The following is a 576,716-nucleotide window of genomic DNA, read 5'->3' on the forward strand; positions in this document are numbered from 1 at the left end:
GTTAGGTCTAGGTTAGCCCTGAGATTTTCACTCATCAGACTCATACTTTCGCATATTTCTCGTACTTGTTGAACGGATCCTGGGTTTTTTCTGGTTTGGTTCACGTAGTAATGTGGTACCACACTGGAACAATCAATTAAACCTGGTCATGATAGCTATTTTAGAGGATAACGCATGTTAGGTCTGGGTTTGGTCTAGGATTTGCCCTCGTCAGGCTCATACTTTCGCATATTTCTCGTACTTCATGGCTAGATCCTGGGCTGTTTCAGGATTGTATCACGTAGTAATGTGGTACCACGCTGAAACAGTCAATTAAAACTGGTTTCGATCAATATTTTAGAGGATAACGCATGTTAGGTTTGGGTTAGGTCTAGGATTTGCACTCATCAGGCTCATACTTTCGCATATTTCTCATACTTCATGGCTAGATCCTGGGCTGTTTCAGGATTGTATCACGTAGTAATGTGGTACCACGCTGAAACAGTCAATTAAAACTGGCTTCCATCAATATTTTAGAGGATAACGCATGTTAGGTTTGGGTTAGGTCTAGGATTTGCACTCATCAGGCTCATACTTTCGCATATTTCTCATACTTCATGGCTAGATCCTGGGCTATTTCTGGATTGGATCACGTGGTAATGTGGTACCACACTGAAACAGTCAATTAAACCTGGCTTCCATCAATATTTTAGAGGATAACGCATGTTAGGTTTGGGTTAGGTCTAGGATTTGCACTCATCAGGCTCATACTTTCGCATATTTCTCATACTTCATGGCTAGATCCTGGGCTGTTTCAGGATTGTATCACGTAGTAATGTGGTACCACGCTGAAACAGTCAATTAAAACTGGTTTCGATCAATATTTTAGAGGATAACGCAAGTTTGGTCTGGGATAGGTCTGGGATTTGCCCTCATCAGGCTCATACTTTCGCATTCTTCACATACTAGTTGAACGGATCCTGGGTTTTTTCTGGTTTGGATCACGTAATAATGTGGGACCACACTGAAACAATCAATTAAACCTGGTCATGATCAATATTTTAGAGGATAACGCAAGTTTGGTCTAGGTTAGGTCTGGGATTTTCACTCATCAGACTCATACTTTCGCATTCTTCACATACTTGTTGAACAGATCCTGGGTTTTTTATGGTTTGGTTCACGTAGTAATGTGGTACCACACTGAAACATTCAATTAAACCTAGTCTTGATAAATATTTTAGAGGATAACGCATGTTAGGTCTGGGTTAGGACTAGGATTTGCCCCCATCAGGCTCATACTTTCGCATATTTCTCATACTTCATGGCTGGATCCTGGGCTATTTCTGGTTTGGATCACGTAGTAATGTGGTACCACACTGACACAGTCAATTAAACCTGGTTTTGATCAATATTTTAGAGAATAATTCATGTCAGGTCTAGGTTAGGTCTGGGATTTGCTCTCATCAGGCTCATTCTTTCGCATATTTCTCGCACTTGATGGCTAGATCCTGGGCTTTTTCCGGTTTGCATCACGTAGTAATGAAGTACAACACTGAAACAGTCAACTCAACCTGGTTTCCATCAATATTTTAGAGGACAACGCATGTTAGGTCTAGGTTAGGCCTGGGATTTGCCCTCATCAGACTCATAATTTCGCACACTTCACATACTCGTTGAACAGATCCTGGGTTATTTTCTGGTTTGGATCACATAGTAATGTGGTACCACACTGAAACAGTCGATTAAACCAGGTTTCGATCAATATTTTTGAGGATAACGCATGTTAGGTCTAGGTTAGGCCTGGGATTTTCACTCATCAGACTCATGCTTTCGTATTCTTCACATACTTGTTGAACGGATCCTGGGTTTTTTCTGGTTTGGATTACGTAGTAATGAGGGACCACACTGAAACAATCAAATAAACCTGGTCTTGATAAATATTTTAGAGGATAAAGCATGTTAGGTCTGGGTTAGGTCTAGGATTTGCCCCCATCAGGCTCATACTTTCGCATATTTCTCATACTTCATGGCTGGATCCTGGGCTATTTCTGGATTGGATCAGGTAGTAATGTGGTACCACACTGAAACAGTCAATTAAACCTGGTTTTGATCAATATTTTAGAGAATAATTCATGTCAGGTCTAGGTTAGGTCTGGGATTTGCTCTCATCAGGCTCATTCTTTCGCATATTTCTCGTACTCGATGGCTAGATCCTGGGCTTTTTCCGGATTGCATCACGTAGTAATGAAGTACAACACTGAAACAGTCAATTCAACCTTGTTTCCATCAATATTTTAGAGGACAACGCATGTTAGGTCTAGGTTAGGCCTGGGATTTGCCCTCATCAGGGTCATACTTTCGCAGTTTTAACATACATGTTGACGTGATCGAGGGTTTTTTCTGCCTTGGATCACGTAGTAAAGTGGTACCACACTGAAACAGTCCATTAAACCTGGTTTGGATCAATATTTTAGAGGATAACGCATGTTAGGTCTGGGATAGGTCTGGGATTTGCCCTCATCAGACTCATACTTTCGCACACTTCACATACTCGTTGAACAGATCCTGGGTTATTTTCTGGTTTGGATCACATAGTAATGTGGTACCACACTGAAACAGTCGATTAAACCAGGTTTCGATCAATATTTTTGAGGATAACGCATGTTAGGTCTAGGTTAGGCCTGGGATTTTCACTCATCAGACTCATACTTTCGTATTCTTCACATACTTGTTGAACGGATCCTGGGTTTTTTCTGGTTTGGATTACGTAGTAATGTGGTACCACACTGGAACATTCAATTAAACCAGGTCTTGATAAATAATTTAGAGGATAACACATGTTAGGATTGGGTTATGTCTAGGATTTGCCCTTATCAGGCTCACACTTTCGCATATTTCTCATACTTCATGGCTAGATCCTGGGCTGTTTCTGGATTGTATCACGTAGTAATGTGGTACCACGCTGAAACAGTCAATTAAACCTGGTTTCGTTCAATATTTTAGAGGATAACGCAAGTTAGGTCTGGGATAGGTCTGGGATTTGCCCTCATCAGGCTCATACTTTCGCGTTTTTCACATACTTGTTGAACAGATCCTGGGTTTTTTCCGGTTTGGGTCATGTAGTAGTGTGGTACCACACTGAAACAGTCGATTAAACCTGGTTTCGATCAATATTTTTGAGGATAACGCATGTTAGGTCTAGGTTAGGCCGGGGATTTTCACTCATCAGACTCATACTTTCGCATTCTTCACATATTTGTTGAACGGATCGTGGGTTTTTTCTGGTTTGGATCACGTAGTTATTGCGGGACCACACTGAAGCAATCAATGAAACCTGGTCATGATAACTATTTTAGAGGATAACGCATGTTAGGTTTGGGTTAGGTCTAGGATTTGCCCACATCAGGCTCATACTTTCGCATATTTCTCATACTTCATGGCTAGATCCTGGGCTGCTCCTGGATTGTATCACGTAGTAATGTGGTACCACGCTGAAACAGTCAATTAAGCCTGATTTCGGTCAATATTTTAGAGGATCACGCAAGATAGGGCTGGGATAGTTCTGGGATTCGCCCTCATCAGGCTCATACTTTCGCATATTTCTCATACTTGATGGCTAGATCCTGGGCTTTTTCTGGATTGCATCACGTAGTAATGAAGTACAACACTGAAACCTGGTTTCCATCAATATCTTAGAGGACAACGCAAGTTAGGTCTGGGATAGGTCTGGGATTTGCCCTCATCAGGCTCATACTTTCGCGTTTTTCACATACTTGTTGAACGGATCCTGGGTTTTTACTGGTTTGGATCACATAGTAATGTGGTACCACACTGAAACATTCAATTAAACCTGGTCTATATAAATATTTTAGAGGATAACGCATGTTAGGTCTGGGTTAGGTCTAGGATTTGCCCCCATCAGGCTCATACTTTCGCATATTTCTCATACTTCATGGTTGGATCCTGGGCTATTTCTGGATTGGATCAGGTAGTAATGTGGTACCACACTGAAACAGTCAATTAAACCTGGTTTTGATCAATATTTTAGAGAATAATTCATGTCAGGTCTAGGTTAGGTCTGGGATTTGCTCTCATCAGGCTCATTCTTTCGCATATTTCTCGTACTCGATGGCTAGATCCTGGGCTTTTTCCGGATTGCATCACGTAGTAATGAAGTACAACACTGAAACAGTCAATTCAACCTTGTTTCCATCAATATTTTAGAGGACAACGCATGTTAGGTCTGGGATAGGTCTGGGATTTGCCCTCATCAGGCTCATACTTTCGCGTTTTTCACATACTTGTTGAACAGATCCTGGGTTTTTTCCGGTTTGGGTCACGTAGTAGTGTGGTACCACACTGAAACAGTCGATTAAACCTGGTTTCGATCAATATTTTTGAGGATAACGCATGTTAGGTCTAGGTTAGGCCGAGGATTTTCACTCATCAGACTCATACTTTCGCATTCTTCACATACTTGTTGAACGGATCGTGGGTTTTTTCTGGTTTGGATCACGTAGTTATTGCGGGACCACACTGAAGCAATCAATGAAACCTGCTCATGATAACTATTTTAGAGGATAACGCATGTTAGGTTTGGGTTAGGTCTAGGATTTGCCCACATCAGGCTCATACTTTCGCATATTTCTCATACTTCATGGCTAGATCCTGGGCTGCTCCTGGATTGTATCACGTAGTAATGTGGTACCACGCTGAAACAGTCAATTAAGCCTGATTTCGGTCAATATTTTAGAGTATCACGCAAGATAGGGCTGGGATAGGTCTGGGATTCGCCCTCATCAGGCTCATACTTTCGCATATTTCTCATACTTGATGGCTAGATCCTGGGCTTTTTCTGGATTGCATCACGTAGTAATGAAGTACAACACTGAAACCGTCAATTAAACCTGGTTTCCATCAATATCTTAGAGGACAACGCAAGTTAGGTCTGGGATAGGTCTGGGATTTGCCCTCATCAGGCTCATACTTTCGCGTTTTTCACATACTTGTTGAACAGATCCTGGGTTTTTTCTGGTTTGGATCACGTAGTAGTGTGGTACCACACTGAAACAGACCATTAAACCAGGTTTCGATCAATATTTTTGAGGATAACGCATGTTAGGTCTGGGATAGGTCTGGGATTTGCCCTCATCAGACTCATACTTTCGCACACTTCACATACTCGATGAACAGATCCTGGGTTATTTTCTGGTTTGGATCACATAGTAATGTGGTACCACACTGAAACAGTCGATTAAACCAGGTTGCGATCAATATCTTTGAGGATAACGCATGTTAGGTCTAGGTTAGGCCTGGGATTTTCACTCATCAGACTCATACTTTCGCATTCTTCACATACTTGTTGAACGGATCCTTGGTTTTTTCTGGTTTGGATTACGTATTAATGTGGGACCACACTGAAACAATCAAATAAACCTGGCCTTGATAAATATTTTAGAGGATAACGCATGTTAGGTCTGCGTTAGGTCTAGGATTTGCCCTCGTCAGGCTCATACTTTCGCATATTTCTCATACTTCATGGCTAGATCCTGGGTTATTTCCGGATTGGATCACGTAGGAATGTGGTACCACACTGAAACAGTCGATTAAACCAGGTTTCGATCAATATTTTTGAGGATAACGCAAGTTAGGTCTGGGATAGGTCTGGGATTTGCCCTCATCAGGCTCATGCTTTCGCATATTTCTCATACTTGATGGCTAGATCCTGGGCTTTTTCTGGATTGCATCACGTAGTAATGAAGTACAACTCTGAAACAGTCAATTAAACCTGGTTTGGATCAATATTTTAGAGGATAACGCATGTTAGGTTTGGGTTAGGTCTAGGATTTGCCCTCATCAGGCTCATACATTCGCTTATTTCTCATACTTCATGGCTAGATCCTGGGCTGTTTCTGGATTGTATCACGTTGTAATGTGGTACCACGCTGAAACAGTCAATTAAACCTGGTTTCGATCAATATTTTAGAGGATAACGCAAGTTAGGTCGGGGATAGGTCTGGGATTTGCCCTCATCAGACTCATACTTTCGCACACTTCACATACTCGATGAACAGATCCTGGGTTATTTCCGGATTGGATCACGTAGTAATGTGGTACCACACTGAAACAGTCGATTAAACCAGGTTTCGATCAATATTTTTGAGGATAACGCAAGTTAAGTCTGGGATAGGTCTGGGATTTGACCTCATCAGACTCATACTTTCGCACACTTCACATACTCGTTGAACAGATCCTGGGTTATTTTCTGGTTTGGATCACATAGTAATGTGGTACCACACTGAAACAGCAGATTAAACCAGGTTTCGATCAATATTTTTGAGGATAACGCGTGTTAGGTCTAGGTTAGGCCTGGGATTTTCACTCATCAGACTCATACTTTCGCATTCTTCACATACTTGTTGAACGGATCCTGGGTTTTTTCTGGTTTGGATCACGTAGTAATGTGGGACCACACTGAAATAGTCAATTAAACCTGGATTCGATCAATATTTTAGAGAATAATTCATGTTTGGTCTAGGTTAGGTCTGGGATTTGCTCTCATCAGGCTCATTCTTTCGCACATTTCTCATACTTGATGGCTAGATCCTGGGCTTTTTCTGGATTGCGTCACGTAGTAATGAAGTACAACACTGAAACAGTCAATTCAACCTGGTATCGATCAATATTTTAGAGGACAACGCATGTTAGGTCTAGGTTAGGCCTGGGATTTGCCCTCATCAGGGTCATACTTTCGCAGTTTTAACATACATGTTGACGTGATCGAGGGTTTCTTCTGCTTTGGATCACGTAGTAAAGTGGTACCACACTGAAACAGTCCATTAAACCTGGTTTGGATCCACATTTTAGAGGATAACGCATGTTAGGTCTAGGTTAGCCCTGGGATTTTCACTCATCAGACTCATACATTCGCATTCTTCACATACTTGTTGAACGGATCCTGGGTTTTTTCTGGTTTGGTTCACGTAGTAATGTGGTACCACACTGGAACATTCAATTAAACCTGGTCTTGATAAATATTTTAGAGGATAACGCATGTTAGGTTTGGGTTAGGTCTAGGATTTGCCCTCATCAGGCTCATGCTTTCGCATATTTCTCATACTTCATGGCTAGATCCTGGGCTGTTTCTGGATTGTACCACGTAGTAATGTGGTACCACGCTGAAACAGTCAATTAAACCTGGTTTCGTTCAATATTTTAGAGGATAACGCAAGTTAGGTCTGGGATAGGCCTGTGATTTGCCCTCATGAGGCTCATTCTATCGCATATTTCTCATACTTGATGGCTAGATCCTGGGCTTTTTCTGGATTGCATCAGGTAGTAATGAAGTACAACACTGAAACGGTCAATTAAACCTGGTTTCCATCAATATTTTAGAGGACAACGCATGTTAGGTCTAGGTAAGGCCTGGGATTTGCCCTCATCAGGGTCATACTTTCGCAGTTTTAACATACATGTTGACCTGATCGAGTGTTCTTAATGCTTTGGATCACGTAGTAAAGTGGTACCACACTGGAACAGTCCATTAAACCTGGTTTCGATCAATATTTTAGAGGATAACGCAAGTTAAGTCTGGGATAGGTCTGGGATTTGACCTCATCAGACTCATTCTTTCGCACACTTCACATACTCGTTGAACAGATCCTGGGTTATTTTCTGGTTTGGATCAAATAGTAATGTGGTGCCACACTGAAACATTCAATTAAACCTGGTGTAGATAAATATTTTAGAGGATAACGCATGTTAGGTCTGGGTTAGTTCTAGGATTTGCCCCCATCAGGCTCATACTTTCGCATATTTCTCATACTTGTTGAACGGTTCCTGGGTTTTTTCTGGTTTGGATCACGTAGTAATGTGGGACCACGCTGAAACAGTCAATTAAACCTGGATTCGATCAATATTTTGGAGAATAATTCATGTTTGGTCTAGGTTAGGTCTGGGATTTGCTCTCATCAGGCTCATTCTTTCGCATATTTCTCATACTTGATGGCTAGATCCTGGGCTTTTTCTGGATTGCATCACGTAGTCATGAAGTACAACACTGAGACAGTCAATTAAACCTGGTTTCCATCAATATCTTAGAGGACAACGCAAGTTAGGTCTGGGATAGGTCTGGGATTTGCCCTCATCAGGGTCATTCTTTCGCAGTTCTAACATACATGTTGACCTGATCGAGTGTTTTTTCTGCTTTGGATCACGTAGTAAAGTGGTACCACACTGAAACAGTCCATTAAACCTGGTTTGGATCAATATTTTAGAGGATAACGCTTGTTAGGTCTAGGTTAGGTCTGGGATTTTCAGTCATCAGGGTCATACTTTCGCAGTTTTAACATACATGTTGACCTGATCCTGGGTTTTTTCTGGTTTGGATCACGTAGTAATGTGGTACCACACTGAAACAGTCGATTAAACCAGGTTTCGATCAATATTTTTAAGGATAACGCATGTTAGGTCCAGGTTAGGCCTGGGATTTTCACTCACCAGACTCATACTTTCGCATTCTTCACATACTTGATGAACGGATCCTGGGCTTTTTCTGGATTGCATCTCGTAGTAATGAAGTACAACACTGAAACAGACAATTAAACCTGGTTTCCATCAATATCTTAGAGGACAACGCAAGTTAGGTCTGGGATAGGTCTGGGATTTGCCCTCATCAGACTCATACTTTCGCATTCTTCACATACTTGTTGAACGGATCCTGGGTTTTTTCTGGTTTGGATCACGTAGTAATGTGGTACCACACTGAAACATTCAAATAAACCTGGTCTTGATAAATATTTTAGAGGATAACGCATGTTAGGGCTAGGTTAGCCCTGGGATTTTCACTCATCAGAATCATTCTTTCGCATTCTTCAGATACCTGTTGAACGGATCGAGGGTTTTTTCTGCTTTGGATCACGTAGTAAAGTGGTACCACACTAAAACAGTCCACTAAACCTGGTTTGGATCAATATTTTAGAGGATAATGCATGTTAGGTCTAGGTTAGCCCTGGGATTTTCACTGATCAGACTCATTCTTTCGCATTCTTCACATACCTGTTGAACGGATCCTGGGTTTTTTCTGGTTTGGATTACGTAGTAATGTGGGACCACACTGAAGCAATCAAATAAACCTGGTCTTGATAAATATTTTAGATGATAACGCATGTTAGGTCTGGGTTAGGTCTAGGATTTGCTCTCGTCAGGCTCATACTTTCGCATATTTCTCATACTTGATGGCTAGATCCTGGGCTTTTTCTGGATTGCATCACGTAGTAATGAAGTACAACACTGAAACAGTCAATTAAACCTGGTTTCCATCAATATCTTAGAGGACAACGCAAGTTAGGTCTGGGATAGGTCTGGGACTTGCCCTCATCAGACTCATACGTTCGCGTTTTTCACATACTTGTTGAACGGATCCTGGGTTTTTTCTGGTTTGGATCACGTAGTAATGTGGTACCACACTGAAACATTCAAATAAACCAGGTCTTGATAAATATTTTAGATGATAACGCATGTTAGGTCTGGGTTAGGTCTAGGATTTGCCCTCATCAGGCTCATACTTTCGCATATTTCTCATACTTGATGGCTAGATCCTGGGCTTTTTCAGGATTGCATCACGTAGTAATGAAGTACCACGCTGAAACAGTCAATTAAACCTGGTTTCGATCAATATTTTAGAGGATAACGCAAGTTAGGCCTGGGATAGGTCTAGGATTTGCCCTCATCAGGCTCATTCTTTCGCATATTTCTCATACTTCATGGCTGGATCCTGGACTATTACTGGTTTGGATCACGTAGTAATGTGGTACCACACTGAAACAGTCAATTAAACCTGGTTTCGATCAATATTTTAGAGAATAATTCATGTTAGGTCTGGGTTAGGTCTGGGATTTGCTCTCATCAGGCTCATACTTTCGCATATTTCTTATACTTCACGGATAGATCCTGGGCTATTTTCTGGTTTGGATCACATAGTAATGTGGTACCACACTGAAACAGTTGATTAAACCAGGTTTCGATCAATATTCTTGAGAATAACGCATGTTAGGTCTAGGTTAGCCCTGAGATTTTCACTCATCAGAGACATTCTTTCGCATTCTTCACATACCTGTTGAACGGATCCTGGGTTTTTTCAGGTTTGGATCACGTAGTAATGTGGGACCACACTGAAGCAATCAATTAAACCTGGTCTTGATAAATATTTTAGAGGATAACGCATGTTAGGTCTGGGTTATGTCTAGGATTTGCTCTCGTCAGGCTCATACTTTCGCATATTTCTCATACTTGTTGAACAGATCCTGGGTTTTTTCTGGATTGGATCACGTAGTAATGTGGTGCCACACTGAAACAGTCAATTAAACCTGGTTTCCATCAATATTTTAGAGGACAATGCAAGTTAGGTCTGGGATAGGTCTAGGATTTGCTCTCGTCAGGCTCATACTTTCGCATATTTCTCATACTTGTTGAACAGATCCTGGGTTTTTTCTGGTTTGGATCACGTAGTAATGTGGGACCACACTGAAGCAATCAATTAAACCTGGTCTTGATAAATATTTTAGAGGATAACGCATGTTAGGTCTGGGTTATGTCTAGGATTTGCCCTCATCAGGCTCATTCTTTCGCATATTTCTCATACTTCATGGCTGGATCCTGGACTATTACTGGTTTGGATCACGTAGTAATGTGGTACCACACTGAAACAGTCAATTAAACCTGGTTTCGATCAATATTTTAGAGAATAATTCATGTTAGGTCTGGGTTAGGTCTGGGATTTGCTCTCATCAGGCTCATACTTTCGCATATTTCTTATACTTCACGGATAGATCCTGGGCTATTTTCTGGTTTGGATCACATAGTAATGTGGTACCACACTGAAACAGTTGATTAAACCAGGTTTCGATCAATATTCTTGAGAATAACGCATGTTAGGTCTAGGTTAGCCCTGAGATTTTCACTCATCAGAGACATTCTTTCGCATTCTTCACATACCTGTTGAACGGATCCTGGGTTTTTTCTGGTTTGGATCACGTAGTAATGTGGGACCACACTGAAGCAATCAATTAAACCTGGTCTTGATAAATATTTTAGAGGATAACGCATGTTAGGTCTGGGTTATGTCTAGGATTTGCTCTCGTCAGGCTCATACTTTCGCATATTTCTCATACTTGTTGAACAGATCCTGGGTTTTTTCTGGATTGGATCACGTAGTAATGTGGTGCCACACTGAAACAGTCAATTAAACCTGGTTTCCATCAATATTTTAGAGGACAATGCAAGTTAGGTCTGGGATAGGTCTAGGATTTGCTCTCGTCAGGCTCATACTTTCGCATATTTCTCATACTTGTTGAACAGATCCTGGGTTTTTTCTGGTTTGGATCACGTAGTAATGTGGGACCACACTGAAGCAATCAATTAAACCTGGTCTTGATAAATATTTTAGAGGATAACGCATGTTAGGTCTGGGTTATGTCTAGGATTTGCTCTCGTCAGGCTCATACTTTCGCATATTTCTCATACTTGTTGAACAGATCCTGGGTTTTTTCTGGATTGGATCACGTAGTAATGTGGTACCACACTAAAACAGTCAATTAAACCTGGTTTCGATCAATATTTTAGAGGATAACGCAAGTTAGGCCTGGGATAGGTCTAGGATTTGCCCACAACAGGCTCATGCTTTCGCATATTTCTCATACTTCATGGCTAGATCCTGGGCTGTTTCTGGATTGTATCACGTAGTAATGTGGTACCACGCTGAAACAGTCAATTAAACCTGGTGTGGATAAATATTTTAGAGGATAACGCATCTTAGGTCTGTGTTAGGTCTAAGATTTGCCCACCTCAGGCTCACAGTTTCGCGTTTTTCGCATACTTGTTGAACAGATCCTGGGCTTTTTCTGGATTGCATCACGTAGTATTGTGGTACCACACTGAAACAGTCGATTAAACCAGGTTTCGATCAATATTTTTGAGGATAACGCATGTTAGGTCTAGGTTAGGCCTGGGATTTTCACTCATCAGACTCATACTTTCGCATTCTTCACATACTTGTTGAACGGATCTTGGGTTTTTTCTGGTGTGGATCACGTAGTAATGTGGCACCACACTGATACAATCAATTAAACCTGGTCTTGATAAATATTTTAGAGGATAACGCATGTTAGGTCTGGGTTAGGTCTAGGATTTGCCCTCATCAGGCTCATACTTTCGCATATTTCTCATACTTGATGGCTAGATCCTGGGCTTTTTCTGGATTGCGTCACGTAGTAATGAAGTACAACACTGAAACAGTCAATTCAACCTGGTATCGATCAATATTTTAGAGGACAACGCATGTTAGGTCTAGGTTAGGCCTGGGATTTGCCCTCATCAGGGTCATACTTTCGCAGTTTTAACATACATGTTGACGTGATCGAGGGTTTCTTCTGCTTTGGATCACGTAGTAAAGTGGTACCACACTGAAACAGTCCATTAAACCTGGTTTGGATCCACATTTTAGAGGATAACGCATGTTAGGTCTAGGTTAGCCCTGGGATTTTCACTCATCAGACTCATACATTCGCATTCTTCACATACTTGTTGAACGGATCCTGGGTTTTTTCTGGTTTGGTTCACGTAGTAATGTGGTACCACACTGGAACATTCAATTAAACCTGGTCTTGATAAATATTTTAGAGGATAACGCATGTTAGGTTTGGGTTAGGTCTAGGATTTGCCCTCATCAGGCTCATGCTTTCGCATATTTCTCATACTTCATGGCTAGATCCTGGGCTGTTTCTGGATTGTACCACGTAGTAATGTGGTACCACGCTGAAACAGTCAATTAAACCTGGTTTCGTTCAATATTTTAGAGGATAACGCAAGTTAGGTCTGGGATAGGCCTGTGATTTGCCCTCATGAGGCTCATTCTATCGCATATTTCTCATACTTGATGGCTAGATCCTGGGCTTTTTCTGGATTGCATCAGGTAGTAATGAAGTACAACACTGAAACGGTCAATTAAACCTGGTTTCCATCAATATTTTAGAGGACAACGCATGTTAGGTCTAGGTAAGGCCTGGGATTTGCCCTCATCAGGGTCATACTTTCGCAGTTTTAACATACATGTTGACCTGATCGAGTGTTCTTAATGCTTTGGATCACGTAGTAAAGTGGTACCACACTGGAATAGTCCATTAAACCTGGTTTCGATCAATATTTTAGAGGATAACGCAAGTTAAGTCTGGGATAGGTCTGGGATTTGACCTCATCAGACTCATTCTTTCGCACACTTCACATACTCGTTGAACAGATCCTGGGTTTTTTCTGGTTTGGATCACGTAGTAATGTGGGACCACGCTGAAACAGTCAATTAAACCTGGATTCGATCAATATTTTGGAGAATAATTCATGTTTGGTCTAGGTTAGGTCTGGGATTTGCTCTCATCAGGCTCATTCTTTCGCATATTTCTCATACTTGATGGCTAGATCCTGGGCTTTTTCTGGATTGGATCACGTAGTAATGTGGTACCACACTGAAACAGTCAATTAAGCCTGGTTTCGATCAATATTTTAGAGGACAATGCAAGTTAGGTCTGGGATAGGTCTGGGATTTGCCCACATCAGGGTCATGCTTTCGCATTTTTCACATACTTGTTGAACAGATCCTGGGGTTTTTCTGGTATGGATCATGCAGTCATGTGGTACCACCCTGAAACATTCAGTTAAACCTGGTCTTGATAAATATTTTTGAGGATAACGCATGTTAGGTCTGGGTTAGGTCTAGGATTTGCCCTCATCAGGCTCATACTTTCGCACATTTCTTATACTTCATGGATAGATCCTGGGCTATTTTCTGGTTTGGATCACATAGTAATGTGGTACCACACTGAAACAGTTGATTAAACCAGGTTTCGATCAATATTCTTGAGGATAACGCATGTTAGGTCTAGGTAAGGCCTGGGATTTTCACTCATCAGACTCATTCTTTCGCATTCTTCAGATACTTGTTGAACGGATCCTGGGTTTTTTCTGGTTTGGATCACGTAGTAATGTGGGACCACACTGAAGCAATCAATTAAACCTGGTCTTGATAAATATTTTAGAGGATAACGCATGTTAGGTCTGGGTTAGGTCTAGGATTTGCTCTCGTCAGGCTCATACTTTCGAATATTTCTCATACTTGATGGCTAGATCCTGGGCTTTTTCAGGATTGCATCACGTAGTAATGAAGTACCACGCTGAAACAGTCAATTAAACCTGGTTTCGATCAATATTTTAGAGGATAACGCAAGTTAGGCCTGGGATAGGTCTAGGATTTGCCCTCATCAGGCTCATTCTTTCGCATATTTCTCATACTTCATGGCTGGATCCTGGACTATTACTGGTTTGGATCACGTAGTAATGTGGTACCACACTGAAACAGTCAATTAAACCTGGTTTCGATCAATATTTTAGAGAATAATTCATGTTAGGTCTGGGTTAGGTCTGGGATTTGCTCTCATCAGGCTCATACTTTCGCATATTTCTTATACTTCACGGATAGATCCTGGGCTATTTTCTGGTTTGGATCACATAGTAATGTGGTACCACACTGAAACAGTTGATTAAACCAGGTTTCGATCAATATTCTTGAGAATAACGCATGTTAGGTCTAGGTTAGCCCTGAGATTTTCACTCATCAGAGACATTCTTTCGCATTCTTCACATACCTGTTGAACGGATCCTGGGTTTTTTCTGGTTTGGATCACGTAGTAATGTGGGACCACACTGAAGCAATCAATTAAACCTGGTCTTGATAAATATTTTAGAGGATAACGCATGTTAGGTCTGGGTTATGTCTAGGATTTGCTCTCGTCAGGCTCATACTTTCGCATATTTCTCATACTTGTTGAACAGATCCTGGGTTTTTTCTGGATTGGATCACGTAGTAATGTGGTACCACACTAAAACAGTCAATTAAACCTGGTTTCGATCAATATTTTAGAGGATAACGCAAGTTAGGCCTGGGATAGGTCTAGGATTTGCCCACAACAGGCTCATGCTTTCGCATATTTCTCATACTTCATGGCTAGATCCTGGGCTGTTTCTGGATTGTATCACGTAGTAATGTGGTACCACGCTGAAACAGTCAATTAAACCTGGTGTGGATAAATATTTTAGAGGATAACGCATCTTAGGTCTGTGTTAGGTCTAAGATTTGCCCACCTCAGGCTCACAGTTTCGCGTTTTTCGCATACTTGTTGAACAGATCCTGGGCTTTTTCTGGATTGCATCACGTAGTATTGTGGTACCACACTGAAACAGTCGATTAAACCAGGTTTCGATCAATATTTTTGAGGATAACGCATGTTAGGTCTAGGTTAGGCCTGGGATTTTCACTCATCAGACTCATACTTTCGCATTCTTCACATACTTGTTGAACGGATCTTGGGTTTTTTCTGGTGTGGATCACGTAGTAATGTGGCACCACACTGATACAATCAATTAAACCTGGTCTTGATAAATATTTTAGAGGATAACGCATGTTAGGTCTGGGTTAGGTCTAGGATTTGCCCTCATCAGGCTCATACTTTCGCATATTTCTCATACTTCATGGCTGGATCCTGGACTATTACTGGTTTGGATCACGTAGTAATGTGGTACCACACTGAAACAGTCAATTAAACCTGGTTTCGATCAATATTTTAGAGAATAATTCATGTTAGGTCTGGGTTAGGTCTGGGATTTGCTCTCATCAGGCTCATTCTTTCGCATATTTCTCATACTTGATGGTTAGATCCTGGGCTTTTTCTGGATTGCATCACGTAGTAATGAAGTACAGCACTGAAACAGTCAATTAAACCTGGTTTCGATAAATATTTTAGAGAACAATTCATGTTAGGTCTAGGTTAGGCCTGGGATTTGCCCTCATCAGGGTCATACTTTCGCAGTTCTAACATACATGTTGACCTGATCGAGGGTTTTTTCTGCTTTGGATCACGTAGTAAAGTGGTACCACACTGAAACAGTCCACTAAACCTGGTTTGGATCAATATTTTAGAGGATAATGCATGTTAGGTCTAGGTTAGCCCTGAGATTTTCACACATCAGACACATTCTTTCGCATTCTTCACATACCTGTTGAACGGATCCTGGGTTTTTTCTGGTTTGGATCACGTAGTAATGTGGGACCACACTGAAGCAATCAATTAAACCTGGTCTTGATAAATATTTTAGAGGATAACGCATGTTAGGTCTGGGTTAGGTCTAGGATTTGCTCTCGTCAGGCTCATACTTTCGCATATTTCTCACACTTGTTGAACAGATCCTGGGTTTTTTCTGGATTGGATCACGTAGTAATGTGGTACCACACTGAAACAGTCAATTAAACCTGGTTTCCATCAATATTTTAGAGGACAATGCAAGTTAGGTCTGGGATAGGTCTGGGATTTGCCCACATCAGGGTCATACGTTCGCATTTTTCACATACTTGTTGAACAGATCCTGGGTTTTTTCTGGTATGGATCACGCAGTAATGCGGTACCACACTGAAACATTCAGTTAAACCTGGTCTTGATAAATATTTTAGAGGATAACGCATGTTAGGTCTGGGTTAGGTCTAGGATTTGCCCTCATCAGGCTCATACTTTCGCATATTTCTTATACTTCATGGATAGATCCTGGGCTATTTTCTGGTTTGGATCACATAGTAATGTGGTACCACACTGAAACAGTTGATTAAACCAGGTTTCGATCAATATTCTTGAGGATAACGCATGTTAGGTCTAGGTAAGGCCTGGGATTTTCACTCATCAGACTCATTCTTTCGCATTCTTCAGATACTTGTTGAACGGATCCTGGGTTTTTTCTGGTTTGGATCACGTAGTAATGTGGGACCACACTGAAGCAATCAATTAAACCTGGTCTTGATAAATATTTTAGAGGATAACGCATGTTAGGTCTGGGTTAGGTCTAGGATTTGCTCTCGTCAGGCTCATACTTTCGCATATTTCTCATACTTGATGGCTAGATCCTGGGCTTTTTCTGGATTGCATCACGTAGTAATGAAGTACAACACTGAAACAGTCAATTAAACCTGGTTTCCATCAATATCTTATAGGACAACGCAAGTTAAGTCTGCGATAGGTCTGGGATTTGCCCTCATCAGACTCATACGTTCGCGTTTTTCACATACTTGTTGAACGGATCCTGGGCTTTTCTGGTTTGGATCACGTAGTAATGTGGTACCACACTGAAACATTCAAATAAACCAGGTCTTGATAAATATTTTAGATGATAACACATGTTAGGTCTGGGTTAGGTCTAGGATTTGCCATCATCAGGCTCATACTTTCGCATATTTCTCATACTTCATGGCTAGATCCTGGGCTATTTCTGGATTGGATCACGTAGTAATGTGGTACCACACTGAAACAGTCAATTAAACCTGGTTTCGATCAATATTTTAGAGGACAATGCAAGTTAGGTCTGGGATAGGTCTGGGATTTGCCACATCAGGGTCATACTTTCGCATTTTTCACATACTTGTTGAACAGATCCTGGGTTTTTTCTGGTTTGGATCGCGCAGTAATGTGGTACCACACTGAAACAGCCCACTAAACCTGGTTTCGATCAATATTTTAGAGGATAACGAAAGTTATGTCTAGGTTAGGCCTGGGATTTTCACTCATCACACTCATTCATTCGCATTCTTCACATACCTGTTGAACGGATCCTGGGTTTTTTCTGGTTTGGATCACGTAGTAATGTGGGACCACACTGAAACAATCAATTAAACCTGGTCTTGATAAATATTTTAGAGGATAACGCGTGTTAGGTCTGGGTTAGGTCTAGGATTTGCTCTCGTCAGGCTCATACTTTCGCATATTTCTCTTACTTGATGGCTAGATCCTGGGCTTTTTCTGGATTGCATCACGTAGTAATGAAGTACAACACTGAAACAGTCAATTAAACCTGGTTTCCATCATTATCTTAGAGGACAACGCAAGTTAGGTCTGGGATAGGTCTGGGATTTGCCCTCATCAGACTCATACGTTCGCGTTTTTCACATACTTGTTGAACGGATCCTGGGTTTTGTCTGGTTTGGATCACGTAGTAATGTGGTACCACACTGAAACATTCAAATAAACCTGGTCTTGATAAATATTTTAGAGGATAACGCATGTTAGGTTTGGGTTAGGTCTAGGATTTGCCCACATCAGGCTCATACTTTCGCATATTTCTCATACTTCCTGGGCTGTTTCTGGATTGTATCACGTAGTAATGTGGTACCACGCTGAAACAGTCAATTAAACCTTGTTTCGATCAATATTTTAGAGGATAACGCAAGTTAGGTCTGGGATAGGTCTGGGATTCGCCCTCATCAGGCTCATACTTTCGCACACTTCACAGACTCGTTTAACAGATCCTGGGTTTTTTCTGGTTTGGTTCACGTAGTAATGTGGTACCAAACTGAAACATTCAATTAAACCTGGTCTTGATCAATATTTTAGAGGATAACGCATGTTAGGTTTGGGTTAGGTCTAGGATTTGCCCACATCAGGCTCATACTTTCGCATATTTCTCATACTTCATGGCTCGATCCTGGGCTATTTCTGGATTGGATCACGTAGTAATGTGGTACCACACTGAAACAGTCGATTAAACCAGGTTTCGATCAATATTTTAGAGGATAATGCATGTTAGGTCTAGGTTAGCCCTGAGATTTTCACTCATCAGACTCATACATTCGCATTCTTCAGATAGTTGTTGAACGGATCCTGGGTTTTTTCTGGTATGGTTCACGTAGTAATGTGGTACCACACTGAAACAATCAATTAAACCAGGTCTTGATAAATATTTTAGATGATAACGGATGTTAGGTCTGGGTTAGGTCTAGGATTTGCCCTCATCAGGCTCATACTTTCGCATATTTCTCATACTTCATGGCTCGATCCTGGGCTATTTCTGGATTGGATCACGTAGTAATGTGGTACCACACTGAAACAGTCGATTAAACCAGGTTTCGATCAATATTTTTGAGGATAACGCATGTTAGGTCTAGGTTAGGCCTGGGATTTTCACTCATCAGACTCATCCTTTCGCATTCTTCACATACTTGTTGAACGGATCCTGGGTTTTTTCTGGTTTGGATCACGTAGTAATGTGGGACCACACTGAAACAATCAATTAAACCTGGTCTTGATAAATATTTTAGAGGATAACGCATGTTAGGTCTGGGTTAGGCCTGTGATTTGCCCTCATCCGGGTCATACTTTCGCAGTTCTAACATACATGTTGACCTGATCGAGGGTTTTTTCTGCTTTGGATCACGTAGTAAAGTGGTACCACACTGAAACAGTCCACTAAACCTGGTTTGGATCAATATTTTAGAGGATAATGCATGTTAGGTCTAGGTTAGCCCTGAGATTTTCACTCATCAGACTCATACTTTCGCATTCTTCAGATACCTGTTGAACGGATCCTGGGTTTTTTCTGGTCTGGTTCACGTAGTAATGTGGTACCATACTGAAACATTCAGTTAAACCTGGTCTTGATAAATATTTTTGAGGATAACGCATGTTAGGTCTGGGTTAGGCGTGGGATTTGCCCTCATCAGGGTCATACTTTCGCATTTTTCACATACTTGTTGATCAGATCCTGGGTTTTTTCTGGTTTGGTTCACGTAGTAATGTGGTACCACACTGAAACAGTCGATTAATCCAGGTTTCGATCAATATTCTTGAGGATAACGCATGTTAGGTCTAGGTAAGGCCTGGGATTTTCACTCACCAGACTCATTCTTTCGCATTCTTCACATACCTGTTGAACGGATCCTGGGTTTTTTCTGGTTTGGATCACGTAGTAATGTGGGACCACATTGAAACAATCAATTAAACCTTGTCTTGATAAATATTTTAGAGGATAACGCATGTTAGGTCTGGGTTAGGTCTAGGATTTGCTCTCGTCAGGCTCATACTTTCGCATATTTCTCAAACTTGATGGCTAGATCCTGGGCTTTTTCTGGATTGCATCACGTAGTAATGAAGTACAACACTGAAACAGTCAATTAAACCTGGTTTCCATCAATATCTTAGAGGACAACGCAAGATAGGTCTGGGATAGGTCTGGGATTTGCCCTCATCAGACTCATACGTTTCGTTTTTCACATACTTGTTGAACGGATCCTGGGTTTTTTCTGGTTTGGATCACGTAGTAATGTGGTACCACACTGAAACATTCAAGTAAACCTGGTCTTGATAAATATTTTAGAGGATAACGCATGTTAGGTTTGGGTTAGGTCTAGGATTTGCCCACATCAGGCTCATACTTTCGTATATTTCTCATACTTCATGGCTAGATCCTGGGCTGTTTCTGGATTGTATCACGTAGTAATGTGGTACCACGCTGAAACAGTCAATTAAACCTTGTTTCGATCGATATTTTAGAGGATAACGCAAGTTAGGTCTGGGATAGGTCTGGGATTTGCCCTCATCAGGCTCATACGTTTCGTTTTTCACATAATTGTTGAACGGATCCTGGGTTTTTTCTGGTTTGGATCACGTAGTAATGTGGGACCACACTGAAACAATCAATTCAACCTGGTCTTGATAAATATTTTAGAGGATAACGCTTGTTAGGTCTGGGTTAGGCCTGGGATTTGCCCTCATCAGGGTCATACTTTCGCAGTTCTAACATACATGTTGACCTGATCGAGGGTTTTTTCTGCTTTGGATCACGTAGTAAAGTGGTACCACACTGAAACAGTCCACTAAACCTGGTATGGATCAATATTTTAGAGGATAATGCATGTTAGGTCTAGGTTAGCCCTGAGATTTTCACTCATCAGACTCATACTTTCGCATTCTTCAGATACCTGTTGAACGGATCCTGGGTTTTTTCTGGTATGGTTCACGTTGTAATGTGGTACCATACTGAAACATTCAGTTAAACCTGGTCTTGATAAATATTTTTGAGGATAACGCATGTTATGTCTGGGTTAGGCCTGGGATTTGCCCTCATCAGGGTCATACTTTCGCAGTTCTAACATACATGTTGACCTGATCGAGGGTTTTTTCTGCTTTGGATCACGTAGTAAAGTGGTACCACACTGAAACAGTCCACTAAACCTGGTTTGGATCAATATTTTAGAGGATAATGCATGTTAGGTCTAGGTTAGCCCTGAGATTTTCACTCATCAGACTCATAATTTCGCATTCTTCAGATACCTGTTGAACGGATCCTGGGTTTTTTCTGGTATGGTTCACGTAGTAATGTGGTACCACACTGAAACAATCAATTAAACCAGGTCTTGATAAATATTTTAGATGATAACGCATGTTAGGTCTGGGTTAGGTCTAGAATTTGCCCTTATCAGGCTCATACTTTCGCATATTTCTCATACTTCATGGCTGGATCCTGGGCTATTTCTGGATTGGATCACATAGTAATGTGGCACCACACTGAAACAGTCAATTAAACCTGGTTTTGATCAATATTTTAGAGAATAATTCATGTTAGGTCTAGGTTCGGTCAGGGATATGCTCTCATCAGGCACATTCTTTCGCATATTTCTCATACTTGATGGCTAGATCCTGGGCATTTTCTGGATTGCTTCACGTAGTAATGAAGCACAACACTGAAACAGTCAATTAAACCTGGTTTCCATCAATATTTTAGAGGACAACGCATGTCAGGTCTAGGTTAGGTCTGGGATTTGCTCTCATAAGGGTCATACTGTCGCAGTTTTAACTTACTTGTTGAACGGATCCTGGGTTTTTTCTGGTTTGGTTCACGTAGTAATGTGGTACCACACTGAAACATTCAATTAAACCTGGTCTTGATAAATATTTTAGAGGATAACGCATGTTAGGTTTGGGTTAGGTCTAGGATTTGCCCTCATCAGGCTCATACTTTCGCATATCTCTCATACTTCATGGCTAGATCCTGGGCTGTTTCTGGATTGTATCACATAGTAATGTGGTACCACGCTGAAACAGTCGATTAAACCTGGTTTCGATCAATATTTTAGAGGATAACGCAAGTTAAGTCTGGGATAGGTCTGGGATTTGACCTCATCAGACTCATACTTTCGCATTTTTCACATACTTGTTGAACAGATCCTGGGTTTTTTCTGGTTTGGATCACGTAGTAGTGTGGTACCACACTGAAACAGTCCATTAAACCTGGTTTTGATCAATATTTTAGAGAATAATTCATGTTAGGTCTAGGTTAGGTCTGCGATTTGGTCTCATCAGGCTCATTCTTTCGCATATTTCTCATACTTGATGGCTAGATCCTGGGTTTTTTCTGGTTTCGTTAACGTAGTAATGTGGTACCACACTGAAACATTCAATTAAACCTGATCTTGATAAATATTTGAGAGGATAACGCATGTTAGGTTTGGGTTAAGTCCTGGATTTGCCCTCATCAGTCTCATACTTTCGCATATTTCTCATACTTCATGGCTAGATCCTGGGCTGTTTCTGGATTGTATCACGTAGTAATTTGGTACCACGCTGAAACAGTCAATTAAACCTGGTTTCGATCAATATTTTGCAGGATAACGCAAGTTAGGTCTGGCATAGGTCTGGGATTCGCCATCATCAGACTCATACTTTCGCGTTTTTCACATACTTGTTGAACTGATCCTGGGCTTTTTCTGGTTTGGATCACGTAGTAATGTGGGACCACACTGAAACAATCAATTAAACCTGGTCTTGATAAATATTTTAGACGATAACGCATGTTAGGTCTGGGATAGGTCTGGGATTTGCCCTCATCAGACTCATACTTTCGCACACTTCACATACTCGTTGAACAGATCCTGGGTTATTTTCTGGTTTGGATCACGTAGTAGTGTGGTACCACACTGAAACAGTCCATTGAACCTGGTTTGGATCAATATTTTAGAGGATAACGCATGTTAGGTCTAGGTTAGGTCTGGGATTTGCCCTCATCAGGCTCATACTTTCGCATATCTCTCATACTTCATGGCTAGATCCTGGGCTGTTTCTGGATTGTATCACATAGTAATGTGGCACCACGCTGAAACAGTCGATTAAACCTGGTTTCGATCAATATTTTTGAGGAAAACGCATGTTAGGTCTTGGTTAGGTCTGGGATTTTCACTCATCAGACTCATACTTTCCCATATTTCTCATACTTCATGGCTAGTTCCTGGGCTGTTTCTGGATTGTATCACGTAGTAATTTGGTACCACGCTGAAACAGTCAATTAAACCAGGTTTCGATCAATATTTTTGAGGATAACGCATGGTAGGTCTTGGTTAGGTCTGGGATTTTCACTCATCAGACTCATACTTTCGCATTCTTCACATACTTGTTGAACGGATCATGGGTTTTTTCTGGTTTGGATCACGTAGTAATGTGGGACCACACTGAAACAATCAATTTAACCTGGTCTTGATAAATATTTTAGAGGATAACGCATGTTAGGTCTGGGATAGGTCGGGGATTTGCCCTCATCAGCCTCATACTTTCGCACACTTCACATACTCGTTGAACAGATCCTGGGTTTTTTCTGGTTTCGATCACGTAGTAATGTGGAACCACACTGAAACAATCAATTAAACCTGGTCTTGATAATTATTTTAGAGGATAACGCATGTTAGGTCTGGGTAAGGTCAAGGATTTGCCCTCGTCAGGCTCATACTTTCGCATATTTCTCATACTTCATGGCTAGATCCTGGGCTACTTCTGGATTAGATCACGAAGTAATGTGGGACCACACTGAAACAGTCAATTAAACTTGGTTTCCATCAATATCTTAAAGGAAAACGCAAGTTAGGTCTGGGATAGGTCTTGGATTTGCCCTCATCAGGCTCATACTTTCGCGTTTTTCACATACTTCTTGAACAGATCCTGGGTTTTTTCTGGTTTGGATCACGTAGTAGTATGGTACCACACTGAAACAGTCCATTGAACCTGGTTTGGATCAATATTTTAGAGGATAACGCATGTTAGGTCTAGGTTCGGTCTGGGATTTTCACTCATCAGACTCATACTTTCGCATTCTTCACATACTTGTTGAACGGATCCTGGGTTTTTTCTGGTTTGGATCACGTAGCAATGTGGTACCACACAGAAACAGTCGATTAAACCTGGTTTCGATCAATATTTTAGGGGATAACGCAAGTTAAGTCTGGGATTGGTCTGGGATTTGACCTCATCAGACTCACACTTTCGCACACTTCACATACTCGTTGAACAGATCCTGGGTATTTTCTGGTTTGGATCACGTAGTGATGTGGTACCACACTGAAACAGTCGATTAAACCAGGTTTCGATCAATATTTTAGAGGATAACGCATGTTAGGTCTAGGTTAGGCCTGGGATTTTCACTCGTCAGGCTCATACTTTCGCATTCTTCACATACTTGTTGAACGGATCCTGGGTTTTTTCTGGTTTGGATCACGTAGTAATGTGGGACCACACTGAAACAGTCAATTAAACCTGGTTTCGATCAATATTTTAGAGAATAATTCATGTTAGGTCTAGGTTAGGTCTGGGATTTGCTCTCATCAGGCTCATTCTTTCGCATATTTCTCATACTTGATGGCTAGATCCTGGGCTTTTTCTGGATTGCATCACGTAGTAATGAAGTACAACACTGAGACAGTCAATTAAACCTAGTTTCCATCAATATCTTAGAGGACAACGCAAGTTAGGTCTGGGATAGGTCTGGGATTTGCCCTCATCAGGCTCATACTTTCGCGTTTTTCACATACTTGTTGAACAGATCCTGGGTTTTTTCTGGTTTGTATCACGTAGTAGTGTGGTACCACACTGAAAGAATCCATTAAACCTGGTTTGGATCAATAATTTAGAGTATAACGCATGTTAGATCTAGGTTAGCCCTGGGATTTTCACTCATCAGACTCATACTTTCGCATTCTTCACATACTTGTTGGACTGATCCTGGGTTTTTTCTGGTTTGGATCACGTAGTAATGTGGTACCACACTGAAACAGTCGATTAAACCTTGATTCAATCAATATTTTAGAGGATAACGCAAGTTAGGTCTGGGATAGGTCTGGGATTTGACCCCATCAGACTCATACTTTCGCACACTTCACATACTCGTTGAACAGATCCTGGGTTATTTTCTGGTTTGGATCACATAGTAATGTGGTACCACACTGAAACAGTCGATTAAACCAGGTTTCGATCAATATTTTAGAGAATAATTCATGTGATGTCTAGGTTAGGTCTGGGATTTGCTCTCATCAGGCTCATTCTTTCGCATATTTCTCATACATGTTGAACAGATCCTGGGTTTTTTCTGGTTTGGATCACTTAGTAATGTGGGACCACACTGAAACAATCAATTAAACCTGGTTTCGATCAATATTTTTGAGGATAACACATGTTAGGTCTTGGTTAGGTTTGGGATTTCCACTCATCAGACTCATACTTTCGCATTCTTCACATACTTGTTGAACGGATCATGGGTTTTTTCTGGTTTGGATCACGTAGTAATGTGGGACCACACTGAAACAATCAATTAAACCTGGTCTTGATAAATATTTTAGAGGATAACGCATGTTAGGCCTGGGATAGGTCTAGGATTTGCCCTCATCAGGCTCATACTTTCGCATATTTCCCATACTTCATGGCTAGATCCTGGGCTATTTCTGGATTGGATCACGTAGTAATGTGGTACCACACTGAAACAGTCAACTAAACCTGGTCTTGATAAATATTTTAGAGGATAACGCATGTTAGGTCTGGGTAAGGTCTAGGATTTGCCCTCGTCAGGCTCATACTTTCGCATATTTCTCATACTTCATGGCTAGATCCTGGGCTGTTTCTGGATTGTATCACATAGTAATGTGGTACCACGCTGAAACAGTCGATTAAACCTGGTTTCGATCAATATTTTAGAGGATAACGCATGTTAGGTCTAGGTTAGGCCTGGGATTTGCCCTCATCAGGGTCATACTTTCGCAGTTTTAACATACATGTTGACCTGATCGAGGGTTTTTTCTGCTTTGGATCACGTAGTAAAGTGGTACCACACTGAAACAGTCCATTTCACCTGGTTTGGATCAATATTTTAGAGGATAACGCAAGTTAGGTCAGCCATAGGTCTGGGATTCGCCATCATCAGAGTCATACTTTCGCGTTTTTCACATACTTGTTGAACTGATCCTGGGCTTTTTCTGGTTTGGATCACGTAGTAATGTGGGACCACACTGAAACAGTCAATTAAACCTAGTTTCGATCAATAATTTAGAGGATAACGCATTTTAGGTCTAGGTTAGGTCTGGGACTTGCTCTCATCAGGCTCATTCTTTCGCATATTTCTCATACTTGATGGCTAGATCCTGGGCTTTTTCTGGATTGCATCACGTAGTAATGTAGTACCACACTGAAACAGTCAATGAAACCTGGTTTTCATCAATATTTTACAGGACAACGCAAGTTAGGTCTAGGTAAGGCCTGAGATTTTCACTGATCAGACTCATACTTTCGCATTCTTCACATACTTTTTGAACAGATCCTGGGTTTTTTCTGGTTTGGATCACGTAGTAGTATGGTACCACACAGAAACAGTCCATTGAACCTGGTTTGGATCAATATTTTAGAGGATAACACATGTTAGGTCTAGGTTAGGTCTGGGATTTTCACTCATCAGACTCATACTTTCGCATTCTTCACATACTTGTTGAACGGATCCTGGGTTTTTTCTGGTTTGGATCACGTAGTAATGTGGGACCACACTGAAACAGTCAATTAAACCTGGTTTCGATCAATATTTTAGAGAATAATTCATGTTAGGTCTAGGTTAGGTCTGGGATTTGCTCTCATCAGGCTCATTCTTTCGCATATTTCTCATACTTGATGGCTAGATCCTGGGCTTTTTCTGGATTGCATCACGTAGTAATGAAGTACAACACTGAGACAGTCAATTAAACCTAGTTTCCATCAATATCTTAGAGGACAACGCAAGTTAGGTCTGGGATAGGTCTGGGATTTGCCCTCATCAGGCTCATACTTTCGCGTTTTTCACATACTTGTTGAACAGATCCTGGGTTTTTTCTGGTTTGTATCACGTAGTAGTGTGGTACCACACTGAAAGAATCCATTAAACCTGGTTTGGATCAATAATTTAGAGTATAACGCATGTTAGATCTAGGTTAGCCCTGGGATTTTCACTCATCAGACTCATACTTTCGCATTCTTCACATACTTGTTGGACTGATCCTGGGTTTTTTCTGGTTTGGATCACGTAGTAATGTGGTACCACACTGAAACAGTCGATTAAACCTTGATTCAATCAATATTTTAGAGGATAACGCAAGTTAGGTCTGGGATAGGTCTGGGATTTGACCCCATCAGACTCATACTTTCGCACACTTCACATACTCGTTGAACAGATCCTGGGTTATTTTCTGGTTTGGATCACATAGTAATGTGGTACCACACTGAAACAGTCGATTAAACCAGGTTTCGATCAATATTTTAGAGAATAATTCATGTGATGTCTAGGTTAGGTCTGGGATTTGCTCTCATCAGGCTCATTCTTTCGCATATTTCTCATACATGTTGAACAGATCCTGGGTTTTTTCTGGTTTGGATCACTTAGTAATGTGGGACCACACTGAAACAATCAATTAAACCTGGTTTCGATCAATATTTTTGAGGATAACACATGTTAGGTCTTGGTTAGGTTTGGGATTTCCACTCATCAGACTCATACTTTCGCATTCTTCACATACTTGTTGAACGGATCATGGGTTTTTTCTGGTTTGGATCACGTAGTAATGTGGGACCACACTGAAACAATCAATTAAACCTGGTCTTGATAAATATTTTAGAGGATAACGCATGTTAGGCCTGGGATAGGTCTAGGATTTGCCCTCATCAGGCTCATACTTTCGCATATTTCCCATACTTCATGGCTAGATCCTGGGCTATTTCTGGATTGGATCACGTAGTAATGTGGTACCACACTGAAACAGTCAACTAAACCTGGTCTTGATAAATATTTTAGAGGATAACGCATGTTAGGTCTGGGTAAGGTCTAGGATTTGCCCTCGTCAGGCTCATACTTTCGCATATTTCTCATACTTCATGGCTAGATCCTGGGCTGTTTCTGGATTGTATCACATAGTAATGTGGTACCACGCTGAAACAGTCGATTAAACCTGGTTTCGATCAATATTTTAGAGGATAACGCATGTTAGGTCTAGGTTAGGCCTGGGATTTGCCCTCATCAGGGTCATACTTTCGCAGTTTTAACATACATGTTGACCTGATCGAGGGTTTTTTCTGCTTTGGATCACGTAGTAAAGTGGTACCACACTGAAACAGTCCATTTCACCTGGTTTGGATCAATATTTTAGAGGATAACGCAAGTTAGGTCAGCCATAGGTCTGGGATTCGCCATCATCAGAGTCATACTTTCGCGTTTTTCACATACTTGTTGAACTGATCCTGGGCTTTTTCTGGTTTGGATCACGTAGTAATGTGGGACCACACTGAAACAGTCAATTAAACCTAGTTTCGATCAATAATTTAGAGGATAACGCATTTTAGGTCTAGGTTAGGTCTGGGACTTGCTCTCATCAGGCTCATTCTTTCGCATATTTCTCATACTTGATGGCTAGATCCTGGGCTTTTTCTGGATTGCATCACGTAGTAATGTAGTACCACACTGAAACAGTCAATGAAACCTGGTTTTCATCAATATTTTACAGGACAACGCAAGTTAGGTCTAGGTAAGGCCTGAGATTTTCACTGATCAGACTCATACTTTCGCATTCTTCACATACTTTTTGAACAGATCCTGGGTTTTTTCTGGTTTGGATCACGTAGTAGTATGGTACCACACAGAAACAGTCCATTGAACCTGGTTTGGATCAATATTTTAGAGGATAACACATGTTAGGTCTAGGTTAGGTCTGGGATTTTCACTCATCAGACTCATACTTTCGCATTCTTCACATACTTGTTGAACGGATCCTGGGTTTTTTCTGGTTTGGATCACGTAGTAATGTGGTACCACACTGAAACAGTCGATTAAACCTGGTTTCGATCAATATTTTAGAGGATAACGCAAGTTAAGTCTGGGATTGGTCTGGGATTTGACCTCATCAGACTCACACTTTCGCACACTTCACATACTCGTTGAACAGATCCTGGGTATTTTCTGGTTTGGATCACGTAGTGATGTGGTACCACACTGAAACAGTCGATTAAACCAGGTTTCGATCAATATTTTTGAGGATAACGCATGTTAGGTCTGGGTTAGGCCTGGGATTTTCACTCGTCAGGCTCATTCTTTCTCATATTTCTCATACATGTTGAACAGATCCTGGGTTTTTTCTGGATTGGATCACGTAGTAACGTGGGACCACACTGAAACAGTCAATTAAACCTAGTTTCGATCAATAATTTAGAGGATAACGCATTTTAGGTCTAGGTTAGGTCTGGGACTTGCTCTCATCAGGCTCATTCTTTCGCATATTTCTCATACTTGATGGCTAGATCCTGGGCTTTTTCTGGATTGCATCACGTAGTAATGTAGTACCACACTGAAACAGTCAATGAAACCTGGTTTTCATCAATATTTTACAGGACAACGCAAGTTAGGTCTAGGTAAGGCCTGAGATTTTCACTGATCAGACTCATACTTTCGCATTCTACACATACTTGTTGAACGGATCCTGGGGTTTTTCTGGTTTGGATCACGTAGTAATGTGGGACCACACTGAAACAGTCAATTAAACCTAGTTTCGATCAATATTTTAGAGAATAATTCATGTTAGGTCTAGGTTAGGTCTGGGATTTGCTCTCATCAGGCTCATACTTTCGCACACTTCACATACTCGTTTGACAGATCCTGGGTTATTTTCTGGTTTGGATCACGTAGTAACGTGGGACCACACTGAAACAGTCAATTAAACCTGGTTTCGATCAATATTTTAGAGAATAATTCATGTTATGTCTAGGTTAGGTCTGGGATTCGCCCTCATCAGGCTCATACTTTCGCGTTTTTCACATACTTGTTGAACTGATCCTGGGTTTTTACTGGTTTGGATCACGTTGTAATGTCGTACCACACTGAAACATTCAATTAAACCTGGTTTTGATCAATATTTTAGAGAATAATTCATGTTAGATCTATGTTAGGTCTGGTATTTGCTCTCATCAGGCTCATTCTTTCGCATATTTCTCATACTTGATGGCTAGATCCTGGGCTTTTTCTGGATTGCATCACGTAGTAATGAAGTACAACACTGAAACAGTCAATTCAACCTGGTATCGATCAATATTTTAGAGGATAACGCATGTTAGGTCTAGGTTAGGCCTGGGATTTGCCCTCATCAGGGTCATACTTTCGCAGTTTTAACATACATGTTGACCTGATCAAGAGTTTTTTCTGCTTTGGATCACGAAGTAAAGTGGTACCACACTGAAACAGTCCATTAAACCTGGTTTGGATCAATATTTTTGAGGATAACGCATGTTAGGTCTAGGTTAGGCCGGGGAATTTCACTCATCAGGCTCATACTTTCGCATATTTCTCATACTTCATGGCTAGATCCTGGGCTGTTTCTGGATTGTATCACATAGTAATGTGGTACCACGCTGAAACAGTCGATTAAACCTGGTTTCGATCAATATTTTAGAGGATAACGCATGTTAGGTCTAGGTTAGGCCTGGGATTTGCCCTCATCAGGGTCATACTTTCGCAGTTTTAACATACATGTTGACCTGATCGAGGGTTTTTTCTGCTTTGGATCACGTAGTAAAGTGGTACCACACTGAAACAGTCCATTTAACCTGGTTTGGATCAATATTTTAGAGGATAACGCATGTTAGGTCTAGGTTAGCCCTGGGATTTTCACTCATCAGACTCATACTTTCGCGTTTTTCACATACTTGTTGAACGGATCCTGGGTTTTTTCTGGTTTCGTTAACGTAGTAATGTGGTACCACACTGAAACATTCAATTAAACCTGATCTTGATAAATATTTGAGAGGATAACGCATGTTAGGTTTGGGTTAAGTCCTGGATTTGCCCTCATCAGTCTCATACTTTCGCATATTTCTCATACTTCATGGCTAGATCCTGGGCTGTTTCTGGATTGTATCACGTAGTAATTTGGTACCACGCTGAAACAGTCAATTAAACCTGGTTTCGATCAATATTTTGCAGAATAACGCAAGTTAGGTCTGGCATAGGTCTGGGATTCGCCATCATCAGAGTCATACTTTCGCGTTTTTCACATACTTGTTGAACTGATCCTGGGCTTTTTCTGGTTTGGATCACGTAGTAATGTGGGACCACACTGAAACAATCAATTAAACCTGGTCTTGATAAATATTTTAGCCGATAACGCATGTTAGGTCTGGGATAGGTCTGGGATTTGCCCTCATCAGACTCATACTTTCGCACACTTCACATACTCGTTGAACAGATCCTGGGTTATTTTCTGGTTTGGATCACGTAGTAGTGTGGTACCACACTGAAACAGTCCATTGAACCTGGTTTGGATCAATATTTTAGAGGATAACGCAAGTTAAGTCTGGGATTGGTTTGGGATTTTCACTCATCAGACTCATACTTTCGCATTCTACACATACTTGTTGAACGGATCCTGGGGTTTTTCTGGTTTGGATCACGTAGTAATGTGGGACCACACTGAAACAGTCAATTAAACCTAGTTTCGATCAATATTTTAGAGAATAATTCATGTTAGGTCTAGGTTAGGTCTGGGATTTGCTCTCATCAGGCTCATACTTTCGCACACTTCACATACTCGTTTGACAGATCCTGGGTTATTTTCTGGTTTGGATCACGTAGTAACGTGGGACCACACTGAAACAGTCAATTAAACCTGGTTTCGATCAATATTTTAGAGAATAATTCATGTTATGTCTAGGTTAGGTCTGGGATTCGCCCTCATCAGGCTCATACTTTCGCGTTTTTCACATACTTGTTGAACTGATCCTGGGTTTTTACTGGTTTGGATCACGTTGTAATGTCGTACCACACTGAAACATTCAATTAAACCTGGTTTTGATCAATATTTTAGAGAATAATTCATGTTAGATCTATGTTAGGTCTGGTATTTGCTCTCATCAGGCTCATTCTTTCGCATATTTCTCATACTTGATGGCTAGATCCTGGGCTTTTTCTGGATTGCATCACGTAGTAATGAAGTACAACACTGAAACAGTCAATTCAACCTGGTATCGATCAATATTTTAGAGGATAACGCATGTTAGGTCTAGGTTAGGCCTGGGATTTGCCCTCATCAGGGTCATACTTTCGCAGTTTTAACATACATGTTGACCTGATCGAGAGTTTTTTCTGCTTTGGATCACGAAGTAAAGTGGTACCACACTGAAACAGTCCATTAAACCTGGTTTGGATCAATATTTTTGAGGATAACGCATGTTAGGTCTAGGTTAGGCCGGGGAATTTCACTCATCAGGCTCATACTTTCGCATATCTCTCATACTTCATGGCTAGATCCTGGGCTGTTTCTGGATTGTATCACATAGTAATGTGGTACCACGCTGAAACAGTCGATTAAACCTGGTTTCGATCAATATTTTAGAGGATAACGCATGTTAGGTCTAGGTCAGGCCTGGGATTTGCCCTCATCAGGGTCATACTTTCGCAGTTTTAACATACATGTTGACCTGATCGAGGGTTTTTTCTGCTTTGGATCACGTAGTAAAGTGGTACCACACTGAAACAGTCCATTTAACCTGGTTTGGATCAATATTTTAGAGGATAACGCATGTTAGGTCTAGGTTAGCCCTGGGATTTTCACTCATCAGACTCATACTTTCGCGTTTTTCACATACTTGTTGAACGGATCCTGGGTTTTTTCTGGTTTCGTTAACGTAGTAATGTGGTACCACACTGAAACATTCAATTAAACCTGATCTTGATAAATATTTGAGAGGATAACGCATGTTAGGTTTGGGTTAAGTCCTGGATTTGCCCTCATCAGTCTCATACTTTCGCATATTTCTCATACTTCATGGCTAGATCCTGGGCTGTTTCTGGATTGTATCACGTAGTAATTTGGTACCACGCTGAAACAGTCAATTAAACCTGGTTTCGATCAATATTTTGCAGGATAACGCAAGTTAGGTCTGGCATAGGTCTGGGATTCGCCATCATCAGAGTCATACTTTCGCGTTTTTCACATACTTGTTGAACTGATCCTGGGCTTTTTCTGGTTTGGATCACGTAGTAATGTGGGACCACACTGAAACAGTCAATTAAACCTAGTTTCGATCAATAATTTAGAGGATAACGCATTTTAGGTCTAGGTTAGGTCTGGGACTTGCTCTCATCAGGCTCATTCTTTCGCATATTTCTCATACTTGATGGCTAGATCCTGGGCTTTTTCTGGATTGCATCACGTAGTAATGTAGTACCACACTGAAACAGTCAATGAAACCTGGTTTTCATCAATATTTTACAGGACAACGCAAGTTAGGTCTAGGTAAGGCCTGAGATTTTCACTGATCAGACTCATACTTTCGCATTCTTCACATACTTTTTGAACAGATCCTGGGTTTTTTCTGGTTTGGATCACGTAGTAGTATGGTACCACACTGAAACAGTCCATTGAACCTGGTTTGGATCAATATTTTAGAGGATAACACATGTTAGGTCTAGGTTAAGTCTGGGATTTTCACTCATCAGACTCATACTTTCGCATTCTTCACATACTCGTTGAACAGATCCTGGGTATTTTCTGGTTTGGATCACGTAGTGATGTGGTACCACACTGAAACAGTCGATTAAACCAGGTTTCGATCAATATTTTTGAGGATAACGCATGTTAGGTCTGGGTTAGGCCTGGGATTTTCACTCGTCAGGCTCATTCTTTCTCATATTTCTCATACATGTTGAACAGATCCTGGGTTTTTTCTGGATTGGATCACGTAGTAACGTGGGACCACACTGAAACAGTCAATTAAACCTAGTTTCGATCAATAATTTAGAGGATAACGCATTTTAGGTCTAGGTTAGGTCTGGGACTTGCTCTCATCAGGCTCATTCTTTCGCATATTTCTCATACTTGATGGCTAGATCCTGGGCTTTTTCTGGATTGCATCACGTAGTAATGTAGTACCACACTGAAACAGTCAATGAAACCTGGTTTTCATCAATATTTTACAGGACAACGCAAGTTAGGTCTAGGTAAGCCCTGAGATTTTCACTGATCAGACTCATACTTTCGCATTCTTCACATACTTGATGAACGGATCCTGGGTTTTTTCTGGTTTGGATCAGGTAGTAATGTGGTACCACACTGAAACAGTCGATTAAACCTGGTTTCGATCAATATTTTAGAGGATAACGCAAGTTAAGTCTGGGATTGGTTTGGGATTTTCACTCATCAGACTCATACTTTCGCATTCTACACATACTTGTTGAACGGATCCTGGGGTTTTTCTGGTTTGGATCACGTAGTAATGTGGGACCACACTGAAACAGTCAATTAAACCTAGTTTCGATCAATATTTTAGAGAATAATTCATGTTAGGTCTAGGTTAGGTCTGGGATTTGCTCTCATCAGGCTCATACTTTCGCACACTTCACATACTCGTTTGACAGATCCTGGGTTATTTTCTGGTTTGGATCACGTAGTAACGTGGGACCACACTGAAACAGTCAATTAAACCTGGTTTCGATCAATATTTTAGAGAATAATTCATGTTATGTCTAGGTTAGGTCTGGGATTCGCCCTCATCAGGCTCATACTTTCGCGTTTTTCACATACTTGTTGAACTGATCCTGGGTTTTTACTGGTTTGGATCACGTTGTAATGTCGTACCACACTGAAACATTCAATTAAACCTGGTTTTGATCAATATTTTAGAGAATAATTCATGTTAGATCTATGTTAGGTCTGGTATTTGCTCTCATCAGGCTCATTCTTTCGCATATTTCTCATACTTGATGGCTAGATCCTGGGCTTTTTCTGGATTGCATCACGTAGTAATGAAGTACAACACTGAAACAGTCAATTCAACCTGGTATCGATCAATATTTTAGAGGATAACGCATGTTAGGTCTAGGTTAGGCCTGGGATTTGCCCTCATCAGGGTCATACTTTCGCAGTTTTAACATACATGTTGACCTGATCGAGAGTTTTTTCTGCTTTGGATCACGAAGTAAAGTGGTACCACACTGAAACAGTCCATTAAACCTGGTTTGGATCAATATTTTTGAGGATAACGCATGTTAGGTCTAGGTTAGGCCGGGGAATTTCACTCATCAGGCTCATACTTTCGCATATTTCTCATACTTCATGGCTAGATCCTGGGCTGTTTCTGGATTGTATCACATAGTAATGTGGTACCACGCTGAAACAGTCGATTAAACCTGGTTTCGATCAATATTTTAGAGGATAACGCATGTTAGGTCTAGGTTAGGCCTGGGATTTGCCCTCATCAGGGTCATACTTTCGCAGTTTTAACATACATGTTGACCTGATCGAGGGTTTTTTCTGCTTTGGATCACGTAGTAAAGTGGTACCACACTGAAACAGTCCATTTAACCTGGTTTGGATCAATATTTTAGAGGATAACGCATGTTAGGTCTAGGTTAGCCCTGGGATTTTCACTCATCAGACTCATACTTTCGCGTTTTTCACATACTTGTTGAACGGATCCTGGGTTTTTTCTGGTTTCGTTAACGTAGTAATGTGGTACCACACTGAAACATTCAATTAAACCTGATCTTGATAAATATTTGAGAGGATAACGCATGTTAGGTTTGGGTTAAGTCCTGGATTTGCCCTCATCAGTCTCATACTTTCGCATATTTCTCATACTTCATGGCTAGATCCTGGGCTGTTTCTGGATTGTATCACGTAGTAATTTGGTATCACGCTGAAACAGTCAATTAAACCTGGTTTCGATCAATATTTTGCAGGATAACGCAAGTTAGGTCTGGCATAGGTCTGGGATTCGCCATCATCAGAGTCATACTTTCGCGTTTTTCACATACTTGTTGAACTGATCCTGGGCTTTCTCTGGTTTGGATCACGTAGTAATGTGGGACCACACTGAAACAATCAATTAAACCTGGTCTTGATAAATATTTTAGACGATAACGCATGTTAGGTCTGGGATAGGTCTGGGATTTGCCCTCATCAGACTCATACTTTCGCACACTTCACATACTCGTTGAACAGATCCTGGGTTATTTTCTGGTTTGGATCACGTAGTAGTGTGGTACCACACTGAAACAGTCCATTGAACCTGGTTTGGATCAATATTTTAGAGGATAACGCATGTTAGGTCTAGGTTAGGTCTGGGATTTGCCCTCATCAGGCTCATACTTTCGCATATCTCTCATACTTCATGGCTAGATCCTGGGCTGTTTCTGGATTGTATCACATAGTAATGTGGCACCACGCTGAAACAGTCGATTAAACCTGGTTTCGATCAATATTTTTGAGGATAACGCATGTTAGGTCTTGGTTAGGTCTGGGATTTTCACTCATCAGACTCATACTTTCCCATATTTCTCATACTTCATGGCTAGATCCTGGGCTGTTTCTGGATTGTATCACGTAGTAATTTGGTACCACGCTGAAACAGTCAATTAAACCAGGTTTCGATCAATATTTTTGAGGATAACGCATGGTAGGTCTTGGTTAGGTCTGGGATTTTCACTCATCAGACTCATACTTTCGCATTCTTCACATACTTGTTGAACGGATCATGGGTTTTTTCTGGTTTGGATCACGTAGTAATGTGGGACCACACTGAAACAATCAATTTAACCTGGTCTTGATAAATATTTTAGAGGATAACGCATGTTAGGTCTGGGATAGGTCGGGGATTTGCCCTCATCAGCCTCATACTTTCGAACACTTCACATACTCGTTGAACAGATCCTGGGTTTTTTCTGGTTTCGATCACGTAGTAATGTGGAACCACACTGAAACAATCAATTAAACCTGGTCTTGATAATTATTTTAGAGGATAACGCATGTTAGGTCTGGGTAAGGTCAAGGATTTGCCCTCGTCAGGCTCATACTTTCGCATATTTCTCATACTTCATGGCTACTGGGCTACTTCTGGATTAGATCACGAAGTAATGTGGGACCACACTGAAACAGTCAATTAAACTTGGTTTCCATCAATATCTTAAAGGAAAACGCAAGTTAGGTCTGGGATAGGTCTTGGATTTGCCCTCATCAGGCTCATACTTTCGCGTTTTTCACGTACTTCTTGAACAGATCCTGGGTTTTTTCTGGTTTGGATCACGTAGTGATGTGGTACCACACTGAAACAGTCGATTAAACCAGGTTTCGATCAATATTTTAGAGGATAACGCATGTTAGGTCTAGGTTAGGCCTGGGATTTTCACTCGTCAGGCTCATACTTTCGCATTCTTCACATACTTGTTGAACGGATCCTGGGTTTTTTCTGGTTTGGATCACGTAGTAATGTGGGACCACACTGAAACAGTCAATTAAACCTGGTTTCGATCAATATTTTAGAGAATAATTCATGTTAGGTCTAGGTTAGGTCTGGGATTTGCTCTCATCAGGCTCATTCTTTCGCATATTTCTCATACTTGATGGCTAGATCCTGGGCTTTTTCTGGATTGCATCACGTAGTAATGAAGTACAACACTGAGACAGTCAATTAAACCTAGTTTCCATCAATATCTTAGAGGACAACGCAAGTTAGGTCTGGGATAGGTCTGGGATTTGCCCTCATCAGGCTCATACTTTCGCGTTTTTCACATACTTGTTGAACAGATCCTGGGTTTTTTCTGGTTTGTATCACGTAGTAGTGTGGTACCACACTGAAAGAATCCATTAAACCTGGTTTGGATCAATAATTTAGAGTATAACGCATGTTAGATCTAGGTTAGCCCTGGGATTTTCACTCATCAGACTCATACTTTCGCATTCTTCACATACTTGTTGGACTGATCCTGGGTTTTTTCTGGTTTGGATCACGTAGTAATGTGGTACCACACTGAAACAGTCGATTAAACCTTGATTCAATCAATATTTTAGAGGATAACGCAAGTTAGGTCTGGGATAGGTCTGGGATTTGACCCCATCAGACTCATACTTTCGCACACTTCACATACTCGTTGAACAGATCCTGGGTTATTTTCTGGTTTGGATCACATAGTAATGTGGTACCACACTGAAACAGTCGATTAAACCAGGTTTCGATCAATATTTTAGAGAATAATTCATGTGATGTCTAGGTTAGGTCTGGGATTTGCTCTCATCAGGCTCATTCTTTCGCATATTTCTCATACATGTTGAACAGATCCTGGGTTTTTTCTGGTTTGGATCACTTAGTAATGTGGGACCACACTGAAACAATCAATTAAACCTGGTTTCGATCAATATTTTTGAGGATAACACATGTTAGGTCTTGGTTAGGTTTGGGATTTCCACTCATCAGACTCATACTTTCGCATTCTTCACATACTTGTTGAACGGATCATGGGTTTTTTCTGGTTTGGATCACGTAGTAATGTGGGACCACACTGAAACAATCAATTAAACCTGGTCTTGATAAATATTTTAGAGGATAACGCATGTTAGGCCTGGGATAGGTCTAGGATTTGCCCTCATCAGGCTCATACTTTCGCATATTTCTCATACTTCATGGCTAGATCCTGGGCTATTTCTGGATTGGATCACGTAGTAATGTGGTACCACACTGAAACAGTCAACTAAACCTGGTCTTGATAAATATTTTAGAGGATAACGCATGTTAGGTCTGGGTAAGGTCTAGGATTTGCCCTCGTCAGGCTCATACTTTCGCATATTTCTCATACTTCATGGCTAGATCCTGGGCTATTTCTGGATTAGATCACGAAGTAATGTGGTACCACACTGAAACAGTCAATTAAACTTGGTTTCCATCAATATCTTAAAGGAAAACGCAAGTTAGGTCTGGGATAGGTCTTGGATTTGCCCTCATCAGGCTCATACTTTCGCGTTTTTCACATACTTTTTGAACAGATCCTGGGTTTTTTCTGGTTTGGATCACGTAGTAGTATGGTACCACACTGAAACAGTCCATTGAACCTGGTTTGGATCAATATTTTAGAGGATAACACATGTTAGGTCTAGGTTAGGTCTGGGATTTTCACTCATCAGACTCATACTTTCGCATTCTTCACATACTTGTTGAACGGATCCTGGGTTTTTTCTGGTTTGGATCACGTAGTAATGTGGTACCACACTGAAACAGTCGATTAAACCTGGTTTCGATCAATATTTTAGAGGATAACGCAAGTTAAGTCTGGGATTGGTCTGGGATTTGACCTCATCAAACTCACACTTTCGCACACTTCACATACTCGTTGAACAGATCCTGGGTATTTTCTGGTTTGGATCACGTAGTGATGTGGTACCACACTGAAACAGTCGATTAAACCAGGTTTCGATCAATATTTTTGAGGATAACGCATGTTAGGTCTGGGTTAGGCCTGGGATTTTCACTCGTCAGGCTCATTCTTTCTCATATTTCTCATACATGTTGAACAGATCCTGGGTTTTTTCTGGATTGGATCACGTAGTAACGTGGGACCACACTGAAACAGTCAATTAAACCTAGTTTCGATCAATAACTTAGAGGATAACGCATTTTAGGTCTAGGTTAGGTCTGGGACTTGCTCTCATCAGGCTCATTCTTTCGCATATTTCTCATACTTGATGGCTAGATCCTGGGCTTTTTCTGGATTGCATCACGTAGTAATGTAGTACCACACTGAAACAGTCAATGAAACCTGGTTTTCATCAATATTTTACAGGACAACGCAAGTTAGGTCTAGGTAAGGCCTGAGATTTTCACTGATCAGACTCATACTTTCGCATTCTTCACATACTTGTTGAACGGATCCTGGGTTTTTTCTGGTTTGGATCAGGTAGTAATGTGGTACCACACTGAAACAGTCGATTAAACCTGGTTTCGATCAATATTTTAGAGGATAACGCAAGTTAAGTCTGGGATTGGTTTGGGATTTTCACTCATCAGACTCATACTTTCGCATTCTACACATACATGTTGAACGGATCCTGGGGTTTTTCTGGTTTGGATCACGTAGTAATGTGGGACCACACTGAAACAGTCAATTAAACCTAGTTTCGATCAATATTTTTGAGGATAACGCATGTTAGGTCTAGGTTAGGCCTGGGATTTTCACTCATCAGACTCACACTTTCGCTCACTTCACATACTCGTTGAACAGATCCTGGGTTATTTTCTGGTTTGGATCACATAGTAATGTGGTACCACACTGAAACAGTCGATTAAACCTGGTTGCGATCAATATTTTAGAGGATAACGCATGTTAGGTCTAGGTTAGCCCTGGGATTTTCACTCATCAGACTCATACTTTCGCATATTTCTCATACTTCATGGCTAGATCCTGGGCTGTTTCTGGATTGTATCACGTAGTAATGTGGTACCACACTGAAACAGTCAATTAAACCTGGTTTCCATCAGTATTTTAGAGGAAAACGCATGTTAGGTCTAGGTTAGGCCTGGGATTTGCCCTCATCAGGGTCATACTTCCGCAGTTTTAACATACATGTTGACCTGATCGAGGGTTTTTTCTGCTTTGGATCACGTAGTGAAGTGGTACCGCACTGAAGCAGACCATTAAACCTGGTTTGGATCAATATTTTAGAGGATAACGCATGTTAGGTTTGGGTTAGGTCTAGGATTTGCACTCATCAGGCTCATACTTTCGGATATTTCTCATACTTCATGGCTAGATCCTGGGCTGTTGCAGGATTGTATCACGTAGTAATGTGGTACCACGCTGAAACAGTCAATTAAAACTGGTTTCGATCAATATTTTAGAGGATAACGCAAGTTTGGTCTGGGATAGGTCTGGGATTTGCCCTCATCAGGCTCATACTTTCGCGTTTTTCACATACTTGTTGAACTGGTCCTCGGTTTTTTCTGGTTTGGATCACGTAGCAATGTGGTACCACACTGAAACAATCAATTAAACCTGATCTTGATAAACATTTTAGAGGATAACGCATGTTAGGTTTGGGTTAGGTCTAGGATTTGCCCTCATCAGGCTCATACTTTCGCATATTTCTCATACTTCATGGCTAGATCCTGGGCTGTTTCTGGATTGTATCACGTAGTAATGTGGTACCACGCTGAAACAGTCAATTAAAACTGGTTTCGATCAATATTTTAGAGGATAACGCAAGTTAGGTCTGGGATAGGTCTGGGATTCTCCCTCATCAGGCTCATACTTTCGCGTTTTTCACATACTTGTTGAACAGATCCTGGGTTTTTTCTGGTTTGGATCACGTAGTAATGTGGGACCACACTGAAACAGTCCATTAAACCTGGTTTGGATCAATATTTTAGAGGATAACGCAAGTTTGGTCTAGGTTAGGTCTGGGATTTTCACTCATAAGACTCATACTTTCGCATTCTTCACATACTTGTTGAACAGATCCTGGGTTTTTTATGGTTTGGTTCACGTAGTAATGTGGTACCACACTGAAACATTCAATTAACCCTAGTCTTGATAAATATTTTAGAGGATAACGCATGTTAGGTCTGGGTTAGGACAAGGATTTGCCCCCATCAGGCTCATACTTTCGCATATTTCTCATACTTCATGGCTGGATCCTGGGCTATTTCTGGTTTGGATCACGTAGTAATGTGGTACCACACTGAAACAGTCAATTAAACCTGGTCTTGATCAATATTTTAGAGAATAATTCATGTCAGGTCTAGGTTAGGTCTGGGATTTGCTCTCATCAGGCTCATTCTTTCGCATATTTCTCACACTTGATGGCTAGATCCTGGGCTTTTTCCGGCTTGCATCACGTAGTAATGTGGTACCACGCTGAAACAGTAAATTAAGCCTGATTTCGATGAATATTTTAGAGGATAACGCAAGTTAGGTCTGGGATAGGTCTGGGATTCGCCCTCATCAGGCTCATACCTTCGCATATTTCTCATACTTGATGGGTAGATCCTGGGCTTTTTCTGGATTGCATCACGTAGTAATGTGGTACCACGCTGAAACAGTCAATTAAACCTGGTTTCCGTCAATATCTTAGAGGACAACGCAAGTTAGGTCTGGGATAAGTCTGGGATCTGCCCTCATCAGGCTCATACTTTCGCGTTTTTCACGTACTTGTTGAACAGATCCTGGGTTATTTTCTGGTTTGGATCACATAGTAATGTGGTACCACACTGAAACAGTCGATTAAACCAGGTTGCGATCAATATTTTTGAGGATAACGCATGTTAGGTGTAGGTTTGGCCTGGGATTTTCACTCATCAGACTCATACTTTCGCATTCTTCAAATACTTGTTGAACGGATCCTTGGTTTTTTCTGGTTTGGATTACGTACTAATGTGGGACCACACTGAAACAATCAAATAAACCTGGCCTTGATAAATATTTTAGAGGATAACGCATGTTAGGTCTGCGTTAGGTCTAGGATTTGCCCTCGTCAGGCTCATACTTTCGCATATTTCTCATACTTCATGGCTAGATCCTGGGTTATTTCTGGATTGGATCACGTAGTAATGTGGTACCACACTGAAACAGTCGATTAAACCAGGTTTCGATCAATATTTTTGAGGATAACGCAAGTTAGGTCTGGGATAGGTCTGGGATTTGCCCTCATCAGGCTCATTCTTTCGCATATTTCTCATACTTGATGGCTAGATCCTGGGCTTTTTCTGGATTGCATCACGTAGTAATGAAGTACAACACTGAAACAGTCAATTAAACCTGGTTTCCATCAATATTTTAGAGGACAACGCATGTTAGGTCTAGGTAAGGCCTGGGATTTGCCCTCATCAGTGTCATACTTTCGCAGTTTTAACATACATGTTGACCTGATCGAGGGTTCTTAATGCTTTGGATCACGTAGTAAAGTGGTACCACCCTGGAACAGTCCATTAAACCTGGTTTGGATCAATATTTTAGAGGATAACGCATGTTAGGTTTGGGTTAGGTCTAGGATTTGCCCTCATCAGGCTCATACATTCGCATATTTCTCATACTTCATGGCTAGATCCTGGGCTGTTTCTGGATTGCATCACGTAGTAATGAAGTACAACACTGAAACAGTCCATTAAACCTGGTTTCGATCAATATTTTTGAGGATAACGCATGTTAGGTCTAGGTTAGGCCTGGGATTTTCACTCATCAGACTCATACTTTCGCATTCTTCACATACTTGTTGAACGGATCCTGGGTTTTTTCTGGTTTGGATCACGTAGTAATGAGGGACCACGCTGAAACAGTCAATTAGACCTGGATACGATCAATATTTTAGAGAATAATTCATGTTTGGTCTAGGTTAGGTCTGGGATTTGCTCTCATCAGGCTCATTCTTTCGCATATTTCTCATACTTCATGGCTAGATCCTGGGCTTTTTCTGGATTGCATCACGTAGTAATGAAGTACAACACTGAAACAGTCAATTAAACATGGTTTCCATCAATATCTTAGAGGACAACGCAAGTTAGGTCTGGGATAGGTCTGGGATTTGCCCTCATCAGGGTCATACTTTCGCAGTTCTAACATACATGTTGACCTGATCGAGTGTTTTTTCTGCTTTGGATCACGTAGTATAGTGGTACCACACTGAAACAGTCCATTAAACCTGGACTGGATCAATATTTTAGAGGATAACGCATGTTAGGTCTAGGTTAGGTCTGGGATTTTCAGTCATCAGACTCATACTTTCGCATTCATCACATACTTGTTGAACGGATCCTGGGTTATTTCTGGTTTGGATCACGTAGTAATGTGGGACCACACAGAAACAATCAATTAAACCTGGTCTTGATAAATATTTTAGAGGATAACGCATGTCAGGTCTGGGATAGGTCTGGGATTTGACCTCATCAGGGTCATACTTTCGCAGTTTTAACATGCATGTTGACCTCATCGAGGGTTTTTTCTGCTTTGGATCACGTAGTAAAGTGGTACCACAACTAAAACAGTCAATTAAACCTGGTTTCGATCATTATTTTAGAGGATAACGCAAGTTAGGACTGGGATAGGTCTGGGATTAGCCCCCATCAGGCTCATACTTTCGCATTCTTCACATACTTGTTGAACGGATCCTGGGTTTTTTCCGGTTTGGGTCAAGTAGTAGTGTGGTACCACACTGAAACAGTCGATTAAACCTGGTTTCGATCAATATTTTTGAGGATAACGCATGTTAGGTCTAGGTTAGGCAGGGGATTTTCACTCAGCAGACTCATACTTTCGCATTCTTCACATACTTGTTGAACGGATCCTGGGTTTTTACTGGTTTGGATCACGTTGTAATGTGGTACCACACTGAAACATTCAATTAAACCTGGTTTTGATCAATATTTTAGAGAATAATTCATGTTAGGTCTAGGTTAGGTCTGGTGTTTGCTCTCATCAGGCTCATTCTTTTGCAGTTTTAACATACATGTTGACGTGATCGAGGGTTTTTTCTGCTTTGGATCACGTAGTAAAGTGGTACCACACTGAAACAGTCCATTAAACCTGGTTTCCATCAATATTTTAGAGGACAACGCATGTTAGGTCTAGGTAAGACCTGGGATTTGCCCTCATCAGGGTCATACTTTCGCAGTTTTAACATGCATGTTGACCTCATCGAGGGTTTTTTCTGCTTTGGATCACGTAGTAAAGTGGTACCACAACTAAAACAGTCAATTGAACCTGGTTTCCATCAATATCTTAGAGGACAACGCAAGTTAGGTCTGGGATAGGTCTGGGATTTGCCCTCATCAGACTCATACTTTCGCATTCTTCACATACCTGTTGAACGGATCGAGGGTTTTTTCTGCTTTGGATCACGTAGTAAAGTGGTACCACACTAAAACAGTCCACTAAACCTGGTTTGGATCAATATTTTAGAGGATACTGCATGTTAGGTCTAGGTTAGCCCTGGGATTTTCACTCATCAGGGTCATACTTTCGCATTCTTCACATACCTGTTGAACGGATCCTGGGTTTTTTCTGGTTTGGATCACGTAGTAATGTGGGACCACACTGAAGCAATCAATTAAACCTGGTCTTGATAAATATTTTAGAGGATAACGCATGTTAGGTCTGGGTTAGGTCTAGGATTTGCTCTCGTCAGGCTCATACTTTCGCATATTTCTCATACTTGATGGCTAGATCCTGGGCTTTTTCTGGATTGCATCACGTAGTAATGAAGTACAACACTGAAACAGTCAATTAAACCTGGTTTCCATCAATATCTTAGAGGACAACGCAAGTTAGGTCTGGGATAGGTCTGGGATTTGCCCTCATCAGACTCTTACGTTCGCGTTTTTCACAACTTGTTGAACGGATCCTGGGTTTTTTCTGGTTTGGATCACGTAGTAATGTGGTACCACACTGAAACATTCAAATAAACCATGTCTTGATAAATATTTTAGATGATAACGCATGTTAGGTCTGGGTTAGGTCTAGGATTTGCCCCCATCAGGCTCATACTTTCGCATATTTCTCATACTTGTTGAACAGATCCTGGGTTTTTTCTGGTATGGATCACGCAGTAATGTGGTACCACCCTGAAACGTTCAGTTAAACCTGGTCTTGATAAATATTCTTGAGGATAACGCATGTTAGGTCTGGATTAGGTCTAGGATTTGCCCTCATCAGGCTCATACTTTCGCACATTTCTTATACTTCATGGCTAGATCCTGGGCTCTTTCTGGATTGCATCACGTAGTAATGAAGTACAACACTGAAACAGTCAATTAAACCTGGTTTCCATCAATATCTTAGAGGACAACGCAAGTTAGGTCTGGGATAGGTCTGGGATTTGCCCTCATCAGACTCATACTTTCGCATTCTTCACATACTTGTTGAACGGATCCTGGGTTTTTTCTGGTTTGGATCACGTAGTAATGTGGTACCACGCTGAAACAGTCAATTAAACCTGGTTTCGATCAATGTTTTAGAGGATAACGCAAGTTAGGTACTAGGTTAGGCCTGGGATTTGCCCTCATCAGGGTCATACTTTCGCAGTTTTAAAATGCATGTTGACCTGATCGAGGGTTTTTTCTGCTTTGGATCACGTAATAATGTGGTGCCGCAACCAAAACAGTCAATTAAACCTGGTTTCGACCATTATTTTAGAGGATAACGCAAGTTAGGTCTGGGATAGGTCTGGGATCAGCCCTCATCAGACTCATACTTTCGCACACTTCACATACTCGTTGACAAGATCCTGGGTTTTTTTCTGGTTTGGATCACGTAGTAATGTGGTACCACACTGAAACAGTCGATTGAACCTGGTTTCGATTAATATTTTAGAGAATAATTCATGTTAGGTCTAGGTAAGGTCTGGGATTTGCTCTCATCAGGCTCATTCTTTCGCATATTTCTCATACTTGATGTCTAGATCCTGGGCTTTTTCTGGATTGCATCACGTAGTAATGAAGTACAACACTGAAACAGTCAATTAAACCTGGTTTCCATCAATATTTTACAGGACAACGCATGTTAGGTCTAGGTCAGGCCTGGGATTTGCCCTCATCAGGGTCATACTTTCGCAGTTTTAACATACATGTTGACCTGATCGAGGGTTTTTTCCGCTTTGGATCACGTAGTAAAGTGGTACCACACTGAAGCAGTCCATTAAACCCGGTTTGGATCAATATTTTAGAGGATAACGCATGTTAGGTTTGGGTTAGGTCTAGGATTTGCCCTCATCAGGCTCATACTTTCGCATATTTCTCATACTTCATGGCTAGATCCTGGGCTTTTCCTGGATTGCATCACGTAGTAATGAAGTACAACACTGAAACAGTCAATTAAACCTGGTTTCCATCAATATTTTAGAGGATAACGCATGTTAGGTTTGGGTTAGGTCTAGGATTTGCCCTCATCAGGCTCATACTTTCGCATATTTCTCATACTTCATGTCTAGATCCTGGGCTTTTTCTGGATTGTATCACGTAGTAATGTGGAACCACGCTGAAACAGTCAATTAAACCTGGTTTCGATCAATATTTTAGAGGATAACGCAAGTTAGGTCTGGGATAGGTCTGGGATTCGCCCTCATCAGGCTCATACTTTCGCATTCTTCACATACTTGTTGAACGGATCCTGGGCTTTTTCTGGATTGCATCACGTAGTAATGAAGTACAACACTGAAACAGTCAATTAAACCTGGTTTCGATAAATATTTTAGAGAACAATTCATGTTAGGTCTAGGTTAGGCCTGGGATTTGCCCTCATCAGGGTCATACTTTCGCAGTTCTAACATACATGTTGACCTGATCGAGGGTTTTTTCTGCTTTGGATCAGGTAGTAAAGTGGTACCACACTGAAACAGTCCACTAAACCTGGTTTGGATCAATATTTTAGAGGATAATGCATGTTAGGTCTAGGTTAGCCCTGAGATTTTCACTCATCAGACACATTCTTTCGCATTCATCACATACCTGTTGAACGGATCCTGGGTTTTTTCTGGTTTGGATCACGTAGTAATGTGGGACCACACTGAAGCAATCAATTAAACCTAGCCTTGATAAATATTTTAGAGGATAACGCATGTTAGGTCTCGGTTAGGTCTAGGATTTGCTCTCGTCAGGCTCATACTTTCGCATATTTCTCATACTTGTTGAAGAGATCCTGGGTTTTTTCTGGATTGGATCACGTAGTAATGTGGTACCACACTGAAACAGTCCACTAAACCTGGTTTGGATCAATATTTTAGAGGATAATGCATGTTAGGTCTAGGTTAGCCCTGAGATTTTCACTCATCAGACACATTCTTTCGCATTCTTCACATACCTGTTGAACGGATCCTGGGTTTTTTCTGGTTTGGATCACGTAGTAATGTGGGACCACACTGAAGCAATCAATTAAACCTGGTCTTGATAAATATTTTAGAGGATAACGCATGTTAGGTCTCGGTCAGGTCTAGGATTTGCCCTCATCAGCCTCATACTTTCGCATATTTCTTATACTTCATGGATAGATCCTGGGCTATTTTCTGGTTTGGATCACATAGTAATGTGGTACCACACTGAAACAGTTGATTAAACCAGGTTTCGATCAATATTCACGAGGATAACGCATGTTAGGTCTAGGTAAGGCCTGGGATTTTCACTCATCAGACTCATTCTTTCGCATTCTTCACATACCTGTTGAACGGATCCTGGGTTTTTTCTGGTTTGGATCACGTAGTAATGTGGGACGACACTGAAGCAATCAATTAAACCTGGTCTTGATAAATATTTTTGAGGATAACGCATGTTAGGTCTGGGTTAGGTCTATGATTTGCCCTCATCAGGCTCATACTTTCGCATATTTCTCATACTTCATGGCTGGATCCTGGGCTGTTACTGGTTTGGATCACGTAGTAATGTGGTACCACACTGAAACAGACAATTAGACCTGGTTTCGATCAATATTTTAGAGAATAATTCATGTTAGGCCTGGGTTAGGTCTAGGATTTGCCCCCATCAGGCTCATTCTTTCGCATATTTCTCATACTTGATGGCTAGATCCTGGGCATTTTCTGGATTGCATCACGTAGTATTGTGGTACCACACTGAAACAGTCGATTAAACCAGGTTTCGATCAATATTTTTGAGGATAACGCATGTTAGGTCTAGGTTAGCCCTGAGATTTTCACTCATCAGACTCATACTTTCGCATTCTTCAGATACTTGTTGAACAGATCCTGGGATTTTTTTGGTATGGATCACGTAGTAATGTGGTACCACACTGAAACATTCAGTTAAACCGGGTCTTGATAAATATTTTTGAGGATAACGCATGTTAGGTTTGGGTTAGGTCTAGGATTTGCCCACATCAGGCTCATACTTTCGCATATTTCTCATACTTCCTGGGCTGTTTCTGGATTGTATCACGTAGTAATGTGGTACCACGCTGAAACAGTCAATTAAACCTTGTTTCGATCAATATTTTAGAGGATAACGCAAGTTAGGTCTGGGATAGGTCTGGGATTCGCCCTCATCAGGCTCATACTTTCGCACACTTCACAGACTCGTTTAACAGATCCTGGGTTTTTTCTGGTTTGGTTCACGTAGTAATGTGGTACCACACTGAAACATTCAATTAAACCTGGTCTTGATCAATATTTTAGAGGATAACGCATGTTAGGTTTGGGTTAGGTCTAGGATTTGCCCACATCAGGCTCATACTTTCGCATTTTTCACATACTTGTTGAACAGATCCTGGCTTTTTCTGGTTTGGATCGCGCAGTAATGTGGTACCACACTGAAACAGCCCACTAAACCTGGTCTTGATAAATATTATTGAGGATAACGCATGTTAGGTCTGGGTTAGGTCTAGGATTTGCCCTCATCAGGCTCATACTTTCGCATATTTCTCATACTTCATGGCTAGATCCTGGGCTATTTCTGGATTGGATCACGTAGTAATGTGGTACCACACTGAAACAGTCGATTAAACCAGGTTTCGATCAATATTCTTGAGGATAACGCATGTTAGGTCTACGTAAGGCCTGGGATTTTCACTCATCAGACTCATTCTTTCGCATTCTTCACATACCTGTTGAACGGATCCTGGGTTTTTTCTGGTTTGGATCACGTAGTAATGTGGGACCACACTGAAGCAATCAATTAATCCTGGTCTTGATAAATATTTTAGAGGATAACGCATGTTAGGTCTGGGTTAGGTCTAGGATTTGCTCTCGTCAGGCTCATACTTTCGTATATTTCTCATACTTGATGGCTAGATCCTGGGCTTTTTCTGGATTGCATCACGTAGTAATGAAGTACAACACTGAAACAGTCAATTAAACCTGGTTTCCATCAATACCTTAGAGGACAACGCAAGTTAGGTCTGCGATAGGTCTGGGATTTGCCCTCATCAGACTCATACGTTCGCGTTTTTCACATACTTGTTGAACGGATCCTGGGTTTTTTCTGGTTTGGATCACGTAGTAATGTGGTACCACACTGAAACATTCAAATAAACCAGGTCTTGATAAATATTTTAGATGATAACACATGTTAGGTCTGGGTTAGGTCTAGGATTTGCCCTCATCAGGCTCATACTTTCGCATATTTCTCATACTTCATCGCTAGATCCTGGGCTATTTCTGGATTGGATCACGTAGTAATGTGGTACCACACTGAAACAGTCAAATAAACCTGGTTTCGATCAATATTTTAGAGGACAATGCAAGTTAGGTCTGGGATAGGTCTGGGATTTGCCCACATCAGGGTCATACTTTCGCATTTTTCACATACTTGTTGAACAGATCCTGGGTTTTTTCTGGTTTGGATCGCGCAGTAATGTGGTACCACAATGAAACAGCCCACTAAACCTGGTTTCGATCTATATTTTAGAGGATAACGAAAGTTATGTCTAGGTTAGGCCTGGGATTTGCTCTCATCAGACTCATGCTTTCGCATTTTTCACATACTTGTTGAACAGATCCTGGGTTTTTTCTGGTATGGATCACGCAGTAATGTGGTACCACACTGAAACATTCAGTTAAACCTGGTCTTGATAAATATTTTTGAGGATAACGCATGTTAGGTCTGGGTTAGGTCTGGGATTTTCACTCATAAGACTCATACTTTCGCATATTTCTTATACTTCATGGATAGATCCTGGACTATTTTCTGGTTTGGATCACATAGTAATGTGGTACCACACTGAAACAGTCCACTAAACCTGGTTTGGATCAATATTTTAGAGGATAATGCATGTTAGGTCTAGGTTAGCCCTGAGATTTTCACACATCAGAATCATACTTTCGCATTCTTCAGATACTTGTTGAATGGATCCTGGGTTTTTTCTGGTATGGTTCACGTAGTAATGTGGTACCACACTGAAACAATCAATTAAACCTGGTCTTGATAAATATTTTAGAGGATAACGCATGTTAGGTCTGGGTTAGGTCTAGGATTTGCTCTCGTCGGGCTCATACTTTCGCATATTTCTCAAACTTGATGGCTAGATCCTGGGCTTTTTCTGGATTGCATCACGTAGTAATGAAGTACAACACTGAAACAGTCAATTAAACCTGGTTTCCATCAATATCTTAGAGGACAACGCAAGTTAGGTCTGGGATAGGTCTGGGATTTGCCCTCATCAGACTCATACTTTCGCGTTTTTCACATACTTGTTGAACGGATCCTGGGTTTTTTCTGGTTTGGATCACGTAGTAATGTGGTACCACACTGAAACATTCAAATAAACCTGGTCTTGATAAATATTTTAGAGGATAACGCATGTTAGGTTTGGGTTAGGTCTAGGATTTGCCCACATCAGGCTCATACTTTCGCATATTTCTCATACTTCCTGGGCTGTTTCTGGAATGTATCACGTAGTAATTTGGTACGACGCTGAAACAGTCAATTAAACCTTGTTTCGATCAATATTTTAGAGGATAACGCAAGTTAGGTCTGGGATAGGTCTGGGATTCGCCCTCATCAGGCTCATACTTTCGCACACTTCACAGACTCGTTTAACAGATCCTGGGTTTTTTCTGGTTTGGTTCACGTAGTAATGTGGTACCAAACTGAAACATTCAATTAAACCTGGTCTTGATCAATATTTTAGAGGATAACGCATGTTAGGTTTGGGTTAGGTCTAGGATTTGCCCACATCAGGCTCATACCTTCGCATTTTTCACAGACTTGTTGAACATATCCTGGGATTTTTCTGGTAGGGATCACGTAGTAATGTGGTACCATACTGAAACATTCAGTTAAACCTGGTCTTGATAAATATTTTTGAGGATAACGCATGTTAGGTCTGGGTTAGGTCTAGGATTTGCCCTCATCAGGGTCATACTTTCGCAGTTCTCACATACACGTTGACCTGATCGAGGGTTTTTTCTGCTTTGGATCACGTAGTAATGTGGTACCACACTGAAACAGTCAATTAAACATGGTTTCGATCAATATTTTAGAGGTCAATGCAAGTTAGGTCTGGGATAGGTCTGGGATTTGCCCACATCAGGGTCATACTTTCGCATTTTTCACATACTTGTTGATCAGATCCTGGGTTTTTTCTGGTTTGGATCGGGCAGTAATGTGGTACCACACTGAAACAGCCCACTAAACCTGGTTTCGATCAATATTTTAGAGGATAACGAAAGTTATGTCTAGGTTACGCCTGGGATTTGCTCCCATCAAACTCGTGCTTTCGCATTTTTCACATACTTGTTGAACAGATCCTGGGTTTTTTCTGGTATGGATCACGTAGTAATGTGGTACCACACTGAAACATTCAGTTAAACCTGGTCTTGATAAATATTTTTGAGGATAACGCATGTTAGGTCTGGGTTAGGTCTAGGATTTGCCCTCATCAGGCTCATACTTTCGCATATTTCTCAAACTTGATGGCTAGATCCTGGGCTTTTTCTGGATTGCATCACGTAGTAATGAAGTACAACACTGACACAGTCAATTAAACCTGGTTTCCATCAATATCTTAGAGGACAACGCAAGTTAGGTCTGGGATAGGTCTGGGATTTGCCCTCATCAGACTCATACGTAACGTTTTTCACATACTTGTTGAACGGATCCTGGGTTTTTTCTGGTTTGGATCACGTAGTAATGTGGTACCACACTGAAACATTCAGTTAAACCGGGTCTTGATAAATATTTTTGAGGATAACGCATGTTAGGTCTGGGTTAGGTCTAGGATTTGCCCTCATCACGCTCATACTTTCGCATATTTCTCATACTTCCTGAGCTGTTTCTGGATTGTATCACGTAGTAATGTGGTACCACGCTGAAACAGTCAATTAAACCTTGTTTCGATCAATATTTTAGAGGATAACGCATGTTAGGTTTGGGTTAGGTCTGGGATTCGCCCTCATCAGGCTCATACTTTCGCACACTTCACAGACTCGTTTAACAGATCCTGGGTTTTTTCTGGTTTGGTTCACGTAGTAATGTGGTACCACACTGAAACATTCAATTAAACCTGGTCTTGATCAATATTTTAGAGGATAACGCATGTTAGGTTTGGGTTAGGTCTAGGATTTGCCCACATCAGGCTCATACTTTCGCATTTTTCACATACTTGTTGAACAGATCCCGGCTTTTTCTGGTTTGGATCGCGCAGTAATGTGGTACCACACTGAAACAGCCCACTAAACCTGGTCTTGATAAATATTATTGAGGATAACGCATGTTAGGTCTGGGTTAGGTCTAGGATTTGCCCTCATCAGGCTCATACTTTCGCATATTTCTCATACTTCATGGCTAGATCCTGGGCTATTTCTGGATTGGATCACGTAGTAATGTGGTACCACACTGAAACAGTCAAATAAACCTGGTTTCGATCAATATTTTAGAGGACAATGCAAGTTAGGTCTGTGATAGGTCTGGGATTTGCCCACATCAGGGTCATACTTTCGCATTTTTCACATACTTGTTGAACAGATCCTGGGTTTTTTCTGGTTTGGATCGCGCAGTAATGTGGTACCACACTGAAACAGCCCACTAAACCTGGTTTCGATCTATATTTTAGAGGATAACGAAAGTTATGTCTAGGTTAGGCCTGGGATTTGCTCTCATCAGACTCATGCTTTCGCATTTTTCACATACTTGTTGAACAGATCCTGGGTTTTTTCTGGTATGGATCACGCAGTAATGTGGTACCACACTGAAACATTCAGTTAAACCTGGTCTTGATAAATATTTTTGAGGATAACGCATGTTAGGTCTGGGTTAGGTCTAGGATTTGCCTTCATCAGGCTCATACTTTCGCATATTTCTTATACTTCATGGATAGATCCTGGACTATTTTCTGGTTTGGATCACATAGTAATGTGGTACCACACTGAAACAGTCCACTAAACCTGGTTTGGATCAATATTTTAGAGGATAATGCATGTTAGGTCTAGGTTAGCCCTGAGATTTTCACACATCAGAATCATACTTTCGCATTCTTCAGATACTTGTTGAATGGATCCTGGGTTTTTTCTGGTATGGTTCACGTAGTAATGTGGTACCACACTGAAAGAGTCGATTAAACCAGGTTTCGATCAATATTCTTGAGGATAACGCATGTTAGGTCTAGGTAAGGCCTGGGATTTTCACTCATCACACTCATTCTTTCGCATTCTTCACATACCTGTTGAATGGATCCTGGGTTTTTTCTGGTTTGGATCACGTAGTAATGTGGGACCACACTGAAACAATCAATTAAACCTGGTCTTGATAAATATTTTAGAGGATAACGCATGTTAGGTCTGGGTTAGGTCTAGGATTTGCTCTCGTCAGGCTCATACTTTCGCATATTTCTCAAACTTGATGGCTAGATCCTGGGCTTTTTCTGGATTGCATCACGTAGTAATGAAGTACAACAGTGAAACAGTCAATTAAACCTGGTTTCCATCAATATCTTAGAGGACAACGCAAGTTAGGTCTGGGATAGGTCTGGGATTTGCCCTCATCAGACTCATACTTTCGCGTTTTTCACATACTTGTTGAACGGATCCTGGGTTTTTTCTGGTTTGGATCACGTAGTAATGTGGTACCACACTGAAACATTCAAATAAACCTGGTCTTGATAAATATTTTAGAGGATAACGCATGTTAGGTTTGGGTTAGGTCTAGGATTTGCCCACATCAGGCTCATACTTTCACATATTTCTCAAACTTGATGGCTAGATCCTGGGCTTTTTCTGGATTGCATCACGTAGTAATGAAGTACAACACTGAAACAGTCAATTAAACCTGGTTTCCATCAATATCTTAGAGGACAACGAAAGTTAGGTCTGGGATAGGTCTGGGATTTGCCCACATCAGGGTCATACTTTCGCATTTTTCACATACTTGTTGATCAGATCCTGGGTTTTTTCTGGTTTGGATCGGGCAGTAATGTGGTACCACACTGAAACAGCCCACTAAACCTGGTTTCGATCAATATTTTAGAGGATAACGAAAGTTATGTCTAGGTTACGCCTGGGATTTGCTCCCATCAAACTCGTGCTTTCGCATTTTTCACATACTTGTTGAACAGATCCTGGGTTTTTTCTGGTATGGATCACGTAGTAATGTGGTACCACACTGAAACATTCAGTTAAACCTGGTCTTGATAAATATTTTTGAGGATAACGCATGTTAGGTCTGGGTTAGGTCTAGGATTTGCCCTCATCAGGGTCATACTTTCGCAAATTTCTCGAACTTGATGGCTAGATCCTGGGCTTTTTCTGGATTGCATCACGTAGTAATGAAGTACAACACTGAAACAGTCAATTAAACCTGGTTTCCATCAATATCTTAGAGGACAACGCAAGTTAGGTCTGGGATAGGTCTGGGATTTGCCCTCATCAGACTCATACGTAACGTTTTTCACATACTTGTTGAACGGATCCTGGGTTTTTTCTGGTTTGGATCACGTAGTAATGTGGTACCACACTGAAACATTCAAATAAACCTGGTCTTGATAAATATTTTAGAGGATAACGCATGTTAGGTCTAGGTAAGGCCTGGGATTTTCACTCATCAGACTCATTCTTTCGCATTCTTCACATACCTGTTGAACGGATACTGGGTTTTTTCTGGTTTGGATCACGTAGTAATGTGGGACCACACTGAAACAATCAATTAAACCTGGTCTTGATAAATATTTTAGAGGATAACGCATGTTAGGTCTGGGTTAGGTCTAGGATTTGCTCTCGTCAGGCTCATACTTTCGCATATTTCTCAAACTTGATGGCTAGATCCTGGGCTTTTTCTGGATTGCATCACGTAGTAATGAAGTCCAACACTGAAACAGTCAATTAAACCTGGTTTCCATCAATATCTTAGAGGACAACGCAAGTTAGGTCTGGGATAGGTCTGGGATTTGCCCTCATCAGACTCATACGTTTCGTTTTTCACATACTTGTTGAACGGATCCTGGGTTTTTTCTGGTTTGGATCACGTAGTAATGTGGTACCACACTGAAACATTCAAATAAACCTGGTCTTGATAAATATTTTAGAGGATAACGCATGTTAGGTTTGGGTTAGGTCTAGGATTTGCCCACATCAGGCTCATACTTTCGCATATTTCTCATACTTCATGGCTAGATCCTGGGCTATTTTCTGGTTTGGATCACATAGTAATGTGGTACCACACTGAAACAGTCGATTAAACCAGGTTTCGATCAATATTTTTGAGGATAACGCATGTTAGGTCTAGGTTAGGCCTGGGATTTTCACTCATCAGACTCATTCTTTCGCATTCTTCACATACTTGTTGAACGGATCCTGGGTTTTTTCTGGTTTGGATAACGTAGTAATGTGGTACCATACTGAAACATTCAGTTAAACCTGGTCTTGATAAATATTTTTGAGGATAACGCATGTTAGGTCTGGGTTAGGTCTAGGATTTGCCCTCGTCAGGCTCATACTTTCGCATATTTCTTATACTTCATGGATAGATCCTGGGCCATTTTCTGGTTTGGATCACATAGTAATGTGGTACCACACTGAAACAGTCGATTAAACCAGGTTTCGATCAATATTTTTGAGGATAACGCATGTTAGGTCTAGGTTAGGCCTGGGATTTTCACTCATCAGACTCATTCTTTCGCATTCTTCACATACTTGTTGAACGGATCCTGGGTTTTTTCTGGTTTGGATAACGTAGTAATGTGGGACCACACTGAAACAATCTATTCAACCTGGTCTTGATAAATATTTTAGAGGATAACGCATGTTAGGTCTGGGTTAGGCCTGGGATTTGCCCTCATCAGGGTCATACTTTCGCAGTTCTAACATACATGTTGACCTGATCGAGGGTTTTTTCTGCTTTGGATCACGTAGTAAAGTGGTACCACACTGAAACAGTCCACTAAACCTGGTTTGGATCAATATTTTAGAGGATAATGCATGTTAGGTCTAGGTTAGCCCTGAGATTTTCACTCATCAGACTCATACTTTCGCATTCTTCAGATACCTGTTGAACGGATCCTGGGTTTTTTCTGGTATGGTTCACGTTGTAATGTGGTACCATACTGAAACATTCTGTTAAACCTGGTCTTGATAAGTATTTTTGAGGATAACGCATGTTAGGTCTGGGTTAGGCCTGGGATTTGCCCTCATCAGGGTCATACTTTCGCAGTTCTAACATACATGTTGACCTGATCGAGGGTTTTTTGTGCTTTGGATCACGTAGTATAGTGGTACCACACTGAAACAGTCCACTAAACCTGGTTTGGATCAATATTTTAGAGGATAATGCATGTTAGGTCTAGGTTAGCCCTGAGATTTTCACTCATCAGACTCATACTTTCGCATTTTTCAGATACCTGTTGAACGGATCCTGGGTATTTTCTGGTATGGTTCACGTAGTAATGTGGTACCACACTGAAACAATCAATTAAACCAGGTCTTGATAAATATTTTAGATGATAACGCATGTTAGGTCTGGGTTAGGTCTAGGATTTGCCCTCATCAGGCTCATACTTTCGCATATTTCTCATACTTCATGGCTAGATCCTGGGATATTTCTGGATTGGATCACGTAGTAATGTGGTACCACACTGAAACAGTCAATTAAACCTGGTTTCGATCAATATTTTAGAGGACAATGCAAGTTAGGTCTGGGATAGGTCTGGGATTTGCCCACATCAGGGTCATACTTTCGCATTTTTCACATACTTGTTGAACAGATCCTGGGGGTTTTCTGGTTTGGATCGCGCAGTAATGTGGTACCACACTGATACAGCCCACTAAACCTGGTTTCGATCAATATTTTAGAGGATAACGAAAGTTATGTCTAGGTTAGGCCTGGGATTTTCCCTCATCAGACTCATGCTTTCGCATTTTTCACATACTTGTTGAACAGATCCTGGGTTTTTTTCTGGTTTGGATCACGTAGTAGTGTGGTACCACACCGAAACATTCAGTTAAACCTGGTCTTGATAAATATTTTTGAGGATAACGCATGTTAGGTCTAGGTTAGGCCGGGGATTTTCACTCATCAGACTCATACTTTCGCATTCTTCACATAGTTGTTGAACGGATCCTGGGTTTTTACTGGTTTGGATCACGTAGTAATGTGGTACCACACTGAAACATTCAATTAAACCTGGTCTTGATAAATATTTTAGAGGATAACACATGTTAGGTCTGGGTTAGGTCAAGGATTTGCCCTCATCAGGCTCCTCCTTTCGCATATTTCTCATACTTCATGGCTGGATCCTGGGCTATTTCTGGATTGGATCACATAGTAATGTGGTACCACACTGAACCAGTCAATTAAACCTGGTTTTGATCAATATTTTAGAGAATAATTCATGTTAGGTCTAGGTTCGGTCAGGGATTTGCTCTCATCAGGCACATTCTTTCGCATATTTCTCATACTCGATGGCTAGATCCTGGGCATTTTCTGGATTGCTTCACGTAGTAATGGAGCACAACACTGAAACAGTCAACTAAACCTGGTTTCCATCAATATTTTAGAGGACAACGCATGTCAGGTCTATGTTAGGTCTGGGATTTGCTCTCATAAGGGTCATACTGTCGCAGTTTTAACTTACTTGTTGAACGGATCCTGGGTTTTTTCTGGTTTGGTTCACGTAGTAATGTGGTACCACACTGAAACATTCAACTAAACCTGGTCTTGATATATATTTTAGAGGATAACGCATGTTAGGTTTGGGTTAGGTCTAGGATTTGCGCTCATCAGGCTCATACTTTCGCATATCTCTCATACTTCATGGCTAGATCGTGGGCTGTTTCTGGATTGTATCACATAGTAATGTGGTACCACGCTGAAACAGTCGATTAAACCTGGTTTCGATCAATATTTTAGAGGATAACGCAAGTTAAGTCTGGGATAGGTCTGGGATTTGACCTCATCAGACTCATACTTTCGCATTTTTCACATACTTGTTGAACAGATCCTGGGTTTTTTCTGGTTTGGATCACGTAGTTGTGTGGTACCACACTGAAACAGTCAATTAAACCAGGTCTCGATCAAAATTTTAGAGAATAATTCATGTTAGGTCTAGGTTAGGTCTGGGATTTGCTCCCATCAGGCTCATTCTTTCGCATATTTGTCATACTTGATGGCTAGATCCTGGGCTTTTTCTGGATTGCATCACGTAGTAATGAAGTACAACACTGAAACAGTCAATTAAACCTAGTTTCCATCAATATCTTAGAGGACAACGCAAGTTAGGTCTGGGATAGGTCTGGGATTTGCCCACATCAGGCTCATACTTTCGCGTTTTTCACATACTTGTTGAACAGATCCTGGGTTTTTTCTGGTTTGGATCACGTAGTAGAGGGTACCACACTGAAACAGTCCATTAAACCTGGTTTGGATCTATATTTTAGAGGATAACGCATGTTAGGTCTAGGTTAGGTCTCGGATTTGCCCTCATCAGACTCATACTTTCGCGTTTTTCACATACTTGTTGAACAGATCCTGGCTTTTTTCTGGATTGGGTCACGTAGTAGTGTGGTACCACACTGAAACAGTAGATTAAACCTGGTTTCGATCAATATTTTTGAAGATAACGCATGTTAGGTCTAGGTTAGGCCGGGGATTTTCACTCATCAGACTCATACTTTCGCATTCTTCACATACTTGTTGAGCGGATCCTGGGTTTTTACCGGTTTGGATCCCATAGTAGTGTGGTACCACACTGACACATTCAATTAAACCAGGTCTTGATAAATATTTTAGAGGATAACGCATGTTAGGTCTGGGTTAGGTCTAGGATTTGCCGTCATCAGGCTCATACTTTCGCATATTTCTCATACTTCATGGCTGGATCCTGGGCTATTTCTGGATTGGATCACGTAGTAATGTGGTACCACACTGAAACAATCAATTAAACCTGATCTTGATAAATATTTTACAGGATAACGCATGTTAGGTCTGGGTTAGGTCTAGGATTTGCCCTCATCAGGCTCATACTTTCGCATATTTCTCATACTTGACGGCTAGATCCTGGGCTTTTTCTGGATTGCATCAGGTAGTAATGCAGTACAACACTGAAACAGTCAATTAAACCTGGTTTCGATCAATATTTTAGAGAATAATTCATGTTAGGTCTAGGTTAGGCCGGGGAATTTCACTCATCAGGCTCATACTTTCGCATATTTCTCATACTTCATGGCTAGATCTTGGGCTGTTTCTGGATTGTATCACATAGTCATGTGGTACCGCGCTGAAACAGTCGATTAATCCTGGTTTCGAACTATATTTTAGAGGATAACGCAAGTTAGGTCTAGGTTAGGCCTGGGATTTGCCCTCATCAGGGTCATACTTTCACAGTTTTAACATACATGTTGACCCGATCGAGGGTTTTTTCTGCTTTGGAGCACGTAGTAAAGTGGTACCACACTGAAACAGTCCATTTAACCTGGTTTGGATCAATATTTTAGAGGATAACGCATGTTAGGTCTAGGTTAGCCCTGGGATTTTCACTCATCAGACTCATACTTTCGCATTCCTCACATACTTGTTGAACGGATCCTGGGTTTTTTCTGGTTTCGTTCACGTAGTAATGTGGTACCACACTGAAACAATCAATTAAACCTGGCCTTGATAAATATTTTAGAGGATAACGCATTTTAGGTCTGGGATATGTCTGGGATTTGCCCTCATCAGACTCATACTTTCGCACACTACACATACTCGTTGAACAGATCCTGGGTTTTTTCTGGTTTGGATCACGTAGTAATGTGGTACCACACTGAAACAGTCGATTAAACCAGGTTTCGATCAATATTTGTGAGGATAATGCATGTTAGGTCTAGGTTAGGCCTGGGGTCTTCACTCATCAGGCTCATACTTTCGCATTCTTCACATACTTGTTGAAAGGATCCTGGGTTTTTTCTGGTTTGGATCACGTAGTAATGTGGGACCACACTGAAACAGTCAATTAAACCTGGTTTCGATCAATATTTTAGGGAATAATTCATGTTAGGTCTAGGTTAGGTCTGGGATTTGCTCTCATCAGGCTCATTCATTCGCATATTTCTCATACTTGATATCTAGATCCTGGGCTTTTTCTGGATTGCATCACGTAGTAATGATGTACAACACTGAAACAGTCAATTAAACCTGGTTTCCATCAATATCTTAGAGGACAACGCAAGTTAGGTCTGGGATAGGTCGGGGATTTGCCCTCATCAGACTCATACTTTCGCACACTTCACATACTTTTGGTACAGATCCTGGGTTATTTTCTGGTTTGGATCACATAGTAATGTGGTACCACACTGAAACAGTCGATTAAACCAGGTTTCGATCAATATTTTTGAGGATAACGCATGTTAGGTCTTGGTTAGGTCTGGGATTTTCAGTCATCAGACTCATACTTTCGCATATTTCTCATACTACATGGCTAGATCCTGTGCTTTTTCTGGATTGCATCACGTTGTAATGAAGTACAACACTGAAACACTCAATTAAACCTGGTTTCGATCAATATTATTGAGGATAACGCATGTTAGGTCTAGGTTAGGCCTGGGATTTTCACTCATCAGACTCATACTTTCGCATTCTTCACATATTTGTTGAACGGATCTTGGGTTTTTTCTGGTGTGGATCTCGTAGTAATGTGGTACCACACTGAAACAATCAATTAAACCTGATCTTGATAAATATTTTAGAGGATAACGCATGTTAGGTCTGGGATTGGTCTGGGATTTGACCTCATCAGACTCACACTGTCGCACACTTCACATACTCGTTGAACAGATCCTGGGTATTTTCTGGTATGGATCACGTAGTGATGTGGTACCACACTGAAACAGTCGATTAAACCTGGTTGCGATCAATATTTTAGAGGATAACCCATGTTAGGTCTAGGTTAGCCCTGGGATTTTCACTCATCAGACTCATACTTTCGCATTCTTCACATATTTGTTGCACGGATCTTGGGTTTTTTCTGGTGTGGATCACGTAGTAATGTGGTACCACACTGAAACAATCAATTAAACCTGATCTTGATAAATATTTTAGAGGATAACGCATGTTAGGTCTGGGATAGGTCGGGGATTTGCCCTCATCGGCCTCATACTTTCGCACACTTCACATACTCGTTGAACAGATCCTGGGTTTTTTCTGGTTTGGATCACGTAGTAATGTGGAACCACACTGAAACAATCAATTAAACCTGGACTTGATAAATATTTTAGAGGATAACGCATGTTAGGTCTGGGTAAGGTCTAGGATTTGCCCTCGTCAGGCTCATACTTTCGCATATTTCTCATACTTCATGGCTAGATCCTGGGGAATTTCTGGATTAGATCACGTAGTAATGTGGTACCACTCTGAAACAGTCAATTAAACTTGGTTGCCATCAAGATCTTAAAGGACAACGCAAGTTAGGTCTGGGAAAGGTCTTGGATTTGCCCTCATCAGGCTCATACTTTCACGTTTTTCACATACTTGTTGAACGGATCATGGGTTTTTTCTGGTTTGGATCACGTAGTAGTATGGTACCACACTGAAACAGTCCATTGAACCTGGTTTGGATCAATATTTTAGAGGATAACGCAAGTTAAGTCTGGGATTGGTCTGGGATTTGACCTCATCAGACTCACACTTTCGCACACTTCACATACTCGTTGAACAGATCCTGGGTATTTTCTGGTTTGGATCACGTAGTGATGTGGTACCACACTGAAACAGTCGATTAAACCTGGTTGCGATCAATATTTTAGAGGATAACGCATGTTAGTTCTAGGTTAGCCCTGGGATTTTCACTCATCACACTCATACTTTCGCATATTTCTCATACTTCATGGCTAGATCCTGGGCTATTTCTGGATTGGATCACGTAGTAATGTGGTACCACGCTGAAACAGTCAATTAAACCAGGTTTCGATCAATATTTTTGAGGATAACGCATGTTAGGTCTTGGTTAAGTCTGGGATTTTAACTCATCAGACTCATACTTTCGCATTCTTCACATACTTGTTGAACGGATCATGGGTTTTTTCTGGTTTGGATCACGTAGTAATGTGGGACCACACTGAAACAATCAATTAAACCTGGTCTTGATAAATATTTTAGAGGATAACGCATGTTAGGTCTGGGATAGGTCGGGGATTTGCCCTCATCAGCCTCATACTTTCGCACACTTCACATACTCGTTGAACAGATCCTGGGTTTTTTCTGGTTTCGATCACGTAGTAATGTGGAACCACACTGAAACAATCAATTAAACCTGGTCTTGATAAATATTTTAGAGGATAACGCATGTTAGGTCAGGGTAAGGTCTAGGATTTGCCCTCGTCAGGCTCATACTTTCGCATATTTCTCATACTTCATGGCTAGATCCTGGGCTATATCTGGATTGGATCACGTAGTAATGTGGTACCACACTGAAACAGTCAACTAAACCTGGTCTTGATAAATATTTTAGAGGATAACGCATGTTAGGTCTGGGTAAGGTCTAGGATTTGCCCTCGTCAGGCTCATACTTTAGCATATTTCTCATACTTCATGGCTAGATCCTGGGCTATTTCTGGATTAGATCACGAAGTAATGTGGTACCACACTGAAGCAGTCAATTAAACTTGGTTTCCATCAATATCTTAAAGGAAAACGCAAGTTAGGTCTGGGATAGGTCTTGGATTTGCCCTCATCTGGCTCATACTTTCGCGTTTTTCACATACTTTTTGAACAGATCCTGGGTTTTTTCTGGTTTGGATCACGTAGTAGTATGGTACCACACTGAAACAGTCCATTGAACCTGGTTTGGATCAATATTTTAGAGGATAACGCATGTTAGGTCTAGGTTAGGTCTGGGATTTTCACTCATCAGACTCATACTTTCGCATTCTTCACATACTTGTTGAACGGATCCTGGGTTTTTTCTGGTTTGGATCACGTAGTAATGTGGTACCACACTGAAACAGTCGATTAAACCTGGTTTCGATCAATATTTTAGTGGATAACGCAAGTTAAGTCTGGGATTGGTCTGGGATTTGACCTCATCAGACTCACACTTTCGCACACTTCACATACTCGTTGAACAGATCCTGGGTATTTTCTGGTTTGGATCACGTAGTGATGTGGTACCACACTGAAACAGTCGGTTAAACCAGGTTTCGATCAATATCTTCGAGGATAACGCATGTTAGGTCTAGGTTAGGCCTGGGATTTTCACTCGTCAGGCTCATACCTTCGCATTCTTCACATACTTGTTGAACGGATCCTGGGTTTTTTCTGGTTTGGATCACGTAGTAATGTGGGACCACACTGAAACAGTCGATTAAACCTGGTTTCGATCAATATTTTAGAGAATAATTCATGTTAGGTTTAGGTTAGGTCTGGGATTTGCTCTCATCAGGCTCATTCTTTCGCATATTTCTCATACTTGATGGCTAGATCCTGGGCTTTTTCTGGATTGCATCACGTAGTAATGAAGTACAACACTGAAACAGTCAATTAAACCTTGTTTCCATCAATATCTTAGAGGACAACGCAAGTTAGGTCTGGGATAGGTCTGGGATTTGCCCTCATCAGGCTCATACTTTCGCGTTTTTCACATACTTGTTGAACAGATCCTGGGTTTTTTCTGGTTTGTATCACGTAGTAGTGTGGTACCACACTGAAAGAGTCCATTAAACCTGGTTTGGATCAATATTTTAGAGGATAACGCATGTTAGATCTAGGTTAGCCCAGGGATTTTCACTCATCAGACTCATACTTTCGCATTCTTCACATACTTGTTGAACGGATCATGGGTTTTTTCTGGTTTGGATCACGTAGTAATGTGGGACCACACTGAAACAATCAATTAAACCTGGTCTTGATAAATATTTTAGAGGATAACGCATGTTAAGTCTGGGATAGGTCTAGGATTTGCCCTCATCAGGCTCATACTTTCGCATATTTCTCAGACTTCATGGCTAGATCCTGGGCTATTTCTGGATTGGATCACGTAGTAATGTGGTACCACACTGAAACAGTCAACTAAACCTGGTCTTGATAAATATTTTAGAGGATAACGCATGTTAGGTCTGGGTAAGGTCTAGGATTTGCCCTCGTCAGGCTCATACTTTCGCATATTTCTCATACTTCATGGCTAGATCCTGGCTATTTCTGGATTAGATCAGGTAGTAATGTGGTACCACACTGAAACAGTCAATTAAACATGGTTTCCATCAATATCTTAAAGGACAACGCAAGTTAGGTCTGGGATAGGTCTTGGATTTGCCCTCATCAGGCTCATACTTTCGCGTTTTTCACATACTTTTTGAACAGATCCTGGGTTTTTTCTGGTTTGGATCACGTAGTAGTATGGTACCACACTGAAACAGTCCATTGAACCTGGTTTGGATCAATATCTTAGAGGATAACGCATGTTAGGTCTAGGTTAGGTCTGGGATTTGCCCTCATCAGGCTCATACTTTCGCATATCTCTCATACTTCATGGCTAGATCCTGGGCTGTTTCTGGGTTGTATCACATAGTAATGTGGTACCACGCTGAAACAGTCGATTAAACCTGGTTTCGATCAATATTTTTGAGGATAACGCATGTTAGGTCAGGGTAAGGTCTAGGATTTGCCCTCGTCAGGCTCATACTTTCGCATATTTCTCATACTTCATGGCTAGATCCTGGGCTATATCTGGATTGGATCACGTAGTAATGTGGTACCACACTGAAACAGTCAACTAAACCTGGTCTTGATAAATATTTTAGAGGATAACGCATGTTAGGTCTGGGTAAGGTCTAGGATTTGCCCTCGTCAGGCTCATACTTTAGCATATTTCTCATACTTCATGGCTAGATCCTGGGCTATTTCTGGATTAGATCACGAAGTAATGTGGTACCACACTGAAGCAGTCAATTAAACTTGGTTTCCATCAATATCTTAAAGGAAAACGCAAGTTAGGTCTGGGATAGGTCTTGGATTTGCCCTCATCAGGCTCATACTTTCGCGTTTTTCACATACTTTTTGAACAGATCCTGGGTTTTTTCTGGTTTGGATCACGTAGTAGTATGGTACCACACTGAAACAGTCCATTGAACCTGGTTTGGATCAATATTTTAGAGGATAACGCATGTTAGGTCTAGGTTAGGTCTGGGATTTTCACTCATCAGACTCATACTTTCGCATTCTTCACATACTTGTTGAACGGATCCTGGGTTTTTTCTGGTTTGGATCACGTAGTAATGTGGTACCACACTGAAACAGTCGATTAAACCTGGTTTCGATCAATATTTTAGAGGATAACGCAAGTTAAGTCTGGGATTGGTCTGGGATTTGACCTCATCAGACTCACACTTTCGCACACTTCACATACTCGTTGAACAGATCCTGGGTATTTTTTGGTTTGGATCACGTAGTGATGTGGTACCACACTGAAACAGTCGATTAAACCAGGTTTCGATCAATATCTTCGAGGATAACGCATGTTAGGTCTAGGTTAGGCCTGGGATTTTCACTCGTCAGGCTCATACCTTCGCATTCTTCACATACTTGTTGAACGGATCCTGGGTTTTTTCTGGTTTGGATCACGTAGTAATGTGGGACCACACTGAAACAGTCGATTAAACCTGGTTTCGATCAATATTTTAGAGAATAATTCATGTTAGGTTTAGGTTAGGTCTGGGATTTGCTCTCATCAGGCTCATTCTTTCGCATATTTCTCATACTTGATGGCTAGATCCTGGGCTTTTTCTGGATTGCATCACGTAGTAATGAAGTACAACACTGAAACAGTCAATTAAACCTTGTTTCCATCAATATCTTAGAGGACAACGCAAGTTAGGTCTGGGATAGGTCTGGGATTTGCCCTCATCAGGCTCATACTTTCGCGTTTTTCACATACTTGTTGAACAGATCCTGGGTTTTTTCTGGTTTGTATCACGTAGTAGTGTGGTACCACACTGAAAGAGTCCATTAAACCTGGTTTGGATCAATATTTTAGAGGATAACGCATGTTAGATCTAGGTTAGCCCAGGGATTTTCACTCATCAGACTCATACTTTCGCATTCTTCACATACTCGTTGAACTGATCCTGGGTTTTTTCTGGTTTGGATCACGTAGTAATGTGGTACCACACTGAAACAGTCGATTAAACCTTGTTTCAATCAATATTTTAGAGGATAACGCAAGTTAGGTCTGGGATAGGTCTGGGATTTGACCCCATCAGACTCATACTTTCGCACACTTCACATACTCGTTGAACAGATCCTGGGTTATTTTCTGGTTTGGATCACATAGTAATGTGGTACCACACTGAAACAGTCGATTAAACCAGGTTTCGATCAATATTTTAGAGAATAATTCATGTGATGTCTAGGTTAGGTCTGGGATTTGCTCTCATCAGGCTCATTCTTTCGCATATTTCTCATACATGTTGAAAAGATCCTGGGTTTTTTCTGGTTTGGGTCACTTAGTAATGTGGGACCACACTGAAACAATCAATTAAACCTGGTCTTGATAAATATTTTAGAGGATCACGCATGTTAGGTCTGGGTTAGGGCTAGGATTTGCCCTCATCAGGCTCATACTTTCGCATATTTCTCATACTTCATGGCTAGATCCTGGACTGTTTCTGGATTGTATCACGTAGTAATGTGGTACCACGCTGAAACAGTCAATTAAACCTGGTTTCAATCAATATTTTAGAGGATAACGCATGTTAGGCCTCGGTTAGGTCTGGGATTTGCTCTCATCAGGCTCATTCTTTCGCATATTTCTCATACTTGATGGCTAGATCCTGGGCTTTTTCTGGATTGCATCACGTAGTAATGAAGTACAACACTGAAACAGTCAATTAAACCTGGTTTCCATCAATATCTTAGAGGACAACGCAAGTTAGGTCTGGGATAGTTCTGGGATTTGCCCTCATCAGGCTCATACTTTCGCGTTTTTCACATACTTTTTGAACAGATCCTGGGTTTTTTCTGGTTTGGATCACGTAGTAGTATGGTACCACACTGAAACAGTCCATTGAACCTGGTTTGGATCAATATTTTAGAGGATAACGCATGTTAGGTCTAGGTTAGGTCTGGGATTTTCACTCATCAGACTCATACTTTCGCATTCTTCACATACTTGTTGAACGGATCCTGGGTTTTTTCTGGTTTGGATCACGTAGTAATGTGGTACCACACTGAAACAGTCGATTAAACCTGGTTTCGATCAATATTTTAGAGGATAACGCAAGTTAAGTCTGGGATTGGTCTGGGATTTGACCTCATCAGACTCACACTTTCGCACACTTCACATACTCGTTGAACAGATCCTGGGTATTTTTTGGTTTGGATCACGTAGTGATGTGGTACCACACTGAAACAGTCGATTAAACCAGGTTTCGATCAATATCTTCGAGGATAACGCATGTTAGGTCTAGGTTAGGCCTGGGATTTTCACTCGTCAGGCTCATACCTTCGCATTCTTCACATACTTGTTGAACGGATCCTGGGTTTTTTCTGGTTTGGATCACGTAGTAATGTGGGACCACACTGAAACAGTCGATTAAACCTGGTTTCGATCAATATTTTAGAGAATAATTCATGTTAGGTTTAGGTTAGGTCTGGGATTTGCTCTCATCAGGCTCATTCTTTCGCATATTTCTCATACTTGATGGCTAGATCCTGGGCTTTTTCTGGATTGCATCACGTAGTAATGAAGTACAACACTGAAACAGTCAATTAAACCTTGTTTCCATCAATATCTTAGAGGACAACGCAAGTTAGGTCTGGGATAGGTCTGGGATTTGCCCTCATCAGGCTCATACTTTCGCGTTTTTCACATACTTGTTGAACAGATCCTGGGTTTTTTCTGGTTTGTATCACGTAGTAGTGTGGTACCACACTGAAAGAGTCCATTAAACCTGGTTTGGATCAATATTTTAGAGGATAACGCATGTTAGATCTAGGTTAGCCCAGGGATTTTCACTCATCAGACTCATACTTTCGCATTCTTCACATACTCGTTGAACTGATCCTGGGTTTTTTCTGGTTTGGATCACGTAGTAATGTGGTACCACACTGAAACAGTCGATTAAACCTTGTTTCAATCAATATTTTAGAGGATAACGCAAGTTAGGTCTGGGATAGGTCTGGGATTTGACCCCATCAGACTCATACTTTCGCACACTTCACATACTCGTTGAACAGATCCTGGGTTATTTTCTGGTTTGGATCACATAGTAATGTGGTACCACACTGAAACAGTCGATTAAACCAGGTTTCGATCAATATTTTAGAGAATAATTCATGTGATGTCTAGGTTAGGTCTGGGATTTGCACTCATCAGGCTCATTCTTTCGCATATTTCTCATACATGTTGAAAAGATCCTGGGTTTTTTCTGGTTTGGGTCACTTAGTAATGTGGGACCACACTGAAACAATCAATTAAACCTGGTCTTGATAAATATTTTAGAGGATCACGCATGTTAGGTCTGGGTTAGGGCTAGGATTTGCCCTCATCAGGCTCATACTTTCGCATATTTCTCATACTTCATGGCTAGATCCTGGACTGTTTCTGGATTGTATCACGTAGTAATGTGGTACCACGCTGAAACAGTCAATTAAACCTGGTTTCAATCAATATTTTAGAGGATAACGCATGTTAGGCCTCGGTTAGGTCTGGGATTTGCTCTCATCAGGCTCATTCTTTCGCATATTTCTCATACTTGATGGCTAGATCCTGGGCTTTTTCTGGATTGCATCACGTAGTAATGAAGTACAACACTGAAACAGTCAATTAAACCTGGTTTCCATCAATATCTTAGAGGACAACGCAAGTTAGGTCTGGGATAGTTCTGGGATTTGCCCTCATCAGGCTCATACTTTCGCGTTTTTCACATACTTGTTGAACAGATCCTGGGTTTTTTCTGGTTTGTATCACGTAGTAGTATGGTACCACACTGAAAGAGTCCATTAATCCTGGTTTGGATCAATATTTTAGAGGATAACGCAAGTTAGGTCTGGGATAGGTCTGGGATTTGACCCCATCAGACTCATACTTTCGCACACTTCACATACTCGTTGAACAGATCCTGGGTTATTTTCTGGTTTGGATAACATAGTAATGTGGTACCACACTGAAACAGTCAATTAAACCTGGTTTCGATCAATATTTTAGAGAATAATTCATGTTAGGTCTAGGTTAGGTCTGGGATTTGCTCTCATCAGGCTCATTCTTTCGCATATTTCTCATACTTGATGGGTAGATCCTGGGCTTTTTCTGGATTGCATCACGTAGTAATGAAGTACAACACTGAAACAGTCAATTAAACCTTGTTTCCATCAATATCTTAGAGGACAACGCAAGTTAGGTCTGGGATAGGTCTGGGATTGGCCCTCATCAGGCTCATACTTTCGCGTTTTTCACATACTTGTTCAACAGATCCTGGGTTTTTTCTGGTTTGTATCACGTAGTAGTGTGGTACCACACTGAAAGAGTCCATTAAACCTGGTTTGGATCAATATTTTAGAGAATAACGCATGTTAGATCTAGTTTAGCCCTGGGATTTTCACTCATCAGACTCATACTTTCGCATTCTTCACATACTTGTTGAACTGATCCTGGGTTTTTTCTGGTTTGGATCACGTAGTAATGTGGTACCACACTGAAACAGTCGATTAAACCTTGTTTCAATCAATATTTTAGAGGATAACGCAAGTTAGGTCTGGGATAGGTCTGGGATTTGACCCCATCAGACTCATACTTTCGCACACTTCACATACTCGTTGAACAGATCCTGGGTTATTTTCTGGTTTGGATCACATAGTAATGTGGTACCACACTGGAACAGTCGATTAAACCAGGTTTCGATCAATATTTTAGAGAATAATTCATGTGATGTCTAGGTTAGGTCTGGGATTTGCTCTCATCAGGCTCATTCTTTCGCATATTTCTCATACATGTTGAACAGATCCTGGGTTTTTTCTGGTTTGGATCACTTAGTAATGTGGGACCACACTGAAACAATCAATTAAACCTGGTCTTGATAAATATTTTAGAGGATAACGCATGTTAGGTCTGGGTTAGGTCTAGGATTTGCCCTCATCAGGCTCATACTTTCGCATATTTCTCATACTTCATGGCTAGATCCTGGGCTATTTCTGGATTAGATCACGAAGTAATGTGGTACCACACTGAAGCAGTCAATTAAACTTGGTTTCCATCAATATCTTAAAGGAAAACGCAAGTTAGGTCTGGGATAGGTCTTGGATTTGCCCTCATCAGGCTCATACTTTCGCGTTTTTCACATACTTTTTGAACAGATCCTGGGTTTTTTCTGGTTTGGATCACGTAGTAGTATGGTACCACACTGAAACAGTCCATTGAACCTGGTTTGGATCAATATTTTAGAGGATAACGCATGTTAGATCTAGGTTAGCCCAGGGATTTTCACTCATCAGACTCATACTTTCGCATTCTTCACATACTTGTTGAACGGATCCTGGGTTTTTTCTGGTTTGGATCACGTAGTAATGTGGTACCACACTGAAACAGTCGATTAAACCTGGTTTCGATCAATATTTTAGAGGATAACGCAAGTTAAGTCTGGGATTGGTCTGGGATTTGACCTCATCAGACTCACACTTTCGCACACTTCACATACTCGTTGAACAGATCCTGGGTATTTTCTGGTTTGGATCACGTAGTGATGTGGTACCACACTGAAACAGTCGATTAAACCAGGTTTCGATCAATATCTTCGAGGATAACGCATGTTAGGTCTAGGTTAGGCCTGGGATTTTCACTCGTCAGGCTCATACCTTCGCATTCTTCACATACTTGTTGAACGGATCCTGGGTTTTTTCTGGTTTGGATCACGTAGTAATGTGGGACCACACTGAAACAGTCGATTAAACCTGGTTTCGATCAATATTTTAGAGAATAATTCATGTTAGGTTTAGGTTAGGTCTGGGATTTGCTCTCATCAGGCTCATTCTTTCGCATATTTCTCATACTTGATGGCTAGATCCTGGGCTTTTTCTGGATTGCATCACGTAGTAATGAAGTACAACACTGAAACAGTCAATTAAACCTTGTTTCCATCAATATCTTAGAGGACAACGCAAGTTAGGTCTGGGATAGGTCTGGGATTTGCCCTCATCAGGCTCATACTTTCGCGTTTTTCACATACTTGTTGAACAGATCCTGGGTTTTTTCTGGTTTGTATCACGTAGTAGTGTGGTACCACACTGAAAGAGTCCATTAAACCTGGTTTGGATCAATATTTTAGAGGATAACGCATGTTAGATCTAGGTTAGCCCAGGGATTTTCACTCATCAGACTCATACTTTCGCATTCTTCACATACTCGTTGAACTGATCCTGGGTTTTTTCTGGTTTGGATCACGTAGTAATGTGGTACCACACTGAAACAGTCGATTAAACCTTGTTTCAATCAATATTTTAGAGGATAACGCAAGTTTGGTCTGGGATAGGTCTGGGATTTGACCCCATCAGACTCATACTTTCGCACACTTCACATACTCGTTGAACAGATCCTGGGTTATTTTCTGGTTTGGATCACATAGTAATGTGGTACCACACTGAAACAGTCGATTAAACCAGGTTTCGATCAATATTTTAGAGAATAATTCATGTGATGTCTAGGTTAGGTCTGGGATTTGCTCTCATCAGGCTCATTCTTTCGCATATTTCTCATACATGTTGAAAAGATCCTGGGTTTTTTCTGGTTTGGGTCACTTAGTAATGTGGGACCACACTGAAACAATCAATTAAACCTGGTCTTGATAAATATTTTAGAGGATCACGCATGTTAGGTCTGGGTTAGGGCTAGGATTTGCCCTCATCAGGCTCATACTTTCGCATATTTCTCATACTTCATGGCTAGATCCTGGACTGTTTCTGGATTGTATCACGTAGTAATGTGGTACCACGCTGAAACAGTCAATTAAACCTGGTTTCAATCAATATTTTAGAGGATAACGCATGTTAGGCCTCGGTTAGGTCTGGGATTTGCTCTCATCAGGCTCATTCTTTCGCATATTTCTCATACTTGATGGCTAGATCCTGGGAATTTCTGGATTGCATCACGTAGTAATGAAGTACAACACTGAAACAGTCAATTAAACCTGTTTTCCATCAATATCTTAGAGGACAACGCAAGTTAGGTCTGGGATAGGTCTGGGATTTGACCCCATCAGACTCATACTTTCGCACACTTCACATACTCGTTGAACAGATCCTGGGTTATTTTCTGGTTTGGATAACATAGTAATGTGGTACCACACTGAAACAGTCAATTAAACCTGGTTTCGATCAATATTTTAGAGAATAATTCATGTTAGGTCTAGGTTAGGTCTGGGATTTGCTCTCATCAGGCTCATTCTTTCGCATATTTCTCATACTTGATGGCTAGATCCTGGGCTTTTTCTGGATTGCATCACGTAGTAATGAAGTACAACACTGAAACAGTCAATTAAACCTTGTTTCCATCAATATCTTAGAGGACAACGCAAGTTAGGTCTGGGATAGGTCTGGGATTGGCCCTCATCAGGCTCATACTTTCGCGTTTTTCACATACTTGTTCAACAGATCCTGGGTTTTTTCTGGTTTGTATCACGTAGTAGTGTGGTACCACACTGAAAGAGTCCATTAAACCTGGTTTGGATCAATATTTTAGAGGATAACGCATGTTAGATCTAGGTTAGCCCTGGGATTTTCACTCATCAGACTCATACTTTCGCATTCTTCACATACTTGTTGAACTGATCCTGGGTTTTTTCTGGTTTGGATCACGTAGTAATGTGGTACCACACTGAAACAGTCGATTAAACCTTGTTTCAATCAATATTTTAGAGGATAACGCAAGTTAGGTCTGGGATAGGTCTGGGATTTGACCCCATCAGACTCATACTTTCGCACACTTCACATACTCGTTGAACAGATCCTGGGTTATTTTCTGGTTTGGATCACATAGTAATGTGGTACCACACTGGAACAGTCGATTAAACCAGGTTTCGATCAATATTTTAGAGAATAATTCATGTGATGTCTAGGTTAGGTCTGGGATTTGCTCTCATCAGGCTCATTCTTTCGCATATTTCTCATACATGTTGAACAGATCCTGGGTTTTTTCTGGTTTGGATCACTTAGTAATGTGGGACCACACTGAAACAATCAATTAAACCTGGTCTTGATAAATATTTTAGAGGATAACGCATGTTAGGTCTGGGTTAGGTCTAGGATTTGCCCTCATCAGGCTCATACTTTCGCATATTTCTCATACTTCATGGCTAGATCCTGGGGTGTTTCTGGATTGTATCACGTAGTAATGTGGTACCACGCTGAAACAGTCAATTAAACCTGGTTTCAATCAATATTTTAGAGGATAACGCATGTTAGGCCTCGGTTAGGTCTGGGATTTGCTCTCATCAGGCTCATTCTTTCGCATATTTTTCATACTTGATGGCTAGATCCTCGGCTTTTTCTGGATTGCATCACGTAGTAATTTGGTACCACGCTGAAACAGTCAATTAAACCTGGTTTCCATCAATATCTTAGAGGACAACGCAAGTTAGGTCTGGGATAGTTCTGGGATTTGCCCTCATCAGGCTCATACTTTCGCGTTTTTCACATACTTGTTGAACGGATCCTGGGTTTTTTCTGGTTTGGATCACGTAGTAATGTGGTACCACACTGAAACAGTCGATTAAACCTGGTTTCGATCAATATTTTAGAGTATAACGCAAGTTAAGTCTGGGATTGGTTTGGGATTTGACCTCATCAGACTCATACTTTCGCACACTTCACATACTCGTTGAACAGATCCTGGGTTATTTTCTGGTTTGGATCACATAGTAATGTGGTACCACACTGAAACAGTCGATTAAACCAGGTTTCGATCAATATTTTTGAGGATAACGCATGTTAGGTCTAGGTTAGGCCTGGGATTTTCACTCATCAGACTCATACTTTCGCATTCTTCACATACTTGTTGAACGGATCCTGGGTTTTTTCTGGTTTGGATCACGTAGTAATGTGGGACCACACTGAAACAGTCAATTAAACCTAGTTTCGATCAATATTTTAGAGAATAATTCATGTTAGGTCTAGGTTAGGTCTGGGATTTGCTCTCATCAGGCTCATACTTTCGCACACTTCACATACTCGTTTGACAGATCCTGGTTTATTTTCTGGTTTGGATCACGTAGTAATGTGGGACCACACTGAAACAGTCAATTAAACCTGGTTTCGATCAATATTTTAGAGAATAATTCATGTTATGTCTAGGTTAGGTCTGGGATTTGCTCTCATCAGGCTCATTCTTTCGCATATTTCTCATACTTGATGGCTAGATGCTGGGCTTTTTCTGGATTGCATCACGTAGTAATGAAGTACAACACTGAAACAGTCAATTAAACCTGGTTTCCATCATTATCTTAGAGGACAACGCAAGTTAGGTCTGGGATAGGTCTGGGATTTGCCCTCATCAGGCTCATACTTTCCGCGTTTTTCACATACTTGTTGAACAGATCCTGGGTTTTTTCTGGTTTGGATCACGTAGTAGTGTGGGACCACACTGAAACAATCAATTAAACCTGATCTTGATAAATATTTTAGAGGATAACGCATGTTAGGTCTGGGATAGGTCTGGGATTTGCCCTCATCAGACTCATACTTTCGCACAGTTCACATACTCGTTGAACAGATCCTGGGTTATTTTCTGGATTGGATCACATAGTAATGTGGTACCACACTGAAACATTCAATGAAACCTGGTTGCGATCAATATTTTAGAGGATAACGCATGTTAGGTCTAGGTTAGCCCTGGGATTTTCACTCATCAGACTCATACTTTCGCATATTTCTCATACTTGATGGCTAGATCCTGGGCTTTTTCTGGATTGCATCACGTAGTAATGTAGTACCACACTGAAACAGTCAATGAAACCTGGTTTTCATCAATATTTTAGAGGAAAACGCAAGTTAGGTCTAGGTAAGGCCTGAGATTTTCACTGATCAGACTCATACTTTCGCATTCTTCACATACTTGTTGAACGGATCCTGGCTTTTTCTGGTTTGGATCACGTAGTAATGTGGTACCACACTGAAACAGTCGATTAAACCTGGTTTCGATCAATATTTTAGAGGATAACGCAAGTTAAGTCTGGGATTGGTTTGGGATTTGACCTCATCAGACTCATACTTTCGCACACTTCACATACTCGTTGAACAGATCCTGGGTTATTTTCTGGTTTGGATCACATAGTAATGTGGTACCACACTGAAACAGTCGATTAAACCAGGTTTCGATCAATATTTTTGAGGATAACGCATGTTAGGTCTAGGTTAGGCCTGGGATTTTCACTCATCAGACTCATACTTTCGCATTCTTCACATACTTGTTGAACGGATCCTGGGTTTTTTCTGGTTTGGATCACGTAGTAATGTGGGACCACACTGAAACAGTCAATTAAACCTAGTTTCGATCAATATTTTAGAGAATAATTCATGTTAGGTCTAGGTTAGGTCTGGGATTTGCTCTCATCAGGCTCATACTTTCGCACACTTCACATACTCGTTTGACAGATCCTGGTTTATTTTCTGGTTTGGATCACGTAGTAATGTGGGACCACACTGAAACAGTCAATTAAACCTGGTTTCGATCAATATTTTAGAGAATAATTCATGTTATGTCTAGGTTAGGTCTGGGATTTGCTCTCATCAGGCTCATTCTTTCGCATATTTCTCATACTTGATGGCTAGATGCTGGGCTTTTTCTGGATTGCATCACGTAGTAATGAAGTACAACACTGAAACAGTCAATTAAACCTGGTTTCCATCATTATCTTAGAGGACAACGCAAGTTAGGTCTGGGATAGGTCTGGGATTTGCCCTCATCAGGCTCATACTTTCCGCGTTTTTCACATACTTGTTGAACAGATCCTGGGTTTTTTCTGGTTTGGATCACGTAGTAGTGTGGGACCACACTGAAACAATCAATTAAACCTGATCTTGATAAATATTTTAGAGGATAACGCATGTTAGGTCTGGGATAGGTCTGGGATTTGCCCTCATCAGACTCATACTTTCGCACAGTTCACATACTCGTTGAACAGATCCTGGGTTATTTTCTGGATTGGATCACATAGTAATGTGGTACCACACTGAAACATTCAATGAAACCTGGTTGCGATCAATATTTTAGAGGATAACGCATGTTAGGTCTAGGTTAGCCCTGGGATTTTCACTCATCAGACTCATACTTTCGCATATTTCTCATACTTGATGGCTAGATCCTGGGCTTTTTCTGGATTGCATCACGTAGTAATGTAGTACCACACTGAAACAGTCAATGAAACCTAGTTTCCATCAATATTTTAGAGGACAACGCAAGTTAGGTCTAGGTAAGGCCTGAGATTTTCACTGATCAGACTCATACTTTCGCATTCTTCACATACTTGTTGAACGGATCCTGGGTTTTTTCTGGTTTTGATCACGTAGTAATGTGGTACCACACTGAAACATTCAATTAAACCTTGTCTTGATAAATATTTTAGAGAATAACGCATGTTAGGTCTGGGTTAGGTCTAGGATTTGCCCTCATCAGGCTCATACTTTCGCATATCTCTCATACTTCATGGCTGGATCCTGGGCTATTTCTGGATTGGATCATGTAGTAATGTGGCACCACACTGAAACAGTCAATTAAACCTGGTTTTGATCAATATTTTAGAGAATAATTCATGTTAGGTCTAGGTTAGGTCAGGGATTTGCCCTCATCAGGCTCATTCTTTCGCATATTTCTCATACTTCATGGCTAGATCCTGGGCTTTTTCTGGATTGCATCACGTAGTAATGAAGTACAACACTGAAACAGTCAATTGAACCTGGTCTCCATCAATATCTTAGAGGACAACGCACGTTAGGTCTGCGATAGGTCTTGGATTTGCCCTCATCAGGCTCATACTTTCGCATATTTCTCATACTTCATGGCTAGATCCTGGGCTATTTCTGGTTTGGATCACGTAGTAAAGTGGTACCACACTGAAACATTCAATGAAACCTGGTCTGGATAAATATTTTAGAGGATAACGCATGTTAGGTCTGGGTTAGGCCTGGGATTTGCCCTCATCAGGGTCATACTGTCGCAGTTTTAACATACTTGTTGAACGGATCCTGGGTTTTTTCTGGTTTGGATCACATAGTAATGTGGTACCACACTGAAACAGTCGATTAAACCTGCTTTTGATCAATATTTTAGAGAATAATTCATGTTAGGTCTAGGTTAGGTCAGGGATTTGCTCACATCAGGCTCATTCTTTCGCATATTTCTCATACTTGATGGCTAGAACCTGGGCTTTTTCTGGATCGCATCACGTAGTAATGAAGTACAACACTGAAACAGTCCATTAAACCTGGTTGCGATCAATATTTTAGAGGATAACACATGTTAGGTCTGGGTTAGGTCTAGTATTTGCTCTCATCAGGCTCATTCTTTCGCATATTTCTCAAACTTGATGGCTAGATCCTGGGCTTTTTCTGGATTGCATCACGTAGTAATGTAGTACCACACTGAAGCATTCAATTAAACCTGGTCTTGATAAATATTTCAGAGGATAACGCATGTTAGGTCTGGGTTAGGTCTAGGATTTGCACTCATCAGGCTCATACTATCGCATATTTCTCATACTTCATGGCTAGATCCTGGGCTTTTTCTGGATTGCATCACGTAGTAATGAAGTACAAGACTGAAACAGTCAATTGAACCTGGTCTCCATCAATATCTTAGAGGACAACGCAAGTTAGGCCTGGGATAGGTCTTGGATTTGCCCTCATCAGGCTCATACTTTCGCATATTTCTCATACTTCATGGCTAGATCCTGGGCTATTTCTGGATTGGATCACGTAGTAAGGTGGTACCACACTGGAACATTCAATGAAACCTGGTCTTGATAAATATTTTAGAGGATAACGCATGTTAGGTCTGTGTTAGGTCTAGGATTTGCCCTCATCAGGCTCATACTTTCGCATATTTCTCATACTTCATGGCTAGATCCTGGGCTGTTTCTGGATTGTATCACGTAGTAATGTGGTACCACACTGAAGCAGTCAATTAAACTTGGTTTCCATCAATATCTTAAAGGAAAACGCAAGTTAGGTCTGGGATAGTTCTTGGATTTGCCCTCATCAGGCTCATACTTTCGCGTTTTTCACATACTTTTTGAACAGATCCTGGGTTTTTTCTGGTTTGGATCACGTAGTAGTATGGTACCACACTGAAACAGTCCATTGAACCTGGTTTGGATCAATATTTTAGAGGATAACGCATGTTAGGTCTAGGTTAGGTCTGGGATTTTCACTCATCAGACTCATACTTCCGCAATCTTCACATACTTGTTGAACGGATCCTGGGTTTTTTCTGGTTTGGATCACGTAATAATGTGGTACCACACTGAAACAGTCGATTAAACCTGGTTTCGATCAATATTTTAGAGGATAACGCAAGTTAAGTCTGGGATTGGTCTGGGATTTGACCTCATCAGACTCATTCTTTCGCATATTTCTCATACTTGATGGCTAGATCCTGGGCTTTTTCTGGATTGCATCACGTAGTAATGAAGTTCAACACTGAAACAGTCAATTAAACCTTGTTTCCATCAATATCTTAGAGGACAACGCAAGTTAGGTCTGGGATAGGTCTGGGATTTGCCCTCATCAGGCTCATACTTTCGCGTTTTTCACATACTTGTTGAACAGATCCTGGGTTTTTTCTGGTTTGTATCACGTAGTAGTGTGGTACCACACTGAAAGAGTCCATTAAACCTGGTTTGGATCAATATTTTAGAGGATAACGCATGTTAGATCTAGGTTAGCCCTGGGATTTTCACTCATCAGACTCATACTTTCGCATTCTTCACATACTTGTTGAACTGATCCTGGGTTTTTTCTGGTTTGGATCACGTAGTAATGTGGTACCACACTGAAACAGTCGATTAAACCTTGTTTCAATCAATATTTTAGAGGATAACGCAAGTTAGGTCTGGGATAGGTCTGGTATTTGACCCCATCAGACTCATACTTTCGCACACTTCACATACTCGTTGAACAGATCCTGGGTTATTTTCTGGTTTGGATCACATAGTAATGTGGTACCACACTGAAACAGTCGATTAAACCAGGTTTCGATCAATATTTTAGAGAATAATTCATGTGATGTCTAGGTTAGGTCTGGGATTTGCTCTCATCAGGCTCATTGTTTCGCATATTTCTCATACATGTTGAACAGATCCTGGGTTTTTTCTGGTTTGGATCACTTAGTAATGTGGGACCACACTGAAACAATCAATTAAACCTGGTCTTGATAAATATTTTAGAGGATAACGCATGTTAGGTCTGTGTTAGGTCTAGGATTTGCCCTCATCAGGCTCATACTTTCGCATATTTCTCATACTTCATGGCTAGATCCTGGGCTGTTTCTGGATTGTATCACGTAGTAATGTGGTACCACGCTGAAACAGTCAATTAAACCTGGTTTCAATCAATATTTTAGAGGATAACGCATGTTAGGCCTCGGTTAGGTCTGGGATTTGCTCTCATCAGGCTCATTCTTTCGCATATTTCTCATACTTGATGGCTAGATCCTCGGCTTTTTCTGGATTGCATCACGTAGTAATGAAGTACAACACTGAAACAGTCAATTAAACCTGGTTTCCATCAATATCTTAGAGGATAACGCAAGTTAGGTCTGGGATAGTTCTGGGATTTGCCCTCATCAGACTCATACTTTCGCACACTTCACATACTCGTTGAACAGATCCTGGGTTATTTTCTGGTTTGGATAACATGGTAATGTGGTACCACACTGAAACAGTCGATTAAACCTGGTCTTGATAAATATTTTAGAGGATAACGCATGTTAGGTCTGGGTTAGGTCTAGGATTTGCCCTCATCAGGCTCATACTTTGGCATATTTCTCATACTTCATGGCTAGATCCTGGGCTGTTTCTGGATTGTATCACGTAGTAATGTGGAACGACGCTGAAACAGTCAATTAAACCTGGTTTCAATCAATATTTTAGAGGATAACGCATGTTAGGCCTCGGTTAGGTCTGGGATTTTCACTCATCAGACTCATACTTTCGCATTCTTCACATACTTGTTGAACTGATCCTGGGTTTTTTCTGGTTTGGATCACGTAGTAATGTGGGACCACACTGAAACAGTTCATTAAACCTGGTTTCGCTCAATATTTTAGAGGATAACGTATGTTAGGTCTAGGTTAGGTCTGGGATTTGCTCTCATCAGGCTCATTGTTTCGCATATTTCTCATACTTGATGGCTAGATCCTGGGCTTTTTCTGGATTGCATCACGTAGTAATGTAGTACCACACTGAAACAGTCAATGAAACCTGGTTTTCATCAATATTTTAGAGGAAAACGCAAGTTAGGTCTAGGTAAGGCCTGAGATTTTCACTGATCAGACTCATACTTTCGCATTCTTCACATACTTGTTGAACGGATCCTGGGTTTTTTCTGGTTTGGATCACGTAGTAATGTGGTACCACAATGAAACAGTCGATTAAACCTGGTTTCGATCAATATTTTAGAGGATAACGCAAGTTAAGTCTGGGATTGGTTTGGGATTTGACCTCATCAGACTCATACTTTCGCACACTTCACATACTCGTTGAACAGATCCTGGGTTATTTTCTGGTTTGGATCACATAGTAATGTGGTACCACACTGAAACAGTCGATTAAACCAGGTTTCGATCAATATTTTTGAGGATAACGCATGTTAGGTCTAGGTTAGGCCTGGGACTTTCACTCATCAGACTCATACTTTCGCATTCTTCACATACTTGTTGAACGGATCCTGGGTTTTTTCTGGTTTGGATCACGTAGTAATGTGGGACCACACTGAAACAGTCAATTAAACCTAGTTTCGATCAATATTTTAGAGAATAATTCATGTTAGGTCTAGGTTAGGTCTGGGATTTGCTCTCATCAGGCTCATACTTTCGCACACTTCACATACTCGTTTGACAGATCCTGGGTTATTTTCTGGTTTGGATCACGTAGTAATGTGGGACCACACTGAAACAGTCAATTAAACCTGGTTTCGATCAATATTTGAGAGAATAATTCATGTTATGTCTAGGTTAGGTCTGGGATTTGCTCTCATCAGGCTCATTCTTTCGCATATTTCTCATACTTGATGGCTAGATGCTGGGATTTTTCTGGATTGCATCACGTAGTAATGAAGTACAACACTGAAACAGTCAATTAAACCTGGTTTCCATCATTATCTTAGAGGACAACGCAAGTTAGGTCTGGGATAGGTCTGGGATTTGCCCTCATCAGGCTCATACTTTCCGCGTTTTTCACATACTTGTTGAACAGATCCTGGGTTTTTTCTGGTTTGGATCACGTAGTAGTGTGGGACCACACTGAAACATTCAATGATACCTGGTTGCGATCAATATTTTAGAGGATAACGCATGTTAGGTCTAGGTTAGCCCTGGGATTTTCACTCATCAGACTCATACTTTCGCATATTTCTCATACTTGATGGTTAGATCCTGGGCTTTTTCTGGATTGCATCACGTAGTAATGTAGTACCACACTGAAACAGTCAATGAATCCTAGTTTCCATCAATATTTTAGAGGACAACGCAAGTTAGGTCTAGGTAAGGCCTGAGATTTTCACTGATCAGACTCATACTTTCGCATTCTTCACATACTTGTTGAACGGATCCTGGGTTTTTTCTGGTTTTGATCACGTAGTAATGTGGTACCACACTGAAACATTCAATTAAACCTTGTCTTGATAAATATTTTAGAGAATAACGCATGTTAGGTCTGGGTTAGGTCTAGGATTTGCCCTCATCAGGCTCATACTTTCGCATATCTCTCATACTTCATGGCTGGATCCTGGGCTATTTCTGGATTGGATCATGTAGTAATGTGGCACCACACTGAAACAGTCAATTAAACCTGGTTTTGATCAATATTTTAGAGAATAATTCATGTTAGGTCTAGGTTAGGTCAGGGATTTGCTCTCATCAGGCTCATTCTTTCGCATATTTCTCATACTTGATGGCTAGATCCTGGGCTTTTTCTGGATTGCATCACGTAGTAATGAAGTACAACACTGAAACAGTCCATTAAACCTGGTTGCGATCAATATTTTAGAGGATAACACATGTTAGGTCTGGGTTAGGTCTAGTATTTGCCCTCATCAGGCTCATTCTTTCGCATATTTCTCAAACTTGATGGCTAGATCCTGGGCTTTTTCTGGATTGCATCACGTAGTAATGTAGTACCACACTGAAGCATTCAATTAAACCTGGTCTTGATAAATATTTCAGAGGATAACGCATGTTAGGTCTGGGTTAGGTCTAGGATTTGCACTCATCAGGCACATACTTTCGCATATTTCTCATACTTCATGGCTAGATCCTGGGCTTTTTCTGGATTGCATCACGTAGTAATGAAGTACAAGACTGAAACAGTCAATTGAACCTGGTCTCCATCAATATCTTAGAGGACAACGCAAGTTAGGCCTGGGATAGGTCTTGGATTTGCCCTCATCAGGCTCATACTTTCGCATATTTCTCATACTTCATGGCTAGATCCTGGGCTATTTCTGGATTGGATCACGTTGTAAAGTGGTACCACACTGGAACATTCAATGAAACCTGTTCTGGATAAATATTTTAGAGGATAACGCATGTTAGGTCTGGGTTAGGTCTAGGATTTGCCCTCATCAGGCTCATTCTTTCGCAAATTTCTCATACTTGATGGCTAGATCCTGGACTTTTTCTGGATTGCATCACGTAGTAATGTGGTACCACGCTGAAACAGTCAACTAAACCTGGTTTCGATCAATATGTTAGAGGATAACGCAAGTTAGGTATGGGATAGGTCTAGGATTTGCCCTCATCAGGCTCTTACTTTCGCATATTTCTCATACTTCATGGCTAGATCCTGGGCTTTTTCTGGATTGCATCACGTAGCAATGAAGTACAACACTGAAACAGTCAATTAAACCTGGTTTCCATCAATATTTTAGAGGACAACGCATGTTAGGTCTAGGTTAGGCCTGGGATTTGCCCTCATCAGGGTCATACTGTCGCAGTTTTAACATACTTGTTGAACGGATGCTGGGTTTTTTCTGGTTTGGTTCACGTAGTAATGTGGTACCACACTGAAACATTCAATTAAACCTGGTCTTGATAAATATTTTAGCGGATAACGCAAGTTAAGTCTGGGATAGGTCTGGGATTTGACCTCATCAGACTCATACTTTCGCGTTTTTCACATACTTGATGGCTAGATCCTGGGCTATTTCTGGATTGGATCTCGTAGTAAAGTGGTACCACACTGAATCATTCAATTAAACCTGGTCTTGATAAATATTTTAGAAGATAACGCATGTTAGGTCTGGGTTAGGTCTAGGATTTGCCCTCATCGGGCTCATACTTTCGCATATTTCTCATACTTCATGGCTAGATCCTGGGCTATTTCTGGATTGGATCTCGTAGTAAAGTGGTACCACACTGAAACATTCAATGGAACCTGGTCTGGATAAATATTTTAGAGGATAACGCATGTTAGGTCTGGGTTAGGTCTAGTATTTGCCCTCATCAGGCTCATTCTTTCGCATATTTCTCAAACTTGATGGCTAGATCCTGGGCTTTTTCTGGATTGCATCACGTAGTAATGTAGTACCACACTGAAGCATTCAATTAAACCTGGTCTTGATAAATATTTCAGAGGATAACGCATGTTAGGTCTGGGTTAGGTCTAGGATTTGCACTCATCAGGCACATACTTTCGCATATTTCTCATACTTCATGGCTAGATCCTGGGCTTTTTGTGGATTGCATCACGTAGTAATGAAGTACAAGACTGAAACAGTCAATTGAACCTGGTCTCCATCAATATCTTAGAGGACAACGCAAGTTAGGCCTGGGATAGGTCTTGGATTTGCCCTCATCAGGCTCATACTTTCGCATATTTCTCATACTTCATGGCTAGATCCTGGGCTATTTCTGGATTGGATCACGTTGTAAAGTGGTACCACACTGGAACATTCAATGAAACCTGTTCTGGATAAATATTTTAGAGGATAACGCATGTTAGGTCTGGGTTAGGTCTAGGATTTGCCCTCATCAGGCTCATTCTTTCGCAAATTTCTCATACTTGATGGCTAGATCCTGGACTTTTTCTGGATTGCATCACGTAGTAATGTGGTACCACACTGAAACATTCAATTAAACCTGGTCTTGATAAATATTTTAGAGGATAACGCATGTTAGGTCTGGGTTAGATCTAGGATTTGCTCTCATCAGACTCATACTTTCGCATTCTTCACATACTTGTTGAACGGATCCTGGGCTATTTCTGGATTGGATCACGTAGTAAAGTGGTACCACACTGAAACATTCAATGAACCCTGGTCTGGATAAATATTTTAGTGGATAACGCATGTTAGGTCTGGGTTAGGTCTAGTATTTGCCCTCATCAGGCTCATTCTTTCGCATATTTCTCATACTTGATGGCTAGATCCTGGGCTTTTTCTGGATTGCATCACGTAGTAATGAAGTACAACACTGAAACAGTCCATTAAACCTGGTTGCGATCAATATTTTAGAGGATAACACATGTTAGGTCTGGGTTAGGTCTAGTATTTGCCCTCATCAGGCTCATTCATTCGCATATTTCTCAAACTTGATGGCTAGATCCTGGGCTTTTTCTGGATTGCATCACGTAGTAATGTAGTACCACACTGAAGCATTCAATTAAACCTGGTCTTGATAAATATTTCAGAGGATAACGCATGTTAGGTCTGGGTTAGGTCTAGGATTTGCACTCATCAGGCACATACTTTCGCATATTTCTCATACTTCATGGCTAGATCCTGGGCTTTTTCTGGATTGCATCACGTAGTAATGAAGTACAAGACTGAAACAGTCAATTGAACCTGGTCTCCATCAATATCTTAGAGGACAACGCAAGTTAGGCCTGGGATAGGTCTTGGATTTGCCCTCATCAGGCTCATACTTTCGCATATTTCTCATACTTCATGGCTAGATCCTGGGCTATTTCTGGATTGGATCACGTTGTAAAGTGGTACCACACTGGAACATTCAATGAAACCTGTTCTGGATAAATATTTTAGAGGATAACGCATGTTAGGTCTGGGTTAGGTCTAGGATTTGCCCTCATCAGGCTCATTCTTTCGCATATTTCTCATACTTGATGGCTAGATCCTGGACTTTTTCTGGATTGCATCACGTAGTAATGTGGTACCACGCTGAAACAGTCAACTAAACCTGGTTTCGATCAATATGTTAGAGGATAACGCAAGTTAGGTATGGGATAGGTCTAGGATTTGCCCTCATCAGGCTCTTACTTTCGCATATTTCTCATACTTCATGGCTAGATCCTGGGCTTTTTCTGGATTGCATCACGTAGCAATGAAGTACAACACTGAAACAGTCAATTAAACCTGGTTTCCATCAATATTTTAGAGGACAACGCATGTTAGGTCTAGGTTAGGCCTGGGATTTGCCCTCATCAGGGTCATACTGTCGCAGTTTTAACATACTTGTTGAACGGATCCTGGGTTTTTTCTGGTTTGGTTCACGTAGTAATGTGGTACCACACTGAAACATTCAATTAAACCTGGTCTTGATAAATATTTTAGAGGATAACGCAAGTAAAGCCTGGGATGGCCTCCTTCTGCGAGAACGTAATGTTGCAGAAGGAGGCCGCGGGGAGGGAGCGCGAGCTTCAGCGCGCCGCTGAAGCTCGCGCTCGTGCGGTGGCCCGAGGTCGTCGCCCGGTCGCGAGGCGTCGCCGGCGGCCGCCTCGGCGTGGCGGATGACCTAGGCTGGGAGGGGGGTCCTGAGGGGACCCTCCTCCCGCCAGGCGGCGCCGGGTCGGACCGGTTGGGGGTAGGAGTGCCTCCCCCTACCGGACCGACGCAAGGGGAGGCACCCTCGGCGGTCTGGTGCGGTCATGAACGCCCGGCCGCCGAGGGGTGGAAACGGGGTCGCGGGCGGTTGCGAGTTGGGGCTCGCAGCCGCCACTAAACGCGGCCCCGGGACGGATAGCGGCGGGATGGAGTGGCCCCGTCCCGCCGCTATGAGGCAGTGTGTCTACTGGGGGGACCGATTGTCCCCCCGGGGGATGGGCGCGAAAGCGCGAGCACGGGGAGGATACCGGAAGAATGCTTCGAGCGATTCCCGGTATCCTCCCAAAGCGTGCCGATGGGTCACCGTGGGGTTTTTAGTGGGTAGGTCCCGCGCCTGTCGTTGTACGGGCGCGGGGAATCCCACACACCCCTCCCACCTCTCCCCAAGGAGGTGGGAGGGAGTCTTTCGAAGATTTTCCCCACGACAAAAAAAAAAAAAAAAAAAAAAAAAAGTAAAGCCTGGGATAGGTCTGGGATTTGACCTCATCAGACTCATACTTTCGCATATCTCTCATACTTCATGGCTAGATCCTGGGCTATTTCTGGATTGGATCATGTAGTAATGTGGCACCACACTGAAACAGTCAATTAAACCTGGTTTTGATCAATATTTTAGAGAATAATTCATGTTAGGTCTAGGTTAGGTCAGGGATTTACTCTCATCAGGCTCATTCTTTCGCATATTTCTCATACTTGATGGCTAGATCCTGGGCTTTTTCTGGATTGCATCACGTAGTAATGTGGTACCACGCTGAAACAGTCAATTAAACCTGGTTTCCATCAATATTTTAGAGGACAACGCATGTTAGGTCTAGGTTAGGCCTGGGATTTGCCCTCATCAGGGTCATACTGTCGCAGTTTTAACATACTTGTTGAACGGATCCTGGGTTTTTTCTGGTTTGGTTCACGTAGTAATGTGGTACCACACAGAAACATTCTATTAAACCTGGTCTTGATAAATATTTTAGAGGGTAACGCATGTTAGGTTTGGGTTAGGTCTAGGATTTGCCCTCATCAGGCTCATACTTTCGCATATTTCTCATACTTCACGGCTAGATCCTGGGTTTTTTCTGGTTTGGATCACGTAGTAGTGTGGTACCACACTGAAACAGTCCATTAAACCTGGTTGCGATCAATATTTTAGAGGATAACGCATGTTAGGTCTGGGTTAGGTCTGGTATTTGCCCTCATCAGGCTCATTCTTTCGCATATTTCTCATACTTGATGGCTAGATCCTGGGCTTTTTCTGGATTGCATCACGTAGTAATGTGGTACCACGCTGAAACAGTCAATTAAACCTGGTTTCCATCAATATTTTAGAGGACAACGCATGTTAGGTCTAGGTTAGGCCTGGGATTTGCCCTCATCAGGGTCATACTGTCGCAGTTTTAACATACTTGTTGAACGGATCCTGGGTTTTTTCTGGTTTGGTTCACGTAGTAATGTGGTACCACACTGAAACATTCAATTAAACCTGGTCTTGATAAATATTTTAGAGGATAACGCAAGTTACGTCTGGGATAGGTCTGGCATTTGACCTCATCAGACTCATACTTTCGCGTTTTTCACATACTTGTTGAACAGATCCTGGGTTTTTTCTGGTTTGGATCACGTAGTAGTGTGGTACCACACTGAAACAGTCCATTAAACCTGGTTGCGATCAATATTATAGAGGATAACGCATGTTAGGTCTGGGTTAGGTCTATTATTTGCCCTCATCAGGCTCATTCTTTCGCATATTTCTCAAACTTGATGGCTAGATCCTGGGCTTTTTCTGGATTGCATCACGTAGTAATGTGGTACCACACTGAAACATTCAATTAAACCTGGTCTTGATAAATATTTTAGAAGATAACGCATGTTAGGTCTGGCTTAGGTCTAGGATTTGCCCTCATCAGGCTCATACTTTCGCATATTTCTCATACTTCATGGCTAGATCCTGGGCTATTTCTGGATTGGATCTCGTAGTAAAGTGGTACCACACTGAAACATTCAATGGAACCTGGTCTGGATAAATATTTTAGAGGATAACGCATGTTAGGTCTGGGTTAGGTCTAGGAATTGCCCTCATCAGGCTTATTCTTTCGCATATGTCTCATACATGATGGCTAGATCCTGGGCTTTTTCTTGATCGCATCACGTAGTAATGAAGTACAACACTGAAACAGTCACTTAAACCTGGTTTCCATCAATATCTTAGAGGACAACGCAAGTTAGGTCTGGGATAGGTCTGAAATTTGCCCTCATCATGCTCATGCTTTCGCGTTTTTCACATACTTGTTGAACAGATCCTGGGTTTTTTCTGGTTTGGATCACGTAGTAATGTGGTACCACGCTGAAACAGTTGATTAGACCCGGTTTCGATCAATATTTTAGAGGATAACGCAAGTTAAGTCTGGGATAGGTCTGGAATTTGACCTCATCAGACTCATACTTTCGCATTCTTCACATACTTGTTGAACGGATCCTGGGTTTTTTCTGGTTTTGATCACGTAGTAATGTGGGACCACACTGAAACAATCAATTAAACCTGGTCTTGATAAATATTTTAGAAGATAACGCATGTTAGGTCTGGCTTAGGTCTATTATTTGCCCTCATCAGGCTCATACTTTCGCATATCTCTCATACTTCATGGCTAGATCCTGGGCTATTTCTGGATTGGATCATGTAGTAATGTGGCACCACACTGAAACAGTCAATTAAACCTGGTTTTGATCAATATTCTAGAGAATAATTCATGTTAGGTCTAGGTTAGGTCAGGGATTTACTCTCATCAGGCTCATTCTTTCGCATATTTCTCATACTTGATGGCTAGATCCTGGGCTTTTTCTGGATTGCATCACGTAGTAATGAAGTACAACACTGAAACAGTCAATTAAACTTGGTTTCCATCAATATTTTAGAGGACAACGCATGTTAGGTCTAGGTTAGGCCTGGGATTTGCCCTCATCAGGGTCATACTGTCGCAGTTTTAGCATACTTGTTCAACGGTTCCTGGGTTTTTTCTGGTTTGGTTCACGTAGTAATGTGGTACCACACAGAAACATTCAATTAAACCTGGTCTTGATAAATATTTTAGAGGGTAACGCATGTTAGGTTTGGGTTAGGTCTAGGATTTGCCCTCATCAGGCTCATACTTTCGCATATTTCTCATACTTCATGGCTAGATCCTGGGTTTATTCTGGTTTGGATCACGTGGTAGTGTGGTACCACACTGAAACAGTCCATTAAACCTGGTTGCGATCAATATTTTAGAGGATAACGCATGTTAGGTCTGGGTTAGGTCTGGTATTTGCCCTCATCAGGCTCATTCTTTCGCATATTTCTCAAACTTGATGGCTAGATCCTGGGCTTTTTCTGGATTGCATCACGTAGTAATGTAGTACCACACTGAAACATTCAATTAAACCTGGTCTTGATAAATATTTCAGAGGATAACGCATGTTAGGTCTGGGTTAGGTCTAGGATTTGCACTCATCAGGCTCATACTTTCGCATATTTCTCATACTTCATGGCTAGATCCTGGGCTTTTTCTGGATTGCATCACGTAGTAATGAAGTACAACACTGAAACAGTCAATTGAACCTGGTCTCCATCAATATCTTAGAGGACAACGCACGTTAGGTCTGGGATAGGTCTTGGATTTGCCCTCATCAGGCTCATACTTTCGCATATTTCTCATACTTCATGGCTAGATCCTGGGCTATTTCTGGATTGGATCACGTAGTAAAGTGGTACCACACTGAAACATTCAATGAAACCTGGTCTGGATAAATATTTTAGAGGATAACGCATGTTAGGTCTGGGTTAGGTCTAGGATTTGCCCTCGTCAGGCTCATTCTTTCGCATATTTCTCATACTTGATGGCTAGATCCTGGGCTTTTTCTGGATTGCATCACGTGGTAATGTGGTACCACGCTGAAACAGTCAATTAAACCTGGTTTCGATCAATATGTTAGAGGATAACGCAAGTTAGGTATGGGATAGGTCTAGGATTTGCCCTCATCAGGCTCTTACTTTCGCATATTTCTCATACTTCATGGCTAGATCCTGGGCTTTTTCTGGATTGCATCACGTAGTAATGAAGTACAACACTGAAACAGTCAATTAAACCTGGTTTCCATCAATATTTTAGAGGACAACGCATGTTAGGTCTAGGTTCGGCCTGGGATTTGCCCTCATCAGGGTCATACTGTCGCAGTTTTAACATACTTGTTCAACGGATCCTGGGTTTTTTCTGGTTTGGTTCACGTAGTAATGTGGTACCACACTGAAACATTCAATTAAACCTGGTCTTGATAAATATTTTAGAGGATAACGCAAGTTAAGTCTGGGATAGGTCTGGGATTTGACCTCATCAGACTCATACTTTCGCGTTTTTCACATACTTGTTGAACAGATCCTGGGTTTTTTCTGGTTTGGATCACGTAGTAATGTGGTACCACGCTGAAACAGTTGATTAGACCCGGTTTCGATCAATATTTTAGAGGATAACGCAAGTTAAGTCTGGGATAGGTCTGGAATTTGACCTCATCAGACTCATACTTTCGCATTCTTCACATACTTGTTGAACGGATCCTGGGTTTTTTCTGGTTTTGATCACGTAGTAATGTGGGACCACACTGAAACAATCAATTAAACCTGGTCTTGATAAATATTTTAGAAGATAACGCATGTTAGGTCTGGCTTAGGTCTATTATTTGCCCTCATCAGGCTCATACTTTCGCATATCTCTCATACTTCATGGCTAGATCCTGGGCTATTTCTGGATTGGATCATGTAGTAATGTGGCACCACACTGAAACAGTCAATTAAACCTGGTTTTGATCAATATTCTAGAGAATAATTCATGTTAGGTCTAGGTTAGGTCAGGGATTTACTCTCATCAGGCTCATTCTTTCGCATATTTCTCATACTTGATGGCTAGATCCTGGGCTTTTTCTGGATTGCATCACGTAGTAATGAAGTACAACACTGAAACAGTCAATTAAACTTGGTTTCCATCAATATTTTAGAGGACAACGCATGTTAGGTCTAGGTTAGGCCTGGGATTTGCCCTCATCAGGGTCATACTGTCGCAGTTTTAGCATACTTGTTCAACGGTTCCTGGGTTTTTTCTGGTTTGGTTCACGTAGTAATGTGGTACCACACAGAAACATTCAATTAAACCTGGTCTTGATAAATATTTTAGAGGGTAACGCATGTTAGGTTTGGGTTAGGTCTAGGATTTGCCCTCATCAGGCTCATACTTTCGCATATTTCTCATACTTCATGGCTAGATCCTGGGTTTATTCTGGTTTGGATCACGTAGTAGTGTGGTACCACACTGAAACAGTCCATTAAACCTGGTTGCGATCAATATTTTAGAGGATAACGCATGTTAGGTCTGGGTTAGGTCTGGTATTTGCCCTCATCAGGCTCATTCTTTCGCATATTTCTCAAACTTGATGGCTAGATCCTGGGCTTTTTCTGGATTGCATCACGTAGTAATGTAGTACCACACTGAAACATTCAATTAAACCTGGTCTTGATAAATATTTCAGAGGATAACGCATGTTAGGTCTGGGTTAGGTCTAGGATTTGCACTCATCAGGCTCATACTTTCGCATATTTCTCATACTTCATGGCTAGATCCTGGGCTTTTTCTGGATTGCATCACGTAGTAATGAAGTACAACACTGAAACAGTCAATTGAACCTGGTCTCCATCAATATCTTAGAGGACAACGCACGTTAGGTCTGGGATAGGTCTTGGATTTGCCCTCATCAGGCTCATACTTTCGCATATTTCTCATACTTCATGGCTAGATCCTGGGCTATTTCTGGATTGGATCACGTAGTAAAGTGGTACCACACTGAAACATTCAATGAAACCTGGTCTGGATAAATATTTTAGAGGATAACGCATGTTAGGTCTGGGTTAGGTCTAGGATTTGCCCTCGTCAGGCTCATTCTTTCGCATATTTCTCATACTTGATGGCTAGATCCTGGGCTTTTTCTGGATTGCATCACGTGGTAATGTGGTACCACGCTGAAACAGTCAATTAAACCTGGTTTCGATCAATATGTTAGAGGATAACGCAAGTTAGGTATGGGATAGGTCTAGGATTTGCCCTCATCAGGCTCTTACTTTCGCATATTTCTCATACTTCATGGCTAGATCCTGGGCTTTTTCTGGATTGCATCACGTAGTAATGAAGTACAACACTGAAACAGTCAATTAAACCTGGTTTCCATCAATATTTTAGAGGACAACGCATGTTAGGTCTAGGTTCGGCCTGGGATTTGCCCTCATCAGGGTCATACTGTCGCAGTTTTAACATACTTGTTCAACGGATCCTGGGTTTTTTCTGGTTTGGTTCACGTAGTAATGTGGTACCACACTGAAACATTCAATTAAACCTGGTCTTGATAAATATTTTAGAGGATAACGCAAGTTAAGTCTGGGATAGGTCTGGGATTTGACCTCATCAGACTCATACTTTCGCGTTTTTCACATACTTGTTGAACAGATCCTGGGTTTTTTCTGGTTTGGATCACGTAGTAGTGTGGTACTACACTGAAACAGTCCATTAAACCTGGTTGCGATCAATATTATAGAGGATAACTCATGTTAGGTCTGGGTTAGGTCTAGTATTTGCCCTCATCAGGCTCATTCTTTCGCATATTTCTCAAACTTGATGGCTAGATCCTGGGCTTTTTCTGGATTGCATCACGTAGTAATGTGGTACCACACTGAAACATTCAATTAAACCTGGTCTTGATAAATATTTTAGAAGATAACGCATGTTAGGTCTGGGTTAGGTCTAGGATTTGCCCTCATCAGGCTCATACTTTCGCATATTTCTCATACTTCATGGCTAGATCCTGGGCTATTTCTGGATTGGATCTCGTAGTAAAGTGGTACCACACTGAAACTTTCAATGGAACCTGGTCTGGATAAATATTTTAGAGGATAACGCATGTTAGGGCTGGGTTAGGTCTAGGAATTGCCCTCATCAGGCTTATTCTTTCGCATATGTCTCATACATGATGGCTAGATCCTGGGCTTTTTCTTGATCGCATCACGTAGTAATGAAGTACAACACTGAAACAGTCACTTAAACCTGGTTTCCATCAATATCTTAGAGGACAACGCAAGTTAGGTCTGGGATAGGTCTGAAATTTGCCCTCATCATGCTCATGCTTTCGCGTTTTTCACATACTTGTTGAACAGATCCTGGGTTTTTTCTGGTTTGGATCACGTAGTAATGTGGTACCACGCTGAAACAGTTGATTAGACCCGGTTTCGATCAATATTTTAGAGGATAACGCAAGTTAAGTCTGGGATAGGTCTGGAATTTGTCCTCATCAGACTCATACTTTCGCGTTTTTCACATACTTGTTGAACAGATCCTGGGTTTTTTCTGGTTTGGATCACGTAGTAGTGTGGTACCACACTGAAACAGTCCATGAAACCTGGTTGCGGTCAATATTTTAGAGGATAACGCATGTTAGGTCTGGGTTAGCTCTAGGATTTGCCCTCATCAGGCTCATTCTTTCACATATTTCTCAAACTTCATGGCTAGATCCTGGGCTTTTTCTGGATTGCATCACGTAGTAATGTGGTACCACACTGAAACATTCAATTAAACCTGGTCTTGATAAATATTTTAGAGGATAATTCATGTTAGGTCTAGGTTAGGTCTGGGATTTGCTCTTATCAGGCTCATTCTTTCGCATATTTCTCATACTTGATGGCTAGATCCTGGGCTTTTTCTGGATTGCATAACGTAGTAATGAAGTACAACACTGAAACAGTCAATTAAACCTGGTTTTGCATCAATATTTTAGAGGACAACGCATGTTAGGTCTGGGTTAGGTCTGGTATTTGCCCTCATCAGGCTCATTCTTTCGCATATTTCTCAAACTTGATGGCTAGTTCCTGGGCTTTTTCTGGATTGCATCACGTAGTAATGTAGTACCACACTGAAACATTCAATTAAACCTGGTCTCCATCAATATCTTAGAGGACAACGCACGTTAGGTCTGGGATAGGTCTAGGATTTGCTCTCATCAGACTCATACTTTCGCATTCTTCACATACTTGTTGAACGGACCCTGGGTTTTTTCTGGTTTGGATCACGTAGTAATGTGGGACCACACTGAAACAGTCAATTAAACCTGGTTTCGATCAATATTTTAGAGAATAATTCATGTTAGGTCTAGGTTAGGTCTGGGATTTGCTCTTATCAGGCTCATTCTTTCGCATATTTCTCATACTTGATGGCTAGATCCTGGGCTTTTTCTGGATTGCATAACGTAGTAATGAAGTACAACACTGAAACAGTCAATTAAACCTGGTTTTGCATCAATATTTTAGAGGACAACGCAAGTTAGGTCTGGGATAGATCTGGGATTCGCCCTAATCAGGCTCATACTTTCGCGTTTTTCACATACTTGTTGAACAGATCCTGGGTTTTTTCTGGTTTGGATCACGTAGTAATGTGGGACCACACTGAAACAGTCAGTTAAACCTGGTTTCGATCAATATTTTAGAGAATAATTCATGTTAGGTCTAGGTTAGGTCTGGGATTTGCTCTTATCAGGCTCATTCTTTCGCATATTTCTCATACTTGATGGCTAGATCCTGGGCTTTTTCTGGATTGCATAACGTAGTAATGAAGTACAACACTGAAACAGTCAATTAAACCTGGTTTTGCATCAATATTTTAGAGGACAACGCATGTTAGGTCTGGGTTAGGTCTGGTATTTGCCCTCATCAGGCTCATTCTTTCGCATATTTCTCAAACTTGATGGCTAGTTCCTGGGCTTTTTCTGGATTGCATCACGTAGTAATGTAGTACCACACTGAAACATTCAATTAAACCTGGTCTCCATCAATATCTTAGAGGACAACGCACGTTAGGTCTGGGATAGGTCTTGGATTTGCCCTCATCAGGCTCATACTTTCGCATATTTCTCATACTTCATGGCTAGATCCTGGGCTATTTCTGGATTGGATCACGTAGTAAAGTGGTACCACACTGAAACATTCAATGTAACCTGGTCTGGATAAATATTTTACAGGATAACGCATGTTAGGTCTGGGTTTGGTTTAGGATTTGCCCTCATCAGGCTCATTCTTTCGCATATTTCTCATACTTGATGGCTAGATCCTGGGCTTTTTCTGGATTGCATCACGTAGTAATGTGGTACCACGCTGAAACAGTCAATTAAACCTGGTTTCCATCAATATTTTAGAGGACAACGCATGTTAGGTCTAGGTTAGGCCTGGGATTTGCCCTCATCAGGGTCATACTGTCGCAGTTTTAACATGCTTGTTGAACGGATCCTGGGTTTTTTCTGGTTTGGTTCACGTAGTAATGTGGTACCACACTGAAACATTCAATTAAACCTGGTCTTGATAAATATTTTAGAGGATAACGCAAGTTACGTCTGGGATAGGTCTGGCATTTGACCTCATCAGACTCATACTTTCGCGTTTTTCACATACTTGTTGAACAGATCCTGGGTTTTTTCTGGTTTGGATCACGTAGTAGTGTGGTACCACACTGAAACAGTCCATTAAACCTGGTTGCGATCAATATTATAGAGGATAACGCTTGTTAGGTCTGGGTTAGGTCTATTATTTGCCCTCATCAGGCTCATTCTTTCGCATATTTCTCAAACTTGATGGCTAGATCCTGGGCTTTTTCTGGATTGCATCACGTAGTAATGTGGTACCACACTGAAACATTCAATTAAACCTGGTCTTGATAAATATTTTAGAAGATAACGCATGTTAGGTCTGGCTTAGGTCTAGGATTTGCCCTCATCAGGCTCATACTTTCGCATATTTCTCATACTTCATGGCTAGATCCTGGGCTATTTCTGGATTGGATCTCGTAGTAAAGTGGTACCACACTGAAACATTCAATGGAACCTGGTCTGGATAAATATTTTAGAGGATAACGCATGTTAGGTCTGGGTTAGGTCTAGGAATTGCCCTCATCAGGCTTATTCTTTCGCATATGTCTCATACATGATGGCTAGATCCTGGGCTTTTTCTTGATCGCATCACGTAGTAATGAAGTACAACACTGAAACAGTCACTTAAACCTGGTTTCCATCAATATCTTAGAGGACAACGCAAGTTAGGTCTGGGATAGGTCTGAAATTTGCCCTCATCATGCTCATGCTTTCGCGTTTTTCACATACTTGTTGAACAGATCCTGGGTTTTTTCTGGTTTGGATCACGTAGTAATGTGGTACCACGCTGAAACAGTTGATTAGACCCGGTTTCGATCAATATTTTAGAGGATAACGCAAGTTAAGTCTGGGATAGGTCTGGAATTTGACCTCATCAGACTCATACTTTCGCATTCTTCACATACTTGTTGAACGGATCCTGGGTTTTTTCTGGTTTTGATCACGTAGTAATGTGGGACCACACTGAAACAATCAATTAAACCTGGTCTTGATAAATATTTTAGAAGATAACGCATGTTAGGTCTGGCTTAGGTCTATTATTTGCCCTCATCAGGCTCATACTTTCGCATATCTCTCATACTTCATGGCTAGATCCTGGGCTATTTCTGGATTGGATCATGTAGTAATGTGGCACCACACTGAAACAGTCAATTAAACCTGGTTTTGATCAATATTCTAGAGAATAATTCATGTTAGGTCTAGGTTAGGTCAAGGATTTACTCTCATCAGGCTCATTCTTTCGCATATTTCTCATACTTGATGGCTAGATCCTGGGCTTTTTCTGGATTGCATCACGTAGTAATGAAGTACAACACTGAAACAGTCACTTAAACCTGGTTTCCATCAATATCTTAGAGGACAACGCAAGTTAGGTCTGGGATAGGTCTGAAATTTGCCCTCATCATGCTCATGCTTTCGCGTTTTTCACATACTTGTTGAACAGATCCTGGGTTTTTTCTGGTTTGGATCACGTAGTAATGTGGTACCACGCTGAAACAGTTGATTAGACCCGGTTTCGATCAATATTTTAGAGGATAACGCAAGTTAAGTCTGGGATAGGTCTGGAATTTGTCCTCATCAGACTCATACTTTCGCGTTTTTCAAATACTTGTTGAACAGATCCTGGGTTTTTTCTGGTTTGGATCACGTAGTAGTGTGGTACCACACTGAAACAGTCCATGAAACCTGGTTGCGGTCAATATTTTAGAGGATAACGCATGTTAGGTCTGGGTTAGCTCTAGGATTTGCCCTCATCAGGCTCATTCTTTCACATATTTCTCAAACTTCATGGATAGATCCTGGGCTTTTTCTGGATTGCATCACGTAGTAATGTGGTACCACACTGAAACATTCAATTAAACCTGGTCTTGATAAATATTTTAGAGGATAACGCATGTTAGGTCTGGGTTAGGTCTAGGATTTGCTCTCATCAGACTCATACTTTCGCATTCTTCACATACTTGTTGAAGGGATCCTGGGTTTTTTCTGGTTTGGATCACGTAGTAATGTGGGACCACACTGAAACAGTCAATTAAACCTGGTTTCGATCAATATTTTAGAGAATAATTCATGTTAGGTCTAGGTTAGGTCTGGGATTTGCTCTTATCAGGCTCATTCTTTCGCATATTTCTCATACTTGATGGCTAGATCCTGGGCTTTTTCTGGATTGCATAACGTAGTAATGAAGTACAACACTGAAACAGTCAATTAAACCTGGTTTTGCATCAATATTTTAGAGGACAACGCAAGTTAGGTCTGGGATAGATCTGGGATTCGCCCTAATCAGGCTCATACTTTCGCGTTTTTCACATACTTGTTGAACAGATCCTGGGTTTTTTCTGGTTTGGATCACGTAGTAATGAGGTACCACACTGAAACAGTCGATTAAACCTGGTTTCGATCAATATTTTAGAGGATAACGCATGTTAGGTCTGGAATAGGTCTGGGATTTGACCTCGTCAGACTCATACTTTCGCACCCTTCACATACTCGTTGATCAGATCCTGGGTTATTTTCTGGTTTGGATCACATAGTAATATGGTACCACACTGAAACAGTCGATTAAGCCAGGTTTCGGTCAATATTTTTGAGGATAACGCATGTTAGGTCTAGATTAGGCCTGGGATTTTCACTCATCAGACTCATACTTTCGCATTCTTCACATACTTGTTGAACGGAGCCTGGGTTTTTTCTGGTTTGCATCACGTAGTAATGTGGGATCACACTGAAACAGTCAATTAAATCTGGTTTCGATCAATATTTTAGAGAATAATTCATGTTAGGTCTAGGTTAGGCCTGGGATTTTCACTCTTCACACTCATACTTTCGCATTCTTCACATACTTCTTGAACGGATCCTGGGTTTTTTCTGGTTTGGATCACGTAGTAATGTGGGACCACACTGAAACAATCAATTAAACCTGGTCTTGATAGATATTTTGGAGGATAACGCATGTTAGGTCTGGGTTAGGTCTAGGATTTGCCCTCATCAGGCTCATACTTTCGCATATTTCTCATACTTCATGGCTAGATCCTGGGCTATTTCTGGATTGGATCACGTAGTAAAGTGGTACCACACTGAAACATTCAATGAAACCTGGTCTGGATAAATATTTTAGAGGATAATGCATCTTAGGTCTAGGTTAGGTCTGGGATTTTCACTCATCAGACTCATACTTTCGCATTCTTCACATACTTGTTGAACGGATCCTGGGTTTTTTCTGGTTTGGATCACGTAGTATTGTAGGACCACAATGAAACAATCAATTAAACCTGGTCTTGATAAATATTTTAGAGGATAACGCATGTTAGGATGGGTTAGGTCTAGGATTTGCCCTCGTCAGGCTCATACTTTCGCATATTTCTCATACTTCATGGCTAGATCCTGGGCTATTTCTGGATTGGATAAGGTAGTAATGTGGTACCACACTGAAACAGTCAATTAAACCTGGTTTCGAACAATATTTTAGAGAATAATTCATGTTAGGTCTAGGTTAGGTCTGGGATTTGCTCTCATCAGGCTCATTCTTTCGCATATTTCTCATACTTGATGGCTAGATCCTGGGCTTTCTCTGGATCGCATCACGTAGTAATGAAGTACAACACTGAAACAGTCAATTAAACCTGGTTTCCATCAATATTTTAGAGGACAACGCATGTTAGGTCTAGGTTAGGCCTGGGATTTGCCCTCATCAGGGTCATACTGTCGCAGTTTTAACATACTTGTTGAACGGATCCTGGGTTTTTTCTGGTTTGGTTCACGTAGTAATGTGGTACCACACTGAAACATTCAATTAAACCTGGTCTTGATAAATATTTTAGAGGATAACGCAAGTTAAGTCTGGGATAGATCTGGGATTTGACCTCATCAGACTCATACTTTCGCGTTTTTCACATACTTGTTGAACAGATCCTGGGTTTTATCTGGTTTGGATCACGTAGTAGTGTGGTACCACACTGAAACAGTCCATTAAACCTGGTTGCGATCAATATTATAGAGGATAACGCATGTTAGGTCTGGGTTAGGTCTAGTATTTGCCCTCATCAGGCTCATTCTTTCGCATATTTCTCAAACTTGATGGCTAGATCCTGGGCTTTTTCTGGATTGCATCACGTAGTAATGTGGTACCACACTGAAACATTCAATTAAACCTGGTCTTGATAAATATTTTAGAAGATAACGCATGTTAGGTCTGGGTTAGGTCTAGGATTTGCCCTCATCAGGCTCATACTTTCGCATATTTCTCATACCTCATGGCTAGATCCTGGGCTATTTCTGGATTGGATCTCGTAGTAAAGTGGTACCACACTGAAACATTCAATGGAACCTGGTCTGGATAAATATTTTAGTGGATAACGCATGTTAGGTCTTGGTTAGGTCTAGGAATTGCCCTCATCAGGCTTATTCTTTCGCATATGTCTCATACATGATGGCTAGATCCTGGGCTTTTTCTTGATCGCATCACGTAGTAATGAAGTACAACACTGAAACAGTCACTTAAACCTGGTTTCCATCAATATCTTAGAGGACAACGCAAGTTTGGTCTGGGATAGGTCTGAAATTTGCCCTCATCAGGCTCATACTTTCGCGTTTTTCACATACTTGATGAACAGATCCTGGGTTTTTTCTGGTTTGGATCACGTAGTAATGTGGTACCACGCTGAAACAGTTGATTAGACCCGGTTTCGATCAATATTTTAGAGGATACCGCAAGTTAGGTCTGGGATAGGGCTGGGATTCGCCCTAATCAGGTTCATACTTTCGCGTTTTTCACATACTTGTTGAACTGATCCTGGGTTTTTTCTGGTTTGGATCACGTAGTAATGTGGTACGACACTGAAACAATCAATTAAACCTGGTCTTGATAAATATTTTAGAAGATAACGCATGTTAGGTCTGGGTTAGGTCTGGGATTTGCCCTCATCAGGCTCATACTTTCGCATATTTCTCATACTTCATGGCTAGATCCTGGGCTGTTTCTGGATTGTATCACGTAGTAATGTGGTACCACGCTGAAACAGTCAACTAAACCTGGTTGCGATCAATATTTTAGAGGATAACGCATGTTAGGTCTAGGTTAGGTCTGGGATTTGCTCTCATCAGGATCATTCTTTCGCATATTTCTCATACTTGATGGCTAGAACCTGGGCTTTTTGTGGATTGCATTACGTAGTAATGTAGTACCACACTGAAACAGTCAATGAAACCTGGTTTCCATCAATATTTTAGAGGACAACGCAAGTTAGGTTTAGGTAAGGCCTGAGATTTTCACTGATCAGACTCATTCTTTCGCATATTTTTCATACATGTTGAACAGATCCTGGGTTTTTTCTGGTTTGGATCACGTAGTAATGTGGTACCACACTGAAACAACCAATTAAACCTGGTCTTGATAAATATTTTAGAGGATAACGCATGTTAGGTCTGGGTTAGGTCTAGGATTTGCCCTCATCAGGCTCATACTTTCGCATATTTCTCAAACTTGATGGCTAGATCCTGGGCTTTTTCTGGATTGCATCACGTAGTAATGTGGTACCACACTGAAACATTCAATTAAACCTGGTCTTGATAAATATTTTAGAGGATAACGCATGTTAGGTCTGGGTTAGGTCTAGGATTTGCTCTCATCAGACTCATACTTTCGCATTCTTCACATACTTGTTGAACGGATCCTGGGTTTTTTCTGGTTTGGATCACGTAGTAATGTGGGACCACACTGAAACAGTCAATTAAACCTGGTTTCGATCAATATTTTAGAGAATAATTCATGGTAGGTCTAGGTTAGGTCTGGGATTTGGTCTTATCAGGCTCATTCTTTCGCATATTTCTCATACTTGATGGCTAGATCCTGGGCTTTTTCTGGATTGCATAACGTAGTAATGAAGTACAACACTGAAACAGTCAATTAAACCTGGTTTCCATCAATATTTTAGAGGACAACGCAAGTTAGGTCTGGGATAGATCTGGGATTCGCCCTAATCAGGCTCATACTTTCGCGTTTTTCACATACTTGTTGAACAGATCCTGGGTTTTTTCTGATTTGGATCACGTAGTAATGTGGTACCACACTGAAACAGTCGATTAAACCTGGTTTCGATCAATATTTTAGAGGATAACGCATGTTAGGTCTGGAATAGGTCAGGGATTTGACCTCGTCAGACTCATACTTTCGCACCCTTCACATACTCGTTGATCAGATCCTGGGTTTTTTCTGGTTTGCATCACGTAGTAATGTGGGACCACACTGAAACAGTCAATTAAATCTGGTTTCGATCAATATTTTAGAGAATAATTCATGTTGGGTCTAGGTTAGGCCTGGGATTTTCACTCATCAGACTCATACTTTCGCATTCTTCGCATACTTGTTGAACGGATCCTGGGTTTTTTCTGGTTTGGATCACGTAGTAATGTGGGACCACACTGAAACAATCAATTAAACCTGGTCTTGATAAATATTTTGGAGGATAACGCATGTTAGGTCTGGGTTAGGTCTAGGATTTGCCCTCATCAGGCTCATACTTTCGCATATTTCTCATACTTCATGGCTAGATCCTGGGCTGTTTCTGGATTGGATCACGTAGTAGTGTGGTACCACACTGAAACAGTCAATTAAACCTGCTTTTAATCAATATTTTAGAGAATAATTCATGTTAGGTCTAGGTTAGGTCAGGGATTTACTCTCATCAGGCTCATTCTTTCGCATATTTCTCATACTTGATGGATAGATCCTGGGCTTTTTCTGGATTGCATCACGTAGTAATGAAGTACAACACTGAAACAGTCAATTAAACTTGGTTTCCATCAATATTTTAGAGGACAACGCATGTTAGGTCTAGGTTAGACCTGGGAGTTGCCCTCATCAGGGTCATACTGTCGCAGTTTTAACATACTTGTTCAACGGATCCTGGGTTTTTTCTGGTTTGGTTCACGTAGTAATGTGGTACCACACTGAAACATTCAATTAAACCTGGTCGTGATAAATATTTTAGAGGATAACGCATGTTAGGTTTGGGTTAGGTCTAGGATTTGCCCTCATCAGGCTCATACTTTCGCATATTTCTCATACTTCATGGCTAGATCCTGGGTTTTTTCTGGTTTGGATCACGTAGTAGTGTGGTACCACACCGAAACAGTCCATTAAACCTGGTTGCGATCAATATTTTAGAGGATAACGCATGTTAGGTCTGGGTTAGGTCTAGTATTTGCCCTCATCAGGCTCATTCTTTCGCATATTTCTCAAACTTGATGGCTAGATCCTGGGCTTTTTCTGGATTGCATCACGTAGTAATGTAGTACCACACTGAAACATTCATTTAAACCTGGTCTTGATAAATATTTCAGAGGATAACGCATGTTAGGTCTGGGTTAGGTCTAGGATTTGCACTCATCAGGCTCATACTTTCGCATATTTCTCATACTTCATGGCTAGATCCTGGGCTTTTTCTGGATTGCATCACGTAGTAATGATGTACAACACTGAAACAGTCAATTGAACCTGGTCTCCATCCATATCTTAGAGGACAACGCAAGTTAGGTCTGGGATAGGTCTTGGATTTGCCCTCATCAGGCTCATACTTTCGCATATTTCTCATACTTCATGGCGAGATCCTGGGCTATTTCTGGATTGGATCACGTAGTAAAGTGGTACCACACTGAAACATTCAATGAAACCTGGTCTGGATAAATATTTTAGAGGATAACGCATGTTAGGTCTGGGTTAGGTCTAGGATTTGCCCACATCAGGCTCATTCTTTCGCATATTTCTCATACTTGATGGCTAGATCCTGGGCTTTTTCTGGATTGCATCACGTAGTAATGTGGTACCACTCTGAGACAGTCGATTAAACCAGGTTTCGATCAATATTTTGGAGGATAACGCATGTTAGGTCTGGGTTAGGTCTACGATTTGCCCTCATCAGGCTCATACTTTCGCATATTTCTCATACTTCATGGCTAGATCCTGGGCTGTTTCTGGATTGTATCACGTCGTAAAGTGGTACCACACTGAAACAGTCAATTAAACCTGGTTTCCATCAATATCTTAGAGGACAACGCAAGTTAGGTCTGGGATAGGTCTGGGATTTGCCCTCATCAGACTCATACTTTCGCGTTTTTCACATACTTGTTGAACAGATCCTGGGTTTTTTCTGATTTGAATCACGTAGTAATGTGGTACCACGCTGAAACAGTCAATTAAACCTGGTTTCGATCAATATTTTAGAGGATACCGCAAGTTAGGTCTGGGATAGGGCTGGGATTCGCCCTAATCAGGTTCATACTTTCGCGTTTTTCACATACTTGTTGAACTGATCCTGGGTTTTTTCTGGTTTGGATCACGTAGTAATGTGGTACCACACTGAAACAATCAATTAAACCTGGTCTTGATAAATATTTTAGAAGATAACGCATGTTAGGTCTGGGTTAGGTCTGGGATTTGCCCTCATCAGGCTCATACTTTCGCATATTTCTCATACTTCATGGCTAGATCCTGGGCTGTTTCTGGATTGTATCACGTAGTAATGTGGTACCACGCTGAAACAGTCAACTAAACCTGGTTGCGATCAATATTTTAGAGGATAACGCATGTTAGGTCTAGGTTAGGTCTGGGATTTGCTCTCATCAGGATCATTCTTTCGCATATTTCTCATACTTGATGGCTAGATCCTGGGCTTTTTGTGGATTGCATTACGTAGTAATGTAGTACCACACTGAAACAGTCAATGAAACCTGGTTTCCATCAATATTTTAGAGGACAACGCAAGTTAGGTTTAGGTAAGGCCTGAGATTTTCACTGATCAGACTCATTCTTTCGCATATTTTTCATACATGTTGAACAGATCCTGGGTTTTTTCTGGTTTGGATCACGTAGTAATGTGGTACCACACTGAAACAACCAATTAAACCTGGTCTTGATAAATATTTTAGAGGATAACGCATGTTAGGTCTGGGTTAGGTCTAGGATTTGCCCTCATCAGGCTCATACTTTCGCATATTTCTCAAACTTGATGGCTAGATCCTGGGCTTTTTCTGGATTGCATCACGTAGTAATGTGGTACCACACTGAAACATTCAATTAAACCTGGTCTTGATAAATATTTTAGAAGATAACGCATGTTAGGTCTGGGTTAGGTCTAGGATTTGCCCTCATCAGGCTCATACTTTCGCATATTTCTCATACTTCATGGCTAGATCCTGGGCTATTTCTGGATTGGATCTCGTAGTAAAGTGGTACCACACTGAAACATTCAATGGAACCTGGTCTGGATAAATATTTTAGTGGATAACGCATGTTAGGTCTGGGTTAGGTCTAGGAATTGCCCTCATCAGGCTTATTCTTTCGCATATGTCTCATACATGATGGCTAGATCCTGGGCTTTTTCTTGATCGCATAACGTAGTAATGAAGTACAACACTGAAACAGTCACTTAAACCTGGTTTCCATCAATATCTTAGAGGACAACGCAAGTTAGGTCTGGGATAGGTCTGAAATTTGCCCTCATCAGGCTCATACTTTCGCGTTTTTCACATACTTGATGAACAGATCCTGGGTTTTTTCTGGTTTGGATCACGTAGTAATGTGGTACCACGCTGAAACAGTTGATTAGACCCGGTTTCGATCAATATTTTAGAGGATAACGCAAGTTAAGTCTGGGATAGGTCTGGAATTTGACCTCATCAGACCCATACTTTCGCGTTTTTCACATACTTGTTGAACAGATCCTGGGTTTTTTCTGGTTTGGATCACGTAGTAGTGTGGTACCACACTGAAACAGTCCATGAAACCTGGTTGCGGTCAATATTTTAGAGGATAACGCATGTTAGGTCTGGGTTAGCTCTAGGATTTGCCCTCATCAGGCTCATTCTTTCGCATATTTCTCAAACTTCATGGCTAGATCCTGGGCTTTTTCTGGATTGCATCACGTAGTAATGTGGTACCACACTGAAACATTCAATTAAACCTGGTCTTGATAAATATTTTAGAGGATAACGCATGTTAGGTCTGGGTTAGGTCTAGGATTTGCTCTCATCAGACTCATACTTTCGCATTCTTCACATACTTGTTGAACGGATCCTGGGTTTTTTCTGGTTTGGATCACGTAGTAATGTGGGACCACACTGAAACAGTCAATTAAACCTGGTTTCGATCAATATTTTAGAGAATAATTCATGGTAGGTCTAGGTTAGGTCTGGGATTTGCTCTTATCAGGCTCATTCTTTCGCATATTTCTCATACTTGATGGCTAGATCCTGGGCTTTTTCTGGATTGCATAACGTAGTAATGAAGTACAACACTGAAACAGTCAATTAAACCTGGTTTCCATCAATATTTTAGAGGACAACGCAAGTTAGGTCTGGGATAGATCTGGGATTCGCCCTAATCAGGCTCATACTTTCGCGTTTTTCACATACTTGTTGAACAGATCCTGGGTTTTTTCTGATTTGGATCACGTAGTAATGTGGTACCACACTGAAACAGTCGATTAAACCTGGTTTCGATCAATATTTTAGAGGATAACGCATGTTAGGTCTGGAATAGGTCAGGGATTTGACCTCGTCAGACTCATACTTTCGCACCCTTCACATACTCGTTGATCAGATCCTGGGTTTTTTCTGGTTTGCATCACGTAGTAATGTGGGACCACACTGAAACAGTCAATTAAATCTGGTTTCGATCAATATTTTAGAGAATAATTCATGTTGGGTCTAGGTTAGGCCTGGGATTTTCACTCATCAGACTCATACTTTCGCATTCTTCGCATACTTGTTGAACGGATCCTGGGTTTTTTCTGGTTTGGATCACGTAGTAATGTGGGACCACACTGAAACAATCAATTAAACCTGGTCTTGATAAATATTTTGGAGGATAACGCATGTTAGGTCTGGGTTAGGTCTAGGATTTGCCCTCATCAGGCTCATACTTTCGCATATTTCTCATACTTCATGGCTAGATCCTGGGCTGTTTCTGGATTGGATCACGTAGTAGTGTGGTACCACACTGAAACAGTCAATTAAACCTGCTTTTAATCAATATTTTAGAGAATAATTCATGTTAGGTCTAGGTTAGGTCAGGGATTTACTCTCATCAGGCTCATTCTTTCGCATATTTCTCATACTTGATGGATAGATCCTGGGCTTTTTCTGGATTGCATCACGTAGTAATGAAGTACAACACTGAAACAGTCAATTAAACTTGGTTTCCATCAATATTTTAGAGGACAACGCATGTTAGGTCTAGGTTAGACCTGGGAGTTGCCCTCATCAGGGTCATACTGTCGCAGTTTTAACATACTTGTTCAACGGATCCTGGGTTTTTTCTGGTTTGGTTCACGTAGTAATGTGGTACCACACTGAAACATTCAATTAAACCTGGTCTTGATAAATATTTTAGAGGATAACGCATGTTAGGTTTGGGTTAGGTCTAGGATTTGCCCTCATCAGGCTCATACTTTCGCATATTTCTCATACTTCATGGCTAGATCCTGGGTTTTTTCTGGTTTGGATCACGTAGTAGTGTGGTACCACACTGAAACAGTCCATTAAACCTGGTTGCGATCAATATTTTAGAGGATAACGCATGTTAGGTCTGGGTTAGGTCTAGTATTTGCCCTCATCAGGCTCATTCTTTCGCATATTTCTCAAACTTGATGGCTAGATCCTGGGCTTTTTCTGGATTGCATCACGTAGTAATGTAGTACCACACTGAAACATTCATTTAAACCTGGTCTTGATAAATATTTCAGAGGATAACGCATGTTAGGTCTGGGTTAGGTCTAGGATTTGCACTCATCAGGCTCATACTTTCGCATATTTCTCATACTTCATGGCTAGATCCTGGGCTTTTTCTGGATTGCATCACGTAGTAATGATGTACAACACTGAAACAGTCAATTGAACCTGGTCTCCATCAATATCTTAGAGGACAACGCAAGTTAGGTCTGGGATAGGTCTTGGATTTGCCCTCATCAGGCTCATACTTTCGCATATTTCTCATACTTCATGGCGAGATCCTGGGCTATTTCTGGATTGGATCACGTAGTAAAGTGGTACCACACTGAAACATTCAATGAAACCTGGTCTGGATAAATATTTTAGAGGATAACGCATGTTAGGTCTGGGTTAGGTCTAGGATTTGCCCACATCAGGCTCATTCTTTCGCATATTTCTCATACTTGATGGCTAGATCCTGGGCTTTTTCTGGATTGCATCACGTAGTAATGTGGTACCACTCTGAGACAGTCGATTAAACCAGGTTTCGATCAATATTTTGGAGGATAACGCATGTTAGGTCTGGGTTAGGTCTACGATTTGCCCTCATCAGGCTCATACTTTCGCATATTTCTCATACTTCGTGGCTAGATCCTGGGCTGTTTCTGGATTGTATCACGTAGTAAAGTGGTACCACACTGAAACAGTCAATTAAACCTGGTTTCCATCAATATCTTAGAGGACAACGCAAGTTAGGTCTGGGATAGGTCTGGGATTTGCCCTCATCAGACTCATACTTTCGCGTTTTTCACATACTTGTTGAACAGATCCTGGGTTTTTTCTGATTTGGATCACGTAGTAATGTGGTACCACGCTGAAACAGTCAATTAAACCTGGTTTCGATCAATATTTTAGAGGATACCGCAAGTTAGGTCTGGGATAGGGCTGGGATTCGCCCTAATCAGGTTCATACTTTCGCGTTTTTCACATACTTGTTGAACTGATCCTGGGTTTTTTCTGGTTTGGATCACGTAGTAATGTGGTACCACACTGAAACAATCAATTAAACCTGGTCTTGATAAATATTTTAGAAGATAACGCATGTTAGGTCTGGGTTAGGTCTGGGATTTGCCCTCATCAGGCTCATACTTTCGCATATTTCTCATACTTCATGGCTAGATCCTGGGCTGTTTCTGGATTGTATCACGTAGTAATGTGGTACCACGCTGAAACAGTCAACTAAACCAGGTTTCGATCAATATTTTGGAGGATAACGCAAGTTAGGTCTGGGATAGGTCTAGGATTTGCCCTCATCAGGCTCTTACTTTCGCATATTTCTCATACTTCGTGGCTAGATCCTGGGCTGTTTCTGGATTGTATCACGTAGTAAAGTGGTACCACACTGAAACAGTCAATTAAACCTGGTTTCCATCAATATCTTAGAGGACAACGCAAGTTAGGTCTGGGTTAGGTCTGGGATTTGCTCTCATCAGACTCATACTTCCGCATTCTTCACATACTTGTTGAACAGATCCTGGGTTTTTTCTGGTTTGGATCACGTAGTAATGAGGTACCACACTGAAACATTCAATTAAACCTGGTCTTGATAAATATTTTAGAGAATAACGCATGTTAGGTCTGGGTTAGGTCTAGGATTTGCCCTCATCAGGCTCATTCTTTCGCATATTTCTCAAACTTCATGGCTAGATCCTGGGCTTTTTCTGGATTGCATCACGTAGTAATGTGGTACCACACTGAAACATTCAATTAAACCTGGTCTTGATAAATATTTTAGAGGATAACGCATGTTAGGTCTGGGTTAGGTCTAGGATTTGCTCTCATCAGACTCATACTTTCGCATTCTTCACATACTTGTTGAACGGATCCTGGGTTTTTTCTGGTTTGGATCACGTAGTAATGTGGGACCACACTGAAACAGTCAATTAAACCTGGTTTCGATCAATATTTTAGAGAATAATTCATGGTAGGTCTAGGTTAGGTCTGGGATTTGCTCTTATCAGGCTCATTCTTTCGCATATTTCTCATACTTGATGGCTAGATCCTGGGCTTTTTCTGGATTGCATAACGTAGTAATGAAGTACAACACTGAAACAACCAATTAAACCTGGTCTTGATAAATATTTTAGAGGATAACGCATGTTAGGTCTGGGTTAGGTCTAGGATTTGCCCTCATCAGGCTCATACTTTCGCATATTTCACATACTTCATGGCTAGATCCTGGGCTGTTTCTGGATTGTATCACGTAGTAATGTGGTACCACGCTGAAACAGTCAACTAAACCTGGTTTCGATCAATATTTTGGAGGATAACGCAAGTTAGGTCTGGGATAGATCTAAGATTTGCCCTCATCAGGCTCCTACTTTCGCATATTTCTCATACTTCATGGCTAGATCCTGGGCTATTTCTGGATTGGATCACGTAGTAAAGTGGTACCACACTGAAACATTCAATGAAACCTGGTCTGGATAAATATTTTAGAGGATAACGCATCTTAGGTCTGGGTTAAGTCTAAGATTTGCCCTCATCAGGCTCACAGTTTCGTGTTTTTCACATACTTGTTGAACAGATCCTGGGTTTTTTCTGATTTGGATCACGTAGTAATGTGGTACCACACTGAAACAGTCGATTAAACCTGGTTTCGATCAATATTTTAGAGGATAACGCATGTTAGGTCTGGAATAGGTCAGGGATTTGACCTCGTCAGACTCATACTTTCGCACCCTTCACATACTCGTTGATCAGATCCTGGGTTTTTTCTGGTTTGCATCACGTAGTAATGTGGGACCACACTGAAACAGTCAATTAAATCTGGTTTCGATCAATATTTTAGAGAATAATTCATGTTGGGTCTAGGTTAGGCCTGGGATTTTCACTCATCAGACTCATACTTTCGCATTCTTCGCATACTTGTTGAACGGATCCTGGGTTTTTTCTGGTTTGGATCACGTAGTAATGTGGGACCACACTGAAACAATCAATTAAACCTGGTCTTGATAAATCTTTTGGAGGATAACGCATGTTAGGTCTGGGTTAGGTCTAGGATTTGCCCTCATCAGGCTCATACTTTCGCATATTTCTCATACTTCATGGCTAGATCCTGGGCTGTTTCTGGATTGGATCACGTAGTAGTGTGGTACCACACTGAAACAGTCAATTAAACCTGCTTTTAATCAATATTTTAGAGAATAATTCATGTTAGGTCTAGGTTAGGTCAGGGATTTACTCTCATCAGGCTCATTCTTTCGCATATTTCTCATACTTGATGGATAGATCCTGGGCTTTTTCTGGATTGCATCACGTAGTAATGAAGTACAACACTGAAACAGTCAATTAAACTTGGTTTCCATCAATATTTTAGAGGACAACGCATGTTAGGTTTAGGTTAGACCTGGGAGTTGCCCTCATCAGGGTCATACTGTCGCAGTTTTAACATACTTGTTCAACGGATCCTGGGTTTTTTCTGGTTTGGTTCACGTAGTAATGTGGTACCACACTGAAACATTCAATTAAACCTGGTCTTGATAAATATTTTAGAGGATAACGCATGTTAGGTTTGGGTTAGGTCTAGGATTTGCCCTCATCAGGCTCATACTTTCGCATATTTCTCATACTTCATGGCTAGATCCTGGGTTTTTTCTGGTTTGGATCAAGTAGTAGTGTGGTACCACACTGAAACAGTCCATTAAACCTGGTTGCGATCAATATTTTAGAGGATAACGCATGTTAGGTCTGGGTTAGGTCTAGTATTTGCCCTCATCAGGCTCATTCTTTCGCATATTTCTCAAACTTGATGGCTAGATCCTGGGCTTTTTCTGGATTGCATCACGTAGTAATGTAGTACCACACTGAAACATTCATTTAAACCTGGTCTTGATAAATATTTCAGAGGATAACGCATGTTAGGTCTGGGTTAGGTCTAGGATTTGCACTCATCAGGCTCATACTTTCGCATATTTCTCATACTTCATGGCTAGATCCTGGGCTTTTTCTGGATTGCATCACGTAGTAATGATGTACAACACTGAAACAGTCAATTGAACCTGGTCTCCATCAATATCTTAGAGGACAACGCAAGTTAGGTCTGGGATAGGTCTTGGATTTGCCCTCATCAGGCTCATACTTTCGCATATTTCTCATACTTCATGGCGAGATCCTGGGCTATTTCTGGATTGGATCACGTAGTAAAGTGGTACCACACTGAAACATTCAATGAAACCTGGTCTGGATAAATATTTTAGAGGATAACGCATGTTAGGTCTGGGTTAGGTCTAGGATTTGCCCACATCAGGCTCATTCTTTCGCATATTTCTCATACTTGATGGCTAGATCCTGGGCTTTTTCTGGATTGCATCACGTAGTAATGTGGTACCACTCTGAGACAGTCGATTAAACCAGGTTTCGATCAATATTTTGGAGGATAACGCATGTTAGGTCTGGGTTAGGTCTACGATTTGCCCTCATCAGGCTCATACTTTCGCATATTTCTCATACTTCGTGGCTAGATCCTGGGCTGTTTCTGGATTGTATCACGTAGTAAAGTGGTACCACACTGAAACAGTCAATTAAACCTGGTTTCCATCAATATCTTAGAGGACAACGCAAGTTAGGTCTGGGATAGGTCTGGGATTTGCCCTCATCAGACTCATACTTTCGCGTTTTTCACATACTTGTTGAACAGATCCTGGGTTTTTTCTGATTTGGATCACGTAGTAATGTGGTACCACGCTGAAACAGTCAATTAAACCTGGTTTCGATCAATATTTTAGAGGATACCGCAAGTTAGGTCTGGGATAGGGCTGGGATTCGCCCTAATCAGGTTCATACTTTCGCGTTTTTCACATACTTGTTGAACTGATCCTGGGTTTTTTCTGGTTTGGATCACGTAGTAATGTGGTACCACACTGAAACAATCAATTAAACCTGGTCTTGATAAATATTTTAGAAGATAACGCATGTTAGGTCTGAGTTAGGTCTGGGATTTGCCCTCATCAGGCTCATACTTTCGCATATTTCTCATACTTCATGGCTAGATCCTGGGCTGTTTCTGGATTGTATCACGTAGTAATGTGGTACCACGCTGAAACAGTCAACTAAACCTGGTTTCGATCAATATTTTGGAGGATAACGCAAGTTAGGTCTGGGATAGGTCTAGGATTTGCCCTCATCAGGCTCTTACTTTCGCATATTTCTCATACTTCATGGCTAGATCCTGGGCTATTTCTGGATTGGATCACGTAGTAAAGTGGTACCACACTGAAACATTCAATGAAACCTGGTCTGGATAAATATTTTAGAGGATAACGCATCTTAGGTCTGGGTTAGGTCTAAGATTTGCCCTCATCAGGCTCACAGTTTCGCGTTTTTCACATACTTGTTGAACAGATCCTGGGTTTTTTCTGGTTTGGATCACGAAGTAGTGTGATACCACACTGAAACAGTCCATTAAACCTGGTTGCGATCAATATTTTAGAGGATAACGCATGTTAGGTCTAGGTTAGGTCTGGGATTTGCTCTCATCAGGATCATTCTTTCGCATATTTCTCATACTTGATGGCTAGATCCTGGGCTTTTTGTGGATTGCATTACGTAGTAATGTAGTACCACACTGAAACAGTCAATGAAACCTGGTTTCCATCAATATTTTAGAGGACAACGCAAGTTAGGTTTAGGTAAGGCCAGAGATTTTCACTGATCAGACTCATTCTTTCGCATATTTTTCATACATGTTGAACAGATCCTGGGTTTTTTCTGGTTTGGATCACGTAGTAATGTGGTACCACACTGAAACAACCAATTAAACCTGGTCTTGATAAATATTTTAGAGGATAACGCATGTTAGGTCTGGGTTAGGTCTAGGATTTGCCCTCATCAGGCTCATACTTTCGCATATTTCACATACTTCATGGCTAGATCCTGGGCTGTTTCTGGATTGTATCACGTAGTAATGTGGTACCACGCTGAAACAGTCAACTAAACCTGGTTTCGATCAATATTTTGGAGGATAACGCAAGTTAGGTCTGGGATAGATCTAAGATTTGCCCTCATCAGGCTCCTACTTTCGCATATTTCTCATACTTCATGGCTAGATCCTGGGCTATTTCTGGATTGGATCACGTAGTAAAGTGGTACCACACTGAAACATTCAATGAAACCTGGTCTGGATAAATATTTTAGAGGATAACGCATCTTAGGTCTGGGTTAGGTCTAAGATTTGCCCTCATCAGGCTCACAGTTTCGTGTTTTTCACATACTTGTTGAACAGATCCTGGGTTTTTTCTGGTTTGGATCACGAAGTAGTGTGGTACCACACTGGAACAGTCCATTAAACCTGGTTTCGCTCAATATTTTAGAGGATAACGCATGTTAGGTCTAGGTTATGTCTGGGATTTGCTCTCATCAGGCTCATTCTTTCGCATATTTCTCATACTTGATGGCTAGATCCTGGGCTTTTTCTGGATTGCATCACGTAGTAATGTAGTACCACACTGAAACAGTTTATGAAACCTGGTTTTCATCAATATTTTAGAGGACAACGCAAGTTAGGTTTAGGTAAGGCCTGAGATTTTCACACATCAGACTCATACTTCCGCATTCTTCACATACTTGTTGAACAGATCCTGGGTTTTTTCTGGTTTGGATCACGTAGTAATGAGGTACCACACTGAAACATTCAATTAAACCTGGTCTTGATAAATATTTTAGAGAATAACGCATGTTAGGTCTGGGTTAGGTCTAGGATTTGCCCTCATCAGGCTCATACTTTCGCATATTTCTCATACTTTATGGCTAGATCCTGGGCTATTTCTGGATTGGATCACGTACTAAAGCGGTACCACACTGAAACATTCAATGAAACCTGGTCTGGATAAATATTTTAGAGGATAACGCATATTAGGTCAAGGTTAGGTCTAAGATTTGCCCTCATCAGGCTCAGAGTTTCGCGTTTTTCACATACTTGTTGAACAGAACCTGGGTTGCTTCTGGTTTGGATCACGTAGTAATGTGGTACCACACTGAAACATTCAATTAAACCTGGTCTTGATAAATATTTTTGAGGATAACGCATGTTAGGTCTGGGATAGGTCTGTGATTTGCCCTCATCAGGCTCATACTTCCCCAGTTTTAACATGCATGTTGACCTGATCAAGGGTTTTTTCTGCTTTGGATCACGTAGTAAAGTGGTACCACAATAAAACAGTCAATTAAACCTGGTTTCGATCAATATTTTAGAGGATATCGCAAGTTAGGTCTGGGATAGGTCTGGGATTTGCCCTCATCAGACTCATACTTTCGCACACTTGACATAATCGTTGATCAGATGCTGGGTTTTTTTCTGGTTTGGATCAGGTAGTAATGTGGTACCACACTGAAACAGTCGATTAAACCTGGTTTCGATCAATATTATTGAGGATAACGCATGTTAGGTCTAGGTTAGGCCTGGGATTTTCACTCATCAGTCTCATACTTTCGCATTCTTCACATACTTGTTGAACGGATCCTGGGTTTTTTCTGGTTTGGATCACGTAGTAATGTGGTACCACACTGAAACAGTCGATTAAACCAGGTTTCGATCAATATTTTTGAGGATAACGCATGGTAGGTAGGGTTAGGTCTAGGATTTGCTCTCGTCAGGCTCATACTTCCGCATGTTTCTCATACTTCAAGGCTAGATCCTGGGCTCTTTCTGGATTGGATCACGTAGTAATGTGGGACCACACTGAAACAGTGAATTAAACCTGGTTTCCATCAATATCTTAGAGGACAACGCAAGTTAGGTCTGGGATAGGTCTGGGATTTGCCCTCATCAGGCTCATACTTTCGCGTTTTTCACATACTTGTTGAACAGATCCTGGGTTTTTTCTGGTTTGGATCACGTAGTAGTGTGGTACCACACTGAAACAGTCCATTAAACCTGGTTTGGATCAATATTTTAGAGGATAGCGTATGTTAGGTCTAGGTTAGGTCTGGGATTTTCACTAATCAGACTCATACTTACGCATTCTTCACATACTTGTTGAACGGATCCTGGGTTTTTTCTGGTTTGGATCACGTAGTAATGTGGTACCACACTGAAACAGTCGATTAAACCTGGTTTCGATCAATATTTTAAAGGATAACGCATGTTAGGTCTGGGATAGGTCTGGGATTAGGCCTCATCAGACACATACTTTCGCACACTTCACATACTCGTTGACAAGATCCTGGGTTTTTTTCTGGTTTGGATCACGTAGTAATGTGGTACCACACTGAAACAGTCGATTAAACCTGGTTTCGATCAATATTTTAGAGGATAACGCATGTTAGGTCTGGGATAGGTCTTGGATTTGCCCTCATCAGGCTCATACTTTCCCAGTTTTAACATGCATGTTGACCTGATCGAGGGTTTTTTCTGCTTTGGATCACGTAGTAAAGTGGTACCACACTGAAACATTCAATGAAACCTGGTCTGGATAAATATTTTAGAGGATAACGCATGTTAGGTCTGGGTTAGGTCTAGGATTTGCCCACGTCAGGCTCATTCTTTCGCATATTTCTCATACTTGATGGCTAGATCCTGGGCTTTTTCTGGATTGCATCACGTAGTAATGTGGTACCACTCTGAGACAGTCGATTAAACCAGGTTTCGATCAATATTTTGGAGGATAACGCATGTTAGGTCTGGGTTAGGTCTACGATTTGCCCTCATCAGGCTCATACTTTCGCATATTTCTCATACTTCATGGCTAGATCCTGGGCTGTTTCTGGATTGTATCACGTAGTAAAGTGGTACCACACTGAAACAGTCAATTAAACCTGGTTTCCATCAATATCTTAGAGGACAACGCAAGTTAGGTCTGGGATAGGTCTGGGATTTGCCCTCATCAGACTCATACTTTCGCGTTTTTCACATACTTGTTGAACAGATCCTGGGTTTTTTCTGATTTGGATCACGTAGTAATGTGGTACCACGCTGAAACAGTCAATTAAACCTGGTTTCGATCAATATTTTAGAGGATACCGCAAGTTAGGTCTGGGATAGGGCTGGGATTCGCCCTAATCAGGTTCATACTTTCGCGTTTTTCACATACTTGTTGAACTGATCCTGGGTTTTTTCTGGTTTGGATCACGTAGTAATGTGGTACCACACTGAAACAATCAATTAAACCTGGTCTTGATAAATATTTTAGAAGATAACGCATGTTAGGTCTGGGTTAGGTCTGGGATTTGCCCTCATCAGGCTCATACTTTCGCATATTTCTCATACTTCATGGCTAGATCCTGGGCTGTTTCTGGATTGTATCACGTAGTAATGTGGTACCACGCTGAAACAGTCAACTAAACCTGGTTTCGACCAATATTTTGGAGGATAACGCAAGTTAGGTCTGGGATAGGTCTAGGATTTGCCCTCATCAGGCTCTTACTTTCGCATATTTCTCATACTTCATGGCTAGATCCTGGGCTATTTCTGGATTGGATCACGTAGTAAAGTGGTACCACACTGAAACATTCAATGAAACCTGGTCTGGATAAATATTTTAGAGAATAACGCATCTTAGGTCTGGGTTAGGTCTAAGATTTGCCCTCATCAGGCTCACAGTTTCGCGTTTTTCACATACTTGTTGAACAGATCCTGGGTTTTTTCTGGTTTGGATCACGAAGTAGTGTGATACCACACTGAAACAGTCCATTAAACCTGGTTGCGATCAATATTTTAGAGGATAACGCATGTTAGGTCTAGGTTAGGTCTGGGATTTGCTCTCATCAGGATCATTCTTTCGCATATTTCTCATACTTCATGGCTAGATCCTGGGCTATTTCTGGATTGGATCACGTAGTAAAGTGGTACCACACTGAAACATTCAATGAAACCTGGTCTGGATAAATATTTTAGAGGATAACGCATCTTAGGTCTGGGTTAGGTCTAAGATTTGCCCTCATCAGGCTCACAGTTTCGTGTTTTTCACATACTTGTTGAACAGATCCTGGGTTTTTTCTGGTTTGGATCACGAAGTAGTGTGGTACCACACTGGAACAGTCCATTAAACCTGGTTTCGCTCAATATTTTAGAGGATAACGCATGTTAGGTCTAGGTTATGTCTGGGATTTGCTCTCATCAGGCTCATTCTTTCGCATATTTCTCATACTTGATGGCTAGATCCTGGGCTTTTTCTGGATTGCATCACGTAGTAATGTAGTACCACACTGAAACAGTTTATGAAACCTGGTTTTCATCAATATTTTAGAGGACAACGCAAGTTAGGTTTAGGTAAGGCCTGAGATTTTCACACATCAGACTCATACTTCCGCATTCTTCACATACTTGTTGAACAGATCCTGGGTTTTTTCTGGTTTGGATCACGTAGTAATGAGGTACCACACTGAAACATTCAATTAAACCTGGTCTTGATAAATATTTTAGAGAATAACGCATGTTAGGTCTGGGTTAGGTCTAGGATTTGCCCTCATCAGGCTCATACTTTCGCATATTTCTCATACTTTATGGCTAGATCCTGGGCTATTTCTGGATTGGATCACGTACTAAAGCGGTACCACACTGAAACATTCAATGAAACCTGGTCTGGATAAATATTTTAGAGGATAACGCATATTAGGTCAAGGTTAGGTCTAAGATTTGCCCTCATCAGGCTCAGAGTTTCGCGTTTTTCACATACTTGTTGAACAGAACCTGGGTTGCTTCTGGTTTGGATCACGTAGTAATGTGGTACCACACTGAAACATTCAATTAAACCTGGTCTTGATAAATATTTTTGAGGATAACGCATGTTAGGTCTGGGATAGGTCTGTGATTTGCCCTCATCAGGCTCATACTTCCCCAGTTTTAACATGCATGTTGACCTGATCAAGGGTTTTTTCTGCTTTGGATCACGTAGTAAAGTGGTACCACAATAAAACAGTCAATTAAACCTGGTTTCGATCAATATTTTAGAGGATATCGCAAGTTAGGTCTGGGATAGGTCTGGGATTTGCCCTCATCAGACTCATACTTTCGCACACTTGACATAATCGTTGATCAGATGCTGGGTTTTTTTCTGGTTTGGATCAGGTAGTAATGTGGTACCACACTGAAACAGTCGATTAAACCTGGTTTCGATCAATATTTTTGAGGATAACGCATGTTAGGTCTAGGTTAGGCCTGGGATTTTCACTCATCAGTCTCATACTTTCGCATTCTTCACATACTTGTTGAACGGATCCTGGGTTTTTTCTGGTTTGGATCACGTAGTAATGTGGTACCACACTGAAACAGTCGATTAAACCAGGTTTCGATCAATATTTTTGAGGATAACGCATGGTAGGTAGGGTTAGGTCTAGGATTTGCTCTCGTCAGGCTCATACTTCCGCATGTTTCTCATACTTCAAGGCTAGATCCTGGGCTCTTTCTGGATTGGATCACGTAGTAATGTGGGACCACACTGAAACAGTGAATTAAACCTGGTTTCCATCAATATCTTAGAGGACAACGCAAGTTAGGTCTGGGATAGGTCTGGGATTTGCCCTCATCAGGCTCATACTTTCGCGTTTTTCACATACTTGTTGAACAGATCCTGGGTTTTTTCTGGTTTGGATCACGTAGTAGTGTGGTACCACACTGAAACAGTCCATTAAACCTGGTTTGGATCAATATTTTAGAGGATAGCGTATGTTAGGTCTAGGTTAGGTCTGGGATTTTCACTAATCAGACTCATACTTACGCATTCTTCACATACTTGTTGAACGGATCCTGGGCTTTTTCTGGAGTGCATCACGTAGTAATGAAGTACAACACTGAAACAGTCAATTAAACCTGGTTTCCATCAATATTTTAGAGGACAACGCAAGTTAGGTCTGGGATAGGTCTGGGATATGCCCTCATCAGGTTCATACTTTCGCGTTTTTCACATAATTGTTGAACAGATCCTGGGTTTTTTCTGGTTTGGATCACGTAGTAATGTGGGACCACACTGAAACAGTCAATTAAACCTGGTTTCGATCAATAGTTTAGAGAATAATTCATGTTAGGTCTAGGTTAGGTCTGGGATTTGCTCTCATCAGGCTCATTCTTTCGCATATTTCTCATATTTGATGGCTAGATCCTGGGCTTTTTCTGGATTGCATCACGTAGTAATGAAGTACGACACTGAAACAGTCAATTAAACCTGGTTTCCATCAATATCTTAGAGGACAACGCAAGTTACGTCTGGCATAGGTCTGGGATTCGCCCTCATCAGGCTCATACTTTGGCGTTTTTCACATACTTGTTGAACAGATCCTGGGTTTTTTCTGGTTTGTATCACGTAGTAATGTGGTACCACGCTGAAACAGTCAATTAAACCTGGTTTCGATCAATATTTTAGAGGATACCGCAAGTTAGGTCTGGGATAGGGCTGGGATTCGCCCTAATCAGGTTCATACTTTCGCGTTTTTCACATACTTGTTGAACTGATCCTGGGTTTTTTCTGGTTTGGATCACGTAGTAATGTGGTACCACACTGAAACAATCAATTAAACCTGGTCTTGATAAATATTTTAGAAGATAACGCATGTTAGGTCTGGGTTAGGTCTGGGATTTGCCCTCATCAGGCTCATACTTTCGCATATTTCTCATACTTCATGGCTAGATCCTGGGCTGTTTCTGGATTGTATCACGTAGTAATGTGGTACCACGCTGAAACAGTCAACTAAACCTGGTTTCGACCAATATTTTGGAGGATAACGCAAGTTAGGTCTGGGATAGGTCTAGGATTTGCCCTCATCAGGCTCTTACTTTCGCATATTTCTCATACTTCATGGCTAGATCCTGGGCTATTTCTGGATTGGATCACGTAGTAAAGTGGTACCACACTGAAACATTCAATGAAACCTGGTCTGGATAAATATTTTAGAGGATAACGCATCTTAGGTCTGGGTTAGGTCTAAGATTTGCCCTCATCAGGCTCACAGTTTCGCGTTTTTCACATACTTGTTGAACAGATCCTGGGTTTTTTCTGGTTTGGATCACGAAGTAGTGTGATACCACACTGAAACAGTCCATTAAACCTGGTTGCGATCAATATTTTAGAGGATAACGCATGTTAGGTCTAGGTTAGGTCTGGGATTTGCTCTCATCAGGATCATTCTTTCGCATATTTCTCATACTTCATGGCTAGATCCTGGGCTATTTCTGGATTGGATCACGTAGTAAAGTGGTACCACACTGAAACATTCAATGAAACCTGGTCTGGATAAATATTTTAGAGGATAACGCATCTTAGGTCTGGGTTAGGTCTAAGATTTGCCCTCATCAGGCTCACAGTTTCGTGTTTTTCACATACTTGTTGAACAGATCCTGGGTTTTTTCTGGTTTGGATCACGAAGTAGTGTGGTACCACACTGGAACAGTCCATTAAACCTGGTTTCGCTCAATATTTTAGAGGATAACGCATGTTAGGTCTAGGTTATGTCTGGGATTTGCTCTCATCAGGCTCATTCTTTCGCATATTTCTCATACTTGATGGCTAGATCCTGGGCTTTTTCTGGATTGCATCACGTAGTAATGTAGTACCACACTGAAACAGTTTATGAAACCTGGTTTTCATCAATATTTTAGAGGACAACGCAAGTTAGGTTTAGGTAAGGCCTGAGATTTTCACACATCAGACTCATACTTCCGCATTCTTCACATACTTGTTGAACAGATCCTGGGTTTTTTCTGGTTTGGATCACGTAGTAATGAGGTACCACACTGAAACATTCAATTAAACCTGGTCTTGATAAATATTTTAGAGAATAACGCATGTTAGGTCTGGGTTAGGTCTAGGATTTGCCCTCATCAGGCTCATACTTTCGCATATTTCTCATACTTTATGGCTAGATCCTGGGCTATTTCTGGATTGGATCACGTACTAAAGCGGTACCACACTGAAACATTCAATGAAACCTGGTCTGGATAAATATTTTAGAGGATAACGCATATTAGGTCAAGGTTAGGTCTAAGATTTGCCCTCATCAGGCTCAGAGTTTCGCGTTTTTCACATACTTGTTGAACAGAACCTGGGTTGCTTCTGGTTTGGATCACGTAGTAATGTGGTACCACACTGAAACATTCAATTAAACCTGGTCTTGATAAATATTTTTGAGGATAACGCATGTTAGGTCTGGGATAGGTCTGTGATTTGCCCTCATCAGGCTCATACTTCCCCAGTTTTAACATGCATGTTGACCTGATCAAGGGTTTTTTCTGCTTTGGATCACGTAGTAAAGTGGTACCACAATAAAACAGTCAATTAAACCTGGTTTCGATCAATATTTTAGAGGATATCGCAAGTTAGGTCTGGGATAGGTCTGGGATTTGCCCTCATCAGACTCATACTTTCGCACACTTGACATAATCGTTGATCAGATGCTGGGTTTTTTTCTGGTTTGGATCAGGTAGTAATGTGGTACCACACTGAAACAGTCGATTAAACCTGGTTTCGATCAACATTTTTGAGGATAACGCATGTTAGGTCTAGGTTAGGCCTGGGATTTTCACTCATCAGTCTCATACTTTCGCATTCTTCACATACTTGTTGAACGGATCCTGGGTTTTTTCTGGTTTGGATCACGTAGTAATGTGGTACCACACTGAAACAGTCGATTAAACCAGGTTTCGATCAATATTTTTGAGGATAACGCATGGTAGGTAGGGTTAGGTCTAGGATTTGCTCTCGTCAGGCTCATACTTCCGCATGTTTCTCATACTTCAAGGCTAGATCCTGGGCTCTTTCTGGATTGGATCACGTAGTAATGTGGGACCACACTGAAACAGTGAATTAAACCTGGTTTCCATCAATATCTTAGAGGACAACGCAAGTTAGGTCTGGGATAGGTCTGGGATTTGCCCTCATCAGGCTCATACTTTCGCGTTTTTCACATACTTGTTGAACAGATCCTGGGTTTTTTCTGGTTTGGATCACGTAGTAGTGTGGTACCACACTGAAACAGTCCATTAAACCTGGTTTGGATCAATATTTTAGAGGATAGCGTATGTTAGGTCTAGGTTAGGTCTGGGATTTTCACTAATCAGACTCATACTTACGCATTCTTCACATACTTGTTGAACGGATCCTGGGTTTTTTCTGGTTTGGATCACGTAGTAATGTGGTACCACACTGAAACAGTCGATTAAACCTGGTTTCGATCAATATTTTAGAGGATAACGCATGTTAGGTCTGGGATAGGTCTGGGATTAGGCCTCATCAGACACATACTTTCGCACACTTCACATACTCGTTGACAAGATCCTGGGTTTTTTTCTGGTTTGGATCACGTAGTAATGTGGTACCACACTGAAACAGTCGATTAAACCTGGTTTCGATCAATATTTTTGAGGATAACGCATGTTAGGTCTGGGATAGGTCTGGGATTTGCCCTCATCAGGCTCATACTTTCCCAGTTTTAACATGCATGTTGACCTGATCGAGGGTTTTTTCTGCTTTGGATCACGTAGTAAAGTGGTACCACAATAATACATTCAATTAAACCTGGTTTCGATCAATATTTTAGAGGACATCGCAAGTTAGGTCTGGGATAGGTCTGGGATTTGCCCTCATCAGACTCATACTTTCGCACACTTGACATACTCGTTGATCAGATCCTGGGTTTTTTTCTGGTTTGGATCACGTAGTAATGTGGTACCACACTGAAACAGTCGATTAAACCTGGTTTCGATCAATATCATTGAGGATAACGCATGTTAGGTCTAGGTTAGGCCTGGGATTTTCACTCATCAGACTCATACTTTCTTCATTCGTCACATACTTGTTGAACGGATCCTGGGTTTTTTCTGGTTTGGATCACGTAGTAATGTGGGACCACACTGAAACAGTCAATTAAACCTGGTTTCGACCAATATTTTAGAGAATAATTCATGTTAGGTCTAGGTTAGGTCTGGGATTTGCTCTCATCAGGCTCATTCTTTCGCATATTTCTCATACTTGATGGCTAGATCCTGGGCTTTTTCTGGAGTGCATCACGTAGTAATGAAGTACAACACTGAAACAGTCAATTAAACCTGGTTTCCATCAATATTTTAGAGGACAACGCAAGTTAGGTCTGGGATAGGTCTGGGATATGCCCTCATCAGGTTCATACTTTCGCGTTTTTCACATAATTGTTGAACAGATCCTGGGTTTTTTCTGGTTTGGATCACGTAGTAATGTGGGACCACACTGAAACAGTCAATTAAACCTGGTTTCGATCAATAGTTTAGAGAATAATTCATGTTAGGTCTAGGTTAGGTCTGGGATTTGCTCTCATCAGGCTCATTCTTTCGCATATTTCTCATATTTGATGGCTAGATCCTGGGCTTTTTCTGGATTGCATCACGTAGTAATGAAGTACGACACTGAAACAGTCAATTAAACCTGGTTTCCATCAATATCTTAGAGGACAACGCAAGTTACGTCTGGCATAGGTCTGGGATTCGCCCTCATCAGGCTCATACTTTGGCGTTTTTCACATACTTGTTGAACAGATCCTGGGTTTTTTCTGGTTTGTATCACGTAGTAGTGTGGTACCACACTGAAACAGTCAATTAAACCTGGTTTCCATCAATATTTTAGAGGATAACGCAAGTTAGGTCTGGGATAGGTCTGGGATATGCCCTCATCAGGTTCATACTTTCGCGTTTTTCACATACTTGTTGAACAGATCCTGGGTTACTTTCTGGTTTGGATCATATAGTAATGTGGTACCACGCTGAAACAGTCAATTAAACCTGGTTTCGATCAATATTTTAGAGGATAACGCAAGTTAGGTCTGGCATAGGTCTGGGATTTGCTCTCATCAGGCTCGTTGTTTCGCTTATTTCTCATACTTGATGGCTAGATCCTGGGCTTTTTCTGGATTGCATCATGTAGTAATGTGGTACCACGCTGAAACAGTCAATTAAACCTGGTTTCGATCAATATTTCGGAGGATAACGCAAGTTAGGTCTGGCATAGGTCTGGGATTCGCCCTCATCAGGCTCATACTTTCGCGTTTTTCACATACTTGTTGAACAGATCCTGGGTTTTTTCTGGTTTGTATCATATAGTAATGTGGTACCACACTGAAACAGTCCATTAACCCTGGTTTGAATCAATATTTTAGAGGATAACGCATGTTAGGTCTCGGTTAGCCCTGGGATTTTCACTCATCAGACTCATACTTTCGCATTCCTCTCATACTTGTTGAACTGATCCTGGGTTTTTTCTGGTTTGGATCACGTAGTAATGTGGTACCACACTGAAACAGTCGATTAAACCTGGTTTCGATCAATATTTTAGAGGATAACGCAAGTTAAGTCTGGGATTGGTCTGGGATTTGACCTCATCAGACTCATACTTTCGGATTCTTCACATACTTGTTGAACGGATCCTGGGTTTTTTCTGGTTTGGATCACGTTGTAATGTGGGTCCACACTGAAACAGTCAATTAAACCTGGTTTCGACCAATATTTTAGAGAATAACGCAAGTTAAGTCCGGGATTGGTCTGGGATTTGACCTCATCAGACTCATACTTTCGCACACTTCACATACTTGTTGAACAGATCCTGCGTTTTTTCTGGTATGGATCCCGTAGTAGTGTGCTACCACACTGAAACAGTCCATTAAACCTGGTTTCGCTCAATATTTTAGAGGATAACGCATGTTAGGTCAAGGTTAGGTCTAAGATTTGCCCTCATCAGGCTCACAGTTTCGCGTTTTTCACATACTTGTTGAACAGATCCTGGGTTTTTTCTGGTTTGGCTCACGAAGTAGTGTGGTACCACACTGAAACAATCAATTAAACCTGGTCTTGATAAATATTTTAGAGGATAACGCATGTTAGGTTTGGGTTAGGTTTAGGATTTGCCCTCAGCAGGCTCATACTTTCGCATATCTCTCATACTTCATGGCTAGATCCTGGGCTGTTTCTGGATTGTATCACGTAGTAATGTGGTACCACGCTGAAACAGTCAATTAAACCTGGTTTCGATCAATATTTTAGAGAATAATTCATGTTAGGTCTAGGTTAGGTCTGGGATTTGCTCTCATCAGGCTCGTTCTTTCGCATATTTCTCATACTTGATGGCTAGATCCAGGGCTTTTTCTGGATTGCATCACGTAGTAATGAAGTACAACACTGAAACAGTCAATTAAACCTGGTTTCCATCAATATCTTAGAGGACAACGCATGTTAGGTCTGGGATAGGTCTGGGATTTTCACTCATCAGACTCATACTTTCGCATTCTTCACAAACTTGTTGAGCGGATCCTGGGTTTTTTCTGGATTGGTTCACGTAGTAATGTGGTACCACACTGAAACAGTCGATTAAACCTGGTTTCGACCAATATTTTAGAGAATAATTCGTGTTAGGTCTAGGTTAGGTCTGGGATTTGCTCTCATCAGGCTCATACTTTCGCGTTTTTCACATACTTGTTGAACAGATCCTGGGCTTTTTCTGGATTGCATCACGTAGTAATGTGGTACCACACTGAAACAGTCGATTAAACCTGGTTTCGATCAATATTTTAGAGAATAACGCAAGTTAAGTCCGGGATTGGTCTGGGATTTGACCTCATCAGACTCATACTTTCGCACACTTCACATACTTGTTGAACAGATCCTGGGTTTTTTCTGGTATGGATCCCGTAGTAGTGTGCTACCACACTGAAACAGTCCATTATACCTGGTTTCGCTCAATATTTTAGAGGATAACGCATGTTAGGTCTAGGTTAGGTCTGGGATTTGCTCTCATCAGGCTCATACTTTCGCGTTTTTCACATACTTGTTGAACAGATCCTGGGTTTTTTCTGGTTTGGATCACGTAGTACTGTGGTACCACACTGAAACAGTCCATTAAACCTGGTTTGGATCAATATTTTAGAGGATAACGCATGTTAGGTCTAGGTTAGGTCTGGGATTTTCACCCATCAGACTCATACTTTCGCATTCTTCACATACTTGTTGAGCGGATCCTGGGTTTTTTCTGGATTGGTTCACGTAGTAATGTGGTACCACACTGAAACAGTCGATTAAACCTGGTTTCGATCAATATTTTAGAGGATAACGCAAGTTCGGTCTAGGATAGGTCTGGGATTTGACCTCATCAGACTCATACTTTCGCACTCTTCACATACTTGTTGAACGGATCCTGGGTTTTTTCTGGTTTGGATCACGTAGTAATGTTGTACCACGCTGAAACAGTCAATTAAACCTGGTTTCGTTCAATATTTTAGAGGATAACGCATGTTAGGTCTGGGATAGGTCTGGGATTAGCCCTCATCAGACTCATACTTTAGCACACTTCACATACTCGTTGACAAGATCCTGGGTTTTTTTCGGGTTTGCATCACGTAGTAATGTGGTACCACACTGAAACAGTCGATTAAACCTGGTTTCGATCAATATTTTTGAGGATAACGCATGTTAGGTCTGGGATAGGTCTGGGATTTGCCCTCATCAGACTCATACTTTCGCACACTTGACATACTCGTTGACAAGATCCTGGGTTTTTTTCGGGTTTGCATCACGTAGTAATGTGGTACCACACTGAAACAGTCGATTAAACCTGGTTTCGATCAATATTTTAGAGGACAACGCAAGTTAGGTCTGGGATAGGTCTGGGATATGCCCTCATCAGGTTCATACTTTCGCGTTTTTCACATAATTGTTGAACAGATCCTGGGTTTTTTCTGGTTTGGATCCCGTAGTAGTGTGGTACCACACTGAAACAGTCCATTAAACCTGGTTTCGCTCAATATTTTAGAGGATAACGCATGTTAGGTCTGGGTCAGGCCTGGGATTTTCACTCATCAGACTCATACTTTCGCATTCTTCACATACTTGTTGAACGGATCCTGGGTTTTTTCTGGTTTGGATCACGTAGTAATGTGGGTCCACACTGAGACAATCAATTAAACCTGGTTTCGATCAATAGTTTAGAGAATAATTCATGTTAGGTCTAGGTTAGGTCTGGGATTTGCTCTCATCAGGCTCATTCTTTCGCATATTTCTCATATTTGATGGCTAGATCCTGGGCTTTTTCTGGATTGCATCACGTAGTAATGAAGTACGACACTGAAACAGTCAATTAAACCTGGTTTCCATCAATATCTTAGAGGACAACGCAAGTTAGGTCTGGCATAGGTCTGGGATTCGCCCTCATCAGGCTCATACTTTGGCGTTTTTCACATACTTGTTGAACAGATCCTGGGTTTTTTCTGGTTTGTATCACGTAGTAGTGTGGTACCACACTGAAACAGTCAATTAAACCTGGTTTCCATCAATATTTTAGAGGATAACGCAAGTTAGGTCTGGGATAGGTCTGGGATATGCCCTCATCAGGTTCATACTTTCGCGTTTTTCACATACTTGTTGAACAGATCCTGGGTTACTTTCTGGTTTGGATCATATAGTAATGTGGTACCACACTGAACCAGTCGATTAAACCAGGTTTCGATCAATATTTTTGAGGATAACGCATGTTAGGTCTAGGTTAGGCCTGGGATTTTCACTCATCAGACTCATACTTTCGCATTCTTCACATACTTGTTGAACGGATCCTGGGTTTTTTCTGGTTTGGATCACGTTGTAATGTGGGACCACACTGAAACAATCAATTAAACCTGGTCTTGATAAATATTTTAGAGGATAACGCATGTTAGGTTTGGGTTAGGTTTAGGATTTGCCCTCAGCAGGCTCATACTTTCGCATATCTCTCATACTTCATGGCTAGATCCTGGGCTGTTTCTGGATTGTATCACGTAGTAATGTGGTACCACGCTGAAACAGTCAATTAAACCTGGTTTCGATCAATATTTTAGAGAATAATTCATGTTAGGTCTAGGTTAGGTCTGGGATTTGCTCTCATCAAGCTTGTTCTTTCGCATATTTCTCATACTTGATGGCTAGATCCTGGGCTTTTTCTGGATTGCATCACTCAGTAATGTGGTACCACGTTGAAACAGTCAATTAAACCTGGTTTCGTTCAATATTTTAGAGGATAACGCATGTTAGGTCTGGGATAGGTCTGGGATTAGCCCTCATCAGACTCATACTTTAGCACACTTCACATACTCGTTGACAAGATCCTGGGTTTTTTTCGGGTTTGCATCACGTAGTAATGTGGTACCACACTGAAACAGTCGATTAAACCTGGTTTCGATCAATATTTTTGAGGATAACGCATGTTAGGTCTGGGATAGGTCTGGGATTTGCCCTCATAAGGCTCATACTATCCCAGTTTTAACATGCATGTTGACCTGATCGAGGGTTTTTTCTGCTTTGGATCACGTAGTAAAGTGGTACCACAATAAAACATTCAATTAAACCTGGTTTCGATCAATATTTTAGAGGATATCGCAAGTTAGGTCTGGGATAGGTCTGGGATTTGCCCTCATCAGGCTCATACTTTCGCACACTTCACATACTTGTTGAACAGATCCTGGGTTTTTTCTGGTATGGATCCCGTAGTAGTGTGCTACCACACTGAAACAGTCCATTAAACCTGGTTTCGATCAATATTTTAGAGAATAATTCATGTTAGGTCTAGGTTAGGCCTGGGATTTTCACTCATCAGACTCATACTTTCGCATTCTTCACATACTTGTTGAGCGGATCCTGGGTTTTTTCTGGTTTGGTTCACGTAGTAATGTGGTACCACACTGAAACAGTCGATTAAACCTGGTTTCGATCAATATTTTAGAGAATAATTCATGTTAGGTCTAGGTTAGGTCTGGGATTTTCTCTCATCAGGCACATTCTTTCGCATATTTCTCATACTTGATGGCTAGATCCTGGGCTGTTTCTGGATTGTATGACATAGTAATGTGGCACCACGCTGAAACAGTGAATTAAACCTGGTTTCGATCAATATTTTAGAGGATAACGCAAGTTAGGTCTGGCATAGGTCTGGGATTTACTCTCATCAGGCTCGTTGTTTCGCTTATTTCTCATACTTGATGGCTAGATCCTGGGCTTTTTCTGGATTGCATCATGTAGTAATGTGGTACCACGCTGAAACAGTCAATTAAACCTGGTTTCGATCAATATTTTGGAGGATAACGCAAGTTAGGTCTGGCATAGGTCTGGGATTCGCCCTCATCAGGCTCATACTTTCGCGTTTTTCACATACTTGTTGAACAGATCCTGGGTTTTTTCTGGTTTGTATCACGTAGTAGTGTGGTACCACACTGAAACAGTCCATTAACCCTGGTTTGGATCAATATTTTAGAGGATAACACATGTTAGGTCTCGGTTAGCCCTGGGATTTTCACTCATCAGTCTCATACTTTCGCATTCCTCTCATACTTGTTGAACTGATCCTGGGTTTTTTCTGGTTTGGATCACGTAGTAATGTGGTACCACACTGAAACAGTCGATTAAACCTGGTTTCGATCAATATTTTAGAGGATAACGCAAGTTAAGTCTGGGATTGGTCTGGGATTTGACCTCATCAGACTCATACTTTCGGATTCTTCACATACTTGTTGAACGGATCCTGGGTTTTTTCTGGTTTGGATCACGTTGTAATGTGGGTCCACACTGAAACAGTCAATTAAACCTGGTTTCGACCAATATTTTAGAGAATAACGCAAGTTAAGTCCGGGATTGGTCTGGGATTTGACCTCATCAGACTCATACTTTCGCACACTTCACATACTTGTTGAACAGATCCTGCGTTTTTTCTGGTATGGATCCCGTAGTAGTGTGCTACCACACTGAAACAGTCCATTAAACCTGGTTTCGCTCAATATTTTAGAGAATAACGCAAGTTAAGTCCGGGATTGGTCTGGGATTTGACCTCATCAGACTCATACTTTCGCACACTTCACATACTTGTTGAACAGATCCTGCGTTTTTTCTGGTATGGATCCCGTAGTAGTGTGCTACCACACTGAAACAGTCCATTAAACCTGGTTTCGCTCAATATTTTAGAGGATAACGCATGTTAGGTCAAGGTTAGGTCTAAGATATGCCCTCATCAGGCTCACAGTTTCGCGTTTTTCACATACTTGTTGAACAGATCCTGGGTTTTTTCTGGTTTGGCTCACGAAGTAGTGTGGTACCACACTGAAACAATCAATTAAACCTGGTCTTGATAAATATTTTAGAGGATACCGCATGTTAGGTTTGGGTTAGGTTTAGGATTTGCCCTCAGCAGGCTCATACTTTCGCATATCTCTCATACTTCATGGCTAGATCCTGGGCTGTTTCTGGATTGTATCACGTAGTAATGTGGTACCACGCTGAAACAGTCAATTAAACCTGGTTTCGATCAATATTTTAGAGAATAATTCATGTTAGGTCTAGGTTAGGTCTGGGATTTGCTCTCATCAGGCTCGTTCTTTCGCATATTTCTCATACTTGATGGCTAGATCCAGGGCTTTTTCTGGATTGCATCACGTAGTAATGAAGTACAACACTGAAACAGTCAATTAAACCTGGTTTCCATCAATATCTTAGAGGACAACGCATGTTAGGTCTGGGATAGGTCTGGGATTTTCACTCATCAGACTCATACTTTCGCATTCTTCACAAACTTGTTGAGCGGATCCTGGGTTTTTTCTGGATTGGTTCACGTAGTAATGTGGTACCACACTGAAACAGTCGATTAAACCTGGTTTCGACCAATATTTTAGAGAATAATTCGTGTTAGGTCTAGGTTAGGTCTGGGATTTGCTCTCATCAGGCTCATACTTTCGCGTTTTTCACATACTTGTTGAACAGATCCTGGGCTTTTTCTGGATTGCATCACGTAGTAATGTGGTACCACACTGAAACAGTCGATTAAACCTGGTTTCGATCAATATTTTAGAGAATAACGCAAGTTAAGTCCGGGATTGGTCTGGGATTTGACCTCATCAGACTCATACTTTCGCACACATCACATACTTGTTGAACAGATCCTGGGTTTTTTCTGGTATGGATCCCGTAGTAGTGTGCTACCACACTGAAACAGTCCATTATACCTGGTTTCGCTCTATATTTTAGAGGATAACGCATGTTAGGTCTAGGTTAGGTCTGGGATTTGCTCTCATCAGGCTCATACTTTCGCGTTTTTCACATACTTGTTGAACAGATCCTGGGTTTTTTCTGGTTTGGATCACGTAGTACTGTGGTACCACACTGAAACAGTCCATTAAACCTGGTTTGGATCAATATTTTAGAGGATAACGCATGTTAGGTCTAGGTTAGGTCTGGGATTTTCACCCATCAGACTCATACTTTCGCATTCTTCACATACTTGTTGAGCGGATCCTGGGTTTTTTCTGGATTGGTTCACGTAGTAATGTGGTACCACACTGAAACAGTCGATTAAACCTGGTTTCGATCAATATTTTAGAGGATAACGCAAGTTCGGTCTAGGATAGGTCTGGGATTTGACCTCATCAGACTCATACTTTCGCACTCTTCACATACTTGTTGAACGGATCCTGGGTTTTTTCTGGTTTGGATCACGTAGTAATGTTGTACCACACTGAAACAGTCGATTAAACCAGGTTTCGATCAATATTTTAGATGATAACGCAAGTTAGCTCTGGGATAAGTCTGGGATTCGCCCTCATCAGGCTCATACTTTCGCGTTTTTCACATACTTGTTGAACAGATCCTCGGTTTTTTCTGGTTTGGATCACGTAGTAATGTGGTACCACACTGAAACAGTCCATTAAACCTGGGTTCGATGAATATTTTAGAGGATAACGCATGTTAGGTCTGGGATAGGTCTAGGATTTGCCCTCATCAGGCTCATACTTTCGCATATTTTTCATACTTCATGGCTAGATCCTGGGCTTTTTCTGGTTTGGATCACGTAGTAATGTGGTACCACACTGAAACAGTCGATTAAACCTGGTTTCGACCAATATTTTAGAGAATAATTCGTGTTAGGTCTAGGTTAGGTCTGGGATTTGCTCTCATCAGGCTCATACTTTCGCGTTTTTCACATACTTGTTGAACAGATCCTGGGCTTTTTCTGGATTGCATCACGTAGTAATGTGGTACCACACTGAAACAGTCGATTAAACCTGGTTTCGATCAATATTTTAGAGAATAACGCAAGTTAAGTCCGGGATTGGTCTGGGATTTGACCTCATCAGACTCATACTTTCGCACACTTCACATACTTGTTGAACAGATCCTGGGTTTTTTCTGGTATGGATCCCGTAGTAGTGTGCTACCACACTGAAACAGTCCATTAAACCTGGTTTCGCTCAATATTTTAGAGGATAACGCATGTTAGGTCTAGGTTAGGTCTGGGATTTGACCTCATCAGACTCATACTTTCGCACACTTCACATACTCGTTGAACAGATCCTGGGTTTTTTCTGGTTTGGATCACGTAGTAATGTGGTACCACACTGAAACAGTCCATTAAACCTGGTCTTGATAAATATTTTAGAGGATAACGCATGTTACGTCAGGGTAAGGTCTAGGATTTGCCCTCATCAGGCTCATACTTTCGCATATTTCTAATACTTCATAGCTAGATCCTGGGCTATTTCTGGATTGCATCACGTAGTAATGTAGTACCTCACTGAAACAGTCGATTAACCCTGGTTTCGATCAATATTTTAGAGGATAACACATGTTAGGTCTAGGTTAGGCCTGGGATTTGACCTCATCAGACTCATACTTTCGCACACTTCACATACTCGTTGAACAGATTCTGGGTTTTTTGTAGTTTGGATCACGTAGTAATGTGGTACCACACTGAAACAGTCCATTAAACCTGGTTTCGATCAATATTTTTGAGGATAACGCATGTTAGGTCTGTGTTAGGTCTAGGATTTGCCCTCGTCAGGATCATACTTTCGCATTTTTCACATACTTGTTGAACAGATCCTGGGTTTTTTCTGGTTTGGATAACGTAATAGTGTGGTACCACACTGAAACAGTCCATTAAACCTGGTTTGGATCAATATTTTAGAGGATAACGCATGTTAGGTCTAGGTTAGGTCTGGGATTTTCACTCATCAGACTCATACTTTCGCACACTTCACATACTCGTTGAACAGATCCTGGGTTTTTTCTGGTTTGGAACACATAGTAATGTGGTACCACACTGAAACAGTCCATTAAACCTGGTCTTGATAAATATTTTAGAGGATAACACATGTTAGGTCTAGGTTAGGCCTGGGATTTGACCTCATCAGACTCATACTTTCGCACACTTCACATACTCGTTGAACAGATCCTGGGTTTTTTGTAGTTTGGATCACGTAGTAATGTGGTACCACACTGAAACAGTCCATTAAACCTGGTCTTGATAAATATTTTAGAGGATAACGCATGTTACGTCAGGGTAAGGTCTAGGATTTGCCCTCATCAGGCTCATACTTTCGCATATTTCTAATACTTCATAGCTAGATCCTGGGCTATTTCTGGATTGCATCACGTAGTAATGTAGTACCTCACTGAAACAGTCGATTAACCCTGGTTTCGATCAATATTTTAGAGGATAACACATGTTAGGTCTAGGTTAGGCCTGGGATTTGACCTCATCAGACTCATACTTTCGCACACTTCACATACTCGTTGAACAGATTCTGGGTTTTTTGCAGTTTGGATAACGTAGTAGTGTGGTACCACACTGAAACAGTCCATTAAACCTGGTTTGGATCAATATTTTAGAGGATAACGCATGTTAGGTCTAGGTTAGGTCTGGGATTTTCACTCATCAGACTCATACTTTCGCATTCTTCACATACTTGTTGAGCGGATCCTGGGTTTTTTCTGGTTTGGTTCACGTAGTAATGTGGTACCACACTGAAACAGTCGATTAAACCTGGTTTCGAACAATATTTTAGAGGATAACGCAAGTTAGGTCTGGGATAGGTCTGGGATTTGACCTCATCAGACTCATACTTTCGCACACTTCACATACTCGTTGAACAGATCCTGGGTTATTTTCTGGTTTGGATCACATAGTAATGTGGTACCACACTGAAACAGTCCATTAAACCTGGTTTCGCTCAATATTTTGGAGGATAACGCATGTTAGGGCTTGGTTAGGTCTGGGATTTGCTCACATCAGGCTCATTCTTTCGCATATTTCTCATACTTGATGGCTAGATCATGGGCTTTTTCTGGATTGCATCACGTAGTAATGTAGTACCACACTGAAGCAGTCAATGAAACCTGGTTTCCATCAATATTTTAGAGGACTACGCAAGTTAGGTCTAGGTTAGGTCTGGGATTTGCTCTCATCAGGCTCATTCTTTCGCATATTTCTCATACTTGATGGCTAGATCATGGGCTTTTTCTGGATTGCATCACGTAGTAATGTAGTACCACACTGAAACAGTCAATGAAACCTGGTTTGCATCAATATTTTAGAGGATAACGCATGTTAGGTCTAGGTTAGCCCCGAGATTTTCACTCATCAGACTCATACTTTCGCATTCTTCACATACTTGATGAACGGATCCTGGGTTTTTTCTGGTTTGGTTCACGTAGTAATGTGGTACCACACTGAAACAGTCGATTAAACCTGGTTTCGACCAATATTTTAGAGAATAATTCGTGTTAGGTCTAGGTTAGGTCTGGGATTTGCTCTCATCAGGCTCATACTTTCGCGTTTTTCACATACTTGTTGAACAGATCCTGGGCTTTTTCTGGATTGCATCACGTAGTAATGTGGTACCACGCTGAAACAGTCCATTAAACCTGGTTTCGATCAATATTTTTGAGGATAACGCATGTTAGGTCTGGGATAGGTCTGGGATTTGCCCTCATGCGGCACATACTTTCGCATTTTTCCATACATGTTGAACAGATCCTGGGTTTTTTCTGGATTGGATCGCGCAGTAATGTGGTACCACACTGAAACAGTCCACTAAACCTGGTTTCGATCAATATTTTAGAGGATAACGAAAGTTGTGTCTAGGTTAGGCCTGGGATTTGGACTCATCAGGGTCATACTTTCGCAGTTTTAACATATATGTTGACCTAATCCAGGGTTTTTTCTGCTTTGGATCACGTAGTAATGTGGTACCACACTAAAACAGTCAATTCAACCTGGTTTCGATCAATATTTTAGAGGATAACGCATGTCATGTCTAGGTGAGACCTGGGATTAGCCCTCATCAGACTCATACTTTCGCATACTTCACATACTTGTTGAACAGATACTGGGTTTTTTTCTCGTTTGGATCACGTAGTAATGTGGCACCACACTGAAACAGTCGATTAAACCTGGTTTCGATCGATATCTTTGAGGATAACGCATGTTAGGTCTAGGTTAGGCCTGGGATTTTCACTCACCAGACTCATACTTTCGCATTCTTCACATACTCGTTGAACGGATCTTGGGTTCTTTCTGGTTTGGATCACGTAGTAATGTGGTACCACACTGAAACAGTCGATTAAACCTGGTTTCGATCAATATTTTAGAGGATAACGCAGGTTACGTCTGGGATAGGTCTGGGAATTGCCCTCATCAGACTCACACTTTCGCACACTTCACATACTCGTTGAACAGATCCCGGGTTATTTTCTGGTTCGGATCACGTAGTAATGTGGTACCACACTGAAACAGTCCATTAAACCTGGTTTCGATCAATATCTTTGAGGATAACGCATGTTAGGTCTGGGTTAGGTCTAGGATTTGCCCTCATCAGGCTCATACTTTCGCATATTTCTCATACTTCATGGCTAGATCCTGGGCTATTTCTGGATTGCATAACGTAGTAATGTAGTACCACACTGATACAGTCAATTAAACCTGGTTTCCATCAATATTTTAGAGGATAACGCATGTTATGTGTAGGTTAGGCCTGGGATTTGCCCTCATCAGGCTCATACTTTCGCATATTTCTAATACTTCATGGCTAGATCCTGGGCTCTTTCTGGATTGGATCACGTATTAATGTTGTACCACACTGAAACAGTCCATTAAACCTGGTTTCGATCAATATTTTTGAGAATAACACATGTTAGGTCTAGGTTAGGTCTGGGAATTGCTCTCATCAGGCTCATTCTTTCGCATATTTCTCATACTTGATGGCTAGATCCTGAGCTTTTTCTGGATTGGATCACTTAGTAATGTAGAACCACACTGAAACAGTAAATTAACTCTGGTTTCGATCACTATTTTAGAGGATAACGCATGTTAGGTCTGGGATAGGTCTGGGATTTTCACTCATCAGACTCATACTTTCGCATTCTTCTCATACTTGTTGAACGGATCCTGTGTTCTTTCTGGTTTGGATCACGTAGTAATGTGGTACCACACTGAAACATTCAATTAAACCTGGTCTTGATAAATATTTTAGACGATAACACATGCTAGGTCTAGGTTAGGCCTGGGATTTGCCCTCATCAGACTCATACTTTCGCACACTTCACATACTCCTTAACAAGATCCTGGGTTTTTTTCTGGTTTGGATCACGTAGTAATGTGGTACCACACTGAAACAGTCCATTAAACCTGGTTTCGATGAATATTTTAGATGATAACGCATGTTAGGTCTGGGATAGGTCTAGAATTTGCCCTCATCCGGCTCATACTTTCGCATATTTTTCATACTTGATGGCTAGATCCTGGGCTTTTTCTAGATTGGATCACGTAGTAATGTAGTACCACACTGATACAGTCGATTAACCCTGGTTTCGATCAATATTTTAGAGGATAACGCATGTTAGGTCTAGGTTAGGCCTGGGATATGCCCTCGTCAGGGTCATACTTTCGCAGTTTTAACATACATGTTGACCTCATCGAGGGTTTTTTCTGCTTTGGATCACGTAGTAAAGTGGTGCCACACTAAAACTGTCAATTAAACCTGGTTTCTATCAATATTTTAGAGGATAACGCGAGTTATGACTGGGATAGGTCTGTGGATTTGCCCTCATCAGGCTCATACTGTCGCATTTTTCACATTCGAGTTGAACAGATCCTGGGTTTTTTCTGGCTTGGATCACCTAGTAATGTGGGACCACACTGAGACAGTCCATTAAACCTGGTTTCGATCAATATTTTAGAGAATAATTCATGTTAGGTCCAGGTTATTTCTGGGATTTGCTCTCATCAGGCTCGTACTTTCGCATTCCTCTCATACTTGTTGAACTGATCCTGGGTTTTTTCTGGTTTGGATCACGTAGTAATGTGGTACCACACTGAAACAGTCGATTAAACCTGGTTTCGATCAATATTTTAGAGGATAACGCAAGTTAAGTCTGGGATTGGTCTGGGATTAGACCTCATCAGACTCATACTTTCGGATTCTTCACATACTTGTTGAACGGATCCTGGGTTTTTTCTGGTTTGGATCACGTTGTAATGTGGGTCCACACTGAAACAGTCAATTAAACCTGGTTTCGACCAATATTTTAGAGAATAATTCATGTTAGGTCTAGGTTAGGTCTGGGATTTGCTCTCATCAGGCTCATTCTTTCGCATATTTCTCATACTTGATGGCTAGATCCTGGGCTTTTTCTGGATTGCATCACGTAGTAATGTGGTACCACACTGAAACCGTCGATTAAACCTGGTTTCGATCAATATTTTAGAGAATAACGCAAGTTAAGTCCGGGATTGGTCTGGGATTTGACCTCATCAGACTCATACTTTCGCACACTTCACATACTTGTTGAACAGATCCTGCGTTTTTTCTGGTATGGATCCCGTAGTAGTGTGCTACCACACTGAAACAGTCCATTAAACCTGGTTTCGCTCAATATTTTAGAGAATAATTCGTGTTAGGTCTAGGTTAGGTCTGGGATTTGCTCTCATCAGGCTCATACTTTCGCGTTTTTCACATACTTGTTGAACAGATCCTGGGTTTTTTCTGGTTTGGATCACGTAGTACTGTGGTACCACACTGAAACAGTCCATTAAACCTGGTTTGGATCAATATTTTAGAGGATAACGCATGTTAGGTCTAGGTTAGGTCTGGGATTTTCACTCATCAGACTCATACTTTCGCATTCTTCACATACTTGTTGAGCGGATCCTGGGTTTTTTCTGGATTGGTTCACGTAGTAATGTGGTACCACACTGAAACAGTCGATTAAACCTGGTTTCGATCAATATTTTAGAGGATAACGCAAGTTCGGTCTAGGATAGGTCTGGGATTTGACCTCATCAGACTCATACTTTCGCACTCTTCACATACTTGTTGAACAGATCCTGGGTTTTTTCTGGTTTGGATCACGTAGTAATGTTGTACCACACTGAAACAGTCGATTAAACCTGGTTTCGATCAATATTTTAGATGATAACGCAAGTTAGCTCTGGGATAAGTCTGGGATTCGCCCTCATCAGGCTCATACTTTCGCGTTTTTCACATACTTGTTGAACAGATCCTCGGTTTTTTCTGGTTTGGATCACGTAGTAATGTGGTACCACACTGAAACAGTCCATTAAACCTGGTTTCGATGAATATTTTAGAGGATAACGCATGTTAGGTCTGGGATAGGTCTAGGATTTGCCCTCATCAGGCTCATACTTTCGCATATTTTTCATTCTTCATGGCTAGACCCTGGGCTTTTTCTGGTTTGGATCACGTAGTAATGTGGTACCACACGGAAACAGTCCATTAAACCTGGTTTCGATCGATATTTTAGAAGATAACGCATGTTAGGTCTAGGATAGGCCTGGGATTTGCCCTCATCAGACACATAATTTCGCAATCTTTACGTACTTGTTGAACAGCTCCTGGGTTTTTTTCTGGTTTGGATCACGTAGTAATGTGGTACCACACTGAAACTGTTGACTAAACCTGGTTTCGATCAATATTTTTGAGGATAACGCATGTTAGGTCTAGGTTAGGCCGGGGAATTGCCCTCATCAGGGTCATACTTTCGCGGTTTTAACATACATGTTGACCTGATCGACTGTTTTTTCTGCTTTGGATCGCGTAGTAAAGTGGTACCACACTGAAACAGTCCATTAAACCTGGTTTCGATCAATATTTTGGAGGATAACGCAATTTAGGTCTGGGATAGGTCTGGGATTCGCCCTCATCAGGCTCATACTTTCGCGTTTTTCACATACTTCTTGAACAGATCCTGGGATTTTTCTGGTTTGGAACACATAGTAATGTGGTACCACACTGAAACAGTCCATTAAACCTGGTTTCCATCAATATTTTAGAGGATAATGCATGTTAGGTCTAGGTTAGGCCTGGGATTTGCCCTCATCAGGGTCATACTTTCGCGTTATTCACATACTTGTTGAACAGATACTGGGTTTTTTTTTGGTTTGGATCACGTAGTAATGTGGTACCACACTGAAACTGTTGATTAACCCTGGTTTCGAACAATATTTTAGAGGATAACGCAAGTTAGGTCTAGGTTAGGCCTGGGATTTGACCTCATCAGACTCATACTTTCGCACACTTCACATACTCGTTGAACAGATCCTGGGTTTTCTTTGGTTTGGAACACATAGTAATGTGGTACCACACTGAAACAGTCCATTAAACCTGGTCTTGATAAATATTTTAGAGGATAACACATGTTTGGTCTAGGTTAGGCCTGGGATTTGACCTCATCAGACTCATACTTTCGCACACTTCACATACTCGTTGAACAGATCCTGGGTTTTTTCTGGTTTGGAACACATAGTAATGTGGTACCACACTGAAACAGTCCATTAAACCTGGTCTTGATAAATATTTTAGAGGATAACACATGTTTGGTCTAGGTTAGGCCTGGGATTTGACCTCATCAGACTCATACTTTCGCACACTTCACATACTCGTTGAACAGATCCTGGGTTTTCTTTGGTTTGGAACACATAGTAATGTGGTACCACACTGAAACAGTCCATTAAACCTGGTCTTGATAAATATTTTAGAGGATAACGCAAGTTAGGTCTGGGATAGGTCTGGGATTTGACCTCATCAGACTCATACTTTCGCACACTTCACATACTCGTTGAACAGATCCTGGGTTATTTTCTGGTTTGGATCACATAGTAATGTGGTACCACACTGAAACAGTCCATTAAACCTGGTTTCGCTCAATATTTTGGAGGATAACGCATGTTAGGGCTTGGTTAGGTCTGGGATTTGCTCACATCAGGCTCATTCTTTCGCATATTTCTCATACTTGATGGCTAGATCATGGGCTTTTTCTGGATTGCATCACGTAGTAATGTAGTACCACACTGAAGCAGTCAATGAAACCTGGTTTCCATCAATATTTTAGAGGACTACGCAAGTTAGGTCTAGGTTAGGTCTGGGATTTGCTCTCATCAGGCTCATTCTTTCGCATATTTCTCATACTTGATGGCTAGATCATGGGCTTTTTCTGGATTGCATCACGTAGTAATGTAGTACCACACTGAAACAGTCAATGAAACCTGGTTTGCATCAATATTTTAGAGGATAACGCATGTTAGGTCTAGGTTAGCCCCGAGATTTTCACTCATCAGACTCATACTTTCGCATTCTTCACATACTTGATGAACGGATCCTGGGTTTTTTCTGGTTTGGTTCACGTAGTAATGTGGTACCACACTGAAACAGTCGATTAAACCTGGTTTCGACCAATATTTTAGAGAATAATTCGTGTTAGGTCTAGGTTAGGTCTGGGATTTGCTCTCATCAGGCTCATACTTTCGCGTTTTTCACATACTTGTTGAACAGATCCTGGGCTTTTTCTGGATTGCATCACGTAGTAATGTGGTACCACGCTGAAACAGTCCATTAAACCTGGTTTCGATCAATATTTTTGAGGATAACGCATGTTAGGTCTGGGATAGGTCTGGGATTTGCCCTCATGCGGCACATACTTTCGCATTTTTCCATACATGTTGAACAGATCCTGGGTTTTTTCTGGATTGGATCGCGCAGTAATGTGGTACCACACTGAAACAGTCCACTAAACCTGGTTTCGATCAATATTTTAGAGGATAACGAAAGTTGTGTCTAGGTTAGGCCTGGGATTTGGACTCATCAGGGTCATACTTTCGCAGTTTTAACATATATGTTGACCTAATCCAGGGTTTTTTCTGCTTTGGATCACGTAGTAATGTGGTACCACACTAAAACAGTCAATTCAACCTGGTTTCGATCAATATTTTAGAGGATAACGCATGTCATGTCTAGGTGAGACCTGGGATTAGCCCTCATCAGACTCATACTTTCGCATACTTCACATACTTGTTGAACAGATACTGGGTTTTTTTCTCGTTTGGATCACGTAGTAATGTGGCACCACACTGAAACAGTCGATTAAACCTGGTTTCGATCGATATCTTTGAGGATAACGCATGTTAGGTCTAGGTTAGGCCTGGGATTTTCACTCACCAGACTCATACTTTCGCATTCTTCACATACTCGTTGAACGGATCTTGGGTTCTTTCTGGTTTGGATCACGTAGTAATGTGGTACCACACTGAAACAGTCGATTAAACCTGGTTTCGATCAATATCTTTGAGGATAACGCATGTTAGGTCTGGGTTAGGTCTAGGATTTGCCCTCATCAGGCTCATACTTTCGCATATTTCTCATACTTCATGGCTAGATCCTGGGCTATTTCTGGATTGCATAACGTAGTAATGTAGTGCCACACTGATACAGTCAATTAAACCTGGTTTCCATCAATATTTTAGAGGATAACGCATGTTATGTGTAGGTTAGGCCTGGGATTTGCCCTCATCAGGCTCATACTTTCGCATATTTCTAATACTTCATGGCTAGATCCTGGGCTCTTTCTGGATTGGATCACGTATTAATGTTGTACCACACTGAAACAGTCCATTAAACCTGGTTTCGATCAATATTTTTGAGAATAACACATGTTAGGTCTAGGTTAGGTCTGGGAATTGCTCTCATCAGGCTCATTCTTTCGCATATTTCTCATACTTGATGGCTAGATCCTGAGCTTTTTCTGGATTGGATCACTTAGTAATGTAGAACCACACTGAAACAGTAAATTAACTCTGGTTTCGATCACTATTTTAGAGGATAACGCATGTTAGGTCTGGGATAGGTCTGGGATTTTCACTCATCAGACTCATACTTTCGCATTCTTCTCATACTTGTTGAACGGATCCTGTGTTCTTTCTGGTTTGGATCACGTAGTAATGTGGTACCACACTGAAACATTCAATTAAACCTGGTCTTGATAAATATTTTAGACGATAACACATGCTAGGTCTAGGTTAGGCCTGGGATTTGCCCTCATCAGACTCATACTTTCGCACACTTCACATACTCCTTAACAAGATCCTGGGTTTTTTTCTGGTTTGGATCACGTAGTAATGTGGTACCACACTGAAACAGTCCATTAAACCTGGTTTCGATGAATATTTTAGATGATAACGCATGTTAGGTCTGGGATAGGTCTAGAATTTGCCCTCATCCGGCTCATACTTTCGCATATTTTTCATACTTGATGGCTAGATCCTGGGCTTTTTCTAGATTGGATCACGTAGTAATGTAGTACCACACTGATACAGTCGATTAACCCTGGTTTCGATCAATATTTTAGAGGATAACGCATGTTAGGTCTAGGTTAGGCCTGGGATATGCCCTCGTCAGGGTCATACTTTCGCAGTTTTAACATACATGTTGACCTCATCGAGGGTTTTTTCTGCTTTGGATCACGTAGTAAAGTGGTGCCACACTAAAACTGTCAATTAAACCTGGTTTCTATCAATATTTTAGAGGATAACGCAAGTTATGACTGGGATAGGTCTGTGGATTTGCCCTCATCAGGCTCATACTGTCGCATTTTTCACATTCGAGTTGAACAGATCCTGGGTTTTTTCTGGCTTGGATCACCTAGTAATGTGGGACCACACTGAGACAGTCCATTAAACCTGGTTTCGATCAATATTTTAGAGAATAATTCATGTTAGGTCCAGGTTATTTCTGGGATTTGCTCTCATCAGGCTCGTACTTTCGCATTCCTCTCATACTTGTTGAACTGATCCTGGGTTTTTTCTGGTTTGGATCACGTAGTAATGTGGTACCACACTGAAACAGTCGATTAAACCTGGTTTCGATCAATATTTTAGAGGATAACGCAAGTTAAGTCTGGGATTGGTCTGGGATTAGACCTCATCAGACTCATACTTTCGGATTCTTCACATACTTGTTGAACGGATCCTGGGTTTTTTCTGGTTTGGATCACGTTGTAATGTGGGTCCACACTGAAACAGTCAATTAAACCTGGTTTCGACCAATATTTTAGAGAATAATTCATGTTAGGTCTAGGTTAGGTCTGGGATTTGCTCTCATCAGGCTCATTCTTTCGCATATTTCTCATACTTGATGGCTAGATCCTGGGCTTTTTCTGGATTGCATCACGTAGTAATGTGGTACCACACTGAAACCGTCGATTAAACCTGGTTTCGATCAATATTTTAGAGAATAACGCAAGTTAAGTCCGGGATTGGTCTGGGATTTGACCTCATCAGACTCATACTTTCGCACACTTCACATACTTGTTGAACAGATCCTGCGTTTTTTCTGGTATGGATCCCGTAGTAGTGTGCTACCACACTGAAACAGTCCATTAAACCTGGTTTCGCTCAATATTTTAGAGAATAATTCGTGTTAGGTCTAGGTTAGGTCTGGGATTTGCTCTCATCAGGCTCATACTTTCGCGTTTTTCACATACTTGTTGAACAGATCCTGGGTTTTTTCTGGTTTGGATCACGTAGTACTGTGGTACCACACTGAAACAGTCCATTAAACCTGGTTTGGATCAATATTTTAGAGGATAACGCATGTTAGGTCTAGGTTAGGTCTGGGATTTTCACTCATCAGACTCATACTTTCGCATTCTTCACATACTTGTTGAGCGGATCCTGGGTTTTTTCTGGATTGGTTCACGTAGTAATGTGGTACCACACTGAAACAGTCGATTAAACCTGGTTTCGATCAATATTTTAGAGGATAACGCAAGTTCGGTCTAGGATAGGTCTGGGATTTGACCTCATCAGACTCATACTTTCGCACTCTTCACATACTTGTTGAACAGATCCTGGGTTTTTTCTGGTTTGGATCACGTAGTAATGTTGTACCACACTGAAACAGTCGATTAAACCTGGTTTCGATCAATATTTTAGATGATAACGCAAGTTAGCTCTGGGATAAGTCTGGGATTCGCCCTCATCAGGCTCATACTTTCGCGTTTTTCACATACTTGTTGAACAGATCCTCGGTTTTTTCTGGTTTGGATCACGTAGTAATGTGGTACCACACTGAAACAGTCCATTAAACCTGGTTTCGATGAATATTTTAGAGGATAACGCATGTTAGGTCTGGGATAGGTCTAGGATTTGCCCTCATCAGGCTCATACTTTCGCATATTTTTCATTCTTCATGGCTAGACCCTGGGCTTTTTCTGGTTTGGATCACGTAGTAATGTGGTACCACACGGAAACAGTCCATTAAACCTGGTTTCGATCGATATTTTAGAAGATAACGCATGTTAGGTCTAGGATAGGCCTGGGATTTGCCCTCATCAGACACATAATTTCGCAATCTTTACGTACTTGTTGAACAGCTCCTGGGTTTTTTTCTGGTTTGGATCACGTAGTAATGTGGTACCACACTGAAACTGTTGACTAAACCTGGTTTCGATCAATATTTTTGAGGATAACGCATGTTAGGTCTAGGTTAGGCCGGGGAATTGCCCTCATCAGGGTCATACTTTCGCGGTTTTAACATACATGTTGACCTGATCGACTGTTTTTTCTGCTTTGGATCGCGTAGTAAAGTGGTACCACACTGAAACAGTCCATTAAACCTGGTTTCGATCAATATTTTGGAGGATAACGCAATTTAGGTCTGGGATAGGTCTGGGATTCGCCCTCATCAGGCTCATACTTTCGCGTTTTTCACATACTTCTTGAACAGATCCTGGGATTTTTCTGGTTTGGAACACATAGTAATGTGGTACCACACTGAAACAGTCCATTAAACCTGGTTTCCATCAATATTTTAGAGGATAATGCATGTTAGGTCTAGGTTAGGCCTGGGATTTGCCCTCATCAGGGTCATACTTTCGCGTTTTTCACATACTTGTTGAACAGATACTGGGTTTTTTTTTGGTTTGGATCACGTAGTAATGTGGTACCACACTGAAACTGTTGATTAACCCTGGTTTCGAACAATATTTTAGAGGATAACGCAAGTTAGGTCTAGGTTAGGCCTGGGATTTGACCTCATCAGACTCATACTTTCGCACACTTCACATACTCGTTGAACAGATCCTGGGTTTTCTTTGGTTTGGAACACATAGTAATGTGGTACCACACTGAAACAGTCCATTAAACCTGGTCTTGATAAATATTTTAGAGGATAACACATGTTTGGTCTAGGTTAGGCCTGGGATTTGACCTCATCAGACTCATACTTTCGCACACTTCACATACTCGTTGAACAGATCCTGGGTTTTTTCTGGTTTGGAACACATAGTAATGTGGTACCACACTGAAACAGTCCATTAAACCTGGTCTTGATAAATATTTTAGAGGATAACACATGTTTGGTCTAGGTTAGGCCTGGGATTTGACCTCATCAGACTCATACTTTCGCACACTTCACATACTCGTTGAACAGATTCTGGGTTTTTTGTAGTTTGGATCACGTAGTAATGTGGTACCACACTGAAACAGTCCATTAAACCTGGTTTCGATCAATATTTTTGAGGATAACGCATGTTAGGTCTGTGTTAGGTCTAGGATTTGCCCTCGTCAGGATCATACTTTCGCATTTTTCACATACTTGTTGAACAGATCCTGGGTTTTTTCTGGTTTGGATAACGTAGTAGTGTGGTACCACACTGAAACAGTCCATTAAACCTGGTTTGGATCAATATTTTAGAGGATAACGCATGTTAGGTCTAGGTTAGGTCTGGGATTTTCACTCATCAGACTCATACTTTCGCATTCTTCACATACTTGTTGAGCGGATCCTGGGTTTTTTCTGGTTTGGTTCACGTAGTAATGTGGTACCACACTGAAACAGTCGATTAAACCTGGTTTCGAACAATATTTTAGAGGATAACTCAAGTTAGGTCTGGGATAGGTCTGGGATTTGACCTCATCAGACTCATACTTTCGCACACTTCACATACTCGTTGAACAGATCCTGGGTTATTTTCTGGTTTGGATCACATAGTAATGTGGTACCACACTGAAACAGTCCGTTAAACCTGGTTTCGCTCAATATTTTGGAGGATAACGCATGTTAGGTCTTGGTTAGGTCTGGGATTTGCTCTCATCAGGCTCATTCTTTCGCATATTTCTCATACTTGATGGCTAGATCATGGGCTTTTTCTGGATTGCATCACGTAGTAATGCAGTACCACACTGAAACAGTCAATGAAACCTGGTTTCCATCAATATTTTAGAGGACTACGCAAGTTAGGTCTAGGTAAGGCCTGAGATTTTCACTGATCAGACTCATACTTTCGCATTCTTCACATACTTGTTGAACGGATCCTGGGTTTTTTCTGCTTTTGATCACGTAGTAAATAGGTACCACACTGAAACAGTCCATTAAACCTGGTTTGCATCAATATTTTAGAGGATAACGCATGTTAGGTCTAGGTTAGCCCCGAGATTTTCACTCATCAGACTCATACTTTCGCATTCTTCACATACTTGATGAACGGATCCTGGGTTTTTTCTGGTTTGGTTCACGTAGTAATGTGGTACCACACTGAAACAGTCGATTAAACCTGGTTTCGACCAATATTTTAGAGAATAATTCGTGTTAGGTCTAGGTTAGGTCTGGGATTTGCTCTCATCAAGCTCATACTTTCGCGTTTTTCACATACTTGTTGAACAGATCCTGGGCTTTTTCTGGATTGCATCACGTAGTAATGTGGTACCACGCTGAAACAGTCCATTAAACCTGGTTTCGATCAATATTTTTGAGGATAACGCATGTTAGGTCTGGGATAGGTCTGGGATTTGCCCTCATGCGGGACATACTTTCGCATTTTTCCATACATGTTGAACAGATCCTGGGTTTTTTCTGGATTGGATCGCGCAGTAATGTGGTACCACACTGAAACAGTCCACTAAACCTGGTTTCGATCAATATTTTAGAGGATAACGAAAGTTGTGTCTAGGTTAGGCCTGGGATTTGGACTCATCAGGGTCATACTTTCGCAGTTTTAACATACATGTTGACCTAATCCAGGGTTTTTTCTGCTTTGGATCACGTAGTAATGTGGTACCACACTAAAACAGTCGATTAAACCTGGTTTCGATCAATATTTTAGAGGATAACGCAGGTTAGGTCTGGGATAGGTCTGGGATTTGCCCTCATCAGGCTCATACTTTCGCGTTTTTCACATACTTGTTGAACGGGTCTTGGGTTTTTTCTGGTGTGGATCACGTAGTAATGTGGTACCGCACTGAAACAATCAATTAAACCTGGTCTTGATAAATATTTTAGAGGATAACGCATGTTAGGTCTGGGTTAGGTCTAGGATATGCCCTCATCAGGCTCATACTTTCGCATATTTCTCATACTTCATGGCTGGATCCTGGGCTATTTCTGGATTGGATCACGTAGTAATGCGGTACCACACTGAAACAGTCCATTAAACCTGGTTTCGATCAATATTTTAGAGGATAACGCATGTCATGTCTAGGTGAGACCTGGGATTAGCCCTCATCAGACTCATACTTTCGCATACTTCACATACTTGTTGAACAGATACTGGGTTTTTTTCTCGTTTGGATCACGTAGTAATGTGGCACCACACTGAAACAGTCGATTAAACCTGGTTTCGATCGATATCTTTGAGGATAACGCATGTTAGGTCTAGGTTAGGCCTGGGATTTTCACTCACCAGACTCATACTTTCGCATTCTTCACATACTCGTTGAACGGATCTTGGGTTCTTTCTGGTTTGGATCACGTAGTAACGTGGTACCACACTGGAACAGTCCATTAAACCTGGTTTCGATCAATATTTTTGAGGATAACGCATGTTAGGTCTGGGTTAGGTCTAGGATTTGCCCTCATCAGGCTCATACTTTCGCATATTTCTCATACTTCATGGCTAGATCCTGGGCTATTTCTGGATTGCATCACGTAGTAATGTAGTACCACACTGATACAGTCAATTAAACCTGGTTTCCATCAATATTTTAGAGGATAACGCATGTTATGTGTAGGTTAGGCCTGGGATTTGCCCTCATCAGGCTCATACTTTCGCATATTTCTAATACTTCATGGCTAGATCCTGGGCTCTTTCTGGATTGGATCACGTATTAATGTTGTACCACACTGAAACAGTCCATTAAACCTGGTTTCGATCAATATTTTTGAGAATAACACATGTTAGGTCTAGGTTAGGTCTGGGATTTGCTCTCATCAGGCTCATTCTTTCGCATATTTCTCATACTTGATGGCTAGATCCTGAGCTTTTTCTGGATTGGATCACTAAGTAATGTAGAACCACACTGAAACAGTAAATTAACTCTGGTTTCGATCACTATTTTAGAGGATAACGCATGTTAGGTCTGGGATAGGTCTGGGATTTTCACTCATCAGACTCATACTTTCGCATTCTTCTCATACTTGTTGAACGGATCCTGTGTTCTTTCTGGTTTGGATCACGTAGTAATGTGGTACCACACTGAAACATTCAATTAAACCTGGTCTTGATAAATATTTTAGACGATAACACATGCTAGGTCTAGGTTAGGCCTGGGATTTGCCCTCATCAGACTCATACTTTCGCACTCTTCACATACGCCTTAACAAGATCCTGGGTTTTTTTCTGGTTTGGATCACGTAGTAATGTGGTACCACACTGAAACAGTCCATTAAACCTGGTTTCGATGAATATTTTAGATGATAACGCATGTTAGGTCTGGGATAGGTCTAGAATTTGCCCTCATCCGGCTCATACTTTCGCATATTTTTCATACTTGATGGCTAGATCCTGGGCTTTTTCTAGATTGGATCACGTAGTAATGTAGTACCACACTGATACAGTCGATTAACCCTGGTTTCGATCAATATTTTAGAGGATAACGCATGTTAGGTCTAGGTTAGGCCTGGGATATGCCCTCGTCAGGGTCATACTTTCGCAGTTTTAACATACATGTTGACCTCATCGAGGGTTTTTTCTGCTTTGGATCACGTAGTAAAGTGGTGCCACAATAAAACTGTCAATTAAACCTGGTTTCTATCAATATTTTAGAGGATAACGCAAGTTATGACTGGGATAGGTCTGTGGATTTGCCCTCATCAGGCTCATACTGTCGCATTTTTCACATTCGAGTTGAACAGATCCTGGGTTTTTTCTGGCTTGGATCACCTAGTAATGTGGGACCACACTGAGACAGTCCATTAAACCTGGTTTCGATCAATATTTTAGAGAATAATTCATGTTAGGTCCAGGTTATTTCTGGGATTTGCTCTCATCAGGCTCGTACTTTCGCACACTTCACATACTCCTTAACAAGATCCTGGGTTTTTTTCTGGTTTGGATCACGTAGTAATGTGGTACCACACTGAAACAGTCCATTAAACCTGGTTTCGATGAATATTTTAGATGATAACGCATGTTAGGTCTGGGATAGGTCTAGAATTTGCCCTCATCCGGCTCATACTTTCGCATATTTTTCATACTTGATGGCTAGATCCTGGGCTTTTTCTAGATTGGATCACGTAGTAATGTAGTACCACACTGATACAGTCCATTAACCCTGGTTTCGATCGATATTTTAGAAGATAACGCATGTTAGGTCTAGGATAGGCCTGGGATTTGCCCACATCAGACACATAATTTCGCATTCTTTACGTACTTGTTGAACAGCTCCTGGCATTTTTTCTGGTTTGGATCACGTAGTAGTGTGGTACCGCACCGAAACAGTCAATTAAACCAGGTTTCGATCAATATTTTAGAGGATAACGCAAGTTATGACTGGGATAGGTCTGTGGATTTGCCCTCATCAGGCTCATACTGTCGCATTTTTCACATTCGAGTTGAACAGATCCTGGGTTTTTTCTGGCTTGGATCACCTAGTAATGTGGTACCACACTGAAACAGTCCATTAAACCTGGTTTCGATCAATATTTTAGAGGATAACACATGTTAGGTCTAGGTTAGGCCTGGGATTTGACCTCATCAGACTCATACTTTCGCACACTTCACATACTCGTTGAACAGATCCTGGGTTTTTTGTAGTTTGGATCACGTAGTAATGTGGTACCACACTGAAACAGTCCATTAAACCTGGTTTCGATCAATATTTTTGAGGATAACGCATGTTAGGTCTGGGTTAGGTCTAGGATTTGCCCTCGTCAGGATCATACTTTCGCATTTTTCACATACTTGTTGAACAGATCCTGGGTTTTTTCTGGTTTGGATCACGTAGTGGTGTGGTACCACACTGAAACAGTCCATTAAACCCGGTTTGGATCAATATTTTAGAGGATAACGCATGTTAGGTCTAGGTTAGGTCTGGGATTTTCACTCATCAGACTCATACTTTCGCATTCTTCGCATACTTGTTGAGCGGATCCTGGGTTTTTTCTGGTTTGGTTCACGTAGTAATGTGGTACCACACTGAAACAGTCGATTAAACCTGGTTTCGAACAATATTTTAGAGGATAACGCAAGTTAGGTCTGGGATAGGTCTGGGATTTGACCTCATCAGACTCATACTTTCGCACACTTCACATACTCGTTGAACAGATCCTGGGTTATTTTCTGGTTTGGATCACATAGTAATGTGGTACCACACTGAAACAGTCGATTAAACCAGGTTTCGATCAATATTTTAGAGGATAACGCATGTTAGGTCTAGGTTAGGTCTGGGATTTTCACTCATCAGACTCATACCTTCGCATTCTTCGCATACTTGTTGAGCGGATCCTGGGTTTTTTCTGGTTTGGTTCACGTAGTAATGTGGTACCACACTGAAACTGTCGATTAAACCTGGTTTCGAACAATATTTTAGAGGATAACGCAAGTTAGGTCTAGGTTAGGCCTGGGATTTTCACTCATCAGACTCATACTTTCGCATTCTTCGCATACTTGTTGAACGGATCCTGGGTTTTTTCTGGTTTGGATCACGAAGTAGTGTGGTACCACACTGAAACAGTCCATTAAACCTGGTTTCGCTCAATATTTTAGAGGATAACGCATGTTAGGTCTAGGTTAGGTCTGGGATTTGCTCTCATCAGGCTCATTCTTTCGCATATTTCTCATACTTGATGGCTAGATCATGGGCTTTTTCTGGATTGCATCACGTAGTAATGTAGTACCACACTGAAACAGTCAATGAAACCTGGTTTCCATCAATATTTTAGAGGACAACGCATGTTAGGTCTGGGATAGGTCTAGAATTTGCCCTCATCCGGCTCATACTTTCGCATATTTTTCATACTTGATGGCTAGATCCTGGGCTTTTTCTAGATTGGATCACGTAGTAATGTAGTACCACACTGATACAGTCCATTAACCCTGGTTTCGATCGATATTTTAGAAGATAACGCATGTTAGGTCTAGGATAGGCCTGGGATTTGCCCACATCAGACACATAATTTCGCATTCTTTACGTACTTGTTGAACAGCTCCTGGCATTTTTTCTGGTTTGGATCACGTAGTAGTGTGGTACCGCACCGAAACAGTCAATTAAACCAGGTTTCGATCAATATTTTAGAGGATAACGCAAGTTATGACTGGGATAGGTCTGTGGATTTGCCCTCATCAGGCTCATACTGTCGCATTTTTCACATTCGAGTTGAACAGATCCTGGGTTTTTTCTGGCTTGGATCACCTAGTAATGTGGTACCACACTGAAACAGTCCATTAAACCTGGTTTCGATCAATATTTTAGAGGATAACACATGTTAGGTCTAGGTTAGGCCTGGGATTTGACCTCATCAGACTCATACTTTCGCACACTTCACATACTCGTTGAACAGATCCTGGGTTTTTTGTAGTTTGGATCACGTAGTAATGTGGTACCACACTGAAACAGTCCATTAAACCTGGTTTCGATCAATATTTTTGAGGATAACGCATGTTAGGTCTGGGTTAGGTCTAGGATTTGCCCTCGTCAGGATCATACTTTCGCATTTTTCACATACTTGTTGAACAGATCCTGGGTTTTTTCTGGTTTGGATCACGTAGTGGTGTGGTACCACACTGAAACAGTCCATTAAACCCGGTTTGGATCAATATTTTAGAGGATAACGCATGTTAGGTCTAGGTTAGGTCTGGGATTTTCACTCATCAGACTCATACTTTCGCATTCTTCGCATACTTGTTGAGCGGATCCTGGGTTTTTTCTGGTTTGGTTCACGTAGTAATGTGGTACCACACTGAAACAGTCGATTAAACCTGGTTTCGAACAATATTTTAGAGGATAACGCAAGTTAGGTCTGGGATAGGTCTGGGATTTGACCTCATCAGACTCATACTTTCGCACACTTCACATACTCGTTGAACAGATCCTGGGTTATTTTCTGGTTTGGATCACATAGTAATGTGGTACCACACTGAAACAGTCGATTAAACCAGGTTTCGATCAATATTTTAGAGGATAACGCATGTTAGGTCTAGGTTAGGTCTGGGATTTTCACTCATCAGACTCATACCTTCGCATTCTTCGCATACTTGTTGAGCGGATCCTGGGTTTTTTCTGGTTTGGTTCACGTAGTAATGTGGTACCACACTGAAACTGTCGATTAAACCTGGTTTCGAACAATATTTTAGAGGATAACGCAAGTTAGGTCTAGGTTAGGCCTGGGATTTTCACTCATCAGACTCATACTTTCGCATTCTTCGCATACTTGTTGAACGGATCCTGGGTTTTTTCTGGTTTGGATCACGAAGTAGTGTGGTACCACACTGAAACAGTCCATTAAACCTGGTTTCGCTCAATATTTTAGAGGATAACGCATGTTAGGTCTAGGTTAGGTCTGGGATTTGCTCTCATCAGGCTCATTCTTTCGCATATTTCTCATACTTGATGGCTAGATCATGGGCTTTTTCTGGATTGCATCACGTAGTAATGTAGTACCACACTGAAACAGTCAATGAAACCTGGTTTCCATCAATATTTTAGAGGACAACGCATGTTAGGTCTAGGTAAGGCCTGAGATTTTCACTGATCAGACTCATACTTTCGCATTCTTCACATACTTGTTGAACGGATCCTGGGTGTTTTCTGCTTTTGATCACGTAGTAAATAGGTACCACACTGAAACATTCAATAAAACCTGGTCTTGATAAATATTTTAGAGGATAACGCATGTTAGGTCTGGGTCAGGTCTAGAATTTGCCCACATCATGCTCATACTTTCGCATCTTTCTCATACATCATGGCTAGATCCTGGGCTATTTCTGGATTGTAGCTCGCAGTAATGTGGTACCACGCTGAAACAGTCCATTAAACCTGGTTTCGATCAATATTTTTGAGGATAACGCATGTTAGGTCTGGGATAGGTCTGGGATTTGCCCTAATGCGGGACATACTTTCGCATTTTTCCATACATGTTGAACAGATCCTGGGTTTTTTCTGGATTGGATCGCGCAGTAATGTGGTACCACACTGAAACAGTCCACTAAACCTGGTTTCGATCAATATTTTAGAGGATAACGAAAGTTATGTCTAGGTTAGGCCTGGGATTTGGACTCATCAGGGTCATACTTTCGCAGTTTTAACATACATGTTGACCTAATCCAGGGTTTTTTCTGCTTTGGATCACGTAGTAATGTGGTACCACACTAAAACAGTCAATTCAACCTGGTTTCGATCACTATTTTAGGGGATAACGCAAGTTATGTCTGGGATAGGTCTGGGATTTGCCCTCATCAGGCTCATACTTTCGCGTTTTTCACATACTTGTTGAACGGGTCTTGGGTTTTTTCTGGTGTGGATCACGTAGTAATGTGGTACCGCACTGAAACAATCAATTAAACCTGGTCTTGATAAATATTTTAGAGGATAACGCATGTTAGGTCTGGGTTAGGTCTAGGATATGCCCTCATCAGGCTCATACTTTCGCATATTTCTCATACTTCATGGCTGGATCCTGGGCTATTTCTGGATTGGATCACGTAGTAATGTGGTACCACTCTGAAACAGTCAATTTAACCTGGTTTCGATCAATATTTTAGAGAATAATTCATGTTCGGTCTAGGTTAGGTCTGCGATTTGCTCTCATCTGGCTCATTCTTTCGCATATTTCTCATACTTGATGGCTAGAGCCTGGGCTTTATCTGGATTGCATCACGTAGTAATGAAGTACAACACTGAAACAGTCAATTAAACCTGGTTTCCATCAATATTTTAGAGGACAGCGCATGTTAGGTCTAGGTTAGGCCTGGGATTTGCCCTCATCAGGGTCATACTTTCGCAGTTTTAACATACATGTTGACCTGATCGAGGGTTTTTTCTGCTTTGGATCACGTAGTAAAGTGGTACGCTGAAACAGTCAATTAAACCTGGTTTCGATCAATATTTTTCAGGATAACGCATGTTAGGTCTAGGTTAGGCCTGGGATTTTCACTCACCAGACTCATACTTTCGCATTCTTCACATACTCGTTGAACGGATCCTGGGTTTTTACTGGTTTGGATCACGTAGTAATGTGGTACCACACTGAAACATTCAATTAAACCTGGTTTCCGTCAATATTTTAGAGGACAACGCTAGTTAGGTCTGGGTTAGGCCTGGGATTTGCCCTCATCAGACTCATATTTTCGCATACTTTGCATACTTGTTGAACAGATCCTGGGTTTTGTTCCGGTTTGGATCATGTAGTAGTGTGGTACCACACTGAAACAGTCGATTAAACATGGTTTCGATCACTATCATAGAGGATAACGCATGTTAGGTCTAGGATAGGCCTGGGATTTGCCCTCATCAGACACATAATTTCGCATTCTTTACGTACTTGTTGAACAGCTACTGGGTTTTTTTCTGGTTTGGATCACGTAGTAATGTGGTACCACACTGAAACAGTCCATTAAACCTGGTTTCGATCAATATTTTAGAGGATAATGCATGTTAGGTCTAGGTTAGGCCTGGGATTTGCCCTCATCAGGGTCATACTTTCGCGTTTTTCACATACTTGTTGAACAGATACTGGGTTTTTTTTTGGTTTGGATCACGTAGTAATGTGGTACCACACTGAAACAGTCGATTAACCCTGGTTTCGAACAATATTTTAGAGGATAACGCAAGTTAGGTCTAGGTTAGGCCTGGGATTTGACCTCATCAGACTCATACTTTCGCACAGTTCACATACTCGTTGAACAGATCCTGGGTTTTTTCTGGTTTGGATCACGTAGTAATGTGGTACCACACTGAAACAGTCGATTAACCCTGGTTTCGAACAATATTTTAGAGGATAACGCAAGTTAGGTCTAGGTTAGCCCTGGGATTTGACCTCATCAGACTCATACTTTCGCACACTTCACATACTCGTTGAACAGATCCTGGGTTTTTTCTGGTTTGGAACACATAGTAATGTGGTACCACACTGAAACAGTCCATTAAACCTGGTCTTGATAAATATTTTAGAGGATAACGCATGTTACGTCAGGGTAAGGTCTAGGATTTGCCCTCATCAGGCTCATACTTTCGCATATTTCTAATACTTCATGGCTCGATCCTGGGCTATTTCTGGATTGCATCACGTAGTAATGTAGTACCTCACTGAAACAGTCGATTAACCCTGGTTTCGATCAATATTTTAGAGGATAACACATGTTAGGTCTAGGTTAGGCCTGGGATTTGACCTCATCAGACTCATACTTTCGCACACTTCACATACTCGTTGAACAGATCCTGGGTTTTTTGTAGTTTGGATCACGTAGTAATGTGGTACCACACTGAAACAGTCCATTTAACCTGGTTTCGATCAATATTTTTGAGGATAACGCATGTTAGGTCTAGGTTAGGCCTGGGATTTTCACTCATCAGACTCATACTTTCGCATTCTTCACATACTTGTTGAACGGATCCTGGGTTTTTTCTGGTTTGGATCACGAAGTAGTGTGGTACCACACTGAAACAGTCCATTAAACCTGGTTTCGCTCAATATTTTAGAGGATAACGCATGTTAGGTCTAGGTTAGGTCTGGGATTTGCTCTCATCAGACTCATTCTTTCGCATATTTCTCATACTTGATGGCTAGATCATGGGCTTTTTCTGGATTGCATCACGTAGTAATGTAGTACCACACTGAAACAGTCAATGAAACCTGGTTTCCATCAATATTTTAGAGGACAACGCAAGTTAGGTCTAGGTAAGGCCTGAGATTTTCACTGATCAGACCCATACTTTCGCATTCTTCACATACTTGTTGAACGGATCCTGGGTTTTTTCTGGTTTGGATCACGTAGTAATGTGGTACCACACTGAAACAGTTGATTAATCCTGGTTTGGATCATTAGTTTAGAGAATAACTCATGTTAGGTCTGGGTTAGGTCTAGGATTTGCCCCCAGCAGGCTCATACTTTCGGATATTTCTCATACTTGATGGCTAGATCCTGGGCTTTTTCTGGATTGGATCACGCAGTAATGTGGTACCACACTGAAACAGTCCATCAAAACCTTGTTTCGATCAATACTTTAGCGGATAACGCATGTTATGTCTAGGTTAGGCCTGGGATTTGCCCTCATCAGGCTCATACTTTCGCATATTTCTCATACTTGATGGCTAGATCCTGAGCTTTTTCTGGATTGGATCACGTACTAATGTGGTACCACACTGAAACAGTCCATTAGACCTGGTTTCGATCAATATTTTAGAGAATAACGCATGTTATGTCTAGGTTAGGCCTGGGATTTGCCCTCAACAGGCTCATACTTTCGCATATTTCTCATATTTGTTGAACAGATCCCTGGCTTTTCCTGGTTTGGATCACGTAGTGAAGAGGTACCACACTGAAACAGACGATTAATCCTGGTCTCGGTCAATAGTTTATAGGATAACGCAAGTTCGGTCTGGGAAAGGTCTGGGATTTGCCCTCATCAGGTCGTATTTTCGCATATTTCTCATACTTGTTGAACAGATCCTGGGTTTTTTCTGGTTTGGATCACGTAGTAATGTGGTACCACACTGAAACAGTCCATTAAACCTGGTTTCCATCAATATTTTGGAGGACAACGCAAGTTAGGTCTGGGATAGGTCTGGGATTTACGGTCGTCAGGGTCATGCTTTCGCATTTTTAACATACTTGTTGATCAGATCCAGGGTTTTTCTGGTTTGGATCACGTAGTAAAGTGGTACCACACTGAAACAGTCGATTAATCCTATTCTCGATCAATATTTTAGAGGATAACTCATGCTAGGTCTAGGTTAGGCCTGAGATTTGCCCTCATCAGACCCATACTTTCGCATTCTTCACATACTTGTTGAACAGATCCTGGGTTATTTCTGGTTTGGATCACCTAGTAAAGTGGTACCACACTGAAACAGTCGATTAATCCTGGTCACGATCAACATTTTAGAGGATAACGCCGGTTAGGATTCGGTTAGGTCTGGGATTTGCCCTCCTCAGGCTCATACTTTCGCATATTCCTCATACTTGATGGCCATATTCTGGGCTTTTTCTGGTTTGGATGACGTAGTAAAGTGGTGCCACACGGAAACAGTCCATGAAACCTAGTCTCGGTTAATATTTTAAAGGATATCGCATGTTAGGTCCGGGTTAGGTCTAGGATTTGCCCTCTTCAGACCCATACTTTCGCATTCTTCACATACTTGTTGTACAGATCCTGGGTTTTTTTCTGGCTTGCATCACGTAGTAATGTGGTACCACACTGAAACAGTCCATCAAAACCTGGTTTCGATCAATATTTTAGCGGATAACGCATGTTATGTCTAGGTTAGGCCTAGGATTTGCCCTCATTAGGCTCATACTTTCGCATATTTCTCATACTTGATGGCTAGATCCTGGGCTTTTTCTGGATTGTATCACGTACTAATGTGGTACCACACTGAAACAGTCCATTAGACCTGGTTTCGATCAATATTTTAGAGAATAACGCATGTTATGTCTAGGTTGGGCCTGGGATTTGCCCTCGTCAGACACATACTTTCGCATTCTCCACATACTTGTTGAACAGATCCTGGGTTTTTTCTGGTTTGGATCACGTAGTAATGTGGTACCACACTGAAACAGTCGATTAACCCTGGTTTCGAACAATATTTTAGAGGATAACGCAAGTTAGGTCTAGGTTAGGCCTGGGATTTGACCTCATCAGACTCATACTTTCGCACACTTCACATACTCGTTGAACAGATCCTGGGTTTTTTCTGGTTTGGAACACATAGTAATGTGGTACCACACTGAAACAGTCCATTAAACCTGGTCTTGATAAATATTTTAGAGGATAACGCATGTTACGTCAGGGTAAGGTCTAGGATTTGCCCTCATCAGGCTCATACTTTCGCATATTTCTAATACTTCATGGCTAGATCCTGGGCTATTTCTGGATTGCATCACGTAGTAATGTAGTACCTCACTGAAACAGTCGATTAACCCTGGTTTCGATCAATATTTTAGAGGATAACACATGTTAGGTCTAGGTTAGGCCTGGGATTTGACCTCATCAGACTCATACTTTCGCACACTTCACATACTCGTTGAACAGATCCTGGGTTTTTTGTAGTTTGGATCACGTAGTAATGTGGTACCACACTGAAACAGTCCATTTAACCTGGTTTCGATCAATATTTTTGAGGATAACGCATGTTAGGTCTAGGTTAGGTCTGGGATTTTCACTCATCAGACTCATACTTTCGCATTCTTCACATACTTGTTGAACGGATCCTGGGTTTTTTCTGGTTTGGATCACGAAGTAGTGTGGTACCACACTGAAACAGTCCATTAAACCTGGTTTCGCTCAATATTTTAGAGGATAACGCATGTTAGGTCTAGGTTAGGTCTGGGATTTGCTCTCATCAGACTCATTCTTTCGCATATTTCTCATACTTGATGGCTAGATCATGGGCTTTTTCTGGATTGCATCACGTAGTAATGTAGTACCACACTGAAACAGTCAATGAAACCTGGTTTCCATCAATATTCTAGAGGACAACGCAAGTTAGGTCTAGGTAAGGCCTGAGATTTTCACTGATCAGACCCATACTTTCGCATTCTTCACATACTTGTTGAACGGATCCTGGGTTTTTTCTGGTTTGGATCACGTAGTAATGTGGTACCACACTGAAACAGTTGATTAATCCTGGTTTGGATCATTAGTTTAGAGAATAACTCATGTTAGGTCTGGGTTAGGTCTAGGATTTGCCCCCAGCAGGCTCATACTTTCGGATATTTCTCATACTTGATGGCTAGATCCTGGGCTTTTTCTGGATTGGATCACGCAGTAATGTGGTACCACACTGAAACAGTCCATCAAAACCTTGTTTCGATCAATATTTTAGCGGATAACGCATGTTATGTCTAGGTTAGGCCTGGGATTTGCCCTCATCAGGCTCATACTTTCGCATATTTCTCATACTTGATGGCTAGATCCTGAGCTTTTTCTGGATTTGATCACGTACTAATGTGGTACCACACTGAAACAGTCCATTAGACCTGGTTTCGATCAATATTTTAGAGAATAACGCATGTTATGTCTAGGTTAGGCCTGGGATTTGCCCTCAACAGGCTCATACTTTCGCATATTTCTCATATTTGTTGAACAGATCCCTGGCTTTTTCTGGTTTGGATCACGTAGTGAAGAGGTACCACACTGAAACAGACGATTAATCCTGGTCTCGGTCAATAGTTTATAGGATAACGCAAGTTCGGTCTGGGAAAGGTCTGGGATTTGCCCTCATCAGGTCGTATTTTCGCATATTTCTCATACTTGTTGAACAGATCCTGGGTTTTTCCTGGTTTGGATCACGTAGTAATGTGGTACCACACTGAAACAGTCCATTAAACCTGGTTTCCATCAATATTTTGGAGGACAACGCAAGTTAGGTCTGGGATAGGTCTGGGATTTACGGTCGTCAGGGTCATGCTTTCGCATTTTTAACATACTTGTTGATCAGATCCAGGGTTTTTCTGGTTTGGATCACGTAGTAAAGTGGTACCACACTGAAACAGTCGATTAATCCTATTCTCGATCAATATTTTAGAGGATAACTCATGCTAGGTCTAGGTTAGGCCTGAGATTTGCCCTCATCAGACCCATACTTTCGCATTCTTCACATACTTGTTGAACAGATCCTGGGTTATTTCTGGTTTGGATCACCTAGTAAAGTGGTACCACACTGAAACAGTCGATTAATCCTGGTCACGATCAACATTTTAGAGGATAACGCCGGTTAGGACTCGGTTAGGTCTGGGATTTGCCCTCCTCAGGCTCATACTTTCGCATATTCCTCATACTTGATGGCCATATTCTGGGCTTTTTCTGGTTTGGATGACGTAGTAAAGTGGTGCCACACGGAAACAGTCCATGAAACCTAGTCTCGGTTAATATTTTAAAGGATATCGCATGTTAGGTCCGGGTTAGGTCTAGGATTTGCCCTCTTCAGACCCATACTTTCGCATTCTTCACATACTTGTTGTACAGATCCTGGGTTTTTTTCTGGTTTGCATCACGTAGTAATGTGGTACCACACTGAAACAGTCCATCAAAACCTGGTTTCGATCAATATTTTAGCGGATAACGCATGTTATGTCTAGGTTAGGCCTGGGATTTGCCCTCATTAGGCTCATACTTTCGCATATTTCTCATACTTGATGGCTAGATCCTGGGCTTTTTCTGGATTGGATCACGTACTAATGTGGTACCACACTGAAACAGTCCATTAGACCTGGTTTCGATCAATATTTTAGAGAATAACGCATGTTATGTCTAGGTTGGGCCTGGGATTTGCCCTCGTCAGACACATACTTTCGCATTCTCCACATACTTGTTGAACAGATCCTGGGTTTTTTCTGGTTTGGATCACGTAGTAATGTGGTACCACACTGAAACAGTCGATTAACCCTGGTTTCGAACAATATTTTAGAGGATAACGCAAGTTAGGTCTAGGTTAGGCCTGGGATTTGACCTCATCAGACTCATACTTTCGCACACTTCACATACTCGTTGAACAGATCCTGGGTTTTTTCTGGTTTGGAACACATAGTAATGTGGTACCACACTGAAACAGTCCATTAAACCTGGTCTTGATAAATATTTTAGAGGATAACGCATGTTACGTCAGGGTAAGGTCTAGGATTTGCCCTCATCAGGCTCATACTTTCGCATATTTCTAATACTTCATGGCTAGATCCTGGGCTATTTCTGGATTGCATCACGTAGTAATGTAGTACCTCACTGAAACAGTCGATTAACCCTGGTTTCGATCAATATTTTAGAGGATAACACATGTTAGGTCTAGGTTAGGCCTGGGATTTGACCTCATCAGACTCATACTTTCGCACACTTCACATACTCGTTGAACAGATCCTGGGTTTTTTGTAGTTTGGATCACGTAGTAATGTGGTACCACACTGAAACAGTCCATTTAACCTGGTTTCGATCAATATTTTTGAGGATAACGCATGTTAGGTCTAGGTTAGGTCTGGGATTTTCACTCATCAGACTCATACTTTCGCATTCTTCACATACTTGTTGAACGGATCCTGGGTTTTTTCTGGTTTGGATCACGAAGTAGTGTGGTACCACACTGAAACAGTCCATTAAACCTGGTTTCGCTCAATATTTTAGAGGATAACGCATGTTAGGTCTAGGTTAGGTCTGGGATTTGCTCTCATCAGACTCATTCTTTCGCATATTTCTCATACTTGATGGCTAGATCATGGGCTTTTTCTGGATTGCATCACGTAGTAATGTAGTACCACACTGAAACAGTCAATGAAACCTGGTTTCCATCAATATTCTAGAGGACAACGCAAGTTAGGTCTAGGTAAGGCCTGAGATTTTCACTGATCAGACCCATACTTTCGCATTCTTCACATACTTGTTGAACGGATCCTGGGTTTTTTCTGGTTTGGATCACGTAGTAATGTGGTACCACACTGAAACAGTTGATTAATCCTGGTTTGGATCATTAGTTTAGAGAATAACTCATGTTAGGTCTGGGTTAGGTCTAGGATTTGCCCCCAGCAGGCTCATACTTTCGGATATTTCTCATACTTGATGGCTAGATCCTGGGCTTTTTCTGGATTGGATCACGCAGTAATGTGGTACCACACTGAAACAGTCCATCAAAACCTTGTTTCGATCAATATTTTAGCGGATAACGCATGTTATGTCTAGGTTAGGCCTGGGATTTGCCCTCATCAGGCTCATACTTTCGCATATTTCTCATACTTGATGGCTAGATCCTGAGCTTTTTCTGGATTTGATCACGTACTAATGTGGTACCACACTGAAACAGTCCATTAGACCTGGTTTCGATCAATATTTTAGAGAATAACGCATGTTATGTCTAGGTTAGGCCTGGGATTTGCCCTCAACAGGCTCATACTTTCGCATATTTCTCATATTTGTTGAACAGATCCCTGGCTTTTTCTGGTTTGGATCACGTAGTGAAGAGGTACCACACTGAAACAGACGATTAATCCTGGTCTCGGTCAATAGTTTATAGGATAACGCAAGTTCGGTCTGGGAAAGGTCTGGGATTTGCCCTCATCAGGTCGTATTTTCGCATATTTCTCATACTTGTTGAACAGATCCTGGGTTTTTCCTGGTTTGGATCACGTAGTAATGTGGTACCACACTGAAACAGTCCATTAAACCTGGTTTCCATCAATATTTTGGAGGACAACGCAAGTTAGGTCTGGGATAGGTCTGGGATTTACGGTCGTCAGGGTCATGCTTTCGCATTTTTAACATACTTGTTGATCAGATCCAGGGTTTTTCTGGTTTGGATCACGTAGTAAAGTGGTACCACACTGAAACAGTCGATTAATCCTATTCTCGATCAATATTTTAGAGGATAACTCATGCTAGGTCTAGGTTAGGCCTGAGATTTGCCCTCATCAGACCCATACTTTCGCATTCTTCACATACTTGTTGAACAGATCCTGGGTTATTTCTGGTTTGGATCACCTAGTAAAGTGGTACCACACTGAAACAGTCGATTAATCCTGGTCACGATCAACATTTTAGAGGATAACGCCGGTTAGGACTCGGTTAGGTCTGGGATTTGCCCTCCTCAGGCTCATACTTTCGCATATTCCTCATACTTGATGGCCATATTCTGGGCTTTTTCTGGTTTGGATGACGTAGTAAAGTGGTGCCACACGGAAACAGTCCATGAAACCTAGTCTCGGTTAATATTTTAAAGGATATCGCATGTTAGGTCCGGGTTAGGTCTAGGATTTGCCCTCTTCAGACCCATACTTTCGCATTCTTCACATACTTGTTGTACAGATCCTGGGTTTTTTTCTGGTTTGCATCACGTAGTAATGTGGTACCACACTGAAACAGTCCATCAAAACCTGGTTTCGATCAATATTTTAGCGGATAACGCATGTTATGTCTAGGTTAGGCCTGGGATTTGCCCTCATTAGGCTCATACTTTCGCATATTTCTCATACTTGATGGCTAGATCCTGGGCTTTTTCTGGATTGGATCACGTACTAATGTGGTACCACACTGAAACAGTCCATTAGACCTGGTTTCGATCAATATTTTAGAGAATAACGCATGTTATGTCTAGGTTGGGCCTGGGATTTGCCCTCGTCAGACACATACTTTCGCATTCTCCACATACTTGTTGAACAGATCCTGGGTTTTTTCTGGTTTGGATCACGTAGTAATGTGGTACCACACTGAAACAGTCGATTAACCCTGGTTTCGAACAATATTTTAGAGGATAACGCAAGTTAGGTCTAGGTTAGGCCTGGGATTTGACCTCATCAGACTCATACTTTCGCACACTTCACATACTCGTTGAACAGATCCTGGGTTTTTTCTGGTTTGGAACACATAGTAATGTGGTACCACTCTGAAACAGTCCATTAAACCTGGTCTTGATAAATATTTTAGAGGATAACGCATGTTACGTCAGGGTAAGGTCTAGGATTTGCCCTCATCAGGCTCATACTTTCGCATATTTCTAATACTTCATGGCTAGATCCTGGGCTATTTCTGGATTGCATCACGTAGTAATGTAGTACCTCACTGAAACAGTCGATTAACCCTGGTTTCGATCAATATTTTAGAGGATAACACATGTTAGGTCTAGGTTAGGCCTGGGATTCGACCTCATCAGACTCATACTTTCGCACACTTCACATACTCGTTGAACAGATCCTGGGTTTTTTGTAGTTTGGATCACGTAGTAATGTGGTACCACACTGAAACAGTCCATTTAACCTGGTTTCGATCAATATTTTTGAGGATAACGCATGTTAGGTCTAGGTTAGGCCTGGGATTTTCACTCATCAGACTCATACTTTCGCATTCTTCACATACTTGTTGAACGGATCCTGGGTTTTTTCTGGTTTGGATCACGAAGTAGTGTGGTACCACACTGAAACAGTCCATTAAACCTGGTTTCGCTCAATATTTTAGAGGATAACGCATGTTAGGTCTAGGTTAGGTCTGGGATTTGCTCTCATCAGACTCATTCTTTCGCATATTTCTCATACTTGATGGCTAGATCATGGGCTTTTTCTGGATTGCATCACGTAGTAATGTAGTACCACACTGAAACAGTCAATGAAACCTGGTTTCCATCAATATTTTAGAGGACAACGCAAGTTAGGTCTAGGTAAGGCCTGAGATTTTCACTGATCAGACCCATACTTTCGCATTCTTCACATACTTGTTGAACGGATCCTGGGTTTTTTCTGGTTTGGATCACGTAGTAATGTGGTACCACACTGAAACAGTTGATTAATCCTGGTTTGGATCATTAGTTTAGAGAATAACTCATGTTAGGTCTGGGTTAGGTCTAGGATTTGCCCCCAGCAGGCTCATACTTTCGGATATTTCTCATACTTGATGGCTAGATCCTGGGCTTTTTCTGGATTGGATCACGCAGTAATGTGGTACCACACTGAAACAGTCCATCAAAACCTTGTTTCGATCAATATTTTAGCGGATAACGCATGTTATGTCTAGGTTAGGCCTGGGATTTGCCCTCATCAGGCTCATACTTTCGCATATTTCTCATACTTGATGGCTAGATCCTGAGCTTTTTCTGGATTTGATCACGTACTAATGTGGTACCACACTGAAACAGTCCATTAGACCTGGTTTCGATCAATATTTTAGAGAATAACGCATGTTATGTCTAGGTTAGGCCTGGGATTTGCCCTCAACAGGCTCATACTTTCGCATATTTCTCATATTTGTTGAACAGATCCCTGGCTTTTTCTGGTTTGGATCACGTAGTGAAGAGGTACCACACTGAAACAGACGATTAATCCTGGTCTCGGTCAATAGTTTATAGGATAACGCAAGTTCGGTCTGGGAAAGGTCTGGGATTTGCCCTCATCAGGTCGTATTTTCGCATATTTCTCATACTTGTTGAACAGATCCTGGGTTTTTCCTGGTTTGGATCACGTAGTAATGTGGTACCACACTGAAACAGTCCATTAAACCTGGTTTCCATCAATATTTTGGAGGACAACGCAAGTTAGGTCTGGGATAGGTCTGGGATTTACGGTCGTCAGGGTCATGCTTTCGCATTTTTAACATACTTGTTGATCAGATCCAGGGTTTTTCTGGTTTGGATCACGTAGTAAAGTGGTACCACACTGAAACAGTCGATTAATCCTATTCTCGATCAATATTTTAGAGGATAACTCATGCTAGGTCTAGGTTAGGCCTGAGATTTGCCCTCATCAGACCCATACTTTCGCATTCTTCACATACTTGTTGAACAGATCCTGGGTTATTTCTGGTTTGGATCACCTAGTAAAGTGGTACCACACTGAAACAGTCGATTAATCCTGGTCACGATCAACATTTTAGAGGATAACGCCGGTTAGGACTCGGTTAGGTCTGGGATTTGCCCTCCTCAGGCTCATACTTTCGCATATTCCTCATACTTGATGGCCATATTCTGGGCTTTTTCTGGTTTGGATGACGTAGTAAAGTGGTGCCACACGGAAACAGTCCATGAAACCTAGTCTCGGTTAATATTTTAAAGGATATCGCATGTTAGGTCCGGGTTAGGTCTAGGATTTGCCCTCTTCAGACCCATACTTTCGCATTCTTCACATACTTGTTGTACAGATCCTGGGTTTTTTTCTGGTTTGCATCACGTAGTAATGTGGTACCACACTGAAACAGTCCATCAAAACCTGGTTTCGATCAATATTTTAGCGGATAACGCATGTTATGTCTAGGTTGGGCCTGGGATTTGCCCTCGTCAGACACATACTTTCGCATTCTCCACATACTTGTTGAACAGATCCTGGGTTTTTTCTGGTTTGGATCACGTAGTAATGTGGTACCACACTGAAACAGTCCATTAAACCTGGTTTCCATCAATATTTTGGAGGACAACGCAAGTTAGGTCTGGGATAGGTCTGGGATTTACGGTCGTCAGGGTCATGCTTTCGCATTTTTAACATACTTGTTGATCAGATCCAGGGTTTTTCTGGTTTGGATCACGTAGTAAAGTGGTACCACACTGAAACAGTCGATTAATCCTATTCTCGATCAATATTTTAGAGGATAACTCATGCTAGGTCTAGGTTAGGCCTGAGATTTGCCCTCATCAGACCCATACTTTCGCATTCTTCACATACTTGTTGAACAGATCCTGGGTTATTTCTGGTTTGGATCACCTAGTAAAGTGGTACCACACTGAAACAGTCGATTAATCCTGGTCTCGAACAATATTTTAGAGGATGACTCATGCTAGGTCTAGGCTAGGCCGGGGATTTGCCCTCATCAGACCCATACTTTCGCATTCTTCACATACTTGTTGAACAGATCCAGGGTTTTTCTGGTTTGGATCACGTAGTAAAGTGGTACCACACTGAAACAGTCGATTAATCCTGGTCTCGATCAATATTTTAGAGGGTAACTCATGCTAGGTCTAGGTTAGGCCTGTGATATGCCCTCATCAGTCTCATACTTTCGCATATTTCTCAAACTTGTTGGCCAGATTCTGTGCTTTCACTGGTTTGGACACGTAGTAGTGTGGTACCACACTGAAACAGTCGATTAAACCTGGTTTCGATCAATATTGTAGAGGATAACTCATGTTAGGCCTAGGTTAAGCCTGGGATTTGCCCTCATCAGACCCATACTTTCGGATTCATCACATACTTGCTGAACAGATCCTGGGTTATTTCTGGTTTGGATCAGGTAGTAATGTGGTACCACACTGAAACAGTCAATTAAACCTGGTCACGATCAACATTTTAGAGGATAACGCCGGTTAGGACTCGGTTAGGTGTGGGATTTGCCCTCATCAGGCTCATACTTTCGCATATTTCTCATACTTGATAGCAAGATCCGTTGCTTTTTCTGGATTGGATCACATAGTGATGTAGTACCACACTGAATCAGTCAATTACACCTGGTCTCGATCTATATTTTAGAGGATAACGCATGGTAGGTCTAGGTTCGGTCCAGGATTTGCCCGCATCAGGCTTATACTTTCGCATATCTCTCATACTTGTTGGCCAGCTCCTGGTTTTTTTCTGGATTGGATCACGTAGTTATGTGGTATCACACTGAAACAGTCAGTTAAACCTGGTTTCGATCAATATTGTAGAGGATAACTCATGTTAGGCCTAGGTTAAGCCTGGGATTTGCCCTCATCAGACCCATACTTTCGGATTCATCACATACTTGTTGAACAGATCCTGGGTTATTTCTGGTTTGGATCAGGTAGTAATGTGGTACCACACTGAAACAGTCAATTAAACCTGGTCACGATCAACATTTTAGAGGATAACGCCGGTTAGGACTCGGTTAGGTGTGGGATTTGCCCTCATCAGGCTCATACTTTCGCATATATCTCATACTTGATAGCAAGATCCGTTGCTTTTTCTGGATTGGATCACATAGTGATGTAGTACCACACTGAATCAGTCAATTACACCTGGTCTCGATCTATATTTTAGAGGATAACGCATGGTAGGTCTGGGTTCGGTCCAGGATTTGCCCGCATCAGGCTTATACTTTCGGATATCTCTCATACTTGTTGGCCAGCTCCTGGGTTTTTTCTGGATTGGATCACGTAGTTATGTGGTATCACACTGAAACAGTCAGTTAAACCTGGATACAACCAATATTTCAGAGGATAACGCATGTTAGGTCTGCGTTAGGTCTAGGATTTGCCCTCATCTGGCTCATACCTTCGCATTCTTCACATGCTTGTTGAACAGATCCTAGGTTTTTCTGGTTTGGATCACGTAGTAATGTGGTACCACACTGAAACAGTCAGTTAAACCTGGTTTCGATCAATATTTTTGATGATAACGCATGTTAGGTTTGGGTTAGGGCTAGGATTTGCCCTCATCAGACCCATACTTTCGCATTCTTCACATACTTGTTGAACAGATCCTGTATTATTTCTGGTTTGGATCACGTAGTAAAGTGGTACCACACTGAAACAGTCGATTAATCCTGGTCTCGAACAATATTTTAGAGGATGACTCATGCTAGGTCTAGGCTAGGCCTGGGATTTGCCCTCATCAGACCCATACTTTCGCATTCTTCACATACTTGTGGAACAGATCCTGGGTTATTTCTGGTTTGGATCACGTGGTAAAGTGGTACCACACTGAAACAGTCAGTTAAACCTGGATACAACCAATATTTCAGAGGATAACGCATGTTAGGTCTGCGTTAGGTCTAGGATTTGCCCTCATCTGGCTCATACCTTCGCATTCTTCACATGCTTGTTGAACAGATCCTAGGTTTTTCTGGTTTGGATCACGTAGTAATGTGGTACCACACTGAAACAGTCAGTTAAACCTGGTTTCGATCAATATTTTTGATGATAACGCATGTTAGGATTGGGTTAGGGCTAGGATTTGCCCTCATCAGACCCATACTTTCGCATTCTTCACATACTTGTTGAACAGATCCTGTATTATTTCTGGTTTGGATCACGTAGTAAAGTGCTACCACACTGAAACGGACCATTAAACCTGGTGTCGATCAATATTTTAGAGGATAACGCATGTTATGTCTAGGTTAGGCCTGGGATTCGCCCTCATCAGACACATACTTTCGCATTCTCCACATACTTGTTGAACAGATCCTGGGTTTTTTCTGGTTTGGATCACGTAGTAATGTGGTACCACACTGAAACAGTTGATTAATCCTGGTTTGGATCATTAGTTTAGAGAATAACTCATGTTAGGTCTGGGTTAGGTCTAGGATTTGCCCCCAGCAGGCTCATACTTTCGCATATTTCTCATACTTGATGGCTAGATCCTGGGCTTTTTCTGGATTGGATCACGTACTAATGTGGTACCACACTGAAACAGTCCATTAGACCTGGTTTCGATCAATATTTTAGAGAATAACGCATGTTATGTCTAGGTTAGGCCTGGGATTTGCCCTCATCAGGCTCATACTTTCGCATATTTCTCATATTTGTTGAACAGATCCCTGGCTTTTTCTGGTTTGGATCACGTAGTGAAGAGGTACCACACTGAAACAGACGATTAATCCTGGTCTCGGTCAATATTTTATAGGATAACGCAAGTTCGGTCTGGGATAGGTCTGGGATTTGCCCTCATCATGTCGTATTTTCGCATATTTCTCATACTTGTTGAACACATCCTGGGTTTTTTCTGGTTTGGATCACGTAGCAATGTGGTACCACACTGAAACAGTCCATTAAACCTGGTTTCCATCAATATTTTGGAGGACAACGCAAGTTAGGTCTGGGATAGGTCTGGGATTTGCCGTCATCAGGGTCATGCTTTCGCATTTTTAACATACTTGTTGAACAGATCCAGGGTTTTTCTGGTTTGGATCACGTAGTAAAGTGGTACCACACTGATACAGTCGATTAATACTATTTTCGATCAATATTTTAGAGGATAACTCATGCTAGGTCTAGGTTAGGCCTGAGATTTGCCCTCATCAGACCCATACTTTCGCATTCTTCACATACTTGTTGAACAGATCCTGGGTTATTTCTGGTTTGGATCACCTAGTAAAGTGGTACCACACTGAAACAGTCGATTAATCCTGGTCACGATCAACATTTTAGAGGATAACGCTGGTTAGGACTCGGTTAGGTCTGGGATTTGCCCTTATCAGGCTCATACTTTCGCATATTCCTCATACTTGATGGCCATATTCTGGGCTTTTTCTGGTTTGGATCACGTAGTAAAGTGGTGCCACACGGAAACAGTCCATGAAACCTAGTCTCGGTTAATATTTTAAAGGATATCGCATGTTAGGTCCGGGTTAGGTCTAGGATTTGCCCTCTTCAGACCCATACTTTCGCATTCTTCACATACTTATTGTACAGATCCTGGGTTTTTTTCTGGTTTGCATCACGTAGTAATGTGGTACCACACTGAAACAGTCCATCAAAACCTGGTTTCGATCAATATTTTAGCGGATAACGCATGTTATGTCTAGGTTAGGCCTGGGATTTGCCCTCATTAGGCTCATACTTTCGCATATTTCTCATACTTGATGGCTAGATCCTGGGCTTTTTCTGGATTGGATCACGTACTAATGTGGTACCACACTGAAACAGTCCATTAGACCTGGTTTCGATCAATATTTTAGAGAATAACGCATGTTATGTCTAGGTTGGGCCTGGGATTTGCCCTCGTCAGACTCATACTTGCGCATTCTTCACATACTTGTTGAACAGATCCTGGGTTTTTTCTGGTTTGGATCACGTAGTAATGTGGTACCACACTGAAAAAGTGCATTAAACCTGGTTTCGATCAATATTTTAGCGGATAACGCATGTTATGTCTAGGTTAGGCCTGGGATTTGCCCTCATCAGGCTCATACTTTCGCGTTTTTCACATACTTGTTGAGCAAATCCCTGGCTTATTCTGGTTTGGATCATGTACTAATGTGGTACCACACTGAAACAGTCCATTAAACCTGGTTTGGATCATTATTTTTGAGAATAACGCATGTTATGTCTAGGTTGGGCCTCGGATTTGCCCACATCAGACTCATACTTGCGCATTCTTCACATACTTGTTGAACAGATTCTGGGCTTTTTCTGGTTTGATCCCGTAGTAATGTGGTACCACACTGAAACGGTCCATTAAACCTGGTGTCGATCAATATTTTAGAGGATAACGCATGTTATGTCTAGGTTAGGTGTGGGATTTGCCCTCATCAGACTCATACTTTCGCATATTTCTCAAACTTGTTGGCCAGATTCTGTGCTTTCACTGGTTTGGACACGTAGTAATGTGGTACCACACTGAAACAGTCGATTAAACCTGGTTTCGATCAATATTTTAGAGGATAACGCATGTTATGTCTATGTTGGGCCTGGGATTTGCCCTCATCAGGCTCATAGTTTCGCGTTTTTCACATACTTGTAGAACAGATCCTGGGTGTTTTCTGGCTTGGATCACGTAGTAATGTGGTACGACACTGACACAGTCCATTAAACCTGGTTTCCATCAATATTTTGGAGGACAACGCAAGTTAGGTCTGGGATAGGTCTGGGATTTGCTCTCATCAGGGTCATGCTTTCGCATTTTTAACATACTTGTTGAACAGATCCAGGGTTTTTCTGGTTTGGATCACGTAGTAAAGTGGTACCACACTGAAACAGTCGATTAATCCTGGTCTCGAACAATATTTTAGAGGATGACTCATGCTAGGTCTAGGCTAGGCCGGGGATTTGCCCTCATCAGACCCATACTTTCGCATTCTTCACATACTTGTTGAACAGATCCAGGGTTTTTCTGGTTTGGATCACGTAGTAAAGTGGTACCACACTGAAACAGTCGATTAATCCTGGTCTCGATCTATATTTTAGAGGGTAACTCATGCTAGGTCAAGGTTAGGCCTGTGATTTGCCCTCATCAGTCTCATACTTTCGCATATTTCTCAAACTTGTTGGCCAGATTCTGTGCTTTCACTGGTTTGGACACGTAGTAATGTGGTACCACACTGAAACAGTCGATTAAACCTGGTTTCGATCAATATTTTAGAGGATAACGCAAGTTATGTCTGGGATAGGTCTGGGAATTGCCCACATCAGGCTCATAGTTTCGCGTTTTTCACATACTTGTTGAACAGGTCCTGGGTTATTTCTGGTTTGGAACAGGTAGTAATGTGGTACCACACAGTGACAGTCGATTAAACCTGGTTTCGATCAATATTGTAGAGGATAACTCATGTCAGGCCTAGGTTAAGCCTGGGATTTGCCCTCATCAGACACATACTTTCGGATTCATCACATACTTGTTGAACAGATCCTGGGTTATTTCTGGTTTGGATCAGGTAGTAATGTGGTACCACACTGAAACAGTCAGTTAAACCTGGATACAACCAATATTTCAGAGGATAACGCATGTTAAGTCTGCGTTAGGTCTAGGATTTGCCCTCATCTGGCTCATACCTTCGCATTCTTCACATGCTTGTTGAACAGATCCTAGGTTTTTCTGGTTTGGATCACGTAGTAATGTGGTACCACACTGAAACAGTCAGTTAAACCTGGTTTCGATCAATATTTTTGATGATAACGCATGTTAGGTTTGGGTTAGGGCTAGGATTTGCCCTCATCAGACCCATACTTTCGCATTCTTCACATACTTGTTGAACAGATCCTGTATTATTTCTGGTTTGGATCACGTAGTAAAGTGGTACCACACTGAAACAGTCGATTAATCCTGGTCTCGAACAATATTTTAGAGGATGACTCATGCTAGGTCTAGGCTAGGCCTGGGATTTGCCCTCATCAGACCCATACTTTCGCATTCATCACATACTTGTTGAACAGGTCCTGGGTTATTTCTGGTTTGGATCACGTAGTAAAGTGGTACCACACTGAAACAGTCGCTTAATCCTGGTCTCGACAATATTTTAGAGGAGAACGCAAGTTAGGTCTGGGATAAGTCCGGGATTTGCTCTCATCAGGATCGTATTTTCGCATTTTTCCCATACTTGTTGAACAGATCCCTGGCGTTTTCTGGTTTGGATCACGTAGTAATGTGGTACCACACTGAAACAGTCAATCAAACCTGGTTTCGATCAATATTTTAGAGGATAACGCATGTTATGTCTAGGTTGGGCCTGGAATTTGCCCTCATCAGACTCGTACTTTCGCATATTTCTCATACTTGACGGCCAGATTCTGGGCTTTTTCTGGATTGGATCCCGTAGTAATGTGCTACCACACTGAAACGGACCATTAAACCTGGTGTCGATCAATATTTTAGAGTATAACGCATGTTATGTCTAGGTTAGGCCTGGGATTTGCCCTCATCAGACACATACTTTCGCATTCTCCACATACTTGTTGAACAGATCCTGGGTTTTTTCTGGTTTGGATCACGTAGTAGTGTGGTACCACACTGAAACAGTTGATTAATCCTGGTTTGGATCATTAGTTTAGAGCATAACTCATGTTAGGTCTGGGTTAGGTCTAGGATTTGCCCCAGCAGGCTCATACTTTCGCATATTTCTCATATTTGTTGAACAGATCCCTGGCTTTTTCTGGTTTGGATCACGTCGTGAAGAGGTACCACACTGAAACAGACGATTAATCCTGGTCTCGGTCAATATTTTATAGGATAACGCAAGTTCGGTCTGGGATAGGTCTGGGATTTGCCCTCATCAGGTCGTATTTTAGCATATTTCTCATACTTGTTGAACAGATCCTGGGTTTTTTCTGGATTGGATCCCGTAGTAATGTGCTACCACACTGAAACGGACCATTAAACCTGGTGTCGATCAATATTTTAGAGGAGAACGCAAGTTAGGTCTGGGATAAGTCCGGGATTTGCTCTCATCAGGATCGTATTTTCGCATTTTTCCCATACTTGTTGAACAGATCCCTGGCGTTTTCTGGTTTGGATCACGTAGTAAAGTGGTACCACACTGAAACAGTCGATTAATCCTATTTTCGATCAATATTTTAGAGGATAACTCATGCTAGGTCTAGGTTAGGCCTGAGATTTGCCCTCATCAGACCCATACTTTCGCATTCTTCACATACTTGTTGAACAGATCCTGGGTTATTTCTGGTTTGGATCACCTAGTAAAGTGGTACCACACTGAAACAGTCGATTAATCCTGGTCACGATCAACATTTTAGAGGATAACGCCGGTTAGGACTCGGTTAGGTCTGGGATTTGCCCTTATCAGGCTCATACTTTCGCATATTCCTCATACTTGATGGCCATATTCTGGGCTTTTTCTGGTTTGGATCAAGTAGTAAAGTGGTGCCACACGGAAACAGTCCATGAAACCTAGTCTCGGTTAATATTTTAAAGGATATCGCATGTTAGGTCCGGGTTAGGTCTAGGATTTGCCCTCTTCAGACCCATACTTTCGGATTCTTCACATACTTGTTGTACAGATCCTGGGTTATTTCTGGTTTGGATCACCTAGTAAAGTGGTACCACACTGAAACAGTCGATTAATCCTGGTCACGATCAACATTTTAGAGGATAACGCCGGTTAGGACTCGGTTAGGTCTGGGATTTGCCCTTATCAGGCTCATACTTTCGCATATTCCTCATACTTGATGGCCATATTCTGGGCTTTTTCTGGTTTGGATCAAGTAGTAAAGTGGTGCCACACGGAAACAGTCCATGAAACCTAGTCTCGGTTAATATTTTAAAGGATATCGCATGTGAGGTCCGGGTTAGGTCTAGGATTTGCCCTCTTCAGACCCATACTTTCGGATTCTTCACATACTTGTTGTACAGATCCTGGGTTATTTCTGGTTTGGATCACCTAGTAAAGTGGTACCACACTGAAACAGTCGATTAATCCTGGTCACGATCAACATTTTAGAGGATAACGCCGGTTAGGACTCGGTTAGGTCTGGGATTTGCCCTTATCAGGCTCATACTATCGCATATTCCTCATACTTGATGGCCATATTCTGGGCTTTTTCTGGTTTGGATCAAGTAGTAAAGTGGTGCCACACGGAAACAGTCCATGAAACCTAGTCTCGGTTAATATTTTAAAGGATATCGCATGTTAGGTCCGGGTTAGGTCTAGGATTTGCCCTCTTCAGACCCATACTTTCGGATTCTTCACATACTTGTAGAACAGATCCTGGGTTTTTTCTGGTTTGGATCACGTAGTAATGTGGTACGACACTGAAACAGTCCATTAAACCTGGTTTCCATCAATATTTTGGAGGACAACGCAAGTTAGGTTTGGGATAGGTCTGGGATTTGCCTTCATCAGGGTCATGCTTTCGCATTTTTAACATACTTGTTGAACAGATCCAGGGTTTTTCTGGTTTGGATCACGTAGTAAAGTGGTACCACACTGAAACAGTCGATTAATCCTGGTCTCGAACAATATTTTAGAGGATGACTCATGCTAGGTCTAGGCTAGGCCTGGGATTTGCCCTCATCAGACCCATACTTTCGCATTCTTCACATACTTGTTGAACAGATCCAGGGTTTTTCTGGTTTGGATAACGTAGTAAAGTGATACCACACTGAAACAGTCAATTAAACCTGGTCACGATCAACATTTTAGAGGATAACGCAAGTTATGTCTGGGATAGGTCTGGGAATTGCCCACATCAGGCTCATAGTTTCGCGTTTTTCACATACTTGTTGAACAGGTCCTGGGTTATTTCTGGTTTGGATCAGGTAGTAATGTGGTACCACACTGAAACAGTCAATTAAACCTGGTCACGATCAACATTTTAGAGGATAACGCCGGTTAGGACTCGGTTAGGTCTGGGATTTGCCTTCATCAGGGTCATGCTTTCGCATTTTTAACATACTTGTTGAACAGATCCAGGGTTTTTCTGGTTTGGATCACGTAGTAAAGTGGTACCACACTCAAACTGTCGCTTAGTCCTGGTCTCGAACAATGTTTTAGAGGATAACTCATGCTAGGTCTAGGTTAGGCCTGGGATTTGCCCTCATCAGACCCATACTTTCGCATTCATCACATACTTGTTCAACAGATCCTGGGTTATTTCTGGTTTGGATCAGGTAGTAATGTGGTACCACACTGAAACAGTCAATTAAACCTGGTCACGAACAATGTTTTAGAGGATAACTCATGCTAGGTCTAGGTTAGGCCTGGGATTTGCCCTCATCAGACCCATACTTTCGCATTCATCACATACTTGTTCAACAGATCCTGGGTTATTTCTGGTTTGGATCAGGCAGTAATGTGGTACCACACTGAAACAGTCGACTAATCCTGGTCTCGAACAATATGTTAGAGGATAACTCATGCTAGGTCTAGCTTAAGCCTGGGATTTGCCCTCATCAGACCCATACTTTCGCATTCATCACATACTTGTTGAACAGGTCCTGAGTTATTTCTGGTTTGGATCACGTAGTAAAGTGGTACCACACTGAAACTGTCGCTTAATCCTGGTCTCGAACAATGTTTTAGAGGATAACTCATGCTAGGTCTAAGTTAGGCCTGGAATTTGCCCTCATCAGACCCATACTTTCGCATTCATCACATACTTGTTCAACAGATCCTGGGTTATTTCTGGGTTGGATCAGGTAGTAATGTGGTACCACACAGAGACAGACGATTAAACCTGGTTTCGATCAATATTGTAGAGGATAACTCATGTTTGGCCTAGGTTAGGCCTGGGATTTGCCCCCATCAGACCCATACTTTCGCATTCATCACATACTTGTTGAACAGGTCCTGGGTTACTTCTGGATTGGAACACGTAGTAATGTGGTACCACGCTGAAACAGTCCATTAAACCTAGTTTCGATCAATATTTTAGAGGATAACGCATGTTAGGTCTTGATTAGGCCTGGGATTTGCCCTCATCAGGGTCATACTTTCGCATATCTCTTATACTTGATGGCCAGATCCTGGGCTTTTTCTGGATTGGATCACGTAGTAATGTGGTACCACACTGAAACATTCAATTAAACCTGGTCTTGATAAATATTTTAGAGGATAACGCATTTTAGGTATGGGATAGGTCTGGGATTTGCCCTCATCAGGCTCATAGTTTCGCGTTTTTCACATACTTGTTCAACAGATCCAGGGTTTTTTCTGGTTTGTATCACGTAGTAATGTGGTACCACACTGAAACAGTCCATTAAACTTGGTTTCCATCAATATTTTAGAGGACAACGCAAGTTAGGTCTGGGATAGGTCTGGGATTTGCCCTCATCAGGGTCATGCTTTCGCACTTTTAACATACTTGTTGAACAGATCCTGGGTTATTCTGGTTTGGATCACATAGTAATGTGGTACCACACTGAAACAGTCCATTAAACCTAGTTTCGATCAATATTTTAGAGGATAACGCATGTTATGCCTAGGTTGGGCCTGGGATTTGCCCTCGTCAGACTCATACTTGCGCATTCTTCACATACTTGTTGAACAGATCCTGGGTTTTTTCTGGTTTGGATCACGTAGTAAAGTGGTACCACACTGAAACAGTCGCTTAATCCTGGTCTCGACAATATTTTAGAGTTGAACGCAAGTTAGGTCTGGGATAAGTCCGGGATTTGCTCTCATCAGGATCGTATTTTCGCATTTTTCCCATACTTGTTGAACAGATCCCTGGCGTTTTCTGGTTTGGATCACGTAGTAATGTGGTACCACATTGAAACAGTCAATCAAACCTGGTTTCGATCAATATTTTAGAGGATAACGCATGTTATGTCTAGGTTGGGCCTGGGATTTGCCCTCATCAGACACGTACTTTCGCATATTTCTCATACTTGACGGCCAGATTCTGGGCTTTTTCTGGATTGGATCCCGTAGTAATGTGCTACCACACTGAAACGGACCATTAAACCTGGTGTCGATCAATATTTTAGAGGATAACGCATGTTATGTCTAGGTTGGGCCTGGGATTCGCCCTCATCAGACACATACTTTCGCATTCTCCACATACTTGTTGAACAGATCCTGGGTTTTTTCTGGTTTGGATCACGTAGTAATGTGGTACCACTCTGAAACAGTTGATTAATCCTGGTTTGGATCATTAGTTTAGAGAATAACTCATGTTAGGTCTGGGTTAGGTCTAGGATTTGCCCCCAGCAGGCTCATACTTTCGCATATTTCTCATACTTGATGGCTAGATCCTGGGCTTTTTCTGGATTGGATCACGCAGTAATGTGGTACCACACTGAAACAGTCCATCAAAACCTTGTTTCGATCAATATTTTAGCGGATAACGCATGTTATGTCTAGGTTAGGCCTGGGATTTGCCCTCATCAGGCTCATACTTTCGCATATTTCTCATACTTGATGGCTAGATCCTGGGCTTTTTCTGGATTGGATCACGGACTAATGTGGTACCACACTGAAACAGTCCATTAGACCTGGTTTCGATCAATATTTTAGAGAATAACGCATGTTATGTCTAGGTTAGGCCTGGGATTTGCCCTCATCAGGCTCATACTTTCGCATATTTCTCATATTTGTTGAACAGATCCCTGGCTTTTTCTGGTTTGGATCACGTAGCAATGTGGTACCACACTGAAACAGTCCATTAAACCTGGTTTCCATCAATATTTTGGAGGACAACGCAAGTTAGGTCTGGGATAGGTCTGGGATTTGCCGTCATCAGGGTCATGCTTTCGCATTTTTAACATACTTGTTGAACAGATCCAGGGTTTTTCTGGTTTGGATCACGTAGTAAAGTGGTACCACACTGAAACAGTCGATTAATCCTATTTTCGATCAATATTTTAGAGGATAACTCATGCTAGGTCTAGGTTAGGGCTGGGATTTGCCCTCGTCAGACTCATACTTGCGCATTCTTCACATACTTGTTAAACAGATCCTGGGTTTTTTCTGGTTTGGATCACGTAGTAATGTGGTACCACACTGAAAACGTGCATTAAACCTGGTTTCGATCAATATTTTAGCGGATAACGCATGTCATGTCTAGGTTAGGCCTGGGATTTGCCCTCATCAGGCTCATACTTTCGCGTTTTTCACATACTTGTTGAACAAATCCCTGGCTTATTCTGGTTTGGATCATGTACTAATGTGGTACCACACTGAAACAGTCCATTAAACCTGGTTTGGATCATTATTTTTGAGAATAACGCATGTTATGTCTAGGTTGGGCCTGGGATTTGCCCACATCAGACTCATACTTGCGCATTCTTCACATACTTGTTGAACAGATTCTGGGCTTTTTCTGGTTTGATCCCGTAGTAATGTGGTACCACACTGAAACGGTCCATTAAACCTGGTGTCGATCAATATTTTAGAGGATAACGCATGTTATGTCTAGGTTAGGTCTGGGATTTGCCCTCATCAGACTCATACTTTCGCATATTTCTCAAACTTGTAGGCCAGATTCTGTGCTTTCACTGGTTTGGACACGTAGTAATGTGGTACCACACTGAAACAGTCGATTAAACCTGGTTTCGATCAATATTTTAGAGGATAACGCATGTTATGTCTAGGTTGGGCCTGGGATTTGCCCTCATCAGGCTCATAGTTTCGCGTTTTTCACATACTTGTAGAACAGATCCTGGGTGTTTTCTGGTTTGGATCACGTAGTAATGTGGTACGACACTGACACAGTCCATTAAACCTGGTTTCCATCAATATTTTGGAGGACAACGCAAGTTAGGTCTGGGATAGGTCTGGGATTTGCTCTGATCAGGGTCATGCTTTCGCATTTTTAACATACTTGTTGAACAGATCCAGGGTTTTTCTGGTTTGGATCACGTAGTAAAGTGGTACCACACTGAAACAGTCGATTAATCCTGGTCTCGAACAATATTTTAGAGGATGACTCATGCTAGGTCTAGGCTAGGCCGGGGATTTGCCCTCATCAGACCCATACTTTCGCATTCTTCACATACTTGTTGAACAGATCCAGGGTTTTTCTGGTTTGGATCACGTAGTAAAGTGGTACCACACTGAAACAGTCGATTAATCCTGGTCTCGATCAATATTTTAGAGGGTAACTCATGCTAGGTCTAGGTTAGGCCTGTGATTTGCCCTCATCAGTCTCATACTTTCGCATATTTCTCAAACTTGTTGGCCAGATTCTGTGCTTTCACTGGTTTGGACACGTAGTAATGAGGTACCACACTGAAACAGTCGATTAAACCTGGTTTCGATCAATATTTTAGAGGATAACGCAAGTTATGTCTGGGATAGGTCTGGGAATTGCCCACATCAGGCTCATAGTTTCGCGTTTTTCACATACTTGTTGAACAGGTCCTGGGTTATTTCTGGTTTGGATCAGGTAGTAATGTGGTACCACACAGTGACAGTCGATTAAACCTGGTTTCGATCAATATTGTAGAGGATAACTCATGTTAGGCCTAGGCTAGGCCTGGAATTTGCCCTCATCAGACCCATACTTTCGCATTCTTCACATACTTGTGGAACAGATCCTGGGTTATTTCTGGTTTGGATCACGTGGTAAAGTGGTACCACACTGAAACAGTCAGTTAAACCTGGATACAACCAATATTTCAGAGGATAACGCATGTTAGGTCTGCGTTAGGTCTAGGATTTGCCCTCATCTGGCTCATACCTTCGCATTCTTCACATGCTTGTTGAACAGATCCTAGGTTTTTCTGGTTTGGATCACGTAGTAATGTGGTACCACACTGAAACAGTCAGTTAAACTTGGTTTCGATCAATATTTTTGATGATAACGCATGTTAGGTTTGGGTTAGGGCTAGGATTTGCCCTCATCAGACCCATACTTTCGCATTCTTCACATACTTGTTGAACAGATCCTGTATTATTTCTGGTTTGGATCACGTAGTAAAGTGGTACCACACTGAAACAGTCGATTAATCCTGGTCTCGAACAATATGTTAGAGGATAACTCATGCTAGGTCTAGGTTAGGCCTGGGATTTGCCCTCATCAGACCCATACTTTCGCATTCATCACATACTTGTTCAACAGATCCTGGGTTATTTCTGGTTTGGATCAGGTAGTAATGTGGTACCACACAGAGACAGACGATTAAACCTGGTTTCGATCAATATTGTAGAGGATAGCTCATGTTTGGCCTAGGTTAGGCCCCGGATTTGCCCCCATCAGACCCATACTTTCGCATTCATCACATACTTGTTGAACAGGTCCTGGGTTATTTCTGGTTTGGATCACGTAGTAAAGTGGTACCACACTGAAACAGTCGCTTAATCCTGGTCTCGACAATATTTTAGAGGAGAACGCAAGTTAGGTCTGGGATAAGTCCGGGATTTGCTCTCATCAGGATCGTATTTTCGCATTTTTCCCATACTTGTTTAACAGATCCCTGGCGTTTTCTGGTTTGGATCACGTAGTAATGTGGTACCACACTGAAACAGTCAATCAAACCTGGTTTCGATCAATATTTTAGAGGATAACGCATGTTATGTCTAGGTTGGGCCTGGGATTTGCCCTCATCAGACTCGTACTTTCGCATATTTCTCAAACTTGTTGGCCAGATTCTGTGCTTTCACTGGTTTGGACACGTAGTAATGAGGTACCACACTGAAACAGTCGATTAAACCTGGTTTCGATCAATATTTTAGAGGATAACGCAAGTTATGTCTGGGATAGGTCTGGGAATTGCCCACATCAGGCTCATAGTTTCGCGTTTTTCACATACTTGTTGAACAGGTCCTGGGTTATTTCTGGTTTGGATCAGGTAGTAATGTGGTACCACACAGTGACAGTCGATTAAACCTGGTTTCGATCAATATTGTAGAGGATAACTCATGTTAGGCCTAGGCTAGGCCTGGGATTTGCCCTCATCAGACCCATACTTTCGCATTCTTCACATACTTGTGGAACAGATCCTGGGTTATTTCTGGTTTGGATCACGTGGTAAAGTGGTACCACACTGAAACAGTCAGTTAAACCTGGATACAACCAATATTTCAGAGGATAACGCATGTTAGGTCTGCGTTAGGTCTAGGATTTGCCCTCATCTGGCTCATACCTTCGCATTCTTCACATGCTTGTTGAACAGATCCTAGGTTTTTCTGGTTTGGATCACGTAGTAATGTGGTACCACACTGAAACAGTCAGTTAAACTTGGTTTCGATCAATATTTTTGATGATAACGCATGTTAGGTTTGGGTTAGGGCTAGGATTTGCCCTCATCAGACCCATACTTTCGCATTCTTCACATACTTGTTGAACAGATCCTGTATTATTTCTGGTTTGGATCACGTAGTAAAGTGGTACCACACTGAAACAGTCGATTAATCCTGGTCTCGAACAATATGTTAGAGGATAACTCATGCTAGGTCTAGGTTAGGCCTGGGATTTGCCCTCATCAGACCCATACTTTCGCATTCATCACATACTTGTTCAACAGATCCTGGGTTATTTCTGGTTTGGATCAGGTAGTAATGTGGTACCACACAGAGCCAGACGATTAAACCTGGTTTCGATCAATATTGTAGAGGATAGCTCATGTTTGGCCTAGGTTAGGCCCCGGATTTGCCCCCATCAGACCCATACTTTCGCATTCATCACATACTTGTTGAACAGGTCCTGGGTTATTTCTGGTTTGGATCACGTAGTAAAGTGGTACCACACTGAAACAGTCGCTTAATCCTGGTCTCGACAATATTTTAGAGGAGAACGCAAGTTAGGTCTGGGATAAGTCCGGGATTTGCTCTCATCAGGATCGTATTTTCGCATTTTTCCCATACTTGTTTAACAGATCCCTGGCGTTTTCTGGTTTGGATCACGTAGTAATGTGGTACCACACTGAAACAGTCAATCAAACCTGGTTTCGATCAATATTTTAGAGGATAACGCATGTTATGTCTAGGTTGGGCCTGGGATTTGCCCTCATCAGACTCGTACTTTCGCATATTTCTCATACTTGACGGCCAGATTCTGAGCTTTTTCTGGATTGGATCCCGTAGTAATGTGCTACCACACTGAAACGGACCATTAAACCTGGTGTCGATCAATATTTTAGAGGATAACGCATGTTATGTCTAGGTTAGGCCTGGGATTTGCCCTCATCAGACACATACTTTCGCATTCTCCACATACTTGTTGAACAGATCCTGGGTTTTTTCTGGTTTGGATCACGTAGTAATGTGGTACCACACTGAAACAGTTGATTAATCCTGGTTTGGATCATTAGTTTAGAGCATAACTCATGTTAGGTCTGGGTTAGGTCTAGGATTTGCCCCCAGCAGGCTCATACTTTCGCATATTTCTCATATTTGTTGAACAGATCCCTGGCTTTTTCTGGTTTGGATCACGTAGTGAAGAGGTACCACACTGAAACAGACGATTAATCCTGGTCTCGGTCAATATTTTGTAGGATAACGCAAGTTCGGTCTGGGATAGGTCTGGGATTTGCCCTCATCAGGTCGTATTTTCGCATATTTCTCATACTTGTTGAACAGATCCTGGGTTTTTTCTGGTTTGGATCACGTAGCAATGTAGTACCACACAGAAACAGTCCATTAAGCCTGGTTTCCATCAATATTTTGGAGGACAACGCAAGTTAGGTCTGGGATAGGTCTGGGATTTGCCGTCATCAGGGTCATGCTTTCGCATTTTTAACATACTTGTTGAACAGATCCAGGGTTTCTCTGGTTTGGATCACGTAGTAAAGTGGTACCACACTGAAACAGTCGATTAATCCTATTTTCGATCAATATTTTAGAGGATAACTCATGCTAGGTCTAGGTTAGGCCTGAGCTTTGCCCTCATCAGACCCATACTTTCGCATTCTTCACATACTTGTTGAACAGATCCTGGGTTATTTCTGGTTTGGATCACCTAGTAAAGTGGTACCACACTGAAACAGTCGATTAATCCTCGTCTCGAACAATATTTTAGAGGATGACTCATGCTAGGTCTAGGCTAGGCCTGGGATTTGCCCTCATCAGACCCATACTTTCGCATTCTTCACATACTTGTGGAACAGATCCTGGGTTATTTCTGGTTTGGATCACGTAGTAAAGTGGTACCACACTGAAACAGTCGATTAATCCTGGTCTCGAACAATATTTTAGACGATGACTCATGCTAGGTCTAGGCTAGGCCTGGGATTTGCCCTCATCAGACCCATACTTTCGCATTCTTCACATACTTGTGGAACAGATCCTGGGTTATTTCTGGTTTGGATCACGTAGTAAAGTGGTACCACACTGAAACAGTCAGTTAAACCTGGATACAACCAATATTTCAGAGGATAACGCATGTTAGGTCTGCGTTAGGTCTAGGATTTGCCCTCATCTGGCTCATACCTTCGCATTCTTCACATGCTTGTTGAACAGATCCTAGGTTTTTCTGGTTTGGATCACGTAGTAATGTGGTACCACACTGAAACAGTCAGTTAAACCTGGTTTCGATCAATATTTTTGATGATAACGCATGTTAGGTTTGGGTTAGGGCTAGGATTTGCCCTCATCACACTCATACTTGCGCATTCTTCACATACTTGTTGAACAGATCCTGTATTATTTCTGGTTTGGATCACGTAGTAATGTGGTACCACACTGAAACAGTCAGTTAACCCTGGTTTCGATCAATATTTTTGTTGATAGCGCATGTTAGGTTTGGGTTAGGGCTAGGATTTGCCCTCATCAGACCCATACTTTCGCATTCTTCACATACTTGTTGAACAGATCCTGTATTATTTCTGGTTTGGATCACGTAGTAAAGTGGTACCACACTGAAACAGTCGATTAATCCTGGTCTCGAACAATATTTTACAGGATGACTCATGCTAGGTCTAGGCTAGGCCTGGGATTTGCCCTCATCAGACCCATACTTTCGCATTCATCACATACTTGTTCAACAGATCCTGGGTTATTTCTGGTTTGGATCAGGTAGTAATGTGGTACCACTCTGAAACAGTCAATTAAACCTGGTCACGAACAATGTTTTAGAGGATAACTCATGCTAGGTCTAGGTTAGGCCTGGGATTTGCCCTCATCAGACCCATACTTTCGCATTCATCACATACTTGTTGAACAGGTCCTGGGTTATTTCTGGTTTGGATCACGTAGTAAAGTGGTACCACACTGAAACTGTCGCTTAATCCTGGTCTCGAACAATGTTTTAGAGGATAACTCATGCTAGGTCTAAGTTAGGCCTGGGATTTGCCCTCATCAGACCCATACCTTCGCATTCATCACATACTTGTTCAACAGATCCTGGGTTATTTCTGGTTTGGATCAGGTAGTAATGTGGTACCACGCTGAAACAGACCATTAAACCTGGTTTCGATCAATATTGTAGAGGATAACTCATGTTTGGCCTAGGTTAGGCCTGGGATTTGCTCCCATCAGACCCATACTTTCGCATTCATCACATACTTGTTGAACAGGTCCTGGATTACTTCTGGATTGGAACACGTAGTAATATGGTACCACGCTGAAACAGTCCATTAATCCTAGTTTCGATCAATATTTTAGAGGATAACGCATGTTAGGTCTAGATTAGGCCTGGGATTTGCCCTCATCAGGGTCATACTTCCGCATATCTCTTATACCTGATGGCCAGATCCTGGGCTTTTTCTGGATTGGATCACGTAGTAATGTGGTACCACACTGAAACATTCAATTAAACCTGGTCTTGATAAATATTTTAGAGGATAACGCATTTTAGGTCTGGGATAGGTCTGGGATTTGCCCTCATCAGGGTCATACTTTCGCGTTTTTCACATATTTGCTGAGCAAATCCCTGGCTTATTCTGGTTTGGATCATGTGCTAATGTGGTACCACACTGAAACAGTCCATTAAACCTGGTTTGGATCATTATTTTAGAGAATAACTCATGTTAGGTCTGGGTTAGGTCTAGGATTTGCACCCAGCAGGCACATACTTTCGCATATTTCTCATACGTGATGGCTAGATCCTGGGCTTCTTCTGGAATGGATCACGCAGTAATGTGGTACCACACTGTAACAGTCCATCAAACCTGATTTCGATTAATATTTTAGAGGATGACGCATGTTATGTCTAGGTTAGGCCTGGGATTTGCCCTCATCAGGCTCATACTTTCGCATATTTCTCATACTTGATGGCTAGATCCTGGGCTTTTTCTGGATTGGATCACGTACTAACGTGGTACCACACTGAAACAGTCCATTACACCTGGTTTCGATCAATATTTTGGAGAATAACGCATGTTATGTCTAGCTTAGGCCTGGGATTTGCCCTCATCAGGCTCATACTTTCGCATATTTCTCATACTAGCTGAACAGATCCCTGGCTTTTTCTGGTTTGGATCACGTAGTAAAGTGGTACCACCCTGAAACAGTCAATTCAACCTGGTGTCGATAGATATTTTAGAGGATAACGCATGTTAGGTCTGGGTTAGGTCTGGGATTTGCACTCTTCAGGCTCGTACTTTCGCATTCGTCACATACTTGTTGAACAGGTCCTGGGTTATTTCTGGTTTGGATCACGTAGTAAAGTGGTACCACACTGAAAGTGTCGCTTAGTCCTTGTCTCGAACAATGTTTTAGAGGATAAGTCATGCTAGGTCTAGGTTAGGCCTGGGATTTGCCCTCATCAGACCCATACTTTCGCATTCATCACATACTTGTTCAACAGATCCTGGGTTATTTCTGGTTTGGATCAGGTAGTAGTGTGGTACCACACAGAGACAGACGATTAAACCTGGTTTCGATCAATATTGTAGAGGATCACTCATGTTTGGCCTAGGTTAGGCCTCGGATTTGCCCCCATCAGACCCATACTTTCGCATTCATCACATACTTGTTGAACAGGTTCTGGGTTATTTCTGGTTTGGATCACGTAGTAAAGTGGTACCACACTGAAACAGTCGCTTAATCCTGGTCTCGAACAATGTTTTAGAGGATAATTCATGCTAGGTCTAGGTTAGGCCTGGGATTTGCCCTCATCAGACCCATACTTTCGCATTCATCACATACTTGTTGAACAGGTCCTGGGTTATTTCTGGTTTGGATCACGTAGTAAAGTGGTACCACACTGAAACTGTCGCTTATTCCTGGTCTCGAACAATGTTTTAGAGGATAACTCATGCTAGGTTTAGGTTAGGCCTGGGATTTGCCCTCATCAGGCCCATACTTTCGCATTCATCACATACTTGTTCAACAGATCCTGGGTTATTTCTGGTTTGGATCAGGTAGTAATGTGGTACCACACAGAGACAGACGATTAAACCTGGTTTCGATCAATATTGTAGAGGATAACTCATGTTTGGCCTAGGTTAGGCCTCGGATTTGCCCCCATCAGACCCATACTTTCGCATTCATCACATACTTGTTGAACAGGTCCTGGGTTATTTCTGGCTTGGATCACGTAGTAAAGTGGTACCACACTGAAACAGTCGCTTAATCCTGGTCTCGAACAATGTTTTAGAGGATAACTCATGCTAGGTCTAGGTTAGGCCTGGGATTTGCCCTCATCAGACCCATACTTTCGCATTTATCACATACTTGTTCAACAGATCCTGGGTTATTTCTGGTTTGGATCAGGTAGTAATGTGGTACCACACTGAAACAGTCGACTAATCCTGGTCTCGAACAATATGTCAGAGGATAACTCATGCTAGGTCTAGGTTAGGCCTGGGATTTGCCCTCATCAGACCCATACTTTCGCATTCATCACATACTTGTTGAACAGGTCCTGGGTTATTTCTGGTTTGGATCACGTAGTAAAGTGGTACCACACTGAAACTGTCGCTTAATCCTGGTCTCGAACAATGTTTTAGAGGATAACTCATGCTACGTCTAAGTTAGGCCTGGGATTTGCCCTCATCAGACCCATACTTTCGCAATCATCACATACTTGTTCAACAGATCCTGGGTTATTTCTGGTTTGGATCAGGTAGTAATGTGGTACCACACAGAGACAGACGATTAAACCTGGTTTCGATCAATATTGTAGAGGATAACTCATGTTTGGCCTAGGTTAGGCCTGGGATTTGCCCCCATCAGACCCATACTTTCGCATTCATCACATACTTGTTGAACAGGTCCTGGGTTACTTCTGGTTTGGATCACGTAGTAAAGTGGTACCACACTGAAACAGTCGCTTAATCCTGGTCTCGAACAATGTTTTAGAGGATAACTCATGCTAGGTCTAGGTTAGGCCTGGGACTTGCCCTCATCAGACCCATACTTTCGCATTCATCACATACTTGTTCAACAGATCCTGGGTTATTTCTGGTTTGGATCAGGTAGTAATGTGGTACCACACTGAAACAGTCAATTAAACCTGGTCACGATCAACATTTTAGAGGATAACGCCGGTTAGGACCCGGTTAGGTGTGGGATTTGCCCTCATCAGGCTCATACTTTCGCATATTTCTCATACTTGATAGCAAGATCCGTTGCTTTTTCTGGATTGGATCACATAGTGATGTAGTACCACACTGAATCAGTCAATTATACCTGGTCTCGATCTATATTTTAGAGGATAACGCATGTTAGGTCCGGGTTCGGTCCAGGATTTGCCCGCATCAGGCTTATACTTTCGCATATCTCTCATACTTGTTGGCCAGCTCTTGGGTTTTTACTGGTTTGGATCACGTAGTAAAGTGGTACCACACTGAAACAGTCGCTTAATCCTGGTCTCGAACAATGTTTTAGAGGATAACTCATGCTAGGTCTAGGTTAGGCCTGGGATTTGCCCCCATCAGACCCATACTTTCGCATTCATCACATACTTGTTCAACAGATCCTGGGTTATTTCTGGTTTGGATCAGGTAGTAATGTGGTACCACACTGAAACAGTAAATTAAACCTGGTCACGAACAATGTTTTAGAGGATAACTCATGCTAGGTCTAGGTTAGGCCTGGGATTTGCCCTCATCAGACCCATACTTTCGCATTCATCACATACTTGTTCAACAGATCCTGGGTTATTTCTGGTTTGGATCAGGCAGTAATGTGGTACCACACTGAAACAGTCGACTAATCCTGGTCTCGAACAATATGTTAGAGGATAACTCATGCTAGGTCTAGCTTAAGCCTGGGATTTGCCCTCATCAGACCCATACTTTCGCATTCATCACATACTTGTTGAACAGGTCCTGGGTTATATCTGGTTTGGATCACGTAGTAAAGTGGTACCACACTGAAACTGTCGCTTAATCCTGGTCTCGAACAATGTTTTAGAGGATAACTCATGCTAGGTCTAAGTTAGGCCTGGAATTTGCCCTCATCAGACCCATACTTTCGCATTCATCACATACTTGTTCAACAGATCCTGGGTTATTTCTGGGTTGGATCAGGTAGTAATGTGGTACCACACAGAGACAGACGATTAAACCTGGTTTCGATCAATATTGTAGAGGATAACTCATGTTTGGCCTAGGTTAGGCCTGGGATTTGCCCCCATCACACTCATACTTTCGCATTCGTCACATACCTGTTGAACGGATCCTGGGTTTTTACTAGTTTGGATCACGTAGTAATGAAGTGCAACACTGAAACAGTCAATTAAACCTGGTTTCCATCAATATTTTAGAGGACAACGCATGTTAGGTCTAGGTTAGGCCTGGGATTTGCCCACATCAGGGTCATACTTTCGCAGTTTTAACATATATATTGACCTGATCGAGGGTTTTTTCTGCTTTGGATCACGCAGTAAAGTGGTACCACACTGAAACAGTCCATTAAACCTGGTTTGGATCAATATTTTAGAGGATAACGCATGTTAGGTCTAGGTTAGCCCTGGGATTTTCACTCATCAGACTCATACTTTAGCATTCTTCACATACTTGTTGAACAGATACAGGGTTTTTTCTGGTTTGGTTCACGTAGTAATGTGGTACCACACTGAGACATTCAATTAAACCTGGTCTTGATAAATATTTTAGAGGATAACGCATGTTAGGTTTGGGTTAGGTATTGGATTTGCCCTCATGAGGCTCATACTTTCGCATTCTTCACATACTTGTTGAACGGATCCTGGGTTTTTTCTCGTTTGGATCACGTAGTAATATGGGACCACACTGAAACAATCAATTAAACCTGGTCATGATAAATATTTTAGAGAATAATTCATGTTAGGTCTAGGTTAGGTCTGGGATTTGCTCTCATCAGACTCATACTTTCGCATTCCTCACATACTTTTTGAACGGATTCTGGGTTTTTTCTGGTTTGGATCACGTAGTAATGTGGGGCCACACTGAAACAGTCAATTAAAACTGGTTTCGATCAATATTTTAGAGGATAACGCAAGTTAGGTCTGGGTTAGGTCTGGGATTCGCCCCCATCAGGCTCATACATTCGCATATTTCTCATACTTGATGGCTAGATCCTGGGTTTTTTCAGGTTTGGGTCACGTAGTAGTGTGGTACCACACTGAAACAGTCGATTAAACCTGGTTTCGATCAATATTTTAGAGGATAACGCAAGTTAGGTCTGGGATAGGTCTGGGATTCGCCCTCATCTGGCTCATACTTTCGCGTTTTTCACATACTTGTTGAACTGATCCTGGGTTTTTTCTGGTTTGGATCACGTAGCAATGTGGTACCACACTGAAACAGTCGATTAAACCTGGTTTCGATCAATATTTTAGAGGATAACGCAAGTTTGGTCTGGGATAGGTCTGGGATTTGCCCTCATCAGGCTCATACTTTCGCGTTTTTCACATACTTGTTGAACAGATCCTGGGTTTTTTCTGGTTTGGATCACGTAGTAATGTGGGACCACACTGAAACAATCAATTAAACCTGGTCATGATAAATATTTTAGAGAATAATTCATGTTAGGTCTAGGTTAGGTCTGGGATTTGCTCTCATCAGGCTCATTCTTTCGCATATCTCTCATACTTGATGGCTAGATCCTGGGCTTTTTCTGGATTGCATCACGTAGTAATGAAGTACAACACTGAAACAGTCAATTAAACCTGGTTTCCATCAATATCTTTGAGGACAACGCAAGTTAGGTATGGGAGAGGTCTGGGATTTGCTCTCATCGGGCTCATACTTTGGCGTTTTTCACATACTTGTTGAACAGATCCTGGGTTTCTTCTGGTTTGGATCACGTAGTAATGTGGGACCACACTGAAACAACCAATTAAACCTGGTCATGATAAATATTTTAGAGGATAACGCATGTTAGGTCTAGGTTAGGTCTGGGATTTTCACTCATCAGACTCATACTTTCGCATTCTTCACATACTTTTTGAACGGATCCTGGGATTTTTCTGGCTTGGATCACGTAGTAATGTGGGATCACACTGAAACAATCAATTAATCCTGGTATTGATAAATATTTTAGAGGATAACGCATTTTAGGTCTGGGATAGGTCTGGGATTTGCCCTCATTAGACTCATACTTTCGCACACTTCACATACTCGTTGAACAGATCCTGGGTTATTTTCTGGTTTGGATCACATAGTAATGTGGTACCACACTGAAACAGTCGATTAAACCAGGTTTCGATCAATAATTTTGAGGATAACGCAAGTTTGGTCTGGGATAGGTCTACAATTTGCCCTCATCAGGCTCATTCTTTCGCATATATCTCATACTTGATGGCTAGATCCTGGGCTTTTTCTGGATTGCATCACGTAGTAATGAAGTACAACACTGAAACAGTCAATTAAACCTGGTTTCCATCAATATTTTAGAGGACAACGCATGTTAGGTCTAGGTTAGGCCTGGGATTTGCCCTCATCAGGGTCATACTTCCGCAGTTTTAACATACATGTTGACCTGATCGAGGGTTTTTTCTGCTTTGGATCACGTAGTAAAGTGGTACCACACTGAAACAGTCCATTAAACCAGGTTTGGAGCAATATTTTAGAGGATAACGCATGTTAGGTCTAGGTTAGGCCTGGGATTTTTACTCATCAGACTCATACTTTCGCACACTTCACATACTCGTTGAACAGATCCTGGGTTATTTTCTGGTTTGGATCACATAGTAATGTGGTACCACACTGAAACAGTCGATTAAACCAGGTTTCGATCAATATTTTAGAGAATAATTCATGTTAGGTCTGGGATAGGTCTGGGATTTGCCCTCATCAGGCTCATACTTTCGCGTTTTTCACACACTCGTTGAACAGATCCTGGGTTTTTTCCGGTTTGGGTCACGTAGTAGTGTGGTACCACACTCAAACAGTCGATTAAACCTGGTTTCGATCAATATATTTGAGGACAACGCATGTTAGGTCTGGGTTAGGTCTAGGATTTGCCCTCATCAGGCTCATACTTTCGCATATTTCTCATACTTCATGGCTAGATCCTGGGCTGTTTCTGGATTGCATCACGTGGTAATGAAGTACAACACTGAAACAGTCAATTAAACCTGGTTTCCATCAATATCTTAGAGGACAACGCAAGTTAGGTCTGGGATAGGTCTGGGATTTGCCCTCATCAGACTCATACTTTCGCATTCCTCACATACTTGTTGAACGGATCCTGGGTTTTTACTGGTTTGGATCACGTAGTAATGTGGTACCACGCTGAAACAGTCCATTAAACCTGGTTTGGATCAATATTTTAGAGGACAACGCATGTTAGGTCTAGGTTAGGTCTGGGATTTTCACGCATCAGACTCATACTTTCGCATTCTTCACATACTTGTTGAACGGATCCTGGGTTTTTTCTGGTTTGGTTCACGTAGTAATGAAGTACAACACTGCAACAGTCAATTAAACCTGGTTTCCATCAATATCTTAGAGGACAACGCAAGTTAGGTCTGGGATAGGTCTGGGATTTGCCCTCATCAGGCTCATACTTTCGCGTTTTTCACATACTTGTTGAACAGATCCTGGGTTTTTTCCGGTTTGGGTCACGTAGTAGTGTGGTACCACACTGAAACAGTCGATTAAACCTGGTTTCGATCAATAGTTTTGAGGATAACGCATGTTAGGTCTAGGTTAGGCCGGGGATTTTCACTCATCAGACTCATACTTTCGCATTCTTCACATACTTGTTGAACGGATCCTGGGTTTTTTCTGGTTTGGATCACGTAGTAATGTGGGACCACACTGAAACAATCAATTAAACCTGGTCATGATAAATATTTTAGAGGATAACGCATGTTAGGTCTGGGTTAGGTCTAGGATTTGCCCTCATCAGGCTCATACTTTCGCATATTTCTCATACTTCATGACTAGATCCTGGGCTGTTTCTGGATTGTATCACGTAGTGATGTGGTACCACGCTGAAACAGTCAATTAAAACTGGTTTCGATCAATATTTTAGAGGATAACGCAAGTTAGGTCTGGGATAGGTCTGGGATTCGCCCTCATCAGGCTCATACTTTCGCGTTTTTCACATACTTGTTGAGCTGATCCGGGGTTTTTTCTGGTTTGGATCACGTAGCAATGTGGTACCACACTGAAACAGTCGATTAAACCTGGTTTCGATCAATATTTTAGAGGATAACGCAAGTTTGGTCTGGGATAGGTCTGGGATTTGCCCTCATCAGGCTCATACTTTCCCGTTTTTCACATACTTGTTGAACAGATCCTGGGTTTTTTCTGGTTTGGATCACGTAGTAATGTGCGACCACACTGAAACAATCAATTAAACCTGGTCATGACAAATATTTTAGAGAATAATTCATGTTAGGTCTAGGTTAGGTCTGGGATTTGCTCTCATCAGGCTCATTCTTTCGCATATCTCTCATACTTGATGGCTAGATCCTGGGCTTTTTCTGGATTGCATCACGTAGTAATGAAGTACAACACTGAAACAGTCAATTAAACCTGGTTTCCATCAATATCTTGGAGGAAAATGCAAGTTAGCTCTGGGAGAGGTCTGGGATTTGCTCTCATCGGGCTCATACTTTCGCGTTTTGCACATACTTTTTGAACGGATCCTGGGTTTTTTCTGGCTTGGATCACGTAGTAATGTGGGATCACACTGAAACAATCAATTAAACCTGGTATTGATAAATATTTTAGAGGATAACGCATTTTAGGTCTGGGATAGGTCTGAGATTTGCCCTCATCAGACTCATACTTTCGCACACTTCACATACTCGTTGAACAGATCCTGGGTTATTTTCTGGTTTGGATCACATAGTAATGTGGTACCACACTGAAACAGTCGATTAAACCAGGTTTCGATCAATATTTTTGAGGATAACGCATGTTAGGTCTAGGTTAGGCCGGGGTTTTTCACTCATCAGACTCATACTTTCGCATTCTTCACATACTTTTTGAACGGATCCTGGGTTTTTACTGGTTTGGATCACGTAGTAATGTGGTACCACGCTGAAACAGTCAATTAAAACTGGTTTCGATCAATATTTTAGAGGATAACGCAAGTTTGGTCTGGGATAGGTCAGGGATTCGCCCTCATCAGGCTCATACTTTCGCGTTTTTCACATACTTGTTGAACTGATCCTGGGTTTTTTCTGGTTTGGATCACGTAGCAATGTGGTACCACACTGGAACAGTCGATTAAACCTGGTTTCGATCAATATTTTAGAGGATAACGCAAGTTTGGTCTGGGATAGGTCTGGGATTTGTCCTCATCAGGCTCATACTTTCGCGTTTTTCACATACTTGTTGAACAGATCCTGGGTTTTTTCTGGTTTGGATCACGTAGTAAAGTGGGACCACACTGAAACAATCAATTAAACCTGGTATTGATAAATATTTTAGAGGATAACGCATGTTAGGTCTGGGTTAGGTCTAGGATTTGCCCTCATCAGGCTCATTCTTTCGCATATTTCTCATACTTGATGGCTAGATCCTGGACTTTTTCTGGATTGCATCACGTAGTAATGAAGTACAACACTGAAACAGTCAATTAAACCTGGTTTCCATCAATATTTTAGAGGACAACGCATGTTAGGTCCAGGTTAGGCCTGGGATTTGCCCTCATCAGGGTCATACTTCCGCAGTTTTAACATACATGTTGACCTGATCGAGGGTTTTTTCTGCTTTGGATCACGTAGTAAAGTGGTACCACACTGAAACAATCAATTAAACCTGGTTTCCATCAATATCTTAGAGGTCAACGCAAGTTAGGTCTGGGATAGGTCTGGGATTTGCCCTCATCAGGCTCATACTTTCGCGTTTTTCACATACTTGTTGAACAGATCCTGGGTTTTTTCCGGTTTGGGTCACGTAGTAGTGTGGTACCACACTGAAACAGTCGATTAAACCTGGTTTCGACCAATAGTTTTGAGGATAACGCATGTTAGGTCTAGGTTAGGCCGGGGATTTTCACTCATCAGACTCATACGTTCGCATTCTTCACATACTTTTTGAACGGATCCTGGGATTTTTCTGGTTTGGATCACGTAGTAATGTGGGACCACACTGAAACAATCAATTAAACCTGGTCATGATAAATATTTTAGAGGATAACGCATGATAGGTCTGGGTTAGGTCTAGGATTTGCCCTCGTCAGACTCATACTTTCGCGTTTTTCACATACTTGTTGAACAGATCCTGGGTTTTTTTCTGGTTTGGGTCACGTAGTACTGTGGTACCATACTGAAACAGTCGATTAAACCAGGTTTCGATCAATATTTTTGAGGATAACGCATGTTAGGTCTAGGTTAGGCCTGGGATTTTCACTCATCAGACACATACTTTCGCATTCTTCACATACTTGTTAAACAGATACAGGGTTTTTTATGGTTTGGTTCACGTAGTAATGTGGTACCACACTGAAACATTCAATTAAACCTGGTCTTGATAAATATTTTAGAGGATAACGCATGTTAGGTCTGGGTTAGGACTAGGATTTGCCCCCATCAGGCTCATACTTTCGCATATTTCTCATACTTCATGGCTGGATCCTGGGCTATTTCTGGATTGGATCACGTAGTAATGTGGTACCACACTGAAACTGTCAATTAAACCTGGTTTTGATCAATATTTTAGAGAATAATTCATGTTATGTCTAGGTTAGGTCTGGGATTTGCTCTCATCAGGCTCATTCTTTCGCATATTTCTCATACTTGATGGCTAGATCCTGGGCTATTTCTGGATTGCATCACGTAGTAATGAAGTACAACACTGAAACAGTCAATTAAACCTGGTTTCCATCAATATCTTAGAGGACAACGCAAGTTAGGTCTGGGAGAGGTCTGGGATTTGCTCTCATCGGGCTCATACTTTCGCGTCTTTCACATACTTGTTGAACAGATCCTGGGTTTCTTCTGGTTTGGATCACGTAGTAATGTGGGACCACACTGAAACAATCAATTAAACCTGGTCATGATAAATATTTTAGAGGCTAACGCATGTTAGGTCTAGGTTAGGTCTGGGATTTTCACTCATCAGACTCATACTTTCGCATTCTTCACATACTTTTTGAACGGATCCCGGGTTTTTTCTGGCTTGGATCACGTAGTAATGTGGGATCACACTGAAACAATCAATTAAACCTGGTACTGATAAATATTTTAGAGGATAACGCATTTTAGGTCTGGGATAGGTCTGGGATTTGCCCTCATCAGACTCATACTTTCGCACACTTCACATACTCGTTGAACAGATCCTGGGTTATTTTCTGGTTTGGATCACATAGTAATGTGGTACCACACTGAAACAGTCGATTAAACCAGGTTTCGATCAATATTTTTGAGGATAACGCATGTTAGGTCTAGGTTAGGCCGGGGTTTTTCACTCATCAGACTCATACTTTCGCATTCTTCACATACTTGTTGAACGGATCCTGGGTTTTTACTGGTTTGGATCACGTAGTAATGTGGTACCACGCTGAAACAGTCAATTAAAACTGGTTTCGATCAATATTTTAGAGGATAACGCAAGTTTGGTCTGGGATAGGTCTGGGATTCGCCCTCATCAGGCTCATACTTTCGCGTTTTTCACATACTTGTTGAACTGATCCTGGGTTTTTTCTGGTTTGGATCACGTAGCAATGTGGTACCACACTGAAACAGTCGATTAAACCTGGTTTCGATCAATATTTTAGAGGATAACGCAAGTTTGGTCTGGGATAGGTCTGGGATTTGTCCTCATCAGGCTCATACTTTCGCGTTTTTCACATACTTGTTGAACAGATCCTGTGTTTTTTCTGGTTTGGATCACGTAGTAAAGTGGGACCACACTGAAACAATCAATTAAACCTGGTATTGATAAATATTTTAGAGGATAACGCATGTTAGGTCTGGGTTAGGTCTAGGATTTGCCCTCATCAGGCTCATTCTTTCGCATATTTCTCATACTTGATGGCTAGATCCTGGGCTTTTTCTGGATTGCATCACGTAGTAATGAAGTACATCACTGAAACTGTAAATTATACCTGGTTTCCATCAATATTTTAGAGGACAACGTATGTCAGGTCTAGGTTAGGCCTGGGGTTTGCCCTCATCAGGGTCATACTTTCGCAGTTTTAACATACATGTTGGCCTGATCGAGGGTTATTTCTGCTTTGGATCGCGTAGAGAGGTGGTACCACACTGAAGCAGTCCATTAAACCTGGTTTGGATCAATATTTTAGAGGAGAACGCATGTTAGGTTTGGGTTAGGTCTAGGATTTGCCCTCATCAGGCTCATACTTTCGCATATTTCTCATACTTCATGACTAGATCCTGTGCTGTTTCTGGATTGTATCACGTAGTAATGTGGTACCACGCTGAAACAGTCAATTAAAACTGGTTTCGATCAATATTTTAGAGGATAACGCAAGTTAGGTCTGGGATAGGTTTGGGATTCGCCCTCATCAGGCTCACACTTTCGCGTTTTCCACATACTTGTTGAACTGATCCTGGGTTTTTTCTGGTTTGGATCACGTAGTAATGTGGTACCACACTCAAACAGTCGATTAAACCTGGTTTCGATCAATATTTTAGAGGATAACGCAAGTTTGGTCTGGGATAGGTCTGGGATTTGCCTTCATCAGGGTCATACTTTCGCGTTTTTCACATACTTGTTGAACAGATCCTGGGTTTTTTCTGGTTTGGATCACGTAGTAATGTAGGACCACACTGAAACAATCAATTAAACCTGGTCATGATAAATATTTTAGAGAATAATTCATGTTAGGTCTAGGTTAGGTCTGGGATTTGCTCTCATCAGGCTCATTGTTTCGCATATCTCTCACACTTAATGGCTAGATCCTGGGCTTTATCTGGATTGCATCACGTAGTAATGAAGTACAACACTGAAACAGTCAATTAAACCTGGTTTCCATCAATATCTTAGAGGACAACGCAAGTTAGGTCTGGGATAGGTCTGGGATTTGCTCTCATCAGGCTCATACTTTCGCGTTTTTCACATACTTGTTGAAAAGATCCTGGGTTTTTCTGGTTTGGATCACGTAGTAATGTGGGACCACACTGAAACAATCAATTAAACCTGGTCATGATAAATATTTTAGAGGATAACGCATGTTAGGTCTGGGATAGGTCTGGGATTTGCCCTCATCAGACTCATACTTTCGCATTCCTCACATACTTGTTGAACGGATCCTGGGTTTTTACTGGTTTGGATCACGTAGTAATGTGGTACCACGCTGAAACAGTCCATTAAACCTGGTTTGGATCAATATTTTAGAGGACAACGCATGTTAGGTCTAGGTTAGGCCTGGGATTTTCACGCATCAGACTCATACTTTCGCATTCTTCACATACTTGTTGAACGGATCCTGGGTTTTTTCTGGTTTGGTTCACGTAGTAATGAAGTACAACACCGAAACAGTCAATTAAACCTGGTTTCCATCAATATCTTAGAGGACAACGCAAGTTAGGTCTGGGATAGGTCTGGGATTCGCCCTCATCAGGCTCATACTTTCGCGTTTTTCACATACCTGTTCAACTGATCCTGGGTTTTTTCTGGTTTGGATCACGTAGCAATGTGTTACCACACTGAAACAGTCCATTAAACCTGGTTTGGATCAATATTTTTGAGGATAACGCATGTTAGGTCTAGGTTAGGCCTGGGATTTTCACGCATCAGACTCATACTTTCGCATTCTTCACATACTTGTTGAACGGATCCTGGGTTTTTTCTGGTTTGGTTCACGTGGTAATGTGGGACCACACCGAAACAATCAACTATACCTGGTTTCGATCAATATTTTAGAGGATAACGCAAGTTTGGTCTGGGATAGGGCTGGGATTTGCCCTCATCAGGCTCATACTTTCGCGTCTTTCACATACTTGTTGAGCAGATCCTGGGTTTTTTCTGGTTTGGGTCACGTAGTAATGTGGTACCACACTGAAACAGTCGATTAAACCAGGTTTCGATCAATATTTTTGAGGATAACGCATGTTAGGTCTAGGTTAGGCCTGGGATTTTCACGCATCAGACTCATACTTTCGCATTCTTCACATACTTGTTGAACAGATCCTGGGTTTTTTCTGGTTTGGATCACGTAGTAATGTGGGACCACACTGAAACAGTCGATTAAACCTGGTTTCGATCAATATTTTAGAGGATAACGCAAGTTTGGTCTGGGATAGGTCTGGGATTTGCCTTCATCAGGGTCATACTTTCGCGTTTTTCACATACTTGTTGAACAGATCCTGGGTTTTTTCTGGTTTGGATCACGTAGTAATGTGGGACCACACTGAAACAATCAATTAAACCTGGTCATGATAAATATTTTAGAGAATAATTCATGTTAGGTCTAGGTTAGGTCTGGGATTTGCTCTCATCAGGCTCATTGTTTCGCATATCTCTCACACTTAATGGCTAGATCCTGGGCTTTATCTGGATTGCATCACGTAGTAATGAAGTACAACACTGAAACAGTCAATTAAACCTGGTTTCCATCAATATCTTAGAGGACAACGCAAGTTAGGTCTGGGATAGGTCTGGGATTTGCTCTCATCAGGCTCATACTTTCGCGTTTTTCACATACTTGTTGAACAGATCCTGGGTTTTTCTGGTTTGGATCACGTAGTAATGTGGGACCACCCTGAAACAATCAATTAAACCTGGTCATGATAAATATTTTAGAGGATAACGCATGTTAGGTCTGGGATAGGTCTGGGATTTGCCCTCATCAGACTCATACTTTCGCATTCCTCACATACTTGTTGAACGGATCCTGGGTTTTTACTGGTTTGGATCACGTAGTAATGTGGTACCACGCTGAAACAGTCCATTAAACCTGGTTTGGATCAATATTTTAGAGGACAACGCATGTTAGGTCTAGGTTAGGCCTGGGATTTTCATGCATCAGACTCATACTTTCGCATTCTTCACATACTTGTTGAACGGATCCTGGGTTTTTTCTGGTTTGGTTCACGTAGTAATGAAGTACAACACTGAAACAGTCAATTAAACCTGGTTTCCATCAATATCTTAGAGGACAACGCAAGTTAGGTCTGGGATAGGTCTGGGATTCGCCCTCATCAGGCTCATACTTTCGCGTTTTTCACATACCTGTTCAACTGATCCTGGGTTTTTTCTGGTATGGATCACGTAGCAATGTGTTACCACACTGAAACAGTCCATTAAACCTGGTTTGGATCAATATTTTTGAGGATAACGCATGTTAGGTCTAGGTTAGGCCTGGGATTTTCACGCATCAGACTCATACTTTCGCATTCTTCACATACTTGTTGAACGGATCCTGGGTTTTTTCTGGTTTGGTTCACGTGGTAATGTGGGACCACACCGAAACAATCAACTATACCTGGTTTCGTGCAATATTTTAGAGGATAACGCAAGTTTGGTCTGGGATAGGGCTGGGATTTGCCCTCATCAGGCTCATACTTTCGCGTCTTTCACATACTTGTTGAGCAGATCCTGGGTTTTTTCTGGTTTGGGTCACGTAGTAATGTGGTACCACACTGAAACAGTCGATTAAACCAGGTTTCGATCAATATTTTTGAGGATAACGCATGTTAGGTCTAGGTTAGGCCTGGGATTTTCACGCATCAGACTCATACTTTCGCATTCTTCACATACTTGTTGAACAGATCCTGGGTTTTTTCTGGTTTGGATCACGTAGTAATGTGGGACCACACTGAAACAGTCGATTAAACCTGGTCTTGATAAATATTTTAGAGGACAACGCATGTTAGGTCTGGGTTAGGTCTAGGATTTGCCCTCATCAGGCTCATACTTTCGCATATTTCTCATACTTCATGGCTAGATCCTGGGCTATTTCTGGTTTGGTTCACGTAGTAATGTGGGACCACACCGGAACAATCAACTATACCTGGTTTCGATCAATATTTTAGAGGATAACGCACGTCAGGTCTAGGTTAGGCCTGGGGTTTGCCCTCATCAGGGTCATACTTTCGCAGTTTTAACATACATGTTGGCCTGATCGAGGGTTATTCCTGCTTTGGATCGCGTAGTGAAGTGGTACCACACTGAAGCAGTCCATCAAACCTGGTTTGGATCAATATTTTAGAGGAGAACGCATGTTAGGTCTAGGTTAGGCCTGGGATTTGCCCTCATCAGGGTCATACTTCCGCAGTTTTAACATACATGTTGACCTGATCGAGGGTTTTTTCTGCTTTGGATCACGTAGTAAAGTGGTACCACACTGAAACACTCCATTAAACCTGGTTTGGAGCAATATTTTAGAGGATAGCGCATGTTAGGTCTAGGTTAGGCCTGGGATTTTTACTCATCAGACTCATACTTTAGCATTCTTCACATACATGTTAAACAGATACCGGGTTTTTTATGGTTTGGTTCACGTAGTAATGTGGTACCACACTGAAACATTCAATTAAACCTGGTCTTGATAAATATTTTAGAGGATAACGCATGTTAGGTCTGGGTTAGGACTAGGATTTGCCCCCATCAGGCTCATACTTTCGCATATTTCTCATACTTCATGGCTGGATCCTGGGCTATTTCTGGATTGGATCACGTAGTAATGTGGTACCACACTGAAACTGTCAATTAAACCTGGTTTTGATCAATATTTTAGAGAATAATTCATGTTATGTCTAGGTTAGGTCTGGGATTTGCTCTCATCAGGCTCATTCTTTCGCATATTTTTCATACTTGATGGCTAGATCCTGGGCTATTTCTGGATTGCATCACGTAGTAATGAAGTACAACACTGGAACAGTCAATTAAACCTGGTTTCCATCAATATCTTAGAGGACAACGCAAGTTAGGTCTGGGAGAGGTCTGGGATTTGCTCTCATCGGGCTCATACTTTCGCGTTTTTCACATACTTGTTGAACAGATCCTGGGTTTCTTCTGGTTTGGATCACGTAGTAATGTGGGACCACACTGAAACAATCAATTAAACCTGGTCATGATAAATATTTTAGAGGCTAACGCATGTTAGGTCTAGGTTAGGTCTGGGATTTTCACTCATCAGACTCATACTTTCGCATTCTTCACATACTTTTTGAACGGATCCCGGGTTTTTTCCGGCTTGGATCACGTAGTAATGTGGGATCACACTGAAACAATCAATTAAACCTGGTCCTGATAAATATTTTAGAGGATAACGCATTTTAAGGTCTGGGATAGGTCTGGGATTTGCCCTCATCAGACTCATACTTTCGCACACTTCACATACTCGTTGTACAGATCCTGGGTTATTTTCTGGTTTGGATCACATAGTAATGTGGTACCACACTGAAACAGTCGATTAAACCAGGTTTCGATCAATATTTTTGAGGATAACGCATGTTAGGTCTAGGTTAGGCCGGGGTTTTTCACTCATCAGACTCATACTTTCGCATTCTTCACATACTTGTTGAACGGATCCTGGGTTTTTTCTGGTTTGGATCACGTAGTAATGTGGGACCACACTGAAACAGTCGATTAAACCTGGTTTCGATCAATATTTTAGAGGATAACGCAAGTTTGGTCTGGGATAGGTCTGGGATTTGCCTTCATCAGGGTCATACTTTCGCGTTTTTCACATACTTGTTGAACAGATCCTGGGTTTTTTCTGGTTTGGATCACGTAGTAATGTGGGACCACACTGAAACAATCAATTAAACCTGGTCATGATAAATATTTTAGAGAATAATTCATGTTAGGTCTAGGTTAGGTCTGGGATTTGCTCTCATCAGGCTCATTGTTTCGCATATCTCTCACACTTAATGGCTAGATCCTGGGCTTTATCTGGATTGCATCACGTAGTAATGAAGTACAACACTGAAACAGTCAATTAAACCTGGTTTCCATCAATATCTTAGAGGACAACGCAAGTTAGGTCTGGGATAGGTCTGGGATTTGCTCTCATCAGGCTCATACTTTCGCGTTTTTCACATACTTGTTGAACAGATCCTGGGTTTTTCTGGTTTGGATCACGTAGTAATGTGGGACCACCCTGAAACAATCAATTAAACCTGGTCATGATAAATATTTTAGAGGATAACGCATGTTAGGTCTGGGATAGGTCTGGGATTTGCCCTCATCAGACTCATACTTTCGCATTCCTCACATACTTGTTGAACGGATCCTGGGTTTTTACTGGTTTGGATCACGTAGTAATGTGGTACCACGCTGAAACAGTCCATTAAACCTGGTTTGGATCAATATTTTAGAGGACAACGCATGTTAGGTCTAGGTTAGGCCTGGGATTTTCATGCATCAGACTCATACTTTCGCATTCTTCACATACTTGTTGAACGGATCCTGGGTTTTTTCTGGTTTGGTTCACGTAGTAATGAAGTACAACACTGAAACAGTCAATTAAACCTGGTTTCCATCAATATCTTAGAGGACAACGCAAGTTAGGTCTGGGATAGGTCTGGGATTCGCCCTCATCAGGCTCATACTTTCGCGTTTTTCACATACCTGTTCAACTGATCCTGGGTTTTTTCTGGTATGGATCACGTAGCAATGTGTTACCACACTGAAACAGTCCATTAAACCTGGTTTGGATCAATATTTTTGAGGATAACGCATGTTAGGTCTAGGTTAGGCCTGGGATTTTCACGCATCAGACTCATACTTTCGCATTCTTCACATACTTGTTGAACGGATCCTGGGTTTTTTCTGGTTTGGTTCACGTGGTAATGTGGGACCACACCGAAACAATCAACTATACCTGGTTTCGTGCAATATTTTAGAGGATAACGCAAGTTTGGTCTGGGATAGGGCTGGGATTTGCCCTCATCAGGCTCATACTTTCGCGTCTTTCACATACTTGTTGAGCAGATCCTGGGTTTTTTCTGGTTTGGGTCACGTAGTAATGTGGTACCACACTGAAACAGTCGATTAAACCAGGTTTCGATCAATATTTTTGAGGATAACGCATGTTAGGTCTAGGTTAGGCCTGGGATTTTCACGCATCAGACTCATACTTTCGCATTCTTCACATACTTGTTGAACAGATCCTGGGTTTTTTCTGGTTTGGATCACGTAGTAATGTGGGACCACACTGAAACAGTCGATTAAACCTGGTCTTGATAAATATTTTAGAGGACAACGCATGTTAGGTCTGGGTTAGGTCTAGGATTTGCCCTCATCAGGCTCATACTTTCGCATATTTCTCATACTTCATGGCTAGATCCTGGGCTATTTCTGGTTTGGTTCACGTAGTAATGTGGGACCACACCGGAACAATCAACTATACCTGGTTTCGATCAATATTTTAGAGGATAACGCACGTCAGGTCTAGGTTAGGCCTGGGGTTTGCCCTCATCAGGGTCATACTTTCGCAGTTTTAACATACATGTTGGCCTGATCGAGGGTTATTCCTGCTTTGGATCGCGTAGTGAAGTGGTACCACACTGAAGCAGTCCATCAAACCTGGTTTGGATCAATATTTTAGAGGAGAACGCATGTTAGGTCTAGGTTAGGCCTGGGATTTGCCCTCATCAGGGTCATACTTCCGCAGTTTTAACATACATGTTGACCTGATCGAGGGTTTTTTCTGCTTTGGATCACGTAGTAAAGTGGTACCACACTGAAACACTCCATTAAACCTGGTTTGGAGCAATATTTTAGAGGATAGCGCATGTTAGGTCTAGGTTAGGCCTGGGATTTTTACTCATCAGACTCATACTTTAGCATTCTTCACATACATGTTAAACAGATACCGGGTTTTTTATGGTTTGGTTCACGTAGTAATGTGGTACCACACTGAAACATTCAATTAAACCTGGTCTTGATAAATATTTTAGAGGATAACGCATGTTAGGTCTGGGTTAGGACTAGGATTTGCCCCCATCAGGCTCATACTTTCGCATATTTCTCATACTTCATGGCTGGATCCTGGGCTATTTCTGGATTGGATCACGTAGTAATGTGGTACCACACTGAAACTGTCAATTAAACCTGGTTTTGATCAATATTTTAGAGAATAATTCATGTTATGTCTAGGTTAGGTCTGGGATTTGCTCTCATCAGGCTCATTCTTTCGCATATTTTTCATACTTGATGGCTAGATCCTGGGCTATTTCTGGATTGCATCACGTAGTAATGAAGTACAACACTGGAACAGTCAATTAAACCTGGTTTCCATCAATATCTTAGAGGACAACGCAAGTTAGGTCTGGGAGAGGTCTGGGATTTGCTCTCATCGGGCTCATACTTTCGCGTTTTTCACATACTTGTTGAACAGATCCTGGGTTTCTTCTGGTTTGGATCACGTAGTAATGTGGGACCACACTGAAACAATCAATTAAACCTGGTCATGATAAATATTTTAGAGGCTAACGCATGTTAGGTCTAGGTTAGGTCTGGGATTTTCACTCATCAGACTCATACTTTCGCATTCTTCACATACTTTTTGAACGGATCCCGGGTTTTTTCCGGCTTGGATCACGTAGTAATGTGGGATCACACTGAAACAATCAATTAAACCTGGTCCTGATAAATATTTTAGAGGATAACGCATTTTAAGGTCTGGGATAGGTCTGGGATTTGCCCTCATCAGACTCATACTTTCGCACACTTCACATACTCGTTGTACAGATCCTGGGTTATTTTCTGGTTTGGATCACATAGTAATGTGGTACCACACTGAAACAGTCGATTAAACCAGGTTTCGATCAATATTTTTGAGGATAACGCATGTTAGGTCTAGGTTAGGCCGGGGTTTTTCACTCATCAGACTCATACTTTCGCATTCTTCACATACTTGTTGAACGGATCCTGGGTTTTTACTGGTTTGGATCACGTAGTAATGTGGTACCACGCTGAAACAATCAATTAAAACTGGTTTCGATCAATATTTTAGAGGATAACGCAAGTTTGGTCTGGGATAGGTCTGGGATTCGCCCTCATCAGGCTCATACTTTCGCGTTTTTCACATACTTGTTGAACTGATCCTGGGTTTTTTCTGGTTTGGATCACGTAGCAATGTGGTACCACACTGAAACAGTCGATTAAACCTGGTTTCGATCAATATTTTAGAGGATAACGCAAGTTTGGTCTGGGATAGGTCTGGGATTTGTCCTCATCAGGCTCATACTTTCGCATATTTCTCATACTTGATGGCTAGATCCTGGGCTTTTTCTGGATTGCATCACGTAGTAATGAAGTACATCACTGAAACTGTAAATTATACCTGGTTTCCATCAATATTTTAGAGGACAACGTATGTCAGGTCTAGGTTAGGCCTGGGGTTTGCCCTCATCAGGGTCATACTTTCGCAGTTTTAACATACATGTTGGCCTGATCGAGGGTTATTTCTGCTTTGTATCGCGTAGTGAGGTGGTACCACACTGAAGCAGTCCATTAAACCTGGTTTGGATCAATATTTTAGAGGAGAACGCATGTTAGGTTTGGGTTAGGTCTAGGATTTGCCCTCATCAGGCTCATACTTTCGCATATTTCTCATACTTCATGACTAGATCCTGTGCTGTTTCTGGATTGTATCACGTAGTAATGTGGTACCACGCTGAAACAGTCAATTAAAACTGGTTTCGATCAATATTTTAGAGGATAACGCAAGTTAGGTCTGGGATAGGTTTGGGATTCGCCCTCATCAGGCTCATACTTTCGCGTTTTCCACATACTTGTTGAACTGATCCTGGGTTTTTTCTGGTTTGGATCACGTAGCAATGTGGTACCACACTGAAACAGTCGATTAAACCTGGTTTCGATCAATATTTTAGAGGATAACGCAAGTTTGGTCTGGGATAGGTCTGGGATTTGCCTTCATCAGGGTCATACTTTCGCGTTTTTCTCATACTTGTTGAACAGATCCTGGGTTTTTTCTGGTTTGGATCACGTAGTAATGTGGGACCACACTGAAACAATCAATTAATCCTGGTCATGATAAATATTTTAGAGAATAATTCATGTTAGGTCTAGGTTAGGTCTGGGATTTGCTCTCATCAGGCTCATTCTTTCGCATATCTCTCACACTTGATGGCTAGATCCTGGGCTTTTTCTGGATTGCATCACGTAGTAATGAAGTACAACACTGAAACAGTCAATTAAACCTGGTTTCCATCAATATCTTAGAGGACAACGCAAGTTAGGTCTGGGATAGGTCTGGGATTTGCTCTCATCAGGCTCATACTTTCGCGTTTTTCACATACTTGTTGAACAGATCCTGGGTTTTTCTGGTTTGGATCACGTAGTAATGTGGGACCACACTGAAACAATCAATTAAACCTGGTCATGATAAATATTTTAGAGGATAACGCATGTTAGGTCTGGGATAGGTCTGGGATTTGCCCTCATCAGACTCATACTTTCGCATTCCTCACATACTTGTTGAACGGATCCTGGGTTTTTACTGGTTTGGATCACGTAGTAATGTGGTACCACGCTGAAACAGTCCATTAAACCTGGTTTGGATCAATATTTTAGAGGACAACGCATGTTAGGTCTAGGTTAGGCATGGGATTTTCACGCATCAGACTCATACTTTCGCATTCTTCACATACTTGTTGAACGGATCCTGGGTTTTTTCTCGTTTGGTTCACGTAGTAATGAAGTACAACACTGAAACAGTCAATTAAACCTGGTTTCCATCAATATCTTAGAGGACAACGCAAGTTAGGTCTGGGATAGGTCTGGGATTCGCCCTCATCAGGCTCATACTTTCGCGTTTTTCACATACCTGTTCAACTGATCCTGGGTTTTTTCTGGTTTGGATCACGTAGCAATGTGTTACCACACTGAAACAGACCATTAAACCTGGTTTGGATCAATATTTTTGAGGATAACGCATGTTAGGTCTAGGTTAGGCCTGGGATTTTCACGCATCAGACTCATACTTTCGCATTCTTCACATACTTGTTGAACGGATCCTGGGTTTTTTCTGGTTTGATTCACGTGGTAATGTGGGACCACACCGAAACAATCAACTATACCTGGTTTCGATCAATATTTTAGAGGATAACGCAAGTTTGGTCTGGGATAGGTCTGGGATTTGCCCTCATCAGGCTCATACTTTCGCGTCTTTCACATACTTGTTGAGCAGATCCTGGGTTTTTTCTGGTTTGGGTCACGTAGTAATGTGGTACCACACTGAAACAGTCGATTAAACCAGGTTTCGATCAATATTTTTGAGGATAACGCATGTTAGGTCTAGGTTAGGCCTGGGATTTTCACGCATCAGACTCATACTTTCGCATTCTTCACATACTTGTTGAACGGATCCTGGGTTTTTTCTGGTTTGGATCACGTAGTAATGTGGGACCACACTGAAACAGTCGATTAAGCCTGGTCTTGATAAATATTTTAGAGGACAACGCATGTTAGGTCTGGGTTAGGTCTAGGATTTGCCCTCATCAGGCTCATACTTTCGCATATTTCTCATACTTCATGGCTAGATCCTGGGCTATTTCTGGTTTGGTTCACGTAGTAATGTGGGACCACACCGAAACAATCAACTATACCTGGTTTCGATCAATATTTTAGTGGATAACGCAAGTTTGGTCTGGGATAGGTCTGGGATTTGCCCTCATCAGGCTCATACTTTCGCACACTTCACATACTCTTTGACAAGATCCTGGGTTTTTATCTGGTTTGGATCACGTAGTAATGTGGTACCTTACTGAAACAGTCGATTCAACCTGGTTTCGATTAATATTTTTGAGGATAACGCATGTTAGGTCTGGGATAGGTCTGGGATTTAACCTCATCAGGCTCATACTTTTGCAGTTTTAACATGCATGTTGACCTGATCGAGGGTTTTTTCTGCTTTGGATCACGTAGTAATGTAGTACCACACTGAAACAGTCAATTAAACCTGGTTTCGATCAATATTTTTGAGGATAACGCATGTTAGGTCTGGGTTAGGTCTAGGATTTGCCCTCATCAGGCTCATACTTTCGCATATTTATTATACTTCATGGATAGATCCTGGGTTATTTTCTGGATTGCATCACGTAGTAGTGTGGTACCACACTGAAACTGTCCATTAAACCTGGTTTCGATCAATATTTTTGAGGATAACGCATGTTAGGTCTAGGTTGGGCCGAGGATTTTCACTCATCAGACTCATACTTTCGCATTCTTCACACACTTGTTGAACGGATCTTGGGTTTTTTCTGGTGCGGATCACGTAGTAATGTGGTACCACACTGAAACAATCAATTAAACCTGGTCTTGATAAATATTTTAGAGGATAACGCATGTTAGGGCTGGGTTAGGTCTAGGATTTGCCCTCATCAGGCTCATATTTTCGCATAGTTCTCATACTTCATGGCTGGATCCTGGGCTATTACTGGACTGGATCACGTAGTAATGTGGTACCACACTGAAACAGTCAATTAAACCTGGTTTCGATCAATATTTTAGAGAATAATTCATGTTAGGTCTGGGTTAGGTCTGGGATTTGCTCCCATCAGGCCCATTCTTTCGCATATCTCTCATACTTGATGGCTAGATCGTGGGCTTTTTCTGGATTGCATCACGTAGTAATGAAGTACAACACTGAAACAGTCAATTAAACCTGGTTTCGATCAATATTTTAGAGAATAATTCATGTTAGGTCTAGGTTAGGCCTGGGATTTGCCCTGATAAGGGTCATACTTTCGCATTCTTCACATACTTGTTGGACGGATCTTGGGTTTTTTCTGGTGTGGATCACGTAGTAATGTGGTACCACACTGAAACAATCAATTAAACCTTGTCTTGATAAATATTTCACAGGATAACGCATGTTAGGTCTGGGTTAGGTCTAGGATTTGCCCTCATCAGGCTCATACTTTCGCATATTTCTCATACTTCATGGCTGGATCCTGGGCAATTACTGGACTGGATCACGTAGTAATGTGGTACCACACTGAAACAGTCAATTAAACCTGGTTTCGATCAATATTTTAGAGAATAATTCATGTTAGGTCTGGGTTAGGTCTGGGATTTGCTCTCATCAGGCTCATTCCTTCGCATATCTCTCATGCTTGATGGCTAGATCCTGGGCTTTTTCTGGATTGCATCACGTTGTAATGAAGTACAACACTGAAACAGTCGATTAAACCTGGTTTCGATCAATATTTTAGAGAATAATTCATGTTAGGTCTAGGTTAGGCCTGGGATTTGCCCTCATAAGGGTCATACTTTCGCAGTTCTAACATACATGTTGACCTGATCGAGGGTTTTTTCTGCTTTGGATCACGTAGTAAAGTGGTACCACACTGAAACAGTCCACTAAACCTGGTTTGGATCAATATTTTAGAGGATAATGCATGTTAGGTCTAGGTCAGCCCTGAAATTTTCACTCATCAGACTCATACTTTCGCATTCTTCAGATACTTGTTGAACGGATCCTGGGTTTTTTCTGGTATGGTTCACGTAGTAATGTGGTACCACACTGAAACAAACAATTAAACCAGGTCTTGATAAATATGTTAGATGATAACGCATATTAGGTCAGGGTTAGGTCTAGGATTTGCCCTCATCGGGCTCATACTTTCGCATATTTCTCATACTTCATGGCTAGATCCTGGGCTATTTCTGGATTGGATCACGTAGTAATGTGGTACCACACTGGAACAGTGAATTAGACCTGGTTTTGATCAATATTTTAGAGAATAATTCATGTTAGGTCTAGGTTAGGTCTGGGATTTGCTCTCATCAGGCTCATTCTTTCGCATATTTCTCATACTTGATGGCTAGATCCTGGGCTTTTTCTGGATTGCATCACGTAGTAATGAAGTACAACACTGAAACAGTCAATCAAACCTGGTTTCCATCAATATCTTAGAGGACAACGCAAGTTAGGTCTGGGATAGGTCTGGGATTTGCCCACATCAGGCTCATACTTTCGGGTTTTTCACATACTTGTTGAACAGATCCTGGAGCTTTCTGGTTTGGATCACGTAGTAGTGTGGTACCACACTGAAACAGTCCATTAAACCTGGTTTGGATCAACATTTTAGAGGATAACGCATGTTAGGTCTAGGTTAGGTCTGGGATTTTCACTCATCAGACTCATACTTTCGCATTCTTCACATACTTGTTGAACGGATCCTGTGTTTTTTTTGGTTTGGATCCCGTAGTAATGTGGGACCACACTGAAACAATGAATTAAACCTGGTCTTGATAAATATTTTAGAGGATAACGCGTGTTAGGTCTGGGATAGGTCTGGGATTTGCCCTCATCACACTCATACTTTCGCACACTTCACATACTCGTTGAACAGATCCTGGGTTATTTTCTGGTTTGGATCACATAGTAATGTGGTACCACACTGAAACAGTCGTTTAAACCAGGTTTCGATCAATATTTTCGAGGATAACGCATGTTAGGTCTAGGTTAGGCCTGGGATTTTCACTCATCAGACTCATACTTTCGCACTCTTCTCATACTTGTTGAACGGATCCTGGGTTTTTTCTGGTTTGGATCACGTAGTAATGTGGTACCACACTGAAACATTGAATTAAACCTGGTCTTGATAAATATTTTAGAGGATAACGCATGTTAGGTCTGGGTTAGGTCTAGGATTTGCCCTCATCAGGCTCATACTTTCGCATATTTCTCATACTTCATGGCTGGATCCTGGGCTATTTCTGGATTGGATCACGTATTAATGTGGTACCACACTGGAACAGTCAATTAAATCTGGTTTTGATGAATATTTTAGAGAATATTTCATGTTAGGTCTAGGTTAGGTCAGGGATTTGCTCTCATCAGGCTCATTCTTTCGCATATTTCTCATACTTGATGGCTAGATCCTGGGCTTTCTCTGGATTGCATCACGTAGTAATGAAGTACAACACTGAAACAGTCAATTAAACCTGGTTTCCATCAATATCTTAGAGGACAACGCAAGTTAGGTCTGGGATAGGTCTGGGATTTGCCCTCATCAGACTCATACTTTCGCACACCACACATACTCGTTGAACAGATCCTGGGTTATTTTCTGGTTTGGATGACATAGTAATGTGGTACCACACTGTAACAGTCGATTAAACCAGGTTTCGATCAATATTTTAGAGTATAACTCATGTTAGGTCTAGGTTAGGCCTGGGATTTTCATTTATCAGACTCATACTTTCGCATTCTTCACATACTTCTTGAACGGATTCTGGGTTTTTTCTGGTTTGGATCACGTAGTAATGTGGGACCACACTGAAACAGTCAATTAAACCTGGTTTGGATAAATATTTTAGAGGATAACGCATCTTAGGTCTGGGTTAGGTCTAAGATTTGCCCTCATCAGGCTCACAGTTTCGCGTTTTTCACATACTTGTTGAACAGATCCTGGGTTCTTTCTGGTTTGGATCACGAAGTAGTGTGGTACCACACTGAAACAGTCCATTAAACCTGGTTTCGCTCAATATTTTAGAGGATAACGCATGTTAGGTCTAGGTTAGGTCTGGGATTTGCTCTCATCAGGCTCATTCTTTCGCATATTTCTCATACTTGAGGGCTAGTTCCTGGGCTTTTTCTGGATTGCATCACGTAGTAATGAAGTACAACACTGAAACAGTCAATTAAACCTGGTTTCCATCAATATTTTAGAGGATAACGCATGTTAGGTCTAGGTTAGCCCTGGGATTTTCACTCATCAGACTCATACTTTCGCATTCTTCTCATACTTGTTGAACGGATCCTGGGTTTTTTCTGGTTTGGATCACGTAGTAATGTGGTACCACACTGAAACAGTCGATTAAACCAGGTTTCGATCAATATTTTTGAGGATAACGCATGTTAGGTCAAGGTTAGGCCTGAGATTTTCACTCATCAGGCTCATACTTTCGCATTCTTCACATACTTTTTGAACGGATCCTGGGTTTTTTCTGGTTTGGATCACGTAGTAATGTGGGACCACACTGTAACAGTCAATTAAACCTGGTTTCGATCAATATTTTAGAGAATAATTCATGCTAGGTCTAGGTTAGGTCTGGGATTTGCTCTCATCAGGCTCATTCTTTCGCATATTTCTCATACTTGATGGCTAGATCCTGGGCTTTTTCTGGATTGCATCACGTAGTAATGAAGTACAACACTGAAACAGTCAATTAAACCTGGTTTCCATCAGTATCTTAGAGGACAACGCAAGTTAGGTCTGGGATAGATCTGGGATTTGCCCTCATCAGGCTCATAGTTTCGCGTTTTTCACATACTTGTTGAACAGATCCTGGGTTTTTTCTGGTTTGTATCACGTAGTAGTGTGGTACCACACTGGAACTGTCCATTAAACCTGGTTTGCATCAATATCTTAGAGGACAACGCAAGTTAGGTCTGGGATAGGTCTGGGATTTGCCCTCATCAGGCTCATACTTTCGCATTCTTCACATACTTGTTGAACTGATCCTGGGTTTTTTTCTGGTTTGGATCACGTAGTAATGTGGTACCACACTCAAACAGTCGATTAAACCTGGTTTCGATCAATATTTTAGAGGATAACGCAAGTTAGGTCTGGGATAGGTTTGGGATTTGACCTCATCAGACTCATACTTTCGCACACTACACATACTCGTTGAACAGATCCTGGGTTATTTTCTGGTTTGGATCACATAGTAATGTGGTACCACACTGTAACAGTCGATTAAACCAGGTTTCGATCAATATTTTAGAGTATAACTCATGTTAGGTCTAGGTTAGGCCTGGGATTTTCATTTATCAGACTCATACTTTCGCATTCTTCACATACTTCTTGAACGGATTCTGGGTTTTTTCTGGTTTGGATCACGTAGTAATGTGGGACCACACTGAAACAGTCAATTAAACCTGGTTTGGATAAATATTTTAGAGGATAACGCATCTTAGGTCTGGGTTAGGTCTAAGATTTGCCCTCATCAGGCTCACAGTTTCGCGTTTTTCACATACTTGTTGAACAGATCCTGGGTTCTTTCTGGTTTGGATCACGAAGTAGTGTGGTACCACACTGAAACAGTCCATTAAACCTGGTTTCGCTCAATATTTTAGAGGATAACGCATGTTAGGTCTAGGTTAGGTCTGGGATTTGCTCTCATCAGGCTCATTCTTTCGCATATTTCTCATACTTGAGGGCTAGTTCCTGGGCTTTTTCTGGATTGCATCACGTAGTAATGAAGTACAACACTGAAACAGTCAATTAAACCTGGTTTCCATCAATATTTTAGAGGATAACGCATGTTAGGTCTAGGTTAGCCCTGGGATTTTCACTCATCAGACTCATACTTTCGCATTCTTCTCATACTTGTTGAACGGATCCTGGGTTTTTTCTGGTTTGGATCACGTAGTAATGTGGTACCACACTGAAACAGTCGATTAAACCAGGATTCGATCAATATTTTTGAGGATAACGCATGTTAGGTCAAGGTTAGGCCTGGTATTTTCACTGATCAGACTCATACTTTCGCATTCTTCTCATACTTGTTGAACGGATCCTGGGTTTTTTCTGGTTTGGATCACGTAGTAATGTGGGACCACACAGAAACAATCAATTAAACCTGGTCTTGATAAATATTTTAGAGGATAACGCATGTTAGGTCTGGGTTAGGTCTAGGATTTGCCCTCGTCAGGCTCATACTTTCGCATATTTCTCATACTTCATGGCTAGATCCAGGGCTATTTCTGGATTGTATCACGTAGTAATGAAGTACAACACTGAAACAGTCAATTAAACCTGGTTTCCATCAATATTTTACAGGACATCGCATGTTAGGTGTGGGATAGGTCTTTGATTTTCACTCATCAGACTCATACTTTCGCATTCTTCACATATTTGTTGAACGGATCCTGGGTTTTTTCTGGATTGCGTCACGTAGTAGTGTGGTACCACACTGAAACAGTCGATTAAACCTGGTTTCGATCAATATTTTTGAGGATAACGCATGTTAGGTCTACGTTAGGCCGGGGATTTTCACTCAACAGACTCATACTTTCGCATTCTTCACATACTTGTTGAACGGATCCTGGATTCTTACTGGTTTGTATCACGCAGTAATGTGGTACCACACTGAAACATTCAATTAAACCTGGTCTTGATAAATATTTTAGAGGATAACGCATGTAAGGTCTGGGTTAGGTCTAGGATTTGCCCTCATCAAGCTCATACTTTCGCATATTTCTCATACTTCATGGCTGGATCCTGGGCTTTTTCTGGATTGCATCACGTAGTAATGAAGTACAACACTGAAACAGTCAATTAAACCTGGTTTCCATCAATATTTTAGAGGACATCGCATGTTAGGTCTAGGTTAGGCCTGGGATTTGCCCTCATCAGGGTCATACTTTCGCAGTTTTAACATACATGTTGACCTGATCGAGGGTTTTTTCTGCTTTGGATCACGTAGGAAAGTGGTACCACACTGAAACTGTCCATTAAACCTGGTTTGGATCAATATTTTAGAGGATAACGCATGTTAGGTCTAGGTTAGCCCTGGGATTTTCACTCATCAGACTCATACTTTCGCACTCTTCACATACTTGTTGAACGTATCCTGGGTTTTTTCTGGTTTGGTTCACGTATTAATGTGGTACCACACTGAAACATTCAATTAAACCTGATCTTGATAAATATTTTAGAGGATAACGCATGTTAGGTTTGGGTTAAGTCTAGGATTTGCCCTCATCAGGCTCATACATTCGCATATTTCTCATACTTCATGGATAGATCCTGGGCTGTTTCTGGATTGTATCACGTAGTAATGTGGTACCACGCTGAAACAGTCAATTAAACCTTGTTTCGATCAATATTTTAGAGGATAACGCAAGTTAGGTCTGGCATAGGTCTGGGATTCTCCCTCATCAGGCTCATACTTTCGCGTTTTTCACATACTTGTTGAACTGATCCTGGGCTTTTTCTGGTTTGGATCACGTAGTAATGTGGTACCACACTGAAACAGTCAATTAAACCTGGTTTCGATCAATATTTTAGAGAATAATTCATGTTAGGTCTAGGTTAGGTCTGGGATTTGCTCTCATCAGACTCATACTTTCGCACACTTCACATACTCGTTTGACAGATCCTGGGTTATTTTCTGGTTTGGATCGCATAGTAATGTGGTACCACACTGAAACAGACGATTAAACCAGCTTTCGATCAATATTTTCTGAGGATAACGCATGTTAGGTCTAGGTTAGGCCGGGGTCTTTCACTCATCACACTCATACTTTCGCATTCTTCACATACTTGTTGAACAGATACAGGGTTTTTTCTGGTTTGGTTCACGTAGTAATGTGGTACCACACTGAAACATTCAATTAAACCTGGTCTTGATAAATATTTTAGGGGATAACGCATGTTAGGTCTGGGTTAGGTCTAGGATTTTCACTCTTCAGACTCATACTTTCGCATTCTTCACATACTTGTTGAACGGATCCTGGGTTTTTTCTGGTTTGGTTCACGTAGTAATGTGGTACCACACTGAAACATTCAATTAAACCTGATCTTGATAAATATTTTAGAGGATAACGCATGTTAGGTCTAGGTTAGGTCTAAGATTTGCCCTCATCAGGCTCACAGTTTCGCGTTTTTCACATACTTGTTGAACAGATCCTGGGTTCTTTCTGGTTTGGATCACGAAGTAGTGTGGTACCACACTGAAACAGTCCATTAAACCTGGTTTCGCTCAACATTTTAGAGGATAACGCATGTTAGGTCTAGGTTAGGTCTGGGATTTGCTCTCATCAGGCTCATTCTTTCGCATATTTCTCATACTTGAGGGCTAGTTCCTGGGCTTTTTCTGGATTGCATCACGTAGTAATGAAGTACAACACTGAAACAGTCAATTAAACCTGGTTTCCATCAATATTTTAGAGGATAACGCATGTTAGGTCTAGGTTAGCCCTGGGATTTTCACTCAACAGACTCATACTTTCGCATTCTTCACATATTTGTTGAACGGATCCTGGGTTTTTTCTGGTTTGGATCACGTGGTAATGTGGGACCACACTGAAACAATCAATTAAACCTGGTCTTGATAAACATTTTAGAGGATAACGCATGTTAGGTCTGGGATAGGTCTGGGATTTGCCCACATCAGGCTCATACTTTCGCGTTTTTCACATACTCGTTGAACAGATCCTGGGTTATTTTCTGGTTTGGATCACGTAGTAATGTGGTACCACACTGAAACAGTCGATTAAACCAGGTTTCGATCAATATTTTTGAGGATAACGCATGTTAGGTCAAGGTTAGGCCTGGTATTTTCACTCATCAGACTCATACTTTCGCATTCTTCTCATACTTGTTGAACGGATCCTGGTTTTTTTCTGGTTTGGATCACGTAGTTATGTGGGACCACACAGAAACAATCAATTAAACCTGGTCTTGATAAATATTTTAGAGGATAACGCATGTTAGGTCTGGGTTAGGTCTAGGATTTGCCCTCGTCAGGCTCATACTTTCGCATATTTCTCATACTTCATGGCTAGATCCAGGGCTATTTCTGGATTGTATCACGTAGTAATGAAGTACAACACTGAAACAGTCAATTAAACCTGGTTTCCATCAATATTTTACAGGACATCGCATGTTAGGTGTGGGATAGGTCTTGGATTTTCACTCATCAGACTCATACTTTCGCATTCTTCACATATTTGTTGAACGGATCCTGGGTTTTTTCTGGATTGCGTCACGTAGTAGTGTGGTACCACACTCAAACAGTCGATTAAACCTGGTTTCGATCAATATTTTTGAGGATAACGCATGTTAGGTCTAGGTTAGGCCGGGGATTTTCACTCAACAGACTCATACTTTCGCATTCTTCACATACTTGTTGAACGGATCCTGGATTCTTACTGGTTTGGATCACGTAGTAATGTGGTACCACACTGAAACATTCAATTAAACCTGGTCTTGATAAATATTTTAGAGGATAACGCATGTAAGGTCTGGGTTAGGTCTAGGATTTGCCCTCATCAGGCTCATACTTTCGCATATTTCTCATACTTCATGGCTGGATCCTGGGCTTTTTCTGGATTGCATCACGTAGTAATGAAGTACAACACTGAAACAGTCAATTAAACCTGGTTTCCATCAATATTTTAGAGGACATCGCATGTTAGGTCTAGGTTAGGCCTGGGATTTGCCCTCATCAGGGTCATACTTTCGCAGTTTTAACATACATGTTGACCTGATCGAGGGTTTTTTCTGCTTTGGATCACGTAGGAAAGTGGTACCACACTGAAACTGTCCATTAAACCTGGTTTGGATCAATATCTTAGAGGATAACGCATGTTAGGTCTAGGTTAGCCCTGGGATTTTCACTCATCAGACTCATACTTTCGCATTCTTCCCATACTTGTTGAACGGATCCTGGGTTTTTTCTGGTTTGGTTCACGTAGTAATGTGGTACCACACTGAAACATTCAATTAAACCTGATCTTGATAAATATTTTAGAGGATAACGCATGTTAGGTTTGGGTTAGGTCTAGGATTTGCCCTCGTCAGGCTCATACTTTCGCATATTTCTCATACTTCATGGCTAGTTCCTGGGCTGTTTCTGGATTGTATCACGTAGTAATGTGGTACCACGCTGAAACAGTCAATTAAACCTGGTTTCGATCAATATTTTAGAGGATAACGCAAGTTAGGTCTGGCATAGGTCTGGGATTCGCCCTCATCAGGCTCACACTTTCGCGTTTTTCACATACTTGTTGAACTGATCCTGGGCTTTTTCTGGTTTGGATCACGTAGTAATGTGGTACCACACTGAAACAGTCAATTAAACCTGGTTTCGATCAATATTTTAGAGAATAATTCATGTTAGGTCTAGGTTAGGTCTGGGATTTTCACTCTTCAGACTCATACTTTCGCATTCTTCACATACTTGTTGAACGGATCCTGGGTTTTTTCTGGTTTGGATCACGTAGTAATGTGGGACCACACAGAAACAATCAATTAAACCTGGTCTTGATAAATATTTTAGGGGATAACGCATGTTAGGTCTGGGTTAGGTCTAGGATTTTCACTCTTCAGACTCATACTTTCGCATTCTTCACATACTTGTTGAACGGATCCTGGGTTTTTTCTGGTTTGGTTCACGTAGTAATGTGGTACCACACTGAAACATTCGATTAAACCTGATCTTGATAAATATTTTAGAGGATAACGCATGTTAGGTCTAGGTTAGGCCTGGGATTTGCCCTCATCAGGGTCATACTTTCGCAGTTTTAACATACATGCTGACCTGATCGAGGGTTTTTTCTGCTTTGGATCACGTAGTAAAGTGGTACCACACTGAAACTGTCCATTAAACCTGGTTTGGATCAACATTTTAGAGGATAACGCATGTTAGGTCTAGGTTAGGTCTGGGATTTGCTCTCATCAGGCTCATTCTTTCGCATATATCTCATACTTGACGGCTAGATCCTGGGCTTTTTCTGGATTGCATCACGTAGTAATGAAGTACAACACTGAAACAGTCAATTAAACCTGGTTTCGATCAATATTTTAGAGAATAATTCATGTTTGGTCTAGGTTAGGTCTGGGATTTGCTCTCATCAGGCTCATTCTTTCGCATATTTCTCATACTTGATGGCTAGATCCTCGGCTTTCTCTGGATTGCATCACGTAGTAATGAAGTACAACACTGAAACAGTCAATTAAACCTGGTTTCCATCAATATTTTAGAGGACAACGCATGTTAGGTCTAGGTTAGGCCTGGGATTTGCCCTCATCAGGGTCATACTTTCGCAGTTTTAACATACATGCTGACCTGATCGAGGGTTTTGTCTGCTGTGGATCACGTAGTAAAGTGGTACCACACTGAAACTGTCCATTAAACCTGGTTTGGATCAATATTTTAGAGGATAACGCATGTTAGGTCTAGGTTAGCCCTGGGATTTTCACTCATCAGACTCATACTTTCGCATTCTTCACATACTTGTTGAACGGATCCTGGGTTTTTTCTGGTTTGGTTCACGTAGTAATGTGGTACCACACTGAAACATTCAATTAAACCTGATCTTGATAAATATTTTAGAGTATAACGCATGTTAGGTCTGGGTTAGGTCTAGGATTTGCCCTCATCAGGCTCATACTTTCGCATATTTCTCATACTTCATGGCTAGATCCTTGGCTGTTTCTGGATTGTATCACGCAGTAATGTGGTACCACGCTGAAACAGTCAATTAAACCTGGTTTCGATCAATATTTTAGAGGATAACGCAAGTTAGGGCTGGCATAGGTCTGGGATTCGCCCTCATCAGACTCATACTTTCGCGTTTTTCACATACTTGTTGAACTGATCCTGGGCTTTTTCTGGTTAGGATCACGTAGGAATGTGGTACCACACTGAAACAGTCAATTAAACCTGGTTTCGATCAATATTTTGGAGAATAATTCATGTTAGGTCTAGGTTAGGTCTGGGATTTGGTCTCATCAGGCTCATACTTTCGCACACTTCACATACTCGTTTGACAGATCCTGGGTTACTTTCTGGTTTGGATCGCATAGTAATATGGTACCACACTGAAACAGTCGATCAAACCAGGTTTCGATCAATATTTTGGAGAATAATTCATGTTAGGTCTAGGTTAGGTCTGGGATTTGCTCTCATCAGGCTCATTCTTTCGCATATTTCCCATACTTGATGGCCAGATCCTGGGCTTTTTCTGGATTGCATCACGTAGTAATGAAGTGCAACACTGAAACAGACAATTAAACCTGGTTTCCATCAATATCTTAGAGGACAACGCAAGTTAGGTCTGGGATAGGTCTGGGACTTGCCCTCATCAGGCTCCTACTTTCGCGTTTTTCACATACTTGTTGAACAGATCCTGGGTTTTTTCTGGTTCGGATCACGTAGTAGTGTGGTACCACACTGAAACAGTCCATTAAACCTGGCTTGGATCAATATTTTAGAGGATAACGCATGTTAGGTCTAGGTTAGATCGGGGATTTTCACTCATCAGACTCATACTTTCGCATTCTTCACATACTTGTTGAACGGATCCTGGGTTTTTTCTGGTTTGGATCACGTAGTAATGTGGTACCACACTGAAACATTCAATTAAACCTGATCTTGATAAATATTATAGAGGATAACGCATGTTAGGTCTGGGTTAGGTCTAGGATTTGCCCCCATCAGGCTCATACTTTTGCATTCTTCACATACTTGTTGAACGGATCCTGGGTTTTTTCTGGTTTGGATCACGTAGTAATGTGGGACAACACTGAAACAATCAATTAAACCTGGTCTTGATAAATATTTTAGAGAATAATTCATGTTAGGTCTAGGTTAAGTCTGGGATTTGCTCTCATCAGGCTCATTCTTTCGCATATTTCTCATACTTGATGGCTAGATCCTGGAGTTTTTCTGGATTGCATCACGTAGTAATGTGGTACCACACTGAAACAGTCAATTAAACCTGGTTTCCATCAATATTTTAGAGGACAACGCATGTTAGGTCTGGGATAGGCCTGGGATTTACCCTCATCAGGATCATACTTTCGCAGTTTTAACATACATGTTGACCTGATCGAGGGTTTTTTCTGCTTTGCATCACGTAGTAAAGTGGTACCACACTGAAGCAGTCCATTAAACCTGGTTTGGATGAATATTTTAGAGGATAACGCATGTTAGGTTTGGGTTAGGTCTAGGATTTGCCCTCATCAGGCTCATACTTTCGCTTATTTCTCATACTTCATGGCTAGATCTTGGGCTGTTTCTGGATTGTATCACGTAGTAATGCGGTACCACGCTGAAACAGTCAATTAAACCTGGTTTCGATCAATATTTTAGAGGATAACGCAAGTTAGGTCTGGGATAGGTCTGGGATTTTCACTCATCAGACTCATACTTTCGCATTCTTCACATACTTGTTGAACTGATCCTGGGTTTTTTCTGGTTTGGATCACGTAGTAATGTGGTACCACACTGAAACGGTCGATTAAACCTGGTTTCGATCAATATTTTAGAGGATAACGCATGTTAGGTATAGGTTAGCCCTGGGATTTTCACTCATCAGACTCATACTTTCGCATACTTCAAATACTTGTTGAACAGGTCCTGGGTTTTTTTCTGGTTTGGATCACGTAGTAATGTGGTACCACACTGAAACAGTCGATTAAACCAGGTTTCGGTCAATATTTTTCAGGATAACGCATGTTAGGTATAGGTTAGGCCGAGGATTTTCACTCATCAGACTCATACTTTCGCATTCTCCACATACTTGTTGAACGGATCCTGGGTTTTTTCTGGTTTGGATCACGTAGTAATGTGGGACCACACTGTAACAGTCAATTAAACCTGGTTTCGATCAATATTTTAGAGAATAATTCATGTTAGGTCTAGGTTAGGCCTGGGATTTGCCCTCATCAGGGTCATACTTTCGCAGTTTTAACATACATGTTGACCTGATCGAGGGTTTTTTTGCTTTGGATCACGTAGTAATGTGGTACCACACTGAAACAGTCGATTAAACCAGGTTTCGATCAATATTTTTGAGGATAACGCATGTTAGGGCTAGGTTAGGCCTGGGATTTTCACTCATCAGGCTCATACTTTCGCATTCTTCACATACTTGTTGAACGGATCCTGGGTTTTTTCTGGTTTGGATCACGTAGTAATGTGGGACCACACTGTAACAGTCAATTAAACCTGGTTTCGATCAATATTTTAGAGAATAATTCATGTTAGGTCTAGGTTAGGCCTGGGATTTGCCCTCATCAGGGTCATACTTTCGCAGTTTTAACATACATGTTGACCTGATCGAGGGTTTTTTTGCTTTGGATCACGTAGTAATGTGGTACCACACTGAAACAGTCCATTAAACCTGCTTGCGATCAATGTTTTAGAGGATAACGCATGTTAGGACTGGGTTAGGTCTAGGATTTGCCCTCATCAGGCTCATTCTTTCGCATATTTCTCAAACTTGATGGCTAGATCCTGGGCTTTTTCTGGATTGCATCACGTAGTAATGTGGTACCACACTGAAACATTCAATTAAACCTGGTTTCCATCAATATCTTAGAGGGCAACGCAAGTTAGGTCTGGGATAGGTCTTGGACTTGCCCTCATCAGGCTCATACTTTCGCGTTTTTCACATACTTGTTGAACAGATCCTGGGTCTTTTCAGGTTTGGATCACCTAGTAGTGTGGTACCACACTGAAACAGTCCATTAAACCTGGTTTGGATCAATATTTTAGAGGATAACGCAAGTTAGGTCTAGGTTAGCCCTGGGATTTTCACTCATCAGACTCATACTTTCGCATTCTTCACATACTTGTTGAACTGATCCTGGGTTTTTTCTGGTTTGGATCACGTAGTAATGTGGTACCACACTGAAACGGTCGATTAAACCTGGTTTCGATCAATATTTTAGAGGATAACGCATGTTAGGTATAGGTTAGCCCTGGGATTTTCACTCATCAGATTCATACTTTCGCATTCTTCACATACTTGTTGAACTGATCCTGGGTTTTTTCTGGTTTGGATCACGTAGTAATGTGGTACCACACAGAAACAGTCAATTAAACCTGGTTTCGATCAATATTTTAGAGAATAATTCATGTTAGGTCTAGGTTAGGTCTGGGATTTGCACTCATCAGGCTCATACTTTCGCACACTTCACATACTCGTTTGACAGATCCTGGGTTATTTTCTGGTTTGGATCGCATAGTAATGTGGTACCACACTGAAACAGTCGATTAAACCAGGTTTCGATCAATATTTTTGAGGAAAACGCATGTTAGGTCTAGGTTAGGCCTGGGATTTTCACTCATCAGACTCATACTTTCGCATTCTTCACATACTTGTTGAACGGATCCTGGGTTTCTTCTGGTTTGGATCACGTAGTAATGTGGGACACACTGAAACAGTCAATTAAACCTGGTTTCGATCAATATTTTAGAGAATAATTCATGTTAGGTCTAGGTTAGGTCTGGGATTTGCTCCCATCGGGCTCATTCTTTCGCATATTTCTCATACTTGATGGCTAGATCCTGGGCTTTTTCTGGATTGCATCACGTAGTAATGAAGTGCAACACTGAAACAGACAATTAAACCTGGTTTCCATCAATATCTTAGAGGAAAACGCAAGTTATGTCTGGGATAGGTCTGGGACTTGCCCTCGTTAGGCTCATACTTTCGCGTTTTTCACATACTTGTTGAACAGATCCTGGGTTTTTTCTGGTTCGGATCACGTAGTAGTGTGGTACCACACTGAAACGGTCCATTAAACCTGGTTTGGATCAATATTTTAGAGGATAACGCATGTTAGGTCTAGGTTAGGTCGGGGATTTTCACTAATCAGACTCATACTTTCGCATTCATCACATACTTGTTGAACGGATCCTGGGTTTTTTCTGGTTTGGATCACGTAGTAATGTGGGACCACACTGAAACAGTCAATTAAACCTGGTTTCGATCAATATTTTAGAGAATAATTCATGTTAGGCCTAGGTTAGGTCTGGGATTTGCTCGCATCAGGCTCATTCTTTCGCATATTTCTCATACTTGATGGCTAGATCCTGGGCTTTTTTTGGATTGCATCACGTAGTAATGATGTACAACACTGAAGCACTCAATTAAACCTGGTTTCCATCAATATTTTAGAGAATAATTCATGTTAGGTCTAGGTTAGGTCAGGGATTTGCTCTCATCAGGCTCATTCTTTCGCATATTTCTCATACTTGATGGCTAGATCCTGGGCTTTTTTTGGATTGCATCAAGTAGTAATGAAGTTCAACACTGAAACTGTCAATTAAACCTGGTTTCCATCAATATTTTAGAGGATAATTCATGTTAGGTCTAGGTTAGGTCTGGGATTTGCTCTCATCAGGCTCTTTCTTTCGCATATTTCTCATACATGTTGAACAGATACTGGGTTTTTTCTGGTTTGGAACCCGTAGTAATATGGGACCACACTGAAACAATAAATTAAACCTGGTCTTGATAAATATTTTAAAGGATAACGCAAGTTAGGTCTGGGTTAGGTCTAGGATTTGCCCTCATCAGGCTCATACTTTCGCATATTTCTCATACTTCATAGCTAGATCCTGGGCTGTTTCTGGATTGTATCACGTAGTAATGTGGTACCACGCTGAAACAGTCAATTAAACCTGGTTTCGATCAATATTTTAGAGGGGAACGCAAGTTATGTCTGGGATAGGTCTAGGATTTGCCCTCATCAGGCTCTTACTTTCGCATATTTCTCATACTTCATGCCTAGATCCTGGGCTATTTCTGGATTGGATCACGTAGTAAGGTGGTACCACACTGAAACATTCAATGAAACCTTGTCTCGATAAATATTTTAGAGGATAACGCATCTTAGGTCTGGGTTAGGTCTAAGATTTGCCCTCATCAGGCTCACAGTTTCGCGTTTTTCACATACTTGTTGAACAGATCCTGGGTTTTGTCTGGTTCGGATCACGAAGTAGTGTGGTACCACACTGAAACAGTCCATTAAACCTGGTTTCGCTCAATATTTTAGAAGATAACGCATGTTAGGTCTAGGTTAGGTTCGGGATTTGCCCTCATCAGGGTCATACTTTCGCAGTTTTAACATGCATGTTGACCTGATCGAGGGTTTTTTCTGCTTTGGATCACGTAGTAAAGTGGTACCACAACTAAAACAGTCAATTAAACCTGGTTTCGATCACTATTTTAGAGGATAACGCAAGTTAGGTTTGGGACAGGTCTGGGATTAGCCCTCATCAGACTCATACTTTCGCTCACTTCACATACTCGTTGAGAAGATCCTGGGTTTTTTTCTGGTTTGGATCACGTAGTAATGTGGTACCACACTGAAACAGTCGATTAAGCCTGGTTTCGATTAATATTTTTGGGATAACGCACGTTAGGTCTGGGGTAGGTCTGGGATTTGCCCTCATCATGCTCATACTTTCGCAGTTTTAACATGCATGTTGACCTGATCGAGGGTTTTTTCTGCTTTGGATCACGTAGTAAAGTGGTACCACACTAAAACAGTCAATTAAACCTGGTTTCGATCAATATTTTAGAGGATAACGCATGTTAGGTCTAGGTTAGGCCTGGGATTTTCACTCATCAGACTCATACTTTCGTATTCTTCACATACTTGTTGAACAGATCCCTGGTTTTTTCTGGTCTGGGTCACGTAATAATGTGGTACCACACAGAAACAGCCCATTTAACCTGGTTTGGATCAATATTTTAGAGGATAACGCATGTTAGGTCTAGGATAGGCCCGGGATTTTCACTCATCAGACTCATACTTTCGCATTCTTCACATACTTGTTGAACGGATCCTGGGTTTTTTCTGGTTTGCATCACGTAGTAATGTGGGACCACACTGAAACAATCAATTAAACCTGGTCTTGATAAATATTTTAGAGAATAATTCATGTTAGGTCTAGGTTAGGTCTGGGATTTGCTCTCATCAGGCTCATTCTTTCGCATATTTCTCATACTTGATGGCTAGATCCTGGAGTTTTTCGGGATTGCATCACGTAGTAATGTGGTACCACACTGAAACAGTCAATTAAACCTGGTTTCCATCAATATTTTACAGGACAACGCATGTTAGGTCTGGGATAGGCCTGGGATTTGCCCTCATCAGGATCATACTTTCGCAGTTTTAACATACATGTTGACCTGATCGAGGGTTTTTTCTGCTTTGCATCACGTAGTAAAGTGGTACCACACTGAAGCAGTCCATTAAACCTGGTTTGGATGAATATTTTAGAGGATAACGCATGTTAGGTTTGGGTTAGGTCTAGGATTTGCCCTCATCAGGCTCATACTTTCGCTTATTTCTCATACTTCATGGCTAGATCCTGGGCTGTTTCTGGATTGTATCACGTAGTAATGTGGTACCACGCTGAAACAGTCAATTAAACCTGGTTTCGATCAATATTTTAGAGGATAACGCAAGTTAGGTCTGGGATAGGTCTGGGATTTGCCCTCATCAAACTCATACTTTCGCATTCTCCACATACTTGTTGAACGGATCCTGGGTTTTTACTGGTTTGGATCACGTAGCAATGTGGTACCACACTGAAACATTCAATTAACCCTGGTTTCCATCAATATCTTAGAGGACAACGGAAGTTAGGTCTGGGATAGGTCTGGGATTTGCCCTCATCAGGCTCATACTTTCGCGTTTTTCACATACTTGTTGAACGGATCCTGGGTTTTTACTGGTTTGGATCACGTAGCAATGTGGTACCACACTGAAACATTCAATTAAACCTGGTTTGGATAAATATTTTTGAGGACAACGCAAGTTAGGTCTGGCATAGGTCTGGGATTTGACCTCATCAGACTCATACTTTCGCACACTTACAATACTCGTTGAGCAGATCCTGGGTTATTTTCTGGTTTGGATCACATAGTAATGTGGTACCACACTGAAACAGTAGATTAAACCAGGTTTCGATCAATATTTTAGAGAATAATTCATGTTAGGTCTAGGTTAGGCCTGGGATTTTCACTCATCAGACTCATACTTTCGCATTCTTCACATACTTGTTGTACGGATCCTGGGTTTTTTCTGGTTTGGATCACGTAGTAATGTGGGACCACACTGAAATAGTCAATTAAACCTGGTTTCGATCAATATTTTAGAGAATAATTCATGTTAGGTTTAGGTTAAGTCTGGGATTTGCTCTCATCAGGCTCATTCTTTCGCATATTTCCCGTACTTGATGGCTAGATCCTGGGCTTTTTCAGGATTGCATCACGTAGTAATGAAGTACAACACTGAAACAGGCAATTAAACCTGGTTTCCATCTATATCTTAGAGGACAACGAAAGTTAGGTCTGGGATAGGTCTGGGATTTGCCCTCATCAGGGTCATACCTTCGCAGTTCTAACATACATGTTCACCTGATCGAGTGTTTTTTCTGCTTTGGATCACGTAGTAAAGTGGTACCACACTGAAGCAGTCCATTAAACCTGGTTTGGATCAATATTTTAGAGGATAACGCATGTTAGGTCTAGGTTAGCCCTGGGATTTTCACTCATCAGACTCATACTTTCGCATTCTTCACATACTTGTTGTACGGATCCTGGGTTTTTTCTGGTTTGGATCACGTAGTAATGTGGGACCACACTGAAATAGTCAATTAAACCTGGTTTCGATCAATATTTTAGAGAATAATTCATGTTAGGTTTAGGTTAAGTCTGGGATTTGCTCTCATCAGGCTCATTCTTTCGCATATTTCCCGTACTTGATGGCTAGATCCTGGGCTTTTTCAGGATTGCATCACGTAGTAATGAAGTACAACACTGAAACAGGCAATTAAACCTGGTTTCCATCTATATCTTAGAGGACAACGCAAGTTAGGTCTGGGATAGGTCTGGGATTTGCCCTCATCAGGGTCATACCTTCGCAGTTCTAACATACATGTTCACCTGATCGAGTGTTTTTTCTGCTTTGGATCACGTAGTAAAGTGGTACCACACTGAAGCAGTCCATTAAACCTGGTTTGGATCAATATTTTAGAGGATAACGCATGTTAGGTCTAGGTTAGCCCTGGGATTTTCACTCATCAGACTCATACTTTCGCATTCTTCACATACTTGTTGAACGGATCCTGGGTTTTTTCTGGATTGTATCACGTAGTAACGTGGTACCACGCTGAAACAGTCAATTAAACCTGGTCTTGATAAATATTTTAGAGGATAACGCATGTTAGGTCTGGGATAGGTCTAGGATTTGCCCTCATCAGACTCATACTTTCGCACACTTCACATACACGTTGAACAGATCCTGGGTTATTTTCTGGTTTGGATCACACAGTAATGTGGTACCACACAGAAACAGTCGATTAAACCAGGTTTCGATCAATATTTTAGAGCATAACGCAAGTTAGGTCTGGGATAGGTCTGGGATTTGCCCTCATCAGGCTCATACTTTCGCGTTTTTCACTTACTTGTTGAACTGATCCTGGGTTTTTTCTGGTTTGTATCACGTAGCAATGTGGTACCACACTGAAACAGTCAATTAAACCTGGACTTGATAAATATTTTAGAGGATAACGCATGTTAGGTCTGGGATAGGCCTAGGATTTGCCCTCATCAGACTCATACTTTCGCACACTTCACATACTCGTTGAACAGCTCCTGGGTTAATTTCTGGTTTGGATCACATAGTAATGTGGTACCACACTGAAACAGTCGATTAAACCAGGTTTCGATCAATATTTTTGAGGATAACGCATGTTAGGTCTAGGTTAGGTCTGGGGTTTTCACTCATCAGACTCATACTTTCGCATTCTTCACATACTTGTTGAACGGATCCTGGGTTTTTTCTGGTTTGGATCACGTAGTAATGTGGGACCACACCGAAACAATCAATTAAACCTGGTCTTGATAAATATTTTAGAGGATAACGCATGTCAGGTCTGGGATAGGTCTGGGATTTGACCTCATCAGGGTCATACTTTCGCAGTTTTAACATGCATGTTGACCTGATCGAGGGTTTTTTCTGCTTTGGATCACGTAGTAAAGTGGTACCACAACTAAAACTGTCAATTAAACCTGGTTTCGATCATTATTTTAGAGGATAACGCAAGTTAGGTCTGGGATAGGTCTGGGATTAGCCCTCATCAGACTCATACTTTCGCATTCTTCACATACTTGTTGAACGGATCCTGGGTTTTTTCTGGTTTGGATCACGAAGTAATGTGGGACCACACTGAAACAATCAATTAAACCTGGTCATGATAAATATTTTAGAGGATAACGCATGTTAGGTCTGGGATAGGTCTGGGATTTGCCCTCATCAGACTCATACTTTCGCACACTTCACATACTCGTTGAACAGATGCTGGGTTATCTTCTGGTTTGGATCACATAGTAATGTGGTACCACACTGAAACAGTCGATTAAATCAGGTTTCGATCAATATTTTTGAGGATAACGCATGTTAGGTCTAGGTTAGGCCTGGGATGTGCCCTCATCAGGGTCATACTTTCGCAGTTTTATCATACATGTTGACGTGATCGGGGGTTTTTTCTGCTTTGGATCACGTAGTAAAGTGGTACCACACTGAAACGTTCAATTAAAGCAGGTCTTGATAAATATTTTAGAGGAAAACACATGTTAGGTCTGGGTCAGGTCCAGAATGTGCCCTCATCAGGCTCATACTTTCGCATATTTCTCATACTTCATGGCTACATCCTGGGCTGTTTCTGGATTGTATCACGTAGTAATGTGGTACCACGCTGAAACAGTCAATTAAACCTGGTTTCGATCAATATTTTAGAGGATAACGCATGTTAGGTTTGGGATAGGTCTGGGATTTGCCCTCATCAGACTCATACTTTCGCACACTTCACATACTCGTTGAACAGATGCTGGGTTATCTTCTGGTTTGGATCACATAGTAATGTGGTACCACACTGAAACAGTCGATTAAATCAGGTTTCGATCAATATTTTTGAGGATAACGCATGTTAGGTCTAGGTTAGGCCTGGGATGTGCCCTCATCAGGGTCATACTTTCGCAGTTTTATCATACATGTTGACGTGATCGGGGGTTTTTTCTGCTTTGGATCACGTAGTAAAGTGGTACCACACTGAAACAGTCCACTAAACCTGGTTTGGATCAATATTTTAGAGGATAACGCATGTTAGGTCTGGGTTAGGTCTAGGATTTGCCCTCGTCAGGCTCATACTTTCGCATATTTCTCAGACTTCATGGCTAGATCCTGGGCTATTTCTGGATTAGATCACGTAGTAATGTGGTACCACACTGAAACATTCAATTAAAGCAGGTCTTGATAAATATTTTAGAGGAAAACGCATGTTAGGTCTGGGTCAGGTCTAGAATTTGCCCTCATCAGGCTCATACTTTCGCATATTTCTCATACTTCATGGCTAGATCCTGGGCTATTTCTGGATTGTATCACGTAGTAACGTGGTACCACGCTGAAACAGTCAATTAAACCTGGTCTTGATAAATATTTTAGAGGATAACGCATGTTAGGTCTGGGATAGGTCCAGGATTTGCCCTCATCAGACTCATACTTTCGCACACTTCACATACACGTTGAACAGATCCTGGGTTATTTTCTGGTTTGGATCACACAGTAATGTGGTACCACACAGAAACAGTCGATTAAACCAGGTTTCGATCAATATTTTAGAGCATAACGCAAGTTAGGTCTGGGATAGGTCTGGGATTTGCCCTCATCAGGCTCATACTTTCGCGTTTTTCACTTACTTGTTGAACTGATCCTGGGTTTTTTCTGGTTTGGATCACGTAGCAATGTGGTACCACACTGAAACAGTCAATTAAACCTGGACTTGATAAATATTTTAGAGGATAACGCATGTTAGGTCTGGGATAGGTCTAGGATTTGCCCTCATCAGACTCATACTTTCGCACACTTCACATACTCGTTGAACAGATCCTGGGTTATTTTCTGGTTTGGATCACATAGTAATGTGGTACCACACTGAAACAGTCGATTAAACCAGGTTTCGATCAATATTTTTGAGGATAACGCATGTTAGGTCTAGGTTAGGTCTGGGATTAGCCCTCATCAGACTCATACTTTCGCATTCTTCACATACTTGTTGAACGGATCCTGGGTTTTTTCTGGTTTGGATCACGTAGTAATGTGGGACCACACTGAAACAATCAATTAAACCTGGTCATGATAAATATTTTAGAGGATAACGCATGTTAGGTCTGGGTTAGGTCTAGGATTTGCCCTCGTCAGGCTCATACTTTCGCATATTTCTCATACTTCATGGCTAGATCCTGGGCTATTTCTGGATTGGATCACGTAGTAATGTGGTACCACACTGAAACAGCCAATTAAACCTGGTTTTCATCAATATTTTAGAGAATAATTCATGTTATGTCTAGGTTAGGTCTGGGATTTGCTCTCATCAGGCTCATTCTTTCGCATATTTCTCATACTTGATGGCTAGATCCTGGGCTTTTTCTGGATCGCATCACGTAGTCATGAAGTACAACACTGAAACAGACAATTAAACCTGGTTTCCATCAATATCTTAGAGGACAACGCAGGTTAGGTCTGGGATATGTCTGGGATTTGCCCTCATCAGGGTCATACTTTCGCAGTTCTAACATACATGTTGACCAGATCGAGTGTTTTTTCTGCTTTGGATCACGTAGTAAAGTGGTACCACAATGAAACAATCAATTAAGCCTGGTCATGATAAATATTTTAAAGGATAGCGCATGTTAGGTCTGGGTTAGGTCTAGGATTTGCCCTCGTCAGGCTCATACTTTCGCATATTTCTCATACTTCATGGCTAGATCCTGGGCTATTTCTGGATTGGATCACGTAGTAATGTGGTTCCACACTGAAACAATCAATTAAACCGGGTTTCCATCTATATCTTAGAGGACAACGCAAGTTAGGTCTGGGATAGGTCTGGGATTTGCCCTCATCAGGGTCATACTTTCGCAGTTCTAACATACATGTTGACCTGATCGAGTGTTTTTTCTGCTTTGGATCACGTAGTAAAGTGGTACCACACTGAAACAGTCGATTAAACCTGGTTTGGATCAATATTTTAGAGGATAACGCATGTTAGGTCTAGGTTAGGTCTGGGGTTTTCACTCATCAGACTCATACTTTCGCATTCTTCACATACTTGTTGAACGGATCCTGGGTTTTTTCTGGTTTGGATCACGTAGTAATGTGGGACCACACCGAAACAATCAATTAAACCTGGTCTTGATAAATATTTTAGAGGATAACGCATGTCAGGTCTGGGATAGGTCTGGGATTTGACCTCATCAGGGTCATACTTTCGCAGTTTTAACATGCATGTTGACCTGATCGAGGGTTTTTTCTGCTTTGGATCAGGTAGTAAAGTGGTAGCACAACTAAAACAGTCAATTAAACCTGGTTTCGATCATTATTTTAGAGGATAACGCAAGTTAGGTCTGGGATAGGTCTGGGATTAGCCCTCATCAGACTCATACTTTCGCATTCTTCACATACTTGTTGAACGGATCCTGGGTTTTTTCTGGTTTGGATCACGAAGTAATGTGGGACCACACTGAAACAATCAATTAAACCTGGTCATGATAAATATTTTAGAGGATAACGCATGTTAGGTCTGGGATAGGTCTGGGATTTGCCCTCATCAGACTCATACTTTCGCACACTTCACATACTCGTTGAACAGATGCTGGGTTATCTTCTGGTTTGGATCACATAGTAATGTGGTACCACACTGAAACAGTCGATTAAATCAGGTTTCGATCAATATTTTTGAGGATAACGCATGTTAGGTCTAGGTTAGGCCTGGGATGTGCCCTCATCAGGGTCATACTTTCGCAGTTTTATCATACATGTTGACGTGATCGGGGGTTTTTTCTGCTTTGGATCACGTAGTAAAGTGGTACCACACTGAAACAGTCCACTAAACCTGGTTTGGATCAATATTTTAGAGGATAACGCATGTTAGGTCTGGGTTAGGTCTAGGATTTGCCCTCGTCAGGCTCATACTTTCGCATATTTCTCAGACTTCATGGCTAGATCCTGGGCTATTTCTGGATTAGATCACGTAGTAATGTGGTACCACACTGAAAGATTCAATTAAAGCAGGTCTTGATAAATATTTTAGAGGAAAACGCATGTTAGGTCTGGGTCAGGTCTAGAATTTGCCCTCATCAGGCTCATACTTTCGCATATTTCTCATACTTCATGGCTAGATCCTGGGCTATTTCTGGATTGTATCACGTAGTAACGTGGTACCACGCTGAAACAGTCAATTAAACCTGGTCTTGATAAATATTTTAGAGGATAACGCATGTTAGGTCTGGGATAGGTCTAGGATTTGCCCTCATCAGACTCATACTTTCGCACACTTCACATACACGTTGAACAGATCCTGGGTTATTTTCTGGTTTGGATCACACAGTAATGTGGTACCACACAGAAACAGTCGATTAAACCAGGTTTCGATCAATATTTTAGAGCATAACGCAAGTTAGGTCTGGGATAGGTCTGGGATTTGCCCTCGTCAGGCTCATACTTTCGCATTCTTCACATACTTGTTGAACGGATCCTAGGTTTTTTCTGGTTTGGATCACGTAGTAATGTGGGACCACACTGAAACAATCAATTAAACCTGGTCATGATAAATATTTTAGAGGATAACGCATGTTAGGTCTGGGTCAGGTCTAGAATTTGCCCTCATCAGGCTCATACTTTCGCATATTTCTCATACTTCATGGCTAGATCCTGGGCTATTTCTGGATTGGATCACGTAGTAATGTGGTACCACACTGAAACAGTCAATTAAACCTGGTTTTGATCAATATTTTAGAGAATAATTCATGTTATGTCTAGGTTAGGTCTGGGATTTGCTCTCATCAGGCTCATTCTTTCGCATATTTCTCATACTTGATGGCTAGATCCTGGGCTTTTTCTGGATCGCATCGCGTAGTAATGAAGTACAACACTGAAACAGTCAATTAAACCTAGTTTCCATCAATATTTTAGAGGACAACGTATGTTAGGTCTAGGTAAGGCCTGGGATTTGCCCTCATCAGGGTCATACTTTCGCAGTTTATACAAACATGTTGACCTGATCGAGGGTTCTTAATGCTTTGGATCACGTAGTAAAGTGGTACCACACTGAAACAGTCAATTAAATCTGGATTCGATCAATATTTCAGAGGATAACGCAAGTTAGGTCTGGGATAGGTCAGGGATTCGCCCTCATCAGGCTCATACTTTCGCGTTTTTCACATACTTGTTGAACTGATCCTGGGTTTTTTCTGGTTTGGATCACGTAGTAATGTGGTACCACACAGAAACAGTCGATTAAACCCGGCATCGATCAATATTTTAGAGGACAACGCAAGTTAAGTCTGGGATAGGTCTGGGATTTGACCTCATCAGACTCATACTTTCGCACACTTCCCATACTCGTTGAACAGATCCTGGGTTATTTTCTGGTTTGGATCACATAGTAATGTGGTACCACACTGAAACAGTAGATTAAACCAGGTTTCGATCAATATTTTAGAGAATAATTCATGTTAGATCTAGGTTAGGCCCGGGATTTTCACTCATCAGACTCATACTTTCACATTCTTCACGTACTTGTTGAACGGATCCTGGGTTTTTTCTGGTTTGGATCACGTAGTAATGTGGGACCACACTGAAACAGTCAATTAAACCTGGTTTCGGTCAATATTTTAGAGAATAATTCATGTTAGGTCTAGGTTAGGTCTGGGATTTGCTCTCATCAGGCTCATTCTTTCGCATATTTCCCGTACTTGATGGCTAGATCCTGGGCTTTTTCAGGATTGCATCACGTAGTAATGAAGTACAACACTGAAACAGGCAATTAAACCTGGTTTCCATCTATATCTTAGAGGACAACGCAAGTTAGGTCTGGGATAGGTCTGGGATTTGCCCTCATCAGGGTCATACCTTCGCAGTTCTAACATACATGTTCACCTGATCGAGTGTTTTTTCTGCTTTGGATCACGTAGTAAAGTGGTACCACACTGAAGCAGTCCATTAAACCTGGTTTGGATCAATATTTTAGAGGATAACGCATGTTAGGTCTAGGTTAGCCCTGGGATTTTCACTCATCAGACTCATACTTTCGCATTCTTCACATACTTGTTGTACGGATCCTGGGTTTTTTCTGGTTTGGATCACGTAGTAATGTGGGACCACACTGAAATAGTCAATTAAACCTGGTTTCGATCAATATTTTAGAGAATAATTCATGTTAGGTTTAGGTTAAGTCTGGGATTTGCTCTCATCAGGCTCATTCTTTCGCATATTTCCCGTACTTGATGGCTAGATCCTGGGCTTTTTCAGGATTGCATCACGTAGTAATGAAGTACAACACTGAAACAGGCAATTAAACCTGGTTTCCATCTATATCTTAGAGGACAACGCAAGTTAGGTCTGGGATAGGTCTGGGATTTGCCCTCATCAGGGTCATACCTTCGCAGTTCTAACATACATGTTCACCTGATCGAGTGTTTTTTCTGCTTTGGATCACGTAGTAAAGTGGTACCACACTGAAGCAGTCCATTAAACCTGGTTTGGATCAATATTTTAGAGGATAACGCATGTTAGGTCTAGGTTAGCCCTGGGATTTTCACTCATCAGACTCATACTTTCGCATTCTTCACATACTTGTTGAACGGATCCTGGGTTTTTTCTGGATTGTATCACGTAGTAACGTGGTACCACGCTGAAACAGTCAATTAAACCTGGTCTTGATAAATATTTTAGAGGATAACGCATGTTAGGTCTGGGATAGGTCTAGGATTTGCCCTCATCAGACTCATACTTTCGCACACTTCACATACACGTTGAACAGATCCTGGGTTATTTTCTGGTTTGGATCACACAGTAATGTGGTACCACACAGAAACAGTCGATTAAACCAGGTTTCGATCAATATTTTAGAGCATAACGCAAGTTAGGTCTGGGATAGGTCTGGGATTTGCCCTCATCAGGCTCATACTTTCGCGTTTTTCACTTACTTGTTGAACTGATCCTGGGTTTTTTCTGGTTTGTATCACGTAGCAATGTGGTACCACACTGAAACAGTCAATTAAACCTGGACTTGATAAATATTTTAGAGGATAACGCATGTTAGGTCTGGGATAGGCCTAGGATTTGCCCTCATCAGACTCATACTTTCGCACACTTCACATACTCGTTGAACAGCTCCTGGGTTAATTTCTGGTTTGGATCACATAGTAATGTGGTACCACACTGAAACAGTCGATTAAACCAGGTTTCGATCAATATTTTTGAGGATAACGCATGTTAGGTCTAGGTTAGGTCTGGGGTTTTCACTCATCAGACTCATACTTTCGCATTCTTCACATACTTGTTGAACGGATCCTGGGTTTTTTCTGGTTTGGATCACGTAGTAATGTGGGACCACACCGAAACAATCAATTAAACCTGGTCTTGATAAATATTTTAGAGGATAACGCATGTCAGGTCTGGGATAGGTCTGGGATTTGACCTCATCAGGGTCATACTTTCGCAGTTTTAACATGCATGTTGACCTGATCGAGGGTTTTTTCTGCTTTGGATCACGTAGTAAAGTGGTACCACAACTAAAACTGTCAATTAAACCTGGTTTCGATCATTATTTTAGAGGATAACGCAAGTTAGGTCTGGGATAGGTCTGGGATTAGCCCTCATCAGACTCATACTTTCGCATTCTTCACATACTTGTTGAACGGATCCTGGGTTTTTTCTGGTTTGGATCACGAAGTAATGTGGGACCACACTGAAACAATCAATTAAACCTGGTCATGATAAATATTTTAGAGGATAACGCATGTTAGGTCTGGGATAGGTCTGGGATTTGCCCTCATCAGACTCATACTTTCGCACACTTCACATACTCGTTGAACAGATGCTGGGTTATCTTCTGGTTTGGATCACATAGTAATGTGGTACCACACTGAAACAGTCGATTAAATCAGGTTTCGATCAATATTTTTGAGGATAACGCATGTTAGGTCTAGGTTAGGCCTGGGATGTGCCCTCATCAGGGTCATACTTTCGCAGTTTTATCATACATGTTGACGTGATCGGGGGTTTTTTCTGCTTTGGATCACGTAGTAAAGTGGTACCACACTGAAACGTTCAATTAAAGCAGGTCTTGATAAATATTTTAGAGGAAAACACATGTTAGGTCTGGGTCAGGTCCAGAATGTGCCCTCATCAGGCTCATACTTTCGCATATTTCTCATACTTCATGGCTACATCCTGGGCTGTTTCTGGATTGTATCACGTAGTAATGTGGTACCACGCTGAAACAGTCAATTAAACCTGGTTTCGATCAATATTTTAGAGGATAACGCATGTTAGGTTTGGGATAGGTCTGGGATTTGCCCTCATCAGACTCATACTTTCGCACACTTCACATACTCGTTGAACAGATGCTGGGTTATCTTCTGGTTTGGATCACATAGTAATGTGGTACCACACTGAAACAGTCGATTAAATCAGGTTTCGATCAATATTTTTGAGGATAACGCATGTTAGGTCTAGGTTAGGCCTGGGATGTGCCCTCATCAGGGTCATACTTTCGCAGTTTTATCATACATGTTGACGTGATCGGGGGTTTTTTCTGCTTTGGATCACGTAGTAAAGTGGTACCACACTGAAACAGTCCACTAAACCTGGTTTGGATCAATATTTTAGAGGATAACGCATGTTAGGTCTGGGTTAGGTCTAGGATTTGCCCTCGTCAGGCTCATACTTTCGCATATTTCTCAGACTTCATGGCTAGATCCTGGGCTATTTCTGGATTAGATCACGTAGTAATGTGGTACCACACTGAAACATTCAATTAAAGCAGGTCTTGATAAATATTTTAGAGGAAAACGCATGTTAGGTCTGGGTCAGGTCTAGAATTTGCCCTCATCAGGCTCATACTTTCGCATATTTCTCATACTTCATGGCTAGATCCTGGGCTATTTCTGGATTGTATCACGTAGTAACGTGGTACCACGCTGAAACAGTCAATTAAACCTGGTCTTGATAAATATTTTAGAGGATAACGCATGTTAGGTCTGGGATAGGTCCAGGATTTGCCCTCATCAGACTCATACTTTCGCACACTTCACATACACGTTGAACAGATCCTGGGTTATTTTCTGGTTTGGATCACACAGTAATGTGGTACCACACAGAAACAGTCGATTAAACCAGGTTTCGATCAATATTTTAGAGCATAACGCAAGTTAGGTCTGGGATAGGTCTGGGATTTGCCCTCATCAGGCTCATACTTTCGCGTTTTTCACTTACTTGTTGAACTGATCCTGGGTTTTTTCTGGTTTGGATCACGTAGCAATGTGGTACCACACTGAAACAGTCAATTAAACCTGGACTTGATAAATATTTTAGAGGATAACGCATGTTAGGTCTGGGATAGGTCTAGGATTTGCCCTCATCAGACTCATACTTTCGCACACTTCACATACTCGTTGAACAGATCCTGGGTTATTTTCTGGTTTGGATCACATAGTAATGTGGTACCACACTGAAACAGTCGATTAAACCAGGTTTCGATCAATATTTTTGAGGATAACGCATGTTAGGTCTAGGTTAGGTCTGGGATTAGCCCTCATCAGACTCATACTTTCGCATTCTTCACATACTTGTTGAACGGATCCTGGGTTTTTTCTGGTTTGGATCACGTAGTAATGTGGGACCACACTGAAACAATCAATTAAACCTGGTCATGATAAATATTTTAGAGGATAACGCATGTTAGGTCTGGGTTAGGTCTAGGATTTGCCCTCGTCAGGCTCATACTTTCGCATATTTCTCATACTTCATGGCTAGATCCTGGGCTATTTCTGGATTGGATCACGTAGTAATGTGGTACCACACTGAAACAGCCAATTAAACCTGGTTTTCATCAATATTTTAGAGAATAATTCATGTTATGTCTAGGTTAGGTCTGGGATTTGCTCTCATCAGGCTCATTCTTTCGCATATTTCTCATACTTGATGGCTAGATCCTGGGCTTTTTCTGGATCGCATCACGTAGTCATGAAGTACAACACTGAAACAGACAATTAAACCTGGTTTCCATCAATATCTTAGAGGACAACGCAGGTTAGGTCTGGGATATGTCTGGGATTTGCCCTCATCAGGGTCATACTTTCGCAGTTCTAACATACATGTTGACCAGATCGAGTGTTTTTTCTGCTTTGGATCACGTAGTAAAGTGGTACCACAATGAAACAATCAATTAAGCCTGGTCATGATAAATATTTTAAAGGATAGCGCATGTTAGGTCTGGGTTAGGTCTAGGATTTGCCCTCGTCAGGCTCATACTTTCGCATATTTCTCATACTTCATGGCTAGATCCTGGGCTATTTCTGGATTGGATCACGTAGTAATGTGGTTCCACACTGAAACAATCAATTAAACCGGGTTTCCATCTATATCTTAGAGGACAACGCAAGTTAGGTCTGGGATAGGTCTGGGATTTGCCCTCATCAGGGTCATACTTTCGCAGTTCTAACATACATGTTGACCTGATCGAGTGTTTTTTCTGCTTTGGATCACGTAGTAAAGTGGTACCACACTGAAACAGTCGATTAAACCTGGTTTGGATCAATATTTTAGAGGATAACGCATGTTAGGTCTAGGTTAGGTCTGGGGTTTTCACTCATCAGACTCATACTTTCGCATTCTTCACATACTTGTTGAACGGATCCTGGGTTTTTTCTGGTTTGGATCACGTAGTAATGTGGGACCACACCGAAACAATCAATTAAACCTGGTCTTGATAAATATTTTAGAGGATAACGCATGTCAGGTCTGGGATAGGTCTGGGATTTGACCTCATCAGGGTCATACTTTCGCAGTTTTAACATGCATGTTGACCTGATCGAGGGTTTTTTCTGCTTTGGATCAGGTAGTAAAGTGGTAGCACAACTAAAACAGTCAATTAAACCTGGTTTCGATCATTATTTTAGAGGATAACGCAAGTTAGGTCTGGGATAGGTCTGGGATTAGCCCTCATCAGACTCATACTTTCGCATTCTTCACATACTTGTTGAACGGATCCTGGGTTTTTTCTGGTTTGGATCACGAAGTAATGTGGGACCACACTGAAACAATCAATTAAACCTGGTCATGATAAATATTTTAGAGGATAACGCATGTTAGGTCTGGGATAGGTCTGGGATTTGCCCTCATCAGACTCATACTTTCGCACACTTCACATACTCGTTGAACAGATGCTGGGTTATCTTCTGGTTTGGATCACATAGTAATGTGGTACCACACTGAAACAGTCGATTAAATCAGGTTTCGATCAATATTTTTGAGGATAACGCATGTTAGGTCTAGGTTAGGCCTGGGATGTGCCCTCATCAGGGTCATACTTTCGCAGTTTTATCATACATGTTGACGTGATCGGGGGTTTTTTCTGCTTTGGATCACGTAGTAAAGTGGTACCACACTGAAACAGTCCACTAAACCTGGTTTGGATCAATATTTTAGAGGATAACGCATGTTAGGTCTGGGTTAGGTCTAGGATTTGCCCTCGTCAGGCTCATACTTTCGCATATTTCTCAGACTTCATGGCTAGATCCTGGGCTATTTCTGGATTAGATCACGTAGTAATGTGGTACCACACTGAAAGATTCAATTAAAGCAGGTCTTGATAAATATTTTAGAGGAAAACGCATGTTAGGTCTGGGTCAGGTCTAGAATTTGCCCTCATCAGGCTCATACTTTCGCATATTTCTCATACTTCATGGCTAGATCCTGGGCTATTTCTGGATTGTATCACGTAGTAACGTGGTACCACGCTGAAACAGTCAATTAAACCTGGTCTTGATAAATATTTTAGAGGATAACGCATGTTAGGTCTGGGATAGGTCTAGGATTTGCCCTCATCAGACTCATACTTTCGCACACTTCACATACACGTTGAACAGATCCTGGGTTATTTTCTGGTTTGGATCACACAGTAATGTGGTACCACACAGAAACAGTCGATTAAACCAGGTTTCGATCAATATTTTAGAGCATAACGCAAGTTAGGTCTGGGATAGGTCTGGGATTTGCCCTCGTCAGGCTCATACTTTCGCATTCTTCACATACTTGTTGAACGGATCCTAGGTTTTTTCTGGTTTGGATCACGTAGTAATGTGGGACCACACTGAAACAATCAATTAAACCTGGTCATGATAAATATTTTAGAGGATAACGCATGTTAGGTCTGGGTCAGGTCTAGAATTTGCCCTCATCAGGCTCATACTTTCGCATATTTCTCATACTTCATGGCTAGATCCTGGGCTATTTCTGGATTGGATCACGTAGTAATGTGGTACCACACTGAAACAGTCAATTAAACCTGGTTTTGATCAATATTTTAGAGAATAATTCATGTTATGTCTAGGTTAGGTCTGGGATTTGCTCTCATCAGGCTCATTCTTTCGCATATTTCTCATACTTGATGGCTAGATCCTGGGCTTTTTCTGGATCGCATCGCGTAGTAATGAAGTACAACACTGAAACAGTCAATTAAACCTAGTTTCCATCAATATTTTAGAGGACAACGTATGTTAGGTCTAGGTAAGGCCTGGGATTTGCCCTCATCAGGGTCATACTTTCGCAGTTTATACAAACATGTTGACCTGATCGAGGGTTCTTAATGCTTTGGATCACGTAGTAAAGTGGTACCACACTGAAACAGTCAATTAAATCTGGATTCGATCAATATTTCAGAGGATAACGCAAGTTAGGTCTGGGATAGGTCAGGGATTCGCCCTCATCAGGCTCATACTTTCGCGTTTTTCACATACTTGTTGAACTGATCCTGGGTTTTTTCTGGTTTGGATCACGTAGTAATGTGGTACCACACAGAAACAGTCGATTAAACCCGGCATCGATCAATATTTTAGAGGACAACGCAAGTTAAGTCTGGGATAGGTCTGGGATTTGACCTCATCAGACTCATACTTTCGCACACTTCCCATACTCGTTGAACAGATCCTGGGTTATTTTCTGGTTTGGATCACATAGTAATGTGGTACCACACTGAAACAGTAGATTAAACCAGGTTTCGATCAATATTTTAGAGAATAATTCATGTTAGATCTAGGTTAGGCCCGGGATTTTCACTCATCAGACTCATACTTTCACATTCTTCACGTACTTGTTGAACGGATCCTGGGTTTTTTCTGGTTTGGATCACGTAGTAATGTGGGACCACACTGAAACAGTCAATTAAACCTGGTTTCGGTCAATATTTTAGAGAATAATTCATGTTAGGTCTAGGTTAGGTCTGGGATTTGCTCTCAGCAGGCTCATTCTTTCGCATATCTCTCATACTTGATGGCTAGATCCTGGGCTTTTTCTGGATTGCATCACGTAGTAATGAAGTACAACACTGAAACAGTCAATTAAACCTGGTTTCCATCAATATCTTAGAGGACAACGCAAGTTAGGTCTGGGATAGGTCTGGGATTTGCCCTCATCAGGGTCATACTTTCGCAGTTCTAACATACATGTTGACCTGATCGAGTGTTTTTTCTGCTTTGGATCACGTAGTAAAGTGGTACCACACTGAAACAGTCCATTAAACCTGGTTTGGATCAATATTTTAGAGGATAACGCATGTTAGGTCTAGGTTAGGTCCGGGATTTTCACTCATCAGACTCATACTTTCGCATTCTTCACATACTTGTTGAACGGATCCTGGGTTTTTTCTGGTTTCGATCACGTAGTAATGTGGGACCACACCGAAACAATCAATTAAACCTGGACTTGATAAATATTTTAGAGGATAACGCATGTCAGGTCTGGGATAAGTCTGGGTTTTGACCTCATCAGGGTCATACTTTCGCAGTTTTAACATGCATGTTGACCTGATCGAGGGTTTTTTCTGCTTTGGATCACGTAGTAAAGTGGTACCACAACTAAAACAGTCAATTAAACCTGGTTTCGATCATTATTGTAGAGGATAACGCAAGTCAGGTCTGGGATAGGTCTGGGATTAGCCCTCATCAGACTCATACTTTCGCATTCTTCAGATACTTGTTGAACGGATCCTGGGTTTTTTCTGGTTTGGATCACGTAGTAATGTGGGACCACACTGAAACAATCAATTAAACCTGGTCATGATAAATATTTTAGAGGATAACGCATGTTAGGTCTGGGTTAGGTCTAGGATTTGCCCTCGTCAGGCTCATACTTTCGCATATTTCTCATACTTCATGGCTAGATCCTGGGCTATTTCTGGATTGGATCACGTAGTAATGTGGTACCACACTGAAACAGTCAATTAAACCTGGTTTTGATCAATATTTTAGAGAATAATTCATGTTATGTCTAGGTTAGGTCTGGGATTTGCCACATCAGGGTCATACTTTCGCATTTTTCACATACTTGTTGAACAGATCCTGGGCTTTTTCTGGATTGCATCACGTAGTAATGAAGTACAACACTGAAACAGTCAATTAAACCTGGTTTCGATCAATATTTTAGAGAATAATTCATGTAAGGTCTAGGTTAGGCCTGAGATTTGCCCTCATCAGACTCATACTTTCGCATTCTTCACATACTTGTTGAACGGATCTTGGGTTTTTTCTGGTGTGGATCACGTAGTAATGTGGTACCACACTGAAACAATCAATTAAACCTGGTCTTGATAAATATTTTAGAGGATAACGCATGTTAGGTCTGGGTTAGGTCTAGCATTTGCCCTCATCAGGCTCATACTTTCGCATATTTCTCATACTTCATGGCTGGATCCTGGGCTGTTTCAGGATTGTATCACGTAGTAACGTGGTACCACGCTGAAAGAGTCAATTAAACCTGGTTTCGATCAATATTTTAGAGGACAATGCAAGTTAGGTCTGGGTTAGGTCTGGGATTTGCCCACATCAGGGTCATACTTTCGCATTTTTCACATACTTGCTGAACAGATCCTGGGGTTTTACTGGATTGGATCACGTAGTAATGTGGTACCACACTGAAACAGTCAATTAAACCTGGTTTCGATCAATATTTTAGAGAATAATTCATGTTAGGTCTAGGTTAGGTCTGGGATTTGCTCTCATCAGGCTCATTCTTTCGCATATTTCTCATACTTGATGGCTAGATCCTGGGCTTTTTCTGGATTGCATCACGTAGTAATGAAGTACAACACTGAAACAGTCAATTAAACCTGGTTTCGATCAATATTTTAGAGAATAATTCATGTAAGGTCTAGGTTAGGCCTGGGATTTGCCCTCATTAGGGTCATACTTTCGCAGTTCTAACATACATGTTGACCTGATCGAGGGTTTTTTCTGCTTTGGATCACGTAGTAAAGTGGTACCACACAAAAACGGTCAATTAAACCTGGTTTGGATCAATATTTTACAGGATAACGCAAGTTAGGTCTGAGACAGGTCTAGGGTTTGCCCTCATCAGGCTCATTCTTTCGCATATTTCTCATACTTGATGGCTAGATCCTGGGCTTTTTCTGGATTGCATCACGTAGTATTGTGGTACCACACTGAAACAGTCGATTAAACCTGGTTTCGCTCAATATTTTAGAAGATAACGCATGTTAGGTCTAGGTTAGGCCTGGGATTTGCCCTCATCAGGGTCATACTTTCGCAGTTTTAACATGCATGTTGACCTGATCGAGGGTTTTTTCTGCTTTGGATCACGTAGTAAAGTGGCACCACACTAAAACGGTCAATTAAACCTGGTTTCCATCACTATCTTAGAGGACAGTGCAAGTTAGGTCTGGGGTAGGTCTGGGATTTGCCCACATCAACCTCATACTTTCGCGTTTTTCACATACTTGTTGAACAGATCCGGGGTTTTTTCTGGTTTGGATCACGTAGTAATGTGGTACCACACTGAAACAGTCAATTAAACCTGGTTTTGATGAATATTTTAGAGAATAATTCATGTTAGGTCTAGGTTAGGCCTGGGATTTGCTCTCATCAGGCTCATTCTTTCGCATATTTCTCATACTAGATGGCTGGATCCTGGGCATTTTCTGGATTGCATCACGTAGTAATGAAGTACAACACTGAAACACTCAATTAAACCTGGTTTCGATCAATATTATTGAGGATAACGCATGTTAGGTCCAGGTTAGGCCTGGGATTTTCACTCATCAGACTCATACTTTCGCATTCTTCACATACTTGTTGAACGGATCTTGGGTTTTTTCTGGTGTGGATCACGTAGTAATGTGGTACCACACTGAAACAATCAATTAAACCTGATCTCGATAAATATTTTAGAGGATAACGCATGTTAGGTCTGGGTTAGGTCTAGGAATTGCCCTCATCAGGCGCATACTTTCGCATATTTCTCATACTTCATGGCTGGATCCTGGGCTATTTCTGGATTGGAGCACGTAGTAATGTGGTACCACACTGAAACAGTCCATTAAACCTGGTATGGATCAATATTTTTGAGGATAACGCATGTTAGGTCTAGGTTAGGCCGGGGATTTTCACTCATCAGACTCATACTTTCGCATTCTTCTCATACTTGTTGAACAGATCCTGGGTTTTTACTGCTTTGGATCACGTAGTAATGTGGTACCATACTGAAACATTCAATTAAACCTGGTCTTGATAAATATTTTAGAGAATAATTCATGTTAGGTCTAGGTAAGGTCAGGGATTTGCTCTCATCAGGCTCATTCTTTCGCATATTTCTCATACTTGATGGCTAGATCCTGGGCTTTTTTTGGATTGCATCACGTAGTAATGATGTACAACACTGAAGCAGTCAATTAAACCTGGTTTCCATCAATATTTTAGAGAGTAATTCATGTTAGGTCTAGGTTAGGTCAGGGATTTGCTCTCATCAGGCTCATTCTATCGCATATTTCTCATACTTGATGGCTAGATCCTGGGCTTTTTTGGATTGCATCACGTAGTAATGAAGTTCAACACTGAAACTGTCAATTAAACCTGGTTTCCATCAATATTTTAGAGGACAACGCATGTCAGGTCTAGGTTAGGTCTGGGATTTGCTCTCATCAGGGTCATACTGTCGCATTCTTCTCATACTTGTTGAACGGATCCTGGGTTTTTACTGCTTTGGTTCACGTAGTAATGTGGTACCACACTGGAACATTCAATTAAACCTGGCCTTGATAAATATTTTAGAGGATAACGCATGTTAGGTTTGGGTTAGGTCTAGGATTTGACCTCATCAGACTCATACTTTCGCACACTTCACATACTTGTTGAACAGATCCTGGGTTTTTTCTGGTTTGGATCACGTAGTAGTGTGGTACCACACTGAAACAGTCCATTAAACCTGGTTGCGATCAATATTTTACAGGATAACGCATGTTAGGTCTGGGTTAGGTCTAGGATTTGCCCTGATCAGGCTCATACTTTCGCGTTTTTCACATACTTGTTGAACAGATCCCGGGTTTTTTCTGGATTGGGTCACGTAGTAGTGTGGTGCCACACTGAAACAGTCGATTAAACCTGGTTTCGATCAATATTTTTGAGGATAACGCATGTTACGTCTGGGTTAGGTCTAGGATTTCCCTCATCAGGCTCATTCTTTCGCATATTTCTCAAACTTGATGGCTAGATCCTGGGCTTTTTCTGGATTGCATCACGTAGTAATGTGGGACCACACTGAAACAGTCAATTAAACCTGGTTTCGATCAATATATTAGAGAATAACTCAAGTTAGGTCTAGGTTAGGTCTGGGATTTGCTCTCATCAGGCTCATTCTTTCGCATATTTCTCATACTTGATGGCTAGATCCTGGGCTTTTTCTGGATTGCATCACGTAGTAATGTGGGACCACACTGAAACAGTCAATTAAACCTGGTTTCGATCAATATATTAGAGAATAATTCAAGTTAGGTCTAGGTTAGGTCTGGGATTTGCTCTCATCAGGCTCATTCTTTCGCATATTTCTCATACTTGATGGCTAGATCCTGGGCTTTTTCTGGATTGCATCACGTAGTAATGAAGTACAACACTGAAACAGTCAATTAAACCTGGTTTCCATCAATATCTTAGAGGACAACGCAAGTTAGGTCTGGGATAGGTCTGGGATTTGCCCACATCAGGCTCATACTTTCGCATATTTCTCATACTTCATGGCTGGATCCTGGGCTATTTCTGGATTGGAGCACGTAGTAATGTGGTACCACACTGAAACAGTCCATTAAACCTGGTTTGGATCAATATTTTTGAGGATAACGCATGTTAGGTCTAGGTTAGGCCGGGGATTTTTACTCATCAGACTCATACATTCGCATTCTTCACATACTTGTTGAACGGATCCAGGGTTTTCTCTGGTTTGGATCACGAAGTAATGTGGGACCACACTGAAACAATCAATTAAACCTGGTCTTGATAAATATTTTAGAGGATAACGCATGTTAGGTCTGGGATAGGTCTGGGATTTGCCCACATCAGGCTCATACTTTCGCATTCTTCACATACTTGTTGAACGGATCCTGGGTTTTTACTGGTTTGGATCACGTAGTAATGTGGTACCACACTGAAACATTCAATTAAACCTGGTCTTGATAAATATTTTAAAGGATAACGCATGTTAGGTCTGGGTTAGGTCTAGGATTTGCCCTCGTCAGGTTCATACTTCAGATATTTCTCATACTTCATGGCTAGATCCTGGGCTATTTCTGGATTGTATCACGTAGTAATGTGGTACCACTCAGAAACAGTCAATTAAACCTGGTTTCGATCAATATTTTAGTGGATAACGCAAGTTAGGTCTGGGATAGGTCTGGGATTTGCCCTCATCAGGCTGATACTTTCGCGTTTTTCACATACTCGTTGAACAGATCCTGGGTTTTTTCTGGTTTGGGTCACGTAATAGTGTGGTACCACACTGCAACAGTCGATTAAACGTGGTTTCGATCAATATTTTTGAGGATAACGCATGTTAGGTCTAGGTTAGGCCGGGGATTTTCACTCATCAGACTCATACTTTCGCCTTCTTCACATACTTGTTGAACGGATCCTGGGTTTTTGCTGGTTTGGATCACGTAGTAATGTGGTACCACACTGAAACATTCAATTAAACCTGGTCTTGATAAATATTTTAGTGGATAACGCATGTTAGGTCTGGGTTAGGTCTAGGATTTGCCCTCATCAGGCTCATACTTTCGCATATTTCTCATACTTCATGGCTGGATCCTGGGCTATTTCTGGATTGGAGCACGTAGTAATGTGGTACCACACTGAAACAGTCCATTAAACCTGGTTTGGATCAATATTTTTGAGGATAACGCATGTTAGGTCTAGGTTAGGCCGGGGATTTTTACTCATCAGACTCATACTTTCGCATTCTTCACATACTTGTTGAACGGATCCTGGGTTTTTACTGGTTTGGATCACGTAGTAATGTGGTACCACACTGAAACATTCGATTAAACCTGGTCTTGATAAATATTTTAGAGAATAATTCATGTTAGGTCTTGGTAAGGTCAGGGATTTGCTCTATTCAGGCTCATTCTTTCGCATATTTCTCATACTTGATGGCTAGATCCTGGGCTTTTTTTGGATTGCATCACGTAGTAATGATGTACAACACTGAAGCAGTCAATTAAACCTGGTTTCCATCAATATTTTAGAGAATAATTCATGTTAGGTCTAGGTTATGTCAGGGATTTGCTCTCATCAGGCTCATTCTTTCGCATATTTCTCATACTTGATGGCTAGATCCTGGGCTTTTTTTGGATTGCATCACGTAGTAATGAAGTTCAACACTGAAACTGTCAATTAAACCTGGTTTCCATCAATATTTTAGAGGACAACGCATGTCAGGTCTAGGTTAGGTCTGGGATTTGCTCTCATCAGGGTCATACTGTCGCAGTTTTAACTTACTTGTTGAACGGATCCTGGGTTTTTTCTGGTTTGGTTCACGTAGTAATGTGGTACCACACTGAAACAGTCAATTAAACCTGGCCTTGATAAATATTTTAGAGGATAACGCATGTTAGGTTTGGGTTAGGTCTAGGATTTGATCTCATCAGACTTATACTTTCGCGTTTTTCACATACTTGTTGAACAGATCCTGGGTTTTTTCTGGTTTGGATCACGTAGTAGTGTGGTACCACACTGAAACAGTCCATTAAACCTGGTTGCGATCAATATTTTACAGGATAACGCATGTTAGGTCTGGGTTAGGTCTAGGATTTGCCCTCATCAGGCTCATACTTTCGCATTCTTCACATACTTGTTGAACGGATCCTAGGTTTTCTCTGGTTTGGATCACGAAGTAATGTGGGACCACACTGAAACAATCAATTAAACCTGGTCTTGATAAATATTTTAGAGGATAACGCATGTTAGGTCTGGGATAGGTCTGGGATTTGCCCTCATCAGGCTCATACTTTCGCGTTTTTCACATACTTGTTGAACAGATCCCGGGTTTTTTCTGGATTGGGTCACGTAGTAATGTGGTACCACACTGAAACAGTCGATTAAACCAGGTTTCGATCAATATTTTTGAGGATAGCGCATGTTAGGTCTAGGTTAGGCCTGGGATTTTCACTCATCATACTCATACTTTCGCATTCTTCTCATACTTGTTGGACGGACCCTGGGTTTTTTCTGGTTTGGATCACGTAGTAATGTGGGACCACACAGGAGTAATCAATTAATTCTGGTCTTGATAAATATTTTAGAGGATAACGCATTTTTAGGTCTGGGTTAGGTCTAGGATTTGCCCTCGTCAGGTTCATACTTCAGATATTTCTCATACTTCATGGCTAGATCCTGGGCTATTTCTGGATTGTATCACGTAGTAATGTGGTACCACACAGAAACAGTCAATTAAACCTGGTTTCGATCAATATTTTAGTGGATAACGCAAGTTAGGTCTGGGATAGGTCTGGGATTTGCCCTCATCGGGCTAATACTTTCGCGTTTTTCACATACTTGTTGAACAGATCCTGGGTTTTTTCTGGTTTGGGTCACGTAGTAGTGTGGTACCACACTGAAACAGTCGATTAAACGTGGTTTCGATCAATATTGTTGAGGATAACGCATGTTAGGTCTAGGTTAGGCCGGGGATTTTCACTCATCTGACTCATACTTTCGCATTCTTCACATACTTCTTGAACGGATCCTGGGTTTTTGCTGGTTTGGATCACGTAGTAATGTGGTACCACAATGAAACATTCAATTAAACCTGGTCTTGATAAATATTTTAGAGGATAACGCATGTTAGGTCTGGGTTACGTCTAGGATTTGCCCTCATCAGACTCATACTTTCGCATTCTTCACATACTTGTTGGACGGATCCTGGGCTATTTCTGGATTGGAGCACGTAGTAATGTGGTACCACACTGAAACAGTCCATTAAACCTGGTTTCGATCAATATTTTTGAGGATAACGCATGTTAGGTCTAGGTTAGGCCTGGGATTTTCACTCATCATACTCATACTTTCGCATTCTTCTCATACTTGTTGGACGGATCCTGGGTTTTTTCTGGTTTGGATCACGTAGTAATGTGGGGCCACACAGGAGCAATCAATTAATCCTGGTCTTGATAAATATTTTAGAGGATAACGCATGTTAGGTCTGGGTTAGGTCTAGGATTTGCCCTCGTCAGGTTCATACTTCAGATATTTCTCATACTTCATGGCTAGATCCTGGGCTATTTCTGGATTGGACCACGTAGTAATGTGGTACCACACTGAAACAGTCAATTAAACCTGGTTTCGATCAATATTTTAGTGGATAACGCAAGTTAGGTCTGGGATAGGTCTGGGATTTGCCCTCATCAGGCTCATACTTTCGCGTTTTTCACATACTCGTTGAACAGATCCTGGGTTTTTTCTGGTTTGGGTCACGTAGTAGTGTGGTACCACACTGAAACAGTCGATTAAACGTGGTTTCGATCAATATTTTTGAGGATAACGCATGTTAGGTCTAGGTTAGGCCGGGGATTTTCACTCATCAGACTCATACTTTCGCATTCTTCACATACTTGTTGAACGGATCCTGGGTTTTTGCTGGTTTGGAGCACGTAGTAATGTGGTACCACACTGAAACATTCAATTAAACCTGGTCTTGATAAATATTTTAGAGGATAACGCATGTTAGGTCTGCGTTAGGTCTAGGATTTGCCCTCATCAGGCTCATACTTTCACATGTTTCTCATACTTCATGGCTGGATCCTGGGCTATTTCTGGATTGGACCACGTAGTAATGTGGTACCACACTGAAACAGTCAATTAAACCTGGTTTTGATGAATATTTTAGAGAATAATTCATGTTAGGTCTAGGTTAGGCCTGGGATTTGCTCTCATCAGGCTCATTCTTTCGCATATTTCTCATACTAGATGGCTAGATCCTGGGCATTTTCTGGATTGCATCACGTAGTAATGAAGTACAACACTGAAACACTCAATTAACCCTGGTTTCGATCAATATTATTGAGGATAACGCATGTTAGGTCCAGGTTAGGCCTGGGATTTTCACTCATCAGACTCATACTTTCGCATTCTTCACATACTTGTTGAACGGATCTTGGGTTTTTTCTGGTGTGGATCACGTAGTAATGTGGTGCCACACTGAAACAATCAATTAAACCTGATCTCGATAAATATTTTAGAGGATAACGCATGTTAGGTCTGGGTTAGGTCTAGGATTTGCCCTCATCAGGCGCATACTTTCGCATATTTCTCATACTTCATGGGTGGATCCTGGGCTATTTCTGGATTGGAGCACGTAGTAATGTGGTACCACACTGAAACAGTCCATTAAACCTGGCTTGGATCAATATTTTTGAGGATAACGCATGTTAGGTCTAGGTTAGGCCGGGGTTTTCACTCATCAGACTCATACTTTCGCATTCTTCTCATACTTGTTGAACGTATCCTGGGTTTTTACTGGTTTGGATCACGTAGTAATGTGGTACCATACTGAAACATTCAATTAAACCTGGTCTTGATAAATATTTTAGAGAATAATTCATGTTAGGTCTAGGTAAGGTCAGGGATTTGCTCTCATCAGGCTCATTCTTTCGCATATTTCTCATACTTGATGGCTAGATCCTGGGCTTTTTTTGGATTGCATCACGTAGTAATGATGCACAACACTGAAGCAGTCAATTAAACCTGGTTTCCATCAATATTTTAGAGAGTAATTCATGTTAGGTCTAGGTTAGGTCAGGGATTTGCTCTCATCAGGCTCATTCTATCGCATATGTCTCATACTTGATGGCTAGATCCTGGGCTTTTTTTGGATTGCATCACGTAGTAATGAAGTTCAACACTGAAAATGTCAATTAAACCTGGTTTCCATCAATATTTTAGAGGACAACGCATGTCAGGTCTAGGTTAGGTCTGGGATTTGCTCTCATCAGGGTCATACTGTCGCAGTTATAACTTACTTGTTGAACGGATCCTGGCTTTTTTCTGGTTTGGTTCACGTAGTAATGTGGTACCACACTGGAACATTCAATTAAACCTGGCCTTGATAAATATTTTAGAGGATAACGCATGTTAGGTTTGGGTTAGGTCTAGGATTTGACCTCATCAGACTCATACTTTCGCACACTTGACATACTTGTTGAACAGATCCTGGGTTTTTTCTGGTTTGGATCACGTAGTAGTGTGGTACCACACTGAAACAGTCCATTAAACCTGGTTGCGATCAATATTTTACAAGATAACGCATGTTAGGTCTGGGTTAGGTCTAGGATTTGCCCTGATCAGGCTCATACTTTCGCGTTTTTCACATACTTGTTGAACAGATCCCGGGTTTTTTCTGGATTGGGTCACGTAGTAGTGTGGTACCACACTGAAACAGTCGATTAAACCTGGTTTCGATCAATATTTTTGAGGATAACGCATGTTAGGTCTGGGTTAGGTCTAGGATTTCCCTCATCAGGCTCATTCTTTCGCATATTTCTCAAACTTGATGGCTAGATCCTGGGCTTTTTCTGGATTGCATCACGTAGTAATGTGGGACCACACTGAAACAGTCCATTAAACCTGGTTTCGATCAATATATTAGAGAATAATTCAAGTTAGGTCTAGGTTAGGTCTGGGATTTGCTCTCATCAGGCTCATTCTTTCGCATATTTCTCATACTTGATGGCTAGATCCTGGGCTTTTTCTGGATTGCATCACGTAGTAATGAAGTACAACACTGAAACAGTCAATTAAACCTGGTTTCCATCAATATCTTAGAGGACAACGCAAGTTAGGTCTGGGATAGGTCTGGGATTTGCCCACATCAGGCTCATACTTTCGCGTTTTTCACATACTTGTTGAACAGATCCTGGGTTTTTTCTGGTTTGGATCACGTAGTAGTGTGGTACCACACTGAACCAGTCCATTAAACCTGGTTTGGATCAACATTTTAGAGGATAACGCATGTTAGGTCTAGGTTAGGTCTGGGATTTTCACTCATCAGACTCATACTTTCGCATTCTTCACATACTTGTTGAACGGATCCAGGGTTTTCTCTGGTTTGGATCACGAAGTAATGTGGGACCACACTGAAACAATCAATTAAACCTGGTCTTGATAAATATTTTAGAGGATAACGCATGTTAGGTCTGGGATAGGTCTGGGATTTGCCCACATCAGGCTCATACTTCCGCGTTTTTCACATACTTGTTGAACAGATCCCGGGTTTTTTCTGGATTGGGTCACGTAGTAGTGTGGTACCACACTGAAACAGTCGATTAAACCTGGTTTCGATTAATATTTTTGAGGATAACGAATATTAGGTCTAGGTTAGGCCGGGGATTTTCACTCATCAGACTCATACTTTCGCATTCTTCACATACTTGTTGAACGGATCCTGGGTTTTTACTGGTTTGGATCACGTAGTAATGTGGTACCACACTGAAACATTCAATTAAACCTGGTCTTGATAAATATTTTAGAGGATAACGCATGTTAGGTCTGGGTTAGGTCTAGGATTTGCCCTCGTCAGGTTCATACTTCAGATATTTCTCATACTTCATGGCTAGATCCTGGGCTATTTCTGGATTGTATCACGTAGTAATGTGGTACCACACAGAAACAGTCAATTAAACCTGGTTTCGATCAATATTTTAGTGGATAACGCAAGTTAGGTCTGGGATAGGTCTGGGATTTGCCCTCATCAGGCTGATACCTTCGCGTTTTTCACATACTTGTTGAACAGATCCTGGGTTTTTTCTGGTTTGGGTCACGTAATAGTGTGGTACCACACTGAAACAGTCGATTAAACGTGGTTTCGATCAATATTTTTGAGGATAACGCATGTTAGGTCTAGGTTAGGCCGGGGATTTTCACTCATCAGACTCATACTTACGCATTCTTCACATACCTGTTGAACGGATCCTGGGTTTTTGCTGGTTTGGATCACGTAGTAATGTGGTACCACACTGAAACATTCAATTAAACCTGGTCTTGATAAATATTTTAGAGGATAACGCATGTTAGGTCTGGGTTAGGTCTAGGATTTGCCCTCATCAGGCTCATACTTTCGCATATTTCTCATACTTCATGGCTGGATCCTGGGCAATTTCTGGATTGGATCACGTAGTAATGTGGTACCACACTGAAACAGTCAATTAAACCTGGTTTTGATGAATATTTTAGAGAATAATTCATGTTAGGTCTAGGTTAGGCCTGGGATTTGCTCTCATCAGGCTCATTCTTTCGCATATTTCTCATACTAGATGGCTAGATCCTCGGCTTTTTCTGGATTGCATCACGTAGTAATGAAGTACAACACTGAAACACTCAATTAAACCTGGTTTCGATCAATATTATTGAGGATAACGCATGTTATGTCCAGGTTAGGCCTGGGATTTTCAATCATCAGACTCATACTTTCGCATTCTTCACATACTTGTTGAACGGATCTTGGGTTTTTCCTGGTGTGGATCACGTAGTAATGTGGTACCACACTGAAACAATCAATTAAACCTGATCTCGATAAATATTTTAGAGGATAACGCATGTTAGGTCTGGGTTAGGTCTAGGATTTGCCCTCATCAGGCGCATACTTTCGCATATTTCTCATACTTCATGGCTGGATCCTGGGCTATTTCTGGATTGGAGCACGTAGTAATGTGGTACCACACGGAAACAGTCCATTAAACCTGGTTTGGATCAATATTTTTGAGGATAACGCATGTTAGGTCTAGGTTAGGCCGGGGATTTTTACTCATCAGACTCATACTTTCGCATTCTTCACATACTTGTTGAACGGATCCTGGGTTTTTACTGGTTCGGATCACGTAGTAATGTGGTACCACACTGAAACATTCAATTAAACCTGGTCTTGATAAATATTTTAGAGAATAATTCATGTTAGGTCTAGGTTATGTCAGGGATTTGCTCTCATCAGGCTCATTCTTTCGCATATTTCTCATACTTGATGGCTAGATCCTGGGCTTTTTTTGGATTGCATCACGTAGTAATGAAGTTCAACACTGAAACTGTCAATTAAACCTGGTTTCCATCAATATTTTAGAGGACAACGCATGTCAGGTCTAGGTTAGGTCTGGGATTTGCTCTCATCAGGGTCATACTGTCGCAGTTTTAACTTACTTGTTGAACGGATCCTGGGTTTTTTCTGGTTTGGTTCACGTAGTAATGTGGTACCACACTGAAACAGTCAATTAAACCTGGCCTTGATAAATATTTTAGAGGATAACGCATGTTAGGTTTGGGTTAGGTCTAGGATTTGATCTCATCAGACTCATACTTTCGCGTTTTTCACATACTTGTTGAACAGATCCTGGGTTTTTTCTGGTTTGGATCACGTAGTAGTGTGGTACCACACTGAAACAGTCCATTAAACCTGGTTGCGATCAATATTTTACAGGATAACGCATGTTAGGTCTGGGTTAGGTCTAGGATTTGCCCTCATCAGGCTCATACTTTCGCATTCTTCACATACTTGTTGAACGGATCCTGGGTTTTCTCTGGTTTGGATCACGAAGTAATGTGGGACCACACTGAAACAATCAATTAAACCTGGTCATGATAAATATTTTAGAGGATAACGCATGTTAGGTTTGGGTTAGGTCTAGGATTTGATCTCATCAGACTCATACTTTCGCATTCTTCACATACTTGTTGAACGGATCCTGGGTTTTCTCTGGTTTGGATCACGAAGTAATGTGGGACCACACTGAAACAATCAATTAAACCTGGTCATGATAAATATTTTAGAGGATAACGCATGTTAGGTCTAGGTTATGTCAGGGATTTGCTCTCATCAGGCTCATTCTTTCGCATATTTCTCATACTTGATGGCTAGATCCTGGGCTTTTTTTGGATTGCATCACGTAGTAATGAAGTTCAACACTGAAACTGTCAATTAAACCTGGTTTCCATCAATATTTTAGAGGACAACGCATGTCAGGTCTAGGTTAGGTCTGGGATTTGCTCTCATCAGGGTCATACTGTCGCAGTTTTAACTTACTTGTTGAACGGATCCTGGGTTTTTTCTGGTTTGGATCGCGCAGTAATGTGGTACCACACTGAAGCAGCCCACTGAACCTGGTTTCGATCAATATTTTAGAGGATAACGAAAGTTATGTCTAGGTTAGGCCTGGGATTTGCCCTCATCAGGGTCATACTTTCGCAGTTTTAACATGCATGTTGACCTGATCGAGGGTTTTTTCTGCTTTGGATCACGTAGTAAAGTGGTACCACACTAAAACAGTCAATTAAACCTTGTTTCGATCAATATTTTAGAGGATAACGCAAGTTAGGTCTGGGATAGGTCTAGGATTTGCCCTCATCAGGCTCATTCTTTCGCATATTTCTCATACTTGATGGCTAGATCCTGGGCTTTTTCTGGATTGCATCACCTAGTATTGTGGTACCACACTGAAACAGTCGATTAAACCAGGTTTCGATCAATATTTGTGAGGATAACGCATGTTAGGTCTAGGTTAGGCCTGGGATTTTCACTCATCAGACTCATTCTTTCGCATTCTTTACATACTTGTTGAACGGATCCTGGGTTTTTTCTGGTTTGGATCACGTAGTAATGTGGGACCACACTGAAACAAACAATTAAACCTGGTCTTGATAAATATTTTAGAGGATAACGCATGTTAGGTCTGGGTTAGGTCTAGGATTTGCTCTCGTCAGGCTCATACTTTCGCATATTTCTCATACCTCATGGCTAGATCTTGGGCTATTTTCTGGTTTGGATCACATAGTAATGTGGTACCACACTGAAACAGTCAATTAAACCTGGTTTTGATGAATATTTTAGAGAATAATTCATGTTAGGTCTAGGTTAGGCCTGGGATTTGCTCTCATCAGGCTCATTCTTTCGCATATTTCTCATACTATATGGCTAGATCCTCGGCTTTTTCTGGATTGCATCACGTAGTAATGAAGTACAACACTGAAACACTCAATTAAACCTGGTTTCGATCAATATTATTGAGGATAACGCATGTTATGTCCAGGTTAGGCCTGGGATTTTCAATCATCAGACTCATACTTTCGCATTCTTCACATACTTGTTGAACGGATCTTGGGTTTTTCCTGGTGTGGATCACGTAGTAATGTGGTACCACACTGAAACAATCAATTAAACCTGATCTCGATAAATATTTTAGAGGATAACGCATGTTAGGTCTGGGTTAGGTCTAGGATTTGCCCTCATCAGGCGCATACTTTCGCATATTTCTCATACTTCATGGCTGGATCCTGGGCTATTTCTGGATTGGAGCACGTAGTAATGTGGTACCACACGGAAACAGTCCATTAAACCTGGTTTGGATCAATATTTTTGAGGATAACGCATGTTAGGTCTAGGTTAGGCCGGGGATTTTTACTCATCAGACTCATACTTTCGCATTCTTCACATACTTGTTGAACGGATCCTGGGTTTTTACTGGTTTGGATCACGTAGTAATGTGGTACCACACTGAAACATTCAATTAAACCTGGTCTTGATAAATATTTTAGAGAATAATTCATGTTAGGTCTAGGTTATGTCAGGGATTTGCTCTCATCAGGCTCATTCTTTCGCATATTTCTCATACTTGATGGCTAGATCCTGGGCTTTTTTTGGATTGCATCACGTAGTAATGAAGTTCAACACTGAAACTGTCAATTAAACCTGGTTTCCATCAATATTTTAGAGGACAACGCATGTCAGGTCTAGGTTAGGTCTGGGATTTGCTCTCATCAGGGTCATACTGTCGCAGTTTTAACTTACTTGTTGAACGGATCCTGGGTTTTTTCTGGTTTGGTTCACGTAGTAATGTGGTACCACACTGAAACAGTCAATTAAACCTGGCCTTGATAAATATTTTAGAGGATAACGCATGTTAGGCTTGGGTTAGGTCTAGGATTTGATCTCATCAGACTCATACTTTCGCGTTTTTCACATACTTGTTGAACAGATCATGGGTTTTTTCTGGTTTGGATCACGTAGTAGTGTGGTACCACACTGAAACAGTCCATTAAACCTGGTTGCGATCAATATTTTACAGGATAACGCATGTTAGGTCTGGGTTAGGTCTAGGATTTGCCCTCATCAGGCTCATACTTTCGCATTCTTCACATACTTGTTGAACGGATCCTGGGTTTTCTCTGGTTTGGATCACGAAGTAATGTGGGACCACACTGAAACAATCAATTAAACCTGGTCATGATAAATATTTTAGAGGATAACGCATGTTAGGTTTGGGTTAGGTCTAGGATTTGATCTCATCAGACTCATACTTTCGCGTTTTTCACATACTTGTTGAACAGATCCTGGGTTTTTTCTGGTTTGGATCACGTAGTAAAGTGGTACCACACTGAAACAGTCCATTAAACCTGGTTTGGATCAATATTTTAGAGGATAACGCATGTTAGGTCTAGGTTAGGTTCGGGATTTTCACTCATCAGACTCATACTTTCGCATTCTTCACATACTTGTTGAACGGATCCTGGGTTTTTTCTGGTTTCGATCACGTAGTAATGTGGGACCACACCGAAACAATCAATTAAACCTGGTCTTGATAAATATTTTAGAGGATAACGCATGTCAGGTCTGGGATAAGTCTGGGATTTGACCTCATCAGGGTCATACTTTCGCAGTTTTAACATGCATGTTGACCTGATCGAGGGTTTTCTCTGCTTTGGATCACGTAGTAAAGTGGTACCACAACTAAAACAGTCAATTAAACCTGGTTTCGATCATTATTGTAGAGGATAACGCAAGTCAGGTCTGGGATAGGTCTGGGATTAGCCCTCATCAGACTCATACTTTCGCATTCTTCAGATACTTGTTGAACGGATCCTGGGTTTTTTCTGGTTTGGATCACGTAGTAATGTGGGACCACACTGAAACAATCAATTAAACCTGGTCATGATAAATATTTTAGAGGATAACGCATGTTAGGTCTGGGTTAGGTCTAGGATTTGCCCTCGTCAGGCTCATACTTTCGCATATTTCTCATACTTCATGGCTAGATCCTGGGCTATTTCTGGATTGGATCACGTAGTAATGTGGTACCACACTGAAACAGTCAATTAAACCTGGCTTTGATCAATATTTTAGAGAATAATTCATGTTATGTCTAGGTTAGGTCTGGGATTTGCCACATCAGGGTCATACTTTCGCATTTTTCACATACTTGTTGAACAGATCCTGGGTTTTTTCTGGTTTGGATCGCGCAGTAATGTGGTACCACACAGAAGCAGCCCACTGAACCTGGTTTCGATCAATATTTTAGAGGATAACGAAAGTTATGTCTAGGTTAGGCCTGGGATTTGCCCTCATCAGGGTCATACTTTCGCAGTTTTAACATGCATGTTGACCTGATCGAGGGTTTTTTCTGCTTTGGATCACGTAGTAAAGTGGTACCACACTAAAACAGTCCATTAAACCTGGTTTGGATCAATATTTTAGAGGATAACGCATGTTAGGTCTAGGTTAGGCCTGGGATTTTCACTCATCAGACTCATTCTTTCGCATTCTTCACATACTTGTTGAACGGATCTTGGGTTTTTTTCCGGTGTGGATCACGTAGTAAAGTGGTACCACACTAAAACAGTCAATTAAACCTGGTTTCGATCAACATTTTAGAGGATAACGAAAGTTATGTCTAGTTCAGGCCTGGGATTAGCCCTCATCAGACTCATACTTTCGCATACTTCACATACTTGTCGAACAGATCCTGGGTTTTTTTCTGGTTTGGATCACGTAGTAATGTGGTACCACACTGAAACAGTCAATTAAACCTGGTTTCGATCAATATTTTAGAGGATAACGCAAGTTAGGTCTAGGTTAGGCCGAGGATTTTCACTCATCAGACTCATACATTCGCATTCTTCACATACTTGTTGAACGGATCCTGGGGTTTTACTGGTTTGGATCACGTAGTAATGTGGTACCACACTGAAACTGTCAATTAAACCTGGTTTCGATCAATATTTTTGAGGATAACGCATGTTAGGTCTAGGTTAGGCCGAGGATTTTCACTCATCAGGCTCATACTTTCGCATATTTCTTATACTTCATGGATAGATCCTGGGCCATTTTCTGGTTTGGATCACATAGTAATGTGGTACCACACTGAAACAGTCGATTAAACCAGGTTTCGATCAATATTTTTGAGGATAACGCATGTTAGGTCTAGGTTAGGTCTGGGATTTGCTCTCATCGGGCTCATTCTTTCGCATATTTCTCATACTTGATGGCTAGATCGTGGGCTTTTTCTGGATTGCATCACGTAGTAATGAAGTACAACACTGAAACAGTCAATTAAACCAAGTTTCCATCAATATTTTAGAGGACAACGCATGCCAGGTCTAGGTTAGGCCTGGGATTTGCCCTCATCAGGGTCATACTTTCGCAGTTTTAACATACATGTTGACCTGATCGAGGGTTTTTTCTGCTTTGGATCACGTAGTAAAGTTGTATCACACTGAAGCTGTCCATTAAACCTGGTTTGGATCAATATTTTAGAGGATAACGCATGTTAGGTTTGGGTTAGGTCTAGGATTTGCCCTCGTCAGGCTCATACTTTCGCATATTTCTCATACTTCATGGCTAGATCCTGGGCTGTTTCAGGATTGTATCACGTAGTAACGTGGTACCACGCTGAAAGAGTCAATTAAACCTGGTTTCGATCAATATTTTAGAGGATAACGCAAGTTAGGTCTGGGATAGGTCTGGGATTCGCCTTCATAGGGCTCATACTTTCGCGTTTTTCACATACTTGTTGAACTGATCCTGGGTTTTTTCTGGTTTGGTTCACGTAGTAATCTGGTACCACACTGAAACAGTCCATTAAACCTGGTTTCGCTCAATATTTTAGAAGATAACGCATGTTAGGTATATGTTTGGCCTGGGATTTGCCCTCATCAGGGTCATACTTTCGCAGTTTTAACATCCATGTTGACCTGATCGAGGGTTTTCTCTGCTTTGGATCACGTAGTAAAGTGGTACCACACTAAAACAGTCAATTAAACCTGGTTTCGATCAATATTTTAGAGGATTACGCAAGTTAGGTCTGGGATGAGCTGTACTTGGCCGAGGTCGCGGCATGCGTGCAGCGCTACGCGGCCCGGCCGGTGCTGGTCCTGGGGGATTTTAATGCCAAGTCGGTGGCTTGGGGATCCCCCAGGACCTCCGTTCGCGGCGGGATCCTGGGCGATTGGGCGGCTGGGCTCGACCTCCGGGTATTGAACCGGGGGTCGGAGCACACATGCGTGCGGCGATATGGGGGGTCCATCGTGGATGTTGGATTCGCGACCCCCAACGCCGTGCGCATGGTGTCGGGTTGGCACGTGGTCGCGGGGGCAGAGACACTCTCCGATCACCGGTACATCCGGATGGAGGTCTCTGCCGCCGCGAGTGCATCCCGACACGGCCGCCTGCGTGGCACCCCACCACGCCGCTGGGCGCTTCGGCGCCTGGACAAGGACGCCCTGATGGCAGCTGCCCTCGCTGCAACTTGGCCGCAGGGAGCGGCCGAGTTGCCGAGCATAGAGGAGGAGGTCGCCCGGCTCGGAGCATTGGTCGCGGGTATTTGCGACGCGGCGATGCCTCGGGTCGGGCGGGCTTCTCCTCGTCGGGCGGTGTACTGGTGGTCGGACGCGATCGCGGAGTTGCGAGTCGCGACTGTCCGCGCCCGACGCCAGTACACCCGCGCGCGCCGTCGTCAACGTACAGGCGACGGCGTGGCGCGAGCGAGGGCAGCTGATGACCTGTATGGAGCATACCGCGTGGCGCGGGTTGCTCTGCAGGTCGCCATCAAACGGGCCAAGACCCAGGCATGGAAGGAGCTCCTCCAGACCCTTGATGACGATCCATGGGGGCGCCCATATAAGGTGGTGCTGAATAAGCTCCGCCCGTGGGCGCCCCCCGTCACCGAGGGTCTTGACCCCCGGCTGCTGGAGGACGTGGTCAATACACTCTTCCCAATTGGGAAGAGGGGACCGCGTCCTCCGGCGGCGGCGGCTGTCCCAGTGGAGTGGACGGCCGAGCTGGGGGTCACGCAGGAGGAGCTGGCAGCGGCCATCAGACGGCTCGGGGTTCGTAACACGGCCCCGGGTCCGGATGGTGTGCCCGGCCGGGTTTGGGTCTTGACCCAGGGCGTCCTTGGGGCCGACCTCAGGCGGTTGTTCGACCGCTGCCTGACGGACGGGCGATTCCCCCCCAGTTGGAAGGTGGCGAGGATGGTCCTCCTCCGGAAGGAGGGTCGGCCCGCGGAGTCTCCCTCCGCATACCGGCCCATTTGTCTCCTCGACGAGGTGGGCAAGCTCTTCGAGCGGGTGATTGCTGCCCGCCTCGTCGAGCACCTGTCGCGGGGTGATCCCGGTCTGGCCGACTGCCAGTTCGGTTTCCGGGGGGGCCGATCGACTATCGACGCGATAGGTCGTGTGAGGGCCCTCTCGGAGACGGCCGTCTCCCGGGGAGGGGTGGCATTGGCAATATCCTTGGATATTGCCAATGCCTTTAACACCCTCCCCTGGGAAGAGATAAGGAGGGGACTCGAATATCATCGAGTCCCCCCTTGTCTCAGGGCGGTCGTCGGGGATTATCTCCGCGGCAGGTGGATCGAGTATCCGGGCCGGGATGGTGATATGCGGAGGGAGGTGTACTGCGGTGTTCCGCAGGGGTCGGTCCTCGGGCCACTCCTGTGGAACATCGCGTACGACTCGGTGTTGCGGGCCGGCCTCCCCGACGGCGTCAGCACGGTGTGTTATGCGGATGACACACTGGTGCTGGCCGTCGGGGCGCACTGGGGGAGCGCCATGCGTCGCGCGGAGGAGGGGTCGCAACGCGTCGTCGACCGGATCAGGGGGATGGGGATGACGGTGGCGGTCCATAAGACCGAGGTGATTGCGTTTCATTCACCTCGGCAGGATCCGCCACCCCCTCTGATTCGGGTGGGTGGGGCTGACATCGAGGTGAAGCCCCAGATCAGGTATCTAGGGCTGATCCTCGATAGCCACTGGCGTTTCGAGAAGCATTTCCGCTGCCTGGTCCCCCGGTTGGAGAGGATGGTTGCGGCTCTGGGCCGGATCCTGCCCAACCTGGGGGGCCCGGCGGGCCGAGTTCGTCGCCTCTATGTGGCAATGGTCCAGTCGGTGGCCCTATACGGGGCCCCCGTCTGGGCGGACGACCTGGCTGCCTCCCGGCGCAGCATGACTATGCTGCGTCGGGTGCAGAGGCGCATGGCGCTCAGGGTCGTCCGCGGGTATCGGACCATGTCACATGAGGCGGCGACGGTTCTAGCGGGGATGCCGCCCATGGACCTGCTCGCGCGGTCGCACGCGGTGATGTACCGGCACCGCGTCGACCGTCGCGCGGGGGTGGGGGCGGTCGCGCGCGGGCAGGAACCTGCTTGGGGCGATTTGAAGCGCCAGGCCCGGCAGTCCGTGTTGCTCGCGTGGCAGGAGCGGCTGGCTCTGCCAACCGCGGGGCACCGGACTGTCGGGGCTGTTCGGCCACTCCTGAAGGAGTGGCTGGACAGAGGCCATGGCAGCCTCACCTACCGGCTGGCACAGGTATTTTCCGGACATGGCAGCTTCGGAAGATACCTGTGCCGGATAGGGAAGGAGCCGACGGCGCGTTGCTGCCACTGCGACGCTGAGCAGGACACGGCGGATCATACCCTGGAGGTATGCCCCGCGTGGGAGGGGGAGCGCCGTGTCCTGGTCGGCGTCGTCGGGCGGGATGTCTCGCTGCCGGGCGTGGTGCGCGCCATGCTCGGCAGCGAGGAGAAGTGGAGGGCCGTGGCCTCCTTCTGCGAGAACGTAATGTTGCAGAAGGAGGCCGCGGGGAGGGAGCGCGAGCTTCAGCGGCGCGCTGAAGCTCGCGCTCGTGCGGTGGCCCGAGGTCGTCGCCCGGTCGCGAGGCGTCGCGGGCGGCCGCCTCGGCGTGGCGGATGACCTAGGCTGGGAGGGGGGTCCTGAGGGGACCCTCCTCCCGCCAGGCGGCGCCGGGGCGGACCGGTTGGGGGTAGGAGTGCCTCCCCCTACCGGTCCGACGCAAGGGGAGGCACCCTCGGCGGTCTGGTGCGGTCATGAACGCCCGGCCGTCGAGGGGTGGAAACGGGGTCGCGGGCGGTTGCGAGTTGGGGCTCGCAGCCGCCACTAAACGCGGCCCCGGGACGGATAGCGGCGGGATGGAGTGGCCCCGTCCCGCCGCTATGAGGCAGTGTGTCTACTGGGGGGACCGATTGTCCCCCCGGGGGATGGGCGCGAAAGCGCGGGCACGGGGAGGATACCGGAAGAATGCTTCGAGCGATTCCCGGTATCCTCCCAAAGCGTGCCGAAGGGTCACCGTGGGGTTTTTAGTGGGTAGGTCCCGCGCCTGTCGTTGTACGGGCGCGGGGAATCCCACACACCCCTCCCACCTCTCCCCAAGGAGGTGGGAGGGAGTCTTTCGAAGATTTTCCCCACGACAAAAAAAAAAAAAAAAAAAAAAAAAAAAAAAAAAAAGTTAGGTCTGGGATAGGTCTAGGATTTGCCCTCATCAGGGTGATTCTTTCGCATATTTCTCATACTTGATGGCTAGATCCTGGGCTTTTTCTGGATTGCATCACGTAGTATTGCGGTACCACACTGAAACTGTCCATTAAACCTGGTTTCGATCAATATTTTAGAGGATTACGCAAGTTAGGTCTGGGATAGGTCTAGGATTTGCCCTCATCAGGGTGATTCTTTCGCATATTTCTCATACTTGATGGCTAGATCCTGGGTTTTTTTCTGGTTTGGATCACGTAGTAGTGTGGTACCACACTGAAACTGTCCATTAAACCTGGTTTCGATCAATATTTTTGAGGATAACGCATGTTAGGTCTACGCTAGGCCTGGGATTTACACTCATCAGACTCATACTTTCGCATTCTTCACATACTTGTTGAACGGATCTTGGGTTTTTTCTGGTGTGGATCACGTAGTAATGTGGTACCACACTAAAACAGTCAATTAAACCTGGTTTCGATCAATATTTTAGAGGATTACGCAAGTTAGGTCTGGGATAGGTCTAGGATTTGCCCTCATCAGGGTGATTCTTTCGCATATTTCTCATACTTGATGGCTAGATCCTGGGTTTTTTTCTGGTTTGGATCACGTAGTAGTGTGGTACCACACTGAAACTGTCCATTAAACCTGGTTTCGATCAATATTTTAGAGGATAACGCAAGTTAGGTCTGGGATAGCCCTGAGATTTTCGCTCATCAGACTCATACTTTCGCATTCTTCAGATACTTGTTGAACGGATCCTGGGTTTTTTCTGGTATGGTTCACGTAGTAATGTGGTACCACACTGAAACAATCAATTAAACCAGGTCTTGATAAATATTTTAGATGATAACGCCTGTTAGGTCTGGGTTAGGTCTAGGATTTGCCCTCATCAGGCTCATACATTCGCATATTTCTCATACTTCATGGCTAGATCCTGGGCTATTTCTGGATTGGATCACGTAGTAATGTGGTACCACACTGGAACAGTCAATTAAACCTGGTTTCGATCAATATTTTAGAGGACAATGCAAGTTAGGTCTGGGTTAAGTCTGGGATTTGCCCACATCAGGGTCATACTTTCGCATTTTTCACATACTTGTTGAACAGATCCTGGGGTTTTTCTGGTTTGGCTCGCGCAGTAATGTGGTACCACACTGAAACAATCAATTAAACCTGGTCTTGATAAATATTTTAGAGGATAACGCATGTTAGGTCTGGGTTAGGTCTAGGATTTGCCCTCATCAGGCTCATACTTTCGCATATTTCTCATACTTCATGGCTAGATCCTGGGCTATTTCTGGATTGGATCACGTAGTAATGTGGTACCACACTGGAACAGTCAATTAAACCTGGTTTCGATCAATATTTTAGAGGACAATGCAAGTTAGGTCTGGGATTTGCCCACATCAGGGTCATACTTTCGCATTTTTCACATACTTGTTGAACAGATCCTGGGTTTTTTCTGGTTTGGATCGCGCAGTAATGTGGTACCACACTGAAACAGTCGATTAAACCAGGTTTCGATCAATATTTTTGAGGATAACGCATGTTAGGTCTACGCTAGGCCTGGGATTTACACTCATCAGACTCATACTTTCGCATTCTTCACATACTTGTTGAACGGATCTTGGGTTTTTTCTGGTGTGGATCACGTAGTAATGTGGTACCACACTGAAACAATCAATTAAACCTGGTCTTGATAAATATTTTAGAGGATAACGCATGTTAGGTCTGGGTTAGGTCTAGGATTTGCTCTCGTCAGGCTCATACTTTCGCGTATTTTACATACTTGTTGAACAGATGCTGGGTTTTTTTCTGGCTTGGATCACGTAGTAGTGTGGTACCACACTGAAACTGTCCATTAAACCTGGTTTGGATCAATATTTTTGAGGATAACGCATGTTAGGTCTAGGTTAGGCCTGGGATTTGCCCTCATCAGGCTCATACTTTCGCATATTTCTTATACTTGATGGCTAGATCCTGGGCTTTTTCTGGATTGCATCACGTAGTAATGAAGTACAACACCGAAACAGTCAATTAAACCTGGTTTCGATCAATATTTTAGAGAATAATTCATGTAAGGTCTAGGTTAGGCCTGGGATTTGCCCTCATCAGGGTCATACTTTCGCAGTTCTATCATACATGTTGACCTGATCGAGGGTTTTTTCTGCTTTGTATCACGTAGTAAAGTGGTACCACACTGAAACAGTCCACTAAACCTGGTTTGGATCAATATTTTAGAGGATAATGCATGTTAGGTCTAGGTTAGCCCTGAGATTTTCGCTCATCAGACTCATACTTTCGCATTCCTCAGATACTTATTGAACGGAACCTGGGTTTTTTCTGGTATGGTTCACGTAGTAATGTGATACCACCCTGAAACAATCAATTAAACCAGGTCTTGATATTTTAGATGATAACGCATGTTAGGTCTGGGTTAGGTCTAGGATTTGCTCTCGTCAGGCTCATACTTTCGCGTATTTTACATACTTGTTGAACAGATCCTGGGTTTTTTTCTGGCTTGGATCACGTAGTAGTGTGGTACCACACTGAAACTGTCCATTAAACCTGGTTTCGATCAATATTTTTGAGGATAACGCATGTTAGGTCTAGGTTAGGCCGAGGATTTTCACTCATCAGACTCATACTTTCGCATTCTTCACATACTTGTTGAACGGATCCTGGGGTTTTACTGGTTTGGATCACGTAATAATGTGGTACCACACTGAAACAGTCAATTAAACCTGGTTTCGATGAATATTTTAGAGAATAATTCATGTTAGGTCTAGGTTAGGTCTGGGATTTGCTCTCATCAGGCTCATTCTTTCGCATATTTCTCATACTTGATGGCTAGATCCTGGGCTTTTTCTGGATTGCATCACGTAGTAATGAAGTACAACACTGAAGCAGTCAATTAAACCTGGTTTCCATCAATATTTTAGAGGACAACGCATGTTAGGTCTAGGTTAGGCCTGGGATTTGCCCTCATCAGGGTCATACTTTCGCAGTTTTAACATACATGTTGACCTGATCGAGGGTTTTTTCTGCTTTGGATCACGTAGTAAAGTGGCACCACACTGAAGCAGTCCATTAAACCTGGTTTGGATCAATATTTTAGAGGATAACGCATGTTAGGTTTGGGTTAGGTCTAGGATTTGCCCTCGTCAGGCTCAAACTTTCGCATATTTCTCATACTTCATGGCTAGATCCTGGGCTGTTTCAGGAATGCATAACGGAGTATTGTGGTACCACACTGAAACATTCAAATAAACCTGGTCATGATAAATATTTTAGAGGATAACGCATGTTAGGTTTGGGTTAGGTTTAGGATTTGCCCACATCAGGCTCCTACTTTCCCATATTTCTCATACTTCATGGCTAGATCCTGGGCTGTTTCTGGATTGTATCACGTAGCAATGTGGTACCACGCTGAAACAGTCAATTAAACCTTGTATCGATCAATATTTTAGAGGAAAACGCAAGTTAGGTCTGGGATAGGTCTGGGATTCGCCCTCATCAGGCTCATACTTTCGCACACTTCACATACTCGTTTAACAGATCCTGGGTTTTCTCTGGTTTGGATCACGAAGTAGTGAGGTACCACACTGAAACAGTCCATTAAACCTGGTTTCGCTCAATATTTTAGAAGATAACGCATGTTAGGTCTAGGTTAGGCTTGGGATATGCCCTCATCAGACTCATACTTTCGCAGTTTTAACATACATGTTGACCTGATCGAGGGTTTTTTCTGCTTTGGATCACGTAGTAATGTGGTGCCACACTGAAACAATCAATTAAACCTGATCTCGATAAATATTTTAGAGGATAACGCATGTTAGGTCTGGGTTAGGTCTAGGATTTGCCCTCATCAGGCGCATACTTTCGCATATTTCTCATACTTCATGGCTGGATCCTGGGCTATTTCTGGATTGGAGCACGTAGTAATGTGGTACCACACTGAAACAGTCCATTAAACCTGGTTTGGATCAATATTTTTGAGGATAACGCATGTTAGGTCTGGGTTAGGTCTGGGATTTGCTCTCATCAGGGTCATACTGTCGCAGTTTTAACTTACTTGTTGAACGGATCCTGGCTTTTTTCTGGTTTGGTTCACGTAGTAATGTGGTACCACACTGGAACATTCAATTAAACCTGGCCTTGATAAATATTTTAGAGGATAACGCATGTTAGGTTTGGGTTAGGTCTAGGATATGCCCTCATCAGGCGCATACTTTCGCATATTTCTCATACTTCATGGCTGGATCCTGGGCTATTTCTGGATTGGAGCACGTAGCAATGTGGTACCACACTGAAACAGTCAATTAAACCTGGTTTCGATCAATATTTTTGAGGATAACGCATGTTAGGTCTAGGTTAGGCCGAGGATTTTCACTCATCAGACTCATACTTTCGCATTCTTCACATACTTGTTGAACGGATCTTGGGTTTTTTCTGGTGTGGATCACGTAGTAATGTGGTGCCACACTGAAACAATCAATTAAACCTGATCTCGATAAATATTTTAGAGGATAACGCATGTTAGGTCTGGGTTAGGTCTAGGATTTGCCCTCATCAGGCGCATACTTTCGCATATTTCTCATACTTCATGGCTGGATCCTAGGCTATTTCTGGATTGGAGCACGTAGTAATGTGGTACCACACTGAAACTGTCCATTAAACCTGGTTTCGATCAATATTTTTGAGGATAACGCATGTTAGGTCTAGGTTAGGCCGAGGATTTTCACTCATCAGACTCATACTTTCGCATTCTTCACATACTTGTTGAACGTATCCTGGGTTTTTACTGGTTTGGATCACGTAGTAATGTGTTACCATACTGAAACATTCAATTAAACCTGGTCTTGATAAATATTTTAGAGAATAATTCATGTTAGGTCTAGGTAAGGTCAGGGATTTGCTCTCATCAGTCTCATTCTTTCGCATATTTCTCATACTTGATGGCTAGATCCTGGGCTTTTTTTGGATTGCATCACGTAGTAATGATGCACAACACTGAAGCAGTCAATTAAACCTGGTTTCCATCAATATTTTAGAGAGTAATTCATGTTAGGTCTAGGTTAGGTCAGGGATTTTCACTCATCAGACTCATACTTTCGCATTCTTCACATACTTGTTGAACGGATCCAGGGTTTTCTCTGGTTTGGATCACGAAGTAATGTGGGACCACACTGAAACAATCAATTAAACCTGGTCTTGATAAATATTTTAGAGGATAACGCATGTTAGGTCTGGGATAGGTCTGGGATTTGCCCACATCAGGCTCATACTTTCGCGTTTTTCACATACTTGTTGAACAGATCCCGGGTTTTTTCTGGATTGGGTCACGTAGTAGTGTGGTACCACAATGAAACAGTCGATTAAACCTGGTCTTGATAAATATTTTAGAGGATAACGCATGTTAGGTCTGGGTTAGGTCTAGGATTTGCCCTCATCAGGTTCATACTTCAGATATTTCTCATACTTCATGGCTAGATCCTGGGCTATTTCTGGATTGTATCACGTAGTAATGTGGTACCACACAGAAACAGTCAATTAAACCTGGTTTCGATCAATATTTTAGTGGATAACGCAAGTTAGGTCTGGGATAGGTCTGGGATTTGCCCTCATCAGGCTGATACCTTCGCGTTTTTCACATACTTGTTGAACAGATCCTGGGTTTTTTCTGGTTTGGGTCACGTAATAGTGTGGTACCACACTGAAACAGTCGATTAAACGTGGTTTCGATCAATATTTTTGAGGATAACGCATGTTAGGTCTAGGTTAGGCCGGGGATTTTCACTCATCAGACTCATACTTACGCATTCTTCACATACTTGTTGAACGGATCCTGGGTTTTTGCTGGTTCGGATCACGTAGTAATGTGGTACCACACTGAAACATTCAATTAAACCTGGTCTTGATAAATATTTTAGAGGATAACGCATGTTAGGTCTGGGTTAGGTCTAGGATTTGCCCTCATCAGGCTCATACTTTCGCATATTTCTCATACTTCATGGCTGGATCCTGGGCTATTTCTGGATTGGATCACGTAGTAATGTGGTACCACACTGAAACAGTCAATTAAACCTGGTTTTGATGAATATTTTAGAGAATAATTCATGTTAGGTCTAGGTTAGGCCTGGGATTTGCTCTCATCAGGCTCATTCTTTCGCATATTTCTCATACTAGATGGCTAGATCCTCGGCTTTTTCTGGATTGCATCACGTAGTAATGAAGTACAACACTGAAACACTCAATTAAACCTGGTTTCGATCAATATTATTGAGGATAACGCATGTTAGGTCCAGGTTAGGCCTGGGATTTTCAATCATCAGACTCATACTTTCGCATTCTTCACATACTTGTTGAACGGATCTTGGGTTTTTCCTGGTGTGGATCACGTAGTAATGTGGTACCACACTGAAACAATCAATTAAACCTGATCTCGATAAATATTTTAGAGGATAACGCATGTTAGGTCTGGGTTAGGTCTAGGATTTGCCCTCATCTGGCGCATACTTTCGCATATTTCTCATACTTCATGGCTGGATCCAGGTCTATTTCTGGATTGGAGCACGTAGTAATGTGGTACCACACTGAAACAGTCCATTAAACCTGGTTTGGATCAATATTTTTGAGGATAACGCATGTTAGGTCTAGGTTAGGCCGGGGATTTTTACTCATCAGACTCATACTTTCGCATTCCTCACATACTTGTTGAACGGATCCTGGGTTTTTACTGGTTTGGATCACGTAGTAATGTGGTACCACACTGAAACATTCAATTAAACCTGGTCTTGATAAATATTTTAGAGAATAATTCATGTTAGGTCTTGGTAAGGTCAGGGATTTGCTCTCATCAGGCTCATTCTTTCGCATATTTCTCATACTTGATGGCTAGATCCTGGGCTTTTTTTGGATTGCATCACGTAGTAATGATGTACAACACTGAAGCAGTCAATTAAACCTGGTTTCCATCAATATTTTAGAGAATAATTCATGTTAGGTCTAGGTTATGTCAGGGATTTGCTCTCATCAGGCTCATTCTTTCGCATATTTCTCATACTTGATGGCTAGATCCTGGGCTTTTTTTGGATTGCATCACGTAGTAAGGAAGTTCAACACTGAAACTGTCAATTAAACCTGGTTTCCATCAATATTTTAGAGGACAACGCATGTCAGGTCTAGGTTAGGTCTGGGATTTGCTCTCATCAGGGTCATACTGTCGCAGTTTTAACTTACTTGTTGAACGGATCCTGGGTTTTTTCTGGTTTGGTTCACGTAGTAATGTGGTACCACACTGAAACAGTCAATTAAACCTGGCCTTGATAAATATTTTAGAGGATACCGCATGTTAGGTTTGGGTTAGGTCTAGGATTTGATCTCATCAGACTCATACTTTCGCGTTTTTCACATACTTGTTGAACAGATCCTGGGTTTTTTCTGGTTTGGATCACGTAGTAGTGTGGTACCACACTGAAACAGTCCATTAAACCTGGTTGCGATCAATATTTTACAGGATAACGCATGTTAGGTCTGGGTTAGGTCTAGGATTTGCCCTCATCAGGCTCATACTTTCGCATTCTTCACATACTTGTTGAACGGATCCTGGGTTTTCTCTGGTTTGGATCACGAAGTAATGTGGGACCACACTGAAACAATCAATTAAACCTGGTCATGATAAATATTTTAGAAGATAACGCATGTTAGGTTTGGGATAGGTCTAGGATTTGATCTCATCAGACTCATACTTTCGCGTTTTTCACATACTTGTTGAACAGATCCTGGGTTTTTTCTGGTTTGGATCACGTAGTAAAGTGGTACCACACTGAAACAGTCCATTACACCTGGTTTGGATCAATATTTTAGAGGATAACGCATGTTAGGTCTAGGTTAGGTCCGGGATTTTCACTCATCAGACTCATACTTTCGCATTCTTCACATACTTGTTGAACGGATCCTGGGTTTTTTCTGGTTTCGATCACGTAGTAATGTGGGACCACACCGAAACAATCAATTAAACCTGGTCTTGATAAATATTTTAGAGGATAACGCATGTCAGGTCTGGGATAAGTCTGGGATTTGACCTCATCAGGGTCATACTTTCGCAGTTTTAACATGCATGTTGACCTGATCGAGGGTTTTTTCTGCTTTGGATCACGTAGTAAAGTGGTACCACAACTAAAACAGTCAATTAAACCTGGTTTCGATCATTATTGTAGAGGATAACGCAAGTCAGGTCTGGGATAGGTCTGGGATTAGCCCTCATCAGACTCATACTTTCGCATTCTTCAGATACTTGTTGAACGGATCCTGGGTTTTTTCTGGTTTGGATCACGTAGTAATGTGGGACCACACTGAAACAATCAATTAAACCTGGTCATGATAAATATTTTAGAGGATAACGCATGTTAGGTCTGGGTTAGGTCTAGGATTTGCCCTCGTCAGGCTCATACTTTCGCATATTTCTCATACTTCATGGCTAGATCCTGGGCTATTTCTGGATTGGATCACGTAGTAATGTGGTACCACACTGAAACAGTCAATTAAACCTGGTTTCCATCAATATTTTAGAGAGTAATTCATGTTAGGTCTAGGTTAGGTCAGGGATTTGCTCTCATCAGGCTCATTCTATCGCATATTTCTCATACTTGATGGCTAGATCCTGGGCTTTTTTTGGATTGCATCACGTAGTAATGAAGTTCAACACTGAAAATGTCAATTAAACCTGGTTTCCATCAATATTTTAGAGGACAACGCATGTCAGGTCTAGGTTAGGTCTGGGATTTGCTCTCATCAGGGTCATACTGTCGCAGTTTTAACTTACTTGTTGAACGGATCCTGGCTTTTTTCTGGTTTGGTTCACGTAGTAATGTGGTACCACACTGGAACATTCAATTAAACCTGGCCTTGATAAATATTTTAGAGGATAACGCATGTTAGGTTTGGGTTAGGTCTAGGATTTGACCTCATCACACTCATACTTTCGCACACTTCACATACTTGTTGAACAGATCCTGGGTTTTTTCTGGTTTGGATCACGTAGTAGTGTGGTACCACACTGAAACAGTCCATTAAACCTGGTTGCGATCAATATTTTACAGGATAACGCATGTTAGGTCTGGGTTAGGTCTAGGATTTGCCCTGATCAGGCTCATACTTTCGCGTTTTTCACATACTTGTTGAACAGATCCCGGGTTTTTTCTGGATTGGGTCACGTAGTAGTGTGGTACCACACTGAAACAGTCGATTAAACCAGGTTTCGATCAATATTTTTGAGGATAACGCATGTTAGGTCTGGGTTACGTCTAGGATTTGCCCTCGTCAGGCTCATACTTTCGCATATTTCTCATACTTGATGGCTAGATCCTGGGCTTTTTTTGGATTGCATCACGTAGTAATGATGCACAACACTGAAGCAGTCAATTAAACCTGGTTTCCATCAATATTTTAGAGAGTAATTCATGTTAGGTCTAGGTTAGGTCAGGGATTTGCTCTCATCAGGCTCATTCTATCGCATATTTCTCATACTTGATGGCTAGATCCTGGGCTTTTTTTGGATTGCATCACGTAGTAATGAAGTTCAACACTGAAAATGTCAATTAAACCTGGTTTCCATCAATATTTTAGAGGACAACGCATGTCAGGTCTAGGTTAGGTCTGGGATTTGCTCTCATCAGGGTCATACTGTCGCAGTTTTAACTTACTTGTTGAACGGATCCTGGCTTTTTTCTGGTTTGGTTCACGTAGTAATGTGGTACCACACTGGAACATTCAATTAAACCTGGCCTTGATAAATATTTTAGAGGATAACGCATGTTAGGTTTGGGTTAGGTCTAGGATTTGACCTCATCACACTCATACTTTCGCACACTTCACATACTTGTTGAACAGATCCTGGGTTTTTTCTGGTTTGGATCACGTAGTAGTGTGGTACCACACTGAAACAGTCCATTAAACCTGGTTGCGATCAATATTTTACAGGATAACGCATGTTAGGTCTGGGTTAGGTCTAGGATTTGCCCTGATCAGGCTCATACTTTCGCGTTTTTCACATACTTGTTGAACAGATCCCGGGTTTTTTCTGGATTGGGTCACGTAGTAGTGTGGTACCACACTGAAACAGTCGATTAAACCTGGTTTCGATCAATATTTTTGAGGATAACGCATGTTAGGTCTGGGTTAGGTCTAGGATTTCCCTCATCAGGCTCATTCTTTCGCATATTTCTCAAACTTGATGGCTAGATCCTGGGCTTTTTCTGGATTGCATCACGTAGTAATGTGGGACCACACTGAAACAGTCAATTAAACCTGGTTTCGATCAATATACTAGAGAATAATTCAAGTTAGGTCTAGGTTAGGTCTGGGATTTGCTCTCATCAGGCTCATTCTTTCGCATATTTCTCATACTTGATGGCTAGATCCTGGGCTTTTTCTGGATTGCATCACGTAGTAATGTGGGACCACACTGAAACAGTCAATTAAACCTGGTTTAGATCAATATATTAGAGAATAATTCAAGTTAGGTCTAGGTTAGGTCTGGGATTTGCTCTCATCAGGCTCATTCTTTCGCATATTTCTCATACTTGATGGCTAGATCCTGGGCTTTTTCTGGATTGCATCACGTAGTAATGAAGTACAACACTGAAACAGTCAATTAAACCTGGTTTCCATCAATATCTTAGAGGACAACGCAAGTTAGGTCTGGGATAGGTCTGGGATTTGCCCACATCAGGCTCATACTTTCGCGTTTTTCACATACTTGTTGAACAGATCCTGGGTTTTTTCTGGTTTGGATCACGTAGTAGTGTGGTACCACACTGAACCAGTCCATTAAACCTGGTTTGGATCAACATTTTAGAGGATAACGCATGTTAGGTCTAGGTTAGGTCTGGGATTTTCACTCATCAGACTCATACTTTCGCATTCTTCACATACTTGTTGAACGGATCCAGGGTTTTCTCTGGTTTGGATCACGAAGTAATGTGGGACCACACTGAAACAATCAATTAAACCTGGTCTTGATAAATATTTTAGAGGATAACGCATGTTAGGTCTGGGATAGGTCTGGGATTTGCCCACATCAGGCTCATACTTTCGCGTTTTTCACATACTTGTTGAACAGATCCCGGGTTTTTTCTGGATTGGGTCACGTAGTAGTGTGGTACCACAATGAAACAGTCGATTAAACCTGGTTTCGATTAATATTTTTGAGGATAACGAATATTAGGTCTAGGTTAGGCCGGGGATTTTCACTCATCAGACTCATACTTTCGCATTCTTCACATACTTGTTGAACGGATCCTGGGTTTTTACTGGTTTGGATCACGTAGTAATGTGGTACCACACTGAAACATTCAATTAAACCTGGTCTTGATAAATATTTTAGAGGATAACGCATGTTAGGTCTGGGTTAGGTCTAGGATTTGCCCTCGTCAGGTTCATACTTCAGATATTTCTCATACTTCATGGCTAGATCCTGGGCTATTTCTGGATTGTATCACGTAGTAATGTGGTACCACACAGAAACAGTCAATTAAACCTGGTTTCGATCAATATTTTAGTGGATAACGCAAGTTAGGTCTGGGATAGGTCTGGGATTTGCCCTCATCAGGCTGATACCTTTGCGTTTTTCACATACTTGTTGAACAGATCCTGGGTTTTTTCTGGTTTGGGTCACGTAATAGTGTGGTACCACACTGAAACAGTCGATTAAACGTGGTTTCGATCAATATTTTTGAGGATAACGCATGTTAGGTCTAGGTTAGGCCGGGGATTTTCACTCATCAGACTCATACTTACGCATTCTTCACATACTTGTTGATCGGATCCTGGGTTTTTGCTGGTTTGGATCACGTAGTAATGTGGTACCACACTGAAACATTCAATTAAACCTGGTCTTGATAAATATTTTAGAGGATAACGCATGTTAGGTCTGGGTTAGGTCTAGGATTTGCCCTCATCAGGCTCATACTTTCGCATATTTCTCATACTTCATGGCTGGATCCTGGGCTATTTCTGGATTGGATCACGTAGTAATGTGGTACCACACTGAAACAGTCAATTAAACCTGGTTTTGATGAATATTTTAGAGAATAATTCATGTTAGGTCTAGGTTAGGCCTGGGATTTGCTCTCATCAGGCTCATTCTTTCGCATATTTCTCATACTAGATGGCTAGATCCTCGGCTTTTTCTGGATTGCATCACGTAGTAATGAAGTACAACACTGAAACACTCAATTAAACCTGGTTTCGATCAATATTATTGAGGATAACGCATGTTAGGTCCAGGTTAGGCCTGGGATTTTCAATCATCAGACTCATACTTTCGCATTCTTCACATACTTGTTGAACGGATCTTGGGTTTTTCCTGGTGTGGATCACGTAGTAATGTGGTACCACACTGAAACAATCAATTAAACCTGATCTCGATAAATATTTTAGAGGATAACGCATGTTAGGTCTGGGTTAGGTCTAGGATTTGCCCTCATCTGGCGCATACTTTCGCATATTTCTCATACTTCATGGCTGGATCCAGGGCTATTTCTGGATTGGAGCACGTAGTAATGTGGTACCACACTGAAACAGTCCATTAAACCTGGTTTGGATCAATATTTTTGAGGATAACGCATGTTAGGTCTAGGTTAGGCCGGGGATTTTTACTCATCAGACTCATACTTTCGCATTCTTCACATACTTGTTGAACGGATCCTGGGTTTTTACTGGTTTGGATCACGTAGTAATGTGGTACCACACTGAAACATTCAATTAAACCTGGTCTTGATAAATATTTTAGAGAATAATTCATGTTAGGTCTTGGTAAGGTCAGGGATTTGCTCTCATCAGGCTCATTCTTTCGCATATTTCTCATACTTGATGGCTAGATCCTGGGCTTTTTTTGGATTGCATCACGTAGTAATGATGTACAACACTGAAGCAGTCAATTAAACCTCGTTTCCATCAATATTTTAGAGAATAATTCATGTTAGGTCTAGGTTATGTCAGGGATTTGCTCTCATCAGGCTCATTCTTTCGCATATTTCTCATACTTGATGGCTAGATCTTGGGCTATTTTCTGGTTTGGATCACATAGTAATGTGGTACCACACTGAAACAGTCGATTAAACCAGGTTTCGATCCATATTTTTGAGGACAACGCATGTCAGGTCTAGGTTAGGTCTGGGATTTGCTCTCATCAGGGTCATACTGTCGCAGTTTTAACTTACTTGTTGAACGGATCCTGGGTTTTTTCTGGTTTGGTTCACGTAGTAATGTGGTACCACACTGAAACAGTCAATTAAACCTGGCCTTGATAAATATTTTAGAGGATAACGCATGTTAGGTTTGGGTTAGGTCTAGGATTTGATCTCATCAGACTCATACTTTCGCGTTTTTCACATACTTGTTGAACAGATCCTGGGTTTTTTCTGGTTTGGATCACGTAGTAGTGTGGTACCACACTGAAACAGTCCATTAAACCTGGTTGCGATCAATATTTTACAGGATAACGCATGTTAGGTCTGGGTTAGGTCTAGGATTTGCCCTCATCAGGCTCATACTTTCGCATTCTTCACATACTTGTTGAACGGATCCTGGGTTTTCTCTGGTTTGGATCACGAAGTAATGTGGGACCACACTGAAACAATCAATTAAACCTGGGCATGATAAATATTTTAGAGGATAACGCATGTTAGGTTTGGGATAGGTCTAGGATTTGATCTCATCAGACTCATACTTTCGCGTTTTTCACATACTTGTTGAACAGATCCTGGGTTTTTTCTGGTTTGGATCACGTAGTAAAGTGGTACCACACTGAAACAGTCCATTAAACCTGGTTTGGATCAATATTTTAGAGGATAACGCATGTTAGGTCTAGGTTAGGTCCGGGATTTTCACTCATCAGACTCATACTTTCGCATTCTTCACATACTTGTTGAACGGATCCTGGGTTTTTTCTGGTTTCGATCACGTAGTAATGTGGGACCACACCGAAACAATCAATTAAACCTGGTCTTGATAAATATTTTAGAGGATAACGCATGTCAGGTCTGGGATAAGTCTGGGATTTGACCTCATCAGGGTCATACTTTCGCAGTTTTAACATGCATGTTGACCTGATCGAGGGTTTTTTCTGCTTTGGATCACGTAGTAAAGTGGTACCACAACTAAAACAGTCAATTAAACCTGGTTTCGATCATTATTGTAGAGGATAACGCAAGTCAGGTCTGGGATAGGTCTGGGATTAGCCCTCATCAGACTCATACTTTCGCATTCTTCAGTTACTTGTTGAACGGATCCTGGGTTTTTTCTGGTTTGGATCACGTAGTAATGTGGGACCACACTGAAACAATCAATTAAACCTGGTCATGATAAATATTTTAGAGGATAACGCATGTTAGGTCTGGGTTAGGTCTAGGATTTGCCCTCGTCAGGCTCATACTTTCGCATATTTCTCATACTTCATGGCTAGATCCTGGGCTATTTCTGGATTGGATCACGTAGTAATGTGGTACCACACTGAAACAGTCAATTAAACCTGGCTTTGATCAATATTTTAGAGAATAATTCACGTTATGTCTAGGTTAGGTCTGGGATTTGCCACATCAGGGTCATACTTTCGCATTTTTCACATACTTGTTGAACAGATCCTGGGCTTTTTCTGGTTTGGATCGCCCAGTAATGTGGTACCACACTGAAGCAGCCCACTGAACCTGGTTTCGATCAATATTTTAGAGGATAACGAAAGTTATGTCTAGGTTAGGCCTGGGATTTGCCCTCATCAGACTCATAATTTCGCGTTTTTCACTTACTTGTTGAACTGATCCTGGGTTTTTTCTGGTTTGGATCACGTAGCAATGTGGTACCACACTGAAACAGTCAATTAAACCTGGTCTTGATAAATATTTTAGAGGATAACGCATGTTAGGTCTGGGATAGGTCTAGGATTTGCCCTCATCAGACTCATACTTTCGCACACTTCACACACTCGTTGAACAGATCCTGGGTTATTTTCTGGTTTGGATCACATAGTAATGTGGTACCACACTGAAACAGTCCATTAAACCTGGTTTCGCTCTATATTTTAGAAGACAACGCATGTTAGGTCTAGGTTAGGCCTGGGATTTGCCCTCATCAGGGTCATACTTTCGCAGTTTTAACATGCATGTTGACCTGATCGAGGGTTTTTTCTGCTTTGGATCACGTAGTAAAGTGGTACCACACTAAAACAGTCAATTAAACCTTGTTTCGATCAATATTTTAGAGGATAACGCAAGTTAGGTCTGGGATAGGTCTAGGATTTGCCCTCATCAGGCTCATTCTTTCGCATATTTCTCATACTTGATGGCTAGATCCTGGGCTTTTTCTGGATTGCATCACCTAGTATTGTGGTACCACACTGAAACAGTCGATTAAACCAGGTTTCGATCAATATTTTTGAGGATAACGCATGTTAGGTCTAGGTTAGGCCTGGGATTTTCACTCATCAGACTCATTCTTTCGCATTCTTTACATACTTGTTGAACGGATCCTGGGTTTTTTCTGGTTTGGATCACGTAGTAATGTGGGACCACACTGAAACAATCAATTAAACCTGGTCTTGATAAATATTTTAGAGGATAACGCATGTTAGGTCTTGGTTAGGTCTAGGATTTGCTCTCGTCAGGCTCATACTTTCGCATATTTCTCATACCTCATGGCTAGATCTTGGGCTATTTTCTGGTTTGGATCACATAGTAATGTGGTACCACACTGAAACAGTCGATTAAACCAGGTTTCGATCCATATTTTTGAGGACAACGCATGTCAGGTCTAGGTTAGGTCTGGGATTTGCTCTCATCAGGGTCATACTGTCGCAGTTTTAACTTACTTGTTGAACGGATCCTGGGTTTTTTCTGGTTTGGTTCACGTAGTAATGTGGTACCACACTGAAACAGTCAATTAAACCTGGCTTTGATCAATATTTTAGAGAATAATTCACGTTATGTCTAGGTTAGGTCTGGGATTTGCCACATCAGGGTCATACTTTCGCATTTTTCACATACTTGTTGAACAGATCCTGGGTTTTTTCTGGTTTGGATCACGTAGTAGTGTGGTACCACACTGAAACAGTCCATTAAACCTGGTTGCGATCAATATTTTACAGGATAACGCATGTTAGGTCTGGGTTAGGTCTAGGATTTGCCCTCATCAGGCTCATACTTTCGCATTCTTCACATACTTGTTGAACGGATCCTGGGTTTTCTCTGGTTTGGATCACGAAGTAATGTGGGACCACACTGAAACAATCAATTAAACCTGGTCATGATAAATATTTTAGAGGATAACGCATGTTAGGTTTGGGATAGGTCTAGGATTTGATCTCATCAGACTCATACTTTCGCGTTTTTCACATACTTGTTGAACAGATCCTGGGTTTTTTCTGGTTTGGATCACGTAGTAAAGTGGTACCACACTGAAACAGTCCATTAAACCTGGTTTGGATCAATATTTTAGAGGATAACGCATGTTAGGTCTAGGTTAGGTCCGGGATTTTCACTCATCAGACTCATACTTTCGCATTCTTCACATACTTGTTGAACGGATCCTGGGTTTTTTCTGGTTTCGATCACGTAGTAATGTGGGACCACACCGAAACAATCAATTAAACCTGGTCTTGATAAATATTTTAGAGGATAACGCATGTCAGGTCTGGGATAAGTCTGGGATTTGACCTCATCAGGGTCATACTTTCGCAGTTTTAACATGCATGTTGACCTGATCGAGGGTTTTTTCTGCTTTGGATCACGTAGTAAAGTGGTACCACAACTAAAACAGTCAATTAAACCTGGTTTCGATCATTATTGTAGAGGATAACGCAAGTCAGGTCTGGGATAGGTCTGGGATTAGCCCTCATCAGACTCATACTTTCGCATTCTTCAGTTACTTGTTGAACGGATCCTGGGTTTTTTCTGGTTTGGATCACGTAGTAATGTGGGACCACACTGAAACAATCAATTAAACCTGGTCATGATAAATATTTTAGAGGATAACGCATGTTAGGTCTGGGTTAGGTCTAGGATTTGCCCTCGTCAGGCTCATACTTTCGCATATTTCTCATACTTCATGGCTAGATCCTGGGCTATTTCTGGATTGGATCACGTAGTAATGTGGTACCACACTGAAACAGTCAATTAAACCTGGCTTTGATCAATATTTTAGAGAATAATTCACGTTATGTCTAGGTTAGGTCTGGGATTTGCCACATCAGGGTCATACTTTCGCATTTTTCACATACTTGTTGAACAGATCCTGGGTTTTTTCTGGTTTGGATCGCCCAGTAATGTGGTACCACACTGAAGCAGCCCACTGAACCTGGTTTCGATCAATATTTTAGAGGATAACGAAAGTTATGTCTAGGTTAGGCCTGGGATTTGCCCTCATCAGACTCATAATTTCGCGTTTTTCACTTACTTGTTGAACTGATCCTGGGTTTTTTCTGGTTTGGATCACGTAGCAATGTGGTACCACACTGAAACAGTCAATTAAACCTGGTCTTGATAAATATTTTAGAGGATAACGCATGTTAGGTCTGGGATAGGTCTAGGATTTGCCCTCATCAGACTCATACTTTCGCACACTTCACACACTCGTTGAACAGATCCTGGGTTATTTTCTGGTTTGGATCACATAGTAATGTGGTACCACACTGAAACAGTCCATTAAACCTGGTTTCGCTCTATATTTTAGAAGACAACGCATGTTAGGTCTAGGTTAGGCCTGGGATTTGCCCTCATCAGGGTCATACTTTCGCAGTTTTAACATGCATGTTGACCTGATCGAGGGTTTTTTCTGCTTTGGATCACGTAGTAAAGTGGTACCACACTAAAACAGTCAATTAAACCTTGTTTCGATCAATATTTTAGAGGATAACGAAAGTTAGGTCTGGGATAGGTCTAGGATTTGCCCTCATCAGGCTCATTCTTTCGCATATTTCTCATACTTGATGGCTAGATCCTGGGCTTTTTCTGGATTGCATCACCTAGTATTGTGGTACCACACTGAAACAGTCGATTAAACCAGGTTTCGATCAATATTTTTGAGGATAACGCATGTTAGGTCTAGGTTAGGCCTGGGATTTTCACTCATCAGACTCATTCTTTCGCATTCTTTACATACTTGTTGAACGGATCCTGGGTTTTTTCTGGTTTGGATCACGTAGTAATGTGGGACCACACTGAAACAATCAATTAAACCTGGTCTTGATAAATATTTTAGAGGATAACGCATGTTAGGTCTTGGTTAGGTCTAGGATTTGCTCTCGTCAGGCTCATACTTTCGCATATTTCTCATACCTCATGGCTAGATCTTGGGCTATTTTCTGGTTTGGATCACATAGTAATGTGGTACCACACTGAAACAGTCGATTAAACCAGGTTTCGATCCATATTTTTGAGGATAGCGCATGTTAGGTCTAGGTTAGGCCTGGGATTTTCACTCATCAGACTCATTCTTTCGCATTCTTCATATACTTGTTGAACGGATCTTGGGTTTTTTCTGGCGTGGATCACGTAGTAAAGTGGTACCACACTAAAACAGTCAATTAAACCTGGTTTCGATCAACATTTTAGAGGATAACGAAAGTTATGTCTAGTTCAGGCCTGGGATTTGCCCTCATCAGACTCATACTTTCGCATACTTCACATACTTGTAGAACAGATCCTGGGTTTTTTTCTGGTTTGGATCACGTAGTAATGTGGTACCACACTGAAACAGTCAATTAAACCTGGTTTCGATCAATATTTTAGAGGATAACGCAAGTTAGGTCTGGAATCGGTCTGGAATTTGCCCTCATCAGGCTCATACTTTCGCGTTTTTCACATACTGGTTGAACAGATCCTGGGTTTTTTTCTGGTTTGGATCACGTAGTAGTGTGGTACCACACTGAAACTGTCCATTAAACCTGGTTTCGATCAATATTTTTGAGGATAACGCATGTTAGGTCTAGGTTAGGCCGAGGATTTTCACTCATCAGACTCATACATTCGCATTCTTCACATACTTGTTGAACGGATCCTGGGGTTTTACTGGTTTGGATCACGTAGTAATGTGGTACCACACTGAAACTGTCAATTAAACCTGGTTTCGATCAATATTTTTGAGGATAACGCATGTTAGGTCTAGGTTAGGCCGAGGATTTTCACTCATCAGGCTCATACTTTCGCATATTTCTTATACTTCATGGATAGATCCTGGGCCATTTTCTGGTTTGGATCACATAGTAATGTGGTACCACACTGAAACAGTCGATTAAACCAGGTTTCGATCAATATTTTTGAGGATAACGCATGTTAGGTCTAGGTTAGGTCTGGGATTTGCTCTCATCAGGCTCATTCTTTCGCATATTTCTCATACTTGATGGCTAGATCGTGGGCTTTTTCTGGATTGCATCACGTAGTAATGAAGTACAACACTGAAACAGTCAATTAAACCAAGTTTCCATCAATATCTTAGAGGACAACGCATGCCAGGTCTAGGTTAGGCCTGGGATTTGCCCTCATCAGGGTCATACTTTCGCAGTTTTAACATACATGTTGACCTGATCGAGGGTTTTTTCTGCTTTGGATCACGTAGTAAAGTTGTATCACACTGAAGCTGTCCATTAAACCTGGTTTGGATCAATATTTTAGAGGATGACGCATGTTAGGTTTGGGTTAGGTCTAGGATTTGCCCTCGTCAGGCTCATACTTTCGCATATTTCTCATACTTCATGGCTAGATCCTGGGCTGTTTCAGGATTGTATCACGTAGTAACGTGGTACCACGCTGAAAGAGTCAATTAAACCTGGTTTCGATCAATATTTTAGAGGATAACGCAAGTTAGGTCTGGGATAGGTCTGGGATTTACACTCATCAGACTCATACTTTCGCATTCTTCACATACTTGTTGAACGAATCTTGGGTTTTTTTCTGGTGTGGATCACGTAGTAATGTGGTACCACACTGAAACAATCAATTAAACCTGGTCTTGATAAATATTTTAGAAGATATCGCATGTTAGGTATAGGTTTGGCCTGGGATTTGCCCTCATCAGGGTCATACTTTCGCAGTTTTAACATGCATGTTGACCTGATCGAGGGTTTTTTCTGCTTTGGATCACGTAGTAAAGTGGTACCACACTAAAACAGTCAATTAAACCTGGTTTCGATCAATATTTTAGAGGATTACGCAAGTTAGGTCTGGGATAGGTCTAGGATTTGCCCTCATCAGGGTGATTCTTTCGCATATTTCTCATACTTGATGGCTAGATCCTGGGCTTTTTCTGGATTGCATCACGTAGTATTGTGGTACCACACTGAAACAGTCGATTAAACCAGGTTTCGATCAATATTTTTGAGGATAACGCATGTTAGGTCTACGCTAGGCCTGGGATTTACACTCATCAGACTCATACTTTCGCATTCTTCACATACTTGTTGAACGGATCTTGGGTTTTTTTCTGGTGTGGATCACGTAGTAATGTGGTACCACACTGAAACAATCAATTAAACCTGGTCTTGATAAATATTTTAGAGGATAACGCATGTTAGGTCTGGGTTAGGTCTAGTATTTGCCCTCATCAGGCTCATACTTTCGCATATTTCTCATACTTCATGGCTGGATCCTGGGCTGTTTCAGGATTGTATCACGTAGTAACGTGGTACCACGCTGAAAGAGTCAATTAAACCTGGTTTCGATCAATATTTTAGAGGATAACGCAAGTTAGGTCTGGGATAGCCCTGAGATTTTCGCTCATCAGACTCATACTTTCGCATTCTTCAGATACTTGTTGAACGGATCCTGGGTTTTTTCTGGTATGGTTCACGTAGTAATGTGGTACCACACTGGAACAGTCAATTAAACCTGGTTTCGATCAATATTTTAGAGGACAATGCAAGTTAGGTCTGGGTTAGGTCTGGGATTTGCCCACATCAGGGTCATACTTTCGCATTTTTCACATACTTGTTGAACAGATCCTGGGGTTTTTCTGGTTTGGCTCGCGCAGTAATGTGGTACCACACTGAAACAGCCCACTGTACCTGGTTTGGATCAATATTTTAGAGGATAATGCATGTTAGGTCTAGGTTAGCCCTGAGATTTTCGCTCATCAGACTCATACTTTCGCATTCTTCAGATACTTGTTGAACGGATCCTGGGTTTTTTCTGGTATGGTTCACGTAGTAATGTGGTACCACACTGAAACAATCAATTAAACCAGGTCTTGATAAATATTTTAGATGATAACGCATGTTAGGTCTAGGTTAGGCCTGGGATTTGCCCTCATCAGGGTCATACTTTCGCAGTTCTAACATACATGTTGACCTGATCGAGGGTTTTTCCTGCTTTGTATCACGTAGTAAAGTGGTATCACAGTGAAACAGTCCACTAAACCTGGTTTGGATCAATATTTTAGAGGATAACGCATGTTAGGTCTAGGTTAGCCCTGAGATTTTCGCTCATCAGACTCATACTTTCGCATTCTTCAGATACTTGTTGAACGGATCCTGGGTTTTTTCTGGTATGGTTCACGTAGTAATGTGGTACCACACTGAAACAATCAATTTAACCTGGTCTTGATAAATATTTTAGAGGATAACGCATGTTAGGTCTGGGTTAGGTCTAGGATTTGCCCTCATCAGGCTCATACTTTCGCATATTTCTCATACTTCATGGCTAGATCCTGGGCTATTTCTGGATTGGATCACGTAGTAATGTGGTACCACACTGAAACAGTCAATTAAACCTGGCTTTGATCAATATTTTAGAGAATAATTCACGTTATGTCTAGGTTAGGTCTGGGATTTGCCACATCAGGGTCATACTTTCGCATTTTTCACATACTTGTTGAACAGATCCTGGGTTTTTTCTGGTTTGGATCGCCCAGTAATGTGGTACCACACAGAAGCAGCCCACTGAACCTGGTTTCGATCAATATTTTAGAGGATAACGAAAGTTATGTCTAGGTTAGGCCTGGGATTTGCCCTCATCAGACTCATAATTTCGCGTGTTTCACTTACTTGTTGAACTGATCCTGGGTTTTTTCTGGTTTGGATCACGTAGCAATGTGGTACCACACTGAAACAGTCAATTAAACCTGGTCTTGATAAATATTTTAGAGGATAACGCATGTTAGGTCTGGGATAGGTCTAGGATTTGCCCTCATCAGACTCATACTTTCGCACACTTCACACACTCGTTGAACAGATCCTGGGTTATTTTCTGGTTTGGATCACATAGTAATGTGGTACCACACTGAAACAGTCCATTAAACCTGGTTTCGCTCTATATTTTAGAAGACAACGCATGTTAGGTCTAGGTTAGGCCTGGGATTTGCCCTCATCAGGGTCATACTTTCGCAGTTTTAACATGCATGTTGACCTGATCGAGGGTTTTTTCTGCTTTGGATCACGTAGTAAAGTGGTACCACACTAAAACAGTCAATTAAACCTTGTTTCGATCAATATTTTAGAGGATAACGCAAGTTAGGTCTGGGATAGGTCTAGGATTTGCCCTCATCAGGCTCATTCTTTCGCATATTTCTCATACTTGATGGCTAGATCCTGGGCTTTTTCTGGATTGCATCACCTAGTATTGTGGTACCACACTGAAACAGTCGATTAAACCAGGTTTCGATCAATATTTTTGAGGATAACGCATGTTAGGTCTAGGTTAGGCCTGGGATTTTCACTCATCAGACTCATTCTTTCGCATTCTTTACATACTTGTTGAACAGATCCTGGGTTTTTTCTGGTTTGGATCACGTAGTAATGTGGGACCACACTGAAACAATCAATTAAACCTGGTCTTGATAAATATTTTAGAGGATAACGCATGTTAGGTCTGGGTTAGGTCTAGGATTTGCTCTCGTCAGGCTCATACTTTCGCATATTTCTCATACCTCATGGCTAGATCTTGGGCTATTTTCTGGTTTGGATCACATAGTAATGTGGTACCACACTGAAACAGTCGATTAAACCAGGTTTCGATCCATATTTTTGAGGATAGCGCATGTTAGGTCTAGGTTAGGCCTGGGATTTTCACTCATCAGACTCATTCTTTCGCATTCTTCACATACTTGTTGAACGGATCTTGGGTTTTTTCTGGCGTGGATCACGTAGTAAAGTGGTACCACACTAAAACAGTCAATTAAACCTGGTTTCGATCAACATTTTAGAGGATAACGAAAGTTATGTCTAGTTCAGGCCTGGGATTTGCCCTCATCAGACTCATACTTTCGCATACTTCACATACTTGTAGAACAGATCCTGGGTTTTTTTCTGGTTTGGATCACGTAGTAATGTGGTACCACACTGAAACAGTCAATTAAACCTGGTTTCGATCAATATTTTAGAGGATAACGCAAGTTAGGTCTGGAATCGGTCTGGGATTTGCCCTCATCAGGCTCATACTTTCGCGTTTTTCACATACTGGTTGAACAGATCCTGGGTTTTTTTCTGGTTTGGATCACGTAGTAGTGTGGTACCACACTGAAACTGTCCATTAAACCTGGTTTCGATCAATATTTTTGAGGATAACGCATGTTAGGTCTAGGTTAGGCCGAGGATTTTCACTCATCAGACTCATACATTCGCATTCTTCACATACTTGTTGAACGGATCCTGGGGTTTTACTGGTTTGGATCACGTAGTAATGTGGTACCACACTGAAACTGTCAATTAAACCTGGTTTCGATCAATATTTTTGAGGATAACGCATGTTAGGTCTAGGTTAGGCCGAGGATTTTCACTCATCAGGCTCATACTTTCGCATATTTCTTATACTTCATGGATAGATCCTGGGCCATTTTCTGGTTTGGATCACATAGTAATGTGGTACCACACTGAAACAGTCGATTAAACCAGGTTTCGATCAATATTTTTGAGGATAACGCATGTTAGGTCTAGGTTAGGTCTGGGATTTGCTCTCATCAGGCTCATTCTTTCGCATATTTCTCATACTTGATGGCTAGATCGTGGGCTTTTTCTGGATTGCATCACGTAGTAATGAAGTACAACACTGAAACAGTCAATTAAACCAAGTTTCCATCAATATTTTAGAGGACAACGCATGCCAGGTCTAGGTTAGGCCTGGGATTTGCCCTCATCAGGGTCATACTTTCGCAGTTTTAACATACATGTTGACCTGATCGAGGGTTTTTTCTGCTTTGGATCACGTAGTAAAGTTGTATCACACTGAAGCTGTCCATTAAACCTGGTTTGGATCAATATTTTAGAGGATGACGCATGTTAGGTTTGGGTTAGGTCTAGGATTTGCCCTCGTCAGGCTCATACTTTCGCATATTTCTCATACTTCATGGCTGGATCCTGGGCTGTTTCAGGATTGTATCACGTAGTAATGTGGTACCACACTGAAACAATCAATTAAACCTGGTCTTGATAAATATTTTAGAAGATAACGCATGTTAGGTATAGGTTTGGCCTGGGATTTGCCCTCATCAGGGTCATACTTTCGCAGTTTTAACATGCATGTTGACCTGATCGAGGGTTTTTTCTGCTTTGGATCACGTAGTAAAGTGGTACCACACTAAAACAGTCAATTAAACCTGGTTTCGATCAATATTTTAGAGGATTACGCAAGTTAGGTCTGGGATAGGTCTAGGATTTGCCCTCATCAGGGTGATTCTTTCGCATATTTCTCATACTTGATGGCTAGATCCTGGGCTTTTTCTGGATTGCATCACGTAGTATTGTGGTACCACACTGAAACAGTCGATTAAACCAGGTTTCGATCAATATTTTTGAGGATAACGCATGTTAGGTCTACGCTAGGCCTGGGATTTACACTCATCAGACTCATACTTTCGCATTCTTCACATACTTGTTCAACGGATCTTGGGTTTTTTTCTGGTGTGGATCACGTAGTAATGTGGTACCACACTGAAACAATCAATTAAACCTGGTTTCGATCAATATTTTAGAGGACAATGCAAGTTAGGTCTGGGTTAGGTCTGGGATTTGCCCACATCAGGGTCATACTTTCGCATTTTTCACATACTTGTTGAACAGATCCTGCGGTTTTTCTGGTTTGGCTCGCGCAGTAATGTGGTACCACACTGAAACAGCCCACTGTACCTGGTTTGGATCGATATTTTAGAGGATAATGCATGTTAGGTCTAGGTTAGCCCTGAGATTTTCGCTCATCAGACTCATACTTTCGCATTCTTCAGATACTTGTTGAACGGATCCTGGGTTTTTTCTGGTATGGTTCACGTAGTAATGTGGTACCACACTGAAACAATCAATTAAACCAGGTCTTGATAAATATTTTAGATGATAACGCATGTTAGGTCTAGGTTAGGCCTGGGATTTGCCCTCATCAGGGTCATACTTTCGCAGTTCTAACATACATGTTGACCTGATCGAGGGTTTTTCCTGCTTTGTATCACGTAGTAAAGTGGTATCACAGTGAAACAGTCCACTAAACCTGGTTTGGATCAATATTTTAGAGGATAACGCATGTTAGGTCTAGGTTAGCCCTGAGATTTTCGCTCATCAGACTCATACTTTCGCATTCTTCAGATACTTGTTGAACGGATCCTGGGTTTTTTCTGGTATGGTTCACGTAGTAATGTGGTACCACACTGAAACAATCAATTTAACCTGGTCTTGATAAATATTTTAGAGGATAACGCATGTTAGGTCTGGGTTAGGTCTAGGATTTGCCCTCATCAGGCTCATACTTTCGCATATTTCTCATACTTCATGGCTAGATCCTGGGCTATTTCTGGATTGGATCACGTGGTAATGTGGTACCACACTGGAACAGTCAATTAAACCTGGTTTCGATCAATATTTTAGAGGACAATGCAAGTTAGGTCTGGGATTTGCCCACATCAGGGTCATACTTTCGCATTTTTCACATACTTGTTGAACAGATCCTGGGTTTTTTCTGGTTTGGATCGCGCAGTAATGTGGTACCACACTGAAACAGCCCACTGAACCTGGTTTGGATCAATATTTTTGAGGATAACGCAGGTTAGGTCTAGGTTAGGCCTGGGATTTGCCCTCATCAGGCTCATACTTTCGCATATTTCTTATACTTGATGGCTAGATCCTGGGCTTTTTCTGGATTGCATCACGTAGTAATGAAGTACAACACCGAAACAGTCAATTAAACCTGGTTTCGATCAATATTTTAGAGAATAATTCATGTAAGGTCTAGGTTAGGCCTGGGATTTGCCCTCATCAGGGTCATACTTTCGCAGTTCTGACATACATGTTGACCTGATCGAGGGTTTTTTCTGCTTTGTATCACGTAGTAAAGTGGTACCACACTGAAACAGTCCACTAAACCTGGTTTGGATCAATATTTTAGAGGATAATGCATGTTAGGTCTAGGTTAGCCCTGAGATTTTCGCTCATCAGACTCATACTTTCGCATTCCTCAGATACTTGTTGAACGGAACCTGGGTTTCTTCTGGTATGGTTCACGTAGTAATGTGATACCACACTGAAACAATCAATTAAACCAGGTCTTGATATTTTAGATGATAACGCATGTTAGGTCTAGGTTAGGCCTGGGATTTGCCCTCATCAGGCTCATACTTTCGCATATTTCTCATACTTCATGGCTAGATCCTGGGCTATTTCTGGATTGGATCACGTAGTAATGTGGTACCACACTGAAACAATCAATTAAACCTGGTCTTGATAAATATTTTAGAGGATAACGCATGTTAGGTCTGGGTTAGGTCTAGGATTTGCTCTCGTCAGGCTCATACTTTCGCGTATTTTACATACTTGTTGAACAGATCCTGGGTTTTTTTCTGGCTTGGATCACGTAGTAGTGTGGTACCACACTGAAACTGTCCATTAAACCTGGTTTCGATCAATATTTTTGAGGATAACGCATGTTAGGTCTAGGTTAGGCCGAGGATTTTCACTCATCAGACTCATACTTTCGCATTCTTCACATACTTGTTGAACGGATCCTGGGGTTTTACTGGTTTGGATCACGTAATAATTTGGTACCACACTGAAACAGTCAATTAAACCTGGTTTCGATGAATATTTTAGAGAATAATTCATGTTAGGTCTAGGTTAGGTCTGGGATTTGCTCTCATCAGGCTCATTCTTTCGCATATTTCTCATACTTGATGGCTAGATCCTGGGCTTTTTCTGGATTGCATCACGTAGTAATGAAGTACAACACTGAAGCAGTCAATTAAACCTGGTTTCCATCAATATTTTAGAGGACAACGCATGTTAGGTCTAGGTTAGGCCTGGGATTTGCCCTCATCAGGGTCATACTTTCGCAGTTTTAACATACATGTTGACCTGATCGAGGGTTTTTTCTGCTTTGGATCACGTAGTAAAGTGGCACCACACTAGAGCAGTCCATTAAACCTGGTTTGGATCAATATTTTAGAGGATAACGCATGTTAGGTTTGGGTTAGGTCTAGGATTTGCCCTCGTCAGGCTCAAACTTTCGCATATTTCTCATACTTCATGGCTAGATCCTGGGCTGTTTCAGGAATGCATAACGGAGTATTGTGGTACCACACTGAAACATTCAAATAAACCTGGTCATGATAAATATCTTAGAGGATAACGCATGTTAGGTTTGGGTTAGGTTTAGGATTTGCCCACATCAGGCTCATACTTTCCCATATTTCTCATACTTCATGGCTAGATCCTGGGCTGTTTCTGGATTGTATCACGTAGCAATGTGGTACCACGCTGAAACAGTCAATTAAACCTAGTATCGATCAATATTTTAGAGGAAAACGCAAGTTAGGTCTGGGATAGGTCTGGGATTCGCCCTCATCAGGCTCATACCTTCGCAGTTTTAACATACATGTTGACCTGATCGAGGGTTTTTTCTGCTTTGGATCACGTAGTAAAGTTGTATCACACTGAAGCTGTCCATTAAACCTGGTTTGGATCAATATTTTAGAGGATAACGCATGTTAGGTTTGGGTTAGGTCTAGGATTTGCCCTCGTCAGGCTCATACTTTCGCATATTTCTCATACTTCATGGCTAGATCCTGGGCTGTTTCAGGATTGTATCACGTAGTAACGTGGTACCACGCTGAAAGAGTCAATTAAACCTGGTTTCGATCAATATTTTAGAGGATTACGCAAGTTAGGTCTGGGATAGGTCTAGGATTTGCCCTCATCAGGGTGATTCTTTCGCATATTTCTCATACTTGATGGCTAGATCCTGGGTTTTTTCTGGTGTGGATCGCGTAGTAATGTGGTACCACACTGAAACAATCAATTAAACCTGGTCTTGATAAATATTTTAGAGGATAACGCATGTTAGGTCTGGGTTAGGTCTAGTATTTGCCCTCATCAGGCTCATACTTTCGCATATTTCTCATACTTCATGGCTGGATCCTGGGCTGTTTCAGGATTGTATCACGTAGTAACGTGGTACCACGCTGAAAGAGTCAATTAAACCTGGTTTCGATCAATATTTTAGAGGATAACGCAAGTTAGGTCTGGGATAGCCCTGAGATTTTCGCTCATCAGACTCATACTTTCGCATTCTTCAGATACTTGTTGAACGGATCCTGGGTTTTTTCTGGTATGGTTCACGTAGTAATGTGGTACCACACTGAAACAATCAATTAAACCAGGTCTTGATAAATATTTTAGATGATGACGCCTGTTAGGTCTGGGTTAGGTCTAGGATTTGCCCTCATCAGGCTCATACTTTCGCATATTTCTCATACTTCATGGCTAGATCCTGGGCTATTTCTGGATTGGATCACGTAGTAATGTGGCACCACACTGGAACAGTCAATTAAACCTGGTTTCGATCAATATTTTAGAGGACAATGCAAGTTAGGTCTGGGTTAGGTCTGGGATTTGCCCACATCAGGGTCATACTTTCGCATTTTTCACATACTTGTTGAACAGATCCTGGGTATTTTCTGGTTTGGATCGCGCAGTAATGTGGTACCACACTGAAACAGCCCACTGAACCTGGTTTGGATCAATATTTTTGAGGATAACGCATGTTAGGTCTAGGTTAGGCCTGGGATTTGCCCTCATCAGGCTCATACTTTCGCATATTTCTTATACTTCATGGTTAGATCCTGGGCTATTTCTGGATTGGATCACATAGCAATGTGGTACCACGCTGAAACAGTCAATTAAACCTTGTTTCGATCAATATTTTAGAGGAAAACGCAAGTTAGGTCTGGGATAGGTCTGGGATTCGCCCTCATCAGGCTCATACTTTCGCACACTTCACATACTCGTTTAACAGATCCTGGGTCTTCTCTGGTTTGGATCACGAAGTAGTGAGGTACCACACTGAAACAGTCCATTAAACCTGGTTTCGCTCAATATTTTAGAAGATAACGCATGTTAGGTCTAGGTTAGGCCTGGGATTTGCCCTCATCAGGGTCATACTTTCGCAGTTTTAACATGCATGTTGACCTGATCGAGGGTTTTTTCTGCTTTGGATCACGTAGTAAAGTGGTACCACACTAAAACGGTCAATTAAACCTGGTTTCCATCAATATCTTAGAGGACAGTGCAAGTTAGGTCTGGGGTAGGTCTGGGATTTGCCCACATCAGGCTCATACTTTCGCGTTTTTCACATACTTGTTGAACAGATCCTGGGTTTTTTCTGGTTTGGATCACGTAGTAGTGTGGTACCACACTGAACCAGTCCATTAAACCTGGTTTGGATCAACATTTTAGAGGATAACGCATGTTAGGTCTAGGTTAGGTCTGGGATTTTCACTCATCAGACTCATACTTTCGCATTCTTCACATACTTGTTGAACGGATCCTGGGTTTTTTCTGGTTTGGATAACGTAGTAATGTGGGACCACACTGAAACAATCAATTAAACCTGGTCTTGATAAATATTTTAGAGGATAACGCATGCTAGGTCTGGGATAGGTCTGGGATTTGCCCTCATCAGGCTCATACTTTCGCGTTTTTCACATACTTGTTGAACAGATCCTGGGTTTTTTCTGGTTTGGGTCACGTAGTAGTGTGGTACCACACTGAAACAGTCGATTAAACGTGGTTTCGATCAATATTTTTGAGGATAACGCATGTTAGGTCTAGGTTAGGCCGGGGATTTTCACTCATCAGACTCATACTTTCGCATTCTTCACATACTTGTTGAACGGATCCTGGGTTTTTGCTGGTTTGGATCACGTAGTAATGTGGTACCACACTGAAACATTCAATTAAACCTGGTCTTGATAAATATTTTAGAGGATAACGCATGTTAGGTCTGGGTTAGGTCTAGGATTTGCCCTCATCAGGCTCATACTTTCGCATGTTCTCATACTTCATGGCTGGATCCTGGGCTATTTCTGGATTGGATCACGTAGTAATGTGGTACCACACTGAAACAGTCAATTAAACCTGGTTTTGATGAATATTTTAGAGAATAATTCATGTTAGGTCTAGGTTAGGCCTGGGATTTGCTCTCATCAGGCTCATTCTTTCGCATATTTCTCATACTACATGGCTAGATCCTGGGCATTTTCTGGATTGCATCACGTAGTAATGAAGTACAACACTGGAACACTCAATTAAACCTGGTTTCGATCAATATTATTGAGGATAACGCATGTTAGGTCCAGGTTAGGCCTGGGATTTTCACTCATCAGACTCATACTTTCGCATTCTTCACATACTTGTTGAACGGATCTTGGGTTTTTTCTGGTGTGGATCACGTAGTAATGTGGTACCACACTGAAACAATCAATTAAACCTGATCTCGATAAATATTTTAGAGGATAACGCATGTTAGGTCTGGGTTAGGTCTAGGATTTGCCCTCATCAGGCGCATACTTTCGCATATTTCTCATACTTCATGGCTGGATCCTGGGCTATTTCTGGATTGGAGCACGTAGTAATGTGGTACCACACTGAAACTGTCCATTAAACCTGGTTTGGATCAATATTTTAGAGGATAATGCATGTTAGGTCTAGGTTAGCCCTGAGATTTTCGCTCGTCAGACTCATACTTTCGCATTCCTCAGATACTTGTTGAACGGATCCTGGGTTTTTTCTGGTATGGTTCACGTAGTAATGTGGTACCACACTGAAACAATCAATTAAACCAGGTCTTGATAAATATTTTAGATGATGACGCCTGTTAGGTCTGGGTTAGGTCTAGGATTTGCCCTCATCAGGCTCATACTTTCGCATATTTCTCATACTTCATGGCTAGATCCTGGGCTATTTCTGGATTGGATCACGTAGTAATGTGGCACCACACTGGAACAGTCAATTAAACCTGGTTTCGATCAATATTTTAGAGGACAATGCAAGTTAGGTCTGGGTTAGGTCTGGGATTTGCCCACATCAGGGTCATACTTTCGCATTTTTCACATACTTGTTGAACAGATCCTGGGGTTTTTCTGGTTTGGCTCGCGCAGTAATGTGGTACCACACTGAAACAGCCCACTGAACCTGGTTTGGATCAATATTTTAGAGGATAATGCATGTTAGGTCTAGGTTAGCCCTGAGATTTTCGCTCATCAGACTCATACTTTCGCATTCTTCAGATACTTGTTGAACGGATCCTGGGTTTTTTCTGGTATGGTTCACGTAGTAATGTGGTACCACACTGAAACAATCAATTAAACCAGGTCTTGATAAATATTTTAAATGATAACGCATGTTAGGTCTAGGTTAGGCCTGGGATTTGCCCTCATCAGGGTCATACTTTCGCAGTTCTAACATACATGTTGACCTGATCGAGGGTTTTTTCTGCTTTGTATCACGTAGTAAAGTGGTATCACAGTGAAACAGTCCACTTAACCTGGTTTGGATCAATATTTTAGAGGATAACGCATGTTAGGTCTAGGTTAGCCCTGAGATTTTCGCTCATCAGACTCATACTTTCGCATATTTCTCATACTTCATGGCTAGATCCTGGGCTATTTCTGGATTGGATCACGTAGTAATGTGGTACCACACTGGAACAGTCAATTAAACCTGGTTTCGATCAATATTTTAGAGGACAATGCAAGTTAGGTCTGGGTTAGGTCTGGGATTTGCCCACATCAGGGTCATACTTTCGCATTTTTCACATACTTGTTGAACAGATCCTGGGTTTTTTCTGGTTTGGATCGCGCAGTAATGTGGTACCACACTGAAACAGCCCACTGAACCTGGTTTGGATCAATATTTTTGAGGATAACGCATGTTAGGTCTAGGTTAGGCCTGGGATTTGCCCCCATCAGGCTCATACTTTCGCATATTTCTTATACTTCATGGATAGATCCTGGGCTATTTCTGGATTGGATCACATAGTAATGTGGTACCACACTGAAACATTCGATTAAACCAGGTTTCGATCAATATTTTTGAGGATAACGCATGTTAGGTCTAGGTTAGGCCTGGGATTTTCACTCATCAGACTCATTCTTTCGCATTCTTCACATACTTGTTGAACGAATCCTGGGGTTTTACTGGATTCGATCACGTAGTAATGTGGTACCACACTGAAACAGTCAATTAAACCTGGTTTCGATCAATATTTTAGAGAATAATTCATGTAAGGTCTAGGTTAGGCCTGGGATTTGCCCTCATCAGGGTCATACTTTCGCAGTTCTAACATACATGTTGACCTGATCGAGGGTTTTTTCTGCTTTGTATCACGTAGTAAAGTGGTACCACACTGAAACAGTCCACTAAACCTGGTTTGGATCAATATTTTAGAGGATAATGCATGTTAGGTCTAGGTTAGCCCTGAGATTTTCGCTCGTCAGACTCATACTTTCGCATTCCTCAGATACTTGTTGAACGGAACCTGGGTTTTTTCTGGTATGGTTCACGTAGTAATGTGGTACCACACTGAAACAATCAATTAAACCAGGTCTTGATATTTTAGATGATAACGCATGTTAGGTCTAGGTTAGGCCTGGGATTTGCCCTCATCAGGCTCATACTTTCGCATATTTCTCATACTTCATGGCTAGATCCTGGGCTATTTCTGGATTGGATCACGTAGTAATGTGGTACCACACTGAAACAATCAATTAAACCTGGTCTTGATAAATATTTTAGAGGATAACGCATGTTAGGTCTGGGATAGGTCTAGGATTTGCTCTCGTCAGGCTCATACTTTCGCATATTTCTCATACCTCATGGCTAGATCCTGGGCTATTTCTGGATTGGATCACGTAGTAATGTGGTACCACACTGAAACAGTCAATTAAACCTGGTTTCGATCAATATTTTAGAGGATAACGCAAGTTAGGTCTGGGATAGGTCTGGGATTTGCCCTCATCAGGCTCATACTTTCGCGTATTTTACATACTTGTTGAACAGATCCTGGGTTTCTAACTGGCTTGGATCACGTAGTAGTGTGGTACCACACTGAAACTGTCCATTAAACCTGGTTTCGATCAATATTTTTGAGGATAACGCATGTCAGGTCTAGGTTAGGTCTGGGATTTGCTCTCATCAGGGTCATACTGTCGCAGTTTTAACTTACTTGTTGAACGGATCCTGGCTTTTTTCTGGTTTGGTTCACGTAGTAATGTGGTACCACACTGGAACATTCAATTAAACCTGGCCTTGATAAATATTTTAGAGGATAACGCATGTTAGGTTTGGGTTAGGTCTAGGATTTGACCTCATCAGACTCATACTTTCGCGTTTTTCACATACTTGTTGAACAGATCCTGGGTTTTTTCTGGTTTGGATCACGTAGTAGTGTGGTACCACACTGAAACAGTCCATTAAACCTGGTTGCGATCAATATTTTACAGGATAACGCATGTTAGGTCTGGGTTAGGTCTAGGATTTGCCCTGATCAGGCTCATACACTCGCGTTTTTCACATACTTGTTGAACAGATCCCGGGTTTTTTCTGGATTGGGTCACGTAGTAGTGTGGTACCACACTGAAACAGTCGATTAAACCTGCTTTCGAACAATATTTTTGAGGATAACGCATATTAGGTCTGGGTTAGGTCTACGATTTCCCTCATCAGGCTCATTCTTTCGCATAATTCTCAAACTTGATGGCTAGATCCTGGGCTTTTTCTGGATTGCATCACGTAGTAATGTGGGACCACACTGAAACAGTCAATTAACCCTGGTTTCGATCAATATATTAGAGAATAATTCAAGTTAGGTCTAGGTTAGGTCTGGGATTTGCTCTCATCAGGCTCATTCTTTCGCATATTTCTCATACTTCATGGCTAGATCCTGGGCTATTTCTGGATTGTATCACGTAGTAATGTGGTACCACACAGAAACAGTCAATTAAACCTGGTTTCGATCAATATTTTAGTGGATAACGCAAGTTAGGTCTGGGATAGGTCTGGGATTTGCCCTCATCAGGCTGATACTTTCGCGTTTTTCACATACTTGTTGAACAGATCCTGGGTTTTTTCTGGTTTGGGTCACGTAATAGTGTGGTACCGCAATGAAACAGTCGATTAAACGTGGTTTCGATCAATATTTTTGAGGATAACGCATGTTAGGTCTAGGTTAGGCCGGGGATTTTCACTCATCAGACTCATACTTTCGCATTCTTCACATACTTGTTGAACGGATCCTGGGTTTTTGCTGGTTTGGATCACGTAGTAATGTGGTACCACACTGAAACATTCAATTAAACCTGGTCTTGATAAATATTTTAGAGGATAACGCATGTTAGCTCTGGGTTAGGTCTAGGATTTGCCCTCATCAGGCTCATACTTTCGCATATTTCTCATACTTCATGGCTGGATCCTGGGCTATTTCTGGATTGGATCTCGTAGTAATGTGGTAACACACTGAAACAGTCAATTAAACCTGGTTTTGATGAATATTTTAGAGAATAATTCATGTTAGGTCTAGGTTAGGCCTGGGATTTGCTCTCATCAGGCTCATTCTTTCGCATATTTCTCATACTAGATGGCTAGATCCTCGGCTTTTTCTGGATTGCATCACGTAGTAATGAAGTACAACACTGAAACACTCAATTAAACCTGGTTTCGATCAATATTATTGAGGATAACGCATGGGAGGTCCAGGTTAGGCCTGGGATTTTCAATCATCAGACTCATACTTTCGCATTCTTCACATACTTGTTGAACGGATCTTGGGTTTTTCCTGGTGTGGATCACGTAGTAATGTGGTACCACACTGAAACAATCAATTAAACCTGATCTCGATAAATATTTTAGAGGATAACGCATGTTAGGTCTGGGTTAGGTCTAGGATTTGCCCTCATCAGGCGCATACTTTCGCATATTTCTCATACTTCATGGCTGGATCCTGGGCTATTTCTGGATTGGAGCACGTAGTAATGTGGTACCACACTGAGACAGTCCATTAAACCTGGTTTGGATCAATATTTTTGAGGATAACGCATGTTAGGTCCAGGTTAGGCCTGGGATTTTCAATCATCAGACTCATACTTTCGCATTCTTCACATACTTGTTGAACGGATCTTGGGTTTTTCCTGGTGTGGATCACGTAGTAATGTGGTACCACACTGAAACAATCAATTAAACCTGATCTCGATAAATATTTTAGAGGATAACGCATGTTAGGTCTGGGTTAGGTCTAGGATTTGCCCTCATCAGGCGCATACTTTCGCATATTTCTCATACTTGATGGCTAGATCCTGGGCTTTTTTTGGATTGCATCACGTAGTAATGAAGTTCAACACTGAAACTGTCAATTAAACCTGGTTTCCATCAATATTTTAGAGGACAACGCATGTCAGGTCTAGGTTAGGTCTGGGATTTGCTCTCATCAGGGTCATACTGTCGCAGTTTTAACTTACTTGTTGAACGGATCCTGGGTTTTTTCTGGTTTGGTTCACGTAGTAATGTGGTACCACACTGAAACAGTCAATTAAACCTGGCCTTGATAAATGTTTTAGAGGATAACGCATGTTAGGTTTGGGTTAGGTCTAGGATTTGATCTCATCAGACTCATACTTTCGCGTTTTTCACATACTTGTTGAACAGATCCTGGGTTTTTTCTGGTTTGGATCACGTAGTAGTGTGGTACCACACTGAAACAGTCCATTAAACCTGGTTGCGATCAATATTTTACAGGATAACGCATGTTAGGTCTGGGTTAGGTCTAGGATTTGCCCTCATCAGGCTCATACTTTCGCATTCTTCACATACTTGTTGAACGGATCCTGGGTTTTCTCTGGTTTGGATCACGAAGTAATGTGGGACCACACTGAAACAATCAATTAAACCTGGTCTTGATAAATATTTTAGAGGATAACGCATGTTAGGTCTGGGATAGGTCTGGGATTTGCCCTCATCAGGCTCATACTTTCGCGTTTTTCACATACTTGTTGAACAGATCCCGGGTTTTTTCTGGATTGGGTCACGTAGTAATGTGGTACCACACTGAAACAGTCGATTAAACCAGGTTTCGATCAATATTTTTGAGGATAGCGCATGTTAGGTCTAAGTTAGGCCTGGGATTTTCACTCATCATACTCATACTTTCGCATTCTTCTCATACTTGTTGGACGGATCCTGGGTTTTTTCTGGTTTGGATCACGTAGTAATGTGGGACCACACAGGAGTAATCAATTAATCCTGGTCTTGATAAATATTTTAGAGGATAACGCATTTTTAGGTCTGGGTTAGGTCTAGGATTTGCCCTCGTCAGGTTCATACTTCAGATATTTCTCATACTTCATGGCTAGATCCTGGGCTATTTCTGGATTGTATCACGTAGTAATGTGGTACCACACAGAAACAGTCAATTAAACCTGGTTTCGATCAATATTTTACAGGATAACGCATGTTAGGTCTGGGTTAGGTCTAGGATTTGCCCTCATCAGACTCATACTTTCGCATTCTTCACATACTTGTTGGACGGATCCTGGGTTTTTTCTGGTTTGTATCACGTAGTAATGTGGGACCACACAGGAGCAATCAATTAATCCTGGTCTTGATAAATATTTTAGAGGATAACGCATGTTAGGTCTGGGTTAGGTCTAGGATTTGCCCTCATCAGGCGCATACTTTCGCATATTTCTCATACTTGATGGCTAGATCCTGGGCTTTTTTTGGATTGCATCACGTAGTAATGAAGTTCAACACTGAAACTGTCAATTAAACCTGGTTTCCATCAATATTTTAGAGGACAACGCATGTCAGGTCTAGGTTAGGTCTGGGATTTGCTCTCATCAGGGTCATACTGTCGCAGTTTTAACTTACTTGTTGAACGGATCCTGGGTTTTTTCTGGTTTGGTTCACGTAGTAATGTGGTACCACACTGAAACAGTCAATTAATCCTGGTCTTGATAAATATTTTAGAGGATAACGCATGTCAGGTCTAGGTTAGGTCTGGGATTTGCTCTCATCAGGGTCATACTGTCGCATTCTTCACATACTTGTTGGACGGATCCTGGGTTTTTTCTGGTTTGTATCACGTAGTAATGTGGGACCACACAGGAGCAATCAATTAATCCTGGTCTTGATAAATATTTTAGAGGATAACGCATGTTAGGTCAGGGTTAGGTCTAGGATTTGCCCTCATCAGACTCATACTTTCGCATTCTTCACATACTTGTTGAACAGATCCTGGGTTTTTTCTGGTTTGGATCACGTAGTAGTGTGGTACCACACTGAAACAGTCCATTAAACCTGGTTGCGATCAATATTTTACAGGATAACGCATGTTAGGTCTGGGTTAGGTCTAGGATTTGCCCTCATCAGACTCATACTTTCGCATTCTTCACATACTTGTTGGACGGATCCTGGGCTATTTCTGGATTGGAGCACGTAGTAATGTGGTACCACACTGAAACAGTCCATTAAACCTGGTTTCGATCAATATTTTTGAGGATAACGCATGTTAGGTCTAGGTTAGGCCTGGGATTTTCACTCATCATACTCATACTTTCGCATTCTTCTCATACTTGTTGGACGGATCCTGGGTTTTTTCTGGTTTGGATCACGTAGTAATGTGGGACCACACAGGAGCAATCAATTAATCCTGGTCTTGATAAATATTATAGAGGATAACGCATGTTAGGTCAGGGTTAGGTCTAGGATTTGCCCTCGTCAGGTTCATGCTTCAGATATTTCTCATATTTCATGGCTAGATCCTGGGCTATTTCTGGATTGTATCACGTAGTAATGTGGTACCACACAGAAACAGTCAATTAAACCTGATTTCGATCAATATTTTAGTGGATAACGCAAGTTAGGTCTGGGATAGGTCTGGGATTTGCCCTCATCAGGCTCATACTTTCGCGTTTTTCACATACTTGTTGACAGATCCTGGGTTTTTTCTGGTTTGGGTCACGTAGTAGTGTGGTACCACACTGAAACAGTCGATTAAACGTGGTTTCGATCAATATTTTTGAGGATAACGCATGTTAGGTCTAGGTTAGGCCGGGGATTTTCACTCATCAGACTCATACTTTCGCATTCTTCACATACTTGTTGAACGGATCCTGGGTTTTTGCTGGTTTGGATCACGTAGTAATGTGGTACCACACTGAAACATTCAATTAAACCTGGTCTTGATAAATATTTTAGAGAATAACGCATGTTAGGTCTGGGTTAGGTCTAGGATTTGCCCTCATACTTTCGCATGTTTCTCATACTTCATGGCTGGATCCTGGGCTATTTCTGGATTGGATCACGTAGTAATGTGGTACCACACTGAAACAGTCAATTAAACCTGGTTTTGATGAATATTTTAGAGAATAATTCATGTTAGGTCTAGTTTAGGCCTGGGATTTGCTCTCATCAGGCTCATTCTTTCGCATATTTCTCATACTAGATGGCTAGATCCTGGGCATTTTCTGGATTGCATCACGTAGTAATGAAGTACAACGCTGAAACACTCAATTAAACCTGGTTTCGATCAATATTATTGAGGATAAAGCATGTTAGGTCCAGGTTAGGCCTGGGATTTTCACTCATCAGACTCATACTTTCGCATTCTTCACATACTTGTTGAACGGATCTTGGGTTTTTTCTGGTGTGGATCACGTAGTAATGTGGTACCACACTGAAACAATCAATTAAACCTGATCTCGATAAATATTTTAGAGGATAACGCATGTTAGGTCTGGGTTAGGTCTAGGATTTGCCCTCATCAGGCGCATACTTTCGCATATTTCTCATACTTCATGGCTGGATCCTGGGCTATTTCTGGATTGGAGCACGTAGTAATGTGGTACCACACTGAAACAGTCCATTAAACCTGGATTGGATCAATATTTTTGAGGATAACGCATGTTAGGTCTAGGTTAGGCCGGGGATTTTCACTCATCAGACTTATACTTTCGCATTCTTCTCATACTTGTTGAACGGATCCTGGGTTTTTACTGGTTTGGATCACGTAGTAATGTGGTACCATACTGAAACATTCAATTAAACCTGGTCTTGATAAATATTTTAGAGAATAATTCATGTTAGGTCTAGGTAAGGTCAGGGATTTGCTCTCATCAGGCTCATTCTTTCGCATATTTCTCATACTTGATGGCTAGATCCTGGGCTTTTTTTGGATTGCATCACGTAGTAATGATGTACAACACTGAAGCAGTCAATTAAACCTGGTTTCCATCAATATTTTAGAGAGTAATTCTTGTTAGGTCTAGGTTAGGTCAGGGATTTGCTCTCATCAGGCTCATTCTATCGCATATTTCTCATACTTGATGGCTAGATCCTGGGCTTTTTTTGGATTGCATCACGCAGTAATGAAGTTCAACACTGAAACTGTCAATTAAACCTGGTTTCCATCAATATTTTAGAGGACAACGCATGTCAGGTCTAGGTTAGGTCTGGGATTTGTTCTCATCAGGGTCATACTGTCGCATTCTTCTCATACTTGTTGAACGGATCCTGGCTTTTTTCTGGTTTGGTTCACGTAGTAATGTGGTACCACACTGGAACATTCAATTAAACCTGGCCTTGATAAATATTTTAGAGGATAACGCATGTTAGGTTTGGGTTAGGTCTAGGATTTGACCTCATCAGACTCATACTTTCGCACACTTCACATACTTGTTGAACAGATCCTGGGTTTTTTCTGGTTTGGATCACATAGTAGTGTGGTACCACACTGAAACAGTCCATTAAACCTGGTTGCGATCAATATTTTACAGGATAACGCATGTTAGGTCTGGGTTAGGTCTAGGATTTGCCCTGATCAGGCTCATACTTTCGCGTTTTTCACATACTTGTTGAACAGATCCCGGGTTCTTTCTGGATTGGATCACGTAGTAGTGTGGTACCACACTGAAACAGTCGATTAAACCTGGTTTGGATCAATATTTTTGAGGATAACGCATGTTAGGTCTGGGTTAGGTCTAGGATTTCCCTCATCAGGCTCATTCTTTCGCATATTTCTCAAACTTGATGGCTAGAGCCTGGGCTTTTTCTGGATTGCATCACGTAGTAATGTGGGACCACACTGAAACAGTCAATTAAACCTGGTTTCGATCAATATATTAGAGAATAATTCAAGTTAGGTCTAGGTTAGGTCTGGGATTTGCTCTCATCAGGCTCATTCTTTCGCATATTTCTCAAACTTGATGGCTAGATCCTGGGCTTTTTCTGGATTGCATCACGTAGTAATGAAGTACAACACTGAAACAGTCAATTAAACCTGGTTTCCATCAATATCTTAGAGGACAACGCAAGTTAGGTCTGGGATAGGTCTGGGATTTGCCCACATCAGGCTCATACTTTCGCGTTTTTCACATACTTGTTGAACAGATCCTGGGTTTTTTCTGGTTTGGATCACGTAGTAGTGTGGTACCACACTGAACCAGTCCATTAAACCTGGTTTGGATCAATATTTTTGAGGATAACGCATATTAGGTCTAGGTTAGGCCGGGGATTTTCACTCATCAGACTCATACTTTCGCATTCTTCACATACTTGTTGAACGGATCCAGGGTTTTCTCTGGTTTGGATCACGAAGTAATGTGGGACCACACTGAAACAATCAATTAAACCTGGTCTTGATAAATATTTTAGAGGATAACGCATGTTAGGTCTGGGATAGGTCTGGGATTTGCCCACATCAGGCTCATACTTTCGCGTTTTTCACATACTTGTTGAACAGATCCCGGGTTTTTTCTGGATTGGGTCACGTAGTAGTGTGGTACCACACTGAAACAGTCGATTAAACCTGGTTTCGATCAATATTTTTGAGGATAACGCATATTAGGTCTAGGTTAGGCCGGGGATTTTCACTCATCAGACTCATACTTTCGCATTCTTCACATACTTGTTGAACGGATCCTGGGTTTTTACTGGTTTGGATCACGTAGTAATGTGGTACCACACTGAAACATTCAATTAAACCTGGTCTTGATAAATATTTTAGAGGATAACGCATGTTAGGTCTGGGTTAGGTCTAGGATTTGCCCTCATCAGGCTCATACTTTCGCATATTTCTCATACTTCATGACTGGATCCTGGGCTATTTCTGGATTGGATCACGTAGTAATGTGGTACCACACTGAAACAGTCAATTAAACCTGGTTTTGATGAATATTTTAGAGAATAATTCATGTTAGGTCTAGGTTAGGCCTGGGATTTGCTCTCATCAGGCTCATTCTTTCGCATATTTCTCATACTAGATGGCTAGATCCTCGGCTTTTTCTGGATTGCATCACGTAGTAATGAAGTACAACACTGAAACACTCAATTAAACCTGGTTTCGATCAATATTATTGAGGATAACGCATGTTAGGTCCAGGTTAGGCCTGGGATTTTCACTCATCAGACTCATACTTTCGCATTCTTCACATACTTGTTGAACGGATCCTGGGTTTTTCCTGGTGTGGATCACGTAGTAATGTGGTACCACACTGAAACAATCAATTAAACCTGATCTCGATAAATATTTTAGAGGATAACGCATGTTAGGTCTGGGTTAGGTCTAGGATTTGCCCTCAACAGGCGCATACTTTCGCATATTTCTCATACTTCACGGCTGGATCCTGGGCTATTTCTGGATTGGAGCACGTAGTAATGTGGTACCACACTGATACAGTCCATTAAACCTGGTTTGGATCAATATTTTTGAGGATAACGCATGTTAGGTCTAGGTTAGGCCGGGGATTTTTACTCATCAAACTCATACTTTCGCATTCTTCACATACTTGTTGAACGGATCCTGGGTTTTTACTGGTTTGGATCACGTAGTAATGTGGTACCACACTGAAACATTCAATTAAACCTGGTCTTGATAAATATTTTAGAGAATAATTCATGTTAGGTCCTGGTAAGGTCAGGGATTTGCTCTCATCAGGCTCATTCTTTCGCATATTTCTCATACTTGATGGCTAGATCCTGGGCTTTTTTTGGATTGCATCACGTAGTAATGATGTACAACACTGAAGCAGTCAATTAAACCTGGTTTCCATCAATATTTTAGAGAATAATTCATGTTAGGTCTAGATTATGTCAGGGATTTGCTCTCATCAGGCTCATTCTTTCGCATATTTCTCATACTTCATGGCTAGATCCTGGGCTTTTTTTGGAGTGCATCACGTAGTAATGAAGTTCAACACTGAAACTGTCAATTAAACCTGGTTTCCATCAATATTTTAGAGGACAACGCATGTCAGGTCTAGGTTAGGTCTGGGATTTGCTCTCATCAGGGTCATACTGTCGCAGTTTTAACTTACTTGTTGAACGGATCCTGGGTTTTTTCTGGTTTGGTTCACGTAGTAATGTGGTACCACACTGAAACAGTCAATTAAACCTGGCCTTGATAAATATTTTAGAGGATAACGCATGTTAGGTTTGGGTTAGGTCTAGGATTTGATCTCATCAGACTCATACTTTCGCGTTTTTCACATACTTGTTGAACAGATCCTGGGTTTTTTCTGGTTTGGATCACGTAGTAGTGTGGTACCACACTGAAACAGTCCATTAAACCTGGTTGCGATCAATTTTTTACAGGATAACGCATGTTAGGTCTGGGTTAGGTCTAGGATTTGCCCTCATCAGGCTCATACTTTCGCATTCTTCGCATACTTGTTGAACGGATCCTGGGTTTTCTCTGGTTTGGATCACGAAGTAATGTGGGACCACACTGAAACAATCAATTAAACCTGGTCTTGATAAATATTTTAGAGGATAACGCATGTTAGGTCTGGGATAGGTCTGGGATTTGCCCTCATCAGGCTCATACTTTCGCGTTTTTCACATACTTGTTGAACAGATCCCGGGTTTTTTCTGGATTGGGTCACGTAGTAATGTGGTACCACACTGAAACAGTCGATTAAAGCAGGTTTCGATCAATATTTTTGAGGATAGCGCATGTTAGGTCTAGGTTAGGCCTGGGATTTTCACTCATCATACTCATACTTTCGCGTTCTTCTCATACTTGTTGGACGGATCCTGGGTTTTTTCTGGTTTGGATCACGTAGTAATGTGGGACCACACAGGAGTAATCAATTAATCCTGGTCTTGATAAATATTTTAGAGGATAACGCATTTTTAGGTCTGGGTTAGGTCTAGGATTTGCCCTCGTCAGGTTCATACTTCAGATATTTCTCATACTTCATGGCTAGATCCTGAGCTATTTCTGGATTGTATCACGTAGTAATGTGGTACCACACAGAAACAGTCAATTAAACCTGGTTTCCATCAATATTTTAGTGGATAACGCAAGTTAGGTCTGGGATAGGTCTGGGATTTGCCCTCATCAGGCTCATACTTTCGCGTTTTTCACATACTTGTTGAACAGATCCTGGGTTTTTTCTTGTTTGGGTCACGTAGTAGTGTGGTACCACACTGAAACAGTCGATTAAACGTGGTTTCGATCAATATTGTTGAGGATAACGCATGTTAGGTCTAGGTTAGGCCGGGGATTTTCACTCATCAGACTCATACTTTCGCATTCTTCACATACTTGTTGAACGGATCCTGGGTTTTTGCTGGTTTGGATCACGTAGTAATGTGGTACCACAATGAAACATTCAATTAAACCTGGTCTTGATAAATATTTTAGAGGATAACGCATGTTAGGTCTGGGTTAGGTCTAGGATTTGCCCTCATTAGGCTCATTCTTTCGCATATTTCTCATACTTCATGGCTGGATCCTGGGCTATTTCTGGATTGGATCACGTAGTAATGTGGTACCACACTGAAACAGTCAATTAAACCTGGTTTTGATGAATATTTTAGAGAATAATTCATGTTAGGTCTAGGTTAGGCCTGGGATTTGCTCTCATCAGGCTCATTCTTTCGCATATTTCTCATACTAGATGGCTAGATCCTCGGCTTTTTCTGGATTGCATCACGTAGTAATGAAGTACAACACTGAAACACTCAATTAAACCTGGTTTCGATCAATATTATTGAGGATAACGCATGTTAGGTCCAGGTTAGGCCTGGGATTTTCAATCATCAGACTCATACTTTCGCATTCTTCACATACTTGTTGAACGGATCTTGGGTTTTTCCTGGTGTGGATCACGTAATAATGTGGTACCACACTGAAACAATCAATTAAACCTGATCTCGATAAATATTTTAGAGGATAACGCATGTTAGGTCTGGGTTAGGTCTAGGATTTGCCCTCATCAGGCGCATACTTTCGCATATTTCTCATACTTCATGGCTGGATCCTGGGCTATTTCTGGATTGGAGCACGTTGTAATGTGGTACCACACTGAAACAGTCCATTAAACCTGGTTTGGATCAATATTTTTGAGGATAACGCATGTTAGGTCTAGGTTAGGCCGGGGATTTTTACTCATCAGACTCATACTTTCGCATTCTTCACATACTTGTTGAACGGATCCTGGGTTTTTACTGGTTTGGATCACGTAGTAATGTGGTACCACACTGAAACATTCAATTAAACCTGGTCTTGATAAATATTTTAGAGAATAATTCATGTTAGGTCTTGGTAAGGTCAGGGATTTGCTCTCATCAGGCTCATTCTTTCGCATATTTCTCATACTTGATGGCTAGATCCTGGGCTTTTTTTGGATTGCATCACGTAGTAATGATGTACAACACTGAAGCAGCCAATTAAACCTGGTTTCCATCAATATTTTAGAGAATAATTCATGTTAGGTCTAGGTTATGTCAGGGATTTGCTCTCATCAGGCTCATTCTTTCGCATATTTCTCATACTTGATGGCTAGATCCTGGGCTTTTTTTGGATTGCATCACGTAGTAATGAAGTTCAACACTGAAACTGTCAATTAAACCTGGTTTCCATCAATATTTTAGAGGACAACGCATGTCTGGTCTAGGTTAGGTCTGGGATTTGCTCTCATCAGGGTCATACTGTCGCGTTTTTCACATACTTGTTGAACAGATCCCGGGTTCTTTCTGGATTGGATCACGTAGTAGTGTGGTACCACACTGAAACAGTCGATTAAACCTGGTTTGGATCAATATTTTTGAGGATAACGCATGTTAGGTCTGGGTTAGGTCTAGGATTTGATCTCATCAGACTGATACTTTCGCGTTTTTCACATACTTGTTGAACAGATCCTGGGTTTTTTCTGGTTTGGATCACGTAGTAGTGTGGTACCACACTGAAACAGTCCATTAAACCTGGTTGCGATCAATATTTTACAGTATAACGCATGTTAGGTCTGGGTTAGGTCTAGGATTTGCCCTCATCAGGCTCATACTTTCGCATTCTTCGCATACTTGTTGAACGGATCCTGGGATTTCTCTGGTTTGGATCACGTAGTAATGTGGTACCACACTGAAACATTCAATTAAACCTGGTCTTGATAAATATTTTAGAGGATAACGCATGTTAGGTCTGGGTTAGGTCTAGGATTTGCCCTCATCAGGCTCATACTTTCGCATACTTCTCATACCTCATGGCTGGATCCTGGGCTATTTCTGGATTGGATCACGTAGTAATGTGGTACCACACTGAAACAGTCAATTAAAGCTGGTTTTGATGAATATTTTACAGAATAATTCATTTTAGGTCTAGGTTAGGCCTGGGATTTGCTCTCATGAGGCTCATTCTTTCGCATATTTCTCATACTTGATGGCTAGATCCTGGGCTTTTTCTGGATTGGATCACGTAGTAATGAAGTACAACAGTGAAACAGTCAATTAAACCTGGCTTCCATCAATATTTTAGAGGACAACGCATGTTAGGTCTAGGTTAGGCCTGGGATTTGCCCTCATCAGGGTCATACTTTCGCAGTTTTAACATACATGTTGACCTGATCGAGGGTTTTTTCTGCTTTGGATCACGTAGTAAAGTGGTACCACACTGAAGCAGTCCATTAAACCTGGTTTGGATCAATATTTTAGAGGATAACGCATGTTAGGTCTAGGTTAGCCCTGGGATTTTCACTCATCAGACTCATACTTTCGCATTCTTCACATACTTGTTGAACGGATCCTGGGTTTTTTCTAGTTTGGATCACGTAGTAATGTGGTACCACACTGAAACATTCAATTAAACCTGATCTTGATAAATATTTTAGAGGATAACGCATGTTAGGTTTGGGTTAAGTCTAGGATTTGCCCTCATCAGGCTCATACTTTCGCATATTTCTCATACTTCATGGCTAGATCCTGGGCTGTTTCTGGATTGTATCACGTAGTAATGTGGTACCACGCTGAAACAGTCAATTAAACCTGGTTTCGATCAATATTTTAGAGGATAACGCAAGTTAGGTCTGGCATAGGTCTGGGATTCGCCCTGTTCAGGCTCATACTTTCGCGGTTTTCACATACTTGTTGAACAGATCCTGGGCTTTTTCTGGTTTGGATCACGTAGTAATGTGGTACCACACTGAAACAGTCAATTAGACCTGGTTTCGATCAATATTTTAGAGAATAATTCATGTTAGGTCTAGGTTAGGTCTGGGATTTGCTCTCATCAGGCTCATTCTTTCGCATATTTCTCAAACTTGATGGCTAGATCCTGGGCTTTTTCTGGATTGCATCACGTAGTAATGTGGGACCACACTGAAACAGTCAATTAAACCTGGTTTCGATCAATATATTAGAGAATAATTCAAGTTAGGTCTAGGTTAGGTCTGGGATTTGCTCTCATCAGGCTCATTCTTTCGCATATTTCTCATACTTGATGGCTAGATCCTGGGCTTTTTCTGGATTGCATCACGTAGTAATGAAGTACAACACTGAAACAGTCAATTAAACCTGGTTTCGATCAATATTTTAGTGGATAACGCAAGTTAGGTCTGGGATAGGTCTGGGATTTGCCCTCATCAGGCTCATACTTTCGCGTTTTTCACATACTTGTTGAACAGATCCTGGGTTTTTTCTGGTTGGGTCACGTAGTAGTGTGGTACCACACTGAAACAGTCGATTAAACGTGGTTTCGATCAATATTGTTGAGGATAACGCATGTTAGGTCTAGGTTAGGCCGGGGATTTTCACTCATCAGACTCATACTTTCGCATTCTTCACATACTTGTTGAACGGATCCTGGGTTTTTGCTGGTTTGGATCACGTAGTAATGTGGTACCACAATGAAACATTCAATTAAACCTGGTCTTGATAAATATTTTAGAGGATAACGCATGTTAGGTCTGGGTTAGGTCTAGGATTTGCCCTCATCAGACTCATACTTTCGCATTCTTCACATACTTGTTGGACGGATCCTGGGCTATTTCTGGATTGGAGCACGTAGTAATGTGGTACCACACTGAAACAGTCCATTAAACCTGGTTTCGATCAATATTTTTGAGCATAACGCATGTTAGGTCTAGGTTAGGCCTGGGATTTTCACTCATCATACTCATACTTTCGCATTCTTCTCATACTTGTTGGACGGATCCTGGGTTTTTTCTGGTTTGGATCACGTAGTAATGTGGGACCACACAGGAGCAATCAATTAATCCTGGTCTTGATAAATATTTTAGAGGATAACGCATGTTAGGTCTGGGTTAGGTCTAGGATTTGCCCTCGTCAGGTTCATACTTCAGATATTTCTCATACTTCATGGCTAGATCGTGGGCTATTTCTGGATTGTATCACGTAGTAATGTGGTACCACACAGAAACAGTCAATTAAACCTGGTTTCGATCAATATTTTAGTGGATAACGCAAGTTAGGTCTGGGATAGGTCTGGGATTTGCCCTCATCAGGCTCATACTTTCGCGTTTTTCACATACTTGTTGAACAGATCCTGGGTTTTTTCTGGTTTGGGTCACGTAATAGTGTGGTACCACACTGAAACAGTCGATTAAACGTGGTTTCGATCAATATTTTTGAGGATAACGCATGTTAGGTCTAGGTTAGGCCGGGGATTTTCACTCATCAGACTCATACTTTCGCATTCTTCACATACTTGTTGAACGGATCCTGGGTTTTTGCTGGTTTGGATCACGTAGTAATGTGGTACCACACTGAAACATTCAATTAAACCTGGTCTTGATAAATATTTTACAGGATAACGCATGTTAGGTCTGGGTTAGGTCTAGGATTTGCCCTCATCAGGCTCATACTTTCGCATATTTCTCATACTTCATGGCTGGATCCTGGGCTATTTCTGGATTGGATCACGTAGTAATGTGGTACCACACTGAAACAGTCAATTAAAGCTGGTTTTGATGAATATTTTACAGAATAATTCATTTTAGGTCTAGGTTAGGCCTGGGATTTGCTCTCATCAGGCTCATTCTTTCGCATATTTCTCATACTTGATGGCTAGATCCTGGGCTTTTTCTGGATTGGATCACGTAGTAATGAAGTACAACAGTGAAACAGTCAATTAAACCTGGCTTCCATCAATATTTTAGAGGACAACGCATGTTAGGTCTAGGTTAGGCCTGGGATTTGCCCTCATCAGGGTCATACTTTCGCAGTTTTAACATACATGTTGACCTGATCGAGGGTTTTTTCTGCTTTGGATCACGTAGTAAAGTGGTACCACACTGAAGCAGTCCATTAAACCTGGTTTGGATCAATATTTTAGAGGATAACGCATGTTAGGTCTAGGTTAGCCCTGGGATTTTCACTCATCAGACTCATACTTTTGCATTCTTCACATACTTGTTGAACGGATCCTGGGTTTTTTCTGGTTTGGATCACGTAGTAATGTGGTACCACACTGAAACATTCAATTAAACCTGATCTTGATAAATATTTTAGAGGATAACGCATGTTAGGTTTGGGTTAAGTCTCGGATTTGCCCTCATCAGGCTCATACTTTCGCATATTTCTCATACTTCATGGCTAGATCCTGGGCTTTTTCTGGATTGCATCACGTAGTAATGTGGGACCACACTGAAACAGTCAATTAAACCTGGTTTCGATCAATATATTAGAGAATAATTCAAGTTAGGTCTAGGTTAGGTCTGGGATTTGCTCTCATCAGGCTCATTCTTTCGCATATTTCTTATACTTGATGGCTAGATCCTGGGCTTTTTCTGGATTGCATCACGTAGTAATGAAGTACAACACTGAAACAGTCAATTAAACCTGGTTTCCATCAATATCTTAGAGAACAACGCAAGTTAGGTCTGGGATAGGTCTGGGATTTGCCCACATCAGGCTCATACTTTCGCGTTTTTCACATACTTGTTGAACGGATCCTGGGTGTTCTCTGGTTTGGATCACGAAGTAATGTGGGACCACACTGAAACAATCAATTAAACCTGGTCTTGATAAATATTTTAGAGGATAACGCATGTTAGGTCTGGGATAGGTCTGGGATTTGCCCTCATCAGGCTCATACTTTCGCGTTTTTCACATACTTGTTGAACAGATCCCGGGTTTTTTCTGGATTCGGTCACGTAGTAGTGTGGTACCACACTGAAACAGTCGATTAAACCTGGTTTCGATCAATATTTATGAGGATAACGCATTTTAGGTCTAGGTTAGTCCTGGGATTTTCACTCATCAGACTCATACTTTCGCATTCTTCACATACTTGTTGAACGGATCCTGGGTTTTTACTGGTTTGGATCACGTAGTAGTGTGGTACCACACTGAAACATTCAATTAAACCTGGTCTTGATAAATATTTTAGAGGATAACGCATGTTAGGTCTGGGTTAGGTCTAGGATTTGCCCTCATCAGGCTCATACTTTCGCATATTTCTCATACTTCATGGCTGGATCCTGGGCTATTTCCGGATTGGATCACGTAGTAATGTGGTACCACACTGAAACAGTCAATTAAACCTGGTTTTGATGAATATTTTAGAGAATAATTCATGTTAGGTCTAGGTTAGGTCAGGGATTTGCTCTCATCAGGCTCATTCTTTCGCATATTTCTCATACTAGATGGCTAGATCCTGGGCTTTTTCTGGATTGCATCACGTAGTAATGAAGTACAACACTGAAACACTCAATTAAACCTGGTTTCCATCAATATTATTGAGGATAACGCATGTTAGGTCTAGGTTAGGCCTGGGATTTTCACTCATCAGACTCATACTTTCACATTCTTCACATACTTGTTGAACGGATCTTGGGTTTTTTCTGGTGTGGATCACGTAGTAATGTGGTACCGCACTGAAACATTCAATTAAACCTGGTCTTGATAAATATTTTAGAGGATAACGCATGTTAGGTTTGGGTTAGGTCTAGGATTTGCCCTCATCAGGCTCATACTTTCGCATATTTCTCATACTTCATGGCTAGATCCTGGGCTGTTTCTGGATTGTATCACGTAGTAATGTGGTACCACGCTGAAACAGTGAATTAAACCTGGTTTCGATCAATATTTTAGAGGATAACGCAAGTTAGATCTGGGATAGGTCTGGGATTTGACCTCATCAGACTCATACTTTCGCACCCTTCACGTACTCGTTGAACAGATACTGGGTTATTTTCTTGTTTGGATCACATAGTAATGTGGTACCACACTGAAACTGTCGATTAAACCAGGTTTCGATCAATATTTTTGAGGATAACGCATGTTAGGTCTAGGTTAGGCCTGGGATTTTCACTCATCAGGCTCATTCTTTCGCATATTACACATACTTGATGTCTAGATCCTGGGCTTTTTCTGGATTGGATCACGTAGTAATGTGGGACCACAATGAAACAATCAATTAAACCTGGTTGCGATCAATATTTTAGAGGGTAACGCATGTTAGGTCTAGGTTAGGCCTGGGATTTTCACTCATCAGACTCATTCTTTCGCATTCTTCACATACTTGTTGAACGGTTCCAGGGTTTTTTCTGGTTTGGATCACGTAGTAATGAGGTACCACACCGAAACGGTCAATTAAACCTGGTTTCGATCAATATTTTAGAGGATAACGCAAGTTAGGCCTGGGATAGGTCTGGGATTTGCCCTCATCAGGCTCATACTTTCGCATTCTTCACATACTTCTTGAACTGATCCTGGGTTTTTTCTGGTTTGGATCACGTAGTAATGTGGTACCACACTGAAACGGTCAATTAAACCTGGTTTCGATCAATATTTTAGAGGATAACGCAAGTTAGGTCTGGGATAGGTCTGGGATTTGACCTCATCAGACTCATACTTTCGCACACCTCACATACTCGTTGAACAGATCCTGGGTTATTTTCTGGTTTGGATCACATAGTAATGTGGTACCACACTGAAACAGTCGATTAAACCAGGTTTCGATCAATATTTTACAGGATAACGCAAGTTAGGTCTGGGATAGGTCTGGGATTTGACCTCATCAGACTCATACTTTCGCATTCTTCACATACTTGTTGAACGGATCCTGGGTTTTTTTTGGTTTGGATCACGTAGTAATGTGGGACCACACTGAAACAGTCAATTAAACCTGGTTACGATCAATATTTTAGAGAATAATTCATGTTAGGTCTAGTTTAGGTCCGGGATTTACTCTCATCAGGCTCATTCTTTCGCATATTACTCATACTTGATGGCTAGATCCTGGGCTTTTTCTGGATTGGATCACGTAGTAATGTGGGACCACACTGAAACAATCAATTAAACCTGGTCCTGATAAATATTTTGGAGGATAGCGCATGTTAGGTCTGGGATAGGTCTGGGATTTGCCCTCATCAGGCTCATACTTTCGCATTCTTCACATACTTGTTGAACTGATCCTGGGTTTTTTCTGGTTTGGATCACGTAGTAATGTGGTACCACACTGAAACGGTCAATTAAACCTGGTTTCGATCAATATTTTAGAGGATAACGCAAGTTAGGTCTGGGATAGGTCTGGGATTTGACCTCATCAGACTCATACTTACCACACTTCACATACTCCTTGAACAGATCCTGAGTTATTTTCTGGTTTGGATCACATAGTAATGTGGTACCAAACTGAAACAGTCGATTAAACCAGGTTTCGATCAATATTTTGGAGGATAACGCATGTTGGGTCTAGGTTAGGCCTGGGATTTGCCCTCATCAGGCTCATACTTTCGCATATTTCTCATACTTCATGGCTAGATCCTGGGCTATTTCTGGATTGGATCACGTAGTAAAGTGGTACCACACTGAAACAGTCAATGAAACCTGGATTCCATCAATATTTTAGAGGATAACGCATGTTAGGTCTAGGTTAGGTCTGGGATTTTCACTCATCAGACTCATACTTTCGCATTCTTCACATACTTGTTGAACTGATCCTGGGTTTTTTCTGGTTTGGATCACGTAGTAATGTGGGACCACACTGAAACAATCAATTAAACCTGATCTTGATAAATATTTTAGAGGATAACGCATGTTAGGTCTGGGTTAGGTCTAGGATTTGCCCTCATCAGGCTCATACTTTCGAATATTTCTCATACTTCATGGCTAGATCCTGGGCTGTTTCTGGATTGGATCACGTAGTAATGTGGTACCACGCTGAAACAGTCAATTAAACCTGGTTTCGATCAATATTTTAGAGGATAACGCAAGTTAGGTCTGGGATAGGTCTAGGATTTGCCCTCATCAGGCTCTTACTTTCGCATATTTCTCATACTTCATGGCTAGATCCTGGGCTATTTCTGGTTTGGATCACGTAGTAATGTGGTACCACACTGAAGCAGTCCATTAAACCTGGTTTCGATCAATATTTTAGAGGATAACGCATGTTAGGTCTAGGTTAGGTCTGGGATTTGCTGTCATCAGGCTCATTCTTTCGCATATTTCTCATACTTGATGGCTAGATCCTGGGCTTTTTCTAGATTGCATCACGTAGTAATGTGGGACCACAGTGAAACAGTCGATTAAACCAGGTTTCGATCAATATTTTTGAGGATAACGCATGTTAGGTCTAGTTTAGGCGTGGGATTTTCACTCATCAGACTCATACTTTCGCATTCTTCACATACTTGTTGAACGGCTCCTGGGTTTTTTCTGGTTTGGATCACGTAGTAATGTGGGACCACACTGAAACAGTCAATTAAACCTGGTTTCGATGAATATTTTAGAGAATAATTCATGTTAGGTCTATGTTAGGTCTGGGATTTGCTCTCATCAGGCTCATTCTTTCGCATATTTCTCATACATGTTGAACAGATCCTGGGTTTTTTCTGGTTTGGATCACGTAGTAATGTGGGACCACACTGAAACAATCAATTAAACCTGGTCTTGATAAATATTTTAGAGGATAACGCATGTTAGGTCTGGGTTAGGTCTAGGATTTGCCCTCATCAGGCTCATACTTTCGCATATTTCTCATACTTCACGGCTAGATCCTGTGCTATTTCTGGATTGGATCACGTAGTAAAGTGGTACCACACTGAAACATTCAATGAAACCTGGTCTGGATAAATATTTTAGAGGTTAACGCATTTTAGGTCTGGGTTGGGTCTAAGATTTGCCCTCATCAGGCTCACAGTTTAGCGTTTTTCACATACATGTTGAACAGATCCTGGGATTTTTCTGGTTTGGATCACGAAGTAGTGTGGTACCACACTGAAACAGTCCATTAAACCTGGTTTCGCTCAATATTTTAGAGGATAACGCATGTAAGGTCTAGGTTAGGTCTGGGATTTGCTCTCACCAGGCTCATTCTTTCGCATATTTCTCATACTTGATGGCTAGATCCTGGGCTTTTTCTGGTTTGGATCACGTAGTAATGTGGTACCACACTGAAACAGTCGATTAAACCTGGTTTCGATCAATATTTTAGAGGATAACGCAAGTTAAGTCTGGGATTGGTCTGGGATTTGACCTCATCAGACTCATACTTTCGCACACTTCACATACTCGTTGAACAGATCCTGGGTTATTTTCTGGTTGGGATCACATAGTAATGTGGTACCACACTGAGACAGTCGATTAAACCAGGTTTCGATCAATATTTTTGAGGATAACGCATGTTAGGTCTAGGTTAGGCCTGGGATTTTCACTCATCAGACTCATACTTTCGCATTCTTCACATACTTGTTGAACGGATCCTGGGCTTTTTCTGGATTGCATCACGTAGTAATGTGGTACCACACGGAAACTTTCAATTAAACCAGGTCTTGATAAATATTTTAGAGGCTAACGCATGTTAGGTCTGGGTTAGGTCTAGGATTTGCCCTCATCAGGCTCATACTTTCGCATATTTCTCATACTTCATGGCTAGATCCTGGGCTTTTTCTGGATTGCATCACGTAGTAAAGTGGTACCACACTGAAACATTCAATGAAACCTGGTTTCGATCAATATTTTAGAGGATAACGCATGTTAGGTCTAGGTTAGGCCTGGGATTTTCACTCATCAGACTCATACTTTCGCATTCTTCACATACTTGTTGAACGGATCTTGGGTTTTTTCTGGTTTGGATCACGTAGTAATGTGGGACCACACTGAAACATTCAATGAAACCTGGACTGGATAAATATTTTAGAGGATAACGCATCTTACGTCTGGGTTAGGCCTAAGATTTGCCCTCATCAGGCTCACAGTTTAGCGTTTTTCACATACATGTTGAACAGATCCTGGGTTTTTTCTGGTTTGGATCACGAAGTAGTGTGGTACCACACTGAAACAGTCCACTAAACCTGGTCTGGATAAATATAATAGAGGATAACGCATCTTAGGTCTGGGTTAGGTCTAATATTTGCCCTCATCAGGCCACACTGTTTAGCGTTTTTCACATACTTGTTGAACAGATCCTGGGCTATTTCTGGTTTGGATCACGAAGTAGTGTGGTACCACACTGAAACAGTCCATTAAACCTGGTTTTGATCAATATTTTAGAGAATAATTCATGTTAGGTCTAGGTTAGGTCAGGGATTTGCTCTCATCAGGCTCATTCTTTCGCATATTTCTCATACTTCATGGGTAGATCCTGGGCTGTTTCTGGATTGGATCACGTAGTAATGTGGTACCACACTGAAACAGTCAAATAAACCTGGTTTTGATCAATATTTTAGAGAATAATTCATGTTAGGTCTAGGTTAGGTCAGGGATTTGCTCCCATCAGGCTCATTCTTTCGCATATTTCTCATACTTGATGGCTAGATCCTGGGCTTTTTCTGGATTGCATCACGTAGTAATGAAGTACAACACTGAAACAGTCAATTAAACCAGGTTTCGATCAATATTTTTGAGGATAACGCATGTTAGGTCTAGGTTAGGCCTGGGATTTTCACTCATCAGGCTCATTCTTTCGCATATTACACATACTTGATGGCTAGATCCTGGGCTTTTTCTGGATTGGATCACGTAGTAATGTGGGACCACAATGAAACAATCAATTAAACCTGGTTGCGATCAATATTTTAGAGGGTAACGCATGTTAGGTCTAGGTTAGGCCTGGGATTTTCACTCATCAGACTCATTCTTTCGCATTCTTCACATACTTGTTGAACGGTTCCTGGGTTTTTTCTGGTTTGGATCACGTAGTAATGAGGTACCACACCGAAACGGTCAATTAAACCTGGTTTCGATCAATATTTTAGAGGATAACGCAAGTTAGGCCTGGGATAGGTCTGGGATTTGCCCTCATCAGGCTCATACTTTCGCATTCTTCACATACTTCTTGAACTGATCCTGGGTTTTTTCTGGTTTGGATCACGTAGTAATGTGGTACCACACTGAAACGGTCAATTAAACCTGGTTTCGATCAATATTTTAGAGGATAACGCAAGTTAGGTCTGGGATAGGTCTGGGATTTGACCTCATCAGACTCATACTTTCGCACACCTCACATACTCGTTGAACAGATCCTGGGTTATTTTCTGGTTTGGATCACATAGTAATGTGGTACCACACTGAAACAGTCGATTAAACCAGGTTTCGATCAATATTTTACAGGATAACGCAAGTTAGGTCTGGGATAGGTCTGGGATTTGACCTCATCAGACTCATACTTTCGCATTCTTCACATACTTGTTGAACGGATCCTGGGTTTTTTCTGGTTTGGATCATGTAGTAATGTGGGACCACACTGAAACAGTCAATTAAACCTGGTTACGATCAATATTTTAGAGAATAATTCATGTTAGGTCTAGTTTAGGTCCGGGATTTACTCTCATCAGGCTCATTCTTTCGCATATTACTCATACTTGATGGCTAGATCCTGGGCTTTTTCTGGATTGGATCACGTAGTAATGTGGGACCACACTGAAACAATCAATTAAACCTGGTCCTGATAAATATTTTGGAGGATAGCGCATGTTAGGTCTGGGATAGGTCTGGGATTTGCCCTCATCAGGCTCATACTTTCGCATTCTTCACATACTTGTTGAACTGATCCTGGGTTTTTTCTGGTTTGGATCACGTAGTAATGTGGTACCACACTGAAACGGTCAATTAAACCTGGTTTCGATCAATATTTTAGAGGATAACGCAAGTTAGGTCTGGGATAGGTCTGGGATTTGACCTCATCAGACTCATACTTACCACACTTCACATACTCCTTGAACAGATCCTGAGTTATTTTCTGGTTTGGATCACATAGTAATGTGGTACCAAACTGAAACAGTCGATTAAACCAGGTTTCGATCAATATTTTGGAGGATAACGCATGTTGGGTCTAGGTTAGGCCTGGGATTTGCCCTCATCAGGCTCATACTTTCGCATATTTCTCATACTTCATGGCTAGATCCTGGGCTATTTCTGGATTGGATCACGTAGTAAAGTGGTACCACACTGAAACAGTCAATGAAACCTGGATTCCATCAATATTTTAGAGGATAACGCATGTTAGGTCTAGGTTAGGTCTGGGATTTTCACTCATCAGACTCATACTTTCGCATTCTTCACATACTTGTTGAACTGATCCTGGGTTTTTTCTGGTTTGGATCACGTAGTAATGTGGGACCACACTGAAACAATCAATTAAACCTGATCTTGATAAATATTTTAGAGGATAACGCATGTTAGGTCTGGGTTAGGTCTAGGATTTGCCCTCATCAGGCTCATACTTTCGCATATTTCTCATACTTCACGGCTAGATCCTGTGCTATTTCTGGATTGGATCACGTAGTAAAGTGGTACCACACTGAAACATTCAATGAAACCTGGTCTGGATAAATATTTTAGAGGTTAACGCATTTTAGGTCTGGGTTAGGTCTAAGATTTGCCCTCATCAGGCTCACAGTTTAGCGTTTTTCACATACATGTTGAACAGATCCTGGGATTTTTCTGGATTGCATCACGTAGTAATGAAGTACAACACTGAAACAGTCAATTAAACCAGGTTTCGATCAATATTTTAGAGGATAACGCATGTTAGGTCTAGGTTAGGCCTGGGATTTTCACTCATCAGGCTCATTCTTTCGCATATTACACATACTTGATGGCTAGATCCTGGGCTTTTTCTGGATTGGATCACGTAGTAATGTGGGACCACAATGAAACAATCAATTAAACCTGGTTGCGATCAATATTTTAGAGGGTAACGCATGTTAGGTCTAGGTTAGGCCTGGGATTTTCACTCATCAGACTCATTCTTTCGCATTCTTCACATACTTGTTGAACGGTTCCTGGGTTTTTTCTGGTTTGGATCACGTAGTAATGAGGTACCACACCGAAACGGTCAATTAAACCTGGTTTCGATCAATATTTTAGAGGATAACGCAAGTTAGGCCTGGGATAGGTCTGGGATTTGCCCTCATCAGGCTCATACTTTCGCATTCTTCACATACTTCTTGAACTGATCCTGGGTTTTTTCTGGTTTGGATCACGTAGTAATGTGGTACCACACTGAAACGGTCAATTAAACCTGGTTTCGATCAATATTTTAGAGGATAACGCAAGTTAGGTCTGGGATAGGTCTGGGATTTGACCTCATCAGACTCATACTTTCGCACACCTCACATACTCGTTGAACAGATCCTGGGTTATTTTCTGGTTTGGATCACATAGTAATGTGGTACCACACTGAAACAGTCGATTAAACCAGGTTTCGATCAATATTTTACAGGATAACGCAAGTTAGGTCTGGGATAGGTCTGGGATTTGACCTCATCAGACTCATACTTTCGCATTCTTCACATACTTGTTGAACGGATCCTGGGTTTTTTCTGGTTTGGATCATGTAGTAATGTGGGACCACACTGAAACAGTCAATTAAACCTGGTTACGATCAATATTTTAGAGAATAATTCATGTTAGGTCTAGTTTAGGTCCGGGATTTACTCTCATCAGGCTCATTCTTTCGCATATTACTCATACTTGATGGCTAGATCCTGGGCTTTTTCTGGATTGGATCACGTAGTAATGTGGGACCACACTGAAACAATCAATTAAACCTGGTCCTGATAAATATTTTGGAGGATAGCGCATGTTAGGTCTGGGATAGGTCTGGGATTTGCCCTCATCAGGCTCATACTTTCGCATTCTTCACATACTTGTTGAACTGATCCTGGGTTTTTTCTGGTTTGGATCACGTAGTAATGTGGTACCACACTGAAACGGTCAATTAAACCTGGTTTCGATCAATATTTTAGAGGATAACGCAAGTTAGGTCTGGGATAGGTCTGGGATTTGACCTCATCAGACTCATACTTACCACACTTCACATACTCCTTGAACAGATCCTGAGTTATTTTCTGGTTTGGATCACATAGTAATGTGGTACCAAACTGAAACAGTCGATTAAACCAGGTTTCGATCAATATTTTGGAGGATAACGCATGTTGGGTCTAGGTTAGGCCTGGGATTTGCCCTCATCAGGCTCATACTTTCGCATATTTCTCATACTTCATGGCTAGATCCTGGGCTATTTCTGGATTGGATCACGTAGTAAAGTGGTACCACACTGAAACAGTCAATGAAACCTGGATTCCATCAATATTTTAGAGGATAACGCATGTTAGGTCTAGGTTAGGTCTGGGATTTTCACTCATCAGACTCATACTTTCGCATTCTTCACATACTTGTTGAACTGATCCTGGGTTTTTTCTGGTTTGGATCACGTAGTAATGTGGGACCACACTGAAACAATCAATTAAACCTGATCTTGATAAATATTTTAGAGGATAACGCATGTTAGGTCTGGGTTAGGTCTAGGATTTGCCCTCATCAGGCTCATACTTTCGAATATTTCTCATACTTCATGGCTAGATCCTGGGCTGTTTCTGGATTGGATCACGTAGTAATGTGGTACCACGCTGAAACAGTCAATTAAACCTGGTTTCGATCAATATTTTAGAGGATAACGCAAGTTAGGTCTGGGATAGGTCTAGGATTTGCCCTCATCAGGCTCTTACTTTCGCATATTTCTCATACTTCATGGCTAGATCCTGGGCTATTTCTGGTTTGGATCACGTAGTAATGTGGTACCACACTGAAACAGTCCATTAAACCTGGTTTCGATCAATATTTTAGAGGATAACGCATGTTAGGTCTAGGTTAGGTCTGGGATTTGCTGTCATCAGGCTCATTCTTTCGCATATTTCTCATACTTGATGGCTAGATCCTGGGCTTTTTCTAGATTGCATCACGTAGTAATGTGGGACCACAGTGAAACAGTCGATTAAACCAGGTTTCGATCAATATTTTTGAGGATAACGCATGTTAGGTCTAGTTTAGGCGTGGGATTTTCACTCATCAGACTCATACTTTCGCATTCTTCACATACTTGTTGAACGGATCCTGGGTTTTTTCTGGTTTGGATCACGTAGTAATGTGGGACCACACTGAAACAGTCAATTAAACCTGGTTTCGATGAATATTTTAGAGAATAATTCATGTTAGGTCTATGTTAGGTCTGGGATTTGCTCTCATCAGGCTCATTCTTTCGCATATTTCTCATACATGTTGAACAGATCCTGGGTTTTTTCTGGTTTGGATCACGTAGTAATGTGGGACCACACTGAAACAATCAATTAAACCTGGTCTTGATAAATATTTTAGAGGATAACGCATGTTAGGTCTGGGTTAGGTCTAGGATTTGCCCTCATCAGGCTCATACTTTCGCATATTTCTCATACTTCACGGCTAGATCCTGTGCTATTTCTGGATTGGATCACGTAGTAAAGTGGTACCACACTGAAACATTCAATGAAACCTGGTCTGGATAAATATTTTAGAGGTTAACGCATTTTAGGTCTGGGTTAGGTCTAAGATTTGCCCTCATCAGGCTCACAGTTTAGCGTTTTTCACATACATGTTGAACAGATCCTGGGATTTTTCTGGTTTGGATCACGAAGTAGTGTGGTACCACACTGAAACAGTCCATTAAACCTGGTTTCGCTCAATATTTTAGAGGATAACGCATGTAAGGTCTAGGTTAGGTCTGGGATTTGCTCTCACCAGGCTCATTCTTTCGCATATTTCTCATACTTGATGGCTAGATCCTGGGCTTTTTCTGGTTTGGATCACGTAGTAATGTGGTACCACACTGAAACAGTCGATTAAACCTGGTTTCGATCAATATTTTAGAGGATAACGCAAGTTAAGTCTGGGATTGGTCTGGGATTTGACCTCATCAGACTCATACTTTCGCACACTTCACATACTCGTTGAACAGATCCTGGGTTATTTTCTGGTTGGGATCACATAGTAATGTGGTACCACACTGAGACAGTCGATTAAACCAGGTTTCGATCAATATTTTTGAGGATAACGCATGTTAGGTCTAGGTTAGGCCTGGGATTTTCACTCATCAGACTCATACTTTCGCATTCTTCACATACTTGTTGAACGGATCCTGGGCTTTTTCTGGATTGCATCACGTAGTAATGTGGTACCACACGGAAACTTTCAATTAAACCAGGTCTTGATAAATATTTTAGAGGCTAACGCATGTTAGGTCTGGGTTAGGTCTAGGATTTGCCCTCATCAGGCTCATACTTTCGCATATTTCTCATACTTCATGGCTAGATCCTGGGCTTTTTCTGGATTGCATCACGTAGTAAAGTGGTACCACACTGAAACATTCAATGAAACCTGGTTTCGATCAATATTTTAGAGGATAACGCATGTTAGGTCTAGGTTAGGCCTGGGATTTTCACTCATCAGACTCATTTTTTCGCATTCTTCACATACTTGTTGAACGGATCCTGGGTTATTTCTGGTTTGGATCACGTAGTAATGTGGGACCACACTGAAACAGTCAATTAAACCTGGTTTCGATCAATATTTTAGAGAATAATGTATGTTAGGTCTATGTTAGGTCTGGGATTTTCACTCATCAGGCTCATTCTTTCGCGTATTTCTCATACATGTTGAACAGATCCTGGGTTTTTTCTGGTTTGGATCACGTAGTAATGTGGGACCACACTGAAACAATCAATTAAACCTGGTCTTGATAAATATTTTAGAGGATAACGCATGTTAGGTCTGGGTTAGGTCTAGGATTTGCCCTCATCAGGCTCATACTTTCGCATATTTCTCATACTTCAAGGCTAGACCCTGGGCTGTTTCTGGATTGTATCACGTAGTAATGTGGTACCACGCTGAAACAGACGATTAAACCAGGTTTCGATCAATATTTTAGAGGATAACGCAAGTTAGGTCTGACATAGGTCCGGGATTTGCCCTCATCAGGCTCATACTTTCGCGTTTTTCACATACTTGTTGAACAGATCCTGGGTTTTTTCTGGTTTGGGTCACGTAATAGTGTGATACTACACTGAAACATTCAATTAAACCTGGTCTTGATAAACATTTTACAGGATAACGCATGTTAGGTCTGGGTTAGGTCTAGGATTTGCCCTCATCAGGCTCATTCTTTCGCATATTTCTCATACTTGATGGCTAGATCCTGGGCTGTTTCTGGATTGTATGACGTAGTAATGTGGTACCACACTGAAACAGTCAATTAAACCTGGTTTCGATCAATATTTTAGAAGATAACGCAAGTTAGGTCTAGGTTAGGCCTGGGATTTGCCCTCATCAGGGTCATACTTTCGCAGTTTTAACATACACGTTGACCTGATCGAGGGTTTTTTCTGCTCTGGATCACGTAGTAAAGTGGTACCACACTGAAACATTCAATTAAACCTGGTCTTGATAAATATTTTAGAGGATAACGCATGTTAGGTCTAGGTTAGGTCTGGGATTTGCTCTCATCAGGCTCATTATTTCGCATATTTCTCATACTTGATGGCTATATCTTGGGCTTTTTCTGGATTGCATCACGTAGTAATGAAGTACAACACTGAAACAGTCAATTAAACCTGGTTTCCATCAATATCTAAGAGGACAACGCAAGTTAGGTCTGGCATAGGTCTGGGATTCGCCCTCATCAGGCTCATACTTTCGCGTTTTTCACATATTTGTTGAACAGATCCTGGGTTTTTTCTGGTTTGTATCACGTAGTAATGAAGTACAACACTGAAACAGTCAATTAAACCTGGTTTCCATCAATATCTTAGAGGACAACGCAAGTTAGGTCTGGCATAGGTCTGGGATTCGCCCTCATCAGGCTCATACTTTCGCGTTTTTCACATACTTGTTGAACAGATCCTGGGTTTTTTCTGGTTCGTATCACGTAGTAGTGTGGTACCACACTGAAACAGTCCATTAAACCTGGTTTGGATCAATATTTTAGAGGATAACGCATGTTAGGTCTAGGTTAGCCCTGGGATTTTCACTCATCAGATTCATACTTTCGCATTCTACTCATACTTGCTGAACTGATCCTGGGTTTTTTCTGGTTTGGATCACGTAGTAATGTGGTACCACACTGAAACAGTCAATTAAACCTGGTTTCGAACAATATCTTAGAGGATAACGCAAGTTAAGTCTGGGATTGGTCTGGGATTTGACCTCATCAGACTCATACTTTCGCATACTTCACATACACGTTGAACAGATCCTGGGTTATTTTCTGGTTTGGATCACATGGTAATGTGGTACCACACTGAAACAGTCGATTAAACCAGGTTCCGATCAATATTTTTGCAGATAACGCATGTTAGGTCTAGGTTAGGCCTGGGATTTTCATTCATCAGACTCATACTTTCGCATTCTTCACATACTTGTTGAACGGATCCTGGATTTTTTCTGGTTTGGATCACATAGTAATGTGGTACCACACTGAAACAGTCGATTAAACCAGGTTTCGATCAATATTTTAGAGAATAACGCATGTTAGGTCTAGGTTAGGTCTGGGATTTGCTCTCATGAGGCTCATTCTTTCGCATATTTCTCATACTTGATGGCTAGATCCTGGGCTATTTCTGGATTGGATCACGTAGTAAAGTGGTACCACACTGAAACATTCAATGAAACCTGGTCTGGATAAAAATTTTAGAGGATAACGCATGTTAGGTCAAGGTTAGGTCTAAGATTTGCCCTCATCAGGCTCACAGTTTCGCGTTTTTCACATACTTGTTGAACAGATCCTGGGTTTTTTCTGGTTTGTATCACGCAGTACTGTGGTACCACACTGAAACAGTCCATTAAACCTGGTTTGGATCAATATTTTAGAGGATAACGCATGTTAGGTCTAGGTTAGTTCTGGGATTTTCGCTCATGAGACTCATACTTTCGCATTCTTCACATACTTGTTGAACGGATCCTGGGTTTTTCCTGGTTTGGATCACGTAGTCATGTGGTACCACACTGAAACAGTCGATTAAACCTGGTTTCGATCAATATCTTAGAGGATAACGAAAGTTAAGTCTGGGATTGGTCTGGGATTTGACCTCATCAGGCTCATACTTTCGCGTTTTTCACATACTTGTTGAACAGATCCTGGGTTTTCTCTGGTTTGGATCCCGTAGTAGTGTGGTACCACACTGAAACAGTCCATCAAACCTGGTTTCGCTCAATATTTTAGAGGATAACGCATGTTAGGTCTAGGTTAGGTCTGGGATTTGCTCTCATTAGGCTCATTCTTTCGCATATTTCTCATTCTTGATGGCTAGATCATGTGCTTTTTCTGGATTGCATCACGTAGTACTGTAGTACCACACTGAAACAGTCAATGAAACCTGGTTTCCATCAATATTTTAGAGGACAACGCAAGTTAGGTCTAGGTAAGGCCTGAGATTTTCACTGATCAGACTCATACTTTCGCCTTCTTCACATACTTGTTGAACGGATCCTGGGTTTTTTCTGGTTTGGAACACGTAGTAATGTGGCACCACACTGAAACATTCAATTAAACCTGGTCTTGATAAATATTTTAGAGAATAACGCGTGTTAGGTCTGGGTTAGGTCTAGGATTTGCCCTCATCAGGCTCATACTTTCGCATATTTCTCATACTTCATGGCTAGATCCTGGGCTATTTCTGGATTGGATCACGTAGTAAAGTGGTACCACACTGAAACATTCAATGAAACCTGGTCTGGATAAAAATCTTAGAGGATAACGCATGTTAGGTCAAGGTTAGGTCTAAGATTTGCCCTTATCAGGCTCACAGTTTCGCGTTTTTCATATACTTGTCGAACTGATCCTGGGTTTTTTGTGGTTTGGATCACGTAGTAATGTGGTACCACACTGAAACATTCAATTAAACCTGGTCTTGATAAATATTTTAGAGGATAACGCATGTTAGGTCTGGGTTACGTCTAGGATTTGCCCTCATCAGGCTCATACTTTCGCATATTTCTCATACTTCATGGCTAGATCCTGGGCTGTTTCTGGATTGTTTCACGTAGTAATGTGGTACCACGCTGAAACAGTCAATTAAACCTGGTTTCGATCAATATTTTAGAGGATAACGCAAGTTAGGTCTGGGATAGGTCTAGGATTTGCCCTCATCAGGCTCTTACTATCGCATATTACTCATACTTCATGGCTAGATCCTGGGCTATTTCTGGATTGGATCACGTAGTAGAGTGGTACCACACTGAAACATTCAATGAAACCTGTTCTGGATAAATATTTTAGAGGATAACGCATCTTAGGTCTGGGTTAGGTCTAAGATTTGCCCTCATCAGGCTCACAGTTTCGCGTTTTTCACATACTTGTTAAACAGATCCTGGGTTTTTTCTGGTTTGGATCCCGTAGTAATGTGGTAGCACACTAAAACAGTCAATTAAACCTGGTTTCGATCAATATTTTAGAGGATCACGCAAGCTAGGTCTGGGATAGGTCTGGGATTAGCCCTCATCAGACTCATACTTTCGCACACTTCACATACTCGTTGACAAGATCCTGGGTTTTTTTCTGGCTTGGATCACGTAGTAATGTGGTTCCACACAGAAGCAGTCGATTAAACTTGGCTTCGATCAATATTTTAGAGGATAACGCAAGTTAGGTCTGGGATAGGTCTGGGATTTGCCCTCATCAGGCTCATACTTTCGCGTTTTTCACATACTTGTTGAACGGATCCTGGGTTTTTTCTGGTTTGGTTCACGTAGTAATGTGGTACCACGCTGAAGCAGTCAATTAAACCTGGTTTCGATCAATATTTTAGAGGATAACGCAAGTTAGGTCTGGGATAGGTCTAGGATTTTCTCTCATCAGGCACATTCTTTCGCATATTTCTCATACTTGAGGGCTAGATCTGGGGCTTTTTCTGGATTGGATCACGTAGTAATGAAGTACAACACTGAAACAGTCAATTAAACCTAGTTTCCATCAATATTTTAGAGGACAGCGCATGTTAGGTCTAGGTTAGGCCTGGGATTTGCCCTGATCAGGGTCATGCTTTCGCAGTTTTAACATACATGTTGACCTGATCGAGGGGTTTTTCTGCTTTGGATCACGTAGTAAAGTGGTACCACACTGAAACAGTCCATTAAACCTGGTTTGGATCAATATTTTAGAGGATAACGCATGTTAGGTCTAGGTTAGGTCTGGGATTTTCGCTCATGAGACTCATACTTTCGCATTCTTCACATACTTGTTGAACGGATCCTGGGTTTTTTCTGGTTTGGTTCATGTAGTAATGTGGTACCACACTGAAACATTCAATTAAACCTGGTCTTGATAAATATTTTAGAGGATAACGCATGTTAGGTTTGGCTTAGGTCTAGGATTTGCCCCCAGCAGGCTCACACTTTCGCATATTTCTCATACTTCATGGCTAGATCCTGGGCTGTTTCTGGTTTGTATCACGTAGTAATGTGGCACCACGCTGAAACAGTCAATTAAACCTGGTTTCGATCAATATTTTAGAGGATAACGCAAGTTAGGTCTGGCATAGGTCTGGGATTCGCCCTCATCAGGCTCATACTTTCGCGTTTTTCACATACTTGTTGAACAGATCCTGGGTTTTTTCTGGTTTGTATCACGTAGTAGTGTGGTACCACACTGAATCAGTCCATTAAACCTGGTTTGGATCAATATTTTAGAGGATAACGCATGTTAGGTCTAGGTTAGGTCTGGGATTTTCGCTCATGAGACTCATACTTTCGCATTCTACACATACTTGTTGAACGGATCCTGGGTTTTTTCTGGTTTGGTTCATGTAGTAATGTAGTACCACACTGAAACATTCAATTAAACCTGGTCTTGATAAATATTTTAGTGGATAACGCATGTTAGGTTTGGCGTAGGTCTAGGATTTGCCCCCAGCAGGCTCATACTTTCGCATATCTCTCATACTTCATGGCTAGATCCTGGGCTGTTTCTGGATTGTATCACGTAGTAATGTGGTACCACGCTGAAACAGTCGATTAAACCAGGTTTCGATCAATATTTTTGAGGATAACGCATGTTAGGTCTAGGTTAGGCCTGGGATTTTCACTCATCAGACTCATTCTTTCGCATTCTTCACATACTTGTTGAACGGATCCTGGGTTTTTTCTGGTTTGGATCACGTAGAAATGTGGGACCACACTGAAACAGTCGATTAAACCAGGTTTCGATCAATATTTTTGAGGATAACGCAAGTTAGGTCTGGGATAGGTCTGGGATTTGCCCTCATCAGACTCATACCTACGCACACTTCACATACTCGTTGAACAGATCCTGGGTTATTTTCTGGTTTGGATCACATAGTAATGTGGTTCCACACTGAAACAGTCGATTAAACCAGGTTTCGATCAATATTTTTGAGGATAAAGCAAGTTAGGTCTGGGATAGGTCTGGGATTTGCCCTCATCAGACTCATACCTACGCACACTTCACATACTCGTTGAACAGATCCTGGGTTATTTTCTGGTTTGGATCACATAGTAATGTGGTTCCACACTGAAACAGTCGGTTAAACCTGGTTTCGATCAATATTTTAGAGGATAACGCAAGTTAGGTCTGGGATAGGTCTGGGATTTGCCCTCATCAGACTCATACCTACGCACACTTCACATACTCGTTGAACAGATCCTGGGTTATTTTCTGGTTTGGATCACATAGTAATGTGGTACCAAACTGAAACAGTCGATTAAACCAGGTTTCGATCAATATTTTTGAGGATAACGCATGTTAGGTCTAGGTTAGGCCTGGGATTTTCACTCCTCAGACTCATACATTCGCATTCCTCACATACTTGTTGAACGGATCCTGGGTTTTTTCTGGTTTGTATCACGTAGTAATGTGGTACCACACTGAAACAGTCCATTAAACCTGGTTTGGATCAATATTTTAGAGGGTAACGCATGTTAGGTCTAGGTTAGCCCTGGGATTTTCACTCATCAGACTCATACTTTCGCATTCTTCTTATACTTGTTGAACTGTTCCTGGGTTTTTTCTGGTTTGGATCACGTAGTAATGTGGTACCACACTGAAACAGTCGATTAAACCTGGTTTCGATCAATATTTTAGAGGATAACGCAAGTTAAGTCTGGGATTGGTCTGGGATTTGACCTCATCAGACTCATACTTTCGCACACTTCACATACTCGTTGAACAGATCCTGGGTTATTTTCTGGTTTGGATCACATAGTAATGTGGCACCACACTGAAACATTCAATTAAACCTGGTCTTGATAAATATTTTAGAGAATAACGCGTGTTAGGTCTGGGTTAGGTCTAGGATTTGCCCTCATCAGGCTCATACTTTCGCATATTTCTCATACTTCATGGCTAGATCCTGGGCTATTTCTGGATTGGATCACGTAGTAAAGTGGTACCACACTGAAACATTCAATGAAACCTGGTCTGGATAAAAATCTTAGAGGATAACGCATGTTAGGTCAAGGTTAGGTCTAAGATTTGCCCTTATCAGGCTCACAGTTTCGCGTTTTTCATATACTTGTCGAACTGATCCTGGGTTTTTTGTGGTTTGGATCACGTAGTAATGTGGTACCACACTGAAACATTCAATTAAACCTGGTCTTGATAAATATTTTAGAGGATAACGCATGTTAGGTCTGGGTTACGTCTAGGATTTGCCCTCATCAGGCTCATACTTTCGCATATTTCTCATACTTCATGGCTAGATCCTGGGCTGTTTCTGCATTGTTTCACGTAGTAATGTGGTACCACGCTGAAACAGTCAATTAAACCTGGTTTCGATCAATATTTTAGAGGATAACGCAAGTTAGGTCTGGGATAGGTCTAGGATTTGCCCTCATCAGGCTCTTACTATCGCATATTACTCATACTTCATGGCTAGATCCTGGGCTATTTCTGGATTGGATCACGTAGTAGAGTGGTACCACACTGAAACATTCAATGAAACCTGTTCTGGATAAATATTTTAGAGGATAACGCATCTTAGGTCTGGGTTAGGTCTAAGATTTGCCCTCATCAGGCTCACAGTTTCGCGTTTTTCACATACTTGTTAAACAGATCCTGGGTTTTTTCTGGTTTGGATCCCGTAGTAATGTGGTAGCACACTAAAACAGTCAATTAAACCTGGTTTCGATCAATATTTTAGAGGATCACGCAAGCTAGGTCTGGGATAGGTCTGGGATTAGCCCTCATCAGACTCATACTTTCGCACACTTCACATACTCGTTGACAAGATCCTGGGTTTTTTTCTGGCTTGGATCACGTAGTAATGTGGTTCCACACAGAAGCAGTCGATTAAACTTGGCTTCGATCAATATTTTAGAGGATAACGCAAGTTAGGTCTAGGATAGGTCTGGGATTTGCCCTCATCAGGCTCATACTTTCGCGTTTTTCACATACTTGTTGAACGGATCCTGGGTTTTTTCTGGTTTGGTTCACGTAGTAATGTGGTACCACGCTGAAGCAGTCAATTAAACCTGGTTTCGATCAATATTTTAGAGGATAACGCAAGTTAGGTCTGGGATAGGTCTAGGATTTTCTCTCATCAGGCACATTCTTTCGCATATTTCTCATACTTGAGGGCTAGATCTGGGGCTTTTTCTGGATTGGATCACGTAGTAATGAAGTACAACACTGAAACAGTCAATTAAACCTAGTTTCCATCAATATTTTAGAGGACAGCGCATGTTAGGTCTAGGTTAGGCCTGGGATTTGCCCTGATCAGGGTCATGCTTTCGCAGTTTTAACATACATGTTGACCTGATCGAGGGGTTTTTCTGCTTTGGATCACGTAGTAAAGTGGTACCACACTGAAACAGTCCATTAAACCTGGTTTGGATCAATATTTTAGAGGATAACGCATGTTAGGTCTAGGTTAGGTCTGGGATTTTCGCTCATGAGACTCATACTTTCGCATTCTTCACATACTTGTTGAACGGATCCTGGGTTTTTTCTGGTTTGGTTCATGTAGTAATGTGGTACCACACTGAAACATTCAATTAAACCTGGTCTTGATAAATATTTTAGAGGATAACGCATGTTAGGTTTGGCTTAGGTCTAGGATTTGCCCCCAGCAGGCTCACACTTTCGCATATTTCTCATACTTCATGGCTAGATCCTGGGCTGTTTCTGGTTTGTATCACGTAGTAATGTGGCACCACGCTGAAACAGTCAATTAAACCTGGTTTCGATCAATATTTTAGAGGATAACGCAAGTTAGGTCTGGCATAGGTCTGGGATTCGCCCTCATCAGGCTCATACTTTCGCGTTTTTCACATACTTGTTGAACAGATCCTGGGTTTTTTCTGGTTTGTATCACGTAGTAGTGTGGTACCACACTGAATCAGTCCATTAAACCTGGTTTGGATCAATATTTTAGAGGATAACGCATGTTAGGTCTAGGTTAGGTCTGGGATTTTCGCTCATGAGACTCATACTTTCGCATTCTACACATACTTGTTGAACGGATCCTGGGTTTTTTCTGGTTTGGTTCATGTAGTAATGTAGTACCACACTGAAACATTCAATTAAACCTGGTCTTGATAAATATTTTAGTGGATAACGCATGTTAGGTTTGGCGTAGGTCTAGGATTTGCCCCCAGCAGGCTCATACTTTCGCATATCTCTCATACTTCATGGCTAGATCCTGGGCTGTTTCTGGATTGTATCACGTAGTAATGTGGTACCACGCTGAAACAGTCGATTAAACCAGGTTTCGATCAATATTTTTGAGGATAACGCATGTTAGGTCTAGGTTAGGCCTGGGATTTTCACTCATCAGACTCATTCTTTCGCATTCTTCACATACTTGTTGAACGGATCCTGGGTTTTTTCTGGTTTGGATCACGTAGAAATGTGGGACCACACTGAAACAGTCGATTAAACCAGGTTTCGATCAATATTTTTGAGGATCACGCAAGCTAGGTCTGGGATAGGTCTGGGATTAGCCCTCATCAGACTCATACTTTCGCACACTTCACATACTCGTTGACAAGATCCTGGGTTTTTTTCTGGCTTGGATCACGTAGTAATGTGGTTCCACACAGAAGCAGTCGATTAAACTTGGCTTCGATCAATATTTTAGAGGATAACGCAAGTTAGGTCTAGGATAGGTCTGGGATTTGCCCTCATCAGGCTCATACTTTCGCGTTTTTCACATACTTGTTGAACGGATCCTGGGTTTTTTCTGGTTTGGTTCACGTAGTAATGTGGTACCACGCTGAAGCAGTCAATTAAACCTGGTTTCGATCAATATTTTAGAGGATAACGCAAGTTAGGTCTGGGATAGGTCTAGGATTTTCTCTCATCAGGCACATTCTTTCGCATATTTCTCATACTTGAGGGCTAGATCTGGGGCTTTTTCTGGATTGGATCACGTAGTAATGAAGTACAACACTGAAACAGTCAATTAAACCTAGTTTCCATCAATATTTTAGAGGACAGCGCATGTTAGGTCTAGGTTAGGCCTGGGATTTGCCCTGATCAGGGTCATGCTTTCGCAGTTTTAACATACATGTTGACCTGATCGAGGGGTTTTTCTGCTTTGGATCACGTAGTAAAGTGGTACCACACTGAAACAGTCCATTAAACCTGGTTTGGATCAATATTTTAGAGGATAACGCATGTTAGGTCTAGGTTAGGTCTGGGATTTTCGCTCATGAGACTCATACTTTCGCATTCTTCACATACTTGTTGAACGGATCCTGGGTTTTTTCTGGTTTGGTTCATGTAGTAATGTGGTACCACACTGAAACATTCAATTAAACCTGGTCTTGATAAATATTTTAGAGGATAACGCATGTTAGGTTTGGCTTAGGTCTAGGATTTGCCCCCAGCAGGCTCACACTTTCGCATATTTCTCATACTTCATGGCTAGATCCTGGGCTGTTTCTGGTTTGTATCACGTAGTAATGTGGCACCACGCTGAAACAGTCAATTAAACCTGGTTTCGATCAATATTTTAGAGGATAACGCAAGTTAGGTCTGGCATAGGTCTGGGATTCGCCCTCATCAGGCTCATACTTTCGCGTTTTTCACATACTTGTTGAACAGATCCTGGGTTTTTTCTGGTTTGTATCACGTAGTAGTGTGGTACCACACTGAATCAGTCCATTAAACCTGGTTTGGATCAATATTTTAGAGGATAACGCATGTTAGGTCTAGGTTAGGTCTGGGATTTTCGCTCATGAGACTCATACTTTCGCATTCTACACATACTTGTTGAACGGATCCTGGGTTTTTTCTGGTTTGGTTCATGTAGTAATGTAGTACCACACTGAAACATTCAATTAAACCTGGTCTTGATAAATATTTTAGTGGATAACGCATGTTAGGTTTGGCGTAGGTCTAGGATTTGCCCCCAGCAGGCTCATACTTTCGCATATCTCTCATACTTCATGGCTAGATCCTGGGCTGTTTCTGGATTGTATCACGTAGTAATGTGGTACCACGCTGAAACAGTCGATTAAACCAGGTTTCGATCAATATTTTTGAGGATAACGCATGTTAGGTCTAGGTTAGGCCTGGGATTTTCACTCATCAGACTCATTCTTTCGCATTCTTCACATACTTGTTGAACGGATCCTGGGTTTTTTCTGGTTTGGATCACGTAGAAATGTGGGACCACACTGAAACAGTCGATTAAACCAGGTTTCGATCAATATTTTTGAGGATAACGCAAGTTAGGTCTGGGATAGGTCTGGGATTTGCCCTCATCAGACTCATACCTACGCACACTTCACATACTCGTTGAACAGATCCTGGGTTATTTTCTGGTTTGGATCACATAGTAATGTGGTTCCACACTGAAACAGTCGATTAAACCAGGTTTCGATCAATATTTTTGAGGATAACGCAAGTTAGGTCTGGGATAGGTCTGGGATTTGCCCTCATCAGACTCATACCTACGCACACTTCACATACTCGTTGAACAGATCCTGGGTTATTTTCTGGTTTGGATCACATAGTAATGTGGTTCCACACTGAAACAGTCGGTTAAACCTGGTTTCGATCAATATTTTAGAGGATAACGCAAGTTAGGTCTGGGATAGGTCTGGGATTTGCCCTCATCAGACTCATACCTACGCACACTTCACATACTCGTTGAACAGATCCTGGGTTATTTTCTGGTTTGGATCACATAGTAATGTGGTACCAAACTGAAACAGTCGATTAAACCAGGTTTCGATCAATATTTTTGAGGATAACGCATGTTAGGTCTAGGTTAGGCCTGGGATTTTCACTCCTCAGACTCATACATTCGCATTCCTCACATACTTGTTGAACGGATCCTGGGTTTTTTCTGGTTTGTATCACGTAGTAATGTGGTACCACACTGAAACAGTCCATTAAACCTGGTTTGGATCAATATTTTAGAGGATAACGCATGTTAGGTCTAGGTTAGCCCTGGGATTTTCACTCATCAGACTCATACTTTCGCATTCTTGTTATACTTGTTGAACTGTTCCTGGGTTTTTTCTGGTTTGGATCACGTAGTAATGTGGTACCACACTGAAACAGTCGATTAAACCTGGTTTCGATCAATATTTTAGAGGATAACGCAAGTTAAGTCTGGGATTGGTCTGGGATTTGACCTCATCAGACTCATACTTTCGCACACTTCACATACTCGTTGAACAGATCCTGGGTTATTTTCTGGTTTGGATCACATAGTAATGTGGTACCACACTGAAACGGTCGATTAAACCAGGTTTCGATCAATATTCTTGAGGATAACGCATGTTAGGTCTAGGTTAGGCCTGGGATTTTCACTCATCAGACTCATACTTTCGCATTCTTCACATACTTGATGAACGGATCCTGGGTTTTTTCTGGTTTGGATCACGTAATAATGTGGGTCCACACTGAAACAATCAATTAAACCTGGTCTTGATAAATATTTTAGAGTATAACGCATGTTAGGTCTGGGATAGGTCTGGGATTCGCCCTCATCAGACTCATACCTACGCACACTTCACATACTCGTTGAACAGATCCTGGGTTATTTTCTGGTTTGGATCACATAGTAATGTGGTACCAAACTGAAACATTCGATTAAACCAGGTTTCGATCAAGATTTTTGAGGATAGCGCGTGTTAGGTCTAGGTTAGGCCTGGGATTTTCACTCATCAGACTCATACTTTCGCACACTTCACATACTCGCTGAACAGATCCTGGGTTATTTTCTGGTTTGGATCACATAGTAATGTGGTACCACACTGAAACAGTCGATTAAACCTGGTTTCGATCAATATTGTTGAGGATAACGCATGTTAGGTCTAGGTTAGGCCTGGGATTTTCACTCATCAGACTCATACTTTCGCATTCTTCACTTACTTGTTGAACGGATCCTGGGTTTTTTCTGGTTTGGATCACGTAGTAATGTGGGTCCACACTGAAACAATCAATTAAACCTGGTCTTGATAAATATTTTAGAGGATAACGCATGTTAGGTCTGGGATAGGTCTGGGATTTGCCCTCATCAGACTCATACCTACGCACACTTCACATACTCGTTGAACAGATCCTGGGTTATTTTCTGGTTTGGATCACATAGTAATGTGGTACCAAACTGAAACAGTCGATTAAACCAGGTTTCGATCAATATTTTAGAGGATAACGCAAGTTAGGTCTGGGATATATCCGGGATTTGCCCTCATCAGGCTCATACTTTCGCGTTTTTCACATACTTGTTGAACAGATCCTGGGTTTTTTCTGGTTTGGGTCACGTAGTAGTGTGATACTACACTGAAACAGTCGACTAAACCAGGTTTCGATCAATATTTTTGAGGATAACGCATGTTAGGTCTAGGTTAGGCCTGGGATTTTCACTCATCAGACTCATACTTTCGCATTCTTCACATACTTGTTGAACGGATCCTGGGTTTTTTCTGGTTTGGATCACGTAGTAATGTGGTTCCACACTGAAACAGTCGGTTAAACCTGGTTTCGATCAATATTTTAGAGGATAACGCAAGTTAGGTCTGGGATAGGTCTGGGATTTGCCCTGATCACACTCATACCTACGCACACTTCACATACTCGTTGAACAGATCCTGGGTTATTTTCTGGTTTGGATCACATAGTAATGTGGTACCAAACTGAAACAGTCGATTAAACCAGGTTTCGATCAATATTTTAGAGGATAACGCATGTTAGGTCTAGGTTAGCCCTGGGATTTTCACTCATCAGACTCATACTTTCGCATTCTTCTTATACTTGTTGAACTGATCCTGGGTTTTTTCTGGTTTGGATCACGTAGTAATGTGGTACCACACTGAAACAGTCGATTAAACCTGGTTTCGATCAATATTTTAAAGGATAACGCATGTTAGGTCTAGGTTAGGCCTGGGATTTTCACTCATCAGACTGATACATTCGCATTCCTCACATACTTGTTAAACGGATCCTGGGTTTTTACTGGTTTGGATCACGTAGTAATGTGGTACCACACTGAAACAGTCGATTAAACCTGGTTTCGATCAATATTTTAGAGAATAATTCATGTTAGGTCTAGGTTAGGTCTGGGATTTGCTCTCATGAGGCTCATTCTTTCGCATATTTCTCATACTTGATGGCTAGATCCTGGGCTGTTTCTGGATTGTATGACGTAGTAATGTGGTACCACGCTGAAACAGCGAATTAAACCTGGTTTCGATCAATATTTTAGAGGATAACGCAAGTTAGGTCTAGGTTAGGCCTGGGATTTGCCCTCATCAGGGTCATACTTTCGCAGCTTTAACATACATGTTGACCTGATCGAGGGTTTTTTCTGCTTTGGATCACGTAGTAAAGTGGTACCACACTGAAACATTCAATTAAACCTGGTCTTGATAAATATTTTAGAGGATAACGCATGTTAGGTTTGGGTTAGGTCTAGGATTTGCCCTCATCAGGCTCACAGTTTCGCGTTTTTCACATACTTGTCGAACAGATCCTGGGTTTTTTGTGGTTTGGATCACGTAGTAATGTGGTACCACACTGAAACAGTCGATTAAACCTGGTTTCGATCAATATTTTAGAGGATAACGCAAGTTAAGTCAGGGATTGGTCTGGGATTTGACCTCATCAGACTCATACTTTCGCACACTTCACATACTCGTTGAACAGATCCTGGGTTACTTTCTGGTTTGGATCACATAGTAACGTGGTACCACACTGAAACAGTCGATTAAACCAGGTTTCGATCAATATTTCTGAGGATAACGCATGTTAGGTATAGGTTAGGCCTGGGATTTTCACTCATCAGACTCATACTTTCGCATTCTTCACATACTTGTAGAACGGATCCTGGGTTTTTTCTGGTTTGGATCACGTAGTAATGTGGGGCCACACTGAAACAGTCAATTAAACCTGGTCTTGATAAATATTTTAGAGGATAACGCATGTTAGGTCTGGGTCAGGTCTAGAATTTGCCCTCATCATGCTCATACTTTCGCATCTTTCTCATACATCATGGCTAGATCCTGGGCTATTTCTGGATTGTATCACGTAGTAATGTGGTACCACGCTGAAACAGTCGATTAAACCTGGTTCCGATCAATATTTTAGAGGATAACGCAAGTTAAGTCTGGGATTGGTCTGGGATTTGACCTCATCAGACTCATACTTTCGCACCCTTCACATACTTGTTGTACGGATCCTGGGTTTTTTCGGGTTTGGATCACGTAGTAATGTGGGTCCACACTGAAACAATCAATTAAACCTGGTCTTGATAAATATTTTAGAGGATAACGCATGTTAGGTCTGGGATAGGTATGGGATTTGCCCTCATCAGACTCATACTTTCGCACACTTCACATACTCGTTGAACAGATCCTGGGTTATTTTCTGGTTTGGATCACATAGTAATGTGGTACCACACTGAAACAGTCGTTTAAACCAGGTTTCGATTAATATTTTTGAGGATAACGCATGTTAGGTCTAGGTTAGGCCTGGGATTTTCACTCATCAGACTCATACTTTCGCATTCTTCACATACTTGTTGAACAGATGCTGGGTTTTTTCCGCTTTGGATCACGCAGTAGTGTGGTACCACACTGAAACAGTCCATTAAACCTGGTTTGGATAAATATTTTAGAGGATAACGCATGTTAGGTCTGGCTTAGGTCTAGGATTTGCGCTCATCAGGCTCATACTTTCGTATATTTCTCATACTTCATGGCTAGATCCTGGGCTATTTCTGGATTGGATCACGTAGTAAAGTGGTACCACACTGAAACATTCAATGAAACCTGGTCTGGATAAATATTTTAGAGGACAACGCATCTTAGGTCTGGGTTAGGTCTAAGATTTGCCCTCATCAAGCTCACAGTTTCGCGTTTTTCACATACTTGTTGAACAGATCCTGGGTTTTTTCTGGTTTGGATCACGTAGTAATGTGGTACCACACTAAAACAGTCAATTAAACCTCGTTTCGATCAATATTTTAGAGGACCACGCAAGCTAGGTCTGGGATAGGTCAGGGATTAGCCCTCATCAGACTCATACTTTCGCACGCTTCACATACTCGTTGACAAGATCCTGGGTTTTTTTCTGGCTTGGATCACGTAGTAATGTGGTTCCACACTGAAACAGTCGATTAGACTTGGCTTGGATCAATATTTTAGAGGATAACGCTAGTTAGGTCTGGGATAGGTCTGGGATTTGCCCTCATCAGGCTCATACTTTCGCGTTTTTCACATACTTGTTGAACGGATCCTGGGTTTTTTCTGGTTTGGTTCACGTAGTAATGTGGGTCCACACTGAAACAATCAATTAAACCTGGTCTTGATAAATATTTTAGAGGATAACGCATGTTAGGTCTGGGATAGGTATGGGATTTGCCCTCATCAGACTCATACTTTCGCACACTTCACATACTCGTTGAACAGATCCTGGGTTATTTTCTGGTTTGGATCACATAGTAATGTGGTACCACACTGAAACAGTCGTTTAAACCAGGTTTCGATTAATATTTTTGAGGATAACGCATGTTAGGTCTAGGTTAGGCCTGGGATTTTCACTCATCAGACTCATACTTTCGCGTTTTTCACATACTTGTTGAACGGATCCTGGGTTTTTTCTGGTTTGGTTCACGTAGTAATGTGGGTCCACACTGAAACAATCAATTAAACCTGGTCTTGATAAATATTTTAGAGGATAACGCATGTTAGGTCTGGGATAGGTCTGGGATTTGCCCTCATCAGACTCATACTTTCGCACACTTCACATACTCGTTGAACCGATCCTGCGTTATTTTCTGGTTTGGATCACATAGTAATGTGGTACCACACTGAAACATTCAATTAAACCTGGTCTTGATAAATATTTTAGAGGATAACGCATGTTAGGTCTGGGTTACGTCTAGGATTTGCCCTCATCAGGCTCATACTTTCGCATATTTCTCATACTTGATGGCTATATCCTGGGCTATTTCTGGATTGGATCACGTAGTAAAGTGGTACCACACTGAAACACTCAATGAAACCTGGTCTGGATAAATATTTTAGAGGATAACGCATCTTAGGTCTGGGTTAGGTTTAAGATTTGCCCTCACCAGGCTCACAGTTTCGCGTTTTTCACATACTTGTGGAACAGATCCTGGGTTTTTTCTGGTTTGGATCACGTAGTAATGTGGCACCACACTAAAACAGTCAATTAAACCAGGTTTCGATCAATATTTTGGAGGATAACGCAAGTTAGGTCTGGGATAGGTCTGGGATTTTCACTCATCAGACTCATACTTTCGCACACTTCACATACTCGTTGGACAGATCCTGGGTTATTTTCTGGTTTGGATCACATAGTAATGTGGTACCACACTGAAACAGTCGATTGAACCGGGTTTCGATCAATATTTTTGAGGATAACGCATGTTAGGTCTAGGTTAGGCCTGGGATTTTCACTCATCAGACTCATACTTTCGCATTCTTCACATACTTGTTGAACGGATCCTGGGTTTTTTCTGGTTTGGATCACGTAGTAATGTGGGTCCACACTGAAACAATCAATTAAACCTGGTCTTGATAAATATTTTAGAGGATAACGCATGTTTGGTCTGGGATAGGTCTGGGATTTGCCCTCATCAGACTCATACTTTCGCACACTTCACATACTCGTTGAACAGATCCTGGGTTATTTTCTGGTTTGGATCACATAGTAATGTGGTACCACACTGAAACAGTCGATTAAACCAGGTTTCGATCAATATTTTTGAGGACAACGCATGTTAGGTGTAGGTTAGGCCTGGGATTTTCACTCATCAGACTCATACTTTCGCATTCTTCACATACTTGTTGAACTGAAACTGGTGTTTTTTCTGGTTTGGATCACGTAGTAATGTGGTTCCACACTGAAACAGTCGGTCAAACCTGGTTTCGATCAATATTTTAGTGGATAACGCAAGTTAGGTCTGGGGTAGGTCTGGGATTTGCCCTCATCAGACTCATACCTACGCACACTTCACATACTCGTTGAACAGATCCTGTGTTATTTTCTGGTTTGGATCACATTGTAATGTGGTACCAAACTGAAACAGTCGATTAAACCAGGTTTCGATCAATATTTTTGAGGATAACGCATGTTAGGTCTAGGTTAGGCCTGGGATTTTCACTCATCAGACTCATACTTTCGCATTCCTCACATACTTGTTGAACGGATCCTGTGTTTTGTCTGGCTTGTATCACGTAGTAATGTGGTACCACACTGAAACAGTCCATTAAACCTGGTTTGGATCAATATTTTAGAGGATAACGCATGTTAGGTCTAGGTTAGCCCTGGGATTTTCACTCATCAGACTCATACTTTCGCATTCTTCTTATACTTGTTGAACTGATCCTGGGTTTTTTCTGGTTTGGATCACGCCGTAATGTGGTACCACACTGAAACAGTCGATTAAACCTGGTTTCGATCAATATTTTAGAGGATAACGCAAGTTAAGTCTGGGATTGGTCTGGGATTTGACCTCATCAGACTCATACTTTCGCACACTTCACATACTCGTTGAACAGATCCTGGGTTATTTTCTGGTTTGGATTACATAGTAATGTGGCACCACACTGAAACAGTCGATTAAACCACGTTTCGATCAATATTTTTGAGGATAACGCATGTTAGGTCTAGGTTAGGCCTGGGATTTTCACACATCAGACTCATACTTTCGCATTCTTCACATACTTGTTGAACGGATCCTGGGTTTTTTCTGGTTTGGATCAGGTACTAATGTGGTACCACACTGAAACAGTCGATTAAACCTGGTTATGATCAATATTTTAGAGGATAACGCATAGTTAGGTTTGGGATAGGTCTGGGTTTTGACCTCATCAGACTCATACTTTCGCACACTTCACATACTCGTTGAACAGATCCTAGGTTATTTTCTGGTTTGCATCACATAGTGATGTGGTACCACACTGAAACAGTCGATTAAACCTGGTTTCGATCAATATTTTAGAGAATAATTCATGTTAGGTCTAGGTTAGGTCTGGGATTTGCTCTCATCAGGCTCGTTCTTTCGCATATTTCTCATACTTGATGGCTAGATCCTGGGCTTTTTCTGGATTGCGTCACGTAGTAATGAAGTACAACACTGAAACAGTCAATTAAACCTGGTTTCCATCAATATCTTAGAGGACAACGCAAGTTAGGTCTGGGATAGGTCTGGGATTTGACCTCATCAGACTCATACTTTCGCACACTTCACATACTCGTTGAACAGATCCTGGGTTATTTTCTGGGTTGGATCACACAGTAATGTGGTACCACACTGAAACAGTCGATTAAACCTGGTTTCGATCAATATTTTAGAGAATAATTCATGCTAGGTCTAGGTTAGGTCTGGGATTTGCTCTCATCAGGCTCATTCTTTCGCATATTTCTCATACTTGATGGCTAGATCCTGGGCTGTTTCTGGATTGTATGACGTAGTAATTTGGGTCCACACTGAAACAATCAATTAAACCTGGTCTTGATAAATGTTTTAGAGGATAACGCATGTTAGGTCTGGGATAGGTCTGGGATTTGACCTCATCAGACTCATACTTTCGCACACTTCACATACTTGTTGAACAGATCCTGGGTTTTTTCTGGTTTGGATCCCGTAGTAGTGTGGTACCACACTGAAACAGTCCATTAAACCTGGTTTCGCTCAATATTTTAGAGGATAACGCATGTTAGGTCTAGGTCAGGCCTGGGATTTTCACTCATCAGACTCATACTTTCGCATTCTTCTCATACTTGTTGAACTGATCCTGGGTTTTTTCTGGTTTGGATCACGTAGTAATGTGGTACCACACTGAAACAGTCAATTAAACCTGGTTTCGATCAATATTTTAGAGGATAACGCAAGTTAAGTCTGGGATTGGTCTGGGATTTGACCTCATCAGACTCATACTTGCGCACACTTCACATACTTGTTGAACAGATCCCGGGTTTTTCTGGTTTGGATCCCGTAGTAGTGTGGTACCTCACTGAAACAGTCCATTAAACCTGGTTTCGCTCAATATTTTAGAGGATAACGCATGTTAGGTCTAGGTCAGGCCTGGGATTTTCACTCATCAGACTCATACTTTCGCATTCTTCACATACTTGTTGAACGGATCCTGGGTTTTTTCTGGTTTGGATCACGTTGTAATGTGGGACCACACTGAAACAATCAATTAAACCTTGTCTTGATAAATATTTTAGAGGATAACGCATGTTAGGCTTGGGTTAGGTCTAGGATTTGCACTCAGCAGGCTCATACTTTCGCATATCTCTCATACTTCATGGCTAGATCCTGGGCTGTTTCTGGATTGTATCACGTAGTAATGTGGTACCACGCTGAAACAGTCAATTAAACCTGGTTTCGATCAATATTTTAGAGGATAACGCAAGTTAGGTCTGGCATAGGTCTGGGATTCGCCCTCATCAGGCTCATACTTTCGCACACTTCACATACTCGTTGAACAGATCCTGGGTTTTTTTCTGGTTTGGATCACATAGTAATGTGGTACCACACTGAAACATTCAATGAAACCTGGTCTGGATAAATATTTTAGAGGATAACGCAAGTTAGGTCTGGGATAGGTCTGGGATTAGCCCTCATCAGACTCATACTTTCGCTTTCTTCACATACTCGTTGAACAGATCCTGTGTTATTTTCTGGTTTGGATCACATAGTAATGTGGTACCACACTGAAACAGTCCATTAAACCTGGTTTCGCTCAATATTTTAGAGGGTAACGCATGTTAGGTCTAGGTCAGGCCTGGGATTTTCACTCATCAGACTCATACTTTCGCATTCTTCACATACTTGTTGAGCGGATCCTGGGTTTTTTCTGGTTTGGATCACGTTGTAATGTGGGACCACACTGAAACAATCAATTAAACCTTGTCTTGATAAATATTTTAGAGGATAACGCATGTTAGGCTTGGGTTAGGTCTAGGATTTGCACTCAGCAGGCTCATACTTTCGCATATCTCTCATACTTCATGGCTAGATCCTGGGCTGTTTCTGGATTGTATCACGTAGTAATGTGGTACCACGCTGAAACAGTCAATTAAACCAGGTTTCGATCAATATTTTTGAGGATAACGCATGTTAGGTCTAGGTTAGGCCTGGGATTTTCACTCATCAGACTCATACTTTCGCATTCTTCACATACTTGTTGAACGGATCCTGTGTTTTTTCTGGATTGGATCACGTAGTAATGTGGTACCACACTGAAACATTCAATGAAACCTGGTCTGGATAAATATTTTAGAGGATAACGCAAGTTAGGTCTGGGATAGGTCTGGGATTAGCCCTCATCAGACTCATACTTTCGCTTTCTTCACATACTCGTTGAACAGATCCTGTGTTATTTTCTGGTTTGGATCACATAGTAATGTGGTACCACACTGGAACAGTCGATTAAACCAGGTTTCGATCAATATTTTTGAGGATAACGCATGTTAGGTCTAGGTTAGGCCTGGGATTTTCACTCATCAGACTCATACTTTCGCATTCTTCACATACTTGTTGAACAGATGCTGGGTTTTTTCCGCTTTGGATCACGCAGTAGTGTGGTACCACACTGAAACAGTCCATTAAACCTGGTTTGGATAAATATTTTAGAGGATAACGCATGTTAGGTCTGGCTTAGGTCTAGGATTTGCGCTCATCAGGCTCATACTTTCGTATATTTCTCATACTTCATGGCTAGATCCTGGGCTATTTCTGGATTGGATCACGTAGTAAAGTGGTACCACACTGAAACATTCAATGAAACCTGGTCTGGATAAATATTTTAGAGGACAACGCATCTTAGGTCTGGGTTAGGTCTAAGATTTGCCCTCATCAAGCTCACAGTTTCGCGTTTTTCACATACTTGTTGAACAGATCCTGGGTTTTTTCTGGTTTGGATCACGTAGTAATGTGGTACCACACTAAAACAGTCAATTAAACCTCGTTTCGATCAATATTTTAGAGGACCACGCAAGCTAGGTCTGGGATAGGTCAGGGATTAGCCCTCATCAGACTCATACTTTCGCACGCTTCACATACTCGTTGACAAGATCCTGGGTTTTTTTCTGGCTTGGATCACGTAGTAATGTGGTTCCACACTGAAACAGTCGATTAGACTTGGCTTGGATCAATATTTTAGAGGATAACGCTAGTTAGGTCTGGGATAGGTCTGGGATTTGCCCTCATCAGGCTCATACTTTCGCGTTTTTCACATACTTGTTGAACGGATCCTGGGTTTTTTCTGGTTTGGTTCACGTAGTAATGTGGGTCCACACTGAAACAATCAATTAAACCTGGTCTTGATAAATATTTTAGAGGATAACGCATGTTAGGTCTGGGATAGGTATGGGATTTGCCCTCATCAGACTCATACTTTCGCACACTTCACATACTCGTTGAACAGATCCTGGGTTATTTTCTGGTTTGGATCACATAGTAATGTGGTACCACACTGAAACAGTCGTTTAAACCAGGTTTCGATTAATATTTTTGAGGATAACGCATGTTAGGTCTAGGTTAGGCCTGGGATTTTCACTCATCAGACTCATACTTTCGCATTCTTCACATACTTGTTGAACAGATGCTGGGTTTTTTCCGCTTTGGATCACGCAGTAGTGTGGTACCACACTGAAACAGTCCATTAAACCTGGTTTGGATAAATATTTTAGAGGATAACGCATGTTAGGTCTGGCTTAGGTCTAGGATTTGCCCTCATCAGGCTCATACTTTCGTATATTTCTCATACTTCATGGCTAGATCCTGGGCTATTTCTGGATTGGATCACGTAGTAAAGTGGTACCACACTGAAACATTCAATGAAACCTGGTCTGGATAAATATTTTAGAGGACAACGCATCTTAGGTCTGGGTTAGGTCTAAGATTTGCCCTCATCAAGCTCACAGTTTCGCGTTTTTCACATACTTGTTGAACAGATCCTGGGTTTTTTCTGGTTTGGATCACGTAGTAATGTGGTACCACACTAAAACAGTCAATTAAACCTGGTTTCGATCAATATTTTAGAGGACCACGCAAGCTAGGTCTGGGATAGGTCAGGGATTAGCCCTCATCAGACTCATACTTTCGCACGCTTCACATACTCGTTGACAAGATCCTGGGTTTTTTCCTGGCTTCGATCACGTAGTAATGTGGTTCCACACTGAAACAGTCGATTAGACTTGGCTTGGATCAATATTTTAGAGGATAACGCTAGTTAGGTCTGGGATAGGTCTGGGATTTGCCCTCATCAGGCTCATACTTTCGCGTTTTTCACATACTTGTTGAACGGATCCTGGGTTTTTTCTGGTTTGGTTCACGTAGTAATGTGGGTCCACACTGAAACAATCAATTAAACCTGGTCTTGATAAATATTTTAGAGGATAACGCATGTTAGGTCTGGGATAGGTCTGGGATTTGCCCTCATCAGACTCATACTTTCGCACACTTCACATACTCGTTGAACCGATCCTGCGTTATTTTCTGGTTTGGATCACATAGTAATGTGGTACCACACTGAAACATTCAATTAAACCTGGTCTTGATAAATATTTTAGAGGATAACGCATGTTAGGTCTGGGTTACGTCTAGGATTTGCCCTCATCAGGCTCATACTTTCGCATATTTCTCATACTTGATGGCTATATCCTGGGCTATTTCTGGATTGGATCACGTAGTAAAGTGGTACCACACTGAAACACTCAATGAAACCTGGTCTGGATAAATATTTTAGAGGATAACGCATCTTAGGTCTGGGTTAGGTTTAAGATTTGCCCTCACCAGGCTCACAGTTTCGCGTTTTTCACATACTTGTGGAACAGATCCTGGGTTTTTTCTGGTTTGGATCACGTAGTAATGTGGCACCACACTAAAACAGTCAATTAAACCAGGTTTCGATCAATATTTTGGAGGATAACGCAAGTTAGGTCTGGGATAGGTCTGGGATTTTCACTCATCAGACTCATACTTTCGCACACTTCACATACTCGTTGGACAGATCCTGGGTTATTTTCTGGTTTGGATCACATAGTAATGTGGTACCACACTGAAACAGTCGATTGAACCGGGTTTCGATCAATATTTTTGAGGATAACGCATGTTAGGTCTAGGTTAGGCCTGGGATTTTCACTCATCAGACTCATACTTTCGCATTCTTCACATACTTGTTGAACGGATCCTGGGTTTTTTCTGGTTTGGATCACGTAGTAATGTGGGTCCACACTGAAACAATCAATTAAACCTGGTCTTGATAAATATTTTAGAGGATAACGCATGTTTGGTCTGGGATAGGTCTGGGATTTGCCCTCATCAGACTCATACTTTCGCACACTTCACATACTCGTTGAACAGATCCTGGGTTATTTTCTGGTTTGGATCACATAGTAATGTGGTACCACACTGAAACAGTCGATTAAACCAGGTTTCGATCAATATTTTTGAGGACAACGCATGTTAGGTGTAGGTTAGGCCTGGGATTTTCACTCATCAGACTCATACTTTCGCATTCTTCACATACTTGTTGAACTGAAACTGGTGTTTTTTCTGGTTTGGATCACGTAGTAATGTGGTTCCACACTGAAACAGTCGGTCAAACCTGGTTTCGATCAATATTTTAGTGGATAACGCAAGTTAGGTCTGGGGTAGGTCTGGGATTTGCCCTCATCAGACTCATACCTACGCACACTTCACATACTCGTTGAACAGATCCTGTGTTATTTTCTGGTTTGGATCACATTGTAATGTGGTACCAAACTGAAACAGTCGATTAAACCAGGTTTCGATCAATATTTTTGAGGATAACGCATGTTAGGTCTAGGTTAGGCCTGGGATTTTCACTCATCAGACTCATACTTTCGCATTCCTCACATACTTGTTGAACGGATCCTGTGTTTTGTCTGGCTTGTATCACGTAGTAATGTGGTACCACACTGAAACAGTCCATTAAACCTGGTTTGGATCAATATTTTAGAGGATAACGCATGTTAGGTCTAGGTTAGCCCTGGGATTTTCACTCATCAGACTCATACTTTCGCATTCTTCTTATACTTGTTGAACTGATCCTGGGTTTTTTCTGGTTTGGATCACGCCGTAATGTGGTACCACACTGAAACAGTCGATTAAACCTGGTTTCGATCAATATTTTAGAGGATAACGCAAGTTAAGTCTGGGATTGGTCTGGGATTTGACCTCATCAGACTCATACTTTCGCACACTTCACATACTCGTTGAACAGATCCTGGGTTATTTTCTGGTTTGGATTACATAGTAATGTGGCACCACACTGAAACAGTCGATTAAACCACGTTTCGATCAATATTTTTGAGGATAACGCATGTTAGGTCTAGGTTAGGCCTGGGATTTTCACACATCAGACTCATACTTTCGCATTCTTCACATACTTGTTGAACGGATCCTGGGTTTTTTCTGGTTTGGATCAGGTAGTAATGTGGTACCACACTGAAACAGTCGATTAAACCTGGTTATGATCAATATTTTAGAGGATAACGCATAGTTAGGTTTGGGATAGGTCTGGGTTTTGACCTCATCAGACTCATACTTTCGCACACTTCACATACTCGTTGAACAGATCCTAGGTTATTTTCTGGTTTGCATCACATAGTGATGTGGTACCACACTGAAACAGTCGATTAAACCTGGTTTCGATCAATATTTTAGAGAATAATTCATGTTAGGTCTAGGTTAGGTCTGGGATTTGCTCTCATCAGGCTCGTTCTTTCGCATATTTCTCATACTTGATGGCTAGATCCTGGGCTTTTTCTGGATTGCGTCACGTAGTAATGAAGTACAACACTGAAACAGTCAATTAAACCTGGTTTCCATCAATATCTTAGAGGACAACGCAAGTTAGGTCTGGGATAGGTCTGGGATTTGACCTCATCAGACTCATACTTTCGCACACTTCACATACTCGTTGAACAGATCCTGGGTTATTTTCTGGGTTGGATCACACAGTAATGTGGTACCACACTGAAACAGTCGATTAAACCTGGTTTCGATCAATATTTTAGAGAATAATTCATGCTAGGTCTAGGTTAGGTCTGGGATTTGCTCTCATCAGGCTCATTCTTTCGCATATTTCTCATACTTGATGGCTAGATCCTGGGCTGTTTCTGGATTGTATGACGTAGTAATTTGGGTCCACACTGAAACAATCAATTAAACCTGGTCTTGATAAATGTTTTAGAGGATAACGCATGTTAGGTCTGGGATAGGTCTGGGATTTGACCTCATCAGACTCATACTTTCGCACACTTCACATACTTGTTGAACAGATCCTGGGTTTTTTCTGGTTTGGATCCCGTAGTAGTGTGGTACCACACTGAAACAGTCCATTAAACCTGGTTTCGCTCAATATTTTAGAGGATAACGCATGTTAGGTCTAGGTCAGGCCTGGGATTTTCACTCATCAGACTCATACTTTCGCATTCTTCTCATACTTGTTGAACTGATCCTGGGTTTTTTCTGGTTTGGATCACGTAGTAATGTGGTACCACACTGAAACAGTCAATTAAACCTGGTTTCGATCAATATTTTAGAGGATAACGCAAGTTAAGTCTGGGATTGGTCTGGGATTTGACCTCATCAGACTCATACTTGCGCACACTTCACATACTTGTTGAACAGATCCCGGGTTTTTCTGGTTTGGATCCCGTAGTAGTGTGGTACCTCACTGAAACAGTCCATTAAACCTGGTTTCGCTCAATATTTTAGAGGATAACGCATGTTAGGTCTAGGTCAGGCCTGGGATTTTCACTCATCAGACTCATACTTTCGCATTCTTCACATACTTGTTGAACGGATCCTGGGTTTTTTCTGGTTTGGATCACGTTGTAATGTGGGACCACACTGAAACAATCAATTAAACCTTGTCTTGATAAATATTTTAGAGGATAACGCATGTTAGGCTTGGGTTAGGTCTAGGATTTGCACTCAGCAGGCTCATACTTTCGCATATCTCTCATACTTCATGGCTAGATCCTGGGCTGTTTCTGGATTGTATCACGTAGTAATGTGGTACCACGCTGAAACAGTCAATTAAACCTGGTTTCGATCAATATTTTAGAGGATAACGCAAGTTAGGTCTGGCATAGGTCTGGGATTCGCCCTCATCAGGCTCATACTTTCGCACACTTCACATACTCGTTGAACAGATCCTGGGTTTTTTTCTGGTTTGGATCACATAGTAATGTGGTACCACACTGAAACATTCAATGAAACCTGGTCTGGATAAATATTTTAGAGGATAACGCAAGTTAGGTCTGGGATAGGTCTGGGATTAGCCCTCATCAGACTCATACTTTCGCTTTCTTCACATACTCGTTGAACAGATCCTGTGTTATTTTCTGGTTTGGATCACATAGTAATGTGGTACCACACTGAAACAGTCCATTAAACCTGGTTTCGCTCAATATTTTAGAGGGTAACGCATGTTAGGTCTAGGTCAGGCCTGGGATTTTCACTCATCAGACTCATACTTTCGCATTCTTCACATACTTGTTGAGCGGATCCTGGGTTTTTTCTGGTTTGGATCACGTTGTAATGTGGGACCACACTGAAACAATCAATTAAACCTTGTCTTGATAAATATTTTAGAGGATAACGCATGTTAGGCTTGGGTTAGGTCTAGGATTTGCACTCAGCAGGCTCATACTTTCGCATATCTCTCATACTTCATGGCTAGATCCTGGGCTGTTTCTGGATTGTATCACGTAGTAATGTGGTACCACGCTGAAACAGTCAATTAAACCAGGTTTCGATCAATATTTTTGAGGATAACGCATGTTAGGTCTAGGTTAGGCCTGGGATTTTCACTCATCAGACTCATACTTTCGCATTCTTCACATACTTGTTGAACGGATCCTGTGTTTTTTCTGGATTGGATCACGTAGTAATGTGGTACCACACTGAAACATTCAATGAAACCTGGTCTGGATAAATATTTTAGAGGATAACGCAAGTTAGGTCTGGGATAGGTCTGGGATTAGCCCTCATCAGACTCATACTTTCGCTTTCTTCACATACTCGTTGAACAGATCCTGTGTTATTTTCTGGTTTGGATCACATAGTAATGTGGTACCACACTGGAACAGTCGATTAAACCAGGTTTCGATCAATATTTTTGAGGATAACGCATGTTAGGTCTAGGTTAGGCCTGGGATTTTCACTCATCAGACTCATACTTTCGCATTCTTCACATACTTGTTGAACGGATCCTGTGTTTTTTCTGGATTGGATCACGTAGTAATGTGGTACCACACTGAAACATTCAATGAAACGTGGTCTGGATAAATATTTTAGAGGATAACGCAAGTTAGGTCTGGGATAGGTCTGGGATTAGCCCTCATCAGACTCATACTTTCGCTTTCTTCACATACTCGTTCAACAGATCCTGTGTTATTTTCTGGTTTGGATCACATAGTAATGTGGTACCACACTGGAACAGTCGATTAAACCAGGTTTCGATCAATATTTTTGAGGATAACGCATGTTAGGTCTAGGTCAGGTCTGGGATTTTCACTCATCAGACTCATACTTTCGCATTCTTCACATACTTGTTGAACGGATCCTGTGTTTTTTCTGGATTGGATCACGTAGTAATGTGGTACCACACTGAAACATTCAATGAAACCTGGTCTTGATAAATATTTTAGAGGATAACGCAAGTTAGGTCTGGGATAGTTCTGGGATTAGCCCTCATCAGACTCATACTTTCGCTTTCTTCACATACTCGTTGAACAGATCCTGTGTTATTTTCTGGTTTGGATCACATAGTAGTGTGGTACCACACTGGAACAGTTGATTAAACCAGGTTTCGATCAATATTTTTGAGGATAACGCATGTTAGGTCTAGGTCAGGTCTGGCATTTTCACTCATCAGACTCATACTTTCGCATTCTTCACATACTTGTTGAACGGATCCTGGGTTTTTTCTGGATTGGATCACGTAGTAATGTGGTACCACACTGAAACATTCAATGAAACCTGGTCTGGATAAATATTTTAGAGGATAACGCAAGTTAGGTCTGGGGTCCCCTCAGGGGCTGCCAGCCTTTCAGCTGCAGTACGGGCTTAACGAACCCGGGGTACCCGAGTCATACACACACCGTAAGCCTCCTGTTGGTCGTCACAACGACCCATTCACAGTTCCCTATTGGTTTTGTGAATGGTACGTGACGGCAGGAGGAACGGGGGTCTTGGCTTAACCGCCTGGGCCACGAGTGTGGCGACTCTATAAAATCGCCCTCCAATCCTAAGCTATGGTGCGCGGCGATGGGATGCATGGTTGGGGGAGAAGGCCCAATCCCAAGCGACCACCTCCGGGGAACCTGCCGAACCCCCGGAGTATTAGGCTTACCCGGGTAAGGCGGCTCTGCCCGGGTGGACCTTTATTTCCGACCATCTCGTGGGATTATTATGGACACAGAAAATAAAATGGGGATGGGGCGGGTTTTGTCGGTTGGGGAGGACGCAGACGGGGTTGGGGTTAGGGTGGCGGCGCTCGCGCCCCACTCAGCGCCAGGTCCGGCTTCGTGGAGGGTGGAGGAGGACGACGAGACGGCGTCGGTCTCGTCCTTCTCCTCCAGCACGAGCCACATAGGCTCTAAGAGGAAGAGGACGGGGCAGGCCGTCGTCGAGGTGGGCGGGGCGATGAGCCCGTCGGTGAGGCTGAGTTGCCTCAGGGACGAGGTGACCGAGGAGATATCGGAGAGGATCTCCTCGTCCCTGAGGCGGGTGGAGAAAGTCGCCGCTGCCTGCGCCTTTAAGGGGCAGAAAAGCGGTGGCGCGGAGGCCCTGAAGGCCGCGGCGGAGGAAATGAGGGAGGCGGCGCGGGAGCTCAGAGGGCGGAACGCCCGTCTGCAGCTCCTGTTGGAGGAGGAGCGACAGGGGAGGAGGAGGGCAGAGGCGCTGTGGAACAGCGCGGCCCTCCCTCCCATCCTCCCTCCTCCTCCACCGCCGCGTCCCTCGGCGGAGGTAAATAAGCGGAGTGCGGTGGCAGTGGTGCGGGGCACCGCGGGCCCCTCCACCCGCACTCCGCCCGTGAAGAAGTCCCCGTCCTCCTCAGAAGACGATCTTCTGAGGAGGATTGGGGACATGATTGATGGCAAGCTGGCCGCCTTCCGGGAGGAGCTCCTCGCCGGAAGAGCGGTCAGCAGGAAGGCGGTGCCTCCCCGACCTGTTCCGGTACAGTCGGGGAAGGCAAAGAAGGGCGGAGTGAAGGCTCCGCCCAGCGTTGCGGCACCAGGGCCCCGGGTCGCGACCCCCAAGGGGGGTGGTGTACCCGTGGTCGCGGTGGTCGCGTCCTCCACAGCACCCTCCCAAGGGGGGGTGGCGTGGAGTGAGGTGGTGGGGCGGAAGGCGAAGCGGGCGGCGAGGAAGGCCACGCAACCGCAGCCTCCGCCTCCGCCGGCGGCGGCCAAGGTAAAGGCCGCGAAGGTCGGGAAGGCACGACCAGGTCGTCCCCCAAAAACGGCAGCGGTGACGCTGACCGTTGCGCAGGGGGGCGACCTGACCCTCGCGGAGGCGTTGCGGCTCGCCAGGGAGAATATCTCCCTGGAAGAGCTGGGCATCGCCTCCGTGAGGGCGAAGAGGGCCGTGACCGGGGGTCTCTTGCTGGAGATCCCCGGTGCAGAAGGCGGCGCGAAGGCGGATCGTCTCGCCCAGAGGCTCCGGGAGCAGCTGGGCGAGCGAGGTGTCCGGGTCGCCCGGCCCACGAAGCGCACGGAGATGCGCGTTTGTGGGCTGGACGACTCGGTCAGCGCACAGGATGTGTCCCGTGCCCTTGCGAGGGCGGGGGACTGTCCTGTGGAGGACCTGCGGATCGGAGAGATCCGCAGGTCGCCCTCCGGCCTCGGGTCGGTGTGGGCCCGGTGCCCCCTCTCCGCCGCCCGTAAGGTGGCGGAATCCGGGAGGGTGTTGGTGGGGTGGGTTTCGGCGCGAGTGAAAATCCTCGCGCCGCGCCCGCTCCAGTGTCACCGCTGCCTCGAATTGGGGCACGTGAGGCAGTGGTGCACCTCGCCGGTGGACCGCAGCGGTCAGTGTTACCGCTGCGGTGCCAAAGAGCACCGTGCGAGCCAGTGCTCGGCGGCCCCCCCACTGCCCGCTGTGTGCGGACATGGGGAGGCCAGCCGATCACAGGGTGGGGAGCAAGAAGTGCTCCCCCCCCCCCTCCCGGAAGGAGAGGAAGAGGCGGGCTGCACCGGCTCCGGTGCCGAGGGCGGTGGCATCGTCCTCCATGGAGGTGGACGGTGCTACGGGGTCGGACGGCCGGGAGGAGGCTGGCGCGGCCATTAATTAATGCCGCCCCGCCTCCTCCTCCAGGCCAACCTCAACCACTGCCGCGCGGCACAGGACTTGATGTCCCAAGTCCTCGCGGAGTGGGGGGTTGGTCTGGCGGTCGCCGCCGAGCCGTACCGCGTCCCTGATCACCCTCATTGGGTGGGCGACGCGGACGGCTTGGGGGCGACGGTATGGGGAGGGGGCGACGGGTCCCCACCGTTCTCCTTGTTGGAGCGCGGTCGGGGATTCGTCGCCGTGGACTGGGGGGGAGTCGCTGTGGTGGGGTGCTACATTTCGCCCCGTAGCGGTCACGCTGCGTTCGAGTTGTACTTGGCCGAGGTCGCGGCATGCGTGCAGCGCTACGCGGCCCGGCCGGTGCTGGTCCTGGGGGATTTTAATGCCAAGTCGGTGGCTTGGGGATCCCCCAGGACCTCCGTTCGCGGCGGGATCCTGGGCGATTGGGCGGCGGGGCTCGACCTCCGGGTATTGAACCGGGGGTCGGAGCACACATGCGTGCGGCGATATGGGGGGTCCATCGTGGATGTTGGATTCGCGACCCCCAACGCCGTGCGCATGGTGTCGGATTGGCACGTGGTCGCGGGGGCAGAGACACTCTCCGATCACCGGTACATCCGGATGGAGGTCTCTGCCGCCGCGAGTGCATCCCGACACGGCGGCCTGCGTGGCACCCCACCACGCCGCTGGGCGCTTCGGCGCCTGGACAAGGACGCCCTGATGGCAGCTGCCCTCGCTGCAACTTGGCCGCAGGGAGCGGCCGAGTTGCCGAGCATAGAGGAGGAGGTCGCCCGGCTCGGAGCATTGGTCGCGGGTATTTGCGACGCGGCGATGCCTCGGGTCGGGCGGGCTTCTCCTCGCCGGGCGGTGTACTGGTGGTCGGACGCGATCGCGGAGTTGCGAGTCGCGACTGTCCGCGCCCGACGCCAGTACACCCGCGCGCGCCGTCGTCAACGTACAGGCGACGGCGTGGCGCGAGCGAGGGCAGCTGATGACCTGTATGGAGCATACCGCGTGGCGCGGGTTGCTCTGCAGGTCGCCATCAAACGGGCCAAGACCCAGGCATGGAAGGAGCTCCTCCAGACCCTTGATGACGATCCATGGGGGCGCCCATATAAGGTGGTGCTGAATAAGCTCCGCCCGTGGGCGCCACCCGTCACCGAAGTCCTTGACCCCCGGCTGCTGGAGGACGTGGTCAATACACAGTCCCAGTGGAGTGGACCGCCGAGCTGGGGGTCACGCAGGAGGAGCTGGCAGCGGCCATCAGACGGCTCGGGGTTCGTAACACGGCCCCGGGTCCGGATGGTGTGCCCGGCCGGGTTTGGGTCTTGACCAAGGGCGTCCTTGGGGCCGACCTCAGGCGGTTGTTCGACCGCTGCCTGAGGGACGGGCGATTCCCCCCCAGTTGGAAGGTGGCGAGGATGGTCCTCCTCCGGAAGGAGGGTCGGCCCGCGGAATCTCCCTCCGCATACCGGCCCATTTGTCTCCTCGACGAGGTGGGCAAGCTCTTCGAGCGTGTGATTGCTGCCCGCCTCGTCGAGCACCTGTCGCGGGGTGATCCCGGTCTGGCCGACTGCCAGTTCGGTTTCCGGGGGGGGGCCGATCGACTATCGACGCGATAGGTCGTGTGAGGGCCCTCTCGGAGGCGGCCGTCTCCCGGGGAGGGGTGGCATTGGCAATATCCTTGGATATTGCCAATGCCTTTAACACCCTCCCCTGGGAAGGGATAAGGAGGGGACTCGAATATCATCGAGTCCCCCCTTGTCTCAGGGCGGTCGTCGGGGATTATCTCCGCGGCAGGTGGATCGAGTATCCGGGCCGGGATGGTGATATGCGGAGGGAGGTGTACTGCGGTGTTCCGCAGGGGTCGGTCCTCGGGCCACTCCTGTGGAACATCGCGTACGACTCGGTGTTGCGGGCCGGCCTCCCCGACGGCGTCAGCACGGTGTGTTATGCGGATGACACACTGGTGCTGGCCGTCGGGGCGCACTGGGGGAGGGCCATGCGTCGCGCGGAGGAGGGGTCGCAACGCGTCGTCGACCGGATCAGGGGGATGGGGATGACGGTGGCGGTCCATAAGACCGAGGTGATTGCGTTTCATTCACCTCGGCAGGATCCGCCACCCCCTCTGATTCGGGTGGGTGGGGCTGACATCGAGGTGAAGCCCCAGATCAGGTATCTGGGGCTGATCCTCGATAGCCACTGGCGTTTCGAGAAGCATTTCCGCTGCCTGGTCCCCCGGTTGGAAAGGATGGTTGCGCCTCTGGGCCGGATCCTGCCCAACCTGGGGGGCCCGGCGGGCCGAGTTCGTCGCCTCTATGTGGCAATGGTCCAGTCGGTGGCCCTATACGGGGCCCCCGTCTGGGCGGACGACCTGGCTGCCTCCCGGCGCAGCATGACTATGCTGCGTCGGGTGCAAAGGCGCATGGCGCTCAGGGTCGTCCGCGGGTATCGGACCATGTCACATGAGGCGGCGACGGTTCTAGCGGGGATGCCGCCCATGGACCTGCTCGCGCGGTCGCACGCGGTGATGTACCGGCACCGCGTCGACCGTCGCGCGGGGGTGGGGGCGGTCCCGGGCGGGCAGGAACCTGCTTGGGGCGATTTGAAGCGCCAGGCCCGGCAGTCCGTGTTGCTCGCGTGGCAGGAGCGGCTGGCTCTGCCAACCGCGGGGCACCGGACTGTCGGGGCTGTTCGGCCACTCCTGAAGGAGTGGCTGGACAGAGGCCATGGCAGCCTCACCTACCGGATTGCACAGGTATTTTCCGGGCATGGCAGCTTCGGAAGATACCTGTGCCGGATAGGGAAGGAGCCGACGGCGCGTTGCTGCCACTGCGACGCTGAGCAGGACACGGCGGATCATACCCTGGAGGTATGCCCCGCGTGGGAGGGGGAGCGCCGTGTCCTGGTCGGCGTCGTCGGGCGGGATGTCTCGCTGCCGGGCGTGGTGCGCGCCATGCTCGGCAGCGAGGAGAAGTGGAGGGCCGTGGCCTCCTTCTGCGAGAACGTAATGTTGCGGAAGGAGGCCGCGGGGAGGGAGCGCGAGCTTCAGCGGCGCGCTGAACCTCGCGCTCGTGCGGTGGCCCGAGGTCGTCGCCCGGTCGCGAGGCGTCGCGGGCGGCCGCCTCGGCGTGGCGGATGACCTAGGCTGGGAGGGGGGTCCTGAGGGGACCCTCCTCCCACCAGGCGGCGCCGGGTCGGACCGGTTGGTGGTAGGAGTGCCTCCCCCTACCGGTCCGACGCAAGGGGAGGCACCCACGGCGGTCTGGTGCGGCCATGAACGCCCGGCCGCCGAGGGGTGGAAACGGGGTCGCGGGCGGGTGCGAGTTGGGGCTCGCAGCCGCCACTAAACGCGGCCCCGGGACGGATAGCGGCGGGATGGAGTGGCCCCGTCCCGCCGCTATGAGGCAGTGTGTCTACTGGGGGGCCGATTGTCCCCCTGGGGGATGGGCGCGAAAGCGCGGGCACGGGGAGGATACCGGAAGAATGCTTCGAGCGATTCCCGGTATCCTCCCAAAGCGTGCCGAAGGGTCACCGTGGGGTTTTTAGTGGGTAGGTCCCGCGCCTGTCGTACGGGCGCGGGGAATCCCACACACCCCTCCCACCTCTCCCCAAGGAGGTGGGAGGGAGTCTTTTGAAGATTTTCCCCACGACAAAAAAAAAAAAAAAAAAAAAAAAAAAAAAGTTAGGTCTGGGATAGGTCTGGGATTAGCCCACATCAGGCTCATACTTTCGCATATTTCTCATACTTGTTGAACAGATCCTGGGTTTTTTCTGGATTGGATCACGTAGTAATGTGGTACCACACTGAAACAGTCAATTAAACCAAGTTTCGATCAATATTTTTGAGGATAACGCATGTTAGGTCTAGGTTAAGTCTGGGATTTTCACTCTTCAGACTCATACTTTCGCATCATTCACATACTTGTTGAACGGATCTTGGGTTTTTTCTGGTTTGGATCACGTAGTAATGTGGGACCACACTGAAGCAATCAATTAAACCTGGTCTTGATAAATATTTTAGAGGATAACGCATGTTAGGTCTGGGTTAGGTCTAGGATTTGCTCTCGTCAGGCTCATACTTTCGCATATTTCTCATACTTGTTGAACAGATCCTGGGTTTTTTCTGAATTGGATCACGTAGTAATGTGGTACCACACTGAAACTGTCAATTAAACCTGGTTTCCATCAATATTTTAGAGGATAACGCAAGTTAGGCCTGGGATAGGTCTAGGATTTGCCCACATCACGCTCATGCTTTCGCATATTTCTCATACTTCATGGCTAGATCCTGGGCTGTTTCTGGATTGTATCACGTAGTAATGTGGTACCACGCTGAAACAGTCAATTAAACCTGGTGTGGATAAATATTTTAGAGGATAACGCATCTTAGGTCTGTGTTAGGTCTAAGATTTGCCCTCCTCAGGCACACAGTTTCGCGTTTTTCGCATACTTGTTGAACAGATCCTGGGCTTTTTCTGGATTGCAACACGTAGTATTGTGGTACCATACTGAAACAGTCGATTAAACCAAGTTTCGATCAATATTTTTGAGGATAACGCATGTTAGGTCTAGGTTAAGCCTGGGATTCTCACTCTTCAGACACATACTTTCGCATTCTTCACATACTTGTTGAACGGATCTTGGGTTTTTTCTGGTGTGGATCACGTAGCAATGTGGCACCACACTGATACAATCAATTAAACCTGGTCTTGATAAATATTTTAGAGGCTAACGCATGTTAGGTCTGGGTTAAGTCTAGGATTTGCCCTCATCAGGCTCATACTTTCGCATATTTCTCATACTTCATGGCTGGATCCTGGACTATTACTGGTTTGGATCACGTAGTAATGTGGTACCACACTGAAACAGTCAATTAAACCTGGTTTCGATCAATATTTTAGAGAATAATTCATGTTAGGTCTGGGTTAGGTCTGGGATTTGCTCTCATCAGGCTCATTCTTTCGCATATTTCTCATACTTGATGGCTAGATCCTGGGCTTTTTCTGGATTGCATCACGTAGTAATGAAGTACAACACTGAAACAGTCAATTACACCTGGTTTCGATAAATATTTTAGAGAACAATTCATGTTAGGTCTAGGAAAGGCCTGGGATTTGCCCTCATCAGGGTCATACTTTCGCAGTTCTAACATACATGTTGACCTGATCGAGGGTTTTTTCTGCTTTGGATCACGAAGTAAAGTGGTACCACACTGAAACAGTCCACTAAACCTGGTTTGGATCAATATTTTAGAGGATAATGCATGTTAGGTCTAGGTTAGCCCTGAGATTTTCACTCATCAGACACATTCTTTCGCATTCTTCACATACCTGTTGAACGGATCCTGGGTTTTTTCTGGTTTGGATCACGTAGTAATGTGGGACCACACTGAAGCAATCAATTAAACCTGGTCTTGATAAATATTTTAGAGGATAACGCATGTTAGGTCTCGGTTAGGTCTAGGATTTGCTCTCGTCAGGCTCATACTTTCGCATATTTCTCATACTTCATGGCTAGATCCTGGGCTGCTTCTGGATTGTATTACGTAGTAATGTGGTACCATACTGAAACAGTCCATTTAACCTGGTTTGGATCAATATTTTAGAGGATAACGCAAGTTAGGTCTGGGATATGTCTGGGATTCGCCCTCATCAGGCTCATACTTTCGCACGCTTCACAGACTCGCTTAACAGATCCTGGGTTTTTTCTGGTTTGGTTCACGTAGTAATGTGGTACCACACTGAAACAGTCGATTAAACCAGGCTTCAATCAATATTTTAGAGGATAATGCATGTTAGGTCTAGGTTAGCCCTGAGATTTTCACTCATCAGACACATTCTTTCGCATTCTTCACATACCTGTTGAACGGATCCTGGGTTTTTTCTGGATTGGATCACGTAGTAATGTGGTACCACACTGAAACAGTCAATTAAACCTGGTTTCCATCAATATCTTAGAGGACAACGCAAGTTAGGTCTGGGATAGGTCTGGGATTCGCCCTCATCAGGCTCATACTTTCGCACGCTTCACAGACTCGCTTAACAGATCCTGGGTTTTTTCTGGTTTGGTTCACGTAGTAATGTGGTACCACACTGAAACATTCAGTTAAACCTGGTCTTGATAAATATTTTTGAGGATAACGCATGTTAGGTCTGGGTTAGGTCTAGGATTTGCCCTCATCAGGCTCATACTTTCGCACACTTCGCGTACTCGTTTAACAGATCCTGGGTTTTTTCTGGTTTGGTTCAGATAGAAATGTGGTACCACACTGAAACATTCAATTAAACCTGGTCTTGATAAATATTTTAGAGGATAACGCATGTTAGGTTTGAGTTAGGTCTAGGATTTGCCCACATCAGGCTCATACTTTCGCATATTTCTCATACTTGATGGCTAGATCCTGGGCACGTTCTGGATTGCATCACGTAGTATTGTGGTACCACACTGAAACAGTCGATTAAACCAGGCTTCAATCAATATTTTTGAGGATAACGCATGTTAGGTCTAGGTTAGGCCTGGGATTTTCACTCATCAGACTCATACTTTCGCATTCTTCACATACTTGTTGAACGGATCTTGGGTTTTTTCTGGTGTGGATCGCGTAGTAATGTGGTACCACACTGATACAATCAATTAAACCTGGTCTTGATAAATATTTTAGAGGATAACGCATGTTAGGTCTGGGTTAGGTCTAGGATTTGCTCTCGTCAGGCTCATACTTTCGCATATTTCTCTTACTTGATGGCTAGATCCTGGGCTTTTTCTGGATTGCATCACGTAGTAATGAAGTACAACACTGAAACAGTCAATTAAACCTGGTTTCCATCAATATCTTAGAGGACAACGCAAGTTAGGTCTGGGATAGGTCTGGGATTTGCCCTCATCAGACTGATACTTTCGCGTTTTTCACATACTTCCTGGGCTATTTCTGGATTGTATCACGTAGTAATGTGGTACCACGCTGAAACAGTCAATTAAACCTTGTTTCGATCAATATTTTAGAGGATAACGAAAGTTATGTCTAGGATACGCCCGAGATTTTCACTCATCAGACTCATTCTTTCGCATTCTTCACATACCTGTTGAACGGATCCTGGGTTTTTTCTGGTTTGGATCACGTAGTAATGTGGTACCACACTGAAACATTCAATTAAACCTGGTCTTGATAAATATTTTAGAGGATAACACATGTTATGTCTGGGATAGGTCTGGGATTTGCCCTCATCAGACTCATACTTTCGCGTTTTTCACATACTTCCTGGGCTATTTCTGGATTGTATCACGTAGTAATGTGGTACCACGCTGAAACAGTCAATTAAACCTTGTTTTGATCAATATTTTAGAGAATAATTCATGTTAGGTCTAGGTTCGGTCAGGGATTTGCTCTCATCAGGCACATTCTTTCGCATATTTCTCATACTTCATGGCTAGATACTGGGCATTTTCTGGATTGCTTCACGTAGTAATAAAGCACAACACTGAAACAGTCAATTAAACCTGGTTTCCATGAATATTTTAGAGGACAACGCATGTCAGGCCTATGTTAGGTCTGGGATTTGCTCTCATAAGGGTCATACTGTCGCAGTTTTAACTTACTTGTTGAACGGATCCTGGGTTTTTTCTGGTTTGGTTCACGTAGTAATGTGGTACCACACTGAAACATTCAATAAAACCTGGTCTTGATAAATATTTTAGAGGATAACGCATGTTAGGTTTGGGTAGGTCTAAGATTTGCCCTCATCAGGCTCATACTTTCGCAAATCTCTCATACTTCATGGCTAGATCGTGGGCTGTTTCTGGATTGTATCACATAGTAATGTGATACCACACTGAAACAGTCAATTAAACCTGGTTTTGATCAATATTTTAGAGAATAATTCATGTTAGGTCTAGGTTCGGTCAGGGATTTGCTCTCATCAGGCACATTCTTTCGCATATTTCTCATACTTCATGGCTAGATACTGGGCATTTTCTGGATTGCTTCACGTAGTAATAAAGCACAACACTGAAACAGTCAATTAAACCTGGTTTCCATCAATATTTTAGAGGACAACGCATGTCAGGCCTATGTTAGGTCTGGGATTTGCTCTCATAAGGGTCATACTGTCGCAGTTTTAACTTACTTGTTGAACAGATCCTGGGTTTTTTCTGGTTTGGATCACGTAGTAGTGTGGTACCACACTGAAACAGTCTATTAAACCTGGTTTTGATCAATATTTTAGAGAATAATTCATGTTAGGTCTAGGTTAGGTCTGGGATTTGCTCCCGTCAGGCTCATTCTTTCGCATATTTGTCATACTTGATGGCTAGATCCTGGGCTTTTTCTGGATTGAATCACGTAGTAATGAAGTACAACACTGAAACAGTCAATTAAACCTCGTTTCCATCAATATCTTAGAGGACAACGCAAGTTAGGTCTGGGATAGGTCTGGGATTTGCCCACATCAGGCTCATACTTTCGCGTTTTTCACATACTTGTTGAACAGATCCTGGGTTTTTTCTGGTTTGGATCACGTAGTAGAGGGTACCACACTGAAACAGTCCATTAAACCTGGTTTGGATCTATATTTTAGAGGATAACGCATGTTAGGTCTAGGTTAGGTCTCGGATTTGCCCTCATCAGGCTCATACTTTCGCATATTTCTCATACTTCATGGCTGGATCCTGGGCTATTTCTGGATTGGGTCACGTAGTAGTGTGGTACCACACTGAAACAGTAGATTAAACCAGGTTTCGATCAATATTTTTGAGGATAACGCATGTTAGGTCTAGGTTAGGCCGAGGATTTTCACTCATCAGACTCATACTTTCGCATATTTCTTATACTTCATGGATAGATCCTGGGCTATTTTCTGGTTTGGATCACATAGTAATGTGGTACCACACTGAAACAGTCGATTAAACCAGGTTTCGATCAATATTCTTGAGGATAACGTATGTTAGGTCTAGGTAAGGCCTGGGATTTTCACTCATCAGACTCATTCTTTCGCATTCTTCACATACCTGTTGAACGGATCCTGGGTTTTTTCTGGTTTGGATCACGTAGTAATGTGGGACCACACTGAAACAATCAATTAAACCTGGTCTTGATAAATATTTTAGAGGATAACGCATGTTAGGTCTGGGTTAGGTCTAGGATTTGCTCTCGTCAGGCTCATACTTTCGCATATTTCTCAAACTTGACGGCTAGATCCTGGGCTTTTTCTGGATTGCATCACGTAGTAATGAAGTACAACACTGAAACGGTCAATTAAACCTGGTTTCCATCAATATCTTAGAGGACAACGCAAGTTAGGTCTGGGATAGGTCTGGGATTTGCCCTCATCAGACTCATACGTTTCGTTTTTCACATACTTGTTGAACGGAACCTGGGTTTTTTCTGGTTTGGATCACGTAGTAATGTGGTACCACACTGAAACATTCAAATAAACCTGGTCTTGATAAATATTTTAGAGGATAACGCATGTTAGGTTTGGGTTAGGTCTAGGATTTGCCCTCATCAGGCTCATACTTTCGCATATTTCTTATACTTCATGGATAGATCCTGGGCTATTTTCTGGTTTGGATCACATAGTAATGTGATACCACACTGAAACAGTCGATTAAATCAGGTTTCGATCAATATTTTTGAGGATAACGCATGTTAGGTCTAGGTTAGGCCAGGGATTTTCACTCATCAGACTCATTCTTTCGCATACTTCACATACTTGTTGAACGGATCCTGGGTTTTTTCTGGTTTGGATCACGTAGTAATGTGGGACCACACTGAAACAATCAATTAAACCTGGTCTTGATAAATATTTTAGAGGATAACGCATGTTAGGTCTGGGTTACGTCTAGGATTTGCCCTCATCAGGCTCATACTTTCGCATATTTCTCATACTTCATGGCTAGATCCAGGGCTTTTTCTGGATTGCATCACGTAGTAATGAAGTACAACACTGAAACAGTCAATTAAACCTGGTTTCGATAAATATTTTAGAGAATAATTCATGTTGGGCCTAGGTTAGGCCTGGGATTTGCCCTCATCAGGGTCATACTTTCGCATTCTTCAGATACTTGTTGAACGGATCCTGGGTTTTTTCTGGTATGGTTCACGTAGTAATGTGGTACCACACTGAAACAATCAATTAAACCAGGTCTTGATAAATATTTTAGATGATAACGGATGTTAGGTCTGGGTTAGGTCTAGGATTTGCCCTCATCAGGCTCATACTTTCGCATATTTCTCATACTTCATGGCTAGATCCTGGGCTATTTCTGGATTGGATCACGTAGTAATGTGGTACCACACTGAAACAGTCGATTAAACCAGGTTTCGATCAATATTTTTGAGGATAACGCATGTTATGTCTAGGTTAGGCCTGGGATTTGCCCACATCAGGGTCATACTTTCGCATTTTTCACATACTTGTTGATCAGATCCTGGGTTTTTTCTGGTTTGGATCGGGCAGTAATGTGGTACCACACTGAAACAGCCCACTAAACCTGGTTTCGATCAATATTTTAGAGGATAGCGAAAGTTATGTCTAGGTTACGCCTGGGATTTGCTCCCATCAAACTCGTGCTTTCGCATTTTTCACATACTTGTTGAACAGATCCTGGGTTTTTTCTGGTATGGATCACGTAGTAATGTGGTACCACACTGAAACATTCAGTTAAACCTGGTCTTGATAATTATTTTTGAGGATAACGCATGTTAGGTCTGGGTTAGGTCTAGGATTTGCCCTCATCAGGCTCATACTTTCGCATATTTCTTATACTTCATGGATAGATCCTGGGCTATTTTCTGGTTTGGATCACATAGTAATGTGGTACCACACTGAAACAGTCGATTAAACCAGGTTTCGATCAATATTCTTGAGGATAACGCATGTTATGTCTAGGTTAGGCCTGGGATTTGCCCACATCAGGGTCATACTTTCGCATTTTTCACATACTTGTTGATCAGATCCTGGGTTTTTTCTGGTTTGGATCACGTCGTAATGTGGGACCACACTGAAACAATCAATTAAACCTGGTCTTGATAAATATTTTAGAGGATAACGCATGTTAGGTCTGGGTTAGGTCTAGGATTTGCTCTCCTCGGGCTCATACTTTCGCATATTTCTCAAACTTGATGGCTAGATCCTGGGCTTTTTCTGGATTGCATCACGTAGTAATGAAGTACAACACTGAAACAGTCAATTAAACCTGGTTTCCATCAATATCTTAGAGGACAACGCAAGTTAGGTCTGGGATAGGTCTGGGATTTGCCCTCATCAGACTCATACGTTTCGTTTTTCACATACTTGTTGAACGGATCCTGGGTTTTTTCTGGTTTGGATCACGTAGTAATGTGGTACCACACTGAAACATTCAAATAAACCTGGTCTTGATAAATATTTTAGAGGATAACGCATGTTAGGTCTGGGATAGGTCTGGGATTTGCCCTCATCAGACTCATGCTTTCGCATTTTTCGTATACTTGTTGAACAGATCCTGGGTTTTTTCTGGTATGGATCACGTAGTAATGTGGTACCATACTGAAACAGCCCACTAAACCTGGTTTCGATCAATATTTTGGAGGATAACGAAAGTTATGTCTAGGTTAGGCCTGGGATTTGCCCTCATCAGACTCATGCTTTCGCATTTTTCACATACTTGTTGAACAGATCCTGGGTTTTTTCTGGTTTCGATCACGTAGTAGTGTGGTACCACACCGAAACATTCAGTTAAACCTGGTCTTGATAAATATTTTTGAGGATAACGCATGTTAGGTCTAGGTTAGGCCGGGGATTTTCACTCATCAGACTCATACTTTCGCATTCTTCACATACTTGTTGAACGGATCCTGGGTTTTTACTGGTTTGGATCACGTAGTAATGTGGTACCACACTAAAACATTCAATTAAACCTGGTCTTGATAAATATTTTAGAGGATAACACATGTTATGTCTGGGTTAGGTCTAGGATTTGCCCTCATCAGGCTCCTCCTTTCGCATATTTCTCATACTTCATGGCTGGATCCTGGGCTATTTCTGGATTGGATCACATAGTAATGTGGTACCACACTGAAACAGTCAATTAAACCTGGTTTTGATCAATATTTTAGAGAATAATTCATGTTAGGTCTAGGTTCGGTCAGGGATTTGCTCTCATCAGGCACATTCTTACGCATATTTCTCATACTTCATGGCTAGATACTGGGCATTTTCTGGATTGCTTCACGTAGTAATAAAGCACAACACTGAAACAGTCAATTAAACCTGGTTTCCATCAATGTTTTAGAGGACAACGCATGTCAGGTCTAGGTTAGGTCTCGGATTTGCTCTCATAAGGGTCATACTGTCGCAGTTTTAACTTACTTGTTGAACGGATCCTGGGTTTTTTCTGGTTTGGTTCACGTAGTAATGTGGTACCACACTGAAACTTTCAATTAAACCTGGTCTTGATAAATATTTTAGAGGATAACGCATGTTAGGTTTGGGTTAGGTCTAGGATTTGCCCTCATCAGGCTCATACTTTCGCATTTTTCACATACTTGTTGAACAGATCCTGGGTTTTTTCTGGTTTGGATCACGTAGTAGTGTGGTACCACACTGAAACAGTCTATTAAACCTGGTTTTGATCAATATTTTAGAGAATAATTCATGTTAGGTCTAGGTTAGGTCTGCGATTTGCTCCCATCAGGCTCATTCTTTCGCATATTTCTCATACTTGATGGCTAGATCCTGGGCTTTTTCTGGATTGCATCACGTAGCAATGAAGTACAACACTGAAACAGTCAATTAAACCAGGTTTCGATCAATATTTTAGAGAATAATTCATGTTAGGTCTAGGTTAGGTCTGGGATTTGCTCCCATCAGGCTCATTCTTTCGCATATTTGTCATACTTGATGGCTAGATCCTGGGCTTTTTCTGGATTGAATCACGTAGTAATGAAGTACAACACTGAAACAGTCAATTAAACCTAGTTTCCATCAATATCTTAGAGGACAACGCAAGTTAGGTCTGGGATAGGTCTGGGATTTGCCCACATCAGGCTCATACTTTCGCGTTTTTCACATACTTGTTGAACAGATCCTGGGTTTTTTCTGGTTTGGATCACGTAGTAGAGGGTACCACACTGAAACAGTCCATTAAACCTGGTTTGGATCTATATTTTAGAGGATAACGCATGTTAGGTCTAGGTTAGGTCTCGGATTTGCCCTCATCAGGCTCATACTTTCGCATATTTCTCATACTTCATGGCTGGATCCTGGGCTCTTTCTGGATTGGGTCACGTAGTAGTGTGGTACCACACTGAAACAGTAGATTAAACCTGGTTTCGATCAATATTTTTGAGGATAACGCATGTTAGGTCTAGGTTAGGCCGAGGATTTTCACTCATCAGACTCATACTTTCGCATATTTCTTATACTTCATGGATAGATCCTGGGCTATTTTCTGGTTTGGATCACATAGTAATGTGGTACCACACTGAAACAGTCGATTAAACCAGGTTTCGATCAATATTCTTGAGGATAACGCATGTTAGGTCTAGGTAAGGCCTGGGATTTTCACTCATCAGACTCATTCTTTCGCATTCTTCACATACCTGTTGAACGGATCCTGGGTTTTTTCTGGTTTGGATCACGTAGTAATGTGGGACCACACTGAAACAATCAATTAAACCTGGTCTTGATAAATATTTTAGAGGATAACGCATGTTAGGTCTGGGTTAGGTCTAGGATTTGCTCTCGTCAGGCACATACTTTCGCATATTTCTTAAACTTGGCGGCTAGATCCTGGGCTTTTTCTGGATTGCATCACGTAGTAATGAAGTACAACACTGAAACGGTCAATTAAACCTGGTTTCCATCAATATCTTAGAGGACAACGCAAGTTAGGTCTGGGATAGTTCTGGGATTTGCCCTCATCAGACTCATACGTTTCGTTTTTCACATACTTGTTGAACGGATCCTGGGTTTTTTCTGGTTTGGATCACGTAGTAATGTGGTACCACACTGAAACATTCAAATAAACCTGGTCTTGATAAATATTTTAGAGGATAACGCATGTTAGGTTTGGGTTAGGTCTAGGATTTGCCCACATCAGGCTCATACTTTCGCATATTTCTCATACTTCATGCCTAGATCCTGGGCTGCTTCTGGATTGTATCACGTAGTAATGTGGTACCATACTGAAACAGTCCATTTAACCTGGTTTGGATCAATATTTTAGAGGATAACGCATGTTAGGTCTAGGTTAGCCCTGGGATTTTCACTCATCAGACTCATACTTTCGCATTCTTCACATACTTGTTGAACGGATCCTGGGTTATTTTCTGGTTTGGATCACGTAGTAGTGTGGTACCACACTGAAACAGTCCATTAAACCTGGTCTGGATCAATATTTTAGAGAATAATTCATGTTAGGTCTAGGTTCGGTCTGGGATTTGCTCTCATCAGGCTCATTCTTTCGCATATTTCTCATACTTGATGGCTAGATGCTGGGCTTTTTCTGGATTGCATCACGTAGTAATGAAGTACAACACTGAAACAGTCAATTAAACCTGGTTTCCATCAACATCTTAGAGGACAACGCAAGTTAGGTCTGGGATAGGTCTGGGATTTGCCCTCATCAGGCTCATACTTTCCGCGTTTTTCACATGCTTGTTGAACAGATCCTGGGTTTTTTCTGGTTTGGATCACGTAGTAATGTGTGTCCACACTGAAACAATCAATTAAACCTGGTCTTGATAAATATTTTAGAGGATAACGCATTTTAGGTCTGGGATATGTCTGGGATTTGCCCTCATCAGACTCATACTTTCGCACACTACACATACTCGTTGAACAGATCCTGTGTTTTTTCTGGTTTGGATCACGTAGTAATCTGGTACCACACTGAAACAGTCGATTAAACCAGGTATCGATCAATATTTTTGAGGATAACGCATGTTAGGTCTAGGTTAGGCCTGGGGTCTTCACTCATCAGGCTCATACTTTCGCATTCTTCACATACTTGTTGAACGGATCCTGGGTTTTTTCTGGTTTGGATCACGTAGTAATGTGGTACCACACTGAAACATTCAAATAAACCTGGTCTTGATAAATATTTTACAGGATAACGCATGTTAGGTTTGGGTTAGGTCTAGGATTTGCCCTCATCAGGCTCATACTTTCGCATATTTCTTATACTTCATGGATAGATCCTGGGCTATTTTCTGGTTTGGATCTCATAGTAATGTGATACCACACTGAAACAGTCGATTAAATCAGGTTTCGATCAATATTTTTGAGGATAACGCATGTTGGGCCTAGGTTAGGCCTGGGATTTGCCCTCATCAGGGTCATACTTTCGCATTCTTCAGATACTTGTTGAACGGATCCTGGGTTTTTTCTGGTATGGTTCACGTAGTAATGTGGTACCACACTGAAACAATCAATTAAACCAGGTCTTGATAAATATTTTAGATGATAACGGATGTTAGGTCTGGGTTAGGTCTAGGATTTGCCCTCATCAGGCTCATACTTTCGCATATTTCTCATACTTCATGGCTAGATCCTGGGCTATTTCTGGATTGGATCACGTAGTAATGTGGTACCACACTGAAACAGTCGATTAAACCAGGTTTCGATCAATATTTTTGAGGATAACGCATGTTATGTCTAGGTTAGGCCTGGGATTTGCCCACATCAGGGTCATACTTTCGCATTTTTCACATACTTGTTGATCAGATCCTGGGTTTTTTCTGGTTTGGATCGGGCAGTAATGTGGTACCACACTGAAACAGCCCACTAAACCTGGTTTCGATCAATATTTTAGAGGATAGCGAAAGTTATGTCTAGGTTACGCCTGGGATTTGCTCCCATCAAACTCGTGCTTTCGCATTTTTCACATACTTGATGAACAGATCCTGGGTTTTTTCTGGTATGGATCACGTAGTAATGTGGTACCACACTGAAACATTCAAATAAACCTGGTCTTGATAAATATTTTACAGGATAACGCATGTTAGGTTTGGGTTAGGTCTAGGATTTGCCCTCATCAGGCTCATACTTTCGCATATTTCTTATACTTCATGGATAGATCCTGGGCTATTTTCTGGTTTGGATCACATAGTAATGTGGTACCACACTGAAACAGTCGATTAATCCAGGTTTCGATCAATATTCTTGAGGATAACGCATGTTAGGTCTAGGTAAGGCCTGGGATTTTCACTCATCAGACTCATTCTTTCGCATTCTTCACATACCTGTTGAACGGATCCTGGGTATTTTCTGGTTTGAATCACGTCGTAATGTGGGACCACACTGAAACAATCAATTAAACCTTGTCTTGATAAATATTTTAGAGGATAACGCATGTTAGGTCTGGGTTAGGTCTAGGATTTGCTCTCCTCAGGCTCATACTTTCGCATATTTCTCAAACTTGATGGCTAGATCCTGGGCTTTTTCTGGATTGCATCACGTAGTAATGAAGTACAACACTGAAACAGTCAATTAAACCTGGTTTCCATCAATATCTTAGAGGACAACGCAAGTTAGGTCTGGGATAGGTCTGGGATTTGCCCTCATCAGACTCATACGTTTCGTTTTTCACATACTTGTTGAACGGATCCTGGGTTTTTTCTGGTTTGGATCACGTAGTAATGTGGTACCACACTGAAACATTCAAATAAACCTGGTCTTCATAAATATTTTAGAGGATAACGCATGTTAGGTCTGGGATAGGTCTGGGATTTGCCCTCATCAGACTCATGCTTTCGCATTTTTCGTATACTTGTTGAACAGATCCTGGGTTTTTTCTGGTATGGATCACGTAGTAATGTGGTACCATACTGAAACAGCCCACTAAACCTGGTTTCGATCAATATTTAGGAGGATAACGAAAGTTATGTCTAGGTTAGGCCTGGGATTTGCCCTCATCAGACTCATGCTTTCGCATTTTTCACATACTTGTTGAACAGATCCTGGGTTTTTTCTGGTTTCGATCACGTAGTAGTGTGGTACCACACCGAAACATTCAGTTAAACCTGGTCTTGATAAATATTTTTGAGGATAACGCATGTTAGGTCTAGGTTAGGCCGGGGATTTTCACTCATCAGACTCATACTTTCGCATTCTTCACATACTTGTTGAACGGATCCTGGGTTTTTACTGGTTTGGATCACGTAGTAATGTGGTACCACACTGAAACATTCAATTAAACCTGGTCTTGATAAATATTTTAGAGGATAACACATGTTATGTCTGGGTTAGGTCTAGGATTTGCCCTCATCAGGCTCCTCCTTTCGCATATTTCTCATACTTCATGGCTGGATCCTGGGCTATTTCTGGATTGGATCACATAGTAATGTGGTACCACACTGAAACAGTCAATTAAACCTGGTTTTGATCAATATTTTAGAGAATAATTCATGTTAGGTCTAGGTTCGGCCAGGGATTTGCTCTCATCACGCACATTCTTACGCATATTTCTCATACTTCATGGCTAGATACTGGGCATTTTCTGGATTGCTTCACGTAGTAATAAAGCACAACACTGAAACAGTCAATTAAACCTGGTTTCCATTAATATTTTAGAGGACAACGCATGTCAGGTCTAGGTTAGGTCTCGGATTTGCTCTCATAAGGGTCATACTGTCGCAGTTTTAACTTACTTGTTGAACGGATCCTGGGTTTTTTCTGGTTTGGTTCACGTAGTAATGTGGTACCACACTGAAACATTCAATTAAACCTGGTCTTGATAAATATTTTAGAGGATAACGCATGTTAGGTTTGGGTTAGGTCTAGGATTTGCCCTCATCAGGCTCATACTTTCGCATATCTCTCATACTTCATGGCTAGATCGTGGGCTGTTTCTGGATTGTATCACATAGTAATGTGGTACCACGCTGAAACAGTCGATTAAACCTGGTTTCGATCAATATTTTAGAGGATAACGCAAGTTAAGTCTGGGATAGGTCTGGGATTTGACCTCATCAGACTCATACTTTCGCATTTTTCACATACTTGTTGAACAGATCCTGGGTTTTTTCTGGTTTGGATCACGTAGTAGTGTGGTACCACACTGAAACAGTCTATTAAACCTGGTTTTGATCAATATTTTAGAGAATAATTCATGTTAGGTCTAGGTTAGGTCTGCGATTTGCTCCCATCAGGCTCATTCTTTCGCATATTTCTCATACTTGATGGCTAGATCCTGGGCTTTTTCTGGATTGCATCACGTAGCAATGAAGTACAACACTGAAACAGTCAATTAAACCAGGTTTCGATCAATATTTTAGAGAATAATTCATGTTAGGTCTAGGTTAGGTCTGGGATTTGCTCCCATCAGGCTCATTCTTTCGCATATTTGTCATACTTGATGGCTAGATCCTGGGCTTTTTCTGGATTGAATCACGTAGTAATGAAGTACAACACTGAAACAGTCAATTAAACCTAGTTTCCATCAATATCTTAGAGGACAACGCAAGTTAGGTCTGGGATAGGTCTGGGATTTGCCCACATCAGGCTCATACTTTCGCGTTTTTCACATACTTGTTGAACAGATCCTGGGTTTTTTCTGGTTTGGATCACGTAGTAGAGGGTACCACACTGAAACAGTCCATTAAACCTGGTTTGGATCTATATTTTAGAGGATAACGCATGTTAGGTCTAGGTTAGGTCTCGGATTTGCCCTCATCAGGCTCATACTTTCGCATATTTCTCATACTTCATGGCTGGATCCTGGGCTCTTTCTGGATTGGGTCACGTAGTAGTGTGGTACCACACTGAAACAGTAGATTAAACCTGGTTTCGATCAATATTTTTGAGGATAACGCATGTTAGGTCTAGGTTAGGCCGAGGATTTTCACTCATCAGACTCATACTTTCGCATATTTCTTATACTTCATGGATAGATCCTGGGCTATTTTCTGGTTTGGATCACATAGTAATGTGGTACCACACTGAAACAGTCGATTAAACCAGGTTTCGATCAATATTCTTGAGGATAACGCATGTTAGGTCTAGGTAAGGCCTGGGATTTTCACTCATCAGACTCATTCTTTCGCATTCTTCACATACCTGTTGAACGGATCCTGGGTTTTTTCTGGTTTGGATCACGTAGTAATGTGGGACCACACTGAAACAATCAATTAAACCTGGTCTTGATAAATATTTTAGAGGATAACGCATGTTAGGTCTGGGTTAGGTCTAGGATTTGCTCTCGTCAGGCACATACTTTCGCATATTTCTCAAACTTGGCGGCTAGATCCTGGGCTTTTTCTGGATTGCATCACGTAGTAATGAAGTACAACACTGAAACGGTCAATTAAACCTGGTTTCCATCAATATCTTAGAGGACAACGCAAGTTAGGTCTGGGATAGTTCTGGGATTTGCCCTCATCAGACTCATACGTTTCGTTTTTCACATACTTGTTGAACGGATCCTGGGTTTTTTCTGGTTTGGATCACGTAGTAATGTGGTACCACACTGAAACATTCAAATAAACCTGGTCTTGATAAATATTTTAGAGGATAACGCATGTTAGGTTTGGGTTAGGTCTAGGATTTGCCCACATCAGGCTCATACTTTCGCATATTTCTCATACTTCATGCCTAGATCCTGGGCTGCTTCTGGATTGTATCACGTAGTAATGTGGTACCATACTGAAACAGTCCATTTAACCTGGTTTGGATCAATATTTTAGAGGATAACGCATGTTAGGTCTAGGTTAGCCCTGGGATTTTCACTCATCAGACTCATACTTTCGCATTCTTCACATACTTGTTGAACGGATCCTGGGTTATTTTCTGGTTTGGATCACGTAGTAGTGTGGTACCACACTGAAACAGTCCATTAAACCTGGTCTGGATCAATATTTTAGAGAATAATTCATGTTAGGTCTAGGTTCGGTCTGGGATTTGCTCTCATCAGGCTCATTCTTTCGCATATTTCTCATACTTGATGGCTAGATGCTGGGCTTTTTCTGGATTGCATCACGTAGTAATGAAGTACAACACTGAAACAGTCAATTAAACCTGGTTTCCATCAACATCTTAGAGGACAACGCAAGTTAGGTCTGGGATAGGTCTGGGATTTGCCCTCATCAGGCTCATACTTTCCGCGTTTTTCACATGCTTGTTGAACAGATCCTGGGTTTTTTCTGGTTTGGATCACGTAGTAATGTGTGTCCACACTGAAACAATCAATTAAACCTGGTCTTGATAAATATTTTAGAGGATAACGCATTTTAGGTCTGGGATATGTCTGGGATTTGCCCTCATCAGACTCATACTTTCGCACACTACACATACTCGTTGAACAGATCCTGTGTTTTTTCTGGTTTGGATCACGTAGTAATCTGGTACCACACTGAAACAGTCGATTAAACCAGGTATCGATCAATATTTTTGAGGATAACGCATGTTAGGTCTAGGTTAGGCCTGGGGTCTTCACTCATCAGGCTCATACTTTCGCATTCTTCACATACTTGTTGAACGGATCCTGGGTTTTTTCTGGTTTGGATCACGTAGTAATGTGGTACCACACTGAAACATTCAAATAAACCTGGTCTTGATAAATATTTTACAGGATAACGCATGTTAGGTTTGGGTTAGGTCTAGGATTTGCCCTCATCAGGCTCATACTTTCGCATATTTCTTATACTTCATGGATAGATCCTGGGCTATTTTCTGGTTTGGATCTCATAGTAATGTGATACCACACTGAAACAGTCGATTAAATCAGGTTTCGATCAATATTTTTGAGGATAACGCATGTTGGGCCTAGGTTAGGCCTGGGATTTGCCCTCATCAGGGTCATACTTTCGCATTCTTCAGATACTTGTTGAACGGATCCTGGGTTTTTTCTGGTATGGTTCACGTAGTAATGTGGTACCACACTGAAACAATCAATTAAACCAGGTCTTGATAAATATTTTAGATGATAACGGATGTTAGGTCTGGGTTAGGTCTAGGATTTGCCCTCATCAGGCTCATACTTTCGCATATTTCTCATACTTCATGGCTAGATCCTGGGCTATTTCTGGATTGGATCACGTAGTAATGTGGTACCACACTGAAACAGTCGATTAAACCAGGTTTCGATCAATATTTTTGAGGATAACGCATGTTATGTCTAGGTTAGGCCTGGGATTTGCCCACATCAGGGTCATACTTTCGCATTTTTCACATACTTGTTGATCAGATCCTGGGTTTTTTCTGGTTTGGATCGGGCAGTAATGTGGTACCACACTGAAACAGCCCACTAAACCTGGTTTCGATCAATATTTTAGAGGATAGCGAAAGTTATGTCTAGGTTACGCCTGGGATTTGCTCCCATCAAACTCGTGCTTTCGCATTTTTCACATACTTGATGAACAGATCCTGGGTTTTTTCTGGTATGGATCACGTAGTAATGTGGTACCACACTGAAACATTCAAATAAACCTGGTCTTGATAAATATTTTACAGGATAACGCATGTTAGGTTTGGGTTAGGTCTAGGATTTGCCCTCATCAGGCTCATACTTTCGCATATTTCTTATACTTCATGGATAGATCCTGGGCTATTTTCTGGTTTGGATCACATAGTAATGTGGTACCACACTGAAACAGTCGATTAATCCAGGTTTCGATCAATATTCTTGAGGATAACGCATGTTAGGTCTAGGTAAGGCCTGGGATTTTCACTCATCAGACTCATTCTTTCGCATTCTTCACATACCTGTTGAACGGATCCTGGGTATTTTCTGGTTTGAATCACGTCGTAATGTGGGACCACACTGAAACAATCAATTAAACCTTGTCTTGATAAATATTTTAGAGGATAACGCATGTTAGGTCTGGGTTAGGTCTAGGATTTGCTCTCCTCAGGCTCATACTTTCGCATATTTCTCAAACTTGATGGCTAGATCCTGGGCTTTTTCTGGATTGCATCACGTAGTAATGAAGTACAACACTGAAACAGTCAATTAAACCTGGTTTCCATCAATATCTTAGAGGACAACGCAAGTTAGGTCTGGGATAGGTCTGGGATTTGCCCTCATCAGACTCATACGTTTCGTTTTTCACATACTTGTTGAACGGATCCTGGGTTTTTTCTGGTTTGGATCACGTAGTAATGTGGTACCACACTGAAACATTCAAATAAACCTGGTCTTGATAAATATTTTAGAGGATAACGCATGTTAGGTCTGGGATAGGTCTGGGATTTGCCCTCATCAGACTCATGCTTTCGCATTTTTCGTATACTTGTTGAACAGATCCTGGGTTTTTTCTGGTATGGATCACGTAGTAATGTGGTACCATACTGAAACAGCCCACTAAACCTGGTTTCGATCAATATTTAGGAGGATAACGAAAGTTATGTCTAGGTTAGGCCTGGGATTTGCCCTCATCAGACTCATGCTTTCGCATTTTTCACATACTTGTTGAACAGATCCTGGGTTTTTTCTGGTTTCGATCACGTAGTAGTGTGGTACCACACCGAAACATTCAGTTAAACCTGGTCTTGATAAATATTTTTGAGGATAACGCATGTTAGGTCTAGGTTAGGCCGGGGATTTTCACTCATCAGACTCATACTTTCGCATTCTTCACATACTTGTTGAACGGATCCTGGGTTTTTACTGGTTTGGATCACGTAGTAATGTGGTACCACACTGAAACATTCAATTAAACCTGGTCTTGATAATTATTTTAGAGGATAACACATGTTATGTCTGGGTTAGGTCTAGGATTTGCCCTCATCAGGCTCCTCCTTTCGCATATTTCTCATACTTCATGGCTGGATCCTGGGCTATTTCTGGATTGGATCACATAGTAATGTGGTACCACACTGAAACAGTCAATTAAACCTGGTTTTGATCAATATTTTAGAGAATAATTCATGTTAGGTCTAGGTTCGGCCAGGGATTTGCTCTCATCACGCACATTCTTACGCATATTTCTCATACTTCATGGCTAGATACTGGGCATTTTCTGGATTGCTTCACGTAGTAATAAAGCACAACACTGAAACAGTCAATTAAACCTGGTTTCCATTAATATTTTAGAGGACAACGCATGTCAGGTCTAGGTTAGGTCTCGGATTTGCTCTCATAAGGGTCATACTGTCGCAGTTTTAACTTACTTGTTGAACGGATCCTGGGTTTTTTCTGGTTTGGTTCACGTAGTAATGTGGTACCACACTGAAACATTCAATTAAACCTGGTCTTGATAAATATTTTAGAGGATAACGCATGTTAGGTTTGGGTTAGGTCTAGGATTTGCCCTCATCAGGCTCATACTTTCGCATATCTCTCATACTTCATGGCTAGATCGTGGGCTGTTTCTGGATTGTATCACATAGTAATGTGGTACCACGCTGAAACAGTCGATTAAACCTGGTTTCGATCAATATTTTAGAGGATAACGCAAGTTAAGTCTGGGATAGGTCTGGGATTTGACCTCATCAGACTCATACTTTCGCATTTTTCACATACTTGTTGAACAGATCCTGGGTTTTTTCTGGTTTGGATCACGTAGTAGTGTGGTACCACACTGAAACAGTCTATTAAACCTGGTTTTGATCAATATTTTAGAGAATAATTCATGTTAGGTCTAGGTTAGGTCTGCGATTTGCTCCCATCAGGCTCATTCTTTCGCATATTTCTCATACTTGATGGCTAGATCCTGGGCTTTTTCTGGATTGCATCACGTAGCAATGAAGTACAACACTGAAACAGTCAATTAAACCTGGTTTCCATCAACATCTTAGAGGACAACGCAAGTTAGGTCTGGGATAGGTCTGGGATTTGCCCTCATCAGGCTCATACTTTCCGCGTTTTTCACATGCTTGTTGAACAGATCCTGGGTTTTTTCTGGTTTGGATCACGTAGTAGAGGGTACCACACTGAAACAGTCCATTAAACCTGGTTTGGATCTATATTTTAGAGGATAACGCATGTTAGGTCTAGGTTAGGTCTCGGATTTGCCCTCATCAGGCTCATACTTTCGCATATTTCTCATACTTCATGGCTGGATCCTGGGCTCTTTCTGGATTGGGTCACGTAGTAGTGTGGTACCACACTGAAACAGTAGATTAAACCTGGTTTCGATCAATATTTTTGAGGATAACGCATGTTAGGTCTAGGTTAGGCCGAGGATTTTCACTCATCAGACTCATACTTTCGCATATTTCTTATACTTCATGGATAGATCCTGGGCTATTTTCTGGTTTGGATCACATAGTAATGTGGTACCACACTGAAACAGTCGATTAAACCAGGTTTCGATCAATATTCTTGAGGATAACGCATGTTAGGTCTAGGTAAGGCCTGGGATTTTCACTCATCAGACTCATTCTTTCGCATTCTTCACATACCTGTTGAACGGATCCTGGGTTTTTTCTGGTTTGGATCACGTAGTAATGTGGGACCACACTGAAACAATCAATTAAACCTGGTCTTGATAAATATTTTAGAGGATAACGCATGTTAGGTCTGGGTTAGGTCTAGGATTTGCTCTCGTCAGGCACATACTTTCGCATATTTCTCAAACTTGGCGGCTAGATCCTGGGCTTTTTCTGGATTGCATCACGTAGTAATGAAGTACAACACTGAAACGGTCAATTAAACCTGGTTTCCATCAATATCTTAGAGGACAACGCAAGTTAGGTCTGGGATAGTTCTGGGATTTGCCCTCATCAGACTCATACGTTTCGTTTTTCACATACTTGTTGAACGGATCCTGGGTTTTTTCTGGTTTGGATCACGTAGTAATGTGGTACCACACTGAAACATTCAAATAAACCTGGTCTTGATAAATATTTTAGAGGATAACGCATGTTAGGTTTGGGTTAGGTCTAGGATTTGCCCACATCAGGCTCATACTTTCGCATATTTCTCATACTTCATGCCTAGATCCTGGGCTGCTTCTGGATTGTATCACGTAGTAATGTGGTACCATACTGAAACAGTCCATTTAACCTGGTTTGGATCAATATTTTAGAGGATAACGCATGTTAGGTCTAGGTTAGCCCTGGGATTTTCACTCATCAGACTCATACTTTCGCATTCTTCACATACTTGTTGAACGGATCCTGGGTTATTTTCTGGTTTGGATCACGTAGTAGTGTGGTACCACACTGAAACAGTCCATTAAACCTGGTCTGGATCAATATTTTAGAGAATAATTCATGTTAGGTCTAGGTTCGGTCTGGGATTTGCTCTCATCAGGCTCATTCTTTCGCATATTTCTCATACTTGATGGCTAGATGCTGGGCTTTTTCTGGATTGCATCACGTAGTAATGAAGTACAACACTGAAACAGTCAATTAAACCTGGTTTCCATCAACATCTTAGAGGACAACGCAAGTTAGGTCTGGGATAGGTCTGGGATTTGCCCTCATCAGGCTCATACTTTCCGCGTTTTTCACATGCTTGTTGAACAGATCCTGGGTTTTTTCTGGTTTGGATCACGTAGTAATGTGTGTCCACACTGAAACAATCAATTAAACCTGGTCTTGATAAATATTTTAGAGGATAACGCATTTTAGGTCTGGGATATGTCTGGGATTTGCCCTCATCAGACTCATACTTTCGCACACTACACATACTCGTTGAACAGATCCTGTGTTTTTTCTGGTTTGGATCACGTAGTAATCTGGTACCACACTGAAACAGTCGATTAAACCAGGTATCGATCAATATTTTTGAGGATAACGCATGTTAGGTCTAGGTTAGGCCTGGGGTCTTCACTCATCAGGCTCATACTTTCGCATTCTTCACATACTTGTTGAACGGATCCTGGGTTTTTTCTGGTTTGGATCACGTAGTAATGTGGTACCACACTGAAACATTCAAATAAACCTGGTCTTGATAAATATTTTACAGGATAACGCATGTTAGGTTTGGGTTAGGTCTAGGATTTGCCCTCATCAGGCTCATACTTTCGCATATTTCTTATACTTCATGGATAGATCCTGGGCTATTTTCTGGTTTGGATCTCATAGTAATGTGATACCACACTGAAACAGTCGATTAAATCAGGTTTCGATCAATATTTTTGAGGATAACGCATGTTGGGCCTAGGTTAGGCCTGGGATTTGCCCTCATCAGGGTCATACTTTCGCATTCTTCAGATACTTGTTGAACGGATCCTGGGTTTTTTCTGGTATGGTTCACGTAGTAATGTGGTACCACACTGAAACAATCAATTAAACCAGGTCTTGATAAATATTTTAGATGATAACGGATGTTAGGTCTGGGTTAGGTCTAGGATTTGCCCTCATCAGGCTCATACTTTCGCATATTTCTCATACTTCATGGCTAGATCCTGGGCTATTTCTGGATTGGATCACGTAGTAATGTGGTACCACACTGAAACAGTCGATTAAACCAGGTTTCGATCAATATTTTTGAGGATAACGCATGTTATGTCTAGGTTAGGCCTGGGATTTGCCCACATCAGGGTCATACTTTCGCATTTTTCACATACTTGTTGATCAGATCCTGGGTTTTTTCTGGTTTGGATCGGGCAGTAATGTGGTACCACACTGAAACAGCCCACTAAACCTGGTTTCGATCAATATTTTAGAGGATAGCGAAAGTTATGTCTAGGTTACGCCTGGGATTTGCTCCCATCAAACTCGTGCTTTCGCATTTTTCACATACTTGATGAACAGATCCTGGGTTTTTTCTGGTATGGATCACGTAGTAATGTGGTACCACACTGAAACATTCAAATAAACCTGGTCTTGATAAATATTTTACAGGATAACGCATGTTAGGTTTGGGTTAGGTCTAGGATTTGCCCTCATCAGGCTCATACTTTCGCATATTTCTTATACTTCATGGATAGATCCTGGGCTATTTTCTGGTTTGGATCACATAGTAATGTGGTACCACACTGAAACAGTCGATTAATCCAGGTTTCGATCAATATTCTTGAGGATAACGCATGTTAGGTCTAGGTAAGGCCTGGGATTTTCACTCATCAGACTCATTCTTTCGCATTCTTCACATACCTGTTGAACGGATCCTGGGTATTTTCTGGTTTGAATCACGTCGTAATGTGGGACCACACTGAAACAATCAATTAAACCTTGTCTTGATAAATATTTTAGAGGATAACGCATGTTAGGTCTGGGTTAGGTCTAGGATTTGCTCTCCTCAGGCTCATACTTTCGCATATTTCTCAAACTTGATGGCTAGATCCTGGGCTTTTTCTGGATTGCATCACGTAGTAATGAAGTACAACACTGAAACAGTCAATTAAACCTGGTTTCCATCAATATCTTAGAGGACAACGCAAGTTAGGTCTGGGATAGGTCTGGGATTTGCCCTCATCAGACTCATACGTTTCGTTTTTCACATACTTGTTGAACGGATCCTGGGTTTTTTCTGGTTTGGATCACGTAGTAATGTGGTACCACACTGAAACATTCAAATAAACCTGGTCTTGATAAATATTTTAGAGGATAACGCATGTTAGGTCTGGGATAGGTCTGGGATTTGCCCTCATCAGACTCATGCTTTCGCATTTTTCGTATACTTGTTGAACAGATCCTGGGTTTTTTCTGGTATGGATCACGTAGTAATGTGGTACCATACTGAAACAGCCCACTAAACCTGGTTTCGATCAATATTTAGGAGGATAACGAAAGTTATGTCTAGGTTAGGCCTGGGATTTGCCCTCATCAGACTCATGCTTTCGCATTTTTCACATACTTGTTGAACAGATCCTGGGTTTTTTCTGGTTTCGATCACGTAGTAGTGTGGTACCACACCGAAACATTCAGTTAAACCTGGTCTTGATAAATATTTTTGAGGATAACGCATGTTAGGTCTAGGTTAGGCCGGGGATTTTCACTCATCAGACTCATACTTTCGCATTCTTCACATACTTGTTGAACGGATCCTGGGTTTTTACTGGTTTGGATCACGTAGTAATGTGGTACCACACTGAAACATTCAATTAAACCTGGTCTTGATAAATATTTTAGAGGATAACACATGTTATGTCTGGGTTAGGTCTAGGATTTGCCCTCATCAGGCTCCTCCTTTCGCATATTTCTCATACTTCATGGCTGGATCCTGGGCTATTTCTGGATTGGATCACATAGTAATGTGGTACCACACTGAAACAGTCAATTAAACCTGGTTTTGATCAATATTTTAGAGAATAATTCATGTTAGGTCTAGGTTCGGCCAGGGATTTGCTCTCATCACGCACATTCTTACGCATATTTCTCATACTTCATGGCTAGATACTGGGCATTTTCTGGATTGCTTCACGTAGTAATAAAGCACAACACTGAAACAGTCAATTAAACCTGGTTTCCATTAATATTTTAGAGGACAACGCATGTCAGGTCTAGGTTAGGTCTCGGATTTGCTCTCATAAGGGTCATACTGTCGCAGTTTTAACTTACTTGTTGAACGGATCCTGGGTTTTTTCTGGTTTGGTTCACGTAGTAATGTGGTACCACACTGAAACATTCAATTAAACCTGGTCTTGATAAATATTTTAGAGGATAACGCATGTTAGGTTTGGGTTAGGTCTAGGATTTGCCCTCATCAGGCTCATACTTTCGCATATCTCTCATACTTCATGGCTAGATCGTGGGCTGTTTCTGGATTGTATCACATAGTAATGTGGTACCACGCTGAAACAGTCGATTAAACCTGGTTTCGATCAATATTTTAGAGGATAACGCAAGTTAAGTCTGGGATAGGTCTGGGATTTGACCTCATCAGACTCATACTTTCGCATTTTTCACATACTTGTTGAACAGATCCTGGGTTTTTTCTGGTTTGGATCACGTAGTAGTGTGGTACCACACTGAAACAGTCTATTAAACCTGGTTTTGATCAATATTTTAGAGAATAATTCATGTTAGGTCTAGGTTAGGTCTGCGATTTGCTCCCATCAGGCTCATTCTTTCGCATATTTCTCATACTTGATGGCTAGATCCTGGGCTTTTTCTGGATTGCATCACGTAGCAATGAAGTACAACACTGAAACAGTCAATTAAACCAGGTTTCGATCAATATTTTAGAGAATAATTCATGTTAGGTCTAGGTTAGGTCTGGGATTTGCTCCCATCAGGCTCATTCTTTCGCATATTTGTCATACTTGATGGCTAGATCCTGGGCTTTTTCTGGATTGAATCACGTAGTAATGAAGTACAACACTGAAACAGTCAATTAAACCTAGTTTCCATCAATATCTTAGAGGACAACGCAAGTTAGGTCTGGGATAGGTCTGGGATTTGCCCACATCAGGCTCATACTTTCGCGTTTTTCACATACTTGTTGAACAGATCCTGGGTTTTTTCTGGTTTGGATCACGTAGTAGAGGGTACCACACTGAAACAGTCCATTAAACCTGGTTTGGATCTATATTTTAGAGGATAACGCATGTTAGGTCTAGGTTAGGTCTCGGATTTGCCCTCATCAGGCTCATACTTTCGCATATTTCTCATACTTCATGGCTGGATCCTGGGCTATTTCTGGATTGGGTCACGTAGTAGTGTGGTACCACACTGAAACAGTAGATTAAACCTGGTTTCGATCAATATTTTTGAGGATAACGCATGTTAGGTCTAGGTTAGGCCGAGGATTTTCACTCATCAGACACATACTTTCGCATATTTCTTATACTTCATGGATAGATCCTGGGCTATTTTCTGGTTTGGATCACATAGTAATGTGGTACCACACTGAAACAGTCGATTAAACCAGGTTTCGATCAATATTCTTGAGGATAACGCATGTTAGGTCTAGGTAAGGCCTGGGATTTTCACTCATCAGACTCATTCTTTCGCATTCTTCACATACCTGTTGAACGGATCCTGGGTTTTTTCTGGTTTGGATCACGTAGTAATGTGGGACCACACTGAAACAATCAATTAAACCTGGTCTTGATAAATATTTTAGAGGATAACGCATGTTAGGTCTGGGTTAGGTCTAGGATTTGCTCTCGTCAGGCTCATACTTTCGCATATTTCTCAAACTTGACGGCTAGATCCTGGGCTTTTTCTGGATTGCATCACGTAGTAATGAAGTACAACACTGAAACGGTCAATTAAACCTGGTTTCCATCAATATCTTAGAGGACAACGCAAGTTAGGTCTGGGATAGTTCTGGGATTTGCCCTCATCAGACTCATACGTTTCGTTTTTCACATACTTGTTGAACGGATCCTGGGTTTTTTCTGGTTTGGATCACGTAGTAATGTGGTACCACACTGAAACATTCAAATAAACCTGGTCTTGATAAATATTTTAGAGGATAACGCATGTTAGGTTTGGGTTAGGTCTAGGATTTGCCCACATCAGGCTCATACTTTCGCATATTTCTCATACTTCATGGCTAGATCCTGGGCTGCTTCTGGATTGTATCACGTAGTAATGTGGTACCATACTGAAACAGTCCATTTAACCTGGTTTGGATCAATATTTTAGAGGATAACGCATGTTAGGTCTAGGTTAGCCCTGGGATTTTCACTCATCAGTCTCATACTTTCGCATTCTTCACATACTTGTTGAACGGATCCTGGGTTATTTTCTGGTTTGGATCACGTAGTAGTGTGGTACCACACTGAAACAGTCCATTAAACCTGGTCTGGATCAATATCTTAGAGAATAATTCATGTTAGGTCTAGGTTCGGTCTGGGATTTGCTCTCATCAGGCTCATTCTTTCGCATATTTCTCATACTTGATGGCTAGATGCTGGGCTTTTTCTGGATTGCATCACGTAGTAATGAAGTACAACACTGAAACAGTCAATTAAACCTGGTTTCCATCAATATCTTAGAGGACAACGCAAGTTAGGTCTGGGATAGGTCTGGGATTTGCCCTCATCAGGCTCATACTTTCCGCGTTTTTCACATGCTTGTTGAACAGATCCTGGGTTTTTTCTGGTTTGGATCACGTAGTAATGTGTGTCCACACTGAAACAATCAATTAAACCTGGTCTTGATAAATATTTTAGAGGATAACGCATTTTAGGTCTGGGATATGTCTGGGATTTGCCCTCATCAGACTCATACTTTCGCACACTACACATACTCGTTGAACAGATCCTGGGTTTTTTCTGGTTTGGATCACGTAGTAATCTGGTACCACACTGAAACAGTCGATTAAACCAGGTTTCGATCAATATTTTTGAGGATAACGCATGTTAGGTCTAGGTTAGGCCTGGGGTCTTCACTCATCAGGCTCATACTTTCGCATTCTTCACATACTTGTTGAACGGATCCTGGGTTTTTTCTGGTTTGGATCACGTAGTAATGTGGGACCACACTGAAACAGTCAATTAAACCTGGTTTCGATCAATATTTTAGAGGATAACGCATGTTAGGTCTGGGATTGCTCTGGGATTTGACCTCATCAGACTCACACTTTCGCACACTTCACATACTCGTTGAACAGATCCTGGGTATTTTCTGGTTTGGATCACGTAGTGATGTGGTACCACACTGAAACAGTCGATTAAACCTGGTTGCGATCAATATTTTAGAGGATAACGCATGTTAGGTCTGGGATAGGTCTAGGATTTGCCCTCATCAGGCTCATACTTTCGCATATTTCTCATACTTCATGGCTAGATCCTGGGCTATTTCTGGATTGGATCACGTAGTAATGTGGTACCACACTGAAACAGTCAACTAAACCTGGTCTTGATAAATATTTTAGAGGATAACGCATGTTAGGTCTGGGTAAGGTCTAGGATTTGCCCTCGTCAGGCTCATACTTTCGCATATTTCTCATACTTCATGGCTAGATCCTGGGCTATTTCTGGATTAGATCACGTAGTAATGTGGTACCACACTGAAACAGTCAATTAAACTTGGTTTCCATCAATATCTTAAAGGACAACGCAAGTTAGGTCTGGGATAGGTCTTGGATTTGCCCTCATCAGGCTCATACTTTCGCGTTTTTACATACTTTTTGAACAGATCCTGGGTTTTTTCTGGTTTGGATCACGTAGTAGTATGGTACCACACTGAAACAGTCCATTGAACCTGGTTTGGATCAATATTTTAGAGGATAACGCATGTTAGGTCTAGGTTAGGTCTGGGATTTGCCCTCATCAGGCTCATACTTTCGCATATCTCTCATACTTCATGGCTAGATCCTGGGCTGTTTCTGGATTGTATCACATAGTAATGTGGTACCACGCTGAAACAGTCGATTAAACCTGGTTTCGATCAATATTTTTGAGGATAACGCATGTTAGGTCTTGGTTAGGTCTGGGATTTTCACTCATCAGACTCATACTTTCGCATATTTCTCATACTTCATGGCTAGATCCTGGGCTGTTTCTGGACTGTATCACGTAGTAATTTGGTACCACGCTGAAACAGTCAATTAAACCAGGTTTCGATCACTATTTTTGAGGATAACGCATGTTAGGTCTTGGTTAGGTCTGGGATTTTCACTCATCAGACTCATACTTTCGCATTCTTCACATACTTGTTGAACGGATCATGGGTTTTTTCTGGTTTGGATAACGTAGTAATGTGGGACCACACTGAAACAATCAATTAAACCTGGTCTTGATAAATATTTTAGAGGATAACGCATGTTAGGTCTGGGATAGGTCGGGGATTTGCCCTCATCAGACTCATACTTTCGCACACTTCACATACTCGTTGAACAGATCCTGGGTTATGTTCTGGTTTGGATCACGTAGTAGTGTGGTACCACACTGAAACAGTCCACCAAAACCTGGTCTGGATCAATATTTTAGAGAATAATTCATGTTAGGTCTAGGTTCGGTCTGGGATTTGCTCTCATCAGGCTCATTCTTTCGCATATTTCTCATACTTGATGGCTAGATGCTGGGCTTTTTCTGGATTGCATCACGTAGTAATGAAGTACAACACTGAAACAGTCAATTAAACCTGGTTTCCATCAATATCTTAGAGGACAACGCAAGTTAGGTCTGGGATAGGTCTGGGATTTGCCCTCATCAGGCTCATACTTTCCGCGTTTTTCACATGCTTGTTGAACAGATCCTGGGTTTTTTCTGGTTTGGATCACGTAGTAGTGTGGGACCACACTGAAACAATCAATTAAACCTGGTCTTGATAAATATTTTAGAGGATAACGCATGTTAGGTCTGGGATAGGTCTGGGATTTGCCCTCATCAGACTCATACTTTCGCACACTTCACATACTCGTTGAACAGATCCTGGGTTATTTTCTGGTTTGGATCACGTAGTAGTGTGGTACCACACTGAAACAGTCCATTAAACCTGGTTTGGATCAATATTTTAGAGCATAACGCATGTTAGGTCTAGGTTTAGTCTGGGATTTCCACTCATCAGACTCATACTTTCGCATTCTTCACATATTTGTTGAATGGATCTTGGGTTTTTTCTGGTGTGGATCACGTAGTAATGTGGTACCACACTGAAACAATCAATTAAACCTGGTCTTGATAAATATTATAGAGGATAACGCATTTTAGGTCTGGGATATGTCTGGGATTTGCCCTCATCAGACTCATACTTTCGCACACTACACATACTCGTTGAACAGATCCTGGGTTTTTTCTGGTTTGGATCACGTAGTAATCTGGTACCACACTGAAACAGTCGATTAAACCAGGTTTCGATCAATATTTTTGAGGATAACGCATGTTAGGTCTAGGTTAGGCCTGGGGTCTTCACTCATCAGGCTCATACTTTCGCATTCTTCACATACTTGTTGCACGGATCCTGGGTTTTTTCTGGTTTGGATCACGTAGTAATGTGGGACCACACTGAAACAGTCAATTAAACCTGGTTTCGATCAATATTTTAGAGGATAACGCATGTTAGGTCTGGGATTGGTCTGGGATTTGACCTCATCAGACTCACACTTTCGCACACTTCACATACTCGTTGAACAGATCCTGGGTATTTTCTGGTTTGGATCACGTAGTGATGTGGTACCACACTGAAACAGTCGATTAAACCTGGTTGCGATCAATATTTTAGAGGATAACGCATGTTAGGTCTAGGTTAGCCCTGGGATTTTCACTCATCAGACTCATACTTTCGCATTCTTCACATATTTGTTGAATGGATCTTGGGTTTTTTCTGGTGTGGATCACGTAGTAATGTGGTACCACACTGAAACAATGAATTAAACCTGATCTTGATAAATATTTTAGGGGATAACGCATGTTAGGTCTGGGATAGGTCGGGGATTTGCCCTCATCGGCCTCATACTTTCGCACACTTCACATACTCGTTGAACAGATCCTGGGTTTTTTCTGGTTTGGATCACGTAGTAATGTGGAACCACACTGAAACAATCAATTAAACCTGGACTTGATAAATATTTTAGAGGTTAACGCATGTTAGGTCTGGGTAAGGTCTAGGATTTGCCCTCGTCAGGCTCATACTTTCGCATATTTCTCATACTTCATGGCTAGATCCTGGGCTATTTCTGGATTAGATCACGTAGTAACGTGGTACCACTCTGAAACAGTCAATTAAACTTGGTTTCCATCAAGATCTTAAAGGACAACGCAAGTTAGGTCTGGGATAGGTCTTGGATTTGCCCTCATCAGGCTCATACTTTCACGTTTTTCACATACTTGTTGAACGGATCATGGGTTTTTTCTGGTTTGGATCACGTAGTAGTATGGTACCACACTGAAACAGTCCATTGAACCTGGTTTGGATCAATATTTTAGAGGATAACGCATGTTAGGTCTAGGTTAGCCCTGGGATTTTCACTCATCAGACTCATACTTTCGCATTCTTCACATATTTGTTGAATGGATCTTGGGTTTTTTCTGGTGTGGATCACGTAGTAATGTGGTACCACACTGAAACAATCAATTAAACCTGATCTTGATAAATATTTTAGAGGATAACGCATGTTAGGTCTGGGATAGGTCGGGGATTTGCCCTCATCGGCCTCATACTTTCGCACACTTCACATACTCGTTGAACAGATCCTGGGTTTTTTCTGGTTTGGATCACGTAGTAATGTGGAACCACACTGAAACAATCAATTAAACCTGGACTTGATAAATATTTTAGAGGTTAACGCATGTTAGGTCTGGGTAAGGTCTAGGATTTGCCCTCGTCAGGCTCATACTTTCGCATATTTCTCATACTTCATGGCTAGATCCTGGGCTATTTCTGGATTAGATCACGTAGTAATGTGGTACCACTCTGAAACAGTCAATTAAACTTGGTTTCCATCAAGATCTTAAAGGACAACGCAAGTTAGGTCTGGGATAGGTCTTGGATTTGCCCTCATCAGGCTCATACTTTCACGTTTTTCACATACTTGTTGAACGGATCATGGGTTTTTTCTGGTTTGGATCACGTAGTAGTATGGTACCACACTGAAACAGTCCATTGAACCTGGTTTGGATCAATATTTTAGAGGATAACGCAAGTTAAGTCTGGGATTGGTCTGGGATTTGACCTCATCAGACTCACACTTTCGCACACTTCACATACTCGTTGAACAGATCCTGGGTATTTTCTGGTTTGGATCACGTAGTGATGTGGTACCACACTGAAACAGTCGATTAAACCTGGTTGCGATCAATATTTTAGAGGATAACGCATGTTAGGTCTAGGTTAGCCCTGGGATTTTCACTCATCACACTCATACTTTCGCATATTTCTCATACTTCATGGCTAGATCCTGGGCTGTTTCTGGATTATATCACGTAGTAATTTGGTACCACGCTGAAACAGTCAATTAAACCAGGTTTCGATCAATATTTTTGAGGATAACGCATGTTAGGTCTTGGTTATGTTTGGGATTTTCACTCATCAGACTCATACTTTCGCATTCTTCACATACTTGTTGAACGGATCATGGGTTTTTTCTGGTTTGGATCACGTAGTAATGTGGGACCACACTGAAACAATCAATTAAACCTGGTCTTGATAAATATTTTAGAGGATAACGCATGTTAGGTCTGGGATAGGTCTAGGATTTGCCCTCATCAGGCTCATACTTTCGCATATTTCTCATACTTCATGGCTAGATCCTGGGCTATTTCTGGATTGGATCACGTAGTAATGTGGTACCACACTGAAACAGTCAACTAAACCTGGTCTTGATAAATATTTTAGAGGATAACGCATGTTAGGTCTGGGTAAGGTCTAGGATTTGCCCTCGTCAGGCTCATACTTTCGCATATTTCTCATACTTCATGGCTAGATCCTGGGCTATTTCTGGATTAGATCACGTAGTAATGTGGTACCACACTGAAACAGTCAATTAAACTTGGTTTCCATCAATATCTTAAAGGACAACGCAAGTTAGGTCTGGGATAGGTCTTGGATTTGGCCTCATCAGGCTCATACTTTCGCGTTTTTACATACTTTTTGAACAGATCCTGGGTTTTTTCTGGTTTGGATCACGTAGTAGTATGGTACCACACTGAAACAGTCCATTGAACCTGGTTTGGATCAATATTTTAGAGGATAACGCATGTTAGGTCTAGGTTAGGTCTGGGATTTGCCCTCATCAGGCTCATATTTTCGCATATCTCTCATACTTCATGGCTAGATCCTGGGCTGTTTCTGGATTGTATCACATAGTAATGTGGTACCACGCTGAAACAGTCGATTAAACCTGGTTTCGATCAATATTTTTGAGGATAACGCATGTTAGGTCTTGGTTAGGTCTGGGATTTTCACTCATCAGACTCATACTTTCGCATATTTCTCATACTTCATGGCTAGATCCTGGGCTGTTTCTGGACTGTATCACGTAGTAATTTGGTACCACGCTGAAACAGTCAATTAAACCAGGTTTCGATCACTATTTTTGAGGATAACGCATGTTAGGTCTTGGTTAGGTCTGGGATTTTCACTCATCAGACTCATACTTTCGCATTCTTCACATACTTGTTGAACGGATCATGGGTTTTTTCTGGTTTGGATAACGTAGTAATGTGGGACCACACTGAAACGATCAATTAAACCTGGTCTAGATAAATATTTTAGAGGATAACGCATGTTAGGTCTGGGATAGGTCGGGGATTTGCCCTCATCAGCCTCATACTTTCGCACACTTCACATACTCGTTGAACAGATCCTGGGTTTTTTCTGGTTTCGATCACGTAGTAATGTGGAACCACACTGAAACAATCAATTAAACCTGGTCTTGATAAATATTTTAGAGGATAACGCATGTTAGGTCTGGGTAAGGTCAAGGATTTGCCCTCGTCAGGCTCATACTTTCGCATATTTCTCATACTTCATGGCTAAATCCTGGGCTATTTCTGGATTAGATCACGAAGTAATGTGGTACCACACTGAAACAGTCAATTAAACTTGGTTTCCATCAATATCTTAAAAGAAAACGCAAGTTAGGTCTGGGATAGGTCTTGGATTTGCCCTCATCAGGCTCATACTTTCGCGTTTTTCACATACTTTTTGAACAGATCCTGGGTTTTTTCTGGTTTGGATCACGTAGTAGTATGGTACCACACTGAAACAGTCCATTGAACCTGGTTTGGATCAATATTTTAGAGGATAACGCATGTTAGGTCTAGGTTAGGTCTGGGATTTTCACTCATCAGACTCATACTTTCGCATTCTTCACATACTTGTTGAACGGATCCTGGGTTTTTTCTGGTTTGGATCACGTAGTAATGTGGTACCACACTGAAACAGTCGATTAAACCTAGGTTCGATCAATATTTTACAGGATAACGCAAGTTAAGTCTGGGATTGGTCTGGGATTTGACCTCATCAGACTCACACTTTCGCACACTTCACATACTCGTTGAACAGATCCTGGGTATTTTCTGGTTTGGATCACGTAGTGATGTGGTACCACACTGAAACAGTCGATTAAACCAGGTTTCGATCAATATTTTAGAGGATAACGCATGTTAGGTCTAGGTTAAGCCTGGGATTTTCACTCGTCAGGCTGATACTTTCGCATTCTTCACATACTTGTTGAACGGATCCTGGGTTTTTTCTGGTTTGGATCACGTAGTAATGTGGGACCACACTGAAAGAGTCCATTAAAACTGGTTTGGATCAATAATTTAGAGTATAACGCATGTTAGATCTAGGTTAGCCCTGGGATTTTCACTCATCAGACTCATACTTTCGCATTCTTCACATACTTCTTGGACTGATCCTAGGTTTTTTCTGGTTTGGATCACGTAGTAATGTGGTACCACACTGAAACAGTCGATTAAACCTTGTTTCAATCAATATTTTAGAGGATAACGCAAGTTAGGTCTGGGGTAGGTCTGGGATTTGACCCCATCAGACTCATACCTTCGCACACTTCACATACTCGTTGAACAGATCCTGGGTTATTTTCTGGTTTGGATCACATAGTAATGTGGTACCACACTGAAACAGTCGATTAAACCAGGTTTCGATCAATATTTTAGAGAATAATTCATGTGATGTCTAGGTTAGGTCTGGTATTTGCTCTCATCAGGCTCATTCTTTCGCATATTTCTCATACATGTTGAACAGATCCTGGGTTTTTTCTGGTTTGGATCACTTAGTAATGTGGGACCACACTGAAACAATCAATTAAACCTGGTTTCGATCAATATTTTTGAGGATAACGCATGTTAGGTCTTGGTTAGGTTTGGGATTTTCACTCATCAGACTCATACTTTCGCATTCTTCACATACTTGTTGAACGGATCATGGGTTTTTTCTGGTTTGGATCACGTAGTAATGTGGGACCACACTGAAACAATCAATTAAACCTGGTCTTGATAAATATTTTAGAGGATAACGCATGTTATGCCTGGGATAGGTCTAGGATTTGCCCTCATCAGGCTCATACTTTCGCATATTTCTCATACTTCATGGCTAGATCCTGGGCTATTTCTGGATTGGATCACGTAGTAATGTGGTACCACACTGAAACAGTCAACTAAACCTGGTCTTGATAAATATTTTAGAGGATAACGCATGTTAGGTCTGGGTAAGGTCTAGGATTTGCCCTCGTCAGGCTCATACTTTCGCATATTTCTCATACTTCATGGCTAGATCCTGAGCTATTTCTGGATTGGATCACGTAGTAATGTGGTACCACACTGAAACAGTCAACTAAACCTGGTCTTGATAAATATTTTAGAGGATAACGCATGTTAGGTCTGGGTAAGGTCTAGGATTTGCCCTCGTCAGGCTCATACTTTCGCATATTTCTCATACTTCATGGCTAGATCCTGGGCTATTTCTGGATTAGATCACGAAGTAATGTGGTACCACACTGAAACAGTCAATTAAACTTGGTTTCCATCAATATCTTAAAGGAAAACGCAAGTTAGGTCTGGGATAGGTCTTGGATTTGCCCTCATCAGGCTCATACTTTCGCGTTTTTCACATACTTTTTGAACAGATCCTGGGTTTTTTCTGGTTTGGATCACGTAGTAGTATGGTACCACGCTGAAACAGTCCATTGAACCTGGTTTGGATCAATATTTTAGAGGATAACACATGTTAGGTCTAGGTTAGCCCTGGGATTTGACCTCATCAGGGTCATACTTTCGCATATTTCTCATACTTCATGGCTAGATCCTGGGCTGTTTCTGGATTGTATCACGTAGTAATGTGGTACCACACTGAAACAGTCGATTAAACCTGGTTTCGATCAATATTTTTGAGGATAACGCATGTTAGGTCTAGGTTAGGCCGGGGATTTTCACTCGTCAGACTCATACTTTCGCATTCTTCACATACTTGTTGAACGGATCCTGGGTTTTTACTGGTTTGGATCACGTTGTAATGTGGAACCACACTGAAACATTCAATTAAACCTGGTTTTGATCAATATTTTAGAGAATAATTCATGTTAGGTCTAGGTTAGGTCTGGTGTTTGCTCTCATCAGGCTCATTCTTTCGCAGTTTTAACATACATGTTGACGTGATCGAGGGTTTTTTCTGCTTTGGATCACGTAGTAAAGTGGTACCACACTGAAACAGTCCATTAAACCTGGTTTCCATCAATATTTTAGAGGACAACGCATGTTAGGTCTAGGTAAGACCTGGGATTTGCCCTCATCAGGGTCATACTTTCGCAGTTTTAACATGCATGTTGACCTCATCGAGGGTTTTTTCTGCTTTGGATCACGTAGTAAAGTGGTACCACAACTAAAACTGTCAATTGAACCTGGTTTCGATCATTATTTTAGAGGATAACGCAAGTTAGGTCTGGGATAGGTCTGGGATTAGCCCTCATCAGACTCATACTTTCGCATTCTCCACATACTTGTTGACCTGATCGAGTGTTTCTTCTGCTTTGGATCACGTAGTAAAGTGGTACCACACTGAAACAGTCCATTAAACCTGGTTTGGATCAATATTTTAGAGAATAACGCATGTTAGGTCTAGGTTAGGTCTGGGATTTCCACTCATCAGACTCATACTTTCGCATTCTTCACATACTTGTTGAACGGATCCTGGGTTTTTACTGGTTTGGATCACGTAGTAATGTGGTACCACACTGAAACAGTCAATTAAACCTGGATTCGATCAATACTTTGGAGAGTAATTCATGTTAGGTCTAGGTTAGGTCTGGGATTTGCTCTCATCTGGCTCATTCTTTCGCATATTTCACATACTTGATGTCTAGATCCTGGGCTTTTTCTGGATTGCATCACGTAGTAATGAAGTACAACACTGAAACAGTCAATTAAACCAGGTTTCGATCAATATTTTAGAGAATAATTCATGTTAGGACTAGGTTAGGCCTGGGATTTTCACTCATCAGACTCATACTTTCGCAGTCTTCACGTACTTGTTGAACGGATCCTGGGTTTTTTCTGGTTTGGATCACGTAGTAATGTGGGACCACACTGAAATAGTCAATTAAACCTGGTTTCGATCAATATTTTAGAGAATAATTCATGTTAGGTTTAGGTTAGGTCAGGGATTTGCTCTAATCGGGCTCATTCTTTCGCATATTTCCCATACTTGATGGCTAGATCCTGGGCTTTTTCTGGATTGCATCACGTAGTAATGAAGTACAACACTGAAACAGTCAATTAAACCTGGTTTCCATCTATATCTTAGAGGACAACGCAAGTTAGGTCTGGGATAGGTCTGGGATTTGCCCTCATCAGGGTCATACTTTCGCAGTTCTAACATACATGTTGACCTGATCGAGTGTTTTTTCTGCTTTGGATCACGTAGTAAAGTGGTACCACACTGAAACAGTCCATTAAACCTGGTTTGGATCAATATTTTGGAGGATAACGCATGTTAGGTCTAGGTTAGCCCTGGGATTTTCACTCATCAGACTCATACTTTCGCATTCTTCACATACTTGTTGAACGGATCCTGGGGTTTTTCTGGTTTGGATCACGTAGTAATGTGGGACCACACTGAAACAGTCAATGAAACCTGGTTTTCATCAATATTTTACAGGACAACGCAAGTTAGGTCTAGGTAAGGCCTGAGATTTTCACTGATCAGACTCATACTTTCGCAATCTTCACATACTTGTTGAACGGATCCTGGGTTTTTTCTGGTTTGGATCAGGTAGTAATGTGGTACCACACTGAAACAGTCGATTAAACCTGGTTTCGATCAATATTTTAGAGGATAACGCAAGTTAAGTCTGGGATTGGTTTGGGATTTTCACTTATCAGACTCATACTTTCGCATTCTACACATACTTGTTGAACGGATTCTGGGGGTTTTCTGGTTTGGATCACGTAGTAATGTGGGACCACACTGAAACAGTCAATTAAACCTAGTTTCGATCAATATTTTAGAGAATAATTCATGTTAGGTCTAGGTTAGGTCTGGGATTTGCTCTCATCAGGCTCATACTTTCGCACACTTCACATACTCGTTTGACAGATCCTGGGTTATTTTCTGGTTTGGATCACGTAGTAACGTGGGACCACACTGACACAGTCAATTAAACCTGGTTTCGATCAATATTTTAGAGAATAATTCATGTTATGTCTAGGTTAGGTATGGGATTTGCTCTCATCAGGCTCATTCTTTCGCATATTTCTCATACTTGATGGCTAGATGCTGGGCTTTTTCTGGATTGCATCACGTAGTAATGAAGTACAACACTGAAACAGTCAATTAAACCTGGTTTCCATCATTATCTTAGAGGACAACGCAAGTTAGGTCTGGGATAGGTCTGGGATTTGCCCTCATCAGGCTCATACTTTCCGCGTTTTTCACATACTTGTTGAACAGATCCTGGGTTTTTTCTGGTTTGGATCACGTAGTAGTGTGGGACCACACTGAAACAATCAATTAAACCTGATCTTGATAAATATTTTAGAGGATAACGCATGTTAGGTCTGGGATAGTTCTGGGATTTGCCCTCATCAGACTCATACTTTCTCACAGTTCACATACTCGTTGAACAGATCCTGGGTTATTTTCTGGTTTGGATCACATAGTAATGTGGTACCACACTGAAACAGTCGATTAAACCTTGTTGCGATCAATATTTTAGAGGATAACGCATGTTAGGTCTAGGTTAGCCCTGGGATTTTCACTCATCAGACTCATACTTTCGCATATTTCTCATACTTCATGGCTAGATCCTGGGCTGTTTCTGGATTGTATCACGTAGTAATGTGGTACCACACTGAAACAGTCAATTAAACCTGGTTTCCACCAATATTTTAGAGGAAAACGCATGTTAGGTCTAGGTTAGGCCTGGGATTTGCCCTCATCAGGGTCATACTTTCGCAGTTCTAACATACATGTTGACCTGATCGAGTGTTTTTTCTGCTTTGGATCACGTAGTATAGTGGTACCACACTGAAACAGTCCATTAAACCTGGTTTGGATCAATATTTTAGAGGATAACGCATGTTAGGTCTAGGTTAGGTCTGGGATTTTCAGTCATCAGACTCATACTTTCGCATTCATCACATACTTGTTGAACGGATCCTGGGTTTTTTCTGGTTTGGATCACGTAGTAATGTGGGACCACACAGAAACAATCAATTAAACCTGGTCTTGATAAATATTTTAGAGGATAACGCATGTCAGGTCTGGGATAGGTCTGGGATTTGACCTCATCAGGGTCATACTTTCGCAGTTTTAACATGCATGTTGACCTCATCGAGGGTTTTTTCTGCTTTGGATCACGTAGTAAAGTGGTACCACAACTAAAACAGTCAATTAAACCTGTTTTCGATCATTATTTTAGAGGATAACGCAAGTTAGGTCTGGGATTAGCCCTCATCAGACTCATACTTTCGCATTCTTCACATACTTGTTGAACGGATCCTGGGTTTTTTTCGGTTTGGGTCAAGTAGTAGTGTGGTACGACACTGAAACAGTCGATTAAACCTGGTTTCGATCAATATTTTTGAGGATAACGCATGTTAGGTCTAGGTTAGGCCGGGGATTTTCACTCGTCAGACTCATACTTTCGCATTCTTCACATACTTGTTGAACGGATCCTGGGTTTTTACTGGTTTGGATCACGTTGTAATGTGGTACCACACTGAAACATTCAATTGAACCTGGTTTTGATCAATATTTTAGAGAATAATTCATGTTAGGTCTAGGTTAGGTCTGGTGTTTGCTCTCATCAGGCTCATTCTTTCGCAGTTTTAACATACATGTTGACGTGATCGAGGGTTTTTTCTGCTTTGGATCACGTAGTAAAGTGGTATAACACTGAAACAGTCCATTAAACCTGGTTTCCATCAATATTTTAGAGGACAACGCATGTTAGGTCTAGGTGAGACCTGGGGTTTGCCCTCATCAGGGTCATACTTTCGCAGTTTTAACATACATGTTGACCTGATCGAGGGTTCCTAATGCTTTGGATCACGTAGTAAAGTGGTACCACACTGAAACAGTCCATTAAACCTGGTTTGGATCAATATTTTTGAGGATAACGCATGTTAGGTCTAGGTTAGCCCTGGGATTTTCACACATCAGACTCATACTTTCGCATTCTTCACATACTTGTTGAACGGATCCTGGGTTTTTTCTGGTTTGGATCACGTAGTAATGTGGTACCACACTGAAACATTCAATTAAACCTGGTCTCGATAAATATTTTGGAGGATAACGCATGTTAGGTTTGGGTTAGGTCTAGGATTTGTCCTCATCAGGCTCATACATTCGCATATTTCTCATACTTCATGGCTAGATCGTGGGCTGTTTCTGGATTGTATCACGTAGTAATGTGGTACCACGCTGAAACAGTCAATTAAACCTGGTTTCGATGAATATTTCAGAGGATAACGCAAGTTAGGTCTGGGATAGGTCAGGGATTCGCCCTCATCAGGCTCATACTTTCGCGTTTTTCACATACTTGTTGAACTGATCCTGGGTTTTTTCTGGTTTGGATCACGTAGTAATGTGGTACCACACTGAAACAGTCGATTAAACCAGGTTTCGATCAATATTTTAGAGAATAATTCATGTTAGATCTAGGTTAGGCCTGGGATTTTCACTCATCAGACTCATACTTTCGCATTCTTCACGTACTTGTTGAACGGATCCTGGGTTTTTTCTGGTTTGGATCACGTAGTAATGTGGGACCACACTGAAACAGTCAACTAAACCTGGTTTCGATCAATATTTTAGAGAATAATTCATGTTAGGTCTAGGTTAGGTCTGGGATTTGCTCTCATCAGGCTCATTCTTTCGCATATCTCTCATACTTGATGGCTAGATCCTGGGCTTTTTCTGGATTGCATCACGTAGTAATGAAGTACAACACTGAAACAGTCAATTAAACCTGGTTTCCATCAATATCTTAGAGGACAACGCAGGTTAGGTCTGGGATAGGTCTGGGATTTGCCCTCATCAGGGTCATACTTTCGCAGTTCTAACATACATGTTGACCTGATCGAGTGTTTTTTCTGCTTTGGATCACGTAGTAAAGTGGTACCACACTGAAACAGTCCATTAAACCTGGTTTGGATCAATATTTTAGAGGATAACGCATGTTAGGTCTAGGTTAGGTCCGGGATTTTCACTCATCAGACTCATACTTTCGCATTCTTCACATACTTGTTGAACGGATCCTGGGTTTTTTCTGGTTTGGATCACGTAGTAATGTGGGACCACAATGAAACAATCAATTAAACCTGGTCATGATAAATATTTTAGAGGATAACGCATGTTAGGTCTGGGTTAGGTCTAGGATTTGCCCTCGTCAGGCTCATACTGTCGCATATTTCTCATACTTCATGGCTAGATCCTGGGCTATTTCTGGATTGGATCACGTAGTAATGTGGTACCACACTGAAACAGTCAATTAAACCTGGTTTTGATCAATATTTTAGAGAATAATTCATATTATGTCTAGGTTAGGTCTAGGATTTGCCCTCGTCAGGCTCATACTTTCGCATATTTCTCATACTTCATTGCTAGATCCTGGGCTATTTCTAGTTTGGATCACGTAGTAATGTGGTACCACACTGAAACAGTCAATTAAACCTGGTTTCAATCAATATTTTAGAGGATAACGGAAGTTAGGTCTGGGATAGGTCTGGGATTTGCCCTCATCAGGGTCATACTTTCGCAGTTTTATCATACATGTTGACGTGATCGAGGGTTTTTTCTGCTTTGGATCACGTAGTAAAGTGGTACCACACTGAAACAGTCCACTAAACCTGGTTTGGATCAATATTTTAGAGGATAACGCATGTTAGGTCTGTTTTAGGCCGGGGATTTGCCCTCGTCAGGCGCATACTTTCGCATATTTCTCAGACTTCATGGCTAGATCCTGGGCTATTTCTGGATTAGATCACGTAGTAATGTGGTACCACACTGAAACATTCAATTAAAGCAGGTCTTGATAAATATTTTAGAGGAAAACGCATGTTAGGTCTGGGTCAGGTCTAGAATTTGCTCTCATCAGGCTCATTCTTTCGCATATTTCTCATACTTGATGGCTAGATCCTGGGCTTTTTCTGGATCGCATCACGTAGTAATGTGGTACCACACTGAAACAGTCAATTAAACCTGGTTTCAATCAATATTTTAGAGGATAACGCATGTTAGCTCTGTTTTAGGCCGGGGATTTGCCCTCGTCAGGCTCATACTTTCGCATATTTCTCAGACTTCATGGCTAGATCCTGGGCTATTTCTGGATTAGATCACGTAGTAATGTGCTACCACACTGAAACATTCAATTAAAGCAGGTCTTGATAAATATTTTAGAGGAAAACGCATGTTAGGTCTGGGTCAGGTCTAGAATTTGCCGTCATCAGGCTCATACTTTCGCATATTTCTCATACTTCATGGCTAGATCCTGGGCTGTTTCTGGATTGTATCACGTAGTAATGAGGTACCACGCTGAAACAGTCAATTAAACCTGGTTTCTATCAATATTTTAGAGGATAACGCATGTTAGGTCTGGGATAGGTCTAGGATTTGCCCTCATCAGACTCATACTTTCGCACACTTCACATACTCGTTGAACAGATCCTGGGTTATTTTCTGGTTTGGATCACATAGTAATGTGGTACCACACACAAACAGTCGATTAAACCAGGTTTCGATCAATAATTTAGAGCATACCGCAAGTTAGGTCTGGGATAGGTCTGGGATTTGCCCTCATCAGGCTCATACTTTCGCGTTTTTCACTTACTTGTTGAACTGATCCTGGGTTTTTTCTGGTTTGGGTCACGTAGCAATGTGGTACCACACTGAAACAGTCAATTAAACCTGGTCTTGATAAATATTTTAGAGGATAACGCATGTTAGGTCTAGGTTAGGCCGGGGATTTTCACTCATCAGACTCATACTTTCGCATTCTTCACATACTTGTTGAACGGATCCTGGGTTTTTCCTGGTTTGGATCACGTAGTAAAGTGGTACCACATCTAAAACAGTCAATTAAACCTGGTTTCGATCATTATTTTAGAGGATAACGCAAGTTAGGTCTGGGATAGGTCTGGGATTTGCCCTCATCAGGCTCATACTTTCGCGTTTTTCACTTACTTGTTGAACTGATCCTGGGTTTTTTCTGGTTTGGATCACGTAGTAATGTGGTACCACACTGAAACAGTCGATTAAACCAGGTTTCGATCAATATTTTAGAGAATAATTCATGTTAGATCTAGGTTAGGCCTGGGATTTTCACTCATCAGACTCATACTTTCGCATTCTTCACGTACTTGTTGAACGGATCCTGGGTTTTTTCTGGTTTGGATCACGTAGTAATGTGGGACCACACTGAAACAGTCAATTAAACCTGGTTTCGATCAATATTTTAGAGAATAATTCATGTTAGGTCTAGGTTAGGTCTGGGATTTGCTCTCATCAGGCTCATTCTTTCGCATATCTCTCATACTTGATGGCTAGATCCTGGGCTTTTTCTGGATTGCATCACGTAGTAATGAAGTACAACACTGAAACAGTCAATTAAACCTGGTTTCCATCAATATCTTAGAGGACAACGCAGGTTAGGTCTGGGATAGGTCTGGGATTTGCCCTCATCAGGGTCATACTTTCGCAGTTCTAACATACATGTTGACCTGATCGAGTGTTTTTTCTGCTTTGGATCACGTAGTATAGTGGTACCACACTGAAACAGTCCATTAAACCTGGTTTGGATCAATATTTTAGAGGATAACGCATGTTAGGTCTAGGTTAGGTCCGGGATTTTCACTCATCAGACTCATACTTTCGCATTCTTCACATACTTGTTGAACGGATCCTGGGTTTTTTCTGGTTTGGATCACGTAGTAATGTGGGACCACAATGAAACAATCAATTAAACCTGGTCATGATAAATATTTTAGAGGATAACGCATGTTAGGTCTGGGTTAGGTCTAGGATTTGCACTCGTCAGGCTCATACTTTCGCATATTTCTCATACTTCATGGCTAGATCCTGGGCTATTTCTGGATTGGATCACGTAGTAATGTGGTACCACACTGAAACAGTCAATTAAACCTGGTTTTGATCAATATTTTAGAGAATAATTCATGTTATGTCTAGGTTAGGTCTAGGATTTGCCCTCGTCAGGCTCATACTTTCGCATATTTCTCATACTTCATTGCTAGATCCTGGGCTATTTCTGGTTTGGATCACGTAGTAATGTGGTACCACACTGAAACAGTCAATTAAACCTGGTTTCAATCAATATTTTAGAGGATAACGGAAGTTAGGTCTGGGATAGGTCTGGGATTTGCCCTCATCAGGGTCATACTTTCGCAGTTTTATCATACATGTTGACGTGATCGAGGGTTTTTTCTGCTTTGGATCACGTAGTAAAGTGGTACCACACTGAAACAGTCCACTAAACCTGGTTTGGATCAATATTTTAGAGGATAACGCATGTTAGGTCTGTTTTAGGCCGGGGATTTGCCCTCGTCAGGCGCATACTTTCGCATATTTCTCAGACTTCATGGCTAGATCCTGGGCTATTTCTGGATTAGATCACGTAGTAATGTGGTACCACACTGAAACACTCAATTAAAGCAGGTCTTGATAAATATTTTAGAGGAATACGCATGTTAGGTCTGGGTCAGGTCTAGAATTTGCCCTCATCAGGCTCATACTTTCGCATATTTCTCATACTTCATGGCTAGATCCTGGGCTGTTTCTGGATTGTATTACGTAGTAATGTGGTACCACGCTGAGACAGTCAATTAAACCTGGTTTCGATCAATATTTCAGAGGATAACGCAAGTTAGGTCTGGGTTAGGTCTGGGATTCGCCCTCATCAGGCTCATACTTTCGCGTTATTCACATACTTGTTGAACTGATCCTGGGTTTTTTCTGGTTTGGATCACGTAGTAATGTGGTACCACACTGAAACAGTCGATTAAACCCGGTTTCGATCAATATTTTAGAGGACAACGCAAGTTAAGTCTGGGATAGGTCTGGGATTTGACCTCATCAGACTCATACTTTCGCACACTTCACATACTCGTTGAACAGATCCTGGGTTATTTTCTGGTTTGGATCACATAGTAATGTGGTACCACACTGAAACAGTAGATTAAACCAGGTTTCGATCAATATTTTAGAGAATAATTCATGTTAGGTCTAGGTTAGGCCTGGGATTTTCACTCACCAGACTCATACTTTCGCATTCTTCACATACTTGTTGAACGGATCCTGGGTTTTTTCTGGTTTGGATCACGTAGTAATGTGGGACCACACTGAAACAGTCAATTAAACCTGGTTTCGATCGATATTTTAGAGAATAATTCATGTTAGGTCTAGGTTAGGTCTGGGATTTGCTCTCATCAGGCTCATTCTTTCGCATATTTCCCATACTTGATGGCTAGATCCTCGGCTTTTTCTGGATTGCTTCACGTAGTAATGAAGTAGAACACAGAAACAGTCAATTAATCCTGGTTTCCATCTATATCTTAGAGGACAACGCAAGTTAGGTCTGGGATAGGTCTGGGATTTGCCCTCATCAGGGTCATACTTTCGCAGTTCTAACATACATGTTGACCTGATCGAGTGTTTTTTCTGGTTTGGATCACGTAGTAATGTGGGACCACACCGAAACAATCAATTAAACCTGGTTTCAATCAATATTTTAGAGGATAACGCAAGTTAGGTCTGGGATTCGCAGCCGCCACTAAACGCGGCCCCGGGACGGATAGCGGCGGGATGGAGTGGCCCCGTCCCGCCGCTATGAGGCAGTGTGTCTACTGGGGGGACCGATTGTCCCCCCGGGGGATGGGCGCGAAAGCGCGGGCACGGGGAGGATACCGGAAGAATGCTTCGAGCGATTCCCGGTATCCTCCCAAAGCGTGCCGAAGGGTCACCGTGGGGTTTTTAGTGGGTAGGTCCCGCGCCTGTCGTTGTACGGGCGCGGGGAATCCCACACACCCCTCCCACCTCTCCCCAAGGAGGTGGGGGGGGAGTCTTTCGAAGATTTTCCCCACGACAAAAAAAAAAAAAAAAGTTAGGTCTGGGATAGGTCTGCGATTTGCCCTCATCAGGGTCATACTTTCGCAGTTTTATCATACATGTTGACGTGATCGAGGGTTTTTTCTGCTTTGGATCACGTAGTAAAGTGGTACCACACTGAAACAGTCCACTAAACCTGGTTTGGATCAATATTTTAGAGGATAACGCATGTTAGGTCTGTTTTAGGCCGGGGACTTTCACTCATCTGACTCATACTTTCGCATTCTTCACATACTTGTTGAACGGATCTTGGGTTTTTTCTGGTTTGGATCACGAAGTAATGTGGGACCACACTGAAACAATCAATTAAACCTGGTCATGATAAATATTTTAGAGGATAACGCATGTTAGGTCTGGGATAGGTCTGGGATTTGCCCTCATCAGACTCATACTTTCGCACACTTCACATACTCGTTGAACAGATCCTGGGTTATCTTCTGGTTTGGATCACATAGTAATGTGGTACCACACTGAAACAGTCGATTAAATCAGGTTTCGATCAATATTTTTGAGGATAACGCATGTTAGGTCTAGGTTAGGCCTGGGATGTGCCCTCATCAGGGTCATACTTTCGCAGTTTTATCATACATGTTGACGTGATCGGGGGTTTTTTCTGCTTTGGATCACGTAGTAAAGTGGTACCACACTGAAACAGTCCACTAAACCTGGTTTGGATCAATATTTTAGAGGATAACGCAAGTTAGGTCAGGGATAGTTCTAGGATTTGCCCTCATCAGACTCATACTTTCGCATTCTTCACATACTTGTTGAACGGATCCTGGGTTTTTTCTGGTTTGGATCACGTAGTAATGTGGGACCACACTGAAACAATCAATTAAACCTGGTCATGATAAATATTTTAGAGGATAACGCATGTTAGGTCTGGGTTAGGTCTAGGATTTGCCCTCGTCAGGCTCATACTTTCGCATATTTCTCATACTTCATGGCTAGATCCTGGGCTATTTCTGGATTGGATCACGTAGTAATGTGGTACCACACTGAAACATTCAATTAAACCAGGTCTTGATAAATATTTTAGAGGAAAACGCATGTTAGGTCTGGGTTAGGACTAGGATTTGCCCTCGTCAGTCTCATACTTTCGCATATTTCTCAGACTTCATGGCTAGATCCTGGGCAATTTCTGGATTAGATCACGTAGTAATGTGGTACCACACTGAAACATTCAATTAAAGCAGGTCTTGATAAATATTTTAGAGGAAAACTCATGTTAGGTCTGGGTCAGGTCTAGAATTTGCCCTCATCAGGCTCATACTTTCGCATATTTCTCATACTTCATGGCTAGATCCTGGGCTATTTCTGGATTGTATCACGTAGTAACGTGGTACCACGCTGAAACAGTCAATTAAACCTGGCCTTGATAAATATTTTAGAGGATAACGCATGTTAGGTCTGGGATAGGTCTAGGATTTGCCCTCACCAGACTCATACTTTCGCACACTTCACATACTCGTTGAACAGATCCTGGGTTATTATCTGGTTTGGATCACATAGTAATGTGGTACCACACAGAAACTGTCGATTAAACCAGGTTTCGATCAATATTTTAGAGCATAACGCAAGTTAGGTCTGGGATAGGTCTGGGATTTGCCCTCATCAGGCTCATACTTTCGCGTTTTTCACTTATTTGTTGAACTGATCCTGGGTTTTTTCTGGTTTGGATCACGTAGCAATGTGGTACCACACTGAAACAGTCAATTAAACCTGGTCTTGATAAATATTTTAGAGGATAACGCATGTTAGGTCTGGGATAGGTCTAGGATTTGCCCTCATCAGACTCATACTTTCGCACACTTCACATACTCGTTGAACAGATCCTGGGTTATTTTCTGGTTTGGATCACATAGTAATGTGGTACCACACTGAAACAGTCGATTAAACCAGGTTTTGGTCAATATTTTTGAGGATAACGCATGTTAGGTCTAGGTTAGGCCGGGGATTTTCACTCATCAGACTCATACTTTCGCATTCTTCACATACTTGTTGAACGGATCCTGGGTTTCTTCTGGTTTGGATCACGTAGTAAAGTGGTACCACAACTAAAACAGTCAATTAAACCTGGTTTCGATCATTATTGTAGAGGATAACGCAAGTTAGGTCTGGGATAGGTCTGGGATTAGCCCTCATCAGACTCATACTTTCGCATTCTTCACATACTTGTTGGACGGATCCTGGGATTTTTCTGGTTTGGATCACGTAGTAATGTGGGACCACACTGAAACAATCAATTAAACCTGGTCATGATAAATATTTTAGAGGATAACGCATGTTAGGTCTGGGTTAGGTCTAGGATTTGCCCTCGTCAGGCTCATACTTTCGCATATTTCTCATACTTCATGGCTAGATCCTGGGCTATTTCTGGATTGGATAACGTAGTAATGTGGTACCACACTGAAACAGTCAATTAAACCTGGTTTTGATCAATATTTTAGAGAATAATTCATGTTATGTCTAGGTTAGGTCTGGGATTTTCTCTCATCAGGCTCATTCTTTCGCATATTTCTCATACTTGATGGTTAGATCCTGGCCTTTTTCTGGATCGCATCGCGTAGTAATGAAGTACAACACTGAAACAGTCAATTAAACCTAGTTTCCATCAATGTTTTAGAGGACAACGCATGTTAGGTCTAGGTAAGGCCTGGGATTTGCCCTCATCAGGGTCATACTTTCGCAGTTTTAACATACATGTTGACCTTATCGAGGGTTCTTAATGCTTTGGATCACGTAGTAAAGTGGTACCACACTGAAACAGTCCATTAAACCTGGTTTGGATCAATATTTTAGAGGATAACGCATGTTAGGTGTAGGTTAGCCCTGGGATTTTCACTCATCAGACTCATACTTTCGCATTCTTCACATACTTGTTGAACGGATCCTGGGTTTTTTCTGGTTTGGTTCACGTAGTAATGTGGTACCACACTGAAACATTCAATTAAACCTGGTCTTGATAAATATTTTGGAGGATAACGCATGTTAGGTTTGGGTTAGGTCTAGGATTTGTCCTCATCAGGCTCATACATTCGCAAATTTGTCATACTTCATGGCTAGATCCTGGGCTGTTTCTGGATTGTATCACGTAGTAATGTGGTACCACGCTGAAACAGTTAATTAAACCTGGATTCGATCAATATTTCAGAGGATAACGCAAGTTAGGTCTGGGATAGGTCAGGGATTCGCCCTCATCAGGCTCATACTTTCGCGTTTTTCACATACTTGTTGAACTGATCCTGGGTTTTTTCTGGTTTGGATCACGTAGTAATGTGGTACCACACAGAAACAGTCGATTAAACCCGGCTTCGATCAATATTTTAGAGGATAACGCAAGTTAAGTCTGGGATAGGTCTGGGATTTGACCTCATCAGACTCATACTTTCGCACACTTCCCATACTCGTTGAACAGATCCTGGGTTATTTTCTGGTTTGGATCACATAGTAATGTGGTACCACACTGAAACAGTAGATTAAACCAGGTTTCGATCAATATTTTAGAGAATAATTCATGTTAGATCTAGGTTAGGCCTGGGATTTTCACTCATCACACTCATACTTTCGCATTCTTCACGTACTTGTTGAACGGATCCTGGGTTCTTTCTGGTTTGGATCACGTAGTAATGTGGGACCACACTGAAACAGTCAATTAAACCTGGTTTCGATCAATATTTTAGAGAATAATTCATGTTAGGTCTAGGTTAGGTCTGGGATTTGCTCTCATCAGGCTCATTCTTTCGCATATCTCTCATACTTGATGGCTAGATCCTGGCCTTTTTCTGGATTGCATCACGTAGTAATGAAGAACAACACTGAAACAGTCAATTAAACCTGGTTTCCATCAATATCTTAGAGGACAACGCAAGTTAGGTCTGGGATAGGTCTGGGATTTGCCCTCATCAGGGTCATACTTTCGCAGTTCTAACATACATGTTGACCTGATCGAGTGTTTTTTCTGCTTTGGATCACGTAGTAAAGTGGTACCACACTGAAACAGTCCATTAAACCTGGTTTGGATCAATATTTTAGAGGATAACGCATGTTAGGTCTAGGTTAGGTCCGGGATTTTCACTCATCAGACTCATGCTTTCGCATTTTTCACATACTTGTTGAAGAGATCCTGGGTTTTTTCTGGTTTGGATCACGTAGTAATGTGGGACCACACTGAAACATTCAGTTAAACCTGGTCTTGATAAATATTTTTGAGGATAACCCATGTTAGGTCTGGGTTAGGTCTAGGATTTGCTCTCGTCAGGCTCATACTTTCGCATATTTCTCATACCTCATGGCTAGATCCTGGGCTATTTTCTGGTTTGGATCACATAGTAATGTGGTACCACACTGAAACAGTCGATTAAACCAAGTTTCCATCAATATTTTAGAGGACAACGCATGCTAGGTCTAGGTTAGGCCTGGGATTTGCCCTCATCAGGGTCATACTTTCGCAGTTTTAACATACATGTTGACCTGATCGAGGGTTTTTTCTGCTTTGGATCACGTAGTAAAGTGGTATCACACTGAAGCTGTCCATTAAACCTGGTTTGGATCAATATTTTAGAGGATAACGCATGTTAGGTTTGGGTTAGGTCTAGGATTTGCCCTCGTCAGGCTCATACTTTCGCATATTTCTCATACTTCATGGCTAGATCCTGGGCTGTTTCAGGATTGTATCACGTGGTAACGTGGTACCACGCTGAAACAGTCAATTAAACCTGGTTTCGATCAATATTTTAGAGGATAACGCAAGTTAGGTCTGGGATAGGTCTGGGATTCGCCTTTATCAGGCTCATACTTTCGCGTTTTTCACATACTTGTTGAACTGATCCTAGGTTTTTTCTGGTTTGGTTCACGTAGTAATGTGGTACCACACTGAAACAGTCCATTAAACCTGGTTTCGCTCAATATTTTAGAAGATAACGCATGTTAGGTATAGGTTTGGCCTGGGATTTGCCCTCATCAGGGTCATACTTTCGCAGTTTTAACATGCATGTTGACCTGATCGAGGGTTTTTTCTGCTTTGGATCACGTAGTAAAGTGGTACCACACTCAAAACAGTCAATTAAACCTGGTTTCGATCAATATTTTTGAGGATAACGCATGTTAGGTCTAGGTGAGGCCTGGGATTTTCACTCATCAGATTCATTCTTTCGCTTTCTTCACATACTTGTTGAACGGATCTTGGGTTTTTTCTGGTGTGGATCACGTAGTAATGTGGTGCCACACTGAAACAGTCAATTAAACCTGGTTTCGATCAATATTTTAGAGGATAACGCATGTTAGGTCTGGGATAGGTCTGGGATTTGCCCTCATCAGGCTCATACTTTCGCAGTTTTAACATGCATGTTGACCTGATCGAGGGTTTTTTCTGCGTTCGATCACGTAGTAAAGTGGTACCACACTAAAACAGTCAATTAAACCTGGTTTTGATCAATATTTTAGAGAATAATTCATGTTATGTCTAGGTTAGGTCTGGAATTTGCTCTCATCAGGCTCATTCTTTCGCATATTTCTCATACTTGATGGCTAGATCCTGGGCTTTTTCTGGATCGCATCACGTAGTAATGAAGTTCAACACTGGAACAGTCAATTAAACCTGGTTTCCATCAATATTTTAGAACATAACGCATGTTAGGTCTAGGTAAGGCCTGGGATTTGCCCTCATCAGGGTCATACTTTCGCAGTTCTAACATACATGTTGACCTGATCGAGTGTTTTTTCTGCTTTGGATCACGTAGTAAAGTGGTACCACACTGAAACAGTCCATTAAACCTGGTTTGGATCAATATTTTAGAGGATAACGCATGTTAGGTCTAGGTTAGCCCTGGGATTTTCACTCATCAGACTCATACTTTCCGCATTCTTCACATACTTGTTGAACGGATCCTGGGTTTTTTCTGGTATGGTTCACGTAGTAATGTGGTACCACAGTGAAACATTCAATTAAACCTGGTTTTGATCAATATTTTAGAGAATAATTCATGTTATGTCTAGGTTAGGTCTGGGATTTGCTCTCATCAGGCTCATTCTTTCGCATATTTCTCATACTTGATGGCTAGATCCTGGGCTTTTTCTGGATTGCATCACGTAGTAATGAAGTACAACACTGAAACAGTCAATTAAACCTAGTTTCCATCAATATTCTAGAGGACAACGCATGTTAGGTCTAGGTAAGGCCTGGGATTTGCCCTCACCAGGGTCATACTTTCGCAGTTTTAACATACATGTTGACCTGATCGAGGGTTCTTAATGCATTGGATCACGTAGTAAAGTGGTACCACACTGAAACTGTCAATTAAACCTGGTTTCGATCAATATTTTAGAGGACAATGCAAGTTAGGTCTGTGTTAGCCCTGGGATTTTCACTCATCAGACTCATACTTTCCGCATTCTTCACATACTTGTTGAACGGATCCTGGGTTTTTTCTGGTATGGTTCACGTAGTAATGTGGTACCACAGTGAAACATTCAATTAAACCTGGTTTTGATCAATATTTTAGAGAATAATTCATGTTATGTCTAGGTTAGGTCTGGGATTTGCTCTCATCAGGCTCATTCTTTCGCATATTTCTCATACTGGATGGCTAGATCCTGGGCTTTTTCTGGATTGCATCACGTAGTAATGAAGTACAACACTGAAACAGTCAATTAAACCTAGTTTCCATCAATATTCTAGAGGACAACGCATGTTAGGTCTAGGTAAGGCCTGGGATTTGCCCTCACCAGGGTCATACTTTCGCATTTTTCACATACTTGTTGAACAGATCCTGGGTTTTTTCTGGTTTGGATCGCGCAGTAATGTGGTACCACACAGAAACAGCCCACTGAACCTGGTTTCGATCAATATTTTAGAGGATAACGAAAGTTATGTCTAGGTTAGGCCTGGGATTTGCCCTCATCAGACTCATGCTTTCGCATTTTTCACATACTTGTTGAACAGATCCTGGGTTTTTTCTGGTATGGATCACGTAGTAATGTGGTACCACACTGAAACATTCAGTTAAACCTGGTCTTGATAAATATTTTTGAGGATAACCCATGTTAGGTCTGGGTTAGGTCTAGGATTTGCCCTCATCAGGCTCATACTTTCGCATATTTCTTATACTTCATGGATAGATCCTGGGCTATTTTCTGGTTTCGATCACATAGTAATGTGGTACCACACTGAAACAGTCGATTAAACCAGGTTTCGATCAATATTTTTGAGGATAACGCATGTTAGGTCTAGGTTAGGCCTGGGATTTTCACTCATCAGACTCATTCTTTTGCATTCTTCACATACTTGTTGAACGGATCCTGGGTTTTTTCTGGTTTGGTTCACGTAGTAATGTGGTACCACACTGAAACAGTCCATTAAACCTGGTTTCGCTCAATATTTTAGAAGACAACGCATGTTAGGTCTAGGTTAGGCCTGGGATTTGCCCTCATCAGGGTCATACTTTCGCAGTTTTAACATGCCTGTTGACCTGATCGAGGGTTTTTCCTGCTTTGGATCACGTAGTAAAGTGGTACCACACTAAAACAGTCAATTAAACCTTGTTTCGATCAATATTTTAGAGGATAACGCAAGTTAGGTCTGGGATAGGTCTAGGATTTGCCCTCATCAGGCTCATTCTTTCCCATATTTCTCATACTTGATGGCTAGATCCTGGGCTTTTTCTGGATTGCATCACGTAGTATTGTGGTACCACACTGAAACAGTCGATTAAACCAGGTTTCGTTCAATATTTTTGAGGATAACGCATGTTAGGTCTACGCTAGGTCTGGGATTTTCACTCATCTGGCTCATTCTTTCGCATATTTCTCATACTTGATGGCTAGATCATGGGCTTTTTCTGGATTGCATCACGTAGTAATGAAGTACAACACTGAAACAGTCAATTGAACCAAGTTTCCATCAATATTTTAGAGGACAACGCATGCTAGGTCTAGGTTAGGCCTGGGATTTGCCCTCATCAGGGTCATACTTTCGCAGTTTTAACATACATGTTGACCTGATCGAGGGTTTTTTCTGCTTTGGATCACGTAGTAAAGTGGTATCACACTGAAGCTGTCCATTAAACCTGGTTTGGATCAATATTTTAGAGGATAACGCATGTTAGGTTTGGGTTAGGTCTAGGATTTGCCCTCGTCAGGCTCATACTTTCGCATATTTCTCATACTTCATGGCTAGATCCTGGGCTGTTTCAGGATTGTATCACGTGGTAACGTGGTACCACGCTGAAACAGTCAATTAAACCTGGTTTCGATCAATATTTTAGAGGATAACGCAAGTTAGGTCTGGGATAGGTCTGGGATTCGCCTTTATCAGGCTCATACTTTCGCGTTTTTCACATACTTGTTGAACTGATCCTAGGTTTTTTCTGGTTTGGTTCACGTAGTAATGTGGTACCACACTGAAACAGTCCATTAAACCTGGTTTCGCTCAATATTTTAGAACATAACGCATGTTAGGTATAGGTTTGGCCTGGGATTTGCCCTCATCAGGGTCATACTTTCGCAGTTTTAACATGCATGTTGACCTGATCGAGGGTTTTTTCTGCTTTGGATCACGTAGTAAAGTGGTACCACACTCAAAACAGTCAATTAAACCTGGTTTCGATCAATATTTTTGAGGATAACGCATGTTAGGTCTAGGTGAGGCCTGGGATTTTCACTCATCAGATTCATTCTTTCGCTTTCTTCACATACTTGTTGAACGGATCTTGGGTTTTTTCTGGTGTGGATCACGTAGTAATGTGGTGCCACACTGAAACAGTCAATTAAACCTGGTTTCGATCAATATTTTAGAGGATAACGCATGTTAGGTCTGGGATAGGTCTGGGATTTGCCCTCATCAGGCTCATACTTTCGCAGTTTTAACATGCATGTTGACCTGATCGAGGGTTTTTTCTGCGTTCGATCACGTAGTCAAGTGGTACCACACTAAAACAGTCAATTAAACCTGGTTTTGATCAATATTTTAGAGAATAATTCATGTTATGTCTAGGTTAGGTCTGGGATTTGCTCTCATCAGGCTCATTCTTTCGCATATTTCTCATACTTGGTGGCTAGATCCTGGGCTTTTTCTGGATCGCATCACGTAGTAATGAAGTTCAACACTGAAACAGTCAATTAAACCTGGTTTCCATCAATATTTTAGAACATAACGCATGTTAGGTCTAGGTAAGGCCTGGGATTTGCCCTCATCAGGGTCATACTTTCGCAGTTCTAACATACATGTTGACCTGATCGAGTGTTTTTTCTGCTTTGGATCACGTAGTAAAGTGGTACCACACTGAAACAGTCCATTAAACCTGGTTTGGATCAATATTTTAGAGGATAACGCATGTTAGGTCTGGGATAGGTCTGGGATTTGCCCTCATCAGGCTCATACTTTCGCAGTTTTAACATGCATGTTGACCTGATCGAGGGTTTTTTCTGCGTTCGATCACGTAGTCAAGTGGTACCACACTAAAACAGTCAATTAAACCTGGTTTTGATCAATATTTTAGAGAATAATTCATGTTATGTCTAGGTTAGGTCTGGGATTTGCTCTCATCAGGCTCATTCTTTCGCATATTTCTCATACTTGATGGCTAGATCCTGGGCTTTTTCTGGATTGCATCACGTAGTAATGAAGTACAACACTGAAACAGTCAATTAAACCTAGTTTCCATCAATATTCTAGAGGACAACGCATGTTAGGTCTAGGTAAGGCCTGGGATTTGCCCTCACCAGGGTCATACTTTCGCAGTTTTAACATACATGTTGACCTGATCGAGGGGTCTTAATGCATTGGATCACGTAGTAAAGTGGTACCACACTGAAACAGTCAATTAAACCTGGTTTCGATCAATATTTTAGAGGACAATGCAAGTTAGGTCTGTGTTAGGTCTGGGATTTGCCACATCAGGGTCATACTTTCGCATTTTTCACATACTTGTTGAACAGATCCTGGGTTTTTTCTGGTTTGGATCGCGCAGTAATGTGGTACCACACAGAAACAGCCCACTGAACCTGGTTTCGATCAATATTTTAGAGGATAACGAAAGTTATGTCTAGGTTAGGCCTGGGATTTGCCCTCATCAGACTCATGCTTTCGCATTTTTCACATACTTGTTGAACAGATCCTGGGTTTTTTCTGGTATGGATCACGTAGTAATGTGGTACCACACTGAAACATTCAGTTAAACCTGGTCTTGATAAATATTTTTGAGGATAACCCATGTTAGGTCTGGGTTAGGTCTAGGATTTGCCCTCATCAGGCTCATACTTTCGCATATTTCTTATACTTCATGGATAGATCCTGGGCTATTTTCTGGTTTCGATCACATAGTAATGTGGTACCACACTGAAACAGTCGATTAAACCAGGTTTCGATCAATATTTTTGAGGATAACGCATGTTAGGTCTAGGTTAGGCCTGGGATTTTCACTCATCAGACTCATTCTTTTGCATTCTTCACATACTTGTTGAACGGATCCTGGGTTTTTTCTGGTTTGGTTCACGTAGTAATGTGGTACCACACTGAAACAGTCGATTAAACCAGGTTTCGATCAATATTTTAGAGGATAACGCATGTTAGGTCTGGGTTAGGTCTAGGATTTGCCCTCATCAGGCTCATACTTTCGCAGTTCTAACATACATGTTGACCTGTTCGAGGGTTTTTCCTGCTTTGTATCACGTAGTAAAGTGGTACCACACTGAAACAGTCCACTAAACCTGGTTTGGATCAATATTTTAGAGGATAATGCATGTTAGGTCTAGGTTAGCCCTGAGATTTTCGCTCATCAGACTCATACTTTCGCATTCTTCAGATACTTGTTCAACGGATCCTGGGTTTTTTTCTGGTTTGGATCACGTAGTAGTGTGGTACCACACTGAAACTGTCCATTAAACCTGGTTTCGATCAATATTTTTGAGGATAACGCATGTTAGGTCTAGGTTAGGCCGAGGATTTTCACTCATCGGACTCATACTTTCGCATTCTTCTCATACTTGTTGAACGGATCCTGGGGTTTTACTGGTTTGGATCACGTAGTAATGTGGTACCACACTGAAGCAGTCAATTAAACCAGGTTTCGATCAATATTTTCGAGAATAATCCACGTTAGGTCTAGGTTAGGTCTGGGATTTGCTCTCATCAGGCTCATTCTTTCGCATATTTCTCATACTTGATGGCTAGATCCTGGGCTTTTTCTGGATTGCATCACGTAGTAATGAAGTACAACACTGAAACAGTCAATTAAACCAAGTTTCCATCAATATTTTAGAGGAGAACGCATGTTAGGTCTAGGTTAGGCCTGGGATTTGCCCTCATCAGGGTCATACTTTCGCAGTTTTAACATACATGTTGAACGGATCCTGGGTTTTTTCTGGTTTGGTTCACGTAGTAATGTGGTACCACACTGAAACAGTCGATTAAACCAGGTTTCGATCAATATTTTAGAGGATAACGCATGTTAGGTCTGGGTTAGGTCTAGGATTTGCCCTCATCAGGCTCATACTTTCGCAGTTCTAACATACATGTTGACCTGTTCGAGGGTTTTTTCTGCTTTGTATCACGTAGTAAAGTGGTACCACACTGAAACAGTCCACTAAACCTGGTTTGGATCAATATTTTAGAGGATAATGCATGTTAGGTCTAGGTTAGCCCTGAGATTTTCGCTCATCAGACTCATACTTTCGCATTCTTCAGATACTTGTTCAACGGATCCTGGGTTTTTTTCTGGTTTGGATCACGTAGTAGTGTGGTACCACACTGAAACTGTCCATTAAACCTGGTTTCGATCAATATTTTTGAGGATAACGCATGTTAGGTCTAGGTTAGGCCGAGGATTTTCACTCATCGGACTCATACTTTCGCATTCTTCTCATACTTGTTGAACTGATCCTGGGTTTTTTCTGGTTTGGTTCACGTAGTATTGTGGTACCACACTGAAACAGTCCATTAAACCTGGTTTCGCTCAATATTTTAGAAGATAACGCATGTTAGGTATAGGTTTGGCCTGGGACTTGCCCTCATCAGGGTCATACTTTCGCAGTTTTAACATGCATGTTGACATGATCGAGGGTTTTTTCTGTTTTTGATCACGTAGTAAAGTGGTACCACACTAAAACAGTCAATTAAACCTGGTTTCGATCAATATTTTTGAGGATAACGCATGTTAGGTCTAGGTTAGGCCTGGAATTTTCACTCATCAGATTCATTCTTTCGCATTCTTCACATACTTGTTGAACGGATCTTGGGTTTTTTCTGGTGTGGATCACGTAGTAATGTGGTGCCACACTGAAACAGTCAATTAAACCTGGTTTCGATCAATATTTTAGAGGATAACGCAAGTTAGGTCTGGGATCGGCCTGGGATTTGCCCTCATCAGGCTCATACTTTCGCGTTTTTCACATACTGGTTGAACAGATCCTGGGTTTTTTTCTGGTTTGGATCACGTAGTAGTGTGGTACCACACTGAAACTGTCCATTAAACCTGGTTTCGATCAATATTTTTGAGGATAACGCATGTTAGGTCTAGGTTAGGTCCGGGATTTTCACTCATCAGACCTATACTTTCGCATTCTTCACATACTTGTTGAACGGATCCTGGGTTTTTTCTGGTTTCGATCACGTAGTAATGTGGGACCACACCGAAACAATCAATTAAACCTGGTCTTGATAAATATTTTAGAGGATAACGCATGTCAGGTCTGGGATAGGTCTGGGATTTGCCCTCATCAGGGTCATACTTTCGCAGTTTTAACATGCATGTTGACCTGATCGAGTGTTTTCTCTGATTTGGATCACGTAGTAATGTGGGACCACACCGAAACAATCAATTAAACCTGGTTTCAATCAATATTTTAGAGGATAACGCAAGTTAGGTCTGGGATTCGCAGCCGCCACTAAACGCGGCCCCGGGACGGATAACGGCGGGATGGAGTGGCCCCGTCCCGCCGCCATGAGGCAGTGTGTCTACTGGGGGGACCGATTGTCCCCCCGGGGGATGGGCGCGAAAGCGCGGGCACGGGGAGGATACCGGAAGAATGCTTCGAGCGATTCCCGGTATCCTCCCAAAGCGTGCCGAAGGGTCACCGTGGGGTTTTTAGTGGGTAGGTCCCGCGCCTGTCGTGGTACGGGCGCGGGGAATCCCACACACCCCTCCCACCTCTCCCCAAGGAGGTGGGAGGGAGTCTTTCGAAGATTTTCCCCACGACAAAAAAAAAAAAAAAAAAAAAAAAAAAAAAAGTTAGGTCTGGGATAGGTCTGGGATTAGCCCTCATCAGGGTCATACTTTCGCAGTTTTATCATACATGTTGACGTGATCGAGGGTTTTTTCTGCTTTGGATCACGTAGTAAAGTGGTACCACACTGAAACAGTCCACTAAACCTGGTTTGGATCAATATTTTAGAGGATTACGCATGTTAGGTCCGTTTTAGGCCGGGGACTTTCACTCATCTGACTCATACTTTCGCATTCTTCACATACTTGTTGAACGGATCCTGGGTTTTTTCTGGTTTGGATCAGGAAGTAATGTGGGGACACACTGAAACAATCAATTAAACCTGGTCATGATAAATATTTTAGAGGACAACGCATGTTAGGTCTGGGATAGGTCTGGGATTTGCCCTCATCAGACTCATACTTTCGCACACTTCACATACTCGTTTAACAGATCCTGGGTTATCTTCTGGTTTGGATCACATAGTAATGTGGTACCACACTGAAACAGTCGATTAAATCAGGTTTCGATCAATATTTTTGAGGATAACGCATGTTAGGTCTAGGTTAGGCCTGGGATGTGCCCTCATCAGGGTCATACTTTCGCAGTTTTATCATACATGTTGACGTGATCGGGGGTTTTTTCTGCTTTGGATCACGTAGTAAAGTGGTACCACACTGAAACAGTCCACTAAACCTGGTTTGGATCAATATTTTAGAGGATAACGCAAGTTAGGTCAGGGATAGTTCTAGGATTTGCCCTCATCAGACTCATACTTTCGCATTCTTCACATACTTGTTGAACGGATCCTGGGTTTTTTCTGGTTTGGATCACGTAGTAATGTGGGACCACACCGAAACAATCAATTAAACCTGGTCATGATAAATATTTTAGAGGATAACGCATGTTAGGTCTGGGTTAGGTCTAGGATTTGCCCTCGTCAGGCTCATACTTTCGCATATTTCTCATACTTCATGGCTAGATCCTGGGCTATTTCTGGATTGGATCACGTAGTAATGTGGTACCACACTGAAACATTCAATTAAACCAGGTCTTCATAAATATTTTAGAGGAAAACGCATGTTAGGTCTGGGTTAGGACTAGGATTTGCCCTCGTCAGGCTCATACTTTCGCATATTTCTCAGACTTCATGGCTAGATCCTGGGCTATTTCTGGATTAGATCACGTAGTAATGTGGTACCACACTGAAACATTCAATTAAAGCAGGTCTTGATAAATATTTTAGAGGAAAACTCATGTTAGGTTTGGGTCAGGTCTAGAATTTGCCCTCATCAGGCTCATACTTTCGCATATTTCTCATACTTCATGGCTTGATCCTGGGCTATTTCTGGATTGTATCACGTAGTAACGTGGTACCACGCTGAAACAGTCAATTAAACCTGGTCTTGATAAATATTTTAGAGGATAACGCATGTTAGGTCTGGGATAGGTCTAGGATTTGCCTTCATCAGACTCATACTTTCGCACACTTCACATACTCGTTGAACAGATCCTGGGTTATTTTCTGGTTTGGCTCACATAGTAATGTGGTACCACACAGAAACAGTCGATTAAACCAGGTTTCGATCAAAATTTTAGAGAATAATTCATGTTAGATCTAGGTTAGGCCTGGGATTTTCACTCATCAGACTCATACTTTCGCATTCTTCACGTACTTGTTGAACGGATCCTGGGTTTTTTCTGGTTTGGATCACGTAGTAATGTGGGACCACACTGAAACAGTCAATTAAACCTGGTTTCGATCAATATTTTAGAGAATAATTCATGTTAGGGCTAGGTTAGGTCTGGGATTTGCTCTCATCAGGCTCATTCTTTCGCATATCTCTCATACTTGATGGCTAGATCCTGGGCTTTTTCTGGATTGCATCACGTAGTAATGAAGTACAACACTGAAACAGTCAATTAAACCTGGTTTCCATCAATATCTTAGAGGACAACGCAAGCTAGGTCTGGGATAGGTCTGGGATTTGCCCTCATCAGGGTCATACTTTCGCAGTTCTAACATACATGTTGACCTGATCGAGTGTTTTTTCTGCTTTGGATCACGTAGTAAAGTGGTACCACACTGAAACAGTCCATTAAACCTGGTTTGGATCAATATTTTAGAGGATAACGCATGTCAGGTCTGGGATAGGTCTGGGATTTGACCTCATCAGGGTCATACTTTCGCAGTTTTAACATGCATGTTGACCTGATCGAGGGTTTTTTCTGCTTTGGATCACGTAGTAAAGTGGTACCACAACTAAAACAGTCAATTAAACCTGGTTTCGATGATTACTTTAGAGGATAACGCAAGTTAGGTCTGGGATAGGTCTGGGATTAGCCCTCATCAGACTCATACTTTCGCATTCTTCACATACTTGTAGAACGGATCCTGGTTTTTTTCTGGTTTGGATCACGTAGTAATGTGGGACCACACTGAAACAATCAATTAAACCTGGTCATGATGAATATTTTAGAGGATAACGCATGTTAGGTCTGGGTTAGGTCTGGGATTTGCCCTCGTCAGGCTCATACTTTCGCATATTTCTCATACTTCATGGCTAGATCCTGGGCTATTTCTGGATTGGATCACGTAGTAATGTGGTACCACACTGAAACAGTCAATTAAACCTGGTTTTGATCAATATTTTAGAGAATAATTCATGTTATGTCTAGGTTAGGTCTGGAATTTGCTCTCATCAGGCTCATTCTTTCGCATATTTCTCATACTTGATGGCTAGATCCTGGGCTTTTTCTGGATCGCATCACGTAGTAATGAAGTTCAACACTGAAACAGTCAATTAAACCTGGTTTCCATCAATATTTTAGAGGACAACGCATGTTAGGTCTAGGTAAGGCCTGGGATTTGCCCTCATCAGGGTCATACTTTCGCAGTTCTAACATACATGTTGACCTGATCGAGTGTTTTTTCTGCTTTGGATCACGTAGTAAAGTGGTACCACACTGAAACAGTCCATTAAACCTGGTTTGGATCAATATTTTAGAGGATAACGCATGTTAGGTCTAGGTTAGCCCTGGGATTTTCACTCATCAGACTCATACTTTCCGCATTCTTCACATACTTGTTGAACGGATCCTGGGTTTTTTCTGGTATGGTTCACGTAGTAATGTGGTACCACAGTGAAACATTCAATTAAACCTGGTTTTGATCAATATTTTAGAGAATAATTCATGTTATGTCTAGGTTAGGTCTGGGATTTGCTCTCATCAGGCTCATTCTTTCGCATATTTCTCATACTTGATGGCTAGATCCTGGGCTTTTTCTGGATTGCATCACGTCGTAATGAAGTACAACACTGAAACAGTCAATTAAACCTAGTTTCCATCAATATTTTAGAGGACAACGCATGTTAGGTCTGGGTTAGGTCTAGGATTTGCTCTCGTCAGGCTCATACTTTCGCATATTTCTCATACCTCATGGCTAGATCCTGGGCTATTTTCTGGTTTGGATCACATAGTAATGTGGTACCACACTGAAACAGTCGATTAAACCAGGTTTCGATCAATATTTTTGAGGATAGCGCATGTTAGGTCTAGGTTAGGCCTGGGATTTTCACTCATCAGACTCATTCTTTCGCATTCTTCACATACTTGTTGAACGGATCTTGGGTTTTTTCTGGTGTGGATCACGTAGTAATGTGGTGCCACACTGAAACAGTCAATTAAACCTGGTTTCGATCAATATTTTAGAGGATAACGCAAGTTAGGTCTGGGATAGGTCTGGGATTTTCACTCATCAGACTCATACTTTCACATTCTTCACATACTTGTTGAATGGATCCTGGGGTTTTACTGGTTTGGACCACGTAGTAATGTGGTACCACACTGAGACTGTCCATTAAACCTGGTTTCGATCAATATTTTTGAGGATAACGCATGTTAGGTCTAGGTTAGGCCGAGGATTTTCACTCATCAGACTCATACTTTCGCATTCTTCACATACTTGTTGAACGGATCCTGGGGTTTTACTGGTTTGGATCACGTAGTAATGTGGTACCACACTGAAACAGTCAATTAAACCTGGTTTCGATCAATATTTTAGAGAATAATCCATGTTAGGTCTAGGTTAGGTCTGGGATTTCCTCTCATCTGGCTCATTCTTTCGCATATTTCTCATACTTGATGGCTAGATCATGGGCTTTTTCTGGATTGCATCACGTAGTAATGAAGTACAACACTGAAACAGTCAATTAAACCAAGTTTCCATCAATATTTTAGAGGACAACGCATGCTAGGTCTAGGTTAGGCCTGGGATTTGCCCTCATCAGGGTCATACTTTCGCAGTTTTCACATACTTGTTGAACTGATCCTAGGTTTTTTCTGGTTTGGTTCACGTGGTAATGAAGTTCAACACTGAAACAGTCAATTAAACCTGGTTTCCATCAATATTTTAGAGGACAACGCATGTTAGGTCTAGGTAAGGCCTGGGATTTGCCCTCATCAGAGTCATACTTTCGCAGTTCTAACATACATGTTGACCTGATCGAGTGTTTTTTCTGCTTTGGATCACGTAGTAAAGTGGTACCACACTGAAACAGTCCATTAAACCTCGTTTGGATCAATATTTTAGAGGATAACGCATGTTAGGTCTAGGTTAGCCCTGGGATTTTCACTCATCAGACTCATACTTTCCGCATTCTTCACATACTTGTTGAACGGATCCTGGGTTTTTTCTGGTATGGTTCACGTAGTAATGTGGTACCACAGTGAAACATTCAATTAAACCTGGTTTTGATCAATATTTTAGAGAATAATTCATGTTATGTCTAGGTTAGGTCTGGGATTTGCTCTCATCAGGCTCATTCTTTCGCATATTTCTCATACTGGATGGCTAGATCCTGGGCTTTTTCTGGATTGCATCACGTAGTAATGAAGTACAACACTGAAACAGTCAATTAAACCTAGTTTCCATCAATATTTTAGAGGGCAACGCATGTTAGGTCTAGGTAAGGCCTGGGATTTGCCCTCACCAGGGTCATACTTTCGCAGTTTTAACATACATGTTGACCTGATCGAGGGTTCTTAATGCATTGGATCACGTAGTAAAGTGGTACCACACTGAAACAGTCAATTAAACCTGGTTTCGATCAATATTTTAGAGGACAATGCAAGTTAGGTCTGTGTTAGGTCTGGGATTTGCCGCATCAGGGTCATACTTTCGCATTTTTCACATACTTGTTGAACAGATCCTGGGTTTTTTCTGGTTTGGATCGCGCAGTAATGTGGTACCACACAGAAACAGCCCACTGAACCTGGTTTCGATCAATATTTTAGAGGATAACGAAAGTTATGTCTAGGTTAGGCCTGGGATTTGCCCTCATCAGACTCATGCTTTCGCATTTTTCACATACTTGTTGAAGAGATCCTGGGTTTTTTCTGGTTTGGATCACGTAGTAATGTGGGACCACACTGAAACATTCAGTTAAACCTGGTCTTGATAAATATTTTTGAGGATAACCCATGTTAGGTCTGGGTTAGGTCTAGGATTTGCTCTCGTCAGGCTCATACTTTCGCATATTTCTCATACCTCATGGCTAGATCCTGGGCTATTTTCTGGTTTGGATCACATAGTAATGTGGTACCACACTGAAACAGTCGATTAAACCAGGTTTCGATCAATATTTTTGAGGATAGCGCATGTTAGGTCTAGGTTAGGCCTGGGATTTTCACTCATCAGACTCATTCTTTCGCATTCTTCACATACTTGTTGAACGGATCTTGGGTTTTTTCTGGTGTGGATCACGTAGTAATGTGGTGCCACACTGAAACAGTCAATTAAACCTGGTTTCGATCAATATTTTAGAGGATAACGCAAGTTAGGTCTGGGATAGGTCTGGGATTTTCACTCATCAGACTCATACTTTCGCATTCTTCACATACTTGTTGAATGGATCCTGGGGTTTTACTGGTTTGGATCACGTAGTAATGTGGTACCACACTGAGACTGTCCATTAAACCTGGTTTCGATCAATATTTTTGAGGATAACGCATGTTAGGTCTAGGTTAGGCCGAGGATTTTCACTCATCAGACTCATACTTTCGCATTCTTCACATACTTGTTGAACGGATCCTGGGGTTTTACTAGGTTTGGATCACGTAGTAATGTGGTACCACACTGAAACAGTCAATTAAACCTGGTTTCGATCAATATTTTAGAGAATAATCCATGTTAGGTCTAGGTTAGGTCTGGGATTTCCTCTCATCTGGCTCATTCTTTCGCATATTTCTCATACTTGATGGCTAGATCATGGGCTTTTTCTGGATTGCATCACGTAGTAATGAAGTACAACACTGAAACAGTCAATTAAACCAAGTTTCCATCAATATTTTAGAGGACAACGCATGCTAGGTCTAGGTTAGGCCTGGGATTTGCCCTCATCAGGGTCATACTTTCGCAGTTTTAACATACATGTTGACCTGATCGAGGGTTTTTTCTGCTTTGGATCACGTAGTAAAGTGGTATCACACTGAAGCTGTCCATTAAACCTGGTTTGGATCAATATTTTAGAGGATAACGCATGTTAGGTTTGGGTTAGGTCTAGGATTTGCCCTCGTCAGGCTCATACTTTCGCATATTTCTCATACTTCATGGCTAGATCCTGGGCTGTTTCAGGATTGTATCACGTGGTAACGTGGTACCACGCTGAAACAGTCAATTAAACCTGGTTTCGATCAATATTTTAGAGGATAACGCAAGTTAGGTCTGGGATAGGTCTGGGATTCGCCTTTATCAGGCTCATACTTTCGCGTTTTTCACATACTTGTTGAACTGATCCTAGGTTTTTTCTGGTTTGGTTCACGTAGTAATGTGGTACCACACTGAAACAGTCCATTAAACCTGGTTTCGCTCAATATTTTAGAAGATAACGCATGTTAGGTATAGGTGTGGCCTGGGATTTGCCCTCATCAGGGTCATACTTTCGCAGTTTTAACATGCATGTTGACCTGATCGAGGGTTTTTTCTGCTTTGGATCACGTAGTAAAGTGGTACCACACTCAAAACAGTCAATTAAACCTGGTTTCGATCAATATTTTTGAGGATAACGCATGTTAGGTCTAGGTGAGGCCTGGGATTTTCACTCATCAGATTCATTCTTTCGCTTTCTTCACATACTTGTTGAACGGATCTTGGGTTTTTTCTGGTGTGGATCACGTAGTAATGTGGTGCCACACTGAAACAGTCAATTAAACCTGGTTTCGATCAATATTTTAGAGGATAACGCATGTTAGGTCTGGGATAGGTCTGGGATTTGCCCTCATCAGGCTCATACTTTCGCAGTTTTAACATGCATGTTGACCTGATCGAGGGTTTTTTCTGCGTTCGATCACGTAGTAAAGTGGTACCACACTAAAACAGTCAATTAAACCTGGTTTTGATCAATATTTTAGAGAATAATTCATGTTATGTCTAGGTTAGGTCTGGAATTTGCTCTCATCAGGCTCATTCTTTCGCATATTTCTCATACTTGATGGCTAGATCCTGGGCTTTTTCTGGATCGCATCACGTAGTAATGAAGTTCAACACTGAAACAGTCAATTAAACCTGGTTTCCATCAATATTTTAGAACATAACGCATGTTAGGTCTAGGTAAGGCCTGGGATTTGCCCTCATCAGGGTCATACTTTCGCAGTTCTAACATACATGTTGACCTGATCGAGTGTTTTTTCTGCTTTGGATCACGTAGTAAAGTGGTACCACACTGAAACAGTCCATTAAACCTGGTTTGGATCAATATTTTAGAGGATAACGCATGTTAGGTCTAGGTTAGCCCTGGGATTTTCACTCATCAGACTCATACTTTCCGCATTCTTCACATACTTGTTGAACGGATCCTGGGTTTTTTCTGGTATGGTTCACGTAGTAATGTGGTACCACAGTGAAACATTCAATTAAACCTGGTTTTGATCAATATTTTAGAGAATAATTCATGTTATGTCTAGGTTAGGTCTGGGATTTGCTCTCATCAGGCTCATTCTTTCGCATATTTCTCATACTTGATGGCTAGATCCTGGGCTATTTCTGGATTGGATCACGTAGTAATGTGGTACCACACTGGAACAGTCAATTAAACCTGGTTTCGATCAATATTTTTGAAGATAACGCATGTTAGGTCTGGGATAGGTCTAGGATTTGCCCTCATCAGGCTCATTCTTTCGCATATTTCTCATACTTGATGGCTAGATCCTGGGCTTTTTCTGGATTGCATCACGTAGTATTGTGGTACCACACTGAAACAGTCGATTAAACCAGGTTTCGTTCAATATTTTTGAGGATAACGCATGTTAGGTCTACGCTAAGTCTGGGATTTTCACTCATCAGACTCATACTTTCGCATTCTTCACATACTTGTTGAACAGATCCTGGGTTTTTTCTGGTATGGATCACGTAGTAGTGTGGTACCACACTGAAACTGTCCATTAAACCTGGTTTCGATCAATATTTTTGAGGATAACGCATGTTAGGTCTAGGTTAGGCCGAGGATTTTCACTCATCGGACTCATACTTTCGCATTCTTCTCATACTTGTTGAACTGATCCTGGGTTTTTTCTGGTTTGGTTCACGTAGTATTGTGGTACCACACTGAAACAGTCCATTAAACCTGGTTTCGCTCAATATTTTAGAAGATAACGCATGTTAGGTATAGGTTTGGCCTGGGACTTGCCCTCATCAGGGTCATACTTTCGCAGTTTTAACATGCATGTTGACCTGATCGAGGGTTTTTTCTGTTTTAGATCACGTAGTAAAGTGGTACCACACTAAAACAGTCAATTAAACCTGGTTTCGATCAATATTTTTGAGGATAACGCATGTTAGGTCTAGGTTAGGCCGAGGATTTTCACTCATCAGACTCATACTTTCGCATTCTTCACATACTTGTTGAACGGATCCTGGGGTTTTACTGGTTTGGATCACGTAGTAATGTGGTACCACACTGAAACAGTCCATTAAACCTGGTTTCGCTCAATATTTTAGAACATAACGCATGTTAGGTATAGGTTTGGCCTGGGATTTGCCCTCATCAGGGTCATACTTTCGCAGTTTTAACATGCATGTTGACCTGATCGAGGGTTTTTTCTGCTTTGGATCACGTAGTAAAGTGGTACCACACTAAAACAGTCAATTAAACCTGGTTTCGGTCAATATTTTAGAGGATTACGCAAGTTAGGTCTGGGATAGGTCTAGGATTTGCCCTCATCAGGCTGATTCTTTCGCATATTTCTCATACTTGATGGCTAGATCCTGGGCTTTTTCTGGATTGCATCAGGTAGTATTGTGGTACCACACTGAAACAGTCAATTAAACCAGGTTTCGATCAATATTTTTGAGGATAACGCATGTTAGGTCTACGCTAGGCCTGGGATTTTCACTCATCCGACTCATACTTTCGCATTCTTCACATACTTGTTGATCGGATCTTGGGTTTTTTCTGGTGTGGATCACGTAGTAATGTGGTACCATACTGAAACAATCAATTAAACCTGGTCTTGATAAATATTTTAGAGGATAACGCATGTTAGGTCTGGGTTAGGTCTAGTATTTGCCCTCATCAGGCTCATACTTTCGCATATTTCTCATACTGGATGGCTAGATCCTGGGCTTTTTCTGGATTGCATCACGTAGTAATGAAGTACAACACTGAAACAGTCAATTAAACCTAGTTTCCATCAATATTCTAGAGGACAACGCATGTTAGGTCTAGGTAAGGCCTGGGATTTGCCCTCACCAGGGTCATAATTTCGCATTTTTCACATACTTGTTGAACAGATCCTGGGTTTTTTCTGGTTTGGATCGCGCAGTAATGTGGTACCACACAGAAACAGCCCACTGAACCTGGTTTCGATCAATATTTTAGAGGATAACGAAAGTTATGTCTAGGTTAGGCCTGGGATTTGCCCTCATCAGACTCATGCTTTCGCATTTTTCACATACTTGTTGAACAGATCCTGGGTTTTTTCTGGTATGGATCACGTAGTAATGTGGTACCACACTGAAACATTCAGTTAAACCTGGTCTTGATAAATATTTTTGAGGATAACCCATGTTAGGTCTGGGTTAGGTCTAGGATTTGCCCTCATCAGGCTCATACTTTCGCATATTTCTTATACTTCATGGATAGATCCTGGGCTATTTTCTGGTTTCGATCACATAGTAATGTGGTACCACACTGAAACAGTCGATTAAACCAGGTTTCGATCAATATTTTTGAGGATAACGCATGTTAGGTCTAGGTTAGGCCTGGGATTTTCACTCATCAGACTCATTCTTTTGCATTCTTCACATACTTGTTGAACGGATCCTGGGTTTTTTCTGGTTTGGTTCACGTAGTAAAGTGGTACCACACTGAAACAGTCCATTAAACCTGGTTTCGCTCAATATTTTAGAAGACAACGCATGTTAGGTCTAGGTTAGGCCTGGGATTTGCCCTCATCAGGGTCATACTTTCGCAGTTTTAACATGCCTGTTGACCTGATCGAGGGTTTTTTCTGCTTTGGATCACGTAGTAAAGTGGTACCACACTAAAACAGTCAATTAAACCTTGTTTCGATCAATATTTTAGAGGATAACGCAAGTTAGGTCTGGGATAGGTCTAGGATTTGCCCTCATCAGGCTCATTCTTTCGCATATTTCTCATACTTGATGGCTAGATCCTGGGCTTTTTCTGGATTGCATCACGTAGTATTGTGGTACCACACTGAAACAGTCGATTAAACCAGGTTTCGTTCAATATTTTTGAGGATAACGCATGTTAGGTCTACGCTAGGTCTGGGATTTTCACTCATCTGGCTCATTCTTTCGCATATTTCTCATACTTGATGGCTAGATCATGGGCTTTTTCTGGATTGCATCACGTAGTAATGAAGTACAACACTGAAACAGTCAATTAAACCAAGTTTCCATCAATATTTTAGAGGACAACGCTTGCTAGGTCTAGGTTAGGCCTGGGATTTGCCCTCATCAGGGTCATACTTTCGCAGTTTTAACATACATGTTGACCTGATCGAGGGTTTTTTCCGCTTTGGATCACGTAGTAAAGTGGTATCACACTGAAGCTGTCCATTAAACCTGGTTTGGATCAATATTTTAGAGGATAACGCATGTTAGGTTTGGGTTAGGTCTAGGATTTGCCCTCGTCAGGCTCATACTTTCGCATATTTCTCATACTTCATGGCTAGATCCTGGGCTGTTTCAGGATTGTATCACGTGGTAACGTGGTACCACGCTGAAACAGTCAATTAAACCTGGTTTCGATCAATATTTTAGAGGATAACGCAAGTTAGGTCTGGGATAGGTCTGGGATTCGCCTTTATCAGGCTCATACTTTCGCGTTTTTCACATACTTGTTGAACTGATCCTAGGTTTTTTCTGGTTTGGTTCACGTAGTAATGTGGTACCACACTGAAACAGTCCATTAAACCTGGTTTCGCTCAATATTTTAGAACATAACGCATGTTAGGTATAGGTTTGGCCTGGGATTTGCCCTCATCAAGGTCATACTTTCGCAGTTTTAACATGCATGTTGACCTGATCGAGGGTTTTTTCTGCTTTGGATCACGTAGTAAAGTGGTACCACACTCAAAACAGTCAATTAAACCTGGTTTCGATCAATATTTTTGAGGATAACGCATGTTAGGTCTAGGTGAGGCCTGGGATTTTCACTCATCAGATTCATTCTTTCGCTTTCTTCACATACTTGTTGAACGGATCTTGGGTTTTTTCTGGTGTGGATCACGTAGTAATGTGGTGCCACACTGAAACAGTCAATTAAACCTGGTTTCGATCAATATTTTAGAGGATAACGCATGTTAGGTCTGGTATAGGTCTGGGATTTGCCCTCATCAGGCTCATACTTTCGCAGTTTTAACATGCATGTTGACCTGATCGAGGGTTTTTTCTGCGTTCGATCACGTAGTAAAGTGGTACCACACTAAAACAGTCAATTAAACCTGGTTTTGATCAATATTTTAGAGAATAATTCATGTTATGTCTAGGTTAGGTCTGGAATTTGCTCTCATCAGGCTCATTCTTTCGCATATTTCTCATACTTGATGGCTAGATCCTGGGCTTTTTCTGGATCGCATCACGTAGTAATGAAGTTCAACACTGAAACAGTCAATTAAACCTGGTTTCCATCAATATTTTAGAACATAACGCATGTTAGGTCTAGGTAAGGCCTGGGATTTGCCCTCATCAGGGTCATACTTTCGCAGTTCTAACATACATGTTGACCTGATCGAGTGTTTTTTCTGCTTTGGATCACGTAGTAAAGTGGTACCACACTGAAACAGTCAATTAAACCTGGTTTTGATCAATATTTTAGAGAATAATTCATGTTATGTCTAGGTTAGGTCTGGAATTTGCTCTCATCAGGCTCATTCTTTCGCATATTTCTCATACTGGATGGCTAGATCCTGGGCTTTTTCTGGATTGCATCACGTAGTAATGAAGTACAACACTGAAACAGTCAATTAAACCTAGTTTCCATCAATATTCTAGAGGACAACGCATGTTAGGTCTAGGTAAGGCCTGGGATTTGCCCTCACCAGGGTCATACTTTCGCAGTTTTAACATACATGTTGACCTGATCGAGGGTTCTTAATGCATTGGATCACGTAGTAAAGTGGTACCACACTGAAACAGTCAATTAAACCTGGTTTCGATCAATATTTTAGAGGACAATGCAAGTTAGGTCTGTGTTAGGTCTGGGATTTGCCACATCAGGGTCATACTTTCGCATTTTTCACATACTTGTTGAACAGATCCTGGGTTTTTTCTGGTTTGGATCGCGCAGTAATGTGGTACCACACAGAAACAGCCCACTGAACCTGGTTTCGATCAATATTTTAGAGGATAACGAAAGTTATGTCTAGGTTAGGCCTGGGATTTGCCCTCATCAGACTCATGCTTTCGCATTTTTCACATACTTGTTGAACAGATCCTGGGTTTTTTCTGGTATGGATCACGTAGTAATGTGGTACCACACTGAAACATTCAGTTAAACCTGGTCTTGATAAATATTTTTGAGGATAACCCATGTTAGGTCTGGGTTAGGTCTAGGATTTGCCCTCATCGGGCTCATACTTTCGCATATTTCTTATACTTCATGGATAGATCCTGGGCTATTTTCTGGTTTCGATCACATAGTAATGTGGTACCATACTGAAACAGTCGATTAAACCAGGTTTCGATCAATATTTTTGAGGATAACGCATGTTAGGTCTAGGTTAGGCCTGGGATTTTCACTCATCAGACTCATTCTTTTGCATTCTTCACATACTTGTTGAACGGATCCTGGGTTTTTTCTGGTTTGGTTCACGTAGTAATGTGGTACCACACTGAAACAGTCCATTAAACCTGGTTTCGCTCAATATTTTAGAAGACAACGCATGTTAGGTCTAGGTTAGGCCTGGGATTTGCCCTCATCAGGGTCATACTTTCGCAGTTTTAACATGCCTGTTGACCTGATCGAGGGTTTTTTCTGCTTTGGATCACGTAGTAAAGTGGTACCACACTAAAACAGTCAATTAAACCTTGTTTCGATCAATATTTTAGAGGATAACGCAAGTTAGGTCTGGGATAGGTCTAGGATTTGCCCTCACCAGGGTCATACTTTCGCATTTTTCACATACTTGTTGAACAGATCCTGGGTTTTTTCTGGTTTGGATCGCGCAGTAATGTGGTACCACACAGAAACAGCCCACTGAACCTGGTTTCGATCAATATTTTAGAGGATAACGAAAGTTATGTCTAGGTTAGGCCTGGGATTTGCCCTCATCAGACTCATGCTTTCGCATTTTTCACATACTTGTTGAACAGATCCTGGGTTTTTTCTGGTATGGATCACGTAGTAATGTGGTACCACACTGAAACATTCAGTTAAACCTGGTCTTGATAAATATTTTTGAGGATAACCCATGTTAGGTCTGGGTTAGGTCTAGGATTTGCCCTCATCAGGCTCATACTTTCGCATATTTCTTATACTTCATGGATAGATCCTGGGCTATTTTCTGGTTTCGATCACATAGTAATGTGGTACCACACTGAAACAGTCGATTAAACCAGGTTTCGATCAATATTTTTGAGGATAACGCATGTTAGGTCTAGGTTAGGCCTGGGATTTTCACTCATCAGACTCATTCTTTTGCATTCTTCACATACTTGTTGAACGGATCCTGGGTTTTTTCTGGTTTGGTTCACGTAGTAAAGTGGTACCACACTGAAACAGTCCATTAAACCTGGTTTCGCTCAATATTTTAGAAGACAACGCATGTTAGGTCTAGGTTAGGCCTGGGATTTGCCCTCATCAGGGTCATACTTTCGCAGTTTTAACATGCCTGTTGACCTGATCGAGGGTTTTTTCTGCTTTGGATCACGTAGTAAAGTGGTACCACACTAAAACAGTCAATTAAACCTTGTTTCGATCAATATTTTAGAGGATAACGCAAGTTAGGTCTGGGATAGGTCTTGGATTTGCCCTCATCAGGCTCATTCTTTCGCATATTTCTCATACTTGATGGCTAGATCCTGGGCTTTTTCTGGATTGCATCACGTAGTATTGTGGTACCACACTGAAACAGTCGATTAAACCAGGTTTCGTTCAATATTTTTGAGGATAACGCATGTTAGGTCTACGCTAGGTCTGGGATTTTCACTCATCTGGCTCATTCTTTCGCATATTTCTCATACTTGATGGCTAGATCATGGGCTTTTTCTGGATTGCATCACGTAGTAATGAAGTACAACACTGAAACAGTCAATTAAACCAAGTTTCCATCAATATTTTAGAGGACAACGCTTGCTAGGTCTAGGTTAGGCTTGGGATTTGCCCTCATCAGGGTCATACTTTCGCAGTTTTAACATACATGTTGACCTGATCGAGGGTTTTTTCCGCTTTGGATCACGTAGTAAAGTGGTATCACACTGAAGCTGTCCATTAAACCTGGTTTGGATCAATATTTTAGAGGATAACGCATGTTAGGTTTGGGTTAGGTCTAGGATTTGCCCTCGTCAGGCTCATACTTTCGCATATTTCTCATACTTCATGGCTAGATCCTGGGCTGTTTCAGGATTGTATCACGTGGTAACGTGGTACCACGCTGAAACAGTCAATTAAACCTGGTTTCGATCAATATTTTAGAGGATAACGCAAGTTAGGTCTGGGATAGGTCTGGGATTCGCCTTTATCAGGCTCATACTTTCGCGTTTTTCACATACTTGTTGAACTGATCCTAGGTTTTTTCTGGTTTGGTTCACGTAGTAATGTGGTACCACACTGAAACAGTCCATTAAACCTGGTTTCGCTCAATATTTTAGAACATAACGCATGTTAGGTATAGGTTTGGCCTGGGATTTGCCCTCATCAAGGTCATACTTTCGCAGTTTTAACATGCATGTTGACCTGATCGAGGGTTTTTTCTGCTTTGGATCACGTAGTAAAGTGGTACCACACTCAAAACAGTCAATTAAACCTGGTTTCGATCAATATTTTTGAGGATAACGCATGTTAGGTCTAGGTGAGGCCTGGGATTTTCACTCATCAGATTCATTCTTTCGCTTTCTTCACATACTTGTTGAACGGATCTTGGGTTTTTTCTGGTGTGGATCACGTAGTAATGTGGTGCCACACTGAAACAGTCAATTAAACCTGGTTTCGATCAATATTTTAGAGGATAACGCATGTTAGGTCTGGGATAGGTCTGGGATTTGCCCTCATCAGGCTCATACTTTCGCAGTTTTAACATGCATGTTGACCTGATCGAGGGTTTTTTCTGCGTTCGATCACGTAGTAAAGTGGTACCACACTAAAACAGTCAATTAAACCTGGTTTTGATCAATATTTTAGAGAATAATTCATGTTATGTCTAGGTTAGGTCTGGAATTTGCTCTAATCAGGCTCATTCTTTCGCATATTTCTCATACTTGATGGCTAGATCCTGGGCTTTTTCTGGATCGCATCACGTAGTAATGAAGTTCAACACTGAAACAGTCAATTAAACCTGGTTTCCATCAATATTTTAGAACATAACGCATGTTAGGTCTAGGTAAGGCCTGGGATTTGCCCTCATCAGGGTCATACTTTCGCAGTTCTAACATACATGTTGACCTGATCGAGTGTTTTTTCTGCTTTGGATCACGTAGTAAAGTGGTACCACACTGAAACAGTCAATTAAACCTGGTTTTGATCAATATTTTAGAGAATAATTCATGTTATGTCTAGGTTAGGTCTGGAATTTGCTCTCATCAGGCTCATTCTTTCGCATATTTCTCATACTGGATGGCTAGATCCTGGGCTTTTTCTGGATTGCATCACGTAGTAATGAAGTACAACACTGAAACAGTCAATTAAACCTAGTTTCCATCAATATTCTAGAGGACAACGCATGTTAGGTCTAGGTAAGGCCTGGGATTTGCCCTCACCAGGGTCATACTTTCGCAGTTTTAACATACATGTTGACCTGATCGAGGGTTCTTAATGCATTGGATCACGTAGTAAAGTGGTACCACACTGAAACAGTCAATTAAACCTGGTTTCGATCAATATTTTAGAGGACAATGCAAGTTAGGTCTGTGTTAGGTCTGGGATTTGCCACATCAGGGTCATACTTTCGCATTTTTCACATACTTGTTGAACAGATCCTGGGTTTTTTCTGGTTTGGATCGCGCAGTAATGTGGTACCACACAGAAACAGCCCACTGAACCTGGTTTCGATCAATATTTTAGAGGATAACGAAAGTTATGTCTAGGTTAGGCCTGGGATTTGCCCTCATCAGACTCATGCTTTCGCATTTTTCACATACTTGTTGAACAGATCCTGGGTTTTTTCTGGTATGGATCACGTAGTAATGTGGTACCACACTGAAACATTCAGTTAAACCTGGTCTTGATAAATATTTTTGAGGATAACCCATGTTAGGTCTGGGTTAGGTCTAGGATTTGCCCTCATCGGGCTCATACTTTCGCATATTTCTTATACTTCATGGATAGATCCTGGGCTATTTTCTGGTTTCGATCACATAGTAATGTGGTACCATACTGAAACAGTCGATTAAACCAGGTTTCGATCAATATTTTTGAGGATAACGCATGTTAGGTCTAGGTTAGGCCTGGGATTTTCACTCATCAGACTCATTCTTTTGCATTCTTCACATACTTGTTGAACGGATCCTGGGTTTTTTCTGGTTTGGTTCACGTAGTAATGTGGTACCACACTGAAACAGTCCATTAAACCTGGTTTCGCTCAATATTTTAGAAGACAACGCATGTTAGGTCTAGGTTAGGCCTGGGATTTGCCCTCATCAGGGTCATACTTTCGCAGTTTTAACATGCCTGTTGACCTGATCGAGGGTTTTTTCTGCTTTGGATCACGTAGTAAAGTGGTACCACACTAAAACAGTCAATTAAACCTTGTTTCGATCAATATTTTAGAGGATAACGCAAGTTAGGTCTGGGATAGGTCTAGGATTTGCCCTCACCAGGGTCATACTTTCGCATTTTTCACATACTTGTTGAACAGATCCTGGGTTTTTTCTGGTTTGGATCGCGCAGTAATGTGGTACCACACAGAAACAGCCCACTGAACCTGGTTTCGATCAATATTTTAGAGGATAACGAAAGTTATGTCTAGGTTAGGCCTGGGATTTGCCCTCATCAGACTCATGCTTTCGCATTTTTCACATACTTGTTGAACAGATCCTGGGTTTTTTCTGGTATGGATCACGTAGTAATGTGGTACCACACTGAAACATTCAGTTAAACCTGGTCTTGATAAATATTTTTGAGGATAACCCATGTTAGGTCTGGGTTAGGTCTAGGATTTGCCCTCATCAGGCTCATACTTTCGCATATTTCTTATACTTCATGGATAGATCCTGGGCTATTTTCTGGTTTCGATCACATAGTAATGTGGTACCACACTGAAACAGTCGATTAAACCAGGTTTCGATCAATATTTTTGAGGATAACGCATGTTAGGTCTAGGTTAGGCCTGGGATTTTCACTCATCAGACTCATTCTTTTGCATTCTTCACATACTTGTTGAACGGATCCTGGGTTTTTTCTGGTTTGGTTCACGTAGTAAAGTGGTACCACACTGAAACAGTCCATTAAACCTGGTTTCGCTCAATATTTTAGAAGACAACGCATGTTAGGTCTAGGTTAGGCCTGGGATTTGCCCTCATCAGGGTCATACTTTCGCAGTTTTAACATGCCTGTTGACCTGATCGAGGGTTTTTTCTGCTTTGGATCACGTAGTAAAGTGGTACCACACTAAAACAGTCAATTAAACCTTGTTTCGATCAATATTTTAGAGGATAACGCAAGTTAGGTCTGGGATAGGTCTTGGATTTGCCCTCATCAGGCTCATTCTTTCGCATATTTCTCATACTTGATGGCTAGATCCTGGGCTTTTTCTGGATTGCATCACGTAGTATTGTGGTACCACACTGAAACAGTCGATTAAACCAGGTTTCGTTCAATATTTTTGAGGATAACGCATGTTAGGTCTACGCTAGGTCTGGGATTTTCACTCATCTGGCTCATTCTTTCGCATATTTCTCATACTTGATGGCTAGATCATGGGCTTTTTCTGGATTGCATCACGTAGTAATGAAGTACAACACTGAAACAGTCAATTAAACCAAGTTTCCATCAATATTTTAGAGGACAACGCTTGCTAGGTCTAGGTTAGGCTTGGGATTTGCCCTCATCAGGGTCATACTTTCGCAGTTTTAACATACATGTTGACCTGATCGAGGGTTTTTTCCGCTTTGGATCACGTAGTAAAGTGGTATCACACTGAAGCTGTCCATTAAACCTGGTTTGGATCAATATTTTAGAGGATAACGCATGTTAGGTTTGGGTTAGGTCTAGGATTTGCCCTCGTCAGGCTCATACTTTCGCATATTTCTCATACTTCATGGCTAGATCCTGGGCTGTTTCAGGATTGTATCACGTGGTAACGTGGTACCACGCTGAAACAGTCAATTAAACCTGGTTTCGATCAATATTTTAGAGGATAACGCAAGTTAGGTCTGGGATAGGTCTGGGATTCGCCTTTATCAGGCTCATACTTTCGCGTTTTTCACATACTTGTTGAACTGATCCTAGGTTTTTTCTGGTTTGGTTCACGTAGTAATGTGGTACCACACTGAAACAGTCCATTAAACCTGGTTTCGCTCAATATTTTAGAACATAACGCATGTTAGGTATAGGTTTGGCCTGGGATTTGCCCTCATCAAGGTCATACTTTCGCAGTTTTAACATGCATGTTGACCTGATCGAGGGTTTTTTCTGCTTTGGATCACGTAGTAAAGTGGTACCACACTCAAAACAGTCAATTAAACCTGGTTTCGATCAATATTTTTGAGGATAACGCATGTTAGGTCTAGGTGAGGCCTGGGATTTTCACTCATCAGATTCATTCTTTCGCTTTCTTCACATACTTGTTGAACGGATCTTGGGTTTTTTCTGGTGTGGATCACGTAGTAATGTGGTGCCACACTGAAACAGTCAATTAAACCTGGTTTCGATCAATATTTTAGAGGATAACGCATGTTAGGTCTGGGATAGGTCTGGGATTTGCCCTCATCAGGCTCATACTTTCGCAGTTTTAACATGCATGTTGACCTGATCGAGGGTTTTTTCTGCGTTCGATCACGTAGTAAAGTGGTACCACACTAAAACAGTCAATTAAACCTGGTTTTGATCAATATTTTAGAGAATAATTCATGTTATGTCTAGGTTAGGTCTGGAATTTGCTCTAATCAGGCTCATTCTTTCGCATATTTCTCATACTTGATGGCTAGATCCTGGGCTTTTTCTGGATCGCATCACGTAGTAATGAAGTTCAACACTGAAACAGTCAATTAAACCTGGTTTCCATCAATATTTTAGAACATAACGCATGTTAGGTCTAGGTAAGGCCTGGGATTTGCCCTCATCAGGGTCATACTTTCGCAGTTCTAACATACATGTTGACCTGATCGAGTGTTTTTTCTGCTTTGGATCACGTAGTAAAGTGGTACCACACTGAAACAGTCAATTAAACCTGGTTTTGATCAATATTTTAGAGAATAATTCATGTTATGTCTAGGTTAGGTCTGGAATTTGCTCTCATCAGGCTCATTCTTTCGCATATTTCTCATACTGGATGGCTAGATCCTGGGCTTTTTCTGGATTGCATCACGTAGTAATGAAGTACAACACTGAAACAGTCAATTAAACCTAGTTTCCATCAATATTCTAGAGGACAACGCATGTTAGGTCTAGGTAAGGCCTGGGATTTGCCCTCACCAGGGTCATACTTTCGCAGTTTTAACATACATGTTGACCTGATCGAGGGTTCTTAATGCATTGGATCACGTAGTAAAGTGGTACCACACTGAAACAGTCAATTAAACCTGGTTTCGATCAATATTTTAGAGGACAATGCAAGTTAGGTCTGTGTTAGGTCTGGGATTTGCCACATCAGGGTCATACTTTCGCATTTTTCACATACTTGTTGAACAGATCCTGGGTTTTTTCTGGTTTGGATCGCGCAGTAATGTGGTACCACACAGAAACAGCCCACTGAACCTGGTTTCGATCAATATTTTAGAGGATAACGAAAGTTATGTCTAGGTTAGGCCTGGGATTTGCCCTCATCAGACTCATGCTTTCGCATTTTTCACATACTTGTTGAACAGATCCTGGGTTTTTTCTGGTATGGATCACGTAGTAATGTGGTACCACACTGAAACATTCAGTTAAACCTGGTCTTGATAAATATTTTTGAGGATAACCCATGTTAGGTCTGGGTTAGGTCTAGGATTTGCCCTCATCGGGCTCATACTTTCGCATATTTCTTATACTTCATGGATAGATCCTGGGCTATTTTCTGGTTTCGATCACATAGTAATGTGGTACCATACTGAAACAGTCGATTAAACCAGGTTTCGATCAATATTTTTGAGGATAACGCATGTTAGGTCTAGGTTAGGCCTGGGATTTTCACTCATCAGACTCATTCTTTTGCATTCTTCACATACTTGTTGAACGGATCCTGGGTTTTTTCTGGTTTGGTTCACGTAGTAATGTGGTACCACACTGAAACAGTCCATTAAACCTGGTTTCGCTCAATATTTTAGAAGACAACGCATGTTAGGTCTAGGTTAGGCCTGGGATTTGCCCTCATCAGGGTCATACTTTCGCAGTTTTAACATGCCTGTTGACCTGATCGAGGGTTTTTTCTGCTTTGGATCACGTAGTAAAGTGGTACCACACTAAAACAGTCAATTAAACCTTGTTTCGATCAATATTTTAGAGGATAACGCAAGTTAGGTCTGGGATAGGTCTAGGATTTGCCCTCATCAGGCTCATTCTTTCGCATATTTCTCATACTTGATGGCTAGATCCTGGGCTTTTTCTGGATTGCATCACGTAGTATTGTGGTACCACACTGAAACAGTCGATTAAACCAGGTTTCGTTCAATATTTTTGAGGATAACGCATGTTAGGTCTACGCTAAGTCTGGGATTTTCACTCATCAGACTCATACTTTCGCATTCTTCACATACTTGTTGAACAGATCCTGGGTTTTTTCTGGTATGGATCACGTAGTAGTGTGGTACCACACTGAAACTGTCCATTAAACCTGGTTTCGATCAATATTTTTGAGGATAACGCATGTTAGGTCTAGGTTAGGCCGAGGATTTTCACTCATCGGACTCATACTTTCGCATTTTTCACATACTTGTTGAACAGATCCTGGGTTTTTTCTGGTTTGGATCGCGCAGTAATGTGGTACCACACAGAAACAGCCCACTGAACCTGGTTTCGATCAATATTTTAGAGGATAACGAAAGTTATGTCTAGGTTAGGCCTGGGATTTGCCCTCATCAGACTCATGCTTTCGCATTTTTCACATACTTGTTGAACAGATCCTGGGTTTTTTTCTGGTTTGGATCACGTAGTAGTGTGGTACCACACTGAAACTGTCCATTAAACCTGGTTTCGATCAATATTTTTGAGGATAACGCATGTTAGGTCTAGGTTAGGCCGAGGATTTTCACTCATCAGACTCATACTTTCGCATTCTTCACATACTTGTTGAACGGATCCTGGGGTTTTACTGGTTTGGATCACGTAGTAATGTGGTACCACACTGAAACAGTCAATTAAACCTGGTTTCGATCAATATTATAGAGAATAATCCATGTTAGGTCTAGGTTAGGTCTGGGATTTGCTCTCATCTGGCTCATTCTTTCGCATATTTCTCATACTTGATGGCTAGATCCTGGGCTTTTTCTGGATTGCATCACGTAGTAATGAAGTACAACACTGAAACAGTCAATTAAACCAAGTTTCCATCAATATTTTAGAGGAGAACGCATGTTAGGTCTAGGTTAGGCCTGGGATTTGCCCTCATCAGGGTCATACTTTCGCAGTTTTAACATACATGTTGACCTGATCGAGGGTTTTTTCTGCTTTGGATCACGTAGTAAAGTAGTATCACACTGAAGCTGTCTATTAAACCTGGTTTGGATCAATATTTTAGAGGATAACGCATGTTAGGTCTGGGATAGGTCTGGGATTTGCCCTCATCAGGCTCATACTTTCGCAGTTTTAACATGCATGTTGACCTGATCGAGGGTTTTTTCTGCATTGGATCACGTAGTAAAGTGGTACCACACTAAAACAGTCAATTAAACCTGGTTTCGATCAACATTTTAGAGGATAACGAAAGTTATGTCTAGTTTAGGCCTGGGATTTGCCCTCATCAGACTCATACTTTCGCATACTTCACATACTTGTTGAACTGATCCTGGGTTTTTTCTGGTTTGGTTCACGTAGTAATGTGGTACCACACTGAAACAGTCCATTAAACCTGGTTTCGCTCAATATTTTAGAACATAACGCATGTTAGGTATAGGTTTGGCCTGGGATTTGCCCTCATCAGGGTCATACTTTCGCAGTTTTAACATGCATGTTGACCTGATCGAGGGTTTTTTCTGCTTTGGATCACGTAGTAAAGTGGTACCACACTAAAACAGTCAATTAAACCTGGTTTCGGTCAATATTTTAGAGGATTACGCAAGTTAGGTCTGGGATAGGTCTAGGATTTGCCCTCATCAGGCTGATTCTTTCGCATATTTCTCATACTTGATGGCTAGATCCTGGGCTTTTTCTGGATTGCATCAGGTAGTATTGTGGTACCACACTGAAACAGTCAATTAAACCAGGTTTCGATCAATATTTTTGAGGATAACGCATGTTAGGTCTACGCTAGGCCTGGGATTTTCACTCATCCGACTCATACTTTCGCATTCTTCACATACTTGTTGATCGGATCTTGGGTTTTTTCTGGTGTGGATCACGTAGTAATGTGGTACCATACTGAAACAATCAATTAAACCTGGTCTTGATAAATATTTTAGAGGATAACGCATGTTAGGTCTGGGTTAGGTCTAGTATTTGCCCTCATCAGGCTCATACTTTCGCATATTTCTCATACTTCATGACTGGATCCTGGGCTATTACTGGATTGGATCACGTAGTAATGTGGTACCACACTGAAACGGTCAATTAAACCTGGTTTCGATCAATATTTTAGAGAATAATTCATGTTAGGTCTGGGTTAGCCCTGAGATTTTCGCTCATCAGACTCATACTTTCGCATTCTTCAGATACTTGTTGAACGGATCCTGGGTTTTTTCTGGTATGGTTCACGTAGTAATGTGGTACCACACTGAAACAATCAATTAAACCAGGTCTTGATAAATATTTTAGGTGATAACGCATGTTAGGTCTGGGTTAGGTCTAGGATTTGCCCTCATCAGGCTCATACTTTCGCATATTTCTCATACTTCATGGCTAGATCCTGGGCTATTTCTGGATTGGATCACGTAGTAATGTGGTACCACACTGGAACAGTCAATTAAACCTGGTTTCGATCAATATTTTTGAAGATAACGCATGTTAGGTCTAGGTTAGGCCGAGGATTTTCACTCATCAGACTCATACTTTCGCATTTTTCACATACTTGATGAACAGATCCTGGGGTTTTTCTGGTTTGGCTCGCGCAGTAATGTGGTACCACACTGAAACAGCCCTCTGAACCTGGTTTGGATCAATATTTTAGAGGATAATGCATGTTAGGTCTAGGTTAACCCTGAGATTTTCGCTCATCAGACTCATACTTTCGCATTCTTCAGATACTTGTTGAACGGATCCTGGGTTTTTTCTGGTATGGTTCACGTAGTAATGTGGTACCACACTGAAACAATCAATTAAACCAGGTCTTGATAAATATTTTAGATGATAACGCATGTTAGGTCTAGGTCAGGCCTGGGATTTGCCCTCATCAGGGTCATACTTTCGCAGTTCTAACATGCATGTTGACCTGATCGAGGGTTTTTTATGCTTTGTATCACGTAGTAAAGTGGTACCACAGTGAAACAGTCCACTAAACCTGGTTTGGATCAATATTTTAGAGGATAATGCATGTTAGGTCTAGGTTAGCCCTGAGATTTTCGCTCATCAGACTCATACTTTCGCATTCTTCAGATACTTGTTGAACGGATCCTGGGTTTTTTCTGGTATGGTTCACGTAGTAATGTGGTACCACACTGAAACAGTCAATTAAACCTGGTTTCGATCAATATTTTAGAGAATAATTCATGTTAGGTCTAGGTTAGGTCTGGGATTTGCTCTCATCAGGCTCATTCTTTCGCATATTTCTCATACTTGATGGCTAGATCCTGGGCTTTTTCTGGATTGCATCACGTAGTAATGAAGTACAACACTGAAACAGTCAATTAAACCTGGTTTCGATCAATATTTTAGAGAATAATTCATGTAAGGTCTAGGTTACGCCTGGGATTTGCCCTCATCAGGGTCATACTTTCGCAGTTTTAACATACATGTTGACCTGAACGAGGGTTTTTTCTGGTTTGGATCACGTAGTAATGTGGGACCACACAGAAACAATCAATTAAACCTGGTCTTGATAAATATTTTAGAGGATAACGCATGTTAGGTCTGGGTTAGGTCTAGGATTTGCTCTCGTCAGGCTCATACTTTCGCATATTTCTCATACCTCATGGCTAGATCCTGGGCTATTTCTGGATTGGATCACGTAGTAATGTGGTACCACACTGAAACTGTCCATTAAACCTGGTTTCGCTCAATATTTTAGAAGGTAACGCATGTTAGGTATAGGTTTGGCCTGGGATTTGCCCTCATCAGGGTCATACTTTCGCAGTTTTAACATGCATGTTGACCTGATCGAGTGTTTTTTCTGCTTTGGATCACGTAGTAAAGTGGTACCACACTGGAACAGTCAATTAAACCTGGTTTCGACCAATATTTTAGAGGACAATGCAAGTTAGGTCTGGGTTAGGTCTGGGATTTGCCCACATCAGGGTCATACTTTCGCATTTTTCACACACTTCATGGCTAGATCCTGGGCTGTTTCAGGATTGTATCACGTAGTAACGTGGTACCACGCTGAAACAGACAACTAAACCTGGTTTCCATCAATATTTTAGAGGATAACGCAAATTAGGTCTGGGATAGGTCTGGGATTCGCCTTCATCAGGCTCACACTTTCGCGTTTTTCACATACTTGTTGAACTGATCCTGGGTTTTTTCTGGTTTGGTTCACGTAGTAATGTGGTACCACACTGAAACAGTCCATTAAACCTGGTTTCGCTCAATATTTTAGAAGATAACGCATGTTAGGTATAGGTTTGGCCTGGGATTTGCCCTCATCGTGGTCATACTTTCGCAGTTTTAACATGCATGTTGACCTGATCGAGTGTTTTTTCTGCTTTGGATCACGTAGTAAAGTGGTACCACACTGGAACAGTCAATTAAACCTGGTTTCGATCAATATTTTAGAGGACAATGCAAGTTAGGTCTGGGTTAGGTCTGGGATTTGCCCACATCAGGGTCATACTTTCGCATTTTTCACATACTTGTTGAACAGATCCTGGGTTTTTTCTGGTTTGGATCGCGCAGTAATGTGGTACCACACTGAAACAGCCCACTGAACCTGGTTTCGATCAATATTTTAGAGCATAACGCAAGTTATGTCTAGGTTAGGCCAGGGATTTGCCCTCATCAGAATCATGCTTTCGCATATTTCTCATACTTCATGACTGGATCCTGGGCTATTACTGGATTGGATCACGTAGTAATGTGGTATCACACTGAAACAGTCAATTAAACCTGGTTTCGATCAATATTTTAGAGAATAATTCATGTTAGGTCTGGGTTAGGTCTAGGATTTGCCCTCATCAGGCTCATACTTTCGCATAATTCTTATACTTCATGGATAGATCCTGGGCTATTTTCTTGTTTGGATCACATAGTAATGTGGTACCACACTGAAACAGTCGATTAAACCAGGTTTCGATCAATATTTTTGAGGATAACGCATGTTAGGTCTAGGTTAGGCCTGGGATTTTCACTCATCAGACTCATTCTTTCGCATTCTTCACATACTTGTTGAACGGATCCTGGGTTTTTTCTGGTTTGGATCACGTAGTAATGTGGGACCACACTGAAACAATCAATTAAACCTGGTTTCGATCAATATTTTAGGGGATAACGCAAGTTAGGTCTGGGATCGGTCTGGGATTTGCCCTCATCAGGCTCATACTTTTGCGTTTTTCACATACTGGTTGAACAGATCCTGGGTTTTTTTCTGGTTTGGATCACGTAGTAGTGTGGTACCACACTGAAACTGTCCATTAAACCTGGTTTCGATCAATATTTTTGAAGATAACGCATGTTAGGTCTAGGTTAGGCCGAGGATTTTCACTCATCAGACTCATACTTTCGCATTCTTCACATACTTGTTGAACGAATCCTGGGGTTCTACTGGATTGGATCACGTAGTAATGTGGTACCACACTGAAACGGTCCATTAAACCTGGTTTCGATCAATATTTTTGAGGATAACGCATGTTAGGTCTAGGTTAGGCCGAGGATTTTCACTCATCAGACTCATTCTTTCGCATTCTTCACATACTTGTTGAACGGATCCTGGGTTTTTTCTGGTTTGGATCACGTAGTAATGTGGGACCACACTGAAACAATCAATTAAACCTGGTTTCGATCAATATTTTAGGGGATAACGCAAGTTAGGTCTGGGATCGGTCTGGGATTTGCTCTCATCAGGCTCATTCTTTCGCGTTTTTCACATACTTGTTGAACAGATCCTGGGTTTTTTCTGGTTTGGATCACGAAGTAGTGTGGTACCACACTGAAACGGTCCATTAAACCTGGTTTCGCTCAATATTTTAGAGGATAACGCATGTTAGGTCCAGGTTAGGTCTGGGATTTGCTCTCGTCGGGCTCATTCTTTCGCATATTTCTCATACTTGATGGCTACATCCTGGGCTTTTTCTGGATTGCATCACGTAGTAATGAAGTACAACACTGAAACAGTCAATTAAACCTGGTTTCGATCAATATTTTAGAGAATAATTCATGCTAGGTCTAGGTTAGGCCTGGGATTTGCCCTCATCAGGGTCATACTTTCGCAGTTCTAACATACATGTTGACCTGATCGAGGGTTTTTTCTGCTTTGGATCACGTAGTAAAGTGGTACCACACTGAAACAGTCCACTAAACCTGGTTTGGATCAATATTTTAGAGGATAGTGCATGTTAGGTCTAGGTTAGCCCTGAGATTTTCACTCATCAGACTCATACTTTCGCAATCTTCAGTTACTTGTTGAACGGATCCTGGGTTTTTTCTGGTATGGTTCACGTAGTAATGTGGTACCACACTGAAACAATCAATTAAACCAGGTCTTGATAAATATTTTAGGTGATAACGCATGTTAGGTCTGGGTTAGGTCTAGGTTTGCCCTCATCAGGCTCATACTTTCCCATATTTCTCATACTTCATGGCTAGATCCTGGGCTATTTCTGGATTGGATCACGTAGTAATGTGGTACCACACTGAAACAGTCAATTAAACCTGGTTTCGATCAATATTTTAGAGGACAATGCAAGTTAGGTCTGGGATAGGTCTGGGATTTGCCCACATCAGGGTCATACTTTCGCATTTTTCACATACTTGTTGAACAGATCCTGGGTTTTTTCTGGATTGGATCGCGCAGTAATGTGGTACCACACTGAAACAGCCCACTAAACCTGGTTTCGATCAATATTTTAGAGGATAACGAATGTTATGTCTAGGTTTGGCCTGGGATTTGCCCTCATCAGACTCATGCTTTCGCATTTTTCACATACTTGTTGAACAGATCCTGGGTTTTTTCCGGTTTGGTACACGTAGTAATGTGGTACCACACCGAAACATTCAATTAAACCTGGTCTTGATAAATATATTTGAGGATAACGCATGTTAGGTCTGGGCTAGGTCTAGGTTTGCCCTCATCAGGCTCATACTTTCGCATATTTCTCATACTTCATGGCTAGATCCTGGGCTTTTTCTGGTTTGGATCACGTAGTAATGTGGGACCACACTGAAACAATCAATTAAACATGGTCTTGATAAATATTTTAGAGGATAACGCATGTTAGGTCTGGGTTAGGTCTAGGATTTGCCCTCATCAGGCTCATACTTTCGCATATTTCTCATACTTCAAGGCTAGATCCTGGGCTGTTTCTGGATTGTATCACATAGTAATGTGGTACCACACTGAAACAGTCAATTAAACCTGGTTTCGATCAATATTTTAGAGAATAATTCATGTTAGGTCTAGGTTAGGTCTGGGATTTACTCTCATCAGGCTCATTCTATCGCATATTACTCATACTTGATGGCTAGATTCTGGGCTTTTTCTGGTTTGGATCACGTAGTAATGTGGGACCACACTGAAACAATCAATTAAACCTGGTCTTGATAAATATTTTAGAGGACAACGCATGTTAGGTCTGGGTTAGGTCTAGGATTTGCCCTCATCAGGCTCATACTTTCGCATATTTCTCATACTTCAAGGCTAGATCCTGGGCTGTTTCTGGATTGTATCACATAGTAATGTGGTACCACACTGAAACAGTCGATTAAACCAGGTTTCGATCAATACTTTTGAGGATAACGCATGTTATGTCTGGGTTAGGTCTAGGATTTGCTCTCGTCAGGCTGATACTTTCGCATATTTCTCATACTTCATGGCTAGATCCTGGGCTATTTCTGGATTGGATCACGTAGTAATGTGGTACCACACTGAAACATTCAATTAAACCTGGTCTTGATAAATATTTTAGAGGATAACGCATGTTAGGTTTGGGTTAGGTCTAGGATTTGCCCTGATCAGGCTCATACTTGCGCATATTTCTCATACTTGATGGCTAGATCCTGGGCTGTTTCTGGATTGCATCACGTAGTAATGTAGTACCACACAGAAACAGTCGATAAAACCAGTTTTCGATCAATATTTTTGAGGATAACGCATGTTAGGTCTAGGTTAGGCCTGGGATTTTCACACATCAGGCTCATTCTTTCGCATATTACACATACTTGATGGCTAGATCCTGGGCTTTTTCTGGATTGGATCACGTAGTAATGTGGGACCACACTGAAACAATCAATTAAACCTGGTTGCGATCAATATTTTAGAGGGTAACGCATGTTAGGTCTAGGTTAGGCCTGGTATTTTCACTCATCAGACTCATTCTTTCGCATTCTTCACATACTTGTTGAACGGTTCCTGGGTTTTTTCTGGTTTGGATCACGTAGTAATGAGGTACCACACCGAAACGGTCAATTAAACCTGGTTTCGATCAATATTTTAGAGGATAACGCAAGTTAGGCCTGGGATAGGTCTGGGATTTGCCCTCATCAGGCTCATACTTTCGCATCCTTCACATACTTGTTGAACTGATCCTGGGTTTTTTCTGGTTTGGATCACGTAGTAATGTGGTACCACACTGAAACGGTCAATTAAACCTGGTTTCGATCAATATTTTAGAGGATAACGCAAGTTAGGTCTGGGATAGGTCTGGGATTTGACCTCATCAGACTCATACTTTCGCACACTTCACATACTCGTTGAACAGATCCTGGGATATTTTCTGGTTTGGATCACATAGTAATGTGGTACCACACTGAAACAGTCGATTAAACCAGTTTTCGATCAATATTTTACAGGACAACGCAAGTTAGGTCTGGGATAGGTCTGGGATTTGACCTCATCAGACTCATACTTTCGCATTCTTCACATACTTGTTGAACGGATCCTGGGTTTTTTCTGGTTTGGATCACGTAGTAATGTGGGACCACACTGAAACAGTCAATTAAACCTGGTTTCGATCAATATTTTAGAGAATAATTCATGTTAGGTCTAGTTTAGGTCCGGGATTTACTCTCATCAGGCTCATTCTTTCGCATATTACTCATACTTGATGGCTAGATCCTGGGCTTTTTCTGGATTGGATCACGTAGTAATGTGGGACCACACTGAAACAATCAATTAAACCTGGTCTTGATAAATATTTTGGAGGATAGCGCATGTTAGGTCTGGGATAGGTCTGGGATTTGCCCTCATCAGGCTCATACTTTCGCATTCTTCACATACTTGTTGAACTGATCCTGGGTTTTTTCTGGTTTGGATCACGTAGTAATGTGGTACCACACTGAAACGGTCAATTAAACCTGGTTTCGATCAATATGTTAGAGGATAACGCAAGTTAGGCCTGGGATAGGTCTGGGATTTGCCCTCATCAGGCTCATACTTTCGCATCCTTCACATACTTGTTGAACTGATCCTGGGTTTTTTCTGGTTTGGATCACGTAGTAATGTGGTACCACACTGAAACGGTCAATTAAACCTGGTTTCGATCAATATTTTAGAGGATAACGCAAGTTAGGTCTGGGATAGGTCTGGGATTTGACCTCATCAGACTCATACTTTCGCACACTTCACATACTCGTTGAACAGATCCTGGGATATTTTCTGGTTTGGATCACATAGTAATGTGGTACCACACTGAAACAGTCGATTAAACCAGTTTTCGATCAATATTTTACAGGACAACGCAAGTTAGGTCTGGGATAGGTCTGGGATTTGACCTCATCAGACTCATACTTTCGCATTCTTCACATACTTGTTGAACGGATCCTGGGTTTTTTCTGGTTTGGATCACGTAGTAATGTGGGACCACACTGAAACAGTCAATTAAACCTGGTTTCGATCAATATTTTAGAGAATAATTCATGTTAGGTCTAGTTTAGGTCCGGGATTTACTCTCATCAGGCTCATTCTTTCGCATATTACTCATACTTGATGGCTAGATCCTGGGCTTTTTCTGGATTGGATCACGTAGTAATGTGGGACCACACTGAAACAATCAATTAAACCTGGTCTTGATAAATATTTTAGAGGATAGCGCATGTTAGGTCTGGGATAGGTCTGGGATTTGCCCTCATCAGGCTCATACTTTCGCATTCTTCACATACTTGTTGAACTGATCCTGGGTTTTTTCTGGTTTGGATCACGTAGTAATGTGGTACCACACTGAAACGGTCAATTAAACCTGGTTTCGATCAATATGTTAGAGGATAACGCAAGTTAGGTCTGGGATAGGTCTGGGATTTGACCTCATCAGACTCATACTTTCGCACACTTCACATACTCCTTGAACAGATCCTGGGTTATTTTCTGGTTTGGATCACATAGTAATGTGGTACCACACTGAAACAGTCGATTAAACCAGGTTTCGATCAATATTTTGGAGGATAACGCATGTTAGGTCTAGGTTAGGCCTGGGATTTGCCCTCATCAGGCTCATACTTTCGCATATTTCTCATACTTCATGGCTAGATCCTGGGCTGTTTCTGGATTGTATCACGTAGTAATGTGGTACCACGCTGAAACAGTCAATTAAACCTGGTTTCGATCAATATTTTATAGGATAACGCAAGTTAGGTCTGGGATAGGTCTAGGATTTGCCCTCATCAGGCACTTACTTTCGCATATTTCTCATACTTCATGGCTAGTTCCTGGGCTATTTCTGGATTGGATCACGTAGTAAAGTGGTACCACACTGAAACAGTCAATGAAACCTGGTTTCCATCAATATTTTAGAGGATAACGCATATAAGGTCTAGGTTAGGTCTGGGATTTGCTCTCATCAGGCTCATTCTTTCGCATATTTCTCATACTTGATGGCTAGATCCTGGGCTTTTTCTGGATTGCATCACGTAGTAATGTAGTACCACACTGAAACAGTCAATGAAACCTGGTTTCCATCAATATTTTAGAGAACAACGCATGTTAGGTCTAGGTAAGGCCTGAGATTTTCACTGATCGGACTCATACTTTCGCACACTTCACATACTCGTTGAACAGATCCTGGGTTATTTTCTGGTTTGGATCACATAGTAATGTGGTACCACACTGAAACATTTGATTAAACCAGTTTTCGATCAATATTTTTGAAGATAACGCATGTTAGGTCTAGGTTAGGCCGAGGATTTTCACTCATCAGACTCATACTTTCGCATTCTTCACATACTTGTTGAACGAATCCTGGGGTTCTACTGGATTGGATCACGTAGTAATGTGGTACCACACTGAAACGGTCCATTAAACCTGGTTTCGATCAATATTTTTGAGGATAACGCATGTTAGGTCTAGGTTAGGCCGAGGATTTTCACTCATCAGACTCATTCTTTCGCATTCTTCACATACTTGTTGAACGGATCCTGGGTTTTTTCTGGTTTGGATCACGTAGTAATGTGGGACCACACTGAAACAATCAATTAAACCTGGTTTCGATCAATATTTTAGGGGATAACGCAAGTTAGGTCTGGGATCGGTCTGGGATTTGCTCTCATCAGGCTCATTCTTTCGCGTTTTTCACATACTTGTTGAACAGATCCTGGGTTTTTTCTGGTTTGGATCACGAAGTAGTGTGGTACCACACTGAAACGGTCCATTAAACCTGGTTTCGCTCAATATTTTAGAGGATAACGCATGTTAGGTCCAGGTTAGGTCTGGGATTTGCTCTCGTCGGGCTCATTCTTTCGCATATTTCTCATACTTGATGGCTACATCCTGGGCTTTTTCTGGATTGCATCACGTAGTAATGAAGTACAACACTGAAACAGTCAATTAAACCTGGTTTCGATCAATATTTTAGAGAATAATTCATGCTAGGTCTAGGTTAGGCCTGGGATTTGCCCTCATCAGGGTCATACTTTCGCAGTTCTAACATACATGTTGACCTGATCGAGGGTTTTTTCTGCTTTGGATCACGTAGTAAAGTGGTACCACACTGAAACAGTCCACTAAACCTGGTTTGGATCAATATTTTAGAGGATAGTGCATGTTAGGTCTAGGTTAGCCCTGAGATTTTCACTCATCAGACTCATACTTTCGCATTCTTCAGTTACTTGTTGAACGGATCCTGGGTTTTTTCTGGTATGGTTCACGTAGTAATGTGGTACCACACTGAAACAATCAATTAAACCAGGTCTTGATAAATATTTTAGGTGATAACGCATGTTAGGTCTGGGTTAGGTCTAGGTTTGCCCTCATCAGGCTCATACTTTCCCATATTTCTCATACTTCATGGCTAGATCCTGGGCTATTTCTGGATTGGATCACGTAGTAATGTGGTACCACACTGAAACAGTCAATTAAACCTGGTTTCGATCAATATTTTAGAGGACAATGCAAGTTAGGTCTGGGATAGGTCTGGGATTTGCCCACATCAGGGTCATACTTTCGCATTTTTCACATACTTGTTGAACAGATCCTGGGTTTTTTCTGGATTGGATCGCGCAGTAATGTGGTACCACACTGAAACAGCCCACTAAACCTGGTTTCGATCAATATTTTAGAGGATAACGAATGTTATGTCTAGGTTTGGCCTGGGATTTGCCCTCATCAGACTCATGCTTTCGCATTTTTCACATACTTGTTGAACAGATCCTGGGTTTTTTCCGGTTTGGTACACGTAGTAATGTGGTACCACACCGAAACATTCAATTAAACCTGGTCTTGATAAATATATTTGAGGATAACGCATGTTAGGTCTGGGCTAGGTCTAGGTTTGCCCTCATCAGGCTCATACTTTCGCATATTTCTCATACTTCATGGCTAGATCCTGGGCTTTTTCTGGTTTGGATCACGTAGTAATGTGGGACCACACTGAAACAATCAATTAAACATGGTCTTGATAAATATTTTAGAGGATAACGCATGTTAGGTCTGGGTTAGGTCTAGGATTTGCCCTCATCAGGCTCATACTTTCGCATATTTCTCATACTTCAAGGCTAGATCCTGGGCTGTTTCTGGATTGTATCACATAGTAATGTGGTACCACACTGAAACAGTCAATTAAACCTGGTTTCGATCAATATTTTAGAGAATAATTCATGTTAGGTCTAGGTTAGGTCTGGGATTTACTCTCATCAGGCTCATTCTATCGCATATTACTCATACTTGATGGCTAGATTCTGGGCTTTTTCTGGTTTGGATCACGTAGTAATGTGGGACCACACTGAAACAATCAATTAAACCTGGTCTTGATAAATATTTTAGAGGATAACGCATGTTAGGTCTGGGTTAGGTCTAGGATTTGCCCTCATCAGGCTCATACTTTCGCATATTTCTCATACTTCAAGGCTAGATCCTGGGCTGTTTCTGGATTGTATCACATAGTAATGTGGTACCACACTGAAACAGTCGATTAAACCAGATTTCGATCAATACTTTTGAGGATAACGCATGTTATGTCTGGGTTAGGTCTAGGATTTGCTCTCGTCAGGCTGATACTTTCGCATATTTCTCATACTTCATGGCTAGATCCTGGGCTATTTCTGGATTGGATCACGTAGTAATGTGGTACCACACTGAAACATTCAATTAAACCTGGTCTTGATAAATATTTTAGAGGATAACGCATGTTAGGTTTGGGTTAGGTCTAGGATTTGCCCTGATCAGGCTCATACTTGCGCATATTTCTCATACTTCATGGCTAGATCCTGGGCTGTTTCTGGATTGCATCACGTAGTAATGTAGTACCACACAGAAACAGTCGATAAAACCAGTTTTCGATCAATATTTTTGAGGATAACGCATGTTAGGTCTAGGTTAGGCCTGGGATTTTCACACATCAGGCTCATTCTTTCGCATATTACACATACTTGATGGCTAGATCCTGGGCTTTTTCTGGATTGGATCACGTAGTAATGTGGGACCACACTGAAACAATCAATTAAACCTGGTTGCGATCAATATTTTAGAGGGTAACGCATGTTAGGTCTAGGTTAGGCCTGGTATTTTCACTCATCAGACTCATTCTTTCGCATTCTTCACATACTTGTTGAACGGTTCCTGGGTTTTTTCTGGTTTGGATCACGTAGTAATGAGGTACCACACCGAAACGGTCAATTAAACCTGGTTTCGATCAATATTTTAGAGGATAACGCAAGTTAGGCCTGGGATAGGTCTGGGATTTGCCCTCATCAGGCTCATACTTTCGCATCCTTCACATACTTGTTGAACTGATCCTGGGTTTTTTCTGGTTTGGATCACGTAGTAATGTGGTACCACACTGAAACGGTCAATTAAACCTGGTTTCGATCAATATTTTAGAGGATAACGCAAGTTAGGTCTGGGATAGGTCTGGGATTTGACCTCATCAGACTCATACTTTCGCACACTTCACATACTCGTTGAACAGATCCTGGGATATTTTCTGGTTTGGATCACATAGTAATGTGGTACCACACTGAAACAGTCGATTAAACCAGTTTTCGATCAATATTTTACAGGACAACGCAAGTTAGGTCTGGGATAGGTCTGGGATTTGACCTCATCAGACTCATACTTTCGCATTCTTCACATACTTGTTGAACGGATCCTGGGTTTTTTCTGGTTTGGATCACGTAGTAATGTGGGACCACACTGAAACAGTCAATTAAACCTGGTTTCGATCAATATTTTAGAGAATAATTCATGTTAGGTCTAGTTTAGGTCCGGGATTTACTCTCATCAGGCTCATTCTTTCGCATATTACTCATACTTGATGGCTAGATCCTGGGCTTTTTCTGGATTGGATCACGTAGTAATGTGGGACCACACTGAAACAATCAATTAAACCTGGTCTTGATAAATATTTTGGAGGATAGCGCATGTTAGGTCTGGGATAGGTCTGTGATTTGCCCTCATCAGGCTCATACTTTCGCATTCTTCACATACTTGTTGAACTGATCCTGGGTTTTTTCTGGTTTGGATCACGTAGTAATGTGGTACCACACTGAAACGGTCAATTAAACCTGGTTTCGATCAATATGTTAGAGGATAACGCAAGTTAGGTCTGGGATAGGTCTGGGATTTGACCTCATCAGACTCATACTTTCGCACACTTCACATACTCGTTGAACAGATCCTGGGATATTTTCTGGTTTGGATCACATAGTAATGTGGTACCACACTGAAACAGTCGATTAAACCAGTTTTCGATCAATATTTTACAGGACAACGCAAGTTAGGTCTGGGATAGGTCTGGGATTTGACCTCATCAGACTCATACTTTCGCATTCTTCACATACTTGTTGAACGGATCCTGGGTTTTTTCTGGTTTGGATCACGTAGTAATGTGGGACCACACTGAAACAGTCAATTAAACCTGGTTTCGATCAATATTTTAGAGAATAATTCATGTTAGGTCTAGTTTAGGTCCGGGATTTACTCTCATCAGGCTCATTCTTTCGCATATTACTCATACTTGATGGCTAGATCCTGGGCTTTTTCTGGATTGGATCACGTAGTAATGTGGGACCACACTGAAACAATCAATTAAACCTGGTCTTGATAAATATTTTGGAGGATAGCGCATGTTAGGTCTGGGATAGGTCTGGGATTTGCCCTCATCAGGCTCATACTTTCGCATTCTTCACATACTTGTTGAACTGATCCTGGGTTTTTTCTGGTTTGGATCACGTAGTAATGTGGTACCACACTGAAACGGTCAATTAAACCTGGTTTCGATCAATATGTTAGAGGATAACGCAAGTTAGGCCTGGGATAGGTCTGGGATTTGCCCTCATCAGGCTCATACTTTCGCATCCTTCACATACTTGTTGAACTGATCCTGGGTTTTTTCTGGTTTGGATCACGTAGTAATGTGGTACCACACTGAAACGGTCAATTAAACCTGGTTTCGATCAATATTTTAGAGGATAACGCAAGTTAGGTCTGGGATAGGTCTGGGATTTGACCTCATCAGACTCATACTTTCGCACACTTCACATACTCGTTGAACAGATCCTGGGATATTTTCTGGTTTGGATCACATAGTAATGTGGTACCACACTGAAACAGTCGATTAAACCAGTTTTCGATCAATATTTTACAGGACAACGCAAGTTAGGTCTGGGATAGGTCTGGGATTTGACCTCATCAGACTCATACTTTCGCACACTTCACATACTCCTTGAACAGATCCTGGGTTATTTTCTGGTTTGGATCACATAGTAATGTGGTACCACACTGAAACAGTCGATTAAACCAGGTTTCGATCAATATTTTGGAGGATAACGCATGTTAGGTCTAGGTTAGGCCTGGGATTTGCCCTCATCAGGCTCATACTTTCGCATATTTCTCATACTTCATGGCTAGATCCTGGGCTGTTTCTGGATTGTATCACGTAGTAATGTGGTACCACGCTGAAACAGTCAATTAAACCTGGTTTCGATCAATATTTTATAGGATAACGCAAGTTAGGTCTGGGATAGGTCTAGGATTTGCCCTCATCAGGCACTTACTTTCGCATATTTCTCATACTTCATGGCTAGTTCCTGGGCTATTTCTGGATTGGATCACGTAGTAAAGTGGTACCACACTGAAACAGTCAATGAAACCTGGTTTCCATCAATATTTTAGAGGATAACGCATATAAGGTCTAGGTTAGGTCTGGGATTTGCTCTCATCAGGCTCATTCTTTCGCATATTTCTCATACTTGATGGCTAGATCCTGGGCTTTTTCTGGATTGCATCACGTAGTAATGTAGTACCACACTGAAACAGTCAATGAAACCTGGTTTCCATCAATATTTTAGAGAACAACGCATGTTAGGTCTAGGTAAGGCCTGAGATTTTCACTGATCGGACTCATACTTTCGCACACTTCACATACTCGTTGAACAGATCCTGGGTTATTTTCTGGTTTGGATCACATAGTAATGTGGTACCACACTGAAACATTTGATTAAACCAGTTTTCGATCAATATTTTCCAGGACAACGCAAGTTAGGTCTGGGATAGGTCTGGGATTTGACCTCATCAGACTCATACTTTCGCATTCTTCACATACTTGTTGAACGGATCCTGGGTTTTTTCTGGTTTGGATCACGTAGTAATGTGGGACCACACTGAAACAGTCAATTAAACCTGGTTTCGATCAATATTTTAGAGAATAATTCATGTTAGGTCTTGTTTAGGTCCGGGATTTACTCTCATCAGGCTCATTCTTTCGCATATTACTCATACCTGATGGCTAGATCCTGGGCTTTTTCTGGATTGGATCACGTAGTAATGTGGGACCACACTGAAACAATCAATTAAACCTGGTCTTGATAAATATTTTGGAGGATAGCGCATGTTAGGTCTGGGATAGGTCTGGGATTTGCCCTCATCAGGCTCATACTTTCGCATTCTTCACATACTTGTTGAACTGATCCTGGGTTTTTTCTGGTTTGGATCACGTAGTAATGTGGTACCACACTGAAACGGTCAATTAAACCTGGTTTCGATCAATATGTTAGAGGATAACGCAAGTCAGGTCTGGGATAGGTCTGGGATTTGACCTCATCAGACTCATACTTTCGCACACTTCACATACTCCTTGAACAGATCCTGGGTTATTTTCTGGTTTGGATCACATAGTAATGTGGTACCACACTGAAACAGTCGATTAAACCGGGTTTCGATCAATATTTTGGAGGATAACGCATGTTAGGTCTAGGTTAGGCCTGGGATTTGCCCTCATCAGGCTCATACTTTCGCATATTTCTCATACTTCATGGCTAGATCCTGGGCTGTTTCTGGATTGTATCACGTAGTAATGTGGTACCACGCCGAAACAGTCAATGAAACCTGGTTTCCATCAATATTTTAGAGGACAACGCAAGTTAGGTCTAGCTAAGGCCTGAGATTTTCACTGATCGGACACATACTTTCGCATTTTTCACATACTTGTTGAACGGATCCTGGGTTTTTTCTGGTTTGGATCGCGTAGTAATGTGGTACCACACTGAAACGGTCAATTAAACCTGGTTTCGATCAATATTTTAGAGGATAACGCAAGTTAGGTCTGGGATAGGTCTGGCATTTGCCCTCATCAGGCTCATACTTTCGCGTTTTTCACATACTTGTTGAACAGGTCCTGGGTTTTTTCTGGTTTGGGTCACGTAGTAGTGTGATACCACACTGAAACAGTCGATTAAACCTGGTTTCGATCAATATTTTAGAGGATAACGCATGTTAGGTCTAGGTTAGCCCTGGGAATTACACTCATCAGGCTCATTCTTTCACATATTTCTCATACTTCATGGCTAGATCCTGGGCTGTTTCTGGATTGTATCACGTAGTAATGTGGTACCACGCTGAAACAGTCAATTAAACCTGGTTTCGCTCAATATTTTAGAGGATAACGCATGTTAGATCTAGGTTAGGTCTGGGATTTGCTCTCATCAGGCTCATTCTTTCGCATATTTCTCATACTTGATGGCTAGATCCTGGGCTTTTTCTGGATTGTATCACGTAGTAATGTAGTACCACACTGAAACAGTCAATGAAACCTGGTTTCCATCAATATTTTAGAGGACAACGCATGTTAGGTCTAGGTTAGCCCTGGGAATTACACTCATCAGACTCATACTTTCGCATTCTTCACATACTTGTTGAACTGATCCTGGGTTTTTTCTGGTTTCGATCACGTAGTATTGTGGTACCACACTGAAACAGTCAATGAAACCTAGTTTCCATCAATATTTTAGAGGACAACGCATGTTAGATCTAGGTTAGGCCTCGGATTTTCACTCATCAGACTCATACTTTCGCATTCTTCACATACTTGTTGAATTGATCCTGGGTTTTTTCTGGTTTCGATCACGTAGTATTGTGGTACCACACTGAAACAGTCAATGAAACCTAGTTTCCATCAATATTTTAGAGGACAACGCATGTTAGGTCTAGGTTAGGCCTGGGATTTTCACTCATCAGACTCATACTTTCGCATTTTTCACATACTTGTTGAACGGATCCTGGGTTTTTTCTGGTTTGGATCGCGTAGTAATGTGGTACCACACTGAAACGGTCAATTAAACCTGGTTCCGATCAATATTTTAGAGGATAACGCAAGTTAGGTCTGGGATAGGTCTGGCATTTGCCCTCATCAGGCTCATACTTTCGCGTTTTTCACATACTTGTTGAACAGATCCTGGGTTTTTTCTGGTTTGGGTCACGTAGTAGTGTGATACCACACTGAAACAGTCGATTAAACCTGGTATCGATCAATATTTTAGAGGATAACGCATGTTAGGTCTAGGTTAGCCCTGGGAATTACACTCATCAGACTGATACTTTCGCATTCTTCACATACTTGTTGAACTGATCCTGGGTTTTTTCTGGTTTGGATCACGTAGTAATGTGGTACCACACTGAAACAGTCGATTAAACCTGGTTTCGATCAATATTTTAGAGGTTAACGCATGTTAGGTCTATGTTAGCCCTGGGATTCTCACTCGTCAGACTCATACTTTCGCATTCTTCACATACTTGTTGAACTGATCCTGGGTTTTTTCTGGTTTGGATCACGTAGTAATGTGGTACCGCACTGAAACAGTCGATTAAACCTGGTTTCGATCAATATTTTAGAGGATAACGCAAGCTAGGTCTGGGATAGGTCTGGGATTTGACCTCATCAGACTCATACTTTCGCACACTTCACATACTCCTTGAGCAGATCCTGGGTTATTTTCTGGTTTGGATCACATAGTAATGTGGTACCACACTGAAACAGTCGATTAAACCAGGTTTCGATCAATATTTTAGAGGATAACGCATGTTAGGTCTAGGTTAGGTCTGGGATTTTCACTCATCAGACTCATACTTTCGCATTCTTCACATACTTGTTGAACGGATCCTGGGTTTTTTCTGGTTTGGATCACGTAGTAATGTGGTACCACACTGAAACAGTCGATTAAACCTGGTTTCGATCAATATTTTTGAGGATAACGCAAGTTAGGTCTGGGATAGGTCTGGGATTTGACCTCATCAGACTCATACTTTCGCACACTTCACATACTCCTTGAACAGATCCTGGGATTTTTCTGGTTTGGATCACGTAGTAATGTGGTACCGCACTGAAACAGTCGATTAAACCAGGTTTCGATCAATATTTTAGAGGATAACGCATGTTAGGTCTAGGTTAGGTCTGGGATTTTCACTCATCAGACTCATACTTTCGCATTCTTCACATACATGTTGAACGGATCCTGGGTTTTTTCTGGTTTGGATCACGTAGTAATGTGGTACCACACTGAAACAGTCGATTAAACCTGGTTTCGATCAATATTTTAGAGGATAACGCAAGTTAGGTCTGGGATAGGTCTGGGATTTGACCACATCAGACTCATACTTTCGCACACTTCACATACTCCTTGAACAGATCCTGGGTTATTTTCTGGTTTGGATCACATAGTAATGTGGTACCACACTGAAACAGTCGATTAAACCAGGTTTCGATCAATATTTTAGAGGATAACGCATGTTAGGTCTAGGTTAGGTCTGGGATTTTCACTCATCAGACTCATACTTTCGCATTCTTCACATACTTGTTGAACGGATCCTGGGTTTTTTCTGGTTTGGATCACGTAGTAATGTGGTACCACACTGAAACAGTCGATTAAACCTGGTTTCGATCAATATTTTAGTGGATAACGCAAGTTAAGTCTGGGAATGGTCTGGGATTTGACCTCATCAGACTCATACTTTCGCATTCTTCACATACTTGTTGAACGGATCCTGGGTTTTTTCTGGTTTGGATCACGTAGTAATGTGGGAGCACACTGAAACAGTCAATTAAACCTGGTTTCGATCAATATTTTAGAGAATAATTCATGTTAGATCTAGGTTAGGCCTGGGATTTTCTCTCATCAGGCTCATTCTTTCGCATATTTCTCATACTTGATGGCTAGCTCCTGGGCTTTTTCTGGATTGCATCACGTAGTAATGAAGTACAACACTGAAACAGTCAATTAAACCTGGTTTCCATCAATATCTTAGAGGACAACGCAAGTTAAGTCTGGGATATGTCTGGGATTTGCCCTCATCAGGCTCATCCTTTCGCGTTTTTCACACACTTGTTGAACAGATCCTGGGTTATTTTCTGGTTTGGATCACATAGTAATGTGGTACCACACGGAAACAGTCGATTAAACCAGGTTTCGATCAATATTTTTGAGGATAACGCATGTTAGGTCTAGGTTAGGCCTGGGATTTTCACCCATCAGACTCATACTTTCGCATTCTTCACATACTTGTTGAACGGATCCTGGGTTTTTTCGGGTTTGGATCACGTAGTAATGTGGTACCACACTGAAACATTCAAGTAAACCTGTTTTCGATCAATATTTTAGAGAATAATTCATGTTAGGTCTAGGATAGGTCTGGGATTTGCTCTCATCAGGCTCATTCTTTCGCATATTCCTCATACATGTCGAACAGATCCTGGGTTTTTTCGGGTTTGGTTCACGTAGTAATGTGGTACCACACTGAAACATTCAATTAAACCTTTTCTTGATAAATATTTTAGAGGATAACGCATGTTAGGTTTGGGTTAGGTCTAGGATTTGCCCTCATCAGGCTCATACTTTCGCATATATCTCATACTGCATGGCTAGATCCTGGGCTGTTTCTGGATTGGATCACGTAGTAATGTGGTACCACGCTGAAACAGTCAATTAAACCTGGTTTCGATCAATATTTTAGAGGATAACGCAAGTTATGTCTGGGATAGGTCTAGGATTTGCCGTCATCAGGCTCTTACTTTCGCATATTTCTCATACTTCATGGCTAGATCCTGGGCTGTTTCTGGATTGTATCACGTAGTAATGTGGCACCACGCTGAAACAGTCGATTAAACCTGGTTTCGATCAATATTTTCGAGGATAACGCATGTTAGGTCTAGGTTAGGTCTAGGATTTGCCCTCATCAGGCTCATACTTTCGCATATTTCTCATACTTGATGGCTAGATCCTGGGCTGTTTCTGGATTGTATCACGTAGTAATGTGGCACCACGCTGAAACAGTCGATTAAACCTGGTTTCGATCAATATTTTCGAGGATAACGCAACTCAAGTATGGGATAGGTCTGGGATTTGACCTCATCAGACTCATACTTTCGCGTTTTTCACATACTTGTTGAACAGATCCTGGGTTTTTTCTGGTTTGGATCACGTAGTAATGTGGGGCCACACTGAAACAGTCAAGTAAACCTGGTTTCGATCAATATCTTAGAGAATAATTCATGTTAGGTCTTGGTTAGGTCTGGGATTTGCCCTCGTCAGGCTCATTCTTTCCCATATTTCTCATACTTGATGGCTAGATCCTGGGCTTTTTCTGGATTGCATCACGTAGTAATGAAGTACAACACTGAAACAGTCAATTAAACCTGGTTTCGATCAATATTTTAGAGAATAATACATGCTAGGTCTAGGTTAGGTCTGGGATTTGCCATCATCAGGCTCATACTTTCGCATATATCTCAAACTGCATGGCTAGATCCTGGGCTGTTTCTGGATTGGATCACGTAGTAATGTGGTACCACGCTGAAACAGTCAATTAAACCTGGTTTCGATCAATATTTTAGAGGATAACGCAAGTTATGTCTGGGATAGGTCTAGGATTTGCCCTCATCAGGCTCTTACTTTCGCATATTTCTCATACTTCATGGCTAGATCCTGGGCTATTTCTGGATTGGATCACGTAGCAAAGTGGTACCACACTGAAACATTCAATGAAACCTGGTCTGGATAAATATTTTAGAGGATAACGCATCTTATGTCTGGGTTAGGTCTAAGATTTGCCCTCATCAGGCTCACAGTTTAGCGTTTTTCACATACTTGATGAACAGATCCTGGGCTTTTTCTGGATTGCATCACGTAGTAATGAAGTACAACACTGAAACAGTCAATTAAACCTGGTTTCGATCAATATTTTAGAGAATAATACATGCTAGGTCTAGGTTAGGTCTGGGATTTGCCCTCATCAGGCTCATACTTTCGCATGTTTCTCATACTGCATGGCTAGATCCTGGGCTGTTTCTGGATTGGATCACGTAGTAATGAAGTACAACACTGAAACAGTCAATTAAACCTGGTCTTGATAAATATTTTAGAGGATAACGCATGTTAGGTTTGGGTTAGGTCTAGGATTTGCCCTCATCAGGCTCATACTTTCGCATATTTCACATACTTCATGGCTAGATCCTGGGCTGTTTCTGGATTGTATCACGTAGTAATGTGGTACCACGCTGAAACAGTCGATTAAACCTGGTTTCGATCAATATTTTAGAGGATAACACAAGTCAAGTCTGGGATAGGTCTGGGATTTGACCTCATCAGACTCATACTTTCGCATTCTTCACATACTTGTTGAACGGATCCTGGGTTATTTCTGGATTGCATCACGTAGTAATGAAGTACAACACTGAAACAGTCCATTAAACCTGGTTTGGATCAATATTTTAGAGGAAAACGCATGTTAGGTCTAGGTTAGGCCTGGGATTTTCACTCATCAGACTCATACTTTCGCATTCTTCACATACTTGTTGAACGGATCCTGGGTTATTTCTGGTTTGGATCACGTAGTAATGTGGGTCCACACTGAAACAGTCAATTAAACCTGGTTTCGATCAATATTTTAGAGAATAATTCATGTTAGGTCTATGTTAGGTCTGGGATTTGCTCTCATCAGGCTCATTCTTTCGCATGTTTCTCATACTTGATGGCTAGATCGTGGGCTGTTTCTGGTTTGGATCACGTAGTAATGTGGTGCCACGCTGAAACAGTCAATTAAACCTGGTTTCGATCAATATTTTAGAGAATAATACATGCTAGGTCTAGGTTAGGTCTGGGATTTGCCCTCATCAGGCTCATACTTTCGCATGTTTCTCATACTGCATGGCTAGATCCTGGGCTGTTTCTGGATTGGATCACGTAGTAATGAAGTACAACACTGAAACAGTCAATTAAACCTGGTCTTGATAAATATTTTAGAGGATAACGCATGTTAGGTTTGGGTTAGGTCTAGGATTTGCCCTCATCAGGCTCTTACTTTCGCATATTTCTCATACTTCATGGCTAGATCCTGGGCTATTTCTGGATTGGATCACGTAGCAAAGTGGTACCACACTGAAACATTCAATGAAACCTGGTCTGGATAAATATTTTAGAGGATAACGCATCTTATGTCTGGGTTAGGTCTAAGATTTGCCCTCATCAGGCTAACAGTTTAGCGTTTTTCACATACTTGATGAACAGATCCTGGGCTTTTTCTGGATTGCATCACGTAGTAATGAAGTACAACACTGAAACAGTCAATTAAACCTGGTTTCGATCAATATTTTAGAGAATAATTCATGTTAGGTCTAGGTTAGGTCTGGGATTTGCTCTCATCAGGCTCATTCTTTCGCATATTTCTCATACATGTTGAACAGATCCTGGGTTTTTTCTGGTTTGGATCACGTAGTAATGTGGGACCACACTGAAACAATCAATTAAACCTGGTTTCGATCAATATTTTAGAGGATAACGCATGTTAGGTCTGGGTTAGGTCTAGGATTTGCCCTCATCAGGCTCATACTTTCGCATATTTCTCATACTTCATGGCTAGATCCTGGGCTGTTTCTGGATTGGATCACGTAGTAATGTGGTGCCACGCTGAAACAGTCAATTAAACCTGGTTTCGATCAATATTTTAGTGGATAATGCAAGTTAGGTCTGGGATAGGTCTAGGATTTGCCCTCATCAGGCTCTTACTTTCGCATATTTCTCATACTTCATAGCTAGATCCTGGGCTATTTCTGGATTGGATCACGTAGCAGAGTGGTACCACACTGAAACATTCAATGAAACCTGGTCTGGATAAATATTTTAGAGGATAACGCATCTTATGTCTGGGTTAGGTCTAAGATTTGCCCTCATCAGGCTCACAGTTTAGCGTTTTTCACATACTTGTTGAACAGATCCTGGGCTTTTTCTGGTTTGGATCACGAAGTAGTGTGGTACCTCACTGAAACAGTCCATTAAACCTGGTTTCGCTCAATATTTTAGAGGATAACGCATGTTAGGTCTAGGTTAGGTCTGGGATTTGCTCTCATCAGGCTCATTCTTTCGCATATTTCTCATACTTGATGGCTAGATCCTGGGCTTTTTCTGGATTGCATCACGTAGTAATGTAGTACCACACTGAAACAGTCAATGAAACCTGGTTTCCATCAATATTTTAGAGGACAACGCAAGTTAGGTCTAGGTAAGGCCTGAGATTTTCACTGATCAGACTCATACTTTCGCATTCTTCACATACTTGTTGAACGGATCCTGGGTTTTTTCTGGTTTGGTTCTCGTAGTAATGTGGTACCACACAGAAACATTCAATTAAACCAGGTCTTGATAAATATTTTAGAGGATAACGCAAGTTAAGTCTGGGATAGGTCTGGGATTTGACCTCATCAGGCACATTCTTTCGCATATTTCTCAAACTTGATGGCTAGATCCTGGGCTTTTTCTGGATTGCATCACGTAGTAATGTGGTACCACATGGAAACTTTCAATTAAACCAGGTCTTGATAAATATTTTAGAGGATAACGCATGTTAGGTCTAGGTTAGGCCTGGGATTTTCACTCATCAGACACATACTTTCGCATTCTTCACATACTTGTTGAACGGATACTGGGTTTTTTCTGGTTTGGATCACGTAGTAATGTGGGACCACACTGAAACATTCAATGAAACCTGGTCTGGATAAATATTTTAGAGGATAACGCATCTTACGTCTGGGTTAGGCCTAAGATTTGCCCTCATCAGGCTCACAGTTTAGCGTTTTTCACATACTTGTTGAACAGATCCTGGGTTTTTTCTGGTTTGGATCACGAAGTAGTGTGGTACCACACTGAAACAGTCCACTAAACCTGGTCTGGATAAATATATTAGAGGATAACGCATCTTAGGTCTGGGTTAGGTCTAAGATTTGCCCTCATCAGGCTCACAGTTTAGCGTTTTTCACATACTTGTTGAACAGATCCTGGGCTATTTCTGGTTTGGATCACGAAGTAGTGTGGTACCACACTGAAACAGTCCATTAAACCTGGTTTTGATCAATATTTTAGAGAATAATTCATGTTAGGTCTAGGTTAGGTCTGGGATTTGCTCTCATCAGGCTCATTCTTTCGCATATTTCTCATACTTGATGGCTAGATCCTGGGCTGTTTCTGGATTGGATCACGTAGTAATGTGGTGCCACGCTGAAACAGTCAATTAAACCTGGTTTCGATCAATATTTTAGTGGATAATGCAAGTTAGGTCTGGGATAGGTCTAGGATTTGCCCTCATCAGGCTCTTACTTTCGCATATTTCTCATACTTCATAGCTAGATCCTGGGCTATTTCTGGATTGGATCACGTAGCAGAGTGGTACCACACTGAAACATTCAATGAAACCTGGTCTGGATAAATATTTTAGAGGATAACGCATCTTATGTCTGGGTTAGGTCTAAGATTTGCCCTCATCAGGCTCACAGTTTAGCGTTTTTCACATACTTGTTGAACAGATCCTGGGCTTTTTCTGGTTTGGATCACGAAGTAGTGTGGTACCTCACTGAAACAGTCCATTAAACCTGGTTTCGCTCAATATTTTAGAGGATAACGCATGTTAGGTCTAGGTTAGGTCTGGGATTTGCTCTCATCAGGCTCATTCTTTCGCATATTTCTCATACTTGATGGCTAGATCCTGGGCTTTTTCTGGATTGCATCACGTAGTAATGTAGTACCACACTGAAACAGTCAATGAAACCTGGTTTCCATCAATATTTTAGAGGACAACGCAAGTTAGGTCTAGGTAAGGCCTGAGATTTTCACTGATCAGACTCATACTTTCGCATTCTTCACATACTTGTTGAACGGATCCTGGGTTTTTTCTGGTTTGGTTCTCGTAGTAATGTGGTACCACACAGAAACATTCAATTAAACCAGGTCTTGATAAATATTTTAGAGGATAACGCAAGTTAAGTCTGGGATAGGTCTGGGATTTGACCTCATCAGGCACATTCTTTCGCATATTTCTCAAACTTGATGGCTAGATCCTGGGCTTTTTCTGGATTGCATCACGTAGTAATGTGGTACCACATGGAAACTTTCAATTAAACCAGGTCTTGATAAATATTTTAGAGGATAACGCATGTTAGGTCTAGGTTAGGCCTGGGATTTTCACTCATCAGACACATACTTTCGCATTCTTCACATACTTGTTGAACGGATACTGGGTTTTTTCTGGTTTGGATCACGTAGTAATGTGGGACCACACTGAAACATTCAATGAAACCTGGTCTGGATAAATATTTTAGAGGATAACGCATCTTACGTCTGGGTTAGGCCTAAGATTTGCCCTCATCAGGCTCACAGTTTAGCGTTTTTCACATACTTGTTGAACAGATCCTGGGTTTTTTCTGGTTTGGATCACGAAGTAGTGTGGTACCACACTGAAACAGTCCACTAAACCTGGTCTGGATAAATATATTAGAGGATAACGCATCTTAGGTCTGGGTTAGGTCTAAGATTTGCCCTCATCAGGCTCACAGTTTAGCGTTTTTCACATACTTGTTGAACAGATCCTGGGCTATTTCTGGTTTGGATCACGAAGTAGTGTGGTACCACACTGAAACAGTCCATTAAACCTGGTTTTGATCAATATTTTAGAGATTAATTCATGTTAGGTCTAGGTTAGGTCTGGGATTTGCTCTCATCAGGCTCATTCTTTCGCATATTTCTCATACTTGATGGCTAGATCCTGGGCTTTTTCTGGATTGCATCACGTAGTAATGAAGTACAACACTGAAACAGTCAATTAAACCTGGTTTCCATCAATATTTTAGAGGACAACGCATGTTAGGTCTAGGTTAGGCCTGGGATTTGCCTTCATCAGGCTCATTCTTTCGCATATTTCTCATACTTCATGGCTGGATCCTGGGCTTTTTCTGGATTGCATCACGTAGTAATGTGGTACCACACTGAAACATTCAATGAAACCTGGTCTGGATAAATATTTTAAAGGTTAACGCATCTTAGGTCTGGGTTAGATCTACGATTTGCCCTCATCAGGCTCACAGTTTAGCGTTTTTCACATACTTGTTGAACAGATCCTGGGTTTTTTCTGGTTTGGATCACGAAGTAATGTGGTACCACACTGAAACGGTCAATTAAACCTGGTTTTGATCAATATTTTAGAGGATAACGCAAGTTAGGGCTGGGATAGGTCTGGGATTTGACCTCATCAGACTCATACTTTCGCACACTTCACATACTCCTTGACCAGATCCTGGGTTATTTTCTGGTTTGGATCACATAGTAATGTGGTACCACACTGAAACAGTCGATTAAACCAGGTTTCGATCAATATTTTAGAGGACAACGGAAGTTAGGTCTAGGTAAGGCCTGAGATTTTCACTGATGAGACTCATACTTTCGCATTCTTCACATACTTGTTGAACGGATCCTGGGTTTTTTCTAGTTTGGATCACGTAGTAATGTGGTACCACACTGAAGCATTCAATTAAACCTGGTCTTGATAAATATTTTAGAGGATAACGCAAGTTAGGTCTGGGATAGGTCTAGGATTTGCCCTCATCAGGCTCTTACTTTCGCATATTTCTCATACTTCATGGCTAGATCCTGGGCTATTTCTGGATTGGATCACGTAGTAAAGTGGTACCACACTGAAACATTCAATGAAACCTGGTCTGGATAAATATTTTAGAGGATAACGCATCTTATGTCTGGGTTAGGTCTAAGATTTGCCCTCATCAGGCTCACAGTTTAGCGTTTTTCACATACTTGTTGAACAGATCCTGGGCTTTTTCTGGTTTGGATCACGAAGTAGTGTGGTACCTCACTGAAACAGTCCATTAAACCTGGTTTCGCTCAATATTTTAGAGGATAACGCATGTTAGGTCTAGGTTAGGTCTGGGATTTGCTCTCATCAGGCTCATTCTTTCGCATATTTCTCATACTTGATGGCTAGATCCTGGGCTTTTTCTGGATTGCATCACGTAGTAATGTAGTACCACACTGAAACAGTCAATGAAACCTGGTTTCCATCAATATTTTAGAGGACAACGCAAGTTAGGTCTAGGTAAGGCCTGAGATTTTCACTGATCAGACTCATACTTTCGCATTCTTCACATACTTGTTGAACGGATCCTGGGTTTTTTCTGGTTTGGTTCTCGTAGTAATGTGGTACCACACAGAAACATTCAATTAAACCAGGTCTTGATAAATATTTTAGAGGATAACGCAAGTTAAGTCTGGGATAGGTCTGGGATTTGACCTCATCAGGCACATTCTTTCGCATATTTCTCAAACTTGATGGCTAGATCCTGGGCTTTTTCTGGATTGCATCACGTAGTAATGTGGTACCACATGGAAACTTTCAATTAAACCAGGTCTTGATAAATATTTTAGAGGATAACGCATGTTAGGTCTAGGTTAGGCCTGGGATTTTCACTCATCAGACTCATACTTTCACATTCTTCACATACTTGTTGAACGGATCCTGGGTTTTTTCTGGTTTGGATCACGTAGTAATGTGGGACCACACTGAAACATTCAATGAAACCTGGTCTGGATAAATATTTTAGAGGATAACGCATCTTACGTCTGGGTTAGGCCTAAGATTTGCCCTCATCAGGCTCACAGTTTAGCGTTTTTCACATACTTGTTGAACAGATCCTGGGTTTTTTCTGGTTTGGATCACGAAGTAGTGTGGTACCACACTGAAACAGTCCACTAAACCTGGTCTGGATAAATATATTAGAGGATAACGCATCTTAGGTCTGGGTTAGGTCTAAGATTTGCCCTCATCAGGCTCACAGTTTAGCGTTTTTCACATACTTGTTGAACAGATCCTGGGCTATTTCTGGTTTGGATCACGAAGTAGTGTGGTACCACACTGAAACAGTCCATTAAACCTGGTTTTGATCAATATTTTAGAGAATAATTCATGTTAGGTCTAGGTTAGGTCTGGGATTTGCTCTTATCAGGCTCATTCTTTCGCATATTTCTCATACTTCATGGCTAGATCCTGGGCTTTTTCTGGATTGCATCACGTAGTAAAGTGGTACCACACTGAAACATTCAATGAAACCTGGTCTGGATAAATATTTTAAAGGTTAACGCATCTTAGGTCTGGGTTAGATCTACGATTTGCCCTCATCAGGCTCACAGTTTAGCGTTTTTCACATACTTGTTGAACAGATCCTGGGTTTTTTCTGGTTTGGATCACGAAGTAATGTGGTACCACACTGAAACGGTCAATTAAACCTGGTCTTGATAAATATTTTAGAGGATAACGCAAGTTAGGTCTGGGATAGGTCTAGGATTTGCCCTCATCAGGCTCTTACTTTCGCATATTTCTCATACTTCATGGCTAGATCCTGGGCTATTTCTGGATTGGATCACGTAGTAAAGTGGTACCACACTGAAACATTCAATGAAACCTGGTCTGGATAAATATTTTAGAGGTTAACGCATCTTAGGTCTGGGTTAGGTCTAAGATTTGCCCTCATCAGGCTCACAGTTTAGCGTTCTTCACATACTTGTTGAACAGATCCTGGGTTTTTTCTGGTTTGGATCCCATAGTAATGTGGTACCACACTGAAACGGTCAATTAAACCTGGTTTTGATCAATATTTTAGAGGATAACGCAAGTTAGGTCTGGGATAGGTCTAGGATTTGCCCTCATCAGGCTCTTACTTTCGCATATTTCTCATACTTCATGGCTAGATCCTGGGCTATTTCTGGATTGGATCACGTAGTAAAGTGGTACCACACTGAAACATTCAATGAAACCTGGTCTGGATAAATATTTTAGAGGTTAACGCATCTTAGGTCTGGGTTAGGTCTAAGATTTGCCGTCATCAGGCTCACAGTTTAGCGTTCTTCACATACTTGTTGAACAGATCCTGGGTTTTTTCTGGTTTGGATCACATAGTAATGTGGTACCACACTGAAACAGTCGATTAAACCAGGTTTCGATCAATATTTTTGAGGATAACGCATGTTAGGTTTAGGTAAGGCCTGGGATTTTCACTCATCAGACTCATACTTTCGCATTCTACACATACTTGTTGAACGGATCCTGGGTTTTTTCTGGTTTGGATCACGTAGTAATGTGGGACCACACTGAAACAGTCAATTAAACCTGGTTTCGATCAATATTTTAGAGAATAATTCATGTTAGGTCTAGGTCAGGTCTGGGATTTGCTCTCATCAGGCTCATTCTTTCGCATATTTCTCATACTTGATGGCTAGATCCTGGGCTTTTTCTGGATTGTATCACGTAGTAATGTGGGACCACACTGAAACAGTCAATGAAACCTGGTTTCCATCAATATTTTAGAGGACAACGCAAGTTAGGTCTAGGTAAGGCCTGAGATTTTCACTAATCAGACTCATACTTTCGCATTCTTCACATACTTGTTGAACGGATCCTGGGTTTTTTCTAGTTTGGATCACGTAGTAATGTGGTACCACACTGAAACATTCAATTAAACCTGGTCTTGATAAATATTTTAGAGGATAACGCAAGTTAGGTCTGGGATAGGTCTAGGATTTGCCCTCATCAGGCTCTTACTTTCCCATATTTCTCATACTTCATGGCTAGATCCTGGGCTATTTCTGGATTGGATCACGTAGTAAAGTGGTACCACACTGGAACATTCAATGAAACCTGGTCTGGATAAATATTTTAGAGGTTAACGCATCTTAGGTCTGGGTTAGGTCTAAGATTTGCCATCGTCAGGCTCACAGTTTAGCGTTTTTCACATACTTGTTGAACAGATCCTGGGTTTTTTCTGGTTTGGATCACGAAGTAGTGTGGTACCACACTGAAACAGTCCATTAAACATGGTTTCTCTCAATATTTTAGAGGATAACGCATGTTAGGTCTAGGTAAGGCCTGAGATTTTCACTGATCAGACTCATACTTTCGCATTCTTCACATACTTGTTGAACGGATCCTGAGTTTTTTCTGGTTTGGATCACGTAGTAATGTGGGGCCACACTGAAACAGTCAATTAAACCTGGTTTCGATCAATATTTTAGAGAATAATTCATGTTAGGTCTAGGTTAGGTCTTGGATTTGCCCTCATCAGGCTCATACTTTCGCGTTTTTCACATACTCGTTGAACAGATCCTGGGTTATTTTCTGGTTTGGATCACGTAGTAATGTGGTACCACACTGAAACAGACGATTAAACCAGGTTTCGATCAATATTTTTGAGGATAACGCATGTTAGGTCTAGGTTAGGCCTGGGATTTTCACTCATCAGACTCATACTTTCGCATTCTTCACATACTTGTTGAACGGATCCTGGGTTTTTTCTGGTTTGGATCACGTAGTAATGTGGGACCACACTGAAACAGTCAATTAAACCAGGTTTCGATCAATATTTTAGAGAATTATTCATGTTAGGTCTAGGTCAGGTCTGGGATTTGCTCTCATCAGGCTCATTCTTTCGCATATTTCTCATACTTGATGGCTAGATCCTGGGCTTTTTCTGGATTGCATCACGTAGTAATGAAGTACAACACTGAAACAGTCCATTAAACCTGGTTTCGCTCAATATTTTAGAGGACAACGCAAGTTAGGTCTGGGATATGTCTGGGATTTGCCCTCATCAGGCTCATACTTTCGCGTTTTTCGCATACATGTTGAACAGATCCTGGGTTTTTTCTGGTTTGGATCACGTAGTAGTGAGGTACCACGCTGAAACAGTCCATTAAACCTGGTTTCGCTCAATATTTTAGAGGATAACGCATGTAAGGTCTAGGTTAGGTCTAGGATTTGCTCTCATCAGGCTCATTCTTTCGCATATTTCTCATACTTGATGGCTAGATCCTGGGCTTTTTCTGGATTGCATCACGTAGTAATGAAGTACAACACTGAAACAGTCAATTAAACCTGGTTTCCATCAATATCTTAGAGGACAACGCAAGTTAGGTCTGGGATATGTCTGGGATTTGCCCTCATCAGGCTCATACTTTCGCATTCTTCACATACTTGTTGAACGGATCCTGGGTTATTCCTGGTTTGGATCACGTAGTAATGTGGGACCACACAGAAACAGTCCATTAAACCTGGTTTCGCTCAATATTTTAGAGGATAACGCATGTAAGGTCTAGGTAAGGTCTAGGATTTGCCCTCATCAGGCTCATTCTTTCGCATATTTCTCATACTTCGTGGCTAGATCCTAGGCTATTTCTGGATTGGATCACGTAGTAAAGTGGTACCACACTGAAACATTCAATGAAACCTGGTCTGGATAAATATTTTAGAGGATAACGCATCTTAGGTCTGGGTTAGGTCTAAGATTTGCCCTCATCAGGCTCACAGTTTAGCGTTTTTCACATACTTGTTGAACAGATCCTGGGTTTTTTCTGGTTTGGATCACGTAGTAGTGTGGTACCACGCTGAAACAGACCATTAAACCTGGCTTGGATCAATATTTTAGAGAATAATTCATGTTAGGTCTAGGTTAGGTCTGGGATTTGCTCTCATCAGGCTCATTCTTTCGCGTTTTTCACATACTTGTTGAACAGATCCTGGGTTTTTTCTGGTTTGGATCACGAAGTAGTGTGGTACCACACTGAAACGGTCCATTAAACCTGGTTTCGCTCAATATTTTAGAGGATAACGCATGTTAGGTCTAGGTTAGGTCTGGGATTTGCTCTCATAAGGCTCATTCTTTCGCATATTTCTCATACTTGATGGCTAGATCCTGGGCTTTTTCTAGATTGCATCACGTAGTAATGTAGTACCACACTGAAACAGTCAATGAAACCTGGTTTCCATCAATATTTTAGAGGACAACGCAAGTTGGGTCTAGGTAAGTCCTGAAATTTCACTGATCAGACTCATACTTTCGCATTCTTCACATACTTGTTGAACGGATCCTGGGTTTTTTCTGGTTTTGATCACGCAGTAATGAGGTACCACAATGAAACATTCAATTAAACCTCGTCTTGATAAAAATTTTACAGAATAACGCATGTTAGGTCTGGGTTAGGTCTAGGATTTGCCCTCATCAGGCTCATACTTTCGCATATTTCACATACTTCATGGCTAGATCCTGGGCTTTTTCTGGATTGCATCACGTAATAAAGTGGTACCACACTGAAACATTCAATGAAACCTTGTTTCCATCAATATTTTAGAGGACAACGCATGTTAGGTCTAGGTTAGGCCTGGGATTTGCCCTCATCAGGGTCATACTGTCGCATATTTCTCATACTTCATGGCTAGATCCTGGGCGTTTTCTGGATTGCATCACGTAGTAATGAAGTACAACACTGAAACAGTCAATTAAACCTTGTTTCCATCAATATTTTAGAGGACAACGCATGTTAGGTCTAGGTTAGGCCTGGGATTTGCCCTCATCAGGGTCATACTGTCGCAGTTTTAACATACTTGTTGAACGGATCCTGGGATTTTTCTGGTTTGGTTCACGTAGTAATGTGGTACCACACTGAAACATTCAATTACACCTGGTCTTGATAAATATTTTAGAGGATAACACAAGTTAAGTCTGGGATAGGTCTGGGATTTGACCTCATCAGACTCATACTTTCGCGTTTTTCACATACTTGTTGAACAGATCCTGGGTTTTTTCTGGTTTGGATCACGTAGTAGTGTGGTACCACACTGAAAGAGTCCACTAAACCTGGTTGCGATCAATATTTTAGAGGATAACGCATGTTAGGTCTGGGTTAGGTCTAGTATTTGCCCTCATCAGGCTCATTCTTTCGCATATTTCTCAAACTTGATGGCTTGATCCTGGGCTTTTTCTGGATTGCATCACGTAGTAATGTGGTACCACACTGAAACATTCAATTAAACCTGGTCTTGATAAATATTTTAGAGGATAACACAAGTTAAGTCTGGGATAGGTCTGGGATTTGACCTCATCAGACTCATACTTTCGCGTTTTTCACATACTTGTTGAACTGATCCTGGGTTTTTCCTGGTTTGGATCACGTAGTAATGTGGTACCACACTGAGACATTCAATTAAACCTGGTCTTGATAAATATTTTAGAGAATAACGCATGTTAGGACTGGGTTAGGTCTAAGATTTGCCCTCATCGGGCTCATACTTTCGCATATTTCTCATACTTCATGGCTAGATCCTGGGCTATTTCTGGATTGGATCACGTTGTAAAGTGGTACCACACTGAAACATTCAATGAAACCTGGTCTGGATAAATATTTTAGAGGATAACGCATGTTAGGTCAAGGTTAGGTCTAAGATTTGCCCTCATCAGGCTCACAGTTTCGCGTTTTTCACATACTTGTTGAACAGATCCAGGGTTTTTTCTGGTTTGGATCACGTAGTAATGTGGTACCACACTGAAACATTCAATTAAACCTGGTCTTGATAAATATTTTAGAGGATAACGCATGTTAGGTCTGGGTTAGGTCTGTGATTTGCCCTCATCAGGGTCATACTTTCGCAGTTTTAACATGCATGTTGACCTGATCGAGGGTTTTTTCTGGTTTGGATCACGTAGTAATGTGGGACCACACTGAAACAGTCAATTAAATCTGGTTTTGTTCAATATTTTAGACAATAATTCATGTTAGGTCTAGGTTAGGCCTGGGATTTTCACTCATCAGACTCATACTTTCGCATTCTTCACATACTTGTTGAACGGATCCTGGGTTTTTTCTGGTTTGGATCACGTAGTAATGTGGGACCACACTGAAACAGTCAATTAAACCTGGTTTCGATCAATATTTTAGAGAATAATTCATGTTAGGTCTAGGTTAGGTCTGGGATTTGCTCTCATCAGGCTCATTCTTTCGCATATTTCTCATACATGTAGAACAGATCCTGGGTTTTTTCTGTTTTGGATCACGTAGTAATGTGGGACCACACTGAAACAATCAATTAAACCTGGTCTTGATAAATATTTTAGAGGATAACGCATGTTAGGTCTGGGTTAGGTCTAGGATTTGCCCTCATCAGGCTCATACTTTCGCATATTGCTCATACTTCATGGCTAGATCCTGGGCTGTTTCTGGATTCTATCACGTAGTAATGTGGTACCACGCTGAAACAGTCAATTAAACCTGATTTCGATCAATATTTTAGAGGATAACGCAAGTTAGGTCTGGGATAGGTCTAGGATTTGCCCTCATCAGGCTCTTACTTTCGCATATTTCTCATACTTCATGGCTAGATCCTGGGCTATTTCTGGATTGGATCATGTAGTAAAGTGGTACCACACTGAAACATTCAATGAAACCTGGTCTGGATAAATATTTTAGAGGATAACGCATGTTAGGTCAAGGTTAGGTCTAAGATTTGCCCTCATCAGGCTCACAGTTTCGCGTTTTTCACATACTTGTTGAACAGATCCTCGGTTTTTTCTGGTTTGGATTACGTAGTAATGTGGTACCACACTGAAACAGTCCATTAAACCTGGTTTCGCTCAATATTTTAGAGGATACCGCATGTTAGATCTAGGTTAGGTCTGGGGTTTGCTGTCATCAGGCTCGTTCTTTCGCATATTTCTCATACTTGGTGGCTAGATCCTGGGCTTTTTCTAGATTGCATCACGTAGTAATGTAGTACCACACTGAAACATTCAATGAAACCTGGTCTGGATAAATATTTTAGAGGATAACGCATGTTAGGTCAAGGTTAGGTCTAAGATTTGCCATCATCAGGCTCACAGTTTCGCGTTTTTCACATACTTGTTGAACAGATCCAGGGTTTTTTCTGGTTTGGATCACGTAGTAATGTGGTACCACACTGAAACATTCAATTAAACCTGGTCTTGATAAATATTTTAGAGAATAACGCATGTTAGGACTGGGTTAGGTCTAGGATTTGCCCTCATCGGGCTCATACTTTCGCATATTTCTCATACTTCATGGCTAGATCCTGGGCTATTTCTGGATTGGATCACGTAGTAAAGTGGTACCACACTGAAACATTCAATGAAACCTGGTCTGGATAAATATTTTAGAGGATAACGCATGTTAGGTCAAGGTTAGGTCTAAGATTTGCCATCATCAGGCTCACAGTTTCGCGTTTTTCACATACTTGTTGAACAGATCCAGGGTTTTTTCTGGTTTGGATCACGTAGTAATGTGGTACCACACTGAAGCATTAAATTAAACCTGGTCTTGATAAATATTTTAGAGGATAACGCATGTTAGGTCTGGGTTAGGTCTGTGATTTGCCCTCATCAGGGTCATACTTTCGCAGTTTTAACATGGATGTTGACCTGATCGAGGGTTTTTTTTGCTTTGAATCACGTAGTAAAGTGGTACCACACTAAAGCAGTCAATTAAACCTGGTCTCGATCAATATTTTAGAGGATAACGCATGTTAGGTCTGGGATAGGTCTGGGATTAGCCCTAATCAGGGTCATACTGTCGCACACTTGACATACTCGTTGATCAGATCCTGGGTTTTTTTCTGGTTTGGAACACGTAGTAATGTGGTACCACACTGAAACAGTCGATTAAACCTGGTTTCGATCAATATTATTGAGGATAACGCATGTTAGGTCTAGTTTAGGCCTGGGATTTTCACTCATCAGACTCATACTTTCGCATTCTTCACATACTTGTTGAACGGACCCTGGGTTCTTTCTGGTTTGGATCACGTAGTAATGTGGGACCACACTGAAACAGTCAATTAAACCTGGTTTCGATCAATATTTTAGAGAATAATTCATGTTAGGTCTAGGTTAGGTCTGGGATTTGCTCTCATCGGGCTCATTCTTTCGCATATTTCTCATACATGTAGAACAGATACTGGGTTTTTTCTGTTTTGGATCACGTAGTAATGTGGGACCACACTGAAACAATCAATTAAACCTGGTCTTGATAAATATTTTAGAGGATAACACATGTTAGGTCTGGGTTAGGTCTAGCATTTGCCCTCATCAGGCTCATACTTTCGCATATTGCTCATACTTCATGGCTAGATCCTGGGCTGTTTCTGGATTGTATCACGTAGTAATGTAGTACCACGCTGAAACAGTCAATTAAACCTGATTTCGATCAATATTTTAGAGGATAACGCAAGTTAGGTCTGGGATAGGTCTAGGATTTGCCCTCATGAGGCTCCTACTTTCGCATATTTCTCATACTTCATGGCTAGATCCCGGGCTATTTCTGGATTGGATCACGTAGTAAAGTGGTACGACACTGAAACATTCAATGAAACCTGGTCTGGATAAATAGTTTAGAGGATAACGCATGTTAGGTCAAGGTTAGGTCTAAGATTTGCCCTCATCAGGCTCACAGTTTCGCGTTTTTCACATACTTGTTGAACAGATCCTGGGTTGTTTCTGGTTTGGATCACGTAGTAATGTGGTACCACACTAAAACAGTCGATTAAACCAGGATCCGATCAGTATTTTTGAGGATAACGCATGTTAGGTCTAGGTTAGGTCTGGGATTTTCACTCATTAGACTCATACTTTCGCATTCTTCACATACTTGTTGAACGGATCCTAGGTTTTTTCTGGTTTGGATCACGTAGTAATGTGGGACCACACTGAAACAATCAATTACACCTGGTTTCGATCAATATTTAAGAGAATAATTCATGTTAGGTCTAGTTTAGGTCTGGGATTTGCTCTCATCAGGCTCATTCTTTCGCATATTTCTCAAACTTGATGGCTAGATCCTGGGCTTTTTCTGGATTGCATCACGTAGTAATGAAGTACAGCACTGAAACAGTCAATTAAACCTGGTTTCCATCAATATCTTAGAGGACAACGCAAGTTAGGTCTGGGATAGGTCAGGGATTTGCCCTCATCAGGCTCATACTTTCGCGTTTTTCACATCCTTGTTGAACAGACCCTGGGCTTTTTCTGGTTTGGATCACGTAGTAGTGTGGTTCCACACTGAAACAGTCCATTAAACCTGGATTGGATCAATATTTTAGAGGATAACGCATGTTAGGTCTAGGTTAGGTCTGGGATTTTTACTCATCAGACCCATACTTTCGCATTCTTCACATACTCGTTGAACAGATCCTGGGTTATTTTCTGGTTTGGATCACATAGTAATGTGGTACCACACTGAAACAGTCGATTAAACCAGGTTTCGATGAATATCTTTGAGGATAACGCATGTTAGGTCTAGGTTAGGCCTGCGATTTTCACTCATCAAACTCATACTTTCGCATTCTTCACATACTTGTTGAACGGATCCTGGGTTTATTCTGGTTTGCATCACGTAGTAATGTGGGACCACACTGAAACAGTCAATTAAACCTGGTTTCGATCAATATTTTAGAGGATAACGCAAGTTAGGTCTGGGATAGGTCTGGGATTTGCCCTCATCAGGCTCATACTTTCGCGTTTTTCACATACTTGTTGAACAGATCCTGGGTTTTTTCTGGTTTGGATCACGTAGTAGTGTGGTACCACACAGAAACAGTCCATTAAACCTGGTTGCGATCAATATTTTAGAGGATAACTCATGTTAGGTCTGGGTTAGGTCTAGGATTTGCCCTCATCAGGCTCATTCTTTCGCATATTTCTTATACTTGATGGCTAGATCCTAGGCTTTTTCTGGATTGCATCACGTAGTAATGTGGTACCACACTGAAACATTCAATTAATCCTGGTCTTGAAAAATGTTTTAGAGGATAACGCATGTTAGGTCTGGGATAGGTGTGGGATTTGCCATCATCAGGCTCATACTTTCGCAGTTTTAACATGCATGCTGACCTGATCGAGGGTTTTTTCTGCTTTGGATCACGTAGTAAAGTGGTACCACACTAAAACTGTCAATTAAACCTGGTTTCGATCAATATTTTAGAGGATATCGCAAGTTAGGTCTGGGATAGGTCTGTGATTTGCCCTCATCAGACTCATACTTTCGCACACTTCACATACTCGTTGATCAGATCCTGGGTTTTTTTCTGGTTTGGTTCACGTAGTAATGTGGTACCACACTGAAACATTCAATTAAACCTGGTCTTGATAAATATTTTAGAGGATAACGCATGTTAGGTCTGGGTTAGGTCTAGGATTTGCCCTCATCAGGCTCATACTTTCGCATATTTCTCATACTTCATGGCTGAATCCTGGGCTATTTCTGGATTGTATCACGTAGTAATATGGTACCACGCTGAAACATTCAATTAAACCTGGTCTTGATAAATATTTTAGAGGATAACGCAAGTTAGGTCTGGGATAGGCCTGGGATTTGCCCTCATCAGACTCATACTTACGCACTCTTCACATACTCGTTGAACAGATCCTGGGTTATTTTCTGGTTTGGATCACATAGTAATGTGGTACCAAACTGAAACAGTCGATTAAACCAGGTTTCGATCAATATTTTTGAGGATAACGCATGTTAGGTCTAGGTTAGGCCTGGGATTTTCACTCATCAAACTCATACCTTCGCATTCTTCACATACTTGTTGAACGGATCCTGGGTTTTTTCTGCTTTGCATCACGTAGTAATGTGGGACCACACTGAAACAGTCAATTAAACCTGGTTTCGATCAATATTTTAGAGGATAACGCAAGTTAGGTCTGGGATAGGTCTGGGATTTGCCCTCATCAGGCTCATACTTTCGCATATTGCTCATACTTCATGGCTAGATCCTGGGCTGTTTCTGGATTGTATCACGTAGTAATGTGGTACCACGCTGAAACAGTCAATTAAACCTGATTTCGATCAATATCTTAGAGGATAACGCAAGTTAGGTCTGGGATAGGTCTAGGATTTGCCCTCATCAGGCTCTTACTTTCGCATATTTCTCATACTTCATGGCTAGATCCTGGGCTATTTCTGGATTGGATCATGTAGTAAAGTGGTACCACACTGAAACATTCAATGAAACCTGGTCTGGATAAATATTTTAGAGGATAACGCATGTTAGGTCAAGGTTAGGTCTAAGTTTTGCCCTCATCAGGCTCACAGTTTCGCGTTTTTCACATACTTGTTGAACAGATCCTGTGTTTTTTCTGGTTTGGATCACGTAGTAATGTGGTACCACACTGAAACAGTCCATTAAACCTGGTTTCGCTCAATATTTTAGAGGATACCGCATGTTAGGTCTAGGTTAGGTCTGGGATTTGCTGTCATCAGGCTCGTTCTTTCGCATATTTCTCATACTTGATGGCTAGATCCTGGGCTTTTTCTAGATTGCATCACGTAGTAATGTAGTACCACACTGAAACAGTCAATGAAACCAGATTTCCATCAATATTTTAGAAGACATCGCAAGTTAGGTCTAGGTAAGGCCTGAGATTTTCACTGATCAGACTCATACTTTCGCAGTCTTCACATACTTGTTGTACGGATCCTCGGTTTTTTCTGGATTGGATCACGTAGTAATGTGGTACCACACTGAAACATTCAATTAAACCTGGTCTTGATAAATATTTTAGAGAATAACGCATGTTAGGACTGGGTTAGGTCTAGGATTTGCCCTCATCGGGCTCATACTTTCGCATATTTCTCATACTTCATGGCTAGATCCTGGGCTATTTCTGGATTGGATCACGTAGTAAAGTGGTACCACACTGAAACATTCAATGAAACCTGGTCTGGATAAATAGTTTAGAGGGTAACGCATGTTAGGTCAAGGTTAGGTCTAAGATTTGCCCTCATCAGGCTCACAGTTTCGCGTTTTTCACATGTTGAACAGATCCTGGATTGTTTCTGGTTTGGATCACGTAGTAAAGTGGTACCACACTGAAACATTCAATGAAACCTGGTCTGGATAAATAGTTTAGAGGATAACGCATGTTAGGTCAAGGTTAGGTCTAAGATTTGCCCTCATCAGGCTCACAGTTTCGCGTTTTTCACATACTTGTTGAACAGATCCTGGGTTGTTTCTGGTTTGGATCACGTAGTAATGTGGTACCACACTGAAACAGTCAATTAAACCTGGTTTCGATCAATATTTTAGAGGATAACGCATGTTAGGTCTGGGATAGGTCTGGGATTTGCCCTCATCGGGCTCATACTTTCGCGTTTTTCACATACTTGTTGAACAGATCCTGGGTTTTTTCTGGTTTGGATCACGTAGTAGTGTGGTACCACACAGAAACAGTCCATTAAACCTGGTTGCGATCAATATTTTAGAGGATAACGCATGTTAGGTCTGGGTTAGGTCTAGGATTTGCCCTCATCAGGCTCATTCTTTCGCATATTTCTTATACTTGATGGCTAGATCCTAGGCTTTTTCTGGATTGCATCACGTAGTAATGTGGTACCACACTGAAACATTCAATTAAACCTGGTCTTGATAAATATTTTAGAGGATAACGCAAGTTAGGTCTGGGATAGGTCTGTGATTTGCTCTCATCAGACTCATACTTTCGCACACTTCACATACTCATTGATCAGATCCTTGGTTTTTTTCTGGTTTGGTTCACGTAGTAATGTGGTGCCACACTGAAACATTCATTTAAGCCTGGTCTTGATAAATATTTTAGAGGATAACGCATGTTAGGTCTGGGTTAGGCCTAGGATTTGCCCTCATTAGGCTCATACTTTCGCATATTTCTCATACTTCATGGCTAGATCCTGGGCTATTTCTGGATTGTATCACGTAGTAATGTGGTACCACGCTGAAACATTCAATTAAACCTGGTCTTGATAAATATTTTAGAGGATAACGCATGTTAGGTCTGGGATAGGTCTGGGATTTGCCCTCATCAGACTCATACTTTCGCACACTTCACATACTCGTTGAACAGATCCTGGGTTATTTTCTGGTTTGGATCACATAGTAATGTGGTACCACACTGAAACAGTCGATTAAACCAGGTTTCGATCAATATTTTTGAGGATAACGCATGTTAGGTCTAGGTAAGGCCTGGGATTTTCACTCATCAGACTCATACATTCGCATTCCTCACATACTTGTTGAACGGATCCTGGGTTTTTTCTGGTTTGTATCACGTAGTAATGTGGTACCACACTGAAGCAGTCCATTAAACCTGGTTTGGATCAATATTTTAGAGGATAACGCATGTTAGGTCTAAGTTAGCCCTGGGATTTTCACTCATCAGACTCATACTTTCGCATTCTTCTTATACTTGTTGAACTGATCCTGGGTTTTTTCTCGTTTGGATCACGTAGTAATGTGGTACCACACTGAAACAGTCGATTAAACCTGGTTTCGATCAATATTTTAGAGGACAACGCAAGTTAAGTCTGGGATTGGTCTGGGATTTGACCTCATCAGACTCATACTTTCGCACACTTCACATACTCGTCGATCAGATCCTGGGTTATTTTCTGGTTTGGATCACATAGTAATGTGGTACCACACTGAAACAGTCGATTAAACCAGGTTTCGATCAATATTTTTGAGGATAACGCATGTTAGGTCTAGGTTAGGCCTGGGATTTTCACACATCAGACTCATACTTTCGCATTCTTCACATACTTGTTGAACGGATCCTGGGTTTTTTCTGGTTTGGATCACGTACTAATGTGGGTCCACACTGAAACAATCAATTAAACCTGGTCTTGAAAAATATTTTAGAGGATAACGCATGTTAGGTCTGGGATAGGTCTGGGATTTGCCGTCATCAGACTCATTCTTTCGCATATTTCTCATTCTTGATGGCTAGATCCTGGGCTTTTTCTGGATTGCATCACGTAGTAATGAAGTACAACACTGAAACAGTCAATTAAACCTGGTTTCGATCAATATTTTAGAGAATAATTCATGTTAGGTCTAGGTTAGGTCTGGGATTTGCTCTCATCAGGCACATTCTTTCGCATATTTCTCATACTTGATGGCTAGATCCTGGGCTGTTTCTGGATTGTATGACGTAGTAATGTGGTACCACACTGAAACAGTCAATTAAACCTGGTGTCGATCAATATTTTAGAGGATAACGCAAGTTAGGTCTAGGTTAGGCCTGGGATTTGCACTCATCAGGGTCATACTTTCGCAGTTTTAACATACATGTTGACCTGATCGAGGGTTATTTCTGCTTTGGATCACGTAGTAGGGTGGTACCACACTGAAACATTCAATTAAACCTGGTCTTGATAAATATTTTAGAGGATAACGCATGTTAGGTCTAGGTTAGGTCTGGGATTTGCTCTCATCAGGCTCATTCTTTCGCATATTTCTCATACTTGATGGCTATATCCTGGGCTTTTTCTGGACTGCATCACGTAGTAATGAAGTACAACACTGAAATAGTCAATTAAACCTGGTTTCCATCAATATCTTAGAGGACAACGCAAGTTAGGTCTGGCATAGGACTGGGATTCGCCCTCATCAGGCTCATACTTTCGCGTTTTTCACATATTTGTTGAACAGATCCTGGGTTTTTTCTGGTTTGTATCACGTAGTAATGAAGAACAACACTGAAACAGTCAATTAAACCAGGTTTCCATCAATATCTTAGAGGACAACGCAAGTTAGGTCTGGCATAGGTCTGGGATTTGCTCTCATCAGGCTCATTCTTTCGCATATTTCTCATACTTGATGGCTAGATCCTGAGCTTTTTCTGGATTGCATCACGTAGTAATGAAGTACAACACTGAAACAGTCAATTAAACCTGGTTTCCATCAATATTTTAGAGGACAACGCAAGTTAGGTCTGGGATAGGTCTGGGATTTGCCCTCATCAGGCTCATTCTGTCGCGTTTTTCACATACTTGTTGAACAGATCCCGGGTTTTTTCTGGTTTGGATCCCGTAGTAGTGTGGTACCACACTGAAACAGTCCATTAAACCTGGTTTCGCTCATTATTTTAGAGGATAACGCATGTTAGGTCTGGGATAGGTCTGGGATTTGCTCTCATCAGGCTCATTCTTTCGCATATTTCTCATACTTGATGGCTAGATCCTGAGCTTTTTCTGGATTGCATCACGTAGTAATGAAGTACAACACTGAAACAGTCAATTAAACCTGGTTTCCATCAATATTTTAGAGGACAACGCAAGTTAGGTCTGGGATAGGTCTGGGATTTGCCCTCATCAGACTCATACTTTCGCGTTTTTCACATATTTGTTGAACAGATCCCGGGTTTTTTCTGGTTTGGATCCCGTAGTAGTGTGGTACCACACTGAAACAGTCCATTAAACCTGGTTTCGCTCAATATTTTAGAGGATAACGCATGTTAGGTCTAGGTCAGGCCTGGTTTTTTCACTCATCAGACTCATACTTTCGCATTCTTCACATACTTGTTGAACGGATCCTGGGTTTTTTCTGGTTTGGGTCACGTAGTAATGTGGGACCACACTGAAACAGTCTATTAAACCTGGTTTCGACCAATATCTTAGAGAATAATTCATGTTAGGTCTAGGTTAGGTCTGTGATTTGCTCTCATCAGGCTCATACTTTCGCACACTTCACATACTTGTTGAACGGATCCTGGGTTATTTTCTGGTTTGGATCACATAGTAATGTGGTACCACACTGAAACAGTCGATTAAACCAGGTTTCGATCAATATTTTTGAGGATAACGCATGTTAGGTCTAGGTTAGGCCTGGGATTTTCACTCATCAGACTCATACTTTCGCATTCTTCACATATTTGTTGAACGGATCCTGGGTTTTTTTCTGGTTTGGATCACGTAGTAATGTGGGCCCACACTGAAACAATCAATTAAACCTGGTTTTGATAAATATATTTGAGGATAACGCATGTTAGGTCTAGGTAAGGCCTGGGATTTTCACTGATCAGACTCATACATTCACATTCCTCACATACTTGTTGAACGGATCCTGGGTTTTTTCTGGTTTGGATCACATAGTAATGTGGTACCACACTGAAACAGTCGATTAAACCAGGTTTCGATCAATATTTTTGAGGATAACGCATGTTAGGTCTAGGTTAGGCCTGGGATTTTCACTCATCAGACTCATACTTTCGCATTCTTCACATATTTGTTGAACGGATCCTGGGTTTTTTTCTGGTTTGGATCTCGTAGTAATGTGGGTCCACACTGAAACAATCAATTAAACCTGGTCTTGATAAATATTTTAGAGGATAACGCATGTTAGGTCTGGGTTACGTCTAGGATTTGCCCTCATCAGGCTCATATTTTCGCATATTTCTCATACTTCATGGCTAGATCCTTGGCTGTTTCTGCATTGTATCACGTAGTAATGTGGTACCACGCTGAAACAGTCAATTAAACCTGGTTTCGATCAATATTTTAGAGGATAACGCAAGTTAGGTCTGGGATCGGTCTAGGATTTGCCCTCATCAGGCTCTTACTACCGCATATTTCTCATACTTCATGGCTAGATCCTGGGCTATTTCTGGTTTGGATCACGTAATTAAGTGGTACCATACTGAAACATTCAATGAAACCTGGTCTGGATGAATATTTTAGAGGATAACGCATCTTAGGTCTGGGTTAGGTCTAAGATTTGCCCACATCAGGCTCACAGTTTCGCATTTTTCACATACTTATTGAACAGATCCTGGGTTTTTTCTGGTTTGGATCACGTAGTAATGTGGTACCACACTAAAACAGTCAATCAAACCTGGTTTCGATCAATATTTTGGAGGATAACGCATGTTAGGTCTAGGTCAGGCCTGGTTTTTTCACTCATCAGACTCATACTTTCGCACACTTCACATACTTGTTGAACGGATCCTGGGTTTTTTCTGGTTTGGGTCACGTAGTAATGTGGGACCACACTGAAACAGTCTATTAAACCTGGTTTCGACCAATATCTTAGAGAATAATTCATGTTAGGTCTAGGTTAGGTCTGGGATTTGCTCTCATCAGGCTCATACTTTCGCACACTTCACATACTTGTTGAACGGATCCTGGGTTTTTTCTGGTTTGGATCACGTAGTAGTGTGGTACCACACTGAAACAGTCCATTAACCCTGGTTTCGCTCAATATTTTAGAGGATAACGCATGTTAGGTCTAGGTCAGGCCTGGTTTTTTCACTCATCAGACTCATACTTTCCCATTCTTCACATACTTGTTGAACGGATCCTGGGTTTTTTCTGGTTTGGGTCACGTAGTAATGTGGGACCACACTGAAACAGTCTATTAAACCTGGTTTCGACCAATATCTTAGAGAATAATTCATGTTAGGTCTAGGTTAGGTCTGGGATTTGCTCTCATCAGGCTCATACTTTCGCACACTTCACATACTTGTTGAACGGATCCTGGGTTTTTTCTGGTTTGGATCACGTAGTAGTGTGGTACCACACTGAAACAGTCCATTAACCCTGGTTTCGCTCAATATTTTAGACGATAACGCATGTTAGGTCTAGGTCAGGCCTGGGATTTTCACTCATCAGACTCATACTTTCGCATTCATCACATACTTGTTGAACGGATCCTGGGTTTTTTCTGGTTTGGATCACGTAGTAATGTGGGTCCACACTGAAACAATCAATTAAACCTGGTCTTGATAAATATTTTAGAGGATAACGCATGTTAGGTCTGGGATAGGTCTGGGATTTGCCCTCATCCGACTCATTCTTTCGCATATTTCTCATACATGATGGCTAGATCCTGGGCTTTTTCTGGATTGCATCATGTAGTAATGAAGTACAACACTGAAACAGTCAATTAAACCTGGTTTCGATCAATATTTTAGAGAATAATTCATGTTAGGTCTAGGTTAGGTCTGGGATTTGCTCTCATCAGGCACATTCTTTCGCATATTTATCATACTTGATGGCTAGATCCTGGGCTGTTTCTGGATTGTATGACGTAGTGATGTGGTACCACACTGAAACAGTCAATTAAACCTGGTTTCGATCAATATTTTAGAGGATAACGCAAGTTAGGTCTAGGTTAGGCCTGGGATTTGCACTCATCAGGGTCATACTTTCGCAGTTTTAACATACATGTTGACCTGATCGAGGGTTTTTTCTGCTTTGCATCACGTAGTAAAGTGGTACCACACTGAAACATTCAATTAAGCCTGGTCTTGATAAATATTTTTGGGGATAACGCATGTTAGGTCTGGGTTACGTCTAGGATTTGCCCTCATCAGGCTCATATTTTCGCATATTTCTCATACTTCATGGCTAGATCCTTGGCTGTTTCTGCATTGTATCACGTAGTAATGTGGTACCACGCTGAAACAGTCAATTAAACCTGGTTTCGATCAATATTTTAGAGGATAACGCAAGTTAGGTCTGGGATAGGTCTAGGATTTGCCCTCATCAGGCTCTTACTATCGCATATTTCTCATACTTCATGGCTAGATCCTGGGCAATTTCTGGTTTGGATCACGTAATTAAGTGGTACCATACTGAAACATTCAATGAAACCTGGTCTGGATAAATATTTTAGAGGATAACGCATCTTAGGTCTGGGTTAGGTCTAAGATTTGCCCACATCAGGCTCACAGTTTCGCGTTTTTCACATACTTATTGAACAGATCCTGGGTTTTTTCTGGTTTGGATCACGTAGTAATGTGGTACCACACTAAAACAGTCAATTAAACCTGGTTTCGCTCAATATTTTAGACGATAACGCATGTTAGGTCTAGGTCAGGCCTGGGATTTTCACTCATCAGACTCATACTTTCGCATTCATCACATACTTGTTGAACGGATCCTGGGTTTTTTCTGGTTTGGATCACGTAGTAATGTGGGTCCACACTGAAACAATCAATTAAACCTGGTCTTGATAAATATTTTAGAGGATAACGCATGTTAGGTCTGGGATAGGTCTGGGATTTGCCCTCATCAGGCTCATACTTTCGCGTTTTTCACATACTAGTTGAACAGATCCCGGGTTTTTTCTGGTTTGGATCCCGTAGTAGTGTGGTACCACACTGAAACAATCAATTAAACCTGGTCTTGATAAATATTTTAGAGGATAACGCATGTTAGGTCTGGGATAGGTCTGGGATTTGCCCTGATCAGACTCATACTTTCGCACACTTCACATACTCGTTGAACAGATCCTGGGTTATTTTCTGGTTTGGATCACATAGTAATGTGGTACCACACTGAAACAGTCGATTAAACCAGGTTTCGATCAATATTTTTGAGGATAACGCATGTTAGGTCTAGGTTAGGCCTGGGATTTTCACTCATCAGACTCATATTTTCGCATTCTTCACATATTTGTTGAACGGATCCTGGGTTTTTTTCTGGTTTGGATCACGCAGTAATGTGGGCCCACACTGAAACAATCAATTAAACCTGGTTTTGATAAATATATTTGAGGATAACGCATGTTAGGTCTAGGTAAGGCCTGGGATTTTCACTGATCAGACTCATACATTCGCATTCCTCACATACTTGTTGAACGGATACTGGGTTTTTTCTGGTTTGGATCACATAGTAATGTGGTACCACACTGAAACAGTCGATTAAACCAGGTTTCGATCAATATTTTTGAGGATAACGCATGTTAGGTCTAGGTTAGGCCTGGGATTTTCACTCATCAGACTCATACTTTCGCATTCTTCACATATTTGTTGAACGGATCCTGGGTTTTTTTCTGGTTTGGATCTCGTAGTAATGTGGGTCCACACTGAAACAATCAATTAAACCTGGTCTTGATAAATATTTTAGAGGATAACGCATGTTAGGTCTGGGATAGGTCTGGGATTTGCCCTCATCCGACTCATTCTTTCGCATATTTCTCATACATGATGGCTAGATCCTGGGCTTTTTCTGGATTGCATCATGTAGTAATGAAGTACAACACTGAAACAGTCAATTAAACCTGGTTTCGATCAATATTTTAGAGAATAATTCATGTTAGGTCTAGGTTAGGCCTGGGATTTTCACTCATCAGACTCATACTTTCGCATTCTTCACATACTTGTTGAACGGATCCTAGGTTTTTTCTGGTTTGGATCACGTAGTAATGAGGGACCACACTGAAACAGTCAATTAAACCTGGTTTCGATCAATATTTTAAAGAAGAATTCATGTTAGGTCTAGGTTAGGTCTGGGATTTGCTCTCATCAGGCTCGTTCTTTCGCATATTTCTCATACTTGATGGCTAGATCCTGGGCTTTTTCTGGATTGCATCACGTAGTAATGAAGTACAACACTGAAACATTCAATTAAACCTGGTTTCCATCAATATCTTACAGGACAACGCAAGTTAGGTCTGGCATAGGTCTGGGATTCGCCCTCATCAGGCTCATACTTTCGCGTTTTTCACATACTTGTTGAACAGATCCTGGGTTTTTTCTGGTTTGTATCACGTAGTAGTGTGGTACCACACTGAAACAGTCCATTAAACCTGGTTTGGATCAATATTTTAGAGGATAACGCATGTTAGGTCTAGGTTAGGTCTGGGATTTTCGCTCATGAGACTCATACTTTCGCATTCTTCACATACTTGTTGAACGGATCCTGGGTTTTTTCTGGTTTGGATCACGTAGTAATGTGGTACCACACTGAAACATTCAATTAAACCTGGTCTTGATAAATATTTTAGAGGATAACGCATGTTAGGTCTGGGTTACGTCTAGGATTTGCCCTCATCAGGCTCATACTTTCGCATATTTCTCATACTTCATGGCTAGATCCTGGGCTGTTTCTGCATTGTATCACGTAGTAATGTGGTACCACGCTGAAACTGTCAATTAAACCTGGTTTCGATCAATATTTTAGAGGATAACGCAAGTTAGGTCTGGGATAGGTCTAGGATTTGCCCTCATCAGGCTCTTACTTTCGCATATTTCTCATACTTCATGGCTAGATCCTGGGCTATTTCTGGATTGGATCACGTAGTAAAGTGGTACCACACTGAAACATTCAATGAAACCTGTTCTGGATAAACATTTTAGAGGATAACGCATCTTAGGTCTGGGTTAGGTCTAAGATTTGCCCTCATCAGGCTCATACTTTCGCACACTTCACATACTCGTTGAACAGATCCTGGGTTATTTTCTGGTTTGGATCACATAGTAATGTGGTACCACACTGAAACACTCGATTAAACCAGGTTTCGATCAATATGTTTGAGGATAACGCATGTTAGGTCTAGGTTAGGCCTGGGATTTGACCTCATCAGACTCATACTTTCGCACACTTCACATACTCGTTGAACAGATCCTGGGTTATTTTCTGGTTTGGATCACATAGTAATGTGGTACCACACTGAAACAGTCGATTAAACCTGGTTTCGATCAATATTTTAGAGAATAATTCATGTTAGGTCTAGGTTAGGTCTGGGATTTGCTCTCATCAGGCTCAATCTTTCGCATATTTCTCATACTTGATGGCTAGATCCTGTGCTGTTCCTGGATTGTATGACGTAGTAATGTGGTACCACGCTGAAACAGCGAATTAAACCTGGTTTCGATCAATATTTTAGAGGATAACGCAAGTTAGGTCTAGGTTAGGCCTGGGATTTGCCCTCATCAGGGTCATACTTTCGCAGTTTTAACATACATGTTGACCTGATCGAGGGTTTTTTCTGCTTTGGATAACGTAGTAAAGTGGTACCACACTGAAACATTCAATTAAACCTGGTCTTGATAAATATTTTAGAGGATAACGCATGTTAGGTTTGGGTTAGGTCTAGGATTTGCCCTCATCAGGCTCATACTTTCGCATATTTCTCACACTTCATGGCTAGATCCTGGGCTGTTTTTGGATTGTATCACGTAGTAATGTGGTACCACGCTGAAACAGTCAATTAAACCTGGTTTGGATCAATATATTAGAGGATAACGCATGTTAGGTCTAGGTTAGCCCTGGGATTTTCACTCATCAGACTCATACTTTCGCATTCTTGTCATACTTGTTGAACTGATCCTGGGTTTTTTCTGGTTTGGATCACGTAGTAATGTGGTACCACACTGAAACAGTCGATTAAACCTGGTTTCGATCAATATTTTAGAGGATAACGCAAGTTAACTCTGGGATTGGTCTGGGATTTGACCTCATCAGACTCATACTTTAGCACACTTCACATACTCGTTGAACAGATCCTGGGTTACTTTCTGGTTTGAATCACATAGTAATGTGGTACCACACTGAAACAGTCGATTAAACCAGGTTTCGATCAATATATTAGAGGATAACGCATGTTAGGTCTAGGTTAGCCCTGGGATTTTCACTCATCAGACTCATACTTTCGCATTCTTGTCATACTTGTTGAACTGATCCTGGGTTTTTTCTGGTTTGGATCACGTAGTAATGTGGGACCACACTGAAACAGTCAATTAAACCTGGTCTTGAAAAATATTTTAGAGGATAACGCATGTTAGGTCTGGATCAGGTCTAGAATTTGCCCTCATCATGCTCATACTTTCGCATCTTTCTCGTACATCATGGCTAGATCCTGGGCTATTTCTGGATTGTATCACGTAGTAATGTGGTACCACGCTGAAACAGTCGATTAAACCTGGTTCCGATCAATATTTTAGAGGATAACGTAAGTTAAGTCTGGGATTGGTCTGGGATTTGACCTCAACAGACTGATACTTTCGCACACTTCTCATACTTGTTGAACAGATCCTGGGTTTTTTCTGGTTTGGATCCCATAGTAGTGTGGTACCACACTGAAACAGTCCATTAAACCTGGTTTCGCTCAATATTTTAGAGGATAACGCATGTTAGGTCTAGGTCAGGCCTGGGATTTTCACTCATCAGACTCATACTTTCGCATTCTTCACATACTTGTTGAACGGATCCTGGGTTTTTTCTAGTTTGGATCACGTAGTAATGTGGGTCCACACTGAAACAATCAATTAAACCTGGTCTTGATAAATATTTTAGAGGATAACGCATGTTAGGTCTGGGATAGGTATGGGATTTGCCCTCATCAGACTCATACTTTCGCACACTTCACATACTCGTTGAACAGATCCTGGGTTATTTTCTGGTTTGGATCACATAGTAATGTGGTACCACACTGAAACAGTCGATTAAACCAGGTTTCGATCAATATTTTTCAGGACAACGCATGTTAGGTCTAGGTTAGGCCTGGGATTTTCACTCATCAGACTCATCCTTTCGCATTCTTCACATACTTGTTGAACTGATCCTGGGTTTTTTCTGGTTTGGATCACGTAGTAATGTGGTACCACACTGAGACAGACGATTAAACCTGGTTTCGATCAATATCTTAGGGGATAACGAAAGTTAAGTCTGGGATTGGTCTGGGATTTGACCTCATCAGGCTCATACTTTCGCGTTTTTCACATACTTGTTGATCAGATCCTGGGTTTTTTCTGGTTTGGATCCCGTAGTAGTGTGGTACCACATCGAAACAGTCCATCAAACCTGGTTTCGCTCAATATTTTAGAGGATAACGCATGTTAGGTCTAGGTTAGGTCTGGGATTTGCTCTCATTAGGCTCATTCTTTCGCATATTTCTCATACTTGATGGCTAGATCATGTGCTTTTTCTGGATTGCATCACGTAGTACTGTAGTACCACACTGAAACAGTCAATGAAACCTGGTTTCCATCAATATTTTAGAGGACAACGCAAGTTAGGTCTAGGTAAGGCCTGAGATTTTCACTGATCAGACTCATACTTTCGCCTTCTTCACATACTTGTTGAACGGATCCTGGGTTTTTTCTGGTTTGGAACACGTAGTAATGTGGTACCACACTGAAACATTCAATTAAACCTGGTCTTGATGAATATTTTAGAGAATAACGCATGTTAGGTCTGGGTTAGGTCTAGAATTTGCCCTCATCAGGCTCATACTTTCGCATATTTCTCATACTTCATGGCTAGATCCTGGGCTATTTCTGGATTGGATCACGTAGTAAAGTGGTACCACACTGAAACATTCAATGAAACCTGGTCTGGATAAAAATCTTAGAGGATAACGCATGTTAGGTCAAGGTTAGGTCTAAGATTTGCCCTTATCAGGCTCACAGTTTCGCGTTTTTCACATACTTGTCGAACTGATCCTGGGTTTTTTGTGGTTTGGATCACGTAGTAATGTGGTACCACACTGAAACATTCAATTAAACCTGGTCTTGATAAATATTTTAGAGGATAACGCATGTTAGGTCTGGGATAGGTCTGGGATTAGCCCTCATCAGACTCATACTTTCGCACACTTCACATACTCGTTGACAAGATCCTGGGTTTTTTTCTAGTTTGGATCACGCAGTAATGTGGTACCACACTGAAACAGTCGATTAAACCTGGTTTCGATCAATATTTTTGCGGATAACGCATGTTAGGTCAGGGATAGGTCTGGGATTAGCCCTCATCAGACTCATACTTTCGCTTTCTTCACATACTTGTTGAACGGATCCTGGGCTTTTTCTGGATTGCATCACGTAGTAAAGTAGTACCACACTGAAACAGTCAATGAAAACTGGTTTCCATCAATATTTTAGAGGACAACGCAAGTTAGGTCTAGGTAAGGCCTGAGATTTTCACTGATCAGACTCATACATTCGCATTCTTCACATACTTGTTGAACGGATCCTGGGTTTTTTCTGGTTTGGATCACGTAGTAATGTGGTACCACACTGAAACATTCAATTAAACCTGGTCGTGATAAATATTTTAGAGGATAACGCATGTTAGGTCTGGGTTACGTCTAGGATTTGCCCTCATCAGGCTCATACTTTCGCATATTTCTCATACTTCGTGGCTAGATCCTGGGCTGTTTCTGCATTGTATCACGTAGTAATGTGGTACCACGCTGAAACAGTCAATTAAACCTGGTTTCGATGAATATTTTAGAGGATAACGCAAGTTAGGTCTGGGATAGGTCTAGGATTTGCCCTCATCAGGCTCTTACTATCGCATATTACTCATACTTCATGGCTAGATCCTGGGCTATTTCTGGTTTGGATCACGTAGTAGTGTGGTACCACACTGAAACAGTCCATTAAACCTGGTTTCGCTCAATATTTTAGAGGATAACACATGTTAGGTCTAGGTCAGTCCTGGGATTTTCACTCATCAGGCTCACATTTTCGCGTTTTTCACATACTTGTTGAACAGATCCTGGGTTTTTTCTGGTTTGGATCCCGTAGTAGTGTGGTACCACAATAAAACAGTCAATTAAACCTGGTTTCGATCAATATTTTAGAGGATATCGCAAGTTAGGTCTGGGATAGGTCTGGGATTTGCCCTCTTCTGGCTCATACTTTCGCGTTTTTCACATACTTGTTGAACGGATCCTGGGTTTTTTCTGGTTTGGATCACGTAGTAATGTGGTACCACACTGAAACATTCAATGAAACCTGGTCTTGATAAATATTTTAGAGGATAACGCATGTTAGGTCTGGGTTAGGTCTAGGATTTGCCCTCATCAGGCTCATACTTTCGCATATTTCTCATACTTCATGGCTAGATCCTGGGCTATTTCTGGATTGGATCACGTAGTAAAGTGGTACCACACTGAAACATTCAATGAAACCTGGTCTGGATAAATATTTTAGAGGACAACGCATCTTAGGTCTGGGATAGGTCTAGGATTAGCCCTCATCAGGCTCATTCTTTCGCATATTTCTCATACTTGATGGCTAGATCCTGAGCTTTTTCTGGATTGCATCACGTAGTAATGAAGAACAACACTGAAACAGTCAATTAAACCTGGTTTCCATCAATATTTTAGAGGACAACGCAAGTTAGGTCTGGGATAGGTCTGGGATTTGCCCTCATCAGGCTCATACTTTCGCGTTTGTCACATACTTGTTGAACGGATCCTGGGTTTTTTCTGGTTTGGATCACGTAGTTATGTGGGTCCACCCTGAAACAATCAATTAAACCTGGTCTTGATAAATATTTTAGAGGATAACGCGTGTTAGGTCTGGGATAGGTCTGGGATTTGCCCTCATCAGACTCATACTTTCGCACACTTCACATACTCGCTGAACACATCCTGGGTTATTTTCTGGTTTGGATCACATAGTAATGTGGTACCACACTGAAACAGTCGATTAAACCAGGTTTCGATCAATATTTTTGAGGATAACGCATGTTAGGTCTAGGTTAGGCCTGGAATTTTCACTCATCAGACTCATACATTCGCATTCTTCACATACTTTTTGAACGGTTCCTGGGTTTTTTCTGGTTTGGATCACGTAGTAATGTGGGTCCGCACTGAAACAATCAATTAAACCTGGTCTTGATAAATATTTTAGAGGATAACGCATGTTAGGTCTGGGATAGGTCTGGGATTTGCCCTCATCAGACTCATACTTTCGCATTCTTCACATACTTGTTGAACTGATCCTGGGTTTTTTCTGGTTTGGATCACGTAGTAATGTGGTTCCACACTGAAACAGTCGGTTAAACCTGGTTTCGATCAATATTTTAGTGGATAACGCAAGTTAGGTCTGGAATAGGTCTGAGATATGCCCTCATCAGTCTCATACCTACGCACACTTCACATACTCGTTGAACAAATCCTGGGTTATTTTCTTGTTTGGATCACATAGTAATGTGGTACCAAACTGAAACAGTCGATTAAACCAGGTTTCGATCAATATTTTTGAGGATAACGCATGTTAGGTCTAGGTTAGGCCTGGGATTTTCACTCACCAGACTCATACTTTCGCATTCCTCACATACTTGTTGAACGGATCCTGGGTTTTTTCTGGTTTGGATCACGTAGTAATGTGGGACCACACTGAATCAGTCAATTAAACCTGGTTTCGACCAATATTTTAGAGAATAATTCATGTTAGGTCCAGGTTAGGTCTGGGATTTTCTCTCATCAGGCTCATTCTTTCGCATATTTCTCATACTTGAGGGCTAGATCCTGGGCTTTTTCTGGATTGGATCACGTAGTAATGAAGTACAACACTGAAACAGTCAATTAAACCTGGTTTCCATCAATATTTTAGAGGACAGCGCATGTTAGGTCTAGGTTAGGCCTGGGATTTGCCCTGATCAGGGTCATACTTTCGCAGTTTTAACATACATGTTGACCTGATCGAGGGTTTTTTCTGCTTTGTATCACGTAGTAATGTGGTACCACGCTGAAACAGTCAATTAAACCTGGTTTCGATCAATATTTTAGAGGATAACGCAAGTTAGGTCTGGCATAGGTCTGGGATTCGCCCTCATCAGGCTCATACTTTCGCGTTTTTCACATACGTGTTGAACAGATCCTGGGTTTTTTCTGGTTTGGTTCATGTAGTAATGTGGTACCACACTAAAACATTCAATTAAACCTGGTTTCGATCAATATTTTAGAGGATAACGCAAGTTAGGTCTGGCATAGGTCTAGGATTTGCCCTCATCAGGCTCATACTTTCGCATATATCTCATACTTCATGTCTAGATCCTGGGCTATTTCTGGATTGGATCACGTAGTAAAGTGGTACCACACTGAAACATTCAATGAAACCTGGTCTGGATAAATATTTTAGAGGACAACGCATCTTAGGTCTGGGTTAGGCCTAAGATTCGCCCTCATCAGGCTCACAGTTTCGCGTTTTTCACATACTTGTTGAACAGATCCTGGTTTTTTTCTGGTTTGGATCACGAAGTAGTGTGCTACCACACTGAAACAGTCCATTAAACCTGGTTTCGATCAATATTTTAGAGGATAACGCAAGTTAGGTCTGGGATAGGTCTGGGATTTGCCCTCATCAGACTCATACTTTCGCACACTTCACATACTCGCTGAACACATCCTGGGTTATTTTCTGGTTTGGATCACATAGTAATGTGGTACCACACTGAAACAGTCGATTAAACCAGGTTTCGATGAATATTTTTGAGGATAACGCATGTTAGGTCTAGGTTAGGCCTGGAATTTTCACTCATCAGACTCATACATTCGCATTCTTCACATACTTTTTGAACGGTTCCTGGGTTTTTTCTGGTTTGGATCACGTAGTAAAGTGGTACCACACTGAAACAGTCAATGAAACCTGGTTTCCACCAATATTTTAGAGGACAACGCAAGTTAGGTCTAGGTAAGGCCTGAGATTTTCACTGATCAGACTCATACATTCGCATTCTTCACATACTTGTTGAACGGATCCTGGGTTTTTTCTGGTTTGGATCACGTAGTAATGTGGTACCACACTGAAACATTCAATTAAACCTGGTCTTGATAAATATTTTAGAGGATAACGCATGTTAGGTCTGGGTTACGTCTAGGATTTGCCCTCATCAGGCTCATACTTTCGCGTTTTTCACATACTTGTTAAACAGATCCTGGGTTTTTTCTGGTTTGGATCACGTAGTAATGTGGTACCACGCTGAAACAGTCAATTAAACCTGGTTTCGATCAATATTTTAGAGGATAACGCAAGTTAGGTCTGGGATAGGTCTAGGATATGCCCTCATCAGGCTCTTACTATCGCATATTACTCATACTTCATGGCTAGATCCTGGGCTATTTCTGGATTGGATCACGTTGTAAAGTGGTACCACACTGAAACATTCAATGAAACCTGTTCTGGATAAATATTTTAGAGGATAACGCATCTTACGTCTGGGTTAGGTCTAAGATTTGCCCTCATCAGGCTCACAGTTTCGCGTTTTTCACATACTTGTTAAACAGATCCTGGGTTTTTTCTGGTTTGGATCACGTAGTAATGTGGTACCACGCTGAAACAGTCAATTAAACCTGGTTTCGATCAATATTTTAGAGGATAACGCAAGTTAGGTCTGGGATAGGTCTAGGATTTGCCCTCATCAGGCTCTTACTATCGCATATTACTCATACTTCATGGCTAGATCCTGGGCTGTTTCTGGTTTGGATCACGTAGTAATTTGGTACCACACTGAAACAGTCGATTAAACCTGGTCTTGATAAATATTTTAGAGGATCACGCAAGCTAGGTCTGGGATAGGTCTGGGATTAGCCCTCATCAGACTCATACTTTCGCATACTTCACATACTCGTTGACAAGATCCTGGGTTTTTTTCTGGCTTGGATCACGTAGTAATGTGGTTCCACACTGAAACAGTCGATTAAACTTGGCTTTGATCAATATTTTAGAGGATAACGCAAGTTAGGTCTGGGATGGGTCTGGGATTTGCCCTCATCAGGCTCATACTTTCGCGTTTTTCACATACCTGTTGAACGGATCCTGGGTTTTTTTCTGGTTTGGTTCAGGTAGTAATGTGGTACCACGCTGAAACAGTCAAATAAACCTGGTTTCGATCAATATTTTAGAGGATAACGCAAGTCAGGTCTGGGATAGGTCTTGGATTTGCCCTCATCAGGCTCTTACTATCGCATATTACTCATACTTCATGGCTAGATCCAGGGCTATTTCTGGTTTGGATCACGTAGTAGTGTGGTACCACACTGAAACAGTCCATTAAACCTGGTTTCGCTCAATATTTTAGAGGATAACGCATGTTAGGTCTAGGTCAGTCCTGGGATTTTCACTCATCAGGCTCACATTTTCGCGTTTTTCACATACTTGTTGTACAGATCCTGGGTTTTTTCTGGTTTGGATCCCGTAGTAGTGTGGTACCACAATAAAACAGTCAATTAAACCTGGTTTCGATCAATATTTTAGAGGATATCGCAAGTTAGGTCTGGGATAGTTCTGGGATTTGCCCTCATCAGGCTCATACTTTCGCGTTTTTCACATACTTGTTGAACGGATCCTGGGTTTTTTCTGGTTTGGATCACGTAGTTATGTGGGTCCACACTGATACAATCAATTAAACCTGGTCTTGATAAATATTTTAGAGGATAACGCGTGTTAGGTCTGGGATAGGTCTGGGATTTGCCCTCATCAGACTCATACTTTCGCACACTTCACATACTCGCTGAACACATCCTGGGTTATTTTCTGGTTTGGAACACATAGTAATGTGGTACCACACTGAAACAGTCGATTAAACCAGGTTTCGATCAATATTTTTGAGGATAACGCATGTTAGGTCTAGGTTAGGCCTGGGATTTTCACTCATCAGACTCATACATTCGCATTCTTCACATACTTTTTGAGCGGATCCTGGGTTTTTTCTAGTTTGGATCACGTAGTAATGTGGGTCCGCACTGAAACAATCAATTAAAACTGGTCTTGATAAATATTTTAGAGGATAACGCGTGTTAGGTCTAGGTTAGGTCTGGGATTTTCTCTCATCAGGCTCATTCTTTCGCATATTTCTCATACTTGAGGGCTAGATCCTGGGCTTTTTCTGGATTGGATCACGTAGTAATGATGTACAACACTGAAACAGTCAATTAAACCTGGTTTCCATCAATATTTTAGAGGACAGCGCATGTTAGGTCTAGGTTAGGCCTGGGATTTGTCCCGATCAGGGTCATACTTTCGCAGTTTTAACATACATGTTTACCTGATCGAGGGTTTTTTCTGCTTTGGATCACGTAGTAAAGTGGTACCACACTGAAACAGTCCATTAAACCTGGTTTGGATCAATATTTTAGAGGATAACGCATGTTAGGTCTAGGTTAGGTCTGGGATTTCCGCTCATGAGGCTCATACTTTCGCATTCTTCACATACTTGTTGAACGGATCCTGGGTTTTTTCTGGTTTGGTTCATGTAGTAATGTGGTACCACACTGAAACAGTCCATTAAACCTGGTTTCGCTCAATATTTTAGAGGATAACGCATGTTAGGTCTAGGTCAGGCCTGGTTTTTTCACTCATCAGACTCATACTTTCGCATTCTTCACATACTTGTTGAACGGATACTGGGTTTTTTCTGGTTTGGATCACATAGTAATGTGGTACCACACTGAAACAGTCGATTAAACCTGGTCTTGATAAATATTTTAGAGGATAACGCATGTTAGGTTTGGCTTAGGTCTAGGATTTGCCCCCAGCAGGCTCATACTTTCGCATATTTCTCATACTTCATGGCTAGATCCTGGGCTGTTTCTGGTTTGTATCACGTAGTAATGTGGTACCACGCTGAAACAGTCAATTAAACCTGGTTTCGATCAATATTTTAGAGGATAACGCAAGTTAGGTCAGGCATGGGTCTGGGATTCGCCCTCATCAGACTCTTACTTTCGCACACTTCACATACTCGTTGAACAGATCCTGTGTTATTTTCTGGTTTGGATCACATAGTAATGTGGTACCACACTGAAACAGTCGATTAAACCAGGTTTCGATCTATATTTTTGAGAATAACGCATGTTAGGTCTAGGTTAGGCCTGGGATTTTCACTCATCAGACTCATACTTTCGCATTCTTCACATACTTGTTGAACGGATCCTGGGTTTTTTCTGGTTTGGATCACGTTGTAATGTGGGACCACACTGAAACAATCAATTAAACCTGGTCTTGATAAATATTTTAGAGGATAACGCATGTTAGGTTTCGCTTAGGTCTAGGATTTGCCCCCAGCAGGCTCATACTTTCGCATGTTTCTCATACTTCATGGATAGATCCTGGGCTGTTTCTGGTTTGGATCACGTAGTAATTTGGTACCACGCTGAAACAGTCAATTAAACCTGCTTTCGATCAATATTTTAGAGAATAATTCATGTTAGGTCTAGGTTAGGCCTGGGATTTTCACTCATCAGACTCATACTTTCGCATTCTTCACATACTTGTTGAACGGATCCTGGGTTTTTTCTGGATTGGATCACGTTGTAATGTGGGACCACACTGAAACAATCAATTAAACCTGGTCTTGATAAATATTTTAGAGGATAACGCATGTTAGGTTTCGCTTAGGTCTAGGATTTGCCCCCAGCAGGCTCATACTTTCGCATATTTCTCATACTTCATGGATAGATCCTGGGCTGTTTCTGGTTTGGATCACGTAGTAATTTGGTACCACACTGAAACAGTCGATTAAACCTGGTCTTGATAAATATTTTAGAGGATAACGCATGTTAGGTCTGGGATAGGTATGGGATTTGCCCTCATCAGACTCTTACTTTCGCACACTTCACATACTCGTTGAACAGATCCTGGGTTATTTTCTGGTTTGGATCACGTAGTAATGTGGGACCACACTGAAACAATCAATTAAACCTGGTTTCCATCAATATTTTAGAGGACAACGCAAGTTAGGTCTGGGATAGGTCTGGGATTTGCCCTCATCAAGCTCATACTTTCGCGTTTTTCACATACTTGTTGAACAGATCCTGGGCTTTTTCTGGTTTGGATCCCGTAGTAGTGTGGTACCACAATAAAGCAGTCAATTAAACCTGGTTTCGATCAATATTTTAGAGGATATCGCAAGTTAGGTCTGGGATAGGTCTGGGATTTGCCCTCATCAGACTCATACTTTCGCACACTTGACATACTCGTTGATCAGATCCTGGGTTTTTTTCTGGTTTGGATCACGTAGTAATGTGGTACCACACTGAAACATTCAATGAAACCAGGTCTGGATAAATATTTTAGAGGATAACGCAAGTTAGGTCTGGGATAGGTCTGGGATTAGCCCTCATCAGACTCATACTTTCGCTTTCTTCACATACTCGTTGAACAGATCCTGTGTTATTTTCTGGTTTGGATCACATAGTAATGTGGTACCACACTGAAACAGTCGATTAAACCAGGTTTCGAACAATATTTTTGAGGATAACGCATGTTAGGTCTAGGTTAGGACTGGGATTTTCACTCATCAGACTCATACTTTCGCATTCTTCACATACTTGTTGAACGGATCCTGGGTTTTTTCTGCATTGTATCACGTAGTAATGTGGTACCACGCTGAAAGAGTCAATTAAACCTGGTTTCGATCAATATTTTAGAGGATAACGCAAGTTAGGTCTGGGATAGGTCTAGGATTTGCCCTCATCAGGCTCTTACTATCGCATATTTCTCATACTTCATGGCTAGATCCTGGGCTATGTCTGGATTGGATCACGTAGTAATGTGGTACCACACTGAAACATTCAATGAAACCTGGTCTGGATAAATATTTTAGAGGATAACGCATCTTAGGTCTGGGTTAGGTCTAAGATTTGCCCTCATCAGGCTCACAGTTTCGCGTTTTTCACATACTTGTTGAACAGATCCTGGGTTTTTTCTGGTTTGGATCAGGTAGTAATGTGGTACCACACTAGAACAGTCAATTAAACCTGGTTTCGATCAATATTTTGGAGGATAACGCAAGTTAGGTCTGGGATAGGTCTGGGATTTGCTCTCATCAGGCTCATTCTTTCGCATATTTCTCATACTTGATGGCTAGATCCTGAGCCTTTTCTGGATTGCATCACGTAGTAATGAAGTACAACACTGAAACAGTCAATTAAACCTGGTTTCCATCAATATTTTAGAGGACAACGCAAGTCAGGTCTGGGATAGGTCTGGGATTTGCCCTCATCAGGCTCATACTGTCGCGTTTTTCACATACTTGTTGAACAGATCCTGGGTTTTTTCTGGTTTGGATCCCGTAGTAGTGTGGTACCACACTGAAACAGTCCATTAAACCTGGTTTCGCTCAATATTTTAGAGGATAACGCATGTTAGGTCTAGGTCAGGCCTGGTTTTTTCACTCATCAGACTCATACTTTCGCATCCTTCACATACTTGTTGAACGGATCCTGGGTTTTTTCTGGTTTGGATCACATAGTAATGTGGTACCACACTGAAACAGTCGATTAAACCAGGTTTCGATCAATATTTTTGAGGATAACGCATGTTAGGTCTAGGTTAGGCCTGGGATTTTCACTCATCAGACTCATACTTTCGCATTCTTCACATACTTGTTGAACGGATCCTGGGTTTTTTCTGGTTTGTATCACGTAGTAATGTGGTACCACACTGAAACAGTCCATTAAACCTGGTTTGGATCAATATTTTAGAGGATAACGCATGTTAGGTCTAGGTTAGCCCTGGGATTTTCACTCATCAGACTCATACTTTCGCATTCTTCTTATACTTGTTGAACTGATCCTGGGTTTTTTCTGGTTTGGATCACGTAGTAATGTGGTACCACACTGAAACAGTCGATTAAACCTGGTTTCGATCAATATTTTAGAGGATAACGCAAGTTAAGTCTGGGATTGGTCTGGGATTTGACCTCATCAGACTCATACTTTCGCACACTTGTCATACTCGTTGAACAGATCCTGGGTTATTTTCTGTTTTGGATCACATAGTAATGTGGTACCACACTGAAACAGTCGATTAAACCAGGTTTCGATCAATATTTTTGAGGATAACGCATGTTAGGTCTGGGATAGGTCTGGGATTTGCCCTCATCAGACTCATACCTACGCACACTTCACATACTCGTTGAACAGATCCTGGGTTATTTTCTGGTTTGGATCACATAGTAATGTGGTACCAAACTGAAACAGTCGATTAACCTAGGTTTCGATCAATATTTTTGAGGATAGCGCATGTTAGGTCTAGGTTAGGCCTGGGATTTTCACTCATCAGACTCATACTTTCGCATTCTTCACATACTTGTTGAACGGATCCTGGGCTATTTCTGGATTGTATCACGTTGTAATGTGGTACCACGCTGAAACAGTCGATTAAACCTGGTTCCGATCAATATTTTAGAGGATAACGCAAGTTAAGTCTGGGATTGGTCTGGGATTTGACCTCATCAGACTCATACTTTCGCACCCTTCACATACTTGTTGAACAGATCCTGGGTTTTTTCTGGTTTGGATCCCGTAGTAGTGTGGTACCACACTGAAACAGTCCATTAAACCTGGTTTCGCTCAATACTTTAGAGGATAACGCATGTTAGGTCTAGGTCAGGCCTGGGATTTTCACTCATCAGACTCATACTTTCGCATTCTTCACATACTTGTTGAACGGATCCTGGGTTTTTTCTGGTTTGGATCAAGTAGTATTGTGGGTCCACACTGAAACAATCAATTAAACCTGGTCTTGATAAATATTATAGAGGATAACGCATGTTAGGTCTGGCATAGGTCTGGGATTCGCCCTCATCAGGCTCATACTTTCGCGTTTTTCACATACTTGTTGAACAGATGCTGGGTTTTTCTGGTTTGTATCACGCAGTAGTGTGGTACCACACTGAAACAGTCCATTAAACCTGGTTTGGATGAATATTTTAGAGGATAACGCATGTAAGGTGTAGGTTAGCCCTGGGATTTTCACTCATCAGACTCATACTTTCGCATTCCTCGCATACTTGTTGAACTGATCCTGGGTTTTTTCTGGTTTGGATCACGTAGTAATGTGGTACCACACTGAAACAGACGATTAAACCTGGTTTCGATCAATATCTTAGAGGATAACGAAAGTTAAGTCTGGGATTGGTCTGGGATTTGACCTCATCAGGCTCATACTTTCGCGTTTTTCACATACTTGTTGAACAGATCCTGGTTTTTTTCTGGTTTGGATCCCGTAGTAGTGTGGTACCACACTGAAACAGTCCATCAAACCTGGTTTCGCTTAATATTTTAGAGGATAACGCATGTTAGGTCAAGGTTAGGTCTAAGATTTGCCCTCATCAGGCTCACAATTTCGAGTTTTTCACATACCTGTTAAACAGATCCTGGGTTTTTTCTGGTTTGGATCACGAAGTAGTGTGGTACCACACTGAAACAGTCCATTAAACCTGGTTTCGCTCAATATTTTAGAGGATAACGCATGTTAGGTCTAGGTTGGGTCTGGGATTTGCTCTCATTAGGCTCATTCTTTCGCATATTTCTCATACCTGATGGCTAGATCATGGGCTTTTTCTGCATTGCATCACGTAGTTATGTAGTACCACACTGAAACAGTCAATGAAACCTGGTTTCCATCAATATTTTAGAGGACAACGCAAGTTAGGTCTAGGTAAGGCCTGAGATTTTCACTGATCAGACTCATAATTTCGCCTTCTTCACATACTTGTTGAACGGATCCTGGGTTTTTTCTGGTTTGGAACACGTAGTAATGTGGTACCACACTGAAACATTCAATTAAACCCGGTCTTGATAAATATTTTAGAGAATAACGCATGTTAGGTCAGGGTTAGGTCTAGGATTTGCCCTCATCAGGCTCATACTTTCGCATATTTCTCATACTTCATGGCTAGATCCTGGGCTATTTCTGGATTGGATCACGTAGTAAAGTGGTACCACACTGAAACATTCAATGAAACCTGGTCTGGATAAAAATTTTAGAGAATTACGCATGTTAGGTCAAGGTTAGGTCTAAGATTTGCCCTCATCAGGCTCACAGATTCGCGTTTTTCACATACTTGTTGAACAGATCCTGGGGTTTTTCTGGTTTGTATCACGCAGTAGTGTGGTACCACACTGAAACAGTCGATTAAACCTGGTTTCGATGAATATTTTAGAGAATAATTCATGTTAGGTCTAGGTTAGGTCTGAGATTTGCTCTCATCAGGCTCATTCTTTCGCATATTTCTCATACTTGATGGCTAGATCCTGGGCTTTTTCTGGATTGCATCAGGTAGTAATGAAGTACAACACTGAAACAGTCAATTAAACCTGGTTTCCATCAATATCATAGAGGACAACGCAAGTTAGGTCTGGGATTGGTCTGGGATTTGCCCTCATCAGGCTCATACTTTCGCGTTTTTCACATACTTGTTGAACAGATCCTGGGTTTTTTCTGGTTTGGATCACGTAGTAGTGTGGTACCACACTGAAACAGTCCATTAAACCTGGTTTGGATCAATATTTTAGAGAATAACGCATGTTAGGTCTAGGTTGGGTCTGGGATTTGCTCTCATTAGGCTCATTCTTTCGCATATTTCTCATACTTGATGGCTAGATCATGGGCTTTTTCTGCATTGCATCACGTAGTTATGTAGTACCACACTGAAACAGTCAATGAAACCTGGTTTCCATCAATATTTTAGAGGACAATGCAAGTTAGGTCTAGGTAAGGCCTGAGATTTTCACTCATCAGACTCATAATTTCGCCTTCTTCACATACTCGTTGATCGGATCCTGGGTTTTTTCTGGTTTGGAACACGTAGTAATGTGGTACCACACTGAAACATTCAATTAAACCTGGTCTTGATAAATATTTTAGAGAACAACGCATGTTAGGTCAGGGTTAGTTCTAGGGTTTGCCCTCATCAGGCTCATACTTTCGCATATTTCTCATACTTCATGGCTAGATCCTGGGCTGTTTCTGGATTGTATCACGTAGTAATGTGGTACCACGCTGACACAGTCAATTAAACCTGGTTTCGATCAATATTTTAGAGGATAACGCATGTAAGGTCTAGGTTAGCCCTGGGATTTTCACTCATCAGACTCATACTTTCGCATTCTTCTCATACTTGATGGCTAGATCCTGGGCTTTTTCTGGATTGCATCACGTAGTAATGAAGTACAACACTGAAACAGTCAATTAAACCGGGTTTCCATCAATATCTTAGAGGACAACGCAAGTTAGGTCTGGGATTGGTCTGGGATTTGCCCTCATCAGGCTCATACTTTCGCGTTTTTCACATACTTGTTGAACAGATCCTGGGTTATTTTCTGGTTTGGATCACATAGTAATGTGGTACCACACTGAAACAGTCGATTAAACCTGGTTTCGATGAATATTTTAGAGAATAATTCATGTTAGGTCTAGGTTAGGTCTGGGAATTGCTTTCATCAGGCTCGTTCTTTCGCATATTTCTCATACTTGATGGCTAGATCCTGGGCTGTTCCTGGATTGCATCACGTAGTAATGTGGTACCACGCTGAAACAGTCGATTAAACCTGGTTCCGATCAATATTTTAGAGGATAACGCAAGTTAAGTCTGGGATTGGTCTGGGATTTGACCTCATCAGACTCATACTTTCGCACCCTTCAGATACTTGTTGAACAGATCCTGGGTTTTTTCTGGTTTGGATCCCGTAGTAGTGTGGTACCACACTGAAACTGTCCATTAAACCTGGTTTCGCTCAATATTTTAGAGGATAACGCATGGTAGGTCTAGGTCAGGCCTGGGATTTTCACTCATCAGACTCATACTTTCGCATTCTTCACATACTTGTTGAACGGATCCTGGGTTTTTTCTGGTTTGGATCACGTAGTATTGTGGGTCCACACTGAAACAATCAATTAAACCTGGTCTTGATAAATATTTTAGAGGATAACGCATGTTAGGTCTGGGATAGGTATGGGATTTGCCCTCATCAGACTCATACTTTCGCACACTTCACATACTCGTTGAACAGATCCTGGGTTATTTTCTGGTTTGGATCACATAGTAATGTGGTACCACACTGAAACAGTCGATTAAACCAGGTTTCGATCAATATTTTTGAGGATAACGCATGTTAGGTCTAGGTTAGGCCTGGGATTTTCACTCATCAGACTCATACTTTCGCATTCTTCACATACTTGTTGAAGGTATCCTGGGTTTTTTCTGGTTTGGATCACGTTGTAGTGTGGGACCACACTGAAACAATCAATTAAACCTGGTCTTGATAAATATTTTAGAGGATAACGCCTGTTAGGTTTGGGTTAGGTCTAGGATTTGCCCTCAGCAGGCTCATACTTTCGCATATCTCTCATACTTCATGGCTAGATCCTGGGCTGTTCCTGGATTGTATCACGTAGTAATGTGGTACCACGCTGACACAGTCAATTAAACCTGGTTTCGATCAATATTTTAGAGGATAACGCAAGTTAGGTCTGGCATAGGTCTGGGATTCGCCCTCACCAGGCTCATACTTTCGCGTTTTTCACATACTTGTTGAACAGATGCTGGGTTTTTCTGGTTTGTATCACGCAGTAGTGTGGTACCACACTGAAACAGTCCATTAAACCTGGTTTGGATGAATATTTTAGAGGATAACGCATGTAAGGTGTAGGTTAGCCCTGGGATTTTCACTCATCAGACTCATACTTTCGCATTCCTCGCATACTTGTTGAACTGATCCTGGGTTTTTTCTGGTTTGGATCACGTAGTAATGTGGTACCACACTGAAACAGACGATTAAACCTGGTTTCGATCAATATCTTAGAGGATAACGAAAGTTAAGTCTGGGATTGGTCTGGGATTTGACCTCATCAGGCTCATACTTTCGCGTTTTTCACATACTTGTTGAACAGATCCTGGTTTTTTTCTGGTTTGGATCCCGTAGTAGTGTGGTACCACACTGAAACAGTCCATCAAACCTGGTTTCGCTAAATATTTTAGAGGATAACGCATGTTAGGTCAACGTTAGGTCTAAGATTTGCCCTCATCAGGCTCACAGTTTCGAGTTTTTCACATACCTGTTAAACAGATCCTGGGGTTTTTCTGGTTTGGATCACGAAGTAGTGTGGTACCACACTGAAACAGTCCATTAAACCTGGTTTCGCTCAATATTTTAGAGGATAACGCATGTTAGGTCTAGGTTGGGTCTGGGATTTGCTCTCATTAGGCTCATTCTTTCGCATATTTCTCATACTTGATGGCTAGATCATGGGCTTTTTCTGCATTGCATCTCGTAGTTATGTAGTACCACACTGAAACAGTCAATGAAACCTGGTTTCCATCAATATTTTAGAGGACAACGCAAGTTAGGTCTAGGTAAGGCCTGAGATTTTCACTGATCAGACTCATAATTTCGCCTTCTTCACATACTTGTTGAACGGATCCTGGGTTTTTTCTGGTTTGGAACACGTAGTAATGTGGTACCACACTGAAACATTCAATTAAACCCGGTCTTGATAAATATTTTAGAGAATAACGCATGTTAGGTCAGGGTTAGGTCTAGGATTTGCCCTCATCAGGCTCATACTTTCGCATATTTCTCATACTTCATGGCTGGATCCTGGGCTATTTCTGGATTGGATCACGTAGTAAAGTGGTACCACACTGAAACATTCAATGAAACCTGGTCTGGATAAAAATTTTAGAGAATTACGCATGTTAGGTCAAGGTTAGGTCTAAGATTTGCCCTCATCAGGCTCACAGTTTCGCGTTTTTCACATACTTGTTGAACAGATCCTGGGGTTTTTCTGGTTTGTATCACGCAGTAGTGTGGTACCACACTGAAACAGTCGATTAAACCTGGTTTCGATGAATATTTTAGAGAATAATTCATGTTAGGTCTAGGTTAGGTCTGAGATTTGCTCTCATCAGGCTCATTCTTTCGCATATTTCTCATACTTGATGGCTAGATCCTGGGCTTTTTCTGGATTGCATCAGGTAGTAATGAAGTACAACACTGAAACAGTCAATTAAACCTGGTTTCCATCAATATCATAGAGGACAACGCAAGTTAGGTCTGGGATTGGTCTGGGATTTGCCCTCATCAGGCTCATACTTTCGCGTTTTTCACATACTTGTTGAACAGATCCTGGGTTTTTTCTGGTTTGGATCACGTAGTAGTGTGGTACCACACTGAAACAGTCCATTAAACCTGGTTTGGATCAATATTTTAGAGAATAACGCATGTTAGGTCTAGGTTGGGTCTGGGATTTGCTCTCATTAGGCTCATTCTTTCGCATATTTCTCATACTTGATGGCTAGATCATGGGCTTTTTCTGCATTGCATCACGTAGTTATGTAGTACCACACTGAAACAGTCAATGAAACCTGGTTTCCATCAATATTTTAGAGGACAACGCAAGTTAGGTCTAGGTAAGGCCTGAGATTTTCACTGATCAGACTCATAATTTCGCCTTCTTCACATACTCGTTGATCGGATCCTGGGTTTTTTCTGGTTTGGAACACGTAGTAATGTGGTACCACACTGAAACATTCAATTAAACCTGGCCTTGATAAATATTTTAGAGAACAACGCATGTTAGGTCAGGGTTAGTTCTAGGGTTTGCCCTCATCAGGCTCATACTTTCGCATATTTCTCATACTTCATGGCTAGATCCTGGGCTGTTTCTGGATTGTATCACGTAGTAATGTGGTACCACGCTGACACAGTCAATTAAACCTGGTTTCGATCAATATTTTAGAGGATAACGCATGTAAGGTCTAGGTCAGGCCTGGGATTTTCACTCATCAGACTCATACTTTCGCATTCTTCACATACTTGTTGAACGGATCCTGGGTTTTTTCTGGTTTGGATCACGTAGTATTGTGGGTCCACACTGAAACAATCAATTAAACCTGGTCTTGATAAATATTTTAGAGGATAACGAAAGTTAAGTCTGGGATTGGTCTGGGATTTGACCTCATCAGGCTCATACTTTCGCGTTTTTCACATACTTGTTGAACAGATCCTGGTTTTTTTCTGGTTTGGATCCCGTAGTAGTGTGGTACCACACTGAAACAGTCCATTAAACCTGGTTTCGCTCAATATTTTAGAGGATAACGCATGTTAGGTCTAGGTTGGGTCTGGGATTTGCTCTCATTAGGCTCATACTTTCGCATATTTCTCATACTTCATGGCTGGATCCTGGGCTATTTCTGGATTGGATCACGTAGTAAAGTGGTACCACACTGAAACATTCAATGAAACCTGGTCTGGATAAAAATTTTAGAGAATTACGCATGTTAGGTCAAGGTTAGGTCTAAGATTTGCCCTCATCAGGCTCACAGTTTCGCGTTTTTCACATACTTGTTGAACAGATCCTCGGGTTTTTCTGGTTTGTATCACGCAGTAGTGTGGTACCACACTGAAACAGTCGATTAAACCTGGTTTCGATGAATATTTTAGAGAATAATTCATGTTAGGTCTAGGTTAGGTCTGAGATTTGCTCTCATCAGGCTCATTCTTTCGCATATTTCTCATACTTGATGGCTAGATCCTGGGCTTCTTCTGGATTGCATCAGGTAGTAATGAAGTACAACACTGAAACAGTCAATTAATCCTGGTTTCCATCAATATCTTAGAGGACAACGCAAGTTAGGTCTGGGATTGGTCTGGGATTTGCCCTCATCAGGCTCATACTTTCGCGTTTTTCACATACTTGTTGAACAGATCCTGGGTTTTTTCTGGTTTGGATCACGTAGTAGTGTGGTACCACACTGAAACAGTCCATTAAACCTGGTTTGGATCAATATTTTAGAGAATAACGCATGTTAGGTCTAGGTTGGGTCTGGGATTTGCTCTCATCAGGCTCATTCTTTCGCATATTTCTCATACTTGATGGCTAGATCCTGAGCTTTTTCTGGATTGCATCACGTAGTAATGTAGTACCACACTGAAACAGTCAATGAAACCTGGTTTCCATCAATATTTTAGAGGACAACGCAAGTTAGGTCTAGGTAAGGCCTGAGATTTTCACTGATCAGACTCATACATTCGCATTCTTCACATACTAGTTGAACGGATCCTGGGTTTTTTCTGGTTTGGATCACGTAGTTATGTGGGTCCACACTGAAACAATCAATTAAACCTGGTCTTGATAAATATTTTAGAGGATAACGCATGTTCGGTCTGGGGTGGGGGTGGGATTTGCCCTCATCAGACTCATACTTTCGCACACTTCACATACTCGTTGAACAGATCCTGGGTTTTTTCTGGTTTGGATCAGGTAGTAATGTGGGTCCACACTGAAACAATCAATTAAACCTGGTCTTGATAAATATTTTAGAGGATAACGCATGTTAGGTCTGGGATAGGTCTGGGATTTGCCCTCATCAGACTCATACATTCGCACACTTCACATACTCGTTTGACAGATCCTGCGTTATTTTCTGGTTTGGATCACATAGTAATGTGGCACCACACTGAAACATTCAATTAAACCTGGTCTTGATAAATATTTTGGAGGATAACGCAAGTTAGGTCTGGGATAGGTCTGGGATTTGCTCTCATCAGGCTCATTCTTTCGCATATTTCTCATACTTGATGGCTAGATCCTGAGCTTTTTCTGGATTGCATCACGTAGTAATGTAGTACCACACTGAAACAGTCAATGAAACCTGGTTTCCATCAATATTTTAGAGGACAACGCAAGTTAGGTCTAGGTAAGGCCTGAGATTTTCACTGATCAGACTCATACATTCGCATTCTTCACATACTTGTTGAACGGATCCTGGGTTTTTTCTGGTTTGGGTCACGTAGTTATGTGGGTCCACACTGAAACAATCAATTAAACCTGGTCTTGATAAATATTTTAGAGGATAACGCATGTTAGGTCTGGGGTGGGGGTGGGATTTGCCCTCATCAGACTCATACTTTCGCACACTTCACATACTCGTTGAACAGATCCTGGGTTATTTTCTGCTTTGGATCACATAGTAATGTGGTACCACACTGAAACAGTCGATTAAACCAGGCTTCGATCAATATTTTTTAGGGCACCGCATGTTAGGTCTAGGTTAGGCCTGGGATTTTCACTCATCAGACACATACTTTCGCATTCTTCACATACTTGTTGAACTGAAACTGGGTTTTTTTCTGGTTTGGATCACGTAGTAATGTGGTTCCACACTGAAACAGTCGGTTAAACCTGGTTTCGGTCAATATTTTAGTGGATAACGCAAGTTAGGTCTGGGATAGGTCTGGGATTTGCCCTCATCAGACTCATACCTACGCACACTTCACATACTCGTTGAACAGATCCTGGGTTATTTTCTGGTTTGGATCACATAGTAATGTGGTACCAAACTGAAACAGTCGATTAAACCAGGTTTCGATCAATATTTTAGAGGAGAACGCAAGTTAAGTCTGGGATTGGTCTGGGATTTGACCTCATCAGGCTCATACTTTCGCGTTTTTCACATACTTCTTGAACGGATCCTGGGTTTTTTCTGGTTTGGTTCACGTGGTAATGTGGGTCCACACTGAAACAATCAATTAAACCTGGTCTTGATAAATATTTTAGAGGATAAGGCATGTTAGGTCTGGGATAGGTCTGGGATTTGCCTTCATCAGACTCATACTTTCGCACACTTCACATAATCGTTGAACAGATCCTGCGTTATTTTCTGGTTTGGATCACAGAGTAATGTGGTACCACACTGAAACATTCAATACAACCTGGTCTTGATAAATATTTTAGAGGACAACGTATGTTAGGTCTGGGTTAGGTCTAGGATTTGCCCTCATCAGGCTCATACTTTCGCATATTTCTCATACTTCATGGCTAGATCCTGGGTTTTTTCTGGTTTGGATCACGTAGTAATGTGGTACCACACTAAAACAGTCAATTAAACCAGGTTTCGATCAATATTTTGGAGGATAACGCAAGTTAGGTCTGGGATAGGTCTGGGATTTGCTCTCATCAGGCTCATTCTTTCGCATATTTCTCATACTTGATGGCTAGATCCTGAGCTTTTTCTGGATTGCATCACGTAGTAATGTAGTACCACACTGAAACAGTCAATGAAACCTGGTATCCATCAATATTTTAGAGGACAACGCAAGTTAGGTCTAGGTAAGGCCTGAGATTTTCACTGATCAGGCTCATACATTCGCATTCTTCACATACTTGTTGAACGGATTCTGGGTTTTTTCTGGTTTGGATCACGTAGTTATGTGGGTCCACACTGAAACAATCAATTAAACCTGGTCTTGATAAATATTTTAGAGGATAACGCGTGTTACGTCTGGGATAGGTCTGGGATTTGCCCTCATCAGACTCATACTTTCGCACACTTCACATACTCGTTGAACAGATCCTGGGTTATATTCTGGTTTGGATCACATAGTAATGTGGTACCACACTGAAACAGTCGATTAAACCAGGTTTCGATCAATATTTTTGAGGACAACGCATGTTAGGTCTAGGTTAGGCCTGGGATTTTCACTCATCAGACTCATACTTTCGCACTCTTCACATACTTGTTGAACGGATCCTGGGTTTTTTCTGGTTTGGATCACGTAGTAATGTGGGTCCACACTGAAACAATCAATTAAACCTGGTCTTGATAAATATTTTAGAGGATAACGCATGTTAGGTCTGGGATAGGTCTGGGATTTGCCCTCATCAGACTCATACTTTCGCACACTTCACATACTCGTTGGACAGATCCTGGGTTATTTTCTGGTTTGGATCACATAGTAATGTGGTACCACACTGAAACAGTCGATTAAACCAGGTTTCGATCAATATTTTTGAGGACAACGCATGTTAGGTCTAGGTTAGGCTTGGGATTTTCACTCATCAGACTCATACTTTCGCATTCTTCACATACTTGTTGAACTGAAACTGGGTTTTTTTCTGGTTTGGATCACGTAGTAATGTGGTTCCACACTGAAACAGTCGGTTAAACCTGGTTTCGATCAATATTTTAGAGGATAACGCAAGTTAGGTCTGGCATAGGTCTGGGATTCGCCCTTATCAGGCTCACAGTTTCGCGTTTTTCACATACTTGTTGAACGGATCCTGGGTTTTTTCTGGTTTGGGTCACGTAGTAATGTGGGACCACACTGAAACAGTCAATTAAACCTGGTTTCGACCAATATTTTAGAGAATAATTCATGTTAGGTCTAGGTTAGGTCTGGGATTTGCTCTCATCAGGCTCATACTTTCGCACACTTCACATACTTGTTGAACGGATCCTGGGTTTTTTCTGGTTTGGTTCACGTAGTAATGTGGGTCCACACTGAAACAATCAATTAAACCTGGTCTTGATAAATATTTTAGAGGATAACGCATGTTAGGTCTGGGATAGGTCTGGGATTTGCCCTCATCAGACTCATACTTTCGCACACTTCACATACTCGTTGAACAGATCCTGCGTTATTTTCTGGTTTGGATCACATAGTAATGTGGTACCACACTGAAACATTCAATTAAACCTGGTCTTGATAAATATTTTATAGGATAACGCATGTTAGGTCTGGGTTAGGTCTAGGATTTGCCCTCATCAGGCTCATACTTTCGCATATTTCTCATACTTCATGGCTAGATCCTGGGCTATTTCTGGATTGGATCAAGTAGTAAAGTGGTACCACACTGAAACATTCAATGAAACCTGGTCTGGATAAATATTTTAGAGGACAACGCATCTTAGGTCTGGGGTAGGTCTAAGATTTGCCCTCATCAGGCTCACAGTTTCGCGTTTTTCACATACTTGTTGAACAGATCCTGGGTTTTTTCTGGTTTGGATCACGTAGTAATGTGGTACCACACTAAAACAGTCAATTAAACCTGGTTTCGATCAATATTCTAGAGGATCACGCAAGCTAGGTCTGGGATAGGTCTGGGATTAGCCCTCATCAGACTCATACTTTCGCACGCTTCACATACTCGTTGACAAGATCCTGGGTTTTTTTCTGGCTTGGATCACGTAGTAATGTGGTTCCACACTGAAACTGTCAATTAGACTTGGCTTCGATCAGTATTTTAGAGGATAACGCTAGTTAGGTCTGGGCTAGGTCTGGGATTTGCCCTCATCAGGCTCATACTTTCGCGTTTTTCACATACTTGTTGAACGGATCCTGGGTTTTTTCTGGTTTGGTTCACGTAGTAATGTGGGTCCACACTGAAACAATCAATTAAACCTGGTCTTGATAAATATTTTAGAGGATAACGCATGTTAGGTCTAGGTAAGGCCTGAGATTTTCACTGATCAGACTCATACATTCGCATTCTTCACATACTAGTTGAACGGATCCTGGGTTTTTTCTGGTTTGGATCACGTAGTTATGTGGGTCCACACTGAAACAATCAATTAAACCTGGTCTTGATAAATATTTTAGAGGATAACGCATGTTCGGTCTGGGGTGGGGGTGGGATTTGCCCTCATCAGACTCATACTTTCGCACACTTCACATACTCGTTGAACAGATCCTGGGTTTTTTCTGGTTTGGATCAGGTAGTAATGTGGGTCCACACTGAAACAATCAATTAAACCTGGTCTTGATAAATATTTTAGAGGATAACGCATGTTAGGTCTGGGATAGGTCTGGGATTTGCCCTCATCAGACTCATACATTCGCACACTTCACATACTCGTTTGACAGATCCTGCGTTATTTTCTGGTTTGGATCACATAGTAATGTGGCACCACACTGAAACATTCAATTAAACCTGGTCTTGATAAATATTTTGGAGGATAACGCAAGTTAGGTCTGGGATAGGTCTGGGATTTGCTCTCATCAGGCTCATTCTTTCGCATATTTCTCATACTTGATGGCTAGATCCTGAGCTTTTTCTGGATTGCATCACGTAGTAATGTAGTACCACACTGAAACAGTCAATGAAACCTGGTTTCCATCAATATTTTAGAGGACAACGCAAGTTAGGTCTAGGTAAGGCCTGAGATTTTCACTGATCAGACTCATACATTCGCATTCTTCACATACTTGTTGAACGGATCCTGGGTTTTTTCTGGTTTGGGTCACGTAGTTATGTGGGTCCACACTGAAACAATCAATTAAACCTGGTCTTGATAAATATTTTAGAGGATAACGCATGTTAGGTCTGGGGTGGGGGTGGGATTTGCCCTCATCAGACTCATACTTTCGCACACTTCACATACTCGTTGAACAGATCCTGGGTTATTTTCTGCTTTGGATCACATAGTAATGTGGTACCACACTGAAACAGTCGATTAAACCAGGCTTCGATCAATATTTTTTAGGGCACCGCATGTTAGGTCTAGGTTAGGCCTGGGATTTTCACTCATCAGACACATACTTTCGCATTCTTCACATACTTGTTGAACTGAAACTGGGTTTTTTTCTGGTTTGGATCACGTAGTAATGTGGTTCCACACTGAAACAGTCGGTTAAACCTGGTTTCGGTCAATATTTTAGTGGATAACGCAAGTTAGGTCTGGGATAGGTCTGGGATTTGCCCTCATCAGACTCATACCTACGCACACTTCACATACTCGTTGAACAGATCCTGGGTTATTTTCTGGTTTGGATCACATAGTAATGTGGTACCAAACTGAAACAGTCGATTAAACCAGGTTTCGATCAATATTTTAGAGGAGAACGCAAGTTAAGTCTGGGATTGGTCTGGGATTTGACCTCATCAGGCTCATACTTTCGCGTTTTTCACATACTTCTTGAACGGATCCTGGGTTTTTTCTGGTTTGGTTCACGTGGTAATGTGGGTCCACACTGAAACAATCAATTAAACCTGGTCTTGATAAATATTTTAGAGGATAAGGCATGTTAGGTCTGGGATAGGTCTGGGATTTGCCTTCATCAGACTCATACTTTCGCACACTTCACATAATCGTTGAACAGATCCTGCGTTATTTTCTGGTTTGGATCACAGAGTAATGTGGTACCACACTGAAACATTCAATACAACCTGGTCTTGATAAATATTTTAGAGGACAACGTATGTTAGGTCTGGGTTAGGTCTAGGATTTGCCCTCATCAGGCTCATACTTTCGCATATTTCTCATACTTCATGGCTAGATCCTGGGTTTTTTCTGGTTTGGATCACGTAGTAATGTGGTACCACACTAAAACAGTCAATTAAACCAGGTTTCGATCAATATTTTGGAGGATAACGCAAGTTAGGTCTGGGATAGGTCTGGGATTTGCTCTCATCAGGCTCATTCTTTCGCATATTTCTCATACTTGATGGCTAGATCCTGAGCTTTTTCTGGATTGCATCACGTAGTAATGTAGTACCACACTGAAACAGTCAATGAAACCTGGTATCCATCAATATTTTAGAGGACAACGCAAGTTAGGTCTAGGTAAGGCCTGAGATTTTCACTGATCAGGCTCATACATTCGCATTCTTCACATACTTGTTGAACGGATTCTGGGTTTTTTCTGGTTTGGATCACGTAGTTATGTGGGTCCACACTGAAACAATCAATTAAACCTGGTCTTGATAAATATTTTAGAGGATAACGCGTGTTACGTCTGGGATAGGTCTGGGATTTGCCCTCATCAGACTCATACTTTCGCACACTTCACATACTCGTTGAACAGATCCTGGGTTATATTCTGGTTTGGATCACATAGTAATGTGGTACCACACTGAAACAGTCGATTAAACCAGGTTTCGATCAATATTTTTGAGGACAACGCATGTTAGGTCTAGGTTAGGCCTGGGATTTTCACTCATCAGACTCATACTTTCGCACTCTTCACATACTTGTTGAACGGATCCTGGGTTTTTTCTGGTTTGGATCACGTAGTAATGTGGGTCCACACTGAAACAATCAATTAAACCTGGTCTTGATAAATATTTTAGAGGATAACGCATGTTAGGTCTGGGATAGGTCTGGGATTTGCCCTCATCAGACTCATACTTTCGCACACTTCACATACTCGTTGGACAGATCCTGGGTTATTTTCTGGTTTGGATCACATAGTAATGTGGTACCACACTGAAACAGTCGATTAAACCAGGTTTCGATCAATATTTTTGAGGACAACGCATGTTAGGTCTAGGTTAGGCTTGGGATTTTCACTCATCAGACTCATACTTTCGCATTCTTCACATACTTGTTGAACTGAAACTGGGTTTTTTTCTGGTTTGGATCACGTAGTAATGTGGTTCCACACTGAAACAGTCGGTTAAACCTGGTTTCGATCAATATTTTAGAGGATAACGCAAGTTAGGTCTGGCATAGGTCTGGGATTCGCCCTTATCAGGCTCACAGTTTCGCGTTTTTCACATACTTGTTGAACGGATCCTGGGTTTTTTCTGGTTTGGGTCACGTAGTAATGTGGGACCACACTGAAACAGTCAATTAAACCTGGTTTCGACCAATATTTTAGAGAATAATTCATGTTAGGTCTAGGTTAGGTCTGGGATTTGCTCTCATCAGGCTCATACTTTCGCACACTTCACATACTTGTTGAACGGATCCTGGGTTTTTTCTGGTTTGGTTCACGTAGTAATGTGGGTCCACACTGAAACAATCAATTAAACCTGGTCTTGATAAATATTTTAGAGGATAACGCATGTTAGGTCTGGGATAGGTCTGGGATTTGCCCTCATCAGACTCATACTTTCGCACACTTCACATACTCGTTGAACAGATCCTGCGTTATTTTCTGGTTTGGATCACATAGTAATGTGGTACCACACTGAAACATTCAATTAAACCTGGTCTTGATAAATATTTTATAGGATAACGCATGTTAGGTCTGGGTTAGGTCTAGGATTTGCCCTCATCAGGCTCATACTTTCGCATATTTCTCATACTTCATGGCTAGATCCTGGGCTATTTCTGGATTGGATCAAGTAGTAAAGTGGTACCACACTGAAACATTCAATGAAACCTGGTCTGGATAAATATTTTAGAGGACAACGCATCTTAGGTCTGGGGTAGGTCTAAGATTTGCCCTCATCAGGCTCACAGTTTCGCGTTTTTCACATACTTGTTGAACAGATCCTGGGTTTTTTCTGGTTTGGATCACGTAGTAATGTGGTACCACACTAAAACAGTCAATTAAACCTGGTTTCGATCAATATTCTAGAGGATCACGCAAGCTAGGTCTGGGATAGGTCTGGGATTAGCCCTCATCAGACTCATACTTTCGCACGCTTCACATACTCGTTGACAAGATCCTGGGTTTTTTTCTGGCTTGGATCACGTAGTAATGTGGTTCCACACTGAAACTGTCAATTAGACTTGGCTTCGATCAGTATTTTAGAGGATAACGCTAGTTAGGTCTGGGCTAGGTCTGGGATTTGCCCTCATCAGGCTCATACTTTCGCGTTTTTCACATACTTGTTGAACGGATCCTGGGTTTTTTCTGGTTTGGTTCACGTAGTAATGTGGGTCCACACTGAAACAATCAATTAAACCTGGTCTTGATAAATATTTTAGAGGATAACGCATGTTAGGTCTGGGATAGGTCTGGGATTTGCCCTCATCAGACTCATACTTTCGCACACTTCACATACTCGTTGAACAGATCCTGCGTTATTTTCTGGTTTGGATCACATAGTAATGTGGTACCACACTGAAACATTCAATTAAACCTGGTCTTGATAAATATTTTAGAGGATAACGCATGTTAGGTCTGGGTTACGTCTAGGATTTGCCCTCATCAGGCTCATACTTTCGCATATTTCTCATACTTGATGGCTATATCCTGGGCCATTTCTGGATTGGATCACGTAGTAAAGTGGTACCACACTGAAACACTCAATGAAACCTGGTCTGGATAAATATTTTAGAGGATAACGCATGTTAGGTCTGGGTTAGGTCTAAGATTTGCCCTCATCAGGCTCACAGTTTCGCGTTTTTCACATACTTGTTGAACAGATCCTGGGTTTTTTCTGGTTTGGATCACGTAGTAATGTGGTACCACACTAAAACAGTCAATTAAACCAGGTTTCGATCAATATTTTGGAGGATAACGCAAGTTAGGTCTGGGATAGGTCTGGGATTTGCTCTCATCAGGCTCATTCTTTCGCATATTTCTCATACTTGATGGCTAGATCCTGAGCTTTTTCTGGATTGCATCACGTAGTAATGTAGTACCACACTGAAACAGTCAATGAAACCTGGTTTCCATCAATATTTTAGAGGACAACGCAAGTTAGGTCTAGGTAAGGCCTGAGATTTTCACTGATCAGACTCATACATTCGCATTCTTCACATACTTGTTGAACGGATCCTGGGTTTTTTCTGGTTTGGATCACGTAGTTATGTGGGTCCACACTGAAACAATCAATTAAACCTGGTCTTGATAAATATTTTAGAGGATAACGCATGTTAGGTCTGGGGTGGGGGTGGGATTTGCCCTCATCAGACTCATACTTTCGCACACTTCACATACTCGTTGAACAGATCCTGGGTTATTTTCTGGTTTGGATCACATAGTAATGTGGTACCACACTGAAACAGTCGATTAAACCAGGCTTCGATCAATATTTTTGAGGGCAACGCATGTTAGGTCTAGGTTAGGCCTGGGATTTTCACTCATCAGACTCATACTTTCGCATTCTTCACATACTTGTTGAACTGAAACTGGGTTTTTTTCTGGTTTGGATCACGTAGTAATGTGGTTCCACACTGAAACAGTCGGTTAAACCTGGTTTCGATCAATATTTTAGTGGATAACGCAAGTTAGGTCTGGGATAGGTCTGGGATTTGCCCTCATCAGTCTCATACCTACGCACACTTCACATACTCGTTGAACAGATCCTGGGTTATTTTCTGGTTTGGATCACATAGTAATGTGGTACCAAACTGAAACAGTCGATTAAACCAGGTTTCGATCAATATTTTTGAGGATAACGCATGTTAGGTCTAGGTTAGCCCTGGGATTTTCACTCATCAGATTCATACTTTCGCATTCCTCACATACTTGTTGAACGGATCCTGTGTTTTGTCTGGCTTGTAACACGTAGTAATGTGGTACCACACTGAAACAGTCGATTAAACCAGGTTTCGATCAATATTTTTGAGGACAACGCATGTTAGGTATAGGTTAGGCCTGGGATTTTCACTCATCAGACTCATACTTTCGCATTCTTCACATACTTGTTGAACTGAAACTGGGTTTTTTTCTGGTTTGGATCACGTAGTAATGTGGTTCCACACTGAAACAGTCGGTTAAACCTGATTTCGATCAATATTTTAGTGGATAACGCAAGTTAGGTCTGGGATAGGTCTGGGATTTGCCCTCATCAGACTCATACCTACGCACACTTCACATACTCGTTGAACAGATCCTGGGTTATTTTCTGGTTTGGATCACATAGTAATGTGGTACCAAACTGAAACAGTCGATTAAACCAGGTTTCGATCAATATTTTTGAGGATAACGCATGTTAGGTCTAGGTTAGGCCTGGGATTTTCACTCATCAGACTCATACTTTCGCATTCCTCACATACTTGTTGAACGGATCCTGTGTTTTGTCTGGCTTGTATCACGTGGTAATGTGGGTCCACACTGAAACAATCAATTAAACCTGGTCTTGATAAATATTTTAGAGGATAACGCATGTTAGGTCTGGGATAGGTCTGGGATTTGCCCTCATCAGACTCATACTTTCGCACACTTCACATACTCGTTGAACAGATCCTGGGTTATTTTCTGGTTTGGATCACATAGTAATGTGGTACCACACTGAAACAGTCGATTAAACCAGGTTTCGATCAATATTTTTGAGGACAACGCATGTTAGGTCTAGGTAAGGCCTGAGATTTTCACTGATCAGACTCATACTTTCGCACAATTCACATACTCGTTGAACAGATCCTGGGTTATTTTCTGGCTTGTATCACGTAGTAATGTGGTACCACACTGAAACAGTCGATTAAAACTGGTTTCGATCAATATTTTAGAGAATAATTCATGTTAGGTCTAGGTTAGGTCTGGGATTTGCTCTCATCAGGCTCGTTCTTTCGCATATTTCTCATACTTGATGGCTAGATCCTGGGCTTTTTCTGGATTGCGTCACGTAGTAATGAAGTACAACACTGAAACAGTCAATTAAACCTGGTTTCCATCAATATCTTAGAGGACAACGCGAGTTAGGTCTGGGATAGGTCTGGGATTTGACCTCATCAGACTCATACTTTCGCACACTTCACATACTCGTTGAACAGATCCTGGGTTATTTTCTGGTTTGGATCACATAGTAATGTGGTACCACACTGAAACAGTCGATTAAACCTGGTTTCGATCAATATTTTTGAGGACAACGCATGTTAGGTCTGGGATAGGTCTGGGATTTGCCCTCATCAGACTCATACTTTCGCATTCTTCACATACTTGTTGAACGGATCCTGGATTTTTTCTGGTTTGGATCACGTAGTAATGTGGGTCCACACTGAAACAATCAATTAAACCTGGTCTTGATAAATATTTTAGAGGATAACGCATGTTAGGTCTGGGATAGGTCTGGGATTTGCCCTCATCAGACTCATACATTCGCACACTTCACATACTCGTTTGACAGATCCTGCGTTATTTTCTGGTTTGGATCACATAGTAATGTGGTACCACACTGAAACATTCAATTAAACCTGGTCTTGATAAATATTTTATAGGATAACGCATGTTAGGTCTGGGTTAGGTCTAGGATTTGCCCTCATCAGGCTCATACTTTCGCATATTTCTCATACTTCATGGCTAGATCCTGGGCTATTTCTGGATTGGATCAAGTAGTAAAGTGGTACCACACTGAAACATTCAATGAAACCTGGTCTGGATAAATATTTTAGAGGACAAGGCATCTTAGGTCTGGGGTAGGTCTAAGATTTGCCCTCATCAGGCTCACAGTTTCGCGTTTTTCACATACTTGTTGAACAGATCCTGGGTTTTTTCTGGTTTGGATCACGTAGTAATGTGGTACCACACTAAAACAGTCAATTAAACCTGGTTTCGATCAATATTCTAGAGGATCACGCAAGCTAGGTCTGGGATAGGTCTGGGATTAGCCCTCATCAGACTCATACTTTCGCACGCTTCACATACTCGTTGACCAGATCCTGGGTTTTTTTCTGGCTTGGATCACGTAGTAATGTGGTTCCACACTGAAACTGTCGATTAGACTTGGCTTCGATCAGTATTTTAGAGGATAACGCTAGTTAGGTCTGGGCTAGGTCTGGGGTTTGCCCTCATCAGGCTCATACTTTCGCGTTTTTCACATACTTGTTGAACGGATCCTGGGTTTTTTCTGGTTTGGTTCACGTAGTAATGTGGGTCCACACTGAAACAATCAATTAAACCTGGTCTTGATAAATATTTTAGAGGATAACGCATGTTAGGTCTGGGATAGGTCTGGGATTTGCCCTCATCAGACTCATACTTTCGCACACTTCACATACTCGTTGAACAGATCCTGCGTTATTTTCTGGTTTGGATCACATAGTAATGTGGTACCACACTGAAACATTCAATGAAACCTGGTCTTGATAAATATTTGAGAGGATAACGCATGTTAGGTCTGGGTTACGTCTAGGATTTGCCCTCATCAGGCTCATAGTTTCGCATATTTCTCATACTTGATGGCTATATCCTGGGCCATTTCTGGATTGGATCACGTAGTAAAGTGGTACCACACTGAAACACTCAATGAAACCTGGTCTGGATAAATATTTTAGAGGATAACGCATGTTAGGTCTGGGTTAGGTCTAAGATTTGCCCTCATCAGGCTCACAGTTTCGCGTTTTTCACATACTTGTTGAACAGATCCTGGGTTTTTTCTGGTTTGGATCACGTAGTAATGTGGTACCACACTAAAACAGTCAATTAAACCAGGTTTCGATCAATATTTTGGAGGATAACGCAAGTTAGGTCTGGGATAGGTCTGGGATTTGCTCTCATCAGGCTCATTCTTTCGCATATTTCTCATACTTGATGGCTAGATCCTGAGCTTTTTCTGGATTGCATCACGTAGTAATGTAGTACCACACTGAAACAGTCAATGAAACCTGGTTTCCATCAATATTTTAGAGGAAAACACAAGTTAGGTCTAGGTAAGGCCTGAGATTTTCACTGATCAGACTCATACATTCGCATTCTTCACATACTTGTTGAACGGATCCTGGGTTTTTTCTGGTTTGGATCACGTAGTTATGTGGGTCCACACTGAAACAATCAATTAAACCTGGTCTTGATAAATATTTTAGAGGATAACGCATGTTAGGTCTGGGGTGGGGGTGGGATTTGCCCTCATCAGACTCATACTTTCGCACACTTCACATACTCGTTGAACAGATCCTGGGTTATTTTCTGGTTTGGATCACATAGTAATGTGGTACCACACTGAAACAGTCGATTAAACCAGGCTTCGATCAATATTTTTGAGGGCAACGCATGTTAGGTCTAGGTTAGGCCTGGGATTTTCACTCATCAGACTCATACTTTCGCATTCTTCACATACTTGTTGAACTGAAACTGGGTTTTTTTCTGGTTTGGATCACGTAGTAATGTGGTTCCACACTGAAACAGTCGGTTAAACCTGGTTTCGATCAATATTTTAGTGGATAACGCAAGTTAGGTCTGGGATAGGTCTGGGATTTGCCCTCATCAGTCTCATACCTACGCACACTTCACATACTCGTTGAACAGATCCTGGGTTATTTTCTGGTTTGGATCACGTAGTAATGTGGTACCACACTGAAACAGTCGATTAAACCTGGTTTCGATCAATATTTTAGAGGATAACGCAAGTTAAGTCTGGGATTGGTCTGGGATTTGACCTCATCAGGCTCATACTTTCGCGTTTTTCACATACTTCTTGAACGGATCCTGGGTTTTTTCTGGTTTGGTTCACGTGGTAATGTGGGTCCACACTGAAACAATCAATTAAACCTGGTCTTGATAAATATTTTAGAGGATAACGCATGTTAGGTCTGGGATAGGTCTGGGATTTGCCCTCATCAGACTCATACTTTCGCACACTTCACATACTCGTTGAACAGATCCTGCATTATTTTCTGGTTTGGATCACATAGTAATGTGGTACCACACTGAAACATTCAATTAAACCTGGTCTTGATAAATATTTTAGAGGACAACGTATGTTAGGTCTGGGTTAGGTCTAGGATTTGCCCTCATCAGGCTCATACTTTCGCATACTTCTCATACTTCATGGCTAGATCCTGGGTTTTTTCTGGTTTGGATCACGTAGTAATGTGGTACCACACTAAAACAGTCAATTAAACCAGGTTTCGATCAATATTTTGGAGGATAACGCAAGTTAGGTCTGGGATAGGTCTGGGATTTGCTCTCATCAGGCTCATTCTTTCGCATATTTCTCATACTTGATGGCTCGATCCTGAGCTTTTTCTGGATTGCATCACGTAGTAATGTAGTACCACACTGAAACAGTCAATGAAACCTGGTTTCCATCAATATTTTAGAGGACAACGCAAGTTAGGTCTAGGTAAGGCCTGAGATTTTCACTGATCAGACTCATACATTCGCATTCTTCACATACTTGTTGAACGGATTCTGGCTTTTTTCTGGTTTGGATCACGTAGTTATGTGGGTCCACACTGAAACAATCAATTAAACCTGGTCTTGATAAATATTTTAGAGGATAACGCATGTTAGGTCTGGGATAGGTCTGGGATTTGCCCTCATCAGACTCATACTTTCGCACACTTCACATACTCGTTGGACAGATCCTGGGTTATTTTCTGGTTTGGATCACATAGTAATGTGGTACCACACTGAAACAGTCGATTAAACCAGGTTTCGATCAATATTTTTGAGGACAACGCATGTTAGGTCTAGGTTAGGCCTGGGATTTTCACTCATCAGACTCATACTTTCGCATTCTTCACATACTTGTTGAACTGAAACTGGGTTTTTTTCTGGTTTGGATCACGTAGTAATGTGGTTCCACACTGAAACAGTCGGTTAAACCTGATTTCGATCAATATTTTAGTGGATAACGCAAGTTAGGTCTGGGATAGGTCTGGGATTTGCCCTCATCAGACTCATACCTACGCACACTTCACATACTCGTTGAACAGATCCTGGGTTATTTTCTGGTTTGGATCACATAGTAATGTGGTACCAAACTGAAACAGTCGATTAAACCAGGTTTCGATCAATATTTTTGAGGATAACGCATGTTAGGTCTAGGTTAGGCCTGGGATTTTCACTCATCAGACTCATACTTTCGCATTCCTCACATACTTGTTGAAAAGGATCCTGTGTTTTGTCTGGCTTGTATCACGTGGTAATGTGGGTCCACACTGAAACAATCAATTAAACCTGGTCTTGATAAATATTATAGAGGATAACGCATGTTAGGTCTGGGATAGGTCTGGGATTTGCCCTCATCAGACTCATACTTTCGCACACTTCACATACTCGTTGAACAGATCCTGGGTTATTTTCCGGTTTGGATCACATAGTAATGTGGTACCACACTGAAACAGTCGATTAAACCAGGTTTCGATCAATATTTTTGAGGACAACGCATGTTAGGTCTAGGTAAGGCCTGAGATTTTCACTGATCAGACTCATACTTTCGCACACTTCACATACTCGTTGAACAGATCCTGGGTTATTTTCTGGCTTGTATCACGTAGTAATGTGGTACCACACTGAAACAGTCGATTAAAACTGGTTTCGATCAATATTTTAGAGAATAATTCATGTTAGGTCTAGGTTAGGTCTGGGATTTGCTCTCATCAGGCTCGTTCTTTCGCATATTTCTCATACTTGATGGCTAGATCCTGGGCTTTTTCTGGATTGCGTCACGTAGTAATGAAGTACAACACTGAAACAGTCAATTAAACCTGGTTTCCATCAATATCTTAGAGGACAACGCGAGTTAGGTCTGGGATAGGTCTGGGATTTGACCTCATCAGACTCATACTTTCGCACACTTCACATACTCGTTGAACAGATCCTGGGTTATTTTCTGGTTTGGATCACATAGTAATGTGGTACCACACTGAAACAGTCGATTAAACCTGGTTTCGATCAATATTTTAGAGAATAATTCATGTTAGGTCTAGGTTAGGTCTGGGATTTGCTCTCATCAGGCTCATTCTTTCGCATATTTCTCATACTTGATGGCTAGATCCTGGGCTGTTTCTGGATTGTATGACGTAGTAATGTGGGCCCACACGGAAACAATCAATTAAACCTGGTCTTGATAAATATTTTAGAGGATAACGCATGTTAGGTCTGGGATAGGTCTGGGATTTGCCCTCATCAGACTCATACTTTCGCACACTTCACATACTCGTTGAACAGATCCTGGGTTACTTTCTGGTTTGGATCACATAGTAATGTGGTACCACACTGAAACAGTCGATTAAACCAGGCTTCGATCAATATTTTTGAGGGCAACGCATGTTAGGTCTAGGTTAGGCCTGGGAATTTCACTCATCAGACTCATACTTTCGCATTCTTCACATACTTGTTGAACTGAAACTGGGTTTTTTTCTGGTTTGGATCACGTAGTAATGTGGTTCCACACTGAAACAGTCGGTTAAACCTGGTTTCGATCAATATTTTAGTGGATAACGCAAGTTAGGTCTGGGATAGGTCTGGGATTTGCCCTCATCAGTCTCATACCTACGCACACTTCACATACTCGTTGAACAGATCCTGGGTTATTTTCTGGTTTGGATCACATAGTAATGTGGTACCAAACTGAAACAGTCGATTAAACCAGGTTTCGATCAATATTTTTGAGGATAACGCATGTTAGGTCTAGGTTAGGCCTGGGATTTTCACTCATCAGACTCATACTTTCGCATTCCTCACATACTTGTTGAACGGATCCTGTGTTTTGTCTGGCTTGTATCACGTAGTAATGTGGTACCACACTGAAACAGTCCATTAAACCTGGTTTGGATCAATATTTTAGAGGATAACGCATGTTAGGTCTAGGTTAGCCCTGGGATTTTCACTCATCTGACTCATACTTTCGCATTCTTCTTATACTTGTTGAACTGATCCTGGGTTTTTTCTGGTTTGGATCACGTAGTAATGTGGTACCACACTGAAACAGTCGATTAAACCTGGTTTCGATCAATATTTTAGAGGATAACGCAAGTTAAGTCTGGGATTGGTCTGGGATTTGACCTCATCAGGCTCATACTTTCGCGTTTTTCACATACTTCTTGAACGGATCCTGGGTTTTTTCTGGTTTGGTTCACGTGGTAATGTGGGTCCACACTGAAACAATCAATTAAACCTGGTCTTGATAAATATTTTAGAGGATAACGCATGTTAGGTCTGGGATAGGTCTGGGATTTGCCCTCATCAGACTCATACTTTCGCACACTTCACATACTCGTTGAACAGATCCTGCATTATTTTCTGGTTTGGATCACATAGTAATGTGGTACCACACTGAAACATTCAATTAAACCTGGTCTTGATAAATATTTTAGAGGACAACGTATGTTAGGTCTGGGTTAGGTCTAGGATTTGCCCTCATCAGGCTCATACTTTCGCATATTTCTCATACTTCATGGCTAGATCCTGGGTTTTTTCTGGTTTGGATCACGTAGTAATGTGGTACCACACTAAAACAGTCAATTAAACCAGGTTTCGATCAATATTTTGGAGGATAACGCAAGTTAGGTCTGGGATAGGTCTGGGATTTGCTCTCATCAGGCTCATTCTTTCGCATATTTCTCATACTTGATGGCTAGATCCTGAGCTTTTTCTGGATTGCATCACGTAGTAATGTAGTACCACACTGAAACAGTCAATGAAACCTGGTTTCCATCAATATTTTAGAGGACAACGCAAGTTAGGTCTAGGTAAGGCCTGAGATTTTCACTGATCAGACTCATACATTCGCATTCTTCACATACTTGTTGAACGGATTCTGGCTTTTTTCTGGTTTGGATCACGTAGTTATGTGGGTCCACACTGAAACAATCAATTAAACCTGGTCTTGATAAATATTTTAGAGGATAACGCGTGTTAGGTCTGGGATAGGTCTGGGATTTGCCCTCATCAGACTCATACTTTCGCACACTTCACATACTCGTTGAACAGATCCTGGGTTATTTTCTGGTTTGGATCACATAGTAATGTGGTACCACACTGAAACAGTCGATTAAACCAGGTTTCGATCAATATTTTTGAGGACAACGCATGTTAGGTCTAGGATAGGCCTGGGATTTTCACTCATCAGACTCATACTTTCGCATTCTTCACATACTTGTTGAACGGATCCTGGGTTTTTTCTGGTTTGGATCACGTAGTAATGTGGGTCCACACTGAAACAATCAATTAAACCTGGTCTTGATAAATATTTTAGAGGATAACGCATGTTAGGTCTGGGATAGGTCTGGGATTTGCCCTCATCAGACTCATACTTTCGCACACTTCACATACTCGTTGGACAGATCCTGGGTTATTTTCTGGTTTGGATCACATAGTAATGTGGTACCACACTGAAACAGTCGATTAAACCAGGTTTCGATCAATATTTTTGAGGACAACGCATGTTAGGTCTAGGTTAGGCCTGGGATTTTCACTCATCAGACTCATACTTTCGCATTCTTCACATACTTGTTGAACTGAAACTGGGTTTTTTTCTGGTTTGGATCACGTAGTAATGTGGTTCCACACTGAAACAGTCGGTTAAACCTGATTTCGATCAATATTTTAGTGGATAACGCAAGTTAGGTCTGGGATAGGTCTGGGATTTGCTCTCATCAGGCTCGTTCTTTCGCATATTTCTCATACTTGATGGCTAGATCCTGGGCTTTTTCTGGATTGCGTCACGTAGTAATGAAGTACAACACTGAAACAGTCAATTAAACCTGGTTTCCATCAATATCTTAGAGGACAACGCGAGTTAGGTCTGGGATAGGTCTGGGATTTGACCTCATCAGACTCATACTTTCGCACACTTCACATACTCGTTGAACAGATCCTGGGTTATTTTCTGGTTTGGATCACATAGTAATGTGGTACCACACTGAAACAGTCGATTAAACCTGGTTTCGATCAATATTTTAGAGAATAATTCATGTTAGGTCTAGGTTAGGTCTGGGATTTGCTCTCATCAGGCTCATTCTTTCGCATATTTCTCATACTTGATGGCTAGATCCTGGGCTGTTTCTGGATTGTATGACGTAGTAATGTGGGTCCACACGGAAACAATCAATTAAACCTGGTCTTGATAAATATTTTAGAGGATAACGCATGTTAGGTCTGGGATAGGTCTGGGATTTGTCCTCATCAGACTCATACTTTCGCACACTTCACATACTCGTTGAACAGATCCTGGGTTACTTTCTGGTTTGGATCACATAGTAATGTGGTACCACACTGAAACAGTCGATTAAACCAGGTTTCGATCAATATTTTTGAGGATAACGCATGTTAGGTCTAGGTTAGGCCTGGGATTCTCACTCATCAGACTCATACTTTCGCATTCTTCACGTACTTGTAGAACGGATCCTGGGCTTTTCCTGGTTTGGATCACGTAGTAATGTGGGACCACACTGAAACAGTCAATTAAACCTGGTCTTGATAAATATTTTAGAGGATAACGCATGTTAGGTCTGGGGCAGCTCTAGAATTTGCCCTCATCATGCTCATACTTTCGCATCTTTCTCATATATCATGGCTAGATCCTGGGCTATTTCTGGATTGTATCACGTAGTAATGTGGTACCACGCTGAAACAGTCGATTATACCTGGTTTCGATCAATATTTTAGAGGATAACGCAAGTTAAGTCTGGGATTGGTCTGGGATTTGCCCTCATCAGGCTCATACTTTCGCGTTTTTCACATACTTGTTGAACGGATCCTGGGTTTTTTCTGGTTTGGATCCCGTAGTAGTGTGGTACCACACTGAAACAGTCCATTAAACCTGGTTTCGCTCAATATTTTAGAGGATAACGCATGTTAGGTCTAGGTCAGGCCTGGGATTTTCACTGATCAGACTCATACATTCGCATTCTTCACATACTTGTTGAACGGATCCTGGGTTTTTTCTGGTTTGGATCACGTAGTTATGTGGGTCCACACTGAAACAGTCAATTAAACCTGGTTTCGATCAATATTTTAGTGGATAACGCAAGTTATGTCTGGGATAGGTCTGGGATTTGCCCCCATCAGACACATACCTACGCACACTTCACATACTCGTTGAACAGATCCTGTGTTATTTTCTGGTTTGGATCACATAGTAATGTGGTACCAAACTGAAACAGTCGATTAAACCAGGTTTCGATCAATATTTTTGAGGATAACGCATGTTAGGTCTAGGTTAGGCCTGGGATTTTCACTCATCAGACTCATACTTTCGCATTCCTCACATACTTGTTGAACGGATCCTGTGTTTTGTCTGGCTTGTATCACGTAGTAATGTGGTACCACACTGAAACAGTCCATTAAACCTGGTTTGGATCAATATTTTAGAGGATAACGCATGTTAGGTCTAGGTTAGCCCTGGGATTTTCACTCATCAGACTCATACTTTCGCATTCTTCTTATACTTGTTGAACTGATCCTGGGTTTTTTCTGGTTTGGATCACGTAGTAATGTGGTACCACACTGAAACAGTCGATTAAACCTGGTTTCGATCAATATTTTAGAGGATAACGCAAGTTAAGTCTGGGATTGGTCTGGGATTTGACCTCATCAGGCTCATACTTTCGCGTTTTTCACATACTTGTTGAACGAATCCTGGGTTTTTTCTGGTTTGGTTCACGTGGTAATGTGGGTCCACACTGAAACAATCAATTAAACCTGGTCTTGATAAATATTTTAGAGGATAACGCATGTTGGGTCTGGGATAGGTCTGGGATTTGCCCTCATCAGACTCATACTTTCGCACACTTCACATACTCGTTGAACAGATCCTGCGTTATTTTCTGGTTTGGATCACATAGTAATGTGGTACCACACTGAAACATTCAATTAAACCTGGTCTTGATAAATATTTTAGAGGACAACGTATGTTAGGTCTGGGTTAGGTCTAGGATTTGCCCTCATCAGGCTCATACTTTCGCATATTTCTCATACTTCATGGCTAGATCCTGGGTTTTTTCTGGTTTGGATCACGTAGTAATGTGGTACCACACTAAAACAGTCAATTAAACCAGGTTTCGATCAATATTTTGGAGGATAACGCAAGTTAGGTCTGGGATAGGTCTGGGATTTGCTCTCATCAGGCTCATTCTTTCGCATATTTCTCATACTTGATGGCTAGATCCTGAGCTTTTTCTGGATTGCATCACGTAGTAATGTAGTACCACACTGAAACAGTCAATGAAACCTGGTTTCCATCAATATTTTAGAGGACAACGCAAGTTAGGTCTAGGTAAGGCCTGAGATTTTCACTGATCAGACTCATACATTCGCATTCTTCACATACTTGTTGAACGGATTCTGGGCTTTTCCTGGTTTGGATCACGTAGTAATGTGGGACCACACTGAAACAGTCAATTAAACCTGGTCTTGATAAATATTTTAGAGGATAACGCATGTTAGGTCTGGGTCAGCTCTAGAATTTGCCCTCATCATGCTCATACTTTCGCATCTTTCTCATACATCATGGCTAGATCCTGGGCTATTTCTGGATTGTATCACGTAGTAATGTGGTACCACGCTGAAACAGTCGATTAAACCTGGTTTCGATCAATATTTTAGAGGATAACGCAAGTTAAGTCTGGGATTGGTCTGGGATTTGACCTCATCAGACTCATACTTTCGCACACTTCACATACTTGTTGAACAGATCCTGGGTTTTTTCTGGTTTGGATCCCGTAGTAGTGTGGTACCACACTGAAACTGTCCATTAAACCTGGTTTCGCTCAATATTTTAGAGGATAACGCATGTTAGGTCTAGGTCAGGCCTGGGATTTTCACTCATCAGACTCATACTTTCGCATTCTTCACATACTTGTTGAACGGATGCTGGGTTTTTTCTGGTTTGGATCACGTAGTAATGTGGGTCCACACTGAAACAATCAATTAAACCTGGTCTTGATAAATATTTTAGAGAATAATTCATGTTAGGTCTGGGTTAGGTCTGGGATTTGCTCTCATCAGGCTCCTTCTTTCGCATATTTCTCATACTTGATGGCTAGATCCTGGGCTTTTTCTGGATTGCATCACGTAGTAATGAAGTACAACACTGAAACAGTCAATTAAACCTGGTTTCCATCAATATTTTAGAGGACAACGCAAGTTAGGTCTAGGTTAGGCCTGGGATTTGCCCTCATCAGGATCATACTTTTGCAGTTTTAACATACATGTTCACCTGATCGAGGGTTTTTTCTGCTTTGGATCACGTAGTAAAGTGGTACCACACTGAAACAGTCCATTAAACCTGGTTTGCATCAATATTTTAGAGGATAACGCATGTTAGGTCTAGGTTAGCCCCGAGATTTTCACTCATCTGACTCATACTTTCGCATTCTTCACATACTTGTTGAACGGATCCTAGGTTTTTTCTGGTTTGGATCACGTAGTAATGTGGGACCACACTGAAACAATCAATTAAACCTGGTCTTGATAAATATTTTAGAGGACAACGTATGTTAGGTCTGGGATAGGTCTGGGATTAGCCCTCATCAGACTCATACTTTCGCATATTTCTCATACTTGATGACTAGATCCTGGGCTTTTTCTGGATTGCATCACGTAGTAATGAAGTACAACACTGAAACAGTCAATTAAACCTGGTTTCCATCAATATTTTAGAGGACAACGCATGTTAGGTCTAGGTTAGGCCTGGGATTTGCCCTCATCAGGGTCATACTTTCGCAGTTTTAACATACATGTTGACGTGATCGAGGGTTTTTTCTGCTTTGGATCACGTAGTAAAGTGGTACCACATTGAAACAGTCCATCAAACCTTGTTTGGATCAATATTTTTGAGGATAACGCATGTTAGGTCTAGGTTAGGCCTGGGATTTTCACTCATCAGACTCATACTTTCGCATTCTTCACATACTTGTTGAACGGATCCTGGGTTTTACTGGTTTGGATCACGTAGTAATGTGGGGCCACACTGAAACAATCAATTAAACCTGGTCTTGATAAATATTTTAGAGGACAACCCATGTTAGGTCTGGGTTAGGTCCAGAATTTGCTCTCATCAGGCTCATACTTTCGCATATTTCTCATACTTCATGGCTAGATCCTGGGATATTTCTGGATTGGATCACGTAGTAAAGTGGTGCCACACTGAAACAGTCCATTAAACCAGGTTTGGATCAATTGTTTAGAGGATAACGCATGTTAGGTCTAGGTTAGGCATGGGATTTTCACTCATCAGACTCATACTTTCGCATTCTTCTCATACTTGTTGAACAGATCCTGGGTTTTTTTCTGGTTTGTATCACGTGGTAGTGTGGTACCACACTGAAACAGTCCATTAAACCTGGTTTGGATCAATTGTTTAGAGGATAACGCATGTTAGGTCTAGGTTAGCCCTGGGATTTTCACTCATCAGACTCATACTTTCGCATTCTTCTCATACTTGTTGAACTGATCCTGGGGTTTTTCTGGTTTGGATCACGTAGTAATGTGGTACCACTCTGAAACAGTCGATTAAACCTGGTTTCGATCAATATCTTAGAGGATAACGCAAGGTAAGTCTGGGATTGGTCTGGGATTTGACCTCATCAGACTCATACTTTCGCACACTTCACATACTCGTTGAACAGATCCTGGGTTATTTTCTGGTTTGGATCACATAGTAATGTGGTACCACACTGAAACAGTCGATTAAACCAGGTTTCGATCAATATTTTTGAGGGTAACGCATGTTAGGTCTAGGTTAGGCCTGGGATTTTCACTCATCAGACTCATACTTTCGCATTCTTCACATACTTGTTGAACGGATCCTGGGTTTTTTCTGGTTTGGATCACGTAGTAATGTGGTACCACACTGAAACAGTCGATTAAACCTGGTTATGATCAATATTTTAGAGGATAACGCATAGTTAGGTTTGGGATAGGTCTGGGATTTGACCTCATCAGACTCATACTTTCGCACACTTCACATACTCGTTGAACAGATCCTGGGTTATTTTCTGGTTTGGATCACACAGTAATGTGGTACCACACTGAAACAGTCGATTAAACCTGGTTTCGATCAATATTTTAGAGAATAATTCATGTTAGGTCTAGGTTAGGTCTGGGATTTGCTCTCATCAGGCTCGTTCTTTCGTTATATTTCTCATACTTGATGGCTAGATCCTGGGCTTTTTCTGGATTGCATCACGTAGTAATGAAGTACAACACTGAAACAGTCAATTAAACCTGGTTTCCATCAATATCTTAGAGGACAACGCAAGTTAGGTCTGGGATACCCTCAGGGGCTGCCAGCCTTTCAGCTGCAGTACGGGCTTAACGAACCCGGGGTACCCGAGTCATACACACACCGTAAGCCTCCTGTTGGTCGTCACAACGACCCATTCACAATTCCCTATTGGTTTTGTGAATGGTACGTGACGGCAGGAGGAACGGGGGTCTTGGCTTAACCGCCTGGGCCACGAGTATGGCGACTCTATAAAATCGCCCTCCAATCCTAAGCTATGGTGCGCGGCGATGGGATGCATGGTTGGGGGAGAAGGCCCAATCCCAAGCGACCACCTCCGGGGAACCTGCCGAACCCCCGGAGTATTAGGCTTACCCGGGTAAGGCGGCTCTGCCCGGGTGGACCTTTATTTCCGACCATCTCGTGGGATTCTTATGGACACAGAAAATAAAATGGGGATGGGGCGGGTTTTGTCGGTTGGGGAGGACGGAGACGGGGTTGGGGTTAGGGTGGCGGCGCTCGCGCCCCACTCAGCGCCAGGTCCGGCTTCGTGGAGGGTGGAGGAGGACGACGAGACGGCGTCGGTCTCGTCCTTCTCCTCCAGCACGAGCCACATAGGCTCTAAGAGGAAGAGGACGGGGCAGGCCGTCGTCGAGGTGGGCGGGGCGATGAGCCCGTCGGTGAGGCTGAGTTGCCTCAGGGACGAGGTGACCGAGGAGATATCGGAGAGGATCTCCTCGTCCCTGAGGCGGGTGGAGAAAGTCGCCGCTGCCTGCGCCTTTAAGGGGCAGAAAAGCGGTGGCGCGGAGGCCCTGAAGGCCGCGGCGGAGGAAATGAGGGTGGCGGCGCGGGAGCTCAGAGGGCGGAACGCCCGTCTGCAGCTCCTGTTGGAGGAGGAGCGACAGGGGAGGAGGAGGGCAGAGGCGCTGTGGAACAGCGCGGCCCTCCCTCCCATCCTCCCTCCTCCTCCACCGCCGCGTCCCTCGGCGGAGGTAAATAAGCGGAGTGCGGCGGCAGTGGTGCGGGGCACCGCGGGCCCCTCCACCCGCACTCCGCCCGTGAAGAAGTCCCCGTCCTCCTCAGAAGACGATCTTCTGAGGAGGATTGGGGACATGATTGATGGCAAGCTGGCCGCCTTCCGGGAGGAGCTCCTCGCCGGAAGAGCGGTCAGCAGGAAGGCGGTGCCTCCCCGACCTGTTCCGGTACAGTCGGGGAAGGCAAAGAAGGGCGGAGTGAAGGCTCCGCCCAGCGTTGCGGCACCAGGGCCGCGGGTCGCGACCCCCAAGGGGGGTGGTGTACCCGTGGTCGCGGTGGTCGCGTCCTCCACGGCACCCTCCCAAGGGGGGGTGGCGTGGAGTGAGGTGGTGGGGCGGAAGGCGAAGCGGGCGGCGAGGAAGGCCTCGCAACCGCAGCCTCCGCCTCCGCCGCCGGCGGCCAAGGTAAAGGCCGCGAAGGTCGGGAAGGCACGACCAGGTCGTCCCCCAAAAACGGCAGCGGTGACGCTGACCGTTGCGCAGGGGGGCGACCTGACCCTCGCGGAGGCGATGCGGCTCGCCAGGGAGAATATCTCCCTGGAAGAGCTGGGCATCGCCTCCGTGAGGGCGAAGAGGGCCGTGACCGGGGGTCTCTTGCTGGAGATCCCCGGTGCAGAAGGCGGCGCGAAGGCGGATCGTCTCGCGCAGAGGCTCCGGGAGCAGCTGGGCGAGCGAGGTGTCCGGGTCGCCCGGCCCACGAAGCGCACGGAGATGCGCGTTTGTGGGCTGGACGACTCGGTCAGCGCACAGGATGTGTCCCGTGCCCTTGCGAGGGCGGGGGACTGTCCTGTGGAGGACCTGCGGATCGGAGAGATCCGCAGGTCGCCCTCCGGACTCGGGTCGGTGTGGGCCCGGTGCCCCCTCTCCGCCGCCCGTAAGGTGGCGGAATCCGGGAGGGTGTTGGTGGGGTGGGTTTCGGCGCGAGTGGAAATCCTCGCGCCGCGCCCGCTCCAGTGTCACCGCTGCCTCGAATTGGGGCACGTGAGGCAGTGGTGCACCTCGCCGGTGGACCGCAGCGGTCAGTGTTACCGCTGCGGTGCCAAAGAGCACCGTGCGAGCCAGTGCTCGGCGGCCCCCCACTGCCCGCTGTGTGCGGACATGGGGAGGCCAGCCGATCACAGGGTGGGGAGCAAGAAGTGCTCCCCCCCTCCCGGAAGGAGAGGAAGAGGCGGGCTGCACCGGCTCCGGTGCCGAGGGCGGTGGCATCGTCCTCCATGGAGGTGGACGGTGCTACGGGGACGAACGGCCGGGAGGTGGCTGGCGCGGCCATTAATTAATGCCGCCCCGCCTCCTCCTCCAGGCCAACCTCAACCACTGCCGCGCGGCACAGGACTTGATGTCCCAAGTCCTCGCGGAGTGGGGGGTTGGCCTGGCGGTCGCCGCCGAGCCGTACCGCGTCCCTGATCACCCTCATTGGGTGGGCGACGCGGACGGCTTGGTGGCGACGGTATGGGGAGGGGGCGACGGGTCCCCACCGTTCTCCTTGTTGGAGCGCGGTCGGGGATTCGTCGCCGTGGACTGGGGGGGAGTCGCTGTGGTGGGGTGCTACATTTCGCCCCGTAGCGGTCACGCTGCGTTCGAGCTGTACTTGGCCGAGGTCGCGGCATGCGTGCAGCGCTACGCGGCCCGGCCGGTGCTGGTCCTCGGGGATTTTAATGCCAAGTCGGTGGCTTGGGGATCCTCCAGGACCTCCGTTCGCGGCGGGATCCTGGGCGATTGGGCGGCGGGGCTCGACCTCCGGGTATTGAACCGGGGGTCGGAGCACACATGCGTGCGGCGATATGGGGGGTCCATCGTGGATGTTGGATTCGCAACCCCCAATGCCGTGCGCATGGTGTCGGGTTGGCACGTGGTCGCGGGGGCAGAGACACTCTCCGATCACCGGTACATCCGGATGGAGGTCTCTGCCGCCGCGAGTGCATCCCGACACGGCCGCCTGCGTGGCACCCCACCACGCCGCTGGGCGCTTCGGCGCCTGGACAAGGACGCCCTGATGGCAGCTGCCCTCGCTGCAACTTGGCCGCAGGGAGCGGCCGAGTTGCCGAGCATAGAGGAGGAGGTCGCCCGGCTCGGAGCATTGGTCGCAGGTATTTGCGACGCGGCGATGCCTCGGGTCGGGCGGGCTTCTCCTCGCCGGGCGGTGTACTGGTGGTGGGACGCGATCGCGGAGTTGCGAGTCGCGACTGTCCGCGCCCGACGCCAGTACACCCGCGCGCGCCGTCGTCAACGTACAGGCGACGGCGTGGCGCGAGCGAGGGCAGCTGATGACCTGTATGGAGCATACCGCGTGGCGCGGGTTGCTCTGCAGGTCGCCATCAAACGGGCCAAGACCCGGGCATGGAAGGAGCTCCTCCAGACCCTTGATGACGATCCATGGGGGCGCCCATATAAGGTGGTGCTGAATAAGCTCCGCCCGTGGGCGCCCCCCGTCACCGAGGGTCTTGACCCCCGGCTGCTGGAGGACGTGGTCAATACACTCTTCCCAATTGGGGAGAGGGGACCGCGTCCTCCGGCGGCGGCGGCTGTCCCAGTGGAGTGGACGGCCGAGCTGGGGGTCACACAGGTGGAGCTGGCAGCGGCCATCAGACGGCTCGGGGTTCGTAACACGGCCCCGGGTCCGGATGGTGTGCCCGGCCGGGTTTGGGTCTTGACCCAGGGCGTCCTTGGGGCCGACCTCAGGCGGTTGTTCGACCGCTGCCTGAGGGACGGGCGATTCCCCCCCCCAGTTGGAAGGTGGCGAGGATGGTCCTCCTCCGGAAGGAGGGTCGGCCCGCGGAGTCTCCCTCCGCATACCGGCCCATTTGTCTCCTCGACGAGGTGGGCAAGCTCTTCGAGCGGGTGATTGCTGCCCGCCTCGTCGAGCACCTGTCGCGGGGTGATCCCGGTCTGGCCGACTGCCAGTTCGGTTTCCGGGGGGGCCGATCGACTATCGACGCGATAGGTCGTGTGAGGGCCCTCTCGGGGGCGGCCGTCTCCCGGGGAGGGGTGGCATTGGCAATATCCTTGGATATTGCCAATGCCTTTAACACCCTCCCCTGGGAAGAGATAAGGAGGGGGCTCGAATATCATCGAGTCCCCCCTTGTCTCAGGGCGGTCGTCGGGGATTATCTCCGCGGCAGGTGGATCGAGTATCCGGGCCGGGATGGTGATATGCGGAGGGAGGTGTACTGCGGTGTTCCGCAGGGGTCGGTCCTCGGGCCACTCCTGTGGAACATCGCGTACGACTCGGTGTTGCGGGCCGGCCTCCCCGACGGCGTCAGCACGGTGTGTTATGCGGATGACACACTGGTGCTGGCCGTCGGGGCGCACTGGGGGAGGGCCATGCGTCGCGCGGAGGAGGGGTCGCAACGCGTCGTCGACCGGATCAGGGGGATGGGGATGACGGTGGCGGTCCAGAAGACCGAGGTGATTGCGTTTCATTCACCTCGGCAGGATCCGCCACCCCCTCTGATCCGGGTGGGTGGGGCTGACACCGAGGTGAAGCCCCTGATCAGGTATCTAGGGCTGATCCTCGATAGCCACTGGCGTTTCGAGGAGCATTTCCGCTGCCTTGTCCCCCGGTTGGAAAGGATGGTTGCGGCTCTGGGACGGATCCTGCCCAACCTGGGGGGCCCGGCGGGCCGAGTTCGTCGCCTCTATGTGGCAATGGTCCAGTCGGTGGCCCTATACGGGGCCCCCGTCTGGGCGGACGACCTGGCTGCCTCCCGGCGCAGCATGACGATGCTGCGTCGGGTGCAGAGGCGCATGGCGCTCAGGGTCGTCCGCGGGTATCGGACCATGTCACATGAGGCGGCGACGGTTCTAGCGGGGATGCCGCCCATGGACCTGCTCGCGCGGTCGCACGCGGTCATGTACCGGCACCGCGTCGACCGTCGCGCGGGGGTGGGGGCGGTCCCGGGCGGGCAGGAACCTGCTTGGGGCGATTTGAAGCGCCAGGCCCGGCAGTCCGTGTTGCTCGCGTGGCAGGAGCGGCTGGCTCTGCCAACCGCGGTGCACCGGACGGTCGGGGCTGTTCGGCCACTCCTGAAGGAGTGGCTGGACAGAGGCCATGGCAGCCTCACCTACCGGCTGGCACAGGTATTTTCCGGGCATGGCAGCTTCGGAGGATGCCTGTGCCGGATAGGGAAGGAGCCGACGGCGCGTTGCTGCCACTGCGACGCTGAGCAGGACACGGCGGATCATACCCTGGAGGTATGCCCCGCGTGGGAGGGGGAGCGCCGTGTCCTGGTCGGCGTCGTCGGGCGGGATGTCTCGCTGCCGGGCGTGGTGCGCGCCATGCTCGGGAGCGAGGAGAAGTGGAGGGCCGTGGCCTCCTTCTGCGAGGACGTAATGTTGCAGAAGGAGGCCGCGGGGAGGGAGCGCGAGCTTCAGCGGCGCGCTGAAGCTCGCGCTCGTGCGGTGGCCCGAGGTCGTCGCCCGGTCGCGAGGCGTCGCGGGCGGCCGCCTTGGCGTGGCGGATGACCTCGGCTGGGAGGGGGGTCCTGAGGGGACCCTCCTCCCGCCAGGCGGCGCCGGGTCGGACCGGTTGGGGGTAGGAGTGCCTCCCCCTACCGGTCCGACGCAAGGGGAGGCACCCTCGGCGGTCTGGTGCGGCCATGAACGCCCGGCCGCCGAGGGGTGGAAACGGGGTCGCGGGCGGTTGCGAGTTGGGGCTCGCAGCCGCCACTAAACGCGGCCCCGGGACGGATAGCGGCGGGATGGAGTGACCCCGTCCCGCCGCTATGAGGCAGTGTGTCTACTGGGGGGACCGATTGTCCCCCCGGGGGATGGGCGCGAAAGCGCGGGCACGGGGAGGATACCGGAAGAATGCTTCGAGCGATTCCCGGTATCCTCCCAAAGCGTGCCGAAGGGTCACCGTGGGGTTTTTAGTGGGTAGGTCCCGCGCCTGTCGTTGTACGGGCGCGGGGAATCCCACACACCCCTCCCACCTCTCCCCAAGGAGGTGGGAGGGAGTCTTTCGAAGATTTTTCCCACGAAAAAAAGAAAAAAAAAAAAAAAAAAAAAAAAAAAATTAAGTCTGGGATTGGTCTGGGATTTGACCTCATCAGACTCATACTTTCGCACACTTCACATACTTGTTGAACGGATCCTAGGTTTTTTCTGGTTTGGACCCCGTAGTAGTGTGGTAACACACTGAAACAGTCCATTAAACCTGGTTTCGCTCAATATTTTAGAGGATAACGCATGTTAGGTCTAGATTAGGCCTGGGATTCTCACTCATCAGACTCATACTTTCGCATTCTTCACATACTTGTAGAACGGATCCTGGGTATTTTCTGGTTTGGATCACGTAGTAATGTGGGACCACACTGAAACAGTCAATTAAACCTGGTCTTGATAAATATTTTAGAGGATAACGCATGTTAGGTCTGGGTCAGCTCTAGAATTTGCCCTCATCATGCTCATACTTTCGCATCTTTCTCATACATCATGGCTAGATCCTGGGCTATTTCTGGATTGTATCACGTAGTAATGTGGTACCACGCTGAAACAGTCGATTAAACCTGGTTTCGATCAATATTTTAGAGGATAACGCAAGTTAAGTCTGGGATTGGTCTGGGATTTGACCTCATCAGACTCATACTTTCGCACACTTCACATACTTGTTGAACGGATCCTGGGTTTTTTCTGGTTTGGACCCCGTAGTAGTGTGGTACCACACTGAAACAGTCCATTAAACCTGGTTTCGCTCAATATTTTAGAGGATAACGCATGTTAGGTCTAGGTCAGGCCTGGGATTTTCACTCATCAGGCTCATTCTTTCGTATATTTCTCATATATGTTGAACAGATCCTGGGTTTTTTCTGGTTTGGATCACGTAGTAATGTGGGACCACACTGAAACAATCAATTAAACCTGGTTTCCATCAATATTTTAGAGGACAACGCAAGTTAGGTCTGGGATAGGTCTGGGATTTGCCCTCATCAGGCTCATACTTTCGCTTTCTTCACATACTCGTTGAACAGATCCTGTGTTATTTTCTGGTTTGGATCACATAGTAATGTGGTACCACACTGAAACAGTCGATGAAACCAGGTTTCGATCAATATTTTTGAGGATAACGCATGTTAGGTCTAGGTTAGGTCTGGGATTTTCACTCATCAGACTCATACTTTCGCATTCTTCACATACTTGTTGAACGGATCCTGGGTTTTTTCTGGATTGGATCACGTAGTAATGTGGTACCACACTGAAACATTCAATGAAACCTGGTCTGGATAAATATTTTAGAGGATAACGCAAGTTAGGTCTGGGGTAGGTCTGGGATCAGCCCTCATCAGACTCATACTTTCGCATTCTTCACATACTTGTTGAACGGATCCTGGGTTTTTTCTGGTTTGGATCACGTAGTAATGTGGGACCACACTGAAACAATCAATTAAACCTGGTCTTGATAAATATTTTAGAGGACAACGTATGTTAGGTCTGGGTTAGGTCTAGGATTTGCCCTCATCAGGCTCGTACTTTCGCATATTTCTCATACTTCATGGCTAGAACCTGGGCTCTTTCTGGATTGGATCACGTAGTAATGTGGTACTACACTGAAACAGTCAATTAAACCTGGTTTCGCTCAATATTTTAGAAGATAACGCATGTTAGGCCTAGGTTAGGCCTGGGATTTGCCTTATCAGGGTCATACTTTCGCAGTTTTAACATACATGTTGACGTGATCGAGGGTTCTTTCTGCTTTGGATCGCGTAGTAAAGTGGTACCACATTGAAACATGCCATTAAACCTTGTTTGGATCAATATTTTTGAGGATAACGCATGTTAGGTCTAGGTTAGGCCTGGGATTTTCACTCATCAGACTCATACTTTCGCATTCTTCACATACTTGTTGAACGGATCCTGGGTTTTTCTGGTTTGGATCACGTAGTAATGTGGGGCCACACTGAAACAATCAATTAAATCTGGTCTTGATAAATATTTTAGAGGACAACCCATGTTAGGTCTGGGTTAGGTCTAGGATTTGCTCTCATCAGGCTCATACTTTCGCATATTTCTCATACTACATGGCTAGATCCTGGGATATTTCTGGATTGCATCACGTAGCAATGTAGTACCACACTGAAACAGTCAATTAAACCTGGTTTCGCTCAATATTTTAGAAGATAACGCATGTTAGGTCTAGGTTAGGCATGGGATTGGCCCTCATCAGGGTCATACTTTTGCAGTTTTAACATGCATGTTGACCTGATCGAGGGTTTTTTCTGCTTTGGATCACGTAGTAAAGTGGTACCACAACTAAAACAGTCAATTAAACCTGGTTTCGATCACTATTTTAGAGGATAACGCAAGTTAGGTCTGGGATAGGTCTGGGATTATCCCTCATCAGACTCATACTTTCGCACACTTCACATACTCGTTGACAAGATCCTGGGTTTTTTTCTGGTTTGGATCACGTAGTAATGTGGTACCACACTGAAACTGTCGATTAAACCTGGTTTCGAACACTATTTTAGAAGACAATGCAAGTTAGGTCTGGGATAGGTCTGGGATTTGCCCTCATCAGGCTCAAACTTTCGCGTTTTTCACATACTTGTTGAACAGATCCTGGTTTTTTTCTGGTTTGGATCACGTAGTAGTGTGGTACCACACTGAAACAGTCAATTAAACCTGGTTTCGATCACTATTTTAGAGGATAACGCAAGTTAGGTCTGGGATAGGTCTGGGATTATCCCTCATCAGACTCATACTTTCGCACACTTCACATACTCGTTGACAAGATCCTGGGTTTTTTTCTGGTTTGGATCACGTAGTAATGTGGTACCACACTAAAACAGTCGATTAAACCAGGTTTCGATCAATATTTTAGAGGATAACGCATGTTAGGTCTAGGTTAGGCCTGGGATTTTCACTCATCAGACTCATACTTTCGCATTCTTCACATACTTGTTGAACGGATCCTGGGTTTTTCTGGTTTGGATCACGTAGTAATGTGGGGCCACACTGAAACAATCAATTAAACCTGGTCTTGATAAATAATTTAGAGGATAGCGCATGTTAGGGTTGGGTTATGTCTAGGATTTGCCCTTATCAGGCTCATACTTTCGCATATTTCTCATACCTCATGGCTAGATCCTGGGCTGTTTCTGGATTGTATCACGTAGTAATGTGGTACCACGCTGAAACAGTCAATTAAACCTGGTTTCGTTCAATATTTTAGAGGATAACGCAAGTTAGGTCTCGGATAGGTCTGGGATTTGCCCTCATCAGGCTCATACTTTCGCGTTTTTCACATACTTGTTGAACAGATCCTGGGTTTTATCCGGTTTGGGTCACGTAATAATGTGGGACCACACTGAAACAATCAATTAAACCTGGTCATGATCAATCTTTTAGAGAATAATTCATGTTAGGTCTAGGTTAGGCCGGGGATTTTCACTCATCAGACTCATACTTTCGCATTCTTCACATACTTGTTGAACGGATCCTGGGTTTTTTCTGGATTGCATCACGTAGTAATGAAGTACAACACTGAAACAGTCAATTAGACCTGGTCTTGATAAATATTTTGGAGGATAACGCATGTTAGGTTTGGGTTAGGTCTAGGATTTGCCCTCATCAGGCTCATACTTTCGCATATTTCTCATACTTCATGGCTAGATCCTGGGCTGCTTCTGGATTGTATCACGTAGTAATTTGGTACCACGCTGAAACAGTCAATTAAGCCTGATTTCGGTCAATATTTTAGAGGATAACGCAAGTTAGGGCTGGGATCGGTCTGGGATTCGCCCTCATCAGGCTCATACTTTCGCATATTTCTCATACTTGATGGCTAGATCCTGCGCTTTTTCTGGATTGCATCACGTAGTAATGAAGTACAACACTGAAACAGTCAATTAAACCTGGTTTCCATCAATATCTTAGAGGACAACGCAAGTTAGGTCTGGGATAGGTCTGGGATTTGCCCTCATCAGGCTCATACTTTCGCGTTTTTCACATACTTGTTGAACAGATCCTGGGTTTTTTCTGGTTTGGATCACGTAGTAGTGTGGTACCACACTGAAATAGTCAATTAAACCTGGATTCGATCAATATTTTAGAGAATAATTCATGTTTGGTCTAGGTTAGGTCTGGGATTTGCTCTCATCAGGCTCATTCTTTCGCATATTTCTCATACTTGATGGCTAGATCCTGGGCTTTTTCTGGATTGCATCACGTAGTAATGAAGTACAACACTGAAACAGTCAATTAAACCTGGTTTCCATCAATATCTTAGAGGACAACGCAAGTTAGGTCTGGGATAGGACTGGGATTTGCCCTCATCAGGGTCATACTTTCGCAGTTCTAACATACATGTTGACCTGATCGAGTGTTTTTTCTGCTTTGGATCACGTAGTAAAGTGGTCCCACACTGAAACAATCCATTAAACCTGGTTTGGATCAATATTTTAGAGGATAACGCATGTTAGGTCTAGGTTAGGTCTGGGATTTTCAGTCATCAGACTCATACTTTCGCATTCATCACATACTTGTTGAACGGATCCTGGGTTTTTTCTGGTTTGGATCACGTAGTAATGTGGGACCACACCGAAACAATCAATTAAATCAGGTCTTGATAAATATTTTAGAGGATAACGCATGTCAGGTCTGGGATATGTCTGGGATTTGACCTCATCAGGGTCATACTTTCGCAGTTTTAACATGCATGTTGACCTCATCGAGGGTTTTTTCTGCTTTGGATCACGTAGTAAAGTGGTACCACAACTAAAACAGTCAATTAAACCCGGTTTCGATCATTATTTTAGAGGATAACGCAAGTTAGGTCTGGGATAGGTCTGGGATTAGCCCTCATCAGACTCATACTTTCGCATTCTTCACATACTTGTTGAACGGATCCTGGGTTTTTTCCGGTTTGGGTCAAGTAGTAGTGTGGTACCACACTGAAACAGTCGATTAAACCTGGTTTCGATCAATATTTTAGAGGACGACGCATGTTAGGTCTAGGTAAGGCCTGGGATTTGCCCTCATCAGGGTCATACTTTCGCAGTTTTAACATACATGTTGACCTGATCGAGTGTTCCTAATTCTTTGGATCACGTAGTAAAGTGGTACCACACTGGAACAGTCCATTAAACCTGGTTTCGATCAATATTTTAGAGGATAACGCAAGTTATGTCTGGGATAGGTCTGGGATTTGACCTCATCAGACTCATACTTTCGCACACTTCACATACTCGTTGAACAGATCCTGGGTTATTTTCTGGTTTGGATCACATAGTAATGTGGTACCACACTGAAACAGCAGATTAAACCAGGTTTCGATCAATATTTTTGAGGATAACGCATGTTAGGTCTAGGCTAGGCCTGGGATTTGCCCTCATCAGGCTCATACTTCCGCATATTTCTTATACTTCATGGATAGATCCTGGGCTATTTTCTGGTTTGGATCACATAGTAATGTGGTACCACACTGAAACAGTCCACTAAACCTGGTTTGGATCAATATTTTAGAGGATAATGCATGTTAGGTCTAGGTTAGCCCTGAGATTTTCACTCATCAGACTCATACTTTCGCATTCTTCAGATACTTGTTGAACGGATCCTGGGTTTTTTCTGGTTTGGATCACGTAGTAATGTCGGACCACGCTGAAACAGTCAATTAAACCTGGATTCGATCAATATTTTAGAGAATAATTCATGTTTGGTCTAGGTTAGGTCTGGGATTTGCTCTCATCAGACTCATACTTTCGCATTCATCACATACTTGTTGAACGGATCCTGGGTTTTTTCTGGTTTGGATCACGTAGTAATGTGGGACCACACCGAAACAATCAATTAAATCAGGTCTTGATAAATATTTTAGAGGATAACGCATGTCAGGTCTGGGATATGTCTGGGATTTGACCTCATCAGGGTCATGCTTTCGCAGTTTTAACACGCATGTTGACCTCATCGAGGGTTTTTTCTGCTTTGGATCACGTAGTAAAGTGATACCACAACTAAAACAGTCAATTAAACCTGGTTTCGATCATTATTTTAGAGGATAACGCATGTTAGGTCTAGGGTAGGCCGGGGATTTGCCCTCATCAGGGTCATACTTTCGCATTCTTCACATACTTGTTGAACGGATCCTGGGTTTTTACTGGTTTGGATCACGTTGTAATGTGGTACCACACTGAAACATTCAATTAAACCTGGTTTTGATCAATATTTTAGAGAATAATTCATGTTAGGTCTAGGTTAGGTCTGGTGTTTGCTCTCATCAGGCTCATTCCTTCGCAGTTTTAACATACATGTTGACGTGATCGAGGGTTTTTTCTGCTTTGGATCACGTAGTAAAGTGGTACCACAACTAAAACAGTCAATTAAACCTGGTTTCGATCATTATTTTAGAGGATAACGCATGTTAGGTCTAGGTTAGGCCGGGGATTTGCCCTCATCAGGGTCATACTTTCGCAGTTTTAACATACATGTTGACCTGATCGAGGGTTTTTTCCGCTTTGGATCACGTAGTAAAGTGGTACCACACTGAAGCAGTCCATTAAACCCGGTTTGGATCAATATTTTAGAGGATATCGCATGTTAGGTTTGGGTTAGGTCTAGGATTTGCCCTCATCAGGCTCATACTTTCGCATATTTCTCATACTTCATGGCTAGATCCTGGGCTTTTTCTGGATTGCATCACGTAGTAATGAAGTACAACACTGAAACAGTCAATTAAACCTGGTGTCCATCAATATTTTAGAGGACAACGCATGTTAGGTCTAGGTTAGGCCTGGGATTTGCCCTCATCAGGGTCATACTTTCGCAGTTTTAACATACACGTTGACCTGATCGAGGGTTTTTTCCGCTTTGGATCACGTAGTAAAGTGGTACCACACTGAAGCAATCCATTAAACCCGGTTTGGATCAATATTTTAGAGGATAACGCATGTTAGGTTTGGGTTAGGTCTAGGATTTGCCCTCATCAGGCTCATACTTTCGCATATTTCTCATACTTCATGGCTAGATCCTGGGCTTTTTCTAGATTGTTTCACGTAGTAATGTGGTACCACGCTGAAACAGTCAATTAAACCTGGTTTCGATCAATATTTTAGAGGATGACGCAAGTTAGGTCTGGGATAGGTCTGGGATTCGCCCTCATCAGGCTCATACTTTCGCGTTTTTCACATACTTGTTGAACTGATCCTGGGATTTTTCTGGTTTGGATCAGGTAGCAATGTGGCACCACACTGAAACAGTCGATTAAACCTGGCATCGATCAATATTTTAGCGGAAACCCCAAGTTTGGTCTGGGATAGGTCTGGGATTTGCCCTCATCAGGCTCATACTTTCGCGTTTTTCACATACTTGTTGAACAGATCCTGGGTTTTTTCTGGTTTGAGTCACGTAGTAATGTGGTACCACACTGAAACAGTCGATTAAACCAGGTTTCGATCAATATTTTTGAGGATAACGCATGTTAGGTCCAGGTTAGGCCTGGGATTTTCACTCATCAGACTCATACTTTCGCATTCTTCACATACTTGTTGAACGGATCCTGGGCTTTTTCTGGATTGCATCACGTAGTAATGAAGTACAACACTGAAACAGTCAATTACGCCTGATTTCGATGAATATTTTAGAGGATAACGCAAGTTAGGTCTGGGATAGGTCTGGGATTCGCCCTCATCAGGCTCATACCTTCGCATTCTTCACATACTAGTTGAACGGATCCTGGGTTTTTTCTGGTTTGGATCACGTAGTAATGTGGTACCACACTGAAACATTCAAATAAACCTGGTCTTGATAAATATTTTAGAGGATAACGCATGTTAGGTTTGGGTTAGGTCTAGGATTTGCCCACATCAGGCTCATGCTTTCGCATATTTCTCATACTTCATGGCTAGATCCTGGGCTGTTTCTGGATTGTATCACGTAGTAATGTGGTACCACGCTGAAACAGTCAATTAAACCTGGTCTGGATAAATATTTTAGAGGATAACGCATCTTAGGTCTGTGTTAGGTCTAAGATTTGCCCTCCTCAGGCTCACAGTTTCGCGTTTTTCGCATACTTGTTGAACAGATCCTGGGTTTTCTCTGGTTTGGATCACGAAGTAGTGAGGTACCACACTAAAACAGTCCATTAAACCTGGTTTCGCTCAATATCTTAGAAGATAACGCATGTTAGGTCTAGGTTAGGCCTGGGATTTGCCCTCATCAGGGTCATACTTTCGCAGTTTTAACATGCATGTTGACCTGATCGAGGGTTTTTTCTGCTTTGGATCACGTAGTAAAGTGGTACCACACTAAAACGGTCAATTAAACCTGGTTTCGATCAATATTTTAGAGGATAACGCAAGTTAGGCCTGGGATAGGTCTAGGATTTGCCCTCATCAGGCTCATTCTTTCGCATATTTCTCATACTTCATGGCTGGATCCTGGACTATTACTGGTTTGAATCACGTAGTAATGTGGTACCACACTGAAACAGTCAATTAAACCTGGTTTCGATCAATATTTTAGAGAATAATTCATGTTAGGTCTGGGTTAGGTCTGGGATTTGCTCTCATGAGGCTCATACTTTTGCATATTTCTTATACTTCATGGATAGATCCTGGGCTATTTTCTGGTTTGGATCACATAGTAATGTGGTACCACACTGAAACAGTCGATTAAACCAGGTTTCGATCAATATTCTTGAGGATAACGCATGTTAGGTCTAGGTAAGGCCTGGGATTTTCACTCATCAGACTCATTCTTTCGCATTCTTCACATACTTGTTGAACGGATCCTGGGTCTTTTCTGGTTTGGATCACGTAGTAATGTGGTACCACACTGAAACATTCAAATAAACCTGGTCTTGATAAATATTTTAGAGGATAATGCATGTTAGGTTTGGGTTAGGTCTAGGATTTGCCCACATCAGGCTCATACTTTCGCATATTTCTCATACTTCATGGCGAGATCCTGGGCTGTTTCTGGAATGTATCACCTAGTAATGTGGTACCACGCTGAAACAGTCAATTAAACCTTGTTTCGATCAATAATTTAGAGGATAACGCAAGTTAGGTCTGGGATATGTCTGGGATTCGCCCTCATCAGGCTCATACTTTCGCACACTTCGCGTACTCGTTTAACAGATCCTGGGTTTTTTCTGGTTTGGTTCATATAGAAATGTGGTACCACACTGAAACATTCAATTAAACCTGGTCTTGATAAATATTTTAGAGGATAACGCATGTTAGGTTTGGGTTAGGTCTAGGATTTGCCCTCATCAGGCTCATACTTTCGCATATTTCTCATACTTCATGGCTAGATCCAGGGCTGTTTCTGGATTGTATCACGTAGTAATGTGGTACCACGCTGAAACAGTCAATTAAACCTGGTCTGGATAAATATTTTAGAGGATAACGCATCTTAGGTCTGTGTTAGGTCTAAGATTTGCCCTCCTCAGGCTCACAGTTTCGCGTTTTTCGCATACTTGTTGAACAGATCCTGGGTTTTCTCTGGTTTGGATCACGAAGTAGTGAGGTACCACACTGAAACAGTCCATTAAACCTGGTTTCGCTCAATATCTTAGAAGATAACGCATGTTAGGTCTAGGTTAGGCCTGGGATTTTCACTCATCAGACTCATGCTTTCGCATTTTTCACATACTTGTTGAACAGATCCTGGGTTTTTTCTGGTTTGGATCGCGCAGTAATGTGGTACCACACTGAAACAGCCCACTCAACCTGGTTTCGATCAATATTTTAGAGGATAACGAAAGTTATGTCTAGGTTAGACCTGGGATTTGCTCTCATCAGACTCATGCTTTCGCATTTTTCACATACTTGTTGAACAGATCCTGGGTTTTTTCTGGTGTGGATCACGCAGTAATGTGGTACCAAACTGAAACATTCAGTTAAACCTGGTCTTGATAAATATTTTTGAGGATAACGCATGTTAGGTTTGGGTTAGGTCTAGGATTTGCCCACATCAGGCTCATACTTTCGCATATTTCTCATACTTCCTGGGCTGTTTCTGGATTGTATCACGTAGTAATGTGGTACCACGGTGAAACAGTCAATTAAACCTTGTTTGGATCAATATTTTAGAGGATAACGCAAGTTAGGTCTGGGATAGGTCTGGGATTTGCCCTCATCAGACGCATACGTTCGCGTTTTTCACATACTTGTTGAACGGATCCTGGGTTTTTTCTGATTTGGATCACGTAGTAATGTGGTACCACACAGAAACATTCAAATAAACCTGGTCTTGATTAATATTTTAGAGGATAACGCATGTTAGGTTTGGGTTAGGTCTAGGATTTGCCCACATCAGGCTCATACTTTCGCATATTTCTCATACTTCCTGGGCTGTTTCTGGATTGTATCACGTAGTAATGTGGTACCACGGTGAAACAGTCAATTAAACCTTGTTTGGATCAATATTTTAGAGGATAACGCAAGTTAGGTCTGGGATTCGCCCTCATCAGGCTCATACTTTCGCGCACTTCACAGACTCGTTTAACAGATCCTGGGTTTTTTCTGGTTTGGTTCACGTAGTAATGTGGTACCACACTGAAACATTCAATTAAACCTCGTCTTGATCAATATTTTAGAGGATAACGCATGTTAGGTTTGGGTTAGGTCTAGGATTTGCCCACATCAGGCTCATACTTTCGCATTTTTCACATACTTGTTGAACAGATCCTGGCTTTTTCTGGTTTGGATCGCGCAGTAATGTGGTACCACACTGAAACAGCCCACTAAACCTGGTTTCGATCAATATTTTAGAGGATAACGAAAGTTAGGTCTAGGTTAGGCCTGGGATTTTCACTCATCAGACTCATTCTTTCGCATACTTCACATACTTGTTGAACGGATCCTGGGTTTTTTCTGGTTTGGATCACGTAGTAATGTGGGACCACACTGAAACAATCAATTAAACCTGGTCTTGATAAATATTTTAGAGGATAACGCATGTTAGGTCTGGGTTAAGTCTAGGATTTGCCCTCATCAGGCTCATACTTTCGCATATTCCTCATACTTCATGGCTAGATCCAGGGCTTTTTCTGAATTGCATCACGTAGTAATGAAGTACAACACTGAAACAGTCAATTAAACCTGGTTTCGATAAATATTTTAGAGAATAATTCATGTTAGGCCTAGGTTAGGCCTGGGATTTGCCCTCATCAGGGTCATACTTTCGCAGTTCTAACATACGTGTTGACCTGATCGAGGGTTTTTTCTGCTTTGGATCACGTAGTAAAGTGGTACCACACTGAAACAGTACACTAAACCTGGTTTGGATCAATATTTTAGAGGATAATGCATGTTAGGTCTATGTTAGCCCTGAGATTTTCACTCATCAGACTCATACTTTCGCATTCTTCAGATACTTGTTGAACGGATCCTGGGTTTTTTCTGGTATGGTTCACGTAGTAATGTGGTACCACACTGAAACAATCAATTAAACCAGGTCTTGATAAATATTTTAGATGATAACGGATGTTAGGTCTGGGTTAGGTCTAGGATTTGCCCTCATCAGGCTCATACTTTCGCATATTTCTCATACTTCATGGCTAGATCCTGGGCTATTTCTGGATTGGATCACGTAGTAATGTGGTACCACACTGAAACAGTCGATTAAACCAGGTTTCGATCAATATTTTTGAGGATAACGCATGTTAGGTCTAGGTTAGGCCTGGGATTTTCACTCATCAGACTCATTCTTTCGCATTCTTCACATACTTGGTGAACGGATCCTGGGTTTTTTCTGGTTTGGATCACGTAGTAATGTGGGACCACACTGAAACAATCAATTAAACCTGGTCTTGATAAATATTTTAGAGGATAACGCATGTTAGGTCTGGGTTAGGTCTAGGATTTGCCTCATCAGGCTCATACTTCCGCATATTTCTCATACTTCATGGCTGGATCCTGGGCTGTTACTGGTTTGGATCACGTAGTAATGTGGTACCACACTGAAGCAGTCAATTAAACCTGGTTTCGATCAATATTTTAGAGAATAATTCATGTTAGGTCTGCGTTAGGTCTGCGATTTGCTCTCATCAGGCTCATTCTTTCGCATATTTCTCATACTTGATGGCTAGATCCTGGGCTTTTTCTGGATTGCATCACGTAGTAATGAAGTACAACACTGAAACAGTCAATTAAACCTGGTTTCGATAAATATTTTAGAGAATAATTCATGTTAGGTCTAGGTTAGGCGTGGGATTTGACCTCATCAGGGTCATACTTTCGCAGTTCTAACATACATGTTGACCTGATCGAGGGTTTTTTCTGCTTTGGATCACGTAGTAAAGTGGTACCACACTGAAACAGCCCACTAAACCTGGTTTGGATCAATATTTTAGAGGATAATGCATGTTAGGTCTAGGTTAGCCCTGAGATTTTCACTCATCAGACACATACTTTCGCATTCTTCAGATACCTGTTGAACGGATCCTGGGTTTTTTCTGGTCTGGTTCACGTAGTAATGTGGTACCATACTGAAACATTCAGTTAAACCTGGTCTTGATCAATATTTTTGAGGATAACGCATGTTAGGTCTCGGTTAGGCCTGGGATTTGCCCTCATCAGACTCATACTTTCGCATTCTTCAGATACTTGTTGAACGGATCCTGGGTTTTTTCTGGTATGGTTCACGTAGTAATGTGGTACCACACTGAAACAATCAATTAAACCTGGTTTCGATCAATATTTTAGAGAATAATTCATGTTAGGTCTAGGTTAGGTCTGGGATTTGCTCTCATCAGGCTTATTCATTCGCATATTTCTCATACTTGATATCTAGATCCTGGGCTTTTTCTGGATTGCATCACGTAGTAATGATGTACAACACTGAAACAGTCAATTAAACCTGGTTTCCATCAATATCTTAGAGGACAACGCAAGTTAGGTCTGGGATAGGTCTGGGATTTGCTCTCGTCAGGCTCATACTTTCGCATATTTCTCAAACTTGATGGCTAGATCCTGGGCTTTTTCTGGATTGCATCACGTAGTAATGAAGTACAACACTGAAACAGTCAATTAAACCTGGTTTCCATCAATATCTTAGAGGACAACGCAAGTTAGGTCTGGGATAGGTCTGGGATTTGCCCTCATCAGACTCATACGTTTCGTTTTTCACATACTTGTAGAACGGATCCTGGGTTTTTTCTGGTTTGGATCACGTAGTAATGTGGTACCACACTGAAACATTCAAATAAACCTGGTCTTGATAAATATTTTAGAGGATAACGCATGTTAGGTTTGGGTTAGGTCTAGGATTTGCCCACATCAGGCTCATACTTTCGCATATTTCTCATACTTCATGGCTAGATCCTGGGCTGTTTCTGGATTGTATCACGTAGTAATGTGGTACCACGCTGAAACAGTCAATTAAACCTTGTTTCGATCGATATTTTAGAGGATAACGCAAGTTAGGTATGGGATAGGTCTGGGATTTGCCCTCATCAGACTCATGCTTTCGCATTTTTCACATACTTGTTGAACAGATCCTGGGTTTTTTCTGGTATGGATCACGTAGTAATGTGGTACCATACTGAAACATTCAGTTAAACCTGGTCTTGATAAACATTTTTGAGGATAACGCATGTTAGGCCTGGGTTAGGTCTAGGATTTGCCCTCGTCAGGCTCATACTTTCGCATATTTCTTATACTTCATGGATAGATCCTGGGCTATTTTCTGGTTTGGATCACATAGTAATGTGGTACCACACTGAAACAGCCGATTAAACCAGGTTTCGATCAATATTTTTGAGGATAACGCATGTTAGGTCTAGGTTAGGCCTGGGATTTTCACTCATCAGACTCATTCTTTCGCATTCTTCACATACTTGTTGAACGGATCCTGGGTTTTTTCTGGTTTGGATCACGTAGTAATGTGGGGCCACACTGAAACAATCAATTCAACCTGGTCTTGATAAATATTTTAGAGGATAACGCATGTTAGGTCTGGGTTAGGCCTGGGATTTGCCCTCATCAGGGTCATACTTTCGCAGTTCTAACATACATGTTGACCTGATCGAGGGTTTTTTCTGCTTTGGATCACGTAGTAAAGTGGTACCACACTGAAACAGTCCATTAAACCTGGTTTCGCTCAATATCTTAGAAGATAACGCATGTTAGGTCTAGGTTAGGCCTGGGATTTGCCCTCATTAGGGTCATACTTTCGCAGTTTTAACATGCATGTTGACCTGATCGAGGGTTTTTTCTGCTTTGGATCACGTAGTAAAGTGGTACCACACTAAAACGGTCAATTAAACCTGGTTTCGATCAATATTTTAGAGGATAACGCAAGTTAGGCCTGGGATAGGTCTAGGATTTGCCCTCATCAGGCTCATTCTTTCGCATATTTCTCATACTTCATGGCTGGATCCTGGACTATTACTAGTTTGAATCACGTAGTAATGCGGTACCACACTGAAACAGTCAATTAAACCTGGTTTCGATCAATATTTTAGAGAATAATTCATGTTAGGTCTGGGTTAGGTCTGGGATTTGCTCTCATCAGGCTCATGCTTTTGCATATTTCTTATACTTCATGGATAGATCCTGGGCTATTTTCTGGTTTGGATCACATAGTAATGTGGTACCACACTGAAACAGTCGATTAAACCAGGTTTCGATCAATATTCTTGAGGATAACGCATGTTAGGTCTAGGTAAGGCCTGGGATTTTCACTCATCAGACTCATTCTTTCGCATTCTTCACATACTTGTTGAACGGATCCTGGGTCTTTTCTGGTTTGGATCACGTAGTAATGTGGTACCACACTGAAACATTCAAATAAACCTGGTCTTGATAAATATTTTAGAGGATAATGCATGTTAGGTTTGGGTTAGGTCTAGGATTTGCCCACATCAGGCTCATACTTTCGCATATTTCTCATACTTCATGGCGAGATCCTGGGCTGTTTCTGGAATGTATCACCTAGTAATGTGGTACCACGCTGAAACAGTCAATTAAACCTTGTTTCGATCAATAATTTAGAGGATAACGCAAGTTAGGTCTGGGATATGTCTGGGATTCGCCCTCATCAGGCTCATACTTTCGCACACTTCGCGTACTCGTTTAACAGATCCTGGGTTTTTTCTGGTTTGGTTCATATAGAAATGTGGTACCACACTGAAACATTCAATTAAACCTGGTCTTGATAAATATTTTAGAGGATAACGCATGTTAGGTTTGGGTTAGGTCTAGGATTTGCCCTCATCAGGCTCATACTTTCGCATATTTCTCATACTTCATGGCTAGATCCTGGGCTGTTTCTGGATTGTATCACGTAGTAATGTGGTACCACGCTGAAACAGTCAATTAAACCTGGTTTCGTTCAATATTTTAGAGGATAACGCAAGTTAGGTCTCGGATAGGTCTGGGATTTGCCCTCATCAGGCTCATACTTTCGCGTTTTTCACATACTTGTTGAACAGATCCTGGGTTTTATCCGGTTTGGATCACGAAGTAGTGAGGTACCACACTGAAACAGTCCATTAAACCTGGTTTCGCTCAATATCTTAGAAGATAACGCATGTTAGGTCTAGGTTAGGCCTGGGATTTTCACTCATCAGACTCATGCTTTCGCATTTTTCACATACTTGTTGAACAGATCCTGGGGTTTTTCTGGTTTGGATCGCGCAGTAATGTGGTACCACACTGAAACAGCCCACTCAACCTGGTTTCGATCAATATTTTAGAGGATAACGAAAGTTATGTCTAGGTTAGACCTGGGATTTGCTCTCATCAGACTCATGCTTTCGCATTTTTCACATACTTGTTGAACAGATCCTGGGTTTTTTCTGGTGTGGATCACGCAGTAATGTGGTACCAAACTGAAACATTCAGTTAAACCTGGTCTTGATAAATATTTTTGAGGATAACGCATGTTAGGTCTGGGTTAGGTCTAGGATTTGCCCTCATCAGGCTCATACTTTCGCATATTTCTTATACTTCATGGATAGATCCTGGGCTATTTTCTGGTTTGGATCACATAGTAATGTGGTACCACACTGAAACAGTCGATTAAACCAGGTTTCGATCAATATTCTTGAGGATAACGCATGTTAGGTCTAGGTTAGCCCTGAGATTTTCACTCATCAGACTCATACTTTCGCATTCTTCAGATACTTGTTGAACGGAGCCTGGGTTTTTTCTGGTATGGTTCACGTAGTAATGTGGTACCACACTGAAACAGTCGATTAAACCAGGTCTTGATAATATTTTAGAGGATAACGCATGTTAGGTCTGGGTTAGGTCTAGGATTTGCTCTCCTCAGGCTCATACTTTCGCATATTTCTCATACTTGATGGCTAGATCCTGGGCTTTTTCTGGATTGCATCACGTAGTAATGAAGTACAACACTGAAACAGTCAATTAAACCTGGTTTCCATCAATATCTTAGAGGACAACGCAAGTTAGGTCTGGGATAGGTCTGGGATTTGCCCTCATCAGACGCATACGTTCGCGTTTTTCACATACTTGTTGAACGGATCCTGGGTTTTTTCTGATTTGGATCACGTAGTAATGTGGTACCACACAGAAACATTCAAATAAACCTGGTCTTGATAAATATTTTAGAGGATAACGCATGTTAGGTTTGGGTTAGGTCTAGGATTTGCCCACATCAGGCTCATACTTTCGCATATTTCTCATACTTCCTGGGCTGTTTCTGGATTGTATCACGTAGTAATGTGGTACCACGGTGAAACAGTCAATTAAACCTTGTTTGGATCAATATTTTAGAGGATAACGCAAGTTAGGTCTGGGATTCGCCCTCATCAGGCTCATACTTTCGCGCACTTCACAGACTCGTTTAACAGATCCTGGGTTTTTTCTGGTTTGGTTCACGTAGTAATGTGGTACCACACTGAAACATTCAATTAAACCACGTCTTGATCAATATTTTAGAGGATAACGCATGTTAGGTTTGGGTTAGGTCTAGGATTTGCCCACATCAGGCTCATACTTTCGCATTTTTCACATACTTGTTGAACAGATCCTGGCTTTTTCTGGTTTGGATCGCGCAGTAATGTGGTACCACACTGAAACAGCCCACTAAACCTGGTTTCGATCAATATGTTAGAGGATAACGAAAGTTAGGTCTAGGTTAGGCCTGGGATTTTCACTCATCAGACTCATTCTTTCGCATACTTCACATACTTGTTGAACGGATCCTGGGTTTTTTCTGGTTTGGATCACGTAGTAATGTGGGACCACACTGAAACAATCAATTAAACCTGGTCTTGATAAATATTTTAGAGGATAACGCATGTTAGGTCTGGGTTAAGTCTAGGATTTGCCCTCATCAGGCTCATACTTTCGCATATTCCTTATACTTCATGGCTAGATCCAGGGCTTTTTCTGGATTGCATCACGTAGTAATGAAGTACAACACTGAAACAGTCAATTAAACCTGGTTTCGATAAATATTTTAGAGAATAATTCATGTTAGGCCTAGGTTAGGCCTGGGATTTGCCCTCATCAGGGTCATACTTTCACAGTTCTAACATACGTGTTGACCTGATCGAGGGTTTTTTCTGCTTTGGATCACGTAGTAAAGTGGTACCACACTGAAACAGTACACTAAACCTGGTTTGGATCAATATTTTAGAGGATAATGCATGTTAGGTCTAGGTTAGCCCTGAGATTTTCACTCATCAGACTCATACTTTCGCATTCTTCAGATACTTGTTGAACGGATCCTGGGTTTTTTCTGGTATGGTTCACGTAGTAATGTGGTACCACACTGAAACAATCAATTAAACCAGGTCTTGATAAATATTTTAGATGATAACGGATGTTAGGTCTGGGTTAGGTCTAGGATTTGCCCTCATCAGGCTCATACTTTCGCATATTTCTCATACTTCATGGCTAGATCCTGGGCTATTTCTGGATTGGATCACGTAGTAATGTGGTACCACACTGAAACAGTCGATTAAACCAGGTTTCGATCAATATTTTTGAGGATAACGCATGTTAGGTCTAGGTTAGGCCTGGGATTTTCACTCATCAGACTCATTCTTTCGCATTCTTCACATACTTGGTGAACGGATCCTGGGTTTTTTCTGGTTTGGATCACGTAGTAATGTGGGACCACACTGAAACAATCAATTAAACCTGGTCTTGATAAATATTTTAGAGGATAACGCATGTTAGGTCTGGGTTAGGTCTAGGATTTGCCTCATCAGGCTCATACTTCCGCATATTTCTCATACTTCATGGCTGGATTCTGGGCTGTTACTGGTTTGGATCACGTAGTAATGTGGTACCACACTGAAGCAGTCAATTAAACCTGGTTTCGATCAATATTTTAGAGAATAATTCATGTTAGGTCTGCGTTAGGTCTGCGATTTGCTCTCATCAGGCTCATTCTTTCGCATATTTCTCATACTTGATGGCTAGATCCTGGGCTTTTTCTGGATTGCATCACGTAGTAATGAAGTACAACACTGAAACATTCAGTTAAACCTGGTCTTGATAAATATTTTTGAGGATAACGCATGTTAGGTCTCGGTTAGGCCTGGGATTTGCCCTCATCAGGGTCATACTTTCGCATTCTTCAGATACTTGTTGAACGGATCCTGGGTTTTTTCTGGTATGGTTCACGTAGTAATGTGGTACCACACTGAAACAATCAATTAAACCTGGTTTCGATCAATATTTTAGAGAATAATTCATGTTAGGTCTAGGTTAGGTCTGGGATTTGCTCTCATCAGGCTCATTCATTCGCATATTTCTCATACTTGATATCTAGATCCTGGGCTTTTTCTGGATTGCATCACGTAGTAATGATGTACAACACTGAAACAGTCAATTAAACCTGGTTTCCATCAATATCTTAGAGGACAACGCAAGTTAGGTCTGGGATAGGTCTGGGATTTGCTCTCGTCAGGCTCATACTTTCGCATATTTCTCAAACTTGATGGCTAGATCCTGGGCTTTTTCTGGATTGCATCACGTAGTAATGAAGTACAACACTGAAACAGTCAATTAAACCTGGTTTCCATCAATATCTTAGAGGACAACGCAAGTTAGGTCTGGGATAGGTCTGGGATTTGCCCTCATCAGACTCATACGTTTCGTTTTTCACATACTTGTAGAACGGATCCTGGGTTTTTTCTGGTTTGGATCACGTAGTAATGTGGTACCACACTGAAACATTCAATTAAACCTTGTTTCGATCGATATTTTAGAGGATAACGCAAGTTAGGTATGGGATAGGTCTGGGATTTGCCCTCATCAGACTCATGCTTTCGCATTTTTCACATACTTGTTGAACAGATCCTGGGTTTTTTCTGGTATGGATCACGTAGTAACGTGGTACCATACTGAAACATTCAGTTAAACCTGGTCTTGATAAACATTTTTGAGGATAACGCATGTTAGGCCTGGGTTAGGTCTAGGATTTGCCCTCGTCAGGCTCATACTTTCGCATATTTCTTATACTTCATGGATAGATCCTGGGCTATTTTCTGGTTTGGATCGCGCAGTAATGTGGTACCACACTGAAACAGCCCACTAAACCTGGTTTCGATCAATATTTTAGAGGATAACGAAAGTTAGGTCTAGGTTAGGCCTGGGATTTTCACTCATCAGACTCATTCTTTCGCATACTTCACATACTTGTTGAACGGATCCTGGGTTTTTTCTGGTTTGGATCACGTAGTAATGTGGGACCACACTGAAACAATCAATTAAACCTGGTCTTGATAAATATTTTAGAGGATAACGCATGTTAGGTCTGGGTTAAGTCTAGGATTTGCCCTCATCAGGCTCATACTTTCGCATATTCCTTATACTTCATGGCTAGATCCAGGGCTTTTTCTGGATTGCATCACGTAGTAATGAAGTACAACACTGAAACAGTCAATTAAACCTGGTTTCGATAAATATTTTAGAGAATAATTCATGTTAGGCCTAGGTTAGGCCTGGGATTTGCCCTCATCAGGGTCATACTTTCACAGTTCTAACATACGTGTTGACCTGATCGAGGGTTTTTTCTGCTTTGGATCACGTAGTAAAGTGGTACCACACTGAAACAGTACACTAAACCTGGTTTGGATCAATATTTTAGAGGATAATGCATGTTAGGTCTAGGTTAGCCCTGAGATTTTCACTCATCAGACTCATACTTTCGCATTCTTCAGATACTTGTTGAACGGATCCTGGGTTTTTTCTGGTATGGTTCACGTAGTAATGTGGTACCACACTGAAACAATCAATTAAACCAGGTCTTGATAAATATTTTAGATGATAACGGATGTTAGGTCTGGGTTAGGTCTAGGATTTGCCCTCATCAGGCTCATACTTTCGCATATTTCTCATACTTCATGGCTAGATCCTGGGCTATTTCTGGATTGGATCACGTAGTAATGTGGTACCACACTGAAACAGTCGATTAAACCAGGTTTCGATCAATATTTTTGAGGATAACGCATGTTAGGTCTAGGTTAGGCCTGGGATTTTCACTCATCAGACTCATTCTTTCGCATTCTTCACATACTTGGTGAACGGATCCTGGGTTTTTTCTGGTTTGGATCACGTAGTAATGTGGGACCACACTGAAACAATCAATTAAACCTGGTCTTGATAAATATTTTAGAGGATAACGCATGTTAGGTCTGGGTTAGGTCTAGGATTTGCCTCATCAGGCTCATACTTCCGCATATTTCTCATACTTCATGGCTGGATTCTGGGCTGTTACTGGTTTGGATCACGTAGTAATGTGGTACCACACTGAAGCAGTCAATTAAACCTGGTTTCGATCAATATTTTAGAGAATAATTCATGTTAGGTCTGCGTTAGGTCTGCGATTTGCTCTCATCAGGCTCATTCTTTCGCATATTTCTCATACTTGATGGCTAGATCCTGGGCTTTTTCTGGATTGCATCACGTAGTAATGAAGTACAACACTGAAACATTCAGTTAAACCTGGTCTTGATAAATATTTTTGAGGATAACGCATGTTAGGTCTCGGTTAGGCCTGGGATTTGCCCTCATCAGGGTCATACTTTCGCATTCTTCAGATACTTGTTGAACGGATCCTGGGTTTTTTCTGGTATGGTTCACGTAGTAATGTGGTACCACACTGAAACAATCAATTAAACCTGGTTTCGATCAATATTTTAGAGAATAATTCATGTTAGGTCTAGGTTAGGTCTGGGATTTGCTCTCATCAGGCTCATTCATTCGCATATTTCTCATACTTGATATCTAGATCCTGGGCTTTTTCTGGATTGCATCACGTAGTAATGATGTACAACACTGAAACAGTCAATTAAACCTGGTTTCCATCAATATCTTAGAGGACAACGCAAGTTAGGTCTGGGATAGGTCTGGGATTTGCTCTCGTCAGGCTCATACTTTCGCATATTTCTCAAACTTGATGGCTAGATCCTGGGCTTTTTCTGGATTGCATCACGTAGTAATGAAGTACAACACTGAAACAGTCAATTAAACCTGGTTTCCATCAATATCTTAGAGGACAACGCAAGTTAGGTCTGGGATAGGTCTGGGATTTGCCCTCATCAGACTCATACGTTTCGTTTTTCACATACTTGTAGAACGGATCCTGGGTTTTTTCTGGTTTGGATCACGTAGTAATGTGGTACCACACTGAAACATTCAATTAAACCTTGTTTCGATCGATATTTTAGAGGATAACGCAAGTTAGGTATGGGATAGGTCTGGGATTTGCCCTCATCAGACTCATGCTTTCGCATTTTTCACATACTTGTTGAACAGATCCTGGGTTTTTTCTGGTATGGATCACGTAGTAACGTGGTACCATACTGAAACATTCAGTTAAACCTGGTCTTGATAAACATTTTTGAGGATAACGCATGTTAGGCCTGGGTTAGGTCTAGGATTTGCCCTCGTCAGGCTCATACTTTCGCATATTTCTTATACTTCATGGATAGATCCTGGGCTATTTTCTGGTTTCGATCACATAGTAATGTGGTACCACACTGAAACAGCCGATTAAACCAGGTTTCGATCAATATTTTTGAGGATAACGCATGTTAGGTCTAGGTTAGGCCTGGGATTTTCACTCATCAGACTCATTCTTTCGCATTCTTCACATACTTGTTGAACGGATCCTGGGTTTTTTCTGGTTTGGATCACGTAGTAATGTGGGGCCACACTGAAACAATCAATTCAACCTGGTCTTGATAAATATTTTAGAGGATAACGCATGTTAGGTCTGGGTTAGGCCTGGGATTTGCCCTCATCAGGGTCATACTTTCGCTGTTCTAACATACATGTTGACCTGATCGAGGGTTTTTTCTGCTTTGGATCACGTAGTAAAGTGGAACCACACTGAAACAGTCCACTAAACCTGGTTTGGATCAATACTTTAGAGGATAATGCATGTTAGGTCTAGGTTAGCCCTGAGATTTTCACTCATCAGACTCATACTTTCGCATTCTTCAGATACCTGTTGAACGGATTCTGGGTTTTTTCTGGTATGGTTCACGTAGTAATGTGGTACCACACTGAAACAATCAATTAAACCAGGTCTTGATAAATATTTTAGATGATAACGCATGTTAGGTCTCGGTTAGGTCTAGGATTTGCCCTCATCAGGCTCATACTTTCGCATATTTCTCATACTTCATGGCGAGATCCTGGGCTGTTTCTGGAATGTATCACCTAGTAATGTGGTACCACGCTGAAACAGTCAATTAAACCTTGTTTCGATCAATAATTTAGAGGATAACGCAAGTTAGGTCTGGGATATGTCTGGGATTCGCCCTCATCAGGCTCATACTTTCGCACACTTCGCGTACTCGTTTAACAGATCCTGGGTTTTTTCTGGTTTGGTTCATATAGAAATGTGGTACCACACTGAAACATTCAATTAAACCTGGTCTTGATAAATATTTTAGAGGATAACGCATGTTAGGTTTGGGTTAGGTCTAGGATTTGCCCTCATCAGGCTCATACTTTCGCATATTTCTCATACTTCATGGCTAGATCCAGGGCTGTTTCTGGATTGTATCACGTAGTAATGTGGTACCACGCTGAAACAGTCAATTAAACCTGGTCTGGATAAATATTTTAGAGGATAACGCATCTTAGGTCTGTGTTAGGTCTAAGATTTGCCCTCCTCAGGCTCACAGTTTCGCGTTTTTCGCATACTTGTTGAACAGATCCTGGGTTTTCTCTGGTTTGGATCACGAAGTAGTGAGGTACCACACTGAAACAGTCCATTAAACCTGGTTTCGCTCAATATCTTAGAAGATAACGCATGTTAGGTCTAGGTTAGGCCTGGGATTTTCACTCATCAGACTCATGCTTTCGCATTTTTCACATACTTGTTGAACAGATCCTGGGTTTTTTCTGGTTTGGATCGCGCAGTAATGTGGTACCACACTGAAACAGCCCACTCAACCTGGTTTCGATCAATATTTTAGAGGATAACGAAAGTTATGTCTAGGTTAGACCTGGGATTTGCTCTCATCAGACTCATGCTTTCGCATTTTTCACATACTTGTTGAACAGATCCTGGGTTTTTTCTGGTGTGGATCACGCAGTAATGTGGTACCAAACTGAAACATTCAGTTAAACCTGGTCTTGATAAATATTTTTGAGGATAACGCATGTTAGGTCTGGGTTAGGTCTAGGATTTGCTCTCATCAGGCTCATACTTTCCCATATTTCTTATACTTCATGGATAGATCCTGGGCTATTTTCTGGTTTGGATCACATAGTAATGTGGTACCACACTGAAACAGTCCACTAAACCTGGTTTGGATCAATATTTTAGAGGATAATGCATGTTAGGTCTAGGTTAGCCCTGAGATTTTCACTCATCAGACTCCTACTTTCGCATTCTTCAGATACTTGTTGAACGGAGCCTGGGTTTTTTCTGGTATGGTTCACGTAGTAATGTGGTACCACACTGAAACAGTCGATTAAACCAGGTCTTGATAATATTTTAGAGGATAACGCATGTTAGGTCTGGGTTAGGTCTAGGATTTGCTTTCCTCAGGCTCATACTTTCGCATATTTCTCATACTTGATGGCTAGATCCTGGGCTTTTTCTGGATTGCATCACGTAGTAATGAAGTACAACACTGAAACAGTCAATTAAACCTGGTTTCCATCAATATCTTAGAGGACAACGCAAGTTAGGTCTGGGATAGGTCTGGGATTTGCCCTCATCAGACCCATACGTTCGCGTTTTTCACATACTTGTTGAACGGATCCTGGGTTTTTTCTGATTTGGATCACGTAGTAATGTGGTACCACACAGAAACATTCAAATAAACCTGGTCTTGATAAATATTTTAGAGGATAACGCATGTTAGGTTTGGGTTAGGTCTAGGATTTGCCCACATCAGGCTCATACTTTCGCATATTTCTCATACTTCCTGGGCTGTTTCTGGATTGTATCACGTAGTAATGTGGTACCACGGTGAAACAGTCAATTAAACCTTGTTTGGATCAATATTTTAGAGGATAACGCAAGTTAGGTCTGGGATTCGCCCTCATCAGGCTCATACTTTCGCGCACTTCACAGACTCGTTTAACAGATCCTGGGTTTTTTCTGGTTTGGTTCACGTAGTAATGTGGTACCACACTGAAACATTCAATTAAACCTGGTCTTGATCAATATTTTAGAGGATAACGCATGTTAGGTTTGGGTTAGGTCTAGGATTTGCCCACATCAGGCTCATACTTTCGCATTTTTCACATACTTGTTGAACAGATCCTGGCTTTTTCTGGTTTGGATCGCGCAGTAATGTGGTACCACACTGAAACAGCCCACTAAACCTGGTTTCGATCAATATTTTAGAGGATAACGAAAGTTAGGTCTAGGTTAGGCCTGGGATTTTCACTCATCAGACTCATTCTTTCGCATACTTCACATACTTGTTGAACGGATCCTGGGTTTTTTCTGGTTTGGATCACGTAGTAATGTGGGGCCACACTGAAACAATCAATGAAACCTGGTCTTGATAAATATTTTAGAGGATAACGCATGTTAGGTCTGGGTTAAGTCTAGGATTTGCCCTCATCAGGCTCATACTTTCGCATATTCCTCATACTTCATGGCTAGATCCTGGGCTATTTCTGGATTGGATCACGTAGTAATGTTGTACCACACTGAAACAGTCGATTAAACCAGGTTTCGATCAATATTTTTGAGGATAACGCATGTTAGGTCTAGGTTAGGCCTGGGATTTTCACTCATCAGACTCATTCTTTCGCATTCTTCACATACCTGGTGAACGGATCCTGGGTTTTTTCTGGTTTGGATCACGTAGTAATGTGGGACCACACTGAAACAATCAATTAAACCTGGTCTTGATAAATATTTTAGAGGATAACGCATGTTAGGTCTGGGTTAGGTCTAGGATTTGCCTCATCAGGCTCATACTTCCGCATATTTCTCATACTTCATGGCTGGATCCTGGGCTGTTACTGGTTTGGATCACGTAGTAATGTGGTACCACACTGAAGCAGTCAATTAAACCTGGTTTCGATCAATATTTTAGAGAATAATTCATGTTAGGTCTGCGTTAGGTCTGCGATTTGCTCTCATCAGGCTCATTCTTTCGCATATTTCTCATACTTGATGGCTAGATCCTGGGCTTTTTCTGGATTGCATCACGTAGTAATGAAGTACAACACTGAAACAGTCAATTAAACCTGGTTTCGATAAATATTTTAGAGAATAATTCATGTTAGGTCTAGGTTAGGCGTGGGATTTGCCCTCATCAGGGTCATACTTTCGCAGTTCTAACATACATGTTGACCTGATCGAGGGTTTTTTCAGCTTTGGATCACGTAGTAAAGTGGTACCACACTGAAACAGCCCACTAAACCTGGTTTGGATCAATATTTTAGAGGATAATGCATGTTAGGTCTAGGTTAGCCCTGAGATTTTCACTCATCAGACTCATACTTTCGCATTCTTCACATACCTGTTGAACGGATCCTGGGTTTTTTCTGGTCTGGTTCACGTAGTAATGTGGTACCATACTGAAACATTCAGTTAAACCTGGTCTTGATAAATATTTTTGAGGATAACGCATGTTAGGTCTCGGTTAGGCCTGGGATTTGCCCTCATCAGACTCATACTTTCGCATTCTTCAGATACTTGTTGAACGGATCCTGGGTTTTTTCTGGTATGGTTCACGTAGTAATGTGGTACCACACTGAAACAATCAATTAAACCTGGTTTCGATCAATATTTTAGAGAATAATTCATGTTAGGTCTAGGTTAGGTCTGGGATTTGCTCTCATCAGGCTCATTCATTCGCATATTTCTCATACTTGATATCTAGATCCTGGGCTTTTTCTGGATTGCATCACGTAGTAATGATGTACAACACTGAAACAGTCAATTAAACCTGGTTTCCATCAATATCTTAGAGGACAACGCAAGTTAGGTCTGGGATAGGTCTGGGATTTGCTCTCGTCAGGCTCATACTTTCGCATATTTCTCAAACTTGATGGCTAGATCCTGGGCTTTTTCTGGATTGCATCACGTAGTAATGAAGTACAACACTGAAACAGTCAATTAAACCTGGTTTCCATCAATATCTTAGAGGACAACGCAAGTTAGGTCTGGGATAGGTCTGGGATTTGCCCTCATCAGACTCATACGTTTCGTTTTTCACATACTTGTAGAACGGATCCTGGGTTTTTTCTGGTTTGGATCACGTAGTAATGTGGGACCACACTGAAACAATCAATTCAACCTGGTCTTGATAAATATTTTAGAGGATAACGCATGTTAGGTCTGGGTTAGGCCTGAGATTTTCACTCATCAGACTCACACTTTCGCATTCTTCAGATACCTGTTGAACGGATCCTGGGTTTTTTCTGGTCTGGTTCACGTAGTAATGTGGTACCATACTGAAACATTCAGTTAAACCTGGTCTTGATAAATATTTTTGAGGATAACGCATGTTAGGTCTCGGTTAGGCCTGGGATTTGCCCTCATCAGACTCATACTTTCGCATTCTTCAGATACTTGTTGAACGGATCCTGGGTTTTTTCTGGTTTGGATCACGTAGTAATGTGGGACCACACTGAAACAATCAATTAAACCTGGTCTTGATAAATATTTTAGAGGATAACGCATGTTAGGTCTGGGTTAGGTCTAGGATTTGCCTCATCAGGCTCATACTTCCGCATATTTCTCATACTTCATGGCTGGATCCTGGGCTGTTACTGGTTTGGATCACGTAGTAATGTGGTACCACACTGAAGCAGTCAATTAAACCTGGTTTCGATCAATATTTTAGAGAATAATTCATGTTAGGTCTGCGTTAGGTCTGCGATTTGCTCTCATCAGGCTCATTCTTTCGCATATTTCTCATACTTGATGGCTAGATCCTGGGCTTTTTCTGGATTGCATCACGTAGTAATGAAGTACAACACTGAAACAGTCAATTAAACCTGGTTTCGATAAATATTTTAGAGAATAATTCATGTTAGGTCTAGGTTAGGCGTGGGATTTGCCCTCATCAGGGTCATACTTTCGCAGTTCTAACATACATGTTGACCTGATCGAGGGTTTTTTCTGCTTTGGATCACGTAGTAAAGTGGTACCACACTGAAACAGCCCACTAAACCTGGTTTGGATCAATATTTTAGAGGATAATGCATGTTAGGTCTAGGTTAGCCCTGAGATTTTCACTCATCAGACTCATACTTTCGCATTCTTCAGATACCTGTTGAACGGATCCTGGGTTTTTTCTGGTCTGGTTCACGTAGTAATGTGGTACCATACTGAAACATTCAGTTAAACCTGGTCTTGATAAATATTTTTGAGGATAACGCATGTTAGGTCTCGATTAGGCCTGGGATTTGCCCTCATCAGACTCATACTTTCGCATTCTTCAGATACTTGTTGAACGGATCCTGGGTTTTTTCTGGTATGGTTCACGTAGTAATGTGGTACCACACTGAAACAATCAATTAAACCTGGTTTCGATCAATATTTTAGAGAATAATTCATGTTAGGTCTAGGTTAGGTCTGGGATTTGCTCTCATCAGGCTCATTCATTCGCATATTTCTCATACTTGATATCTAGATCCTGGGCTTTTTCTGGATTGCATCACGTAGTAATGATGTACAACACTGAAACAGTCAATTAAACCTGGTTTCCATCAATATCTTAGAGGACAACGCATGTTAGGCTTGGGTTAGGTCTAGGATTTGCCCTCATCAGGCTCATACTTTCGCATATTTCTCATACTTCATGGCTAGATCCAGGGCTGTTTCTGGATTGTATCACGTAGTAATGTGGTACCACGCTGAAACAGTCAATTAAACCTGGTCTGGATAAATATTTTAGAGGATAACGCATCTTAGGTCTGTGTTAGGTCTAAGATTTGCCCTCCTCAGGCTCACAGTTTCGCGTTTTTCGCATACTTGTTGAACAGATCCTGGGTTTTCTCTGGTTTGGATCACGAAGTAGTGAGGTACCACACTGAAACAGTCCATTAAACCTGGTTTCCCTCAATATCTTAGAAGATAACGCATGTTATGTCTAGGTTAGACCTGGGATTTGCTCTCATCAGACTCATGCTTTCGCATTTTTCACATACTTGTTGAACAGATCCTGGGTTTTTTCTGGTGTGGATCACGCAGTAATGTGGTACCAAACTGAAACATTCAGTTAAACCTGGTCTTGATAAATATTTTTGAGGATAACGCATGTTAGGTCTGGGTTAGGTCTAGGATTTGCCCTCATCAGGCTCATACTTTCGCATATTTCTTATACTTCATGGATAGATCCTGGGCTATTTTCTGGTTTGGATCACATAGTAATGTGGTACCACACTGAAACAGTCCACTAAACCTGGTTTGGATCAATATTTTAGAGGATAATGCATGTTAGGTCTAGGTTAGCCCTGAGATTTTCACTCATCAGACTCATACTTTCGCATTCTTCAGATACTTGTTGAACGGAGCCTGGGTTTTTTCTGGTATGGTTCACGTAGTAATGTGGTACCACACTGAAACAGTCGATTAAACCAGGTCTTGATAATATTTTACAGGATAACGCATGTTAGGTCTGGGTTAGGTCTAGGATTTGCTCTCCTCAGGCTCATACTTTCGCATATTTCGCATACTTGATGGCTAGATCCTGGGCTTTTTCTGGATTGCATCACGTAGTAATGAAGTACAACACTGAAACAGTCAATTAAACCTGGTTTCCATCAATATCTTAGAGGACAACGCAAGTTAGGTCTGGGATAGGTCTGGGATTTGCCCTCATCAGACCCATACGTTCGCGTTTTTCACATACTTGTTGAACGGATCCTGGGTTTTTTCTGGTTTGGATCACGTAGTAATGTGGTACCACACAGAAACATTCAAATAAACCTGGTCTTGATAAATATTTTAGAGGATAACGCATGTTAGGTTTGGGTTAGGTCTAGGATTTGCCCACATCAGGCTCATACTTTCGCATATTTCTCATACTTCCTGGGCTGTTTCTGGATTCTATCACGTAGTAATGTGGTACCACGGTGAAACAGTCAATTAAACCTTGTTTCGATCAATATTTTAGAGGATAACGCAAGTTAGGTCTGGGATAGGTCTGGGATTCGCCCTCATCAGGCTCATACTTTCGCGCACTTCACAGACTCGTTTAACAGATCCTGGGTTTTTTCTGGTTTGGTTCACGTAGTAATGTGGTACCACACTGAAACATTCAATTAAACCTGGTCTTGATCAATATTTTAGAGGATAACGCATGTTAGGTTTGGGTTAGGTCTAGGATTTGCCCACATCAGGCTCATACTTTCGCATTTTTCACATACTTGTTGAACAGATCCTGGCTTTTTCTGGTTTGGATCGCGCAGTAATGTGGTACCACACTGAAACAGCCCACTAAACCTGGTTTCGATCAATATTTTAGAGGATAACGAAAGTTAGGTCTAGGTTAGGCCTGGGATTTTCACTCATCAGACTCATTCTTTCGCATACTTCACATACTTGTTGAACGGATCCTGGGTTTTTTCTGGTTTGGATCACGTAGTAATGTGGGACCACACTGAAACAATCAATTAAACCTGGTCTTGATAAATATTTTAGAGGATAACGCATGTTAGGTCTGGGTTAAGTCTAGGATTTGCCCTCATCAGGCTCATACTTTCGCATATTCCTCATACTTCATGGCTAGATCCTGGGCTATTTCTGGATTGGATCACGTAGTAATGTGGTACCACACTGAAACAGTCGATTAAACCAGGTTTCGATCAATATTTTTGAGGATAACGCATGTTAGGTCTAGGTTAGGCCTGGGATTTTCACTCATCAGACTCATTCTTTCGCATTCTTCACATACTTGGTGAACGGATCCTGGGTTTTTTCTGGTTTGGATCACGTAGTAATGTGGGACCACACTGAAACAATCAATTAAACCTGGTCTTGATAAATATTTTAGAGGATAACGCATGTTAGGTCTGGGTTAGGTCTAGGATTTGCCTCATCAGGCTCATACTTCCGCATATTTCTCATACTTCATGGCTGGATCCTGGGCTGTTACTGGTTTGGATCACGTAGTAATGTGGTACCACACTGAAGCAGTCAATTAAACCTGGTTTCGATCAATATTTTAGAGAATAATTCATGTTAGGTCTGCGTTAGGTCTGCGATTTGCTCTCATCAGGCTCATTCTTTCGCATATTTCTCATACTTGATGGCTAGATCCTGGGCTTTTTCTGGATTGCATCACGTAGTAATGAAGTACAACACTGAAACAGTCAATTAAACCTGGTTTCGATAAATATTTTAGAGAATAATTCATGTTAGGTCTAGGTTAGGCGTGGGATTTGCCCTCATCAGGGTCATACTTTCGCAGTTCTAACATACATTCCAGTGTCACCGCTGCCTCGAATTGGGGCACGTGAGGCAGTGGTGCACCTCGCCGGTGGACCGCAGCGGTCAGTGTTACCGCTGCGGTGCCAAAGAGCACCGTGCGAGCCAGTGCTCGGCGGCCCCCCACTGCCCGCTGTGTGCGGACATGGGGAGGCCAGCCGATCACAGGGTGGGGAGCAAGAAGTGCTCCCCCCCCTCCCGGAAGGAGAGGAAGAGGCGGGCTGCACCGGCTCCGGTGCCGAGGGCGGTGGCATCGTCCTCCATGGAGGTGGACGGTGCTACGGGGACGGACGGCCGGGAGGAGGCTGGCGCGGCCATTAATTAATGCCGCCCCGCCTCCTCCTCCAGGCCAACCTCAACCACTGCCGCGCGGCACAGGACTTGATGTCCCAAGTCCTCGCGGAGTG

The sequence above is a fragment of the Colletes latitarsis genome, unplaced genomic scaffold, assembly GCF_051014445.1.
Source record: "Colletes latitarsis isolate SP2378_abdomen unplaced genomic scaffold, iyColLati1 scaffold0002, whole genome shotgun sequence".
NCBI lineage: Eukaryota > Metazoa > Arthropoda > Insecta > Hymenoptera > Colletidae > Colletes > Colletes latitarsis.